Here is a 576,716-nt window from a genome sequence, read left to right on the forward strand (position 1 = left end):
GAATGAAAACTGACCTTTTCCAGTCCTGTGGCCACTGCTGAGTTTTCCAAATTTGCTGGCATATTGAGTGCAGCACTTTCACAGCATCATCTTTCAGGATTTGGAATAGCTCAACTGGAATTCCATCACCTCCACTAGCTTTGTTCGTAGTGATGCTTTCTAAGGCCCACTTGACTTGGTCCTCAAAACTAGGGCTTCCCAGGTGGCTCAGTGGTAGAGAATCCTCCTGCCAATGCAGGAGACACAGGAGAGGTGGGTTCCACCCCTGGGTCAGAAAGATCCCCTGGAGAAGAAAATGGCAGCCTCCTCTAGTGTTCTTGCCTGGGAAATCCCATGGACAGAGGAGCCGGGCTCCAGTCCATGGGGAGAGGAGTGGGCTGCAGTCCATGGGGTCACTAAGAGTTGGACACGACTGAGCAATTGAGCACACACTCAGTCCTCAAAACTGTCAAACTCATGAAAAACAAGGAAAGGCAGAAACACTGACACAATGCGGAGGAGGCTAAGGAGACAGAATGATTGAACGTAATCTGTTATCCTGAAATGGAAAAAAGAACATTAGGGTTAAAAAAAAAAAGGCAAGCTAAGGAAATTTGAATAAAGTATGGAGTTCATAATGTATCAGTATCAGTTCATTAAATGTGTCAAATATACCATATTTATGTGAGAGGTAATAGAAACTGAGTGGGAGGTATATAAGAATTCTCTGTTCTGTGTTCATGGTTTTTTTTTGTTTTTATAAGTCTAAGAGCTGTGCTTAAATAACTAATCTTGTTCAAAAAAGTCCATTTGGTAACAAAGAACATCACAGGTGACCCATTGAGTAGAAGCAGCACAGAATGGGGTAAGGTGAGGGGGAAGCATGGGACTCTGAAGACCTTGCTCGGCTCTGACTTCTTTTACTTCCTTGGCTGTAGGACTCAACTTCTTAGCATCTCAATTTTCCTCATTTCTTATAATAATTGTGATTATCATTTTAATAAAATGTATATGATTGGGAGCCCCATCGTGCATATCATCGTATCCCTAGTGCCAATAACAATAGAAGCACTTTATGTATACGCAATAATTGTGGAGTTGAAATGATGGAAGGAAGGAAGGGAGAAAGGCAGGGAAGGAGGGAGCAAAAAAGAAAGGTAGAGAGGGAGGGAGGAAGAAAGGGTACCGACTCCGTCAGGCTCAGCATTCCGCGCTTTCCATCTTTGACTTTCAATAACACACTCAGTAATGCATGATGTGTGTTCTTTCGTATGTGACAGCTGGGACCCTATGCTTTGGAGAAGCTCTATTTCTTGCCCATACGCAACCAAAAAATGACCCAGGCAAGATTTAAACCAAGCTGTCTGACCCTAGACCACATATACTGACCCCGGACTCTCCTGGGTGCTTAAATTCCTAAAGGAACAAGAGTTTGGAAGGAATTTGCTCTTTCCCACACCTCCTGTGTTGCATCGCCTCTGTGCCCTAATGGAGTCACACTGGATTATTTCTAAAGTCCCTTGTGTGATGCCAATTACAGGACTCAATAGAAGGGACTCTGCTCCTCCAAGACTCTCCCTGGCCCAGTTCTGTTTCTTTTTGCTCGCCACCCCAACTATTTATCTCCATTTGAACTTCGCTTGGATAAAAGCACCCCATCCATAATTTTTCCTTTCTCTGGATCCTGCACAGAAGACAGAGACAGAGATAAACGCGTGACCTCCACATCCATTTTTATGACAACAATATCTTGTCCTGACACACACAGGCCTGGGACTACTCAGCAGGTTCCTCTGAAAAGAATAATAGGGTGGGGGGCAGGGGTGGAAGGCAACAGAAGAGACCTTTCCCTTTAAACACCAGGAGGATAAAAGGCAGCTCAACCCAGATAGCATCAGATACCACAGGACAGCCCAAGTAAGGTCTCTGCATGGAAGTTCCCGGTCTGTGTTGTTGTTTTACCCCTAAGTTCAGACCTAATTGTAAGATAATGATTTAGAGTCAGATAAAACTCAGGGAGAATGTCAGATTGTGGAGGAGAAAGCTTTTATTCAAATGAAACTTCTTTGATGGTAGAAAAAATAGGGCAGATGTCAATGGCTGTTTTACAGCAATCATCTAATTGCTAAATTCCTCCTTAGGCACAGCACAGTTTTTCTTTTTTGAAAGAGAAAAGAGCAAAGATGACTTCTTTTCAGTAAAGATTCCAAACCAGTCATCGCTTGTGTTTTGAAACCAGCTGACGTTTTAGTTAAAAAAAAAAAAAAAAAAAATTAGGCTTCCCATATATGACTCAAGATAAAAGCTTGCATCTTGCCCTGTGTTGTCTGTGAAACAACTGAAAAAATTTTTAATGTTTTTTAAGTTTTTAGAATGATTGTGAGCTCCACAGATTTCTGCTTGAGTAATAAAACTGGGGGAGATGTTTGCAAGTCATAATGTTCCATAAATGGTTCCAAATTTATGGTTGTGCTATAAACTATATTAGGCGATCCAAAAGCGAGTTTGTTGCTTTCACCGGTGCTTTCAGAGTCTATAAATTAGAGTTAAGCCTGTAAACAGCAAGTGAGCAGTCATGAAATCACCCCGGGACAAGGTGCACACACTGACTGCTCAGAACGTTCTGTGTCTCTGGGCTCCCAGGCATTACTAAATAAATCATCCGTGGACTGGAGGCAAGGTGCCCCTCCTCAAGAGGCACCAGCAGACAAATTGACTCTGATGTCACATTCCTACCGACTAGAACGAGGATGACTAAGGTGATCCATATGGTGGAGAAGGTCTGTCATGTCAAAAAGGCATCTTCCTCAAGGGAAACTTTTTTTTTCCCTGAATGCTGCTTTTCACAAGGCCCAAAGCAGCCTGGCAGAAATCACTATAGAATAATAATAATAGATATGAATATATTATCATCGTTTATTTATTGAAATCTTACAGACACTATATGGAGAAACTGAGTCTCAGAGAGCCTGACTACTAGGGTTGCCTGGTCCCAGATAAATGTCTTAGTCTTTCTACGTCCAAGGCCAAACTGTCAGCCACTCAAAAGGGTGTTGTTTCTAGACAAAGCACGATCCTTTTGCGCCTAAGCAGATAGTGAAATGTCTTGAGTCAGCCTGTGTGTGTTTTATCACTCGCCGTGGATCCAGTTTAGCCACAGTAAGGCGATGACGACAATGACGAAGCAGAGAAGGCATTGTCACCTTTACTGGGTGATTACCATGTCCAGAGTCCTGTGCTAGGTGTGATGTGTGCAGAATTCATTATGTCCTTATGAAAGCCGTCAGAAGGAGACTCCACTAGCCCTGTTGTACAGATGAAAAAACTGAGGTTCAGAGAGGCAAAGAAATGCTTCCTGAGTCACATAACTAATAAGTGGCCGAACTATGACTTAATACCATATCGGACTATGAGCTGTGTCCTCGTTCTATAGCACCAGGCTTTCAGCACCATCTTTGCAGAAATGATAGGATGTGAAGCTTAAACAGGTATATTATGATTCAGTTATTATTGGGAAACCTAAGTCTTCCATTAACTCTTTAACAACTTTGCTTGTCAAATTGGACCAGAGCCCAGATGGTCTGGCCAAACCCTTCACCATCCTGACCACCTGTTCTTCTTCCTCCCTTAATGACAAGAGAACTCTCTCAGTCCCCATCATGGTCATATTTACACTTTTTAGTGTGAACCCATTGTCCTGGGGTTTGTTTTGTTTTGAATGGGAATTAAACACAAATCTCACTTTTCAAATAACCTGTGAAATGAGACCCTGAGGTCTTCCTGGAAATCATCTTTCCACTTTCTGAATCCCACCCTCTTTCTCCAGGGCTTTGTTCATGTGTTCCCCTCATCAGAGAGGAGTTACTTATCCACACGCTTAAAAGAGCCCCCCTCCCCCGCCCAGAACTCACATCTAATGTGTGCAGATCTAACCACTGTCTATCCCCACCATCACCTTGAGTCATCCTTGTTCATAGCACATAGCACAGTTGTTTTGTTCCCTTCTGTATCTCCCATGCCTTATATGGGTCTCTTCTTAGCAGAATTTGATAAGTGTTTGTTGAATTCATTAATTAACAACCATAACATCAGCTTCAACCCCAGCAGCCTCAGTGCTCCCATTTTTCCCCCATTTCTCCTTTGTCTTTGGGAAAACACACCACTTACGTGGAATTCCTCACAGACAGATGCGTCCATCTTAGTTAAAGAGAGAAATCGTTAGATCTCACATTTAGTGGAGCTTCCCAGCTGGTGCTAGTGGTAAAGAACCTGCCTGCCAATGCAGGAGACATAAGAGATGCAGGTTCGATCCCTGGGTCAGGAAGATTCCCTGGGTCAGGAAGATTCCCTGGAGGAGGGCATGGTAAATCCACTGCAGTATTCTTGCCTGGAGAATCCCATGGACAGGGGAGCCTGGCAGGTTACAGTCCATAACTTCGGAAAGAGTTGGATATGACTGAAATGACCTAGTACGCACACACACACATTTAGTGAACATCTCTGCATGTGGTATGTATTAAGTCCTTGACCTTCGAAATCTTGTTAATTCTCAGAACAGTGCTATGAGGTATTTAATTTTAATTGTCCCATTTTAATGGTGAGAAAATGGAGATTTAAAAAGAAACACTTTGTGCAAGACTTCAACATATAAAGTGAAAAGCCAGAATTTGTCCCAAGCATGCTGACCTCAGAGTTACCTTCTTCCCCTTCTACATCCCACCTTCATCCCTGGTGCACTGAACACGTTTCTCAGAGTTTGGGCAGGAGGGCAGGTTCTTTCCTCTTTTTAACCTCTCGATATGGTTTGTTTTTTGTTTTTAAGGAAGACAAATTGTAGACTAGTTTAACTGTGCTCACTTAGCAAAGTTACACTGCTAACATACAAGACACGGAAACCACAGTGAGCTCTGAGTACTGTTTACAAGGTGATAATAGAATTATTAAAAAGACAGCAGTAATGCATAATGAACTCCAGGTGGGGAGATGCAGCTACAAGACTCAAAAGAAGGGCATGTTCTTCTCCCCCCGTCACTACCCTTCTGGGACCTCCGGCATGGCCACATTTGGCAGTAGGAATCTGAGGCCCCTGGTTGCTGAAATGATAAAGAGCTCTCCTCCTCCTGCTCCACACCTTGTGAGAGGCCCTGGCAGAGCTGATGGAACCTAACAAAGTAGTTCGTGGGACATGGGATGGGCCAAGGACTGGAAAATCAAAACCCAAACCTTGATTGTTGAGTTCAGAATCCCCGTACTTCTGTGTCAGTGTCACTTCATGAGCTGAACATGACACCAGTGTGCCATTTTGACTGCATTTCCGGATAAAGGGGGGTTTTTACTTCTGAGTCCCCACTTACACTCAGCCCTGTAGCCAAGCCCTGATGACCGAAGCTGATTCAGACTTTGGTCACACTCAATCCTTTTTCGTTGGGAAAATGCAAAGTGAACTAATCTTGTAAGCTTTGCCTTCATTGTGACTCATGCTTTCTAGAATTTTCTTTTGCTTTCCTTTAAAGCTAAATTAAGGGTCAGAGCCAGGTTGCCAGTATGAGTGTGCAGGTTGCATTCTGCACAGTCCTCAGGGTCACCTTTCACGGAGACCACAATGGGACTCAACAGCTCTGGTCATATTTTGGTGCCCTTTAAGCTTTGTGAAGTTTCACCTTTTTCCTTTGTAAATTGCAGGTAAAACCTGCCTGATTGATTTGCCAAAGCTATTTGGGGATAATGAAATAATCTAGGGTAAACATCTCATGAATTGAAAAGTTCTTTAGAGAGTGTGTTAAGTGTGTGTTGGGGTGAGAAGTAGGAAATTCCCTACTTTATAATATATAATATCTTATGGAAAAACCTAAACAGACTTTTAGGCCAACCCAATATAATTGAACTTTTACAAGCAGAAGCCCACTGTTACAAATGGCACCATTACTTTATCCACAGATTCATGTCCTAAGACCCTCCAGCTGCTTCAAGGGAATATTTATTCAGACCACAAACAAACCTAAAAAATTGAAATTCTTATACCTCTGGAAAAAAAAAAACAACTATGTTCTAGATAAAGTAAAATAGCATAAACTTGTTTTAAGTGGAGATCATTTAACCATGATATTAAAAGGCTAACTGAACTCCAAGGTGATCTTTGAGCAGGTAAATCCATACCCACATAATTGGGATCTCAAATTTTAATCAAGGAGATGCCTTTTTCAATCAGCTTTTTACAGTAAAATAAATGTTTTCACAGTACATTTGATGAAATGGATATACTAATCAAGAGAAAAGTGAAATAGCCAAGCAAATCAGACATTCCATCTTGGCCCAAGCACGACCAGCCCAGAAGCAACAATAAAGTCCTGCCAGCAAACCTGATGTTATCACTAGGGAAATAGGAACTAGGAATTGCTTGAGCCATGTTTTGACTCTCCTTGTGGAAGAATTGCATGCTGTACCCAGGAAATGATTCTAATCCAAGGCTCTGGCCATCTGCATGGATTTTGAAAATCAAACTGCTCTAAAATTACATGAAGACAATCGAATTCTGGCTTGCCTTCATTTTGGATTTTCAGTTAGTGAAAGAGTAGACAATTTCAGCTGCTTAGGGTTCTCTGCTCAATAAAAGCAATTCATAGTTACATTATTTTTTTAATTGATCTTCATTCATTAGCGCCAAATGAGAGAGATAATTGGCCTCTAATTACCCTGGCATCTGAGTAAGTAGTTGTATAATTTTCTATTTGGCTCCAAAGTATTCTCAATAATTAAGTCATGTCTCTCTTGCTATCTAATTTAAGAACCTGAAAGAAATAGTGGGAGGAAAAAAAAAACAATCACAATCCTTATTGATATATAACTTCTTTCATATATGCAGCTTCATTTTCATTTTAATCAAAACTGAAGCATAATGTAAAGTTCATGGAGATGGGAGCAAGGAGTGAAGTCTACACAAGAAGTCTCCTCCGTTGTTTATTGGAGATGGAAATTTATTGCTAAGATGGACAGAAAAACAAATACCATCCCACGACATGCCTGGGTGTTTTTGTTTTGATTAACATCAATTTGATGGCTGTCCAATCCCTTCAGAAACCTAGATAAAGATGTATCACTAATTATGCTATTGGCTTATATATAGAACCCTTTACAGTTTTCAAAACACTTTAAAATATATTATCTCATAGGAACCAGAGAGGAAGCATAGATTCTTGCGTAAGATGCCAGCCCTGGGCTGGGACTACCTGGGTGCCAATCTCAAGTTCATTTAATTCCTAGCTTAATACAGCATTGTGCAAATTAGCTCATCTCTCGATAGCTCATTTTCCTCATCTGTAAATTTAAGATGATAATCAAATTACCCTATCTTCCTCATAGGGTAGCTATGAGGGCCACATTAGTGTACATTTGTAAAAAACTTAGAACACTGGTGTGTAGCAAGCAGACCATAAATGTTCACTAATGCATGAGGGTTTCAAAAAAATTATAAATCCAAATAATGGGATATAGACCAGGAGTTGGCCAACTGTGACCCAGGGATCTAACGTGGTCCACTGTCTACTTTTGTATGGCTCACAAGCTAAGAATAGTTTTATAGTTTTTGGAAAAAAAGCTAATTAGCAACATGTGAAAAGGGTATCAAATTCAGATTTCAGTATCCAAAATAGGGTTTTATTGGCATAGGGCCACACCCATCAGTTATGCATTGTCTATGGCCACACTCAATGTAGCATTTTCTAAGCACTGTCTGTGCAGAGTTAAATAGTGGTGACAGTGACCATATGTCCTGCAAAGCCAATAACGTTTGTTGCCTGGCCCTTTACAGAAAAAGTTTTCTAGCCACTGGTATAAATGGTAAAGTAAGTTACAAGATCAGGACCTCCAAAATAGCACAATTAAGGAGGAAGGGAAAAGAAATCAACTTCCTGTAATCAGTATCAGCATCAGTTCAGTCTCTCAGTCGTGTCCGACTCTTTGTGACCCCATGGACTGAAGCACACCAGGCTTCCCTGTCCATCTGCGACTCCTGGAGCTTGTTCAAACTCATGTCATTGAGTCAGTGATGCCATCCAACCATCTCATCCTCTGTCACCCCCTTCTCCTCCTGCCTTCAATCTTTCCCAGCACCAGGGTCTTTTCCAATGAGTCAGTTCTTTGCATCAGGTGGCCAAAGGATTGGAAGAAGGAATTAGAATAGTACGTACTTTGGAGCCAATCAGACATAGTTGGAATCCTAACTCCAAACACATACGTCTCTGTCACCTTGGACGAGTCACTTGAACAGGTTCCCACTTGCTTCCTCATCTGGGAATAGATTTTAATAATAATTCTACCTTTCTGACAAATGTGTTTTAAGGACTATACTAGATAACCTATATAACACACTGAATAGCCAATTAGTATCCAAAGGTCGAGCATGACACAGAACTAGAAAGTACAGAATCAAGCTCAAGAACTCAGGTCTAAGACTCAGAGAATCACCTCAAGGCCCAAGAGGGATAAAGGTCAGAGTGAGGAGGAACAGGAAAGGCCAGTTTTAATGATGGTAACCTGGGCCTGCCTAAGGCGAGGGAGACAGAATTTACCTGGATGTTCCTACCAGCATGGCTTCCACCTAAGCCTGCAGCAATTCCCCCACTGGGGTGTGACATGGGCTTGTGGTTTCAGCTGTGGTTTATCTCCAAGGGTGTCATCAAGACCAGGAACAAGTCAAGAGGGATGTAGGAAGTTAATGTGTCCTGTGAGGTCTGGGGCACCAGTGGGACTCCCAAGTCTACTGAGCAGCAGGCTACCAGAAATGAGGACTTGGGATAGAACTGTGTCCTGGAAGACCCAGAGAAATTATTGTTGGTTCACATCACTGAGGCTGAGATGAAGAACACAGAGGGAGGGAAAATTAGAAACTCAGAAAACAGAACTGGGGCAGCCTGGTTGTCCACACAAAGACCAGGCTAATCATTCCTGCTGCCAGAATGTATGAGGCTACATGCTCCTCCAGCCAATTTAGTCACTAAACCCTGTGTGTTAGGGGTTCTGGGTAGCGGAAACCTACTCAAGCTAGTTTCAGTTCAAAAGGAGGATATACTGTAGTCCGCCAGGGTCCTCTGTCTATGAGATTCTCTAAGCAAGAATCCTGGAGTGGGTGGCCATTTCCTTCTCCAGGGGATCTTCCCCATGCAAGGATCGAAATTGCTTCTCTTGTGTCTCCTTCATTGGCAGGCAGATTCTTTACCACTGCACCAGCTGGGAAGCACCTTACTATAAGGATGCAAGGTCATTTCAGAGAATTCAGGGATAAGAAGGAGCCAGATCCTACCATGGACTCTCTTGGGAGGCTGATGGGGTCCAATAACTAGAATGCCTCTTCATTTTCTAGGTTCTGAACCAATTGAGGATTAAGGCCAAATGGGAGACCAACTCTCAATTTTTGCTCATTCCAATATCCAGGCACCTAAGGCAGTGTTGAGTCCATGGCAGGTGCTCAGGGCATATTCATTGAATTTGAATACGTGAATGACAGTTTTATCAGTCCAGGCAAGAAGTTCTTTTTACAGTAAGAGAATAAGGCCCAAATGATTGAATATCAAGAACTGATGGCAAGAGACGAGCATAAATAAAACTCTCTGCCCACTCTACCACACTTTGATTTCGTAGCAGGCATCACGGTTTTTAATAATATAATTATTATTTGATGAATGTCTCGTGAGATTATAGACTTCACAAGGGTAGATGTTGTGTCTGTTTTGATCGTTGTCTAGCACGGGGTCAATGAACATTTTCTGGAAAGAGGAAAAGGGTAAATGTCCTCATCGCTGCAGGACATATGGAGTCTGTCACAACTACTCAGCATTGCTATTGTCACACAGAAATAGTTACAGACCATATGCATTGAATGGGCACGGTTGTGTCCCAGTAAAACTTTGCTTGTGATGACGGGAGACAGGACGTATTTGTTTCATGGGCGACAATTTGCTGACCCCTGATCTAACAGAGAGTTAGAGTTCAGTAAATGCTAAATGAATGAATATTCTGCATCAGCTTCATGTCGGCTCGAGATGATCTCATGCTGTCTGTGCCCTACAGACCTCAGTGATGTCATTCCCTCTGACTTAGGCTAAAAATTCCATCAGGCTTTGTTCCCTTGATTTGGTGGTCAGTTAAAAGGCAGTCAGAGGAGAAGAGAACAGACAAGACTGAAAAAAAAAATTATTTTTTTTCTTTTTTTAAAGAAAAGGAGAGTTGAGGGTTCAAGTTTTAGATCTAGCACTGAAGCAAAACCAATTTCTCTGAATGATTATGGCCCAAGTATGAGAAAGTTACCTAAGTAATTTTATAAGAAGACCACTTGGACTTTGAGGTCCCAAAGGCCTGAGCTTTAAGTCCCTCTTCTGTCGCTCCCTGACTGTGTGATATGGAGCCAGTGACTTCTTACAACTCAGCCTCCATTTCCTGATCTGTAAAATGGATATCATCAGAGACATCTCCCTTGCAATGCAGTTATAAGGATGAGATAGTGTGTGTAAATACTGAGCTTTGTGTGTGATATGGAAAAAATACAGGCTCAGCAAATACTATCTTTTTTGCTTTGACTCAGTTCTGAAACTTTCTCAGAAACTAAATTTGTCCTTCTCCCAAAGCACTGCAAATAGCCATTTGGCCCCCACCAGCTTTCATGAAAAATTCAAGACCTTTTCACAATGTACACATTTCCTTTGACATCACGACACAATGCAGAACATGTGTGTCATTACAAAGGCAAAAACAAGGCTTTGTGGCATAAATTATTGATATGTTTTGGAGCATATGCAAAACGAGACATGGGGGAGGGAAATAAAGTGAAGTAAAGAGATGAATTTGAGAGAAACTCAATTCACAGGCACAATTAAATCCCTATGAAATAATCCTAGCCAAATAACAGTAATTTAAACAGGCTGACTATAAATTAGAGAAAATTGAGTTCACTGAAGTTGTTTATTGGCAAGTCTGGTGTGGTTATTCTGAAGCCATATACCTCATGTTACCCTCAGTGAACAACTGGCCTTATCTTTAATGTGAAAATAATGTTGATGTCATTCAACATACCTTCCTGGAGAACAGTAAGACTATTCGCCTTATGGGGGTTTTGTAGATGCAAGCCAAATAAATTCTAAGAAAACATCGTTTGGTTAACCTCCCTTCCCTGCAATGACACGCACACACATACACACACTCACTCACTCATGTTTTACCTATGTAACAATTTATTTTGTTTCTCTAGAGTGTCTGAAGCTATATGCTAAGTCATTTCAGTCGTGTCCGACTCTGTGCGACCCCATAGATGGCAGCCCACCAGGCTTCCCGTCCCTGGGATTCTCCAGGCAAGAACACGAGTTGGTTGCCATTTCCTTCTCCAATGCATGAAAGCAAAAAGTGAAAGTGAAGTTGCTCAGTCCTGTCCGACTTAGCGACCCCGTGGACTGCAGCCCACCAGGCTCCTCCATCCATGGGATTTTCCAGGCAAGAGTACTGGAGTGGGGTGTCATTGCCTTCTCCAGTCTGAAGCTATAGGGTTTCTCAGTTAACATTGGTTCCTGTGAGAAGCATGATACCTAATCCCTATGAGTGCCCTCACATGGCCCTTGCACATGTCCTCACAGTTGTATATTTCATCTCTCCTTAATAAGTTTCGAGCTTGATTCATAGAGAGACTGCTTCTCTGTAAGTAGACTTTTCCTAAAAGTTGAGCACAGGTGAGTTTTACCAAAATAAATGGGTTTCCAAATAAACACAGAATAACTAGTTTTTCCATATTTGGAACATCATTCATCTTAGTTTTCTTTTACTTTTTTCCTATTTCCCATCCTTCTTAGAATCTGAGTGACAGCACAGTGAGAGGGTCCTATAATTTCTCAACCTGAAACCTCAAGAAACTGGGTTGCTTCCAAAGAGATGGGGTGTAAGAAACGGCAGAAGAAAGCTAGGTCTCTTTTTTTTCTTCCTTTCATCCTAACTGCTCAAAAATCTCATATGGAGAGCCAGCCTCACAACTCCTTTGATGCGTGTCAAGCTCCATGCTGACTTGGGATACATTTTGAAACTGTGGACTTCCTATGTACAACAAGCCTTTGACTAAGGAACTGATTGTCTTTCCATTGACTCTTATTGATAAGACTGTCTTGCCACCAGAAACAGGACCTCCAACTCAAATGCCTGATGAGAGTGCCAATAGAATATAAATTAACCGAAAAAGATCAAGTATTTCCACACAAGTATTCTTGACTTCAACAAAGAAATATACTCTTTCCCATCTTTCTTGAAAGATGTGGTCATCTGTATTTTGTTTTCCCATTTCTGAGTCATGGATATAGAGAGATTGCTTCACTCTGCCATAACGCGCTTGCGCAAGCTCAGTGGCAAATGGCCCCTTGCGCTTTGGTGTGGGGAAGACAATGGCGCCTGGCAGGCTCCGTGGTGAGCCGGAGAATGGAGCGGCCTCACCCAGAGGAGGCAGAGGCTGCTCAGCAACATGGTAAACAAGGAAACAGGAAGGTTTGCTCCTTAGAACAGTACCTGGCACTGAGCAGTAATTAAACAAATATTAGTTATTATGATTATTATTGTTATCTCTGTCATTGGTTTGAAATGGGTGGAGTTGGAGACGACAATTAGTGTTGAGTTGGGTCAACAGTCAGGGATGGAATTGGATTACAGAACCAGTGTACTCAGTTTTTCCATTCTTGTCCCCAGTTTTTCCTCCTCCTATTCCTTCTCCTGTTTTCTTCCCTTAGGAATAGGCCTCTCCCTCCATTTGCTAAATCCCCCACTTGCTTTCAGGCTCAACTGAAGGTCCTACCTCTGATCCTTCCCTCCCTTAATTAGTACCCTTTCTTAGGATACCATACTCTCCTATGCATCCTTGATTGTAAGGCATAAAATTTCTTCTACATTGTACTGTCCTCTAGGGCAAGATAGATATCCTGTTCATGATTATATTCCCCAAAACATCTAGCATAGTATGTACTCAATATTTACTTATCAAATAGAATTAATTAAAAGTGACAACTCAGTTTTGGGAAGTGAAAACCAAGTGTCACATTTAAGTAGTATAATATACTCTTCTTTGTGCGTGGACCAAATCAGACGACACAGAATTGGCTATGGGGAGGCCAGCCCGGAGCTCACTAGTATAGGAGTCTGTGCAAGGTGAAGGATGGTGCATGCAACAGTGGTATAATGGAAAACTGCAGAAAGATAAGGCCAACTTTAGAAATAATTAGTTTGAAGAGCATTGATAATATTGGTGTCCAAGTTTTATTCTATTAAATTGGTATAAAGAATTCTTCTTCACAAATCTCCTTGCTTCAGAAAGTTGTTCTCAGTCTCTCCAATGATTTGGTCTATAGTATGTCAGAATAGGACTTCCCTGGTGGCTCGGACAGTAAAGCGTCTGTCTACAATGCAGGAGACCTGGGTTGGGGAGATTCCCTGGAGAAGGAAATGGCAACCCATTCCAGTACTCTTGCCTAGAAAATCCCATGGACGGAGGAGCCTGGTGTAAGTTACTGTCCATGGGGTTGCAGAGAGTTGGACACGAATGTCAGAAAAGGAGCTGCAGTGTTTTTCTGTGCCAATCCTAAGGATTCCCAGTGTCCTTAATTCCTGTCTGCTTGCCCACACCTCTTTCTAAGGGCGACAACCCTTTGGACAGCCACTGCTGCTCACATGCTCCTATTTTCTCCCAGGTGACTTCGATTCCTTAGCTTATTTGCTCATAAATGGATACCTGCCTAGTTCTTAACAGTTTCATGTTGGAAACATAAAGCACTTGAGCGAGTTAGAATTAGTAGAAATAAGTGAAAGTGTGCCATGAAGGGGCTACAAAATAGAACTTGTACCACAGCAAGCAGGAGCCATGTTATAAACCAGCAGAATTTGGAGGGACTTTCTGGCAGTCCAGCAGTTAAGACTCCGTGCTTGCACTGAATGGGATATGAGGAACTAAGATCCCACGTGCCGAGTGCTACGGCTGGGGAAAAAAAGGTAGAATTTTTGAAAAAGCAGGAAAAGGTTTTTGATGGATAAAGGAATTTGCAGCATATAGAGAAAGAGTTTAGTAGAGAATGGTTGTAGCTGGACTATTTTAGTTTCTGGTTTAGCAGTTATACTCCATAGTTTTAAGAACAGAAAATGTAAGGAATTTTTACCCAAGAACACATGTAAGCAGTTAGACTTCTCAATTCCAGATTTTTTCCAAACAGATGGTAGTATATTTGCTACAACTCCCACTCCATGCCCAAGTCATATATAGCTGATTGAACCAGGAACATTTACCATGAAGCCTAGATTAACTTCTAACTTCTTCTCACATTAAGATTGGAAAAGTCAGTTACATCATTCAAATTTAAGAATGATTGAGTCTAATACTTCAGTGTTCATCCTGCAAATGTCTATTTCAAAATATTATTCCATAATATTGGTAATAGGTTTCCTCTCAAAATTCAAAAAAGAATCACTGAAATAGTCATCTGAAATCCAAATTAAATGCCAAAAATTAAATAAATAAATAAATAAAGTGTTTAAAAAAAAAAAAAACTAACAGAATATGGGCTTCTAATTTTGGCCAGCTATAAGCATCTTGGATTCTTGTATAGAAAAAAGAAAAGTATTTTAAGAACAGAGACATGGTAAAGTAAATTAATCCCATTATGAAAGTTGTGCTAGAAAATCATGAGGAAAAGACAAAATAATATATGAAAAATGAAAGATCTTTAACAAAATCAGAAAGCAATTGACTATAGAATGCAAGACTTTTCTGGCAGTATCAAAGAGCAAATGATGAGACTATGAAAACCTTGCAAGTACTTTACTTTAGCTTACCATGAACTGTGATATGTGATACAGCTCAAATAGAACTCTGGATAGGTTTTGTCTTAAAGGGCTTCCAAATTTATTAAGAAATATCAAACCAAATTTAAAAAGTCAAGATTGTGTAGATACTTTTCAACTTCTGTCAAACAAGAATTTCAGCTAAATGTGAAAAATTAGTTTCTATCATGACGGACTTCCAAGTATGTTAGGTTAAAAATCTAAAGTTAATGGTACTTTAAAACAAAAGATGGGTGATTCCTTTAATAGTTTACTCACTGTAAAGATTCATATTGAAACAATTTGTGCTTCATTTACTAAAGCAAGCCCTATTAAAACTATCATGAGTGCAGCTGTTAAAAACTGTTTAATATATGTGCAACTGCTAGAAATCATCACCAGTTTTTAGACTTCTTGATGAGATTAAAAGACAATGATTTTAATGATGTTGTATACTTTGCCAATATACATCAGTTGAGTCATGGAAGAGGTTTATCAAGATTTAACTCCACTCCAAGATTTTCTTGAAGAAAAATGAATGCTTGTCAAAATTTAACACTCCAAACCAAAAAATGGCAAAATGATTTATATTTTGCACCAATATCACACTATACATGAACAAAGTAAATTTAAAGCTTCAAAAAGTTTATTTCTATCAACTGCATTAATAGACTGTTTCATCCATCAACAGCAAAACACATATTTTTATCAAACTTACATGGAGCATTCACCAAGACGGATCACATTCAGGGCCATAAATCACACCTTAAAAAATTTTAAGGAATAGAAATCATAGCATAGAAGGGGAATTGCTGGATCACATGGTAGTTCTATTTTTAACTTTTGCAGTCTCCATACTGTTTTCCATAGTGACTCTGCCAATTTACATTCCTGTTAACACATATATGTTCCCCTCTCTTCACATAGTTGCCAACACTTATTTCTTGTCTTTATGATCATAGCCATTCAAACAGGTGTGAAATGATATCTCATTGTGGTTTTGGTTTGCAGTTCCCTGATAATTAGCAATGTGTCTTTTCATGAACCTGTTGGTCATCTGTATGTCTTCTATGGACAAATGTTTATTCAGATCCTCTGCCATTTTAAAAATCACATTGATTTTGGTGTTGTAGTTGTTACTGAGTTGTATGAGTTTTAATATACCATGAATATTAACCCCTTATCACCACTTCATGGGAAATAGATGGGGAAACAGTGGAAACAGTGGCAGACTTTATTTTTCTGGGCTCCAAAATCACTGCAGATGGTGACTGCAGCCATGAAATTAAAAGACGCTTACTCCTTGGAAGGCAAGTTATGACCAACCTAGATAGCATATTGAAAAGCAGAGACATTACTTTGCCCACAAAGGTTCATCTAGTCAAGGCTATGGTTTTTCCAGTGGTCATGTATGGATGTGAGAGTTGGACTGTGAAGAAGGCTGAGCGCCGAAGAATTGATGCTTTTTTTTTTTTTTTTAATTTTTTTTTTTTTTTTTGAATTGATGCTTTTGAACTGTGGTGTTGGAGAAGACTCTTGAGAGTCCCTTGGACTGCAAGGAGATCCAACCAGTCCATTCTGAAGCAGATCAGCCCTGGGATTTCTTTGGAAGGAATGATGCTAAAGCTGAAACTCCAGTACTTTGGCCACCTCATGTGAAGAGTTGACTCATTGGAAAAGACTCTGATGCTGGGAGGGATTGGGGGCAGGAGGAGAAGGGGATGACAGAGGATGAGATGGCTGGATGGCATCACTGACTCGATGGACGTGAGTCTCAGTGAACTGCGGGAGTTGGTGATGGACAGGGAGGCCTGGCGTGCTGGGATTCATGGGGTTGCAAAGAGTCGGACATGACTGAGCGACTGATCTGATCTGATCTGATTGAATATATAATTTGCAAATATCTTCTCCCTTTCAGTAGCTGCCTTTTTATTTGTTAATTTTTCCCTTTGTTGCACAGAAATTAGTTTGGTGTAGTTCCTTTTGTTTTTTGTTGCCATTGCTTTTGGAGGTAGATCAAAAAAAAAAAATTATTGCTAAGACTGACATCAAGGACCTTACTACTTATGTTTTCTTCTAGGAGTTTTATGATTTCAGGTCTCATATGCAAGTCTTTAACCCCATTTTAACTTATTTTTGTGTGTGATGTAAGACAGTAGTTTAGTTTCATTCTTTTGTGTGTTACTGTTGATTTTTCCCAAGATCATTTACTGAAGACATTGTCCTTTCCTCAGTGTCTAGTCTTACCTCCTTTGTCATGAATTAGCTGACTATATATGCATGGATTTATTTCTAGGCTCTTTATTCTGTTCCATTTGATCTGTGTAAATATATGTTTTGACTACTGTACCTTTGTAATATAGTTTGAAATTAGGGAGTGTAAGGCCTTCAGCTTTGTGCATCTTTCTCCAGATTGCTTTGGCTATTAGGGATCTTTTGAGGTTTCATATTAATTTTAAGATTGTGCATTATATTTCTGCAAAAGCGTCATTGGAACTTTTATAGGAATTGCACTGAATGTGTAGTTTTCTTTGGACATCGACATTGTAGCATTATTAATTCTTCCAATTCAGGAGCATAGAATATCTATTTACTTTGTTTCTGTCTTTTTCAATTTCTTTCATCAATGTCTTAGAATTTTCGTTATGCAGGTCTTTCACCAACTTGGTTTAAAAATATTCCTAGGTATTTTATTATTTTTGGTGCAATTGTTTGTCTTTAAATTTGGTGCCAAATATATATAAAGGAAAATTTTCCATTTTAGTCATTTTTAAGTATACAGTTCTATAGGATTTTAAGTCTACAGTTCTGTAGCCTTGTGCAGCCATCACCACCATTCATCTCCAGAACTTTCCATCTTTCCAAACTGAAGGTTTATGCCCATTAAACACTAACTCCTCATTTCCTTCTCCTCCAGCCTTTGGCAATCACCTTGTTAATTTTTGTCTCTATGCATTTGACTGATGTAAGAACCTCATCTAAACGGAATAATATATTTGTCTTTATGTGTCTGTGAAAGTTTAAATTGTATCTCCCAGTAATATATTTTGAAGTTTTATCCCATCCTCTTTCCAACAGGATATTAACTATTCAGACAAAAGGAAAAATTGTACTTTGATAAACATTTTGCAGTGGTCAATGTTTGTGAAGTTTCTTTTTCCTCAGTGGAAATTAAGTTAAAGTCAGAAAAATGCTAGCAGCTCTGCAAGAAAATATAAGGGTGATACGAGAATAATTTACAACAGACTTAAGAAGTCATTCCTGAGACCTGGGATAGTTCTTTCTAATATGGGCCTTTCATAATTGTGTGTTAACGTTTAGAATATGTGTACTGGCTTGAAAGAGGAAAAGTAGCATTACAAACAGTGAAATTATATGACAACTCTAACATTTATAGTACTTAAGTTCAAATCTTTCCCGAGATGAACGATGTTGCCATTATACAACATACATCAGTGTTTCCTGCTAAGAAAAAAAGATGAGTGGCTAGATGAACAGATTAGATGGAAGCTTACATAATATATATGTAGGCTGTAGACTGTTCTCTTTGCCTTACCCTTTTTTTCTTCCAAGAGAAAAATCAAACATTTTTAAATGTATCAACAACCGACTCATTTTGTGATTATATGTTTTCTTGACTCTCCAATAATTATTTACATAATCTCTGCCTGTAAACACTTAAATACAAGTTTGTGTGTTCATAAACAACCAAAGGACAATGGACCAATGTGAAGAAAATCAATAAACCACTGATTAAATCCTGTACAGACAGTTTGGGTTGCCTTGAGTTTCATCAGAGGGTAAAAAAAAAAAAAAAAAAAAAATAGTGGGAAGATAAGATGAGAATATGGAAAAGATACTGAATACTGAGTTTCAAATTTTAAAAATTCCCTGGAATTACTGAAAATGCAGAAATGAAAGAAGAAAGGGAAGTGACTGCTGGTGTTGTCAAATTGTAGAACTACAAGAAACCTTAGCATTCACATCACTATTTGATTGATATCTTACAGATGTCACTGAGGCTGGGGGAAGGGTGTATGGGATTCACCCAAGGTCACGGTTGCTGATAGTGTGGGGCCTCAAGCCAGCCCAGTCTTTTTTGCTCCATCCCACATTGTATCCAGCCCACATCTGGTCATAAAAAACAAACAGAGCTTTCATTTATTTTCCCCTTCATAAATGCAGGAAGTATCTGCATTTCCAAGGAAAATATTTATGTATTTTTAAAGTGGATTCTAAGACCAATTGAATACACAAATTAAAACAAATATATTTGCCTGCTGGCCAATGCCTCTCTGAAGCCCTCAAGTTGTGCTTTACAGATAAAAACAGGCTAAATGTTTTAACTCTGATGAAAGAGTTTCATTTGATTCTGTCATCTTGTTTTTGATGGAATTTATGCTCCTCCCTGCCTCTTCCATTCATTTCATCAAATGGTGATTCTGCATTAGCAAAAACCCAACAAGGTGCGAGGCGGAAGTGGTTCAGAAACTGTAACTTGTGTTTCAGTTGTTTTTGAAGAACAGTGGATGGTTGGGCAGCGAGCATTTGTAGGGTTCCATTTGCATTTGAACACAACACTGTAGCCTGGTTAGTTCACAGTGTCTCACATGTTTGGAGCATCATTTTTCATTTAGGAATGGCCAACCTAGCTTTCTTTTCCCATTGTAAGGGAGCAAGCACGAGACTGTCATGGGACCACTGCAAAAGAAACTCATTATCTCAAAACCATGTGACATCCTCAGTTCCATGATTAGAATAATCTAAAGAAATCAAAGAAAATAATGTTAGTTTAATGCTTCTCATAAATATGATTAAAGTCACTGTTGGTGGGGGAAAATAAGCCTGGATCTCTGAGGTTTCTATATTTGAATGGACTTTCAGCTTTAGGGCTTTGAGAACTAGCACCCCAAGTATCTTCCCTGTAGTCGTGTTGATTAATTGGTTAATGTAAATTCCAAGGAGTCTCATTAATTAGAGTAAAGAAATAGCAGTAGGCCATGTTGAGTTTAAAATTAATTATGAAATTTAATCATTAGTAACAACAATACAACTCACCTTTGTAATATTTTCCAAAAGCCAAATAAAATAAGATGTAATAAACAAGAAATCACTATAAATATTTAAAGACTGCCCCCTTTACTCTAGACAGCATTGGAGCTCTAAAAAGAATCATGTAACTCATGTTTGGGTGATGTTCTTCCACTGTTTTCTCTTAACAAGCTGGTATACACATAGTCAATCCCACATTAGTCCCTTTATTCTGCTTATGTCATCTCCTGACTGCTACCAAATTGGGACAAAGAACAGCCATCAATAACTGCTGTCATGTGCAGCTTTGGGCCACAGCTGCAAGTTGGGATCTTCTCTGACCCCATCCACAAGGTTGGCTGTGATTGACCTTGGTCAGCCTGAAACCTGCCCTGTAGAGCTCTGGTTCAGCTTGATCATTAGGCCCCAGGCCTGAAAGCTGTCAGGGTCAGAGCCAGAAATCTCATGTACCATTTACTGTTCCCACCAGTGTGGCTCTGTGAGCATTGACAAGAACCCATCTTGCTGATGAGAGGACTTTATAACATCAGTGTCTTTCTGTTACTGTTTTTAAACTTTAATCTTGTTGGCTTTACCACCAAAAATGTATCTCAACTCTGTTCCTTCTGGGACCTGGAGTCTTCTGTTTCCACAATCTACCCCAGTCCACAATCACTATTATCTCTTATCCAGATACTAAAATGACCGCCTTACTTGCTGGTCTCTCTGCTTTCATTCTTCTTCCTATTCATATGTGATCTATTCTTACTCAGCAGAAAAAACAAAAATGATCTCTTTAGAGTATAAATCAGAGCACATCTGTGTTTAAACTTTCTGTTGATGTCTCTAACAATAACCATCAATGCTTTTTCTAATCTCCACCATCATGTATACCCAAGACCAGCTATAAAATAGGAAGCCCATATTGAAAGCATGGGGCCTTTGATCAGTATTATTGCAAATTTCAAGATGGCAACGGGAGAGTATTAAAACAAATGTGGGGTCCTTCTAACTATGGGATTCTGTGCCATTTCAGAGGTGACCCAACTGTGAAGCCAGCCCAGTCTCCACCAGCACCATCACTAACTCTCCAATATACTATATCCTTTTTGAAACCAGTACATTGGAGCACTGAATGCTGTTTTGGAAAATGGGCTTGTACATATACACAGCTCCTATCACTGTGGACAGTAGTTGGGCTTCAGAACATATCTTCCTGGCAGTTTTCCTTTACCATACTCGCTTCAAGTACTTCTTAGGAATACTAGAGCAGTCCCAGTGGTATTGGCTATTGCCTTGTATGGAAAATCAAGACAACTAGGAATAATTCCCTCCATATTTTTCCTGGTATATCCATAAAAAAATATAATTGATGGCAAGAAAACAAGTTTGGTGATGGTTACCTTTAAAGAAGAAAAGAGCAAACCAATACAGTATTGTAAAGTAAAAAAATAAATAAAACTGAAAAAAAAGATACCACAGAGAATAAAAACAAGGAAGTTGCAAATACAGAAAGATGGCCTGGCTAGTGCAAGGAGTGGATGGTAGAGTATCAACCAGTTATTAAACCCTTTCCTTGTCTTGGTTCTACTGCCCCAGGCCCCGCTTTGTGGAGTTTTTCTGGTGTTGAAGTCATTTTAGCACATCTTTGAACATGATTTTTTAAAATGATAGTAGTAATCAGAGTGATATTGTGACTCGGTGAGTTCCTGTAGTATACCCAAACGGTGAGACGCGACTGAGCGAGCACATACGAGGTGTTTTACTGACACCAATACACTCCAGGGAGGTACTGTTGTACCAGGGTTATAGATGAGCAAAATAAAGGTAAAGAAGTTAGCACATTTGACCAATGAGCAGCACTGCAGCCAGACCGTGCCAGCTGGGCTCCTGTGTTTCAGTTCTTTGCTACACCAAGCTGCGCCTTCCAAATAAGTGATTCTCAAAGTATGGTCAAGGGATTGCTTGCCCTCAGAATGTGGAACCCGTTAAAAGTATGGAGCACCTTGTCTAAAGCCTAGAGAATTCGATCTCTACGACCGGAGCCTAGAACGGTAGGGAGTAGGGCCACGAGGAAAGCAAGTCTCAGGTATTCTTTTTCTCTTAGTGAATTACTCTATTTTTGGCCCTGCCCTGTCTTCATTGCTATGCAGGCTTTTCTCTAGTTTCAGCGAGTGGGGGCTGCTCGTGGTGGTAGTGCTCGGGTTTCTCGTTGCAGTGGCTTCTCTTGCGGCTCATGGGCTCAATAGTTGCAGCACACCGGCTTAGTTGCCCCGCTGCACATGGGAGCCTTCTGGACCACAGATCCAGCCTGTGTCCCCTGTGTTGGCAGGTGGACTCCTAACCACTGAGCCATCAGGGAAGCCCTTCCAGGTAATCTTATGCACAGTGATTTGAGACTTGCTGCTCTTCACCCATTTATGTATTTTTTCTGAGGACCTTTCTGCCTCATCTGGAAGCACCTAAGGGCCCTGGCCCTGCTTCCACCTCAACTAAATGATGCGAGAGACCTTAGCATGGTGCAGCCTGTCGAAGATGCCAGCAGGCTCTGCAATTCCTCCAGACACACAGTCAACAAAGTTCAATAATCCTATCCGACAGAACCTAAAGCAGATCACTTTCCCACATGTGATATGAAATGAGATCTGCAAAGCAGGGTCCTTAATACCACGGTAGGCACTTTGCATCTGCCTCCATGCCCAGCAGGTCATTTGTTATAATACATGTGACATTCCACAGTACAGCCTGGGGCTCTCAGGGTCGTTAGCTGCACGGAAGAGTGAACCAGAGAGGATGATACAAAACAGGCCCCTCAGATAAGAGCCATCCTCCCAAACTAAAGGCCATTCACAAGACTGCATGATCAGCACCAAATTCCATAAATTATCCTGAGCTTGAATCTGCTTTGAGATCCTGCCACTCAGGAAATTGCAAAGTCTTACTACATAACCCCTCGGTCTATATTTTCCTCCACCTCATTCATACTTTGTCGTTAAATTCCTGCTTGTATTTACTGTCCAAATCCCAAGTCATGATGTCATGTCACCAAAACTGCATTCTATTTTCGTGACTTACATATAGGTTTGCTTGGGTCTCATCTTCTAGCAAAAGTTATGCAGTTTTTTAACACGTTTAACTAGTAAAGGAAAAAAGAAAATGAAGAGAAAAGGCCAGTCATTGGAATCATCAGCTGCCTTCTGAAATCAGAAGAGAAAAATGAATTAACGGAATCTGGCCCCAGGATGTTTAGGAAACAGCATGGAGGAAAAAATAAAAACATTGCCCAGATAAAGAATCTTACACCAAAGATCAGGAGTTTGCCTTGTGAGGTCAGAATTTATCCAAGTACAAATAATAAATAGAGAATCGTTGTTGGGTTTACATTTTCCAATTAGCGTTCAGAACATCAAAGATCTGTGAGAATGTGAAATCCCCTCCAAGCCCAAGGAGGGGAGACTCACGTGGCAACAGCGTGTCTCTCTGTGGGGGACTCTCACTTTCAAAGGTCTTTGTTTAGAATCCTCTTTGCCACAACCCAGCGAACCCCAACCCTGTGCTGTTCCATACATGCTTTGGCCTGAAAATGCCTCTTGTCACAACTGAGCATTTCTTATCTCCAAGAGGATTGAAACCAGACTGCCCTCAAAGGACCCAGGCGCTGTTTAAAAATAGCAGAAGTGTACCTGGATCAAACCTACAGAATAGAAAATTCTCAAAGATGGAAGAAAAATGTCTAACAGTCAGCGTTTGGCCTAAGCACTCGCTTTTGTCTTTAGCTCTTCCCTCTGCCTTATTCCATTAAACCTCAGTTATGATGGTCATCATTTTCCTTTGAGGACCAAGGGCTGGTTTGTGGGGGACAGAGGCCATAAGTCACTTTTCAAAGGTCCCCTAGTATGCTTTAAAGATGCCTGGGTTTGAAAAGCAAAAAAACTATAATCCAGTGAATTTTGTGACTTGAAAATGTTCATTTTTGAACAGAACCAAAAAGGCATTTATTTTGCTCAAATATATCAATAGGTATGTATTTCCTCAAAAATGAATGAATGTCAATATGGAAGATTAACAGGAAAGACATGAACTTTATAATGGCATAGGAAATAAAATATAAAATGATAACACCAGTATCAGACAGCACATTAGGCACCTAGATGTACAGACCATGGCTTAAAGCTCACGGATATATAATATCTTTGTGTGCTAAGCAGGACATCTTTATTTTAGTATAGTGAAAGGAATTTAATTCCATCAAAAGAACAGTAGTGCTTAGGAGTTTTGTTTGGCATCTAAATCAATTTGTAAAAAGGCGAAGGACGTGCAGCCCACAGGCATATATCATTAATATATTCTTCAGAGAGTATCAGTGCTTTGCATGGTTTCCACGGAAGAAGCTGAAGTTATGTAAATAACATTACCCTAAATCCCTAACCAAAGCTATTCATATAAAGCCTTTATTGTAGCTATCTTCCTGACCATGACCATGTAGCATAGAGATATTGCATTGTTGACAATCAGATAATGTAAATTACATTTGCTCTGAAATAGCACTGGCTGTTGCTTTTGAAGCCGGCCAAGGTCAGACTTAAAAGATGGAGAACAAATGCCCATATGGCTTAGGAACTAGATTGCTGTCTGTTGAAAACCAAAATTCCTTGAAGCTATCTAGAAGATGAATGCTAATGGAAAAGCCCCACATAGTCTTGCTTGTAAAGTAGTTAAATTTGTTTGCCCTCAGAAAGCACATGGCATTATTTCACCTAGTGGAACTGAAACCAGAGGGGGGGTGGGGAACTAATTAGGCATATACCAGGAAAACGGATCCTGGACTAAGTAATTTCCATCTATCACCACTTGGTTATCATTTAGTTATTATTAACTAAATTATTATTATTTAGTTATTATTAACTAAATAATAATTAGTTATTCTAAATAATTATTATTAACTAAATAACTTTAGTTATTATTAACTAAAATAATACCTTTAATTTGCACTGTGATGCATATTTCCAAAGAATTTCATATATACTTTCTCTTATAATTTCAATTAATCTGGTCATAAATGTGCAGGTGACATAAAACTAAAAGACTTTATTAGAAGATAGGATCCAGATGTTATTATCTAATAAGATTAAGTATCATGGGATAAGTGTAAGGATCAAACCATCAGCCATGTTCATGTGAGATGAGGATTTGAGACCTGGCAGAAGCGCTGACAGTAACAACCCAGGAGTATTGGGTGATGAAAATCTCAGTTAGAGTCAATCATTACTGTGACAAGTGAAAATGTACCTCTCCCCTCAGCCTCTGTTGCTGCTGCTGCTAAGTCACTTCAGTCGTGTCCGACTCTGTGTGACCCCATAGACGGCAGCCCACCAGGCTCCCCCATTCCTGGGATTCTCCAGGCAAGAACGCTGGAGTGGGTTGCCATTTCCTTCTCCAATGCATGAAAGTGAAAAGTGAAAGCGAAGTCACTCAGTCATGTCCACCTCTTAGCGACCCCATGGACTGCAGCCTACCGGGCTCCCAGCCTGTTACTAGGTCTGAAATGAGGACAATGGCAGTGGACTCTACATACCCAGAGTACTGAATTCCAATCTGGGTCCCCTACTTCCTGTAGGTGCACTGTGCTTACTATACACCCAGCTCTGTGATGAAACCTTTATGCATGTTATCTGATTTAAGCCTCAGATAATCAATAAGGCAGCCATTGGCAGGTTAGAGAGTGTGGTGGGCACCTGCCGCCTGGCCTGTCCAGTATTCTTCCAGGAATTTGAGCCATGAGTGGAGTATAACAAGGAGAGAAAATAATGGAACTGATAACACCCAGCATCAGTATTCTGCAGAAATGCCCCTATGGCTTGGCTCCCCAACTCGCCTTGTTTCTGACTTTTCCAGAGCCTATTTTTTTTTTCATCAGATCTCTAAGCCAGTGCATGTACTTTCAATAAGTGCGCTTTTTTATTGTTTAATTCAGCCAGTTACTGTTGCTTATTATAAAGAACATCAAGTGACTTGCAGGAAGATAAACAAGTCATTCAAGAACCTTTTGGGCTGACTTCAGAACCCACACAGTTAACTGATGACCGATGCTCTGGTCCAGTACCAACCACCACGAGAGGAGAGCTGGCAAACTACATGGAGGAAAGAAAAGAGGGACCAAGAGGGAAGGGGAAGTCGTGTGTATGCCAGCGATGGAATGAGTTTGGTTTTCCCAGAGAAAGATGGACCTGGAGATGAGTAAACATCTTTACAGGCCGAGAGCAGCGTTGTTTGGAAGAAAGATGACAGATGAGCTGTAGCCATTTATTCCTTCACTCTTTTCACGACACTATTTTATTGAAATGTGTCAGTCAGTGTGGTTGCAGAAGCAAAGAAACACAGTATCTGTGTTTTCATGGAGCTTGCAGTCTAGTTAGGCATAGTGGACAAGAAACACATTTTATAAATGAATATACCAAATAGATGATAAATGCTATGATGAGTGGTGGTGATGTTTACAAATGAAGTGGTAACGTTTGAGCAAAGACCAGGGTGAAATGAAGGAGCCAACCTCAGGGTTACCTGAAGGAAAAGCATTCCAGGCAGAGAGAACAGCAATGCAAAGGCTTTGTTCTTTTCAGTGGATGTCCAGGAATGGATAGAAAGGAGGGAGTGGGAGGAGAATAGATCAGAGAGAAAGAGAGCACCATGGGTCAATTCAGGAGCCTTGTATGGCTGCAGTAGAGATACTTTGTAGAGCTGCCAGAAAATTTTGACCAAGGGAATAACATGATAGAATGTATTTGGGGGATGGGGGCAAAATATATTAAAAGTGGTTTTATTCGATTATAGTATATTTACAATATTGTGTTAGTTTCAGGTGTACAACAAAGTGATTATTCTGCATATATTCATTCTTTTTCAGATTTTTTTCTCATGTCGGTTACAGAACATTGAGTAGCCTTCCCTGTGCTATACAGCAGGTCCCTTGTTGGTTATCTAGCATATACATAGTAATGTGTGCATGTTAATTCCAAGCTTCTGATTTATCTCTCCCCACCATGTTTCCTGTGTGGTAGCCATAAGTTTGTTTTCAATATTTTTAAGTTCATTTCTGTTTTTCAAATAAGTTCATTTATATGATTTTTTAAAATTAGATTACGCATAGAAGTGATAGCATATGATATTTGTATTTTTCTGTCTGATTTCACTTTGTGGTAATCTGAGGTCCATCCACGTTGCTGGAAATGGCATTATTTCATTCTTCTGTTACAGATGAGCAGTATTCCATTGTGTATATATACCACATCTTCTTTTTTCATTCCTCTCTCGATGGACATTTATTCCATGGCTTGGCTATGGTAAATAGTAGAATTATTTCTAAAACACATCCCCCTTGGGTGATATACAGGCAGCAGATGAAGGCAGGAAAATATGAGAGCATGGAAAGCACTGAACAAATTATTATAGTAGTCCAGGCTAGAGAATAAAGGGGCTCATATACTAGGGTGGCTGGAGTAAAGACGAGAAGTGATGAAGTTTGGTAAAAATCTGAGGGTGAATCTGATGGCATTTGCAGATAGGTTGAATAGCAAGTATGAGAGACAGAGTAAAGAGTAGCTCTTGGATTTGGTTTACATGAGTAACTAGATAGTGAAGTTTCTGTTTACTTTATGCCTTATGGAATAGAAATAGGGACTAATGGTAGATGGACTGGGATGCTATATAAATACTTTCCAACAGTCATATCTGGCAAAGGAAGGAATGAAGTGATTTAAAGATGATGAGTTTTCCAAATAAGAGGTTGGCATAGGTAAGGAGGACAACTGTTTGGCAAAGTCTTTCTAAAGGAGCTCAAATGCCAATTAGGGACAGAACAAAGTGACCTACAAGAGTCCTTCCAATCATGAACTTTCATCAACTATGAGGTTTACGGAATTGGTAAGGGGCTTATTACCCATTACCATTCGTACAGGTAGAAGGGAAGAAAAATACACAGTCAAATTGTGTTTTACTGGCTTCAAACTTGGGCAAATTAGAGCACTGGTTTCTACATCTCATGACTCTCACTTGATTACTTCCGTGTAAGACAATCCCTTTCCAAAGTCAGAACATCCTGGGAAAACAACAGGGTGGGGTTTGTTATTGTTTCTTTCCTTTTCTTGTCTCAGTGTAAAGCTGGAAAAGTCCACACGTCTGTGCAGCCTGGGAAGGTAGCAGACATAAAAGCAAGGGCTGGGATCCAGTTACACTTCATTCCTTGTGTTAGCCATTCTTGGAACCGACAGATTATGAAGGGGACCCAGGCAAACGAAAGGGAAGAAAGAAGAGACAGGCTTGCTGACTTTTTTTTTTTTTAAGAGAAATAAATCCTATAAACTCCACAGAAAGGTGCCTAGAGTTCTACAAGGCACATTTAGAGTTGACTCCACACATCCAAACTCTTTGTTTCCCTAGACTGGTTTTCCCAAGTTCAGCCTTCCCTTTCTAGACAAGCTACGGGTCCCACTTCTAGTCAAGGGGGCCTGGGACAATGCTCATAGTTGAAAATGCTCACCAACCCTTGCCCGTTCATGTGTAGTGCAGAAGAAATCAAGCAGGGACACACCATGATTTATTTAATTTTTATCCCACCTGTCCTGCCTTTATTGGCTTATTTCTAAGAACATTCCCCTGTTCTTGCCAGGACTAACCCGACAGCCTGTATCTCCCTGTGCTTGACTCCCGTGGGAACCTGCCTCCCCAGCCACCTGCTCTTTCTGTCTCCTTCCCATTCCGTTCATGCTGTTGTCAAACACCTTTGAGTGCCTGTTCCTGTCTGACTGTGTGCTAGGAGTGTAATAGGATAGTCGTGTCTCCACCTCCACCCAGACAGTGGAAAAGAGATTTCTGCTTCACTGTGAGATCTTTTACGTCTGAAGCTCCTTCTAGCTCTTGGTCATGCTAACGAGACACTGGAGTCAGTGGTCCTTTATATAGCAGGGCACTGCCAAGACATCTTGGAAAAGCAAGGGAAAGGCCGGATATGAGTTAGGAGTAGGTGGAGGAGAGCTCACCTGCTCGTCATGAAAAATTCACTATGAATTTGTGAGCAGCTGGGAGTTTGGTGATGGCAAGGGGCGGAGGGTGTAGCACAGTGTGGGGGGCAGGTGAGATTATGACTAGCAAGTTAAGTCCCAAAGGTGAGGCATGGTCAATCAGACTGTCGGAACAGGAATGTCAAACGCTGAATCTGGTATCATGCGGGCTGTGGTCTGTGTTTCCCCAAATTCAGTCGAAGTCCACCGTCGCCCATGACATTTCTGTTTAAAGTACTTTGGAGGAAGGAAAGAAAAGGAGTTCAACCCATGAAAGAGGTGGCAAGAGCAGATGGCAGAGTCAAAAGACAAGACCAGAGACCACACAGAGAGACTGTAGCAGGACTGCTCCAGCAGGTGCTGTGAGCATCCGTGCAATCCCCCTTCCCATAAATTTGCTTTAAAAGGGAGATTTGGAAGTGGTGGGATGATTGCATTACATTGGGATGCAAAAGATAGTAAGATATTTGTCCTGCCCTCCCTAAACAAACTGGCATCCTCCTTCTCTTGGGTACCCACCCTACTTTATTTTTCTATCTCTGTCAATAACACCAACCCCCTTATGCAACACTCACACCTGTACATGTTTACCTGTGCCACCGATCCTGAGTTCTCTGAAAGTGGTATTATTCTTTCAATGAACATTTATTGAACGCTTACTGTACACTGGGCAGGAATCCCTGGTGGTAGCTCAGTGGTAAAGAATCTGCTTGCAATGCACAAGATGTGGGCTTGATCTATGGGTCAGGAAGATCCCCTGGAGGAGGAAATGGCAACCCATTCCAGTATTCTTGCCTAGGAAATCCCATGAACAAAGGATCCTAGCAGGCTACAGTCCATGGGGTCACAAAGAGTCAGACATGACCTAGCGACTGAACAACAACAACAAAACGATACACCAGCACAGGGATAGACCCTAGTCACGTGCACACGTGTAAGACATGGGCTGTGGATTTGTTCCCAGTGAGCTCTTGATTTGGAAAAGTAAAAAGGAAAGGTGTTTTCTCTTCATGTCTTTATGTGCCTGGAAGAAGATGGGTTCATGACAAATATTTGTTAAGTATCTATTTGAAAAGGGACATAAATTAGGCTATAAATATATCCAGTAGGGAAAGAAAGAAGTCTATTGGCTGACACTGGAATATGCTCTGTTCTATCATTTGGAATTATATGGACAGTAGAAACTTCTTTGTGTGAGGATATTGAAACGTATATTTTACATTTTCTTGATGTTGCTTCAATATTACATAAGACAACGGTTTATTCTAATTTCTTCTCTAAATATCACCCCCTAAAACCTAAAAGGATGACTTTCCACGTGCAATTTTAAAAATCCAAAACAATAATGGAAATTAAAAGTTAAAAACCTTGCATGGACCAGATGTCCCAGTGCTATCAAATCACTGAACATTCAATAAAGAAAACGGGACAGAATTCTTTCCCAATAATGCTAGTTGGCTTCATCTGAAGAAGTTAGACTTAGATTTTTAATAAAGATGCTTCCCCTTCCTTGCTGGTTGATGCCTACCTAGGCTTCCAAAATTTGTAGACTTTGTAAACCAGATGAATGTCTTATGGTCAGAAAGGAATGTAGAAGGCAAGAAAAGCATGGGAAATAGCAGAAAAGGATGAACGTGACAATGATGATGCAAATAACAATAAGGCGGCGTGCAAATGTAGGTTGTCGTCTGTGCTCTCCAGTAGAGAGCCTGGCTCAGTTGACGGGAGAGTCACCCAGTGAGCTTGTGTAAATCCAACTGTCACCCTGGTGACACCCACCCCCCAACCCTGATGGTCTGGTCAGGGATTTGGTTATGAACAATGGAAACATCTCTGGTTGCTTTATTCAGAGATGAAATTTATTGGAAGGATGTCACATTGCTCCTAGCATCAAAGAAGGTGGAGACCCAGCTCAGGCAGGAACCAGGGCAGGCACTGTAAAGCCAAGTCGAGTCCCAGGAATGGTCCCCTTAGTGTGCTCCACCAGGGCCATTGTCACTTCCACGGAGCCATCGCCACTGACGGCTCCTCCCATGGCCCAGGGCTCTCAGTGCCACAGCGCATGCTCCTTCTCTGATCCCATGCCCTTGTGCCACTCCCCGAGATTCAGAAACTGGGGCCTCCACTCCCAATGGACTGTGGGGCCAGGAACCAAGGGAGAACAGTATGCAACCCAGCCTCGGAGCTCTTGTAGTCAGAAGTGGGCTTTGTTTGGCTCTGATCTTGAAAGAGAGTGAAAGTGTTAGTTGCTAAGTCATGTCCAACTCTTTGTGACCCATGGACTATAGCCCACCAGGCTCCTCTGTCCATGGGATTCTTCAGGCAAGAATACTGGAGTGGGTAACTGTTCCCTTCGCCAGGGGATCTTCCCAACCCAGGGATCAAACCTGGGTCTCCTGCATGGCAGGCAGATTCTTTACCATCAGAGCCGCCAGGGAAGCTCTGATTTGGGATCCCCTCAAATAGAATATTCAAATGTCATGCCTGCAGAATGTCAGAGGTCCACTCCATCTGGCTAGCTGGCTGGGTGAGGGCCAGGACTGTGTGTGTGAGAGGGCAGAAGGTGAGCTAGAGAATACCGACCACAGCTGAGAGGTGGGAGCAGAGGCGGTGTGCAGGCAGGCCGGATAACCAAGAAACACATGATCGGGGGCCAGAGGGGCGCAGCAGTGGGTGGGGTGTACTGTACCCCAAATCTGGAGGTGGGTAGCCCATGCTCATGTGTCAGTCTTCTGTTCACAGATATTTGGGGATAGATCCTGATGGTTAAAAGGGCAGAGACAAGTTATTACCTGCTCCCCTTGGCCTTCTAAAGATTTCTGCCATCCATCTGGCAGCCAGTCCATGTTTCCCATATGGTGGTGCTTTTACCTCTTAGTGTATGAAAGATGATTTTAGGTCATCACTGAGTTAACTTTATTGTCTTTTTCCATCATTATGCTTTATTTTTATGGTGTTCAGAATTGCGAAGTAAAAAGTAAAATTTATTTACTCTGTGATGGGCACTAAGTCATTTTCACATATTCACCATCATTTAATCCTCATAGAAATCCAAGGAGGGGATCATTATTATTATTACTACTACCTGTATTTTACAGATGATAAAACCGAGGCTCAGAGAGGTTAAGTCACGTGCTAGTCACATGGCTGGTGAATGAAATCTGGGTTTCCCCTGGGGTTTTCTGGCAGCAGAGTCCTTACTGTCTGTGCATGTGAGTGTCTTTACTGTGAGATGAGCACCTGCTGGGCATTTTGAACAACAACATGACCTCCTCTGTCTTCTCTTTAATACACACGAGTGTTTCTCTTCGCAGTCCTGTAGGTTAACAGTTGCTAACATCGCTTAACACTTACCTTGTGCCAGGCAGTCTTCCTGGTGATGCACACAGTGAACTCATACCGAGGAGACAGGGCACTCTTATCCCCATGAGAAACAGAAACTGAGGCACTAAGAGATCACATCACCTGGTTAGCAAGCGATGGAACATCTGCCCTTGCCCATACATTATTTTGCCTCCTTAAGCTGCCAGCCTGGGAGGGAGGTCCCATTATTATCCCATTTTGCAGGTGAGGAAAGTGAGGCTCAGACAAGGGAATCATCCTGCTTCAGGACTCAGCATAGTCCTGTACTTCCTGTAAAGGACTAGATCGTAAGTACCTTTGCCTTTGTGGCCTCCTGTCTTTGTACCCCTACACTGCACTGCCAAGGCAGTCATAGGAAAATGTAAACCAATGGGCATGCCTGTGTTCTAATAAAACCTTATATAGAGACCGGAGTGTGAATTTCATACAATATTCATATGACACAGATAATACTTCTTCTTTGGACTTACTTTCAACCATTTAAACATGTAAAATATATTCTTAACTCAGGGGTCAGGCAAAAGCAGGCTGCTAACAGGATTTATTCACTGGTCATTGTTTGCCAACCCTTGGCCTAGGTCACGTCACCGAGTCATGTCTGATTCCAAACCAGATCTCTTTGCACTGAACCGTGAAGCTTCCACAGACAGAAAGGAAAAACAGAAGGGTCTCCCACACCAGAGGCAGGCAGGAGGCTAATAGGATGACAGCTCCCTCCTGGCCCATGTCATCCCTGTGGGTCAGCTCCTGACGTTCAGTAAAGCGGGACCATTCTGGTGGATGGAAAGAAAGCATTGATTGTGGAAAGCAACACTTAAAATCCAAATGTAACACTTTTAGAACATATTTTAGAACGCATCCTCTCTGCCACAAAAAACACCACACCTTTTTTTTCAGGATCTTGATGAAATGAATAGTTTTGAGCCAATGGCTTGCATTTTCCCCTTTCTCCAAAGAAAATCAAGCTGTCAAATCATGAATTTCCCTGAGAGTGTTCTTTGGCCATTCAGCCATGTCTTCTAAGGGGTTTGACTTATTGAAAAATAGAAACCACTCATGGCTGTAAAACCAGTGAACCTCTTTCCTTTATTTAACCTTTTGCCCTTGAAAATGTACTTTTTTATGGTCCGCACGTGATCCAACCAAGCTTGCTCTCAGTGAGCCTTTCACATGAGTTATACAGAGAAGCACTTCAAAGAGAAAAGAGAAACGCTACATAAATGCAAGGTAGTAGTGACTCAAATCTAATCTTAACTCATAACTTGAACCCTGTTGCCAAGTATAATAGTCTCTGATGGAGACAGGAATTTCCTGATGGACGCTCTGTCCTTGCTTTCTCTCCCTTTTATCCCTGTCTGTGCACACTGGTTCTTGGAATACTATTAATATCACACCCAACAGCCAGCACATTACTTCTCTGTTGAGAGCTGCCCCCCTCCGGCTACTAGAGCCGGATTTGCTCAGGTAGAAGGACTGGGGAATTCAGACACTCCCACCCCTGGGGGCAGTTACTGACAGTAACTGATGGATGTGGGGCTGTAGACACTCCTGCTCCTTCGCTCCTGATGGTGACAGCTGAGGCTTGAGCCTGTCTGTGTCCCCAGCCTCCCAGTGGGACTGAGTCACTTTCACTAAGACGATGCATCCTTGATCTCCTCCTCTCCCCTGGTTTACACTTCTCCTCTTCCACTCATTTCCCCAGGGTTACTTCCTAATAGACTGCTTTCACACAAATCCTTATTTAAGGCTCTGCAACTGAAAGAAAGAAAGTGAAAGTTAAGTTGCTCAGTCGTGTCCGACTCTTTGTGACCCCATGGACTGTAGCCCACCAGGCTCCTCCGTCCATGGGATTCTCCAGACAAGAACACTGGAGTGGGTTGCCATTTCCTTCTCCAGGGGATCTTCCCAACCTAGGGATTGAACCCAGGTCTCCTGCATTGCAGGCAGATGCTTTAACCTCTGAGCCACCAGGGAAACTCTGCAACTGGGGACCCATCTAATCCGTGGGGTTACAACCAGCATCTTAATATTCTGCCTTCCGCTCTACAGCATATTGCAATAGAAGCCCATTGCTTTGTTTGCATAGTTCTAAAGAGTTTTCCAAATGCTTCTAGAGCAGCGTCTGTATAATGCTTCAGACTGATCTGTTTATCTCCATCATACAGGGGAGGAACTTGAGGCTCAGAGAGAGTAAACAGCTTACCCAAGGTCACACAGATGGGCATGAACAGGGCTTGAGCCTCCTGTACCTGTGGATTGATGACCATAGTTTGGAATTAAGTCATCATAGAATATTTTCTCATATAAAAGTATAGTCTCTCTTTTAGGACAAAGGAAAAAATCCTTAAAAAAGAAAATATGTTAGAATCATTTATTCAGACCACAAATATTTATTGAGCGTCTACTTCATTTCATGGATTATCTCTGTGGCTCAGCGGTAAAGAATACGCCTGCAATGCAGGAGATGCAAGAGATGAGGGTTTGATCCCGGGTCAGGAAGATCCCCTGGAGGAGGGCATGGCAACTCACTCCAGTATTCTTGCCTGAAGAATCCCATGGACACAGGAGCCTGGCTATAGGGCCGCCAGGAGTCGGACATGAGCACACACACACTTCATTTCATGTGCTGGGAAAAAGCTATAGATATGACAGTGAGATCCTCATTGGGACTTAACTTGTAACAGGAGGAGGAACAAGAGAAAAAAAACTAATTATAATGGCCATAATTTCTTTGAATAGAATAAACAAGGAACTGAGTAAGGGACACTCAGAAGGGGTCCTCTTTAGAGCAAAGACAGTCTGCCAGGATGGAGGAGGGGGACCTTTGATGTGAGAACTAAGAATGGGGAAGAGAGGCGAGGAGAGAGGGGAGCCAAGAGGTGAGAAAACATGCTCCAGAAATGAGAATCTGAAGCCCACCCTTCACTGGAAAATGTAGAATTCAGAAATTTGGTTTTCTTGTTGGCTGTAGGCTCAAACTTCTTTGCAAGCAGAGAAGACGATGATATTTGAGGTAGAATTTCAGGGCTGTGAACAGGAAGTTAGGCAGAGATATCAACCACCCCGATGGCCTGGATGCTTGACTGAAATATCCAGCATTTGTCCTATTCTTGAAGGATCCTCTGGAGAAACTCAGTCCGTTTACTTTGGCTCCGAGTCCACTGTTAACTGGAGAGGAAATGCATTTATTAGCAGGGGCCAATCTGTTGGACTAACTCCGGACAAACCACCCTCAACATTGGGAGACTCTGGGTGGCCCACAGCCAAGTATGAGGGAGATGGCTGTGAGTGAGTGGGGTGGAGAGTGGCGACGTGGGCTTGAGTCCCTGTTGTGCCATCTAGTTCCCTGTGTCCTGGGGAAAGGAACTCATCTCTCTGAACCTCTGTTTCCTCTTCGATTAGTGGTGAGAAAACCAAATACACTAGCAGGCTGCTTGTGAAGATCAGAAAGAAAGTGTGTAAGGACGACCTGGCTCAGTATTTGGAACTCTCAAAATGAGAGTCTAGGTTGTAACAGAAGTAGTAATAGTAGCAAGCACTGTACAGTGAGAGTAGCAGCAGTCATAGTAATAGTAACAATCATACTAGTGAGCATTGATACTCTTATTATGGTTATTATGTCCTCTGCCTATACCTCAATCATTCTGGTAATAAACTAGGACCTAAAGTCTGAACTGCAATCTCGTGTGTGTGTGTGTGTGTGTGTGTGTGTGTGTGCGTATTTGTCACTCAGTTGTGTCCAACTCTTCACGACCCCTGGAGTATAGCCCGCCAGGCTTCTCTGTCCATGGAATTCTCCAGGCAAGAATTCTCCAGGAGTGGGTTGCCATTCCCTTCTCCAGAGGATCTTCCTGACCCAGGGATCAAACCTGGGTCTACTGCCTTGCAGGCAGATTCTTTACCATCTGAGCCACCAGGGAAGCCTATAATCTCATACCCATCTATAATAAAATATCAATGACCACCTATTGCTTTTGAAAAAGTGAATTGAGCTTTGGGATGAATCCAGAACAGAGCAGCACACTCAATAGAAATATAATGCAAGCCACATAAGTGAGTTAAAATTTTCTAGTAGTCATATTTTAAAAAGTAAAAATGGGTAAAATTAAATTTTTTTCTTTAAGCTAATATATTCCAAATATTATCATTTTGACATATAATCAGTATAAAGGAAATTATTGCTGAGATTTTTTTTATACTAAGTGTGTATTTCATGTTTATAGCACATCTAATTTCAGACTAGGCACATTTCAAGTGCTTAATAGTTATATGTGACCAAAGGCTATGATTTTGGACAGCACAGTTCTAGATAATAACAATATATTCTGTGTGACTAAAATTAAAGTATCAGGGTAGTTCATGGGGCAGGGTTTACATGTTCCCAACTCTGCAGAGGACAAAAGTTGCAATTATTAGAAACATAACAAAAATGATGAAAAGCAGACACTATCAGTTATGTAAGTTATAAACCTAGGAAGCGATTCTGTCCTTTCTCTAATAGTGGGAAAGTTTCTTTCTTTTATCCACCAAGATTTACAGCCAAACACAGCAACAAATAAGACCTCTGAGTCTTTGGTTTAACTTGGTTGAAGTGGACCCTGAAATTCACCTCTTCACTTCATTCATGTCCCTCTTCCAATGTCACCTCCTCAGAGAAGTGACCACCCCACACTGGCACAATTCTGAATGGCTTGGAACACAAATGTCTTCCTATTATTTCTGATTTCAGTGGTGTGAAATTTTCTTGCTAATTCTTACTGGCTCAAGATGCCATCAATATAGAAGCCCTTCTTTTTCTTTCTGGCAATCTCTCAGGAGCTATGCCTCTCCAAGGCACCTATCATTGGCTAAATCCTGCTGTAGATCCAATGTTTTCCTCCCCACCCCTTTTCCTCACCCAATTCCAAATGCTTAGAAGTTTGCAGGAACCACTTAATCCAAAGAGGCATCCCTAATACCATGGATAGTATTGATGGTTCTGAGCCATACGAAGTAGCACAAGGACTCCCCTCAGTTACTTTTTCCTCCATGCTGTTCCTAATGATATACTCTAGGGTCTCCTTCCTCATCTGTAAGGTGAGAGTGTTGGACTAAACCAACAGTTCTCAATATTGTTAATAATGGTGACCCAATTCACATTTAAAAAAATAATTTTGAGGACGAGAATATAGTTATATCAGTTTCTAAAGTTATACCTCAAATCACTCAAAATTCCAGGAAACAGTCATCTTACTATTTGGTGATAGTTACAGTCAATATTACTTTAAGTATATAAGAATAAAAGGAAGACAGGAAAGAAGAAATACAGGGAAAATGGGGAAAATAAAAAATGGAGGGAAGGAGCGCTGGGAAGTAAAACAAAAGAAGATCCATTGTGAATTAAAAAGTCAGTCCTGAAGAAGGCAAAGTAAAGAGATGGAAAGATCCTGGATCCAGCTTGATTCTGTTGAACTGTCGAATCAGCCAACCCTAGAATCACACCTACTTCTCGACTTTTACTACAGTCGTTCTCAGCTACAGCTTTACACTGGAATTTCCTGGAATATTAAAACATGCAGTAGGCTGCCCAAATCCTAGATTTTTTAATTGATATGGGGTGTCGTCTGTATGACAAGATGGCTTAAAGCTTCTAAGGAGATTCTAATGTGTTGCCAAGTTGAGAAGATTGCTAAAAAGAAATCTTAGATCATTTAAGCCAGGGTTTTTCAAAGTGTAATGTACATATGAATCACTAGGAGATCCTGTCAAAATGCAGGTTCTGATTCAGTAGATCTGGGATAAGCCTGAGATTTTGCCTGTCTAGCAGGTTCCCAGATGAGACAATGCTGCTGCAAAGGGCTTGCATCTGGAGCAGCGAGATTGTAAGACAGTTTGAGTCAGAGTTTCGTATGGGTAAGAGCATCCTAGCTGAAATACTTTCCCATGTTGTAGATTACGTGGTTGTCTCCCTCAGTGAGGTTATCTGCTTCATTCTTATTTTAAAAAGAGCAGGAACATTCCTTGTGAAAACATTCAAATTAATCTTTTTAAAATAAAGTGGCATTAACTTCTTCCAGGATATATCTTTTGTTCCTTTTATATATCACTTTTCCCAAGAATGTGGTATGGCCCTCTCTCTCCAAATTAAAGTGTACGTTTCAAGAAACTCTCTTCCATTTTATCTTTGAATGTATTCTTCTACTGCATTTATTGCCACTCTTCTTTGGCAACCCAGTTATACATAAGGTATATCTCATTCATCTACCATCCATACCTATTATCTCTTCTACAGGCATATGTGCTAAGTCATTTCAGTTGTGTCTGACTCTTTGTGACCCTATGGACTGTAGCCCGCCAGGCTCTCTATCCATGAGATTCTCCAGGCAGGAATACTGGAGTGGGTTGCTGTGTCCTCCTCCAAGGCATCTTCCAGACCCAGGAATTGAACCTGTGTCTGTTATATGTCCTACACTGGCAGGTGGGTTCTTTACCACTAATGCCACAGTCATTTTTACATCTTTATTAATTTTCCTTTTCTTTTGCAGGATTTCTTTAAATCAGTTTGGAGTTATGTGTTTTTGTTGTTAATTGTTCTATTAGAAAATTTACTATTACTTTTTTTCTCTTTCTTTCCCAGTCTGCCAACTCACCCTTAGCATCTTCTATTGTTTTAGAGCCTCTTCTTTGAGTCTTTGCATCTCTTTTTTGAACTATTTTCTTAGTGAGATTATATTGTATATAATTTCTTCGGGGTGGTTTCCATCATATTTTGTGTATTTCTTCTTTTTATCTTCAGACTTCAGTTCAATCAGTTCAGGCACTCAGCCATGTCCGACTCTGCAACCCCATGCACTGCAGCATGCCAGGCTTCCCTGTCCTTCAGTATGTCCTGGGGTTTGCTCAAGCTCATGTCCATTGAGTCAGTGATGCCATCCAACCATCTCATAATATATAATTTTTATTATTTATGTTTTTCCAGTTCTTTTGTGTTAGCTTCATGTTGATCCTTTCCTTATCAACATATTTGAATAAATCAAACAATGTATTGAATGCAAATTGTGATATAATTACATTTCTGTTGAAACAACCCATAGCTTTCACTCAGGTTTATGATCTATTATACTCTCTCATCAAATCTATATATATGTGTTTATTTCCTGAGGATACATGTCCCTCATTTTTTAAATATCCTAAATTGGAGTTTCTCAGCATAAAGACCTCTTTCAACATTAAAAGAGGAATCGGGGAATGCTAATTGATAGCCCTGTACAGGGCCTAGGTGTTAGGAGGTAGAAGTGGGGAAAACCTCCTGTAAAGAAGCCCTGGATTAAGAAAATACCTTAAAAAAAAAAAAGACAACACAAATTCACTAACATTGTAAATGAACTTGTGCTTTGGTACACACAACAGCATCTGCAAACATTTGACAAAGAGCTTGTGTACGGGCATCATGTGGTATTTATTCTGTCTGTGGAAAATGTCTTGTCTGCACATGGAATCACAGAACTCCTTTTCATTCAGTTGCATTTATCAGGTGCTTACCACATGCCTACATGCAGTTTGGTCTAGTGGCAAGACAGATTTCTTGTTGTTCAGTCGCTAAGTTGTATTATTCTTTGTTACCCCATGGAATGCAATACGCCAGGCCTCTCTGTCCTTCACTGTCTCCTGGAGTTTGCTCAAATTCATGTCCCCTGAGTCAGTGATGCTATCTAACCATCTCGTCCTCTGCCACCCTCTTCTCCTTTTGCCTCAATCTTTCCCAGCATCAGAGTCTTTTCCAATGAGTTGGCCCTTCCCATCATGTGGCCAAAGTATTGGAGCTTCAGCTTCAGTATCAGTCCTTCCAATGAATATTCAGCATTGATTTCCTTTAGGATTGACTGGTTTGATCTCCTTGCTGTCCACGGGACTCTCAAGAGTCTTCCCCCGGATCACAATTCGAAAGCATCAATTCTTTGGCACTCAGCCTTCCTTATGGTCCAACTCTGACATCCATACATGACCACTGGAAAAACCATAGCTTTGACTACATGGACTTTTGTCAGCAAAGCGATGTCTCTGCTTTTTAATACACTGTCTAGGTTTGTCATAGCTTTCCTTCCAAGGAGCAAGCATCTTTTAATTTCATGGCTGCAGTCACTGTCTGCAGTTATTTTGGAGCCCAAGAAAATAAAATCTGTCATGGTTTCCACTTTTTCTCCTTCTATTTGCCATGAAGTGATGGGACCAGATGTAATGATCTTAGTTTTTTGAATGTTGAGTTTTATGTCAGCTTTTTCACTTTCCTCTTTCACCCTCACTAAGAGGCTCTTTAGTTGCTCTTCACTTTCGGCCATTAGAGTGGTATCATCTGCATATCTGAGGTTGTTGATATTTCTACCAACAGTCTTGATTCCAGCTTGTGATTCATCCAGCCCACCATTTCACATAATGTATTCTGCACATAAGTTAAATAAGTAGGGTGACAATATATATCTTTATTGTACTCCTTTCCCAATTTGGAACCAGTCAGTTGTTCCATGTCCAGTTCTGACTGTTGCTTCTTCACCTGCACACAGGTTTCTCAGGAGACAGGTAAGGTGAGACAGATAATACATATGTAAACCAAGCAATAAATAGGGCTTCCCTGGTGGCTCAGAGGTGAAGAATTCACTTGCGGTATAGGAGATGTGAGTTTCATCCCTTGGTTGGGAAGATCCCTTGGAGAAGGAAATGACAACCTACTCCAGTATTCTTGCCTGGGAAATCCTATGGACAGAGAAGCTGGTGGGTTACAGGATAGGGGGTCGCAAAAGAGTCAAACACAACTTAGTGACTAAACAACAACAGCAAACTAATAAATATGCAAGTCTGTGAAGGAAATGAATAAAGTTTGAAATGGAGATTGATGTGCCCACAAAGCTGGCCTCCTGAAGGACACCAAGGTCAAAGTCATCGGAGGAGTTCTAGGGGATGGGCAAGCATGCTCAGTAGAGGTAACGCCACCAGGAACTGCTCGTAAAGTGGCCTACGGATGTTCCAGACAGCAAGCAAAGCCTTATGGGGCTGGAGAGGTAAGTTGGTACAAAATGATATGAGAGATGCAAACGTAGACAGTGTATGCATCCCCTTTAGGCCATGGTAAACAGTTAATCTTCATCCAATATGAAGCAAAGTACCTTAAGCAGGGGCATGCCATGATCCTGTTAAATCTATTTTTATTGGGTGTATGTAGAGAATGGATTCAAAGTGAGTTGTAGAAGAATCAGAAAATTGAGTCTGGCTGTAATCTTGGAAAGAACTGGTCATTCTTGAACTAGAGTGGAGACAGTAAAGATAGAAGTCTGCGGATTTGAGATCTATTTAGGAGATAGAACAGACAGGACATGCTGACAGCTTGGATGTGGGTGGCAAAGGAGAGGGAGGATTCCAAACTGTGTCTCCAGTTTCTAGCTTGGACAACTGAATAGATGGCAGTGGCTCTCACTGACACAAGAGTGACCCAGGAAAAGAATGTATTGGGAGGAGAAATGAAGAGTTCAGTTTTAGAAGGGTAACATTTGGGATGTTTCTGCATGACCTGGCAAACACATTAGGAAACAGTTTAGATAAACTGGGGCACTGAGGAGAAATCCAGGCAACACATATAAATGTGGGAGTCAGTACAATACAAAAGATATTTAAAGTCATATGAGTGAATGAGCTGAAACTCCAATACATGAGCCACCTGATGTGAAGAGCTGACCCATTTGAAAAGACCCTGATGCTGGGAAAGATTGAGGGCAGGAGGAGAAGGGGATGACAGAGGATGAGATGGTTGGATGGCATCACCAACTCAATGGACATGAGTTTGAGTAGACTCCAGAAGTTGGTGATGGACAGAGAGGCCTGGCGTGCTGCAGTTCATGGGGTCCCAAAGAGTCAGACACGATTGAGTGACTGAACTGAACTGAACTGAACTGAGTGAATGAAACAATATAGAAAGACTGAAAAGAGGAGCCTTAGCAGTGTTAACTCTCCATGGCCCATGTGTTGAAAAACATCGAATATAGTTACATCGGTCTTATTGTAATCAGCTCTTTTGGTGACCCATGACAGAAGCCCCTATCAAGTTGTATTAAGCAGGATAGGTAATTTGTTGAAACACTGATAAGACCAAGAGTCAGTATGCCTTCAGGTACAGATGGATCCAGGAGATCTTATATGTCACCAGGACTCAGTCACTTGGCTTTCCTTTCCTGTCTGTTGTCTCCATTCCAGGCCAGATCTCTGTATGTGGTGAGCCAGAGTTGGACTTACAGTCTTCTATTAGAAAACTCAAAGTTAAATACAGCTTTCCATTCTGCTAGTTCCAGAAAAATGTGTGGACTTCTTCTGATTATACTATCTTGATGTCAGTGCATTTGGGCTGCTACAGCAAAATAGTACAAACTGGGCGACTTATAACTAAAGACTTATAACTTATATAACTTATAACTAAAGATATGTGTTTATCACAGTTCTAGAGGCTGGAAAGTCTGAGATGATGGCACTAGCAGATTGGGTATCTAATGAGGGTCTGTTTCATCGATGGCCATCTCTTTTCTGTAACCTCATATGGCTGAAATGGCAAGGGAGCTCTTTGGGGCCTCTTTGATAAGGGCACGAATCCCATTTGTGGGGCCTCTGACCTTATGACTTAATCACCTCTTAAAGAGTCTGTCTTCTAATACTATCACACTGGACAATAGTATTTAACATGCATCTGATGGGCACACAAGCATTCATCTATGGCACTCAGGTCACGTGTCTAGCATGGTGCTGGTCACTGTGGGCAGCGTATGCGTTTTGGCCACGCTGACTCTCTCGCCCATTCCTAGATCCAAGAGATGCAGATAGCAGCTCGATCTGAAAGCAGTGGATGTGTGTATAATGCCTCAAAGGGAGAAGCAGAGTGCCCCTCCGAAAAGAAGAGAATGTTGATGCTGGGCCAGGAAGAGCAGCAGCCATGCTTACAGATCACTTCTGTCTCTAAAATACACTGACTACGTAGAAGTATCTGAAGTTTCCATTTGTCCCGTCAGGCAATCGACATAACAGTTGCCTTACTTTTAGTGGACGGCCATTATGTGCCAAACCCTGATGGCGGCAGTGAGTGGGGTGGGGACAGGCTGCTGTAGGACGACTCACAAGCTAAGAGGTCCACATAAAGAGGTTAGATTCCTCGCCTCGAGAGTAAGAGTACAAATGGACAGATAGAGGGTAAGTTGGAGAAATAACAGTGGCTGCTTATGAAAGTGGACACACTTGGAATTCTAACTGGAATGGGTGATGCTGTGTTGGATAAAGCCCCCTTTACAGTCTTCCCTTACTCGAAGGCCAATGTCTGAGAATTCTATCAGGGTCACGGGCCTGCGTCCTAATTTAGATGCAAATATCCTATGGCAGCAGTTCCCAATCTTTGTGGCACAAGGGACCATTTCTGTGGAAGACCATTTTTCCATGGACCGGGGTGGGGGTGGGGGATGGTTTCTAGATGATTCAAGTGTATTACATTTATTGTGTACTTTATTTCTATTATTATTCCATCAACTCCACCTCAGATCATCAGGCATTAGATCCTGGAGGTTGGGGACACCTGCCAAGGTATTCCCGCCAAGACAAAGTTGGCGGGAAAGAGTATGGAGTGAGGTGAAATTTGTGCAGCTTTTAGAAAAGGAGGCTGACCCAGAATTTCTGTGTGGGTGTGACAGCTTGGAAACCGCAACTGCGGTAATGAGTCTTAGCTGTGCTCTCTGTGTTCTGTTCAAAAACATTAAATCAAACCCAGGTCCAGACTGCAGCTCGCAAGTAGCACACACAGAGTAATTAGGCTCATGTACTAGCTATTGTCTCTGTTCTGAGCCTGTCATATAAAAACAGAAAACCAGAACCACCGGGAGTTGTAACTGGGTGCCACGTCTGCATTGTGATTCCATGCACTTTTGCTTTTTCCATGAAAGTATGAAGCAAAGAGTAGAGAGAAAAGCAGAGAGTTGGTTTCCACTTGTCTGGGAACATATATTAGGCATCAGCCTTAGCAAAGGTAGTTCTGAATCTTTATTCATATCAAATATGAATTCCCAACCTTGAAATGAGATGGGTTGGAAATGGTAAAGTAGGTGAGTTTAATTTTAAGATTAAAAGAGGCTTGATGCTCCTTTCTTTCTTTGTTTCTTTTTTGATGCTCCTTTCTTAAGTAATACATCTCTGTCTGGTTCTGTGCATGTAGATGGAAAAGAACACGTTGGGGAGGGATAGCTGGAAGTGAGGAGAGAAGGCTATGGATCTGACAGCTCTTAGTAACTGTGCAGAAGTCACTTAATTAGTCAGGGTTTCAAAGCACCTGGAAAATTCATAAAAGACAAGCTGGCTCAGAAAGCCAGACACTCAACTGAATAAAGTGTGACCGAAGAAAATGAGGAAAAACAATTCCAAGCCAAAGGAAAAAGTGGCTGTTACTATTTTTTAAAAGTAAATGCTTCATTCTCTTCTCCTGGTATTAATCTGAAATAATTTAATAGAACATCTTTTAGGGTTTGAAATATTATTAGCATTGTCTGCCATCTTTTTACATTTTCTCTATCAAACTGCTGCCTTGCTTTATTTGAAGAGGAGATGGAGTGTAAATGGTTTTAAATAACAGCCATGTCTAATAAGTCACGTTGGAATTTAATTTTGTCTCCCAATTATGGAAATGTTTATTTTATGGAGGTATAATTCATTTGCCATTTACTTATGCTATCTAGGGGCTTCTTTTTAACTGATGAGACTAGTCGGGAGCCATTTTTGTTCCTTAAAGCAGAGTGAGAAGTTGTATTAGTTAGGATGGTCTAGTGGTCGTGATGGCGTTCCCTGGTAGTTCAGCTGGTAAAGAATCCGCCTGCAATGAGGGAGACCTGGGTTCGATCCCCAGGTTGGGAAGATCCCCTGAAGAAGGGAATGGCTACTCACTCCAGTATTCTGGCCTGGAGAATCCCATGGACTACTATATAGACTATGGGGTCACAAAGAGTCGGACACGGCTCAGCAACTTTCACTTTCACTTTCTTTCAGTGGCTGTTTACAAAGAAGGCCTAAAAATTATGATGACAAGATTCAAATAAAAGTTCATTTCGTTCTCATGGAAGTGTCCCCAGAGAGAGTTGCTGGTCAGCCTTATGTCCATGTAGTGATTCAAAGACGAAGTTCCTTCGTCTCCAAGTTCAGTCATAGCTTGGCTCTTGGTGATCTTAGGAATTGAGCTAGTGGAAAGGTCTTAGGAATTGAGCAAAACAGCATGGAAGAAGCATGGCCTCTTAGGAACGGCCGTGGCAGCACAGATCTCTTTGTATCACACTTCATTAGAGAATGTGAGTGACAAGTCCCACCTCAAATCAAAGAATGGTGCAAGGATCGGTCATGCCTACCTGGACAGCCATGTCAACGCAACAGCATCATGCCTTAGCGGAGGAGAAGGGATTGGGGGTGGCCGCGAGCCTTCTCCACCACTGAAATCCTCAGCCTTCCACTATGTGGAATCCCCGGGACCCCACTCGATGGCATCGTGAGTTCAGGGTCTGGCATCTAGTACCCAGGAGCTTGACATTCTGCTGAGTCACTCACAGGTCCACAGGAAGTCTTGGCAGCTATGGGCCTCATTTCCCTCATCTGTGAAATGCAGGGAAGAGCATCTCCCACATTAAGGTTGTTGTGAAGATTAAAGGAAGTCATTCATATCTTATTTGCTAAGCTTTTGTCATAAACTGCAAAGTAAATGACAGTTATGAGTTTTTTTTTTAACCCATCTCAGGATAAAATTTCTGGATGCTTAGTTCCACTTCGCTTGTGAACTTACTGCTTGATACATCTTGACACTTTGTTCTTATTCCTTTCTTCCCAGCCTGTCCTCACTTGAATGAGACTTCACAGTCTGTCCTGCCTTATCCTTATCCCAAGGCTCCCCTAAGCAATTATGCACACCTTCCAATCATGAATCCAAGACTCTACACAATGTTTTCCCCATAAAGGCATAAGGTAAACATTTCCTGAGCAGATTCCAAAGGTTCTGGTGGTGTATGTGTAGGTGGAATTTTTTTTTTAATTGAAGGATAATTGCTTTACAGAATTTTGTTGTTTTCTGTCAAAATTCAACATTAATCGGCCATAGGTGTACATATATCCCCTCCCTTTTGAACCTCCATCCCATCTTCCTCCCCATCCCACCCCTCTAGGTTGATACAGAGCCCCTGTTTGAGTTTCCTAAGCCATACAGCAAATTCCATTGGCTCTCTATTTTACATATGGTAATGTAAGTTTCCATGTTACTCTTTCCATCCACCTCACCCTCTCCTCCTCTTGCCCCAGGTCCATAAGTCTATTCTCTATGTCTGTTTCTCCACTGCTGCCTTATAAATAAATTCTTCATTACCATTCTTCTAAACTCCACATGTATGTGTTAGAATATGATATTTATCTTTCTCTTCCTGACTTACTTCACTCGGTGTAATAGGTTCTAGGTTCATCTACCTCATTGGAACTGACTCAAATGCAAGGTGGAATTTTTGCATGAAAATAAGCACATGCTTGCGAATGCAGGTATGTATACAATGAGCCTCTGCACATGTGCAAGTGTCAGAACATGAGCATCCTGCTCACCATGTGTGTCCTAGAATTAGCGTGGAAAAAATGCCTGTCCTTTACAGTGTCTGCCAGGAACTCCCTCACATGCTTGTTATCGTTCAGTGGCTCAGTTGTGTCCGACTCTTTGTGACCCCATGGACTGCAGCACGCCAGGCTTCCCTGTCCTTCACCATCTCCCAGAGTTTGCTCAAACTCATGTCCATTGACTTGGTGATGCCATCCAACCATCTCGTCCTCTGTTGTCCCCTTTTCCTCCTGTCTTCAATCTTTCCCAGCAATAAGGGTCTTTTCCAATAAGTCGGCTCTTCACATCAGGTGGCCAAAGGATTGGAGTTTCAGCTTCAGCACCAGTCCTTCCAATGAATATTCAGGGTTTATTTTCTTTAGGATTGACTGGTTGGATCTCCTTGCCATCCAAGGGTCTCTCAAGAATCCTCTCCAACACCACAGTTCAAAAATGGTACAGTCCCCTATGGTCTGGTTAGCAGAACACTGCCATTGCCTGTCCATGCACCAGCTGGCCATCTCAAGGAAGTCTGTGATCTGTCTCAGGGTTTCTAGAAAGAACTAGGAGAATCGATGGCAGAAACATTCATCAGATGCAAGATGTTGTATTATTTGATCCATACAACATCACCTTGAGGTAAGCATTCTTAGTCCCATTAAAAAGATAAACAAACTACTCTTCCAGAGAGATTATGCAGTTGCTCCCAGTCGTTGTAGTACCCTGAACAATTGGTTGAAATAAGTCTTAGCATGAGATCTGACCGCAAAATACATGCTTTTGGTCTGTTGGTAAAGTATCTCTTGCAACCTTTAGTAGAACACCTACCGTATTTCTACTAAGGGAGGATTAGAAGGGTACCTTTATTATAAACATATACAGGTTCACTTGCAGAATGCTAAGAATCTTGAGAAAGAGATTTTGGCTTTAAAGGCACAGAAACCTAAAGAGAGGGACCGAGACAGAAGACAGACTCATTGAATAGAGAGAAAATGTAAAGGAATTAAGTAGACCACACACATCTCCCTTTATGGCCTTGTGCCAAGGAAGCATCTAGACCTCTCTGAATGTTTAGCCTCTTCGTTCCAATAACAGTGGGGCTAGAGAATGTAGGGCGCACATTTTATCTGTGTGTGAATTTAAAATGTGATCATAGGGATTACTTTTAACTTTTAAAAAGCTAGTGCAGGGCCAATAAATCATATCATATATAATGCAGCCTGAAAAGTACAGGGTTAAAATGCAACCAATGTCAAAACCAAAGAAAGTACAAATCCATATGTTGCTCTGAAATACAGAAAGGCACTCGCTATAGCAGCTGTTTTGGCTGCTGTGGAAAGAAGGCAGGTTTCTTGGTTTATGGGAATCCTGGGGCTGAGAGGTAAGGAGACCTCATTTCTTACTGGCTGCTTCTCCCTTCTTCTACAATCAGCTTCTCCATCCTTCTAGAATCCCTCTCCCCCAGTCAGGACCGTAGCAAGACTTAATGTTCACTTTCTTTACCATCGAGTCTTTTGCTTTCCCCTCAAAATTGCCATGTCACGTGGCTCAGGCGGTCAGCAGTGATTTATTGAGTGGCCTTCTATGTGTCTATGAATGGTGAACCACTCTCAATCATGACACTCCTGCACCACAGGGGAACTCCAGGTGACTCTCAGAGCATTTATTTGGTGGGAGGATCCATGGAAGTTTTCCCCTGAGGAGGTGATGTGGAAGCTGATACACGGCAATCCTATAGGAGATGACTAAGTGAGCGGGGTGGGAGCAAGAGGGCACAGCATGGGAGTGGTCCTAGCAGTGAGGGAGAGATACTCAGAGGTACAGTGAAAGGGAGAGGTGCTCAGTGGAGCTGGTTCAGCCGCTCTAACGCAGCAGTCCTCAACCAGGAGTGATTCCAGCCCCCGCAGGCTATGTGGCAGTGTCACACCCTGGGAGGTGGGTGCTTCAAGTGCCTGCCAGGGATATAGCTACAGTGCATAGAGCCTCTAACAAAGCATTCTCTCACCCAAAACGTCAGTGACATCAAGGTTGAGGGACTGATCAATAGGAAGCCCAAACAGAGGATACAACAAGATATAGTTTTCTTTATTTATGCAAATTTTTGGCTGTGCCAGGTCTTCATCGCTGCATGGGCTTTTTTCTAGTTGCAGCCAGCGGGGGCTACTCTCTAGTTATGGTACACGGGCTTCTCATTGCAGTGACTTCTGTTGTTGCTGAGCAGAGGTTCTAGAGTGAGCAGGCTTCAGTAGCTGTTGCGTACAGGTTTAGTGGCTCTGGGGCATGTGGGATCTTCTCAGACCAGGAATTGAACCAGTTTCTCCTGCATAAGCAGGCGGATTCTTTACCACTGAGCCACCAAGGAAGCTTTAAAAGTGTGTTTTAAAAATATGTCTCACAGGCCAGATGGACTGATTTGGCTGATATGATGGGCTCTTTTATGCCCGGAACCCAGGCTCCTTCTCGCTTGTTGCTCTGTGTCCTCTAGGGCACAGGTTGGCAGACTCCTGCGTGAAGGACCAGATTGAAAGTATTTTGACTTTGCAAGTCAGACAGTCCTGATCACAACTTTTCAACTCTGACGATCTAAAAGCCACCACAGATAATGCCTAAATGAATGGGTGGGCCGTGTTCCAATCAAACTTTACTGACACAAAAGTGATGAACCAGCCTTAGCCTGCGGGATATAATTTGGTGCCCTGGCTGGTCACATGTGCTTGGTGTGTGTGCTGACCAGTGGGGGTGGGAGACTTACATCCTTTTGAGGGGACAACATGACTTCTGCTCACATTCAATTGTCCAGAATTCAAAGGGCCGAAAATGTAGTTCTTTACTGGGCAGTCATAGGCCCAGGAGAAACCTCAGCTTTTTTAAAATTGTTTTTTAGCACAAGAGAGAAGTGATACTGGGGGACACTTGGCAGTGTCTTCAGTTGCTGAATTGAAGTTGAGAGAGAAGCACAAAATGAGGCTGGCAAGAGAGGCACGCAGGGTGAGATCATGCCAGCCTTAGAGGTGAAATGAAGTGTAAGGTTACAACTTTTCTCTTAAGAGAAATAGGAATATCCCAGCAGCAGCAGTTCAGAGCCATTTTTCCATTTTAAAAAGACCACTCTGGCAGCAGTGTGGAAGGGGCTTGCAGGGAGACAACTTTGGAAAATGTTGCCATAATTGGGGTAAGAGAGATGGTAGCTTGAATAAGCGTGGTGGTGAAGACATGACCTAAATGGATGGGAAAGAGATTTAGAGGAGAGAATCTATAGCATCCTACAGATTAAACTCCCTTCTGAGGAATGAAGGAAAAGCAGCTTCATTGTTAATAATATTTAAAATGGAAAAGATGTGATCACCATGATCCACATGGAGCATCAGATCCAGCCCCAGCTGGTCCTTGTCTGCTCTGTTCCTCTTTTTCCTCCAGGACTCACATGTCCATTGTTCAACATCTTTTTGGGAGGTTAAAGCCATCTTGGTACTCCCAAGCATGAGCCTCTGGGCTGAAACCGCTCAGGATGCAGACACAGAGTTCACAAGTCCCAAATGTAATGAGTGGGCAACCCCAGCACTTGACATAAGCAAAGCATGTGTTTTGAGACTGACTGGCACCAAAGGAGACAAAAGCCTACAGTATAATTATGCCAAGCATATAATATGATGCAATCGGTTACTGTCTCCAATATACCCTGCGGTGCAGAGCAAGGGCTTTGAATAGTAGAATGTTCCAGACCTGTGTGTCTGTACCATCAGAAGCCTGAGAAAGCCATGGCACCTTCTTTTCTTTCAATCAGTACTGCTGTGGGCATCAGCTAAGCACCTACTGGATGCCAAGAACCATGCTCAGTCTTACGGACAGAGAGGTGAATAAGACATGACCTTGTGACTTCCTCAATGAAATAGCTCTCTGGTTTCTGCCTCCAGTTCCTGTAAACAAAGGATGAATAAATATTTACCTAAATGGCTTAACATGGGTTTCCAGTAATGAAGGCATCTTGGCAGTCTGAGTTACAGAACGCCTAAAAAGATACTTTGGTTTTTACACTTAGCACAGTGGACACATTTGACCTTGAAAGACAATGCCGCTCAGTAATTCACTTTCAGAGAATTGCCTGAATGACTCTTGGCACTGTTTTTTTTCTAAAAAGAGAGGCTATCACACTCTTCCTTTATTCATTTGTTTTTGGGGGATGTCAACATCGTGACAGCGACTAACCAGCTAATTCACAAAATAATAAATAACTTCAGAACAGAGAGATGATTCATTTGTGGCTCTGTTATGGCTTCTTCTCCCTCTAATTCCTTTCTGGTAAAGTTTGCCAGCAAATTGCTTCTCGGTATCACTACATATGTGGCTTCAGCTTCACTGTCTGTATCACATGCAGTTGTGTGTGTATGTGTGTGTGTATGTGTGTGTGTGTTCAATTGTACCCAACTCTGCGACCCTGTGAACTGTAGCCTACCAGGCTTCTCTGTCCATGGGATTTCCCAGGCACGAGTACTGGAATGAGTTGCCATTTCCTTCTCCAGGGGATATTCCCAGCCCTCGGATTGAACCCAGATCTCCTGCACTGCAGGTGGATTCTTTTCTGCTGAGCTACCGTAGGATCCTGGAATTCCAGGGCTGTAGGGCAGAGATTCTGGGCTTCCTTTGTAGGTGATAACTTCAGAAAGCACCAGCACAGTCCACTAGAATCCTCACTCTCCCCATGGCCAATAACTCAGTCTTAACATTATCCAGTTCAGTCAGTAATGTGCCTGGCATCGTGCCAAACACTTCACATGAGTTTTCTCATTTAAATGTTATCCTATTGAACGTACATCAACTCTGTGAAGTAGGCGCTAATCACCTCTCCCTTTTGCAAATTGACGAAATCTGCAAATGTTGTACAGACAATAACTGGTGGGTCCAGGAAGCTTGATTTTTCTGACTTTTAAGTTGAAAGTATTATTATTTATTGAGCATCTATCATAAAGTCCATATCACTCTGTCTTACTCTGATAGTCTTAAGGGTCTCAGGTTTAGTTGATTTTGTCTCACCAAAAGGCAGTGCATTTACAGATGAGAAGGGTCGCCAATCTAAGCCCCGCGGGCCAAACCAGCCCTTTTGAAATCAGAGCTGAGCTGGAACCCTGCCGCAGTCCTTTGTTTACATGCTGTCTGTGGTTGCTTTTGTGCTGCCTACGTTAGGCTGGAGTAGTTGTGACAGAGAGCCCAGAAAGCCGTTACAGAGCTGAGATATTTACTATGTGGTTCTTTAGGAAAAACAAGTTTGCCAACCCCTGATATAGAGCGCAATCATATAAATTGTTTCTTTGATTAAATTTTTTCTAATGAATAGACTGGTGGTATTCAATGGTTCTTTGCAACCCCATGGACTATACAATCCATGGAATTCTCCAGGCCAGAATACTGGAGTGGGTAGCTATTCCCTTCTCCAGGGAATCTTTGCTGGCAGATTCTTTACCAGCTGAGCCACCAGGGAAACCCAAGACTGGGGTGGGCAGCCTATCCCTTCCCCAGGGGATCTTCTTGACCCAGGAATGGAACCGGGGTCTCCTGCATTGTGGGTGGATTCTTTACCAGCTGAGCTACCAGGGAAGCCCATTCAATGGCTCAGGGTCAGTTTAATGGTTAAATTTATATGTATACAGTATTTGTTCCATTCAATACATTTTTATCAAATGCTGCTCCCCACCCCACCTCCTACCTCCAAAAATGGTCATCAGTCCATCCAAGGGGGATTTCTGGATGGAGAAGAAAATGCACCATTCCCAGTTTACCATGTGAAATGTGAAACTTCTTTTGACTTTTCCCAAAGGTACCCCTAAGTGTTTGCGGCTATCTGGAGTTGTATGCACTTCTGAGACCTTCACCCATCGAGAACGTTTATAGACTGAGCAGTCTCCTCCCTGGCTAGTCAGTTGGTTACTGCTCACCTGAAAAACAAAAGCAAAGCATGCAATACACAAGTTAGAAACACACTTTCACTCATCTGCAGCTGAAAGAACCATCAGAAACTGCCATTCTGGGATAGAGGGAAAACCAGTATGAGCTCTCTGATTCCGGCTTTATCTTCATCTTGAAGCTTACACAACTCACAGATAAATTATAAGTTATGATAAAGATTCCCACCAACGACAAACTGACTCACTGTCCTCCACATCCTTTCATCTCTCTGGATTCCACTTCTAAGCTCTTTTATATTCTGTCAAGACGGAGTGTGCCATTTGCCAAAATGACAGAGAGTGTGCCAGCATTGGGACATATTTTCCACTTTACCTGATTGAAAGAACGTTATCATATTAAGGTGTTTTGTTCCCCCATGATTGCTTTTTGCCATTGTAAAAAGCGCCGCACCAGCTTCGTGAAATGCTTTGTGTCTGTTTCTATACAGTGATGAAAATAGAATGAAAGGTTCAAGTGAGTATTGTTTGCTAAAATATAACAAACGATTATCCTGGAAACGCCGTACCGTCATAGCAGTATTTTCGTTCTTGTTATGTTTTAGCTTTTTTCATTGCCAAGTGCCCGCTTGATCTGGGTACCAAAACCACAGTTTATGGACGAGATTTCAAAGAACGGCAATACAACAGTTCTCTTGGTTGGCTGACATCTCAAAAATGTTATGCCTAAAGCCCTCCCAGAAGAAAAGAAGTTATTCTTTGGTTGTAAAAATTGTAAAAAGAAAAGGCAAGGAGGAAAAAAAAAAAAAACAATGGGCAAGCCTCTTTTTAATGCAATCAAATGGGATTTAAATGAAAGCAATTGTGTTATACTTTAAGGAGGCGGTAGGGAGTCTCTCTGGAAATCCATTCGTTTGAGAGCTGCCATTCTACATTAGCTGAGCTCAGACCGCTGTTTCTGGTTACCAGTGCCGAAGTGGTTTATGACTTTCTGTAAAGAGGCCCCCGCTGATGAACCACTGAGCACGGCTCTGGCTATTTGAGGTCCTAGGTGACAAGAGAAAGTGATATCACGCTGCAGGGTTTTGCTTGTCACATCTATCAGTAATGGAAGATACACAGACGCAGTGTATGAAATTCCATCTCTGTGGAAGGGACAGCATTCTTGAAAACAGAAAGTACTATCTTTGCCATCAGCTTAAAATGATTATATTTAGCAACTGTGTACATTCTTCAAGGGCTTCTACATATAAAAATTAGTTAATTAGCAATCATTACCTTCTGTTAGGTAAGCATGGATTATTATTATCATAATTTTACAGACAGAGTAAATGAGAATGATGGAGAAGGTGCCAGGAGAAAAATTAACATGAATGAGTTCCTAGACCACAGGCCTCAGCTGCAAAGATTTTAAAGAGCTTACTTATTTTAAAGAACATGCTTTCTTAAAGTGAAATTTAAATATTGGAAAAGCAGGTTTCCCAAATTTAGAAAAAAAAAAAAAGTCCTATTTATCAATGAAACCAGTGCTGGGATTCTGGGTTTTATTAATTTATGAATATTTATTTTTATGATTTTTTTTTATCTTCCATACATCTATGAAGGTCTTCCTTTTGATGGGGATTTCATGTGAAAATAACTCTCACTCTTCAAATCGCATTCCTTGGTATTTTGCTCTTTTGGAATAATCAAAGATCTTTGAGGCTTTATTAACAGAAAACAGATTTTTTTTTGGACTTGTAAGTATTTGAGTAAGTTACATATGCAATATACAAGTTTAGTGAGTGTCCAGTGTGGGCCAAACACTGTCCCAGGGCCTAGGAATCTAGCACTGACTGACGAGACAGGTACCTTTTAAATTTTAAGTTTAAATTTGACTGTAGAAACTGTATCTTCCTGTCATTTAGCTGAAAGAGGAGGGTCTATTGTTGAACATAGTTATTAAAAAGTAAAAGAGGTTTGAAAATGCTATACTGGTTTTAAAGAGACGAGGATGGAGCTGTGAGCCATGGAGTGTGAGGCAGTTCTAGAAGCTGAAAAAGGTCAGGAAGAGAATCATCCCCTGGAGCCTCTGGAAGGAATGCAGTCTTCCCAACACCTTGGTTTCAGTCCCATGGAACCCACTGTTAGATTTTTACTTCTAGAACGATAAGAGATTAAACTTTGTGTATTTAAAAGCAGCCTCCATCAAAAAAAGCACCACGTGGCCTTGTGCGTGTGTGCGTGCTGTTGCCTCAGTCGTGTCCGACTCTTTGTGACCCTATAGACTGTAGCCTGCCAGGCTCCCCTGTCCATGGGATTCTCCCACCAAGAATCCTGGGGTGGGTAGCCATTTCCTTCTCCTGGGGATCTTCCCGACCCAGGGATTGAACTCAGGTCTCCCGCGTTGCAGGTGGATTCTTTACTGTCTGAACTACCAGGGAAGCCCTTAAATGGTCTTAGTATGTGTATTTCTTTTCCCTTCACAGATGATTGCTTCAAATCAGGATATAACTCAGAACAGTTAGGGCGGCTGACGGTGTTTTTAAATGTCATTCCTAGACAGTGGGTGGAGAAAGAAATGGCAACCCACTCCAGTGTTCTTGCCTGGAGAATCCCAGGGACGGGGGAGCCTGGTGGGCTGCCGTCCATGGGGTCGCACAGAGTTGGACATGACTGAAGCGACTTAGCAGCAGCAGACAGTGGGTGTGTATATATTTTTCAGGTCATGCTTCTTCCCCCTCTAGGGCTAGTGATGACTTCTGTACTAAGACTGTAGTAGGCATGCATTTTTTGCCTTTCTGGAGTCTCTTTGGAGAACCACTGCCTCCCCCGCCTTCATTTCTTGTGGTGTGGGTGTGATTGTCATCCACTCCCTGGTTCAGGAATGGGCACACTGTCAGAGGCAGGCCAAGAATTATGCCTAGGACATTTCTTGAAACTATTAGGAAAGTATGTTCTTTCTCTTGGGGTTGGGACGCTGCTAAGATGTAAACCTGGATTACAGGGGCTGTGTAGCCATATGGGGAGAGCCTGCCTGAGAAGCAAGCCAACCCAGAGGAAAGCAGGGGAGATTCGTATTGTGTCTGTGTGAACATCTGGATTCAGCCATACCTGAAGCCATTTTACTTCCTGGACTTTTCAGTGATGGGGCCTAGTCTCCCCCTTCCACCCCCGCCCCCTCGCCCCCCCGCCCCCATCAATGCCTGAGTCACTTTGAATTGAGTGTCAAAAACTTGTAGGAGAAAAGAGTTTTAATTGCAATTCAAATCAATAATTTTTTAAAATATAGCCTTTAGTATGAACAAGAAAAGAAACACTGTTTTTTTAGATTGAAAAGCTTATGCATATATATTGATACATGCAGAGTGGTAGTATCTGTGTGACTAATATTTATCATTCCCTTATTCCTTCTTTATATAACCCTATTAATATTTTCATGTTTTTATGGTAGCTTCATTGAGATATAATTCATATACCGTGAAATTCACCCTTTACAAGTATACAATTCAGTAGTTTTTCGTATATTCACAGTTACGTAACCATCGGCTTGATTAATTTTAGAACACTGCCATCACCTCGAAAAGAACTCCCATATCCATGACAGGCATTCCTCACTTCTGCCTCCCCCCAACTCGTGACAAGCACTAACCTAATCTCTGTGTCTACAAATTTCATATAAATAGAAACATGCAATATGTGGCCTTTTTTGTTAAGCATCTTTCACTTAGAATAATGTTTTCAATGCTCATCCATGTTATGGCATAAATCAGTACTTCCTTCCTTTTTATGGCAGGTGATATCCTGTTGCATGGCTATACCAAAGTTTGTTTACATGTTTATCAGTTGATGGATATTTGGGTTGTTTAAATTTTTTGGCTATTGCAAATAATGCTGTTGTAAACATTTGTATATAAGTTTTCATGTTGATAAATGTTTTCAGTTCTCTTGGGTATACACCTCGGCGTAGAATTACTGGGTCTGATGGTCACTCAACGTTTAGCATTCTGAGGAGCTGCCACACTGTTTTCCACAGCAGCTGTCCCATTGTACAATCCCACTAGCAATGTATAAGGGTTCCAATTTCCCCATATCCTTGCCAACCCTTGTTGTTATATCTTTTTGACATGAGCCATCCTAGTGAGTGTGAAGTGATATCTTGTGGTAGAACTCTCTTAATATTCCATGAAGCAATGTGCTCTCATAAAAGACTATATTTCACAGATCCCCTTCTTTGCATTTAGTGGTTGCTGGTAAGCTGTACGGGAATGTAGTTTGGTAGGGCTTTGAGAAAAGCTCTTAAAGAAGGCTGGCTAAGTAAGGGGTAGTCATTTGTGGCCTTTCCTTCTTCCTCCCATTCTTCTGCCTGAATTGCTGGCTCTGCAGCAGGCATCTTGGTCAGTGAAGTGAGATTAGAGACCCATCCTATCAACATTAGAGCAGGGAGATGAAAGAATCCTGAGTCCTTGTCACCTGGAAGCAACTATATCAGCCATGGGCTGCTAACTATAAGTCATATGGTTTTCTTGAAGAGAGAAATAAAAATCTAGCTTGTTTTTTCCCTGGTTGTTCTGTTCTATTAGCTCAACATAATCTATTTTCTGGCACATGTGCATGTATGCATGGAAGTGGGTGTGTATATGCGTATATGCACATGTAAGTATGTACACTCATAGGGGGTGTGCACATATACATATACACACATATGGATATATTGGCTAGAATCCTCATCAAACCTAATTCTTTTTCCTGAGAACATAGCTAGACCACATTTCCCAGATTTCCATACTATCATTGCCAGCCTGTGACTAGACTACAGCCAATAGAAAGTAGTAGAGATAATGTACGCCATCCTCAAGCCTTGTCAGTAGAGCAGTCTTTCCTTCTTTCTCCCCATCTACTGACTAAATGGAGAAGACTTTAGGGAGAGGACTTTAGGGAGAGGACTTGAGGAGGCAGAGCCATGAGGTGGAAGGGGCCTGGGGCTCTGCGTGACCATATGGATATCCACACCAGGGGATAAGAGTGGGAAAGAAAATTCTTCAGACTGAGGTCTCTGAGAATTAGGGGTTTGCTTCTCTTAATTACATTGCATATACATACACATTTATGTTTACATACACTCATATAACTGACCCAAGGCCACCCAGTGATCATTGTAACATTCATCTCCCAACACTTAGTCCAATCCTCTCTCCACTGAACTGGCATGCAGGGTATCTTGGTGTGTGTTATGAGAGTATGTTGCATCATAAATATTTAGAAACTCATCTAACTTCTTTGAGATTCCATTTCCTCATCTGATAGTGAGTAGGTGGGACTGGATAAGATACTTAACATGTTTCTGTATTAGAACTATTGGAACTTCTGGCAACCTTGGGGGCCTTATAAGCTCTTTAAAGGTAAGAGGGCCTGTGTCCTTTTTCATATTCTTTCCTTCTAAGCTCTTTATAGGATAACGGTCCCATAAGTATTTGTGGAATAAAAGGGAAGGTCTCTTCCAGCTCCAAATGTCTACAGTGCATCTTCAGAATCTACATGCATCTTTAGAATCAACATGCATCTTTACAATCATATTTACCACACGCACACTTTTTCTGTGCACAGCCTGCCAATTCATGACCAGAGCATGATCCAGCTGTTCTTACGAGAGTTGAAAGTGTTAGTCACTCAGTCGTGTCCAACTCTTTGTGACCCCATGGACTGTAGCCTACCAGGCTCTTCTGTCCATGGAATTCTCCAAGTGAGAATACTGGAGTGGGCTGCCATTTTCTTCTGTTATGAGAGTTGGTTGTTCTCAATTTCAGAATACATTTTCTTCTGGAAACAACATATTAAATGATGATATACACTCTAAATAGGCCACAGCGGCCTGTTTAACCCATCCTGTGACACAGACACTCATGCTCTTAGAGTCAGCCTGTGCTCAAGATCCTAGAAGCAGGAACTTACATGGACCAGGGAGCAGGAACACTTAAGTGTTACCCACGTGAGATAGAATATGGGCACGAGGCCCTGACTCTCTAATAGAATGTTGGCTGAGAACTAGACAGAGACCAAACCCTTCAACACCGGCATCCAGCATTCACAAAGGCAATGAACGCTTCTTACCGTGTAAGCTGTGCAACCCACTGGATGTTTGGCTTCTGCCTATTTTTCTACCCTTATTTGCTTCTATTCTCCCCCCTTCTCAGCCTGTTCCAGGGATGTTCTGTCCAATTTCAATAAACCAAGAGCTTGACTCCTTCTGGACCACTGCACTTTCTGTTGCTTCTCTGCCCGGAATCTTCTGCTGACTGTTGCTGGCCCGTCTCATCTTTCAAGCCACATCTCATTTCCTCTCATGAGACTTCTCTATTTGGAACGGTCTCCTCTGATTTCTCTCCAGCAAGTTGTCTTGGTGGATGGTCTTTATAGCTGTGCTTCTCAAACTTTTGGTGCACACTGATCTCTTGGGGATGTTAAAATGCAGGTCTTGACTCAGTAGGTGCAGGGTGAAGTTTGAGACTATGCATTTCCAACAAGCTCCCTGGTTCTGCCTGTACCTATGACGACACTCTGAGTAGCCCTGTTCAAGAGAACTTATCCTATCACACCGTTGTCTTAGGAAGCTCTTTGTGTCTGGATGTCTGCATCTCCCCAGCCTGGAAGGAGTGCTCAGTGAGCACATCTTGTTCACCTGTCGCCCTGGTGCCAGAACAGCATCTTCCTAGGGCGTGCGTGCATGTGTGCGTGTGTGTGTATGTGTGTTAGTCACTCAGTCACGTCCAACTCTTTGCAACCCCACAGACTGTAGCCCGCCAGGCTCCTCTGTCCAGGGATCTCCCAGGCATGAATATCAGAGTTGGTAGCCATTCCCTTCTCCAGGGGATCTTCTCAACCCAGGAATCAAACCTAGGTCTCCAGCACTGCAGGCAGATTGCTTACCATCTGAGCCACCAGGGAAGCCTACCTACTAAATAAACACCTGCTGGATAAGTTCAGAGACTTTAAGTGGGATGAGTGTTACACCAGGGAACGTCCAAAGTGTTGTAGAAGCTCATTTCATCTGGAGGGACAGGGATGACGTCTTGCTGATGTGCAGCACCAGACTTGTGCACAGAAGGAGGTAAGAAACATTTTCCCAACGCTTCCTGTTTTCTGTCCAAAGCTCCCACTGTGTGAGCTCATCCTGACTTGCCCAAGTCTTCCACAGTCCAGGTCAAAGATGACCTATCTTACCCGTGTATGAGTTAGTTGTGTCTGACTCTTGTGATCCCATGGACTGTATGTAGCCTGCCAGGCTCCTCTGACCATGGGATTCCCCAGGCAAGAATACTGGAGTGGGTAGCCATTTCCTACTCCAGGGGGTCTTCCCAACCCAGGGATCGAAACTGAGTCTCCTAAATTGCAGGTAGATTCTTTACCGTCTGAGCCATTAGGGATGAATCTTGCAGGCCCCAGAATGGCTGACATTGCTATGGTAGGAGGCAAGCAATCTGATTGAGACATTTCACACTTGACAAATATACCTTAATAAACCCCGGTGGTACTTTTAATTTGGTTTTTTAAAAAAGATGCTTATTAATCTAATTGTCTAGTGCTGTTTTGGCTGGTAGAGTATATATATTTAAGCCCAGGGAAGCCACCAAAAACAAGAAAAAAAAAAAAACTTGCCCTTTTATTTCCCTTTCTCTAGTACTGAACCCACAAATTATCTGAAGCTCAGGGGAAACTGAGGACTGATAGAGAGAAAGGGGAGATGAGTAATGCTGGAGGTGTAGCGTGATTATCTATATATCTGTAAGGCGATGACTTTTGAGTTTAGGAGTTGTGGGGGAGGCAGTGTGTGCTCACAGATGTTAAGAGTGAGGGCTCTGGAATCCTTTTGTGTGCATTCCTGACTGCTGTTCTTTTGTTGTTGTTCAGTCCCTCAGTCGTGTCCAACTCTCTGCAACCCCATGGACTGCAGCACTCCAGGCTTCCCTGTTCTTCACCATCTCCCAGAGCTTGCTCAAACTCATGTCACTCTTTTGCCTAAAGAGGCCAATCCACAGTCTGCTATAGTTTTTCTGTGGCCTCAGCTGTAGCATTTCATCAATAGCCTCTTAGTTGGCGATGCAGTGGGGGTGGTGGGACAAATCTTAAGAGAAACCTATACCCAAAGTAGGAGAAGGCAATGGCACCCCACTCCAGTACTCTTGCCTGGAAAATCCCATGGACGGAGGAGCCTGGAAGGCTGCAGTCCATGGGGTCGCTGAGGGCCGAACACGACTGAGAGACTTCACTTTCACTTTCATGCATTGGAGAAGGAAATGGCAACCCATTCCAGTGTTCTTGCTTGGAGAATCCCAGGGACGGGGGAGCCTGGTGGGCTGCTGTCTATGGGGTCACACAGAGTTGGACACGACTGAAGCGACTTAGCAGTAGCATACCCAAAGTAAGCAGTAAGCTTTCCCTGTTTCTCAAAACCAGTTTGGTTTGACGAGGATCACCCTGTTGATACTAGTCCACCCTATGAAACTGACAAGCCCACACACCTTTGGTGAAAGAATGTGTTTCTTACCCATTATCTGAGAACTTGTGAGCTGCTTAATAAATATACTGATGGAGGATTTCTGGCACCTGCTTATCTGAACAAAGGCCAATTATATTCCAAGAACTAGCGAAGGAATGCATTAATTTAAGCAATTAAAGTCCCTACCACAAATAGACAACAAATGCCACCAACACAGATGAAAGAACACTATCCAGGGACCTCAACATGGCACTAAAAAAATCTAATCAGTGACAACTTTTGAAAGGCCAGTTCAAAACAAGTAATCCTTTTGGACATCAAGGCAACCTTCTTACTCTGGCAAAACAGTTACATAGTGAAGAGAAAGGTCATGGGCTTTTCTCAGCCACAGAAAGGAGAGAAGTAAAAGCAATTAGACAAAATGGATGCTGTAATCCCACTTTCCAGACCCCAGAGCCACACTAAACACTGAGATTCAACTTTTCCACTTCACTATTCAGGATCTGGCAGCACTTCCTAAATGAGAATGCCATAGCTTGATTTCTTTCTTACCAATTCTGGCCAGATGTTTCTTAGCCATGTCTATAGCCTGGGGTAGAGAAAGAAAAATTTAAAAAAAATCACCAAATCCATGGATGTTGCTATGAATTGATCACGTAAGTTGGAATTCCAAAGTACTATTGCTGAAAACTGCCCTGCTTGAAACTACTCCCCAGCAGAAGCAAAACGTCCAGATTCATGGACTGCCACTTCCCAATCAGGTGGAAATCCACTGAGTAGTAGCATCAGCACCACTTGGAGGCTTTTTTTCACAAGCAGGTTCTCAGACTCCACCCCAGACTTACAGGATCAGAATCTGCATCCACAGTAAAATTTGAGAAAGAATGCTCTACAGGGTCTTCAGGAGTAGTTTATTTTTTGCCTTTTCTCAGCCTGAGTTTCCTCAGTTGGAATATGGAAATATAACAAAGTGCATACAAAGGGGAAAAAAAAAATTGAAGCAAGACAGTTCACAGGAGCACAGGAGTGCGGAGGACTATGGAGGAACTTCTTGAAGTTCTACACTATGCAGTTTTTAACAATGTAAGACCAGGGTTACTTCTTTTGTAATAGGCGAAAATATTTTTTAAATACAGCTGATGCTCTCTCACAATATTGTACTGATGATTTTTAAAGGGACCAATGTAGCAGGGCCCAGCACCAAACTACAGTGCGGACAAGTCAAAGGTGTTAAGTGAACTGGGTGGAGCCAGACTGCAGCCGGTGAGCAGCTCTCCTTTCCGAAAATTGGCCCTCATACATTCGCTCTCAGCACCTGGAAACCTTGGCCTGGCAAACTTCGGGATCCGCTGAACCTCGGATCTGACCTGTAGTTGCCGGAGCGTCCCGCCGGCTCTGTAACTTTCCCTAGAATGAAATAATTAAATAAAGACCGTAAGTGCTGAAATAGCGGACCCCATGCAAAAATCTCTCTGCAGTCAGCCACGGAAAGAGGAGGCCGCGGAGTGGAGTCAAAAGTCGCAGTCTGGCCCGGACGGGGCTCCAGAGAAACTAGTCTGGGCGGCCGCAGCATCCTTAGAGGCTAACTCTGAGCTTTCTCAGCTGGCATTTTGTCTCCTGTAGCGAAAACTGCAAGACAGAGGAGTTGAGTTTCCCGAGAAGAGCTCAGGCTGGCGTCCTGGGCGGGCCAGTCCCCTCGGCGAGATTCTGGGTCTTCTCACTTTCCTCCGCCTCCCTCTCTCTCTCCCTCCCTCCCTCTCTCCTCCCTTTTGCGTCGGGCGGGCGGGAGGCCGCCGAGGCAGAATGTTCTTGCGCACGCGCTCGCGCAATTACGGCCGAGGAGTTCTGTTCCTCGGGCATTTTCCGAGGAAGTCTGGAGCAATTAGGCTCAGTCCGGGGAGAGCCAGCGAGCGAGCGGGCGGCGCTGCCGGCGCGTCTGGGCTGCCTCGCTGGGAGGGAGGGGGCGGCCGGCCGCCCGGCGGCGACCCCGGGCCCCGGCCGCCACCATGGGCTTCGAGCTGGACCGCTTCGACGGCGACGTGGACCCGGACCTGAAGTGCGCTCTGTGCCACAAGGTCCTGGAGGACCCGCTGACCACGCCGTGCGGCCACGTCTTCTGCGCCGGCTGTGTGCTGCCCTGGGTGGTGCAGGAGGGCAGCTGCCCGGCGCGCTGCCGCGGTCGTCTCTCGGCCAAGGAGCTCAACCACGTCCTGCCGCTCAAGCGCCTCATCCTCAAGCTGGACATCAAGTGCGCGCACGCGGCGCGCGGCTGCGGCCAGGTGGTCAAGCTACAACAGCTGCCCGAGCACCTCGAGCGCTGCGACTTCGCGCCCGCGCGCTGCCGCCACGCGGGCTGCGGCCAGGTGCTGCTGCGGCGAGACGTGGAGGCGCACATGCGCGACGCGTGCGACGCGCGGCCGGTGGGCCGCTGCCAGGAGGGCTGCGGGCTGCCCCTGACGCAAGGCGAGCAGCGCGCCGGAGGCCACTGTTGTGCGCGGGCCCTGCGGGCGCACAACGCCGCGCTGCAGGCCCGCCTGGGCGCGCTGCACAAGGCGCTCAAGAAGGAGGCGCTGAGGGCCGGCAAGCGCGAGAAGTCCCTGGTGGCGCAGCTGGCCGCCGCACAGCTGGAGCTGCAGATGACCGCTCTGCGCTACCAGAAGAAGTTCACCGAGTACAGCGCGCGCCTTGACTCGCTTAGCCGCTGCGTGGCTCCGCCGCCCGGCGGCAAGGTAGGCGCCCGCCGCCCGCCCAGACCCCCTACTGACCCTGGGGCGCCTCCCAGTCCCTGCGGTCTTGGTGTTACCGGGAGCTTCCGGGAGCATCTCTGCCTCCCTCTTCTAACACTCCTTGCCAGATAGATCGCTTTGAGCAGGTCGGGGAATCTGTCTCACCTTGGCAACTGTTGTCCTTACAGATTTAAACTCAGGGTGAAGTACAGCTGCAGCAGCTTCATCGGTTCTGGAAAAACTAAAAGGAATTCGAGAGCAGCGCAGAGTTAAGAGTGAGTGTGGCTCTTGAGTCAGAACCCTGTAGGGGCTTTGGTACAGACCAGATGGCTGATCTTGGGCAAGTCGTTTAACCTCTTTGAAAGTTGGGAAACAGGGTTCCTCTACACGTGTACAGGAGATAAGATACTGACACACGCGATGTTAACTCTATCCATGCACCCTCAGGCGGTCCGGAAAGAATCAAAGGAACCCACAGCCCAGCCCCTGGAGACTAGGTTAACAGGGCTGCCAGAAGAGAGGCCGCTGGAGTAAAAGCTGGATTCCAGTGTGAGCTCTGCTGCCAACTAGCTGGCTGACCTTGAGCAAGCTGCTTAAGCTCTCTCAAGTTGGAAAAGTAGGGCCCTAGAGATGTGACACGGGGGGTGAAACACTGCCAGGCCCCTCCTGTGGTATTCCTCCAGGGATTGAAAGAATTCCAGAAGGAATTAAAGGAACCGCCACCAAATATAAAGTAATAATTGGCAGTGAGGCCTCTGGAGTTAGAACTGTTTTTCGAGTCTGGGCTGTTGGCTAATGTTGTGACTTAATCCCAGGTGCTTCAATCTCTCTAAATGTAAAATAGATTCTTTGCCTGCTTCAGGGAGAGAACATATGAAAAGGATCTAGCAAGTTGCCCTGTAGAGAGCAAATGCTCAACAAGTGTTGCCTGTAATTATCTTTACCCTCCTTCCCTTGTAAGCCATCCCCCTGTCCTGGGAGTTGGTATAATTACAACAGCCACTACTGCTGGAGGCTTGCCTTGCTCCAGGCCCTCTGCTAAGCTCTTGTGCTTCTCAACTGTTTCCTTTTTAATCAAGTAAGGGAGGCAGGTTGCTTCTCGTTTTGCAGACGAAGAGAACTCAGGACCAGTGAGGGGCAGCCCTGGCCCTGAGTCATGGCTTCGAGGTGGCAGAAGTGGGTTCCGAACCCACAGATGCCCAAGCTCTTAGCCACCATCGTGTCACTTCTCAGTGTAACCACAAGTACCATTTACTGAGGGTTTATTATGTACCAGCCACAGCAGCAAGCACTCTGCATGCATTCTGTATGTAATCCTCTGAGATGAGGAAGCAAGCACAGGTCACAGAACTTGTCCAGAGTCAAACGGTAACTCACGAGACAGAGCTAGGATTCAGGTTCCACCTCAGTTGTCAACCTTGGGCATTTTGAGATTTTGGACCCCCAAATTCTTTGCTATAGGAGGCTGTCCTGTGCACTGAGGGGCGTCCTTAGCCTCTACCTACTGGATTCCAGTAGAACCCCCTATCTCTAGGTGTGACCACCAGAAATGTCTGCGTGTTTTATCCCCTGAGGGGACACAGTCACCCACAGAGAACCAAGGTTTCCCTTGATTGCAGAGGCCACCTTTTCACCAACTGGTGAGGCACCTGGACCATGCCGCTGCCACTCTGGTTGCCTGTTGCAGGGGAGCAGAATGTGTGCGCCTGAGGGGTCCCCAGGGGCCTGCCTGTGTCTGCTTGTCGACTTCGCCTCTCTGGCCCTTTCCCAGCCCCCTCTCCCATAGAGCACACCAACTCCCCCCTCTCGCCTCCACCCTGTCCTGGCCCCCGGCCTGTCTGTCAGCTGCAGCCTCAGCAGCTGGCCGGCTCTGGGTGAAGGGCAAATATTTACAGCTCTGAGGCTCACCCAGGACCGCACAGGCGTACAAAAGACTGGTGTGAGCCTGCAAGTCCCCAAAGCAGGGGGCCAAGCTCTGTCTACAAGCAGGCGCCGGGCTTGGGGTGAAGGAGTTCCCGGAGTTTCTCCTGTTTATGCTGTCATCTGGACTTCCTGCGGAGTTTTAAGTGATGCTTATTTATAAACAAGCCATTCACTTCCCCGGAGTTTATACATCATTCATTGTTAAGCTGGTTTATTATTTCTTCTTGCCTTTCTGTTTTCTTTCTGGAGTGTTTGGGTAAACTCTCTCTCGGAATCAAAAATATGATACTTGAATCAAAATTATGGATGTTTTTGAAGTTCTGTTGGGTGAGTCAGGAGGATAATCAGGGGCATTAAGCTTGGGGACAAGATGTTGCTTTCTGAGCTTACAGACAAAAGTTTCTTTCTGGAGTTGGAGCACTGCTCAGGACTTTCATGGACCTTAGTGCTGGCTTGAGAACAGCCAAGAAAGGCCTGGCCTGAAAGCTGAACTCATTTTTCTGGCCTCAGACCCTGGCCGTCTCAGCCCAGGCCTTAGGGGAAAGCGCACTGCTTTTGCCTTAAAGTTAACCCCTAGTCACCCTTGGGGAAAGCTTTTGCTGTTCCTGCATCTGCCAGACAGACCCCCTCCCACTGCAAGCTGTTTAAGAACTTGTTTATTTCATTGGCCGGACTCTCTGCTCCCACCGGGTACTGTTTATTCTCTTCTAAAAAGCAGAAGGATTTATATTCCTTGGAAACGGGCATGCACAAAACTTTTATTATTTTTTAAAAGTCCTATCACTTACCTCTCTGTTAAGAGCTAAAGTAGATAAGAAACACTCAGAAGATTTTTCCATACCCCTTGTTCAGGGCTTTAGAACTTGTACCATAAAGTGATCTGGCATTATTTAAATAATCTTAGATTGCAATTTTTGATATCCGCTGAAGAGACGAGTCTGGCAGGCTGTAGTCCACGGGGTTGCAATGAGTCGGACACCACTGAGCAACGAACACTTAAGCATTTAGGGTTTAGAGCTAGGGTTTGGCATCGTTTCTTCTGCTCTGAAAGGTGAGCTCACACAGGTCTTCTCAAACCTTCATATGATTGGAATCATCTGGAGATGAAACAAGAGATTCCTGAATCTCACCCTTGGAGATTCTGCCCCATCAGGGTGTGAGGAGCGTGAGGTTCTGGCAAGTTCTCAGCTGATGCTAGGCCACCTAGCACATTTTGGGTAACTGCTCATCTAGACAGAGAGTTTAGGCTCAAGTACAGATGTAGACCAACATGTGTTCTTTTTCTTCACACAGTTATGATTTTACTGATCATTGTCTAAACATCTCTTCCTGAATATTTTATGAAGGACCAGTGCATAGTTCTCAAACCCAGAGCGCCTAGCAGCTGTATGGTAGGTAACATGGCCCAGAAAGGCATCTTGAACCAATCTGCAGCCCTATCCAGGCTACAGCAGACTTGGTGAAACTATACTTAAAGATGTTAAAGACTTTGGCTCCCAGCCTCAGTTTCCCACCCTGACTTACCACCTGATTCTAGGAACAAAGGCATTCCACAGCAAAAAAAAAAAAGTCTTTGACTTTCTGGGAAAGGGAAGGCTCTGGGCACAACTTTCCTTGGAATTTTTGAGAAACTTGAGACTGAACCTCAGTAGCATCTGCTCTTTTACCCCCACATTCAGTCTTTCATTAAACCTGGTTGATTTTACTTCCTGAACACTTCCTGAGTCTGTTCACCACTCTCAAGCCCCATCAGATCATCACTTTGGTCCAAACCAGGATTTCCTGACCTCAGCACTGTTAGCATCTTGAGCTGAATAATTCTTGGTTGTGTGTGTGTGTGTGTGTGGTGTGTGGTGTGTGTGTGTTGTGTGCATTATAAGATGCGGACCAGCATCCTTGCCTCTACCTTCTAGATGCCAGGAGCAATTCCCACAGCATGAAAATCACAGATATCTCCAGACGCTGTCATTGTCCCCTCTGGGACAGAAATCAGCCCTGGTCTCAACCCCCATCACCTCTTACCTAGCCCACAGCTGTTCCCTCTCTGTATCTTCTTGCTTCCTTCCAGTGACCTCATGCTGGGAATCATCTCTTAGAAATGTAAATCTGATACCCTGCTCAGTCACTAAGTCATGTTTGACTCTTTGCAACGCCATGAACTATAACCCACCAGGCTCCTCTTCCCTGGGATTCTCCAGGCAAGAATACTGAAGGGGGTTGCCATTTCCTCCTCTACGAGATCTTCCGGACCCAGGAAGATCAAACCCAGGGATCAAACCCACATCTCCTGCATCGGCAGGTGGATTCTTTACCACTGCGCCACCTGGGAACTTCAAGCCTGCTGTGCCTTGAGTTTCTCTTGGACGGATGTAAGGTGAAGCACACTCTGGGTCCTGCCTGCCTGTGCTCTTCTTTGCTTTAGTCTCTCTTCCCAGGTTCTGTGGTCTCTGAGAATAGACCCATGAGCTCTTTCCTGCCCCTGGGCCTTTGCCCTTGCTCTTTTTTTCCCCTAGGAATAGTCTTTCCAGTTGCTCATCACTAGGTAACCTAGGTGACTGGCAGGTTTTCCAACTCTTCACCTTCTACCCCTTGCCTTGCTGTCGGCACTTGGGGTTTGCTCGTGGCTAGATAACCTTTCTATGCTCCCACCATCATCACCTGCGGAAAGCCCTCCCTCTCTGGCCTGACAGACTAGGGCTGGTACCCTGAGACTCTCACTTTGGTGCTCCGCCTGCATGGCCTTCTTCACTGCTGTGACTGAATAACAGGAAGAGCTTATTGTCTGTGAGGGACGGTAAAGGAAGGACCACGTGTGCATTCTTCAGGGCTATGTCCTGGCACCAGTTCGGTCACCAGGTACCCTGTGAACTCTTGATATGTTTTCAGTGAATAAATTCAAGTTCGAAAGGGTGTCTTGTCAGCCGTCAAAACTTTTCAGGTTGCTGACCAAGAGTGAGCTTGTTAGCTCACTCTTAAAAAAGAATGAGTTTTTCCGTGACCTGCAAGTGAACAAAATTGTTTCCAGGTTTGCGGGAGGCATGCTTTTTGTTTCCCCAAGATCCACCCAGATCAAACTGTATAAAGCCCCAAATCCCAGAAACAGTTTTGTCTGTTTCAGAACTCCTGGAGATAGTGAATCTATAATAGACAGTTGTATGGAAAGGTGTTCCAGATGTCCAAACACTTTGAAATGTGTCTATCAGAGTGTTCACAGTTCAGTGTCTTTTCTGTTTCTGAAAAGCATCAGGAGAATGACTGTTCTGTGCTGTCCCAGTTCAGCTAAAACGACTTGTGGGCTGTTGCATCCATTTCATTTCAGTGCTATATATAGAAAACTAGGATTCAGCTTACAGATGTATTTCCCAGCTACACTGGCTCAAATGATCATAACTGAATAATAGGAATTGGGAATTCTGTTGCCGTCTATCTGTAAGTGGCTCTTTCTGAGTTCAGAAATGATGTTTGCTTCTTTGTGAAAATATTTGATGAGAGAGAATCTATGTATAAGCTGGTTTGTGTTGGCTGTAGACACGGGGCTTAAAAGAAAGAGAAATAAAATTCATTGAGTTTTACTGGGTGCCATCCAGTACTCTTGCCTGGAAAATCTCATGGATGGAAGAGCCTGGTAGGCTGCAGTCCATGGGGTCGCTAAGAGTCGGACATGACTGAGTGACTTCGTTTTTCACTTTCATGCACTGGAGAAGGAAATGGTAACCCACTCCAGTGTTCTTGCCTGGAGAATCCCAGGGATGGCGGAGCCTGGTGGGCTGCCGTCTGTGGGGTCGCACAGAGTCGGACATGACAGAAGTGACTTAGCAGCAGCATACACTTAGGGTGCTTTGTGTATGTACACACATTAACTTCCCCATCTTATTCATTTGGTAGATGGTTTTTTGGGGGGTTTTTGGTAAGAGAGACAGATTGTAAAACACTATAAAACAGCTGGGTTCAGACTAGAAGTTGTATGGATTCGGATTCTAATTGTGTAGAGATGGGATTTGAACCCAGAACCTGATTCCAAGCTGTTACCAAAATAAGACAGTATTTTCTCCTGAGGCAGTATCCCCTCCAAAGGCTCATACAGGTTTCCAAAGAGCTGCTTCTCTACATGCCAGCACTTCAGAAAGACTCTGCAAACTTAGGACCCACAACCCATTACAGATGGAAAAAGAAAGATTCTGAAGGTCAAATAACTTCCCCAGCATCATCTTCTGGCTCCAAGTTGGTCCGATGGCTTGTGGTTCATGGTGATGAAGTGGGTTCACCCCAGGCTGTAATTCCCATCTTCAGAGGTCTGGTGTGGAGCACGTGGAGTATAAAACAAAACAGGTTCTCACTATAAAAGAGAGACAAAAGGAAAAGAAAAAGATGGTGTCTTGGATGGAATCATGCCTCATTCCCTAATTTTTAATCATTCCCTAATTTTGAACCTAATAAGTTAAAGAGTGGCTGGTGGTAGGAAGCAAATGAAATTCTTCCGAATGTGTTCTTTCGGGTTAGGTTCTCACATGCTTACACACTGTGTGCCAGGCACTGGGATGGGCACCGCTGGGTACAAAGGGGAATGTGCACAGCTTTCACTCCTGGATTCGTTAGACACCCACTTGTGTCTTTGAAAATGCCACGTTGTTCTGTTCTTTGCTCACCCGAGTCGTGGGTCACCTCTGTCCTCCCTGACTAATGGGGTTCTAATAAGCCTGTTCCAATAAGAAAGGGAAGTGGTGTAACATAATGATTACTCTTGTAAAGAAAATAACTAACAGATGGACCTGGGCGTTCATCTTTCTCCCCCACCCCGTGAGTCTGTTTATGGGGAGCCTAAGGGGCGGAGCCACAGTGCAGCCCGAGTGTACATGGGCCCTGCAGTGGTCCCTTCTCCAGGAAGGGGAGTCTGATGAGCTTTTCCCCTGGCAGAGGACCTGTGCAGAAATGAGTCCTGGACAGAGGGGTCACCCTAGAATTTTGTGAGAAGCTGTTTTCAGGTGCCCTGTGTCTTTGCTGCACATTATCAGGAAGGGGGTGAAGTCCCATTCAGGTTGCACGTCAGGGTTGGATGCAAGCCTGTGTCACCGGCAGCTCCAGGGTACCCTGAATTGAGCTGGTGTGTGATTAGTATCAAACCCTGGAGTCAATGATATGCAGGCTCCTGTGCTCCTTCTGCCTCATTGTTGAGGGTCTCTGGGAGGATCCTCTAATCTCCTGTTAGCCTTAACTGCCTCATCTCTAAAATGGGCTAATGTTATGCACATATGGGACAGGCTTTAGGATAAAATGAAAGTGTTTGAAAGTGTTAGCTGCTCAGTTGTGTCCAACTGTTTGCAACCCCATGGACTGGTGCCCACCAGACTCCTCTGTCCATGGAATTCTCCAGTCGAGAATGCTGGAGTGGGTACCATTCCCTTCTCCAGGGGATCTTCCTGACCCAGGGATCGAACTGGCTCTCCTGCAGGCAGGATCCTAATCAGGCTTACCGAGCATTTGTTGAACATTTATTAAGTACCTGTAGGTTTGGGGTTCTTCTCCAAGTAAATCACTGAAGAAGCTTTAGAAATTGAAGATGGTTTAATGGAGAAGAAGGAAAGGGATCTTTTATTCAAAGGATCACAGGCTCATTGCAAGCCTCAGTCTGCCCCTGGGTAACCCGTTCTCTGGGTGTCTCTTCTCTAACTGCTTGTCAGTGCTGGAGACTTTGAGAAAGAGGGATGTTCATGTCAGTTGCACTGCATCTGGGTAACAGCTCTGGGCTGTACCTAAAGCTGCAAACAAAATATGCTTACTGCATGTTTATGTGTATTCATTTGTCCTTTTGCAGTTACCAAACTAACGAGAGGTCAGTTCAGTTCATTTGCTCAGTCACATCTGACTCTTTGCAACCCCATGGACTGCAGCACGCCAGGCCTCCCTGTCCATCACCAACTCCCGGAATTTACTCAAACTCATGTCCATTGATTTATTTGGTGATGAGAACCAGCCATCTCATCTTCTGTCACCCCCTTCTCCTCCTGCCCTCAGTCTTGCCCAGCATCAGGGTCTTTTCCACCAGGCTGGCTCTTTTCATCAGGTATACAAAGTATTGGAGCTTCAGCATCAGTCCTTCCAATGAATATTCAAGACTGATTTCCTTCGGGGTTGACTGGTTTGATCTCCTTGCAGTCCAAGGGACTCTCAAGAGTCTTCTCTAAAACCACAGTTCAAGAGCATCAATTCTTCAGCACTCAGCTTTCTTTATGGTCCAACTCTTTACATCCATACATGACTACTGGAAAAACAAGAGGAGGGGAGGCAGGCCAAACTCCCACCATCCTGTAAGCGGGAACATAGGACATTACAGCTGGGTAGCCTTTGCTTTGTTTCTGATTTGGAGGAGAAAATGCTCTGGGTTGGGTGACTGGATGGTCATATCTCAAAAACGGAAACCACCTTGCAGTCCATCAAGTGGAAATGGGAAAACGCTGTAGTCCCTTAAGTTAGTTTGTTGTGTCCGTGAAAATGTCGCCTGGAGGTGTTCTCCAGAAAAGCGAATGAGCAGATGATAAAAATGAGAGACACAGTCTTGAAATCAGACTCATGCAAATGGAGAAGTAGACTTGGGGGTTTCTCAGGTTATTTAAATATAACAGCAACAGGCTAAAAATATGTGTATATTTTGGCCTAGGGCGACACTGACAATCCGTGCTTAATTTCTGAGGGTATTCTTCAAAACCATCTTGTTTGGCTTATGGATGCATGTTTCCTAGTCTGTGGCTCCAGGAAATCTTTGTCCTTTTTGCCTGTCCCCCCACGCCCTTGATCTCTCTTCATCCTCCCTATTCTCGTGGCAGGTACATGCTGCTAATACCACTGTTAATCTCATCCATTTCCAATTTGTTTTCAAGCATCATTCTCTAAGACTCCCTTTGGTCTTAGGCGTGAGCAGTTTCCCCTTCTGCTCTTCCTCCAAGAACACCTTCTTCAGAACTGAGGTTGCAATTACAGGGAGGGCTTAGTCCAGGCTGCTTCCCCATTAAAAACATATTTTGACTGACGAAGAGGACCGAAGCATCTCAGTTCGGAGAAAGAGAAGGCATTCCATCTCTTTGGGAGAGAATGTCTGGTGGCCAGCTCTGTCTCCTGGTCCCCCCAGCCCCGCCCTCCACATTTTTGCCCTCTCTTGTCACTAGTCAGCAGACAGAGCTGTTTCCCAGCTGTGCGAGTCTTTGAGAGCTTTGCATAATCTGAGGCCGAGAGGTGTCGCGTCATCCCAGATATGCAGACGAGTGGTCAGTCAGTTACAGTGCTCATAACCCGCCAGGCGGCTTTCCAGTCGAGCCAGTTCTCAGCTGCGAGTCCCACGGCGGCAGTAATCAAGGAACACCCGTCACAGGGCGGAAAGGAGTTTGTAGAAAGGATCCACATTGACAGTGGCGTGGATGGACTTTGAGGGCCGCCACATAGATTAGAAGATGGCTGGCGTCCAAGTTTCTGAGGCCAGGTTGTTTGGAGGAGAGCGGTGCGGTGACTTCAGAGTGATGCTGAGAGGAAGAGGGACTGTGCCATAGAAAGACGGTTTACATTCTTGGACTTAAAACAAGAACAGCCACCATATGGTGTCTTTCTGACAAAGGACTTGTGACTTCTGTGTTTTCACCGTGACTTTTATTTCCCTCCTCTTAATCTTGTCCAGTGAGACTTTAAATTAGGCAGATTATAAATCGGGTGTTGTTTTTTTTAAACACTGATCTGGTAGTTACATGTTGGAGTATAATAGCCAAGCGTATTTTCAGCAGAACCGATTGTATGTTCCTGAACTTGGAGCTTCTATTTCTGCTTGTAACTTACCTGCTGTGGGTGGCTCATGCCATGCCCCCTTCTCCCAGGTTACTGAGTCTCTGCCCTGTCACCCTCGGAAAGACCTAAGCAGCTTCTGAGGAGACCCTGCAGTACACTGGGGGCCTGACTGTCTGCTTGAGTTGGATTCTGGGGCGGAGATGGGGGGCTGAGCATCTGTTAGAGCTTCGTGCCTGCTTCCCACGGAACCAGTGCTGGCTGGACTCCAGAATATGAAGGCATCTTTATTTCCCATCCCCAAGTTAGCGCTGTAAGTCAGAGCTCATTGCCCTCCCAAGTCCTGGCTCTGGAGGGAAGAGACCCTGCCATTCAGGAAGAGTAATAAAATAGGGGGCGACTCTAGGAAAAGCTGCCAAGGAGGTACCATCTCTTTTCCATTTTTGTTGCCCCCCCCATCAAGTTCTCTCACTTTAAATTTTTGTTGGAATATAGCTGCTTTACAATGCTGCTCTTTGCTCAAAATTCTCCAAGCCAGGCTTCAGCAATACGTGAACCGTGAACTTCCAGATGTTCAAGCTGGTTTTAGAAAATGCAGAGGAACCAGAGACCAAATTGCCAACATCTGCTGGATCATGGAAAAAGCAAGAGAGTTCCAGAAAAACATCTATTTCTGCTTTATTGACTATGCCAAAGCCTTTGACTGTGTGGATCACAATAAACTGTGGAAAATTCTGAAAGAGATAGGAATACCAGACCACCTGACCTGCCTCTTGAGAAGTTTGTATGCAGGTTAGGAAGCAATAGTTAGAACTGGACATGGAACAACAGACTGGTTCCAAATAGGAAAAGGAGTACGTCAAGGCTGTATATTGTCACCCTGCTTATTTAACTTAAATGCAGAGTACATCATGAGAAATGCTGGGCTGGAAGAAGCACAAGCTGGACTCAAGATTGCCGGGAGAAATATCAATAACCTCAGATATGCAGATGACACCACCCTTATGGCAGGAAGTGAAGAGGAACTAAAAAGCCTCTTGATGAAAGTGAAAGAGGAGAGTGAAAAATTTGGCTTAAAGCTTAACATTCAGAAAACGAAGATCATGGCATTCGGTCCCATCACTTCATGGGAAATAGATGGGGAAACAGTGGAAACAGTGTCAGACTTTATTTTTCTGGGCTCCAAAATCACTGCAGATGGTGACTGCAGCCATGAAATTAAAAGACGCTTACTCCTTGGAAGGAAAGCTATGACCAACCTAGATAGCATATTGAAAAACAGAGACATGACTTTGCCAACAAAGGTCCATCTAGTCAAGGCTATGGTTTTTCCAGTGGTCATGTGTGGATGTGAGAGTTGGACTGTGAAGAAAGCTGAGCGCCGAAGAGTCGATGCTTTTGAACTGTGGTGTTGGAGAAGACTCTTGAGAGTCCCTTGGACTGCAAGGAGATCCAACCAGTCCATTCTGAAGGAGATCAGCCCTGGGATTTCTTTGGAAGGAATGATGCTAAAGCTGAAACTCCAGTACATTGGCCACCTCATGCGAAGAGTTGACTCATTGGAAAAGACTCTGATGTTGGGAGGGGGTGGGGGCAGGAGGAAAAGGGGACAACAGAGGATGAGATGGCTGGATGGCATCACTGACTTGATGGATGTGAGTCTGAGTGAACTCCGGGAGTTGGTGATGGACAGAGAGGCCTGGCGTGCTGCGATTCACGGGGTCGCAAAGAGTCGGACACGACTGAGCGAATGAACTGAACTAAACAATGCTGCTCTTAATTCCTGTTGTATCGCAAAGTGAGTCAACTATATGTACACATATATCCCCTCTTTTTTTTGCATTTCCATCCCATTTAGGTCACCACAGAGCACTGAGTAGAGTTCCCTATGCTAGCAGTCCCTGACCTCTTTGTTACCAGGGACCAGTTTCACGGAAGACAGTCGTTTCCAGGGGCTGGGGATGGTTTCGGGATGATTCAGTATGATTTACTGTGCTCTTCATGTCTCTTATTATTACATCGGCTCCACCTGAAGTCATCAGTCCTTAGATCCCGGAGGCTGGGCACGCCTGCCCTGTGCTGTAAGGGGGTTCTCATTAGTTACCTGTTTTATACACAGTGTCAATAGTGTGTATACGTCACTCCCAATCTCTCCCTTTCCCTTTCTTCTCAGCCCATCAAGACTCAGTTCTCTGGTAGAATTGGAAGCTGTCCCAGTATCTCAGCAGCCCTCCGGTGTCCTCTGTTCCCAGCTCCTTCCTCCACTGTCCGTATCCAAGTCCGCACTTTCTTTGACTTGATGTCTCTTCTGTCCTGTCGTGAGGACATCTCCTTCCATGCCTGGGGACATCCTTCGTCTGATTTCCCTCCTCACGCTCCAGCCATGATCAGTACCCTCTGCCCATCCTATCTCCTCGGCCCTGAAGCTCCAGGTTCAGGCCGAGCTGTTCCCCTTGTCTGTATCATGTCTCTTTCCCACCGCCTCCAGAATAAAATCTGCTTCCTGGCCCTTCAGCAGCCCTCCAAGACCGTGCTGCTCTTTCTCCAGACTTGGGAAGAGGAGAAATGTGTACGTGGATATAGTTCCCATTTGAGGGCCAGATGTTGTGATGAACATGTAACTGTCTTGGGCCTCAGCTCTCCCAGACTTGCTGTAGACTAAGTTAATTTAGGATTAGACATTCTCCATTTCTGGGGTTTTGTAGCAGAGTCATTTATGTGGTCAGAGAGTACCATGGTGCTGTGCTTGGCTCATGTCTGGAGTCCTTGCTATTGGCCAAGCCCGGTACAGAGGCACTGGGCAGGAATAGTCCCATCTCATTCATGTTTCGGAAGAAGCCATCATTCTCCTCCTCCTCAGAAGGAAAAAACTAAAATCACGTTCTGACTCCAAAGTCCAGGATCTTAACCGTCACCCTGTTCCTGTGAAGGGCACTGTATTCTTATGACACCGTTCAGGGTATAATAGAAACTCTGATCTTTGCCACTGTTGGTGCATAGTCCAAATAAGCCTTGCTTAAAACTCTAATTAGAAAACAAATTAGATGTCTAATCCTTCCTGACATTTTAATGTGAAGACTGAGTATTTTGAGGCAAAGGGGTTTAGGATAGGGTGCACACATTTACCAGCACAGGAGCAAGAACTTGGCTGTTGGAGTCCGTGGGTTGGGTTCCAACCCCGCCCCTCCCTCTTGGCAGCCACGTGATCTTCAGCAAGTGTATGCGATTCTCAGAGCCTCAGTTTCCCAGGTACAGAGCTTTGATATAATACCTGCCTCAAAAGCCTGATGTTTTGGTTACTCAGTTGTTTATGTGAAAGAGAGCTCTTTCCCATCTTTTATTTTGTTATATCAAGACATTGAGAAAGTTTCAAAGCATGGGTCATGATAAACTACCAAGACAGAGCAATATTAATTAAATTTTCCTTTAGATGAATGATGTTACTTACAAATGTAACATCTGTGAACAGTTGGGAAAGCAGCATTGATGAGAGCCTTTGTCCTTATTCCATTTATCCATCTCTTGAGATCTTTGAGGCTCAGATGGTAAAGAATCTGCCTACAATGCAGGAGACCCAGATTTGATCTCTGGTTTGGGAAGAGCCCCTAGAAAAGGGAAAGGCAATCCGCTCCAGTATTCTTGCCTAGAGAATCCCATGGACAGGGGAGCCTGAAGAGCTATAGCCCATGGGGTCACAAAGAGTTGGACATGACTGAGTGACTGACACTTTCACTTTCTTTGCTTTACTGGGTAGAGTATAACTGAATGAGAATCATTTAAATACCCTCTATCCTGATACACTTTGAACCCAGGAACAGATTAAATCATTAATCAGAAATTAATCTGTTAACATGGTATTATGTGAAGCCTCCTGTTAAAATTCTCTATTAACATTTCTTCTGAAGAATCAGAAAGTAAACAAAAGTAGTTCAGGTTGCTTAGGGGGAAGGAAGTGGAAAGGAAAAATCAGAATGGAGCTCAGGGTGTCGGAGAAAAGAAACTGACCTTTGAGAGTTAGAGAAATGAAAGTAATTCAGTCTAGCCAGAGCATTTCTCTTCTCTGTCATCACTCCCAGCATCATGTGTTGAAACTTCCATGTGGTGGCTCAGTCCTGTAAATTAGTCCTAAAATAGGCAATGTCACCTAAAGCCAGTGTGTAAGCCTGCTGGACAACAGACTGGGTCAACACACTTCTAGAAAAAGAGAACATGCTCTCTTAACTCCTGCGGTTGATTGCATCTGGCAGGGAGGGTTAGAGGGTTAACTTGACTGTTAACTTGATCAGTCTTTGCAGATTGATGTTTGGCTAAATGATGTTGTTTCAGGCATTGTCTCAGTTGGTCTCCATTGTCCCTGGAAAGAGATCTCTGAGTTTGGGACCAGACCTAGGTGTTTCTGGGTATGTCAGGCTGGATCTTTTGGAGATTAATAGTTTAATAAAGAGTTTAGAGTTCTGTTCTGGTACTGGTTTCCTGGCCAAGACCTCCTATAATAAATTTCTTTGTGGAACTTTTTGGAATGCCATCAAGGGAATCAGCTTGGGTGGGACCTCAGATGTTGCCAGGTTACATGGCAGTCTTCTACATCCACACAAGAAAGACAGTGTAGAGAGTTGCAGTCTAGAATCTAGGAGATCATGGGTTTAAATGCCAGTGACCTCTTACTAGCTTCTTGACAAGCTTTTTTAATCCTCCCAATCTTCCCACCTATATCTTGAGAATGGTAATAGTGCCAGTTGATAAGATTGGTTGGATTATTAGACAAAATAAAGCACTTAAGTGCTCAGTATAATTTCCAACACATGATAAAGAGCCAGTAAAAGTTAGCTGTTATTGTTGTTAATGTAATATGATTTCTTTATTTTTCATTTAAAAAAAAAATAGTTATCACACAGTAGATTTAAAACGAGTCTGTTTTAATCATTTAGCTGTGCATTCTCCTTTTTGCCTCATTTGAGGTTGTCCAACCAGAGCTATCTGCCTTAGATTACTGTGACCTGGCAGTTTCTATTATTGATTAGTTATGAAAGCCAGAAATGTAAGCTATGTATGATAACTCACTCAAATTCCCATGTATTTCTTTTTCAGCTAAGATAAAGCAAGATGTGGACTTAGCAACCTTTTCCATTTCCAAGGCAGAAAGATATAAACTGTTTAAGTTTGCAAAACATTGCATTTACATCTCCAAACTATTAGGGTTATTCTGCAAGGTTTAGTCTCGCTGTTGGTTCAAATTAATGATAAAGATTGATACCATTGATGAAAGTGAAAGTGAAAGTCACTCAGTCGTGTCCGACTCTTTGTGACCCCATGGACTATACAGGCCATGGAATTCTCTAGGCCAGAATACTGGAGTGGGTAGCCATTCCCTTCTCCAGCGGGTTTTCCCAACCCAGGAATCAAATCCGGGTCTCCTGCATTGCAGGCGGATTCTTTTACCAACTGAGCTACCAGGGAAACTAGATGCTCTGAATGGTGGTACTGTGGATTGGATTTTTTTTTTTTTAAGTAAGTAAATGGTTATCATTAATGAGGCTCTGCTGTTTTTTGTTAAGTATGGTAGCTTGATAGAGACTGGGTTCTCTTATATTTATATACTCTATCTGTAACGAGTAAGTGACAGAAATGAATCTTTTGTTTCAATCTGAAGAAATGAAGACTTTGTTATTTTGTTCTTATAGAATATGTAGTTATTTCCATCAGAAACAGCCTGTTTCTAATAGTAAATTATCATTTTCATTTTGTACAGCGTTTTCGTAATTGATGCTAACTTCTGTGACGTTTTTGAAAATATTTCGAGTTCTGCAATATACTAACTAGTCAGGAGAAACAGGCTTGTTTACTGAGAATGTTAAGCCCAGGGAGATAATTTTACACATTGAAATCTATTAATCTTTAATGTATGCGTGAATGTGCGTGTGGCTATGTTGTGCATTTTTCCTGGCCAAATACGGAACAGGGTTTTACATTGACAATGGTGGAACAGTATTTTACATTGAAAATGGTGGCAGAAAAAAACCACTGGGCACTGCAGGTCAGAAAGTGTGGCTTTCTTTGCCTGCATGGTGGTCAAGTCAGATAGCTGCATTCATGTCATTCAAATATTGCCATTTATTCCCCCCCCACCCCTGCCAAAGTATAAGGCACAAGTTGCACCAGGAAGCAGTAAATATCCGAATAAAACCTCTTTTGTGATAAGCTGTTAGTGCTGTTTTTGAGAAAGCATATAATGAAATATTTCATACTGTTTTTTAAATGCCACATTTAAATGATACCCTGTTTAAACAGAAAATGTGAGTGAAGCAATTGCAAATTTATAGCCAGTGCATGTGGACCTTTGCATACCATTCGAATAGTTGGGACCCTTTCAGTGGTATATCTGTGAGTTTAGCATTTATGTCAAAGCCTATTAAGTGATAGTTTGCACAGAAGGTGAGATCTATTTTTATCTATCTGTCTATTACTGGAGAGTGTTGGTTGGGGGGCCCTGGCATCTCCCTCTTCTTTGACTGTTGAACATTGTGCCTCTGAGACCTGCCGGGGCCACTTCTGCTTATTTGATTTAAAGTGGCTCACGTGGTCCCACCTGCCTTAAACAGAGTGTTTTCTGTTCAGCAGTCTGCGTCTCCTCAGGACTGGACAGTCATTACTTTGTGAAAATGCCCCCTCCTCCCTTTTTAGTAAGATTCAGGATTTTCCTTGTTCCCACCCATGTTTGAGTCTGACTTTTTAAGCGCTGTTTCTCCCCCTAAGTCTCCCAAACACAAATGATGAAAACAGCCAGCCTATGGTGGGCGGGCCAAAGCAAAGATGTGTGTGCAGAGCAAGGTGTCACCGAGAGAAAATGTTTGTTACTTCTGTCTGGATGTCTTCAGATATTCTTAAGTGCTCACCGCAGGGTCTGATGGGATCTAGAAATGTTTGTAATCTCCTCAACACAGACCAGAGTTTCAGCATGAGCCTCCCAAATTTTCTGGGTTAAACTTCTCTAGAGATACAGGTTGACAATCCATGAGTCCATTTAGATAGAAAATTACCCCCATTGTTTTCCTAAATGTTAATGAAATGTTGAACTCATTTATTCCCTGCAGGGTGAAGAAACAAAAAGCCTGACTCTAGTCCTGCATCGGGACTCTGGCTCCTTGGGATTCAACATCATTGGTGGCCGGCCGTGTGTGGTATGTTAGTTGTTGAGATGGATTTTACAGGTCCTTGATGTAGCTGGGAAAGGGATCAAGAACTGGGCTGTGAAGGGTAGGAAACCTTGCTCACTTCATTCTGCTCTAGTTAGAGTTCATTGTGCCTTTATCATCTTCACACCCGGGATTTTTTATCATCTTGTTTTTTACTAAGGCATAGTTGATTTACATGTTGTGTTAATTGCGGGTGTACAGCAAAGTGATTTGGTTGGGGGGATTAGTTGTGGTCTCCTAATGTAGCCTTGTCCTAGTCATACAATAGCTAATCCTAGCTGTTTAGCTTTGAAGAGTTCATGTCTAGTTTGATAGCAGTTGAACTGCGAAAAGTCATGTTAATATGTGTGGAATTCTGCTCAGTTTAATGAGACAGCCTGGATAGGAGGGAAGCCTGGGAGAGAATGGATACATGTATATGTATGACTGAGTTCCTTCACTGTTTACCTGAAACTGTCACATTGTTAATTGTCTATGTGCTGTGTTTAGTCACTCAGTCATGTCCGACTCTTTGCAAGCCCCTGGACTTTAGCCCGCCAAGCTCCTCTGTCCATGGGGATTCTCCAGGGAAGAATACTGGAGTGGGTTGCCATGCCCTCCATCCAGGGGATCTTCCCAACCCAGGGATCGAACCCAGGTCTCCCACATTGCAGGTGGATTCTTTACTATCTGAACCACTAGGGAAGCCCAAGAATACTGGAGTGGGTAGCCTATCCCTTCTCCAGCGGATCTTCCCAGCCCAGGAATCAAATCAGGGTCTCAATCTACCCCCTCAATACAAAATAAGTTTAAAAGAAGAAAGGATTGTGCACTTACAGTGAGGGGCTTTGCTGGAGTCGGGGCTCCAAGGCTGGCAGTCTTGTCAGGACTTCTACCCACCTTTCATCAGTCAGGGGCCATTCCCTCATTTGTGGGCTGGTGTATCCTTTGCGCTTCCCTCTCACTGGAGCTGTTTGTTCACCCCATTCATCATGATCCCCTCCTCCAGAAAGGGGAGGCTGAATTCAGATCTGTTGATTTAACTGCCAGGAAAATGTCTGCTGAGAGGGCTCTGGGGAGGTGGCAGAGGATATGTTCTGGAGTCTCACCTTTCATGTGGGGTGCCCAAAGTATGTGTCATCTCTTGTTCTTTTCCTTTTCCCAGCCTTTCCTCATTTGTCTCAGATAGTAAAGAATCTGCCTGCAGTGAGGGAGACCCAGGTTCAGTTCTTGGGTAGGGAAGATCCCCTGGCGAAGGCAATGGCACCCCACTCCAATATTCTTGCCTGGAGAATCCCATGGACAGAGGAGCCTGGCGGGCTGTAGTCCATGGGGTTGCCAAGAGCTGGACACAACTGATCAACTAAAATCAAACATCTTCCTCATTAGTCAGCTTAAGAGGAAAATAGTCAAGGAAAAGGGAAAGAAAAATCAGATTCACTCATTCAACAGTTAAGCATTATACATGGGCTATTTGCTAGGGACTTGAAGATATTGGCTGGGGAGACTGGATCCCTCTGGTCACTGAGTTTATGTCCTGGGTGATATAAGGCAAGAAACAAGTATAAAGAGTAATTACAGATTGGGAGAAGTACAATGAAGGGGAAAAAATGGGAGGATGGCTATGCTACATGCCAAGGAGCAAGGGGCATCATTGCCCAGAGTGTTTAGGAAAGAGGGGAAGGGATATAAAGCCAAATCCTAAAGGATAAGAAGATGTCAGCCATCTGGATGTAACTAATGTTTGCCCCGCCTTCATGGAGCTCATGTCCAGGTGGAGAAACTGATGAATTAGAGAGGGAAGCACTGTTCTCACTGATAAAACTCTGTGCCTGAGTTCAGCTAAAGATGCTTTGGGAGGCAGTTAGCCCTGGGGAATAAGGCATCATGGGGCAGGCCATTGAAGCTGGGTTCTGAAGAATGAGTAGGAGTTTGCTAGATCAGAGGTCCATGTATAATATATTTAGTTGAACAATCTTCACTTCAGTTGCTCAGTTGTATCCGACTCTTTACGACCCCATGAATCACAGCACGCCAGGCCTCCCTGTCCATCACCAATTCCCGGAGTTCAACCAAACTCATGTCCATCGCATCGGTGATGCCATCTGGCCATCTCACCCTCTGTCGTCCCCTTTTCCTCCTGCCCCCAATCCCTCCCATCGTCAGAGTCTTTTCCAATGAGTCAACTCTTCGCATAAGGTGACCAGAGTATTGGAGTTTCAGCTTTAGCATCAGTCCTTCCAAAGAACACCCAGGATTGATCTCCTTTAGAATGGACTTGTTGGATCTCCTTACAGTCCAAGGGACCCACTGTAGGAAAAAATTTGGACATAGTTGGTTACAAATTATACATATATTTACTATGAAACTAATATTACCTGTCTTATAAAAGCTACATGCTAAAGAATCATTTAAATGATGAAATTAAAATATGAATATGATTTTTAATATACTGTTTCATCATTCCACTGTGTTTCATTGCAAGTACCCATCTTTGAAGGCCACTGAGATAAAAGAAAGTGGACAGACCCAGGGAAACCTGGCCAAGGACAAAGACAGAGCTGAGGAGTGGCAGGACGTGGTCAGAAAGAGACCAGAGAAGAAGAGGCGGGTTGTGATTAAATTCCCTTTGCTTTTGGCCAAAGCCACAGTTTCAACAACAAACGAGCATGGTTTATTGCAAGAAAATGACAGCTTAATAGTAGGTGGTACATAGTCATTAAAATGATTAACTGATACATGATTTGCCTTGTAAAGTATGTTTTAAAAAGAACACTTCTAAATGATGAGGTTAAAATAGAATGAAGGTTGGTTAGGGCAGGGAGCTGTCCGTCTTGCCTGAGCCCTAGGGATGTGGGCATACCCTTGTTCTTCCCATCATCTTAGGGGAATTCTTAAACTAAAATGATCTCTGTGCTCAATCACTCAGACATTTCCTACTCTTTGCAACCCCATAGACCATAGCCTACCAGGCTCCTCTGTCCATGGAATTTCCCAGACAAGAATACTGGAGTGGGTTGCCATTTCCTTCGCCAGGGTATCTTCCCAACCCAGGGACTGAAACCAGGTCTCTTGTGTCTCCTCCATTGGCAGGCAGATTCTCTACCACTACCACCATTTGGGACACCCCAAATTATGTCAGCTTGGGACTTGTTTGCTTTTCCTTTTTTTTTTCTGGTTGCCTGCCATCCCAGGCAGCATGTCTTGGTGCTGCTCTGATTCAGTCCCTGCTGCTGAGGGTCAGGCTTTCCAGCTGTGAGAAGGGCTGAGGGAGCCAAATCGGGCTTGACTGGCTCAGTCATGGTCCCAGGATCCCAGGGACTCAGTCCTCCACCTTATCATCGGGAGACGTGTTTTGCCACTTGGCACATGTAACAAGACAGTTGGCTACAGTTGGTTTTTATTCATAATTATTCATTCTCTCCCTATCCATCATTACCGTTACCATTTTAAGAAACAACTACAGTAAAGAAAGATGCTTTTCATTTTTAGACAGTTTGAAAGCTTCTGTAGCCCAAAGAGTCCAAACCAGGAAGCCCTCTTCTCTGCACACCAAAGCTTATATATAGAAAAGGGGAGCCTGAATTTTGCAAAATGCCTGAAGTGGAGAGGCAAACTCATGGCTTGGCAATTGTTGTCATCCAACAACGGGAAAGCCCACAAAGATGGTATTTCATTTCTGCACCTCCCCAGGGATGAAAGGATGCTTCCAAGTTCACTAGAATGCAGTTTGGTTTTGTTTTTCTCAGACTTACCAAAAAATATGTTTTAGGTCATTTTCTTTTTCCTTTAAAAAAGTGGTATAAGCACAAACTAGACTGATTTTTGAAGCATTAAAGGGCTCTCGGCTTATGTGGTCTTTTTGCAAGAACTCCGTGGATAGCCCTGGGGAGGGAAATGGAATTCCATATGCATGTGTTTGCCATCATGTTTTTAAAAACGTGTCCTGATTAGCAGCAGCAGCATAATAAAACCTAAATGGATTCTGCCCTGTTGCCTGGAAATCTGGCAGGTCATTGAGAACATGCTAAAAAGCCAGGATGAGCAACAATGTGTTCTCATTGTTAGTTACTGGAAGTAGAAGGCAGGGCGAATGACGTGTGTGTTTCCCAAGGAATCCCTGTGTTGGATGCTTGGTTGAGTTGTGATATAAGCCCAGCGGGGGGCTCTGACATAAGGCTTTTCATTGCACCATGCAGTACGTAATGCTCTTATCAAAATCACATCACCCATTCACGAGTGCTAAGGTCCCTGAAGAAACAGCAGCCAGTCTGGTGTATCAGACCTTCGGCCTTTGGCAAGTTTACTTCATTGTCTGGCACCCCTGGGATGGAAACAAGCCCTTTCATTTTTCTGTTTCTCAGGCCAGCAAACCCAAACAAATCCTAAGTCATTTTGGTTCACCTTGGTGCATAGCTGTGCCTTAAAATGTGTTAGGAGAGGAGCCTCCAAACAAAGAATAGAGAGAGGTGTTCTGAGAGGATCAGGAATGTTCTGATTTGGTTTTCTCTGATTTTGTGCTTTCTATGTTTTTTACATTCTGTTCCCATCCCTTATCACAGTCTTCATATGACCTCAGTTTGGTGTTTGCTCTTGCCTGTCCCTCTCTGATTTTTGCTGGGACTTTCTGATGCGCCTTAAGATAAATAATTCTGTTCAAATGTATTATTCTGCAAAACGAGCCAAAACCAAAATCTCAGCCCCTATCTCCTCCTTCCTCCCCAGCCGAGAAATGCAAAGCAGTTCAATCAGAGTAAACACAGATCTCTTCATTTGATGTATTGACGTCACCTCTTACGGAACTTAAGCTTGTCCATAAATCCTTTGTGGTCATTTGAGACTCTTCAGGGTCCTCTGGTGGAATATTCCATAGCCTGGAATGCTGTATTTCTGAATTCATGTGTATTTTTGAAATTTTTCTCAATGGGAGACAATGTTGCATTTAGAGTTTGTGTAAGAGAATCAGCCTATCCTTAGTTGGAAACAAACCTTTGCCACTTTTTAGCTGTATGACCTTGAGTAGGTCAATTAACCTGTCTCAGATTTCTTTCATCTATGAAATGGATATTTATACTACTTACCAGTACTTGTGGCTCTTATGAGGATTAAATGATAGACAGAGAACACTCATTATGTACCTGGCTGCTGTTGTTTAGCTGACTCTGCGACCCCCTGGATTGTAGCCCATCAGGCTCCTCTGTCCATGGGATTTCCCAGGCAAGAGTACTAGAGTGGGTTGCCATTTCGTTCTCCAGAGGATCTTTCCGACCCAGGGATCAAACCCGTGTCTCCTTTTTTAGCTGACGATTCTTTACCAGTGAGCCACCTGGGAAGCTCCATGTACCTGGTACCTGGTGTGCACTCAGTAAATAGAAGCTGTCGCACTTCTCTGTGCTTCTGTCTGAGATATGCTTGCGACTTGTGCGTTGTTAGTAGTGGCTGTGAGAGAGAGAGGAGTCTCAAAGAGATTCAGGCGGGAAAGGGTTAGTGTGCGCTAGGCCCGAGGGAAGGGCTGCCATGCTGGGCAGTGGTGTCTTTGTGGGCCGGCTGATCCAGCTCAGCGCCCACAGTCTTACTGATCCAGCCCCCCGGAAGAGTGTTGAGGGAACCCAGATGGCAGTGGGAGATTTATCTTTGTCTTGTGGGGATAGATGTTGGGAACAACCCTTAATGCTCATTTTACATTGTGATTTTAGTTTCTTTTGAGTCCTATTATAACATTATATAGTGTTGTGTGTGTGTCTTTGTGAGCAGCGGGGCAGGGAGGGGAGAGCAGAGTTGGGGAGTGTGCGTTTTCCCACTGTGGGTTCCTGTTGTTAGACTTCAGGGGGTAGACTTCAAAGTCATCTCTCTCCATCTTTAGAATATAGGGTTTGGGGGTTGTTTAATTTTTTAACAAATGGAATTTTGATGTATTTGCATTTGATGTATTTGTATTTTACAAATTTGATGTATTTGTACAGAGAAATGATTACTGAAGTAGATGTTCTTACGGCATTATGGCAGGGAAATCACCAAGATGGTGGATTTGGGAGTTTTTTGTGGAACATCCTGAATTTACTTCCTAAATCCTTTTGTTCGGAAACAACACTCACTTTTGCCGTTTCATTTCTAAATCCATCTGCTAATCACGAGAAATTTAATCCATGCTCTTGGAAAGTATTCATCCCAATGCTGTTTGGAAAGAAGTTCATGAACAAGCTGTGAGGGGTTTTTTTGTTTTGTTTTGTTTTGTTTTTTTAATGAGTTTGTTGAAGCTTTTTTATTTTAAATAAAGGAAAGACTTTGAGCAGTGAGCTGTCTTCTTTCCCAGAGACTTTCAGACTGGAGTTTGAAAGATCTAAAGGGATTCAAAGAGATTGGAGATCAGAATTCATTAGGATTGAAGAGGTGGGGGCTGGTTCGTGGTGGGGTTTTCTGATGCAAATCACAAGAAAAATCAAAAGCCTATTTTCACCATCAGATTATTGAATTTAAAATTTTAACATTACACTTGTGCTTGTAAGGATATGAGAATATACTTTGTTGAATGAGCTATCAGTAGAGGCTCTCTGAAGGGTAACTTGGCAACATCAATAAAATATGCATACTCTCAACCCAGCGATTCCATTGCTAGGGATTTGCAGCAATATATACTAGCGAAGGTCTTTATTTAAAAATACAGGTAGAAAGGTATTGGAGGTGCTACTGTCTCTAATAGCGACTAACTGGTGGTAGTAGCTCAGTTGTGTCTGATTCTTTGCAACTCCATGGACTGTAGCCTGCCAGACTTATCTGTCCATGAACCCAGGTCTTCTGCGTTATGGGCAGATTCTTTACTGTCTCAGCCAGCAGGGAAGCAACAACTGGAAACAGTACTAATTACTCCTGTGTGAGGATTGATTGTCTAGTCACTTAAGGAAATGAGGGTGATGGTGGGTCAGATGGTGAAAAATTTCTAACATTTTTACAGTTTAGTGAAAGAGGTTGAGTGGAGCATAATCCCATTTATGTATATAAGAAAGGAATAGATACATGTTTAGGAAGGGGATGGGCTTCCCTGGTGGCTCAGGTGGTGAAGAATCTGCCTGCAATGCAGGAGACATGGGTTCAGTCCCTTGGTCAGGTAGATCCCTTGGAGAAGGACATTACAACCCACTCCAGTATCCTTTCCTGGGAAATCCCATGGACAGAGGAGCCTGGCGGGCTACAGTCTATGGGGTTGCAAAGAGTTGAACATGACTGAAAGACTAAGACTTTCACTTAGGAAGGGATACATTAAAATGTTTTGGCCAGTCCAGATTCGATGCAGGATACAGGAAGCTTGGGGCTGATGCACTGGGATGACCCAGAGGGATGGTATGGGGAGGGAGGTGGAAAGGGGGTTCAGGATGGGGAACACGTGTACACCCATGGCGGATGCATGTTGATGTATGGCAAAACCAATACAATATTGTAAAGTAAAAAAAAAAAAAATGTTTTGGAAAGGGACTTCCTGGCGGTCCAGTGGTTAAGATTCTTGAGTTTCCACTGCAGAGGGCAGAGGTTCCATCCCTGGTCAGAGAACTGAGATCCCATATGCTGTGCGGCCTGGCCAAAGAAAAAATGTTTTAGAAAGGATGGATTAACTGCCAATCAATGCTACAAAGGGATAGAAGGACTGTGGGTTGGAGATGGAAGGGACTTACCATTTTATACCTTTTGGTCTGACTCGAATTATTTTACGATGTGTTCATTTTAGTTTAAAACAGATATGAGGGGAAACAGCTGACTTCTACCCCCTTGCCACAAGTGACACCAGCAAGAGTCCATTACTGTTTTAAGAGTGTTGGCTTGATTTTCACGATCAACTTAATGCCTAGCATTCATGCCTCTGTTTTTTTAACCCAAAGGACAACCAAGATGGATCGTCCAGTGAAGGAATCTTTGTATCCAAAATAGTTGACAGCGGGCCGGCAGCCAAGGACGGAGGCCTGCAAATTCACGACAGGATTATTGAGGTATGTGAACACTGCCAGGGTCTTTTATAGGCTGAATGCCATGCAGTCTTCATCCGGCTCAAGGCTAGATGTTTGTTGGGGAGGGAGGCCTCAACTGGTGGCTGTTTGGGCGGGAGACAGATTTCTCCGATTGTGTGGGACCACATTGGGTGTTGATTGCCTTGGTGTTAAGTTTTTGTTTATATTCCGTATAGAGAAGCCAAAGTATGAGTGGCTTGTTGACGATTTGGCTCTTTTCATGCAGCTGTGCATCTGTTCTGTGTGCTTCAGTCAGAGCTTTGTGTGAAAACCACTGGGGAGCTGTGTGTTAGTTAGAACCAGATGACAAGTCCCTGTTGTGCAAATGGGGACTTGGTTCAGGTCGGCGACCAGAGGGTAATTGTGGCAGCTTCGGGATCACTCTCATGTCCTCAGAGCTCATGGCACACAATTATTTCTGCATATGTGTCATTCCCCCTTTTCTGTGTCTTGCCTGTTGTCAGTTGTACCAGTTTGACTTAAGGGTTTGCAGACAAAGATTGATTTTCAGGAGGATCACTTATCACCACTGTTCTCATTTTCAGTTCTTCACTCATCATTTTAAACTTCTGTGTAGGAGGTTTCTAGTTTTCTGCTGGGGGAGGTAGCTACTTCTGCCCAATCATAGGACCCTCGGGAATAGGGTCAGTGTCCTAGCCTGCCCGGAGCTGCTGAAAGGGAAAGAGTTGTTTGTGTGGCCTGCTTGTGTGGGCTCTCATTGCAAATTTTGATATGTGACTATTTTTTGTTTGTGATTTTGGCCATTTTGATTGTTCTTTTAATGGGTGAATACATGGGCTCAATGTGTTGGATTTTATATGAGGGGAACAAATTTAAATGTGAGAATCCAGGATGAGACGTTGAAGCCCATAAAAAGCTTCCCCATGTGCTGTTGGCATAATATAGCATGTTAAATAGGAAACTGGAAAAATGGCCCTATGACCACTGGATGTTCTATGTTCCAAACACATTTGCATAGTATCTATACTTCTTGAGTGTATTTCTGGCCTATTTCAAACCGTGGACTGACTGGAAGCTCTGGCCATGGGATAAGCCACAAGGGAGACTCACATAACCAACAGAAAAGTGGCCACATGCTTCTGGGAAGGGAACCTTGGGAAGAGAAAGATAGAGTCTCGCTTTTCTGGTCTAATTTGGATGATTTCTGCAATGTTCAAAGCAGTACAGTTCAGGGCAGTTTATATATCCTCAAGAAAATAGATGGTTATATCTCCCCAAGTAAACAAACTAAACAAGTTATGGTATAAGAGTTATTCTTTAGAAGGAGGGGATGCAGTGTGAAAACTTACTTACTAAAAGGATACTTGATCTTGTTTTAAGGACATTATTAACCATGCTACATCCTCCTTGACTTTTTGAAGAGTTCTTACACTTGGAACTCTTTCTGCTGCATGTTTTAGGGTCAGTCTTCCTACTTCCCAGGTCAGCGAAGTGGATTTTCCCTTCCAGGAATTTGCTTGGGCAGGACGCTCTTTCAAGAGTTCAAATGCATCCTTTACCGTCTTCTGTGAAGAGAGAGAGAGAATACATTTTCTGAGACTATTGTTCCAAAAGATAAGTACAGCTTCCGTTGCCAAGGGTTTGGTGGAACAGCCAGTTTCTCTAAGTAATGGAATTTCATTGCTCTTATGTTTTGCAAATGAGCACTGTACAGCTGGGCAGGATTTTCTCTTGGCAAAGCGGGGATCTGTATTTGAAGTGTTCAGTACGGTTTCTGGTAAGTCACATTCTGCTTTTGGACAGTATGTAAAATATTAATCATGTCCCACTGTTGAGATGGAAAAAGGGATGATCCCCATAGAGAAACAGTAGATGTGTAATTGCAGTTGACACCCCGTACCCTTCTCAGTCAGATTCTAATCTCTTTTGACGTGACGCAGTGATTCCCATGCCTGAAAATAACGTTCCCCGGTTCACCTCATCTCTGTCTGAGTTTATTACCAGGCATGAATTTGATTATTTTAAGTGTGCATGTGGGTTTTATCACTAAGAGTCAGGGGTTTTCTAGTTTTCCGTCAGATTGCTTCCTTTTCAGATGAGTGGGCAAACTCCCGCGAGACTTTGACTGTAAGAACTTTCATTCCGATGAAAGGATGCTTATATTAAATCCATAGGGACCGAGGGAGTCTCTTCCTCAGCAGAGTTGTCAGCAGTTACCCTGTTCCTGCTGCTCTTTGTTCCCTGAGGACGGAACTGTAGATCCCGCCCACATCAGAGCCAAGCACACTCACCTTGGTTTTTATAAGAAATACTGTGAAATACCATCAATACTATCATGAAACAAAATTCACAACTAACTTTTATATATTGGTTTGGCCAGAACCTATTTGGTTAGGTTTCTCCGTAAGCTGGTTTACAGAAGAACCGGAATCAGCTTTCTGACCAACCCAATACATACGCACCTACTGGTGGCTATTGTACTGTCCTGGAATAGAAGAACAAAAGGGAGATCATTTATTAAAAAATGCACGGATCAGTGTGTAAACACTCAGGCACGGTAACATTAGAAGACGCTGTGATGTTTATTGCCAGATTCTGGCACCTCCGTGTGGACTCACCATGGTTACACCAGCTACTCCTCTGCTGGGTCCACGTGGGCGGTGCTGTGGATTCAGGCATCGCCCTCCACAGTTGCATTTTCCAGGGTGGTGAACAGATTGTGGTTATGATATGGCACCAAAAAAAACTGCAGTCTTCCTTTGATCTACACACATCTGTGTGTATGTATTTTTTTTTTAATTGTGGTAAAATATACGTAACGTACAGTTCACCGTGGTCGCTATTTTGAAGTGTACTTTCCTGTGGCGTTAAGTACACCCATGCAGTCGTGCAGCCATCACCACCGTCCCATCTCCAGAAGTTTTCCTCTTCCCAAACTAGAGCTGTAGCCACTAAGCCACCCCTCCTCCTGCTCACCCAGTTCCTGGTTGCCCCCTTCTACTTTCTGTTTCTATGCATTTGACGACTGTGTGCCCCATGTAAGTGGAATCACACAGCATTTCTTTTTCTGTATAAGCGAATGAGTAAACACCGTGTACTTCAGGATTGTCTGTGTGCTTGTAGCTTGTGTCAGGATTCCTTTCTTTTTAAAGCTGAATGCTATTCTACTGTATGTGTAGAAGTATATACCATATTTTGTTTACCCATTTCTCCACTGATGGACGTTTGGCTTGCTTTCACCTTTATGCTGTGCTGAGTAATTCTGCTGAGAAAATGGGTGTGTAATCTGTATGTATTTAAATCGCAACCCCCAAAACCCCCTTAGTGTTTATATGTAAAACAGAGTTAGAGTCTGCTCTCGGGTACTTATTAAAAGTGTGTTATTTTATCTTTACTAATGTCTGGAATGATATGGGGAAGTTATCCCGAAAGTCGAATAACTCTTCACTATCCAAGACCCTGTGCAGTGTAGGGCTTCTAGCATCCCCGGTCCCCACCTCGATTTTCTTTGCGACAGTGAAAATCACTTCTGTAGATTTCCACCAGTATCTCTGGCTATGGCAGGGACCCCAAAGAGGATGACTGGGGTAGAGATTTGTCCTATTCCCAAACCTTATGATGCCAGGTGCCTTGCGCAGAAGCTTGTTCTTGCATCATGCTCACCTCTCATTTGGTGGTGAGTGAGTTTCTCTAACAGTTGTCTGGGTTAAATGCAAGGTCCTGTTTCTGCTTTGAGATAATAAATGCAATTCTCCAAATGCAGTGAAGGCAGGACAGTAAAGCCCTCTGTCGCCAGTAACCTTGATTTTGTACGGTCCTCTGTAAATATGTGTGCATCTCGGGAGTGTTATGATTTGGAGACAGGCATGTAGTGACGCAAGTTGTGTGTCCTCAGCGGCCTTTGTGTAAATCGGTCGTTCTCTGTTTGCTCTAGCTTTAGTTACTGTGTTGTTGCTGAAACGTCTGAGCCAGAGTTGACTGGAATGAATTAACACTGTCTTCCATTCCCAACCTAGGCCACTTGGTAAAGCAGGATTTTACTTAGTGAAGATAATATTCTCCCACCAGCTAAAACTGCAGAGTGGCAAGTGGATTCACCTGGAAAGGCGTTTAGTTTTAGGAGAAGCAATAGAAGATGCTCCTTTTTTCTGTTTATTTTTTATTTTGACATAATTTCAGACTTACATCAATGAATTCCTCTACAGTCTCTACCCAGATTCCTCCAACATTAACATCTACTTTATCCTTTTCTGTCTCTACCCCCTGTTCCTAAATACATCAGTGTGTGTTTCTTAGGAATAAGACCTTCTGTTATATAGCTGCAGTCCAGTTATCTAAATCAGGAAATACACATTGGTAGGATACTGTTGTCTACAGCATTTAGTCAGATTTCTCTGATCATCCCCACAATGTCTGTGATAGCAAGAGCAAATCCCAGATCATAGGTTTTATTTCGTTGTCCTGTGTCTTTAGTTTCCTTTCCTTTAGAGCAGTGCCTCAGCTTTGTCTTCCTTGCTACTGATAATTTTGCAGAATGCAAGCTAGGTCTTTTGTATAACCTCTCTCGATTTGGTATGGATTCAGGTCTATATTCTGGGTAGGAGAAGAGATGGTGCGTCCTCCTCAGTGCATCCTGTCAAGAGTCACGTGATGTCACTTTGTCCCTTTATTGGTGATGTCAGCTTGGCCCGCTTGGTTGAGGGCCATCTGCCAGATTTCTCTGCTGTGCAGGTACTGTTTTCTCCTTTTTTCTTGTGTCTTGTCGGGGTAGAGGGGCTTTGTTGAGGTTGTGTTAATATCCTGTTGAGACTCTCGTACGCTGCTTTTCACATCCACTTACAGGTTTTCCTTGAATTGATTAGTTGACAAATGGTGATTTGCTGACTACATTCCTTCTGTGTTTATTAGTTGTAAGAAAAAGTGTTTTTTCCTCCCTATTTTTTCTATCTCCATCTCTCTTTTTGCCAGTTTCAGTATGGACTCACATTGGCCAGTTTGGGCCAGAAGGACCTCTTTCTAACTAGTTCCTCTATCCTTTGACGTATTCCCATCACTTTTTAAGCACTTGTTACTTTCTGGAACCTCAAGGTGTCCCAGGCTCATCTTGTACTTTGCTGCCCCTAGCTCTAGAGTCCACTTTTTTTCCAAGTAGCTCTAACTCCATTGAGTGGAGTGTGAGTGGCATTTAGAAATCAAAATCAGCTGCTAGCATGATCATTATCCTTGAGGTTTCATTGTTCCTAGGCACTCTCAGCAGACAGTTAGAAAATATAAATACCTATGCATGCACACAACATTATCATCAACAACAGCACACATCTCTCCATATATTTCTTCATTCGTCCCTTTATGTATTAATATTTTGAAATCTATGCCTGTATCATTACGTCCAATTCCAATCCAAATCTGCATGGTTAATTTTTTCCTTCTTCTTTGAGAATTGGTAACTCCTAGAGGGATCCCTTTTGAAATAGTAATGAATATACTCTCTTCTTTTGAATCAACTCGCTGATATTTACTTAGATGTTATCAGTGAACTAAAAATTGTTGATGGAAATTATTTGAAATATCTCCACACTGTTTTTAGTTCCATTTTTTCAGGAAAAATATGCTATAAAGTATATGATTTTACAGTTATACTCTTCTTTCATGATAGGGGAAAGAAAGGCTCAGTATTTCTTATGTAACTGTGTACAGGAAACTTACTGTTGCTAAACAGGCAGAGAGATGCACAAGCCATCTGGGGGTAATATTCAAAATAAACATGTGGGTCTCTGCCCCTGTCCTCTGCAGTGATGTGCGCCACACTCAGCAGAGAGGAAAGAATTCTGTATCAGTTACTGTCTTAAGAAGTACGACCTATTCTTGTCAATTTGAGATCTCTAACTTTGTCTCAGTTGCACAAATACTCTATTGTGATGAAAGAGATATGGTATAATTCAAGCTATGTTGAGAAGTTCTTTTTTAGCTGCAAAAATAAACAGGTTTTAGAGACCCCTATTAGTAATGGATTCCAGCTCTGTTTCCAGAGGCAGAGACTAGAGTTTCATCTTAGATACTAACTGCGATTGGTGCCAGTGTTGAACCCTGGATTGCGTCGTGGAAGGATTCTGAGACAGTATCTGGATTGAGAGGGATGAATGTAGTGACCATTTAGAGATGTTTGCCTTGGACACGAGAGAGGTGGGGGGACAGCTTGACTCTGGATTTGTTATCTCTGGATGGACGCAGATGTTTTTGGAATGACAACATTATCATTTGGAAGTAATGAGTCTCCTTTCATTGGCAAAGTGCATATTTAATAATAATGTATCAGCTTTCGTTGGCATAGTGCATATTTAATAATAATGTATCAGCCATTCTTTTCAGTCTTCAGACTGAAGAAGGTATTGTTTTCTACAGAAAGCAATACCTTTGTTGGATCTTGGTTTTCCCCCCACCCCCCTGTTTAAGGGCTCTTTCCACTTTCATCTATTCTTATAACCTGTCCTGCAGCAGTAGAAGTTCTGGCAAAATTAAGGCAACTCCTTTCCTTTCTATTGAAAGGCACACACTGAGGTGGAAAGAGCCCCGAGATTTAAATAAATATTAAACCTAAACCCCAGGTTTAGGTTTCTACTCAGTTATTCGCTCTGTGGTCTTAGTGTCCTAAATGCTGAGCCTCAATTTCTTCATCTCTAAAATGAGAAGAGAATTACACTCTGTCTCTCATGCCTGTCATGTTGTTTGGGTAGAGTTCGAAGATAATGTTAAGTTAAAGGAGTTTTGCTGTTAAGTGCAAATATAAAGAATTGTTTTTTTTTTTCCAAATTAAAATTTTAGTATCTTATACAAGAACTCAATACCAAAGCCAAGTATATAAGTCAGCAATAATACTTCTGAGATTTGTTTTTCCCTTGCATGTTTTAGCCGGAATGTATTGCTTCTATAGGACTGTTGAGAAAACCTTGATGTGTTTCAGGAAGATATACTTTCCAGACTTAACAATGTGATCAGTTAACACCAAGTATTTCCTCTTTACTCCCAGTTGCCTTCAAAAAAATAATATGTATTATTTTTTTCTAATAACTGTAGTGACTTGATTTTATTGCTGTTGTTATTTTCTTGTTACAATTTTGCCATTAAAGTCAGTTTTTCAAAAAGAATAGAAAAGGCAGACTAGGGTTTTCAGTGAACATCTTTGTAACAGGTATCACTGCACACCGAGATACACTAGGTAACGACTGGAACATGTGCTATGATGCAGTTTGTTTTAAAGGCATTTGTATATATATTAGTCTTTCCACAGGAAAAAAAATACTCTGCCTTAATAAAACATTTTAAGGTTTTAAATAAAGTTGTAGAGTGGGATTATGGGGAAACTTTTAAGTTTTTGAAGTCACATTTCCGGAATGTTGGAATTCTTCTGCCCAGAAGTGAGTGTTCACTTTTATAGTCGACACAAACAGTAAAAGTGAAAACTGTGGTGAGCTAGAAGTTTCTTTTGAATTTCACGTATCACAGTGTTGACTCCTGCTTGTATGTTTCCTTCAGAAGTTACTTGTCATTCTCCTTTCCACCAGCTCCTAGCATGTGGCCCCGGGTACAGACTGTGTGGGCAGCCTCTGGAAGCTCCCCCTCCATCCGTCCTCTGCCCAGATGATCCGAGTTCACCGTCTCTTGACACTGTATTGTGTGGGAGTTGTGACTCCACAGAAAATTTAAATCTATCCCTCTGGGTCGACCCTTAGTAAGAGTTAATTAGCTCTTCCACAAAGTGCTTTAAAATCGAGGATAAATCAGAAGTGACTGGCATCCCCATTAAATTTTTCCGATGAAGATTAGGTCCAAAAATTAAGTCTTTGGTAATTTCCCAACAACACCTTAAGTGTGGGGGTTTTGAGGACAAGAACCCATGTCACTTTTTTTTTTAAATAAGCTTTTGTCTTTCAGTCTGTTGGTATAAGACACAAAGAGCTGGATGCACTTTTATCAAATTTGGAAGGAATGTTTGGGCTGCGTGTATGACTCTTCGCAACTCTACAGACTGTAGCCTGCCAGGCTCCTCTGTCCATGGAATTTTCCAGGCAAGAATACTGGAGTGGGTTGCCATTTCCTACTCCAGGATGTTTGGGATGGTCTCACAACTATGAATTGTATGTAAAATAAGCTCTGTGGGAGAAGCCCTGGGGGAACCTTTCAAAGCAGTGGATCCACAGCGTTTGGAAATGGAATCTGAGCACTGGGCCTACGGGTGAGGGGACTGGGCAGGAGGAGGGAGTGTTGGATTAGGAACTGCCTGTGGGAATTACACAGGGAAGACTCAGTCGGATTGGCAGCTACAAGTGCTGATTTGCGGTTATGCCACTTTCACTGAAAGCTCCCTATAGCCCAGGGGGGGAAGCTGCAGCAGCATCGTTTTGCAGCATCATGTCTAATGATGGCGAATGATTCCCATGAGCCTCCAGGGGAGGGCAGCTGGGATGCCGTTCTCTGCCACACCGCTCCAGGGGGCCTTTGACTTTTGTTTTGTCTACTTGTCTGTGTCTATTTTGACTGTCATTTGAAGTGCAGAGTGCCTGGGTCCCACCCCCTCTTCTCCTGAGGATGGCACTCCTTGCTTCCTTTTGGCTTGTTTGATTCTCTTACTTTCCATCTTTTATCACTTTCTCTTTTCCCGCAATTCCTAGTGAGTCAGTTGACAGCTCTGGGGACCAGGAGAACTAGAAGCCTAAGAGCCTGTGGTTTCTTAGCCACTCCCCAAAGAAATATGTCGGTCTGTTTTTTAAAATAAGCTAAATATACTTATGTTTTATTTTTCAATATCTGGAGAAACTTTGGGGCAGATTAGAAGATGCTGACAGTCTGTAGTCAAAGGAGGCGGTTTTTGTTCTTTTCCTAGAGTGACTGTTGCTGGGACATTAGTGTTTCTACACATGTTGATTTGAGAGTTCATTAACCAGAGACATGCAACTCATATTAGGTGTTTATTTAAAGAGTTGAAGAGGTAATGGACCATATAGAGTGATCTCTGGTCGTGGGCTTGTTGAAAATCTTTATGTTGTGTGAGTTCTTAGGCCCCCAGTGGAAGAAAAACCATCAGCAGGCGTGTGTTCACCTGTTGGAGGCAAGTTGTATTCTCCCTAATATTGAGATAGGCCAGGATGGATGGTGAGCTCCTATGTGGTCCCTGGCTCTGGGAAGTTTCCATGTCAGACCAGTGGACAGAAGGTAGCTGACACAAGGGTCATAAGAAAGGCAGTCAGCATATAGAGTAGTTAGGAGTCAATGGACTCTGGACTCAGATCAGATTTTTAATTCTAGTTTTTCTATTGCCAACCTTGCAAACTTGGACAAGTTTCTTCTCTCCCAGCAGTGCTTTCTTCTGTAAAATATGAAAACCGTTTAGGCATACCATGGGGACGCTGCAGGTCCAGCTTCTGACCACTGCAATAAAGCAAATATCACAATAAAGTGAGTCAGACTAAATTTTTTGGTTTGCCAGAGCATTTAAAGGTGATGTTCATGCTATACTGTTAGGCGGCAATAGCATTCTATCTTAAAAAATGTACAGACCTTACTTTAAAAATAGTTTATTGCTATAAAATGCCTAACACCACTGATCACAGATCACCATAGCAAGTATAATAGTTGTGAAAATGTTTGAAATATTGTGAGAACTATCAAAATGTGACACAGAGACACGCAGCAAGCAAATGCTGTTGAAAATGATGTCAGTAGAATTGCCTGACTCAGCTTTGCCACAGACCTTCCATTTGTAAGAAACCCAGTAATCTTCAAAGCGCTATTAAAGACAAGGCACAATAAAACAAGGTCTGCTTGTACATATATCACAGGGTTGCTGCAATAAAGAATATAATACATGTGTCTGAAAACTGTAAATTTGGCTCCAGAATAAACACTCCACAGGTGGTTAGCTTTGCTGTGTTTCCCGTCGTTTTGCAGGGGCTGGACTAGAGGACCTTGCAACAAGCCAGTGCTTTGATGACGTTTGTGTGGCACAGTTTCATAAACCCAAAATTACAGTTGTGACTAGATCACTTTAATTTGTTTTAGATTTCTTTTATTTAATTAGTGGCCCTTTGAATCTGGGTGGAGAAAGAGCTGTCACTTCCTAAGGCCATATACATCTCAGTAATTGATCAATCAGGAGTAATTCTTAGTTTACTTCTTAGTGTGAAGCTGGTAATTCATTGCATATGGGCTGACTTCAGTGTTCTAAAAATAAAACGATTGCGTGTTTAATATCAGCTATTTTTAAAGTGCCTGAATAGGTTAAAAATTTACATTTTTATCCTGACTCATGAGGAATATTGGAATATTCTTAAAATTATGGAGTTTGCATTTCTTTGAACCAAGTCTTCACTTAAGATGGCAAGATGCATCACATTCTTTGTAGGGTAACATTTTTGTGTATTGATATGAATGCAATACACCAATGTAGAAAAGTGTATATATATGGTAAAGAGTTAAGATGAAAAAAGAAAACCTGATAGTAAGCATTATCTTGATAAAAACTAATCAGTTTGCTTAATCACAGGGTATTAATGCATATGATATGCTATGCTAAGTCGCTCAGTCATGTCCGACTCTGTGTGACCCCATAGACGGCAGCCCACCAGGCTCCCCCGTCCTAGGGATTCTCCAGGCAAGAACATTGGAGTGGGTTGCCATTTCCTTCTCCAATGCATGAAAGTGAAAAGTGAAAGTGAAGTCGCTCGGTCGTGTCCGACTCTTAGCGACCCCATGGACTGTAGCCTACCAGGCTCCACCGTCCATGGGATTTTCCAGGCAAAAGTACTGGAGTGGGGTGCCATTGCCTTCTCCGATTAATGCATATGGAGCACATATTATTTGCATTTCTTGTTCTAAACTCACTTAAATGAATTGATAAGAACACATGTAAAATAGAATAAAGTATGTTTGTTTATAGTAATGTTACTGGATTTCAAATACTTTGCATCATTCTCTGAAATATCTGAGTCATTGTGCTTATAGGAACTGCAGGGGAATATTAACATATATAGGGGACTTGCAATAGAATTGCTGGTGATAAAGGAATTTTAAAAGGGGGCATCAAGCAAGAAAATATTTTATCATATTCTTATTGAAAGTTCAAAACATTAGTACTATCAATAGAGTAGCATCTTAATTTTCCTTGGTGGCGAAAAGGAAAACTGGAAAAAACTTTCCCCTTTGCTTTTGGAGAATTAAAGGTAGTAAATAGCAAAGTTGGAGAAGTTTATAATTTCTCCGTTCAGCTGCCCTGATCAGCATGTGAGTATATCTGAAGGACTGATTGCATTTGGTATTTGAAATGGCGGAGGGAAACATCAGATAGAAGAAAAACATTAAATGCCGCATTTGGCTGAATCTTTTTCAGATTCATCATTTTCAGAGAAGCATTACTTTAACCTCAATTTCTGCGTTTTCATCAAGTTCTAAACCACATTTTAAATTTAATTAGTCATAAACCTTTAATAAACTGTATTTTGACAAGTTTTTTTTTTAAAGATTTCTTAAAGAGCTTGTAGAAACTGCATGTATATATATGACTCCATGTAGGCATATACATGTTTATGAATCTGGGAGTGAGTGTATATGCCTGAATATATTGGCTTCAGATGAGTTACTTGAGAGATTTTGCCTTTGTTTTGTATGAGTTGGTCATTGTAGACCCAGGACAAATTGGATGAAGTTTTAAGCTGTTTTGAATATAATCCCTGTTTAATAACCTCTGTTTATACTTGGTGAGAAATGAAAGAAGAATCCTTTAGACAACGTGGTATTATGTAAAGTGCAGGCCAGGAAATCTTTGTTTTGACAAGGTTGTTTAATTACCTTCAAAGTCTATTCATAGGTAAGATTAAGCTAATTTGCCTGATGTGTTTAGTACATCTTATAAGTGAAATGCAGACAGTCTCCTCTGCTATATTTACTAGGTTTAATAGAATGTACAGGATGTTACACTAATTCAGAGAGAAGAGGACAAGGAAGGAAGTTGTTACTTCTATTGAAATGATGTTTTCCTTTCTCCTTCAGTTTGTTTGAAAGTTAAGTGTATGGAAGGGTTTGTTGCTTTTTGCCATAATTAAAACACTAAAGGCATTCAGTATGATCTGTTTGTGGCCTGTTGTTATAGTTGATCCCAGTTCTAAGTGGCCTTCTAAAACTTAAAATAGAAGAAATTTAAGAAGAGAAAGATCAATATATTTCTTTTTATTCAGAATCAACTTAGTCCAGCCTTGATTAAGCATGATGTGTGTAAGAAGTACAAGCCAGAGGGTTAGAAAAATAGCATTGTATCATCTCCTGAGAGCACCGAACTTAAACTGGTGTAAGACAATGTGAGAGAGAAATTAGTCCTTCTGATACACCCTGGAGCAAAAGAGAGAAGCTACCGTCATCCTTGGAAAATCAGGGTTGGGGATAGTCAGCTAAGCCAATTTAGTATTTCATGCTGATCAGCAAACAGGAACAAGCGTTTCTCAAACTCGGGTCAGTTGCATACCACCCACTCAGTTTTTGCGTTTATACACCACCTGTTTTGTTCCACACTTAATACTTATCTTAAAGGAACATGCTTTTGTTTCACCTAGATTTCTTTTAAAGGAAACTTTATGTCATGATTGCAAGTGGAAGGCCATTTTGTGCTATAAATAAAAGGCAACAGTAGAAATAAATATATTGAAAGTGTAGAGTTGGTCAGTTTCATCCAGTTGCTGTTGCTTGGGGAATACTCTGATCCTGAGTCTTGCTATCTCTTTAAGAACATAATTATCCTTTGGGATTAGAAGTGAGGATGTTGCCTGGGAGCCCCAGGGGAGATTCTGGGATGCTGGCCCCATGCTAGTCTTCATCTGGATATTGGTCAGTTCATATGCTCAGGCTGTGGAAATACATCAGGATGGACACTTGAATACACAAGATGGAATTAATCACATCCTGCATGGTAAACATAGATAACATTTATTTTACAAAACGGTGTTACAAACACCTAGGCTCAAATTGACTCTGTCCCTTAGATACACGAGCTTCCCTTGGAGGCTCAGATGGTAAAGAATCTGCCTCCAATAAGGGGACACTCAGGTTCAGTCCCTGGGTCCGGAACATCCCCTGGAGAAGGAAATGGAGAATTCTGTGGCCAGAGGAGCCTGGCAGGCTGTAGTCCATGGAGACACAAAGAGTCTGCCACGACTGAGTGACAGACACTTGAACTTTCTTCGATGAAATCGGACAGGTTGGAGATTGACAGTGGAATGACCTGCTTATCCTGTCAGGTCCTTTAACACAAACTTCAGTAACGTCAAGTGCTCTGGACCTCATCTTGCCCACTGCTGCCACGTGCCAGTTGGAGCTATACTTTGTGTAGACACTTGAGTTTGGGGTAGAGGAATAAAGGAGCTTTTAGAGGTTAGAGTCCACCACAAGGAGGAATAATCCCATCACTGCTAAAGAATTTCAGGGACTTCCCTGGTGGTCCAGTGTTTAGTCCTCCTGCCAATGCAGGGGACATGGGTTTGATCACTGGTTTGGGAAGACTGCACGTGTGGTGGAACCACTAAGCCCGAGTGCAGCATCTAGAGAGTAGGGCCAACTCACTGCAACTAGAGGAAGCCTGTGTGCAGCAATGAAGACCTGGTGCAGCAAAGATAAAATAAATAAAAACTTAAAAAAATAATTTCAGAGGTGAAGAGGTGAATCACAGCCAGATATCAGGGCATCCATCTTTGACAAAGTTTGATTTATTTTGATAAATTTCTGAAAATCTATACTATATGCATTCCAATTGTAGCTGTTTATACTATGCACATTTGTCAGTTTATGCATCCCAAACATAGATATTTAAGTACTGCCCCTCAAAGCCCCTCCCATGCTATCCTCCTCTTTGAAAGAGCATTTTGCAAGCTTTTTTGGTAAGAAATATGTTTTATATAATCCCAGTACAACAATCACTAGTGTGAACGAGTCTCGGTGTATGTGTCTAAAAATTAAGAAAAGGTTCATGAAAGATATTTATCCTTACTACATTCAGAAGTCTGGTGTTTCTATTTAATTCTTTTTCTTTTAATGCTGTTTGCCACCCACTGAGTTGATTTCATGGCTCTCTAAAAGGCAGTGGCCAGGAGTTTGGAAACATTCTGCTGTGGAGGAAAGAACAGTATCTTCCATGTTGACAGCAGATGTCTTTTCCTGATATTATACTCTGGAGTCTGTTGGATCTGTGGATGGCACATCTAAGCCCCAGCCTCTTGCCAAAGAATGGAGTCAGATTTATTAAGGCATATGACTGTATTTACAAAATCTGAGTTCCACTACCTGTCAGCTTTCCACTTAAGAACATCTTGCCAGAGGCAAAGTTCACGGATTCCGTGGGCCAGCAACAGACGGAGGGCATTAGTTAGCGGTCACTTGCGTCATAATGGACTGACTACAGAGGGGACCTAGGTCCAGCCTTCGGAAGCCTGACTTGCTCCTACGTGTGAAGTTCTGGTGTCCAGGGTGGTTTATCCTCTCAGTAGGGAAAAGTGTATCTGCCTGGCATTTGATGTGACCGCTTCATGTGCCATGTGTGGTGACTGACTTCCAGAGTCTGAGGAGGGAGGGAGTTTGTAAGTTACACCCACACGGACTTCTGAATTCAGCATCTGTAGAGCCCTGCTAAGGAGGAGGTCTCCCTGTGAAATGTGCAGTTTGTTAAGGACCAAGGCAGATCCTGCTGGAGTGTCAGCCCCAGAGAACAGGAAAACATGGATTAAGCTCTGGATTTGCAGTGTTTCAGGACTGAACAGGGTGCCTGCTGACTTGGAAGCAGATTTTCAAGTTACATGACCAGTTTCTGAGAGTAAAACTACAGAAGACCAACATTAGAAGCCTTAAAGGCAGGTGACACTGTGTCATGAGGTCTTGGGGACATTTGATACTTTGACAACACCTCCTCTGGACAGGTGGAATCTGCCAGCTGTCCATACAGGAATAGCATCAGCTTAAAATAGATATATCTCCTCCTGCTAGGGAGAATTCAGGAGTAGAGTTCCATTTTGGGGGAAGCAATATAAATATAATGAGGCATAAGAAAATCAGGTGTTCGTTTTTTGAGATACCACAATGTATTTTTATAAATTAAATGTCAAGTCGCCTACATTTATGAATTCCAGACTTTATATTTTAAGAAAGCATTGCTCTTAGTCATATTTAGCAGTCCGATACAGGTAATTGTGTATTTTCTGGTTAACTCAGTTTCTGTGAGATGGAGTACAAGTTGTGCTCTTTGCTTATGAAGCAACAGGCTTTGCCACCGTATTTGGAAAATATTTGGCACTGGTCACCTCTGTCCTCTCATTGGGCTTTCCAGGTGCCTGCCTGCCAATGTAGGAGATATAAGAGGTGTGGGCTCAATATCTGGATTGGCAAGATCCGCTGGAGGAGGGCACGGCAACCCCCTCCAGTATTCTTGCCTGGAAAATCCCACGGACAGAGGAGCCTGGGGGGCTACAGTCCATAGGGTTGCAAAGAGTCCTCTTGTTGTCTTGGGTCTTAGCACCCATAGGACCTGGGTTTGGCAACATAAAATCAAGAATAATTAAGTTCTGGAAGATGCCTTCACTCCCTTTTATTTTGAATGTGTCATGTTTTTAGATGGAAGTTTAGCCACTATTGTTGCCATGGAATTTTTATACATGCGCCAAGAAATAATTCCGTTGTTTATCAAACCAAGTTGTCAGTGAAGCCATAAACCTTGGTAGAATTTTCTAAGGGCTTCTTTGGAGGGGAATACAAATTAGAGCATTAAGCAAAGACCTTGGGAAAGGTCTTCGCTGCTCCTTGCCCCTAGATCACACCCAGGATGATAAGTGAGATGATGTTTACAGCCCAACATAGGAAACAGAGTTTAATCTTTTTACTGATATCTTCCTGCTAAAATGTTTGAGACTTGCACTCTGTGCTGCATTAGTGAGAAAGTACAACAAGCCAAAAATAGATGAATGTCTTCATAGAATTAAATTAAGCTAAAAACAATGCAAACATGAATAACAAGAAATCCAGTAGAAATGTCTTCATAGTTCCTGCTCTATTTTCTAATACTGCTTGCAAACAGAGACTTTAAAATTTGAATTATTAAGCCCTAAAATAGTAAGTAATATAGAGCAACTTTCTTAATTTTTCCTTCGAACCCTTGAGCCAGGGAAGGAAACCAAAATTGTTTAGAGACAGGCATTTGCTTGTGTTTCTATGCTATGCAGCTTAAGAGTAAAATGCTCTCTCTCAAAGGTGGAGGCAGCCTGGACTCACATTGAAAGAGTTTATTTTGAAAAAAAAAAAAAGTTTGGAAAGGAGAAGGTAAATCAAAAACAATGCAGTTTCTCTTGCCTTTCAGAATTGGGGATAGCAGAATTCACTCAGTGGACATGTTAAAGAATGAGTATGGCCTCTCTTATGCCAACTGAAAAGATTAGTGGGAAACTCTGTGCATAAGTAATTAGCCACTTTTGTTAACATGCATTTGTGATTTTGAATGCATTTAATATAACATTTTGCTCAGCTTGCTATCCAAACAACAATATACACTCTTCATAAAAGAATGCAATACAGCATCTGTGTTTACTTTAGAGAAAATGCCATGACATGTCCTTTAAGGATATCACAGAAGTTGACCCTAGAGTCCGAGTGAAAATAACTCAAGAGGAATCAAAACAGATGTTTCAGGGAACCTTAAGAAAATTTTTTTCAAAAGTTAGGTTGTTTTCTTAGCAATGATTTTTTTCTTCTTTTCCTAAATCAATTTTCATTTATTTTCTTACACACACACACACACACACACACACACACACACATCATTCAGTGGAGCAAGAAAATGTTTTTAAAAAACTAGGTTGTTTTCTTAGTAATAATTTTTTTTCTTCTTCTCTAAATTAGTTTTCATTTATTTTCTTGCACATCATTCAGTGGAACAAGAAAATTTTTTTTAAAAACTAGGTTGTTTTCTTATAATAAATTTTTTCTTTTCCTAAATCAGTTTTCATTTGTTTTCTTACACACACACACACGTTGTTTTCTTAGTAATAATTTTTTCTTTTCCTAAATTAGTTTTCATTTATTTTCTTACATACACACATACCCATACACACCCATTCAGTGGAGCATCTAATTAAGAAATGAAAAGTCGGTAACTTCTGAAAATGTAGCTGTCGTCTTAACTGAGGAAAATGTGTTGTTAGCATTCAAGTTCAATTGCTCAGTGAAATGGACTTGTCTGCCTTTATCCTGTTTCCAAGGCAGAAGTGGCTCTTTTTCTCTTTTCTTTTTTCCCTTCTTCACCCCAGTGACACCTGAGGTTCCATAGCAATCACAGATGATGCTCCTGTAACACAGATGTGGGATTCTGTTCCTTTAGAGCATTGGATTATAAATGACCTGCTTTTCTTTCTTCCCTCTCTTCCTTCCCTCCCTTTTTTCTCTCTCCCTCCCTTGGCTTTTTCCTCCCTCCCTCCCTTCCTCCTTTCTTTCTTTCTCTTCTCATTTACCATCCAGACAGAAGGAATGCCCTGGCCTTGACACAGAGAGAAACGAACTTCGTGGCACTGGAAGTGAAAGCATAAAGCTAATTGTTGATGGTTTAATGTTATAGACCACCTATAGGTCAGCGCTCTAACTTGAGGTCTTTTGGACCTTTAAGGAGACAGAAATGTCATTTTGATTTAATTTAGGAGAGTCCTGGAAGTACAGACACAGGGTTAAATGTGCAGATTGGAAATAGATGATTTTTGCAGGACATTGGGTTCACGTGTATATTTCATAAGCTGATTATGGGGTTCTCCTGATCAGAGCCTGTGGGACCTTTCATGAGCTAGTGAGATCTTCACTGTTGAGGGCTGCCCCCTTGGGTGACCTTCCTGGGGTGAGGTGACCCATGTAGGACCGTGTTTCATGTGAGTGCAGACTTGAGGCCACCTTGTGCTATTTTCCTTGGGCTTGTTCCTCCCTTTAGTTCCATTTTGTTTGGGATACTAAAAGCGCTAATGGGAAAAAGAGCGTCTCCTGGCTGGCGGGTCTCCTTTGTGGAGTGTAACTGAATGGGCACATGGAGAGATGGGGAGAGAGGGCTCCACGTCCCAGGTGGGCTAGTTTGGGGTGACCAGGTGAGTACACACCTGGGTGCCCTAAAGGAAAGGTTGGGGACCCAAGTGCTTAGAAAACCCACTATCCTGAGGCTGCTTTAGCTAGTGTGGTTCATCTGTTATGACATTGTCCCCACAATTGCTCCTGAAGGAGAACGTATTTCCGTAGACTCCTGCTGCATTCGTGGTATTGAGCAGCCATGTGTGTGCTGGATAAGAGTAAGCCAGCTGCCTGACTTGGAATCTCAGTGCTGATACAATTAGCTGTATAGCCTTGGGCTAGTTACTTAACTTCTCCGGACTTTTGTTTTCTCGTCTGAAAAAATGAGGACCGTGGCACCCATCTCATAAATTGTGTGCAAATTAGGTGAGATAATATGTCTCAAAGAGTGTAGAAGCTCTTCCACGAGTTTTTAGCACCCAGAAGGAATTCAATGACATTTTAAATATTATATCATCCTTAGTGGGAGTTTCCATTTGTTGAGCACCTGCTGTAAGTCAGACAGGGAGCTTCATTTTCGTAATGTGTTTTTCATTTAATTCTCCTCACAGCCCTGCAGTAGCAGGTAGTCTTGTTCCTACTTTAGAACTGACACCACTGAGACTCTGGTTAAGGCTTTATCTGGGGTCTCTCAGCTGGTGGTTGAGGATGACAGGCTTGAAATCTGCATCAGACTCTGTGTGCTCACTGAATGTCACACCTCTGCCCAGCGAGACCCCATGACCATGGCGAAAGGGTGAAGCCTCATTAAGTGAACAAGCATACATCACAACTATATGTGTGTGTATATGTATACATATGATTTCTCATTTATTTTGTTTTAAAGATGATCACATGCATCATGCTTGGTTGAAAATACTTGCTGAATTTGGACTTTGAGGCAATCAAAATGTTCAAATCTCAAGTATCTATTTTCTCACCTTGGATGAAATTTGAAACTCAGACCTGAACCATTTTGGTTTATCTTTTAAGGAATATTTGCTTAATCTATCCAAATAAGTCTTAAACATCTTGGAGAGGGGTTGGGGATTTATACATTATATACTTTTGGATCCCTTAGTTTCAGTAAACACTTTGTTTGAGAACATCTGTATTAAAGTAGATACGAGAGGAAAATGTTATTTTAGTTAATGTAGGCGTAAGTACTAATGGGAACTTGCACACGGCAAGTAGCCAGCAGTGGTCTCACTTGAAGCATAGTAGGAGGGGAGTAGGTTCTGAGATCTTTTTCTTTATTAAAATAAATATACGGTTCTCTTTTTAAATATTTACTGAATTACGGCTGCCCAAGTTGCAAAGTTATATGTAGCTAATACAATTATTGAAACCGAAATTTTCAAACAAAAAAGACAGGTCTCCTTCCTTCCTCTCCTCTCCTCCTCCTGTGTCGGAGGTAAGTGATGATTCAGCCTGGTAGGCATCCTTCTCTGTGAATACACAAAAATAGAAACACATGCCCACATGGGACATTCAACGTTTTTGGATCATTTTCTTTTTGCAGTTGAACCCTGCTTGTTCTGCAGTTTGCTTTCTTTACCTGTGTGTCGTGCACAGGTCTCCAGGAGGTAATACAGATGAGTCATCAACTGTAATAAACACATCCTGTATCATCACATGGATGTGACCCCAGCTTATTCGAAGCTACATGTATCGATATATCTTCCCAATGTTGTTACATTTTTGGACCTACCGACATTGCTGTCATTACATCCCTGTGGCTCTTCCCTTTGGACCTGGTGCAGTAAGTCCCCTACATACAAACCCTCAAGTTGCAAACTTCCAAAGGCTCAAACATGCCCCTGTGTGCCAGATGTTGTGCAGTACTACTGCACTTTTCAAGGTTCTGTACTGTAAGATGATAAGTGTTTCTTTTTTGTGGTAGTTTTTATGTGTTATTTGTGTGAAAAGTATTATAAACCAATTAAAGTACAGTACTGTGTAGCCAGTTGTGTTAGTTGGGTTCTTTGGCTAACTTTGTCAAACTTACAAACTGGACTTACAAACATGCTCTCAGAGGAGAACTCATTCATACTGTATTTGGACTTTAAAAAGCTGAATGTGTGCTGTACACTCATACAATTTTGGCGTTTTATTTTCCACAATGAGAAAATGTTTCTTTGTGATCAGAGATAAAATTTCACATAAAAGATACAGAACTAGATGATCATAAATTGAGACCCACACACAGACACACCACACCAACTTCATGGCTGGTATGAGAAGACATAGCTTCTAAAATCAGAGCCACATTAATTCAAAGACTAAAGTAACATAAGGATAAAAACTAAAGAGCCTCTTGAAGAAAGTGAAAGAGGAGAGTGAAAAAGTTGGCTTAAAACTCAGCATTCAAAAAATTAAGTTCATGACATCCAGTCCCATCACTTCATGGCAAATAGATGGGGAAACAATGGAAACAGTGACAGACTTTTATTTTGGGGGCTCCAAAATCACTGCAGATGGTGACTGCAGCCATGAAATTAAAAGACACTTACTCCTTGGAAGGAAAGTTATGACTAATTTAGCATATTAAAAAGCAGAGGCATTACTTTGCTGACAAAGGTCCATCTAGTCAAAGCTATGATTTTTCCAGTAGTCATGTATGGATGTGAGAATTGGACTATAAAGAAAGCTAAGCGCCAAAGAATTAATGCTTTTGAACCGTGCTGTTGGAGAAGACTCTTGAGAGTCCCTTGGACTGCAAGGAGATCCAACCAGTCCATCTTAAAGGAAAATCAGTCCTCAGTACTCATTGGAAGGACTGATGCTGAAGCTGAAACTCCAATACTTGGGCCACCTGATGCAAAGAACTGATTCATTTGAAAAGACCCTGATGCTGGGAAAGATTGAAGGCAGGAAGAGAAGGGGACAACAGAGGATGAGATGGTTGGATGGCATCATGACTTGATAGACATGAGTTTGAGTAAGCTTCTGCAGTTGGTGGTGGACAGGGAAGCCTGGCATGCTGCAGTCCATGGTGTCGCAAAGTCGGACACAACTGAGCGACTGAACTGAACTGAAAGTAACATAACTGAGTTCATTGCTGATATTGTGGGATTCTGTAGTAAAATATAATATTTAAGGACATGTGGTCATGGCATGGGGAATGTTTTTGTTTTAAAAAGAGGAAAAACTGATAAACACACTGAGAGAAAACCATCAGTTCTCTTTGCCTACTCAGCTGCCTGAGAAAAGAACACACAAAGCCACATACAAATACACATGTGCACATACTCATTCATGTATGTATACACATGGTTCTTTGTACAGAGAAGAGTCCCAAAGGAATATTACTTATGCTCTTGCATAGGCCTATTTGTCTGTGTACAGGCATATGTATGAACTTGAAATTTTATACTTGGGCAAACCTCAGACCCCAGAATTCATTCCCCACTCTACACACAAAAAAGGGCATTTTACTAAAATAAAAACAATTGCAGGTTGCTTCTGGTGTGTTACATGGAAGCTTTGGATACTGCAAAGGTGGACATATTGTGTTTGAAAATTCATTTGAAGCAACTTTTATTGCTATGAAGTAAGGTAGAATTCAAGCCAGTCTCTGGAAAAATAGCAGCAGTAATGAAACATAGTTATTTATGAAGAATCAGCACACCACAGGAGAAGGCACTGGCACCCCACTCCAGTACTCTTGCTTGGAAAATCCCATGGATGGAGGAGGCTGGTAGGCTGCAGTCCATGGGGTCTCGAAGAGTCGGACATGACTGAGCAACTTCACTTTCACTTTTCACTTTCATGCATTGGAGAAGGGAATGGCAGCCCACTCCAGTGTTCTTGCCTGGAGAATCCCAGGGACGGGGGAGCCTGGTGGGCTGCCGTCTATGAGGTCGCACAGAGTCGGACACGACTGAAGCGACGTAGCAGCAGCAGCAGCAGCACACCACAAACATGGTACACAAGGAGATCCGTGTGCATTTGTTCTTTCATTTTCTTTCATCAGACTGATGAGTCTATTTTGAGTCTTAGACTGGAGGTCAAGAAATTGCCTAATAGGTGAAAGGGCCATAGAAGAGGCCCCAGCGCTGCTTGAGTAACGACACCATTTGGACGGGGTCCAACCAACCGTCTTGTCTTTGTGTCGCATTCCGCTGTGTAGGGAATAGTGATGTCAAAGGTCATTTGAGTCGCTGATGAATAAGGTATCATTCAGTGAGTGATGGGAAGTGCAGGGGCTGGCCGAGAGGGCCTGGGTTAACCATGTAGCTGTCTGTTCACCAAGAACTCACGGTATTGTTTTTCCCGTGTTCACGAATGAACAAAGAATCCTGTAAAAGAATATTTCCATTTTACTCACCGAAGTATGAATGGTGCTCATATTCAACGGGAAAAAGCAAGATATGGCAAGGGAGACTGGCTTCTCACCAGTCACCGGAACAGCTTGGATTCTTGGCTGCTATTTGTTTATCTTTTAAATAAGAGGGGGAAGTCATCCGTATCCTTAATGTATTGACAAATTTTTAACACTTCATCAGTCAGTCTGTCTCTTTCTCTCTTTAAGCTTCTTTTTGGCTGGTCTTTTTTTTGTTCTGAAACTCGGTGTCACTCCCTTTTCCTTTCACCTAAATATTTACTCCTAAAGGAACCTTACATTTTCTTGTCCTCTGTGAAATGGGAATAATTATAGTAACTGAAGCTACTTCATAGGCATAGTTGAGGACTGTGTCGTTCAGGATCCCAGGAGTAAACAGACAGCACACTTGAACCGTGAACTTCCTGATGTTCAAGCTGGTTTTAGAAAAGGCAGAGGAACCAGAGGTCAAATTGCCAACATTCGCTGGATCATGGAAAAAGCAAGAGTTCCAGAAAAACATCTCTTTCTGCTTTATTGACTGTGCCAAAGCCTTTGACTGTGTGGATCACAATAAACTGTGTAAAATTCTGAAAGAGATGGGAATACCAGACTACCTGACCTGCCTCTTAAGAAACCTATATGCAGGTTAGGAAGCAACAGTTAGAACTGGACATGGAACAACAGACTGGTTCCAAATAGGAAAAGGAGTACGTCAAGACTGTATATTGTCACCCTGCTTATTTAACTTATATGCAGAGTACATCATGAGAAACGCTGGGCTGGAAGAAGCACAAGCTGGAAGCAAGATTGTGGGAGAAATATCAGTAACCTCAGATATGCAGATGATACCACCCTTATGGCAGGAAGTGAAGAGGAACTAAAAAGCCTCTTGATGAAAGTGAAAGAGGAGAGTGAAAAAGTTGGCTTAAAGCTCAACATTCAGAAAACAAAGATCATGGCATCTGGTCTCATCACTTCATGGCAAATAGATGGGGAGACAGCAGAACAGTGTCAGACTTTATTTCTTGGGGCTCCAGAATCACTGCAGATTGTGATTGCAGCCATGAAATTAAAAGATACTCCTTGGAAGGAAAGTTATGACCAACCTGGACAGCATATTAAAAAGCAGAGACATTACTTTGTCAACAGAAGTCTGTCTAGTCTTGGACTACAAGGAGATCCAACCAGTCCATCCTAAAGGTGATAAGTCCTGGGTATTCATTGGATGGACTGATGCTGAAACTGAAACTCCAGTACTTTGGCCACCTGATGCAAAGAGTTGACTCATTGGGAAAGACCCTAATGCTGGGAGGGATTGGGGGCAGGAGGAGAAGGGGATGACAGAGGATGAGATGGCTGGATGACATCACCGACTCAATGGACATGAGTTTGAGTGAACTCCGGGAGTTGGTGATGGACAGGGAGGCCTGGTGTGCTGCGATTCATGGAATCACAAAGAGTCACACATGACTGAGTGACTGAACTGAACTGAACTGATGGTTTTTCCAGTAGTCCTGTATTGATGTGAGAGTTAGACTATAAAGAAAGCTGAGCACCGAAGAATTGATGCCTTTGAACTGTGGTGCTGGAGAAGACTCTTGAGAGTCCCTTGGACTGCGAGGAGATCCAACCAGTCCATTCTAAAGGAAATCAGTCCTGGGTGTTCATTGGAACGACTAATGTTGAAGCTGACACTCCAATACTTTGGCCACCTGATGCAAAGAGCTGACTCATTGGAAAAGACCCTGATGCTGGGAAAGATTGAAGGCAGGAGGAGAAGGGGATGACAGAGGATGAGATGGCTGGATGGCATCACCGACTCAATGGACATGATTTTGGGTAAACTCCAACTCACAGGGAGGCCTGGCGTACTGCAGTTCATGGGGTCGCAAAGAGTCAGACACAACTGAGTGACAGAACTGAATTGAACTGAAATGAACAGTTGCAGTGGAATCAATCAGGAGAGGTTAGTGAGGAACCTTCTCAAGGGTGTGAGGAGAGTGTAGGGCAGGGGTTAGCAAACTTTTTCTATTGGGGTCCACATAGTGGATATTTTCAGCTCTGGGGCCACGTGGCCTCTGTTTGAGCTCCTTAACTCTGCAGTTCTGGTGAGAAAGCAGCCATGGACAGCGTTTACCTGAAGAGATGTGGCTTCCAGTAAAACTTTATTAACAGAAGGAGGCTTTGGGTTGAGTCTGGCTCATGGGCCATGTTTTGTCCACCCCTAGTAGAGGGATGCTTAGGTGATGGGGTGGTATCCAGGGCTAGGAGCTGTGCTGAGACGAGCTTTGGCTTGAAGCACTGGAAGGAAGTACAGAAGCCAGGAGGAGGGGGTGCTGTGGAGCGGGCTGCCCAGACCTGAGCCTTATCTCTAGAAAGATGTTGTGGATCCCCACAAGGAGGGTGCTGTGGACAGATATGTAGGGATCATCTCTCCTCTGTCTTTGGCTTCTCCTCTGGTGTGCCCTGTGACTGAAGCCCGCTGAGCTAGGGGCCTGGTGCCCCGTTCTGTGATGGAAGTCCTCCCCGGGATCAAAGAGCAGGCTGGGAGAAGGCAGGCCTGACCCTGGCAGGTGGAGTCAGTGAGACGCAGGCCCGCAGTCACCAAGTGTGGCGTCCCTCGGCACGAAGGGCTCTGTAAACATTGTTTTCCTGTTGTTGTTTATTAATCCCAATCATCCTAAACATCTGCGTGTCTGATTACATGTAGGGTTTACATGCATTCTTTCCATTTACAATCTTTTAAAGAGTCAGTGAGTAAAGAGAGCTTGAACAGAATGTTCATCAGAGACCTGCTCAATGCCGAGGTTCGTCATGTAACAGCTTCTAATCCCCTGGCCCAGTCATGCGCTCCTCCAGAGTTTTCTTTTTGCAAGGATGCTTTTGGAAAGACATTCCGCTAAGCTCTCAATTGGGCTTTGAAAGCAAGGAAAGTCATGTTTGCCAGAAGGAATGAATGAAAATTAACCTTTTATCGAATTTCAGGTGTCAACAATGCATGAGTGAGTACGTCCATTTAAGGAAAGCATTATGTGAGTTATGTCCCCAAATGCCACATTTCAGATTAAAGTAAGGCCAGCAAAATGAATGTCTTGATAACCTTGCCATCCTCACTAATAGATGCGCTGAAAATAGGTGTCTTGGGAATGTGTATTGTGCTTGATTCATCCTGATTTCTTTTCTCTTTTTTAAAAAATTATTCATTAAAGTTACTTTTATTGATATCTATTAGTTGCATAATGTTACATAAATTTTATAATGTGTACATTAGGGTGATTTCACAGAGTTTAAAGGTTATACCTGACTTACAATTATTATAAAATACTGGATATATTCCCCCATGTTGTACAATTTATCCTTGTAGCTTATTTTTTACCTAGTAATTGGTACTTCTTATTCCTCTAGCCCTATACTGTTTCTCCCCTCTCCTGATTATTTTTAACTCATAATTCATTTGTGTAATGCGTTCTCTAGCAATTGTACTTATCTCCAGGACCTGACTTCTTTATTTGTAGCTCTCAAAGCTATCACCCTAAATGCTTAGTGACCCACACCAACAAGATAGCAATTCTGTAAAGTCTACTTTGGCAGGAACTGGCCTTGGTTTTTACCAATAAGTCTATCTAGTCAGTGAGTTTAATCAAGCAAAATAATAAAAGGCTAATGATTTCAGCAGACTTTTCAAGGAACTTATGTTTGGTGTTGGCAGTTGTATTCTGATAAATTATCCTTAAAATATAATTTCATAGTATTTTGGAGCCTCAGAATTCTCCTTGCATCACCCTGAAAACTTGTTTTTCTGCCTTTTTTTAAGTTTGGATCACTTATTTATGTTTACATTCAGAGAAAGACATAAGGGAAGTTCCCACTGCAAGCCAGCACGGTGGCATTGCTTTTGGGCACACTGTAGCTGGAAGCTATGTGCAGCTGTCCTGACTTGTAGGTGGGTGATGAGGGCAGAATGCACTCAGATCTGGAGCATGCAGTTTGGCTTATTCTGTATCACTTATTTAGGTGGAGGACCATCCTTTTAGATCAGCTTTAGTTTTCAGTGGCTTTGATAACACTTCTCATTAGGTATGTTAACTGCATTGTTTTAATCAGTCTCAATTTGGACTTCTTTCTCCCATCCTTAACACATGACGGAGTGCAGTCCCCAGTTTGAAGTCAGGGGGTAGGGATAAAGGAACAATTTTGGCAGAAAATAAGCGGCGTGTATACCTGTGTTTGTGTGTGTGCAGATGTGCAAACACGTGTAATTTCCTCTAAAGGACATACAGTTACTGCAGAGTGATAGCAAGATAACTAAAGATGTATTGGTTGGCTTTTTCTCCTTTTTTCTCTCTCCTTCCTTCCTTATCCATGCGCCTCTTTTCTCCCTCTGTAATATTTCACCCTCACTTTCAGATTACAATCAGTCTTTAAGTGTTCTTGGCAGTCAGACGTACGTTTAAGAGGGTTGCTGCTGAGTTATGAATCGGAAATTGATTTTGATCAATGTACACAGAGGATTGTATTAACAACTGGATGATCCTTGGAGACCAGTTCATTTGGCCTCCTGTTGGTGTAGTGAGAAAGTGGGCTGGAACCAGGCTTTACAACCGTGGTGCACGAATGCAACAGTGCTTTTTGTCACCTGCTTTTCTGTCTCTTCATTCTGAACTTACTAAGTTTTTCTGCTTCTGTAAACACTTTGTCTTTTAAACACATGTCCCAGTTTTGGCCCACCTGTCAACATGATCAAAGCTGCTGATGAGTTTTCCATTTGACTTGACTGCTGTTTCTCAACTTTCTCCTTGAGAATGGCACTGGAATTTCTGGGAGAAAACGATGAGCTGAGTGTTCTAGAAGCAACTTTTTCTTGCGTGGCTCTTTCTTGAGCTTGGTACAGATGTTAGTTGGGAAAGAGGACTTACCTTAGAAATGGGATCTCCAAGCACTCTTGGAAGTGTAAGATGTTATACTTGAGTTGGTCTTGCACGGCTGACTTTTTCAGAAGGTTCCAGGCACCTTTGTAGTCTGTGAAAAACACACATATTGTAGTTGTGAGCCACCTCGAGAATTACAAGTGTAATTATAAACCCAGTTCTTCCTTTTAAGTACAGTATAATGCCATTTGTGTTCATTGTTTTTATCAGCGATCCTGGTAAATTACAGAAGTACTAGTTTGTGCGATAAAAGATGAAATTCTTCAGAGCTTGGAGATTGTCTGTGTATTATAACTTACTAACTTTTTCCCCCCTTTCTTTAAAAAACCATCACTTTGCGCTCTCGTCCCACACTTCAAAGAAGTGACAACTTCTCTTTGCTCTTTGGGGAGCTGAGAGGTAGAAAACTCAGTTGTATTTGGCAGCTGCTCCAGCAGGACCGGTGTTATAAATGAAGGCTTTGTTCAGCGTAGGACCGAACTGCCAGAGATAGAAGGAGCTAGATGCGGGTAGAAGAAACCTGACTTTGGTTTAAAAGTCACCGTCTTTTCTCTTCTGCTGAGTCAGTGTTGGTTGGTCCCTTTTGGCTGGTTTTCAATCATCAGTGTGCTTATTTGTTTGTTTTCTGTGTTGGCCACTCGGCATATGGGATTTTAGTTCCCAGACCAGGGATCGAACCCATGCTCCCTGCAATGGAATCCTGGGGTCTTAGCCCTGGGACTGCCAGGGAAGTCCCGTCAGTGTGCTCGTTTGACTGAACTCATTTCTTTTCTTTCTGTTTTGGGAGAAGTGTCAGGGAAGGAGGCTGAGCCGAGATTCCTCAGCTACACAGGCTCCCGCTGCCTAATTAAGATGGTCAAGTACATACCCTGTTGGGTTTTAGAAGCTTTATCCAGCTTTAGCCAAGAAGGCACTTCTACCCTGGGGCAGGTTTTCTCCGTGCTGAGGAGATTAGCAGTCAAGAGGCTCCGAGTGGGGGCTGAGAATGTACTTAGAGCACAGCCTTTAGCCCTGGAGGGTAATTAATGTTGGACATTTTTTTTCTTTTCCTTTAGAGGCCGAGTGTCAAATATCAGACAGGGGTAGAGTCAGCTCACTTATGCAGACAACTGTTACTTCTCTGTGATGTTAGAGTGAGGGGTATTTGCCCTTTAAATTTCAGGCCTTCTTGCTTCCCGTGACTGCTCAGGTCCAGAGGATGCACTGAGTCCAGCTGCACACTCTACCTGGCCGCTGGAACTGTGTGTCCGTGGCAAGGCAGGGGTGAACAGCTTGTCTTGAGTGGGGTGGAAAGCCTTTAATATTTGCTGTGATTTTTTTTTTTAAATTGTCACATCATGGGTTACTTTGAGGGCCTGGTGCGATAACAACCCATGGCCGTCAGAGGGGTAAATTTGTATATTTTTTGGCCTTTTAAAAAGCCTTATAAAAGGTAATTTTGGAGGGCTTGTATAGATTTGGAAGACTGAAAGTGGCCCATAACATTGACATTTCACCATTGAATGGGGGTTTATACTCTGTAAAGGGCAAGATAGTAGATGCTTTGGGGGCCACACAGCACCTCAAAACTAATCAGCACAGCAACATCTTAGTGTTTAAACAGCCATAGACAGTATGTAAGCATATGGGTATGGCTAGGTCCAGTGAAACTTTACTGAAACAAACAAACAAACAAAAAACCAATACCAACAGGTGGTGGGCCAGAATTGGCTTATAGGCTGTGCTTTGTTCAGCTCTGCTAGAAAATACTGCTGCTGATTTATAGATCTGGCTTTACATAGATTTTATCTCAGGGACCAGTCTGGGCCTTCCTTTCCCTCCTGGTGCTCTGGGGCCCCGACATTCCAGATTATCACTTGCTACACCTTGCAATAAAAGTGACCAATCCTGGGCTGCATCCTGCATACTTTGCCCTTCCCTGGAGCTGAAGACCCTGGAGATCCCATCTAGCTGTCTGGTCTGGGGCCTTCTACTTCTGTGGAAGGTCACCTTTGGATCTCAGAGAGACCTTTGGGGCAAGGAAGACAGCTTCAGTTTGTACTGGTTTCCCCACCAATCAACAAGCTCCACATCTTGCTGTAGACTTGGGAGATAAGCCACAGTTCTGGAGGCAACTGCAGAGAAGAGCAGAAAGCTTCTCTTTTGCTGATTGGCTTGTGACATTTACTTGGTTTATCCACAGTCTCCATCATGAAAGCTCTAGTCTTTTCAAAACTACAGAAGTTTTTCCATGTGTCTCCTTAAACTCTTGAAAAATGAAGTCCCTCAGTCATGTCTGACTCTGCGACCCCATGGACTGTAGCCTACCAGGCTTCTCCGTCCATGGGATTTTCCAGGCAAGAATACTAGAGTGGGTTGCCATTTCCTTCTCCAGGGGATCTTCCCGACCCAGGGATTGAACCTGGGTCTCCCGCATTGTAGGCAGATGCTTTTACTCTCTGAGCCACCAGGGAAGTCTCAAACTCTTGAAATCCAAGCAAAATATATGTGATGCTTTCTCAAGTGCAGGAAGAAACTGGCATTTTTTAATGGGAAAGTGTGGGAAGAAGGCTTTTGCAAAATCACGCCATTCCCTCTTTGCCAGGCCCCTCTTCGATTGATTGTTAAATGTCTCCTTTTTGTACTTCTGTGGCCCTGCTCACAGTTATTCTGTGTGCCTGTAACTGGGGCACAACCAGCAGTGCTTACTGCTGTCATACGTACTATGACAGATGGAATGTACATTGTGATTTATGGGGGGTTGTTCACAGAGATGAGGAGATAGCTTGATTCTCTGCCATCCACGTGAGGTCCAGGGATCCCTGAAAGAAGAGCGCATCTGAGGGATAGAGGAAAGCTCGTAATATTTCTAAACTTTGTGATGAATTGATCTGGGACTTCTTTTCTTTTCTCTAATCAGCCAGAGTCCTCTAGAATAAAACAGCATTGGATTTCCACCCAGTGATTTCGGAGTTAGCAAAACTCCCATGTTGACCAAGTGGACTTTGATCTTTGGGAAGAACTGATTAAAATCTTTGAAAGAGGGATCAGAGGTACAGAAGACAATCCACCTGACCACCCATGAAATTGATCAAAAGTTAGAAAACACACAGCCATGAGCAAACAGATTGGATGTTTGTTTTTTATTGTCTTGATTATCGGGTTTGAAAAGAGAGACTGCCCTCGGAGACCTGACTCCTCGCTAAGCACTCCAGCTCACCTCTCTGTAAAAGGCAGATGCTCAGTGAAGCGATTCTTGAGATCTTTTTTGGTATGAGCTAAAATTCTGTTGACACAAACCTGATAAATTTTCTGAACCCCACTGTCCCTTGCTCACTTAGGTGCCAAATTACCTGGCACACTTTCCCCAAACCTAAGCCCCTATTCCAGTCTCCATCCTGCCCTGTGTCAGTGCAGAGGCCCACCTGTGCTCAAGGGAATGGATCATCCCTGTCTTTTCTGGAAGCACGTGTGTCCCTCTCAGCTTTCACAGAGCTGCCTCTGCTCCCTGGGTTCTGAGCAGCCGACTAAGGGATGAACTCGGGGCCGAGTCTGTTGATTGAGCACGGACCACCTGCTTGTGGAGATCGAGTTCTCTGACCCTTCTTGCTGGGGCAGCTGTGGCTTTGATTGAAAAGGTATGCAGAGCTGACTTCAACCCAGTGGCACTGGTCTTTGAAAAATGTCCTTTGGCACAGTCCCTGCGGCACGTGTTTGCTTATGGATTTCGCCTTTTCTTAGAAGTGAGCACGAGGCTTGGGCTGGATTGCCCGTCGCTGAAGGCATCTACTATGATGAGTCTTCTACTAATATGTTTAAGGATTTATAAAGAAAACAGAGTTGTTCTTAAATAAAAGGGACATCGACGTACAAAGCAGTAATGGTTGCTGCTATCTGTTTTTGGAGATAAGGGTTTTGTCAGAGAGGCACGATTTATGGTGGGAATACCGAGTAGCTACCGTGGCAGGTGATAAATCACTTTTCTCACCACTGGGTATTGAGAAGAAAGGGCTACAAAGACCTTTTAGAGAGGGGAAAAGTAAAAGCACCCTGGAGCATTTATACATGACGTATATAGAAACTTTGCAAGAGAGCTGGGATTGTGGGTATATAAGTTGTTACGTGAAATGTCTTCCTTTCATTTTGGGGAAGGTGGAATCTTCCTTTGAGAAAATCTTACTTTGAGAAAATGGAATCTTAGAAACCTCAGTCCATATCTGGGATGGAGTAAGTGATGCTTCTTAATTTAGAGATTTCGTGCAAGTTGAAGAGGTAACTATGATAAAGATCAGGACCCTTATCTTGGTCTTCTGCTTAAGTTTTCTTACCATCCACAGCCAGCCAGGTAGATTTGAAAAAGAAAAAAAAAAAAAATCAAATGCAAATGCATTTGTAAGATGTTAAGGGCGAGGACAAAGCAGGCACCTTAAGAGAGTTTTTAGGAACATCTTGGAAGGTGAGAGTCCAGAGAGGGATTTTGGAGCTTGAGGTCTTCTTTCCCGGGCACTTTCATCCTCTCTACTTCCTCTTCCTCCTCCTCCAGTCTCGGTGCTAGTGGAACTTGATACCTTTACCCCTCCAATGGATGGGGCCTCCTGCTGGCTTCCACCAATGCTTCCTTTTGGATAGGGAGCCTCTGGTCAGTCACAGACTGGCCTTTGAGGAAACCCAAGTTTAGGCAGCTGGAGTGATAGATTTCCTTTCAGAGGACTCGTCCTTTTCCAGAGGGTTTTGTTAAAGCAGAGGTCTGTGGGCCATGAGCGTGTGGGTTCACACAGCATTCATTATATTACAGAGAGTCTGGGGACAGGTAAGGTACAAATGTGAGGACTCCTGTGCCACCTAGCATGAAATCAGCCATCAGTCTTTTCTAAGAATTGAATACACGTGCAGCCTTTACTCTGTGTGTGCATACATGCAAAGTCTCTTCAGCTGTGTCGAACTCTTTGCAACCCTATGGACCATTGTCCACCAGGCTCCTCTGTCTACGGGATTCTTTAGGCAAGAAAACTGGAGTGGATTGCCATGTCCTCCTCCAGGGGATCTTCCCCCACCCAGGGATCGAACCTGCATCTCTTATTGTCTCCCACATTGGCAGGCGGGTTCTTTACCACCAGTGCCACCTGGGAAATCCACAGAAAAAAGGAAATATCCCTGTAATTATGGCCATAAAAATATCAGGTCTCCATTTTGTTAATGTTCCTTGCCTCTTCTGGATGGTATCTGCTCCGTGAGTTGGTCAGGCACTGTTTGTTTACTTGTTCATTCACTCGTTCATTTGCTTCTTCATTCATTCAAGAAGCATTTGAGGCCCTCTGCCTGCAGTTACTGTCCTCGGAGCCACTATCCAGCAGAGAAGAAAACAAGAGTTCTCTCTTCTGGGGCTTACATCCTAGTAAGATGTAAGGATCCTGGGGCTTACATCCTCAAGATCTTGCCAGGGCTTACATCCTGGCAAGAAGCAAAGCCAAATATATCATGTATCAGCTGGATCTTAATCCCTGGAAGCAGGTTGGGGGGTGGAAGGTTAATAGAGCATCCATAGTGTTCTCTGCCTCTTGGTGTCAGTGACTCCTGGCTTCCTTTGCCTGTCATTCTGACTGCAGGTTAGTGGGGGCTGAGCAGGACCATGGTCCCCATGTACAGATAGGGAAATCAAGGCACAGAATTTAAGGGACAGGTAAGGTGACACAGAAAGTAGATGTCAGGGCACCCAGAAACCCTCCTCTCAACCTCCTGAGAGTGCCTTATCTCCACACTGCCACCTCCAGCTGGGCACCTGGCTTAGCTCAATGAGTATCTCTTTGAAGTTGATTCTTGAAGGCGCTGTGCCCTGTACTGGGGAGGAAACACAAAGGTAAATTCAGGTCCTTCCTGGAGGTGTCCCCGTCCAGTGAGGAGGGCCACTGGGATGCACTCTACCACCGTGCCCTGAGGGTATTGCCGGGTGGAGTCTGTGCCTGTGTCTGGAGGTACAGCGGGTGAGGAAATTCTCAGAGGGCCCTGCTGAGGATGGAGCAGCCTTGGTAGAGAGTAGGACAGAGAATGACCTTTCCAGCAGTGGGAGTTGTCAGTGTAGAGGCCTAGAGACTTGGAAAAATAGGGCATCCAGGAGGCAGAATGTGCCCCATCATGCGAGGATGAGGTGCCCTCCACTCCCCCTTATGGAAGCTTGGTAACCTGCTTGCGCTGAGGTTCCCCGGAGGCTGTTTGGAGAGAAACTCAGTCTTCATTTCATGTAACAGTCTCCAGATTGCTTGTGTTCATCTTGAGCCCTTCCTATGAAGGACCTGCAGGAAAATCTTAGGACTCCTAATTCATCAAGGAATAAAGAAGACCGGAACATGATTCGCCAGGTGAGGCCTTGTGAGGAAGAAAAAGAACATGTGGTTTGGAATCAGATGAACTTGATTCAAATTTTAGAGGCAGCACATACCCTGGGCAAGTTCATTTACTCCTTAGGACATCAGTTTGTCATCTAGAAAGGAGAATAATGGTACCTCCATCCTCAGGGATTCTCCAAAGCTGAACAGGAATTTCAGCCATGCTTTCTAATTGGCGTGATTGTCCCCTGGAGTAAGAAATGACAGCCTGCTCCAGTATTCCTGCCTGGAGAATTCCATGGACAAAGGAGCCTGGAGGGCTTCAGTCCATGGGGTCACAAAGAGTTAGACACAGCTGAAGCGACTTAGCATACACACATATCCCCCATTGCAGTATAGATCGCTTTTAAAAACTGCACATCTGGTTTACCCTAATCAAACAGAAACGGTTGTAACATAATGCCCTGCGCTCGTTAATAGGTTTGTCACTCATTTTAATCACAGGATTTTACTTTCTCTTAGCACTGTGGCTGATTATTTAATTTTTACGTAATCGTGTGGCAAATAACCGTGCATCAGGAGGTAGGGCTGTAAAAAGAGTATGCTGCAAATAGGGTTTGGTCGTCAGCCAGCAAATTCCTAGCTGCCTCTGCTGCCACGTGTTACCATATCAAATGGGTTGCCCAGGGATCCTCCGCCAGCCACCCAGGGCTCTTTCTAATTTGGGTGACTGTGACACTGTAGTTTTGCAGTGTCATTGTGTTGGTCATTATAGTAATGGCGTGCATTTACTAAAATTCTGTAGGAGGGTTGTTCTCAGTTCTGCCTGGAGAGAGCCTCGTGGATCTCCAGGTATCTCCAAGGCCATAAAATGTAACCAGTCAAAACTGGTTTTAATTTACTGGTTTAGAGATGCAGAATGAAACCCAAGCAAGCAATAGGTGTATATTTTTGGAGCAACTATAGCCTCATGCTTCTCCAAGGGAAGATTGATAATTAAGGACATTTATTACTGGTAGGGCCTTTAACCTTGAATTTTAAAAGAAGAGGACATTTTTTTTTTTTTTTTTTCTGTAACTATACCAAGTTCCTGGAAGATAAGGAAGTTAGTGATGATCTGTACCGTTTTACAGATGAGATTGCTGAAGGTTGTGGCTTCAGGACCGGCATCCATTTCGCTTTGATGCCTGGCTTCACGTGGCTCTTCCCTTGGTGGGTTTCTTCTTGGCCCTAAGACCTCAGCTTGTATGCTCCCTGTTAGAGGAGCCTTATTTCATTCTCATTGAGGTAAAACTGCTCTTTTCCTGCTCACTGTTTCCTTCTGCCTCTTATTCCCTTATTAGCATTAGTCACGAGCTTTAATCTTCTTTATATTAGCTTGTTGTTAGTATTCACTATTTAATTGTATTGTTAGTCGTCTTCACCATAAGAACCTGTACTCCCTTAAGGTCTAGCCTCCATCTTTGTTGTCCTCATGTAGGGCCTGACCCTTGTGAGACCCTTTGTTAATATTTAAGCAAGGAGGGTCTAGTAAGAGGTTTTAAAGGCTAAGCTGTTCATTGAATGTTTATACGCAGAGGCAGAAAGCAGACCAAAGGGAAGGTTGGTTTGAGGTGTGAACATTGTTATGAAAATACATGTCCACAAATGAAAGAGGTGTATACTTTAATGTGTGTGGTTTTCCAAATAATGTCTGGTAGGTAAATAAGATTTGCTTTGGGGGATTTTTTTTAATTTTTTAAAAATACAGCAGACTTTGAATTAGAAGAAGTTTCAGTGCTGGTTCTACTTGAGTAGAATTGATAATAATCTGTTAATCATCAGTTCGACTTTAAACACCTGAGAGATTTTTCAACTTTGGAAACATAGGCCATGATCTTGAGCTTTTGTTTCTAAAAATAATCATACCTGGCCTTTTTTTTTTTTTTTTTTAACAGAGTGTATAGTTGGTCATTGTTTTTTGACTCCTAGCATATCTGCATGTCATTTAGAATGCTTGATGTGGAAGTGTCCAGGTCAGCAATAAAAAGTTCCTTCTTGATTCTTAAAACATGTTCCTTTCACATCTGGCCATTTGGGTGAGGCAGAGCCATACAGTTCTGGATGACCATTGAAGAATGTATAGCTAATGAACGTCTAGACTTTCAGATGTTTCCACTGGTCCAATTCAATTGCTTGAGATATTTTCTACTATAGGTGGCAAAACTTTGAAATCAAAACAGCTTAAACACGTTATCTTAGATATAAGGACTGGGTGATTCTCCAGGTCAGTGATTGAGTAGCTCAGTGATCTTGTCGGGGACCCAGGTTCTTCTTGGCTGTCCTTGGTATGTTCAGTTGGTCTCTTGGTGGTCTAAAGATGGCCACCAAAGATCCTGGCATCGTATCTAGATGACATGACATGACAGCCTCCAGAGACAGCAGCAAGAGGTAGTCTCGTTGTCTCTCTGTCTTAGTGTAAAAGATGCTTTCCTGGAAGCCCTAGCAGAGACTGTACCTTTATAGTCCTGCTGGACACATGGGGGTCACACTGCTAACCCAGTTATGGGACCTGAAATGCCCTGATTGGCCGGGACCAGTTGGGATCTAGTCACTTTTCTCTGGGGGTGACTAAAACATGGCTTGTCTGTCAAAGAAAAGGTGAGAAAGAAGTGAGCAGATAGTTAGTGGTCACTGCCATTCCAGGTACATCCTCCCGGACGCCCCCTTCATGGATGTGTCTGTTGCTCTCTGATTATGAACATTTGACAAAATTGGAACAGAGCGATAGTTCTGGTGGAAAGTTCCCACCATCAGGTCAGGTTATCCTCCTGGGAGTTCTGCGATGACAGCTCCTCCATCAGTATGAGAGGAGTGCTGTGCTCACAGGTCATGTGACTCTGTCAATAAGATTTTCAAATAGCCTTTTAATCCAAATGTGCTAAGTGAGCACGCCTGTTTACCAGCTGAGGTTTTCTGCATTCCTTGTACTGAAAGATATGTCATTTTGTGCAAACTAGGAAAGGAAGTTGGTTCGAGGAACACTGACTGCAAAATCAAACCCATCTTGTCTCTCTCGTGCAATAGAAAATAGAAATAGAACTCAAACTTGTCAGTCATCCTGCGATCTCTGGGAATTTCAAGTTTGCACTACCTTGTTTTTTCCCCTAATTATGTTAATACTTGGAACGTTTAGGCTTTCAAATGTTTGACTTTTCTGAAGTTGAGAGAAGGTATTGAGTTTATTTTTACTTTTCCCAGATGTCATTCATTTCTTTGGCATAAAAATCCTTATCTCACAGAATAAGCTGCAGGAAATGTGTTGAATATCAAAGATCAAGCTGGATGTTCAGGAGAACAGGAGTGCTTTTCACTGAAAACATAGTTTTCAACAAACAGTGCCAGTTTGGAAGCCTGTCAGATTGGCCACGTCTTCACGGGATGCTGTGGAGGTTGAAATCAGCATACAGGTTTATTCACCTTATTCTTTGAGACAACATTCAGCAACATTATCTGTCAGTTCATCCAACTCTTCTGCTTTTCAGATGAGCAAGCATAGGCTTATTCCCTAGTGGCTCAGACAATAAAGAATCTGCTTGCAATGCAGGAGACCTGGGTTTGATTGATCCCCTGGAGAAGGGAATGGCAACCCACTCCAGTATCTTTGCCTGGAGAATTTCATGGACAGAGGAGCCTGGTGGGCTACAGTCCTTGGGGTTGCAGAGTCAGACATGGTTAACTTTCACTTTTACTTTTCCACCTCTGTTAATTTTGGAGGATGTGATACTTCTTTATAGCCCTAGAGAACACACAGCACATGCAGTATTGTATAGTGTTGTATATACAGTAACTTGAACAATGTTCTACTTAGATAATTTTGATACTGATTGTAAACGTAGCAATTGGGAGTGGTGGTAATAGTGATGATGAGAATAATAAAAGGCAAAGAGCATCATCCTAACATTTATCCAGCACTTACTCTGTACCAGGCAGCATGTCTGGAGCTCTGCTGACGTGCTCTCACTTCAGCCTCACAGTAACCATAATCTTCCCACTGAAAAGAGTAGAGTGGGCAGGTTAAATTAGGCCAGTGTCACACAGCTCTATTAGAGCTGGGGTTCCAGGGCATGTTTCTCTGATGCTAGAGCCTGCGTTCTTAATGATGAGGCTTACCGCTGGTCACAGTGCGGAAGGGGGTGGTGTTTTTGACAAGAAGGAAAGGTCCTGAGTGGCATGAGGCATGGTCAGCCCTGGGAAGGACTGGATAACCCAGTGGACATAGGGTATCATTTAGATCGGGTGAAAACTCCAGCTTTCTTTTGCTCCACCAGAGGAAGAGCTGGGGAGAGAGGAGACCTTAGCCACGGGTTCAAGCTTTGAAAAGATAAGTTGGCTGCAGGTGCTGGGAGAACTGATGAAACTCGATGGGCCCGGGGTTGGGATCCTGGCTCCCTGTGACACACCCTGGATCAAGGTCCTGGGGCTGCTGGTGAGAGAAGACCAGATGCTTAAGTAAAAGGTGGGCCTGTCGCATGGACAGGTGTCCTCTGGGGAGACAGCAGCTAACATCTGAAGAGCCCTGCAAGGCATACAGTGGGTTTTACAATTATGAAAAGCTTTTTCCAGGTGGGAAACAAGAATTTGGGGGACTTCAAGTGACAGCCCCAAGTCTACAGCTCTAGGTCATTCAGGTGGGCTTGTCAGGCCCTGGCTTTGAGATCTTGTACGTAGAGTTATATAGGTTTGGTTCTAGAAGGCCTGGCTCAGGACGTGAGGAGGACGGGAGGCAGGCGAAAGACAGAAGAGTATTGAAAGTAGAGTATTGAAAGAGTTGAGTGAGATTTACAACAGGAGTTGGCAAACCTTTTTATAAAGACAGTTGAATATTTTTGCCCTTGGAGACCATATGGTCTTTGTCAAGACTGTTCCACCCTCCCGTAAGTTGGTGGAAAACTCAGGCATTTAAAAATCTCTTATCTATCATAGAAAATCTACAGAAAATCCCCAGTAGGCAAGTGGTCCTTGCCTTATGTATGATGTCACAGAAAATGGTAGCCTTAAATGTTCAACCTTAGATTCCAAATTGTTAACACAGTCAAATGCAAAAAATTGATAACTTTTTTTAAACACAGGGCTTCAGTCTGTGTAAATGTGATTATAAGAGGTGTGTTCTCTCTGCAAATCTGCTCAGCTTTCTCTTCAACGCTTCTTTTGATTTGTCCAATTCATCCACCATTTTTTAAAAAATGGAAATATAATTTGGCACATTGCAGCCCATGGATAAGTAAGGATCACCCTAAAGCCTGAAAATGTGTTTTCCATTTATAGAAACAGGGGTTAAGCTGATTTGGAAATGTTGAGAACATACACTTCATTCTAAAGGTGACTTGTAACTGAGATGTGTATCTAGGAACCTTTGGTAAAGAATTCTCTTGCACTCTCTTGAAATTAAAAAGTGAACGAAAGTAAAGACAGTACAAAAATCTGTTCAGTCTGTCTGTTTGAGCTCTGATTTGCAGGGGAAATGCCCATGTGTATCCAGTATGCCCCCAGTTATGTAAATTTTAGATGTACTTGGACTAAATGAAGGCAGAAGAAAGGACATGGCATGCCTCAGATGAGGCTGACCGTGGTAATCAGGGGTTCATGGGGCTGGAGGATGCTTGTGTTACATGGCTCTCCAAGAGCAAATTGAGGTCTGAGTAATGACATATTTTGTCTGTACTTTACAAGGAATGGAGCCTTTTTGTTTATTTTTTCAAAGAAACTCTGGAAACCATGTCTAATTTCAATCTAATGAAACACCTCCTAACATCAGGGGTTTTTTGGGTCAGTGTTTCAGAAGAATTTCATCTCATGGTCATCATGTAACAGGGTGTGCTGTGTTCACATGCACTCCACGTTACATCACCTATTAGATTTCTTTTATTAGCTTAACCCTGATAATTGTAATGAAGTTCTCATTGCTAGTTTTTAGATGTTGGACATTAATTTATTGAGTGTCAGCTCCTCCCATATGCAGTTATAGCGCTAAGAACGGCTGTGGGGATGTTGGTCTGTTTATCCCTGTGAATGTGTGACTCAAAAGGACTCAGGCTTTTCTGTGCTGTTTTGGAGATTAAAAATCGACTCAGATCAGAGGATGTTCTGTGACCAAAGTTTATAAATCTCCCAGAGGATGTTGGCAGTGGAGTTTGGCGAGCAAAATATATCTGCCTGAAGTCCAGCGCGCTTAGATAGATTCCTAATGAAGAAAAAAACAAAACTTTTCCAAGAGAGAAGATAATTTGGGTTGCTTTGAGATATTCACTGTAGCAAGTTGTGATTATCTGTTTAAAATCATACCAAGAAATGAGGAAAGAGAACTTTTTCAGAAAGTTTGCTTTTCCAGGAATGGGGACACTGGACTTGATGAGTTCATACTGGCCTTTCCCAAACATGAACCTCATCCATGGTGGGCGAGGATCTGCTTGTAAAGACTGACCCCAGCATCCTTTCCCCTGCCCATCAGGTGGACAGCCGTATTTTTCAGCGCTAGCTCATGTCGGCGTTCCTTCAAAAATGCTGGCATCCTAGCAACTGAGTGGATTAGCTGTGTCAGACGCTGAGAAAGGAATCTTCCATGGTCAGCACCCACATGTTGAGAACACTCTTGGTGGAGTCTCCGTTAGTGAATAGAAACGGCACCTGTGGTCCTGGGAGCCCTTGCCCCCTGGTGTCTGCCGCAGCCTCTCCTTCTGGGAATGCTGAGTCCCAGAGCGGGGATACTCACTCCATCCTGGTCAGTGGCCAGAAGGACAGCAGCTTGCACTCGACACAGCAGTTCTGAAGCAGGCAGAGGGTGCAAGGGCTTGTCTAAGTCGGGGTGGGCCCTGATAGTTGAAAGGCAGAAAGCTTTCAGAACATTTGCCACTTCTCTTAAAATAGCTCTGCACGAGTAGCTGAGCAGATGTCAAAACTAAACATTGTCCTGCTCTCAGATCAGTCAGATCACAGACAAAACACGTATTTTATTCAAGTATCCAGGTGATCAGTGGTAAGTAAATAGTTTCTACCCAAAGGTAGGAAAATTGCATAAAGTTTATTTCCTAGGTCCCTTTATTTGGCTGTGTTTTGCTCATCAACAAATGCACTTATTTTTCAGATGGTTTATGAACTGTTTACATGATTGCTTGTCCTCCTCCCCTTCCCTCTCTTTCTTCATCCAGTTTCTCTCTGATAAGCCTCATATTGTTGTTGTTATTGTTTAGTTGCTCAGTCGTATCTGACTCTTTTGCGACCCCACGGACGGTAGCCCACCAGGCTCCTCTGTCCATGGGATTTCCCAGGGGAGAATATTGGAGTGGGTTGCCATTTCCTCCTGATAGGGATCTTCCTGACCCAGGAATCAAACCCACATCTCCTACATGGGCAGATGGATTCTTTACCACTGAGTCACCTGGGAAGCCGAAGCTTCATGTAGGTGTAGCAAATAGATTTCAGGGTCCCAAAATGCCAAATCCACTTGGTGCACGTGAACTACGACGTTTGTTGAGTGTCTCAGGAGCCAGGAGGCTTTCTTTATTAAAGGATCTGAATCCTGATAATGCAGTGATCCTGCCCGTGAGTGAGGCTCAGTCCTGGCAGTACTAACCCGAAATATGCCTGTTCCAGCATTTCTTTTTTTGTGGAATTAATCTTATGGTTAATTAGGGAATTAATCTTATGGACCCCTGTGGTTCCACCAGAGAGGTCAATCTGCCAAAACCTATGCCATCATCTCAGGATGACCAGAAAGGGGCCAGACAAAATTGGCAGATTTTATAAAGGTTTGTTGAAGCACCTTTGAATGAGTAGGTTGAGTATTTCCAGATATGGAGCAAAATGTGTCTGATAAGCCACTGAATGGATATGTGTAAGTAGTTTCCCAATTTTTGTCCCATGTGTTATATACAGGGATGCAAGTTTTCTTACAGAAAGTCTTGTTTGTCATTTGTTGTTCAGTTGCTAAGGTGTGTCTGGCTCTTTGCCACCCCACGGACTGCAGCACACCAGGCTTCTCTGTCCTTCGCCATATCCCGCAGCTTGCTCAAACTCATATCCATTGAGTGGGTGATGTCATCCAGCCATCTCAACCTCCGTCACTCCCTTCTCCTCCTGCCCTCTATCTTTTTCAGCATCAGGGTCTTTCCAGTGAATCAGTTCTTTGCATCAGGTGGCCAAAGTATTGGAGTTTCAGCTTTAGCATCAGCCCTTCCAATGAATATTCAGGACTGATTTCCGTGAGGATGCATTCGTTTGATCTCCTTGCAGTCCGAGGAACTCTCAAGAGTCTTCTCCAATACCACAATTCAAAAGCATCCATTCTTCGGCACTCAGCTTTCTTTATGGTCCAACTCTCACATCCATACATGACTACTGGAAAAATCATAGCTCTGACTAGACGGACCTTTGTTGGCCAGTCTCTGGCTAACTTTTTTTACATTAAAAAGTCTCTGCTTTTTAATATGCTGTCTAAGTTGGTCATAGCTTTTCTTCCAAGGAGCAAGTGTCTTTTAATTTTATGGCTGCAGTCACCATCTGCAGTGATTTTGGAGCCCCCCCAAAATAAAGTCTCTCACTGTTTTCATTGTTTCCCCATCTATTTGCCATGAAGTGATGGGACCAGATGCCATGATCTTAGTCTTTTGAATGTTGAGTTTCAAGCCATCTTTTTCACTCTCCTCTTTCACTTTCATCAAGAGGCTCTTTAGTTCTTCTTCACTTTCTGCCATAAGGGTGGTGTCACCTGCATATCTGAGGTTATTGATATTTTTCCCAGCAATCTTGATTCCAGCTTGTGCTTCATCCAGCTCGGCGTTTCGTATGATGTACTCTGCATATAAGTTAAATAAACAGGGTGACAGTATTACAGCCTTGTCTTAGTCCTTTCCCAATTTGGAACCAGCGGTATTTTACTACTGCTGAGTAATAGGAACCTTGTGAAAATCAAATTAGGAGGATATGTGTAAATTGCCAAGTGTAGCACTTAGCAATTGAAAGAAGTTCTCTTGAGGTTTAAGGGAAAGGTTTGTAAGGCTTTGAGGAGCCAGATTTTACTCCTTCTTGGATGAAAGTCGTGTTGATATCTCAGAGTGTTGGTTACCTTGAGAATAGGCACTTTCTGGTACAGCAGACTCTGGAGAGATGTCACGTGCAGAGACAAGGTTTGACATTAGCCATTCTATTCAGATCATGTTAGGGATGGTGGCCAGGGCTGCTGCTGCCCTTGACAGAACATATTATCTGAGGCTTGTAAATGAACTATATGCTCACACAGGTCCTCTGTATATATAAATATTGATTCTAAGGAAGAACTTAAATAATATTGTGGTAGGATATTTTCTAGTTGTTTAGCTTTTGTCTTGTATTTAATTGCATGCACACTGAACCTACATTGTAGCCTTGGCTGGACTTCAGATATCCACCCACCACTGCTGGTTTTTCTGTGATCTAAATTGTTTCTTATTTAATATTTTTATTTAAATTCACTCTTTTAAAATGTGAATTTATTTTAAAAAGAACGTCTTCCTCGCATGAGTGGAAAACTACCCTTGTAGTAACTGTTATATATAGTGGAATTGAAAGGGAGTCCTCTAGTATGAGCTCCTTCTGGAAAACCAGTTAATTCCCACAAGTACTACCCCTAGTTAGACCAACTGAAAGCAGCACTTGACAGAAAACTGTCTGGAATTAGTCAACAGAAAATGCATAATCTTACATCAGGATACGCAAGACCATGTGTTTCTTTGGTGATCAGGCAAAAATTATTACAGCTTGGCTAAGAGGTTCTGATTCATCCACTATATTCCCAGACATTGCACCTTCAGATTTCCATGTATTTCAGTCTCTACAAAATTCTCTTACTGGAAAAAAATTCAATTCCCTGTAAGACTGTAGAACAAAATGGTGAGTACATTAGTCAATGAAGTTCTTGGTAAAAATGAAAAATGTGTCTTTTAGTTTTTACTGAAAAACCAAAGGAACTTCTTTGGATAAAGCTGGCCTTTGATGTGATTGGTGGTGGTCCATTTCACTTGCCCCACAATCTCTCCCATTCCACATTATGTTACAGTGTCCATTTTATATCCCCGTCACAATTTGTTTTAAAAATGGAACATTTTCTTTACATTTAAGTAGAGAATCCCATGTGGAAATACAGTGAAGAAGAGTTTTTTTTTGCTTAACATACGTGGAACGCAAACATCAAATCAATTAACATAACCAAGCTGGCACACGTGATTTTCAGGGCTTGATTTGGATATTTTGAGTGCATCAGCCATCTCCCGCATGGTATAACTCTCATTAATTTGAATTAATATCATAATTTAATCACTGTCAACTGGTCTGCCCACCTGTGGAGCATCATCCAGCATGAAATCTCCAGCATGAAACTTCACAAACTACTTTTTAACACATTCGATCAATCACAGCACTGTCTCCATATACTGTACAATCTTATTTTGCATTTCTGTTGGATTTTTACCTTTCTTGAAGTAATAAAGTATAATATGCCAGAAATGTTGCTTTTTTCCTTTCATCTTCAATATTATAATGGCTACACAAAAATTCACCGATTTTGATAAGGTTTTTTTTTTTTTTAAATGCACGATGACATGACAGGCTAACAAAATTATCTTGAATGAAGTTAAAGACGACAAAATGCTACTAGAGTTATCTGATGGAAAAAAAGGTTTTGACCAAGCCGTCGAATGTGTTTCAATGAGCAGGGAAAACAGTGTCTTAGGATCAGCGCAAAACACCAAGTTTAAGGCCTGCAACCCTGGTGCAAGAGGAAATTAACAAGTGGGTGAGAGGGATATTTAAGATGTGATGGCACCAATCAGAGAGGAGTTTCTCCTTAATGTGAACTCCTTAGACAAGTTCTGAGGGTTTTTGTTTGGATTCCTGCGTCAACATATTTTTTAGATTAGAACCAATTTAATGGCATCACCTAATCTTTTATTAACACCATTACCATTAGGGGTTCCCGTTTTCTCCTTTTCTGGAAACAAAATTCAGGGCATTTTTCGGCAGCAACTGTACTTCTAAGAAGCACAGATTTGAGCAACTCTTCCTCGGTTAGGCCTTCAGTTTGGGAAGGACATTGTCTACTAGGCAGAATGGAATGAATCCAAACCCACTGAAAGATGTTAGCCAGGAAACTGCCGTGCACCAACCCTGGCTAATTGAGGCTACCTGGCTGGGAGTCCTGATTGCTGGGTGTACCTGGCACTTGTGGAGGGGAAGAGTCCAGTTTTATCTCTGCTGCAGCGTTATTCTAAGCCTCGTGCCATGTGTACAGCAGACTCCATGATGAGTTGTTGGGCAGACTTGGAGCATCTGGCAGCTTGCTGAGAGGGCAGTCCCATGTCCTTGGAAGCTTCTGGACTCCTCTTTCAGAAGCTCCCACAGATCTCAGGTGTTCCTGGCTGTGGCAGCTGTGATGGGACGGAAAGGCTCATGGGAGTGTGTGATGTAAGAGTTTACTGTGAGGCTGATGCAGAGTATTTAGGTCATTAAAATTATAGCCCGCCCCTCCCTGCCCTTTGCATGGACAAGCATCTTAGAATGAACTCTCTCCAGGCTAGAGCCACGTGCTTCTCTCCTCACCTTATCAGTCCTGGGGTCACAGCCCCTGACCAGGAGGGAGGCTGGATGGCAGAAGGAGAAGCAAGGAGAGTTGGCATGTTCACACTTGGGGCCTGGGTACTTGGTGTGCTTTGGTCCCTGCGGGGGCCAGTGAGGGATGAAGCATGTCAGTGTTGCTTCCTTTTCTGTTTCAATTGACCGGATACTCTAAGCTTATGATAATTTGGGGGGCGGGAACTGGGGAGGAAAGTTATTATATGTTAGAATAAAAAAATTTAGTTTTCAAAATAATGGTATTTTTGAACCATGCTGTGATATTTGTATCTTATAAAAGACCTCTCATTGTGCAAAGATCAGGATATTTAACCTAATATTTAGCACTTAAATAATCTGCCTGCTGGCTTTCCAGATATGTTCCTGGAGGCTTATGTTCCTGGAGGCTTTTGGAGTTGGTTGCTTGTTTTTTCAAATGCCCAGGGAGCTTTACTTGTCTATACACAGCTAGCCGTGGATTTTACTTTTATGATATAAAAATAACGGTTGCATTACAGAGGGTTATTTTTGGAAACAGTTTTTCTGTATTTGAGTTCTTTAGTCCTAAAGACAGAAAGTACGTATTAAAGATGTAAAACTTCTTTTTGAAATTATGAAAGTAAAGTATTTTCGTTTTATAGAACATATGCGAAACTATGTGGCAGAGTGAGAACCCACCAGGCAGCGATCACCACAGCTGATATTTTGGTGTTGCTTCTGCCCACGTGGCTCAGACCATAAAGGATCTACTCTCTTATTTTTATACAAAGAAAAAAACATTGAGATGAAACCACCTAACTTTGTGAATTTTCTTAATTTGCTTCTCTCCTTGTGTGTAAGACACAAGTTGAACTAAATGGTATTTATGTTCTGAAACTCATTGCTTATGGGGGTTATTCAAATGATTTGAAATGGTGTTTTAAGACTTTATTAAACTGCCTGCCTTTTTGAAATCGTTACGACCGTATAGTCTTTCAAATCTTTAAATATTCTTTAGCCATGTTCATATTTAGACATAAGATATGACCTTTAAATGTCAAATGAAAGAAAATAGCCAAAGAGATTAATGAAAAATGCTGAGATACATTCCAACATAATAACTTGTAATTTGTAGTTACTTTTATTTACACCTACTAGTTTGGTTGCATAGTTTTTAAAATGAGGCCTTAGATTTTATATGGGTCATTACTGACCTAAATTAAGGATAAAAAGTAACCACACACTCAGTTTTATTACCACCCCAAGGACAAAGGACTCAAATCGAAAGATGAGAAATCATTACAGAAATCCAGCTTTCCAAGTTAAAACTAGTGATCAGTTTCCAAGCAAAGAGACTTCAGATTTTATTAACTTGAAGCAGCTGTTGTCTTTAATACGCTACTTTTTTTTTTCCGGAGATGGAAAAGGTCTTATAAAGAATACTTGTGTTGTTTCTTTTTGAAAGCAGCTGGCTTCCCATCCTTGAGCTGTTTGTGAGTTCAGAAACCCCAGGCTGTGGGTATTTTCCTCCTGAAGGAGCTGGGGGAGGGAAGAACCAGGGAGCAGGCTTCCACCATCCTATGCAGGGACCCCATTCTTATTTCACCCACACCAGCCCTACTGCGGTGTGTCTCACCCTTATAAACTCTGCCTCAGGGACTCAGAGGGCTTCCCAGGTGTGTGCTGATAAAGAATCCAGCTGCCAGTGCAGGAGACACAAGAGACACAGGTTCAATCCCTGGGTCGGGAAGATTCCCTGGAGGAGGGTATGGCAACCCACTCCAGTATTGTTGCCTGGGAAATCCCATGGACAGAGGAGCCTGGTGGACTACAGTTCACAGGATCACAGAGAGTCAGACACGACTGGGTGACAGAGTATGCCCACACAGGGGACCTAGAAGGTGAGGAGCAGGATGAGAGCAACCTCATCCCACCAGCACTCAGGAGAGGGCAAGGAGGCGGCCGAGTCCTAGGGGCAGAGCAGGGCAGAGGGAGCCGTCCTCGCTCAGGTACCCTTCACTCAGGCTTACAGTGGAATTCCTTTCATGGCACTTGAATCACTGCCCCCAGCAGCTTCAATAGCGACAAGTGGGGGACACCCTCAGAGCTGGAAGTCCCCCCATTCCTGCGCTGCTTCCACAAACCTGCCCTGTGATCTCAGTGTTCTTTGGAGAGCCGCTCACATCTAATTTCTTCAGGGTTGCCTTTGATCCCTGGCACGAAATCACCTCCAAACATAGTCTGTAGTTGCTGCGTATTAGGATTATTTGATGAATGTCCTCCTCGCCCTGTTTTCTACACCGTTTTGTCCTCAGCACCAGACTCTACCTAAATATTCATTGAAGGAGTAAGAAGACTTTTTGAAACAGTATTTTGCCTCTCTTTCGTTAACCTAAATATCTAAAATCTCTTGATGAAAATATTTATGTAAATTTTGATAGCTCTTTTTGGTGGCATAGTATTATGTTGGGCTTCCCTGGTGGCTCAAATGGTAAAGAATCGCACTTTATTTCTATTATTATTATTATATCAGCTCCACCTCAGATCCCTGGGTTGGGAAGATCCCCTGGAGAAGGGAATGGCTACCCACTCAAGTATTCTGACCTGGAGAATTCCACAGACTGTATGGGGTTGCAAAGAGTTGAATGCGACTCCTTACATTTGCCAATAGGAAAAGGACAAAATTATGTGTGCCTTGTATTAGGTATTTATCGTATTCTAATATAACTTTATATTATTATAAAATAATGCTATGTTATTCTATGTAAGTTTTATATTATTTAATGCCTGAAATTGTTTTTGGCAAGGTCTTACCTTTTAATTCAAATTGTTTTAAGTGAGAAATAGAGATTATGAATGATTATTGCTTATTATATTTGAGATTTCCTTGTGTTTAAGCCATTGTAAAAATTTCAAAGTGTAGAGAGTGCATTTCTAGTAATTATGTCCTTTTTAAGATGAGGATTTTGAAAGTTGAAAGAATTTCTCAGATCAGTGATGCATTTGGGAAAGAAAATTGAGCAATGGGGGAATTTTCCAGAATTTTCTCTTTTGACTCCTTAGAAGATTTTGTAATCATTGTCTTTTCAGAATCACTTTGCCATCTTCAGTGATTGGCACAGCACCCTGAATGTGTTAAGTACTGGGTATTTGTTTGAATTTATGTGTGTATTTACTTATGTGTAAGGACACAAAAGGGCTTCCCTGGTGGATCAGATGTGAACAAGCTGCCTGCAGCGCGGGAGACCTGGGTTTGATCCCTGGATTGGATTCGATCCCTGGGCTGGGAAGATCCATGGAGAAGGGAATGGCATACTCAACTCCAGTATTCTGGCCTGGAGAATTCCATGGACAGAAGAGCCTGGCAGGCTAAAATTCATGGGGTTGCAAAGAGTCAGACATAACTGAGCGACTCTCATATATCATTTATAAGGACACAAAAGAAGGACAGAGATCCAGCTGGAAACAGTCTTGTGTTTAAAACTGCTCTTTTAAATTTATACATTTTAAACAATAGTTGCTTTAAATTCAGAAATAGAGAATTTCTGAATTTAAGGTCACCATCAGCCTCTCCCTGTCATCTCTCCATATCCCAAATTTTGTTCTTTTCGTAGTTGCCCTTTCTCTAGCCTGTAAATTCACTGTGCATATCTTGTCAGTTTTATCTTTCCAGAGTTGAGGACTTTGAGACGTGGCATTGATTCAGACTCAAGTTATGTGGAATGGGAGGTCATCATGCTGGAGCGGGCCTGAAGACAACCCTTATTTTTCATAAGGAAAGGGAAAGCCAGGGAGAACAATCATTTTTACAAAATGTCAGTGGGAAAGTTTTAATTACTTAAGAGAATTGAGCTGTTTCTAAACATCCTGGACTGTAGGAATCTCTGCAAATTAGGGTTCTCCCTATGGGTTTGTGGATTCAGAGTTTGGCTCTGCCTTTTGATAACCATTGCAGCTGTTTTGTTTTATTGTTTTACTCTGAGAACAAACGTGCTCCTTCTGAGAGCTTCTCCAGTGCCTCATACTTAAAATTTTGCTTTCTTGTCCCAAGGGACATGGCTAGGTTTTAGTAACTAGTCCTTGTTCTAGGGGAATAAAGAAGTGGCTCTAAAAGGGTCCTTTAGAATGTCAGTGGCATAATCATCTTCCTTGAAAGAAAAAAAAAAAAAAATTGCTGGCTGTGATCCAAAAAATTACAACACTTTGGCTATAAATCCCTAATTGCCTCTAAAAAGTAAAACAGACATGTTTAATTTTTCTATCCCCTGTGCAGCTTATCTGCTCTGTCTGGTGATTAAGGCAGGCGACAGCCAGTCAGGCTTGTTGGAATCTGGTTCTTCCTCTGCCACTGAGGGCTTTGGCCCAGGCCTCACAGTGTGCTTGGCCCTGCTAAATGCATCTCTATAGAAAACTGTTCTCCCTACCACACTGGGGTCTGCAAAGACTCATTCTGCTAAGAAATTACTAAGATGTTTGTGTGACACTCATCATTGTCACTGCCTTGTCAGAATTAATGTGTATGGATGAGAATTCTGGAATCTAGCTTATTTCTGTTACTTTATATCTTGAAGGCCTTTCCAGGCTAGAATATACAGAATTCGACTCCAGTTTTTTAAACTGTCTCATGGTATTCCATGGGTGGCCGTTTCCCTCTGAATGTACATTGAGTTGTTTCTAACTGCTCTCTGCTACCCACAGTGCTATAGACTAAGCTTATATGAATGATGGTGATGATGACAACAATAACAACGATAATAAGCAGACACTTAGCAAGTACTTAACTGTGTGCCCAGCATTAGTTTTATCATTGGAGTGTGTGTTTGTGTGTATGTGTGTGTGTTAATCCTCACATCAGCCCTGTGAGATAAGTATTCTTATTTTCCCCATTTTATATTTGAGAAAAATTGAACTTGACCAAAGTAATAAAGCTAGTAAGTTTCCTAACTGGGATTTGATCCAAATAGAACCTTGTTATTTAGGGGCTAAGTCATATCCGACTCTTTTGCTGGACATGGATTGTAGCCTGCTGGCCTTTTCTGTCCATGGGGTTTCCCAGGCAAGAATACTGGAGTGGGTTGCTGTTTCTTTTTGCAGGGGATCTTTCCAACCCAGGGATCCAACTCAATATCTCCTGGATTGGCAGGCAGATTCTTTGCTGCCGAGCCTCCAAGGAAGCCCAAATAGAATCTTATAGGTATATAAGTCCATTAAACTGCATATTCCTTTTTCCTGGTTCTTTCTCCTGCCTTAAATAGTCACTGTTACTCAGACCCAGACTTTGATCCTCTCTTTTCCATCTCATAACTACATAAACTCTTCACTGAGCAGCACTGTGCTGATTAACACCTGGGTTTCTGGGCTTCATTTGCCTCTGCCTTGCATCTCCAGCAGCTGGGGAGACATTTGCACACAGTTGTACGTTTCTTTTTCCTCACCCCCATTCTTTCTTATTGTTTCCCTTACACCCCTTATATAGACTCTGGTCAGGATGAGTGTCCTGATCATGTGGATGCCATGTATATTTCAGCATCTCTCCTCATTCCTGTCCATGCCCATCTCACATCCTCCTAATCCTTTGCCAGAACTGAAAAAAAATAGTTTTTTTCAAACTCTTCTGTGTCATTTTTGCCAACCAGCCACTCCAGCCTGTATTGTTGGTCTTTATCCTATGTTCTGAAAGCATATGCTGGAAAGCTTCAGGATACAAACCGTGTAATCAGAGGGCTTGGATTCAAGTGCTGACTCTGATGACCTTTAGCTTCTTCAAATATAAAGTGGGGATAATACTTCTTACTTCAGTCATGAAGAATAAGTGAGATAATGTTTTAAAGGATGCTAATTATCTTTTTACTACCATTTACATTCTCAAAATGTTTTCCTCTCTTTGTATCCTCTACCTGTGCCCTTAATTATCCACTTTACTTGTTAATTTTAGCGCTTTAGATTATTGGGGCTGGGGTCATCTGATCCTTCTCTGTCTACCAGAGAGTCAGCTCACAGTAGAGAGCAGTCAGTAGACCTGGCTTGTTACTGAGTGCTGCAGGGCTGAGAATGCATGAGTCATCGTGCTGGGCAGCTCTGCTCTGGACAACTGTGCTCTGTTTATCCAAGGATAGAAACGTTTACCTTAATTCTGAAGAGCTGTTTTCAAATACCATATCTGAGTCTCTACAAACTCCAAACAGTTGATCAGTCATACTTCTCCCAAGCAATGGCAGCTGTGTTCTCTGGGCAAATATTCCACAGGCAGACAGCTAGACTGATCCAGTTAAAATTCACACAAATCGTAATGTCTCAGCAGTAATTTTTCATGTAATCTTTGTCTTAGTTTCTACAGAATCTAGTTGATAAAAAATGATTTGTCCCTTTGAAAGCTATCATGGACGGACACACAGAGACCCATACACACTCACAAAAATCTGCTTTTTATAATAGTTCATACTTTGAGGGGAAAAATACCCTAATTTTCTAGAGTCATGAAGAAAAAATGAGATAATTGTGTGATTTCTTCAGTAAACCTGCTGTCTAGATATGATTACGTGTGTGTATGGTCACTCAGTTGTGTCTGACTCTTTGTGACCGCATGGATTGTAGCCTGCCAGGCTCCTCTGTCCATGGGGTTTTCTATGCAAGAATACTGGCAACTGGAGTTGCCATTTCCTTCTCCATGGGATCTTCCCGACCCAGGGGTCAAACCTGTGTCTCCTGCATTGGCAGGCAGATTCTTTTCCGGGAGTTGGTGATGGACAGGGAGGCCTGGTGTGCTGCAGTCCATGGGGTCGCAAAGAGTCGGGCACGACTGAGTGACTGAACTGACTGACTGACCAGGAAAGCCCCTAGATGTGATTAGTCTCCAATTAAAGTTACTAAGATATTGCTCAGGTGCGGTGGTGGGGGGTGGGGATAGTTTTGAGTGGTGAGCAATTGGGTAAACAGTACCTAATCACAAGCATAGTGGTGCTTATTTATATAGCACTTCTACATCCAGAGACTCTGCTATGGTTTGTAGCTTTACCTGTACCTGTTTATTCCTTTATTGTCTCAAATCCAAGAAGCAGTGTTGAAGTAAGGACATCAAGGTCCAAAGAAGAGAGTGACTTCTGGGGACAGAAGAAGGGGGCTTGCGAAGGAAGTCAGAAAGTGAATGTGCTCCAGGGAGCTGGCATGTTTTCCTTTGCAGAAATTGTCTCTGAAGTGAAGTAGAGGGGACCATCCACAAGGAAGGAGTGGCAGTGAAGGGACCTGGAAGACCACAGGCATCAGAGTCACTCAAACATGGACAGGTATTTCGGCTTAGCTGCCTCTTGGCGACTAGCCTTAAGCAAGTTCCTAACCCTGTCTGGGCCTTGGATTTTTCAGTAGTCCATCAAGGGAAACATAATGGCCATAGTGATGCTGCGAAAAATAAATAATGTTTAGCAAAGGGCTTCCCAGGTGGCTCAGTGGCAAAGAACCTGCCTGCCAATGGAAGAGACATGGGTTCGATCCCTGGGTTGGGAAGATCCCCTGGAGAATGGAATCACAGTGCACTCCAGTACTCTTGCCTGGAGAATTCCATGGACAGAGGAGCCTGGCGGGCTACAGTCCATGGGGTCACAAAGAGTCAAACACGACTTAGCAACTAAAAAACAACATATAACAAAGGGATTATTAGTCTACTACTTAAAGGTTGTAGCACACAAAGAATATGTTTCTTTACCACTTTCAAGATTTTATCAATAGGCTTCTAATATTAGAATTAGGAAAAATAATTGTATAGGTTTCAAGTGTAGCCAAAGGAACACTGAACAACTGTAAGAACAACTTTAACTGTTACTTGCACTCAATATAGATCATGATTTTTTCCATTTTTACTTGCTTTGCTTCTTTCTTTCCTCCCTTCCTCCTTTCCTCGTTTTTTTCTTTCTGTTCTGAAATGTACTTCAGTATCCATCTCTAAAACTACATACACATTTCCTTACCTAGCCATACTAGAAGTGACAAAATTAAATGTAAACTGAAAATCGGCAGTACTGGAGCTTTGGAAAATAGTCAAAAACATAATTTCTGTGTAGTTTATGAGTTGGTGTTCATTTTTTTTTTTCCGCAAGAGTGATTAAATCTAAGGATTTCATGCATGCTTTTTCATTTTGCTTGCCTTCCTTAAGTTTATTTTTCAGAAGATATTATACTCAAGATTTAAATATACTCAAGTACTGTGAAAAGTGAGTAAAACAATGATGTGGGCATAGTCTAATAGTTGTTGACATTTTACCATAAAGCCTTGAAAGTTTTTTAAGGGGTATATACTGTGGAGGAAGATATCATCCAATTTCCAGCTTCAAGCAGTCCTATCCGCTTCATCTCCACATATATACAGATTACTGTAAATTTGGTGTCTGACTTTGCTGTCTCTATGCATTTTGAAAGACTACTTTTGGAATTAAGAAAGGTGTTTTCCTAGATGAAGAATCAGATAGGAAATGCAGATTCCTTTATTCCATACAGTAACCCACCAGTAGGTAATATCATTATCCCCATTTACAGATGGGGAGCTTCCCTGGTGGCTCAGCGGTAAAGAATCTGCCTGCAGTGCAAGAGACTCAGGAGACATGGGTTCCATCCCTGGGCCAGGAAGATCCCCTGGAGAAGGCAACTCAACTCCAGTATTCTTGCCTGGAGAATCACATGCACAGAGGAGCCTGGTAGGCTACAGGAGCCTGGTGGGCTATAGTCCATGGGATCTCAAAGAGTCAGATACAATGAGCCACTAAACTACCACCACCATTTACAGATGCAGAAACTGAGGCTTCAAATCAAAATAATGTTTACTGAGGTTACACAGCCTGTGAGTGGAGCAGCCAGTGTGGGGCCCTGTTGGTCTGTCTTCAGAATCTGTGTTCCAGATACAGTGCTTCACTGTCTCTCTTCCTTGTGAACTGTCACGTTGCGATGAACATGAACTATACTGGAACCTAGACTGAAGAGTGTAGAGTGGCCAAGTTTACAATCTGCAGCCTGTGAACAAAGGGTATATCTACTAGAGTTGGATATTCAATCTGGAACTAGGGGGCCTCAGTAAAGAGCACTATTGGGGAACGAGGGAAAGGAGCTACTATGCACAAGTACATACTTGAACCTATTTCTAAAGAATTTGAAGAGAAAAACTCTACCCTGTAGAGTAGGGCTTCCCAAGCATGATGTCTCTCTCTTTTTTTTATTTATTTTAATTGGAGGCTAATTAATTACAGTGTTGTGGTGGTTTTTGCATACATTGACATGAATCAGCCATGGGTGTACATGTGATGTCTCTTGAAAGGAGTGTAAAGTGATGTGAACATCACAGTTGACACATGAGGAAGCCAAATCAGACCAGTGTGCTGCTTTCCTGCGTTGTGATGGGCGTGGGTCGTGTTTCAGAAGCCGCACACGAGCACGTGCCACCTGTCAGGAGATGCTATGGGAGGCCAGTCTGCTCTCAGTCAGTTGTTTGAGGCTCAGAGGCCGAACCAGTAGCTTCTGAAAGGGCGGCTGCTGGAAACCCTGCACATGCGATGCTGCCTCCATCAGATGACACGGAGTGGATTCCATCTCCACGTCATCTCCTTTCACTTGAACTGCAGGGAATGACTTCACCGTTGATTAGTAAACATCAACTGGGATGATGACAGATGCAGAAAGATAAACCATGGCTCCTTGAGAGCATCCAGAACTCTCTGCTGTTGAGCCTCAGCTGGTTTTCCTGCTGGTACCTTCATTATAAACACTGAAAAGAACATTCTGGAACATTCTGCTTCTGCAGGGCAAGGGACAGTTTGGAGCATCGCTGTCCACCTGACCCCTGTCTCAAGGAATCTGCTGATTTCTGAAGCAGACTCAGAGGCTGATGTTGTTATTTTCTTGAGCATTCGTTCAGGCATCCTTTTCTTGCCCTGATTGCTGGCACGTGCCTTTCTTTCAAATACCCAAACTTTATATTAGAGAAAGCCCTCTATCGGTCAAAGTTGTAGTACATAAGTATCGCTTTATTTTTAGAAAGCAATACTCATTCCACAATAATTAAGTTGCTTTGGGGATCACTAAAATGTCTGTTGCAGTGAGATTTACCTTAAACAGAGCAGGTCTGCTCACAGGCAACAGTGGCTTTTTATTTGGGCTGTGCACTAAAGCAACTGGGGAAATTTTCAGTGAAGACTGCAGCCAAGGGCCCCCCTTTAGATATTTCTGGTTTAATTGATCTGGAGTGGGATCAGGTATTGGTAGTTTTAAAAGCTCTCCAGGCATTAATAACACAGAGGCAGGGTTGAGAACCAGTGCTCTTGAGGAATGATTCTCAAAAACTTGAGTGTGCCGAGGAATCCCCTGACAGGCTTGTGAAAACACAGACCTGCAGGCTGTAACCCCAGAATTTCTAGTGCAGGACATCTGGAGTAGGGTCCGAGATTCATCATTTGTAAGTTCCCAGGCTGTGCTGATGCTGCTGGTTCTGGGAACCCACTTTGAGAACCTCTGGCTGAGAGGACTCTTTCCAGTAGCCGTATAAGATTCTGTTTTGTTTTGTTTTATTTTTTTTTAAAGAAATGATGTCAGTACAAATACCCAAATATCAATAACCTCAGATATGCAGATGACACCACCCTTATGGCAGAAAGTGAAGAGGAACTAAAGAGCCTCTTGATGAAAGTGAAAGAGGAGAGTGAAAAAGTTGGCTTAATGCTCAACATTCAGAAAACGAAGATCACGGCATCTGGTCCCATCACTTCTTGGGAAATAGATGGAGAAACAGTGGAAACAGTGTCAGACTTTATTTTTTTGGGCTCCAAAATCACTGCAGATGGTGGCTGCAGCCATGAAATTAAAAGATGCTTACTCCTTGGAACCTCTGGAGGTTCCTTACTCAACTATGACCAACCTAGATAGCATATTCAAAAGCAGAGACATTACTTTGCCCACAAAGGTCTGTCTAGTCAAGGCTTTGGTTTTTCCAGTGGTCATGTATGGATGTGAGAGTTGGACTGTGAAGAAAGCTGAGCACCAAAGAACTGATGCTTTTGAACTGTGGTGTTGGAGAAGACTCTTGAGAGTTCCTTGGACAGCAAGGAGATCCAACCAGTCCATTCTAAAGGAGATCAGTCCCGGGTGTTCTTTAGAAGGAATGATGCTAAAGCTGAAACTCCAGTACTTTGACTACCTCATGCGAAGAGTTGACTCATTGGAAAAGACTCTGATGCTGGGAGGGATTGGGGGCAGGAGGAGAAGGGGACGACGGAGGATGAGATGGCTGGATGGCATTACCGACTCGATGGACGTGAGTTTGAGTGAACTCCGGGAGTTGGTGATGGACAGGGAGGCCTGGCGTGCTGCGATTCATGGGATCACAAAGAGTCGGACATGACTGAACGACTGAACTGAACTGAACAAATACCCAGCCTTGCTTTTTGTAGAACAACCATGCCAGGCACAAACATTAAAATGTGTTTCTCTTTTCCTAGGTGATTTGGGCCTTTTTTTTTTTTTTTTTTTTTAAATTTAAACCAGTATCCTCACTGACAGGCAATTAGAGACTCAGGATCTGAAAGGAACTAGATTCAAGGCAGATTAGAAGTTTTGTTTTGTTTTTTAAATAGACAGTGTTGCAAGGGTCTGTAGAATCGTTGCTCAGGCTAATAGGCTAATAAAGTTACCCACATAGTGTTCAGCTTTACTGAGATGTGTAGTTTGGGAAAAGATGAAATGGCAACACTTTTAATGTTCTGGACAGCATGATACATGGCACAGAAGTGCAAAGATGAATACAAAGCATGGTACTTGGCCCACAAAACAGGACCTTTTAGGTGCAGTATGTGCGGTCTCTGGCTAGATGTGTATACTTCTTATTTAATTGGATATTGCAAATTTCTCTTTATCCAATTCTTGGGACTTTTCCTATTTGCTTTTTGAAAAACCTCCCCCATCTGTAAGTGAAAAACCCATGATGAGATGTTTGATCTTCTAGGATGCCAGCTCCGCCATGTCTGGAGTACATTCACTGTCCACCTGTCTTCACCCAACCTTTATGGCTCAGGCTTCCCAGATGGCACTCGTGCTACAGAACCCGCCTGTCAATGCAGGAGACAGAAGAGACATGGATTCCATCCCTGAGTCAGAAAGATCCCCCGGAGGAGGGCGTGGCAACCCACTCCAGTATTCTTGCTTAGAGAATCTCATGAGCAGAGGAGCCTGGCGGGCTACAGTCTGAGGTCGCAAAGAGCTGAACATAACTGATGCGACTGAGCACGCACACAGCCTTTATGGAAGAGCGAACTTGTGGAAACAGCTATACCGTGTCCATGTTGGGCTTGTGGGATTGGGCTTTGAACCCAAGCAACAGGGCAGCCTGACTCACCCTTCCTGCCGTGCAACTTCTCTGGGTGAGAGTGTCTATGCTGGCTGATAGAGAAGAAAAGAGCCCATTCTATCCCTTTGACAGACCCTTAATTAATAGTAATCATGAAAATTGAAGTTGTGCACAGCCATGGCTATTCACCATTGTGGTCTTAGCAATTCCTGGACTGTGCGAACAGAGCACCCCTTATTCTGCAGTTAAATGAAAAATAATGGCATCACTTCAGCCTTAAGGAAGGAAATGTTCAAGTGCAACCTCTGTGTAATTAAGCTGAACATGATTATCAACAGAAAGTGATTGTACTTGTGTTCAGAGGCGAGAAGAGATAAGCCACCAAGCATGTGACATATCAAAAGAAAATGGTTCTGGGGATGTTTGATGTCCCCCCGGACCCGGCCAGCTCTGTGCCTGATGGGCCCCGGGGTTGGGGCAGGTGTCACCCTTCATACCATTTTCTCTCTTTTCCGGCCGTTTGAACGTTCTTTCTCATCCATTCTTGAGATTGTCTGGTACCGTCTGTCTGTCTGCCATTTCTCTGTAGATCTTTCACCTGCGTCTGTCCCTGCATTTTGTTTTATTTGTTACTTTCTTCTTTGGCAAGAATTGCCTTTCTCCACTTGAACTTGCCACTAGCTTTCTGACAGGCAAAAATTAAAGCAGTCCATTTAATTTTTAGCCAAAACAGGTGTTGAGTGATTGACCCTCACTCCAGAAACCTCATTTATTCCTCACTTCTTTATTACCCCCTCATAATTCATTAGCTTAATAAAACGCACGTGTGAAAGTTCCAAGTGGAAAGCACTGCTGTACATAGCGTGGATGTCTGCATCCCTCTCCTGCCTACATCCTGGGGATTTAAGGGGACCAAGTTCCTAGTGAGATAGTCAACCCTCCAAGATGTGGTACTTCAAAGAACCTCCAGTTGGTGAGGTTTGAAACATAAGATTCCTTCTTTGCTATGGTACCCTGGTAAGACAGCTCTTATGGAAAATGCTGCCTCCATTCCCTTTAGTGGAATCCTACATACATAAAGCCTTTCTCTCTTCTCCATTCTGATTCCCAGCAGTCCCAAAATAGCCCATATTTTCAGCTGGTTCCAGAGCACTTCCAAGGGGCCCAGCCTCATTAGACAAAGCCCCAGACCCCAGTGCTCATCACTCTGGAGTATCCGTCTCACTAGCATCTGAGCTTGGTCGGTGGATCCCGAAGGCCCACAGAGGACGGGGTGGGTGGGGTGATCATCTTCATCTTAATTTCAGTTTAGCAAATGTCTGAAGCTAAAGGTCTGAAGCTCCCCCGCCCCCCGCACCACCCTTTAACATGTTCGCCAGAGCCCAGACTCCTCTTGCCAAGTCCTCCCCCACCTCTTCGTTCCTAAACCCCTGTGTATTACGAAGGAAATGAAATCCATATGTTTCTGATTCATTTACACGTAGCTCATCAAAATGTAGTTTTGTAAGAGCTCTTTGGTATCCAAGAAGCATTTGGAGCCTTTTTATGAGACTTTTAACTCCCCCCGCCATCCCCCCAGCCCTCCATCCCCTTAGAAACAGGAAGTTGGGACTTGCCAAGAATAAATAAAATCAAGCTTCAGGGTTGACTCTGTCCCTGGGCTGAGCCATTAGACCTAAGTGGACTCAACTCCAGCATCAACAGAGAAAGACCCTCTTCCTCCTTCTCAGGGTGCCCAGTGCCCTCGTGCCACTTACACCACACCCCACACGGCAGTGAGTTCAGTCTCCCCGTCTGCTTCTCTTAAGGCAGCCACCCACCTCCACACACTTGTTTTGCAGAGTCTCTTCCTCTGGCCCAGGGAGTGAGGGCAGACAGAGATGCAGATGGCTGCTGCCTGGACAGTGAGCGGACTTGAATAGCCATTCCCCACCTCTGTCCACTCACTGGTCCCTAGGGTCTCTCTCTCAGACTTTCCCACCCACAGATGCTTACCAAGCAGTTGACTTTCTGTCTTTTTCGCTGGGATGGTGGCTGAAACACCCACAACTCTCAAACCAGGTTTCAGGGCAGCATGGTCATCCTTTTATGACATTTTGGAGTGTTTCATTTTTCTTCAAGGAAGGCTTATAAGCTTAAAGGGAAAAGACTGCCTGCTGCCACTAAGACTCCAAAGCTTTTACTGTCAACCTCAGACATGACATGAATCAACTTTCTTCTAGAGCGGGGTTAGGGATAGGTTGGTGGGGGTGTGTGGATTTTCCTCCTCAATCCTAAGGATGATGATTAATGGAGAACCATTCAAGAGCTTGCAAGGATTCCTCGCTTGGGCTGTTGTCAAGAGTGCAGTGGAAGGGATCCTGCTCTTGTCTTTGCACATTCCAGCTTGTTTCCCCTACTCTGTCAGGATGGCGCTGGGCCTTTTAGGGGCAAAAACCTGGGTGCGTGGGGAGCAGAGCTGGGCCTGAACATTCTTACCCCACTTCCCCGCTGCAGAACTCCGGCTCTTTCCACAGTGTGTTTAATTTCTTCATGTGGGTGCGTATGTTGTATTAACAACTATGCAGTCATTCCTAAACTGCATGGACTCCAAGGCTATTTAGCTGCAGAAGAATTTGATAAAGTCTGTGCTTAGTTTCAACATGAAGACAGTTAAATATTATGTATACATTTTGTGTGTATGTATGTAAGTGGGGGACCCATTCTTAGCAGAATTCTTTAAAAAACAGCAATTGTAAAATGTTTTAGGTAAGTTGGAAAAGAGTCTGAGTTCCAGTTTGTGAGACCTTGCAATCTGAGCTTCACCTGAAATCCCACAGCAAGGAGAACCTTTACCAAAGATGCTTGTGTTGAAGCCGTTTCCTTCCTGGTGAAAGGGCCTGTCAGGAGCGTGCTGGGTTTATTTGGTTAGTTCTTTCTCAAAGTGAATAACTTGGTGTGTCTATGATCCAAGGACAGATAGCTGTCAGTGCATTGCTGAAGGACCTTCAGATGGCTTGAAATTTGCTTGACAGTGAGGACCACATGAGCATGGTTGAAGTTTTCTTCATTCTGTGCTGCTGCTTGCTGGTCCTTACTTTCCAGAAAAATATGCTGCCTTAGGTTTATAGATAAACAAACACTATACACACAATCTATTTAATCCTCTCAGGTCGCTTAGTACTGTCATTTTAGGTAGAGAAATGGTAGTTGACGTTTATCCGGTGAATTTTGCCGAGTGTGATTCATTCACTGATTGGCTCATGTGTTCATCAGATAGGAAGTCCTATGTGTAGTCCTGTTCTAGGTGAGGAGAACTCATCTCCCTGCTTGTGGGTGGAGGTTACATCACAGTGCTCACATGGGGAGTAGCAGAGCTGGGGGGTGAGCCTGGACCTTCGGTTCTGTTCAGAAAGTTTAAGATATCACTTACATGCGGAATCTTAAAAGAAATGACACAAATGAATCTATTTACAAAACAGAAATAGACGCTCAGACTTACAGAACCCGCTTATAGTTGGTGGAGGTGGGGGGAAGTTAGGGAGTTTGGGATGGACATGCACACGCTGCTGTGTTGGAAATGCATAACTAACAAGGACCTACTGCAGAGCACAGGGAACTCTGTTCAATATTATGTAGCAACCTACATGGGAAAAGAATTTGAAAAATAGGTGCGCGCGCACGCACGTGTGTGTGTATGTGTGTAATTGAATCACTTTGTATACACCTGAAGCTGTCACAGCATTGTTAATTAACTATGTTTGTTACTGAATCCAAGCTCGCTCTGCTTAGGTATTGAGGCAAGGAGTACGACTTTATTCGGAAAGCCAGCTGACCAAGAAGATGGCAGACTAGCACCTCAAAGTAACCATCTTATTGGGGCCTGGATGCCAGGTTCTTTTATAGATCAGAGATGGGGGGAGGTGAGGAAGCAAATAAAAGGGCCATTAATCTCACAAACATCTCCTAGAACGGCAAGCCTCAGGCAGGGGATGTGTTAATTTCTTCCTTCCTGCCATCTATAGGTGGACAGAGTTCTGAACAAAGGCTCTTTAGTTTACAGTCAGGTGGAGGGACAGGATTCTCTGAGGCAGGCCCTTCGGCATAATTATATTAACAAAAGCAATGAAAAGCAAGTCACAGAAACAGTTTCAACATGGAGTCAGAATTGGCCTCTTCTCTGCAATATGTTGTTGTTCATTTCAATTTAGTCGCTCAGTCGTGTCCGACTCTTTGCAACTGCAGCATGCCAGGCCTCCCTGTCCATCACCAACTCCAGAGTTTACTCAGTCTCATGTCTGTTGAGTCAGTGATGCCATCCAACCATCTCATCCTCTGTCATCTCCTTCTCCTCCCGCCTTCAATCATTCCCAGCATCAGGGTTTTTTCAAATGAGTCAGGTCTTCGCATCAGGTGGCCAGAGTATTGGAGTTTCAGCTTCAGCATCAGTCCTTCCAATGAATATTCAGGACCGATTTCCTTTAAGGTGGACTGGTTGGATCTCCTTGCAGTCCAAGGGACTCTCAAGAGTCTTCTCCAGCACCACAGTTCAAAAGCATCAGTTCTTCAGCGCTCAGCCTTCTTTATAGTCCAACTCTCACATCCACACATGACTACTGGAAAGTTTCACTAAACCTGAAGGGGTGCCTGGAGAGGGCTACAGCCCTCAGCCACATATACAATCAGAAAGCAGTAAACATACTCATACCCCAACTCAGGGAATTAGATAGGTGGATGAGCAATTATTGTTCCCATTTATTGATCACATACAAAGTACCAGTCTCAATAATGATCATCTCAATGGGCACAACTCTATAAGGAACTATTCCCCATTCTATTTATGAAGAAACAAGCTTTAAGCAACCCACCTTGAGGACATTTACATCATAGGAACAGAGTTGCCATGCCCAACTCTTTTTGACCCCATGGACTGCAGCACATCAGCCTCCTCTGTCCTCTACTATCTCTCCGAGTTTGCTTAAATTAATATCCATTGAGTCAGTGATGCTATCTAACCATCTTATCCTCTGCTTCCCCCTTCTTCTTCGCCTTTAGTCCTTCTTTTTTTTTAATTCATTTATTTTAATTGGAGGCTAATTACTTTACAATATTGTAGTGGCTTTGCATAAATTGACATGAATCAGCCATGGGTGCACACGTGTTCCCCATCCTGAACCCCCCTCCCACCTGCCTCCCCATCCCGTCCCTCAGGGTCATCCCAGTGCACCAGCCCTGAGCACCTTTTCTCATGCATCGAACCTGGACTGGTGATCTGTTTCACATGATAATATACATGTTGCAGTGCTGTTCTCTCAAATCATCCCACCCTCACCTTCTCCCACAGAGTCCAAAAGACTCTTCTGTACATCTTTTTTTTTTTTTTTTTTTTTGCTGTCTTGCATATAGGGTCATCATTACCATCTTTCTAAATTCCATATATATGCGTTAGTATACTGTATTGGTGTTTTTCTTTCTGACTTACTTCACTCTGTATAATAGGCTCCAGTTTCATCCACCTCATCAGAACTGATTCAAATGTATTCTTTTTAATGGCTGAGTAATATCCCACTGTGTATATGTACCACAGCTTTCTTATCCATTCGTCTGCCGATGGACATCTAGGTTGCTTCCATGTCCTGGCTATTACAAACAGTGCACCTTCAGTCCTTCTTAACATCAGGATCTTTTCCAATGAGTCAGCTTTTCACATCACATTGCCAAAGTATTGGAGCTTCAGCATCAGTCCTTCCAATGAATATTCAGGGTTGATTTCCTTTAGGATTGAGTGGTTTGATCTCCTTGCAGTCCAAGGGACTCTTAGAGAGTCTTCTCCAGTATCACAGTTCAAAAGCATCAATTTTTCGGTGCTCAGCCTTCTTTATGGTCCAACTCTGACATCCATATGTGACAACTGGAAAAGCAATAGCTTTGACTAGACAGACTTTTGTTGGCAAGGTGATGTCTCTGATTTTTAATAAGCTGTCTAGGTTTGTCATTGCTTTCCTTCCAAGGAGCAGAGGTGTCTTTTAATTTCATGGCTGCAGTCACCATCCACAGCAATTTTGGAGGCCAAGAAAATTAAATCTGTCACTACTTTGACTTTTTCCCCTTGTATTTGCCGTGAAGTGATGGGACCAGGTGCCATGATCTTAGTATAAGATATAACCAACTATACTCTAGTGTAAAATAATAAAAAAAAAAAAGCAGTGACTTTCCCCTGAACCAAAGGGCACACTTCATTCTCGTCAAGCAAGTCATGGTCAAGAGTCAGAGCTTGTAACCTGCCAACTCATTAATTTCCAGTTGGAATAGCAGTGGAGAGTTCTCACTCTTCCCAGGCCTGTGGTAGTTGAGGCTTTCTTTGAACTAGCCTCCTGAACATAACATTGACTGAATTTGATTAAGAATGATCAATGCCAGTCTGCTTTTCCTTAGTTGTATTAGCCTGAATTGTGTACAAAATACCTCGGTGGCAGTTGCACCTCAGGCCTTGCCATAGGTGAATTTGAATTCACTATTTGCAGATTGTATTGTTTTGAACATTGTATGAAAATTGGCATTTGAAATGTGTTATTTCTTATATCAGTTATTTTAAGTAAGGTGAATAAATCCCTGTTCTTTTGTCTTTTGTTTAAATATACAATTTAATCTATTTTTTTTAAAGTAGTGGCTTTCCTCCCTACACACCCCATAGCTAACTCCCCTCAGTTCTTGTACTATAATGTGTAAAAACACTCTGTCATTGCACGTGGCAGAACTCCCGTGCTAGAATACTAGAATCTAAGACTTCAAGGAAAAAGCATGTTTATCAAAATGTTGCTGTCACCTAGGTGTTTAATGTTCAGGATGTTTTTGCCTGCATGTTTGAGTAGTTTCTAGTTGAGAATGTCTCAGGGACTAGAAGCGCTCGGGGAGGCCATGTGGCTTGTCTTTTCACTGTTGGTCAGAATGGGTGAATGAATATTGGCACTTCCTTCTGGCTTGGTCTGCTGCATTTCTTTCCTCCTTGTACCTGGCATGTAGTAAGTGCTTAAGAAATGGGAGGAAAATTGCTGTGTATGTCCCAGGCACTCAGGCATTTCTGAGCAGTCTAACTAGACTAGCAGTCTAGACTTCTGTTCATTTTTTTTCTCCTGTAGTAGCTGAAGTGATACAATGTTGTATTAAAACTTGGTATTCATAACCTTTGCAGTGGTAGCTGACAAGATTTTTCGGTGCAATCTGCCCTTCTCCAAAGTGTTTGTTAAACTCTCTGATTCCTGGATTATGACCTAATTGAGAAACAAGATGCACTTACCACCTCTTATGGTGCTAATGAAAGGGGTTCTGATGGCACAGGAGATAAAGCATAATAGATTAAGATAGTGTGTGTCAGGACCCTCATCTCTGTGTGGGGTTTTGGGGGTTGCCCTCCAGCTTACCTGTCCCCACCTATACCCTGTCATAGGACACAGGTTCTAGTTGCTGCTGCTGCTGCTAAGTCGCTTCAGTCGTGTCCAACTCTGTGCGACCCCATAGACGGCAGCCCACCAGGCTCCCCCATCCCTGGGATTCTCCAGGCAAGAACACTGGAGTGGGTTGCCATTTCCTTCTCCAGTGCATGAAAGTGAAAGGTGAAAGGGAAGTTGCTCAGTCATGTCCAACTTTTCGTGACCCCATGGACTGCAGCCCACCAGGCTCCTCCATCCATGGGACTTTCCAGGCAAGAGTACTGGGTGGGGTGCCATTGCCTTTTCCGAGGTTCTAGTTGGGCTCAGTAAAAGTTAGCATTTGGCTTTATTCTTGTGATTAAACAAGTCATGTAGTGAGGCATGGTGGGAAATGAGCAGAATAATCTAAGTGGATGTTTTTTCTTTACTTTTGTTTCCCTTGCAAATTGTTTCTGTTGTTTCGTTGTTGTTTTATGTGTTTGTATATGTGTGTGTGTGCGTGTAAGTACTTGAAATAGGGAAAATGGCTGTGGACATCTTGATAAAAAGGTACAGAATCAGGTTCACTTTACATATCACGTCTCAGGCAAATTCTGAAATCTGTGGGAAAACAGACCACAGGTTGATGCCAGTTCATAATAAACTCCCCAGAAAATGCGATTAACAGTAACTCCCACACAAAGTTCCTTCCTTTTCAAACCAACTACCTGATGATGCAGCATTTTTTCTTACACTTTTTCTAAATGTCAAGGCATCTCCTTGACTCGGTTGTTTCAGGAAAAAAGTCCAGATAGTGAAACTTCAAGGTGGTCAGTGGTAAAAAGTCAGAAAATGGAGTAATCTGGCTTGATGAAGGAACAGTGTCTTTGAGAGTTTTTCTGTATAATTTTCTTTACAATTGAAATATGCATAAGTTTGCGATGAAGAGGACAACTTTTAAAACATAGTATGTCATGTGACCTCATCTGTGTCAAATAATAACACACATGGGGTAGCTTGTGTGTAGAACTAGTGTGGAAAAGCATGGTTTAATTGTGGTTGGAGGTCACGTTGGGCAAACATAGGAAACTTGAACTAGTTCATTATACATGTTTAATTCTTTAACTTTTTTTTTTTATAATGGAAATGCATTTATTTTAATGACAACAAGTAGGAGTACTGAATCTGAGTTAGGCAGGGAAGTGCTCTTTCTTTTCTGTATGCTTGTTGGTCTGGAAGAGTCTGTTTTAGATGTGAAGGTGTCAGATATCCTGTGTTACAGCCCCAAGGACTGACCTGAGCCCCTTCCCTACAGTGAGCTTCATTTCTAAGTTAAATAGTTGGTCTGCTTTTATGAAATACGCCTGTAGAATCTGTCAGTGCCAGCTGCCTTGAGAGCTTTTCCTGGAAATAACTGTGGAAGAACTGAAAAAAACTGAAGCAAAGACTGAATCTTTTATCTGTCAGCAGTGCCTACCCTTTTAAGTTTCGGTTAAGACTGAAACACGCACGCATGCACCCACACGCACAGAACCCAGCAACATTTGTAAATTTGCAAGCATAAATATGAAGGCTGGATGAGAGGCCGTTTTTGTCTTCAATGCCAGATTCAGTTTTGCCTGGTTTGTGTAAGAAGGAACTCCCTCCTTTCTCTGTGCTGCCCTCTCTCACGGCAGCAGTTGCCCTCCTGGTTCTAAGGAGGACTCCTGGGAGATGCTGCACTGGTCCCGGCCTCCCAGGGACGGGCACGGCTTTGGGTATGCCTGCGTGCTGCAGTTGGATGCCTGGCCCCCTCTCAGCTCTGGATGGTCTTTGTCCTGGCACACCGCTGCTAGAGATGCCTGGGAGTAGAAAGCGACTTCCCTGAGCCCTTGAGGATTCTTTCTGGATGGCGTCTTTGCCTTCTTGAAGCTGTCCATGAACATGAACTGGGCATCTTTGCATTTATACAGATAAAATATGAATCTTAGAATATAATCCAGTGTGGTCTAAAATGCCAGACACTTGTGGTACACATAGCAGGAAGGCATAATTTTCCCTGGCCAAGTGCAGTTTTGTTTTAAAAGTCACGTGAGTGCTTGGGAGTGTGAAGCATCAATTTTGATGACATTCCACATCACTGTATGACGTCAGTGTGTCCTCATGCGTTGATCATGGGCAGGGAGGTCATAGAATTCCCTTTACTGTGCCTTGATCTAATGAAAGTTTCCTTTACATTTAACTTATAAATCCGCTGGGAAAAAAATTGGTTGCTGAAGATATGGTGTGGTTGGACTGGGACTGAAACCCAGGCCGTGTGACAATAAGATGGCAGGGTTTGTGCTCCTAGCAACATAAACACACCAGCGTGTTCCTGCCCAGATGCTACCGACCCCCTGCTGTCTGCTCATCCAGAGAGACCTGTACAGTATCTTGCTGATTTGTCTTTTGCTTTGCCTCTCTCTGTCCATAATTATTTAATCATGCTATCAAAGCAAGCATTTGGTCATTTATAAAACTTTGGTCATTTATAAAGGTTTGGACACCTGGTCCAGTACTGATTCCATTGTTGATAGTTTCCACTCCAGAGAAACTGCAGACCATTCTTATCTTCTGTTTTCCCCACAACATTGGTTTCTGATGACTCCTCTCCCATCAGTAGCTTAGGGTTTAGCATAGTTCCAAAGCATTTTTGAAAAGCGGTTACTGTAATCCTCCTCATCTCAGATACCTCTCTGCTGGAAGTATGTCAGACTCCCAAATGTTTCCAGCATTTACAAACTTTCACACGGTGTCTGAGAGTTGGGAGATGAGTTTAAAGTAAGATATGGTCCTTGCACTCAGTAACCTATGGAACACATTGTACTAAACACGACATTTGAAATAGCTAATTTAGCCACTTTGTAGGGTTTGGGGACAGCTGGAAAGCCTGTGTGACAAAGGTGAGACTCTGCCTGATGGTTATTAGGTGTCTTAACAGAAATCTCAGTGTAAGTCCAGTATGTATGTATCATAGAAACAATGTAGAAAAAAGACTGAAAGGAAATTAACCACCCCATTGCAGCAGCATATGTAGTGATTCAGACTCTGAGACATAAGCCTGGGCACCCAGATTTTTCTTTTACTGCCTATTGGACCATGAAACTCACATCACTTAATATCTCTCTCTGCCTCAGTTTCCTTATTTGTAAAATGGGGATAATTCTGGTACATAACTCAGAGGCTTAGATGGATTAAATGAACGAATATATGTGAAGAATTAGCCCACTGTCTGACTTGCGGTGAATGTTAGGTAATTTGCCAATTTGGAATGGCGAGATGATGAGAGGTTTTATCTTGGTTTTCCACAGTGGACATATGTGCCTATGATAGAAGAGAAATATTTTTAAAGTTGAGTCTCTTAGTAGGGTTTTAAATCTGTGTATGCCACAGGTGAGTCATATTTAGATGACTCGAAAGCCATTTAGAACAAATATTCATGAGGTTAGGCAACATTTTTTTTTTTTTGCTCAAACTCAGCTCACATTCCTTTTTAACCTCCATAAATGGAATTAAAAACTGCCCACGAGTTCCCAGAACCTTTCTGCTTCTCAAGAAGTTTTAGTGTACATTAGAATAAATTACTTCATTTCCTTTATCACTTGTAATGGTTAAATTCTATTTTAAGAATTGGTTACACAGGCATCTCAGCAATGTAATTAACAGCAGCTGTTTACAGAAAATAAATATAGCTTTTGTACCTTCTTAAAGTAACATTTGCCAAATTGTAGTCTCCAGTCATTTATTATACTTTATTCCCATGTTATAAAATACCAGATATGCCCAGTTCTAGACTGATTCTCTGGTTTCCCCAGTGAGAAAATTCAAAAACCTGTTTTGTTTTGGAAGGGGTCATCACCAATATGTAAACTTTTATAGATGCAGGTGAAGAGCTAGTAGTCTAACCTTTTCTGCTCTACATATTTACGATTTGAGGTAAATCACATACAAAATAATGTGCTAAATTACAAATACTGCCTTTTTACTGTCCTGTTTCACAGTTTTTTTATCCAGCAGTTTTTAAGTGCACACCGTCCTCACTGTTATTACACAGCGTTTCTTGTGTGATATACGTCATAGGAAGTTTCATCTGAGCCATAAATTCTCTGTAGCCTTTCAATGTTTTTTCCCATTCATCCTATGAGAGTGTTTGTGCTCTTTACTATTAACCCCTTATTGATCATTTTCAAATTAATCTTTAAAAAACTTCTCTCTCCAGTGATATCTGACACTTGGAATTATACAGATACATCCACAAGGAATAGAGAATATGTCTTTCTCAGTTGCTTTCTTTCAGTTTCAATGTATCAAACCATCTCCAAGTTTGTTGTTGGAACAGTGGTTTATAATTCTTTATGATGCCTTAAGCGGGCTCTTCTTCCGCTGGTCTCCCTTGGGTTCACTTAGTAAGTGACAGCTGGGTCTGATGTCTAAGTTGGTCCCAACCATGAGTTCAGCTATTAGTGCTGGGTATTGACTGGGCTTCTCTCTCCTTGTAGGCTTTCCTGTTCCTTGAGGCTGAAGTGGGCTCTTGGTACGTTTGACTTGGAACATCAGGAGGGAAGAGTAGAAGTCAAGAGGTCCTTGAGACCTCACTGAGGAGTCTCAAATGTCATTTCCCCTGCAGGCGATTGGTCAGAATTAGTCCGAAGGCCAGCGCAGATTTGAAGTGAGGAAGTAGATCCATCTCTTGGAGAGAGGAGCAGCAGGGAATGTGTGGCCATTTTTAACCCACCACAACCTCATTTTTGACTGATTCCCTCCAGTGACTCTGGGCTTCCCTGATAGCTCAGTTGGTAAGGAATCCGCCTGCAGTGCAGGAGACCTGGGTTTGATCCCTGGGTTGGGAAGATCCCCTGGAGAAGGGAAAGGCTGCCCACTCCAGTATTCTGGCCTGGAGAATTCCATGGACTGTATAGTTCATGGGGTTACAAAGAGTCGGACACGGCTGAGTGACTTTCACTTTCACTTCACTCCAGCGACCCTACAGACATGCCAAAGTTTCTCTGATAGAAAATGTTTCGAGCTAACATATTTTCCCTGAAAATACGTTGTTTTGTGGCCCAAAACTTAGTAATCCAGAGTGACTTGTAACATAAAAATCTTTTTAAGGACCCAAATGTGAGAGGAATACCTCCTCTGAGGAACAATCACTTTTTGTTTTATTTTATGTAAATATGATAAAGTCAGTGACCCTTAGACAAACCCAAGTTCCTTTTCAGCCTTGAAGGGACGAAGCAGATGTAAGGAAATTGTGGTGTTCCCTTGGGGATGGGGGATCGGTGGGGAAGCTGTATACCATTGTTGTCAAAATTTGGAGATATTTTATAAACACAGCATTTCTGTGGGAATAGACTTTGTTACAAGAAAGCAGTTTGGCCATTGTGGGTCTTTGTGGAAGCAACAAGATTAAGGAACTTTCTAGAGACTGTAAGAAACGTGGTGAGCCCTTCAGAGAATGGTTAGCAAACATGTCCTGTGCATCTGCTGGGTGGCCATGAGGGCTTAATTACCAGGTCTTGGAGTTTGCCTTTACCTACATCACTGTATGAGATTAAAACCAGATGAAAAATCAGATGTTCCATGCAGGAGAAGAATGGATGCAAAACAAGGCTTGCAAAACCCTTAAGAGCTTTATGTTGCTGAAGAATAACTGCATTGCCTCACATAAGGGAAAGACTGAAGCTACTCAGGGTGAGTGGTAGCATCAAGAAACCACAAAAGAAAGGGCTCGACGTCATAAGTACATTTTTAAAGTGCATAGTACGCAGCATAAAAGGCAGACTGCAATTTTTGAATTATGTGTCCCATAAAAGTACATCAGGTAAATATGTGTAATTGGAGTCCCTGGAGTTCTGGCTAAGCTCATTTTGAAGACCTTCAGAAAGCAGGATTGCCTTTCTAAGGAGGTGTATTGCGATTTGAAAAAGCTCTTCTTTGCCAGTGAAATGCAGCTCCGTGCTTACAGAGAAGGAGACACACCTCACTGTGCTAGGAGTGTGTGTAAGACGTGCATGTTCTGTGTGAGGAAATTAAAAGCCTCTGCTTTTCGGTCAGAAGCAATTAGAGAATGTCTTTTTTGGCCACTGTGAGACAGATGCAAGACTCTTGGAAGCCTGAAGTGTTACATGAAGGTGGAGAATTAAAGTGAGACGCTTCTCTGCGAGTCCTAGGTCTTCAGGTGACGGCCCAAGCCTGGGACAGCACTGTTTATGCATTTCCACTTATCGGCAGGTTTTATGGATCCATGACCATGCCCCCTCTACATTTGATGGTGCATCAAGAAGTTGTTTTGGTCCAGAAGCCCCTCTTAGAACAGTGAATTAGGTGCCAATGTTGAACACAACTTAAGAGACCAAGTTTCCTTAAACCAAGAGCTGTTTTTCCGGGACTGGAAGAAGGGGTGGTTCCATGTCTGGAGTGCCATGTGTATTCTTCAGCTGCCCCTCTGTGTTTAAATCCCCCCATGGTGGCAGGTCTGTACACGAGGAATGCGTGAAAGAAAGGCCTTGTGTCATCTTTTTACAGAAGGTGACAGTTGGGTCTTGTTGGCCGTCCTTTGACTAGTACTGTCCAGATGCTGTAGCACTCTAGAATAGAAGCTGGAGAGTTGAGACTATCACCTAGGGTTTACTGGTGCCAAGTATCAGGTATTAGTTACATGTCCAGGTATTAGTTCAGCATTATAGATTTAAGCCATCTGGCCAATTAAAGCAGATTTATTTATCACTGTAGTAGAGTAGATAACCATTGGAACAGATGATGCCAAAACTTTAGAGACTCAACACAATAAATACTTATGTGTTCACATCGAGGGTCAGAGGCCATTTGACAGGGGCTGGGCCCTCTGTTCTTGGCGGCGGTTCAGGGATCTAGCTTCTCCCATCCTGCAGCCCCACCTTCTCTAGGACTCCTGAATCTCTCCGCTTGGAAAGCGAGTGAGGATCCAGCAGGGGCGGGGACTGTGGGTCAGGCTCAGAGATGAGGTACATGACTTCTGCTCACATTCTGTCAGCCAGAAGTCTGTTTCATGACTGCATATAATGGAGGAGAGGGAGAAAAGAGTCGAGAGCCCAGAGAAGAGGCAGTGTCAGTGAGCCCTGGCAGCCTGGCCCTTGCTTTCCAGTTGAGGACTCCGGGGAGTTGCACCTGGGGCACAGATGTTGTTACAGTCTTAGCACCAACAGTGGGAGGCCTCCCAGTGGCCCTGGGATGATTCGCAATGAAAGTGACTCTTATCACACAAGAGAAATTCTCTGTAAGCCTAAGATGTTTTCTGGAGCAGTCAGGACCTTACCCCTGCCCTCAGCAGAAGCAGGGTCACGTAGCCCTATTTACTTCTGGACACATCTGCTTTCTGGTCTGGGATGCAAGAGTTCCCGAGTGTGGAAAGCACGTTTTTCTTGTGTAGAGACCTGCCACCACGGAGGATTTAAGGACAGGGACAGCTGAAGAACACGTGTGGCATTCTGGACTCAGTCCCTCCCTCCAGTCTCTTAATTATGGATATTGGCTTAAAGCAACCTTTGTCTCTTAAAACAAGTTCTCAGTGCTCAGGATTAGAAGCAGCTGGAAATCTGTGCAAAGGGGCAGAGGTTTCAGATGTGTCTGAGTATTTTCTCTGTGGGCACGGCAGATGATCGGAGATGACACTCATTATCTGTCAGGCCAGCAGAGCCATATCCTCAGGGTGGACACCTGGGCAGAAGTGATACCTGGGTTGTCAGAGCAGCTCTGGGCCAACACAGAGTTCACTCCCGGGGTCCTGTTGTGGGGGCTTCTCCACTTCCATCTGGTCAACCCTGCTGGCAGGCAAGCTGAAAGGACTCCGGGAGAATTTGGGAACGCTGAATGTTGAGAATCTATTAATCTGATTTAATGAAACTTTAAACAACTCTGGGGTGCACACTTAGTGGCTGTGAGGCATTAAAGATAGTAAATGCCGTGATGTGTCAGAAATGGCTTACTCTGGCGTGCCATAGACATTTGTCTTGGTTACCGAGACACAGAGAAAGAAATTACAGCACTTTCATGGATTTTTTTTAGAAGTCAAATTAGCATCCAAAAAATTCTAGCTTTTATTTCTCAGTCACATTCATCAAATTGTGTGTGTTTGAGTCTGTCTAGATCGTATCGTTTTTCCTTTTATAGTGCTGTTACATAATGTATAATTATGGAGAAACCCCCTCATTCGTATCCCTGTAAATTCCCCTTGTCCCCAGAGTTAAATCCTGAGCCAAGTTACTCCAGGGCTGGAGTCTGCCTTTCTTGTTTGTGCTGTGCCCCATACATGTGGGTGCGTCATAAATACTATTCCATAATCACCTTCAAGGTGCACATTAGGTGTGAGGCTTATACCTTACATAAACAACAGATGACAGTTGAGGAAACACAGGTTATAAGCGTGCAATTATCTAATTATGGACCGATAGAGAACCGTCTGCCCATGTGAATTGTCAGGTGAAACTTTCACAAGATGATTTCTCCCGAGGAAGCAAGTTCTGTCTTTGTGTGTCGGTTTTTATTTTTCCCAGGGCTTTTGCTTTCACTTCAAACATATTTTGAGCTTGGGAGTAGGGTTGGGGCCCAGACAGCAAGTAGTTGGACTGCCCTGGCCTTTGCTGTTACTGGGCCTTACTGATGCTCTGGTGAGCCTCCAAATTCCATGTAGAAAGAGGAAACCTTGGGGACTGTGAAGGCATGGCAGGGTCCTTATTCACACGTCTTAATCAGGGATTAGACTGTGAGAAAGTAGTCACTACCGTGAAACTATGATCAGTGTATCATTCTGCACCAGGTTGAATTCTGCTACAGTAACGCCTTTGGAAAATCTCAGCAATTTCCAACAACAGAGGTTTATGTCTTGCTCTTATTATGTATGCCTGTGGGGTCAGCGGTAGCTCTGTGCCATGTCATCAGCCTTCCAGGACACAGGCTGAAGGATTGACCCCTCCAACCCCACCCCACCTGGGTTGTTGCTGGTCTCCAGGGAGAAAGGAAAGGCAGGAACCAGGCGATGGTCCTTCATCTTCAGCTCAGAAGAGGGACATCCCTCCCAGTCACATGTCCCGAGTGAGTGACCTAGGTAAGCCTGACGTCACCAGGACAGGGAAGTAGAATCCTCCCACAGGGAAGGGCAGTGAATATCCTAAGCAGCAGTGGATCCTGCCACACTCGCCAAGGCAAGGTTGGTTTTCTCAGTGCTGCCCTTTGACAACTGCAAGTATTTCATCCTTGCCAATGGAGGCTGACAGACGCAGGGAAGGATAGAAGTGGAATCCTTTATCTTTGCTAATCCTTACTGCCACAGAGGGACAAAGAAATCTTTGGTGCCAACCAAAGTGGGTAAGGGGTTATGGCATGAATTGGGAGATTGGGATGGACTTATATGCCCTATTGCTACTATGTATAAAATAGATAACGAATGAGAACCTGCTGTATAATACAGGGACTCTAGTCAGTGCTCTGTGGTGACCTAAATGGGAAGGAAATCCAAAAAAGAAAGGGTATATGTGAACGTATAACTGAGTCACTTTGCTGTACAGTAGAAACTAACACAACACTATAAAGCACCTATATGCCTGTAAAAATTAATTTTAAAAACAGTAAGAGGGGAAAAAACCACTTCAATGTCAAAAGGTGTTGTCTATATGAAGTAAGGAGAAAACTAGAAAGTGTGTACAAATGTGGAAGAATGGGAGCTTATGAGAGAGGAAGGGCTGCCCAGACAAGGCCAAGGAGCTCCTGCTTTAGGGTTCACAGACTCCTTGTCAGTCTTGACCTGTGATCTTCTGAACTTTCAGAGATCTGGTCATTGTTTACCCTCAGTTCCCGTAAATATATGCCTCTCCAAAAATATTCCATCTCTTCCTTTTACCAGTGCCCTTGTAAGATTAAAATAAAATTAGCACCTAAAAGATGAGATTAACTAACTGCAGAATTCACCTCCAAGGATCCACAAAAGGAAAATAGGATCTTGAATGTCCACTGGACACTTGCCTGCACCTGGAATAATGCGGCTGCCTGGCCAGGGGCATTGGCTTATTAGCTTCCCAGTAAGCCAGGCAGTATCCTTCACTGACCTGCTGATTCAGGCATCAGGTCCTATTTGTCAGGCATTGTTGTAGGTGTTGGGGGACTGCAGGGGAGACTGAGGAACCCTGCTTTTGAGGTGCTTGCGTTCTAGTGGACTTGTTTGTGAATGAACTATCACTTGTATATTAATTACTTTATTGAAATGTATATATGTTGATTAAGTGTGATACTGGGGACTCAGCAGTGAACTAGATGGTCCAAGGTCCAGCCCTCATGGAAGTGCCATCCTGCTAGGGGGATGAATAGGTTATGAACTATGAACTGATAAATGCAGAATGTGAAGTGCTGCAGAGTGCTGTGATACACTGTGAAGGTAAGTTGGGTAGGGAGTTTGGATGTGAAGTGCTGATGTTGAGTGTATTCTTGGCTCTTGGGTGGTCAGGTTAGGCCGCATGGCAGAGGTGATGTGGACACAGAGACCTGGAGGAAAAGGTCGTTTTGGCAAAGGATGTTCCAGCGTAAGGCAGTAAAAGATACAAAGTGGAACGCCCAGCAGGACCATCCATAGTTGATGTCTTTGGTGATCTCTCACCTGGGCTTTTCACTAAGAAAGTTCTTTACAAGAACTTCCCTCTCCTGCTGAGGTGGCCATGCCTTTCACAGAGAATGTGATTCCTATGGACAGTCAGGGGGTATTCTGTCTGCTCTGTGGTGTGGGTCACCTAGACAGTTCCAGTAAGCTGCTTCTGTTACATAAAGCACTCTGAAATGCAGCCCCATGTAATTCCAGGCTGTCTTTTTAATTAAAAAAAAAAAAATTACCCTTTGAGTTTATAATGTAGATAGTTGTTTTCTCAATTTATTTTTTTCACTTGGAGTTGGAAATAGTGGATTGATACACAGTTAAACACTCCTGTAGTTGTGTAGCTCTATGTAAATAATTGGACGTTTGTTCTCAAAAATGGCTAGAGTGAGAGGTGGTGGAGGTGGAATATTTGGGAGGAAGCTGTGTCCTTCACAATCGCTCTATTGTCAAGTTGAATTAAGGCAAATACAAATCGCAACTGGTCTGTGCACTAATTTTGGACTCAGTTGCTTTTGCTTTAATTTTTGCCAAAAGTGAGCATTAAGCAATATGGAAACTTGATTAACTTAACATAATTAGGAAAGAGTGCTGCATGAGGTTACCAGAATTTTTTTTTTTTTTATAAAATCCTTCATTTCTGATCCATTTGATGTTGAACCTTTTTTCTCTCTTTGATGTTGAAATAAGGAGATTAAAATCAACTTGTTAGCTGTGAAACTTCTAGATATAAGAAAGAGTCATTATGTGTAAAGCCTTCTGCAACAAAAAGTTTCTGGTTTGCCTTTTAAAAAGTGATTATTGTTACTTTTGTTATTATTAAGAATAATTTCGCTTGCAGATCTAGTTAGTGACCAGATTTCTGGCCTCCTCTGGCCCACTGCACACCAGCCAGCAATTATCACAGTGAAGGGCTGAATCATAAATTTGAAATGTGGTCAAATACACTGTTATTTATCACTACTTAGATGACTGCATTAAATCACTGACTCTGAAACAGTAAACTTGGTGGTGTATTCCCAACAAATGCATAGAGATCCATATGCCACCTCAGCTATTTCCTCAGGGCTAAAGAAACCCTCCCTGCAAGGTCTGCTTTATTCCACTCTTGTTTCTAGGTGGGTCCTGTGCATTAGTGGAAAGTAGGTGTGGTTTAAAGTCACGAAGACGCAAGTTCGAATCCTGCTCCCGCCTGACTCTCAGAACTTAGACAAGATCTGAACTTTCCTAAGAGCCTTTCTGTATCTCTTCAACCTGGGTAACGATGTTGCAGTCAGTTTGTAATGAGGTTCAAAATGAGATGACTCTTGGAAAGCAATGAGCAAGGTGCCTGGCACTTGGTTGGGGCCCGTTATTGGTCAGTCCTTTGCAAATACTGCAGAGATGGAAATGATTACTCGGGTTGCCTGACCTTTTGGGGGAGTCAGCTCCATAATTGGCAGGCTGTAGGCTGGATGTGGCTAAAAGAAGTGTTTGGCTCAATGAGCACTGTGTTTAAAAATGTTTGGAATTTGTTGCCAACATTTAAAAATCAAGAGAGTTTTTACAGAGATGTCTGGGTTCCTGGCTTTATTTGAAAATTGAGACTGTCTGGCAGCACTGTGCCTCCCCCACTCGGCCCTGCACAGCCAACACCCAGCAGGAGCTGAGAGGCAGTGGCTTCGCTCAGAGAATGTGTGCGCTGACCTCCCTTCTCTCCTTGTTTCTGCCTGTTCTGAGGCCACCTCAGTGTTAGCAGCACCCAGTCTAGACATTAGGCTGATTGGATTTGCTGAGCCAATGTGTATATTTTCTCTGTATGGTGTTAAGATGTTTGGCCCATTTCACTGTGGGCCTTCAGATGTGTTTGGCTCTAGCAAGGAAAGGTAATCCCTTGCACACCCCTGACTGAAGAAGAAGGGTACCTCCTTCCAGAGGGGCTATCTGTTTGACCGACAGTGCAGCTTTGTCTTCGACTTATAAAAAGTAGCATTTGGGGAGGGTGTTGGAACACTGGACCGGGCAAGAAGGTCAGCCTCTACAATCACCCACTGAGTAGGGTGATAGATACATACCCAAGTCATCCTCGGCATATCAAAGGCAAACATGGTTATGGCAGAGATGATGAGTGGGGGAAATTGTAGCAGTACCATGAAGTGAATAGGGCCTAAAGCTTACATTGGAGAAATCAGGAGAAAATATAGGATTTAGTTGGCCCAAAACAAAAAGGATAATTCATTACCAGATGTATTTTGGGACAGAATCAGCACTCTTGATCGAGTTAGGATAATAAAAATTATAGTCCAGTAATAAAGTTTTGCATTGCTCTGATTTGTTTCTCTTCAAAGCGATTATATCCCTTATCTGGTCTTCATCACAACTCACTACATTTTTCACAATCCAGTGACAGAAGAGATGTCAGTTGATTCACTGGCGCAGTCAATGAATTCATGACATTTCTTCCTTAAAATCCCACAGTTTTGATTGAGTGCATTTTGAGGTACATAAGAAATGAATATAAATCAAAGATATCCATGATTTTCTCCCCAAGAAATAAATTTAAGACTTTTGTCTTGAATTCACTTTAGAAAAATGACATTTAATCTATATTTTTCTCATTGCCATTTAAGGGGCTGCATTCTGCTTTAAAAGCTACAATTTTGTAGGCCATTTGGTTCTTATAATAGACCCAGATTTGGCATAACCTGGTATACCAGGACTTTTTAACAAGATCACTTTGATGATTATTTTGATTTTTTTTTTTAGAAATTTTCAAGGAACCGAGAATTACCTTGGTTTTCCTAAAAAATATGACTGTGTTGGTGTTGATCTTGAGGTTATTGATTCTTAATAACCAGTTCTCAATTATAGCATCCATTTCTTTAAAGGATTTTGTAGTGAACTAATATATAATCGTGTTTTTGTCATTTGGTAGAGGTCTTATGTAAGCACTTAATTTTTATTGTGTGAGTATTAAGTCGTAAAAAGTGTCTACACGGTGCCCAGTAAAAGAACCAGACCTCTCTAAACATCTTTGTGGTCATTCTTCCAGCATTCCAAGTGCACTTCAGCTGATAGAGGGAGTATGGTTGAGCAGAACCACTGCAGTGAGGCCAAAAGTTGACCCCCAGCCTGTAAAGAGATTTTGTGTCCTGTGGCTTTGCATTAGGCTTTTATGGTGGTTATCAGATGTTTAAGGAATTACGGTTCAGCGAATGGATAAGAAGTAAAATCATGCTGCTGCTGCTGCTGTTGACAGCTCACACTACAGAACTTACATGTGCCAGGCCTTGGGGTAAGGGCTTGCCCTGCATGAATACCTTTCATTTTCACGACAATCCTATGAGGAGGGTATTTTTACTCTCCTCTGTTTACACACAAGGAACCTGGGGCGGATGAAATGACTTGCTCAATTCAGTGTATCCAGTGATGGAGCAGAATTTAGACAATTCAGCCTAGCTGATGTTCTGCATTCCTATCTCCTTTTAAGAGCAGCTAGAGAAAAACAGCCCAGAGAGAAGCATTTATTTTTCACCTGTTGATGAATTCACTCTGGCCTGAATGGTTCTTGAGGTGGCGTGGCAATGCTGATCTTGTGCTGTCAGGAAATGAATGGAAAGGTTCTCATGGAGTGCACTGAACAGTACCAGTTGGATGAAGCTCTTCGTAAAGTGTATCACTGTATATACTTTCCTGTTGTCTAAAAGAGCAGATAGTGAGTATAATGCAAATCTGTTCCAGTGGCTGTTACTCCCAGGCAGGACGATGAGGATGCTGTTCTTTTTGTAGGAGTCACTGCACCAGGTACTTTGCGTTTACTCTTTAAAGCCCCAAATTGTACTGTGGCGTTCATACATCTGCACCTGTAAGTTTTGGGTTTTTTTCTGATCTTCTCCCTACTGTTGGATTCTGAGTGCAAATCTCCCCACCCAGAGTGACATGATCACCAGAAAGCAGCCCAGATTCTCAAAGCAAAGTCAGGACCAGGCCCCACTTATTTCATTTCTTTCATTTTTCTTAAGCACATGGTGGCTTACCATGCTTATAAGATGAAATCTAAACTCCTTAGTATGATATTTATTTTACTTATTTATTTATTGGTTGAACCGTGTGACTTGTGGGGTCTTAGTTCCCCGACCAGGGATTGAATCCACACCCTTGGCAGTGACAGTGCAGAGCCTTAACCACTGGCATGCCAGGGAATTCGCATTCCATTTATTTTTTCTTTTTCACTTTTCTCCCTTCTCCCTCTTCTTTTTCTCTTCCTTCCTCTTCCCTCCCTCTCTCTTTCTTTCTTTCCTTATTTCTTTCATTAATGAGTAAGACCACCAAGATGATGTACTTAGACCCAGGCATTAAAAAAAAGAGAATTTGTATCTTCCCAGCTGATGCCTTGCCATCTGCTTGAGGACAGGCTGTGTCGTGTGGTTTCTGTATCTTCCTTTCTCACCCACTTTGCAGCCCTAAAGTGCCCTTACTTCATTAATAAGGTACTTTGCCGATGACAGAGTCAGCATTCACTGGCTTCAGTTGGAAATGGAAACTGGATGAGGTGAGGGATGGCAGAGGCAGCAGTGCAGAGGAGAGGGGTTATGAGATAACAGGGAGGAGTGGGAACCAATTGCAAACCACGGGCCACCTGCCAGCTTCCCCATCTAGGGGTGGGTCTGTGCCCTGGCCTCAGTTCTCATTTGTCTGAATGTCTTGGAGGAGCGCTTTGATCTGCAAGATGAGGGAGGGCCAGAAGTGGCCATCAGACCCCTTCCAGGGTCTGTGCCTTACAGGTCCTGAACAATAAGAGCTCCCAGCAGCCTTAGGTCACCTGTGTAAGGCTTATACATCCTCATTTAGGAGGATAATGAATGCAGCGCAGCTTAGATAGAAAGTCACCACGTGCAGTTCATTCCAGCAGAGGTGTGCTTAATTTGTATTCGCACTCATGGACCAAGGTTCCAAATCCTCAACCCTCATTCTAACCATGGAGATACTTTTTTTAAAAAAGGCTCTTACATATTGTAGTGTGTATTATTCTTGCCAGAGCTCTTTTAGTAAACACAGGTTGGTCAGAAACATAGGTTTCTCTCCCTGTGAGTTAACTATTTCTTCCTTACAAGGTTTTAAAGCAGTTCCTATCAGCTTTTTGTTCCAGAAATGTTCTTGAGATTAAACATTTCCATTTTTCCCTGGTGATCATGTGTCTTCCTCTCTTTTCCTAAAGGCATTGATGCACAGACCTCAATGTCAGGTGTGTGCAAGACACAGTCCCAGTGTCATGCAAAATCTTCATTCTGTTTCTCACACTATTTCACCAGCTTGTGAAAATGGCTTCATTTTGTTACTTTTGTTTGTTTTGATCCTCATTACATGGCCCTCTTATGCTGTGAATAAAATTAAGAGTGCAGTCAGAAATAGAGTGAGGAATCCAATTGAATTTTTAAACCAGCAGAATTTGGAATCAGACACATTAGTCCATCATTATTTATAAAAGATGGTGAGCATTTATTTATTCCTGAGTCTCTCCCCCTCCTTGGGTTGAAATGGGGCCATTGTTATCTTGCCTAACTTGAGCCAAGCTCTGCTGCGTCTTGCATTTATCTAATCCTTATTGATAATTGCTTGCTGCTCACCCTGTTGGCCATTATTCCCATTGAAAGGTTATTCTCTACTACACAAGTCTTCAGACTCCCTAACAAGCTCTCCTGACCCTCAGAAGGGGGGTCATTTAGTTTAACCTTCTCAGCACACTGGATAAAAGCAAGACAGGGTGTTTGAAGAATTAACCAGCAGGTTTTTAAAACAGCTGCTAAAGAATACTCTCTTCTTTGGCACGTCTCGTCCACCACAGCAGTGATGAGCGATCCTGCCTGTGGCTTCTTTAGTCTGTGGTGGGTGGCCCTTGACCCCAGAGCCCACTGCCCTTTGACCTTGACCTTCCTAGTTGAATGTCAGCATGAGTGATTTGTCCAGGTCAGTTGAGTGCAGACATGAGCCTGCGAGTTTTGGACGCTAAAGGAGCCTTACCTCTCTGCTCATCGTGGGAGAAGAGTTCTCTGTGTTTTTTGCCCAACCCGTGTAAACAAGTGTTTATTTCCATCATTTGGTTTTTAGGTCAAGTGGTCTCTTGGGGTGGTTTGGAACATGATATGAGCCGTGATTATTTAGGATTCCCCTTGTCCTTCTTGTACTGGTGTTGAGTCCCCATTAACTAGAGTTCTGAGCCAAAAAAAAAAAAAATTTGTTGGGAGTGGGCAGAATCTTTAAATAGCTTAAAGAAAGACAGCCACTTTCCCTGAAGCAACTTTATTCATGAGTCTAAGAGTTTGAAGGATATCTCAGAAGGTATGAATTTTTTTTTAATGCCCTAGATTTGGGATTTTTTATTCTTCATATTCTATCTTAAGAGAGTTTATAAATATTTAAGAAGAGTTTAGAAAATTTTTTACAATGCTTTTATTTTTATTTTTTTATTGAAAGATAATTGCTTTACAGAATTTTGTCATTTTCTGTCAAACCTCAACATGAATCAGCCATAGGTATACATATATCCACTCCGTTTTGAACCTCTATCCCATCTCCCTCCCCATCCCACCCCTCTAGGTTGATACAGAGCCCCTGTTTGAGTTTCCTAAGCCATACAGTAAATTCCTGTTGGCTATCATTTTACATATGGTAATGTAAGTTTCCATGTTACTCTTTCCGTACATCTCACCCTCTCCTCCCCTCGCCCCAGATCCATAAGTCTATTCTCTATGTCTGTTTCTCCACTGCTGCCCTGCAAATAAGTTCTTCAGTACCATTCTTCTAGATTCAGTATATATGTGTTAGAATACGGTATTTATCTTTCTCTTTCTGACTCACTTCACTCTGTATAATAGGTTCTGGGTTCATCCACCTCATCAGGACTGACTCAAATGTGTTCCTTTTTATGGCTGAATAATATTCCATTGTGAATATATGTACCACAACTTCTTTATCCATCCATCTGTCAGTGGACATCTAGGTTGCTTCCATGTTCTAGCTATTGTAAATGGTACTGCAATGAACAGTGGGATACACGTGTCTTTTTCAATTTTGATTTCCTCAGGGTATATGTCTAGGAGTGGGATTGCTGGGTCATATGGTGGTTTTATTCCTAGTTTTTTAAGGAATCTCCATACTGTCCTCCATAGTGGCTATATCAATTTGCATTCCCACCAACAGTGCAAGAGTGTTCCCTTTTCTCCACACCCTCTCCAGCACTTTATGATGAGGGCCATTCTGACTGGTGTGAGGTGATATGTCATTGTAGTTTTGATTTGCGTTTCTCTAATAACGAACGATGTTGAGCATCTTTTTGTGTGTTTGTTAGCTATCTGTATGTCTTTTTTGGAGAAATGTCTGTTTAGGTCTTTTTCCCACTTCTTGATTGGATTGTTTGTTTTTCTGGCATTGAGTTGTATGAGCTGCTCGTATATTTTGGAAATTAATCCTTTGTCAGTTGTTTCATTTGCTCTTATTTTCTCCCATTCTGAGGGTTGTCTTTTCACCTTGTTTATAGTTTCCTTTGCTGTGCAAAAGCTTTTAAGTTTAATTAGGTCCCACTTGTTTACTTTTGTTTTTATTTCTGTTACTCTAGGAGGTGGGTCACAGAGGATCTTGCTTTGATTTATGTGATCAGGTGTTCTCCCTATGTTTACCTCTAAGAGTTTCATAGTTTCTGGTCTTACATTTAAGTCTTCAATCCATTTTTAGTTTATCTTTGTGTATAGTGTTCAGAGGTGTTCTAATTTCATTCTTTTACATGTAGCTGTCCAGTTTTCCCAGCACCACTAATTGAAGAGGCTGTTTTTGCCCCATTGTATATTCTTGCCTCCTTTGTCAAAAATAAGGTACCTATAGGTGCATGGGTTTATTTCTGTGCATTCTATCTTGTTCCATTGGTCTATATTTCAGTTTTTGTGCCAGTACCATACCGTCTTGATGACTGTAGCTTTGTAGTATGATCTGAAGTCAGGGAGGTTGATTCCTCCAGCTCCATTCTTCTTTCTCAAGACTGCTTTGGCTATTTGGGTTCTTCTGTGTTTCCATAGGAATTGTGAAATTTTTTGTTCTAGTTCTGTGAAAAATGCCATTGGTAATTTGATACGGATTGCACTGAATCTGTAGATTGTGTTTGGTAGTATAGTCATTTTCACAATATTCTTTCTACCCAGGAACATGGACTCTCTCTCCATCTGTTTATGTTGTCTTTGATTCCTTTCATTAGTGTCTTATGGTTTTCCCTGTACAGTTCTTTTGTCTCCTTAGGTAAGTTTATTCCTAGATATTTAATTTTTTTTGTTGTAGTGGTGAATGGGCTTGATTCCTTAATTTCTCTTTTTGATTTTCCATTGTTAGTATATAGAGATGCAAGTGATTTCTGTATATTGATTTTGTATCCTACAACGTTGCTAAATTCATTGATTAACTCTAGTAATTTTCTGATACTATCTTTAGAGTTTTCTATGTATAGTATCATGTCATCTGCAAACGGTGCTTTACTTCTTCTTTTCTGATCTGGATTCCTTTTATTTCTTTTACTTCTCTGATTGCTGTAGCTAGGACTTCAAAAATTATGTTGAATAATAATGGTGAAAGTAAACACCCTTGTCTTGTTCCTGATCTTAGGGGGAATGCTTTCAGTTTTTCACCAATGGAAATAATGTTTGCTGTAGGCTTATCATATATGGCCTTTACTGTATTCAGGTATGTCCCTTCTATGCCCAATTTTTGCAGAGTTTTAATCATAAATGGGTGCTGAATTTTGTCAAAGGCTTTTTCCAAGTCTATTGAGATGATTATATGGTTTTTGTCTTTCGGTTTGTTAATATGTTGTATCACATTGATTGACTTGCTATTACTGAAGAATCCTTGCATCCCTGGAATAAACCCAACTTGATCATAGTGTGTGAGTCTTTTGATGTATTGCTGAATTTTGTTTGCTAAAATTTTGTTGAGGATTTTTGCATCTATGTTCATCAGTGATATTGGCCTGTAGTTTTCTTTTTTTGTGTTGTCTTTGTCTGCTTTTGGTATCAGGATGATTGTGGCCTCATAGAATGAGTTTGAAAGTATTCCTTCCTCTGCAATTTTTTGGAAGAGTTTTAGAAGGATAAGCATTAGTTCTTCTCTAAATGTTTGATAGAATTCTCCCATGAAACCATCTGGTCCTGGGATTTTGTTTTTTGGGAGATTTTTGATCACAGCTTCAATTTCAGTGCTTGTAACTGGGTTATTCATAACTTCTATTTCTTCCTGGTTCAGTCTTCGAAGATGACCCTTTTCTAAGAATCTTTCCATTTCTTCCAGGTTATCCATTTTATTGCCATATAGTTGTTCATAATAGTCTCTTACAATCCTTTGTGTTTCTGCAGTGTCTGTTGTAACCTCTCCTTTTTCATTTCTGATTTTGTTGATTTGATTCTTCTCTCTTTTTTCTTCGATGAGTCTGGCTAAAGATTTGTCAATTTTGTTTATCTTCTCAAAGAACTAGCTTTTAGTTTTATTAATCTTTATTATTATTTCTTTCATTTCTTGTTCATTTATTTCAGCTTGGATCCTTATGATTTCTTTCCTTCTACTAATTTTGGGGTTTTTTTTATTCTTCTTTTTCCAGTTGTTTTAGATGTAAAGTTAGGTTGTCTATTCGATGTTTTTCTTATTTCTTGAGGTAGAATCGTATTGCTACAAACTTTCTTCTTAGAACTGCTTTTGCTTCATCCCATAGGTTTTGAATTGTGTTTTCATTGTCATTTGTTGCTGGAAATTTCTTGATTTCCCTTTGGATTTCTTCAGTAACCTGTTGGTTATTTAGAAACAAGTTGTTCAATCTCCATGTGTTTGTGTTTCTTACAGTTTTTTTCTTGTAATTGATACCTAGTCTCACAGTGTTGTGGTTGGAGAAGATGCTTGGTACAATTTCAGTTTTCTTAAATTTACTGAGGTTTGATTTGTGACCCAAGATGAGGTCTATCCTGGAGAATGTTCCATGTGCACTTGAGAAGAAGGTATATTCTTCTGCATTTGGATGGAATGTCCTGAAGATATCACTGAGATCCATCTCATCTAATGTATCATTTAAGACGTGTGTTTCCCTAAGAATTTTCTGTTTTGATGATCTGTCCATTGGTGTGAGTAGGGTGTTAAAGTCTCCTACTATGATTGTGTTACTGTCAGTTTCTCCTTTTATGTCTGTTAGTGTTTGTCTTATGTATGGAGGTGCTCCTATGTTGGGTGCATAGATATTTACAATTGTTATGTCTTCCTCTTGGATTGATGCCTTGATCATTATGTAGTGTCCTTCCTTATCTCTTGTAATCTTCTTTATTTTAAGGTCTATTTTTTCTGAGATGAGGATTGCTACTCTAGCTTTCTTTTGCTTCCCATTTGCATGGAATATATTTTTCCATCCTCTCACTTTCAATACGTGTCTTTAGGTCTGAAGCGGGTTTCTTGTAGGCAGCATATATATGGGTCTTGTTTTTGTATACATTCAGCCAGTCTGTGGAGCATTTAATCCATTTGGTTTGAGCATTTAATCCATTTATATATAGTTATTATTGATATATATGTTTCTATTGCCATTTTCTTAATTGTTTGAGCTTGATTTTGTAGATCATTTTTCTTTTTTTGGACTTCTTGACTGTATAAGTCCCTTTAACATTTGTTGTAAAGCTGGTTTGGTGGTACTGAATTCTCTTAACTTTTGCTTGTCTGAAAAGCTTTTTATTTCTCCATCAATTTTGAATGAGATCCTTGCTGGGTACAGTAATCTTGGTTGTAGGTTTTCCCCTTTCAGTACTTTAAATATATCCTGCCATTCCCTTCTGGCCTGCAGAGCTTCTGCAGAAAGATCAGCTGTTACGTGTATGGCATTTCCCTTGTATGTTACTTGTTGCTTTTCCCTGCTGCTTTTAATTTTCTTTCTTTGTGTAGTCTTTGTTAGTTTGATTAATATGTGTCTTGGCAAGTTTCTCCTTGGGTTTACCCTGTATGGGACTCTTTATGCCTCTTGGGCTTGATTGACCTTTACCATTTTGGGGAAATTTTCAACTATAATCTCTTCAAAACTTTTCTCATACCCTTTCTTTTTCTCTTCTTCTTCTGGGACCCCTATAATTCCAGTGTTGGTGCGTTTGATATTGTCTCAGAGGTCTCTGAGACTATCCTCAGTTTTTTTCATTCTTTTTACTTTATTCTGCTCTTCAGAATTTACTTCCACCATTTTGTCTTCCAGCTTACTGATTGATTCTTCTGCCTCAGATATTCTGCTATTGATTCCTTCTAGAATATTTTTAATTTCAGTAATTGTGTTGTTTGTGTATTTATTCTTTAATTCTTCTAGGTCTTTGTTAATTGATCCTTGCATTTTCTCCATTTTGTTTTCAAGTTTTTTGATCATCTTTACTATCATTATTCTGAATTCTTTTTCAGGTAGTTTGCCTATTTCCTCTTCATTTATTTGGACTTCTGTGTTTCTAGTTTGTTCCTTCATTTGTGTACTATTTCTCTGCCTTTTCATTATTTTTTTTTTAACTTATTGTGTTTGAGGTCTCCTTTTCTCAGGCTTCAAGGTTGAACTCTTTCTTCCGTTTGGTTTCTGCCCCCTTAAGGTTGGTCCAGTGGTTTGTGTAAGCTTCTTTTAGGGTGAGATTTGTGCTGAGTTTTTGTTTGTTTGTTTGCTTTTCCTCTGATGGGTAAGGCTGAGTGAGGTGGTAATCCTGTCTGCTGATGATTGGATTTGTATTTTTGTTTTGTTGCACAAGGTGCTACTGGTGTTTGGGTGATGCCAGGTCTTGTATTCAAGTGGTTTACTTTGTGAGTTCTCACTATTTGATACTCACTAGGGTCCATGGCGGAGAAGGCAATGGCAACCCACTCTAGTACTCTTGCTTGGAAAATCCCAAGGATGAAGGAGCCTGGTAGGCTGTGGCCCATCAGGTCGCTAAGAGTCGGACATGACTGAGCAACTTCACTTTCACTTTTCACTTTCATGCACTGGAGAAGGAAATGGCAACCCACTCCAGTGTTCTTGCCTGGAGAACCCCAGGGATGGAGGAGCCTGGTGGGCTGCCATCTGTGGGGTCTCACAGAGTCGGACACGACTGCAGTGACTTAGCAGCAGCAGCAGGGTTAATTCTCTGGTAGTCTAGAGTCTTGGAGTCAGTGCTCCCACTTCAAAGGCTCAGGGCTTGATCTCTGGTCAGGAACGAAGATTCCACAAGTGGCTTGTTATGGCATTAAGTGAGATTAATGCCAATATCCAAAACGATATCCAACAAATATCCAAAAACGAGAAACCAAAGATGCTGCTGTTGCTAGGTTGCTTCAGTCATGTCCGACTCTGTGCGACCCCATAGACAGCAGCCCACCAGGCTCTCCCATCCCTGGGATTCTCCAGGCAAGAACACTGGAGTGGGTTGCCATTTCCTTCTCCAATGCATGAAAGTGAAAAGTGAAAGTGAAGTCACTCAGTCGTGTCCGACTCTTAACAACCCCATGGACTGCAGCCCACCAGGCTCCTCCATCCATGGGATTCTCCAGGCAAGAGTAGTGGAGTGGGGTGCCATTGCCTTCTCGGAACCAAAGATGAACCCTAGACAATGGCAGTTACAAAATCAGGCAAATAATAATAAAAATAATGAAATATACATATACACCCATGAGCAAAGTAAACAGTCCAACAAAGATAAAATGCAGTAGATTGACCCAACAAACAAAGGAAATCAAAAATTATATTTACCAGTTAAGGACAAAACTAAAGCACAAACTGGAAAACAAAACTAAAACAAAGTGCCAAGTGGGGAATAAAGCAATGAAAACAAAGCTAACAAATATGTTGAGAGGAAAGGAAAGAAAGAATAGATATGCAAAGTTAAATAGAGGTAGATGAAGATGATTTATATACATTAAACATTAACTGCAAGGGTAAAAGAACAGTAGGAAAGTCAAAGGGATAAATGTAGAAAAAATATAATAGGTTTGCTGCTGCTGCTGCTAAATCGCTTCAGTTGTGTCCAACTCTGTGCGACCCCATAGGCGGCAGCCCACCAGGCTCCCCCGTCCCTGGGATTCTCCAGGCAAGAACACTGGAGTGGGTTGCCATTTCCTTCTCCAATGCAGGAAAGTGAAAAGTGAAAGTGAAGTCACTCAGTGGTGTCCAACTCTGTGCGACCCCGTGGACTGCAGCCCACCAGGCTCCTCTGCCCATGGGATTTTCCAGGCAAGAGTACTGGAGTGGGGTGCCATTGCCTTCTCCAATAATAGGTTTAAAAAATTAAAAATTAAAATTATAGAAAAGAAAGAAGGAAAAAAAAAAAGGAAAACTCCACAGCACTGTAAAAGCCTAACATAGAGGCAGAGGTTTATAACCACAATAAAAAGTGTGGCTGAATATACGCATATACACACATAATCCAAATCAAAACAGTCCAACAAAAATAAAGTACAATAGAGTGACCTGGCAAACAAAGGATACCAGAAATGTTATCTACCAGAGCAAAACGAACTAAAGCACAAACCGGAAAACAAAACCAAAACAAGGTGCCAACTGGGGAATAAAGCAATGAAAATGAAACCAACAAACATGTTGAGAGGAAAAGAAAGAATAGATATGCAAAGTTAAATAGAGGTAGATAAAGATTTATATACATTAAAGATTAGCTACAAGGGGAAAAGAACAGTAGGAAAAGCAAACAGGAGTAAATGTAGAAAAAACAATAGGTTTAAAAAATTGAAAATAAAAAAAGAGAAAATAAAAAGAAAACTCCACAGAATTGCAAAAGCCCAACATAGAGGCAGAGGTTTATAACAACCATAAAAAATGTGACTGAGGGAAAAAAAAGCTCAAAAGCTTAATTAGATTTCATAGTGCCAATAAAATCGACAACTACAACAGAGGAGGAGGGGGGGAATCCAACGGAATCTACAGTACAAGTCAAAACATAAGAATAATGAATGTTTTTCTTGAGTCACTGCTATCAGAGTCCTTTGCATCGCTGGGAGTCACAGTCCACCTTACCTCCCTAGGATGCCCTCCAACGCTGTGCTGATCTCTGGACCTGCTGTGGGGGCAGCTCAGATTCTAATCTGGTCCTACTCCTGTGTGTTTTTGCTTCCAGTGTCCACAGGTATCAGAAGTAGTACATTTTCTTTTGTGGATGCTCTCAACCTTTTATATATTCCATAGGCACAGAGTCTGCCTAGTGGATCATGTGGATTTAATCTGCAGCTTGTACCTCTGGTGGGAAGGTTTTGCGTCTTCTTCCTTAGCCACACTGCCCCTTGGTTTCAATCGTGATTTTATTTCCACCTCTGCATGTGGGTCATCCACTGGGGTTTGCTCCTGAGGCTGCCCTGGAGGGCTTGCGTTTGCCCCTGTGAGGGCCAGGTGTGGAGGTTGTGCAGCTGCTTGGGTTGCAGGGGTTCTGGCAGGACCAGGTACTCAGGGGAGTTGGCGGTTAGGGCACCAGGAAATACAGTGCTCCAGAAGGGTATGACAACCAGTATTGGCCAATACACTCCAGTATTCTTGCCTGGAGAGCCCCCCTCCCTGACAGAGAAGCCTGGCAGGCCACAGTCTGCAGGGTCACAGAGTTGGACACTACTGAAGCGACCCTAGATGCAAGACTTTTTTTGCCTGTGGCAGCTCTGCCCCAGTGAGAGTTGAGCGTGAAGGTGGCGCAGCTACGTGGCTTGCGGGGACCCTGGCGGTACCAAGTGTGCAGGGACATGGACTGCCTCCGCTGCAGGAGTTATGGCCCTATCAGAGTCTTTTTTTGAGCCTCTTGTAGCTGGCGATCAGAAGGCCTCTTTGGCCAGTCTTTCTCCATAGCTCTGCCTGTTCAGGCACTTCAAGGGCTCCCTTGCCCGGGGTCCTTCTTTGTTGTTCAGCGCATCAGGCACATGGAGGGGCCCCCCTGGCTGGGGTCCTACTCTGTAGATGGTGGGTCAAGTACTTAAAGAGGCACCCTGGGTGGAGTCCTTCTCTGTAGTTCAGTGTATCGGGCATTTGATGGGCCAGCCTCTCTATTGTTCAGCTGCGGATGCTGGCATGTGGGGAGACAGAGGCTATGGCGATGGCTCCACCCTCTATGTGTGACTCAGCAGCATCACCTTGCTTCCATGGCTGCCCAGCCTCCCTCCACAGGCATCTCCCACCACAATCTCCTCTCTCACATCCCCTTGATCTGTCTCTCCACAGTCAACAGCAGCCCTTGCCCTGGTATTGCTCCACAATCCCCATATTCCAGCTCCCAGCTGCTATACCCTCCAGGGGCCCTGTCCAGGGCATGTATGGCTGTGGCAAGTCTGATTCTCATTCCATTTGGACTGTCACAGATCAGCTGTTTCACTCTCAGCCTTTAATGTTTCTCCTCTGACTCAGAGAGTTGCCCCGATGTGGGGATCGGACCCTGCTTCAGTTCCCCACCCCCCCGGGCTGAGGGCAGGTCCGGTCCTACTAACACTCCTGTTTTTCCCCCCTAGTTCCTTTGTCCTATCGAGTTTTGCGTGGGTCTTTATGTTCTTTTCCTCTCTCAGCTGGTGCTCTGCATGCACTTCTGTGTCTGAAGGTGTATTCCTGATGTATCTGTGGAGAGAGATGTACTCCACGACCACCTCTCTTCTGCCATTTTGTTCTTGCCTAGAAACTTTTAAGGCGTAACATCATACAGTATCTGTTGCAAACCCAAAGAACTCAGCATTCTAGCTGCCCTGTACTTTGAAAGCAAAATCGCTATTTCTAATGATTTCTCACCATTGAACTAATGAGATCCAGGATAAAGTATAACTTAAGACCTTAAAGAATCATTTAGTGGCTCACATCCTCTCAGAAGCAGGAGCTGCCTTTTTCGAGCACCTGACTAATACCAGACCCCATGCAGGGCTTCATATATTTCTCCTATGTCTTTCTTATCCTCATTTCACAGAAGGTAAAAACTGAGGCTCAAAGGGTTTATAGGATCTGACAGAACGTCCATGTCACACTATGTTTGTAATCAGATAAACATTGTTTTATGAATGTAGATAGATTCCTACTGGATTTTATTGTGTGTACTTTGTTTTTTGACAAACATAACAGGTTGATGGTGACACCCTTTCATGAGAAACTGGTAGAAATAATGTCCTCAGTTTATGCTGGCGGGGCTGGGGCTCAAGGAATGGAAGTTTCCAGAGTGCTGTGAGGCTTTGAGGAAGGTATTACTAATCTCTCTTCTCTTTTACATGTGAAGTTGGTGTAGACATACTTCATGAGTTGTTGTGAGAATATGTAGATATAATTGTATTAAAGTGCACCAGTTTAGTAGGTATTTATCCTGCATCTTTTAGTATGAGAGCTGTAGTTGGCACTGGGTATACAGTGGCAAATAATAACAGTGCTCATTTATGAAGTACTTTACTTGCATCATCACATTTGATTTTAACCTTAGGAAACGTGAGATAGATACTCCACATACCCTACCTCCACATAGGAGGGAGAAATGATTGCCCAAGGGTTAAGTACCGTGCTGAGATCACACAGCTACTGCATTGGTGCAGTTGGGATTAGAACCCAACTGGCCAGGTCTAAAACCGGCATTTTAACCATGACATCAAATGTCTGTGATCTACTGACATGAGGGTCTCTGCCCTCAGGGAACTCGGAGTCCAGTAGAGAAAGGATGAAAGTAAAGAAACATAAGGACAACATACTGTGCTAAATGCTATGAAGGAGATAAACAGGATGGTCTGAGTGAGAGGGGCAAATCTGAGAGGGCCTCTTGGAGGGAGTGAGGTTTAATTGAGATCTAGAAATGGATAGCAGTTAGCCAAGTGACAAGTGGGGGACAGAGGACTTCAGCAAGTGGGGGGTGTATATCTAAAAGTGGGAAAGTCTAAAGATGGAAACAGTCTGGATACCAGCTACTCATACAGAGTAACTGCTCAAAATGAGCAATGAAAGTTATCGGTCAGGACTACTTTGAGCTTAAAATCTCTTCAGAATCAGTTGAAAAGAGTTTGTGCAGCTGCCTCTGTGGCTTTAGTGTTTTCTCTATTTTATTACGTATGTTCAATTTTACAAACATGAAAGGGATTCAGCCTTTTCATGAATGCCTATAACTGACTGCATTTCACCATCCCCTCCCCTCTCCCAAATGTGGGCAAAACAGAAGGACAGAAAGTTTTGAAGTTCTGCTTCTAAATATTTCCTTAGTGTTCTTTTATGGGACTTGGTTCCTTAGAACATGACATGTTCATAAAACATGATGTTCCTCTGCCTTTATATACATTCTTTTTCCCAAAAAAAAAAAAAAAAAAAAGATTTAACAGAATCATAACTCTGAGCAAGGAAGCCCTCAAAAGAGCATCATAATTGTAAATGCTGAAATATATGCTATGCATAAAATTAATGAATGCTAATTTATTTGTTCTGCGTTTAGCAGAGGCAATTCACACAGATCACCAAAACAGTTTCGTGAAAAACTGTTCTGCTAATGCCTATCCGTACCTTTGAAAAATCTGCCACAGGAAGCAACATTTCTTTATTTAAAAAAAAAAAAATTAAGGAAATCACGTCTTTTGTCCCTCTCAGGTACATTTCATTTCCCGAGACACACTGGCTATTTTCCAAAAATGTAAACTAGGATTATGTTCACTTTGAATTTGCATGCCTGGGTAGCAGTGTCACTCACCTTTGCTATTCCTTTATAAATCGAAATTAATTAAACTGGAGCCTGCCAGTGAAAACATACCCACCCGTCTAAATATAGATTTTGGTTCTGTAGCCCCATCCAGGAAAAAAAAAAATCCCTTTTATTAGAAATTGCTGATCTCACATCAAAGCAGCAAGAGAAGACCGAGTTCTCTTTCATTTTTAATAAAGAGGTTTGCTGATCCTCGGGGGCACACCTGACCACACTGCAGACGGCACTGGCAGCCTGTGATGAGTGGCCCATGGAGGCCACAGCCTGCTTCCAGAGGTCATGGCTTTTTCAGTAGGTGGTGGTATGTTTAGAGGGGCTAATTTGTTAATCAGAGAAAACTTGAAATTTCTCTGTGATTTCTTGTCAGCTACTGGTGGTAATATGCATTACCACAGTTTTTAAGCTTTTGTTTTAGGGCTAATTTTGAATATCTAGAAAAAAGGAGTTCTGTATTATAAGGGTAAAACATATGTACATACTCATACTGTTACTTAAATTTCCTTTTCTTTAAGTTGCCCAGCCTGCCTGTTTTCTAGTCTCCAAAATGTTTTGATATGTTTGCATCCTTGACTATAAGAAAGGATAGTGGTATCCTGTCTTCTTTTTGCAATATTTAACATTAAAGTAAAAGTGGCCATTCTAGTCCAAAAATGTTTTCCACACACTCAGAGTAGAAGTGTCTGGTGAACAGTGAGTTTCCAGTGAAGGGTAGGCATGCCCTCTGGAATTTGCATGTGAGATACAGTTCAGTTCAGTTCAGTCGCTCAGTCGTGTCTGACTCTTTGCGACCCCATGAATCGCAGCACGCCAGGCCTCTCTGTCCACCACCAACTCCCAGAATTCATTCAAACTCACGTCCATCGAGTCAGTGATGCCATCCAGCCATCTCATCCTCTGTCGTCCCCTTCTCCTCCTGCCCCCAATCCTCCCAGCATCAGAGTCTTTTCCAATGAGTCAACTCTTCGCATGAGGTGGCCAAAGTACTGGAGTTTCAGCTTTAGCATCATTCCTTCCAAAGAAATCCCAGGGCTGATCTCCTTCAGAATGGACTGGTTGGATCTCCTTGCAGTCCAAAGGACTCTCAAGAGTCTTCTCCAATACCACAGTTGAAAAGCATCAATTCTTCGGCGCTCAGCCTTCTTCACAGTCCAACTCTCACATCCATACATGAGCATTGGAAAAACCATAGCCTTGACTAGACAAACCTTTGTTGGCAAAGTAATGTCTCTGCTTTTGAACGTGCTATCTAGGTTGGTCATAACTTTCCTTCCAAGGAGTAAGCGTCTTTTAATTTCATGGCTACAGTCACCATCTTCAGTGATTTTGGAGCCCCCAAAAATAAAGTCTGACACTATTAACAGTACTGAAACTATCCTGTCCTGGTTTGTAAATCCAATGAATCAACTCACAGGCTCCAAATTCCTTTTACAGAACACATTGGATCCCTTGCCAGGATCTCAGTGACTGTGTTCCCTGCTTGTTCATTTCATGCTGCTTTTTGAAAAGCCTCCCTCTTCCTTTCTGACAGTTGCATCTGCTCACTCCTAAATGAAAGCAGCTTCAAGAAAGCACTGGCCAACATCTGAGCAACAGGAGGGCTGTGTGTCACCCCGCTGTGTAATCCTGAGATTGAAGTTTGTTTTAAGCTCTTGCATCCCACCAGATTTCCTTTTGGACCTTTAACCAACTGTTCTGTTTCTGTGGTCTTATTTTTCACTGATTTTAGGTATTATAATTCATGTTCTTTCATAACATTCTTTTGTATGTGTCAGTAAAACATTGTGCTTTTCTGTAGAGAATCACTCATTTCATTTGCTGTTTGATACTCTGTGTGTGTGTGTGTGTGTGTGTATGTGTGCGCGCGCGTGCAGGGGTAGGGAAGATCCCTTGGAGAAGGAAATGGCAACCCATTCCAGCATTCTTGCCTGGGAAATCCCATGGACAGAGGAGCCTGATGGGCTACAGTCCATGGGATCACAAAAGAATCAGACAGGACTTAGTGACTAAACAACAACAACATATGTATGTATGTGTGTATAAACCATTCAATATCACAGTAATCCAAGTCTGTGCCCCAACCAGTAACACTGAAGAAGCTGAAGTTGAACGGTTCTATGAAGACCTACAAGACCTTTTAGAACTAACACCCAAAAAGATGTCCTTTTCATTCTAGGGGACTGGAATGCAAAAGTAGGATGACAAGAAACACCTGGAGTAACAGGCAAATTTGGCCCTGGAATACGGAATGAAGCAGGGCAAAGACTAATAGAGTTTTGCCAAGAAAATGCACTGGTCATAACAAACACCCTCTTCCAACAACACAAGAGAAGACTCTATGCATGGACATCACCAGATGGTCAACACCGAAATCAGATTGATTATATTCTTTGCAGCAAAAGATGGAGAAGCTCTATACAGTCAGCAAAAACAAGACCAGGAGCTGACTGTGGCTCAGACCATGAACTCCTTATTGCCAAATTCAGACTGAAATTGAAGAAAGTAGGGAAAACCACTAGACCATTCAGGTATGACCTAAATCAAATCCCTTATGATTATACAATGAAAGTGAGAAATAGATTTAAGGGCCTACCTAGATCTGATAGACAGAGTGCCTGATGAACTATGGAATGAGGTTCGTGACATTGTACAGGAGACAGGGATCAAGACCATCCCCATGGAAAAGAAATGCAAAAAAGCAAATGGCTGTCTGGGGAGACCTTACAAATAGCTGTGAAAAGAAGAGAAGTGAAAAGCAAAGGAGAAAAGGAAAGATATAAGCATCTGAATGCAGAGTTCCAAAGAATAGCAAGAAGAGATAAGAAAGCCTTCTTCAGCAATCAATGCAAAGAGATAGAGGAAAACTATCTATCTTGAAGAGATCTCTTCAAGAAAATCAGAGATACCAAAGGAACATTTCATGCAAAGATGAGCTTGATAAAGGACAGAAATGGTATGGACCTAACAGAAGCAGAAGATATTAAGAAGAGGTGGCAAGAATACACGGAAGAACTGTACAAAAAAGATCTTCACGACCCAGATAATCACGATGGTGTGATCACTGACCTAGAGCCAGACATCCTGGAATGTGAAGTCAAGTGGGCCTTAGAAAGCATCACTACGAACAAAGCTAGTGGAGGTGATGGAATTCCAGTTGAGCTATTTCAAATCCTGGAAGATGATGCTGTGAAAGTGCTGCACTCAGTATGCCAGCAAATTTGGAAAACTCAGCAGTGGCCACAGGACTAGAAAAGGTCCGTTTTCATTCCAATCCCAAAGAAAGGCAATGCCAAAGAATGCTCAAACTACCTCACAATTGCACTCATCTCACATGCTAGTAAAGTCATGCTCACAATTCTCCAAGCCAGTCTTCAGCAATATGTGAACCGTGAACTTCCTGATGTTCAAGCTGGTTTTCGAAAAGGCAGAGGAACCAGAGATCAAATTGCCAACATCTGCTGGATCATGGAAAAAGCAAGAGAGTTCCAGAAAAACATCTATTTCTGCTTTATTGACTATGCCAAAGCCTTTGACTGTGTGGATCACAATAAACTGTGGAAAATTCTGAAAGAGGTAGGAATACCAGACCACCTGATCTGCCTCTTGAGAAATTTGTATACAGGTCAGGAAGCAACAGTTAGAACTGGACATGGAACAACAGACTGGTTCCAAATAGGAAAAGGAGTACGTCAAGGCTGTATATTGTCACCCTGCTTATTTAACTTCTATGCAGAGTACATCATGAGAAACGCTGGACTGGAAGAAACACAAGCTGGAATCAAGATTGCCAGGAGAAATATCAATAAGCTCAGATATGCAGATGACACCAGCCTTATGGCAGAAAGTGAAGAGGAACTCAAAAGCCTCTTGATGAAAGTGAAAGTGGAGAGTGAAAAAGTTGGCTTAAAGCTCAACATTCAGAAAACGAAGATCATGGCATCCAGTCCCACCACTTCATGGGAAATAGATGGGGAAACAGCAGAACAGTGTCAGACTTTATTTTTCTGGGCTCCCAAATCACTGCAGATGGTAACTGCAGCCATGAAATTAAAAGACACTTACTTCTTGGAAGGAAAGTTATGACCAACCTAGATAGCATGTTCAAAAGCAGAGACATTACTTTGCCCTCAAAGGTTCGACTAGTCAAGGCTGTGATTTTTCCTGTGGTCATGTATGGATGTGAGAGTTGGACTGTGAAGAAGGCTGAGTGCCGAAGAATTGATGCTTTTCAACTGTGGTGTTAGAGAAGACTCTTGAGAGTCCCTTGGACTGCAAGGAGATCCAACCAGTCCATTCTGAAGGAGATCAGCCCTGGGATTTCTTTGGAAGGAATGATGCTAAAGCTGAAACTCCAGTACTTTGGCCACCTCATGCGAAGAGTTGACTCATTGGAAAAGACTCTGATGCTGGGAGGATTGGGGGCAGGAGGAGAAGGGGACGACAGAGGATGAGATGGCTGGATGGCATCACTGACTCGATGGACGTGAGTCTGAGTGAACTCCGGGAGTTGGTGATGGACAGGGACGCCTGACGTGCTGCAGTCCATGGGGTCACAAAGAGTCAGACACAACTGAATGACTGAACTGAACTGAACTGATGCCAGTCTTTGTGCATGCATATGTACATGTAGCCATACATATACACATGCATACATATATACGTATAGCTTTTGTCATTGTTAACTACTTACATAGTTTTATGGTTATTCCAGTGTTTTACAGTAGCCTATTATGTCATCTCTAAATAATGAGAATTGTTTCTTTCAAAGATCTTTTGCCTTTTATTGCTTTTTTTCTTGTCATATTTCACTGGCTAGAACATCTCACTTTATCATAATAATCTTAAGTTTTCATGTAGACACATGTCGTCGAGGTTTCTGTGAATTCATAGTTAGCAACTAGGTCCTAGAGTAGTAATTCACATTATTATCATTAAACATAAAAACTGCAGTCTGATGTGAATAATTCATTTCAGAGACAAATATCAAAGAGGACGTTTTCCAGAAGTGAAGCATTCCTCCAAAGGCAATGAGGGAAAGTATTACAGTTCCTTTTATCAAAGTCTTACTAAACATTAGATACCAGATTAACAGGTAAAGATACCCTGCGTTATTTAATTCTTAGAACAACTGCCTTAGAAGAGGTCTTATCATTATGCCTGTTTTACTGCCAAGGAGACCGAGGTTTAGAGAGTAAGACCTATTAAACAGTGTTATAGCATCGGGATTAAATGTAGGCCCTTCTGAGTCCAGAGCCTACTACCTTACACCGCTAAGATGTTTTGATGTTCACACCCCATGTTAAAATGTCTTTTATTTTTGTGCCAATGACTGGAAAGTCTCTGAAAAGAACTCTCCTTGTGAGGAAGTTCATATTCTGATGGATATATGAAGTTTATCTCCTAGTTTAGCACTACTTGACATCAAGGACCAACGGACTTTTTTGATCAAGGGCCAGAGTGTAAATATTGTAGGCTTTGGGGGCCATGTCATTGGTGTAGCAACCATATAACTCAACAATACTGAAGTAGCCCCAAAACAGCCATTGACAATGCCAAATGGGTATAGTTGTGATTCCAGTACAATTTTATTGATGGACACAGAAATTTCAGTTTCATGTAATTTCATACTTTACACACAAAATGTTTTTTCCTATCATTTAAAACCTTGAAAGCTCCATAAAAATAGCACATGGCCCAGAGTTGGCTCATGGGCTACAGTTTCTCAACCTTGCTTTACACACTTGTCTTAGACCTTCAGATAGACAAAGAGGCATACATTCCACTAGCACTTCTGCAAATCAGTTTTCCCATCACATTTATTTCACAAATATTCTTGATGGTCAACTGCTGCAGGGCAGCCATGACTTTGGCAATAAGGAATCAGATATGAGTTAAGGTGATCTTTATTTCCAAAGAATTTACAGTCTAGTTGGAAAGAGCGGTAAGGTAGCAGGGTGGAAGTGTTACAAAGTGAATGGCCATGCAGCATGAGAAATACTTTCAGACTTGAGGTGGATTTGCACATGATCGTTGATTCCAGCAAGATCCTGGTGAATCATGGGTTTTCTAGAATCCCAGGCCTTCTTGAACTGCAGTGTATCCTCCTCCGTGTCTTGGAAGGGTGCATAGTCTTTTTGGAGAGACACTCATGTTTTCAGGCCATGTGATGGAGTTGCTGATTCCCCACTGCTGTGCTGGAGACCCTTCAGAGATCGCAGAGGAGTGAGTGAACCCAGCGTTCTTCTAATCTGATGCCATCTGCCCTTCCACCCCTCCCAGAGGCACATTTTGATACTCTGAAGCTCGGAGAAGCTTCCCTCAGCTGGTCTCAGTTCAATTCAGTTCAGTCACTCAGTCGTGTCCAACTCTTTGTGACCCCATGAATCATGGCACACCAAACTTCCTGTCCATCACCAACTCCCAGAGTTCACCCAAAGTCATGTGCATCGAGTCAGTGATGCCATCCAGCCATCTCATCCTCTGTCGGCCCCTTCTCCTCCTGCCCCCAATCCCTCCCAGCATCAGAATCTTTTCCAATGAGTCAACTCTTTGCATGAGGTGGCCAAAGTATTGGAGTTTCAGCCTCAGCATCAGTCCTTCTAATGAACACCCAGGACTGATCTCCTTTAGGATGGACTGGTTGGATCTCCTTGCAGTCCAAGGGACTCAAGAGTCTTCTCCAGCATCACAGTGCAAAAGCATCAAATCTTTGGCGCTCAGCTTTCTTCACAGTCCAACTCTCACATCCATACATGACCACTGGAAAAACCATAGCCTTGACTAGATGGACCTTTGTTGGCAAAGTAATATCTCTGCTTTTGAATATGCTATCTAGGTTGGTCATAACTTTCCTTCCAAGAAGTAAGCGTCTTTTAATTTCATGGCTGCAGTCACCATCTGTAGTGATTTTGGAGCCCCAAGAAATAAAGTCTGACACTGTTCTGGTGTCTCCCCATCTATTTCCCATGAAGTGATGGGACTGGATTCCATGATCTTAGTTTTCTGAATGTTGAGCTTTAAACCAACTTTTTCACTCCCCTCCTTCACTTTCATCAAGAGGCTTTTTAGTTCCTCTTCACTTTCTGCCATAAGGCTGGTGTCATCTGCATATCTGAGGTGATTGATATTTCTCCTGGCAATCTTGATTCCAGCTTGTGCTTCTTCCAGCCCAGCGTTTCTCATGATGTCCTCTGCCTATAAGTTAAATAAGCAGGGTGACAATATACAGCCTTGATGTACTCCTTTTCCTATTTGGAACCAGTCTGTTGTTCCATGTCCAGTTCTAACTGTTGCTTCCTGACCTTTACAGGTTTCTCAAGAGGCAGGTCAGGTGGTCTGGTATTCCCATCTCTTTCAGAATTTTCCACAGTTTATTGCGATCCACACAGTCACAGGCTTTGGCATAGTCAATAAAGCAGAAATAGATGTTTTTCTGGAACTCTCTTGCTTTTTCCATGATCCAGTGGATGTTGGCAATCAGCTGGTCTAGCTCGTCACAAATGAGAAATGATGGGGAATGGGAGGACTGTGCGTGGGCCCCAGCAGAGAAGTCCAAACATGTGAGGTCTTTCTTGAGGCTGAGGAAAGGGCCAGGGAGCCTGATGGGGTTACAGCCACAGTGACCTGTTCAAGAGTCCACCAGAGAAAGACGCTCCTAGGGGACAAAGCCCATGGGCAGTGCTGCCCTGTGCTGTCTCCTGCTTTGTCTCCCTGGAATAAAATTACTGACTCTTCCATACCAAGAGTCTTTGGTCATGCGCCTGCTGGCTTTTTCTGGTCTTGCATCCAAGTCAGGCGTCGCACACACCTTCACCTGCCTCTATTCAGCTTAAAGGTGAGGTTCTCCAGGGCTTGGTCCCCAGCACAGATACTCCAGTGTTTTCACAGTCTCCCCAAGTCATCTTATCTATGCTTACAGTTTCAGTACCATCTGGATGCTGATGGCTTTCAGATCGGTATCACCAGCTGGAACTGACCCTCTCTTCTGGCTGCTGCTTCCCACTGCCTGCTCAGCAGCTCATGTCTTCCTCACCAAGACCTGCTTGCCTGAGCTGAATTAACCTACAAGTGTATCATAGTCTTCCTTTGTCTTTCCCTTGTGCTTCTTCTAATCTAGACTCAAGCATCTTGTAATCTGATTTGGAGGTTTGGCTATAAAGATGACTTGAATTCCATTAAGATATCTTTTACTTTAGTTCACTCCTAATGCAGCCTGTAAACAGCCCCAAGGATATATACATGGGACAGAGTGGCTAGATGTAGTTCCTCACCACCTGTCTCCTAGGTAACACCAGTGCCACCAGCACCTTTCCCAGACCACTCTGATTGTGTCTTCCCTCTGTTAAAACGTCTCTGTGGGTTTCCCACTGTTTTAAGGACTGCCAGGTTTGGTATGCAGGTTTTGCACTGCACAACGCTAGGAGGCAACATTCTCATCCTACTCTGCGTGAATTGCATCTCCGTCAGTTGTGCAGTGTACAGCCTGTGCCACTGTACTTGGCAGCTCTGGTTCAGAGGCTCCAGCAATATCTGTCCTTGAACTCCTGTCCCGCCACATCCCATACACCTCTCTCCCTGAAACACAACCCCAGAGTTTCTGATTCAGTATGGCTGGGGTCAGGCCTGAAAATCTGTTTCTTTCATGTTCCTTGGTGATGTGATGCTGCTGATCCAGGGACCACACTTGAAGAACCACTGATAATAGACATAGCTTGACAAACTGTGAAACTTGTTTTATTGTAACACTACTCACTTAGGTTCCTAGGACATCCCTGGGCATGGGTTCCCTAATTCAGTTTTGTAAGAACTAGAGGTATCTTCTGGAGAAGGTAATGGCACCCCACTCCAGTACTCTTACCTGGAAAATCCCGTGGACGGAGGAGCCTGGTGGGCTGCAGTCCATGGGGTCCCTAGGAGTCAGACACGACTGAGTGACTTCACTTTCACTTCTCGCTTCCATGCATTGGAGAAGGAAATAGCAACCCACTCCAGTGTTCTTGCCTAGAGAATCCCAGGGATGGGGGAGCCTGGTGGGCTACGGTCTATGGGGTCGCACAGAGTCGGACACGACTGAAGCAACTTAGCAGCAGCAGCAGCAGCAGAGGTATCTCCATTTCATAAAATTAAATGAACTGACAACATTTACCTATTTTCATATTAATGTTGAGCTGTACAAGCAGTGCAAGAGCACATTCTTCTCGAGAATTGTGGAAACATTACAGATCAAGCTAAAGTCCTTGGACAGCCCTTCATCTCTGCCCCAGATGTCCCTTGCCATCCCTTCTTTCTGACCCCTGCTCTCTGCCCAGGGAACCCTCTCAGCAGTTCCAGTGCTCCCTGCCTTCTTGGTGGGTTTGGCCATGGGGAGCCCTGCAGGATGTCTGAGTGAGGAGGGAAAATAGAGCTGGGGACTCGTTTCTTGTCCTCCCGTTGTGAGGTTGTCTCAGGCTGCAGCTGTGGGTGGAGACCCCCTGCCTCTTCCCAGGCACCTTCTGTAGGATGTGCTCTTCTTCGGACCAAGTCACTGCTGTTGGCCCTTGTGGTCCACCCCACGCCCCCGTGCCTGCTTTGCAAGTCAAGCTCATTTGTCTTAGGTACGACTGCCTGTCATCCTTTTCCTGCTGGGAACCTCACTACAGAGGTATGCTTCATTTTTTTTTTTTAATTGTGGTAAAATATGCATAGCATGACATTTTCCATCTTAACTATTTTTAAGCGTGCAATTCAGTGGCATTAAGAACATTTCACATTGTTGTGCAACTTTCACCACTGCCCATCCTCAGAACGTTTTCATCATCCCAGATGGAAACTCTACCCAAGGAACCTTACCTTAACCTTAAGTCGCTCACTCAGTCGTGTCCGACTCTGCGACCCCGTGGACTGTAGCCCAGCAGGCTCCTCTGTCCATGGGATTCTCCAGGCAAGAATACTGGAGTGGGTTGCCATTTCCTTCTCCAGGGGATCTTCCCGACTCAGGGATCGAACCCAGGTCTCCCACATTGCAGGCACATGCTTTAACCTCTGAGCCACCCAAGGAACAACAGTCCTCAATTCCCTCACTCTCTAGTCCCTGACAGCCACCATTCTTTTTGTCTCTGTGAATTGGACTTCTTCAGGCCCTTTTTAAGAAGTGGAGTCATAACAGTATTTGTCCTTTTCTGACTGGCTTATTTCACTTAGCATCATGACCTCAAAGTTCATCCATGTTGTAGGACAGGTCAGAATTTCCTTCTCTTTTTCAGGCTAAATGACATTCTATTGTCCATAAATACCACGTTTTGTTGATCTACTCACCCACCAATGGGGACACTTGGGTTGCTTCCACCTTTTGGCTGTTGTGAATACTGCTCCTATAACATGGATCTACAATTACCTTTTCACGATTCTGCTTTCAATTCTTTTAGGCATATATAACCAGAAGTGGAATTGTCAGATCACATGGCAGTTCTTTCTTTAGTTTTTGGAGGATCCACTGTACCATTTTCCTCTTCTGTTATTTATATTACTTGCTTTGACCTGGAAAGCTCACTCTTAAACTTGTCCTATCTATATGGTATCCCACATCAGAGAAACTTTTTAGTCATGTCTATGAGATCAATTGCTTTTCTCTTAACCCATTTATCCTTTTGATGCTGGCAAATATTTTGGTCCACAGAAAGTTTCAGCCAAGTGCATGGCAAGAAGTTTACATTATCTTGCTAGTGAAATACGAAGCTGGCTTTCAAAGCAGATGTGTAAATTATAGATATGGATTCAATTATATGATATAACTGAATATTTTGATTGCCATGGCTACAGATTCAACACATAGTCTCTAAGTTTCCTTCCTGTTGTTTTGAGAGTATCCTCCTGTATGTACCTCAGTGGTCCAGCCTGCAACCTTTTAAATAAGAGTCTCTCAGCATCCTTTTGGTCCTTAACCTAGATGTGATGTTAACTTTGCTTGTTTTTGCTTGTTTATCTAATGTTTCTTTTTCTATAATGAAATTTTTGGTACTTGTAATAGATGTTATGCCATGTTGAAGTTGAGATTTCTTTTCATGTAGGAATATCTATTTGGAAGATCTTTGGTATACCAGAATTATACATTTAAAAGAAACTGTCATTTCTTTGAAATTGTTCTATACCTTTCCAAAAAGTTACTCACAGGTGAGTTATTTTACATATTAAAAGCAAGTAACATTTACTAAGTATTTAACACAGCCCAGGCACTTAGCAGTTAGCGCTAAATGTCTGGTCTTAATATTCTTTGCATAACCCTGAGAGATAATAGAATTATCCTCATTCACTGGACAGAAAAATTGAGATTCAGAGAGGTTAAAACCAAAGACACAGAGCTAGTAAACGGAGGTTACAGAACTTAAACCCTGGTCATTCCACTGCATCCATGCTTTCTGTCCTTCCTCGTACAACCAGCTGTGAAAGGACACACACACACACACGCATGCGCACATACACACACACACACCACTCACACACACACACACTCACACGCACACCACTCACACACACACACACCACTCTCCTCAGATATCTGGACTGTTTCCACACTTCCTTTGTGGTAGCCAGTGAGTACTCTCAACACGTATTAAATAAGTAAGTCCTTTGTATTTCTTCCATCGGAGGAACCAGGATTGACGGGAGATCCACTGGAAGTCTGGCACGGCCGTCGCAACAGCTCCACTCAGAACTTGAACTTAGCTCTGTGCTGTTGGTAGTGTCTGCCTTGACCTGAAAGAATCCTCCAAGTCTGTAGGCAAATGAGCACAACCGGCAGCAGATCAGGACCATAAATGGAGTTTTAGTGCTCTGCTCCGGAAGGCTTTGGGCAGGTGTCCAGGACTCTTTGTACTCTAACAAGTGTAGACCTCTTTCTGGAGTGTTTGTTGTAAATGTCAGAACTCGAGGATAATTTTGGCCAGGCTTGGTTGTACATTTTTTCATGGGTACCTATTTATAGGTCTGAATCTAAATCTGTTTTTTTTTAACCCAGTCTACCCAGAGCCATAAAGAAAGACATTGATCATTTGACGGAATAAAACTTAGAACTTACATATGGTGACAGGAATATAATAAAAAGTAATCTGGCAAGAGCAGACAAAGGATTGATTTCCTGCCTTCGCTGTGTGCTCCTACATGTCTATAGGATAAATACGAACTACTCAATAGAAAAGTAAGCCAACAGTACCATCAATAAATGAATGAGAAGGTGCTCCGTTCATAATTAAGAAAATGCAAAACGAGATGATGTTGGCAAAGATGTAACTATCTGATAATATGCAACGTTGATGAGTGTGTTGACATAAGCACCCTCATAAACTGTTGGTGGGAGTTTAAACTGGTGAAGTTTTTGGCAATGTTTATTAAAATGTGCATTCAGACTGGCTCATAAATTCCATTATTAGACATCTACGCTGTAGATACAATCACAAAACAGTACGCCAAGGTTTGTGAGTACATACACAGAGAAGGATGCTATGGATGATATTATGCAATGGAAAACCAACGCTACAAGATAGCACTTCCTCCCAAATTAGAAACAAGTTGAATCTTAAATTTAATGACAGTCACTATTAAAAAGAATGAAGTAGATCTGCAGCTGGGCTACTGGACAGATTTTTGAGCTTCGGTGTCATGTGAAATATTTTATTTTTTATTACAGCAAATATTTGTGTAAATCATTGTTTCCAGTTTGTTTTTATTTGTTTATGCAAATTAATTTTTGTTGGAGTATAGTTGATTTACAGTGTTGTGTTTCTGCTTTACTGCAAAGTGAATCAGTTATACTTATATGTATATCTATTCTTTTTTAGATTCTTTTTCCACATGGGTCATTACAGAGTGTTAAATTCCCTGGGCTATACAGTAGGTCCTTATTAGCTATTTATTTTATATATAGTAGTATGTATGTGACAGTCCCAATCTCCCAATTTATCCCTTTCCCAGCCTTCCCCCTTGGTAAGCATAAGTTTGTTTTCTACATCTGTGACACTTTCTCTGTTTTGTAAATAAGTTCATTTGTATCATTTTTTTTAGGTTCCACATGTGAGCGATACCATACGATATTCGTCTTTCTGTCTGACTTCACTCACAATGGCAGTGTAGGTCCAACCATGTCACTGGAAATGGCAGTGGTTCTTTTTTATGGCTGACTAATATTTTATTGTATGCATGTACCACATCTTCTTTATACATCCATCAGTGAACATCTAGGTTGCTTCCATATCCTCAGTATTATTGTACATAGTGCTACAATGACCACTGAGGTGTATGTGTCTTTTCAGATTATGGTTTTTTCTCTATATGTATGCCCAGGAGTGAGATTGCTAGATCATACGGTAGCTCTATTTTTAGTTTTTTAAGACACCTCCATACTGTTCTCCATAGTCGCTGCACCAATTTGCATTCCCACCAACAGTATAGGAAGGTTCCCTTTTCTGCACACCCTCTCCAGCATTGTACATTTTTTTTTAATATTTGTTTGCTTATTTTTTGGCTGCGTGGGGTTTCAGTTGTGTCACGCGGGATCTTCCTAGCAGCATGTAGGCGTCCCTCTACTTGCGGCAAACAGGCTCAGTAGTCGTGGTACGTGGGCTCCAGAGTATGCGGGCTCCATAGTTTGCGGCCTATGGGCTTTCTAGTTGCAGTGCACCAGTTCGGTTGCTCCAGGGCAGATGGAATCTTAGTTTTGCGGCCCGGGATCGAACCTGCATCCCTTACATTGGAAAGTGTATTCTTAACCCCTGGACCGCCAGGAAAGTCCCTGTTGGTAGACTTTTTTTTTTTTTGATGATGGCCATTCTGACTGGTGTGAGGTGATCCTTCATTGTAGTTTTGGTGTGCATTTCTCTATTAATTAGTGATGTTGAGCATCTTTCATGTGCTTTTTGTCCATCTGTAAGTCATTTCTAAAAATGATACAACCTGCTGGTACAGTGTCCCAGGGGGATTGGTTCAAGGACAGCACCCTCCGATGGTTGTCATCGTTTAGTCGCTAAGTTGTGTCTGACTCTTTGCCACCCCATTGACTGTAGCCAACCAGGCTTCTCTGTCCATGGGATTTTCTGGGCAAGAATACTGGAGTGGGTTGCCGTTCCCTTCTCCAGGGAAGGGGGTTGCCATTTCCTTCTCCACTCAGGATCTCCTGCAGTGCAGGTAGAATCTTTACCAACTGAGTCACCAGAGAAGCCCTCAGATAGCAAAATCTACAGAAGCTCAAGTCCCTTATGTAAGTGGCCTCGTACCTGAATCCAGTCAGCACTTTGTGTCCACAGGTTGAAATTTCATGGCAGAAAATCCACGATTGGCTGAATCGGCATCTGTGAAACCCGTGGATATGGAGGACTAGCTGTTTGTGTGTACAGTATATGGTTCTAAAGCTTTGGCATCGCTGTTGTAGAGGTGTGGATAAGCTTTTGTTTTTCCTGTTTACATTTTCTGCTTTGTTTAAAAGAAAAGGTTTTCCCCAATGCAGTCTATTCATTGAAAAAATTTGAAATTGGATTGAAATCCATTTGAAAATGATCCTAGCAGTTATAGATAACCATATTTAGCTTTAAGTCTTGATCTCATCTATGCAATACAGTTGTCCAGAGCTGTTCTTTGGGGAGGGAAGAATACAGAGTTACCTCTTGTGGGGGAGAGCCAAGAGCTGTTTTCCGAAGCAGACTATGATGTGGATATAGATCCTTGGCTCAGCTTTTCTGTGGAAGATCAGATCAGATCAGTCGCTCAGTCGTGTCCGACTCTTTGCGACCCCATGAGTCGCAGCACGCCAGGCCTCCCTGTCCATCACCAACTCCTGAAGTTCACTGAGACTCGCGTCCATCGAGTCAGTGATGCCATCCAGCCATCTCATCCTCTGTCGTCCCCTTCTCCTCTTGCCCCCAATCCCTCCCAGCATCAGAGTCTTGGAAACTCATCTTTTAAAAGTCTTGGGTGGAGTTACATTGGTAACAGAATGTGCAGGTGAGGTCATTTCTTTATAGGTACTTTTCCGGGGTGGGAGGAAAGCACTTTAGGTTCTAGGCTCTATGCAGGCCTGATTTTGGCTGGAAAAGGAGGCTCACTAGATTACCTGGTCAGAAGAGACCACCCAGGCTGTTGTATCTGTGGAGCCTTTCTGTGCCGTACTGTAGTCAGCACATCAGGGTAAATTCTTGTTTGAGGAGTTGGTTTTCATGTTAGGAAACATATGAGGGGAATTTGCTATGTAGACTGATATACCACATGTAGATTGGCTTCCGTCATTTTTCACTTTGTCATCTTGGAGATTTGTTTCTTCATCTGTAAAATGGGTTTTGGAAGGATGACTAGCTTACGGAGCTGCTAGCTGGGATAGGGCAGGTAGAATGGCCCTGGCAGCACAGGACAAGTCTTCATTAGTACCTGTCATCACTGTTGAACCATAGCTCCACAATCTTTAAAGAATTTGTGCAGTTCTGCCCAACCTAGCGGAGAAGGCAATGGCAACCCACTCCAGTACTCTTGCCTGGCAAATCCCATGGGTGGAGGAGCCTGGTAGGCTGCAGTCCATGGGGTCACCAAGAGTCGGACACGACTGAGCGACTTCACTTTCACTTTTCATTTTCATGCATTGGAGGAGGAAATGGCAACCCACTCCAGTGTTCTTGCCTGGAGAATCCCAGGGACGGGGGAGCCTGGTGGGCTGCCATCTCTGGGGTTGCACAGAGTCGGACACAACTGAAGTGACTTAGCAGCAGCAGCAGCAGCCCAACCTAGATCAGATAGGCCACTGGCCTGGGACTCTGACAGCTGTTAATTGGATTGCGGAACCAGCACTGATCATGAAAGCTGGTCAGAGTATCAGAACTCAGAACTGTTGGCTAGTCACCTGATGTGAAGTGCAGAATATGCAAGATCCAATTGTGTTGGTGGAGAGTTTTTGGGTCAGAGACTTACCGGAAGTGGAGGGGTGCAAGTGTATTCGCGTAGTCATGGCCCTCCTAGCGCAAACCAAGACCAGAAAATTTGCCCAGATAAAAAGACCTAGGTGAACTAAACACCACCTCTGCTTCTACCCTGTCATTACAGTGTTCCATCCTCTCCACTTCTGTTACATCTTTTTTCAACCAAAGCCTTCAAGGGATGACATTTATCTTAGACAAACACAGAGATACACATTATAGTCTATTTGCCTAAACCAACCACTTTGGCTAAGGCCTGCCCCAGGAAGAGCAGTTTAGGGTCATCCCAAACTTTTAAATGTATTAATTCCAACTTGAACTAAGTAGGATAAACAGACCCCAGACCTCCTATCCTGGAGTCCTTTCTTTTCAGTCTTTTAAAAATTTGCCTTTCAGCATGATCAAAGCAGCTGTACCCCAGAAGACAGCACCAGGGCTTCTAAGAATCCTTTGTTTGTCCTGCTTATCCCCAACCAAAGGTGATTTTTCATTTGTATTACTAATCACTGTCTTCAGATGCTTTGTTTCTCAAATTAGATTAAATGTCCCTAAAGAGTTCCCTCACTTTTGACAAAGGCAGTCTGACCCTTCACAATGGGCTGGGCTTTCTGTGCAGGTCCCTCCAAGAAGGTCACGAAAGGTTTGTATATAGTAGCAAATGGGATTCTTCTTTTCCATCCTTTATTTTAAATGTCATCTCATCAACATGCCTACATTTTGCGGCTATCTTTTTTCAAGAGTAATAAAAATTAGTTAATTGAAGTATACAGACTAAGCTCTGAGAGGTTAGCATTCAGCCATGGGTCAGAATGTTTTCTTTTAGAGGGAGACCCATACTTCTTTGGTGGATTGTTTCATTCAAGGTTCAGGGATCCCAGAAAATTGTGCGTGCCTCATCCTTAGATGTTCAGGTCCTGGATGCTGAATGTCCTGGTTTGAGGAGGGAAAGGTGAAAACTTGCTTGCTGTTCAGTTCTTTGTAGACGGAGGGGGAACACAGTGGCTGTTGTTATGGACACGCGGATGCTAACAGGTTTGCTTCTCAGGGGCGCTGGTTAAACAACTTCTTAACTGGCCAGAGTCCAGCACGTTAATCATTAACCCGGGCCTGAGCGTCTGCTGCCCCGTGTATTCAGAATTAGTTTATCATTACCTCTAACTACTGCCTTTTATGGTTCCGAAGCGCTTCTATGAAATCCCTTATCACCACCAAGCCTAATCTTCATTAACTTGCAGGGGGGAGCGCTCTGATATTTCTGAGCTGGACCAGAGTAAGCAGTTTATGGCCAGTTGAAGAATTTTTCATCACAACTGCTTAAAAAACAGAGAGAAAGAAAACAGGAAAAAAGAAAACAAAACTCAGCTCGCTCATTGCGGTCTTTGGTCCATGCTTAGAAGTTCATATTCTCGTGACCTACTTTTCCACTTAACTCTTGATAACTCCGGGCTTCTTTGTTTTCTTTTTGACTTTGGAGAACTAGGTTAGTGGGGAAAGTCAGGGTTCCCTGGCAGACAGGCTGGGTTGAGAGCCCTTGGCTGGCATCTCCTCAGAGCCCCATCTCAGCGCCCCTCTGCTTCCTGTGTCAGCTCAGCTCCTGGCAGAGTCCCTGCCTGGAACCAGCCCTTGTAGCTTTCACAAATGGTCTCAGGGCTCCAGTCATTCCCGGGGGACACACAGCATCTCTACACTGCTCAGAAGAAGTCCAGTTTTTTTTTCCTTTCCTCCCTGATCCTTCCCTCTTTGTGTGTCTAAATGGGTGTGTTCCGTGACATGGTCATTTTTCTGATTTTCAAAGTATATATTACAATAAATGAAATCTATACATGTTTACGTACATGGTGAAAAATTTGGAAGAGTCTAAATTTAAAAATAGCTTTCAAAAATCTAATTTTCATGAAGAAAGCTGAGCTACTTTTCATTTTAGTGTCTAAAAAGAGATTTTTTAAACATTTTAAAGGGTTCAACATGCAAGTATGAATGTTTGGCTGTGGGGCCTGTGGTGTGATTCTACTCTATAGCTGGAGGTTTAATAATCAATTATATTAAAGCTTTTCTGTAAGTCTCAAACAGGGTTTGTCTGGGTCTTATTTACTGTAATAGGCACATTAGGGAAACGGGTTTAATTTATATTTCAATTCAGTATTTTTTTCATGATTGTCAAAAACAAACCTGATTTGGGCTTTAATGATGGTGGGAATTGTCTGCACCTCCCCCTCCCCCCAAAAAAAAACCCTGAAATTTCCTTATGATGCCATTAAACGCCTTCCTTTGGGTTTTATGCTTCTAGGATATTGTCCATGTAAATATATGCAATGTGAAAAGAATGTGGACGACTAGTAGCATGTATGTTTTAGCCTCCTGAACCGAGGGTTTATGAAATTGGTTGAAGAGTGTTTTATTGAAACAAGACAAATATTTATGAACAATTCAGAATCTTCTGTTTTGAAATGTAAAGTGCGGGCCGAGGGCGCGAGAGTTAGTTCCAGGTGTTTCCTGTCTGCATTTGGAATGGTTTGCTGCTGCTTAGCTCCCCTAGCTTTTTATAAGAAGTGAAGAATCACGCAGTTTCCCTGCTAATGCCTGGATGGTGGAAAGCACTCCCAGGAACAGACTTGATTTAATGAGCATAAAGCCGTCTTGAGACGTATATGTAGAAGTGTACTCTGATCTATTACACTTGTCACTTGATTTAAAAAACAACAAATTTGCTTACGACAGGAGTGTGTGCACTCCTGCAAGTATGTAGGGTCTAGGTCTGAAACACGTTCTTACTCATCAAGGGTTTACTTTCTGGTGGCCCCAGCTTCTGCATTGTTAACCACCCCTGGTTTCTATGAAATAGAAATATTATGTATTCGCCCAGACAGTTGGAAGCCGTTCGTGTAAATATCTGCCGTTGTGATTTAACTGTCAGCCCCAGAAGGCCCCCGCTCCGGAGGGCTCCTTTTAAGACCGAGCACAATGCGATGTCTGTTTTAGATGCGGCCGCCAAGCCTGGGTCCAAATACTACACGGATTTGTTTTCCATGTGCCAGCAGAATTACTTTTTTTTTTTTTTAACATCCCCTGCTTTGTGTACTAAAGCTGCAGACGGGACTTGAGGGCAGTGTGAAACACTGCTGTTTTCTCCTTCCATCCCCGATCTGCCCCAGGCCCGGGATTTCAGGATGAGACGTGCAGCAAAGCCAGTGCCTCTAGGAGCTCTTGGAACATGAGAGTGGAAACTCACTCCACAAAGGCAGTCCAAAGACACAGGCAGGACCGAGCGTGGGATCCAACCAGACTCACCCAACTGAAAGCCAGCTCCGGGGGCCGCTGGCTGTGGAAGGGGGTCCAGGGATGCCCTGGGCTGGGCTGGGCTGGGGTGGTTTGGAAAGGACTGTTTTTCTGGCACAGACAAGAAAGGAGAGAAGAATAGTCCCTACTTCGGCTCTTCTTTTCTGCATTGTAGACTTCATTCTCCCAAATGGCGGGCATCCATGAGACCACAGAGTCAAAAGCCTTGCTTATTTGTTTTTTCATGAAGGGCAAGGGATGGGTGAGGGCTTCAAGAGTGCTCAGTGGTAACGAATCTGCCTGCCAATGCAGAAGACGTGGGTTCAATCCCAGGGTCAGGAAGATCCCCTGGAAAAGGAAATAGCAACCCACTGCAGTATTCTTGCCTGGGAAATCCCATGAGCAGAGGAGCCTGGCGGCTATAGCCCATCGGGTCGCAAACAGTCAGACATGACTGAGCAACTGAGCAGCAGCAGCAAGAGATTGGTGAGAAATAGAGAAAAGCACAAAGGAGAAATTCAGTCATCTGGACTCCTGCTGCCTAAAAGTAGCCCCATTTGGCACACCTGCTTTCTGAGTTTTTTTCTTTCCTCTTTTTTATAAAATATATCGAGCATATCTGAATACACTTTCCTTCACATTCTCATGTTAAAATTGCAGAATGATATATATACATCTAAAGCCTTCTTTGGATTCAACCTCTCTTCACTTCCAAGTCTCTCCCCAGTGCAGAGGGCAATCCCTGCTGTGATTTTGATATGTGTTCCTTCTGTCTTTATTTTCTGCCTCTGGGTCTTTTACTCTGTATATTTTTGTGTCTTTCTAAAAACATTTTATTAACTTGTATACATAAAAGTCTAAATATAATAAATGTATATGTTGAAAGTACATATATAATGAATTTACAATTCAGTTTTCACAAACTGACACACCTATATAGCCATTTACCCAGATTCGGAAACAACATTCTTGACACTTCTTGTGTCTCTGCCAATCATTATTCCTCAGCACCGCAGGGGTAACCATTATTCTCACACCTAACAGGTCATCTTTGCCTGCTTTTGTGGTTTTTTGTTTTGTTTTTGTTGTTCTTTTTTTTTTTTTTTTTAATAATTGGAGTATGGTTTAGACTGCCCTCTGGTTCAGGTCTCTTCCCCAGCCTAGAGCACACTTCATCCATTCCCCTTTGATTGGATATCAAGGTTGTTTGCCATTTTGGTTTTGTGTTTTGGCTTTTGCAAGCAGTACTGCCATGAGCTTCCTTAAACAGTTGTCCTCATGCGTGCATGCTGGCGTTTCTTCCGTGGTAGAGATCTAGAAACAGAGTTGCGGGCTTCTGGGCAAGACCGGACTTTACACATTATAGGCAGAAGCACTAACTTCATGTCCCTGCTAAGTCCATTTATGATAGTCGTGCTTGATTTCTAGCCAGTGGATTAATTGACACGAAAGTAGAATGAAAGAGACAGACAGAATGGAGTAGGGATGCTACAGAATCCTCAAGCTCGGTGATTTACCACGCTACTGGAACGTCTTTCAGGAATTTTCTGATCATCAAAATGCTTGCCTTTGATAGGAAACATTTGGTGGAAGGCCTCTCTGCCCCACCTCTGCCCCCCAAGTGTACAACACCTGAATCAGTCATGGTGGAAGAAACAAATGGCTTTTTGTTGTTGCTGCTGCTTCTTTAAAGATAATCTGTTGTTTTCAAAACATTTGCAACTATTGCTTTCAAAGAATGGGTGGCGGGAGGCCCTGGTTTTCCCAGGTGGAAACATGTGCAGCGGGTTTTTACAGACATCACGGGGAAGTGCCACCCCAGACAAGGGCTCGAGGCAGGAAGTTGTCTGTTTGGTATTTACTCAGGCGTCTTCTGGCAAAAAATGATTATTCAATCAGAGTGGAAAGTGGCAGCTTACAGTCGCCGAGGTGGTGACGGAAGAGGCTCCTTTTCCTCCCAAAACCCTGAGACTCCAATAGAAGACAAATTTTGGCACAACTCTCCCAATGAAACACGTCTGCCCTCCAGGGCTCAAAGCCTCGTTTCGCAGTAAATTAATCAATACTGACGGATGTCCCTCTGAGCCCATAGCACTGGGAGGGCCAGAAGGGACATTTAGCCAGTATCTTGTTCAACCCCTTGGATATCACAGAGGAGGAAACTGAGGCCCACGGAGGGAGATGGTCAGATAGCTCACTCATGTTGGAGAAATTGGGGCAGGGGACAGCACTGCAGAGGATCAGCTCGTCTGCCTGCCGAGGGCGGGGACCACCTCCTGGCCCTGAGGTTCTGTGTCCTCCAGAACCTCACCAGCGTCGGCCATATGGTCGGTGTTCAGCGAATGTGTCACCTATCCTCTGCACACCCCATGCTGGGGTGGCTGGTTTCCAACCAGCATATGAAGGCGAAGTCACTTCCTCACAGGAGTCTTGGGAAATCAGAAAGGAAAAGTCAAATGCATAAAAAATGTAAACAGTGGAGTAAGCCTGCCTGTTTTTAAAATTACTGTTTATATCTTGCCTCCTTCCACAAAGGATTTGAAGCAGCTTATGAAAGTAAGCACCAATAGCAGGGCCCTCACTCGGCACTAAGTAACTAATTGCCATGTGAGGCTTCCAGATAACAAACGCCAAGGGGCCGGGGGGTGGGTGAAATTGTCCTTTCCTCTAAAGAACGTTTGTTTGTAGGACTGTCTGTATAAACCACAGTCGTAATATATAAATAGAACCTCAAAGGGACACTAGAGGCTCTGTTGCCAGAGGTTTATTTGTTTATTTTGCCTTTTGGAGGAGGAAGCCTTGGGATGGCTACAGAAGTAGACAGGGGAAAGAAAAAACATTTATTCTCAAACTTAAATTTTGTGTGCCATATGCTTTCTCAGATTTCTAGCACAAAGCCGTTTATGCTAACATTTCCAAAGATGTTAAAAAGAAAAACCTTGCTTATATTTATAATCAACATTTAAAATAGACCCTACCTCGGAGCTAGTTCCACTCAAACGACTAATGTTGGAAATTAGCTTTCTTGTCCTAAGGATAGAAAGCTATTCATGCCAAGTTCGCCCCCTAGTGGTCCCATGGGTTATTGACGCATGTGCGTGAGTGCTAAGTGCTTTCCGTTCAGTTCAGTTCAGTCGCTCAGTTGTGTCTGACTCTTTGCGACCCCATGGACTGCAGCACACCAGGCCTCCCTGTCCATTACCAACTTCCAGAGTTTACTCAAACTCATGTCCATTGAGTCAGTGATGCCATCCAACTATCTCATCCTGTGTCATCCCCTTCTCCTTCCACGTTCAATCTTTCCCAGCATCAGGGTCTTTTCCAATGAGTCAGTTCTTTGCATCAGGTGGCCAAAGTATTGGAGTTTCAGCTTCAGCATTAGTCCTTTCAATGAATATTCAGGACTGATTTCCTTTAGGATGGGCTGGTTGGATCTCCTTGCCATCCAAGGGACTCTGGAGAGTCTTCTCCAACACCACAGTTCAAAAACAAAAGTCCTTGCAGTCATCTCCAATTCTTTGCGACCCCATGGGCTGTAGCCCACCAGGCTCCTCTGTCTATGAGATTCTCCAGGCAAGAATACTGGAGTGGGTAGCCAGAGGATCTTCCTGACCCAGGGATCAAACCCACATCTCTTTGCCTCCTGCATTGGCAAGCAGGTTCTTTACCATTAGCACCACCTGGGTTATTGATGGTCTCATTGAAAGGCAGCTGACAAAACTCGTTCATGTTGGAAGCACCACCATTAGCTTCTTGGGTTGCTCAGAGGTGAAACTGGCCAACAATAATATGCATGGAGCAACTGATTGGCTTTTCTTCTTTCATCCCCACAGTTTTTCTTTTACTTCTGTGCTGTCCCCTGAGTTGTAGAGATGATGCAAGGCTGATATTATGCACAAAGCTCTGATAACCAAAGAGGGAGGCCTTCCATGGCAAGTACTCTGTCCAAGGCCACGTGATGGGAGGAACTGTTTGGAGGTAACCAAGGTTCAGCTGGGGTGTCCAGCATGTGGAGGAGGAGCTGTGTTTTTCAAGCAAGCTTCACCGATAGCTAGATCCACTGTTGAGAAAGGGGAATGGGGCTGGCAGTAGCTGCATTTTAATGGCAAAATTTTGTTGAAGTATGACCTAAGATCACTAATGCCTGAGACCTCCATGCTGCATACAGTTTTAGAGATTGGCTAAGGCTCAATAAAGGACAGAAGTGGTATGGACCTAACAGAAGCAAAAGATATTAAGAAGAGGTGGCAAGAATACACAGAAGAACTGTACAAAAAAGATCTTCGTGACCCAGATAATCACGATGGTGTGATCACTGACCCAGAGCCAGACATCCTGGAATGTGAAGTCAAGTGGGCCTTAAAAAGCATCACTACAAACAAAGCTAGTGGAGGTGATGGAATTCCAGTTGAGCAATTTCAAATCCTGAAAGATGATGCTGTGAAAGTGCTGCGCTCAATATGCCAGCAAATTTGGAAAACTCAGCAGTGGCCACAGGACTGGAAAAGGTCCGTTTTTCATTCCAATCCCAAAGAAAGGCAATGCCAAAGAATGCTCAAACTACCGCACAATTGCACTCATCTCACACGCTAGTAAAGTCATGCTCAAAATTCTCCAAGCCAGTCTTCAGCAATATGTGAACTGTGAACTTCCTGATGTTCAAGCTGGTTTTCGAAAAGGCAGAGGAACCAGAGATCAAATTGCCAGCGTCCACTGGATCATGGAAAAAGCAAGAGAGTTCCAGAAAAACATCTATTTCTGCTTTATTGACTATGCCAAAGCCTTTGACTGTGTGGATCACAATAAACTGTGGGAAATTCTGAAAGAGATAGGAATACCAGACCACCTAACCTGCCTCTTGAGAAATTTGTATGCAGGTCAGGAAGCAACAGTTAGAACTGGACATGGAACAACAGACTGGTTCCAAATAGGAAAAGGAGTACGTCAATGCTGTATATTGTCACCTTGTTTATTTAACTTATATGCAGAGTACATCATGAGAAACGCTGAACTGGAAGAAGCACAAGCTGGAATCAAGATTGCTGGGAGAAATATCAATGACCTCAGATATGCAGATGACACCAGCCTTATGGCAGAAAGTGAAGAGGAACTAAAAAGCCTCTTGATGAAAGTGAAAATGGAGAGTGAAAAAGTTGGCTTAAAGCTCAACACTCAGAAAACGAAGATCATGGCATCTGGTCCCATCACTTCATGGGAAATAGATGGGGAAACAGTGGAAACAGTGTCAGACTTTATTTTTCTGGGCTCCAAAATCACTGCAGATGGTGATTGCAGCCATGAAATTAAAAGACGCTTACTCCTTGGAAGGAAAGTTATGACCAACCTAGATAGAATATTCAAAAGCAGAGACATTACTTTGCCAACAAAGGTTTGTCTAGTCCAAGCTATGGTTTTTCCTGTGGTCATGTATGGATGTGAGAGTTGGATTGTGAAGAAGGCTGAGCGTCGAAGAATTGATGCCTTTGAACTGTGGTGTTGGAGAAGACTCTTGAGAGTCCCTTGGACTGCAAGGAGATCCAACCAGTCCATTCTGAAGGAGATCAGCCCTGGATGTTCTTTGGAAGGAATGATGCTAAAGCTGAAACTCCAGTACTTTGGCCACCTGATGCGAAGAGTTGACTCATTGGAAAAGATTCTGATGCTGGGAGGGATTGGGGACAGGAGGAGAAGGGGACGACAGAGGATGAGATGGCTGGATGACGTCACTGACTTGATGGACGTGAGTCTGGGTGAACTCCGGGAGTTGGTGATGGACAGGGAGGCCTGGCGTGCTGCGATTCATGGGGTCGCAAAGAGTCGGACACGACTGAGTGACTGAACTGAACTGAACTGAAGGCTCCATTTAAATCCATCTTTCCTTTGCCAAATGTTCACCTGCCAATAGTGATTTTCTCATTTGGCTGATTCTAATTAGACCCGACCTTATGAAACTCCATCACTTTACCAAGTTGCTGAAGTAATACAGTCTTATTTCATAAAGCATCAGAAGAAACCAAGAGTGAGAAGGTGTTGCCTGTCATCTGATGATGCTAGAATAAAGCTATTACTCTTACTTTATTCCTTATTTGTATTTTATGGTGTGGGTGTGTCTTAGGAATATGTGTGATAGAAAGTGAGAATAAAAATGGATGTTTACACACTCATACACAGGTCTTTTTTTTAAAGAGATCATGTGTTTCCTGGGGTCCTGTAGCTATTTTTTTTTCCACTTAGCACCATATTGTAAGCAGTAAACTTTGTGTCATTTTTATTTCTTAGCCTCAGCGCCTTTACTGGCTGTGTAGTTTTCCACATGTGGCTATACTGTAGTTTTCTTCACATATCGTCGTGTTTACTATTATAAGCATTGCTGGACTGATGATTCTTATGTAGAAACCCTTATGTCCATTTATATATTTGTCTTAAGTTTTTCTAGGATGGAATGTTTGTGCCATTATGAATATCTCCTTAGAAATGGAGAGATATTAGATATTAGAAAGGTGGGGACTACTGGTGTCCCACAGATGGTATCTGAGCAGCTCTTTAACCTGCCCTCTCACTCGTACTGGGTGATTTTAGTCTTTGCTATGGGATAAGTAAAAAATAGCACTTCATTATTTAAATTAGTACTTGTTTTATATCTAATTGGGTTGGACCTCATTTCATTTACTCATTAGCTAGTCCTATTTCCTCTTTGGTGTAAGCCTTGTTGCCTTCCCTGGGTGTTGCTTGGGGTGTTCATCTTTTACCTTATTGAGGTAGAAAAGCTTCATTTATATTAGAGTTAGCAACATTTGCATCTTTGTTGCAGACAGGCATTCCCATTTATTTGTGTGTGTGTGGTTTTTTTTTTTTTTTTTTTGCCTCTTCCTGAGATTTGAGAGCTACAAATAAACAACCTTTGGTTAATTTTTTTAAAAGTTTATTAAGTTATATAGTAAATAAGTAAATAATGCATAAGATTTCAGCCTTCAAAGAATTGATAAATGTCATTAACTGTCTTTCACAAGATGGACAGTTAGAAAATTGTAATATTCGGGCTGATAGGGCTGCTGGTTCTTCAGTGGAGCATGTTTCTTCTGATGTGGTTATTATTGCCAATGCATCATAGTCCAGTTCTATTAAAACTGCCACCAAGAAACCTAACAGTGAAGAAAGTTGCATGAATTAAATTCTATGGCTTTTAGTTCTGAGCCAAATTTGATGCCTTGAATCCCAAATCAAAGTCTGGAACTTTAAGGGATTGGGTTTATAAGAAGAGTGTGGTCAGAGAGGACTTCCCACCAAAAATGCCCAAAATGATTATTCATGGGAAACCACATACATAAAATGGCACTGTGTGTGGAAGTATAGCTTAGCTCTTTAAAAAAAAAAAAAAGATTTATGTATGTATTTTTGGCTGTGCTGGGTCTTCGTTGCTGGGTGGGCTTTTTTCTAATTGCGGCGAGTGGGGCTGCTCTCTAGGTGTGGTTCACGGGCTTCTCGTTGCAGAGCGTGGACTCTAGTGTGTGGGCTCAGTGGTTGCAGTTCCCAGGTTCTAGAGCACAGGTGCAGTACTTGTGTCATGCGTGGGTTTAGTTGCTGCGCAGCGTGTGGGGATCTTCTTGGATCAGGGGTCGAACCCTTGTCTCCTGCATTGGCAGGCAGATTCTTTACCATTGAGCCACCAGGAAACTCTGACTCAGCTCTTAATTAACCTGCAGTTCTGTGGTTTCATACTCTTCTATTCTGCACTGCCCCTCTGAGGGATGGCTCTCTCTCAGAATAGGCATGGGATTTGGCTCTAAATCAACAACTTGACAGACTTCCAAACAGCAGGAGCACTTGTTGAATCTGATGCGAAAACTGTCCTTTCTAGTTCTAAAGCATGGTTATATAAGAACATGGTGGTTTTGTTTTTTATCCCCATGCTTATTTGAAAGAATTTTCCAGAAAGTCGTTTTGTGTGCTTCTCTCCCCACCCCCACATATCAATCAATCATATTGTTCATTGATATCTGAACAGTTATTTTAATGCATGTTCATAAGTGATACTAACACAGTTATCTTTACATATAACATCTCATGACTCACATGACCTACTTAAAATACTAAGTGCTGTACTTTGGAGATGGGAAGAGTGGTTTGTAACTCCTGTGAGTTGTTGAGTCAGAGCATTACTTCATTTCTTGGAAATGAAGCACTCAGAAGATGGAGTCACTGTGAAATATATCAGATCTCTATCTACAATCTCCCGTGAGTTATGATTTGGCACAAACTGCCCTGGTCCATAATGGCTGCCCAAGAAAGAGTGTTCAGGTTCACACCAGGCCCGAGCTGTGCCCTCCTCGCTAGTGTGGCTGAGATGTTGAATCCAGAAAAATAACATCCTCTATTTGGGCCCAGGAAGGTTGTCATGGAGATGGAAATCTTCCTGGTACCATGAAAACCTTGCTTGTCATCTGACTTGAGCCCCATGTTTGCACAGGTGGTTCTCCTAGCTGAGAAGGGCCAAATGAAAACAACTCTCTTCTTCCTGAATGGTTCCTTTATGTGTTCAAAAAAATCTGTTTCCTTTCTTTAGCCCCTCAACTAATGACCCATTATCAGCTAATTAAATCACATGTAAATTTTATGTGAGTTCCTTTGTCACACAGCACTTGCTAACTAACCCCATATTCTTATGTGTTTAACCGTATAACTGTTTTAATTAATGGTGAGAATGAGGAGAGTTGGGAGATGATCTGGAACGAAGAATGTACCCGTGAAAGACAGATACGCATGCATAGCCAAGAGTGTAATATTTATTTCCATTTCATAACGGAAGCTATTGTAGATAATGCTGCTGTGAACATTGGGGTACGTACATCTTTTTGATGTGTGAATAAATGAAGGTCTAGTACGCGTACAGTGGCTGTGGGATGCCATATTTGCATCTCTATTCTCCTTGGAAAAGGAATAATACAGCTGGGATTTCAGTTTCCCTGAGTTGTGTTTCAGACGGCGCGGTCGTCTATGTAATACAAAAACGCATCTGTGCGAGCTTGCTCCCACCCGCCGTGGTTCCTTGCCTCTGTGTCAGAGAGCACAGCTTGATCTGTGTGTAAGTTTAGTATAAAAAGCTTTAATTGGAGGTTTTTAATTTCAGTTTCCTATGCCTTTCTGCCCCAAAGAAGTTCAAAGGGTCTTTACCAAGTTTCTCGAGACACATTCTTGGTTGCACTGAGACAGTTCAGTTCAGACACAAGAGATGCTGTGTTATATTTTTGGAAATGTATTCTGTCATTTAAGACTTTGCCAAGTGCATGGGGAAAAGCCTTAGATGATGTCCTCTATAATCAGAAACTACCAAACTAAGTAAAAGAAGGATTTTTTTCATTGTTCATTAGCTGGCGCTGAGTAGACAGTAATGGGAATAATATTTAGAATAAAACATTACAGATAAGGGATTGATTTAAAATGAAGAAATTGCTGTTTTTCAAATCTGGTATTTAAACTATGAAATCATACTTCCTTGCGGTTTTAAAATAAAGAATTTTCCATGTGTAATGTTAAATTTGGTTATGCATTTCCTGATGTGTAACTTGTAAATGAAAGTCACAGCAGATTTATGACCTCAGGAGAATCTTCAAAGTAAATAATGGACCACTTCAACATTTGCTTGTAAATGTAGCACCTAACTGAAAAAAGTTTTTGAAAGGTCTTCCCTTGTGGCTCAGCTAGTAAAGAATCCACCTACAATGCAGGAGACCTGGGTTCGATCTCTGGGTTGGGAAAATCCCCTGGAGAAGGGAACGGCTACCCATTCCAGTATCTAGCCTGGATAATTCCACGCACTGTTTAGTCCATGGGGTCGCAAAGAGTCGGACACGACTGAGTGACTTTCACTTCAAAGGAACTGTTAAAATAAGTCTAGATTTAGCTTATGAAGGAAACACAGCTATGGAAAGCTTGTTTAGTTTCTTTTTGATAAGACTGAGTTACTAAAATTCTTCATGGTGGTATCTTATGTTTATAACAAAATGTCAGAGTTTTAAAGTTGAGATCAAGGAACCGTTCAGATCTCAATAAAATTGCCTTACCTGAAATGACAGAACAACTAGCCCTGATAGTATAATGTTCTCTGATCAGTGATATCCGTATGCCGAGCCCCAGTAATGGAAAACCTCAGCTGTGTTTTTGTGCCTCTTTTGCTCATAGGAAGAGTTTCATTTTTCTTTTTTTGAATTTATTTACTTAGGACCAATGAGTGTCCTTTAGAAATGTGTTGTGTTTAAAACATTGCCGTAGCTGTGCCAGAAGGTGGCGATCTGATTCCGTATCTCTGCATCCTTCCTTTCCACACAAGAGACTGGCTGGTCACATTGTATACCACACTCCAGGATTTTCTCTAAGATGTCACATAGCTTGTCTTTAGAAATATCTGGATCCTTGAGTGATTTGCCTTCCATCTGACGACTCCTTGACTGAGCTGCTCTGTCCATAGTGGTACATTGGCGTTCTCGTTTCTTACACTTGCCTAGGTTCGTGATGCCAGCCCAGAACACAGTAACATAATACATCACAAAATAGGCACTCTCCTTCAGTAGCCTTACATATGTTAGAGTGGGAAGATGCTGGGAGGGGGAAAATGTCGCAATAAAAGAACATTCAGAAAGATGAATATTAAATAGAACTGATGAATATTGAAGAGAATAATTTTACTTATTAGTGGCCTAAACTTATCAAGAACCTAGCATCTTCTTGTTCTTTTCTCTCAACCATCTGACAATCACTCTCTTATGGGAAGCCATTTATGTAGACACTAAAGAGCACCATTATGGCAATGGAATCTTCTCTATGAAAGCCTATCATTTGGGCTGCAACCAAGTTGTAATTTTGACTGAAAACATAGTCATTAGCTCAGACAAAAGGTTTTACACTTGATTCGGTACGTTCGTGAGCCAACTGAATCAAGATGCCTGTAAACTAGTCCCTCATCTTCTCTCGTATTGTCGCTGCTCTATTTTCCTCTTTGCTTGATTACACAGCTCAGAGAAAAGGGTCTCTATGAACCCAAAAGCTGGAGACAACTCGTTTTCTGGTGCTTTGTTTTACAGTTGAGATGACAGTGTCAGCTGCCTTGTTCCCACCAAATATGGATGGAGCCAGAGGGTCAGATTTAACCAGTCTTCCTTTAGACACCCTGCGAGCCTCTCCTCCCAATGTTGTTGTCCATGCTCTCTGTATAGAAGGTACAAATAGGTGTTTGTTGAATGAATTCTCCATACATTAGAAGTGGGAGAGAATGGAGGTGGAGGGAATAGGTGAGTCTCCTGCAGTTATCACGGCGAGTGAGGATGCTGCCCTGTATGTAGAATCAGTCGGGAAGTTGAGACGGGAAGTGCCCTGGTTGGAAGGCAGATAGCACAGAACCCGGGAACAAAGGAAATGCATTTACTAAGAGGAGACAGATCTTGAGTAAAGGGCAACATCTCTGAAAGCTCCTTCCCAGTTGAGAGTGGAAAGAACTTGGAAAGACACCCTTAGCTCAGGACAGGAGCAGGCACGGTCTTCATCACAGGTGGGAATCAAGTGAAGAAATTAGTTTGGTTTTTAAGAGCCCCATAGAAAACCAAGCCGGCTGTGGTTTCGTGTTTGGATTTTGCAACTCGAATCAGCTACATGAAGTCATAGCAAAATTTCAGTGAGAGTTTATATTGATGATGTGTCCAAATAGTTTCAAGGATTACAAGATTTCTGAATCACCTGACTACTTTTGTGGGGGAGTGAGGAAGAAGAAGGAATGCAAAAAATATATATGACAGCACACTTGCACTTGAGAAATTTAAAGCCTGTGTCTAGGGAGATCAGACTTGCAGAAAGGAGATCAAACCCAACAAACTAAACATAAAAAAAGAAATAACATCGCTCCAAAGGAGCTGTAGAGTTGATGGAAAAATTCACAGGGTCTGCTGTGAATGGGTTAGGCATCATGAAGAAATCAAAGCATTAGTATAGGCAGATTTAGAGAGAAAGAGACAAGGTGTGGCGGTCGTGGACAAAGGTAGAAATGGCCTGGAATATAGATGTAGGTGGTTTAAAGGGGCTGACCCAACTTAGGCGGAGGTGAGAGCTGGCAGGTGGGCTGGGCAGGCTGAGTAAGATGCCAGAATGAAAGAATGAGGAGCTCACCTTTAATCCAGTCTACAAGAAGGAACCGTTGTGGGATAGGAAGAGCATGTTAAGGCTGTGTTTTAGGAGGATTACCCCGGCGGTGATGCTGATCGAGGCTGGAGCCATGGCGATTAACGTAGAGCAGTCCTAGTAATTCAGATCAGAGATAGTCAGGGGCCAAAGTGAAGCGAGCCACACCTCACGTGGAAGCGGGGAGGGGAGGGAGAGAAGTTGAAAAGGCCAGGTTCAAGGTCAGTCTTAATAGCAGACTTTGAAGACACCTCGGGCTTCCCCTGGTATTGTTGGCAATGCCACATCGTGTAGTGACTGGGTTTTTCAAACAATAAAAGAAATCTCTGTCAAGTAATAGCAGTAACAACCCCAACATAATGTTAGTTCACATCTATCCAGCTTTCCCTGTGGCTGGTTCTTTCTAGGTACTTAACATGTTTTAAGTCATTTAATCACTACAGCATAGAGCCAGGTGTGTTGTCAAGACCCTCATTGTACAGGCAAGGGAATGGTAGCATGGCAGGTTCTCTAATTCACCCAAGAAGTTGCAGCTAGTAAATGGCAGACCCAGATAGGAGCCCGGAAGCTTCCCCAGACCCCTGTGCTTCTTTTTGTGATTAAACAGGAGGTCTCTTTGCCCCTTATCTTCTTTCCCAGGCATGGACACTTCGGAGTTTGTCAGTTGGAAGCCGCAATGTTGGAATTTCAATGGTTTCTTTAACATCTGTGGAGTCATCAGAATTAGGATATTTCCAGAAAATCCAGTCATTCATATCTAGAGAACACACCCCAGGGCCTGACACCAGTAGATTTCATGCCTCTGAAAGGTGATAGGTGCTGAGTTGGTGTGAGAGCTGGGCGGGGAAGCTCTGACTGCAGGTCAGGTCTGAGAGCCTGGGAGGATGGCGGTCAACCTCCAGGTATGGAAACCGGAGGTTTCAAAGACAGACTCCATGAGACCAGGGACCATCAGTCTCTTCCACGGCTCTGCAGTGCCCAGGACCTGGTGTGTGTTGAAGAGGATAAGGCAGTGGGGCTGGCTGTTGGCAGGTCATTAAAGGCGCCAGAAAGCTCAGTCACGCTCTTACGGGGTATAAGAACAAGCCACATGGCCATCATCCCTTCTGTGTGACATCACTGGCCACCGGGAGACATGTAATTGCGGTTCCTCCTCCTCAGGCAGCAATAGGGCAGGGCTTCTAGGGCATTGAGATACATAGCTTTTACCTCGAAAACGGCAGCAAGTCTGACCTCTGAGTCACATGGCCACCATATGCCTCTACCCAGTATGTGTTAGAAAAAAAAAGAAAAGAAATGTTAGTTTGATTCTTCACAGCTTTGGAGCATTTTACCAACTCCCTTTCTACTATTGGCATGAAAGGCAGAGTTAGATTACAGATAATAGCAAGCCCTTCATTCTTCTAGATGCAGCAGTTAGGAAAAACAGCTCAGGTGTTTACTCTCTCTCTCTCTTTTTTTGTTTTTTTTTCAAATAGCTAGTTGTTGTTTTAAACTTTTGATTGAAAGCAGTGTTAGACTCTTGTGTTCTCATTTGATACCTGGATGCAGCAGTCATTCAGAAACAGCTGCCCTATGAAACTAACCACTGAATGTCATGTTTCTCCCAGCCACAAGGATGAGAATCTTTTCAAGTTAGATCACAAACAGGGTCATGCATCGATGGACCCTAAAGAAGGAAAGAGTGGCTGCAGGAGGATGGAGAAAGGGGGACAGGTCTAGGAGGTACAGTTGAGCCCATAACAACATGGGTTTGAACGCTGTGGATCCACTCATGCTCCAGTTCTTTTCAATAAATACAGTCAGCGGTCTGTATTCATAGTTCAGCATCCATGGATTCAACCAGTCCAGGTTCATTCACGTACTATGTTTACAATCAGGGTAACTTGCGTCTTAGTTGTTTGGTTTGGTTTGTTTGTTTTTGCATCATTTGGTATCCACAACAGGTCCTGAAACTGATTCTCTGCAGATGCAGAGAGACGACTGTATTTTCAAATGGAGTGACAGGGCTTGGTGATTAATCACATCTGGAAAATGAGTGGGAGAAAGATTTTACAGGTCTCCCTTCGGAAATCAACAAATCACACACCTAGGTCACTTCCAGAGAAGGCAATGGCACCCCACTTTGGTACTCTTGCCTGGAAAATGCCATGGACGGAGGAGCCTGGTAGGCTGCAGTCCACGGGGTCGCTAAGAGTCGGACACCACTGAGTGACTTCACTTTCACTTTTCTCTTTCATGCATTGGAGAAGGAAATGGCAACCCACTCCAGTCTTTTTGCCTGGAGAATCCCAGGGACAGTGGAGCCTGATGGGCTGCCATCTATGGGGTTGCACAGAGTCAGACACGACTGAAACGACTTAGCAGCAGCAGCGGCAGCAGGTCACTTCACTCTTGGTAAGGTTGGGGGTGTCTCCTGGGCTCCTGATGAGTTCAGCGAACATTTGAGCCATTATATGCCCCACATTGTGCAGAACTTAGGAGGTGCTACACCCCAGCTGTAGGTGAGTTTTCTGAACTTCCTTGTATTCCTGAGATATTCATGGAGGCAAATCGGTCCCCACGTGATATCACCAATGTAAAACTATTGATGATATAGCCGAAATAGGATTACCAAGGAGTTGATAACTGTTTATGCTGGGTATATAGGATTTCATTACAATACTTCTCTACCTTTGCTTGAAATTTTGCATAAAGAAAGAAATATTTTTATCACATTGGTAATCACCCTGTAACTCTTGAGCATTTTGGATTTTGAGTTTTCTTAACTGGAGATCCACCTGCAATATCAGAAATGATAATGAGACTTCTGCTTTAGAAAAGTAGCTGAGCACACTGAATCCTGATCCTGTAGCTTACAGGTGAATTTTCATGCATGTATTTCCTCACTATCCAGAAATACTCGAAGAAAGGCAGGACCAAAACCCCTCAGAAGCAGTTTCAACATTTACCTAGCAGTGTTCCTGTCCATGTATGTTACTGCTTCCCAAACATAGATTTCTTTCTTTCTGAGTGTAAAGAGCAAACAGAACAAGGAAGCAAATGTTTCTGAATACCCATATTTAAATTAATCATATGCTTCCTTAAAGGAAGCAAAATAAATAAGCTCCTAGCCCAAATACTCTGTGGTGTCTACCCAATTATTTTTAAGCTTGGAAAATAAGGCCCAGAGTGTATAATGGTCACATTGTAACACTGTATTCCCCATGTAATTTGGTTCATTTGTTAACCGCATCAGTACACTTATAAATCTTAAAACTCTACCAACTGCTTCACCCACATATTAATGATTCTGTTGTATGTTATGGCAGACACGGGGAAGGGGAAGGGAAAACGGTATCCCAGCTTAGCTTCCTTGAATGTACTTGGTAATGCTCACCGAGTTATTGGTTATACAGTAAAACCTCATTATCGCATACTAATTTGAGGGAGAGATTGGCCATTTACTAGCTTGAAGTAGAATATTTTTAAAATAATGTGGGCTCTTTGGTTTGGATTCTATTTTTTTTTTTTTTACTAACTGTTAGAAGGCATCTTTGTGTTGATAAAATGTAAATATGGGTAGAAAGACCCTGGGAAATTTGAAAAAGGGCTGGGGGAGGATAGATGAAACAAGGGTGGCAAAGAGGTGATATCCGTTCAGATTGTGTGCTGGATACATGGGAGTTCATTTGGTTATTCTAACTTTTTGTATGTTTGAAGAGTTCTACAATAAAATATCAATAACAAAACAAAGAAAAAGGTCAACATAAAAATCAGAATAATGTTTTCTCTAGGAAGACGGAGAATAGGAAAATTGTATTGGAACCCTCGAGGCATCATCGGTTCAGACGTTGTTAAGCTGAATGGTGGGAACATGGGTGTTTAATTTACTAGTCTTCGCACTGCATGCAGTAGGTGTGAGCATGTTCTTGTGCATGTATTATACATCGCATTTTAGAAGTGAAGCTCGTCTCTGTGCAACAGTTTTGGTTTTTCAAATACATGTCTTCACCGTGACTTAGTAAAAGTCTTTAGGACAGCACTTGATGAATCAGCAATCCTTCAATTAACACATCAACTAAATGTAGATCCAGTGCTGAAATTCTGGGGAGGGGGCAGAGCAGAATAAGTGATCAAATTAAAAAATTGCGTTTAAGTACCTGCTGTGGTCTCTGTCTCAACTGGGCAGCATTCCTTCAAGCAGCAACAATTCTTGAAAAGCAAAGACAGTGATCTGATCCTTAAAAAGTAAACAGAACACCAGCTTTGGTTCATGAATCTCTTTCTTAAATTCTGGGTTTTCTTTTTGTTTTTTTGTTTGTTTGTTTGGCTGGTTGGTTACCAATACTGTCCTAAGAAATGGATGTAAATCACCCCCAGAGAAGCCCTTGCCTGTGTGTAAAGAGGTATAAATACTTGGACGTGCATTGGAGTGTTGTACGTAACAGAAACATCCTGAATGCCCATCAACAACAGAATGATTAAAGTGGAGTTATTAATAAAAATGAGACATATTTGTGCACTAATAGGGAATGATCTGTTCAGTTCACTTCAGCCGCTCAGTTGTGTCCAACTCTTTGCGACCCCATGAATCACAGCACGCCAGGCCTCCCTGTCCATCACCAACTCCCGGAGTTCACTCAAACTCATGTCCATCGAGTTGGTGATGCCATCCAGCCATCTCATCCTCTGTTGTCCCCTTCTCCTCCTGCCCCCAATCCCTCCCAGAATCAGGGTCTTTTCCAATGAGTCAACTCTTCGCATGAGGTGGCCAAAATATTGGAGTTTCAGCTTTAGCATCAGTCCTTCCAGTGAACATCCAGGACTGATTTCCTTTAGGATGGACTGGTTGGATCTCCTTAGTACTAATGAGAGAAAAAAGTGAAATTACATACTACATAGTCTTTGATACCATTTATTGAAAGACACATACATACCACACAATATACAACTATACAGGCATATACCTATATATCTGGGAGGGCATTCCTATGGTCTCCTCTTCAAAAAGGAGATAATCAGAGGAATCTTATCTCTATTAGACATGCTTACATTTTTTAGAAGCAAAATATCTTCATGTATTATTTATGCAATTAAAAAGTATGTAAAAGGCAAGCCACTTGCTGAATATATCTTGGTATTGAAAAGACTTAAGTAAATAATTTTGTAAAGTGATTGACTTTCTTTGCTTTATTTGTTTTTATTTTTAATTTTATTGAAATATAGTTAATTTGCTTTGTTTGGTAATACTGGATTTTTTTTTTTTGGTGTATTTAGGTTTTGAACAATAAGCTCTATCTTCTGTATTGTGGCATGTTAAGAAACATGAAATCTTTTTCTTCATTTAAAAAAAATAATGATAGGTGTTGCCTCTAGATTGAATGGTGAATGGAACCAAGTCAATAAATGAGGTCACATAAGTGTTCTTAAAATAATGCAGAAAAAAAGTTCATGGACAGGCAAAATTACTTTATAAATTCAGCTTCTTAAAGAAGCTAAAGAATTCTGGCCAAAACCAACAGCTCTTAAATATTCCATTTCAATAATACATTTCCTAAGCAGTTGCCATGAAACTTTTTTTGCAAATGCTATTTCATAGGTTGTAAATATTTTCCTTGATAAGTGTTCCAGGAGGTATTTGAGTTTCTTTATTGGAGTTTTGGTGACAACAAATAACCTTGCATGAGGCAGACGTAGACTTTATTCACACATCTTCCCAGGAATAGCTTTACGTAAACGCGTCAGGACTGTCCTGCTCTGACCTTCATAGTTAACCAAGGAAAACGTGTTATTTTAGGGAATGGTTAGAATTTGGACATCTGGTCAGAATTCGTTTTCTTATAGGTAATGTTAGAGATTTTAAAAAAATAGCCTTTTACTTTTTAATTCTTTGATTTGATCTTTTGGTTTTATTGTAAGAAAAGCCTTAGTATGAATTTAAAGTATTAACGTAAGTTACAGTGCTGTGGTGGTCAGTGAAGAAAGATTATATTTGTCAAGATTCTTTGGAATGCTTGTGTCAGAACCCCAGCCCAGATTGGCTACAGCAGTACACAAAACAGAGAACAAATGGCAATTCATTGGCTCAAGCACTGGAAAATTACAGGCAGATCTAGCTTTCAGCTCAGCTAGGTCCAGCCATTCCGGTATTGTCATCCGTTTCTTAGCTGTGCCTAACTCTGTGTTGGCTTTATTTGGGGCTGTGTTTTTCACCCAGATGGTAAAAGTTGGCCCCTAGCATTTCCAAGATTGATCCTATACAGCCCAGGAACCCCAGGATAAGAGCAAGGTTTTTTTTTCCTTGATAATTTCCATAAAAGTCTTAGGGCAGTTTCTCATTGGCCCAAGTCAGGTCATGTACTATTCCTTAACCAACCACTAACACCAAAATTTTGTAACAATTTGATTGGCCAAGCTTATGTTAATACTTTAAATTCATACTAAGGCTTTTCTTACAATAAAACCAAAAGATCAAATCGAAGAATTAAAAAGTAAAAGGCCATTTTTTTTAATCTCTAACATTACCTATAAGAAAACGAATTCTGACTTGGCCAATGAGGGACTTGCTCATCACTGGAACTGGTAATACAGTTACCTTCATCATGCTGGGAGAAAAAGGGATGGTTGCCCAAGGGAAGACGAGGAGTGGATGTTGGCAGGCAGAAAGAAATGTGCCTTTCAGAGATACTGGGTCTGTTGGCTGTCTCTTTTTCCCCAGGGACTCACATTCTTGTATGTATTTGTGATCATACACACTTGTTCTCATCATTTACTAAGGAGCTAGCTCATTTTTGAGAGGTGTCAGGCTCTTTCGTGAGTTCCACTCTACCAGGTTTGGAGATGCTGCAGAGATGGTATGTGACCGTCCATGTTACATCTGCACAGCCATTTGCTCCATGTATGAGGTCGTGAGTGTGGCCTCTGTCACTTTTCCCGGTTATTTTCTTCTGTCAGGTACTAGGGAATAGTCTCATGTCCCTTCCTCCCCCATATGTCCATGAGACTTCTCAGAAAGACAGGTGGAACATACAGAGTCTGTAGAGACTTTGGGCATCACTCAGGCAGTGAGGCCATATCTGCAGTTTAGGGAGCCTTGAATTTCAGAACAGAGATTCCTCTGAGGTCCAACAAATAAGTTTCAAATAAGAAGAGAAAGCCAAGGAGGTGGGGGCCCCAGACATACCCTACCCCATCCCCTTCAGATGACATCCTGTATAAAATTGTCGTAAGAATTTTTTTTCCCAAGTAAAAAGAGAAAAAGAAATGTTCATCTGTAAGGAGGCCCAGCCGGAGAAGGTGATGGCACCCCACTCCAGTACTCTTGCCTGGAAAATCCCATGGACAGAGGAGCCTGGTAGGCTGCCATCCATGAGATCACGAAGAGTCGGACAACTGAGCAACTTCACTTTCACTTTTCACTTTCATGCTTTGGAGAAGGAAATGGCAACCCACTTCAGTGTTCTTGCCTGGAGAATCCCAGGGACGGGGTAGCCTGGTGGGCTGCCGTCTGTGGGGTCGCACAGAGTCAGACACAACTGAAGCGACTTAGCAGCAGCAGCAGGAGGCCCAGCAAGGCCGGGTGGCTGGCTAAGCACAGGCATCAGAGCCTCAGTACCTCCCAGCTCCGGGGTGCTCTCTGAGTCCACTTCATCTTTCACCTTTGCTCTCGGCTCCCGTCAGTGGGGCTTTCTCATCAGCTCTGCAGTCCCAGATCCCCAGAACCGTGCTGTGCCCTTGGGCGCCCAGGGAGTATCCTTCACTTGTGCTTCAGACCCTTGGTTCAGTTCAGTTCAGTCGCTCAGTCGTGTCCGACTCTTTGCGACCCCATGATCGCAGCACACCAGGCCTCCCTGTCCGTCACCAACTCCCAGAGTTCGCTCAGACTCACGTCCATCCGCAATTAGACATGCGCTGTAAACACATGCATACAGGCCTCCTATGGCCCTGGGACACAGGACAAGAGGGAGTGAAGTGAGGGGCTGTGGGCACATGAGTCTTGTACGTAAGCCACTGTCAGGGCCAGCCAGTTACTGCCAGGACGAGATGCAAGCCTGCCTGCAGCTGCTTGTGCTTCTAGGCTTTTGCAAGAGAAAAGAGAAAACCGGGCTTTTCCGATGAAATATGTTGATTACTTAGTGTTGGAAACCAATTGAAAACTTAGAGGCCCCTTGAAATTGGCATAGGGAGGGGCGGGATAGGCCTGGAACAGAGATTTGAGGATTTGTGAACATGAGAAGCAGCAGTAGAAGGTTTCTTCACTGCAGTCTTTTAAGATGTCTCTGTTCAGTGGTTTGTGTGTGTTTCTTTTGTGGGGAGGGGTCTGGAGAATCGCAGAGCGGATGCAGGGGTTCCCAGGTTCATTTGCTGCTAGGCCTGCCAAGCATCTCTGGAGACACTGGCACGCTGCATCTCTGATCCAACCAACAACCTTCCCTGCGAGGCTCTTCTTTTGTTCTTCCCAGAGACTGGGGAGTCTCCTCATCTGAATTAGCAACCCCCCTTCTCTCATGACCTCACCCCCACCCTTTAAAATCTGTGTTGGAGCAAGTAGTGCAAAGCCCAACCGGCAGTATAAATTTGCATCCTCACGAATAGGCTCCAAGATGTAAGTTTGGGACAGAGAAGAGCCAGTTGAGAACGGGCGTGGGGTCAAAGGCAATCAGACATCACGGTCCCCCTCCTTCCTGCCTGTTTCATGGAGGGGACTGGAAAAAGGGCCCCTGGTGAACCATTGAGTCATTTATAGGCTGATCTTAGTGCCACCCCTAAGGAAGGAATGAATTCCTCCTCAGCACGCTCCAGGGAGAGAGTTTCTGTAACCTGAGTTTCTGCAGGCTTGTACAGCCTGCCTGCCAGGAGGCCAGAGGGTCATTGTGAGTGAGCATGAGCCATAGGGGCTGCTGGGGATCGTGGCCACCTCCCTACGCTTTCCCAGGGCTCGCTGAACTTACCATGAACTTGGAAAGTTTGCCTGGCAGGTTTTTTACTGACTCCTGATATTACAGTTTCAGCCTGAGAGGGGCAGGAGAAGAGGGGGCCTATGCATTTAAGGACTGCCGTGCTGCACTTACCTCTGGCCAGGGGTCCTCAGACACTGTTTCCTTTGGCAGTGGGCTGGGTCAGGTCACTTGGACTCCTTTCAAGTTCAAGGATCCGGAGAACAACAGCCACTGCCTGCATCCCTTACTCGGGAAGGCAGGCCTGGGTTCTGCAGCAGCTTGCCTGACGAAGAACCAGACCTTCACTGGAAAGGTCATTTTAGTCTGAATGCACCATAACCTCGTCCTTTCCCCCGTCAAGTGGGATTTCATGCGGATTCAGCAATAAAGAAGAGACACCCTGTAGCCCTAGTTTTTGCTGAGTCTGCTCACGTTGGAATTTATAGCTAGAGAACCGCCGGTGAAGAGAAACGCCTCTATGCAGCCACTGGTGCAGATATGAGGATTTTGCCCACATCTGCCACTCTGGAGGGTACAGGTGCTCCTGCCAAAAGAAACAAGAACTGATCTTGCAGGGAGTGATGGGAGGAGCTCACAGTCTCGGCTGAGCCGAGCGTGGAACTGAAAACCTTATGGATGTGCACGATACTATATGAGGAACAAGAATCCTAACCAGGCGCCGTGTTTTCTCTCTCTTGGGTGGGTAGGAAGGGCCCTGGGATTCTGCGTGCAGTGGTGAGATGGGCCAGGCAGTGTTATTTCAGCCCACAGAACCTTCGGTGTTGGAGGCGGGGGGCTTCCCCTTTAAACACAAGGGAGGAAAACAGACTTTGCTGCTTATGCATCCTCTGGGAGGGGTGCTGAGCCCCGCCAGGGCTGCAGGTGTGCTGGGGCATGAAGATAAAATTAGTTGTTTGGGAAAAAATGTCTTTGAGGTCTTGCAGGGCAGGTAGTGCCAGTTAAAATCAGTTCATCAAGTGAGATATTTTTTGTCAGTCCAGAGGTTCCCACGTGAAGAGATGCGATTGTGAGGAATATGGCTGAGTCCACAAGCGGCTCACAAAATCGGGTCATTACCTTGTCACCACATCTGTGGGTTTAGGTACCCGGCAAACAGTCTGAAACGTGGCCCCCTCAGGTGCCCATAGGAATACTAGAAACTGCCCCTGAGCCCAGGGAGGATCACCTCAGATGCAGTACTTACCAACCTCAAGGATTGTGTTTAGTTTTCCGTAGAGCATCTCCATGGAAGTCCTCCTCTCACCCACCCCCTCCCCCAAACAGAATGGGATGCAGAGAGGTTTACTCAACAGAGGTTGAATATCTGCTCTGGGCTGGGTGCTAGGGATGCTGTGGTAGACAAGATCAGAATTTACAGGGACCAGTGCAGAATGAAAATGTGAGGCCCTGTTAGAAAAGGCAGGGAAAAAAGTGTCATTAAAATAACTAACACGTAAAACTCTTTCTTTTCTTCCATGGTCTGTCTACCTGTCACGGTGTTTTTATTTGCTATTGAATGCCAAGCACCCTCAGATACAGAGCTCCGCACAGGGCACGTGCACTGATGACCCTCATAGGCTTCTTGGGGGGCTCAGCCTGCAATGTGGCAGAGACACGGCCACCAGCTGCTGGGTCCCCTTCCTGCCAGTCACCTGCCCAGTGCATCACGTGCCACCCAAGGGAGGGGAGTTGAGCCAGGTGTCTCCCCACTGCTTGGGTCTACAGCCCTAATCCACAGCAGACGGGAGAGCCTCAGGAGTACTGCAGTCAGTGTGCCAGGATGTGCTTGGCCCACTGAACACACTGTGGTATGGCCAGCCCAGGGCAGGGACAGTCACCACCATGCCCAGCCACGAGATGCCACCCACACACACACGTGACTCCAACCCTCCTCTTGCCCAGTCAGTACCAAGGATGAGGTCAGCAGCAGAGGCAGGGAATAGGAAGTCAGGCAGGGCCCCGGGGACAGTTCCAGAGCCTAGTCTCCAAGCTTTCGTCACATGCTCTCTGGCCCCATCACGCTTCACTTACAAGATGAAAACTCAAAGATAAAAGTATTGGAAAATTCATGACCATGGCCACAGGGTAGTAAGCCCCAAGCATGGGAACTGTCTGAGTGTGTGAAGCCAGACTCTACAGGAGTAAAAGAGAAAGACACCCTCCTCCCTCCCACTGAATGTAATTTCTACTAAGGTGAGGAAAAAATAAAAGGAGACCAGGGCAGAGAAAGACCCAACAAGGTGAGACTGTTAGAGATGGCACACAGGCAACCTCTGGATAACAGATTATTTAAACTAAGACCCAGCTATGAAAGGTAGCAGCCTAGGGGAAAATGGGGAAGAAGGTTGTTGCAGGCAGAAAAACACAGTATGTGCAAAGTCCCTGGGGCCAGAAATTGCTTGGCTTGTTGTAGAAACTGAAAGCGGATGCTGGGGCTTGAGGGTTGACAAGGGGAGCAGCATGGGAGAAGGTGGGAAAGATACAAAGGAGAATTTGGGGACAAGACAAATAAGCTGTCTTTCCTTAAAGAGTACCTATGTCTTTGTACACCTCATTCTCTTGGGTTAATTCCTGCCTAAAAGTCTAAGCTTCTTCACCCCAAGGAGACCTTTAAGAAAAAAGTTTAGATTTTAGCTTGTTTCCTTGAAAGGGGGATTTCGTCTAGTAACTGTGTGTTGACAGTTAATCTAAAAATCAAACCATACCTCGTGCTTGTCATTTGCTCCTGTGAAATACAAAACCTGAGTGTCTCCATCACAACCTTATTGAAAAGAGTTTATCTAAAATTGGGAGAATTCACTCTGCACTAGATAATCTGCTGTGGGTTATTTTTTTCTGCACACTGCTGTCAGATAAGAAGATGGTTTCTGGGGTTCTTATTAGGCAGTGTTTCTGGGAGGCCTTGCTGCTGTTGTGAAATGGGCTCCAAGGAGAATGATTTAAGCTGCGAGTGTTAAAAGGCCCCATTTCTGGCAGAGAGGGAGACATCATTGGGAAAATCAGACGGGTTTCAAAAATTGTCTGTACTTGCCTCCGACAGCGACATAGAAATACTTATTCTTACACCAGAGCTGTTTTTCAACACTTAAAAAAATTCAGAATGTGAATGTTTTGGCTGCTTAATGGGGCGTATTTGTTTTGGATTTGAAAAAAATAAAAATAAAAACAGTTTTCAGCCAGAGAAGAAAACTTGAGAGCCACTAGAGAGCAGAGCGCTGAAATGACCCGGACAGTGGCAGCAGTAATTAGCTGGGATCAGGTCATTGTGATGTCTTAATCTTGTAGATTGTAATGAAGTGATGAGTCCACCTCTCAGAAAACATAGGAAGGGAAGACAGCCTTCTCTTAGGTGTTGCAGAGAATGTATAAAATAACAATTTAGGTACCTGTGCTACATTTTATTATTTAAGCACTTATTATATTGGTGTTACTTTCCCAATGGTTAAAAAAATCATGTGTGTGTGTGTTTTCTTTTTAAGAAAGAGCTTGACCTTCTAGTAGAATTAGATACTACTTAAATTTGGTAAAAAGAAAAAAAAAAAATTTAAGACTGCGTCTTGATTTCCAAAACTGAAACTGTCAGGAAACATCTCTCTAAATCTTGAAATATTGAAGTTACTGGGAAAAAAGTAAAGCCCAGTGACATTTATCTCTCTCCCTTTTTAAAGTTAGTTTATATTGTAGAATTTTTGTATTATATTCACTATGAAAATCCATGTGATTCCCACATAGAGGGAAAATTCTGAATGTTTATATGTTCTAATCAGTTTGGGGGAGGGATAGGACTGTAGTATAAAAAACAATGGCCACCAACTTTGGAGCAAAAGACGTTAAGCAGACGAGGCATATTTAGTTTATAATAGATTTAAGGCTCTGCCTTGGGTTGATTTATTCATATCTTTCCTTCAAATGTTTACCTTGCCTGATATGAAATAAAACATGTCTGATGATCATGCTTAGATGTTACCTGTGCCAGTCTGCTTCTGGCAACTTCCCAAAGAGTCACAAAAAAAATAGCTCCTAGCTCTGGCCTCAGCTAAGCCAGTGCTACAACTGAGGAAACTTTCATGGACTAGATCAATTAAATGTGTGGCTTTTTCCTTCTCTTGTTTTTTTTTTTTCATTGTGGTGAAATATAACAATACCATTTTAACCATTTCTAAATGTACAGTGGCATTCATTACACTTACAATGTGGTACAGCTATCATCGCTATCTGTTTCCCAGACCGGCTCATTACCCCCAAACAGAAACTCTGTAACCCCCATGTAAATGGATTGGTTTTTTTGTTGTTGGTTAGTTTAATAGGTTTGTCTCCAGTGTTTGGAAAATTGTACCAGTCAGCCGAATGATCTTTTGTCTCTCACCTCATGCTCCCCTCCAGCCTGTGAGCGCCTTGCCAGCGCTTTAGCCATGGAAAATCCCCATCTGTATACTTGTGCCTGGGTTGTAATCCCATTCCTCCCATCAACAGGCTCTTACACAGGCCATAGAATTCGGAGTTATTGCCCATCGGAGTCAGATTCAAGCTGTTGACCTAGAAGCAAGCCATTCGCAGCCACCACCGTCTCCCAGACCCCACTTTCTGCTAATGTGCTTATTATTTTTCCGTTTCCCTCATCACACATGTCTGTCCTTTCCGTGTGCTGTTGCCCAGCTTCCTGTCCGCTTGATCCACTTACCTTCCACTGATGAAGATAAAGTTTTTTTTGCACAAAAGCGGCTCGGCCACGTCCCATGCTGTGTGTTGGCAAGGGCATTGGTAATAGCTTTACAATTCACTTAAAGAAATTGGAAACAGTGAGTCATGTGTAATCATTGCCAGACATGTTGTTAATTACTTGATAGAGATGCTGCCTTTTGGTTGTAATTATAGGTTTTTATCATCCTTGCCTTGCCTGTAAGTTTTTCCAAATTTCCTTCTGAAGATTACAAGTGGAGACGGATAGGTTAGCACATATCAGATTATGTGCCAATTTCCCTGAAATTGACTTAACTTATTTAATTGTCATCCTTTGCACGCTGGCTATGTTTCTTTGAGAGCCTACATTAAAAAACCCATTTTTCATGGTCTCACTGCTTAAAACATTTACTGCTACCAGTAAGGTTGGACCTGACAAAGCTCTTGTTCAGAAGGTGGTTGGAAGATTAAAGTACTACCACCCATCGTAAAATTAGAGCTTAATTTTTTGTGATGCAGTCTAACTCTACTTGACTTGGAAACTGCCAGGCGCTTAGTAGCCAAATACTGGTAGGAAAACTTCTCCCATGAAGGATCTGAGTGAGGAGTAGTATCTGACCCATAAAAAGAAAAATCCTTCTATCATTGGTTTCAGTTCCCTAACAGTGTCATTCTACAAAGAGGTCAAGAGAGTTTGAGGAAAGTATGTCTCATTCCATGATAATAGTGTTGAAATTTTGATTGTCCGATTAAATAATTCTTCATTTTCCTTGTCTTACAAGTCAGAAAACTGGTAGCCCATAAAAAGCTTATTTTCCTCACCCATGTGTATCTGTTGGAAATTGGGTAAAGGAAGAAAGGTTAAAATATATGTCCCCGTCTGGCTTCATTTTCAGGTTAATTTCACTCCTTCTATTTTAATCTCATCTCACTTCCTCTGGCAGAGAAGGTTTATGCTCCTCTTTCCAGGGGCCTCCCATTCTGCTTATAGAGAAAGTTCAAGAGTCCTTTATCCCAGTTTCTTAGTCTTCTGTATGCAAATACACCAGCTGAGGGTCTTGCTGAAGAGCAGATTCTGACTCCCTCTGCAGAGGGGCCTGACATTCTGAGTTTCTAACAAGCTCGTGGATGCTGCTGCTCACCCTGTTGCAGGGACCACGCTGGACACAGCAAGGTTCTACATTTCACTCCTTTCCAGGACCACACCTTCCTCCCCTTGGAAGTCCTGCCTCACCTCTCTCTCCCATTTAATACCAGTCACCTTGAGAGAACCTGCTTTCAGTCCCTGCTTTCTTTCCTAGCTTTCTGTGTCACAGCCTGGCTTGTTCCCCCAGCCCTCTGCTGAAGCTCTTCTGACACGTGACATTGAAGGGCCTTTCTGCCATCATATTCGGGAAGTTCTGTCCTTACTTCATCCTGGGCACTCCAGGGCATGTGAGCCACCGCTCCCCTTCACTGGAAAATGATTCTCTGACTCCCCGCCTCTCGCACATGCTCTGAGCAGCCATGACTTAACACAACTCCCAAATCAGCCATACCCCCTCTCCAGAACCCAGATCTGGGCTGCCACGTGTCTGTGGGACATCTCTGTTCCAATGTCAATGCACCTCAAACCTGTTGTTGTTGTTCAGTCACTAAGTCATGTCCAACTGTGTGACCCCATGAACTACAGCACACCAGGCTTCCCTGTCCTTCACCATCTCCCAGGGCTTGCTCAAACTCATGTCCATTGAGTCGGTGATGCCATCTGACCATCTCATCCTCTGTTGTCCCCTTCTCCTCCTGCCTTCAATCTTTCCCAGCGTCAGGGTCTTTTCCAGTGTGTCAGCTCTTCACATCAGGTGGCCAAAGTCTTGGAGGTTCAGCTTTAGCAACTGTTCTTCCAATGAATATTCAGGGTTGATTTCCTTCAGTACCTACGGTATATAAATCCATACTCTTCCTATTTGCTGTCCTCATCTCCCTAGTCTTCACATCAGCATCATCCACCTAGTTGCTCAAGCTAGAAATCTTGGTGATATTCTGGACTCTTCTTGCCCACCTGCCTGTCAGTTCCCGCCAGTTCTAACTTAGTATTGTCTCTGTGTCCCTCCCCTCTTCTGCATGTGCAGCCCCAACCGCGCAATTACCTTTGCCGTGGCTGTTTTACTTCCTTCCTATTTCCTCCCTCCCTTCTATGTCTTCTTCCAATCCTTTTTATTTATTTTTTTTAATTACCATACAGTTGGTCCGAAAGTTCATTCAGGGTTTTAACAGAAAAAAAAAAAAAAAAAAAACAACCCAGTTTGGCCAATCCAGTACCTCCAAGCACTAAAATTTGTCTAAAATTCTTACCTGATATATCATTTCCATATGGAGAAAAACTCTGCTGGTTGCCAAATAGTGCCAGTTACTTAGCCTGGCCTTTCAGGCTTCTTCCCAGCCTCTCCCAGCCCCCACTTCCCCATCTGGCCTACTCTCACCCCAGGCTTACATGGTAGCTATCCTGTGTCCTAAATGCAGCAAGGATGTCCTGCTTCCTGCTTCTGCAGCCACTGTCTTCTCCATCTGAGATGCCCTCCCTCTCCTTGTCAATGCAATCCAGCTCATCTTTTAACCCATGGAGTTGCACGCTTCATCTTTAGGAGTCAAAGATGGACTCTGTCCATCTGCCAAAAACAAAGCAGGGAAAAGCAAAAGCAGAGAGTGTTTCACGGACACCTTGACGCCTCTTGAGCATCTGTGGGTCATAATTCACAAACACCAGTTGCCAGTTCCTTTTCCATCAAATTCTTGATTAGACTGTTGTTCCTAGTCAGTAGTTCCCCGTGGTTAGTAGACACCATTATATTGTAGCTTCATCCTAAAGCCTTCCACACAGTGCTTCTGTAAGGCTCTGTGTTTTGAATAACATGATCATCAAGCTTCTCACTCTCACTTTATGCCATATGCAATTAACTTATATCACCTCCACATTTACCTTTACAGAATAGGTATGTATTGGCTTAATTACATGGCGTCTGCATTGCCCAGACAAGAGATAGTGACAGGAAGCTTGAAATATACCATTATGATAGCTGGCATGATAGCATCTGGTGAACTAAAAATAAATTTCTCCTACTCTGTAAACACTTCAGCACCATGAATCCAGGGCACATTTCTTCTGGGACGACCGACAGCACGGTGAAGACACAGTTGACAGAGCATCCTGCTTGGTGAAGTGCATGGAGCTGAAGTGCTTTATGTCACCTGCTCTTTCTTGCAGCTTCATTCTGTTGACTGTACAAGGGGGAAAATGTGAGTCCCAGAAAGCACAACTCTGGTTTCTTATGGACTGCTTCAGAATGAAGCTCTTCCCTGAATCCTGGTAGATTTTTCTTGGTGACTTTCTCCCTTTGGAGTGCTTTGATCAGCCATTCAGATACCTAATATTTCTATGACGGTCACAGCCATATTTTCATGTGTAGTTGACCCTCTCTGAAGTAGAGAGAAAGTTCCATTTTCTACTCTAGAATTTGATGCAAAGGCCAGGGGTGCATGTCCATTGTCTTCTCTTCTTTGACTCTGGGGAGCTTAATTTACTCAAAAGTAAGACACCATCAGTTTCAGTTCCCTAAGACTCATGGTATCCAAAGAAAAATTATGTAAATATACTGAGGAAAGGTAAAAGATGCTGGATTGATCCAGGGCATGTATTAATAGAATAGCTTCTGAATCTGTTGTGCAGAAAGACAGGAGGTAGTCTATCCTCAGAAACACTGTAGTCTCCAGACCCCTTAAATGCTGTATTACTATGACATGGTGTCTGCTGGCAGTTCAAGGTCCTCTCATCTTACTGTTGAAGGACTTCCCAGACTAGCCCTATGAGTATCCTACAACCCAGCCTCACTCCCTGGAGTGTTCGGGTACTTAACTGAGTTTTCTCAGGACAGTCCCCAAACTGACAAGCTTTCCGTTAGTATCCCATGAGTACTTTAGGGCACACATTATGAAAAAAGAGTTGAAGACTGTTGGAGATGTTATTTTTAAAAATCTCCAATGCCTTAAGGAAGTGGATGGTAAATGTGTGATTTGGCCCTTGTAACACAGACTAGATGAATGATGGCCAGCACCAAGGCAAACAGGAAAGGGTATATCCATGTAAAGTTGTCACCTATTTTTTTTGTTTATGAGAATGCAGAATTGAGACTCTGTAATGGATTAGTCTCCAATGAGTTCCAGCTTCATCTCCCTTTCTGATGACTTGCCTCACAGGATGAGTCAGGAGTTTTGGAATCCGGCATTGCAACTTAAAATGTATATTCTCTTGAAAATAGAGTTGTAACAATCTAATAAACTAGATCTAGGATGGTATTGATGTCATAGCTCTTGAGATAAATTATGAGTCTGCTGAAGTTAAATACAGAGACATCTCTATGAAAAAGGAGCCTAAGAAGCGAGCTTACTCTTCTGTGTTCTCATCCCAAACCTACACCAGGCCTGACTCATCAATCCATCATCACCTTCTTCTCCTCAGAGCCCCCTTGCAGTCACTGCCAATCCATCAGAGATGCCCTTACATTGAAAGCGTTTTGCTGTGCTTGTATGATAGAATACTGGGCTGGGATTCAAAAAGACACTTGTGTATAGTCCTGAGATTGCCACTGGCTAGCTTTGTGGTTTTGGTCAAATCTTTTACAATTTTCACAGGCCTTTCTGTTCTGCTCTGTAAAGTGAGTAAAGTGGATTGGATAATCTCTGATATCCCTTACTTTAGAAAAATGGCACTGTAAATTTTATGAACAACTTGTTCATAAGTTTGAATATGTTATTCCATTTTTTTTCAAGGGTAAGAAATAAGAATGGGCAGTTTGCTGCTCATGAGGTCATTGGGTGTCTCTGGGTCCAGCTCTTTGTCTTGTTGGAGGTAGACTCCTATCAAGCAAAGTTGTTTGTCTCTTTGTTCTTTGTTATTTTGAGGTAAGAGGAGGAGATTATTCTCCAAAGTGATATACTCCTGGGTGGATGTTATATTCTGTTTAACCTCTGGCACATGTAATCACCACACACAGCCTTGTGTCAGAGGGTTCAGAAGCCTGGAAGAAGCCTCGTACAAACAGGAGCTATGTGTGCCTAGCGGCGAATAGCGCAGGTAGCAAGAGCAGGCCAGACAGAGGCCAGATTCCAGCTCTGCCGCCTACAGTTGTGACCTTGGGCAAGTCACTTGCCCAAACCCCATTACCGAGCCATAAATCAAGAATAATACCACTCTAGAGATTATCATATTAATTGAAGTTAATCAGAGAGTGACAAATATCATATGGTATATTTATAGATGGAATCTAAAAAAATGATACAAATAGGCAATTTTAAAAACCGAAGTAGACTCACAGACAGAAAACAGAATTACATTTACCAAAGAGGAAGGGAAGAAGGAATAAGGAATTTGGGATTGACAGATACACACTACTATATATAAAATAAATAAATAAGCTAGGACCTACTGTATAGCAGAGGGAGCTGTATTCAATATATTGTAATAACCTATAATGGAAAAGAATCTGAAAAGGGTTATATATATATATATATATATATATATACATACACACAGAGAGATAACTGAATCACTTTGCTGTAGGCTCAAAACTACCCCAACACTATAAGTAATACTTCAAGTAAAAGAAAAAGAATAATATGAGTACCTGATTCACAGAAGTGTTAGAGGTGAGATCGCGCATGTACAGAAGCAGTTAGTAACCCCAGGAAAGTGAGGTACGGAAGCTGCTTGTCCTCTCTTCGTGATGGTGGAGAAGATGCAGGGTGTGAGTGAGGAAAGCATTGCATGTCCTGGGGCAGCAGCCTCTAGAAACACCCTGCATCAGGAGTGAGGACGGTAGGTCTTTAGGCTGATGCCTTGTCTGGTTGTGCTATTGTGCGGGGAGCTGTAGGGGCACAGATTGACGGAGGAACAGCCACCCCCAAAGGAGCGCATGCAGTGCAGTGGGGAGAGACGGGGAAATACCACCGTCCTTCTCTCTGACCAAGTGCCTTACAGAGACCAGCGTCATGGGCCGAGGTCCTGGAAGAGCCTTCCAATTGCCCTTGAGAAGCCGAGGAGGTTCCTGGAAAGAACAGAGGGAACAGTAAGTCCCCAACATAAAAACAAGTTCTGTCCTGAGATCGTGTTTCTAAGTCTAGTTCGTTTGTAGATCCAACCAAGTTAGCCAAGGTACCCAACTAACACAGTGGGCTCCTTAGAACTGCACTGTTAAAGGTTTATAATATTTTTCACACCAATACTACATCACAAACATACACACAAAACATTTTTAATCTTAGAGAACACTGCCTTGAAAGTACAGTAGTACAGTGCAACCGCTGGCATACAGGGGGCTGGCATCAAGCGAGCAGGCTAGAAGAGTTACCGGCTGGAGGAGGGAGAGGAGGTGGGAGATGGTAGAGCTGAAGGATCGTCAGCAACAGGAGACTCTGAGCTGCGATTTCCCTCACGCCTGACGTTGATGGCACACATGTTCACATCTTTGAAAGGTCACGACTTGGAGACTGTAGGGGACTTACTGTATGCTGTCAGCGTGGTTTAGAGGAGAACTGGACAACAGGAAGTCGCATTACCACTGGGGAGGCTGAGGACCGAAAGCTGGAGCCGGCATTGCCTGCAGCTTGAACCGACACCATTTCAGCAGAGGCAGGGTGAGAGGGCCGAGGGGGCGGTAGAGACACTGGCTGGCAGAGGGCTCGCTCCGCTGCTCAGCCCTGGGAGGCTGGCTCCCTTCCACAGTTGAGAGCACTGTTGGCCGCAGTTTTGAGCACAGTGGCTACAGCCCTTTCAGACCTCAGGCTGGCCTTCATGCTGCAGTGGTTTCAGGGTCAGGATGCTCTCTGATGGGCAGTCACCACGGCCAAAGGCAGACACAGGTTGTCTGGTGAGGGCGAGTATTAATAGAGTTATAATAGTGAGACCCTGGCCTCAGGTCTTGCCCTGAGGATGGTGGTTTGAACTTCTCCGTAATTGGATTGCCACCAATAAAATCCCATTACAGACGACAGGGTTTATTGGAAGACCTAGTGCCAGCATCTCTGTTGGGAACTGTGTTCCATGCACGAGTGTGCTCCTCACACTTTAACCTGATTTCCACCTCTTCCTCCCGGCATCTCCCCTTCCCACTCAGTCTGTCCCTCTCGCGTTGCCAAATAACCGCCCCCGCACAGTGAGGTATGAATCTCAGCTCTTGCATCTCAGTGGATATGTGAGCACCCCTGACATTTGTGAATATTGAGTTGAGCTTCCCACATCGTGAGCTGGGAGCCTGGGCAGGAGGGGAGAGAGGCGTTGCTTGGGGGTGTTCCATCCATCTGGTGATGCCGGTTGAGGAGTGGAGAGGGAAAAGGGCTGGCCCTTGTGGTCCAGGCTCTCCTCACTGAGACCGTTTTGAAGCACTCCTGGTGGCCATACAAACAGGGATCTGCCTCTCAGGCTGAGCCCACACAAGGATTGGGTTTGAGTGATTCCAACAGGTTCTGCTCTGGGCTGCATACAGCAGACTGGAGGGGGATGGCTCCCTCTGGAGTTCTCGGGCAACTGTTGGCTGAAGCCCAGCAGTGGAACAGCAGTGGAAAAAGGACTGACTGCATCAGTTGGGGGAGAGTGCGTGCTGCTCAAAAGGAGCCCCTCCACCATGAGAGGCTCCCACTCAGGGTTGGGTTCTGCTCATTGCTCCCTTCCCCATTTGAAAACACTGGTAAACTGAAGGAATTGAGTTTCTCCTCCTTGGAGGCCAAAAGAGCATCAGTGCTCCGAGTGGCAGTTTTATTCGATGTTGCTGCATTGCTTTCACTGAGGATGTTAGTATCATGAAGAAATGAGATCTGAAAAACCCAGGGTCTGTTTCAAGCTGCCTGAGCTCAAAGGAGCAGAGAACTTTTAAAGGTAGAATAAGATTCAGGCCATATTCTCTCATTGCATGAATGTTGATGATAAATAAGTTTCCACCGTGAAGTGATGTTCATTCTGCGGTGAGTTATGTACAGTTAAGGTTCTGCTCTGGGGACGACAGTGATACGTGGATGAATCAATTCTATAAGACTTGGTCAAAATGTGATTTTTGAAACAGGGTCAGCAGGCAGTTTCTGTTAATACCTATTAATCTTATAGAGTTTATAACCACACCTGGGACGCACTGAAGCAGAAAGGCTACCTGGGTCAGAGGACTGGCCCTCTCTCTGACTATGATAATCCTCCCACTACTGGCGAACCCAGTAACAAAATCTCTTTAAGTTACAGTTCCTCTGCAGGTTCAGGATGTAGCCAGAGGAATGCACATGCACTTCTGTCTGCTTTGATTTCATCTTAAAGAGAGCCATGATTTAGTGACTCACGGCAACATTTAGTCAATTCTCTGCTCTAAATGTCATTGATATTCAGTAACTGTTTACACCAAATAAAAACCTTGATTCCTTACAGGCTTTTTTTGGTAATTCCTTGCATTCATTATTTTTTAATATTTGAGAGTACTTTTAGAGAATTAGGAAATACCATCAGCTCCGTCAGCATCCCATATGAAGGGGGTTTTTAATGTGAATAATCCAAGATCATGCTTAATCTAAGATTGCAAACAGTCCAGGAATTATTTACCTTTGTTTTTTTATCTTCTCTTCTCCTTCTCTTCTCCTCCTTTTATTTTAAATTTTAAATTTTACTGAAGGATAGTTGATTTACAGTGCTGTGTTAATTTCTGCTATACAGCAAAGGGACTCAGTCATATATATCTATATCCTTTTTCATATTCTTTTCCATTATGGTTTATCACAGGATATTGAATATTTTATAGCACAGTTCCCTGTGTTGTTTATTGATTCTGTATATACTAGTTTGTATCTGCTAATCCCAAACTCCCACTCCATCCGTCTCCTCCCTCCTTCCCCTTGGCAACCACAAGTTTGTTCTCTGTGATTATTTACTCAGCTATGAAAATAATGAAATAATGGCATGTGCAGCAATAGCGATGGATCTAGAAAGGATCATACTAAGCAAAGTAAGTCAGGAAAAGACAAGTACTATATGATATGACTTATATGTGGAATCTAAAATGTGACACACATGGCCATATCCATGAAAGAGACACAGACTCACAGGGATGGAGAACAGCGTTTTGTTTTGTTAATTGAAGACTGTTCTGTCAGAAGAAACCTCTTAGGCTAAGAATATGAGCCTTGAAATCAGAGAGTCTCATGTTTGCTACTTCTCGGCTGTATGGGCTAGAACAAAGTACTCTGCTTGCTCAGCGTTGATTCCTCTCTAACAGGAACAATAATAGTCTTCATAGCTGACATTTAGGAAGTGCTTACTGTGTGTCAGCCACTGTTCTAAGGGTTTTGTTGTCAATTTCATTCAATAATTCGTGTCCACTCTTGGCGACCCCATGGACTGTAGCCTACCAAGCTCCTCTATCCAGGCAAGAAATTTCCCAGGCAGGAATATTGGAGTGGGTTGCCATGCCCTCCTCCAAGGGATCTTCCCAACCCAGGGATAGAAGCTTCGTTTCCTGCATCTCCTATATTAGCAAGCAGATTCTTTATCACTGAGCCACTTGGGAAGCCTGAGCAAGTACGTACTAAAACGGCCCCCAGTGGGTGGTTTCTGCCTGAATGCTGGGTCAACTGTGCCTGCATGCTAAGACCCTTCAATTGTGTCTGACTCTTTGCAACCCCATGGGCTGTAACCTGCCAGGCCCCTCTGTCCGTGGAATTCTCCTGGCAAGAATACTGGAGTGGGTTGCCGTTTGCTTCTCCAGGGGATCTTCCCAACCCAGGGATCAAACCCACATCTCCTGTATTGGCAGGCAGATTCTTTACTACTGAGCCACCAGGAAAGCCCTAAATACTTTGCATATCCCTTAATCCTCATTGTACCCCCATAAGGTACACCTGGGAATAATAAAATGGGACCTGTGTAATAGGATGTGATGTACTGTTAAGTCAGATTGTTCATGAAAAACATTCCACATGCTATCTGGAAATGGTGGTTGTAATAATTATCTGTTGCTATATAACAGATTGCCCCAAACGTAGTGTTTTAATAAAAACCAAAAACTGATTATCTCACAGTTTCTGAGGGTCAAGAAATTGGGTGGGGGGGAACTAAGTTAGGTGTTTCTGGTTCAAGGACTCTCATGAAATGGGAGTCTAGATGCCAGCCTGCACTGAAGCCTCAGCTGAGAGTCCGTATCCGTGGTGGTCCACTCACTGGGCTGTTGCCGAAGCTTTCTTGGATCTGCACTGGCTGTGGGCAGGAGACCTCAGCCCCTCAGCATGTGGGCTTCTCCAGAAGGCTGCTCAGGACTTGCCAGTTGACTTCCCCCAGAGCAAATGATCCTGGAGAAAGAAATGGCAACCCACTCCAGTATTCTTGCCTAGAGAATCCTGTGGACAGAGGAGCCTGGTGGGCTGCTGTCCATAGGGTCGCACAGACTCAGACACAACTGAAGCAACTTAGCATGCATGCATGCATTGGAGAAGGAAATGGCAACCCACTCCAGTGTTCTTGCCTGGAGAATCCCAGGGACAGAGGAGCCTGATGGGCTGTCGTCTATGGGGTTGCACAGAGTCGGACACGACTGAAGTGACTTAGCAGCAGCAGAGCAAATGATCAAAAAAGAGAAAGAGGGAACGTCCGCAAGATAGAAGCTACAGTGTCTTGGCAGTGACATATCATCACTTCTACCATATTCTGTTAGTCACACAAAACACCTTCACCACGATGTGAGAAGGGACAACCCAGGGGCATAAATACCGGGAGACAGGGGTTGGGTGGGGTTGTCTTGGAGGCGGACTGCCTCCGTGGTATTTGTGCGTTTCTAACTACTACACTGAATCACTTGCCCAACCATGAAGGCGGCAAGGTGACTAAACACTCTAGGAAAACTTCTCTGGAACTAAGGATTTACCAGTGAAAGACGACCAACCTGACCATTCAGTATATGAGTCGATTGTTCAGTGCACCCACCATGCATGTACAGGGAGTGTTCTCTGTGACTTTATTTGCGAACCCAGAGATGGTGCCAGATGCTTGTGTTGGCCCCTCTGAGGTTTGTTCGTTTTGGCTTTTATTTTAATATTCTGGTGCATATATATATATTTTTTTTGATCTCCCTCCACTGCAGGCACAGCTAATCTTATACTCAGTTCTAAAAGTATATAGCAACCCCTAGCTAAAGGTTCATTTCATTACAAACTGGCTGAAGGCAGTAAATTTATATTCAATCACCAGTCTTGAATGCCCCCCCCCAACACCTGAATTTTCTGGGGACGGATTCACTGCAGTATTCCCTTAAATGGATTTTTTGGCCTTTCTCTCAGGCCCACATTTGACATTTTCTCAAGAATGTTTATTTTTTAATTTACAACTTTGAGAGGTTTATTTTATAAGATAGGTTTTATGCAACAAAATATAATGGGTTCAGAGCAGGGGAAAACCCTGTGAATTTGAAATTGACTGCCATGAGGAGGAATTATTCATTTCATTTGTAGGAGAAAAATGACAGCTCACATGAAAAGAGAAAGGTTTCAGGTCTCAATTCGCAGATGGAACCAATCACCTTTCCTAAGTCAGCGCACTTGGCGTTTTGTGTTTGCCGCAGATATCTATTTGGGAGGCTCTGGGAGGGTGTGATTAGGGTGTGAGCTCTTGGTGGAGGATTTCACAGAGTCCACTTGGCTAAAGGGGCCTTTTGAATTGAAACAGAAGAGGAAGGCCCTTACCTCCTCAGGACATCAGAGCCTGCAATCAGATGGGCAGGCATGTCTTAATTCTCTTTCTTCTTGCTGGGGCTCGTGATCCCTTCTATCTCACCAAAAGAAGATGCTTGGCTACTTGATGCTGGCTCCTTCTAATAACATAATGGTGAAATATTAACTTATCAAAGTGCTGGAAGCTTGAATAACTGTTCTGCCCAGACTCTTTGAGCAGAAGGGACTGGAAACATCGCCAGGCTCCCATTTTTCACCCTCACACCCCACATCACTCCATTAATTTCCAGGCATCACCCTTCATTAGCGACCCCGTGGCTGAAGGACTGTTATGAGGCTGCAGGGTCATGAACTGCACCATCTACCCCTTGGTTCATTTCACAGCTTGCTCCCCTCTTAATGCCTCACGGCTCATTTTCCCCCCTTCACTTGGCGAGAGGGACCTTTCCCAGGGCATGAAATGGATGGGTCTCCTGCTGGTCCTCTTTTGTTTAATGCCTCTCTATTCTCTGAGCTTAAACATGTACCCCGTCACAGAAGAGAAGCACTTGCTCTGTGCCCCCACCACAAGTCGAGTTTGGATTGCAGAGAAATTATGAGGCTACAGTGCTTTAACATAGGCAGTTGTTCAATGAAGATGGAACATGAGAAGATGGCCTTATTTTTCAGTACATTTACTCTCATGGGTAAACCCCATGGTGGAAGATAGTATTTGGTGAGTTTAATCTGCTCTGCCTTTTTTCATAAATGAGGTTTAATTATGAGATGTGTGTGTGCTTGTGTTTTCCCACTGAACACCATGGGTAGCAGTCTGCCTTAGAAAATGCCGTGTGTGTAAAAGAAACTTCCAAAGCTGATAAAAGCAGGGACAAGAGGGCACACCTGCTAAGCGCTGGGATTTCTCCCATCTGTCTGGGTGATAAGCTGTGTTACTTTTGCCCTTCTTCTTTGCTGATCAGCAGGCTGGGGAAGACCGTAGCAACGTCTAAAAGTGCCTACTAAGGTGGCAGGGGAGCAGAAGTAAAGTATGTTTTCCTATAAAAGAGGTACTAGGTGCATAAAGGAGTATTTCAGAAACCCTGAGGAGACACAGTAGGATTGTGGTAAAGAACATGAACTTGAGAGCCAGGCAAGCTTGGGTTTGAATCCAGACTCTAGTGCTTGGTAGATGTGTGACTGTGCTGCACTCAGTCATGTCCCACTCTTTGCGACCCCATGGACTATAGCCTACCAGGCTCCTCTGTCCATGGGATTTCCCAGGCAAGAATACTGGGGCAGGTTGCTATCCCCTTCTCCAGGGGATATTCGTGACCCAGGGATTGAACCTGCATCTCTTGCATTGGGAGGCAGATTCTCTACCACTAACGCTACTCAGGAAGATGTGGGACCAGGCTATGAAAAATCACAATAAGTCCCCTACATATGAACCTTCAAGTTGCAAACTTTCGAAGATGTTAACATATGTTTGCATGTCCAGTCACATAAGTTAGTTCACATGTCTGGTATTTATTGTCACATGTGAACATCCTCTACAAGTGTGGTTGTGCTGCTGTTTATTGTATGGAGTACAGTAGTCCGGTATCTTTATCTCAAGGCCAGGATCTGTGGAAGAAACATAAAAACAACAGTGATGTAGCTGGCACTTTTCAAGGCCCTATACTGTGAGATTAAAAATGTTTCCTGTATTTCTGTGTTTGTAACGTACTATTGGTGTAAAAAGTACTAGAAACCTATCACAGTTCAGTACTGTGCATCCGTTGTGTTAGTTGGGTGCCTTGGCTAAGTTCATAGGACTTAAAAACAAATTGGACTTACGACGCACTCCTGCACTTGGACCCGTTCATATGTAGGGGGCTTACAGAACCCATTCGTATGTACTGTCCCTTAAAAACTCGGGCGCTTCAAATGGCAAACTTTGTTCTGTCACATGGTCTCTGAATGTCAGGAGCCCAGAGTGGCTTAAGTTCTCAGTGGCTCTGGTTCGGGGTCTCTCTGCAGGGGTTGCAGACAACTGAGGCTCTGCTGGGTTCGAAGAGTCCCCTTCTGAGTTCATGACCATGGCTGTTGGCAAGAAGCCTCAGCTCTTACCACATAGGTCTGCTCATGACATTATAGCTGGCTCTCCTGAGAGCAGGGAATCCAAGAAAGAGAGCACACCGCAGACGGAAGCCTTGGTATCTTTTGTACCTGAATCTCAGAGTGACCTCCGGGCGCTTCAGAACCGTTCTGTCGGTCACACCGACCAGTAGTGGCATGTTGTAGGCAAGGGTCACAAGACTCTGAGGACCACACAGAGCCCACCAAGCTCCAGGCCGTCACACACAGCCGAGTTACTTAACTTCTCCAAGCCTCCATTTCTTCTCTAAAATGAAAAGTAGTACATCCTTCCAATGATTTTAGTGAGTACTAGAAACTTCCAATGATTTAGTGAGTAATAGAGACCATCTCCATTTATCCAGCCCTTTAAGGATCTTTGGCCCTTCTTCTTTGAATAAAGCTCACGTGCACACATCCAAGTTTGCATGGGATTTTTGTGAGTTTCCCACCTCCCATCTTTTCACTCCAGGTGAATTAAGTGAATCTATTTAAAAAGAGCAAGAATGCAATAAAGACCCTTTTCAATGCATATTTTTATCTGAAGCGAACAGGAATTTTGTGTACCTTGTATACATCAAACCATCACTTACACTTACACACCTACACGTATTAGACTTTGGTGTTTTTGACAACTTCCTTGCTGCTCCAGCTTTCTAAACGATGCCAGCTACCCATAATTTGTTTTTCTCCACCATGATGTAATCATTAAGTTGCCGTAATGAAGATTGAAGGTTTAATAATGGGAAGTGTTACAAATTCCAATTTAATCATTCCTAAATTGATTAGTGACTTTCCCCAAATGCCTGGCCGTGGAAAACCAGAGGGCTAAGGGAGACAGAGTGCTGTGGTCTGAGTTTGATAAATGGCGCTTTGGTGCAGCTGTAATTGAGTTATTGAATTTACTCCTCTTCCAAATGATGTTTGCATCGTCTCAGCCATATGTGTGGAGGGCCAGAGAAAGGTCATTAGAAGCTTCAGACCGAGGGCACACATGGGTTACAGTGGTTTTGAACAGCACCATCGAGGTTAGTCAATTAGAACAAACACCCAGGGCAGGCCATCCCCTAGCCTCATGCTACAGAGCGGTCAGCGGCAGAATCCCAAAGGCCCATTTAAAAGAGTCTGAAGATGCTGTAAGTAAATGTCTACTCTTGGCCGCGGGCTATTTAGCCCCTGACAAATGACATGGGCGAGCCCCTGCGGGCGGATTTGAAGGGAAGGACACCTATAAACAAAAGCTGGTGCTGGCAGCTGTGACAAGGGCAGAATTGAAACCGTCCAGCAGCAGCACCCGCCTCGCCCACCAGACAGGAGCTGTGTCGATTTCTGCACTGCTTCCTGCTGCCAGAAGTGAGCTGTCTAACTCCCCGCCTAGATTTTGCTCCTCAACCATCTCTCAAAGACAATAAATCAGCGTTAGACATCAAGAAGTTATTTTTTACAATTTATTTTTTAATTTTGTCTTAATTGGAGGATAATTACTGTACACTGTTGTGTGGTTTCTGCCATACATCAGCATGAATCGACCATAGGCCTGTGGGTCCCTTCCCTCCCGAACCCCCTCCTCCTCCCTCTGCACCGCATCCCACCAGGTTGTCGCAGAGCACTGGCTTTGGGCTCCCTGCATCATATACATCAGACTCCCTCAGGAAGCTTTGAGAAAAGATTTTGTGTGTTTTTCCTTCACTGCAGCCTGCTAACGCATCCCCATTTTTGGCCCACATTCCAGGTGGGTGTACAACATTAATGTCCCCTATGTTTCTGTGTTTTATAAATAGTCTTTCTTTTTTCTCTGAACCTATTTATATGCATCTCCTATGAGGGAAGTTTTACTCTGAGATTCGATCTTTACAGATCCCTTAGAATTAATATGTATAAATCCTTTGCGATCTCAGGGGCGAAAGCAAGGAGGCTGTTCTGCCTGAGACTTGGAGAAACACCATAAGGAGGTGGATAAAAGAGGTCGCAGGGAGCAGCTCGTGACAGACAGCAAGGGAGTCCCAGCCTCCTTGAGAGCAAAACCAGGGAGAAGGCTGACCAGGGCCCCTCTGCCAGCTGGCACAATGAGGGCTCTGTGACTTCGTGGCCGTGGGCCAAAACATCCATATGGCAAACACAGCCCAGTGACGAGCCACCCCAGAAAGCTCGGACGGCTTTCCACTCATATGAGTACAGTGTTCTAGAAGTCCCCCTGAACACACACCAAATGCATTTCCCCAAATCTGCCAGTGGATTAATTTATGAAACATAGACACTCTATTAAATAGTTTGCCATAATATTTGTTTCCTTTATCCATTAAGTCACAAACTGGGTGACTTAGAAAAGAGACATTCATTGACTCCAAGTTCTGGAGGCTGTTAGTCGGAAATCCAGGTGTTAACAGGGCCACCACGCTCCCTCTGAGAAAACTGTAGACAGATCCGTCCTTTGCTCTCCCTGGTTTCTGATGGTTGTCTGTAGTCTTTGGCATTGCTCAGCTTATAGAAGCATCAGTCCAGTCCTCTGTCTTTGCAAGGCATTCTCCCTGTGTCTCTTCATATTGTCTTTCCTCTTTGTCAAAATTTCCCCTTTTTATAAGGACACCAGTCATACTGGATGAGGGTCCACTCCAGTGATCTTATTTTAACTTGATAACCTCTAGCACAATCCTCTTTCCAACTAAAGTCACATCCTCAGGGACTTGAGATTAGGACTTTACCCTAATCTTTTTTAAGGAACCCATTTCAACCTATTACAGATATTAAGTTTAAAAAAGTACAAAAGAAAATCTTACTTCTTTTTATCTAGGTCAATTGGGAATTTATTTCTCCCAGATAGTTCCATCGAACCTGAATTTTCTGGATACTTAAGGGAGAAAACAGGAATAGCAGGTATTAACAATTGACCCTCCACATGTCAGTTTGTAATGAGTTGGTTAGATGATTTGTTCAGTGGGTCCTGGGTCATGAAGTTGGGCCTAAGTTTAACCAGTTCAGATGGCTTTAGCTCCAGGTTATAGATTTCACTCCAACCCTGCTAGCTTCTCTAGATATAGGTGCCGTTGTTTCTCGAAAGGCTTGTCAAAAAGCATATGAATGTCTCTCTCCCATTTGAGAATGGCATCCACAATGAATGGCAGGCAGTGGGTGGAACAGGAGTGAGTGAGTTTGGAGAGTTACAGACCTATATTTAGATCCTGCCAATGCCTCTTACCAGCTGACTGACCTTGGTCTTAGTCCTGCTGAATGATCTTGATCCTGATCCTTCATAAAAATCAGAGGATGAAGCTCCAATAAGATAATGTGAGCAAAGTACTTAGCACATAGCACAGGCTTAATAAAAGTTTGCTCCTCAAGCAGCCCATCCTTCATATAGTCCCTGAGCATGCTGAGGAAATGTTAATAATCATTAACACCATGTTTTATAGTTTACAAAGCCATTTTATGTATTGTTACATTTAATTTATATTTATTGGGTTGTTGGACAGTGTTGAAAATAGGGAAATGGCTTCTTTTAAATTTCACAACTAGCAACTAGTAATTATTCATAGCTTTCTATATTAAATATTTTAATTATTTGTTCAGCAAATAGCTGCAGTTAGTAATCTCAGTGCTAATATCACCCGCTCATGCAGTAGTTCTCAGTGGGAGGCGATCTTTGTCAGCGGACATCTATTCATGTCTGGAGACATTTTTGGTTGTCCCAGGTGGGGATGGTGGCTCTGTTGGCATCTCAGAGGCAGAAGCAAAAGGTGCTGTTAAAATCCCATAATGCTCAGGACAGCTGCTGCAGCATAGACTTACCCAGCCCAAGATGTCAGTTTTGCTGAGCTTGAGAAACCCTGCCTAAAGCATCCAATGTATTTCCATGAGTAAGTGCTCACCTTCAATCAGTGCATCCAATCAGAGAATGGGTGCCATGTAATAGCACTTGGTTTTTGATTTCCATCCTGCAAAGAAAACTATTTAAATCAGAAGCAACATTTTCTAATGTTATAGAAGGAGGGGGTAACCCTGCAGCTTAAGTCAATGAACATTTGATGAATACACACCCCTGGGGTGTTGTGTTGCTGATAAATGACAGCTATGGAGGAGCTTGGCACTCAGGCCAGGCTTTCAACATCAAATGGCTAAAGCTTTCGGGCAGCCCTTCAGCCGCTGCAAGTGTACAGCAAGCAAGCAGACAGTGATCTCACTCCACTGACCAAACAGTAGAGCCAACTCCCCGAGCACGCCTGCTCCAACATCTAAGAGAAACCCAGGGTTGCCATGACTCCAGCTAATGAGATCTTCCAAATGTGGAAAAGCTGGAGTTGCTCAGATTGAATTTATATTAAAGTGCTGAATTATTTTTGTTTCCAGAAACAAACAGCTATTTGGTAGGATCAGGAGACACAAGAGATGCAGGTTCAATCCCTGGGTTGGGAAGATCCCCTGGAGGAGGAAATGATAACCCACTCCAGTATTCTTGCCTAGAGAATCCCATGGACAGAGGAGCCTGGCTGTGGTCCATGGGGTTCCCGAGAGTCGGACACGACTGAGAGTCTGAGCACAGATAATGTCTGATAATCATAATAGGAATCAGGCCTGAGCCAAAAGTTGACATACATCCTCTTATTTGATTTCACAGCAGCTCTTTTGAGGGAGGTGCTGAGTATCCCATTTTACAGTTGCACAAATTAAGGTTCTGAGATTAGGTGACTAGTCCAAGTTTTTGCCATTCTTAAGTGGCAGAGATAGGGTTTAACTTAAGGTTGCGGCCTCCAGATCCTCAGCTTAGCTTTTGGTTCATATTTGCATCAGTCCATACAATGAAAGAGTTTGGGAGGGCTTGCTTTTAATAACTAAAGATCATTGCTTGTGAACTGTATATGAACCATGTTAGACACCTATTTTTAATCCATCCTGATAATTCTGATGCCTCTTATGTAAAATAAATCTTGGAAAACTTGGTTTGTCTTTTACAGCCCAAAAGATAGTGTATGTATCTTTCACCAGACACCAGGTGTTCACATGTTGTCACAGTTTTCCCAGAAACATGTACTTCATCAGCATCATTTCTAAATATATTCTGATTGACTCTAAGAAAAAACATTGAGTAACTGTTTTTCAGGGTGAAGATTTATCATCTTACAGTTTTGGAAGGCAGAAGTCGAAAATACGTCTCACTGGGCTATAATCAAGGTGCTGGCTGAGCTACCTCCTTCCTGAGGCTCTAGAGGAAAATCTGTCTCCTTGCATTTTCCTGCTTCTAGAGGCTGCCTGCTTTCCTTGGCTGGCGGCCCCTCCTTCCATGTTTAAAGCCAGCAGCATTACGTCTATCTTCCAGAGCCATATCCTCCTCTACCTCTATCTTCCACTTATTTTTTTCAGTTGCAATAAAATACACATAAGGTAAAATTTACCATCTCAACTGTTCTTGAGTGCAGTTCTGTAGTGTTAAGTATATTCACATTGATCTGAAACCAGTCTCCAAAACTTTTTCATCTTGCAGAATTGAAGCTCTGTACCCATTAGACCATTCCCTGTTCTCTCCTTCCCCCAGCCCCTGACAACCATTCTGCTATCTATATAAATGTGACTACTGTCGATACTCTATGTAAGTGGAATCCTAAAATATGTGTGTTTTTTTGTGATTGGTTTATTTCACTTCATTTGAGGAACTGTATTTCAAATGAAAATCTTCTCTAACGTCTAGAAATGGTAAATCATCCATGCTTGTCATCAAAGAAGTAGTAGCCATAAGAATGAATACAATGAAAACATCCCATTGTTAGATGCTGGCTGGGTTCTGCTGTCTCTTGGACGTTCTGAGGTTCTTATCTCCCTTTGAGGTTAGCAGATATTAGCAAGATGTATCAGCACCAAACTGAGACTCTCACTTTCTCATAATCTTAAGGACAGCAGGATATTTGAGGAAGCAGAACTGTTTTGTGAGTCCGTGTTCGTTCAAGGTCTGTCCTGGTACTACTTAAAATAGTTCAGATGCTGCTGTCCACTGTAGGACATACAGAAAGGAAAGAAGAAATGGGCAGGTACAGCGAATGAGCAGATGATCTCACTGAAGAAACAAATCCTGCTCTTGGAATATTTGCAGTGTCTGTGGCCCTGGGTACACCGAAACCAAAGAAGGGCGCCATCATCCTTCTTCCTTCTCGTGGGCAGATTCCAGTTGACTGTCAACAGTATGTTACCAGGAGGTAACAAAAGGCAGTTTAATTCCCCGTGAAAATTAAGACTTGACCTGACTCTGTGTCTTTACTCCCAAGTACCTGGTGCTTTGAAGCTGCTCATTAATCCCTTCATGTGTAAACTCCTTGATCCCACCCACCTTTGAATGAGCCTGCAGTCTGATCACTATCTGCAGCTGGAGTCATGGAACGTTAGATGGGATCTGGTGACAGTCGGCCCCTGCATTCGGCTGTAACTACAGTGCGGGTATCACAGTGCATCCGGGATAACTTTCTGAGAACCCATCTTTGCCCTCTTTAGAATCTACCCAGCGTCCTGCCAAGAAAGAATGAAGCACTTAATGTCAGTCACTTAATATGCCCAAGAGGGAAGGAAAATACTCTTGTTCCTCTTTTCCTGGAAAGTCTACATGTATTTCTGCCTGGGTTTTATGCCCCAGACTGTTCTTTCTGCCATTTTTTGTTAGTTAAAACAGAGTATAGGGTTCTCATTGAGGGGTTATGGTTTTAAACAAGATTTAGGTTGTGATGCAGTTCTTGGAGTCACATCAAAGCTATTTCACCCTCCGTGCAAATTTGTTCTAGTGTTTCTGTAGGTGTGGGGCGAGGATGAGATCAACCCAGAACCACTGCTAGGTCCAGTGCGTTGTTTAGGATTCCCGCTTTCACTCACATGGGGGACCAGCCCTGCCACTCCCAGCCCCTCCTTAATGGACTCATTGAGCTCGCCTTGAATGCCTTAGGGAAGAAACATGTCCTGAGCGAGGCCCAGTCTTCCCGGTGAAGTTTTTATTGTCATTTCATCCATCTCTGAGAGATACCACCACACTGAATAGCTTACCTTTCCTTATTAATTGGCCTTTTTCAAGATCACAAATTTACCAGCCCCCCTAAAAGAACTCCAGGGGCCTTTACTTCCTTTTATCACCCTGTCTTGTATCCCTAACCAGCAATAACTGTTGGCTTGGGGAGAGAAGGAACTTTTGTTGGTCATTTCAGATAGGATGCCATATGTCAGATTTGTAAAATCTTGTTAACATTGTGTTTCCTTGGCTAGAGAATTACCCTCTAGTAGGAGAAAACAGAGCTGCCAATTACAGCAGACTCCTGCTGTGAAGAAACTGGTGTTATATTCCCAAACATCAGCCTGGGTGAGGAGGGAGCCCCTTGCTGCCTTTTCCTTTCTTGCCTGATAGACAGAGCTTCAGAGTAAAACATAATTAGCTTGACTGACAATCAGGAAAATACAGACTTCGGTATCTGTTTTTATTGTAAGATCTTCTTATTTTTGGATGTGTATTCCAACTCTGTTCTATAGTTTATTCCACGATATAAAAATGCAGTCAATTTGCAGGGCTGGAATTTGCTTAAAATGTTCAAAAGAAAGATAAATGAATCTACCTCGTGACCCGAGAAACTCAGGTTTATCAGACTGCAACTATTAAAAAGGAAACCATAAATCCCTGTGGCAGTGCAGCTAGTAAATTTTTGTAAGCTGACTCCTTTGGGGGGAATTTGGATCCTGCACTAAGTTCTTAATTTTATTGGGACAGAGATATTGCAAAAGGAAAATCGTTTCTCTGGCACTAAACACAAATAATGTATGACAATAATTGTGACTTCCCAGTAGCCATTCTGATCCTCAGCAATTGGCTCTGTCCTTGTATAGAGAGAAGGGGTCTTGTTCATGAACCCCAGGCCCTTCAGACGCTTAAACCTCTGAAGGGATATTTTGTTTCACTGGGGGTCTTGTTTTCCACATGTCCTCCTGATATTTTGCAGCCTGAAAACAAACAACTCAGTGAATGCTCAGTCCACATTCTCTGCCCCCATGCCTAAGGAAGGTGACTTGTTGTAGAAAAGGGATGATCGATCTGAGGTGAAGGAAGGGAAATCAACAAAAAAAGAGGAGAGGCCGAGATTCAAGATGCAAACACCAAAAAACACACAAAACTCAGAGAGCAGAGTCTGAGTCTAGATTTTTTAAGAGACACTTCTTTTTAAGTTATAAATCCTCTTAAGCATCTGTGTATAAAAGAATGAGGAATATCTGTACTCAGTAGTATCACATGAATGATGAAAGGGCTTCCCATGCTGCTGGCATCCTGGGTCGTCTTGACACTGAGTAACTAGCTAGCTCCCAAATACCATCATAGGGATCAGCCTCTTCTGTCTGAGTGGCTCAGCTGCCCACTTCTTGATTTTGCTTGACCTTTCCTTCCCAAGTCTTCTAGAGCAAGGATGGGACCTGCTTAAGGTCACAGTGCGGGGGAGCCCCAGGAGAGCCAGCCTTCTGCCCATGGCTCCCCTAGAAGATACCCACTTCTTGCTGCTTGCTTATTTCCCCGCAGTACACGCGGACTTTTCTTGCAAAGCTAAAATCTTGTCCTCACGTCGGTCTTTGCTGTTCGTTGCCTTTCTATCCGTGGTGTTGTCAACAGTGAGTAGTCACACAACACACAGAGCAACTAAAGATGATGGACTATGTTGGCTAAGAGCACAAACTTGGAGGCAAAACAGAACTGGCTGTGAGTCCTGACTTTGGACACAATACTTAACCCTCTAAACCTTGAGTTCTTATTTGTAAAAGTATGACCAGTATTGGCTTCTGGAGAAAGGACGTTGAGAAATGTGATACTGTGTGCAACGCGCTTAGCATGGTACCTGGTATCTGGTGGTGACCACTCCATGGCGGCCACCACTGCTGTTTCATCGAGAGGATAGGGCCAGCCCCCGACAGCACGTGCAGAGGGGTCAGAGGGCTTGATTTTCCCTTGACATGCCAGTATGCTGCTGCTGCTGCTAAGTTGCTTCAGTCGTGTCCGACTCTGTGCGACCCCATAGACGGCAGCAAATGCAAATGCCAGACTTCTTGCTGCCTTATACAATAGGAAGAAAACTTCTACAGCTTAAATGGAATCAAGTTCTTCTGTAAAGTTTCCTAAGTTCTATAACACTTGAGTAATGAAATGATGACTTTTCCACCTCTAGAGCAAATTTACTATTCCGGTTGTTCTCAGCTAATTACCCTTGCCTTCCAACTGCAGGTTTTCACAATAAAAAATAGAAGGATAGAGAAAGAATCATTTCAAATGTACAATGAAAGATTCATTTCAAATGTATTTGATGCCTTGCTTCTTATGTAATTGAAAGAATACACACCCCAATTTATGCTGGAGCAAAAAATGATAGACTATATCAATGTGAAATAGGAAAGATGAACTCTTTTTTTTTCCCCTCATTTATAAATATTGAACAAATAAATAGAGCATTTCAGGATTCCAGAGTATATGGGGTCTCATGTATTTTATTTTCTTCATTACCCTAGCCACAGCAGCACACAGCAGTATCTCAGAGATGACAACTAGACAATTAAAGACAGTTCCCATCAGGTCCTGCCCCTGCCGGCGTGAATCACGGCCCTTTCTCTGGCCGCCCCATGGCTGAACCCCTGTCCTTGGGGAACCTCAGGCTGTGGATGACTCGGCAGTTGCTGTGACATGTACTTGGCCAGGCACGTGTGACAGGACTCTGCCAGGATACAGCCACTGGCAACAGAACCATCCAGATGACATAATAGTGTCTCCACATCTCTCTGTCAAAGACCAAATCCAATATCTAGGTGAAAACATGGGGATTTCTTTTCCAAATTATCATGAACACTTGACGCTTAGGGGTTGCTGGTGGGAGACATTGTGTCTCCACAGATGAGTGAAGAAAACCACCTGTTTTTAACAGAAACACATTTGTGGTGGTCAGTGCTTCAGATATTGATGAGATGCATTCCACCAACCCAGTTACTACTGGTGTCTATTTGATTAACGGGGGAGTGGGTAGTGTAAAAAGAATTTATGATAAGATTTCTGGGTCTCCAAATACATACATACTGCTTACCCTAAGTTTATGCAGCTTCCTCAATTGTCTGCAAACTTAGCTAAGAATGGGTGTGAGATACTAAGAATAAAAACTTATGCACATAGCATAGGCCTGATGGAACAATTAGCCTTTCTTAAGGCTGGCTTTTTTCACTAAAATAACATTATAGGGTTTAGATTTTCAACTACTTCCTACGTGATTGGATGAGACCCAGTGCTAGTGTCTGTTGATTGATTCATTTTGAAACTGTTTGACACATATTATAACGAGTAATAGACTCACTGGAAGAGACCCTGATGCTGGGAAAGAATGAAGGCAAAAGGAGAAGAGAGTAGCAGAGGATGAGATGGTGAGAGAGCATCACAGATTCAGTGGACATGAACTTGAGCAATGCTGGGAGATAGTGGAAGTCAGGGAAGCCTGGCGTGCTGCAGTCCATAGGGTTGCAAAGAGTCAGACATAACTTAGCAACTGAACAACAACAAATAGTAAATATAACATGAATCCCTGTATTCATGTTTCATCCATAGATGAGCTGTGCTAAATTCATTTACTGATGAAAATAAGCCTTGTTAAATTTGTTTCTTTGTTCTTGATTGATTACAAGAGCTTACTAGGAATGCACTCATATCACATTCCATGCTAAAACTCTTCATTTGGAAAATGTAGCATCGTAAATAAAGAAAATGATGGGGCTACACTTGCCAGAAATCTAATAGGCTCCCAGAGGAGACTTTAAAAATTTCTTAATTTGTAAGAAACCAGAGTTTCCAGTGGATTGTCAAGATAAATCAGAAGTTGAGGCTTCACACTGTTGGTTTCATTTATTTTGGTCTTGATGACTCCGACAGCTGAGGGGCTTGTTGGCTTGCCGATCAGGTCTGTAATGATCTTCAGCCACAGGACAGAAGAGAAAGGTCCTTCCGTTGGAGGGCACAGCGTGTAATTCAGGCACTTGGCTCACCAGAGAGTGTTAGCGTCAGTCATTCCTGTCACAGTTATCTTTCGCTCACCAGTTCCTATTTTTTTTTTCAGTGACAGGATTCTTTGGCTGTTAGTTCTTAAAACCAGTGAACTTCCTGTTGCATAAAACCACCATAGCAAACCCCCACAACATATGTATGAGAACTCTAACAACTTGAGATTTTCCCGTCTTCCATAAACATTGCCATGTACCTTTTCACTTAAAATGGGAGATTCAGCGAGCTCCGGTTGAGAAGGCAGGCATAGATTTCACAGGCAGACATCTGAATGCGACTCATGACTCCTGCATCCCAGCACGGTGACCTTGGGCAAGTTACCTAACCGTTCTGAGTCCCTGGTTCTACATCGATAAAGTCGGAATAAAAGAGAGTGCTTAACTCATCAGATTATTTTAGGTCCTAAGTGAGATCATGTAGCTAGGGTTTCTGGTGCTATACTAGTGTACGATAGGTGTCCAGTGCATCCTAGATTGACATTAAAACTTGAGATGTGCACAAAAGTTGGAGGAAAATTACTTATGGAGACCAAGTTTCAGAAATATCTGTGCTGAGGCACAGGACAGGGAGTTACCTGACCCTGTAAGATAAACTCATTTGAATGTTTTCAAAGAAGTGAAAGAAAGTAATGCTCTCCTCTCTGAAGGAGAGGTGTTGGCACCTGACTTGGGAGCAGTCTCTGGCACCTGCTGGGCACAGAGGTGAATCCACCCGCTAGGGCCACCCTACTGCCTCCTGTGTGCTGATCATGTTGATGAAGGAAGCAGAGCACCCCGAGGTAAACCGCAGCTAGTTGGTGAGGGCCACGTCTGGAGTGTCCACTGTGTTCAGAGTCCTTCAACTAAGAAAAAGGATGAAAAGCAAGGGCAGAGTATGGTTTTCCTCATTGGCATCCGAATCCCGGGTCTCTGCATCCAAGCGCCTCTCCAGTCTTTATGGCAGAACCGCTGCTGACTCTCTGCTTCCCCATCCCTGGGGAGGTAGCACTGGATGGCTGGGGCGATGGGAAACAGTGCCCACGGAACAGGGCCCGAAGTGGAAGAAGAGGTCGGCAGAAGGGGGCAGGGTCCACATGGGAACAGCAGGCGCCCTGGCAGGTGGCCGTCCCAGTGTCCTGTTCCAGCTAAGTCCACGTGAGGCCAGACGAGCCCAGATGGGCACCATTCTTCACCAACACATTTCTCGCTTCCTGAGCTTGGATGGGTCTCGGCATGTGAGCTAAAGCTGAAGTTTCTGTCCACCACCCCCTTCCTAGAGACTTCCTCAAAATAAACATTGTGTATTAGGGTCATGTTAGGATGCGTATTGGCGACTAGACAACAACAGCAGGATGCATATAATTTAAATGTCAATATGTAAGTACCATTATTTCCCTTTTAATTTTCCCACTCAAGTGTGGGGAGACTACCTTCTTAAAACCAACAAAAGAAATTCGTAGCATATAAAGCAAGTCCTTTGTTGTATTATTCATCTCTGTCTAAATTTTGCATCTTATTGGGTGGTAGTGATGTGGTGATCATAGATGTCTTAAAAGCAGTGAGCCTAACATATTGAAGGATAAATGGATGTTCTTTCTCTTGACTTTCATTATACATGAAAGGGTTCCTTTAGTTGAAGGCCTATGTCTCTTTACTGTTTATCAGTAGTATTCCAGAAGAGAAGATAAACGTCATTTGCTTCATATTTAAAGATATTAAATAGGATTGTTTATTTAAAATGTTAGCAATAATTAAGGCAGATGGTTTTAGAAATATAATTGTATTTTTTTTAGCAGTAGGCATTATATTGTTTGACTTGAATCAAAATTTTATTCAACCATAAATGTAAACCGTGATTCCATCTTAGAAGAATAATAAAAGGGCCTATTCACTCAGGAGTTTGTTAGGATGATCTGATACCAGGGTGAAGTAAATATTTACCAACTCTAGGCAAGTCTCACTATCTGACCTTAATTATTCCACCACTGATGGAGTAGTTTATCACTGTGATACCAAGCAAAACACACACACAAAGACACACACACTTCTTGCTCTTGGATACCCAAGAAGCCAACGTTTTATTTAGACCGTATGGACAGCGTATTGGATTTGTGCCTTAACACTGCTCCCATAATAAAGCAAAGATTATCTTTGGACTACTGACAACTGAGTTTTCAATACATTTCTCCCTACTGCCCGTTAAGAAGGGCAGTACTGTTTCTTAAGTACAGAAGAAATGCTTATTATTTATGCAGGCTTTGTGCTCCCTCTGCTGGTTCTGTAATTAACTAATAAGTCTAATTCCCATAACTATGCTGATGTCATCAATTATTTTTGCACACGGACATGGAATTACCCAAATCAGCATGTTCTGTTCAGACATCATCAGGAAAATGAGCAGGAGGTCAGAGGAGGACATTTGCCTCATGAAGAAAGTGAAGAAAATGGACATATTGACTCGTGTGAATCTGTGTTAGGAAGGCCTAATGCAGTTTTATGCTTTTATTTGCTCAGTACTGGAAAAGACAATCTGTTGTCATTTAAACTGACATAAAACATCCCACCTTCTCAGAGAATTTTGGAAACATTTTTTCATCTTTAGAAAAAATTGACTGTAGTAGCTGTGTGCAGGTGAGAGAAGCAGAAGCTTGGAAATTAAATATGCCTGATATGCCTGGCTTCTGAAAGGCTCTACAGGCCAAGAAAACAGATTTCTTATGTCTTAATTTCTTCGGTCTGAAGTGTCTTTTTATGCCAGTGTGGGTATAATAAGATAGCCATTTCTTAATGTCAGCACAGCCTCATGTAATCAGTAAGAGCCAGAGCTCTGTAGCTGGGTCAACTGAGGTTGGATTGTGGTTACAGCAGTTACCGTGGGATTCAGAGGAGGCACCTAACTTCCTGACCCCAACTTTCTTGTCTGTAAACTAGACAGAATATTCTAGGCAAGAGTTTCTACTGTGTGGAGTTACGGAAAGGATCGAAGGACATGACACCATGATACAGAATATTTCCCAAAGGATATTGATGATGATGATTTGGGAATTACGGTGACTCTCTCTCTGATATGAAAACAGGTTTGTTTGTTTGTTTTTTTAGTTATTAAAACTTACTGTGAAACTAGGAGGGGAACTTCCAAAGGATAAGGGTTCAATTCAGTAGGAATGTATGTACATGCCTAAACCAACAGCTTGGAACAGGAGGTGCAGAATGGGTTGGAACTCCAGGAGAGACCAGCCAGTGCACAACAGAGTGTAGAAATTCAGACTTATCTCCTTGGGATGAGAAATCAAGCAAACCAAAGTATCAGTGCAAAAAAATAACACAGTACTATTAACAATAATAATAAAGAGACATAAAATCAGCTATTTTCCCAGTACACAGAGATGAGATTTGAATAAATATCCTCTAGATGTTATGTATTGATTTATTATTCATGCATTTTTAAAATCCCTTGTTTAGTTCTCTATGTAAAATTATTCCACACTGTTCATGCTTGTTTTAGAACTTCCTGTTTCTCAGTGAGCTCTATATTCTAGCCATCTCTCCATAGCAATAAATGTCGATCTTCATCACAGTCATGGTCAATGTTATTCTTGGCTTGCTTGGTCTTCAGTGCTTATAGATACTACTCCACCCAGCTTAATGACTGTGTTCTTAGGTAATGCTCATAATTCCAATAACAACCGAGGTAAAGCAGACAGAAGAGGTACATCTGGAGTGAGGAAACATGGAGTGGTTCCCAAAGCCAGATATCAGTTAACTCTCAGACTATTCACACAGGCCCCTTCGTATGACCTCTTTCAAGAGAGAGTTTGATGCCCCATTGATGTTGCAGTGCATCACGTTGCTTGAGTGGGGTGGGTGGGGGTCATTGCTAACAGGTTTGGCAGGGGCATGGGGAAGGGACAGCTAGAAACTTCAGGGAATCACTGCCTCTCTCTGTTCTGAGTCTCTCTGGGCAGTTCTAGGTTTGACTGAGACTCCCTGTGTTTGTGTACATGGCAGGCATGTGTGAAACTCTCCTGAAACATACATGCCTGCATACAGAGCCCAGGCTGACAGTCCTGCCCGAGGGGCCCTGCCATCAATATTTGTTTTCAAGGTGGTTTAAAAATAGGACGCGTTGTGCTAGATTAGCTGGCCTCCATCTGATTATTTCGCTGTAATCTGTACCTGTACTTGTCATAGACCTTGGCCACCCTCTGCCATGAAAATATTTGGAATTTATTCTTTAAACAGTGTAGGGCACTTTGGTTGTTGACTTAAAGCATGCTAGAGGTTTTATAATGGTTATTTATATTGGCCAACACTGACCCCTCTGAGAAATGACCTGTTGATGTTGGATGAGGATAAGAGACACAGAATACAATGCAGGAAATGGAAAGAGATCAAAAAGAATGAGTGTTAGCTTAGTAACAATGCTTCGTGGGTAACACGGAGATCAATGGTCTGTGCGTGTGAGGTTTCAGAATTGTGTGGTTTGGCCCAATTTGAGGCATCAGGCATTCTCTTCTGAGACATTTAAGAGAGTTGTTCAAACTCTGTTCTTCATTATGGTATCGACATTGTTAACTTTATAAAATCATTGTTTAAAAGCATAAAATTTTATAAAACTGTATTTAGAGATTTTAGATACTTAAACCATGAAGAAAATTTACTTTCTGTACATTGAGATTATTGTGCTTTAAAAAACTTGTGAAGTGAGTTCATTTCTGTGGGCTCTTCAGGAATTACCATGAATGCCCGCACAGGCCTGCCCAGTCACAGAAGGAAGTAGCGTGCTTTCTGCCGGCTGTTTTCTCTCATCATTGAAGTTTTTTTCTTTCTCATATATTCAGTCTCAGAGTGTGGGTCTGTCCATGGCCTGTTTCCGATGTCATTCCTCTCTGTACAAATGTCAGATATGAAACAAGAGCACATGTATGTTTGACAGCTGCCCAATAAATTAGGCGAGGACCAAGTTAAGGACAACTGCAGTGGACTTTCAAAAAAAACAAAAACAAAAATTTGTGGCCGGTGAAAAATATCCTGTGGAAAGCTTGCTTTGTTGGCACCAGTTGTTACTTCGCAAATAACTTATGAATTTATTTCACTGTATGCTTTTAGTCAAGTGTCTAGTATGGTCTTGGGGATAGCATTGGAGGAACTCAGAACCTGAAACCAAATGAAATATGATACCCCCAGAAGAGAGCCTGTGCTCTGAAATTCCACGTATGAGATCAGTGCATGAATACCACCACCAGCTGGGTGACTGTGCGAAGGTCCTCAAAACCCGACCCGGACAGAACTGACTTGAACTTAACTTTTGTTCCCTGTGAGAATGGCGTTTCCAGAACATGACTCAGCCTTCCATGCAGTTAGAGGAAAGCAGATTCAAATAGAATGATCCCACGTGTGTGTTTCCGTTAGCAGTTTTGGAGAACTGTGTGTGACAGACATTTTGTAGTCTCTTTGGGGGACAGTAGCAAACGCTTGTTGGTGGCAACAATCTTGTTCTTGTTGGTGGCAAAGAATACAACTGCATTTGTGGCTTAGGCGTCCGTCCACCCCCTACCTCCCACCTCACCTCTGCTTGAGACCCCACTTCCAGTCTACCATATTGTCTCTGTCTTTGTTTTAGTCCTGTGTTCCATCCCCACCCCAAGAGTGAATCTGTGGGATCTTGGGTGGAGAGTAACAATTCATTCTGTAGCCGTGAGGTGCTTTGTCCTTTTCACATGGGAATGAGGCTCCCCAGGGTGGCCTCATATGCAGCAGTGTTCCAACCAGCTGAACAAACTGGTCCGTGAACACGTGGCCACTTACGTCATCCTCACATCAGTAAAGACCCAGTTGTATGAAGCTCTCACAGTTTCCTCCCTGTGTTCATTGCTCATCCTAGCAGTGGGTTCCTATTACTTATGAGAACTGGCTTCCCAATAAAAAAAAACACAAGCAGAGTTATCTTTAAATCTCTGTTTACAGGGCCCTGTGTGTGATGAGAAGTTGATGTGTCTGTGGGATTCAGTAGCAGGAAGGCAGATGACCTCATGTGATACTGAACGCCGCCGCCGTGAGGGGGAGTTACCTGGCGGTGGCAGGCGGGTCATTGTTTTAAGAAGGGAAAGCCCTGTTTGAACAGAAGTGGGCAGATGTGTTGGGGAGGAAGGCTGTTTTACCTCATCAGGTCGCACATAGACAGGTAGTCGGCAGCTCGGCCCCTTGCTGAAACCAATTCTGCTTTGGTATTTTTCTCCTGTTCATTTGCTCTCTTTAGGGACCCTGTTTGGCCCATCTCTGCACCATGGCCAAAGTGACAGACTTTGGTCTCTGTTGGATTAATCAGTGTGCTCTTTGATCCATGGCACTATTCCCCATGGACATTGAAAGTCAACACATTCAGCATTTGTGGTCTGGCGATTCAGAGTTGTTAACCAGGCTGATGAACTGATTTGGGTATTTTTAATCCAAGATGCTCCTCTCCTTCTAGGCCCTTCTCTCTCTATCACATATCCACTCGCCACAACACAAATATTGACTGTACCATTCATTCATTAGCAGTCACAATTTGAGAGCAATTATTTTTTATGGTGCTTGCCCTGAAAGACACCATTAATTACTTTACTGCCCATGGAATCGAGCCAGTTTCGGTGTCCCTAATGCCTGCTCCCCACCTGAAGGAGCATTTGCAGCTCCAGGGAAAACACCTCAGGATGTCACCGGGCAAGCAGTGCAGTGACCCTGTGCCTTGACTTCAGGAGTGAGACGTCAAGACTTTCCCTCCCTTGGCATTGGGTTTCTCTGCCGTGGAATTCACAGGTCAGACCTGGCACTGATTGGGGGATTTCTCCAATGGTCCTGACCCCACGTACAGGTGGGTGGGTGCGAATTTGGAGCATGTCAGCTTTTGGCGTGTTTTTTCAAGAGCATGAGCATTCTAAGTCATCCTGGAAATAATCATCAGGGGGTAAGAACAGAATGTTTTTGGCCAGTAGTTTTGATGATCTCTGCCAGAGGGGCTGGAAGGACTGAGGCTCCTGAGGGGCCAGCGTTTCTTCTTTGGCTTTTTAGTTCTCATTTGTCACAGGTGGGTGTGACCCAGCCAGCATGCTCCTGACCTTGTGGGGTGGTTGTCATCCACTTCTAGCAGCAGAAATAGATGAATGCCTTCTGTCTGGAGGGTCCCGGACCAGCTGGATCACAAGTTTCTTCTCAGCCTGGAAAGCCCTGGAAGTCACTTGGAATGTAGACATTTATTTTTTAGGAGGAAGCTCTTTTATTAAATACGTATTGATCATGTATGTGGTATGTTCTCCTCTTCTCCCTCTCCTAAGAAGGGAAGTGAGCTGTGACTGATTACTATGTCTGATTACATGGTAGGCCTCAGTATCTGTTGGTCAAATGAATCAACTTGAGTGTAGCTGTTCCATGCCATTTGTATTCCACATGTGTGAGAATGCTGATCCCAATTTGTGCGTTCTTTAGCAGTGTCACCCATTATTAATATGAGTTGAAATAGCTCAGTGCTAAGTTTAGCAAGGGCTGAAGGATGTTAAATAAGGTCTAAGGATAAAGAATAATAACTACAAAGAAGGCTCATAGATATGTGGCATCTCAGTCCAGGATACATGAATATGGAATGGATTATTCCATGAGAGGCAAGGTGCAAATTCGGATTTGGGAAATATTTCCTGAAAGCCTGTGCTGTTAGAACTCACCATGAAACTGGGTTGAATTATATTCTTCCTTTGGAGATCTTTAAGGGAATGTGTGTACCTATGGCTGATCCATGTTTTGATGTATGGCGGAAACCAGCACAATATTGTAAAGCAATTATCCTCCAATTAAAAATAAGAATAAATTGTGATCTGAGAGTGAAGGGAAAGTCCCAGCCTGTCTTGTGTCTCTGAAGAACCCTTCCCATGTCACCATCTTCTAGAACAACAGCCCTCGGGGGTCCTGCCCGGCTGTTGGTGGCTGGGAGTGTGAACCCAACTCAGACACTGTCTGGGGTGCATTATATATTTTTTAAAGTCAGCTGCGTTCTCCACCGAAAGTGTGTAGGTAGTCCAGGGACTTCTTACATCCTGGACTGAAACATTCTGTATATATTCTTTTTCATGTTCTTTTCCATCATGGTTTTCACTGGATATTGAGTACAGTTCTCTGTGCTGTGCAGTAGGACCTTGTTCTTTATCCATCCTATACATAATCGTTCGCATCTGCTAATCCCAAACTCCCAGTCCATCCCCACCCACCTCCCCTCCCCACTTGGCAACCACAGGTCTGTTCTTAGGTCTGTGAGTCTGTTTCTGTTGCATAGATAGATTCGTTGGTGTCGTATTTTCGATTCCACATGTAAATGATGTCATATGGTATCTGCCTTTCTCTTTCTGATTTACTTCACTAAGTATGATAATCTCTAGGTCCATCCATCCATGTCACTGCAAATGGCCTTATTTCATTCTTTTTATGACTGAGCAGTATTCCATTGTATCTTTGTACAGCATCTTCTTTATCCATTCAGCTGTCAGCAGACACTTGGCTTGTTTCCATGTCTTGCTATTGTGAATAGTGCTGTTGTGAATATAGGGGTGCAGGTATCTTTTCGAATTATAGCTTTGTCTGTGTATATGCCCAGGAGTGGGATTGCTGGATCATATGGTATCTCTATATTTAGTTTTTTGAAGAACCTCCCTACTGTTTTACATAATGGCTGTACCAATTTACATTCCCACCAACAGTGTAGGAGGGTTCCCTTCTCTCCATACCCTCTCCAACATTTATCATCTGTATACTTTTTAATGATGGCCCTTCTGACCAGTGTGAAATGGTGTACTTCACTGTAGTTTTGATTTGCATTTCTCTACTAATGAGCAATGTTGAGCATGTGCTTTGTGGCCATCTGTATGTCTTCTTTAGAGAAATGTCTGTTTAGGCCTTCTGCCCATTTAACCCAATTGAAACATCGTTTAGTTAAGGGAAGTCAGTAGTACGAGGGAATATATTCTTTTGCAGCCTGTGCCAAATGAATAAATGTCCAGGTTGCCACTTATTATAGTTTAAGGAAATGATCGATTCTAGCTTGCTTTGATTAAATTACATATTCAATTATTTTTGTTTGAAATTAAATGCTTGATTATATTACCGAATGCTGTGTGGTTTTACACGCGTTGTTCCCTTATCTAACAATGAGGCATGGAGTGTGATTAACAATGTGACTGCCAGGAGGGAGAAGCAAAATAATTATTTTTTCAATATACGTGTCCTCATCATGATTCAGAAATCAATGTGCATCCGTGAAGTGTTGGTGCTCACCGTGGATTACAGACTCCAGAATGGCCTTCCCTCATTTCCCTATGAATATAAGACCTGGAGACTGAGGCTGGCCAGGCAGGGTTTTATTTCTCTCTTTTTTAAAAACTGATGTTTAACTACAACCACTGGGACCTAAATCAGAGCATCCCATGCCCACATATGAATATTAATCAGACACCAAGCCAGGGAGTTCCTCTCTGAGTTTGACAGTTTAAAGGATCAGTTAGTTAATTAGAAGATGACACGGCATGCCGGGTCCCAAGGCTCTGACCTGCCTTCTGTCTCCTCTTTTCATGTCCCTTTTTGACAAGTTGGATTACATCATTACTTGTAGTTTCACTTGTTAGCGCCGCCAGGAAATGAGAATATTTTCAGCTGTAATTATCTGTGATTTCTTCTCCCGATCTCTCAAAACCCAGACTTTCAGTGAAACTCAAAGAAACATACAAGCGTTGGAGGTTCAAAGGCCCATGAAAATCAGCCTTGTGACCAGCCACGCCACACACCACAGTGCACTGAGAAAAGGAAGGTGCTCAACGGCAGTGGAAACTGGGTCGTGGTCGTCATGGTGATTGGTTTAAAATATAAAGACCCCGTTGTGGCTTTGGTGCTGCAGCTGTGGGTGTATCCTTCCAGGTGCTTCCATGGCTTCTCTGGCTTGCAGTTAGCTATTGTGCATGTCTCCAGGGGGTGGCTAGGAATTATACTGGCCTGTGTTCCTTGCTCGCCACTGGTGGCTAGAGAATCATGAATTTGTTTCCTTGTGAAGAAGACACAGGCAGACTGTTTAAACCATTTCGTGGGGTAAACCCTCAAAGTAGGTAACTATTTACTAAACCATGTGCAAATGTCAAAATGCAGCTTTTTTTCCTTCTGAATCCTTAAGCATGTTTGCCACCCTGGTCACAGAGATGGTGGCAGAAAGAGACAGGAACGTGTGATGATCATCCAAAACCACTCTGGTTTGTCTGTGTTGTTGCAGCCACCCTTCCCCACCATCAGGGTGCTCACCTCATGATTCACCTGCATGACACACAGGGCGTGAGGGTCTACTCAGTGGATAGAGGGTAGGAATCTGCCTTTCACAAACAAAGTTAAAAATCCTCACTTCCCAAGAGGGGGGATTCTGATGCAGCCCACAGTCTGAGTAATTCTATTCTAAGTGTTTTGGGGGATTGTCCCCACCATGATTTCTCTCTTTTGCAAAGCTTTCTTTTATGTAAGATTTGCACGTGGTCCATAGACAAGCTCCGTCCCCAGGAAGGAAAATAAGAGTCATATCAGTGTTGAGATCTTTAAGGGAAGCCTTTTCTGGTTCCCTTTTCCCACACTCACCTCTGTGTACATCTGTCAGAGCACAGCTAAAGTTGGTGGCAGGATTTAGTGCCTGCATCGGAGGGCCTTCCAAGGCACTGAGCTACTGAAGAGAAGGAACTAGGGCTTAGCATCATCTCTGGCAAACATGAATAATGAAAATTTAAATAAAAAGAAGGAATCTGCTGAGAGCTTACCACAAGTGTTGTGAGCCAGGCACTCCCTGAGTGGTTCCTAAAAGCTTTCCCGTTAGGCTTCATGACAAGCCTGTGTGCTTAGCTGAGGAAATGGAGGCTTAGAAAGACACTTGCCCAATCCCACAGTCGTGTGTTGAATTACCGGCAGAGCTGGGATTTGAAATGTGGGCGTCTGAGCCCTGATCCCTGACTCTTCACTCGGTTGCCCCTCACACCGTAGGTGTGTGCTCACGGGTGATGATTGGGAAGGGTATTTTTAGATGGAAGAGGGCATTTTTTCTCTGCTGAACTGCCCCTGACAGGAGTACATAGAGAGGCAGGAGGAAGGAAATTAATACTTGTGTAGCACAGGCAAGTATACTCACTATTTTATAATAACCTATAATGGAAAAGAATCTGGGAAAGAGTACATACCTGTATATGTATAACTGAATCACTTGCAGGACATTTGAAACTAACACAGCAGTGTAAATTAGCTATACCTCAACTTAAAAAGGTGAGAGTGGGATGATTTGAGAGAATAGCATTGAAACATGTATATTACCATATGTGAAATAGATGACCAGTCCAAGTTCGATGCGTGGAACAGGGCACTCAGAGCCAGTGCACTGGGACAACCCTGAGGGATGGGATGGGGAGGGAGGTTGGAGGGGGGTTCAGGATGGGGGACACATGAGCACCCATGGCTGATTCATGTCAGATCAGATCAGATCAGTCGCTCAGTCGTGTCCTACTCTTTGCGACCCCATGAATCGCAGCACGCCAGGCCTCCCTGTCCGCCTTCAATTAAAATAAATTAATTTTAAAAAATAAAGAAGATGGTAAGCCATAAAGCCTACCAATGTGGTGCATTACAATTCAGTATTGAAAAGAAGGAGGGACTTCCCAGGTGGCTTAGTAGTAAAGAAGCCACCTGCCTATGCAGGGGATGCAAAAGTTGTGGGTTCGATCCCTGGGTCTGGAAGATCCCCCGGAGAAGGAAATGGCAACCCACTCCAGTATTCTTGCCTGGAGAATTCCATAGACAGAGGAGCCAGGCTGGCTACAGTCCATGGGGTTGCAAAGAGTTGGACATGACTGGCAACTGAACACATTCACACACATTGGAAAGAAGGAAGTAAGCAGAAAACATGCTCTATCCGCTTTGATGTGTCCTAGTTAACCCTTCTTCCTAAAGTCAGAGAAATGACCAGAAGCAGCCTAATTTCTGTGTTCCTCTGTAGCTTCCCTGGAGTGTGGGCCTTCTGTCCTTAAAGTGACCGATTACTTGAAAAGAGAGTCAAATAGAACAGTGTGGTATTTTGGAAATAAAAATTCATTCTGATATTTAAATTTTTACATTAAGTCCATTGAATTTTTTTTTTCTGATTAAAGTCCCAACAAATGAATGCACGGATGAAGCAATATGTTTTATTATACTAAGTCCATTCTCTTGTCCTCAGATAATCTTTACCCTTTTAAGTTACCATCCGTGAGCCCCAGGTGATGGAGAAGGATTGGTCCGTAGTGTACATGGTAGGATTCAAAGATTAGCTGGTGTGCAAGCGAGTGAGACTGAAGTATGGCTTAGTCAAGCAAAGCTTTGAAAGAACACCCACTGTTGATAGAACCATATATTTGTTCCTTTTTTTGTAATGAAATACCTCGCCCCAAGGTAGGTCATGGTAGATGGATGCAAAAACAACGGAGAGAGCATGGAGCACTGAGGGGACTCCTCTGCAGTGAAAGGTGCTGAGTGAAGGAAGCTGTTAGCGGCCCTCGCTTCATCCCGTAAAATCAATTATGTTTTCTGTGCGCCTGCTCAGTGGCTTTCTTGCTGATATTCCCCAGCCCAAGTCTGCCCGTCCCATGGGTGAGTCACATGAATTATGTTGAGGTCCAACCATCAAAACATTTGGACACACAGTAATGGGGTTTACACCCTTGTATTTCTCCAGTATTATGGTTCCACTTCAGCACGCCCACTAATATCAGATATATCCTATCAGGGACTATTTTAAGTCACTTCAATTTTCCCTGCCCTTGGGCTCTGCCCATCAGATCAGAAGCCAAAGCTTGAGCGCTGCCTGTGATCCAGTGTCTTACTTGCCCCTGCCTCCATTTATATTAGAGGGAACTTTATTAGCTTTTGGACACACATATATCAGTTTTAAAGATTAAGTACAATGTCAGTGGTTCATACCTGCTTCCCAAATATATTGCGTTGTTTTATTTTCCCCGAGAATGTTAAAAAAAATTAGTATTGCCATTGGTAAGAGAGCATTTTTCTCTTAAAACCAACCATTGGTCATAATAGTGTTTACTTACTTATTCGTCAAAGTGCATTTTTATATAGAAAGTAAATCCAGGATAGAAGCCTGGTAAGTAATTTCAGACTTGATAGCACATGAACCTTATAGGAACAGGTGAATTATGAAGCCTCACTTTGCACTGCTTTTTTTTTTTTTTTCCCCTCAAGTAAGTCTCTCCGTCGCAGTGACCTGTTTATCTTCTGAGTGATTTTAAAATATTGAACAAGCGTCTGCTTAGTGGCCAAGTCATCCATCCAGCTCATGCTGCTTCTGTCCTCCAAGGTCCTTCAGATACGAAGAGTCCTGTAGCCTGTGGCTCAATTACAGGCTGTCGGAAGGGATAGTCTGATACAGGGGCATGTCCTGAGTCCAAAGATGTGGCCAGGAATGAAAAAGAGAACCTGGATTTCCCAGAGCCACTAATGGCTATCATTCCACCTGACATCCACCAAAGAAAGTACAAAGTGATTTGCCCCTTGGAACCCCTAGTTCTGAATTCAGATGTGAGCTCTACCCTGGTGTTCACCCTCTTGCCAATTTGTACCTTCCCCGCTTTGCACGAACAGGCACACCTGTCCCAGGCCACTTTCTCAGACATCACCTTGTCCCAGCATCCCTTTGCCTTCCAGACCATCGTTCCTGTGGGCTTGCCTTTTTCAGGCACCCAGCTTCATCTCCAGCAGGAAGTGCCCCCGACACATCCAGACTCTAGCCTGCACTGTTTCTTTGTAGGTCCAAATTCCCTCTATCTTACAACAGCCAGCTCACATTGCAGCTGCTCCAGCCTCTGTGGCTGGAGTAACCACACCAGACCCAGAAGCGTGGTCCCCAGGAGCTTTGCTGTAGTTGCCCCAGTGGGGTTATAAGGAGGAGTGTGTCTCAGGTTCCTGACTGCAGCTCTGACTTCCCCTCTACCCGCCAATTCACAGTTCAGTCCTGTCTTCCAGAAAAAGTAGTGAGTTCCTTGAATATAGAGACAAAGTTTGACCTTTTTTTTTTTTTTCATATCCCCTCAGCTGGTGCGATGTGGAGCACAGATGTTCTGTAAATGGTGGCTTGTTGATTACTCACTGTAATGAAGCTATTTATTGGTCATAAAACATGGCAGAGTTTGTCTCTCTGGGACCTTGCAGCTTGTCTCTTAGAAGGAAGGAGCTGGCCACAGTCACCATTCTATCCCAGATTCTTAGTGTAATCTTTGCCAGCTTGAACTCACTGATTCGGAAGACAGACAGACTTGCCCCCAGGAGTGAGAGAGAAACTATGATGGAGAAGTTGGGGTTTGGTCTGAAGAAGAATGGGATTTGAAGGAGGGAGTTCAGATTTCAACAGCAGAGGTTTGTGCAGAGGGTGTGCTGGTTAGAGCTCACAGCCTCAGTAATGGAAGTGAGGAGGTTGGGAATGTCTACCTGGAGGGGTGGGGCGGAGATAGAAAAGACTGGCAAAAGAGATGTGGGCAAGGTCCCAGTGAGGCTGAAGTTCAGCAGCAAATGGATGTACCTTCCACACAGCGTGGTAAACGTGGTGGGACACCAGAAGAATTTGTGATGTTGAGAATGAACCCCTTTTTTCTTTTGAAATTCAGATGGTAATGTGCGCTGTAATTTTCATACACAGCCAGGCACAAGGGTTTCCCATTTTATAGTCAGGATTAGATTTCACTTGAAAATACTTACGTTTAAACAAAACCTACTGAATAGCTTTACAGAAAAGTATCAAGTAAATAATGTTGAGGATAATACATCAAAAATCATGGTGGCTCCCTCTGGCTGGAAGTTTGGAGCACACAGATGTCAACACAGGAAGACTCTGAGTGGAAAGATGCTGCAGAAGAGTTGCCCAGGCCAAAGACTAAGGGACGGCTGAGATTTGACAGTGGAACGGTCATTTGTGAGCTTAGAGCACCTGTCATACTAGAGAGGCCACAAGTCAGGTGCAGAGAGGCTGTTCCCTGAGGGCAGGGCTTCTGTTTTGTGTCCATCACTCAATCTCAGTGCCTGGCTCACGGCCACTCATTCATAAGGAGGCAGTGAGTCAAGAGGAGGAAGGCATGGAGTGAGACTTTTATTTGCACCCATGGCGATGACTCCCATGCTGCTTCCCTCCCACCACCCCTGGGCTGGAGCTGCCGTGCTGGGAGCAGCCTGATTCCCACACCTCCCCACCCCACAATGAGCTCACCACCTGCCCAGGTGCAGGCGGAAGGTGGGTCAGCCCGCAGCCCGGCCTGTAGTCTCCACCTGTGGTCTTATACCCAGACTTTTTCTTTAAATGAGCATGTGCTGATCTTTTTAAATCTTTATTGGAGTATAGTTGATGTACAGTGTGTGTTAGTTTCAGTTGTATGTAGAGTCAGTTATGCACATACATACATCTACTCCATTTGTTTGTTTTGGCCATGTGGCATGTGGGATCTTAGTTCCCTGACCAGGCATCAAACCAGTGCTCCCTGCAGTGAAAGTCAAGAGCCTTAACCACTGGACCACCAGTAAAGTCCCCAGACTCTGAAATTTTGTATTTAAACCAACATCACAGGGGCCTGGGCACCTCGGTGCAACACCCGCTTAGACTGCCAGTGAGGAGGCCCGAGAAGAAAAGGGGGACCATCCCTCGGTGACAGCCTGGGCTCTGTACCTGCTCATGTTTGTCGTATGGGGCTGCAAGGCCCTCTGTGCAAGACCTGGAAAATGTATCAAAAGATGTAAAAAAAAAAAAAACTCTACACATTTAGGTAAAAACTCCCAGTTTATTGGATTATCACCCAATCCACACTGTTCTGTCAGGCAGTCTGTAACCTCTAAGTTATGTTTTTACTTAATGAGATCACATCTCCTCCTCGGTCCCTCCACGGTTTTATAATGTTCACCTGCCTCTTCATGTACATTTTTTCCAGCCTGTTGTTCTAGTCTTTTCTGTGAATCATTGATAACATTCCTAGCGCCATTTCCATGTGTCCCTCTGCTGCGATCCTGACTCTATCCCCCGTTTCCTGTGCTCCAGTTGTCTTGGTCAAGGCTGTTAAGTGCTGTCTGTCATTTGCTTTCCTTCTCTCTCATCTGAGTCTGTCCTCACAGCTAAGCCAGGCTTGAGCCACCCAGGACTTTGAAGGATGTGCGTGGTCCCCGTGTTAATTCCTCCATATCCTGTCCCGATGTCCTCTGCAGTCACTGCTCATCTCCATATCAGCATGCGTCTATGTCACATCTCCTCTTCCATCTCTCCCGCCCGGACTCCTGACCTTCTCTAATCTTTCTTCTCGCTGTCAGGAATGCTCTCACGTCCAGTAGTTGGAGAAGACCCCCCGGGATCACTGTGGGACCGAGATAACCTCCAGCATCACTGGGAACCTGGCCGGGGTCACAGGTTCAGAGTAAAAAGCTCCTTGGGGGTCAGATGTTTTCTCAGCATGTCTGGGGTCACTGAGATGACTCACTCAGGAATTCAACCTCCACGTGGGCTTTGAGCAGCAGCCATGGCCAGGCTGCTCTGACCCCTCCTCCTCTTACATCCCCCTCCCCCAAGGGGCCTAGCAGGTACCTTCTCTCCAAACCTCTCCCAGTGGAAACAGCAAACTGTCTGTCTCCAGCACCCAGGATGGTCATCAGGCACCTGGTACCCCGAGAGAATGCCCTCAGGACAGCAGCACCGCAAGGGGAAAATATCCTTTCATTTAAAAAAATGATCTGAAGTCCTGAGCAGATGTTCTGAGCTTAGGTAGCTTTTCAGAAGTAAAACAGCACTCATAGATGCTATGATGTAGTCTTTCAACTCATCTGACATTTCAAATGTCATCTGACATTTCTCTGTGTGTTCTGACATCTTTGAAGTTGCTTTTTCTCTTAGCTGTGATGTTTCCATCCACACTTAGCTTTCTAGCAATTCTTACTTTTTATTCAAGAATCAGTTGAAGAATTCACTAAACGGGGTTCAGACAAGCTGTGGAAAAGTCTCCCTGATGAAGAGGAGGTTTAACTAGAAGTTACTAGCCTGTTTCCTGAACAGATGGTGGTTTTGAATCCCTGGCCATAACTAGTAGGGTGCTCGTGGGAACAGTTTTTATCCTGAAGGTGCTGTCTTAGTGTGTTTAGGCAGCTATAATAAAGTAGCATAGACTGTGTGGCTTGTAAACAGCGGAAATGTTTTGCTCTCGGTTCTGGAGGTTGGAAGTCCGTGCAATGTGTGAGGGCTTGCTTCTAGGTCACAGACTTTGACATGTATCATCATGTGGTGAAGGAACTGGGCGTTCTGTGGGTGGCTTTTATCAGAGCTGTTGTTGAGTTGCTGAGTCGTGTCAGGCTCTTTGCGACCTCGTGGACTGTAGCCCACCAGGCTCTGCTGTCCATGGAATTCTCCAGGCAAGAATACTGGAGTGGATTGCCATTCCCTTCTCCAGCGAATCTCAACCCAGGAATCAAACTCGAGTCTTCTGCACAACAGGCAGTTTCTTACCACTGAGCCACCAGGGAAGCTCTTTAGCAGAGCTCTTCTCCCATTGAGGAAGGCTCCACCTTCATGACCCAAGGCTCTCCCAATGCCCACCTCCTAACAACATCACAGGAGACATTCAGATTTTAACATAAGAATCTGGGGACACACAAACACTCAGACCCTAGCAGGCATAAAAAGTGCTTTTTCCAGGTTTATGGCCTTGATCTTCTGGAGGCAGGAGCAGGCTTCCTTGTCCATTTGGACAATAGAGGGGAAAGGCGAGGTCAGAGTAGCGTAGAAGCACACGCTCAGGGCTTGGACCACATCTTCAGGGTGTTTCGGGGGTGGAGGATGTGTGGGTGGGGGTGGGTGTAGGTGTAGGATTATTCAAGCCACAGTGTAAGACAGGGATTGAAGTGAGAGTGAGGTTCAAAGCAGCAAGAAGCCAAGTTAGTGAATCAGTGTGATCCAGGAAAAAGCTGGAAAGAGCCCAGGGGTCTCCCAGATACTGGGGGTAGCTGAAATGTGTCCCTTGAGTAGCTGACTGGTCCTGGAGAGACCCCATTGCTCCATGTGGACTTGGTTCCTGCTTGGCCCTGTCATCTCTGCTTTTTTGGGACATGGCTCTTCCCAGAAGAACACAGAATTCGGCTGAAAGGTGTAGTTGGATGAGACCTGGGCTCATCAGACACTGGGGGAAACAAGAAAACGCCACATTCCAGGTGAATAGATGAGTAAACACCCCTGTCTGTGTGCGGGAAATAATAAGGCTTGAATTCGGTAGACGATTCTGCAATTAAGTGAATGTGAGTTGATGTCTTCATCTGCTGACTCCTGCAGCAGTCCCGGTGACTTAGGGAAGTTCAAAGGATGATTGTAAAGGATATTCCCGGGGCACCTTGAGCCCCTTCTGTATGTGTCCATTCTGTCCGTCGGTCTCTGTGTATTCCTCGGTGACACTCCTTTGCACTGTAGATTTCATCTCCATGAAGGCAGGAAGAGGCGGGCGTCAGATGGAGCAGAGGGAGGAGAGTGCCCTGTGCGCTCCTGAGCCCAGGGAGCACTTTGCAGTGATGCGATGACTAACTTGGAAAGGGTGTTCAGCATCTTCGGCAGACAGTGTGTGCTTTTGTGCAGCCAGTAGTTTCCATCTTTACTGGGACAGCTGTTTTCTCAGAAACAGTTCTGGTGTAAATAACTTCCTGTCGCTCACAGACTGCCCGTGCCTTTAGTATCCACAGCGTGAAATGCCTGGTGAATGGCGCAAAATAGGTGAGCCTCCCTTCACAGTGCGCTTCTTACTTACTCTATGAAAGTAATGTTTTGAAAGCAAAACTGTATTCCAGATGCCCTGGATGGTTTTGCAAAGTAAAGGGTGGTTTTAAGGTAGATTATCCCAACAAAGTCTTGTTTGGACCATAACGGGTACATGAGCGCTTTGCATTGTTGATTTCAAATAATACATCATTAATCACAAGAGCAGATGCAAAACCAACCCTGAATTGAATTTGAATGAATATCTTCTCTACTCTTCTTCTCTCCCTCCCCACAAGCAGGAGGCTCTTAGACACTCAGCTCACAGGCACATCCTTCTAAAGCAGCCATTCTCAGAGTGTGACTCAGACCCCGCTGAGGGGTAAAACTATTTTCATAAAAATACCAAGATGTTACTTTCACAATTAGTTTTTTTCTCATCTTTTCCCTGTACATCCCCAAATTAGTGAAGAAATAGGTCCTGGCTAAATGGATGGGGAACTTTTGCCAATCCTTCTCTTCTTGGGTAGAAAACTTCTAAATCTCAGCCACAAGCCAGGAGAGCTTTATTGCATACTACCCTGTACTTTACAGCAGTGTTTCTCAAACACTCGTTCCTTGATTTATATACAGTACTGTGGAGTTTTCTAGCCACTCCTCTATGACACTGTATCAGAAAGGACTGAATGCAGAATCCACGCGAAAGGCCAGCTGCCTTTAATCTAGCGAGACATAGTTTTATGACATTGTAAAACAGTGCCATTCTTCTCAAAAAATTCTTTTGTTTTGGAAAATATAGTAGCTTTTCCAAAAATGTGACTTATATTAATATGTAATGAATTTGTTATTGCTCTTTTAAATGAATTAAGGAGTAAGTATTTTAAAATTTAATCACCTCTAACATGGTACATATCAGTAGACATAACCCACATACACAATGGCCCTGTGGGGAGAGTGTCAGTGAATTTTTTGGAAGAGTGTGAAGGATTCCTAAGCCCCAGTGTTTGAGAAACACTGCTGTAAAGTACAGGGTAGTATGCAATAAAGCTCTCCTGGCTTGTGGCTGAGATTTAGAAGTTTTCTACCCAAGAAGAGAAGGATTGGCAAAAGTTCCCCATCCATTTAGCCAGGACCTATTTCTTCACTAATTTGGGGATGTACAGGGAAAAAATGAGAAAAAAACTAATTGTGAAACACTACACCTTGCCAAAAAATAATAATGTAAAGGCCCACAAGATTGGAGAAGGAATGCAAACATGATACCCTCATGGGGACCGTTTTCCTCCTTATGTGGCAGTTCCAATTTGCGGTGTAACTGATGAGTTGGTGAGACTGCAGAGCCAGCCTTATCTAGTCATTCTGATAAAAGAGTACGTGTTTCCCAAGCACCCTCATGGGCCCAGTCTATGATTGAAATTCAGACCCAGGCCCTGCCCTTGGGATGCTGAAATCCCTAGATAGGGAGACAGACAGACAGCAAATCAGCATGTGTGGGCGGGATCATTCAGTACTGTGTAGAGTGATGCAATGGAAATGATTGGGTTGAAATGACAGTTTGGAGAGCTGAGAAAGAAATTCATACAAGGTGTCCGGCCGAAGCTTTTCTAAGCAGTCTTCATTTGAGCTGAGATGGGTGTGCTGAGTGGGCAGGAGAAGGGGAGAAGCTGTTCCAGTGGAGGGAACTTCATATGCAGGGACCCTGAGGAAGGACCTGGCTTGCTGGGAGAGAAAACAGCACCCGTGTGGGGTTGAGGAGGGGTTGATGGGGATGGAATGATCAGTGGGTAGGAAACAGATTTTACAGGGCACTGGAGGCCCTGGAGGAGATTTTTTTAATTCAAGTGTGACAAGACATTACTGAAGGATCTTTCAGTTTAGATCAGTTCAGTTCAGTCACTCAGTCGTGTCCGACTCTTTGCGACCCCATGAATTGCAGCACGCCAGGCCTCCCTGTCCATCACCAACTCCTGGAGTTCACTCAGATTCACGTCCATCGAGTCAGTGATACCATCCAGCCATCTCATCCTCTGTCGTCCCCTTCTCCTCCTGCCCCTAATCCCTTGCAGCATCAGAGTCTTTTCCAATGAGTCAACTCTTCACATGAGGTGGCCAAAGTACTGGAGTTTCAGCTTTAGCATCATTCCTTCCAAAGAAATCCCAGGGCTGATCTCCTTCAGAATGGACTGGTTGGATCTCCTTGCAGTCCAAGGGACTCGCAAGAGTCTTCTCCAACACCACAGTTCAAAAGCATCAATTCTTCGCCGCTCAGCTTTCTTCACCGTCCAACTCTCACATCCATACATGACCACTGGAAAAACCATAGCCTTGACTAGACGGACCTTTGTTGGCAAAGTAACGTCTCTGCTTTTCAATATGCTATCTAGGTTGGTAAAGCCCACAAAAGAAGTGATCTGATTTCTGCTTCGTAAAGAATAGCCTGGGCTTCCCAGGTGGCACTAGTGGTAAAGAATCCCTGCCAGTGCAGGAGACATAAGAGATGCAGGTTCAATCCCTGGGTTGGGAAGATCCCCTGAAGGAGGGCACGGCAACCCCCTCCAGTATTCTTGCCTGGAGAATCCCGTGGACAGGCTATATTCCATAAGGTCGCACAGAGTCGAACATGACTGAAGTGACCTAGCACACATGCATACACAAATAATAGCCTGGCATGTGGAGAGTAAATTGGGAGGGGAGGATGAGAGGATGCAGAGCGTGGGGCAGGAGGCTCCTGACATGAATTGGGTGAGAGTGGACGTTGGGCCCATCTGCAGTCTATTGTGGGCTGGAAGAGAACAGACTTCCTGACGGAAGGTTCCGCAGATGAGGCCGGGGGTGAACAGACATGGCCTCTGGTTTTGGCTTGAGTCGCTTGCTTTCTCACATCCTGGCAGCAAAACTCTGCACGGTAGTTCGTATTATACCTGTTTGGAGATGGGAAATGGGGCTCCATGAGTTACTCATGGGTCCATGAGACCCTTCCCATCATTAAAGGCAGTCAGAGGTCCCTGCCATGGCCCAGTGCCATCTGTGGCTTCCTTTATCTGCTGCCACACCTCAGCTCGCTGTCCCTGCCCAGGCGAGGGCTTGAGATAAAGCCCTCCCTTCCTCCCCTTCCAGATAGCCAGGCCATTAGCTGATCCAGCCCCATCCCTGTGCCTCACCTTCCAGGTCCAAGAAATGGGACCAGTAGCTTGTGCTGCTAGCACAAGCCAAAGTTCACTGGGACTGGTTTACTCACATTGCAGGGGTTACTTGATTCCCGGAGAAAGGGAGCTTTATTCTTCAGGTTCCCTGTTGCCTCTCTGACATGAGACGTGGGAGTCGTTCTGAGAAACAGTTCAACCTTTACAAAATGAAGGAGTTGAAGGCTGTGGAAGGAAGCACTTGTGAGAATTGTCAACATCACCCATTTGGGCTGAGAAGATGGGACCACCACATTGTGGTCTGGCAGTGGGATGATTGTTTATAAAGACACAGTTTTTGTTTGGGTTTTTTTAAAGCCGTCAAACTTACATAGTAGTTCAGAGGCTGAATGAAAGGGAGGCAAGAAGCAAGGCAGCAAAGACCCAAATTCTTCAGTCCTGTCTGTGCTCACCTTGCTTGGAGACTGAGCACAGGGCAAAGCTACAGAAGTCTGAGCAGATCTGGAGCATTAAAGACAGATCTGGAGTCGCCAGTGACACTTAGCTCCACGGCATGAGCTCTGATATGGGCTTTGTGGCTGTGGCGGTGGCAGGAGATGGGCTGCTTCTCCACCTTCCAGTTAGCCCGGCAGCCCTTTCACAAATAACTTTACGCTTTGGGAATTGAAAATGCACCTTAGCAGTGATTATCTGCTTGCTCACCTATCAGGCAGCCTCTGTCCTTAATCCCCTCTGGTTATTTTGCATACTCACGCATATATTTCACAATTTAAATTTTTATATTTTATTCATATGTGGAAGATTATTCCCGCATCTTAGTAAAGCACTACATGTCCTAGGAATGTGATTCCAAACATGTCCATTCCATAAAACCCATTTAATATGCCATCATTATTTGCAGCATTAAATACATTTTATATCATCACAAATTTTATGGTATATTTAAAAACGAATCTCTACTTAGCTTCAGTGCATTAGGGATTATCCTCAGAGACCCAGCTCAACAAGCAGTCATGTTTATTGGTAACTGCCAGAAAATGGCTTGCAAAATTGTTAGTGTCTTTTATTATTCCCTGCCACTGGAGCACTTGCTTGTTAATTAGAGAAATTTCAACTGTCATAGTTGGCAATTATAGCTTCTGTATCATTGTCTGTTATGAATAGTCAATGAGGGCTGATTAATATGCATGAGTGGCAGTATATATAGCGCGTGCATTGGACCACAATCCAGCTGCCAGAATCACTCAGAGGAGGGAGTGGTGTGTGTGCGCGCGCGCGCGCGCTTGAGTGTGTGTCTGTATGTCTGTGTGCGTGTGTGCGTGCTGCTGCGAGGGAAAGAAGGGGAGCGTGGAAGGGAGCAGAGTTGTTGGAAGCCTCCAGGAGCACCGCCAGCCTGCAGCGTCGCAGCACCTGGCACCTGAGGCTCTCCGAGGACACCTTCATGCCTGCACGCTGAGAGCGCTGCTCCTCCCGGGCGCCGGCGAGTCCTGCAGCCTGCCTCTGCCACTTCTCTAAACATGGGATGCAGTTTGTGCAGCCTGCAGAAGCCGGAGGAGCAGTACAAACTACTCTACGAAGTTTGTCAGGTAACGCGCTGCCTCTTAGCCTGTGGGAGTGGCCGGGCAGTCACCTGGCTGAGCATAGCTCCTGGGAAGGGAACTGGGGGTTTCTGCACGTGGGTGTGTGTGTATGTTTGAAACGAAACAGCCCTTCTGACATTTCTGTGTTTTCTATGAAGTCTCTTAGGTGATTTCCTTGACAGTGGCCCCTGGGTGCCTGTATTTGAGTATTTAAATAGATGTTGAGGATCGTAAAGTATGTTTCAAGCTGCAATGTTCCAAAGCTGTTTCCACCGCCCACTTTCTCCGGAGTGGCGGACAGATGTCCTAGGCAGGGTCAGCGCGTGGTCACACACCCTTTGAACAAGTTGTGGGAGACGTGGAGGATGATTAATGTTGGCCTGGTTTTGTCTCTGTTTACAAATAGTTGGAAGGCTCTCCTTTCAGGACAGCACGGGTCTCTACCGCAGACTTCAGTCTATGAGTAGCTTCTCGTCACAGGACATGTGGTTCAGATTCACGCTTCACACTTGCCATGTCTATACCTGCCCCTGTGAAAAGTTGAAGAACTTCCAGAGCGAGTGGCGTGGTCTTGGCTGCTGTCATCCACCGCGTATGGCTTCTCTAAACTTCTGCAGCATCACCAGTGGGAAATTTCAGTGGAGATGAAATGGGGTATTTACAGCACAATTCAGAGAACTTACCTTATCTTCATGTTGAGTGCTTACTAACGCTTCAGTCTTCCCTTGTACTAGGAGATTTTCACACCATTATACCTGACAGTTTAAGAGATTTTTCCCCTTAAATCATTCGAACTCCTTCAAAATTTTCTCTGCTAATCAAAAAAAAATCATAATCTTGTTACAAAGGAATTTTAACACTAGCACATTAGAAGAACGCTGTTGGTGAGAAAAAAAGGTGCTTGTTTGATTTTCATAATAAATGGCATGTTAATAAATTCTTGAAAGGAGCTAGACTTAAAATTTGGTTAGCTGTCGATTGGGTGCTATTTTTGCATGCGCCAGCAGAGGGCGCTTAACATTAAATATACAGCAAGATTTGTGAGTTGGCTGCCTCTATGGACAAAAGTCTAGATAGAGTAACTCTGAGTAAATGAAAGAGGGCTGTGTGTGTGTGTGTGTGTGTGTGTGTGTGTGTGTGTGTGTTTCTGCACTGAGGCATAGAGAGGGTCAAAACAAATCTTTTGGGGCTTAGGCACCCAGGCCACTCTCCTCTGTGGCACATACCTTTCAAAAAACAAGCATCTTAAATAAATTTTGGAAATAATACTTCTGACGCTCAGGGATGTGCTGCATTCTCCTCCTTTCAGAGCAGTCCAGGGGCACTTTGGAGGTCTGGGTAGAAGTGCTATTGCCCCTGGAGATCTGGCTCTCATGTTATCATACGTTGATGTTGTAATCCTATATTTGCCAAGTTATCATGTGCAGTGAGCCCCGGTTCTCAGAGAGTAAGGCACTTAGAAGTGAAGCAAGTAGAACAACAGAACCATCACCAAGGTGATTATATACAGATGCTCACTGATGCATATGAGATAAAAACTCTGCATAAAAATGTAGTATTAATAGCTTGCTTTTTTTTGTTGTTTTAACCATCAATGCATGAAAATACTATTTCACATACATTGCTGTAGATGTCATTATTAAACTGACACCCTCCAAAAGGTAATCCTACCACATTTTCTGCAAATCTGCATTAACCTGTGCTTTATTCATCTGTGTTATTTGGGCTCTTCCCCCTCAGCCCCCAAAAAGAGAAAGCCTGGGTGTTGTGTGTTTGTTTGTTACTAGGTGAATTTATGTGGTAATATTTCTGGCCAGAGCATCATGCAGTAAATTGCTGATAAATGACTTTCATCCGGAATCCACTTTGTCAGCAATTTAGGAAGCCATGCAGATTTATTTTCAGGAAACTCAAACTACTTTTCAGACCCATTACCCTTGTGCCAACTAAGTAAAACCCCCCTTTCTCCTATTCTTTGGGAGTCCTGAACCGTAGCATAAAGGAATTCACAAAACACTTGCAGGAATTAGTAATTGCATTCCCGCTCTTATTATGCAAAGCCTTATTAGAGCAGAGAAATTAAGGTTTCCATAAATTACAGTTGCAGAAGGTCCAGTGTGTCTGGCTTCAGTAAGCCCTTGTAACAGCCACACAAAGAGGATCAAATATTCTGGGGCTCAGACTTGATCCTTTCCTCATCCAGAGATAATTCAAAGAGATGCTCTTCATTAGGGCCTTTGGCAAGCTGCCCACAGTTTCTTTTTGGGACTGCTGTGAGCTTAATGATGCAGAACAATGGCCATGTCTCTTGTTGCAAACATACCTTATTGTACCTTTAATCACAATAGGAAAACACCAAAAACACACAAAGTTGCCCGGTCATTAAAGGACACTGCAGAAGCGCACGCATCCCAGTGATCTAGGCTGTGTGTTAAGGAACGCCCTGAGATATTTGGGGATGTGTGGACTTCTTCGATGGAGAGTACAAGATGCCCCTCCTGCCCACCCTGGGATTGTCAGATCAACTGAGTTACAGCAGCGCTTTGTGCTTTAATGGTGACTGTGGCATCCTGTGGAGCATCACGACAGGGCCCGTGCCTGTGAGAGATTTAAAATTTAACTTAGCAACTGCTTCATGCTTTGGAAAGCCTTTGCTTGCCTTGAGTGACTTAGAATACTCAGAAGCACTGTTGAAGTGGAAGGACAGGGAAGCGGAAAGGACAGGGAAGATTCTTTCAGGTTATCGAGGGCTGTGATCTTCCACTTGGATAAATTAATTGGCCTGGGAGATCTCATATTCACAGGATAGCATGACAGGGAGCGTCACAGCTCTGGGGCTGCGGTCAGAATCTATCTGAAGCTGATGACCTGTTGTCAGGTAGGGGATGTGTGAGCAGAGGTGGGCAAGTCTGCCCCTCGGTTGGCTTTGTGCCTGTGACACCATCATAAGCCAGGCACCAGCCCTCCACCCAGCAGTGCTCCTTCAGGACAAGGGGGAAGCCAGCTTGTGGATGCTTTGACGGGGCTCTTCTCACAAATGGAGACCTGGAGTTGGGGGCGGTGGCGGGGAAGCAGTGATCCACTAGGCGGTAGCATTCATTCCTTCTACCTCTTCTGAGGTCAGCCAGAGACTCTTAGTAGAATAGTGACCTTTGCAGCTTGATGACCCAACAGAGAAGTCATTCTGGTGTTAGTTATAACAACTAACACATTCACTAAAACCTTCATGCAAATTTTCAAGATGGCAAATAAAAATATTGATAAATGACAGTGATGCTCCTTTCAGCAACCACAGTATTATTTTTAATTTTTATTCTTTTATTGAAGTATATTTGATTTACAGTATTTCAAGTATACAGCCAAGTGATTCAGTTATATGTATGTATGTATCCTTTTTCAGATTCTTTTCTAGTATAGGTTATTACAAGACATTGAACTTAGTTCCATGTGCTATACAGCAGATTCTTGTTTGTTTCAAATATAGTAGTGTGTGTATGTCAATCCCAAACTCTATAGTATTGTTTATTGAGTGCTTACTATATGCCGGTGCTGTGCTACGTGGCAACCATGCATTTCTGCCACAGCAGCACCAGGAGCTAGGTGATGTTACTATCCCCATTTCAAAGATGAAGAAAGTGAAACCCAAAGGACTTCTGAATGGGGCTGTGAGCCACATCTGATTCCCAGGTTTGTGCAGTCTTCTCTTGCATACATCGTCTTCATCAAGTTGCTCACCGGTGTACATGCAGCACTTGGGTTCGTTTTGAGTTTGCCCTTACCTTTGTGGGGCTCTCATGCAGACACCACATTCTCACACAGGGATGGACCTGTGCTGCTTGGCAGCTGGCAGCCTGCTCTCCTTTGGACCTGATAGAGCCTCTGGCCCCTCACATTGGGGCAGGGTGGGGAGGGGAGCGGTGAGCAGAGAGAAATGAGCTTGAGAGGTACCGAGAGTTTTCATTGACCCCCCTCCCCCAAGCAACTTTTAGAACAGATGATTTGAGAAAGCTCCTGTTGTTTTACTTCTTAGTAACAAAGAATCCTATAGAAGAGGAATTTGTGCCCTTTTTAGGCCATTAGTGTTGGTTTTTGAACAGCAAAAATTCCACCCAGTAACTGTAGCTTGCCAGAAAACTAAAGATATAAGTCTTTGTGACACTTTCTCTGTCAATCTATTGATAAGTTAGTTGGTTAAAAAAAAAAAAAACAGATTTCTGTACTAAATGCTAGTACAGATCTGCAAGTTTAAGGACTATTCTGGAAACTTGACAGTACACAGTCTTATTTTCATATTTAATTAGCTACATTCAGTACTCAGTTAGGTGAGTTTACTGCTTTAAAGCAAAAGCAACTGTGAGTCCACTGAGACCCATGGGCTGTGGCCCACCAGGCTCTTCTGTCCATGGGATTCTCCAAGCAAGAATACTGGAGTGGGTTGCCACTCCCTTCTCCAGGGAATCTTCCCGACCCACAGATCAAACCCAGCTCTCCTGCATTACAGGCAGATTCCTTACCACCTGAACCAGGGAAATTCTAGTACAAAGTTAATGGTGGTAAATTAGATGGGCATAAACTTGACCTCTACACAGCAGCGTCAAACCTGGCATTCTTTTCCTGCAGTTAGAAGTGTGTTTGCTTAAACAGTGTATCAGTAGATTCTGAAAACTGTTTTAGCATGGCAACCCACTCCAGTATTCTTGCCTGGAGAATCCCATGGACGGAGGAGCCTGGTAGGCTACAGTCCACTGGGTCGCAAAGAGTCGGACACGACTGAGCGACTTCACTTTCACTTTACTAAATTAAATTGCTGAAATAATTTACCAAACTAAGTTGCTAAACTAATTTCTGAGTTAGTTAAGCAAAGCAGGTATGGAAAAAGAAAGCCCACCTGCTCCTGCTTTGACAACCTGGGGGCCCTTTATTAATGAGTACGGCGCCTGTCTATGGTTGAGAAAGTCACTGCTTTCAGCATGGACATTTACTGTCACTAGCTGCTGTTTTCTCTTCAGTTAACAATGGATCATAAGCCACTTTTATGTTAAGAAATGAAAAGGCATAGCTTAGGGTTAGAACAGGGCGTACTTCTCTCTTTCCTGCTGTCTCTTTTTTAGGTAGAAAGATATGGGGGAACTAAAAAGGAGTTGTCCTGCTTTCCCCATAGAACTAAGCCCAGTTAACTACCACCCAGCTTAGATATTCTTCTGAGTGTTCCCATGAGACCATGCGCACCCTTGTATTCCTCTGCTGAACTTCCCATGATGCCCTGTGCACCCCTGGATCCCTGCACTTTGCCTTCCCATGATGCCCTGTGCACCTCTGGATCCCTGCACTGGGCCTTCCCATGATGCCCTGTGCACCCCTGGATCCCTGCACTGGGCCTTCCCATGATGCCCTGTGCATCCCTGGATCCCTGCACTGGGCCTTCCCATGATGCCCTGTGCACCTCTGGATCCCTGCACTTTGCCTTCCCATGATGCCCTGTGCACCTCGGGATCCCTGCACTGGGCCTTCCCATGATGCCCTGTGCACCTCGGGATCCCTGCACTTTGCCTTCCCATGATGCCCTGTGCACCTCGGGATCCCTGCACTTTGCCTTCCCATGATGCCCTGTGCACCTCGGGATCCCTGCACTTTGCCTTCCCATGATGCCCTGTGCACCTCTGGATCCCTGCACTGGGCCTTCCCATGATGCCCTGTGCACCTCGGGATCCCTGCGCTGGGCCTTCCCATGATGCTGTCTGCACGCGTGAATCCCTCCCCTGAGCCATCCCACAAGGCCCTGTGCATCACTGTATCCCTGTACCTCCTTCCACTTCGTGTCTGTGGGTTTTTGTTCATTGAACCACCTCTATTATACTGTGACTTCCCGGGGGTTTCATCACCACATTTACTCAGCACATGGCTGGCTGAACATGTTGGATTTTGTATGTGTTGGTGAGAGCTGAGGAGCAAGAAAAGAAACAAGGGAACTAGTTAGGAACCCTGAAAGACAGCTAGCTGCTAGATGAGATGACCCTGATTGGGACCCAGGAAGGTGAGGAGGGAGAGCAGAGGAATACAGACAGGCATTTTTCGTTCATTCAGGCAACATGTTCACCCAGGCAACTGCTAAGCCCTGAGCTTCTCTGTGCCTCGCTCCCTGGCTCCGCAGTGCCCTTGGTGTAAGAGGAGCCATTTACCTGAGGCTGCAGGGCTCTGCACTGGCCTCCTCTATGGCTCCGTAGCCTCACGCACCATTCCTTCCCCCTCCTCACCTGCCCTGGTCCCCACAGGCTGCTTTCAGTACCCAGAACCCTCCTTCCCTCCCAAGGCTTTCCCATGGCCCATTCCCTTCCTCTGCCATGTAATTCACTAACTCATCCTTAAGGCTGCAGCTTAAATGTCCCTCTCCCTCGAGAGCTCCCCTGATCTGAGGGTCCCCCCACCTCCGCCAGCGTTGACCCCTCTGTGAGGAGTTTATTTCCTTTCTGGCATTGTCACAGCTCACACACTTATTAACTTGCTTATCATTTGTCTCCAGCACCCAGGAAAACCTGAAGGTGGGGACACTGCCTGGTCTCTGTGACACCCCCGGTCCTGACACATAACCAATAACTAATCAGGACGTACTTACAAATTAGCTTCTGAATGAGGAATGGCTCAACTGGGTCCCGCCTTGGTCTGGAAAGGTTTGCAGTGACAAATGAGCCCGGGTCCCCAGCCTCTAATGGCTCCCACAGATGCAGCTGCACAAGGGCCTGAGGCAGGCAGCCCGGGGTCACAGGGGAGGGCTGTGCCCGCTCGCTGCACTCCTGTCACCCACCTGCAGGGGCGGACAGAAACAGACACACAGAGTGAAAACAAATGCAGTTTTTATAAATGACTTTTCTTACCCGCATTATTAATTCAGGGAGAGGCCGTGGCTAAGTTGAGGCAGAGGTGCAAAAGAATACTGTCAGCAGCTCTGAGTAGAGGCCCACCAGAGCCGGAACAATCCTCATGCCTTCTCTGCCTTGTGGGACTCAGCAGGGGACGTAGCATCCTCTCTGAAGTGTGCAGAGCCGTGTTCCTGGCAGTATCACCTTCAGTGGTATGGCAGGTGTCATAATATTAGTGAGATGCTGTCGGGCTATGTGGTGGAGAGGCAAGCATGAAACATATCAAGAGCGAATTCATCGACTTCAAATGGCCCGTTTTCCCATTTCTCCACCAAGGGAATATTGCATTGCATGTGTCTCTTGGGGAACTTTGGGAAGGGGTCCCTTTCCCAGTCTTACTAGTCATCAAGCAGGATGTTTTTCTTAAGTCTTCTTTTGGATAAAGTGAAAGTGAAAGTCGCTCAGTTGTGGCCAACTCTTTGTGACCCCCATGGACTATACAATCCATGGAATTCTCCAGGCCAGAATACTGGAGTGGGTAGCCTTTCCCTTCTCCAGGGGATCTTCCCAACCCAGGAATCAAACTGGGGTCTCCTGCATTGCAGGCGGATTCTTTACAAACTGAGCTATGAGGGAAGCCCTTTGGATAAGTAGGCAGCAAGACAATCTCTTCATTTCAGACATTCAAATGCAGATCAAAAATTTAACCATCTGTAGGTCAGTACCAAAAAGTTTACTTTATTTTGCTTAAGCAGAGTTTTCAAGTAGATTTTTATGTACTCTCTAGTTTACAAGTGAAAACTTGTAGGTAAGTGAAATTCTGTCTGTAAAAGATATATACCTACACACACACCCAGTCCTGACACATAACCAATAACTAATCAGGACATGTTTACATATTTACTAATCAGAAAGTTTTACAGATAAAACTTCACAAACCTTCAGGGTGTTTTTTTAACCATTGCCCTTGTCAGAATCACCCTAGGCTCCAGAGATATCCTGTGTCACCCTAACCACAGACCTTCCTCCTCCAAACATCCCTTTCCCAGTAGTCAACAGGAAGGTAATCTAATGAAAATAATTCCGAATAATGTGAATGATGGCAGGCAGAATCCTCCTGCCAGAAGAGAATGTGTTTTTATAAAGGACCTTGTTAGCCAAATGGATCTTGATTTTCTGAAACTGGGGGGAAGTAAGTTTGATCAGGGACTTCTTTGTAATGATGAGTCAGTTAGCTGTCACCCTCGTGACAGTTCATGATACACGGACCCCACTGCTGGGGATGTTCAAGGTGCAGGACTCGATCTCACTGTATATCCGTCAATTAACATCACTGGCCAATCTTAGATAGTTCTCTTAGGCACACCTCTAGTTCTTTTGTCAGAGGATCAGTGTTTTTAGAGGTTCTTTATAAGTGTTGCAAAATCACCTCCCCCCAAATAAGCCTGTCTGTGTAATACCCCCGAGTATGTGAATGTCTACCTGTCCTCCCCCCAACTATACTCCCTGGGTATTAAGGATAGTCTCATTTTTTTGCCTTCTGGATAGCAAAGACCAGTGGAAGAGGAAAATGGACTCTCATTTTGTAACTTTCATTCTGACACCTGTTTCAAGGCATAAAAAACCCTCTAAGACAGGTTCTCAAAGTGAACAGGCATCATAAATCACATGCGAGATCTGTCAAAACATGTGCATCACCTCATGTGCATCACCATGAGGTTTTAGTTGCTACTAGTCTGGGTACCACGCTTAGAGAATCACTGCTCTAGGAGACACATACATAATTACATGTAGGTAGGTGGGTGAGTGGAGAAGGCAATGGCACCCCACTCCAGTACTCTTCCCTGGAAAATCCCATGGACGGAGGAGCCTGGTAGGCTGCAGTCCATGGGGTTGCTAAGAGTCAGACACGACTGAGCGACTTCACTTTCACTTTTCACTTTCCTGCATTGGAGAAGGAAATGGCAACCCACTCCAGTGTTCTTGCCTGGAGAATCCCAGGGATGGGGGAGCCTGGTGGGCTGCTGTCTATGGGGTCACACAGAGTTGGACACCACTGAAGCGACTTAGCAGCAGCAGCAGGTGGGTGAGTGGTAGGCTGGGTGGAAAGAAGGAAATAGGGAGAAAGGCAGTCAGGGAGGATGAAAAGACAGGATGTGGAGGAAAGGAGGGCATTTGGGGATATACCTTTTCAGTTTCACTAATGCCAAATTATTTCTCATCATCTTGGTAGAGATTCTTATTGCCACCCATCCCTGTCAGCACTTGGTATTGTCTGACTTTTTAACTTTCCCACGTAGCGAACATGGAGAGGTAGCTCACTCTGGTTTGAATCTGCTTTATTCACACTGTAAATGACGCTAAGCACACTCACCCTCAGTATCCTCAGGGAATCGTTCCAGGAGCCCCTGCAGACACCCAAATCCACAGATGCACAAGTCCTCTTTGTAAAATGGTGTAGTGCGGTGAATGCAGTCAGCTCTTCATATCCCCAGATGTGAAACCTGCAATTACAGGGGGCCGACTGTATTTTTTTTTTCACATGTATCTTCATCTTCTTTGAGTTCATTTTTCTTTGTGTGAAGTGTCGGTTCAGGGTTTGCCCAGCTCTCTATTGGATTTTGCATCTTCTTCTCTTGGCTTGTGGGAATTTTTAAAAATAGTCCAGATACGAGTCCCTTGTCTGTTATGAATTTTAAACATTTTCTCTGCATTTGTCACATATCTTTCCCTTCTCTTTATGCTGTCTTCCAATGGACCAAAGTCCTTAATTGAATGTCATCAAATAGTCTTTTCTTACGGTTTGTGCTTTTAGTCTCTGTTGGCAAACGTGATCTCTACCTTGAAGTCATAGAGCTACTGGCCTTTGTTTTCTTTTAAAAGTTTAATATAAATTTAGCCTTTTCCAGTTCCCGTCTTATATATGGTGTAAGGTTGGAGTCCAGCTTCATGTTTTCATATGGATTTTCTAATGCCACTTGGAGAAAAGCCTGTCTCTTCCTAGTCACGGGGTCGTGCCAGCTTCCCTGTATGGTCGGGGCTGGTTCTGGTTCCTTTCCTGTCCGAGCACCAGCATTGATCTTAGGGCATCTGTTGTATCCTCCTACAGTCCTGCAGTAATTTTTTATCCCTGACAGAGCAGGTGCCTTCCCAGAGTCGCCTTGGTACATTCTTGGCTATTCATGGCGCTCTGATCATTCATGGAAGTGAGATATTCAATCTGTCAAGGTGACATGTGGGTAGTGTTCTTTTTCTCAAAATGGGTGGGAGGTTTATAAGTCTTCATTGTAACATTGTTTATAGTTACATATATATTTGATGTTTTTTAACTTAGTCAATATTTAATAAAAAACAAATATTAATAAAAGACTCAAGAAGAAATATTTTAAAGCCTTCCCCTTCCCCCAATTCTGAAGGAAAGTAAATCACGAATAGTAACGGTGGGAGGGGTTGATAAGATATAAAGATCTTGAAAAAATGCAGAACACTGCTATATTTTTTTCTTAGCATAAAGCATTCTTCACTCACAAAAGAATTCTCCCAAACCATAACATTTGTTGTAACAGAAGAGAAGACATCTGTAGGACTAGAGTCAGAGCCGGAGTCTTTATAAACACATTTCTTAAGAGTTTGCATGTCTGCCTGTTTCTATATAAAGAAGTCCTCAGCAAAATGTTGTCTCTTTTGTGAACAAACAACGCATAAACCAAATAATGCAGATACTTACCATTCAGCACATTAAACCAATGAAAACAGTTAATTTGTCAGACATCTGGGAAGATAACCGTCTCCTCCCTGTGTTGCAGTTTACCATAGAATTACCAGACTCGTTCCTGTTCTGCACACGGGACAATCAATTGCTCTCCTCCCCTGCCCAAAGTGTCAGTGGATGTGGCACACAGCTTTCAAAGTGATGTGCACTTTAATAAAAGAAAACTCCAAAGGATAGGAACCAATTTCCCTTCATCAGGCAGCTGCTCACTATTTGGAGAGTTGGAAAATCCGAGGGAGAAATTACTGTCCTTCATAATGATATTTCCCGTGGCATCAGGAGGTGGAAGCAGTGGATGCCTCCCTCCCCAGAATCTCAATGGTTTTTTATATCCGGGATTCCATTCCTTTTTATCTAGCTTATGAAACCCTTGATGTGAGTAACATATTGCACATCCTGTCCGTATTAGATACTGGCCACCCTCTGCTGCAGTTACATCGATGTGTTCCCTTTTGGAGTGATTCCTTAAGGGGTGCCTCTCTTGCCCCGGGACTGGCGTTTTCTCCTTTTTAACTTGTGCTGTGGCAACTTTCTAAACTGAAGCTTTGTTGGATAGGGCTTGGTCTCTGGAAAACTTTGCAGGTTTTGAAGTTTAAGTTGTTTGGCGTGTCTGTCTTACCTCTCCCACGCTGATGAAGTTTCTGTTCACAGTTGTCTACGGAGTGGAATCCAGGAGCCAAAGGCTGTTCCCTTAAGAGTGAAGGGAGAGGGTTGACCACCATGGAGAAGTCAACCTGGTGTCAGTGCATCTCTTTTTTCTCAGTTGGCCCTGAGGTTTCAGAACCAATTCTATTCCATATGCAGCCTTTGGTCAAGAAATGGCCAAAGGAGGAAGCAATTCCGTGATTGCATCATTTGTCTTTGAATGAATAGTGAAGGCCCAGGGTGAATGTATTCTCATGATTTGGAGATTTATGCCTATCAGCATAAAATAAATAACAATAACAGCAATGATAAATAACTTACTGAATGTTATTTGCACTACACATGGTTTATATACATGTGTTGTTGTTTAGTCGATAAGTCGTGTCCGATTCTTTGCAACCGCACAGACTGTAGCTCACCAGGCTCCTCTGTCCATGGGATTCCCCAGGCAGGAGTACCGGAATGGGTTGCCATTTCCTTTTCCAGGGGATCTTCCCAACCCAGGGATTGAACTCACATGTCCTGCATGGCAGGCAGATTCTTTACCACTGAGCCACCTGGATAGCCCTGTATACCTGTGTTGTTGCTGTCCAGTCATTCGGTCACGTCCAACTCTTTGCACCCCCATGGACTGCAGCACGCCAGGCTTCTCTGTCCCTCACGACCTCTCGGAACTTGCTCAAACTCATGTCCATTGAGTCGGCGATGCCATCCAACCATCATATCCTCTGTAGTCCCCTTCTCCTGCCTTGAATCTTTCCCAGCATCAGGGTCTTTTCTAATCGGTTGGCTCTTCGCATCAGGTGGCCAAAGTATTGGAGTTTCAGCATCAGTCCTTCCAATGAATATTCAGGGTTGATTTCCTTTAGGATTGAATGGTTTAATCTCCTTGCAGTCCAAGGGACTCTCAAGAGTCTTCTCCAACTCCGTAGTTCAAAAGCATCAGTTCTTTGGCACTCAGCCTTCTTTATGGTCCAACTCTCACATCCATACATGACTCCCGGAAAAACCATAGCTTTGATTATTCGGACCTTTGTCCACAAAATAATGTCTCTGCTTTTTAATACACTGTCTGGGTTTATCATAGCTTTTCTACCAAGGAGCAAGCGTGTTTTAATTTCATGGCTGCAGTCACCATTTGCAGTGATTTTGGAGCCCAAGAAAATATACATGTGTTATATGCATGTAATTTTCACATAGCCCCTTAAAGTTCAGGTACTATTATCAGCTCCATTTACAGACAAGACAACTGAGAATGAGAGAAGCTGAGTGACTTGCCTAGAATCATGAGGGAGAGCATTTATTCTGATTCAGTACTAATTCACGCACAGACCTGACCCTGGGCAGGTCCCCTCACTCCTTCTTTCCACAGACCCTCAGAGGTCCCTCTGTGGTCCTGGTATCGTGCCAAGTATCTCCATGGCACTGCCATGGAGAGCAGAGCCCCTACCCTGTGGGGCTGACCCTCATGAGAAGAAGGGGGAGGGAGGCCAAAAATAAATCTTAGACCAGTGAGCTTATACTTACAGTGTAAGGTAAACTGCACGGGAACGTGGGTCAGCTGCAGAAGCACTGACCAAGAAACCGTACTTGGTTTTGTCCTGTGTTACATGGAGGCGGGTCTGCAGCTTCCGGGGGCATATGAGTATCAGTCTGAGACCTCCAAGTGAAGGTTCACCTTATTGTTTGATTAAGGCAGGAGAGGGACTCCACCTGCAAGGTATCCCAGTTGAGAATCACCCTCTAGTTGTCCTAAGGCCAGCATGTGAGTGCCTACTGTCTTCTATGGGCCACACGCTGAGAAAAAAACTGAAAACAGCCCCTGTGCTCACAGCATCCATGGCCTAGGTGAGAAGACAAAGCAGAGAGCTCGTTTACTCAGCATTGATGTGTAAAAGAGGGAGATTCAGGGTCGCGCCATGGAGTAGCTTTGTGCTGTGGGAAGTTCTCTGAGCCTCTCTGGACAGTAGACTCTTCCTCTGACGCACAGGAGTCCACACTCCTCCTCCTGCTAGGGTGTTGGGAGTGTGCAAGTGCACTCTGAGATGTGTGAGCGTGCAGACCGGGACCGCGTATGGCGCGATACTGCACCGACCGCTGTTACGTAGTCAAGCAGGCCGTTCTCGGGGACCAAGAGAGAAAGCCGGCGTCTCTAGAGGAGGTGGGGACAGCCGGGTCTCCAAAATCGGGTCAGAGAGGATCATCATGTTGGATTGTCATCTCCAGAGGAATGCGTGAAGTTCTGGGAGTGGATGCAGAAAGAGCACCTTCTGTGGACATCCTTGGTGCCACTGTTGCTGAGTCATTTCTGTTAAAGTAACCGTGGAGAGCAGGGCTTTCAAGAGGTGTGGTAAGGCCAGTACTTCCCCCAGAAATATTCTGCAGAGGTGGACCAATACAGTACATTTGGAGGAAATGCCCGGATTAGGCTGTTTTTTTCAAGAGGTACTTTTTTGAACACCTGCAGTATGCCAAGTAGGGACGGTCACGGACAGTGCTGCATGGTCGCAAACAAACTAAAAAGGTCAGTCTTCACAGTTCTCACCACTCAGAGATGGAGGCAATGTCGCCAAGTTACAAGGTAAAGTCACACCTGTGACCGGCACTCTGGGTGCGGATGGCAAGCACAAGGGGGCTGTAATGGGGTGGGGTTTGTAAGGAAAGCCAGTCATGGTGGCTGGGCTGGCTTTCTTAGCTGGGACCATGGAGCCGTCAGGGGTCCCCAGGCAGAGGCTCCGGGGCAGAAGGAGTTCTGGATTCTAGAACAGCGCTTCATTCCTTTCGTGCGCACACGTCCCGCGTCTGCTCCTGTATCCAGAGAGAGCTTTGTTTCCAGGGTGCTATACGAGCTTTGACACTTACTCCTTGAGCAAAGCTGAGGAAAACACTTTATATAGTATGAAAGTGCCGTGTAGGTGGTGGGTGTGACTCTGTGACGTATAAAGATTATTTTTCTGATATGGACCATTTTGAAAGTCTTTATTGAATTTGTGACAGTATTGCTTCTCTTTTATGTTTTGGTATTTTGGCCTTGAAGCATGTGGGGTCTTAGCTGCCCACCCAGGGATTGACCCTGCATCCCCTGCACTGGGAGGCAGGGTCTGAACCACTGGACCACCAGCAAAGTCTCTATGATGTATATTTAAAAGACGAAATGTTTTTGGTATTAACCATATCCCTGCCAAACTAAAAAGCTAGTAAAGGGGATGAAGGAACATATGAGCTCCAACTATAGGTTTTGAAAACAGGGAGCTATATTCAATATCCTGTAATAAATCATAATGGAAAAGAATATGAAAAGTAAATTACTTTAGTAAAAATTACTCACTAAAATTTTTTAAAGAATATGAAAAGTAATATATATACACACACATGTATATGTAACTGAATCACTTTGCTGTACGCTTGAAACAAACACATTGTAAATCAACTACTTCCATAAAAAATATTAAAAGTATGTATTTAGGCCGATGCATTCATAGCAATAAAAAGGAGCCTGTATTATTTCCAGCTAGAGTTCATATAAAGCCTAGGATAGCAGTTAGGGCAGGTATTCGGCCTGAAGTTTCCTCGGACACATACAGCAAATGTTACCACAGCCAAACTTGTCTTTCAGTAAATTCATCCAAGATCATGATGAAATGAGATCAGAGAGAAGTTTCCAGAGCTTCAGACTCTTGGTTTCTAACTCAACTCTGGAAGGGTTTAAAGGAAGTCCCTGAACCAAACCAAAGCAGAGGAGGGGGAAAAAATTATTGTTGCCTGAAATAGCTAAAGAGCGACATGGTGTTCCCACGGCTGCCCTCTGCCACCACCTGTGATGGGGAATCATATTTTTGCTTCCTGGAGTCTCATTTCTTTTTTCTCAGACCCATACACTATTTTGCTGAAACATAGCTGCAGATGAATTTCCACCCATCTTGGGATACCTGCTAACTGTACTGAGCATCCAAAAGATAAATATCAGCCCCAGCCATCTCCCTCTCCCCTCTGATAGCTCTACTCTTTTTTTTTTTTTTTTTTTCCGGTATGTTCTCTTTCTTTTTTCTCCCAAAAATATTTTGTACTGGGGTGTTGCCGATTAACAATGTTGTGATGGGTTTGGGTGAACAGTGAGGGGACTCAGCCATACATGTGTGTGTATCCATTCTCCCCCAAGTCCCCATCCTGTCCAGGTCAGCACATAGCATTGAGCAGAGTTCCATGTGCTATACAGTATGTTTTTGTTGGTATCCATTTAAAATATAGCAGGGTATACATGACCTTCCCAAAGTCCTTAACTATCCCTTCCCCCTGGCAACCATGAGTTTGTGATAACTATACTCTTCAAAAATATGTTTACATTCTTTTCCAGCCTGAAGTTGGACATAATCAAATTCATATATACACACACTTGCCTCTCTCTCTGGAAAACCCCTAAATTTCCTCATATTCTAACTGTGTTGTCAAGTGTTTTCTTTGATTCATTAATTCTTTTCCAGATGGTTTGCTCCTGGTAGGTTTCTAGCAAGGTCTTTGTTGCTGTTCAGTTGTGAAGTCATGTCCGACTTTGCGACCCCACAGGCTGCTGCACGCCAGGCTTCCTCGTCCCTCACCATCTCTCAGAGTTTGCTCAAAAGCAAGTTCTACCCGTGTCTAGTAAATCATTTTAGAAAACACTGCTGGTTCTTCTCTGTCCTATGCCTAGAGCCCCGTGGCCGTGCAAGCAGTTGCATTCTCGTTCCTTTCACAAAATTAACCTCTTAAGCTTCATTTATATTAAAAGTCTCTAACAATCTCTGACAACAAAAGAGAGATTTCAGAATGGGGCGCCCAGCCACCCTCTCTAGTGCACTTGATCACTCACTTCCCTGGAACATATCAGGGTTGTTGTGCCACTTAAACAAGGTTTCTCCAGGTGGCTTCCAGCAAGGGGTCCATCTCCTCTGTGTCCCGTGCTGGACCTGAGAGTCAGGGGTATGCCTGAAAGGACCCCCTACCGTGAATGCTTCCGCGTGACCAAACCAGAGAGCAAGGAAGTGAAATCAGGAGGTTTTAACTGAGTACCCTGAGGATGTGAAAGGATTTGTGGACACATATCATGCTCCCTGGAGAAGGCAATGGCACCCCACTCCAGTACTCTTGCCTGGAAAATCCCACGGATGGAGGAGCCTGGTAGGCTGCAGTCCATGGGGTCGCTAGGAGTTGGGCATGACTGAGCGACTTCACTTTCACTTTTCACTTTCATGCATTGGAGAAGGAAATGGCAACCCACTCCAGTGTTCTTGCCTGGAGAATCCCAGGGACGGGGGAGCCTGGTGGGCTGCCGTCTCTGGGGTCACACAGAGGTGGACACAACTGAAGCGACTTAGCAGCAGCAGCAGCATTGTGCTCCCAGGATGTGACAGTATTGCTGGAGTAGGGGATTGTGGATTTGTGTCTAGAATGGCTGTAAGGCATAGGTCAGGTGTTGGGGAATGTGAAATGATCAGAGAGCACCTCAAAGTCCAGTGAGATTCACATTAAAAGTCATCATCATCATCATTTGAGCAATCTTCTCATTTTACAGGTGAGGAAACTGAGGCCCAGAAAGGATCCATGTTTTCTTTTAAGTAAAGTAGAATATTTTGCTTACTTGCTCTTCTTGATTCCCAGCATTTATCAATTATAAGACTCATGCATATGTAATATAGTGCTTTTCACCCACTTCACGTTTTCTACGAATATCTTTCATTTCACTTTTTATTTCTGTTCAGTTCAGCAAACTTATCAGGGGCCTCCTATGTGCTGGGTGTTCTGTGCAGCTGAAATATGCAATTATTCTGCTATTCTTACTTCCCAGAGTTTAATCACCAAAAAAGCGAGGATCAATTATTATAATGTGGTCATATTTTAAGCCCTCCGGTGCCTGTGAAGTCAAGAGGAGAGTCATTTTATTTCCTGTTTCAGAGGTGATAAATATCCTAGGATGTCATCATTATTCTTTTGGTGCCATTTATAAATCACGTTTATAAATCTTTGAGCGAGAAGTACCAACTTAAGTTTATTTTTGATTCATAAAGGTCCTAAATCTTCCCACTTTCTGTTTCTTCCACCGTAGATGTCTCCAGAGCTGGTTATTCCTACTCATTTTCATTGGTTCTTCTTTCAAAGCCAATATTTCCAGAAGTCTGCATTAATTTCTCACTGAAGTCATTAGGTAATTGTGTATTTCAGGGGAGATAACTTACAGTGGATACCATCTATTGATGTCAAGTTGTTCATGGTCTCTGGTTGCAAGGGAGGGTCTCAGCACTGGATGACTGTGTTGCCAATCCCAGAAAGCTATATCTGGATTCATTTCTGCATGTAAGCACTCCTAAATGGAATATTCGTACCTATTACAGATGAAGTGAACTGGGAGGAGCAAGGCTTTTTTTTTTCTTTTGGAACTTTTATTCAAATTAAGAAATATATCTCAACCCAGCAGAAAAGATACAAATATTTTCTCCTCTAACTGAAATTTCTGCAACAAATTGAGCGGTAATTTGCATTTAAAAATGGAGAATTTTTCCAAACTTGAGGACAAAGACAAGGTTAGCTTTTGTGCTTTCATTGTATGAACTAGATAAGCAATGAAATAGTACCTCTTCCCAAGGACACAGCATCACTGTCCAAAATGATGCTATTAGAATAAAATATGGAGCCCTGTTTCCCTGAGAACACTTGAGCAACAAGAGCTGTGCCGAAAAACCAAAAACAAGGCAAAACAAAGGCTGTCTTGCTACAGCGCAAGCTTCAGTTGTGCCGTTTATCTTTCTCTGCTTAGTTCTCCCATGAAATCTGAACAATTTTCATTATGAAAAGGCCCATAATCGCCCATCATAATACCACTTTGAACTGCTGACGTCCAGTAAAGGTCAAAACTAAGAATCCAAAAATTCCTGTAAGTGAGCCTGGTTTCCTTTTTTTTAATACTATAATGCCATGAATGTGGGGCAGCTTGTGTGAAGGACAAAGAGTTTTAGGAGCAAGTAGGTAGAGCTCCCCTCTTTGAGGCTGGGGAGTACATGTTCCACTTTGCAGAGCAAATTGTTAAGATTTGACATGAGTGTCTTTTTTTTCTTAGTATTATTTATTTATTTGGCTGCATTGGGTCTTATTTGTGACATGCGGGATTTTCCATCTCCCGTTGCAGCTTGCGAACCCTTAGTGGGAACATGTGGGATCTAGTTCCCCGACCAGGTATCAAACCCGGGCCCCTGCATTGGGAGTGTGGGATCTGAGCCTCTGGACCGCTAGGGAAGTCCCTGAGTAGCTTTTTTAATCAATCAGCAAAATAAGCCCATCTTCCTCTTCTTATCTAACCTCCCTATGATTTTGCAGCAAAAGGGGAGAGATACAGAATTCCAGAGTCTTAGGAAGCAAAGTCTCCAGTAGTGACTAGGGGCTTAGGTCAGAGCAGGAACAGCAGGTGCTGCATGGTGTCCTCGGCATCCACAGGAACTCGTGAGCAAAGGCCCCCAGAAGGAGCAAGGGCTCGGGACCTGCCTAGGTCTTCTTCAGTTCAAAGTTTTGACATTTGGCACTTGCCTCTGTCTGTCTTGATCCTCACACTTCAGCAGGTACTTTACCTTTGCAAAGAATGCTGTATTTGGAGTTAGGAAGCCAAGTTCAAGCTCCCCAAACTACTGTTTGATATCTATAGAACCTTTAGGCAAGTCACTTACTCTTAATCTCAGCTTCCTGTGAAAATGGGAATATGGTGGAAATTGGGAGAGTTCCACTTCCTCAGCCTCAGAGAGGAGTATGGTCTGCTCCCTTCCCGCCTCTCCAGTCTCTTCACATAAGCATCTCTATGGCATGTATCTTGACCCTGGTGTACCAGCTCTCTTCCAGCCACAGGACTTTGCACGTGCTACTATCTCATCTGGAATACAGTCTCCTCCCTTCTTCCCCACATAAATCCTGGCTGTTCTTCTGATTTGCCCTCAACATCTCTTTCGCAGAGGCGTCCCATCTTCCCAACACCTGACCCCTGTCCCTGCCAGGTTGTCTTTCCTTCCCTCAGTTATGGGATTATTAGCATCTGTCTCCTTAACCAGACAGTGATCTTCCTCGGGCAGCTTCTGTATTTGTTTTCACTCACAAACGTACTGGAGTTTTAGTCATTCTGTTTTTGCAGGTGAATAAGTGATTAAATGTACAATCCGTAAGCCTCGTGTATGGTACATAGAAAACACTCAGAAGTGTTAGACGTCATTCGTTCAAAGAAATCACAGATAGGAACTCCAGCCTAAGTACCTTTGGCCTTTGAATGACATTTCAAATTCCAGCTATGCTTTCAGTTTTCCCCTGGTGTGGACCTTTTCAGTTTAGTTCAGTCGCTCAGTCGTGTCCGACTCTTTGGGACCCCATGAACCACAGCAGGCATCCCTGTGCGTCACCAACTCCCAGAGTCCACCCAAACCCATGTCCATTGAGTTGGTGATGCCATCCAATCATCTAATCCTCTGTTGTCCCCTTAACCTCCTAGCCTCTATCTTTCCCAGCATCAGGGTCTTTTCCAATGAGTCAGCTCTTCACATCAGGTGGCCAAAGTATTAGAGTTTCAGTTTCAACATCAGTCCTTCCAATGAACACCCAAGACTGATCTCCTTTAGGATGGACTGGTTGGATCTCCTTGCAGTCCAAGGGACTCTCAAGAGTCTTCTCCAATACCGCAGTTCAAAAGCATCAATTCTTCACCACTCAGCTTTCTGTACAGTCCAACTCTCACATCCATACATGACCACTGGAAAAACCATAGCCTTGACTAGTCGGACCTTTGTTGGCAAAGTAATGTCTCTGCTTTTGAATATGCTATCTAGGTTGGTCATAACTTTCCTTCCAAGCAGTAAGCGTCTTTTAATTTCATGGCTGCAATCACCATCTGCAGTGATTTTGGAACCCAGAAAAATAAAGTCAACCACTGTTTCCCCATCTATTTGCCATGAAGTGATGGGACCAGATGCCATGATCTTAGTTTTCTGAATGTTGAGCTTTAAGCCAACTTTTTCACTCTCCTCTTTCACTTTCATCAAGAGGCACTTTCTGCCATAAGAGTGGTATCATCTGCGTATCTGAGGTTATTGATATTTCTCCTGGCAATCTTGAGTCCAGCTTGTGCTTCCTCCAGCCCAGCGTTTCTCATGATGTACTCTGCATAGAAGTTAAATAAGCAGGGTGACAATATACAGCCTTGATGTACTCCTTTTCCTATTTGGAACCAGTTTGTGGTTCCATGTCCAGTTCTAACTGTTGCTTCCTGACCTGCATATAGGTTTCTCAAGAGGCAGGTCAGGTGGTCTGGTATTCCCATCTCTTTCAGAATTTTCCATAGTTTATTGTGATCCACACAGTCAAAGGCTTTGGCATAGTCAATAAAGCAGAAATAGATGTTTTTCTGGAACTCTCTTGCTTTTTCCATGATCCAGCAGATGTTGGCAATTTGATCTCTGGTTCCTCTGCCTTTTCTAAAACCTGTTTGAACATCTAGAAGTTCACTGTTCATGTATTGCTGAAGCCTGGCTTGGAGAATTTTGAGCATGACTTTACTAGCGTGTGAGATGAGTGCAATTGTGTGGTAGTTTGAGCATTCTTTGGCATTGCCTTTCTTTGGGATTGGAATGAAAATTGACCTTTTCCAGTCCTGTGGCCACTGTTGAGATTTCCTAATTTGCTGGCATATTGAGTGTAGCACTTTCAAAGCATCATCTTTTAGGATTTGAAAGAGCTCAACTGGAATTCCATCACCTCCACTAGCTTTGTTTGTAGTGATGCTTCCTAAGGCCCACTTGACTTCCCATTCCAGGATGTCTGGCTCTAGGTGAGTGTGAGTGATCACACCAGCATGATTATCTGGGTCATGAAGATCTTTTTTGTACAGTTTTTCTATGTATTCTTGCCACCTCTTTTTAATATCTTCTGCTTCTGTTAGGTCCATACCATTTCTGTCCTTTATACAAATGCTTTTTAGGAAATTGAAGGTATTTGAGAAGACACGGCATAATTTATTTAGAAAGGTGATTATGGACAAGCCAACTAATGATTATGACTCTATAAAGACAGAAGAATAAATAGCCTGTTCTCTCAGAATTCAGGAGTAGTTCTGTTTTCACGCTGACACCAGGTCCTTTTCAACTGATTTTTTTAACCGCCAAGCCTACATTTACTCGGGGCTTCCCTAGTGGCTCAGTGGTAGAGAATCCACCTGCCAAGCAGGAACTGTGGGATCAATCCCTGGGTCAGGAAGATCCTCTGGAGGAGGAAATGGCAACCCATTCTAGCATTCTTGCCTGGGACATCTCACAAACCAAGGAACCTGGCAGGCTACAGTTAATGGGGTCACAAAAGAATCAGACATGAGTTAGCGACTAAACAACAACTCCATTTAGTCTTCACAGTATTTTCTTCAAGGAGCCTATCACAGTCATTTTATCAGTTTTACTATCAGTCTGTAGATCACTAGATGAACTAGTTGGTGATACAGGAGCCAAAATTAATTTTCATCAAAGTGATATATATCAAAATTTTGCTTCTTTGGTTGGAAAACTGACAACAAACAAAAAAAAAAAACCAAAAAATTCCAAACCCCTGTTGAGGTTCCAAACCAGATTTGAGGTTACACAAATCCCTGACAGCCAAGAAATTCTATTTATAGTGAATCCACTTTAACTTTGATTTTCTTTCTGGAACTCATTGGTTTGTTACCTGACCTTCGTGTTGTTTAGAGATAGCTAGGAGATTTCATAATCTTGTTAAAAGAAGCAAATAAAGTGCAGGGCATTACGGCCCGTAAGCATTTTTCAAAATTAGCTTTCTTGACCTGACTCTTCTTTAAGATTCAAAGGCTTCAAGAAGTCTGAGGCTACTTATTTCATTAGTGGGTAAGAGTTTTCTTTTTTAACAGATTTTTCCCTAATTGGACTATTTTAAGTGGTGTTCCATTGTCAGGACTTCATAAAATGCCTTGGGATGTGGACATTCATAGGACAGACATGCTAAAATGTGATGAGACAACTTAGTAAGATAGAATTTAGAGAAAAAAAATAGATTCCTCTCTGCTTTGAGTTTCTCTGCAGTTGAGTAGGGATAGGTAAGTGAATCTCATTAAACATGGTACCATCACCATGAGTTCCTGAGAAAGGACAGGTGGCTGAGCCCACCTGGTTGAGCATGGTGGAGCTCACCCACCCCCACCTAGGCACGTCCAGCGAACGTTCTCCTTTGACGACGATCTTTCTTCTTTCCATTTGAGAGTCATGTTCCTCATCTTGTGCCTCCCCCTCTGTCTTTCTGATGACTCTGTTTCACCCTTCCCCTGCTTCCTGGGGTCAGTATGCATGCGTGCTAAATCGCTTCAGTTATGTCCGACTCTTTGCAACCCCAGGGACTGCAGGCCACCAGGTTCCCCTGTCCAAGGGATTCTCCAGGCAACAATTCTGGAGTGGGTTCTCATGGCCTCCTCCAGGGGATGTTCCCCATCCACAGATCGAATGCATGACTCATGTCTCCTGCATTGGCAGGTGGGCTCTTTACCACCCACGCCACCTGGGAAGCCCTGGGGTCAGTGTAATCAGCTGTTGGCACTTCTCTTTGCTTTAAGGCTGAGGTTGGGTCACAGCACTCCAGCTGCACTGTCCAGTGATGAGAGTGGGCTCTTGAAGTTGGGCAGACCGGGTTGAAATCCCATCTCTACTGCTCATGAGCTGCACGCCTTTGAGAAAGCTGCTGGCACTCCTTGGACTTAACTTCCTGATGTGTAAAAGCAGAGATAATACCCCTCACCTCACCATTGACCTTCTTCCTGTGACCTGGACACAGTTGTCCATGTAAAGCACGTAGCACAGTGCCTGGCACAGAGCAGACACCCAGAGCTGCGGGTTCAGAGTATTACATCTTCCAGAGGGATACCTGGATCTAGAAGACACCTTCTTTCCACATTGATGAGGGGACATAAAGCCTTATTTATGAGTTGTTCTTACGTAATTTTGCAGTAAAGTTTCTACTGAAATTTGGCAGGTGGAATTTTTAGGAACCACATGTGGGCCACTACCCCAGGACAAAGCAGTAACTATGAGCCAGACTGCCTTCTAAGCCCTTTTCAATAGATTTACACAACTCCACTTAGAGACAAAGCACAGGGAGGGTAGGTAGTTTCTCCAGGTTTCTAGGCAACCCACTCCAGTACTCTTGCCTGGAAAATCCCATGGACAGAGGAGCCTGGTAGGCGGCAGTCCATGGGGTCACTAAGAGTCAGGCACGACTGAGCGACTTCACTTTCACTTTTCACTTTCATGCGTTGGAGAAGGATATGCAACCCACTCCAGTGTTCTTGCCTGGAGAATCCCAGGGAAGGGGGAGCCTGGTGGGCTGCCGTCTGTGGGGTTGCACAGAGTCGGACATGACTGAAGCGACTTAGCAGCAGCAAACAATGACTCAGTTGGTAAAGAATCCACCTGAAATGCAGGAGACCCCGGTTCAATTCCTGGGTCGGGAAGATCTGCTGGAGAAGGGATAGGCTACCCACTCCGGTATTCTTGGGTTTCCCTGGTGGCTCAGCTGGTAAAGAATCCACCTTCAATGTGGGAGATCTGGGTTCAATTCCTGAGTTGGGAAGATCCCCTGGAGAAGGGAAAGGCTACCCACTCCAGTATTCTGGCCTGGAGAATTCCATGGACTGTATAGTCCATGGGGTCAGAAAGAGTCGCACATGACTGAGTGACTTTTTCACTTTCACTTTCAAACAACAGTCAGCATTGGGTACTGTGCTAAGATCAGTTGTCACAGAAGCATAAGAAGTAAGAGCTGAAATATCCCCCATCTCCAACTGAGAACACAGAGGCACAGGAGTAGCGTGACCCACCCTAAGTCACACAGCCGGTTACCTGGCCGAGCAGGAACTCAAGGCACCTGTGCGTCTCATCCCAGAGCCCCAGCAGGGCCCATCCTCCCCCAGTGTTCCTGGGCCTTGGTTACCACGTGATCAGTGCCTGGCACCCAGTGGATCCCCACTAGTTGCACGATCGAGTGAGGACAACAGAGATTTAGTAGCTGTTGAATCCCCCCTCTGTGCAGGGCCGTGATTACCTTCTCTGCACAGCCTAATTAGTTCGGACACCACCCAGTGAGTTAGGGCCTGCTGTAAACCCATTTTAATGATAGAGAAACTAAGGCCCCCGGAGGTTAAACTGCTCGAGATGCTTCAGCATCTCCGTGACACAGCCAACACTGAAGCCCAGGCCATGAGCACTAGGGCTGAAGTTTTTAGCTTTGACTGTGGACCCTCATCATACATAGCACTCCTGCCTGTTCTTGCCTGTCTTCATGTTAGAAGCCCCTCCTCACTGGAAACTTAATGACTGCGGTGACACAGAACATCATTAAGCATTGTTGTAAACTGTGTGACCATGGTCCTGTGGATGGAAGAGTCTTCCTATACATCCCTTCCTCTAATCATTAGACACTTGAAGGTAGAAATTTTAATTCTAACCAGCCAGCCCTCAGTTTTTGAGGAAAACAGCTAACAAATTTAAGTTTATACAAGTGACATATGAGCCCAGTATGAAGTTCATACCAAGCAGATGAAAATGACATAATAAAATGGTTTCCATAAACCTTTGAGTGATGCCTGCAAAAACCTGGCCACACTTCCTTTCTTCTATGTCTGGCTGTATTTGCTATTATCACAGGAGATCATGCCAGGCAATCATGATCAGGCTTCCCAGGTGGCGCTAGTGGTAAAGAACCCACCTGCCAATGCAGGAGACATAAGAGACACAGGTTCCATCCCTGGGTTGGGAAGATCCCCTGGAGAAGGGCTTGGCAACCCACTCTAGTATGCTTGCGTGGAGAATCCCATGGACAGAGGAGCCTGGCGGGCCACAGTCCATGGAGTTGCAAAGAGTCAGACATGACTGAAGTGACTTAGCACTCACGTATGCACAGGAGATGCCAGTGTGGATGGTTAAATGAAGTAAAATTGATGTGTAGGAAGAAGTATGAATACTTCTTGAACTAAGCATGCATCTTCCAATTCAAGGTGAAAGCCACCAGCATCTTAATGGAAGGTGTTCAGATGCACAGACCCTCTCTGTGCCCCTTGATTTCATGCCCATCCCATGGTGATGATAGTAGGGCTTGCCTCATGATTCTGTGAGTTGGTGTATACATAGTGCTTAGACCAAGTCTTCATCTGGCACACAAGGGTGCTGATTCACAACTTAAGTGTCAGAAGCTCCAATATTCAGCCTCACATCTTCTGGTCACTCATTAGGTATGAAGGTGAGCAGTGCCGCACAGAGAGCTGATAGGGGCTTTCTCAGGCTCTTCAACCTGCAAGTACTCAGGGAAGACCCCTGTTGACAACCCTCCTGGCATAGGGTGAGGGAGCCGAGCACCCAGCGGTCCCCTCCGTATGTCCAAGACTCAAGTGCACGCGTCCGTAGGCCAAGCCGTCATGTGCTTCCACTGCAGCCAACTCCTGACCCGGGCAGCAGAGCCCACCCACAGCAACCCTTCTGGCTTTCACTGTGAGTTAGAGAAGGGCCCTCCTTCCTCTGGGTGGACATGATATGTTGCCCACCTGCCCTCACCTCACCTGGCCCAGGCACAGCGCTCACAGCTGAGTCCACACCACTACTGGCCAGGGAGGGGAGAGAATTGTCTGCGGAACAGAAAGAAGCAATTTTGCATTTCTTGTGAGGTCTACAGATGTGTCATTTGTCTCTTTCCTCTCCACTGGGGATCAGGGATTCTTTTTTTTACTTCCAATGGCCCCACTTTGTCACCTGCAAGTTAAGAACCCAGAGACTTCAGAAGAGCTTAGCTGGAACTGCCTTGATTCTTCATAGACACTCTAAGGCCTCTCTGGACCTCATATATATTTTTTTTCCACCAAAAACTAGAAGGTATGCCATGAAATGCCAACAAGCGTGCATGAGGAGAACGTGATGGTCTACAGACATATAAACAGGTCACTTGGGTGATAAATATTTGTGAGGCTGCTGCATGCCAGCCACTGTGCTAACCTCTGGGCATCCTATAGTGAACAGACCACACACTCTTTTGCCCTTGTGGAACTTAGGGGCCCCACGAGAAAATATAGGCACTCAACAGAAAAGCAAATAACTACGTAATTACACATCTCCAGAAAGCTGTGAAGGGTGACATCCCATTTGACTCAGTGACATCTCTTTGTGGGAATGTCCTCCAGCATCAGTAATTTGCATGTGGAAATGGTGAGGCAGCTGGTTGGACCAGAAGGGTTGGCCAGGGCTTTGCAGATAAGTAAGAAGGAGTAAGAGAAGGGCAAGGATGGTTGAAGACATTTGCAAGGACATCCTCCAGGAGTGAACAGTGATGAACCCTGGCATATAAAGGACCATATTTAAGTGACTTATAACCTGAAACCAATCCCTTTCCAGAGAAACTGAATATGTACCTGGAAAAGACACTTGAGTTTCAGAGAACTTACAGGACCTAGAAAGTAGACAGATTCAGCTGTAGAAACACCTTGTTTCCAAGTACTTAAAACAGGGCTTTCCTGTTATGTATTGAGCTGATGCTGTAAATTACTACCTTTCAGATGAGGTTAAAGTTGCATGTTCATTTTAAGACGCAGAATGGTTCAGATACACTAATTTAATGGACACCAGTGGGATTTAGGGGTGATGATATCAAAACTTCCAAAAGAAGATAAGGAAGATTTTGTTGATGAAGGTAGGATACTGACCTGAGAAGAAAGCATCTTGTAATATTTTACTACTCATCATTTTCAATAGAGTACATATATGATTTTTAATAGAGTACATGTATGATTTTTAGCCTCTTTCTTTCAGACATGTCATCTTTTTATCAGTCAAGGGCTGGTAGCCAGGTATTTTTTACATTTAGCGGGTAAAGTAAAGGATTTTGAAACATGATAGGCTTAAGTTTGACAGAAGATTCTTCTGATAGGAAAATTACCCAGGCTATACATTCATCCATATAGGGAGATCAGAATATGATAAGGAGAGGAGCTTCCAGCTGAAGACATACCAAACTTATGGAAATAACGTCAGGACAGGTAATTTAGAAATTACCATGGACAAACCTCATTGAGGTCCTTATTGCAGACCAAATGCACTCGCATGGATTTAAGTTCTTACTGCATCAGAGCCGAGGTCTCTTTGAGTGTAGTGTTCTTATCCGTGCACATCTCTGAAGTGAGTACTTTCTTCACACACATCTCTAAAATCAGTGCTTTTCACAGAAACATTAATTTGAACACCATTTGTTCATTAAGACCCATCTTCCCTCTTAGCCACATAATACCCCCATTTTAGATAAGTTGGCCTTCCCTTTATCGAGCCCCAGAGCAGACTATAAATTTGAAATAAATTAAGACAGACAGGAGTTTCCTGAATGAGAAAAGGTTTTTTTTTTTTTTTTAATCCAGCCTAAATCAGGGCATGAAACATTTTACTTTTTGTTATGTATTTTATTATCGTCTATTGCTTCCAGTGGGATCTAAGTTTTAATTAGTTGAAAACATAGGTGTGATATTTTGCAGAATGCAATCACTGCCCCTGTATTTAATTAAATGAACCCTATAAAAGTTGGGTTTTAGCCTAGGGCATAATTTATAATAGGCCGAATTTGAAACTGCATAAGCACTTTATACTGGGGCCATTTGCACATGTAATAGAAATCGAGGTGATTGCTATCTGCCGAACCACAGAAACCAAATGTCTTCCCATAAATAGAAACTTATTTTCTAATTTAGAAGGGGTATGCCATGTCTTCTCTGAATATAGCTTAAAATATCCTGAACCGCTTACAGTTTTGTTGTAGGGAACTTTGAAGCTTTCTGGCTCCTCTCTTTTGTTGTGCTATTTATAATTCTGTCAGTTTATTTTTGGTTGGGCTGGGTCTTCGTTGCTGCACGGGCTTTTCTCTTGTTGCAGGGCACAGGCTCTGGGACACAAGGGCTTCAGTAGAGCACAGGGCCAGTAGCTGTGGCACACGGGCTTTATCACTCTACAGCATGTAGGATCTTCCCGGATCAGGGGTCGAACCCGTGTCTTCTTCACTGGCAGGCACTGAGCCACCAGGGACACCCCAGCTCCTCTTTGGAAAGGTGATTTCTGAAAGTGTATGACAGCAGTTTTCACCAATGGAATGTCTAGGTAGACAGCGCAAACCAAGACTCTTTGTAACTCACTAGCTTAGTGTTCCAGTGTAGACTCGCCTCCTCGGCCAGATCAAGCCCCTCCCTAGATGCCAGGAGGAAATTCTACCCACAGTGCATTTCTTCTGATCGTTTCATCAGTGGCTTTCCCGTGCCATCTTTCCCCAAGAAATTCTTCCAAGCGGTGTCCCTGCAGCCAAGAGGGGAGCAAGTCTCGCTAAATAACCTCAGTAAATGCTTGATGAATGCATGAAAGATGGACAGAGGGATTATCAGTGAGATTTACCCCCAAATGGAAGAGCACCCCAGCTTTGCTTTAGTTCTCAGGGCCGTGGAATACGTACCCATGGGCACCTCAAAGAGCCACAGTCACGCTACCCAGGCTTCAGTGCGACCAGGAAGGAATCGCTGCATGCCTGCAGCATCTCATCCCTGGAGATCTCCTGCTCGGGGCCCTCTATAAGTTCCCTCAGTGTCCTGTCAGATTTGCAACAGCGCTGTTTTGCCCTGAGACAAACGGACTCGATTTTCACCCTAATTGCACCTCCATCCCAGGGGACCATCCTCAGCCTTAGGTGAATAACTTAAGCATTTAATGTATAATAAAGTTTGCCATCAGCATTTCTCTTTCGAAAACATTCCATTTACTTGGTTTTAGAGCCGCATAAACTGTTTTAAAAAGCAATCTGCTCAATTGGGCGAGTTAATGATATTTAATTTGACTGGGCCAAACGTCACGGGATGAGCATCGCGCCTGTAATTGCAGCCATCATCGTCGCCGTTTGGCGTAATGTACGTGTAATGCTAATCCCGGGAATAAAGGTTGTCGTTCTCGGTCGGCTGACAGCGTGCACCGGAGTTATCACCTCGCCGAGTCTCTCACTGATATGATTCCAAGATGACAGGGTAATAAGTGTTATGTGCACAAGGTAATTCAAAACAAATTTGGCTGCAAAAATAGATTGTCTAGGAGAGTAAAGTCCCACCTCGTCTCATCCTCTTTTAGAAGAATGTACCAATGCTTGCAATAGCTTGTCAGGAAGTTTGTATGGCAGGGGTCAAATCCCGTGGAATTTATCTGTTGCACCCCCACACACAGAGAATTCCAACCTGCAGACTGAAAACATTAATATGTATGTCAGTGGCTCATGAACATTTGGGCTAGGGAACTTCACTGAAAAATAAAGAAGCCCCTCAGTATACTAATGTGTCTCTTAAGGCTACCTAAGCAGGCTGCATTTTGCTTCTCTAGTTTGCAGACTGTCGTCTCCTGGGAAAATGTGGCTTTTTTGGGGTAGGATCCCTCTTAGCCCTGGTATCTAGGTAAATTCTTCTTATGTGCATGCTAGGCTGTAAAGTAGGTGATCTCATTAAACTTTAGAATAACCCTAAGAGGCATGACACTATAAGTACATTTATTTTGCATTAATGAAACTGAGACTCAGAATAAACGGTCCAAAGCGACAGTCTCTAACCCTGGTCCGATCCCATAGTTTGGGACCTGGGGCACTCCGGCCCCGAGCTGTAAGACAGGAGCGGGCCCCCTGGCTTGTGGAGGGGCGTATTTGAGCTGTACTTGATCAGTATACGCCTGAGGACTGCTGAAGGTGTTCCACCAGGTACGGCGCTCTTTCTGTGGAACCCAGTCTTGAGCAGGGGTGACAATCTGGTGGGCGATGAGAGGACATTTCAGTCACCCTCAGGTTCCTGGCTTCCCAGAGGGTTTGCCGCTGTTCTTTCTCTGCATCTTAGACCATAGCGATGTTGTGGGTGTTGTTGCATCTGTGCCTTGTAATAATATCCTAAGTTGGAGAGATGCAGAAAAGCCTTTTTGTGTTTGTAAGTGTGCATGCACCCAGACACAGGGCAGCTCTTTGTCCCCGAGAATCTTCTTAGCATAGACTGATGCAGGAGAGCCCTTCCTTTCAGTTTCTAGGTACCATTTAAACATCTGCTCAGTAGTTCTTTGCTATTTTTTAGTCGCTAAGTCATATGCAACTCTTTGTGACCCCGCCAGGCTTCTCTGTCCATGAGATTTCCCAGGCAAGAATACTAGAGTAGGTTGCCATTTCCTTTTCCAGGGGATCATCCACACTCAAAGATCAAACCTACATCTCCTGCTTTGGTGGCAGATTCTTTACCACTGAGCAACTAGGGAAGTCCTCAGTAGTTCCAGCGTTGGTTCCTAACACCTATGCAAGGAAAGCAGTAGATGCCATCACTATCCTATAAAAATAAGCTTACTAAGATATAGATAGTCCTCATCAGAAGAGCATTTTCACTCACTGTCTTATACAGATCAGAGAAATGTCAACGGAAACAAATAAGACGTCCCTGTGTAACTTTACAAAACATCTGTGCGATAGCTGCACAAATCAGTGTGTTCTGGGCTGCAGGGAGTTAAGATCCAAGTTAAAATGGCCTAAAGCATGAGGATTGTGTTCTCAAATGTGACAAGAACTTTAGGATTAAGAGGTTCTAAGCTTAGTCCGTTCATTTGCTCAATGACAATCGTCAAGAGATGCCAGTTCTCCATTTTTCTGCTCTGCATCCCTCAGTATGTTAACCTGGCCTCAGAGACCCAGCTCCATCACTAAGCAAAAGGAACCAGACCTCCACACAAGCTAGAGCCAATTAAACCCACACCTCAGGCCTCCCCAAGGGGGAATGTTGTCTGATCTAGTGGAAAGGAAACACAATCCAAGCTCTTGTTGCAGACAGGAAGCAGAAGGAACAAGGAGAGACACTTTTTATCAGGCAGCTAACCTTTCTGCTGAGGTATTTGCAAGACATTATAATGTGGGTAAAAAGTAAAGACTCCCAGGATGGATTTTTTTGAGACACAATTTGAAGACTCCTTAGAAGAAAATCCCATGTTCGTTCCCTTTTGGCAAAAGTCCTTGTATTATAAAGAGTTTTGACATAACTTGCAGAGCCCATTCCAGTCGTGCTGTCTTGAGTTTACTGTGAGTAAAACTACCTTTAGTATCAGCCATCGCCAGCATGGAGAGCTGGCAATGGCCAAACCAGTATCTCCTAAGGGTGCTGTGATGTGGCGTTAATAGAATCCAGGGACAAATTTTGCTGTGACATCATAAATTCATTATCTGACTCAGCTGTCAGGCATTAATGGAAGACATGGCTCAGATAGTTCGGCCTCAGCACTCCGCCTTGACTTTCATCCCCCCTACCTCATCCCTGGGCCCTCAGAGTTCTCAGCTCTGAGCAGAGAAGGTGTCACTGTGCTCAACCGGTTTGGAAAGCTAGAAAGAATTCCTTCATGTCCTTTCATTCTGTCCTCAGTGGAAGGAGAGTGATGACAGTTGTGGTGTTAAATCCTGGCTCCCAGTCTTTCAGGATGAGGGATTGTAAGACTTTGATGGTTCAGCCATTGACTTATTTACTGGTGCACTCGAGGCATTTCACAGCTCCGAGTTCCTGCTCTGCCTAACTCCCTTATGATGATAGTAAATTACTTAAGTGGATTGACTCCAGATCATTAATAATCTCCACTGGCGTGATTCATTTGAGCTTCATTACAAGGAAAGAATCTGACATCTATTCCTCAACCTAACAGTTGTTTACCAGGCATTTCAGCCTCAGAGTTCTCGTCCCCGTAGGGCCGGAGTGAAAGGGCTGAGAACAAAATAGAAAAACTGCTGCGCCATCAGTATTCATGTGCTGCTTGGGTACAGAGAAACTGAAGTGCTCTACCTCAGAGGATGGACCTAATAGTCTGTATGCTTTGAAGTAAATGCTGCTGAGGGCGGAAATGTAGAAGCCAGGCAGGACAAGTAAGGTTCAGAGTCGGTTTGGGCATTTATAAACAAAAGACGTGAATTTGTCAGTGCTGCTGTCCAGAGAAGATCTGAGACTCTGGGGAACTCCTGCTAACATGCATTCTACACAATATGATTATTACACCATCATTTTATATCTGATTTAAAAAAGTAGACCAACTTCTTGGGGAATGCTGCTAAGTCACTTCAGTCATGTCCGACTCTGTGCGACCCCGTAGATGGTAGCCCACCAGGCTCCCCCGTCCTTGGGATTCTCCAGGCAAGAACACTGGAGTGGGTTGCCATTTCCTTCTCCAATGCATGAAAGTAAAAAGTGAAAGTGAAGTTGCTCAGTCGTGTCCGACTCTTAGCAACCCCATGGACTGCAGCCCACCAGGCTCCACCATCCATGGGATTTTCCAGGCAAGAGTACTGGAGTGGGGGAATAATACCAAAATATTCCAGAGTCTGATAACTGCCATGCAAGTGCAATTCTTAGACATCACCAAAGTACTGGAACACAGCGTCACACTCCTTGCCTGTGGGGGATGAGACAGGGAAGGTAAATGAAATAGGTGAGCTTCCGTGTTGCTGGGAATGACTTCATTTTCTAGATGTAAGGTTTTGGCTTCTCTTTCCTCTCGTGTAAGCTCTTGTACAGAGAACCATGTTTGGTTAGTTTGGATTCTACCATTGGAAAGAATCCTGCTCGCAGCATCCGAAGTTGTGACCCATTAGTAACAAGCAAGGTCATCGCGTGTGGCTTATTTGTGGCTATAAGGGGAGGGGGATGAACATGCTTTGGTCCCGCTACCTTCCCAAGGCTGTGATGAGAAAAGTGTTAAGAGGCATCTTCATTTCAGCCACGCAGTAGACAGTGGGCGCTCAGGAAAGATTGCCATAGCAAAGGACTGTACATAGTCGGGAACAGCAGAGCAGTAAAGCTAGATGCTGTTTCCGGAACATCCCCAAAGTGGCAGGTCATTTGCGCTCCTTCCTGATCCCTGCCGTATCCACCTATGGCCTGATTATCACTGACTTAATATTCTCAATTGACTTTTTAAGGAAAAGCAAAGGCATTCCTTTAAGAAGGAAATGCCACATCCCTTCCGTGAAAGGAAAGCCAATCTGCCCTGACGTGCACTGGGAAAATACACACCATTCAAAGAGAAAAATTAATTAACATCCAGTTATTAATAGCTCGTATGGCACGATAAAGGCTGGAGCCCGAGGCTGCTCCTTTCTCTCACAGGCAAGACTAGGAGGGGGGTGAAACTGTATAAAGACATTCCAGTAGGAAGCCAAGCCTTCCCCACCATGAGGTTTATTGTTTCACGTCTGATCCACACACCTCCACACTCACCCGCTTCCCACCAGGCATTCCTGGGGAACCTGACACTAAGCAGTGAAGTTTTTGGACACCCCCGAGTTTTCCTTTTAGCTGCTTGTACATGAAAACCATCCTCCCAGCTTCTGCTTAATTCAGTTCAGTCCAGTTGCTCAGTCGTGTCCAACTCTTTGCGACCCCATGGACTGCAGCACACCGGTTTTCCCTGTCCATCACCAACTCCTGGAGCTTGCTCAAATTCATGTCCATCTAGGCGGTGATGCCATCCAGCCATCTCGTCCTCTGTTATCCCCTTCTCCTCCTGCCCTCAATCTTTCCCAGCATCAGGGTCTTTTCCAATGAGTCAGCTCTTCATATCAGGTGGCCAAAGTATTGGAGTTTCAGCTTCAGCATCAGTCCTTCCAATGAATATTCAGAACTGATTCCCTTTAGGATTGACTAGTTGGATCCCCTTGCAGTCCGAGGGACTCTCAAGAGTCTTGTCTAGCACCACAGTTCAAAAGCATCAATTCTTCAGTGTTCAGCTTTCCTTGTTGTCCAGCTCACACATCCATACATGACTACTAGAGGGAAAAAAAAAAAAAAGATAATGCTGTTAAATTCAAACAGAATTGTTAATCTTTAACAAAATCTGCTTAATTATAATCCTCTAAGCACTCTCATATTTTTCAACAGGTCAATGGCAAAGACTTATCCAGAGCAACTCATGACCAGGCTGTGGAAGCCTTCAAGACAGCCAAGGAACCCATCGTGGTCCAGGTGTTGAGGAGAACACCACGGACCAAAATGTTCACTCCTCCGTCAGAGTCACAGATGGTGGACATGGGAACACAGACAGACATCACCTTTGAGCACATCATGGCCCTGAGCAAGATGTCCTCGCCCACCCCGCCTGTGCTGGATCCCTATCTCTTGCCAGAGGAGTAAGTAATAACATGTCCTTTTCTAACTTTTATTTTTTTGGCTGTGCTCCATCTTCACTGCCACACGCAGCCTTTCTTTAGTTGTGGCGAGCAGAGGTTACTCTCTAGATGTGGCCCGTGGGCTTCTCAGTGCAGTGGCCTCTCTCGTTGCAGAGCACAGGCTCTAGAGTGCGCGATCTGTAGTTGTGGCGCACGAGCGTAGTTGCCCCACGGCATGTGGGATCCTCCCGGACCAGGGATCCAGCGGGTGTCCCCACCATCACAAAGTGGATGATCACCCAGTAGACCACGGGGAAGCCCGTGACCATGCATCTTGAGTGTGTTAGGGGTGGCACAGAAGTACAGGGAAGTCAGTGTCTTCCTTTCTGTGTGAGGAGAAAAATGAACACATCTTAACCGTTTTCTTCCAAGTTGCCCGTGTTTCACTTTATTGTTTATAGAGGCGATAAATTGAATCCTGCTCAAAACCGCCCCGACATATTAATTACTTTATTATAACCCTGGAGCGGAGTTATTCAAATTATAGCCGAAGAACAAAATTACTTACAAATGTCATAAAAGTTGTTTCAGAATAAAATTTAATCACCGCAAATGGCAGAGGAAAGGTTTGGTAGTTATCACTACAGGGAATGCTGATGGTTCTTTTAAGGAGACAGCAGAGTAAGTTGTGAGTGTAAAGGGAGCCCTAGAGGTGGTGCCTTCTGCTTTCTTGGGTCTCATTTCAAACCTGGATCCATGGAATAAATCCACACATGGCTCATATAAGTACTGCACTTACCGATTAAATAACAGCTGTGATCCAACACATCGCAGTAATTGCTTTACACACCTCTCCTCCTCCTGCACTTACTGCCAGAGACATCGGGTAGTTCAGAGCCTTTGACGTGGCCAGACCTGATGCTCAAACTGATCTCTCGCTGCGAAACGTGCAGTCTGTTTGCCTGGGCCTTGTTTTTCCTCTGTTAAAATGGGGTCATAATAGTACCCATCTCACAGAATTGTTGAAAGATTAAATGAAGTCACGTGGAAAATTCTCAGCATGGCATATGGTAAGCACTGGATGAATGATGCAGTGATCATTGCTGATTTAATCAGTGGTGTAAAATAGGTAAGGGGAAAAAATGAGCAGGAAATTTGCTCAGGTGTCCGTGTGGCTTAAAAGATGTCCATTTTAAGCTGGTTTGTCGTATGTGATTTGGTCTGTCCGTGCGCAGGGTGTCCACTTTCCCCTTAGCCTCTCTGGATGATACTACAGTCTTGCTCCTGCTCCAGGTCGTTGCCTCGATGCCTTACTTCAAAGGGCACGTCCACCTCTTCTAGGGGCAGCCTCTGAGTGGTACCTGTCGGGTTTCTGTTAGCAACTCGGTTGCAACAAGCATGCATTTCCTGGGTTCCATCACATGCCAGACAGAGGCTGGCCTTTCATCCCGTGGTTCTGATGGTTAGCTGTCGTCAGAACCCAGGGCTGACTCCCCAGGTGTGGCAAAGGGAACTGGGCTGCAGCAGACAGCGTGTGGAGGAGGAGGGGGTACCTGTCTGACACGGGGCACAGGGCAGTGTGCCAGCACCCTGCTCTCACCTGCTTCTCACGCCTGTCCCTTCCGTGCCACAGGGAACCGCAGACTCAGCAGTTCTGCCCCCCACAAGCTGGCAGCCAGACCGAGAGGCAAGCCAGTCGCACCTCATCTCGCAGACCTCACCCGAAATGCTCCAGAGCATCCCAGTTACTAGGGAACAACCAGACCATTCTCTGATTGCAATCAGTCAGATCAGTTATTTGACGTTTTAGACTCCAACTGCCTTTCATATTGATGAGGCTTGTAAGGCTGCTTCTGACTCTCAGTGTTGAACATCACTGTTACAGGCTTTTTAGAAGCCAAACCCTTAATTTGCTCTTAAAGTCTAGTTAACATGACATGACTCACCCCAGCCCCCCAGGGGCTATTTGAGAAATGTCAGGAGAGTGCAGAGGTCAGCCCTGCCCCAGTCCAGGCTGCAAGGTCAGAGGAGAGCAGGATTGTGCATCAGGGGCTGAACAGGGGGCGGGGTGGAGAGTGCAGTGGTGGCGCGTTAGTTACCAAGAGGCTCAAGAGCCTAGGCCTTCCAGCCACATCCTCAGGGCTCACAGCCCTGGATGTGCAGGCGGCATATTTGCCTGATGGGTTCAGACAATTGAAAGCCAGCCTTCACTTGAGTGACTGCTCACGTCTCCTCTGTTGTTTCAAAACTTAATCCCCCCGGGGGAGAAGACACCAGAGTCCCCAGATGGCTGCGCTGACCTTTGAGAACCTGAAGGTTTGGGCCCCCAGCTAGCAATCCAGCTGAAGCTCTTCGTCTGCATCTGACACCTTTCAGAGCTGCTGCCTTGGCTCCAAGAAGTTCCGTCAGTGGTTTTGCCAAAGAGGTGGTGGGTTCTGTGAATTTTGTTTCACACACGTTAACCTAGAGAAACGCACGCCTCCATTCTCCTAGCCGTGTGTGTGTAGGGGAGCATGCATATATACATACATGCCTTGTATGCATGCAAGCACATATATTCCAGACATGTACCAGCGCATGGGTTGTGATGTCAAATGTTTTTCTTATTGTGAGACCATCAAAAGGTGAAAAAAGAAGACTGTCCTAGATGACAGGATCGCAGTTTTGGTCACAGCCCTTTGAACCTGTGTCAGAGGCCGGCACATGTCTTTAAGTGTTGCCTGAAGTTGAACTTTTTTTCCTCCTCAGAGATAAAATCTAAGAATGAAGCCATGAGCAGTAACTATAACTCTGTGTCCAGACTAGAGACTGAGTTAGAAATGAATTATATTGACTCGAATGACTCGTGGGCCAGGGGATGGCCACTGGAAGGAACAAAGCCAGTCTTGCTCTTAACTTGTATCTTTTTAGATTCTTTTTTAAATTGAAGTATAGTTGATTTGCAATGTGTTAGTTTCTGCTGTACAGCAAAGTGATTCAGTTATATATTGGTTTCCCATTATGGTTTATCACAGAGCATTGAACAGAGTTCCCTGCGCTATACAGCGGGACTTGTGTTTCCGTCCTGTATCGACTAGCTTAGATCTGCTGACCCCAACCTCCCACTCCATCCCTTCTCCTCAGCCTGCATCTTAACTCCTTCTTCCAGAAGAAATGGACATAAATGAAGACAATGGAAATATTACAGGGGAGGTCCTGACTGTGCCGAGAAACACAACCAGAGAGACTCCAACTAAGACCTTAGACTCTCCCTGTGATCCTGCTGGAGTTTCCTGAGGGGAAAACAGAGACTCGGAACTGCAAGCAGGGCCGTTTTAACGTCCTTTCATCCTTTTTCAGGCATCCCTCAGCCCATGAATACTATGATCCAAACGACTACATCGCAGGCATCCATCAGGAGATGGACAGGGAGGAGCTGGAGCTAGAGGTAAGAAGAACATCTGCATCTCATGTAATCAGTCATTATTAAGGCAGTAAGTTCTCTATCAGCATATGTTATTGATGCTCATGTAAAGTACACTTTTCATGGATTTTGGAAGCACGTTTGGTGAGTCTAGAGCTGTCTGGAACACAGCTTTGCAAGAAGGACTATTTAATAGTCTTTACAAGACAACACTGCTTTTTGATGATCATTGTAACAATGCAGAGGTCATTAAAAAGCTATCAAATACCTTGGGAGCTCGATTTATGGAGGACGGTGTGTAACCAGAAGTGGGGTCAGCTGCTCGCTGCTCAAAAGCCATTAAAGAGGCCAGGTTAGTGGCAGCTTACGTCATGGGTAGTCTAGTCATCCGGTAGATAACTTCTCCCACCTGGCATCTGTAAGGTAGTATCTATAAGGCAGAATCATAGGATATGGCTCAGAATATTACCTATTACCTATAGCCCTTGAGAAGGAGCTAAAGGTCCTGTGTGGTTGTATGTTAAGTCACTTCAGTCGTGTCTGACTCTTTGCTGCCCTATGGACCACAGCCCACCAGGACCCTCTGTCCATGGGCTTCTCCTGGCAAGAATACTGGAGTGGGTTGCCATGCCCTCCTCCAGGGGATCTTCCTGACCCAGGGGTCATACCCACGTCTGTTTTGTCTCCTGCATTGGCAAGTGGGTTCTTTCCCAGGTCCTTAATTATGCTCAGTGACCAAAGTATTATTTGGTCTCCTTTGACTATTTCCTTTGTTTCTGCATGTTCTTCTCTGAGTAAACTAATTCTTCGGCTGAAGTTTTTCCACAGACAGAAGGCAGGCAGACCCATAGAGGTATAGACTTTGCAATTCCTTGGTATTATACTCAACTTCACAGTGGTGGGGTCTTAACGTTCGTCTTAGTTTCTGATGTCTTTGAGCATCTGATGGAAAGCTGTGGTCTCTCCCTGGAAAGATGCTCCTGTCTCTAAGAGTGCGCATGTGGTCTCTGGAGGGTCACTGAGTTCCACTGTATCTGCCTTATATTATCTGGCTGTATCCAGATACCAGCAGAACCACTGTTTGCTTTCTCTTTCCCTTTAACTCAACCCAGCTTATTTAGACAAGAAAATTGTAAAGTAAATACTTTATCACTTGCTGGGGCAGAAAATTCAGCATCAATTTCCATGAATGGAAGGTGCCGTAAACACACTGGACACGAGGCAGTGTTTCGAAATCCTAATGCCTGTCCCTGGTGCCGCCGAGGGCTGGACACCCAGGGCCGTTCTCTCCACTACCTCCTGCTTGCTTTCTCTTTGTCTGAGGACATAGGCTGATAGCAAAGAAGTGTTGAGACTAGCCCAAACTGAGTCTTTCTTCCTAAACAAAATAACTTTGTGTGAACTAAGGAAGTAACTTCTTTGCGTGAACTGAGAACAGCTTGCTTTGGACTGGAGTGAGCCGCTCTGAAACACCTCCCTTGGGCCTCGTTATTCAAAGTGTACTGCAAAAACTGGGGCGGCAGCACCTGAGGGGTTGTGAGACATGCAGAATCTGGGCCCTCAGACCTACAGAATCGGAGTCTGCATTTTACCAAGACCCCCAGGTGCTGCTTCCGTGCACGTGGTGAAGTCCCAGGGGCCCTGACCTGAAGGCCACAGGCCCAGATAAGCCCCGCTCCCACCTGCCCTTGTCACAGGTCACGTGATTGAGGCTTTGCGAGCTTCCTTCCCTGCGGTGTGAAGCTGTGCCTCCCAGCATCTTCATAGCACCCGCACCATCCGTGCAGAATGAGGCCTCATGGACTAGAGATGACTAAGGCCCTCGTGGACATTCAGGACTCGGCTCAGATTTCTTCCCATTCATACATAGGCAGCACAAAGACTCTGCACACGTGCTTACGTTCAGTTCTGCTCACCTGCTTTTACTGAGCATCTTACATTAAATATCCAGTTTGGTGCAAGAAACACAAAATCAGCAAGTCGTCACCCTGCCAGCCCTTAAGGAGCTCCTAGTACCTACTTTGGTTCATAGCAGTTAGCTTAGACACAAGCTTTTCATCTAGAGAACAAGACAGTGGCCATTCTCCATCTGTAGCCCCTGTGAGCAGTTACCATGAAGTTCAGTGAGTCCACACCAGGCAGGAAGACCGCTTTTACACTTGGACTTTTGTTGATAGCAGCTTAGATGTTTCCAGATTATTTCTGTTTACTAAGTGCCGTCTCCTAAAGCAAACCCGGTGGTTTCAGATGAGTGGCCTGTCCTCAGATCAGAGGTCAAGACTCAGGGAGATTCTTCCTGAACCTCCCTGGGGCGGCTCAGCAGGAGGGAACAGTGTCTGTACCTCCAGGAAGACTCTGTTTTTGGAGGCGTGCCTTTGGGAGGCACCCTGGTCAGTTCAAGAAGGTTAACGACCAGCAACACAGCCAAGAGCTGGGCTTCCGAAAGCAGACCCAGTTTTCAGAGGGAATGGTGTGCACCATCATCCCCACTTCCTTGCGAGATTTCTTAGCAGAGACAGGTTGTTGACAGTTCTAAAGTCCCATCAGCCTGTTGTACCCCCCCCACCCCCACCACCAACCCAGGCTTCCTGTGAATAGGGGGCCAGTCTCAACTGCTCATCATCTCAGTTGGATTAGATTAACATCTGCACCTTTTGAAAGGTAACTATTTCCATGGATATTATATGGGAGGAAAATACATGAGTGTTTGGGGATATTATGGAAGCAAATGCACAGAGAAAAACAGATGTTCTGTCCTTTAAAGTACACAAAATGATCATATTTAGGTAAGTGTCAAATCCCTGTTATTTTGAAACTGCTTAGCGTTAAAAGAATTACACCCAAGTATGCCCAAGGGTTGAGCCGCCAAATAATTACCCATAAATTTTCAGGTACTGAACACCTGCTCTGGATCTTCCTGTAAGCAATTAAGAAAGAAAATAGGCGTCTGAAGAAGGCTTCTTTCCGTCAGTCTATTGTTTGCATTTCCCAGTGGATTCATCAGTGGCATCCCAGCGTGGCTCTGAGGCCACCGTCACCTATGCTGTGTCCTGATGTCATTTTGAGATCAGAAAAGGAGAGCTACTTTCAACAAGGGGACTAAAACGAGCTCCAAACCAGGTCTCAGAGAGAAACATGAGTAGATCACGAGGGAAGTGAGGCCATCCTAGAAATAAATACAGGTTTTCCCCACCAACCTATGTGATTTTCTGTAGCCTTGAAGGCACAGCACCAGGGCGCCTCCAAGGAACCTTCTCACTACCCTCCCAGTTTCATAGGCACTTGCCCATTCTTCTCCTGTTCCCCTGCATCCAGAACCTTCCCCCAGCTCTGCTCTTCCCCCCCCCCCACCTCCACCTCCCCCACCCCGGGTCCTGGCCTCACTCAGTGTGGCTCATCTCCAGAGAAGCTTCCTTCCCACTCTCAGGCAGCCCTCGCCCAGCAGGACCATTCCCTCCTTGTTCGTCCTGCTCAGACAGTGCCTACGGATAGTAGCCACCCAGCCAGCATGTGTCGAATAAAGGAATAAAGGCCTTGTTACCCAGTCTCAAATATAGGGTCCTTAAACGTAAGTGCAGTCTTTTTAGAGGCTGTATCTCACATAGTGCCATGAATAGAGAAAGCATAGAGAGGATTTCTAGAAATGTGCACAGAACTTCTGGATCGATAAGGTCCTAAGAGTTATACTTGGGTAACCAGTCTTCCTTGAAGCGAATAAGCCACTAATATCCATCTCTGGGCCCTCCCCTGTGATTAAAGTGGCTGTCGTTGAAACCAAAAGCTTGGATCAGCCAAGGTGGAGTGGCCCTCTTACTTTTCTTAATTGAGCTATTGTGTCGATTTCGTCTAAAATGTCAGGCGTAGCTGTTCATTTTTATCCAGCCGTCCATCTAGACCAGTGAGCGACAGGACAGCAGTGGTGGGGGAGGCGGAATCCAGGTAATGGTAATACATTATGCATACCAGTTTGATTAATGGTCTTCTTTGCCATCTTATCTCCATCCTCAGAGATGGTATTGATGCCACCTATGCTTTCCGTGATGTGCTCAATCGTCTAAGCCTTTACCTCTAGCTTGGAGTGAGAATGAAATGTTGAGAATTTACAAGCCACCTAGTCAGTCTGAAGAACTGCAGTTTCCACTGAGCCTCAAAACTGTCTCTGGGGACATTAGCTGAGACTTTTCAGAGAGGTGAAATGACTTTCCCAGGGCAGCCTGGCTTGCAATTGGCAGAGCCAAGTTTATTTTTTATTTGGATCTTTAGTCTGCCTTGGCAAGTCTTTCAATTTTGTTGAGCATCTACCATGTACAGTACATAATAGACAGACACTGTTCTTTCTGTACAATTCATTATTCAACTATTACTGCGTTACTGTAATCTTCTTTATGAGCAGCCAAAGTAAATCCACAATGTATACAAATCCCAAGACAGGTTCAGCTCTTACACTGTTGTGTTTCCAGAGCTTCTGAAGACAAGAGCTCTTTATGTTTAACTAGTAGCAACTAGGCTCTTCTCTATGGTGGGGAACCATTCCCTGGAAATGGACTTTGCACAGCGAAGTCATATCATGTGCCTTTTTTAAATTAATGCCAAGAGATTAAACATGTTCATTTCTGGGTGATTAAGAATATAAATCATCATTCTGTTCTTTGCACTCTGTATAACTTTTATTTTTGGCAGTGCTTGTCTTTGTCGCTGCGCAGCCTTTTCTGTAGGTGTGGCAAGCAGGACTCCTCTGGTTGTGGTGCTCAAGGCTTCTCACTGTAGTGGCTTCTCTCATTGCAGAGCACAGGCTCTCGGGCCCTAGAGCACTGGCTCAGTAGCGGTGCCACACGGGTTTAGCTGCTCTGCAGCACGTGGGATCTTCCCGGATCAGGGAATCGAAACCAGGTCTCCTGCACTGGCAGGCAGACGCATTACCACTGAGCCACCAGGGAAGTCCTCTTTGCACTTTTCTGAACTTCTGTAAATATAAAAAAAATTTTTTTTAATTTTATATTATAGTTGAGTAACTATGTGGTGTTACTTTCAGATCTATAATAAAGTAATTCAGCTATACATATACAAGTGTCTATTCTTTTTCAAATTTGTGAGGTTATTACAGAATACTGAGCCAAGTTCCCTGTGCTATATACCAGGTCCCTTTCGGTTATTTATTTTCAATATAGAAGTGTATACATGTCAAACCCAGACTGCCCATATATCCCTCCCCCGGATCCCTCCCAACTCGTAGCCGTAAGTTCGTTCTCTGTGAGTCTGTTTTGGAAACTGCTCATTTGTTTCGACTAGAGAGCACCCACAAGTGATATCACAGGTTGTTTGTCCTCTGTCTGAGGTCCTTCACTTAGTATGGTCATGTCCAGGTCCATGCAGTTGCTGGAAAAGGCATTATTTCACTCTTTTTTTATGGCTAAGTCATATTCCATTGTATATGTATCTTCTTTACCCGTCCACCCATCCCTCTGACGACAGACATTTTGGTTCCTCGCATGTCTTGGCTGTTGTCAATAGTGCTGCAGTGAACATCTGGGTGCAAGTGTCCTTTCAAATTATGGTTCTCTTCCACACAGAGGCCCAGAAGTATGATTGACAGATACGGTAGCTCTAGTTTTTTAAGGAAGCCCCATGTTGTTCTCCATCGTGGATATTAACAATTTATCTTACCAAAAGCACTGTAGGAGGCTTCCCTTTTCTCCATGCCCTCCCTCTCCAGCATTCACTGCTTGTGGGCTTTTTGGTGATGACTGTTGTGACTGGTGTGAGGTGATACCACCTTCTAGTTCTGATGTGCAGTTACCAAATAATTAACAATGTAGAGCATCTTTTCATGTGTTTTCCAAAAAAAATCCAAAAAGCGTTATGTTAAATTTACCTTTCAAAACTGGCTTCTTGAAGGTCCTCCCTGTTTAGAATTTTTTTAGTTACCTACTCCAGAACATTTCTGGAGGCCAGATGTCTTTTACAGCCCCACAGGCCTTGTCACTATGAAGTACCCCCAGCACAGGTTTTCAAGTTGTTGTTACAGGAAATGTCTACGAGGCAACAGCGCTTTTTGATGCCCCATTCAGGTTATTTGGGCAACAAGCGTCCAAGATACAGTTGTGTTCCTGGTTTGTAGATTCCAGTGGAATGGGCCAAAAAAAAGACCCCATGTCTGGGTACTTCTTTTCCCTTACCATGTACCCCCAAGACAATCCCAAGCCCTCCCATAACTGAGATGCTGAGGATACTGTCGTATTTAAGTGGAGCAACTCCAAGAAAGGAGCTGCCAGGAACAGCAGCAGCAGGAGACTTGGAGACCAGGTACTTTTTCTGAGCTCTTCTGGCCCAGAGGGTCCACTGTCCATTGTGTACACTAGGCTTGGCTGAGCTGTAAGAGGACCCACCTGGATCTGGAGGTTGGAGTCCCATCCACAAGGGATGGGGCAGTCCAGGTCCAAGTGGGGCTCATTTGCAGGCACGTCCTCCCCAGCTTCTTCATCTCCATCACAGTGTAGCCCTCTGGACCCAAGGTTTCTCAGGCTCCAAGGACGTGACGGCAGCCCAGGTCACCAAGGCCCGAGGGAAGTATCACTGACTTGTCTTTATTTTTCTTTTTAGATTGTTTATTTTATATTGGAATATAGTTGACTTACAGTGTTGTTTATTTTAGGGGTACAGCCAATTGACTGATTTATACATAAACATCTATCTAATCTTTTAGGGGTTATGTTCCCATATAGGTTATTACGGAGTGTTGCGTTCCCTATACCATACAGTAGGTCCTTGCTGATTATCTGTTTCACATATATCACAGGGTACAGGTTAATCCCAGCTGCCTCCTAACTTATCCCTCCCTCCCCATCACCCACCTTTTCCCTTTGGGGCGCATACGTTTGTCTTCTAAGTTGGTGACTCCGTTCGTGTTTTGACAGGCTGTGTGTCGTTCTCTGACTTCATTTGCTTAGTGTGATCATCTCCAGGTCCATCCATGTTGCTAGAAAAGGTCTTAGTTCAGTTTTTTTTCAATTGCCGTGGCATATTCCATTGTATAATGTGCCATATCTTGTTTATCCATTCGTCGGTCAGTGCATCTTTTGGTGGCTTCCATGTCTTGGCTGTTGTAGACAGTGCTCCAGTGAACACTGGGGTGCATTTGTCTTTGGGAATTTGTTGAGAAAGTTTCCTTTCTGGTTATAAAAGTAACATATCTGTTGGAAGAAATTGGAAGAATCAGAAGGGGGAAGTTCAGAGAAAGAAATCATCCCACCAGTAGCAATATGAACTAATGTCCACTTCAATAAGTAGTTCTTCAACTATCTGGCAATCAAAATATTGATGAAAATGGGGTAGAAATGATTTTCAAGTTACATTTTTATGAAAATCATACTGATTGTAGATTTCACACTGCTTACATTACTGGCACTGGGCCAAATGAGTATCTTTTTTTTTTTTTAAACACATCAGACCCCCATCTCTCACATTTCTTATGAGTCTTCCTAGCTCCTACTTGAATACTCTTAGCACATCATGCTGGTTTTTTCCCCCAAGAAAGACTTTTCACTTTCCTGGGTTCTTAAATGGATCCCTCAATTCTAGATGCGTGTTACAGAGTCATGCTTCTGAGACTATCAGTGGTGGAAGTCCAGGATGACCAGGTTAGGTGGGTGGTTACATTTTTAACATGTCACTGACCAATATATATGTGATTCTACCAAAGTGAGACTCTATATAACTCACCCCTTGCCTGCCTCTTCAGTTCAATAATACTGAGTCTTATGCCTTAGTCGATGAGACAAGTCTGAAAATCGTATCCTTGGCCATCAGGACAGAGTCTCAAACACTGCCCTTGGTTTCCGTACTTACCTCATCATGACCCCGAGGCATACTTCACGTCCTATTAGAATGAAGCCCAGCAGAGCTCTGATACCTTTTGATCTTTCTGAAGAGCTGTTCATCTTGGTGGTTGATCATTCAATGAAAACTATAACCTGTATTAGGATTTGTACTCTGGTAGAAGTCATATCACAGTATTTGTTTTTCTTAGTTGCGTCTTAAAACCTCTCCAGTTAGCCTTCTCCCTGCTTTGGTTGCATATGTACTTGTTCCAGAACCAGCTGGCTTCTACCGTGAAGCCAGGGCTCAGGGGCTGCAGTGGTACATTTGGGCCCAAACAAGTCATCATGAAATCCCCACGGATTTCCACTACCTCTTGTGGTGGTTTAGTCATGTCCGACTCTTCTAGGATCCCATGGACTGTAGCCTGCCAGGCTCCTCTGTCCATGGGATTCTCCAGGCAAGGATACTGGAGTGGGTTGCCATTTCCTTCTCCAGGGGATCTTCCAGATCCAGGGATTGAACCCACGTCTCCTGCATTGGCAAGGGGTTCTTTCCCACTGAACCACCAGGGAAGCCCACATTACCTGTTAGGAAAGCACTAAAACAGAGCAAGTCTCGCCTTTGTCTGTCCCCCGATGAAGTGTGACCTGAGGTGGAGACTCGGGCATGCAGCTGGGACGTGAGGATGCTGTGAGACCACTACGTGGGCAGTGTGCACATAGGCAACTCCACAGTATCTGTAAAGAACACACCCTTGCGGTTGAACGTCTGGTGCCTCTGTGACTGCTTAGTCTTTTCCTCAAAACACAAGGAAAGATAATAGGATTTCATTTCTGGGTAATATACCAGATTGCTAAAGCTTTAATGAGGAAGTCACTGAATTAATTAACATGTCAATATTCAGAAAATAAAATTATCTTATTGGGGGTGGGGGCACGTGAGAAACACACACACTTGGCTACAAACAACTGCTGTGACTTGGGTTAGAAACCGCCTGCACACAATCATCCTTCCTGTTTCCTGTAGACTTTCTCCGGGCCAGGCGATGCGCTGAGCTCGGCGGTCTTGTCTCAGTCACTCTCCACCCTGTCCAAGCGGCAGGATGACACGCACCAGTGAGGAAACAGGCTTAGATATAGTCACAAGCCCATAAAACCCAATGATGAAGCTGCTAGAAAGAGCGGGAATCTGCCCTCAGAGCCCCAGCTCGTCAGCAGCACCTCCACAGTAGCCATAAAGACTGCTGAAAATATCAAGCAGAGCTTGGCAGTCTTCACTTAAAAGTTACTCAAGGCTTCCCAGGATGCTGAAATAAAATCCAAGCTCCCCACACTGGCCTAGTGGCCCCTTTACGTGACCACCCTCAGGGCACCTCTCTTTTCCTTGCTCACAGGGCCTTAGCACCTCCAGTTCTTCCACCTAGAAAGTGTCCATGGTATTGGGCACCCAGGGAGGGAGTTCAGGAGTGTCTGCTCCATAACTGCTTTGAGCTTCACCAAAGAAACAACCCTATCCTCACCACCATCTAAGAGGAGCCAGGAGCAAGGAAATAGTCCCAGAGACAGGCCCCATCTTGGAGCCCCTCCTGGTTAGTAAGCAGCTAGCAGTAAACACCGGACCAGGGGATCTGCCTGGAAACTTACTAGCAGGCGGCCCTTTGCACAGGCCTGTACTTGGGTGCTGTGGAGTCTCGCCTGGGCGGTTGGCAGTGCGGGCAGAAGGGGAGACGGGGCCTAGGAATGCTTTCAGAGAACCAGGCCTCTTGCTCCCAAGGCTCCAACCATTTTCAAAGTTCTGACTTCATTCCGAAGCACAGTTTAATTGTCAAATACAGTGGCGCTCGCTGTGCCCATGTGTCTCGCATTTGGGCTCACTTCGCTTTTATCTTATTTAATTTGTTGTAATAGCGTCTGAAACTAATTTCTCGACTGTAAATATCACAGCTGTTGTGGAAAGCATTAATTGCATGCTATCACGTTACCCTCCTTCCTTGGATCAATTTATGTGTAATCTGTTTGCAAGTTCTATTACTGCACATATTAAGGGAACGCAACGTGAAATAATCTAACCAAACACATTGGAAACATTTGTACTGAAATGGCTGGATGGTTTGGAAATATTCTCATTGGTGGCAGACATTGAAAGAATGCTTTTGAAAAGACCGACACCAGAAGTCTCGATGCTGTGTGAAATATGGATAATTTTTCTTCGGTGGGATCAATAAAATAACTATTTTCAAAATGACTTTATATTGACTGAAAGGTCAGAAATGCCCTCGGCATTGATCTCTTGCCTATAATCACCTTTTGTTTAGTAAGTTAACCGCTCTGCCCACAGCAAATGCAAAGAAATCCAGTTCATCATTTAAACAAAATGTTTTTTAAAGCATCTGATGTCCTCCCAGCCATCTCTGCCTGTTGGAGTCTCACAGGGAATGCCCTTTTCTTTGTCTAGGAAGTGGATCTCTACAGAATGAACAGCCAGGACAAGCTGGGCCTCACGGTGTGCTACCGGACAGATGATGAAGATGACATTGGCATCTATATAAGCGAGGTATTGAGGCTCATTTTTTATAACTATCGTAGCAGGACAGAGGCTGTATTCTTTCTTTCCTTTTAATGTGTTAAGCAGCTCTGGCTTATTGAGATGTCTTTGGAAAGACACAGGCAGATTTCTTTGTCCCCTTTATCACACTCCATGAAACTACCCTACATAGGGGTTAAGTTCTAATGTCAGCGCATAAGGCAAAATTATCCTTCAGAAGCCTGCAAATCGGCCATAAAATGGAGCCGTTTGCTTGGTTTTGTGTATTCAACCCCGAGGGAAAAGCAGATTCCCGTTTCCCATCTCCAGTTCACTGAATGGGATGGGGGAGGGAGTCATTTACACTTTTTCAAGTATTTCTGTTTCTCTTGATTTTTTTTCTTTTGCTAGAATGTATATCATTGAGTTCACAGTGCAACTTCGAAGTATTGGGTTGGCCCAAAGATTCATTTGGTATTTTCCATCATGAACTTTTTGACCAACCCAATACACAGACGGAAGTATTTTCTTCTTCCCAGAGAAGCCAATGCAAAGCAGATGATTTCAGTATGGGTATCTCACCTTGCAGCCCATCTTTAGTAGCACACAAGCCCCATTCTATCAGGAAATAAAATCCATCTCGATGGGCTGAACCAAGGGATGTGACTACTAGGCTTTCTACCCATCCCGTTGAGTAGACTTCATCTACTAAGCTTCAGCTGGCCCACCAGTACTGCATGTGGGGGTGTCTCTCTAAAATGCAATCCCACTTGTCTCAACTAGATTCTGTTTGTCAAGTTCCTTTCCAAAATGTAATATACACATTTGGCAAAATAATGACATTACTACTGCTAGACCACATAATGAAAGGTACCCTTTCACGTGTATGCCAGCACACTTTTGCTTTTCCTTTCTGGGTATGAAACAACTGTTAGCTGTGCCTCTCCATCCCCTCAGGTGGGCAGGGAAGCAGGGTTGCGGGCACGAGTCCAGGACCACGGCCTGGAAAGGGCTTGGAAACGTTATCAATCCATGTTTGTGTCTCCCTGCACGACACTGAGTCTTGTTTATTCCTCTGTAAAACAAAAACAGAGGGATGAGCATGATGACGTGTTAGAGGCAGACTTTGGACGGTGCTCTTGGTTTCTTTTCGTGCATGTCTGAGTTACCCACTCAGTGCCGTGTGTTTCAGATTGACCCTAACAGCATTGCGGCCAAGGACGGGCGCATCCGAGAAGGAGACCGCATTATCCAGGTAGGTCAGCGTCCTCTGTTCATTCACTTAAGAGCAGACTGCTTCAGGTAATAGCTTTAGGGCTGAAAATGCAGAAGTTAACAAACAGCTATCGGTATTGCAAAACCAGATGTGTGGTGAGGCAGACCAGTTAAATTAGGGTCGAAATACCAGCTCTGGAAAACACCAGGACACAGGGCATGGTAGGGCCCGAGACAAACTGGAGAGAGGCTGCCCCATCTAAACAGGCAGGCCGCCCCCGCGCCTTACACCACACAAGTCAGCTCGTCTCACTTCCTGTCCTTCTCTTTGGACCAAAGATGACACAGGACAAATCAGGTCCACAGTTCTTGTGACCCCAAATAATGCTCATTTTATCTTTCTCTGAAGGATTCATTTTGGTCCAGGCATTTCAACTTTATGCAGTCTTTTAAACTTTCTGACTCAGCAGGTAACTACTCTATAGAATGGCTTTTAAGAGTAATTTATCTGTAAATGATATCTGTTGCTCTTTGGAGTCAAAATGAGACCATCTGAATATAGAGACACAGATGTAGAGAACAAATACATGGGAGAAATTGAGAGACTGGGATTGACATATATATACACTACTGATACTAGATGTAAAATAGAGAACTAATAAGAACCTACTGTAGAGCACAGGGCACTGGATTTCATGCCCTGTGGTGACCTAAATGGGAGGGGGTATACATATGCGCACTGCTGAGTCCCTTTGCTGTGCGGGAGAAGCTAACACCACATTTTAGAGCAACTCTACTGCAATCAAAATTAATATAAAATACACCACTTGTTCCTCTTGTAGCTAGTCTGTTTTTTATTGTTAAATTAAAAATTAAAATACAGATAACATCTTTCTGTTGCTGTACGGTTGCTTTAAAATGCGTTCCTTTAGGGTTTATTACAGGATATTGAATATAGTTCCCTGTGCTCCACAGGGGGACCCTGTTGTTTTAGCCATTGTGTGTGTGTGTGTGTGTGTGTGTGTATATGTATCATGTACACAAACTTCTACAACCCATTCCTCTCCTTTCTCCTAGCCAAAGAGCAGTCTACTCCTACATCTCTGAATCTGTTTCTGCTTTATAAATAGCTTCATTTGTGTCATATTTTAGATACCACATAGCAGCTATCATATGGCATTCATGTCTCTCTCTCCCTGACCTACTTCACTGAGTATGATAATATCTATTAATAGCTGCATCCACGTTGCTGCAGATGGCTTATTTCAGTCTTTTTATGGCTGAGTAGTATTCCATTGTGTGTTAAGTACCACCTCTTTGTTTCTGCTGTACACCGACGTGAATCAGCTACACGGATACATATGTCCCGTGTCACCACAGGGCAGAGGCTTCTGTGCTGTGCAGTAGGAACTCATTCGTTATCTATCTATGCATAGTATCAATAGTGTCCATATGTCAATCCCAGTTCACCCCACCCCTCCCCCTCTTGGTGTCCATTCATTTGTTCTCTACATCGGTTTCTCTACCACTGTATTGCAGGTAAGTTTATCTCTATCATTTTTCTAATTTCCACAGGCATGCAGGCATTAATGTATATTTGTTTTTCTGGCTTACCTTACTCTGTATCACTGTCTCTAGGTCCATCTGTGTCTCTCCAAATGACACAATTTCTTTCCTTCTTATGGCTGAGACATACTCCATGGTACATATGTTCCACATCTTTATTCATTCCTCTGCTGCTGGACAATAAGTTGCTTCCAGTCCTACCTAGCTATTGTAAAGAGTGCTGCTATGAACACAGGGACACATGCATCTTTTTGCATTAGTGTTTGGTCTGAATATATGCCCAGGATTGGGGTTTCTGGATCATATGGTAGTTCTGTTATGCCCTTTTTTAAATCTCGCAGAAATTGAGATTGTTTTCTTACGGGTAGAAGGCTTACCTTGTACTTCTGCTCATTCCTTTCTTCTCATTTATAATCCACTCTGTTTCTCTCTATCACTATATACCTCCCTATGAGTAATTTTCATTTCCGTTTCCACTGCTTATTCTATACTTCCCTGGACTTCAACCCAACTTTTATTCCTAAAGGGGCTGAATCCTCAGTAGTAACTGCTTTTTCAGTTGCTTTAGTTTTCCACAAGCATCTACCACTGGGTCTGGAAACACTGAGTTCCTTACCTGCCCTCTCTGCCTTCACTGCGCTGCAGCAAGTGTTAACCGAGATCGATGATGCCCTGTGCTGTTATAAGGCATAAGACTCAGATGGAAGGCTCAATCTTCCAGCTTGTAAGTGGGACCATTGCTGAGTCCCCTGGAGCTGAGACCTCCAGACCAGCAGAGCTCAAAGGTGACCGGACAGAAAGCAAAAATCCTGCAAGAGAGGGATCAGGTGTGATGGTGAGATTGTATAATGCTGCTGCTACTGCTAAGTCGCTTCAGACATGTCTGACTCTATGCGACCCCATAGACGGCAGCCCACCAGGCTCCCCCGTCCCTGGGATTTTCCAGGCAAGAGTACTGGAGTGGGGTTCTCCGGAGATTGTATCATACTGTTGTATGTATATTGTATATATACGACAAGTATTGTATAATACTGTTTATATGTGTAACCTAGAAAAATGGTACAGATGAACTTATCTGCCTTTGTCCCACCTAAAGATGTTGGTGTCAAACCTGGAACACAAAACACCCTAAATAATACCATCATATTCACATCAGACCCATTGCTTCTTTTCTTCCATATTTTTCAGAAACATCTGTAGTCATGCTTAAGTATATTCCACTTATACTCCTTCCTGAATATACTTAATTCTGTCTTGTTAAATTGCTTAGATGTTTTCCCTCTTCACAACACTGTGATTTCTCTCAGTGCGGCCTTCTGGAGTCCTAGGTACTCCTATTCACACAGCCTCATCTCGTGAACTACTCCTATGGAGTCTGTCTCCTATAGCAGAGACAGTGCTTCAGACTGAACAAGGCCTTTGCTTGTGGAAACGAGCATTCTTTTCAACCTACCTGGAAGTTCTCTGTTCCAGCTGTGCTTGGGCAATGGATGCAGGCTTGAAATAATAGAGAATCGTGTTCAACAATCTAATCATGCTACCATCCACCCCTCCACCTTTTTCTTTGTAGATTAATGGAATAGAGGTACAGAACCGTGAAGAGGCTGTAGCTCTGCTAACCAGTGAAGAAAACAAGAACTTCTCATTGCTAATTGCCAGGCCCGAGCTCCAGGTAAGGCGGCTTCCAGCACATAGTCTGTAGTTGTAAAATCACTAACGGAGTTCCTGCCCTGCAGAAAATACATTGAATCAGAACTTGAAGGTACCCTGTGCCCCGAAAAGGTAATCTGACTTCCAGTCTATCTCTTGCTTTGGCCTTTTAAGGGAGGTGCAGATATCCACCTTGGCATTTACACGGCATGCCCAGAAGCTTCATTAATGCAGGGAGTGTAATGAAGGAAAAGAGGAAGAAACATAATGGCATGGAAAAACACAGCCAGGGTCATGGCCATCAAAATGTTTGACTGCCCAAGACCCCGACCACTTTCTGTGTGGGTCTCATTACAATGGCAGAGTGCAAGAAACATACAGCCTGATGACTATAGTTACCAACACTGTAATGACTACTGGAAATTTGCTAGGAGTGAAGTTCAGGTACTCTCATCACACACACTACAGTAGTAACTGTGAGATGATACGTTAATTGACTGTAGTCATTATTCCACTATGCACATCAAATCATCACAATGTACATCTTACCCGTAATAGTTTTTACTTTTAAAAAGCAAAAGAAACATTACTGAGCAGACTTTTTCTTAAAGGGCCAAGTAAGAAATGTGACTGGCTTTGGGGGTTGTATATGGTCTGTGGTGCAGCTGCAGGCCAGATGTGTAGATCTCAGACCCCTGACTAGTCTGCTTTTTATGAGCAAGAGAGACAAGAGCCTGATAAAGGCGACAGGCCCTTGCCCAAGACTAAGAGGTAGTTAGCAGACCTACCTTTGTTCATCAGAAAGAACTCTGTCCCAAACTGCCCGCGCTTTCTCCTTGGGGCCTGCTAAACTTGGGTGTGGGCCCAGCAGGAGAGGAGCCAGGGCTGTGGCTCTCTGATCCCCTAACTCAGTGGCGGCCTTCACGGCAAGTAGCTGAAGTGCATGAAGGCACTTAACCCTGCAACAGCAAAACAGCAGGGCACAGCCTCGCCCCTAGATGTGTGGTGGAGGGTGGGAGGGGTCTTTACCTTGAGGATGGGGTCAGTGTCTGTCAGAGAGCCAAACAACAGGCAGACTGCATTGGGATGACTCCTGGAGGAAGCCTAGAAATGCGATTCCCCAAGGTCATGTCCTTTCCTAAAAATGAATAAAATAGAAGAAGCAAAAAGGGCCTCTTCTGAAGCCTGTGTGGGTGGCTGCCTCTCCACAGCTGGACGAGGGCTGGCTGGATGACGACAGGAACGACTTTCTGGATGACCTGCACATGGACATGCTGGAGGAGCAGCACCACCAGGCCATGCAGTTCACGGCCAGCGTCCTGCAGCAGGTACCGCTGGCTGCCCCTCCCTCCCAACAGCAGGGAAGTCTGCTGCCCACCCCACCCCCCACCCCATGATGCTTAGGATCCTGAGAAACCCACCAGCTGGCAAAAGAAAATCAGTGCTTTTTCTGTCTGCCCACCAATGAAAAGCAAGCTGATATCCTCCCAGACCGAGAGAGTGCTGCTGGGCTTAGAAAGCAGAACAGTAATGCCAAGGTACCACTGACCTTCTGATACTTGTTTGGAAAACACACGTGACAAAGAGCAGATCAGAGAAAGCAATTCCCTCTGTTAACCTCAGCTGCTTGGCGCCCTTTCCCCTCCCGTCCTCTGCCACCACCATTGTCAGAGATGCTGGAACCACTCCAGTGCCTTAGGCACTGAAGGATGTCCTCTGTGCCTCCTGCTTCCTGGTAAGAGGTACTGGAAGAGCCGCAATCATTCAGTAGGTCCAGTGATCGTCCTCCTTTCCCAGATGGAGGTGAAGCGGCTCACCTAGGGGAACTTCTCAAGCTAACTATCTCAGGAACCCAAGTCCCTCCCTCCCTCCTACCGGAAAAGTGGCACCCGGGACCATCCCTCCAGCCTCCCTCCCCGTGACCAAGTGTTCTTGTTTTCTGTCGTGTAGAAGAAGCACGAGGAAGACGGGGGAACTACAGACACGGCCACCATCCTGTCCAACCAGCACGAGAAAGACAGCGGCGTGGGCCGGACGGACGAGAGCACACGCAATGACGAGAGCTCGGAGCAGGAGAACAACGGCGACGATGCCCCTGCGGCCTCCCCGCCGCTGGCCGGGCAGAGGAAGCTCACTTGCAGCCAGGACACCCTGGGCAGCGGCGACCTGCCCTTCAGCAACGAGTCCTTCATCTCGGCCGACTGCGCCGACGCCGACTACCTGGGCATCCCCGTGGACGAGTGCGAGCGCTTCCGCGAGCTGCTGGAGCTCAAGTGCCAGGTGAAGAGCGCCGGCCCCTACGGCCTCTACTACCCCGGCAGCACCCTGGACGCCAGCAAGAGCGACCCCGAGAGCGTGGACAAGGAGCTAGAGCTGCTCAACGAGGAGCTGCGCAGCATCGAGCTGGAGTGCCTCAGCATCGTGCGCGCGCACAAGATGCAGCAGCTCAAGGAGCAGTTCCGCGAGCCCTGGATGCTGCACAACAGCGGCTTCCGCAACTACAACACCAGCGTGGACGGGCGCAGGCGCGAGCTCGCGGACATCACCGAGCTGCCCGAGAAGTCCGACAAAGACAGCTCGAGCGCCTACAACACCGGCGAGAGCTGCCGCAGCACCCCACTCACCTTGGAGATGTCCCCCGACAACTCCCTGCGGAGGGCGGCCGAGGGAGAAGGTGCCGCGGAAGCTTACGGGCCGTCCCCCAAGAACCTGCTCTCCATCACGGAAGATTCCGAGGGGGGCTCCCCGAACTACAGCCCTTCCCCTAAGGAGCTGGATCCCAGCCCGGCTCCGGAGAGCAAAGAGAGGAAGCCCAGCGACGAAGGTGGCGGCGGCAGCGGGAGCCCCACCCCCGGCGCAAAGCTGGGAGGCTCGTACCTGCCGCCCTTCCCGCACTCGCCCTACAAGCACGCCCACATCCCCGCGCACGCACAGCACTACCAGAGCTACATGCAGCTGATCCAGCAGAAGTCGGCCGTCGAGTACGCGCAGAGCCAGATGAGCCTGGTGAGCATGTGCAAGGACCTGAACTCCGCCAACCAGTCGGAGCCGAGGATGGAGTGGAAGGTGAAGATCCGCAGCGACGGCACGCGCTACATCACCAAGCGCCCGGTGCGGGATCGCCTGTTGCGGGAGCGCGCGCTGAAGATCCGAGAAGAGCGCAGCGGCATGACCACGGACGACGACGCGGTGAGCGAGCTGAAGATGGGGCGCTACTGGAGCAAGGAGGAGAGGAAGCAGCACGTGGTGAGGGCCAAGGAGCAGAGGCGGCGGCGCGAGTTCATGATGCAGAGCCGGCTCGATTGCCTGAAGGAGCAGCAGGGGGCCGACGACAGGAAGGAGATGAATATCCTCGAACTCAGCCACAAAAAGATGATGAAGAAGAGGAATAAAAAGATATTTGATAACTGGATGACAATCCAAGAACTCTTAACCCACGGCGCAAAATCGCCAGACGGCACTAGAGTATACAATTCATTCCTCTCGGTGACTACTGTATAATTTTCACTTCTGCATTATGTACATAAAAGCGAACACTACCATTGGGGTAGCAATTCCTGCCTCGTTCAATGCGGCAAGTTTTTGTATATAAGATAAATCGCAACATCATGTTTATAGTCTAAATTAGCGAGCCCTACCACTCTGGGTGTCTTAAGTGGAGAAAAACCACCCTTAACTACTATCCTGGAAGGCAATATTAACCAAACAGCTTTTTTTTCAAACAGCAAGGATACTTTTTTACTCCTTACCTTTTACATAAAGTTTTTAAATTTCAAAAAGATCTTTTACTACGCATACCTTCACAGAATAATTTGTTTAAACTATATTCATATTAAGAAAGTTAAACACGCTTTTTTCCTTTTCTGCTAAAAACACAGATACGACTGCTGGTATGTATTTTAATGGAGCTCTATTTTATAATGTTACTTTGCTGAATGTGTTTCATAGGAGTGACCATTAATATATTATTTAGGTCAAAGCTTCAACTCAAACCCACCAAACTCTGTGGTTAACTATATATAATGCACATAACCAAACCAGAGGTGTTTAGAATTGGGATACACAGTAAACATTTTTTCTGGTTAAAGTTCCCAAGAGAGTGTAAAGGTTTTAACAGAAGGCAAAATATAATGCAACTTTGTGGGAGTTTACAGCATGTTTGCAAATACTGCAACTCATTGGAGGACTTTTTGCATGTACAGGAAAGTTGTGGATGGAGAAGGTTTGTGGAATTTTAAGTGCTCATTGTAGGAGAAACCTTTGCTTTGTAGATTCAAAGGGAGACTTTTACAAGCAAATTCACAGAATCATGATTAGTTATAAACAAGTAAATGAAGTTAAATTATTATTTTCTATGTTTTGAAGTGTTCCTCATTTTGCAGTGGTGCCTATAAAATAAAAGCCTTTTTTGCAGTGTTTCCTTCTTTCCTTCATTGTCTTACTTGATGCTTTAGAAGAATTTGAGTGTTTCAGATCATCCAATACCTTCATCCTGCCTGGAATCCAAAGACAGATGTACAAAGTCTGTTAGGAAAAAAAAAAGGAATCAAACACTCACCATTTACTCTAGCCTTACAGAAAGCCTCAACTTGACCCACGTCTACCCTACAGACTTGAACAAGCAAGTTTATCAACCAACATCATGTTTACAATTTCTGTGAAATTTCTTTGGTTTCTGGCAACCATTACTGCCTGTCAGTAATATCTAACATCTCTGAGATGTTGGATTTCTAAGACACATCTGCAAAATCCATAATATTTCCATAGAATAACAAGGTACACCAAAGTAGGTGGGCTTCAAAACTGGTATCTTTCAGACTCCAACAACCCACAGGATTCTACATAATGAATTTGTTACATACTGTTCCCTGATTACAACATTCACACAAGTTTCAACTATAATACCTCCTGAAAAGACACATACATGAATGAATGAATGAGATTACAAAGTGTATCATTTTCACTTACCTTGATGCCAGATAATTTCTCACTGAAACTTGAAGTATCCAGGTATTTAGGTGTCTGCGACTTAGATTCCTTCAACACACCCTGTTTGAACCAAAATTCCTCCCTTGCAGTCAGAAAAGACTTATTAGTAGTCATACTTCCATTAGAACAACCTAATGAAGATAAGACACTGATATCTTAATGGGGAGGAATAAACATATCTGTTCATTGCCTCTGCAAGACCAGGCACTGCAAAGATCATTACCCATGCTACGTGAGTTTTTGCAAAAGGTGGACTATTAGCACCATGGTTTTCAATACTCTCCAAGGTCAAGTTCCAACAGATGATTGGATCTTTGGCTCCAGCTCTCTTACCTCCCATCTGTCCTCACTAGTCCACGTGTTACCAAGACCCAGAACAGTCAGATGGATTACAAGTTGCTGTGAGACATATACAGGTTGTAAGAGTTAAGTGCGTGGGTTTCTCTGGGGAAATAGCTTTACCTGCCTCATGCGTTCTCATTAAAGATCAGAGTGTTATATATTGGCACAAGGAGGGCAGACTTCTGATTCTCCATAACAGCCACTCCCCCTGGATGGGTGACTCAACTTTATTCCTAAAATCTAAGGGGAAAGAAATGAGAATTTACTGATTATCCAGTGCTATACCTTTCAACACAGTAGCCACTAGCTACAGCTGGCTATTAAACACATACAAATACGGTTAGTCTAAACCGAGCTGTTCTGAGAAAATGTCTTTCAAAGACGTAGTACTAAAAAAAAGACAAAATACTTCAGTAGTTCTTTGCATGTTGAAATGATAATACTTCGCATATCTTGGATTAAATTATTTCAATTTCAGCTTTTTACTTTTTCAGGTGGTTACTAAAAACATTTAAATCACAGATGTGACTCAACACTTTATTTCTATTGGCTAGCACCAATACCGGAGAAGGCAAGGCACCCGACCCCAGTACTCTTGCCTGGAAAATCCCATGGACGGAGGAGCCTGGTGGGCTGCCGTCTATGGGGTTGCACAGAGTCGGACACGACTGAAGCAACTTAGCAGCAGCAGCAGCACCAATACAGACCAAAACACGAGACCTCTCCAAATTCACAGGCCAGTTCTGCCAGGCAGAGGGCCTTGTCAACAGGTCAGATTAAGAGCGGTGTCCAGATGAGTGTAGGGCTGTGATCTAAGTTTGCACCCCCTGATACCCAACCCTTTACCTTCCCCGCTCTGCCTCCACCAGCTTCTCAAGAAGTAATTCTAAGTCTCTGGGTTGGGCTACTCCTTGTAGCCTAGTCAACATCATGATAAAAGGAACTGCTTCAAAGTGACAGACATTTCACTCGGTTCCCCTTGGAGTTTTAAGTGACAAAATATTCTAACACCACTGGCAAAAACATATGACATAAAAATCTAGGAACTGGAGGCACTAATTAAGCTTTTCATCTTTTAAATGAAAACAGGATGCCCTAAAAAGCAAGAACCACAAATGTGATGCAGCAGGACTATCCACTGCCAGGGGAAAGCTAGTTAGAGAACTCATGAGGATTATAAACTAAACTTTGAAAAGTAACCAAATACATTATCTAGTTGGAGTCTAAGAAGTAGGTTACAGGTTACTTGTTAGCAAAATTGCCCAGAACCGAAGAAGCAAACAATTCTGCCAGAAGCAACCACAACTCCCACTTTTATTTCAGCTTCCCAATTGTTTTAAGTGCATTAAGATTTCTGCAGAATATCAACTAATTAAAAAGAAATCACTAAAATGGAGATAAGATGCAAGAATTCTCATGGCTACTGCTGTACTCTTCAATTTTGATTAAACATGAATTCCCTAAAGCAGTCAGAAAACAAAGTGTGGTTCTTTGAGTTTTGTTCAGATGGGTTTTCCTGCTTACAGGATCCATTTTCCTTAGCTTCCAGTTTGAACTAATCCTGAAAGGGCAGGGGCCATGGGGCCGTGTGTTCTGCCTGTAGCCTGGCACTGCCTTTTAATGGCAGAAAGCTGACCTCAGTGCACTCAGCATCTTTTTAAAATGAAAAATGAGAAATTAATGATCCTTACTTGAATGGGGCTATTGCAGAGTTACATTTGCTTACCAATTTGGTAATTCTAGAAAAAATCCTCAGAAACCAAATGAAACTCCCCAGATGTCAGAGCCTCTCAAAAATATATCAGGATTAAATGGAACTGTGTTCATTCCTCCTCCTCAGCTGCCACCCCAGACTATGGGTTTGATTTGAAGAATCATCACTATCTCTATGCTCCAGGCGCTGTGTCAGAAACCAACATGGATTTGTTCAGCCAGGAGTTTTTGTGCCTGCTGTGTTTAAGATCATAATGAGTTCTCATGGAGCTCTCCTCAGCTCAGTTCAGTCACTCAGTCGTGTCCGACTCTTTGCGATCCTGTAGACTGCAGCACGCCAGCCTTCCCTGTCCATCACCAACTCCCAAAGCCTACTCAAACTCATGTCCATCGAATCAGTGATGCCATCCAACCATCTCATCCTCTGTCGTCCCCTTCTCCTCCCACCTTCAATCTTTCCCAGCATCACGGTCTTTTCTAATGAACCAGTTCTCATCAGGTGGCCAAAGTATTAAATAAGAAAAGAAAAATCCAATCATCACACCAATACTTTAAACATACTTTAAACATATCAACAAGGTTAGAGGTGGAGGGCAGATAGGAGATCAAGTGCCGGATTTCAGGGAGGGTCTCTCATAGAGTTACGGTTGAGCTGAGAGCCAGTGGATGGATGTTAGTTAACTGGGAAGACAAGTCATATTTGAGGCAAAGCAAACCATGTGTGCAAAGGCCCAGAGGTGGGCACACTTTAAATAAACATGCTGTATTTCAAACAAACCAGTGTACTTGACAGAATGATGGGTAGTAAGAGTGGGGAGACAGGTAGGAGCCAAACAGCTGAGAGTACTCTGGTTCAATTTTACATATACAAGCCCACTCAGCAAAGGATCAGCAAGTCAGTCACTCAGAGTAAAAAACCTGCCTGGGCAGAGTAGGAAAGTGGTCCTCCCTCTCCTCCTCCCTCCCTTCATATTTAGACACAACTCATCAGGAAGGAAGAGTCACAGACACCGAGAACAGACTGGAGGGCGTCAAGGGGGAGGCAGTTGAGAGAGCGATGGAGTGGGAGGTCGGTGTTATCAGACATAACCTTTTATATGTAGAACAGATAGACAACAAGGTCCTACTGTATAGCATGGGGAACTGTACTCAATTTTTCCAATGGAAAAGAATATTTTAAAGAACACACACACACATAAATATAACTGAATCACCTTGCTGTACAGCAGTAATTAACACTGTAAATCAACTGTACTTCAATAATAAAAGAATAGAGCAGCCACTGTAGGAAAAAATTTTAATAAATAAAAATACTTAAAGAGGAGACGAAAGTGAAATTTGGATGCCCAGGAAACAAATTGTACGTGTATCGCCTGAGCCTGGAGACCACTCAGGGCATGGGCCAAGCCTACACTCATGCTACAGATGAAATATTTGTGTCCCCGGGAAACCTAATCCCTAAGGTGACGTGTGAGAAGATGGACCCTCTGGGAAGTGATCGGCTCATGAGGCTGGAGTCCTCATGAATGGGATCAGCACCCTATGAAAGAGGCCCTCCAGAGACCCCACCTCCACCATGCAATGAGACAGAAGATGCCCACTGCAATCCCCAAGAGGGCTGCTCCCGAGCCTGAGCTTGCTGACACCTGGGTCTCAGACATCCAGTGGTCAGAGATGAGAGACATTTCTTCTGTTTAGAAGCCACCCCATCTTATCGTATTTTGTTAACAGCAGTCAGAACAGATAGAGACATTTGGTTTCTCTTGAGGGAATCACCACCTGGTACCAAATGCTACTACAACCATTTCTCAGAAAACTCTAAAAGGACGCCAGATCTGAGTTACAAATTCGGGCTCTACTGTAGCTGGCAGGGGACAAAGGTCTGTCTAAGGACGTGAAGTGCAGTTGACTGGCTTGCCTCTGAGACCTGGGTTCGATCCCTGGGTTTGGGAAGATCCTCTGGAGAAGGGAAAGGCTACCCACTCCAGTATTCTGGCCTGGAGAATTCCATGGACTGTATAGTCCATGGGATCGCAAAGAGTCAGACACCACTGAGCAACTTTCATAGTACAGAGTTCTCTCTGATCTAAAAAATACAGACATGAAGCCAGCTCTCAATGAAAGTTAATTCACTGTGCAAACTCAGGGAACTCTTATTTAAAAAGTCTGAATGCTTACATGTTACAGGCTCTCTGGTCACAAGATCCGCCCGCACACCACCCCTCCCTGGGGTGTGGATGCCCACCATTCCGCCATTGCTCTGTGGTCCGCATGCACACAATCTTTTCTTTACTCGCCAGCTCTACAATGCCCCCTCCCCCACCACAGCATAAAGAACTGTTTTCCCTTAGGCAACCTGACTGAATACATGAGATTTCCCACTGGGGAGGAGAAGCCAACCCCGGTCCTACCTGGCCCACCTGCCAGGATTCCACACGGATCACGGAAGTGGCTGAATGAAGAAGGGCAGACACACGGGGAAGAAGAGCAAAGAGAGCTTTGCCCTGCTGCCCATCTGCCTTCAGCCCTTCTCAGCCCTTCAAGTGGCCAAGGAGCATCTACTACATACTGATCCCTCTGCTGGGACCAGGAACACACTGGGGGCAAGACAGATGAATCCCCTTCACAGAATACCCCTTCTGCCAGTGGCAAGCTAAAAAAGAAAAAAAAAAAAAAAAAAGTGCAAATAAACAAAAGACTTGCAAATCATATTGGGCAAACAAGCACAGGCTGAGAGAAGCACTACCCACTCAAGCAGGGGTCTCACAATAGGATCCCTGAACTCACAGCACCAGCAGCACCTGCGATATTACTGGAAATGGAAGTTCTTGGGCCCCACCCCAGACCAACTGATTTGGACACTTAGAGGTCACGCAGTCTGCTTTCTTCAAGCGACGAGATGCATGCCAAAGTTTCAGAAACTGTAAACAAACAGGAATTTTGACTGTTTTGGTTCTGAAGGGTTTTTTTTTTTCCTTGTTGGTTTCTTTTGACCCCTAATTCTTAGACCAGTTCCTGACATAGCAGGGGCCTTAGAGAATATGTGGAGTGAACCATCAGGTGGGTTATTGTACTTTAAGCTGGATTATCAGAAAAAAACACCCTAAATATCTAAGTGAGCTCTAAAGTTGGGGAAAGAGACAGCCATGCACAGTGTGGGCAAGGATATTCCATTCCACCTCTCACAGAAAGTACAAAAGCCCTCGGGTAGGAAGGCATTTTCTCTGGAACCAGACTGCCTGACAAGCCATGCTTTGCAGTTTCAGTGTCCCATCTCTGATTCTAGGATCCAGAGTCTTATCCACCCTCAAGGAACACAAAGGTAGGCATCCTCATTGCTTAATGAGCAGTTGAAAAACCTACCCTCTCTGTAAGCAGGACTGCCTTTCTTATTTGGCTGCGCTTGTAAAAGCAGGGCCTGCTGTAGCCCAGGCCCTCCTTTAAAGAGCCTGGCTGGTTCTCCCCTCAGGGTGAACTCTCAGTGACCTTGGACAAAGCGCTTCCCAGCTGTCACCCAGTAAGCAAGGTGCAAGACCCGGGGTAGTCTGACTTCCTACACTGTAACCCGCAGTCCTCCTCACTTCAAGACAATAAACAAGGAATGCTCCAGAACAAATTCAAGACAGCTTCATAAAAAGATGAACAACAGCTGATGAAAGAAAGCAATGACAAATACGACTGCAGTGACTCAAGGTGCCTGGAGCCAGAGGAGCAGGCTGGGTCAGGTCAAAGCTGATACTCACAGCACTGTCAAGACCCAGCTGCGGTCTACACAACACACAAGGCCAACCAGCCTGAGAGATCTCCCACATTCACCTTCATCCAGAAAACAAAAAAAAGATGCAATCTTTCCTCTAATTACACCCCTTGGGAAAATATCCTTTTAATACTAAAAAATACCTGCAGAATATTAACATAGATACTTTTTATAGTTATAAAAGGGAAAGAATGTGCTGTAGATGTCTTTAAGATCCCCACCATATTTTTTCACTTCTAGCAGACGATCAGAGCTTAGATGAGGGGCAAGTAAACTTTTTCAGTAAGTATCTTAGGTTATGTGGGGCCAGAGACAGAATCAAGGATATGAACATTCCCACAACTTTCAGTGATGAACTTCAAAGTATATGAGTACAATTTTTAGAAATACAGGACTACTAATGACAAGAATGGGATCAAGATATGTGTGTGTGTCGGGGGGGTAACATTTTGCTTACCTGGGGATCAAAGCTAAGGGTTCCTATCATTAAATTGGTTACAAATATTCATCAGTAAAAACCATTCTTCAATCATGGGCTGTAAAATAACAGATGGCAGACTGCATTTAGCTCATGGGCCCTAGTTTGCTGATTTCTAGCTGAGATCCTGTATTAGGATTCTCCGAAGCAGTAGCGTGAGAGTGAGTATGAGAGAGAATGTCTGGGTGTGTGTCAGATAGAAAGGTATTTTCTATAAGGAATTGGCTGTGTGTGTGTACACACAGATACATGTGTATGGATGTAGGCAGAGAGATATTTTCTATAAGGGACTGGCTCACATACTTGTGCAGGCAAGCAAGTCCCATGATGTGCATGGCAAGCTAGCAAGCTGGAACCCAGGAGAGCCAATGATGCAGTCCTGGTTGGAAGGCTGGTCGGCTCGAGACCCAGGAATTGCTAATGTGTCAGCTTGAGCCCAAAGGCAAGAAAAGGCTGATGTCCTAGTCCGAAGGCCATGAGGCAGGAAGAAATCTCTCTTGAGAGGAGTAGCATCCTTTTGTTCTATTCAGGACATCAACTGAGTGGATGAGGCCCGCCCACACTGAGAGCAATCTATTTTACTCAGTTTCTTGATTTAAATATTCATCTCATCCCAACACACCTCGTTTCTGAGTATCTATTTAAAAGTGAAATAAAATCACAGCCAGTGTGCAGAGAGCCAGGTACAAGCATCATTGCAGGGTCAGAAGATTAGGTGCAAACTGGCAACTGGTCAGGTCTTCAGACAAAAGGCGGGTGGCCCAGATTCCAGTGTGAGAACAGCAAGAAGATGGAGGAGAATCCAGTCTCTCCCCTCTGGATTTCAGGGCCCAGGACAGAGACTGGACCTCTGGCTGATTGTAAAGGGCTGGAGCATGAAAAGGGTATCCGGACAGAAGACATCGCATGGGATCCCCAGAAGATGCTCACATCCCTGCAGGAAAGGAGGAAGAGGGAGGGGCCTCAGCCAAGACAACTCACACAGTCAACCACTGGCGAGGCAGCCGGTGGGCAAATCTACGATACCTTTATAAGGATTCTTCTCAACAGAAGTCAGAGATCAAGTCTAACTCTGCTCAAAGGGTCAGCAACACAGTCTTGAATATTTTCAAAATATTAGTCTACCAAGATGCTAAGAAGTATTATTATGAAAACGTTCCATATTCTGAAAGGAATATAGATACATTGGATTAAACCAAGTGAAACATTATTTATTGACTGTAGGACTCACCAGTGACTTTGATATGACATGGAATGTTATAAGCCTCTCCAAAAAAGAAAGAAATACACTCACTTACGTGTGGAATCTGAAACATGCCACAAAAGAACAAATCTATGGAACAGCAGCAGACTCACAGACACAGTGGACAGACCTGTGGTTGCCAAGGGAGGAGGGAAGGGAGAAGGATGGATTGGGAGCTTGGGATTAGAGGATGCAACCTGTTACACAGTGAATGGAGAAACAACGAGGCCTGGCTGTACTTATGGCACAGGAAACTATATTCAATATCATAATGGAAAGGAATATGAAAAAAGAATTACATATAATAGTTTTGCTGTATGGCAAAAACTACCACAACACTGTAAATCAATCACATTGTTGTTTAGTTGCTAAGTTGTGTCCGACTCTTTCATGACCTCGTGGACTGTAGCCCACCAGGGCTCCTCTGTCCATGAGATTTCCCAGGCAAGAATACTGGAGTGGGTTCCTTCTCCGGGGAATCTTCCCGACCCAGGGATCAAACCTGAGTCTCCTGCGATGGCAGCAAGATTCTTTATAGCTGAGCCATCAGGGAAGCCCCAAATCAACTATAAATAAAATACTTTCTTAGAAAAGAGAAATATCAAAGACTCCAATTTTTTTCATTGCCAACTTTTCATTTTATAGTTCTTTTCACAATACCCAATCACATCTCTGAGAACAACTTACTTAAGGAAGTAATTGGATAATGCTGGTAATGAGCTTTGAAGGATGAATACTTTTAGAGAGAAAGCAGTAAGTCAGCTGACAATCAAGCCAGCCAGCCAGACGTCCATGGCTCCCCTGCAGAGAAAGAAAAAGTTAGTCCCTGCCATTTTCTCCTCACAGGTCTCTACCTGGGGCAGAAAGAGCTGGAGTCCTTAAGAAACATCCTCCAGTTCTCCCACATCAAGGAATCAAACTACCATTTAAAGACTGGTGAGGCAGTAAAAGCAAGAAATTATTCCAAGCAGAAAAACTGAAAAAGCTTAAAATGTGATTAGCTTTCCTGATAAGAGCAATGCATGGGGGTGACCATAAATTGTTGATAACAGCCTTCTACAGGCCTAGCTTTGGTGCAACAGGATCAGAAGGCAAACAGAAACTGAATTCTTAGCTATTAGCCCATTAAAGATGCCTTCCAGCCTAGGGCACACAGATAAGGGCCCTCAACAAGATAGTCCAACAGGTTTTATCAGGTCCTCACTCCATGCGGTCATAGAATTATGGACTTGGAAGCTTTCTCAGTCTAACCTTCTCACTTTAAAGTTAAAGAAAGTTAGCCCAGTGGGGCTGAGTGGTACTGAAGGTCACCTAGCAGGTTCATGGAAAACCAAGAATAGAAAAACCTCAGCTTCCTGTTTACACTCCGCACTCATCACTATACGATTGTCCCATTACTGTATTACTGTATCCCCAAGGGCTATAGGAGTCAAGGAAAATCAAGGAGAACCTGTCAGGTGTCTGGGAGCAGGCAGGTGCTAAAAGAGCAGCTGGGACAAGTTCTTACTGTTTAGGAAATGGCAACCCACTCCACTATTCTTGCCTGGGAAATCTCATGGACAGAGGAGCCTGGCAGGCTACAGTCCATAGGGTCGCAAAGAGTGAGACATAACTGAGTGCGCACACATACACACACTACTATATGCCAGGTGCTGAGCCAAGCTCTTAAGCCTCAGCTGGCTTGTAGAAAACCCCCTTGAAGTGTGCGCCTCTGCACCAGTGAGGATGTCAGCTTTCTGCAAGTCTCAGGGACCTGCTCAAAGTCACACACAGCAAGCAGCAAGGCTGCCAGGCACCCTCAGGGCTCACCACAAGGCCAGTGCTCTTGACTGCTACCTACAGGACTCTCTGAGCAGTCCTGAAATCAAGAGCATCACGTTAAAGAAACAAGACTGCAAAACAACTATATTCTGCCCCCCAAAAAAAGCTCATTTGAAAAAAATAAAATTACCTTCCTCAGCAAGGGAAAAAATAAAGAATATATGTTTTTCAGATTTCCTGTAGCCTAAGTATACTCATGCAACCAAAGGCATGACTAAGAGTGACCCCATGAGGTCAATTTGCCTCTGTCCTTACGCCTCTGCCAGTGACCATCTCAAGCCTCTGCAGTCTCTTCTTTTTCTCTTGCCAGAGTGAGAGCAAGCCTACAGAGTTTCTTCCACAAGAAAATACCTGAAGAACCATTTCTATATTTGCCTGAACACTGATGCACAATTACACGCTTACTTACAAAAGTACAGCAATTTCTATTATCTTTTCCCCGTAAAAAGGCACCATGGCCATTTGCCTGTGTAAATGAATGTCAGTCTGCACCCTAACTTTCCCAAGAGCACAGTGGGCCATCACGGGGGCCACACGCGATGAGGTGAGACTTCTGCAGTGGTGGCAACGTCTGACTATCCTCACCGGTTCTGCAGTGAACCTGCTGGTAGAATCATCTCTGTTCCACGGTTTCATTACTGAGGCATCCCACAAGTGGAACTGCAATATCCTTTTTCATTCTGAGAGATACCACTTCCAGGAAGGTTGTGCCAAGGTTCCCCCGACCAGCTATGTGGAATGTGTTAGCAGATCCCCTCACTAAGCAACCAGAGAAATGCCATCCATACAGACGACTGTCTGTTCACACAGGGGAAACACCCAAGCCAACCCAACCCAAGTCAGACATCCCCAGCCACCAGCCTTGCTCAGCAGGGCCACGACTACGGCCCTTTTAACTGGTCTTCCAAGTTCAGTCTTGCCCACTCCGCCCATCCTTCCTCCACAAGGCAGTCAAAAAGATCTCTTTCAAATACAAATCTGATCGCATCTCCCTGAGCCTAAATGTTCCACTGCCCACTGCTCTTATGAACACTCTCCAGATCCTGCAGATGACTCATCCAGCCCTACAGATGCTCTGCCATTCCTTCCACTTCTTCCAGAACATTCTTTCCCACTCAGGACCTTGGCAAACCCTGCTTTCGTTTTCTAGAATCTCTTCCTTGCCTCTCCTCCTGGTCTCTCCTCTTCTCCTTTCAAGAACCTTCTCAGAGAAACTTTGCCATTCACACACATCTTGCAGACTAAGGAATGTCCCCCCACTGTCAACATGTAGAACACTTAAAATTTTACTTTCTGAAATGTATTAAAATGTTAGTTTAATGTCTTTCACCTCTGACTGACTCTAAGCTCCACGAGGACACGCTGAGACGCAGCACAGTGCATCTGACGCAGGAGATACTTGATGAACGGCAGAAAAAAGAGAAGGAAGGCAGAAAAAAGGAAGGGAGGAGAAAGAAGCAGGAAAAGAGAGGGAGGGGGGAGGAGGGACTTAGATTTTCCACTGTGATTTTCCAAAGAGTGGGAAAAGGGGAAGAAGAACTTACAGCCACGAGTGCAGAACTAGAGATGGGAGTTCTTTTTTTTCTCACATTTCCTTTAGTTTCAGCCACTGGATGAATACTGATCAGTACTCACCATGTCCTGCTGCTGCTGCTAAGTCACTTCAGTTGTGTCCGAGTCTGCGAGACCCCATAGACGGCAGCCCATCAGGCTCCCCCACGTCCCTGGGATTCTCCAGGCAATAACACTGGAGTGGGTTGCCATTTCCTTCTCCAATGCATGAAAATGAAAAGTGAAAGTGAAGTCGCTCAGTCGTGTCCGACCCTTAGCGACCCCATGGACTGCAGCCCACCAGGCTCCTCCGTCCATGGGATTTTCCAGGCAAGAGTACTGGAGTGGGGTGCCATTGCCTTCTCCGACCCATCATGTCCTAGGCACTGCTGTAGACAGCAGAGAAGGTGCTCAGCCTTCTGGAGGTCCTGCCTCAGGATGGGAGAGAAAAGAGAGAATAAATAATGAACACACACCTGAACAGGACAACCAGGATGAAGAAGCCTGTAACACACGTAGGTCATGAAGAACAAGCGTGGACCCTGTGACAGGGGGTCAGGGAAGGCCTCTCTGAGAGGTGCCATGTGAGGAAAGGGCAACAAGAACGGAGGCCAGGGAAAAGCACACGTGGTTTTTAAAAATAAGATGGAGTCAGCTTTACTCTGAATCTGATGTACACACTTTCAACCAGCAGAAAGAAACTGACATCCTTGGGACGTGGGCTAGACTCCTAGGGCTGTTACAACACTGCACCTCAAACCGAGTCAGCTGACACAACAGTCACTCACTGTCTGACAGTGCTGGAGGCTAGAAGTTTGAAATCAAGGTGACGGCAGGACCGCACTCCCTGCGAAGGCTCCAGGGAAGACGGTGGTCCACGTTTCTCTCCCAGCTTCTAGGGGCCCGAGGTGCTCCTTGGCTTGTAGACGCCACACCCCAATCCTGACTCCAGTGTCGCCTGACCATCTCGTCAGTGCTTGTCTGTCTCCATGTCCAAATGTCCCCATTTATAAGGACTCTGGTCACACAGGATTAGGGCCCACCCCCCAGACCTCAATTTACCTGGACCACCTCTGTCAAGACCCTCTCTCCATACAATTGAATAAGCTGAAATTCTTACAGAGGAAGTGAAATCTATCAGCTAGGATATTAAATTTAAAATGTTTAAAAGGGTTTAATGGAATCTAATAGTACATCATCTCAAATAATAAAGTCTCCTTTAATGTGATTGGTAAAATGTGAGGTTTATAAATAAGAAGATTAAGAAGCTGGAATTATAAATTTAAAGGAGTATGACTTTAATAAACTGATTCTTTTAAGAAGTACTGAATAATTTTTATACCATCCAGGATGCCACAAAACTCACATTAACACAAAGAAACACTCCCCCCCAAACACATGAACCATGAACTTCCAGATGTTCAAGCTGGATTTAGAAAAGGCAGAGGAACCAGAGATCAAATTGCCAACATCCGTTGGATCATCGAAAAAGTGACAGAGTTCCAGAAAACATCTACTCCTGCCTTTGTTGCTGAGTTCTCTATAGAGCTACAAAATCTTACCAGCAGAGTATAAGAAACTCCCTCTTCATACCCTCAGCAGCAAAATATATTATAATTTCAAAATATTAATGATCTATTTACCTTAATTTCCATTTCTTTGACTACTAGTAAAGGAAATTGTTCTAAAAAAAAAAAAAATGAGCTACAAAATCTGTAATCACAACCCCTGAAGCTCCAGTACTTTGGTCACCTAATGTGAAGAGCTAACTCACTGGAAAAGACCCTGATGCTGGGAAAAATTGAAGGCGGGAGGAGAAGGAGACAACAGAGGATGAGATGGTTGGATGGCATCACCGACTCGATGGACGTGAGTGTGAGTAAACTCCGGGAGACAGTGAGGGACAGGCTTGCCTGGCGAGCGGCAGTCCTCAAGGTTGCGAAGAGTTGAACACGACTGAGCAACTGAACGACGACAAAGCACACGAAGGCCTCCCGTCAGCATCGCCTCACCCGGGCTGACAGGGTATCCTGCATCTCCCACCCACAGGGCCCAGGCTCAGACAGCCCTGGCTGCTGGCAGCTAAGGCAAGAGAGGTCACGTCCTCCTCGGCCCTGGGGAGAGAGTGGCTGTGCTGGCAGCGTCCTGGGCCCAAGTGATGCACAAGTCCTGCTGTTCCTGCTAATGGGCCAAAGCAGCAGAAACGCCGAGCCCCAACTCCTCTGCCCTCGAGAAAGGTCAGCTCACAGCCTGCATTTTATGTTCACCCACCGCAACATCTGAGCAACTGCCAGAGGACAGCTAAATGCGGGTTGACTTTAAGCCTTGAGAAGAGGGATTAATCCTAACAAATCAGGTGGGCTGGGGGGTCTCTGCTGATGGCTGGGTCGCATTAACGGCGTGTCTCTGCACACAGAGGCCCCATCTTTATGACTCTGCCAGGGCAAGGATAACCCCAGGCTCGTAATGTCTCCCCCAGCAAGGCTGTGATAATCCTCGCCGTTGTCTGAGCTGAGTAACAGTGAAAATGGATGAGAAGTATATGTTTATGTCCTTCCTATCAAATTCTCAGCTATAAACACAGAGGGCACTGAAGGTGATGGCGGCGCTGGCGAACGCCTCCTTTTTGAAGAGCGAAAAGAAGGCTACGACACCAAAGAGAAGGGCAGCGATTCCAGATTTGTCACCCAGCCTTCTCTCCGCTTTTGGCCCTTCCCTCCCCCTGCATCTAGTTTAATGTCAAAAATACACTTTGTGGGCAGGAGGAGACGCAGTGAAATCAGGACAGTTTTCTTTCTGGGTTAGAAGTTTAGTCTTAAGGTGACCTCAGAAGACTTCTGACAGCCTCCCCCTATCACCACGTGTCACACACATGTCATCACTGAACTGTCTGTGTCCTCCTGCCCAGGGGGACATTCCTGTGTGCCCCTAAGAGCTCTGAGGTCAGTGTCTGACTTAGAATTTCTCTGGTATTCTCAGAGAAAGAAAACATCCACAGTTGGGACTAGGGAGAGACACTGACTGTGGGTGTAAAATTTAAGTGGGTGCCAAAACCTTGGATACTAAGGACAGATAATATTTTAATGCAATTCCTTTAAAAAAAAATCAAAGCATCAACCTATGGCTCTTGCATCGGTCACCTATTTTCATAAATAAAGTTTTATTGGTAATCAAGGGCTGGGATTAGAGTAAGGCAAGTTGGTTTAGTTGCTAAGTCATGTCCAACTCTTGTGACCCCATGGACTACAGCCCGCCAGGCTCCTCTGTCCATGGGATTCTCCAGGCAAGAATAATGGAGTGGGTTGTCATTCCCTTCTCCAGGGGATCTTCCTGACCCAGGAATCGAACCCAGGTCTCCTGCACTGCAGGCCAATTCTTTACTAACTGAGTTATGAGGGAGCGTGAGATATGAGATAAGTAGTAAGGCAGGTAAGATAGTGTGGGACAATCACAGGGTCAGGTCCTCTGTTTTTTTTGCAATTTGGGTATTTTGTCTTCATGGATTTTGGTGTTCTAAAAACATTATACAAAAGTACTATGTACATCTTTAGTACTAAAGCGACTTTTCTGGCACCATTTGAAATTTATACTCCACACCCCTCACCCAAGTCCCTGCCCCAACCAACTTTTCTGAAGTTGTACCGGAGTTCTGATGGAGCCCATATCCCGACTTTTCCAAAGTTCTGTTCTAATATATCTGACATTGCCAAGGTGCTCCTATTTACAAGCACTGTTCCAAAGACGTTTCAAATGCATACATTCGCTCACTGAATTTCCCACTGAGTGTGTAAACTGAGACACTGAGAAGTCAATAACTTGCCCCTGGTCACACAGCTCATAGAGGACCTGGGATCTGAACTCAGAGATTTTGGCTCTGCAACTGGCCTCGGCCACCGGTTCACTCTCCATTTTGGTTTTTTTTCCCCTCTTCTCTTCCATTTCTAAACGTATTCCATCCACTTTCTCAGCACACAGTGATTTCTTAATCCAATTTATCCAGGCTTTATGCTGATAAGTTATTTCTACTGTCAGACACATATGGCTTTACAGGAGACCAGCCAGCTAAGTGCACTGCCTAAGAATGCAATACAACTTGTTTTTCTAACCAGCTAGATTGGTTTACGTGGTGAGATAAATATTGTGCTAAGAGCAACTGCAGCACATCACAGAGAGAGAGATGTGGTCCCCATTCAGGCTGGCTGGGAGGGCTCCCAGCACCCCTCCTAGGATGCTCAGGACGCAGTGGCTCGCGTCAGCGGCTCCTTTGTGTAAACCCTGGGATTCATGTCCTGCCTGCAGGCACTGAAGCGTGGGAACTGACTGCCCAGGGTTGCCCACGTATATGTGCTGTCTCCTTGAGTGGTTTCCAAAGACGTTATCTCTTTTTGCAATCCCTGTTCCTTTCGGGGAGAAGGAAGGTTGTTGGTGATGGTTTCAGCACAATAATTACTAGTGGCGCCTTAGGAACAATTATTAAAAACCATCATTATCATCCTCACCACTAACCCTAATGGACCTGGAATAGCTGGCAAAGCGGGTTTTCACCATGCCCGGGGCTCTGCTATATCGCTGCAAAAGCTGCCAGGCCTGCATGGCTCACAGCGCAGCTGATGACACCCTGACCAGGGTCTCTGGTGACGTACAAATCAAAAGGCGCCTTTCTCACATTAAAAACCACGAAGTACCCACTTTGGGAAAGTCCCCGTTCATCCTGACAGTGACTCCGCAGGACAGGGCGATGCTGCTTAGAGAGGCACAAGGACTTCAACTCCACCACCGACCAGCTCGGGTCTCTGGGCAGCTCACCCCATGCCTTGGAGGGTTGTTGGGGGACAGGGATGACGCTGAGGGCATGTGACTCCCTATTCCACGCCACCACCCACACCTGTGAATGTGGCTGCAGGAAACATCATGAAGGGGCTGTGTGAAATTCACACCCACCACTCTCAGGAGCCCACTGAGAATTTCCAGGCCAAGGGCACCTCTCTGGTTAAGTTTACTTTCCCAGTTTCTCATTGACTCTTTCACACCTTCTGTGTCCTCAACCCCACTTATGTCTCTCCCCAACTGTCTCCCAGCCAGGGCCCTGGCTGACTGTCCAGGAAGAAAGTAGCAGCAGTAAGACAAGAACTTCACTGTGATGTCCACCACCTGACCTGCAGGCAGACACCCATCCCTGCTTAAAACGGTCAGTTCTCATCAAGAAAATGTGATTCAAAACTGCAAAGCAATTATCCTTCAATTAAAAATAAATTTACAAAAATAAAAGAAACTGTGATTATTCTGTAAAATTTACTGTCCTCGGGATGTTTCCCCCTTCCTGAGAGCTTAGATCCACTCTTTCCTGTGACATCATTACCTCCCTACTAATGGGATCATTGGAAAAAAAGAAAAAAGGAGCATCTCCCATCTTTAAAAAAAAAAAAAAAATTCCTCCTGCTTAATCCCAGGACCCCCTGCAGACATCGCAGCATCTCCCGGATCCACTCCACATCAGTGATCTAATTCGGTGTCCTCCTGCTGTCTGCACTTCCTCAAAGCCTGTTTCCTTCTCAATGACTCCAGCTGGACGCCTGTCCTCACAAGTGTAGACGAGTCCTCAGCGGCCCAGGGGACCCCTGTGCTGAGAGCCCATTTCTGGCCTTATCTCCCCCTGATTTCTGAGCACCCTACAGTGTATCTGCTCACACGCTCCTTCACGCCCTCGCATGACATCCAGCCGCCGAGACCCTCTGTCTGTCCCACCCGACGGCTGGCGCTCAGTGTCCTCATGTCAGCCTGTCCCTGGGCTCCCAATAAGACTGTCCCCCACAGGGACAGCAGAAGACCTTCTGGGTTCCACCGTAAGCTCCTTCCACTTCACTTCATCTAGCTCCATGACTATCATTCATATGCAGTGGCTCCCAAGCTGTTACCTGAACCTCATCCTCCCGACACTGACTTCACGTCCCTGATTGTGTGCAGGAGACTCCAGATCACAGTCCATGGAGAGATGAGAAGGCTTCATGTCCTGATCTCCACAGCGCTCACATGCAGGTATTCACTCAGGAAAAATTCATCCTTGACGACGGTTGTGTTTTTCTGGCTGAAATAAAAAGCACTGTCCTTTTAAATTAACATTCTGGAGCCATACTCTCACAGTTGCTCTTTCCAATAAACTTGCTCCCTAGACTCCCCCAAAGATACCCCAAATTTTGACATTATTCTTGGTGATTCTCTTCCCATATCCAGGTCACCTGCACTCACTGCCTTCTCTGCTGCTAGAACAAATCCCTTCTTGGCCTTCTCCCCTGACCACCTGGTCAGGCCATCAGTGCCTCTCCCCAAGTTCCTGTAAGTTTCTGATGGGCTCCGTGGATCCCACCCAGCCTCCTTTCTTTCATTTCACCCCAAAGGGAGCATCCAAGTGAGCTGGCTAAAGCTGCACTCCAACCCTGCTGTTTTGCTTACCCTCGCCGCACAGAAATGAAAACTCTCCATAGGCTTCCCATGGTACGTGGGGTAAAACTGATGCCTCACCCAGCCTAGAGTATCCCACAGCCTCAGTTCCCGGAGCCTCCAATCTCTTCTAAATCCTCCTCATCACTCACAGAGCATCAGCCATCAGTCCTTTTATAGGCTTCTTGGTGACATCGGTTTCCACCTCCAGTTTTTGCTCCAGCTGCTCTCGATGTTTCTGCAGACTCTCCCCGGGCCTTGGCAAAACAGCTCCCTCTCATCACTCAGAAGTCAGTTTAAATATTCTATCTCTAGGGACACCTGCCCTGACACCCCCAATCTAAACTCGTCCCCTCGTAACTTTCCAGCACTCACCCCTTTTACTCTCCACACAGTACTTAAGACTACCTGACCATACTGACCTTGCTTATTTTTTTTTTTACACCGCCATCAAGAATATAAGTTCCCCCAAACAGAGATGTCTGTTGGCCTCTGCAACCCACCCACTCAATTTAAAACACTGTCTGGCCATATGGTAGGTGCTCAATAAATATATGTTGAAAGAAACAAATCTGTATAGCTCATAATTCATAGACACTAGCCCAGAATACTTACATACACACACATATATACACGTGTATACATATTTGTATAAAACATGTAACTCCGTGTATGTGTTCATGACTCCCACTTTCCATCACACTGCTTAAAGATATGAGGACCCCATGATAAGTCAGCAAAAAGAACTGAGACTCCCGGAAAGCTTTCACTGATGAACACATTCAGTTGGCCCTGCTTCCTTCCAAAAATCTCAATAGATACTTGTTGTTGTTCAGTCGCTCAGTCATGTCCGACTCATGGCGACCCCATGGACTGCAGCACACCAGGCTTTCCTGACCTTCACTAACTCTCGGAGTTTGCTCAAACTCACACTACAAAGGTACAAAAAAGTATAAACTCACAAGGACGAAGAGAATAGGAGATCAGATGCCAAGGCCATCAGCAAAATTGTTCTGGACACAGAATGCGGGGCCATAAGTGTGCCTGGGAGGTTGGGGCAGGAAACAGGATGCCAACTTGTAAAGCTGACTCAACCACAGACAGGGAATCAGAGTCACCAGGTATCTCTAAAGGGAGGGGCAATGGGTAAGGTTAAAATGAGAACTAGCTCAAAGTTCAGGAAAGGAATATTTAAACCAGCAGGGGACCTCCCCTAACACCGCAAGGCTAGATCAGGATCCACCCTGACCTCAGGAATTGGTGGGACTTTTATATCTGGAGACGTCAGACCAGAAATGTTTTCCAAACCTGAAAACACAAGGCCCAGTGAAAACTCAAGTGAGGCATCAAACTGAAAACAGGATGCAATAAAAGTGTGCATATCAACGCCGAGTCCCGTCCCTCTGTCCATCGTTACTCCGAGCATCGTTCGTACTGGGAGCTGAACTGCAGAGGAGGAGGTATAGAAGGACGAACAGGGGGACCCAAGGGATAAAAGAGCCTAGCTTGCAAAACTGACTGGTGTGAGAGAAAAATACTTTCAGACACCAACATTTGATGAGTATCATCATAAAAAAGGCAGGAATGCACCCGGTTACCTTACAGAGAAGCCATCAATCTCATCCTACCAAACACAGCCACTCCAAACAGAAATGCACACGTGCATGCGCGCACACACACACACACTCAAGATACACATACTCCACACAAACGCATACTCCACCCCACACACATCTCTCAAAAGACATACATATACATACCCCAAACACACACACATATATACCCCAAAGACATACATACACGTTGTTCAGTAGCTAAGTCGTGTCCAACTCTTTGCGACCCCATGGACTGCAGCATGCCAGGATCCCTGTCCTTCACTATCTCCTAGAGTTTGCTCAAACTTATGTCAAAATCAAGTCAGTGATGCTATCCAACCATCTCATCCTCTGCAACTCTCTTCTTTTGCCTTTAATCTTTCCCAGCATCAGAGTCTCTCTCAATGGGTTGGCTCTTCACATCAGGTGGCTGAAGTATTGCTTTAGCATCAGTCCTTCCAATGAATATTCAGGACTGATTTCCTTTAGAATTGACTGGTCTGATCTCCCTGCAGTCCAAGGGACTCTCAAGAGTCTTCTCCAACACCACAGTTTGAAAGCATCAGTTCTTCGGCGCTCAGCCTTCTTTATGGTCCAACTCTCACATCCATACATGACTACTGGAAAAATCATAGCTTTCCTTTTTAATATGCTGTCTAGGTTTGTCATAGCTTTCCTTCCAAGCAACAAGCATCTTTTAATTTCATTGCTGCAGTAGCCATCCGCAGTGATTTGGGAGCCTAAGAAAATAAAATCTGTCACTGCCTTCCACTTTCGCCCTTTCTATTTGCCATGAAGTGATGGGACTGGATACCACAATCTTAGTTTTTCGGATGTTGAGTTTTAAGTCTGCTTTTTTTTCACTCTCATCTTTCACGCTCATCAAGAGGCTCTTTAATTCCTCTTCACTTTCTGCCATTAAGAGTGGTATCATCTGCATATCTGAGGTTGTTGGTATTTCTCCCAGCAGTCTTGATTCCAGCTTGTGCTTCCTCCAGCCCAGCATTTTGCATGATGTACTCTGTATATAAGTTAAACAAGCAGGGTGACAATATACAGCCTTGAGGTACTCCTCTCCTAATTCTGAACCAGTCTGTTGTTCCATGTCCAGTTCTAACTGTTGCTTCTTGACTCACACACAGGTTTCTCAGGTTAAGTGGTCTAGTATTTCCATCTCTTTCAGGATTTTCCACAGTTTGTTGTAAGCCACACAAAGGCTTTCATGTAGTCAATGAAGCAGATGTTTTTCTGGAATTCTCTTGCTTTCTCTTTGAGCCAACAAATGTTAGCAATTTGATCCCTGGTTTCTCTGCCTTTTCTAAATTCAGCTTGAACATCTGGAAGTTCTTGGTTCATGTACTACTGAAGCCTAGTTTGAAGGATTTTGAGCACAACCTTACTAGTAGGTGAAATGAGCACAAATGTATGGTAGTTTGAGCATTCTTTGGCATTGCCCTTCTTTGGAACGGGAATGAAAACCTACCTTTTCCACTTCTATGGCCACTTTGGAAGCCACTTCTGAGTTTTCCAAATTTGCTGGTATATTGAGTGCAGCACTTTCACAGCATCATATTTTAGGATTTGAAATCGCTCGGCTCGAATTCCATCACCTCCACTAGCTTTATCCATGGTAATGCTTTCTAAGGCCCATTAACCTCATACTCCAGGATGTCTGGTTCTAGGTGACTGACCACACCATCATGGTTATCCAGGTCATTACCTTTTTTGTACAGTTCTTCTGTGTATTCTTGCCACTTCTTCTTAATCTCTTCTGCTTCTGTTAAGTCTTTACCATTTCTGTCCTTTATTGTGTCCATCCTTGCACGAAATGTTCCCAGTATCTCCAATTTTCTGAAGAGGTCTCCAGTCTTTCCCATTCTATTGTTTTCCTCTACTTCTCTGCATTGAAGAAGACCTTCTCTCTCCTTGCTAGACTCTGGAACGTTGCATTCAGTTGGGTATAGCTCTCCCTTCCTCCCTTGCTTTTCACTTCTCTTCTTTCCTCAGCTATTTGTAAGACCTCTTCAGACAACCACTTTGCCTTCTTGATTTCTTTTTCTTTGGGATGGTTTTGGTCACCACCTCCTGTATTGCTATAATCCTCCGTACATAGTTCTTCAGGCACTCTCTCTACCAAATCTAATCCTTTGAATGTATTCATCACCTCCACTGTATAATCATAAGGGATTTGATTTAGGTCATACCTGAATGGCCTACTGGTTTCCCCTACTTTCTTCCATTTTAGCCTGAATTCTGCAATAAGGAGCTGATGATCTTAGCCACAGTCAGCTCCAGGTCTTATTTTTGCTGACTGTATACAGTTTATCCATCTTGGGCTGCAAAGAATATAATCAATCTGGTTTTGGTATTGACCATTTGGTGATATCTATGTGTAGACTTATCTGTTGTGTTGTTGGAAAAGGATGTTTGATATGACTGGTGTATTCTTAAAAAACTGTGTTAGCCTTTGACCTGCTTCATTTTGTACTCCAAGGCCAAACTTGCCTGTTACTCCAGGTATCTCTTGACTTTCTACTTTTGCATTCCAATCCCCTATACAGAAAAGGACATCTTTTTTTTCTGGAGTTAGTTCTAGATGGTCTTGTAGGTCTTCATAGAACCATTCAACTTCAGCTTCTTCAGCATTAGTGGTTGGGGGACATAGACTTGCATTACTGTGACATTGAATGGTTTGCCTTGGAAATGAACAGAGATCATTCTGTCATTTCTGAGATTGCACCCAAGTACTGCATTTCAAACTTGTTGACTATGAGCGTTACTCCATTTCTTCTAAGGGATTCTTGCCCACAGTAGAAGATATAATGGTCATCTAAATTAAATTCACCCATTCCCATCCATTATAGTTCACTAATTCCTAAGATGTCAGTGTTCACTCTTGCCATCTCCTGCTTGGTCACATTCAATTTACCTTGATTCATGGACCTAACATTCCGAGTTCCTTTGCAATACTGTTCTTTACAGCATCAGACTTTACTTTTGGTGATAAACCAGACACATCCACACCTGGGTGTTGTTTCTGCTTTGGCCCAGCCACTTCATTCTTACTAGAGCTATTCATAATTGCCCTCTGTTCATCCCTAATAGTAAACTGGACACCTTCCAATCCACAGGGCTCATCTCCTGGTGTCATATCTTTTTGACTTTTCATACTGTTCATGGGGTTCTCATGGTAAGAATACTGGAGTGGTTTGTCCTTCCCTCCTCCAGTGGACCACATTTTGTCAGAACTCTTCACTATGACCTGTCGGTCTTGAATGGCCTTGCACAGCGTGGCTCAGAGCTTCACTGAGTTACACAGGAACCTTCACCATGACAAGGCTGTGATTCATGAAGGGGACATATGTACATACATGTCCCCAATACTCACAAAGCCATATACCAAACACACTGAAAAACATATGCCACACACACACAAACCACAAATATCAAACACTATACAAATATCTCAGACACTATACATACTTCAAACACACACACACACACACACACACACCATGAATATGCATGCTCAACTTTCAAGCAGTTTTTTCCTGGATTCTTATGACTGCGCAAAGACAACCAGAAACTTAAATCAATTTTTGCAAATGAAAGATCAAAACAAACAAACAAAAAAAAATGATAAGGGTGAGTTTGGGCAAAGAAGAGAGTCCAGAAATTTTTCAAAAGATAATACAGGGAATATAATAAAATTCTCAAATAGCATAATCACATTACTGAGAAAGATTAAAAATATTATATCCAGAAAACAACATGGATTTCTATAGAGGGATACATTCTGACAATAAGAGGATCTAGAAATTTAAAATATGATACTGGAAAATGTTCAAGAAATGGTAGAAATAGTTGGAAGAAATCTGTTGGAAAGTATAACAAAAAGACAAAATATTTGGGGGAAAAAAGACAAGGTATGTGGAAAGTGAAAGAGAATAAATAAAATTAAAGGTTCAATCTAAAGAGTCTAAAATGGAAGGTTCTACTACTACTAAGTTGCTTCAGTCCTGTCCGACTCTGTGCGACCCCACAGACAGCAGCCCACCAGGCTCCACCGTCCCTGGGATTCTCCAGGCAAGAAGACTAGAGTGGGTTGCCATTTCCTTCTCCAATGCATGAAAGTGAAAAGTGAAAGTGAAGTTGCTCAGTCAAGTCCGACTCTTCACGATCCCATGGACTGCAGCCTACCAGGCTCCTCTGTCCATGGGATTTTCCAGGCAAGAGTACCGGAGTGGGTTGCCATTGCCTTCTCCAAAATGGAAGGTTCAGAAGTGGTAAATAAGGAAAATAAAAGAAAGTAATCCATCAATGATGTAAAACAAGGAAATGTACCAGAGCAGCAGAAAATAAATTTCTAGGATGAAATGGCCCAGTGGATGAACAGCACCAGCAATTGGTTAAAAGTTTACTGTAATTGTTAGAACATTTCAGAGCACTATGAACAGAGAGCTAAGAACTTCCTGACAGGCAAATATATACAGCATTTGCCTACAATAGATCTGGAATTAGCATGAGACTTCTCAACAGCAAACATGAAGACGAGAAGGCAACAGAGCAAGGCCTCAAATATCCTGAGAAATAATTACATCCAATCCAGAACTGCACACCCAAATAAACTGTTAGCCAAATGTAATAATAAAATATCTTCACAGTTTCAGACATGCACTTAATTTGTTTTAGCATCCTATGTATCCTTTCTCAGCAAGTTGCTAGGGGATTTGTGCCAGTTAAATGAATGCGTAAACCAAGAAGCATGTCTAAGAGATGCAGGAAAGAGAATACCGATCACAAGAGGTAAAGGAAAGTGCCTGTTTGACGGTGAAAGGAAATCCCTGGAGGATGATGGTGCAGCTGGGCTACCAGGCAAACAGCTCAGGTTGGTACAGAAGGAATGCCTCTCAGGAAACTGAACTCCGGCTTATGTAAGGTGCCTATCTATACTGAGAAGAACCTTACAGTTTTATCAGAATATATGAGAAAATAGGAGTGACAAGGAGCACATAGAAAATTATGCAAATTAAAATGAATAATCAAAGCAACTATTAACTCCTAGAAAAACAAAAGCCTGTACAGGAAAGGAAAAATTAACTGTACAATATACTCCATGACTCAGCAGTGAACAAAAAAAAATGATTATGGAATACTAATTTGACCAAACCTTATGATATAGTAAAAATGGAAGAATGTGGATAGAGGAAATTTACATGTGGGTTTCTCTCTCTATGGGAGAGTATATTAACGAGTGAATGTATCATATTTGATTTTAGGAAGCCTATAAGTAGTCTAAAATATCAATACAAAGATAAGAAATAGCAATACAAACTTACTTCTTAAAACTATAAAAGCCACTGGGCTCAAAAACAGCTGGTATACATGTGTTGCACAAAAAATTAAATTAGAAATGGCAAAAAGCAAAACATAAAGGAGTTACTTAACACATGAGGGTGTATTATCAGACAGCAGTGAAAAGCTGGACTCATCATAGAGATAGGCTTCACCAAGAAGAGGCCAGGCATAAATAATTGTGAAAATAGCAAATGTGTTTAAAAGCACAAAGCTCAAAGCAGCCTCACATTTCATGTTTGCCTCTTGCCATATCATTAAAACAGCAAAAATACCCACTAACATTTATCAAGGGCTCAGTGACAATGCTCAGAAGATAATGCTAAGCAGCTTCCTAACATTAGCTAAGACCATTCTCAAACAACTCCTGAGGTAGAATGAGATTCTGACATTTTTCCATTTTTCAAGTAAGTAAACCAAGGCTCAGAAAGGATAAATAACTGGTGCAAGGCAGTGCAAATCTCTCTTGTAAACAGAAGGGAATGAGGAGAAGAAACTGTTTGTATCTGGTTTTCTGCCTTTCCAAAAATGTAAGCAACCAAAGATGGGCAATTCTTAAATGCTGGGGAAACTTGGAGAAAGGTAAAGCTGACTGAAAGTGAAGTCGGGAAGGTAGAAGGTGATGAGAACTGGAAGCGGGAGGAAGAGGGTGATGGGCAGTGGAGAATACACGAAAACAAAAAACAAACAAACAAAAAACCAAGGCTGCTCAAAGTCAGACACAAATCTGTCCCATCATTAAGGAGGAAATTGCCAAGCTGGAAGCATTTATAAATCACCCCAAACTAATCGGCCATTTAAGGACAATCCCATAAAAAAATAAAAGGGACCACAGCAGGCTGCTCTCGAGAGATAAATGGCTTTGCAGCCTCATCTGGGGTATGCAAATTTGAGGATATCAGCAGGCCTTTTCTGAGTGATAACTCGGTTTACTTTAGAAGGGGCAGGCCATTCAGAAACAGAGCAGAAAAGCTGGGGAGACTTCTCAGGCTGCGGGGTGTGCCACGTGTCAAAGCAGTTCCAGGACAGCCTTTCTAAGAAGCCCTTGTCCCACGGCCACCAAAGACAGGTGAGCCTCACCTTTGAGGCTGGCCCTATCATGCAATCAGGGCAAGCGGAGGACTCTGACAGCCACGACTGAGACAGGGCCGTCCTTCCTCTTGCTGTCTCTGATTTCTCCCTCCCCCACCTTTCTCAGTGCTACCATCCTACTGAAGGGCAGAGGGTTGAAGCACTGTGGTAGAGAACTGTCAGTGTTCCTGAGTTTCTTCCATTTCAAGTAGGGAGACAGGGGACATGGTGTAGTGGGTTGAAAGGTAGGTTCCCAAAAGATACATCTGTCTCCTAACCCTAAGGGTTAGGTCACATCTGTGAATGTGACTTTATTTGGAAAAAAAGTCCACCAAGTTGTAATTAAGGTTCTTGAGGCAATATCATCATGAATTATCCAGGTAAATGCTAAACCCAGTAAGCATCCCAGTAAGAGACAAATTGGAGAAGAAAGGATAGAAGAGAAGACTATGTGAAGATGGAGGCTGTCACGAGCCAAGGAGTGACCCGGAGCCACAAGAACCTACAAGAAGCAGGAAAGGATTCTCCCCAGAGCCTGGGGAGGGAGGGTGGCCCTGGTGACACCTTCATGTTGGATTTCTAGCCTCCAGAACTGAGAAATAATACATGTCTCCTATTCCAAGCCACCCAGTTTGTGGTAAAGCTTTAGAGCTTGAAGGGAAGCCCTGGGCGGCTCAGATGGTAAAGAGTCTGCCTGCAATGCAGGAGACCCAAGTTTGATCCCTGGGTTAGGAAGATCCCTAGAGACAGAAATGGCAACCCACTCCAGCACTCTTGCCTGAGAAATCCCACAGACAGAAAAGACTGGCGGGCTACAGTCCATGGAGTTGCAAAGAGATGGATATGACTCTTTGCAAGCTCACTTTAGAGCTTAGAACAACTGGTCCAATTCCCTAACTTTAAAAATGAGGAGAAAGGTGAACAGAAAAGGCACGGCCTTCTAAAATTCACCCAACTTCTTGGTGATGGGGAAAGGACCTGTTTGACTTTGCATAATTAAGCTATCTACCCCCAGTGTTCTCATCTAGAAAATGCAAATAATACTACTAACACCTGCTAAATAAGGTTGTCATAATGATCAAATGGAAGAAAAGATATAAAACCCTATCATGTTGCCTGGCCCACAGTAACTCATGATGATACAGCCTGATGCTCCATCATCTCATCCTTGGTTTACTAGAAAAGCCAGTTACTGTACCATCAACTGACCCCACACTCCATTCCAAAACTCCATCCTTAAACACTACTACATTTAAAAATAATATTGATTCTTTGTCTGACCACTCCACTGCTGAAAGCAGGGTATTAAAGGTCCCACCTTTTACTGTATTGATGTTTATTTCTCCTTTTAGTTCAGTATTTATTTTTTAGGGACTCTAATGGTGGATACTTAACTATTTATAAATATTAAATTTTCTTCATGAATATGAACATATTATATCATTATACGATGATCTCTGTCTCTAGTCACCATTTTTAAAGTCCATTTTGCCTGTTACAAATATAGCTACCCCTGCTCCCTTTGGTTACCATTTGCTTATTTTTCCCATCCCTTTATTCTAAACTACAAGTGTCTTTAAAGCTAACGTGAGTCTCTTGGAGGCAATGTAATGTTGACCTTTGAAACCACTGATGGCCTAAGAACCAAAAATGGCTCCCGCAGCCCGTCACACTATTCATCTCACAAGCAGTGTGCTAATATCAACCATAGGCTGCAGCACACGCTGGAGCTTCAGGGTAAACAAGACCACACCACATCTCCTCACCAGCCACGACCCACTCGCTCACTGTCCATCCAGGAACCAGGCAGTGTCAGAGGGGGACAGAAGGCATCTGAAGGGTTGGGGAGACACCAGGAGAGGTTGAGTCCCTTGGTGTTTGATCTGTTTACATTCAAAAATGCATCAAGATATTTAACACCTTTAAGCCAGTGATTCTCAACAGGGATAGGTAGGGAGATCTTGCTCCCTAGGGAACATTTGGCAATGTCTAGAGACATTTTTAATAGGGGAAAGAGGAGATGCTACTGAAATCCAGTGGGTAAAGAACTCAAGGGTGCTGCTAAACACCCTACAAGGCACAGGATAGTCCCCTGCCCACCTCTGCCACACACCCGCCAAAGAATAATCCTGCCTAAAATGTCAATCACTGCTGATGTGGAAAAACCCTGCTATCGGCCAACAGAACCCCTGCTGAAACACAAGACGGCACTGGGACAGGAGCCCAGGATATTGTGGTGACAGAGTCACGGGAACATGGCCCATAAACAACCAAAACTAAGTCATGCTGTTTCCTCATCATGTGACTTGCTCCCGGGAGACCTGGCAGTTGATTTCCAATACCTGTGGGGCTGATTGTGTGGCTGCACACAGCCTGATCTGGGGATACACATGGGGATGAGATGACGGCAAAGGACCACTGTGGTAATGAGCATCTCCACCCCCAACCGTGCCAGCTGCCTCTTCAAGACCCGCTCAAATCAGGCTCTGGAAAAAACAGCTGAATTGAGTGTATGAAATCTGCGAAGTGCCCAGCCACATGTAGTTGGGAATGAGGTGGCTGGCATAAACCATTTCCTTACATAGTGTGAAATGAGGTTATTCCCAAACTCCACACAGACAGATACCTCCTTCCACTGATCTTGATAAGGCAGGGTAGAATAGGGTCCCTCGAGATGAAGCTTCCAATAATATTAAATTAAAAAGCAGAGAGAAAGTTCTTTTCTGTTCGATTTTCTTTCAATTCTTTTTAAGAAAAAGCCTCATATTGTTACAAACGGGTCCTTAAAACTTCTGTTAACACTTATTTCTTCCACTAACTGATAGAGAGGAGGCCTTGAGCTCAGAGTTTTGAAGACAACAGTATTTAACTAAGGCTGAATAACTATTTTTCATAGCATAGTACTTACTTTCACAATTACTTCCTATGTGTGGCAAGTAATTTCTACTTTCTATTTACAGTTTACCATTAAAATGTTCTTGCAGTGCAGGCTAATACAAGTTTTTAAAATAAATTTTATGTTAAAAAAGTTACAATAGCAGAGGCAGCAAGTGGATATAGGAATGAAGACATACCCAAACATCATAGTCAGCAGCCCCGCTGACTGCAATCTGCAGTCGTGTGCTTGTACAAAAATCTTACGAATGGAGGAAACACAGAAAGACTAAGCAACCTGACTGCTCATCAACTCTTGAGCAGATGGAGCTGGGTATCAGTTTATGACCTTACATCACACTTTTGCATGACATTATTCAGGACGCTTTTGTGCTGAGGGCTGCAATGGCCAATAATACATCTGATCTCAGAAGACACATGAATAGGGAAAGGTTATGTGAAATTGTTTTTAAGATCTGTGGGACCACATCTACGTTTAGGACTCTGATCGATTGGTTATGTCTGCCCCGGGCATGGCATGACAGAGGGGCAGCATCTGGGCTGTGTGCCTTCAGGCTGTATCTCGAGGGTTTACTGTGCCAGCTCAACACAGGAGAGTGACGCTGTGCTAGAAGAAGGGACCTTGTTGGAAGAGGATCTGAGACCTACCACATACCTTCTCCAATCCCTCTCCCTTCCATCTCCAGGGAGCTCCATCCTTCAGTCCAAATGTTACCTCGCTACCAAAGAGTTTCCAGACTCCCTCAGATAATCTCCCCTCTCCCTGCTTCCACCACCCAGGTCACAACCACTTCAGACTCTGTAGATGAACTTCTGTCTTTCCCCTCGAGTCTCAGGTTTTAACCTGGGTCCGACACATTCAAGAGTCCCTGAACTTACATGTGAAAAAACCCTACACCTTCTCTGACATCAAACTGAAATTGTGCTTATCCTTCAATCATAAATAAAGGCAACAAGTACCCAGGACTTCACCACTCAGAGAAAATGCAAATATTTTCACATCATGTCCTAGTTACTGTAGCTATATCAAAATATTCTTTATACAAAATCCTAACCTGAAACTACTTACTAGACCCACTACAAGCTTCGGTTACATAATGCATTAATAAAAACTGCACTTGGTGCTAGATAGCAGATTTCTTTTAATGTTTTGATAACTGTCAGCGTCACTTAATGTCCTTTGTGATCCTATCTTAGTCACTGAATTAAAAAACAGAATTCTCAGAAGGGAGCCTAAAGCTTCACCAGATAAGTAAATGGGGTCATAGCACACTGTTAGAACCCCCTTAATGGCCCAGATTCTGAGCTCCTGACTCGAGGACAAAGGCCCAGCCTCACTCACCTTTGAGACCTTCCACCACCCAAACACTGCACAGTACACATTATAGTTGCTCAATAAACAGTCCTTGATAAAACGGTCACAGAGCCTCCACTAAGCACGGACACAGAAGTTTTTGCCACCGACGACAGAGTAAGGCTGCGTTTTAGAGACAGGCAGACCTAACTGGGTCATTAAACCACTTCTGTGCTTGAGAGAACCAAACGCTTCTATCACTCAAGTTTACCCTCCTGGCCGATCCTAGTCTGTGCTCTGCTCATTTCAGTGTGTCCAGCAGCATCTGCTCAGGGTCCAGGAGCCACACCTGATTTGTGTGTATGCTAGAGACAGACGTTAAATTCCTTTCCACAACCTACAACAAGGACTCCACCCGGCTGTGACTTTGGGGTGCTGACTGGACAAGTGACATGTTCAGTATCCTCCAGAAAGCACAAGAATTGCCACTGCCCCCAGCCCCCCAGCTGTCATGATGCAAATTATCGCCACACCTATGGTGGTCTTCAAGTGACTTCTGGCTGCCCCCATCCCAATGGATTAGCTCCAAATCTCTCAGAGCATAAAAAGGACCCACACCTCATGGCTCGGGAAATCAAGAAAGGGCTGTGGACATGTCTGAATTTGGTTGTGGGTGGGGAGCATTTGCAGGGCACCACTTGCTCCTGCAAAGGGGACAAGCAGGACCCTGGAAAAGCCTGGCTGCTGCTGGCGGCAGGAAGCAAGGACTGGCCTCACTCTCAGTGTTCTCTGCCTCTCTCTACAAATTCCCTTCTTATTTTGGGATTACTTTGATTGGCTAATGAGATGTCTACAGTGAGAGATTTATCCATTCGAATCATAACCACAGCTGTGCTTACCGCTTAATAGCCTTTACTGCCAGCACCAAAAATATAGGCTTTCTCCACAATAAACACTTTTTATAAAACCAATAAGACCACTCCAGGGAGGGTTGTTATCATGAAATAATCATGGCCCCATGGGATTCTGCCAGCCTGGCCATGTTTCAGGCCTCATAATGCTGGGGTGGGGGAGGGGAGCATGGAAGGGCAGAGGTAAGGGGAGATTATATCAAAACAAGGACACCCCCTATCGTGCCTTTCTGCTTAAAGCTTTAAATACTTCGGTCGAAAATGTGTGCATGCGAGTCATGCTGGCTTGAACAGCTGTGACTTTCCTGCATACAGCCATCTGCATTCATGTATTTTTAATGGACTGCTTGGGACTGTGAACCCGCAAACAACTTAGGTTAGGTTTCGAATCCTGGTCAATGATACTGAATTCTACCCTTTCATCAGGTCTCCTCATCAGCATACTACTCCAGCAAGAATTATTAAATAAACCATAAGTTGTAAGAAAACCACTGAATATTAAATTCACAAAAGCAGTGGTGACCATGGATGGATGGGTGAGGGTCCCCAGGGTTTGTGGCTGAGCCCACTGGCCTTGATTTTGGGCTGACTGTGATTACCTCTGAACTTGCTTCCCTGACTGCCACGTGTAGTTTTGGATACCAAGGCAAATTAATCAGGTTGACGTGGCAGACAGTGGTATGGGTAGTTCACATCTGTCTATAAAAATGCAAAATGACAGCTGAAAGCCAAAAGGGATCCTTGGAAAACTATCGACAGCATGTATGGTTTTCACAGGAATACGGCATGGGTGTGTACTGCCCACAGTCTGCTAGTGATGACTCAGTGAATGAGAGGAACTTTTTATGAAAGTGATTTCTGAACTGACATATAGTTTATCTACAAAGTCTCTCATCAGTGAAGTGAAAAATAACATACTCCTTTCCAGGACACTTTAACTATGGATGTGTATATTAATAAAAGGAAGTCTAAAAAGTTAAAGTAAGTTTTTGAGTTAAACAGATTGCAGGCTTTGCTTTCTCCTAAAAACTATCCTGTGATTAAAGACATTAGGCTGATGGTTTGTTTTGAGATGGTGCTTGTTTAAGGCTAGTGTGCATATAAAGAAGTCTAAATATCGCGTAGGTGCAGGATGGTCGTGTCCATTTATCCTCCAGTCAAAAAGGAAGTGCACACATGCACATATAGACATGCACACAATCCAAAGAAATAAAGGGAAACTCAATTTATTTGAGGCAGTTTTGCTCTTTTTCCACTCTTTAACATTAATTTAAAATGGCATGTCTTACTATTATATATCAAATAGATATCCAGCAAGGACATACTGTTTAGCACAGGGAACTATACTCAGTGTTATAAAAAAGTCTGTAAGGGAAAAGAATCTGAAAATTAACACACACACACACACACACACGTATAACTGAAGTGCTGTGCTATACCTAAAGCTTATATACTATTATAAATTAACTATAATTCAGTAAAAAAATTAAATAAAATGGCATTTATCTATGTAGCCAATATTTTATAACTATAAATGGAGTATAACCTTTAAAAATTGTGAATCACAATATTGTACACCTATAAACTCATATAATGTTGTATATCAACTAGACTTCAACCAAATAAAAAAGGAAAAAGAAAGCAGCCTTTTTCATCTTTGGTTCTTATCTACTATAAGATCAATTTTACAAGAGTCAAAGTGGACTCTGAGACACTCAGGAAATTATTTTTCAAGAAAGTGTCCACACTCAGTTGACAGGGAAGTAGTAAGACCATCAAGTTTTCCCATCCCCAGTCCCAGATCACCTCCTAAAAAATACCACCACGACTTTCCTCTTCCCAGGACCACAATCATCCTTGCTCAGCACATCTCCCTCCTCTTTAAAACCCCACTGGAACAGTTCTGTGTGCGAAGACAAGAGGAGGGGGATTGTTTTGATCTTTCAGTGACACCAATTTAACCAATTCAGCATTTGTTGGAGACTCAATGTTCCCCATTTTTTAATTTCATCAGACCTAAATGGCTATAAAACGTCCTCCGTGAAAGAATATTCCGTTTCAATCATGATTTCTCTCAAGAAAAAGAAATGTAAACATGTCAACATGCCACTCGAGGACCACAATGTGTCTTCCTAATACAATAATAGCCATCGCTTTATGAACCATTCGGTGAAACAGCCAAAGGAGAAATTAGATCATTTGGCTCCGGTCACAGGATGTCATAGATCTCTCCTCGGTTAAGAGAGCTGGGAACAGCCTGCAATGATTAATGGGAGACCTCGATGGTGTAAAAACTGCTTAATGTAAGAGCACAATATGGCATGCAAAGCAAACTAAAACAACCATAAATATTTTAGGCACCTTACAAAGATTTAAGAATATGCATTCCACATGTAAATCCTTCGTGTAGTATCAGCGGAAAGCCTGGAGGGAGCCACAGATGTGGCAGCCTGAGACGCAACGTGGCACATGAGGGCAGGGCCTTCTCTTTTCTGTTTGCATTTTCCTGGGATGAGTAAACCAAGCGAGTTGGCTAACTGCTTCCAAAATGAGGCAAGACTCCCAAGCACGGATCCTTTTCTAGCTTTCTCAGCACTTACTGCTCCAAGACATCTGATCTTCAGGGCTTTGTAACAAGGCATGGGGTTGGGGCCAGAGGGCCCCCTGGGTAGTTCTCTCTCCCGTCTCAAGTTGTCTACACCCGTGCCAACTGCATTGTGGCTCAGGACAAGCTGCAGCAGCAGGGCCTAGACAAGTCTTAGAAATGCAGAGTCCTGGGATCCAGCCCAGACCTACTCAATCAGCCCCTATAGTTCACCAAAACCTGCATGTGATCCGCTTCCCCAATAAACCCTGAGGAACATGGAATCACATCATCATCACTCTCGCCTCTGCCCTTCTAGCCTCTGTCCCCAAACTCCAGACAGCTCTTCAGGGTGTAGTTAGCGAGAAACGAGCTTTGCCATTGACAACCTGTGTGCTCTTAAGTCACTTTATTTAGCCTCACTGACCCTCAGTTTTCTCACTTGAAAATAAGCGGAAAAACAGTACCCATTTCAAGTGGATGGATGATGAAAGGTTTAAATAAGACAATGTATATAGCAAAGCTCACAATAAGATGCCTGGCACACAATAAATGCTCAATCGATGGTAAAAGGCAGAGTGATAAAAAGGTACCGATGGGACCAACTTCAGGTTTGCTACGGACTTTTTTACAAAAGCTTTTTCTCAATTTCCTTATCTATCCAATGGGGTTGGTGATGATCCATAACAGAGAGGGAGAAAGCAGAAAAATAATAAGTCTGAAAGTTGGGACAGAAAAGTGTTGGTTACTAAAGGAGAAAAAAATAAATAATAGGAGTGCAATTCAGGATGTTATCTTTCCGTGCATATCAAATTATCCTAAAAATAGGCAACTTAAAACAATTAGTGCCTTGCAGTTCCTGTGGGTCAGGAATTCCACATCATCTTTGCCAGGTGGTCCTGCCTTATGAATTCACTCAACATACTGGCCAGGGCAGCAGTCACCTGAGGACTTAATTGGGCTAAAAAGTATTTTTCAAGGTGATTCACTCCCATGATAATGGATGCTGGTGGGGGACCTCACTGTCTCACCTGCAGGCCTCTCCATGGGCTGCTTGAGTGGCCTCATGACAAGGAGGGTGGGTTCCCTCACAAGGAGCTAAGAGAAAGGACAAAGGAGCTGCCCTATGTCTCACCTGGCCTAGGAAACCAGTCTAGGAAACCACATTCCATCAGGCCTACCAGACAGCCTCTCTGAAAAAGCATCCAGTGTTGTGGCACTAATGGATGGCCAAGAATGGCTCTGGCCCTTAATTAATTAATTAATTAATCCTCCTCAGAACCCTAAGCCCCCACTGAAAATAAAATAAGATCTAAGTATAAATTTCTTATTGCACAATCACTGTATCAAAGCAATCTCCTTAGCAACCAAATTGCTGCCCCCAAATCCCTACTATGTAGAGATGCTGGGCCTCTGCAGCCTGTCAACTTTCTTTGGAAAAGATCTCCTGGGGTCTCAGAAATCCAGGTTGTTGGGGAAGTCTCCAGTGATGGGCTAAATTTCCCGTTCAGCCTGAAACACTCCTCCCCACCCCAATATACAGCATCATTCAGTTGAAGTCTTACAGGTCCTCTGGTGATTGTGGTTTAGTCATCAAGTTATGTCCAACTCTTGTGACCCCATGGACCACAGCCCACCAGGCTCCTCTTTTCCAGGCAAGAGTACTGGAGTGGTCTACCATTTCCTTCTCCAACAGATCCTCTGGGTGTAGGTCAAATATTCTTACCTCAGCAAGACCCTAGATTAGATAGGATACTGCAGAGTATCTCTCCAGAGTCTTCTCTAGCTCCTTTGTCATTGTGCTTTAAACACATTTGAAAATTTTTGTCTTTATCTGTGTGTCTCCTTTGAAAGTGAAAATGTTAGTCACTCAGTCATGTCCGACTCTTTGCTAACCCACGGTCTGTCTGTGGAATTCTCCAGGCAAGAATACAGAAGTGGGCTGTCATTCCCTTCTCCAGGGTATCTTCCTGATCCAGGAATTGAACCTGGGTCTCAGGCACTGCAAGCAGATTCTATACTGTCTGAGCTACCAGGAAAGCCAATGTCTCCTTTAATCAATCACAAAATGCAAGATGGCAGGGCCCATGTCCAGTCTAACTCAATGGGTATATACTAGAGCCTGACACAGGGTCCTGCACATGGTGGGGCTTCAGTTAGAATCTTTTGAGTGTATTTTATTTAGTCATTTAATCAGTATATAATATTGAGAGCCTATTGTTTACTAGGCAGAATGCCAGGGACAACAGATACAGCTGTGAACAAAATAAAACAAGTCCTTCCTCCAAGGGAGCATCAATTTTAAACAGGCAAAGAAAGTAAATTAACTATAAAAACAACAGTAACAACAAAACACAATAACAATTTTTAGAAAAACTAAAAATCAAGCAAAAATACAACATGCTTAGCTATAAAAATATGTTTAGAGAAAAACAGCACTGAGCAACAGGACACGGAGTGATTGTGGAGTGAGGGGTTTCTATTTTATAAAAGGGGATTACAGGAGGTTTCTCTGAGAAGGCAGTATTTGAGAAAAGTTGTGAATAACGTGAAAACAGAGCCATTAACAGCAAGAGAAAAACAAGAGTCAGTTACAAGGGAATTCCCATGAGGATATCAGCTGATTTCTCTGCAGAAGCTTTGCAGGCCAGAAAGGAATGACATGATCCAGTCAAAGCCCTAGAAGGAAAAACCTGCAAAGTAGGATACTCTACCCACCAAAATTATCATTTAGAATATTAACAGGAGGAGAGAGAAAATATGTCTCTGACTAGCAAAAAGCAAAAGAAATAAGCTTTAACCAGAAATAACCCTACTCTAAAAGAAATACTGAAGGGTCTTCTCTAAATAAAAAAGAAGCCAGAATCTACAGGAAAGGAAAAAACATAGCAAAAAAAGGCAAATAAATTAAAAAACTGAAGATCACTTAAATAAGCTGGTACATAGAGTAAAAGCAATCAAAAATTTTTGCACAAATGATTATTAACTACATTTAATAATTTCAGAAAGGGAAGGTAAAAAAAAAATTTCTTTAACAATCACATTAAAACAATAATAATATACTTAGGAATAAACCTGACCAAGGCAGTCAAAGAGCTACATGCTGAGAACAATCAGTTTCCGTGATAAAGATGATTCGAAGAAATGGAAAGATATCCCAGGATCCTAGACTGGAAGAATTAGTATTTTTAAACGGCCATACTACCTGAAGGAATGTTCAGATTTGCTGTGATACATATCAAAATACCCATGACATTTTTCACAGAAACAGAAGTAACCTAAAATTTATATGGAATTACAAAAAAATTCAGAATTACCAATCCTAAGGAAAAACAACAAAGCTAAGGGCATAACCCTCCCAGATTTCAGATAATACTGTACAGCTACAGGAATCCAAACATGTGGAACTGGCACCAAAAGAGACATATAGATCAATGAAACAGAATAGAGAGCCCAGAAATAAACCCACACACTTACAGTCAAATAACCTATGGCAGAGGAGGCAAGAATAAGCAATGGTGAAAAGACAGTCTCTACAATAACTGGTGCTAACACCATACACAAAAATAAACCCAAAATGGTTTAAAGACCAAACTGTAAGACATGACACCACAAAACTCCGAGAAGAGAACATTAGGCAGAAGATTCTCATATTTCAATCACAGCAAACTTTTTTAGATCAGTCTCCCAAGGCAAAATGCATAAAAGCAAAAATAAACAAATAGGACATAGTCAAACTTAAAATCTTTTGCACAGCAAACGAAACCATCAACAAAATGAAAGGACCACCTTTGGAGTGGGAAAAAAAACATCTGCAAATGATAATACAAAACAAGGGTTTAATATTCAAAATATACAAACAGTTCATATAATTCAATATCAAAAAGCCCAATTAAAAAATTGGCAGAAGGCCTAAACACAAATAGTCAACAGGCATGTGAAAAGTTGGTCATCAACTCTAATTATTAGAGAAATGCAAAGAAAACCACAATGAAGTATCATCTCATGCAAGTCAGAATGGCCATCACCAAAAAGTATACAAACAATAAATGCTGGAGAAGGTATGGAGAAAAGAAAATACTTGTATACTGTTGGTGGGAATGTAATTTGGGGCAACCACCATGGAAAACAGTATGGAATTTTCATTAAAATATAAAATACAGCTACCACATAATCCCGCAATCCCGCTCCTGGATATACATCCAGAAAAAACAAAGCCTCTAATCCAAAAAGATATACACACCCCAGTGTACACAGCAGCACTTACAAGAGCTAAGACATGGAAACAACCCAAGAGCCCATTAACAGACAACAAACTTAAGAAGATGCGGTATATGCATACAATGAAATATTACTCGGCCATAAAAAAGATGGCATAATGCCACCTGAAATAACACAGACAGACCTAAAGAATATTATTCTTAGTGAAGTCAGTCAGTCAAAGAAAGTCAAACATTACATGATATCAGTTACAGGCAGAGGAAAACAATAGAATGGGAAAGACTAGAGATCTCTTCAAGAAAATCAGAGATACCAAGGGAACATTTCATGCAAAGATGGGCTCAATAAAGGACAGAAATGGTATGGAACTAACAGAAGCAGAAGATATTAAGAAGAGGTGGCAACAATACACAGAAGAACTGTACAAAAAAGATCTTCACAACCCAGATAATCATGATGGTGTGATCACTCACCTAGAGCCAGACATCCTGGAATGTGAAGTCAAGTGGGCCTTAGAAAGCATCACTACCAACAAAGCTAGTGGAGGTGATGGAATTCCAGTTGAGCTATTTCAAATCCTGAAAGATGACGCTGTGCAAGTGCTGCACTCACTATGCCAGCAAATTTGGAAACTCAGTAGTGGCCACAGGACTGGAAAAGGTCAGTTTTCATTCCAATCCCAAAGAAAGGCAATGCCAAAGAATGCTCACTACTGCACAATTGCACTCATCTCACACACTAGCCAAGTAATGCTCAAAATTCTCCAAGCCAGGGTTCAGCAATTCATGAACCGTGAACTTCCAGATGTTCAGCTGGTTTTAGAAAAGGCAGAGGAACCAGAGATCAAATTGCCAACATCCGCTGGATCATCAAAAAAGCAAGAGAGTTCCAGAAAAACATCTATTTCTGCTTTATTGACTAGGCCAACGCCTTTGACTATGTGGATCACTATAAACTGTAGAAAATTCTGAAAGAGATGGGAATACCAGACCACCTGACCTGCCTCTTGAGAAACCTATATGCAGGTCAGGAAGCAACAGTTAGAACTGGACATGGAACAACAGACTGGTTCCAAATAGGAAAAGGAGTACGTCAAGGCTGTATATTGTCACCCTGCTTATTTAATTTATATGCAGAGTACATCATGAGAAACGCTGGACTGGAAGAAACACAAGCTGGAATCAAGATTGCCAGGAGAAATATCAATAACCTCAGATATGCAGATGACACCACCCTTATGGCAGAAAGTGAAGAGGAACTCAAAAGCCTCTTGATGAAAGTGAAAGAGGAGAGTGAAAAAGTTGGCTTAAAGCTCAACATTCAGAAAATGAAGCTCATGGCATCCGGTCCCATCACTTCATGGGAAATAGATGGGGAAACAGTGGAAACAGTGTCAGACTTTATTTTTCTGGGCTCCAAAATCACTACAGATGGTGACTGCAGCCATGAAATTAAAAGACGTTTACTCCTTGGAAGGAAAGTTATGACCAACCTAGATAGCATATTCAAAAGCAGAGACATTACTTTGCCAACAAAGGTCCATCTAGTCAAGGCTATAGTTTTTCTAGTGGTCATGTATGGATGTGAGAGTTGGACTATATAAAGAAATCTGAGTGCCAGTGAATTGATGCCTTTGAACTGTGGTGTTGGAGAAGACTCTTGAGAGTCCCTTGGACTGCAAGGAGATCCAACCAGTCCATCCTAAAGGAGATCAGTCCTGGGTGTTCATTGGAAGGACTGATGTTAAAGCTGAAACTCGAATACCTTGGCCACCTGATGCAAAGTGCTGACTCGTTGGAAAAGACCCTGATGCTGGGAAAGATTGAGGGCAGGAGGAGAAGGGGACGACAGAGGATGAGATGGTTGGATGGCATCACTGACTCGATGTACATGGGTTTGGGTGAACTCCGGGAGTTGGTGATGGACAGGGAGGCCTGACGTGCTGTGATTCATTGGTTTTCAAAAAGTCGGACTTGACTGAGCAACTGAACTGAATGGGTAGAATCTAAAAAAAAAAACAAATATATATATAAAATAGATACAGAGTTACACAGAAAATAGAAACGTATGATCTGTAAGACCAAAGGGGAAGGTGGGGGGCAGGAATGAATATGGAATTAATTGATACAAACCACTACACATAAATATATAAATATACATATAATGGAGCTTCCCAGGTGGCACAGTGATAAAGAGTCTGCCTGCTAATGCAGGGGACATAGCTTTGATACCCTGGGTCGGCAACATCCTCTGGAGTAGGAAATGACAACCCACTCGAGTATTCTTGCCTGGGAAATCCCATGGACAGAGGAGTCTGGCATAGGACAGTCCCTGGAGTCACAAAAGAGTTGGACACAACACATACATACACACACATAAAAGAGATGATAAGGACTTACTTATAGCACAGGGAACTGTGTTCAATATCTTGTAAAAGCTCACAATGGAAAAGAATCTCTCCTGTCATGGTCAAGGAACCACAAGAAGCCCATGTGCTGGTGTGGAATGAGGTGGGACAGGAGATGAGGTCAGAGGGATACAGGTGGAGAAAGCATGTCGTGAAGGGCCCTGTCAGTCCCTGCAACCAGAGAGTCTGACTATGGACAAGACCATCAGATGCAGGTGTCCTAAAGATTCACCTGGCCACCATGGGGAGAGGAGATTCTGGGCAGCCAGAGTGGACTCAGAACGTGACTGTAGTTCAGCCCACTTGGTAAGGTACTACGAGGGATAGAGGATGGAGTCAGCCTTTGATCTATTAGCTCTGGGGGAAAGAAACATGTAAAGCAATGATTAAAGCATGGCTAAGCAACAGTACGAACAAGAGCCACCAGTTCTAACTACAAGATAATAAAGACCACCATTTCTCAATCACGGACTGCGTGCCCCATGCTCCTTACACATTAAGTTTTCCACCAAAGAACTAGGTGGAGCCTTGTTCCATGGACCACCAACAGGCATATGTCCCCCAGTTTCCCAGCACCCCTAGCTGACAACAGCATAAAAAGACAAACCGAAGCCCCAAGAAGTCAAGCAACCTACTGAAATTCAAGCTCAGCTAAGCAGGAGAGCTGGAATCTGAACCAAGGTGATCTGACTCCTGCATAGGGCTCTCAACCAGGTCGTGAGGTTGACTCCAAATGTCTTCCCTGTAAGCATTTAAGCTCCTGACCTCTAGTCTGAAGAAACAGAAAAACAACTAAGAAAAAGACAAAGATCTCTCAAAATGATGAAGTAGATTTATGAAGCTAAAGATGGTTGTACAAGCCGCAATGCACTTTAATGAGTTAAGAATGCTTTCAGCCTAAGAGAGTGATTTGTATTCTTCCCACTTCTATGTGCCCAAATTACAAAAATTACTTTTTCTCCAGTCTCCTACAAATCCTTTATTTATCTTGTTCTCCACACAAATGCAGGCGACCTTTTCATTCCTAAGATTCGGACCTGGGCCAACTTCAAGTTCCTTCCCTTTTAGCTTGGTTTTGCTAACTGAATGGACAGTGTGACAGGCATCCACTAACTGCAGAGATGGCCAATGCTTGGCTGTTAAGTCATCTCTCTCCCCTCCCAAGTCCATAGCACACTTCCTTAATTGATTCCAGCACCCTCTGTCAGGCCTTTGCGAGGTTTCAAGATGCTTTTCATGGCGCTCCACTCTGAGACACTACCAACAGATCAAAGTTGAACTCACCTGCAATTTTTCAAGAGAAGAGGGGAAAAGGCTAAGAAGTTTCAAGTTCTTCCATTTAATAACGAGTAGCCTGTGACCTTGGACAAGTGATCCAACATTTCCTCCTATGAGAAGCTGGGGTATAATACAGTCAATCATTTGGGTTTGGAGGGACCAAAATTAATGGCAGTTTTGCACATTAGATGTTCATAGTAATAACAACTGCCATTATCACTGTGACCTTGACTTAGAAAAAAGCAAACTTTCTGAACTTCGGTTTCTTATCTGAAAAAAAATGAAGATAATAGCACTTCCCTCATCTGGCTGGAAGAAAGAACTAATCAGGTATTGTAAAATAAGGTCCATAAAACTCTCTTTTTAAGGATTATTAAATGAAGATAATAAGAAGAGACTACTGGTTCTTAGCTTCAATAGCCTCTCTCTTCTTCTTCCTTATTAATAGAACCTGTACTTTTCAGCAGAGGCATGGCTGCTCAGAATCCAGGCAGTCTCTCCCAATCTCCCTGGCAGCTTGTTACAATCAAGTGAAGAAGTTCTACATGTAAGCAGAAATGTTACGTGTAACTTTTAGAATCAGATCAGATCAGATCAGCTCAGTCGCTCAGTCGTGTCCGACTCTTTGCGACCCCATGAACTGCAGCACACCAGGCCTCCCTGTCCATCACCAACTCCCGGAGTTCACTCAGACTCACGTCCATCGAGTCAGTGATGCCATCCAGCCATCTCATTCTCTGTTGTCCCCTTCTCCTCTTGCCCCCAATCCCTCCCAGCATCAGAGTCTTTTCCAATGAGTCAACTCTTCGCATGAGGTGGCCAAAGTACTGGAGTTTCAGCTTTAGCATCATTCCTTCCAAAGAAATCCCAGGGCTGATCTCCTTTAGAATGGACTGGTTGGATCTCCTTGCAGTCCAAGGGACTCTCAAGAGTCTTCTCCAACACCACAGTTCAAAAGCATCAATTTTTGGCGCTCAGCCTTCTTCACAGTCCAACTCTCACATCCATACATGACCACAGGAAAAACCATAGCCTTGACTAGATGAACCTTTGTTGGCAAAGTAATGTCTCTGCTTTTGAATATGCTATCTAGGTTGGTAATAACTTTCCTTCCAAGGAGTAAGAGTCTTTTAATTTCATGGCTGCAGTCACCATCTGCAAAGGCTATGGGCTGACCCTTCTTTACCTTCTTTTCTGCTGACTGGCAGGTAGACATGGCAGCAGTAGTTCAAGCAGGATGAACCATGAGGTGGAGAATCCCAGAGCAGCAGGAAAAAAGGAATTTGGGAGGTCAGACTCTCAGCCCTGGATGGCTATCTCTAGTCTTTGTTTACAAAAGAGAGAAATGAACTCTAATCTTATTTAAATCTGCTATTTTGGATCCTTTTAACTTGTAACCAAACCTAAATATTGGACTGGCCAAAAACTTTGTCTGGTAGTTCCATACCACCCTATGAAAATGCAAACAAACTTTTTGGTCAATCCAATAATAAGTTGATTAAAGAGAACTCAAAGAGACCCATCACTTCATGGCAAATAGACGGGGAAAGAATGGAAACAGTGACAGATTTTATTTTCTTGGACTCCAAAATCACTGCAGATGGTGATTGAAACCATGAAATTAAAAGACGCTTGCTCCTTGAAAGAAAAGCTATGATCAACCTAGACAGCATATTAAAAAGCAGAGATATTACTTGACCAACAAAGGTCCGTCTAGTCAAGGCTATGGTTTTTCCAGTGGTCATGTACGGATGTGAGAGTTTGACTATAAAGAAAGCTGAGCACTGAAGAATTGATGCTTTTGAACTGTGGTGTTGGATAAGACTCTTGAGAGTCCCTTGAACTGCAAGGAGATCAAACAAGTCAATCCTAAAGGAAATCAGTCCTGAATATTCATTGGAAGGACTGATGCTGAAGCTGAAATGCCAATACTTTGGCCACCTGATGTGAAGAACTGACTTATTTGAAAAGACCCTGATGCTGGGAAAGATTGAAGGCAGGAGGATAAAGGGACGACACAGGATGAGATGGTTGGATGGCATCACCAACTCGATGGATATGAGTTTGAGTAAACTCCGGGAGTTGGTGATGCACAGGGAAGCCTGGTGTGCTGCAGTCCACGGGGTCACAAAGAGTCGGACATAACTGAGCAACTGAACTGACTGAACTGAAAGAGACTCGGCATCCCACAATGAAGAAAGGAGTATCCCAAGTAATGTGATGGGTTAACAGGGATTGTAGGTGATCAGAAGCTGGGAAGGTACTCAGTACACTCCGAGCCCAGCAACGTAGGCTGATGATTGTGGTGCTGGAACTGGGAATGACAACCACAGTGCCTCAATCTGGGACCTTTTATACGGTTCCCAAGAAGTGGATTCAATCTCTACTCAGGCTTTTCTGATGGAAATACAGAGCAACCTTTTCTGCAAAGTAGTGGGAAAGTCACAAAGAAGGATGATGTCTAACACTTGAATCGGAGAGCACAATGCTTCCAGCTTCATAATTTGCTAACTCACAACATTAAGCATCAACAGGTTTACGATATTAATGATGCTTTAAAACTTGACAGATGGCTATTTATGCAAAAAAACTCTCAAAAGGGTTTCAGACATTCATAAAATAAACACATATAAATGAATTTGGATATCTAACTAAAATAGAGGGACAGCTCTCTATAAAAATGTTTGAAACTAGTAAGACAGATATTTTTCACATGACTTGATCTTTCTCATGGCTCAGCCATCAGGATAAATAAACTAACCTGGCATCTTTGAGTAGATTCACGAAGGAAATTAATTTGTAGTCCATAGGGGAGTCTGCTTTTCAGGCACCCCAAATGTGGTTGTGTCAAAATAATCAATAAAGATGAATGATTTCAAGATGAACATCCCAACATAATCCATTAGAGTGCCTAGGCCATTTGCATTTTCTAGAGAGGTGAATGATGAAATCAGAGTGAACAGTAATCTAAGACAATTCTCCACCTTCCAGGGAAGACCAAGTATACAAACAGAATGAGAAGGCCTCACTCACATTATTCGGAGAAAAACTTTGGCTCTACCAGTTCATGACCCTAAAGTTCTGAATTCTACAAGCACTTGGAAGTCATGATATTAACTGCTCCACTCCCAACACCAGAAAAGAAAATCAATTATAATGTGAAAGGAAGCCTCTACAAAATACATTATTGAGAAAAGCAGAAGAGAGAAGACAGCCATTTACTACGGGCTGCACGATTTATATTCAGTATCTTAACTTACTCCTCACAATATCCATGGGAGACAGATCTTCCCCCTGCTTACAAATCAGAAGCATGAGACGTGATGCAACTTCAGGGTCTCACTGGAAGAGACCGGCAGGGTTAAGATGGAAACAAAGACCTGTCTGACTCCATAGCTGAGAGCAAGGGTGTCTGATAAAAATCAAATGTGATCCACAGACATAATTTAAAACTTTTTAGGAGTAACATTAACAAAAAAAGTAAAAAGGAAGAGACAAAATTAATGCTACTATTATATTTGATTGTGGGTTTCCCAGGTGGCTCAGTGGTAAAGAATCCAGTCACCAATGGAGGAGATGTAGATGATGAGGGTTTGATCTCTGGATCGGTACGATGCCCTGGAGGAGAAAATGGCAACCCACTCCAGTATTTTTGCCTGGGAAATCCCATGGACAGAGGAGCCTGGCAGGCTACAGTCCATAAGGTCACAAAGAGTTAAGACATGACTGAGTGTGCACATGTGCACACACACAAATTTGATTATAACCCAATAGAGTCAGAATATTATCATTTCAGTGTGTAATCAATATAAAAACTATGGACATATTTCACATTCTTTCATATTGTCTTTGAAATCAGAGTGTATTTCAAACTTATATACCTTAATTGAGACCAGCCAGATTTCAATCACTCAATAGCCACGCGCAGTTAGTGGCTACTTCATTAGGTAGCATACCCCTAGAGTAACAATCAAATTTGCTACCGATCATTTTATTTTGATGTACAGCAATGAGTCCCAGATGCTTAGAGTTCACAGACATAAAATTTTTAATACCTGATGAGGCCCTACAGGGTTGACCATATTTAATTTCGCCAAGTGTATTGGTTGGCTTAGATGAAGTATAATAACAAGCAGCCCCAGAGCTCAGTGGCTCAGACAACAAAGTTTTATTTCCTCCTCAAGCAACATGCCCAATAAGAGTTGCCTGTCACTCTATTTCACATCATCTTCACTCTGAGACCTAGGCAGCTGGAAGAGATCACACCTTACAGAAGAAGGGAAAAAAAGAATGGAGAAATGACACAAACAGCTCACAGAACTCAAAAACAAAAAAATACAAACAACCCAATCAAAAAGTGGGCAGAAGACCTAAATAGACATTTATCGAAAGAAGACACACAGATCACCAAAATGCATGTGAGAAAACAATCAACTTTTATTAGAGAAGTGCAAATCAAAACTACAATGAGGTAACCCCTCACACCAATCAGAATGGCCATCTTCAAAAAATCTACAAGTGACAAATGCTGGTGAGGGTACAGAAAGGGGGACCCTCCTCCACTGCTGGTGGGACTGTAAATTGGTGCAGCCTATGGAAAACGGTATGGAGGTTTCTTAAAAAACTACAATCTGCCACATGATCCAGCAACCACACTCCTGGGAATATATCTGGACAAAACTGTAACTTGAAAAGATACACGCTCCCCATGTTCACAGCAGTGCAATTTACAACAGCCAAGACATGGAAGAAACCCAAATATCCATCGACAGATGAATGGATAAAAAAGACATGGTGTGTGGCTGTCTGTGTGTGTATACACACACCATGGAATACCACTCAGCCATAAGAATTAAATAATGCCACTGGCAGCTCCATGGACGAAACTAGAGATTATCGTACTAAGTGAAGTAAGTCAGAAAGAGAAAAACAAATACTATAATGACCTCATTTATATATATGGAATCTAAAATATGACACAAGGGAACTTATCTATGAAATAGAAAGAGACTCACAGACATACAAAACAAACTTGTGGCGGCCAGGGTTGCAGGGGAGAGGGATGGCTTAGGAGTTTGGGATTAGCAGATGCCAACTATTATATGGAGAATGGAGAAACAACAAGGTCCGACTGTGTAACACAAGGAACTATATTCAACATCCTGTGATGAACCATAATGGAAAAGAAAACAAGAAGGAAAACCAAACATACATTGTCTCTTAAAAGACTCTCATAAGAAATGACACACACAGTTGACCAATGAAATAGACAAAGCAAGTCACAAGGCTAAGCCCGAGGTCTCAGCGGCAGGAGTGGGAGAGGATATTATACACAGCTCCCCTCTAAGGAGGGGCAGCGACTGTGTGTGTACTTTGAATTAACAACCCAATCTCCAACTTTAAGAAAGGACTTATGAACATTATGTTAACTAATATCCATTATTATTGCCCTTGTGATACTTCAACACCGCAAAAATAGAAAGAACTCATATCATTCTTAATTTCTCTTTTCACCAGAAATCAGAGAGAACTCCCCCTCAGATGGGTAGCAGGGTATGACTGGGGAATCACTGATTTCGTAACAACATCTCTTCTCCTTTTCCCCAATTCCTAATCCTGACGGTCCCCATACAGGCGAAATTTTCCAGGTCTTCTAGAATCTATGTAATTTGATATGCACCAAATAATAGTTATTTCTAAAGGCGGCTTACCCAGAGACTTGCACTGTCTACTTTTTACATTTCTGTTCTACTTCTATACATATATATATATTTCTACAAACACACATACATATATATATATATTTCTATACCACAAGAAAAAATAGACATAAATATTTAGCCAAGTTTGCAGGAGACCAACTCAGTGATGGGGACCAGATTGGGGGCAGCTTTTCTCCCAAAGTGTAGGTGAAGGAGACAGCCTCCACGTACCATTGGGATGCTGAGAAACCTACGCTTCTCTATCTTTAAGTTTTGCTTTAGAATGTGGTTTAGGACTTAGGGGATTGGATCCTTTGAGAAATTCAAACCAATCAAAATTGACCCGAAGGTATCATTCCAATAGCCTACACCAAGGCAGATGAAAAGACCAGCTTTCTTCTTTCAAAGCAAATGTTTGCCACAAATAAAACACCCAGCAGATATACCAGTAATAGACAGCCCTCTCTCTTAGAGAAATTACAAACCCTCCAACTTCCACTTACAGTTCAATAAAGCCCACCTGAAATCATAAGGCATTTTCATCTCTCAAAGGAATAAAATTTAAAAAAAAAAGCTAAGTGTGACCAAAAGTCATAGTACCTTGTATAGCCCCAGGAAACTGGCAGAACTTTATTAATCTTTAGATTAATATTTGGTCACCTTATTAAAAAAAAAAAAAGTGGATACCCTGAGTCTCTCAAGAAAACTTATTAGATCTTTAAAGAAAAAAAACTGTAAGAAATAAATATCTAAACAAATAAATGCCGCAGGCCCAAAGCCCCACAATTCACAGGAACAATTTTATTGCCCTTTTTACTGCTCCTGATATCACAAAAGTTTACAATTAACAGTCACCAACAGGAAAGAAGAAAAAAAGAGCGAGAATGTTTACTGCTTGAGAAACAGTGGCGCTCCCCTCTCAGCTCAGTAATAAGCCTCCTTTTTCAGTGTCACTGAGTCAGGGAGGCCGAATAAAACATGTTCTTAATGTGGGTGCCATGCATTTCGACAGAGATAAGCTGATGTGTGGCAGGAGGTGCAGCCCCAAGCAGGGGGCTGGCAGGAGGCGTGTGTTGATGAGTCTCCCTAAAGCAATTACTGCCCATGACAGACAGCGAACATTTCATATTGCCTCTGAGCAGGATAAAAAAATATGCTGAGGGGCATCTGACTTTGAATTAAGACAATCAAAATGCCAAAGGGGCAAGACTATCTCAAGTTAAAATAAAAGATTAAGCTTGAGAACTGTGAGTTATTTTTGTTGTTTCTTTCCCCCTTGTACGCAGTCTTGATTTCAGATATGTCTGTAGTTAATTCCCTCATTCAACAAATACACACCAGGAAGCAGAAACATTAATAGTAAAAAATAATAATAGTACCTTTCTTTAAGAAATCACTCAGTATTCATTGAAATGCTACATATTCTAATCGTGTATATGTGTTAGTCACTCAGTCGTATCTGACTCTACAAACCCACGGACTGTAGCCCACCAGGCTCCTCTGTCCATGGGATTTCCCAGGTAAGTGGATAGACATTCCCTCCTCCAGGGGATCTTCCTAACCCAGGGAACAAAGCTGGGTCTCCTGAGTTGCAGGCAGATTCTTTACCGTCAGAGCCACCAGGGAGGCCCATCCCAATCTTACCACATACTAATATTATTATAAACAACTTCTGCCTAGAATTCTTATTAATTTCATGTTGTTGCTAATTGGACCAGGGCAGAATTGAGGTTGATTTTTATGCCGTCTACAATAAAACACACACATACACAGGATACTGCAATGCTGTTGCTGACTTTCCCAGAAAATAAGCAGCTTTGGTGCAAGTCAAAAGGCATTTTATGAAGCATTTTTCCTTATGATAAATTTATTTTTCTGTTTACTTCCCCTGCAATTTTTTCACCACTAAGGCTTAGCCAGGAAGCTTAAGGCAGTTTGCTTTTGCTTTTGGGAAAGCAAAAGGCAGTTTACTCCAAAATAAATCCACAGGGCAGGGAGACCTTCGGACGTAAGAAAAAAGGAAATCAGGACAGAGAGCGAGACCTCAGAGCCCTCGATTTTCTCCCTCCTTCAACACCAGGGTTGGACCTAGAGAGATGGAGATGGTGGAAATTGGGGGCCAGCACACCCTGCCCCGAGAAGAACTGAGGGGAGACCTCACCCCTCGGAGACAGTCATGTAAGACATGTAAGGTAAAAAGATAAGGGCCCAACGTCCCGCTGTGGTTCCCGTCTAGCTGCCTGTGCTAAGGTGGGAAGTTTGTGGATGCTCCAGGCTGTGCAGGTTCTGAGAGGCCAGGAGAGACCTCATGAGCAGAAAGTATGGTCTGTGGTCAGCACCCAAGGGGGCCAGCGCAACTGCCAGTGACAGAACAAGCCTGGGGGTAGCACAGCATGTGCCTGTCTGCTCTGGGCCCCGCTCAGCAGGAACTGTTCAGACCCAGAGGGTCGGCACAGACAAGAGGCACCTCGTTTCACCTAGTGTTCCCCAGTGAGGCTGCCAGCCTTCTCCTTAACCAGATGCCACTCAGGGAGAAGAGACGGAGGCAAAGCAAGAGAATCGAGCATCTTCTCAAGAGATTCAGAGTTAACCTGAAATCAGCTGTGGTAAACAGGGAAAGTCCCAGTTACCTCCCCATGGCAAGTCTACAGTTTCTCTTCCCTAGTGGAATAACACAGTGGCTTGTTCAACATTCGTAGTAAAAGAATCCTGATTTTTAGCTGTGTACATGGCCAACGAAAGGAAGAATTTCCCAGCCCCCACCCCATGTAAGCAGATGTCACCACATACTGGGTTGGCCTAAAGGTTTGTTCCAGTTTTTCTATAAACCAGAACAAACTTTTTGGCCGAGCCAATAATTAAAGTTTTGGCCAGTAAGATGTAAATAGAAGTGTTCTGTGAGAGTTCCATTATGTCTCCTTAAAAGAATGTGAGCAGAGACTTCTCTCCTTCCTCTATTCTGCTGTCTGGAACCTGGCCTTGATGCCTGGTACCCCAGCAACTATTCTGGACCATAAGTCAATAGTCACACTTTAAGGAAGGAGAACAAATGGCCAGAAGCAGTCATCACAAACTGATGAGACTGTGGTGCTGTCCTAGCAACCCTCAATCTCCTACCTCTAGATGTTTTTTTATGCGAAAGAAAAGATAAAAACCTGGTTTAAGTTTCTGTCATTTCCTTATTACCTACTGTAGTAGTATACAGATGAAACTGTCTTGATAAAGTGGCTTGTGAGAAATAGCCAGTAAATAACAAGTAAGGAAAGATACATTTTTACACATAAGATTTAATGTATCTCCTGCTACACACACATCTGTCTTATTATATTTTATAATGTGTTGGTTAGATATAGTGAGAGTAAGGGCCAAAATCTATTTTTAAAATAACTATTAAGAACAGTTGAAATGGGTTAATTTACATGTTTGGGAGAAAAACTGATTTACTCTTATGGTCTTAACAAGGATGCAAACTGACTGACTGATTGTACCAATGTAACAGACATGTAACTTGATTTTCAACAGTTCTGTAAAGTTGTGAGCTCTGACACTCTCAAGTGGAACCGCAAAACCCTGGCCACTCTGACCACACTTCTCTGACTCTCCGCTAAAGAGTGTGTGCCTGAGCAGGTACTCCGTCATTTCTGATTCCCCAACAGTAGCCAGAAATAAAAGTGTGAAAGGGCTCTGAGGAACTTCAATCATGTAACGACTGTTTCAAAACTGCATTTTGACACTTTTGTATACATTAATCAGATTCATAGCACACATTTTAGAATGTGCCCAGGCCTTTCAGAACTCAAATGTAGGTGGTAGAAAGGGATTTAATGGTTAGGAGCTATTTTCCTCAGAGCTACCAAATCAAATTGTGGCCAAGATATTGCTGGTTATTTGGAATTATTTATGCTCCTGTGAGAATAAAGAATCTAGGGTCAGGGTATGTTTTTTTTCTATCCTAATGATAAATATGGACAGACTATAAAACTGCCTGTTAGCTAGCAGAGACAATTCTATTAAAGAGAAACCTTGTAAATTTCAAAAGCCTGTGAACATGATACAGAAAATTGCCTGTGTTTATGGTACCATTCATCAAAAGACTTCCATAAGTGTTAGAAACTTCTGTGTGTGTTCTTATGGTAAGATTTCACACTGAACCCAAAATGAAACAAAATTCTCCTTTTTTGAAAAAAATCACAACCTGAACTCTAGCCCATCAGGAGAGGTGTGAGAAGCCTAGATCCATGCCTTTATTATTAAAAGACTCACAAGAATATCAAAACCTCATTGTCTATCCAAGAAGGGAGAGAAAGTCAGTAAAAAAATTTAACTGATTGGGCTTGAAAAAATGCTGAGTGGCTATTTTGCAATATTGCATTAAAGATACATATGCTTTCTGATCCTGAGCCTTATTTCAAATGCTACCAAAGCTGTAGAGAGTTTGGTTTATAAAAGTGAATAGCAGTGCTCAGGAATTCACAGCTTGCCTAGAGTAAAGCTCTTCAACTGAGGTCACTATTAGTAAAATGACAACAATCACATCAGTAATAATAACAGAAAAGAAGAAGCAAGATGGCAAGCTATCACCCATGTGAAGAAGCAGCCACACAACCTCTTCACGTATCCCGAGGGCTCAGGGAATGAGATGCCACATTTCTGTACATTCTGAACCTCACAAAGGCAGGGATTTGTATGATCTCATTCTCTGCTGTATCCCCTAGAGCATCCAGAGCCATGCTGGCACATCACAGGTGCTCCCGAAAATATAATGTGCTGAACAAAAGAAGCAACAAAGGAGAACCCTTTTCTTACAAAGATATTGCTCAGCTCAGGTAGGTAACCTGAGTTTCTAGGAAGATCCCACTGTACTTAGGGCAACAGAGAACACTGCAGCTAAAAACCAAAACAATTACACAAATGAATGTATATGAAACAGACTCACAGAGATAGAAAACAAACCGGTGGTTACCAAAGGGGAGATGGAATGGGGAGGGACAAATCAGATGTATGAGGTTAAGAGAAAAATTACTATCTATAACACACACAAGCAACAAGGATACAGAGGACAGGGAATTATACCTTTATCACGTAATAATCTCTAATGGACTATCATCCACAAAAATACTGACTCACTGTGCTGGACACCTGAAAGTAACATAATACCGGAAAGTGAACTACAGGTCGGCATATCAACTTACATCAGCTCTCGGGACATATCCCTGCTCTCTAGGGCTCAAACACCAGGTGCAATGCTACCCTCCCTGTGCCTCAGACTCCCACTCTGCAAAATGAGCAACAGCAGCTGGTGGGCTGCGGGGAGTTCAGTATTTCTTACAAGGCATGTAAGATCACTTAGCATGTGGCTCTCGCTGGGTGGTTTTGCCTCCTCCCCTGGCTGTGTTAGCAAGGTCCTGAGGCATTTTCAGTGTCATAGATGGGAGGGGGGTGCTACTGGCCTCCAGTGAGTAGAGACCAAGGATGCTGCTAAACCTTCTCTAACGCTCAGGGCGGCCCTCACAAAACACAGAATGATCCAGCCATAAATGCCATATGCGCCCAGGATGAGAAAACCTGAGTTACCGCCACATCTAAGATGAGAGAAAGAACTCAGAGAGTGTGTAATATATCTAAGGAATGACTAAAAGGAACACAGGGTGAAAAAAGTCTGGTGCCAATTAGCAAATGGGCTGCTGCTTATCCTGCCCATCCTAGCCTAGTCTCAACAGCCACTGTCCAGAAGCCAGGCAACTGCTCAGGTCTCAAGAGTGGACATGGGGTCTGTGGTGCAGTGACCCAGAAACTTTTTGTTAAAAATGATTACCTTGAGGTTCCCAGCAACCAAAAGGTTGCTGCTTTTGGGGAAAGATGTTTCTGGGGCACCATGCTCCTGACTGTCAAGTCACAGGCATGTTTTTCACTGGTTTTATAGGAAGAATTTAAGATACAAAGTGCTGGGCAAACTAGGGTCCTTCTTGCAAAAGGAGGTTTTGCAAGTTTTGTTTGTGCGGTTTTCACATAGGGACCTTGATGCTGCCCAATCTGGACACAAAATGATTTTCAAGTACTGCTCGTTTCAACTCCTAGGCTATGTCCATGGGCCTCATGAGGTCAGAGGGCCCATAGGTGGGAGCCCTGTCTGTGGACGGGCCACTGGATGAAGGTCTTCACAGGGGGTATGTACTGCCTACCCAAGGTGGGACAGGTTAGATTTTTACTTTCTAAAGTAAAATTTCAGATTCCAGAATATTTTTTCCAAAACCTTAAAATTCTGATTCCACCTAATTATTACCATTCATATTAGTCCTCCTGGAGTCAGCAAGTAAAATTCTTAACTCTCACTTGGAACAGACCAAGTATCAAAATGCCCTTTGATAAGCCCCCTGCTTATCAGCCAGTCCTGAGGCTTGGGCAAGTTATCCAATCTCTACAGGCTTCATTTATCGCCCCTAGAATACAGATTAGGAGAAGGCAATGGCAACCCACTCCAGTACTCTTGCCTGGAAAATCCCATGGACGGAGGAGCCTGGCAGGCTGCAATCCATGGGGTCGCACAGAGTCGGACACGACTGAAGCGACTTAGCAGCAGGATACAGATTCATTCTTAGATTCAGTGATGTTTCACTGACGCATCACCCTCTGCTAGGCACTGGGTTAAATACTAGCAATGTATCAGCAAAACAGCAGAAATGGTCCCTGCTCTCGGGAAGCCTGGATTTTAATTGCAGAGAGGGGGATCAAAACAAAACAGAAGCAAACAGGCAACATTTTTGGAAACTGTAGGGATCATAACAGGAACTATCACAAGGTTATAAAACAATTCAGTGAAATAATACATTTCAAGATCTTAGTGCAAAACTGGCCCTCAGTCCACGCCCAGAGAGCTCAAACTATTATTACAAATATGTTTTTAAAATTTATCTCATCTCACCAAATAAAGAATCATCTTTCCAGTGCTGAAAGGAAATGAATGGCTGATGAGATGGCATCCACCATGTGTTGTCTCAGAAAAGCATTCTCCCCCAATCCAAAAGCTGCATGTGAACTTGAAGGCCCATATATGACTGTGGGTGAGGGCACAGTACCCTCTCAAATCAGAGAGGAACAGGATAACATCACAGCTATTCGATCGATCCTGCACACATGACCTAACTTCTCCCTGACTCAGCTTACTTGTCTGTACAATGGGAATAGTAATAATGCCACAGAGGGTTTTTATGAGTAATGAAGTGTCAGTAAAGCACTTAGCCCTGGTGCCCCATGCACAGTACACTCTGGGTAAATGATAAAATTAGCAGAGTCCTCTCTCTCCTCAAACATACTTTCGATGTGCCCTTTAAGGACTCTGGATTCCCTTCACCTGTTTCCCCTACTTCACATCCTATAATGTAGGTTTCCTTAGGAATAGGCTAGCACTTCCTCTTCCCCGCAAACCACTGCATACAGACCCTGGCGGACCCACGTTTCTCTGGTCCTTTTCCATCACTTAGCTGCCGCACCGTCACTGGGGCCAGCGATGGGGTAACGAGTGGCTGTCATAAAACAAAGCCTATCAGTAATCGCAATCAACTCAGGATGAATTACAGGGAGTGCAGTTAGTGAGTGAGGAGCATGTCTTAGAAATAAATTTTTGTGTGAAGCTTCTACAAAGTTGTACAACTGTGCCCAGGTGGAACACTCTTGATGCTGCACTTACAGTAGGCCAGATGGTTGTTTGTGTATGTTGGTGGGCATCACACACACACGCACACACACACGGCCTTCACTGCCCTCATTGCAAAACTTCTCTACAGACTCCAAAAACCCAAAGACAAACAAGCCTAGAATAGGAGACCCATGAACCTCCCAGGAGAATGAAGGCCCTACAGGAGACTGTCTCTCAACCCAGGTATCACAGTGGCCTGTTTTTTATCATCAGCCACCTGTAGGTGATTTGGAAAAAGACTGCTGACATAATGAATAACAGCAGCTTAAGTAATACGCCACACATAAATCCTCCTTTGTAACGCAGACACTTCAGGACATTTTCCTGGAGAGCAGAGGGCCACTTGATTCATCTCTTGTTGCTGTTTCATGGATGGCTGAGAGGAGGAAACTGCCTGGCCACTCCAACTGACATAACCCCCGCCCTCCCCAGCCTCTGGGGCCACAGCAGGCCCGCCACCTGCTCTGCTTGGCATCCGGTGTGCGTTCAGTGGGCGTGAGGCCCCCCTCACCAGCAAGGCTTCAACCCAGGCAGAGGAAGAGAAGAAATCTACATCTAGGTGGTGAATAGAACAGGAAAACCCATCAACACTTACTCTGGTGGGTGGGGGCTTGGGGGTTGGGTCGGTGCCTGCTGCTGTAGGAGGACAGACTGTTAACTGACATACTAGAGCAAAGGGAACTGTGTCCAATAATATGAGCAGCCTGATGCCAGCTCCAGGCACGAGAGACCACCACCACGAAAGCCACACCCTCTCATCCACGAGGCGCTACTCAAAGCACATTTTCCCTCAATGCCTGTGGGTGTTTCAGGAGTGGGAGAGAGGGATGTGATCAGCAGGCTACTAGTATTCCTATTTTTCCATTTAAGGGAGAACATACTCTTTGATCTGGCAATTCTCCTTCCAGGAACTCATAAAGACACATGGATAAGGATCATCAGTAACAAAAGTTTGAAAGTCATCTAAAATATCCTTTAATAGAAGGAGTAAATATATTATGAAATGCTATGTAGTTATTTTGCAAAGTTGATGTAGATCTAGGCAGAATAACAAGGAATAGTATCAATAATATTTCAGTAAAAACAGCAAATTTATATACGATACAATCCCATCGACACATCAACACATGGGTGTATGCATTTGCATGTATGTATCTTTACTTATAAATGACAAACAACAGTCTGGAGGCAAGTGCCCCAAGCTGCTAACAGTGTTTTCATTTCAGTCACGTGGGAGGAGCAGTGCTTTGTACTTTCTTCTTAGTGTTTTGTGTTCTCCATTTCTCTTTATATTAAAAAACAAAAGAACATTTAAAACCTGAAACAAGGTGTACTTCCATTGGAAAAATAAAGCAAAATGGCTACTTGAACAAATGAAGCGCATTTGTCCAGGCAGAACAAAGCTCAGGGAAAGTGATCTGGCACCCAGTCTGGGCAGGGCCAGTCTGTTTGGTCACCAGATTGACGGGGGCAGTCTTAACAGCTCTCTGCTAAGTCATCACCACTATGTCCACCAGTAATGAATGACCACAGAGAGGTATTTGTCATTGAGAAGTGGATGACTGAAGCCAAGGTTTAGAGCTACTGGAGGAGGACTTTTCTTTGGTTTCTAGAAAGCTTCCCAAACCATGGAAGTAGTTGCCACCTACCTCCACTCCTAAACCATCAGGCTGACTCTACTGCGGGTAGACACCTGACTCAAAATGGGACAGTCAGCTCCCTTCTTCTGGAGGTTCAGAATGTGGACAGAGAATTGGTGGGTGTTATGGGTTGAACTGCATCCCCTCCATCAGCTCATCTACTGAAGTCCTAACCCCCAGGACCTCAGAGTGTGATCTTATTTGGAGATTAGGACCATTGCTGAAATAATTATGAGGTCATTAGGGCGGACTTGAATCCAGTATGACTGGTGTCCTTATAAGACAGGGAAATCTGGACACACTGACATGACACGCAGGAAGACCACCATGCTAAAATGAAGACAGAGAAGGGGGAGATGCCTCTTTATGCCAAGGAACAGACAGACTGCCAATCAACCACCAGAAGCTCGGAGTGGGGCATGGAACAGATTCTCTTTCACAGCCCTCAGGAGGAACCAACCCCGAGGACATCTTGATTTAGAATTTCTAGCCTCATAGCTGCAGGACAAAGAACTTCTGGGGTTTAAGCCACCCAGCTTATGGTGCTTCGTTATGGCAGTCCTAACAAACGGATGTAACTGGTCTCTGCAGGCGTCTAGAACTCCAATGTTATGCAGAAGCTCCAGAGAGGGTCCATGTGGCCGGTGAGAGGGTCAGTCAGCTGAGCTCAAGGAGAAAAACAGCCCAAGAGCAGAAGCAGACAGGAGCAGCACGGGAGAATTCCTGAATGCTCTCCAGACCTGCTTCCAGTACCCTCCTGAGGCTTCAGTTTCTACTGTATCTTCATCGACTCCCATTATTCTGCATGAGCTAGCTCCAGAGGATTTCTGTTTCTACTAATACCTCCAATACTGAGTACCTCCAATACTGAGTATTTATAAATCCTAAATCTCCAATCCCACAAAAGCTAACAGAGCAGATCTACCAGCACAGAGGAGGATTCAATAAAAGTTTATTGGATGAGAGAATCTTTAATTGGTGAATAAATTTATCTGAAATAAACTGATCAGTAGCCACAAACCAAGAAGAGCATTATTGATATAAAATTCATGCGAACTTCTAAGTAGAATAATCCCTTTTCTAGAAAAAGGAAGGAGAAAAAGAGGCAGTATGTGGTGCCAAAATTAGATAACAGCAGGCAAAGTACATGCTTTGGCTCTGAAACAAAGGGAAGAATAAAATGGAGCACATCTGTTTTCTTGCTCTTCCTGATGGTCCCGATACAAGTCACCCCTGTCCTGCCCCTCCCCATCCCAACCGTACAGTTTTATCAGATCTTCCGATGACCCTAACCACTTACCCTCACCCAGGCCACTCAGCCAGACTGGCCCAGTCATATACCCGAGCCTCCCTTCCCTGGCCAGAGTGATCATTCCACGGACGATTTGTACCCCTCAGTGCAGCCAATCAGAATCTTTCCCTGAAATTCATGAACTGTAATGTTGTCAGCTCAGAACCTCCTCTTCTGGAATGATGGGGTGGCAGAAAGAGAAGGAGAGACACGGGGAGGGGAAGAGAGACCGACACTTGATGGTTTTGACGTGCTTGAATCCAAGCATCCCAGGCCATTAAGATCACAGCTTTCTCTGTGGCTTGATTAGAAGAGAAACATCCCCTTTGGAGTAAGTTAATTCACGTTGGGTTTCTGTTACTTATAACCCAAAGAGTCCCGATTTGTACAAAGGATACAAGACTTAATTCAGCCAAGCAGGCTGCACATTGCTCACCCTCACTCAGCCCAGCAGAGCGCTCCACTCTGGGAAGCCTCCATCTGGAGGACCCTCCTCTTCTGCAGGTGGCTGACACTACATACCTCAGCTGTGGCCATCACTGGAGCGGGCACTGGATCTACAAACGGCCAGCTGCTCATGGCCTGGGAGGCGGTCTTGCCCTGGCACCCTGACCAACAAGGATGCTCCAGTGGGTGCTGATGCAACCAGTCTCCCCTTTAAAGCATCTGAGCCCAAGAGCTGGAGGAAGAGGACTTCAGTAGATAGTGGCAGACAAGTGGAGAGCCACAAACATGAAGGCTCTGGGGTCAAGCAGAGGCACACGTCCCTGAGCAAGAAACTTCTAGAATTGCTGTTTCCAACAATACAGCCCAATACCACTTGGGCTCAAACTCTGCCAACTCCACTTCTAGATGTAACACAGCCTTGCTGAGCCACAGTTTCCTCATCTGTACCATGGAGACCAAGACTAACTTCAAAGGATCGTCATTAACAATTAGATGAAGCAATGGCATATAATAAATGAAGCAGCTCAAATCACTGAGAAAAGACAGGTTTTCAATAAATGGTACTTAGAGTAGCCATCAGAAATACACAGAGCAGTACATGTACCCACATTTTATACCAAAATAAACTATAAGGTATCAAAAATGGAAGCATGAACATAAAGCCACAGAAGTCCTGGAAAGAAAATTATGCAGTATATCACAATGGAGAGACCCTTCTGGTACAATGGAGAGACCCTTCTGGTGAAACACAAAAGGGTGATAAATTATGTCAAAAAAATTTTTTTTGTCAGTATGGCAGACCCACTGACTCAAAATGAAAAAACCAGGGGACAAACAGGGGAACTATCAGTTAGTCACATCACAGACAAAAAGTTAACCTCTCCTCCTCTCTCATAAATAAGGACGTCTAGAAACCGAAGTCAAAGAGACAACCCAAAACAGAAAAAAACGTATATACATCCAAACAATAAATGACCAAACACACAAAAAAAGACGCTCATTCATAATAAGAGAAATATTGATCATAACTATACAAAGATATCAGTTTTTACCTAGCTCATAGACAACAATGCAGAAGTTGGATAACCCACTGTGCTGTAGGGAATAGATGCTGGGCTGCAGGCCATATAAATAGATGCGATGACCATGCAGGACACTTGGGCATTATCTACCAAAATTAAAAATGCATAGACCAGTTACACTTCTTGGAATGTATTCCATAGGTTTATCTATGATGCAAAATGACTTATATGCAAGGTTTTTCACTGCAGCAGAATCCACATGTGCAAATGAATGGAAGCAATTTCAATGGCTTTAACAGAGGACTACTCCAGTACTCTTGCCTGGAAAATCCCATGGGCAGAGGAGCCTGGTGGGCTGCAGTCCATGGGGTCGCTAAGAGTCAGACACGACTGAGCGACTTCACTTTCACTTTTTACTTTCACGCATTGGAGAAGGAAATGGCAACCCACTCCAGTGTTCTTGCCTGGAGAATCCCAGGGACAGGGGAGCCTGGTGGGCTGCCATCCACGGGGTCGCACGGAGTCGGATACGACTGATGCAACTTAGCAGCAGCAGCAGCAAACACACTATATTACTCCAAACAATGGGATATAATGCTGTCTTCCTGAAAACAAATGAAAATAAATGGGTTCTTTTATTTCTGACCTGGAAAGAACCACAAGTTATTAATATATTGTTATGTGAAAATGCTGGATATGACACAGGTGTGCAGAATGCTTCTGTTTGCATTTTAAAAAAGAAACAAGATAAGGGTAAAGAATAAATATAGATATCTGCTTATGTATGCATAAAATATCTCTGCAACAATATACCAAAACCATTAATAGCATTGTTGTCCAGGAGACAGAAATATCCATGTATGCTTTCCCGAGCTGTGACTCTTACCTATTCAAAAAATGAAACTTTAAAAAGAAACAAAACAGAAGAGTAATGAAGACACAGCTCTTGGTACAGAAGCTAGAATGCAGTAAGTTCTCAGTATCCATTGGGGGCTCTGGTTATGATTATTTATCGTTACAACTGTCCTGGAAGCCCGTATCAGACACAGAACTCCTGGTGTGTTCTCCATGATGGCCCTGGCTTCCTGGGACCCAGCCAAATGTCTCTGTATTCCTCACACTCTAGCCTTACACTAACTTCTCCCCAGCCATGCCCGACTCACCTCTCTACCTTACTATCAGCTGGGGAAGACAGTGCATCACTCTGTTCCTTGGAACCTGAAAGAGTCTTCAAGCCCGAAGGTTTATTTAGGGAGCTTGATAAGCACAAGACGATGAAACGCAAACCCCTGGGTTCTCTGTCACCCAAAACCTCCTCAACCCAAATGTCCAGCGCCCTGAACGACAAGCTTATCTGCCCCGGTGCGCCCCCCCCGGCCCTGAGCACGGGGTGGGCACCCTCAGGGACTGCCTCGAAGTCCTGGTGGGGAGAACGGAGGGCTCTGCTTCTCCATCCTGGGCTCCCTATTCCAGGAGATGGAAACTGCTGTGAGCAAGGAGGGGGTGGTTTGGTGGCTGGAGAGAGAGAACATGTGGATCCTTTACTGCTGCTCTGCTTCTGTGGGTCCCCAGTACTCCACACCTCCAGGTGTGCAATTATCAGACTCACATTAGGAAAACATATTCAAGAGTACTTTGTAATTTCAAAATGCTGGGCTGTCACCTGTCGTTATTGCTGTAAACCCCTGCAGGACAGAAATCATGTCTTACAGGCCTTCTGTAGCCCTCACTGCATCTAGCATGGTGCTAAGCGTATAAGTATTTGTCCCTCAGTCATGTCCGTCTCTGTGCAACCCCATGGACTGTAGCCTACCAGGCTCCACTGTCCATGGAATTCTCCAAGCAAGAATACTAGAGTGGGTCTCCATGCCCTTTTCCAGGGGATCTTCCTGACTAAGGGATCAAACCTGGGTCTCCTGCATTGCAGGCAGATTCTTTACCATCGGAGCCACCAGGGAAGCCTAGTTCAGTTCAGTTCAGTTGCTCAGTCATGCCCGACTCTTTGTGACCCTATGGAAAGCAGCATGCCATGCCTCACTGTCCATCACCAACTCCCAGAGTTTACCCAAACTCATGTCCATCGAATCAGTGATACCATCCAGCCATTTCATCTGTTGTCCCCTTCTCCTCCTGCCTTCAATTCTTTCCCAGCATCAGTTCAGTTCAGTTGCTCAGTCATGTCTGATTCTTTGTGACCCCATGAACAGCGGCACATCAGGCCTTCCTGTCCATCACCAACTCCTGGAGTGTACCCAAACTCATGTCTGTTGAGTCAGTGATGCCCATCCTCTGTCATCCCCTTCTCTTCCTTCCTTCAATCTTTCCCAGCATCAGGGTCTTTTCCAATGAGTCAGCCCTTCACATCAGGTGGCCAAAGTATTGGAGTTTCAGCTTCAGCATCAGTCCTTTCAATGAATACCCAAGACTGATCTCCTTTAGGATGGACTGGTTGGATCTCCTTGCGGTCCAAGGGACTCTCAAGAGTCTTTTCTAAGACCACAGTTCAAAAGCATCAATTCTTCGGCGCTCAGCCTTCTTTATAGTCCAACTCTCACATTCATACATGACTGCTGGAAAAACCATAGCTTTGACTCGACAGACCTTTGTTGACAAAGTAATGTCTCTGCTTTTTAGTATGCTGTCCAGGTTGGTCATAACTTTCCTTCCAAGGAGTAAGCATCTTTTAATTTCATGGCTGCAATCACCATCTGCAGTGATTTTGGAGCCCCCAAAACTAAAGTCAGCCACTGTTTCCCCATCTATTTGCCATGAACAGGCCCTAAATAAACACCACCCAACTGAACGGAAGTTCAGAGTGAGTATGTTACCTACATTATGGGTCCATTAGCAGATGCAAAGACCTTTACATAGCTGTATTATATCTAACTAGAACATTAAAAGAACTCATTTCCAAATCTTTTTGCGAAAATGTCACATCCTTTAAGGCAGATCCACTGATTTACAGGATGCTGTTAGAAACAGGAAAGAAAAAAAAGTCCTGAGTACAGTTTCACCTTGAGTCCAATGTCACCCTACAAATGCCACTGATCCCTCGCTTTATAACCACCTTCTTGAAGGAGTGGTCTACACCCTGCCTTCCCTATCTTATTCCCATTCACTCTTCAAACCACTGCCAGTTGGTTTCTGCTCCGGGAATTTCTCTTGTCAAGGTCATCATCCCATCTGGACACTTTCCAGAATCTTTTCTTCTAGCCTCTTAGCAGCAGGCTATTTCCAACTGTCCTCCCGTCAAAATCCACCTCTTATTCACTCCTTCCCCCAACCTCTCTATTTCTCCTCCATCTCTTTCATGGACTTTTTCCCCCCATAAATGTCACACCCTTGAAATTCTATGCCAAGCTTTGCCCCTTTTCAGGCAATTCTATCAATATTCATGAATTCATTTATCTGCTGAATTACCATTTATCTGCTGTTATCATTCAGGTTTTCATCTCTAGTCTTACTTTCTCTACTCAGCTGTAGGCCCTTGTGTGCTAAAACCTACTGGACACCCCCTTGTGGGTTTCACACTTCAAACTTATGGTGCCCCAACTTGACTTCTTTTTCTTCCCCTCCAAACCTATTCAAATCGAGCAGTGAAGACATCTTCTACCTCATGGACTAAAGGAATTTTGATTCTTTTTTCTCCTCACCCGCACAGTCATTCATTCATCATGTCCTGCTGCCTTTAACTGAAATTAAGATCATCCACTTATCTCCTTCTGTCCCCTCTACTAACATCCTGGACCCAAATGCCATTCTCTCCACCTTGGACCACTACACCTTGCTCCCAAGCAAGACCAGCATGCCTCATATCCTCAGCTGGTGCCATCCTCCAAAACTGTTCTCCAGAGCAATGTTTCTGAAACAGAAACACCATGACTGCCTGGCAATCATTCTCTGGGGATTCTCCCCTGTCCTCATGATCTAGATGTAAACACTAGTTACTTAACAAGATAAAAGTTTCTCTTCTCTCTCAGTAAAAGGCAAAGGTGGTATAAGAAAAAAGGCCGTTTTGCTCCACAAAGCCACCAGAATCCAGAGTCCTGCAGCCGTGCCCTTCTTAGAGCACTGGTCTTATCTTCATGGCTAACCCTGCCTACAATCCCCAGGTCCAGATTTCAGTCCATTAGGGGGCAGGGAGGAGGAACAGGAGAACAAGCCAAAATAAAGGAAAAGCAGGCTTGTTCTAAAGACATAACGTGGGGTCGGGGGGCAGGGTGGGTACATATCACTGCCATATGTTTCCCACCAGCTACCACTTAGTCACATGACTACCCGAGCTGCAAGCCAGACTGTGGAACATGGCCACTGCCCCAGTTAAAATGAGCAGACAGCAGCACTGCTGGTTTACGTGCTAAACATGTCCCAAGGCCATCCCTCACACCCTTGCCCCGACCAAGTCCAGCATGCACAGTATTTTTGTGGGACAAGTACAGATCCTTCAGACTCATTTTCCAGCTTTCAATCTCAGCCCATTAATTTTGTCTGATCATATTGATATTTGTCTTAAAATCTTTCAAAGGTCACGAATAACCCTAGATTCCTTCAACTTAAAGGGACAACAAATTCACAATTGCTTGGACAGAAAAGGGGAGTTTACTGGCTCAGGTAACTGGGGAGCATGTTAGGCCAGTGGGTTCTAAGGGACATGACTGGCCCTGGTCTTTCTCCGTCTCTGGTCTCTGCTTTCCTCTCTGTTGATGTCATTCTCAAGCACCCTCCTAGGGAACCTCAGCTTCTCCATTTAGCAACATCAGGAAGGTTTAAATACGCTTATATTTACTAATAAATTCAGTAACAGTCTAAGGTCTAATGCATGCAATTTCTGATTAACTCAACTCAAATACTGAATCACAGGGCAAGGAATATCCTCACTGGGCAGGCCTGGGCCCCATGCTTTCTACTGCAGTCAGGAGGTGGGTCAACCTCACTTAAGCCACATTGACTAAGATTGGGGAGAAGTTGTTCCCCAGAGGAATTAAGAGATATTCTTAAAAGTACAGGGAACAAATAACAAAACATAAAAACAATCAATGTTCATAACACACTTTCATTATACGGAGTAGACACATTCCTGGTGGGAATGGAAAACAGGCCTTCTTTAACTCAGTCCTATTTGCATCTTTCTCCTATCCCATCTCTTCATAGCACCCACTCCATAGCTAACAGTTTCTTTATCTGAATTTTCTATGGTTTGTGTGTGTGTGTGTGTGTGCGTGCATGCATGTCCATGTGCACAGGCAGTCATGCATTTGTGTGCACACACACACACACAGCCCTCTACTTTTGCTCATGCTACCCCCAGTGGCTATCCCTCGATCCCTCCACCTTGATATTCCTACTCACCTTCTGAGATTCAGTGCAGAGGCATCTCCCACCCAAAAGCCTTCTCAAACACCCCTCAGGCTTAGATAAGCACTGGTCCCCTCTATTCCTGCAACACTTGATGCAGAGGACAGGGACTATTCTTATTATTTTGAAATTATGCATATTTACATCTGCCCCCTGCCCTGCTTCCAGTGAGAGATATCACAGACCGATTCTCCTGACATTCACACCATCCGTCTAGTGGGAAGAGTTTTGAATGACTTTTCCCAGACTCCTTTGCAGCTGGATAGAAATCAGACTCAGCCACTTAACTGCACTCATGAAATCTTTCCTAGGCAGAAGTCAGGCAGAGACCATCGTCCTGCCTTGGTAAGATACTTCGTGTTACCAAGGAAAGGCTCAGAAACCCTAGGTCTTTGTACAGTGGCATTCAACCTGCTTTCTCCAGTTTCTCTGTGTTGTCAAGACAGCTGAGGTGGCAGTGACAGTGACCATGGGTTCTTGGTACTTCCTTTCTGCTGACTGGAGGTGCTCAGGGACTCATTCTTGGAGCCAGACCTTACAGAGCCCCTTCGATCCTTCCCGCGATTTTCCAGGCATCTGCTTTTCAACATTAAATCTCGGCCTGCTTAAAGTACCTAGGGTGGTATTTTCTTGTGCTGATCCCTGACCATTTCTCAGTGGAACTCTCTTGTTCATATTTGCACACTCCGTGCCTCATACATGACCAGGCAGCAGGTGCTCAATAAATACTTCTTGAAAGCTAATGAAATTAAAATATATGTGTAATTTCTTGACAGCCAGAGATTTATGAGTACAAAAGACCATCCAAGCATGTCTGCTCGCCTACATTTAGCTTTCAAACCCAGATCTTGATAGCAGATAGCCGGCTGTTCAGGAAAACAATATGAGAACGTTTTACCAAAGAAATACAAAATCTCTAAGGGACAAAGGGCACCTTTCCTTAAACAAACAGTGACCTGTGCTTTACTTCAACACAGGCTCTGGTAACAAACAGTAATGATATTCACAAAAGAAAATGCTATGATCCTGACATGGTCTTGTGATTTAGCACCTGCAGGTAACTTTTATTCTGAATCTTAATTTATTACCCACTGGTGACCCTTGTATAAAAATCAGGACAGGGGAGATTTGATCTCGCATGTAAATTTTATGTTTTGTCTGCTGGCAGATTTATGATTTGGGTTGCGCCCAATGCATTCAATGAGGGAGAGCCACATAATGGTCATACGTGTCATCACCCAGCACATTAGGCTGCCTTGCAATATCCCCGATTACAGTAGTACATTGCAGAGCATGGCCATTTGAAGGTAATTCATTCCAAATTCAACTTGGATTGCTTTCCTCTAAAACTGACAGGGGGCTATGTTACAAAACCATCGGTGTGTGTCTCCATCCCAAAAAATGAATGTTTTTGCTTTCAGAGCGCTACAACAAGAAGTATGGGTGTTCAATTCATGTTTAAAAAATGATAACAATATTCCTTTGTAAGACTGCTTGGCTTCAAACAAAAGCAAACAGGGAAATGTCACAGAGGCAGTTAAACAGAGCAATTACGAGAATGGACCTTCAGATCTGAAGGATGTGGGATCCTCGCTCTGCTACTGACGCTGTGCATCGAAGCCTCCGCTGCTTCAAGTGTGCAGTGCACTTACCACTAGGTGTGTTGTGAACACTCACAATAACACATGTGCAGTGCCTGGCCCCGTGTAAGGACTCAGTGTGATGCTGATTACTCCTTAGATCCGCCTACTCATTTCTCCTGGAACCTCTTCATCCACCAGCAATTAAACTTCTTTTTACCAAACAGCAAAGAGGCATCCATTTGTGCCCTGAGAGGAGCTGACACAGGTCTTCTGAGGACAGAGCCTGGAGTGACTCATGCCAATGCCCTAAAAGTCATTTGGAATCTCATTTAAAAAAAAATCTTAGGTATATTACTTGATAATATATCTTCACATGATTTAACATAAAATATGCAATTAAAACTGATACTTTGTGAGTGTTGGTTATGTGGATATGTTTGAATGTTGAAAATGTGTTATACCATCAAGACATAGGTACTTTTCTCTGTCGGGATGTGTGTGTGTGTGTGTGTTATATGTCAATAAAAAGTTCCTTTAGGGGAATTCCCTGATGGTCCAGTGGTTAAGGCTTCATCTTCTAATGGAGGAGGTTCAGGTTCAATCCCTAGACAGGGAGCTAAGACTCCAAATGTCTCGCAGCCAAAAAAAATCAAAACCTAAAACAGAAGCAATATTATAATAAGTTCAATAAAGACCTTAAAAATGGTCTACATCAAAAAAAAAAAAAAGTCTTTTTAAGGATTCTCCAGAAAAATACACTGGGTTTATCCTAGGACTTTGAGTATACCCTGAGCACTCCCCCAAGCCCCTAGCATGGCCCTCCCTTGTTTGCAAAGCAGGTCACACAGGAAGCAAAATCTGCATGGAGGGGACAGTATCATGGGGGAAATAAGTACAGTTCCTCCACGTGGCGGAGGACAGTGCAGTCAGGAGCTGGTCACGGCAGATGCGGACTTGCGCTGACTGCCAATTTCCAGACACTCATTTGGAAACCCACAGTTCAGGCAATTAGAGTTGATTCTGTGCTGTATTTGAAATACAGGATTTTTTTTTAACCCAAAACTCATCATCCACGACCATCTAGGCAACATGCTGGTTCATTTTTTCCAGTGACTGACCTTTAAGTGTCTAATTACAGAGTTTTATCATTTTCAGCCCCCTCCTTTTTTTGCCATCATCCCCCTCAGGAAGGAGAGAATTCAAGGGCCGAGAAGAAAGTAGAATCTAAGGTTAAATTGGATTAGAAATTGCAATTACAAAATCTCTAAACTCAAACACCATAAACAAATTTCTAAGAGCAACATTCAAATCAACATCACAGACTCTCGGGTTTAAATTTGATTTTTAAAAAGTTCCTGGGAAGAAGATTCACTACATGATTATGAAGGCATGGGGCTACGTGACCTTTAAGATTCTGTCTGTATATGAATATATTAATCTCAAAATAAGACTCATACCACTGTCCCAAAATGGGCTTTATTTAAAAAGCCAGATGATGCTCATGTCAAATAAATCTGAGAAGCACTGTGCCTTTTCTTCTGCTCCCGGAGTGTCCTGAGGTATATTAAAGTCTCTGAGAATTCCACCAGCAAATAAGTATGTTTACCTGTATTTTCTGGGGTTGCCAAAAAGTTCATTTGAGTTTTTCCATACGATCTTACAGAAAAACCCAAGTGAAATTTTTCATCAACCCAGTAACTCAGCATTTCCCGAACTCACTTGACCAAATACGTAATACCACTGAGACTGTTCCAGAAATTGGGGAAATGCTCAGTTCACCCCGTGTTGCTTTGGTTATCATATTTAGTGTGGAACGTCTAAAGCAGGATGGTAATGCTTTTGCCTTCAGGCCTCATTCGGTTCTTATGCACACATCATTTAGCTCTCAAGAGTTCTGAAATTTTGCTTTCAGATTTTATATGGCACTGAACTCTTCACGGAAAGCTGATGCTGTAGGACTCCTCTCGTCAACAGTTATTCCACTGTGATTCCACAATCCTATAGGGAGGGCGGGGTGCTGCCAAGTACTGTGAATATCAGTGAGGCCATACTTGGTTGAAAGAAAGGGGTCATGTGCATACAAACAAAACCTAGTAAGCTCTTGCCTTCTCTCTCTCTCCAGCGACTTTTCTTTTCTCCCTTATTCTTCCTCTAAACTGTCTTTTTCCTCTCTTTTTTCAACTTTTATTCCATTCTATTTACCTAGTCCATCTTCCTTAGCAAATTCTAATACATCTTCCTAAGTTTTTTCACAGAGCGTCCATAGTAAACATTTTAGGTTTTACATGCCATTCACTCCCTGCTGTAATCACTCTGTAACTCTGGCACTGCGTGGCAAAAGCAACCAGAAATCATACATAAACTGATGGGGACAGCCATGCCCCAGTAAAACTTTACACCAACAGGCAGAGGGCCAGATTTGGCCCCTGGGCTGTATAGTTTGCCGGCCCTTGACCTGTGCTTTACCTGGCTAGTTAAGGCATGCAAGCATGTTTCTTTTTACTTCATGAATGATATTGCTTATTTCCTGTTGCTAACCCACCCTCAATGTCCTTCAGCAAATCTTACTTCTCTGCAAATCAAACCACAATGAGGTACCATTTCACGCCAGTCAGAATGGCTGCTATCAAAAAGTCTACAAACAATAAGTGCTGGAGAGGGTGCGGAGAAAAAGGAACCCTCTTGCACTCTTGGTGGGAATGCAAACTAGTACAGCCACTATGGAGAACAGTGTGAGATTCCTTAAAAATCTAGAAATAGAACTGCCATACAACCCAGCAATCCCACTGCTGGGCATACACACCGAGGAAACCAGAAATGAAAGAGATACGTGTGCCCCAATGTTCATCTCAGCACTGTTTACAATAGCCAGGACATGGAAGCAACCTAAATGTCCATCAGCAGATGAATGGATAAGAAAGCTGTGGTACATATACACAATGGAATATTACTCAGCTATTAAAAAGAATGCATTTGAATCAGTTCTAATGAGGTGGATGTAACTGGAGCCTATTATACAGAGTGAAGTCAGTCAGAAAAAAAAAAAAAAAACAAACACCAATACACTATACTAATTCATATATATAGACTTTAGAAAGATGGTAATGATGACCCTATATGTGAGACAGCAAAAGAGACACAGATGTAAAGAACAGACTGTTGGACTTTCTGGGAAAAGGCAAGGGTGGGGTGATTTGAGAGAATAGCATTGAAACATGTATATTATCATATGTGAAACAGATCACCAGTCCAGGTTCGATGCATGAGACAGGGTGCTCAGGGCTGGTACACTGGGATGACCCTGAGGGATGGGATGGGGAGGGAGGTGGGAGCGAGGGTCAGGATGGGGAACACATGTACACCCATGACTGATTCACGTGAATGTATGGCAAAAACCATCACAATATTGTAAAGTAATTAGCCTCCAATTAAAATAAATTGAAAAAAAAATCTTATTTCTCATTTCAAAACTGATTTCTAATCCTACCTCCATCAGGAAGCATCCTAAAACTGTCCCTAGCCACATACTATGAATTAGCCCCTCACCACGAGTCAATGTAAATCAATACAAATCGTAGGGTTTTGCCTTGCCTTAGAGCAAATTTTAAAATATTTTGTCTTCTATTTTTTTCAAGATTTGTTTTTTATGTGGACCATTTTTAAAGCCTTTATTGAATTTGTTACAATACTGCTTCTGTCTCATGTTGTTGTTTTTTGGCCAAGAGGCATATGGGATCCTAGTTCCCCAACCTGGGATCGAATCGGCACCCTCTGCGCTGAAAGACGAAGTCTTAACCACTGGACCGCCAGGAAGTCCCTGTCTTCTGTTTCAAATGCGTGTGTCTCTCCTCCCCGTAGCCCATGCTTGTTGCTGTTTAGTTGTTAAGTCGTGTCTGACTTTTGCAACCCCAAGGACAGCAGCCCGCCAGGCTCCTCTGTCCAGGGGATTTTCCAGGCAAGAATATGGACTGGGTTGCTATTTCCCCTCCAGGAGATCTTCCCAACCCAGGGACTGAACCTGTGTCTCCTGTACTAGCAGGTGAATTCTCTACCATTGAGCCACCAAGGAAGTCTCACAGCCCGGGTTTATACACACACACACGAGTTTACTCATGGCAGATTCAGACACCTGAGTAATTCCCTGTTTTGTCCAATTTTCTAAAGGAGATGAGCATTTCTAGAAATGAATGCAAGTCACAAAAAGGAGATGAATATTTCTAGAAATGAACACAAGTCACAAAAGAACTAAATGAAATTGCTCTTGGTGTAGGGTGCTTAATAAGAGTTTTATCGCAATGGATGCCAGGGGGGCAGTGGGGAGGGGGTTGGGGGGTTGAGCCTGAAATGGAAAAGGATCTGGAAAGGAAGCTCTTTTAAAGCTTCCTTCCACAAAGAGTACCTTTCTCTTCTCACGCATCCAAAATAGACATGCTACTTAAGCATCCATAGTGTGAGCATGAGAGCTTTCAAGAAATATCACATCTATTTATTCTAACAGGGACTCCGCAGTAATGCCTAAAAAGCAATGCCTTCAAAGGAAAAGGAACGGCTCTCACCTTGTGAGACCATCAAAACTATTCCCACGGATGCCTCGTGAGCCTCCACTTATCCGACTTGAAAGGAGCAGGGCCTGCTGCCGGCCTGCTGGGATTTGCATCCTCTGGTTCCGGGGAAAGAGGGTAAAGAAGGAATTACCAAGACCAGCTTTAGCAAGAGGCTTAAAAGACACAGGACTGGAGGATGCCTTTACCCACGTGGTTTTGAACTAAATCTTCCCTCCCCTCCCAGATGTAAATGAGATTGTTACTGAGGCCTGGTTTAGCCAGGATGGATGGAAGATGTAGGGGGTACGGGGGGAGGGGGCATGGGGAGCTGGCTTTAAAAGGATGAAAGATGGTGTGGCAGGCCTGAAAGAGGCCATCGGGGCACCAAGGGCCGAGTGTCACCTGGGGGACACATGGCAAGGGTAGCTCTGTAAAACCTTGGCAGCCCTGGCAGGCTCTGAGCTCATTCCTAAGGGATGGGGGTGTGGATACATCCGGTATATCCGCCTCCAGCTTCCTGCGCAACCCAGGGAAAGCCACTGGCCCTCTGTGTCTCACGTTCTCCTCCTCTAGTGCAGGTGATCAGTCAGTGTGCACTGACTGCTTTGTGTTCAGATGCAGAGTCCCCAGAACATGCTTATTTTTTAAAAAACTATTTCATATTGGAGTCTGGCCAATTAACCATGTTGTGACAGCTTCAGATGCATAGCTGAGTGATTCAGCCATACATATAATATACCTATCCATCCTTGCCCAAACTCCCCTCCCATCAGGCTGCTACATAACACTGAGCAGAGCTCCTAGTGCCATACAGTAGGTCTTTGTTGGTTATCCATTTTAAATACAGCAGTGCATACACCTCCATCCCAACTTTCCTAACTACCCCTTCTCCCTACCCTTCCCCACTGGTAACTGTAAGTTCATTCCAGAATGTGCCTCTTGATGATTCAGGTTCCTTACAGGTGAACAGGGGACGATGATGATATCGGATGCCAAGGGTCATTATAGAGTGGTTTTAACTGCCCAGAAAAGTGCTTGGGACACAGCACGCGTAACAGAAGTAGGACTAGGACTGTTGGTGATGACCAACAGGCAGGTGACTCTGCAAGATAAAGAGCAGGGTGGGCAGGCTTTTTCTGGAAACGGCCACGTAGTCAGTATCTTGAGCTTTGCAGGCCACCAGGTTTCCACGCAGCTACTCAGCCCTGTGGCCGCACAGCATAAGCTGCCTCTGACAGTCCGTCAAGGGACAAAGGAGGCCGTGTCACAGTAGAACTTGGCTGATGGACACCAAGATCTGAATTTCATATAACTGTCCCTTGTTATCATTCTACTTTCCATTTTTGTCAAACCATTGAAAAAACATGAACACTATTCTTACATGTGAGCCATCCGAAAGCAGGTGGGGTTGGATCTGGCCCTTGGACCACATTTAGCTGAGCCCTAACTCTAAGACTGACCACCTGAGAGTGATGGCTGTTATATGACCTTGGGTCAGTTGAACCCTCGAAGTCTCAGTTTCCCTGGCTCTAAAATGGGATAGTAACACCACCCACGTCCTAGAGATGTTATGAAGATTACATGACCTCATGTAGGTGAAGAATTCATCATGAATCCACAGTAAATGCTCAAGAAATTGCCAACACTCATGAGGAGCAAATCCACTAATCTCAGATTTAAACTGAGGTCTGAGACCACTTTCTTACTGGCAATGCCAACAGGACACCAAGTCTCCTCAATACCTGGACATAAAACTCTACCAGGTTGTCGGTACTGCAGGTGTCACAGATTTTGACCCAGTTGCCATGGCAACTGATGACCTAATGTCCCTTAGTGAAAGGGAGCCTGGGGGTCCTGTGATTGGTAATACCCTCCTTCAGACAGTCTAGAACTGATCAGTTAGAAAGTACATGATGTGTGTCCCCAACAGACAGTGCAAATGATCACTGGGGACATTAGTGTCCTACAGGCGCAGAAGTCCCTTGAGCTCCCGACCCTTTTGTTGCTCCTCAGTTTGGTCAACTTGGGTTTTTAATACACCCAACTGTGCACACTCCACCCAAAATATCAAAACAGTCTCATCAGCCAGATTCCACCTCCTTGTGTTCTTGAGAAGGTCTATCGTGGATTGCTCCTCTGGGAACGGGTGCGTGGGGCTCTGTTTTCTTTTCGTTCTCATCATTAGTGTTCTTGTTGCTGTTGTTCTCTTTCTTTAAGAAGACCAGAGGGAAACCCAGTCTATCATATGATATATGCAGCAGCTGAACCATCCTTACAGACATGCCAAGACTCCCCTGACTCTTTTAAGATGTCCAGACAGTCTTACTTTTTAAAATACTCACCAAATATTAGCATAAGGCAGAAAAAGTCATGACTTCTCAAAAATAAATAAACTTTTTAAGACTTAACTTTATATGATACACTTTTTAAGGTTCTTTTTGATGGGGACCATTTTTAAAGTCTTTACTGAATTTGTTACAATATTGCTTCTGTTTTACATTCTGGTTTTCTGCCTTGTGGCATGAAGGATCTTAGCTCCCTGACCAGGGATCAAACCTGCAGCCTCTTCACTGGAAGGGGAAGGTTTAACCCCTGAACCGCCAGAGAATTCCCTAAGTCAATATGATATGAAGACAATTCGCTGATCTGAGGCAGTAGCAGAGGGTCTAGTCTGTGGGAATCTGATCTATGAGTCCTACTCGTTAGAAACTGGGGGCAGAATCACTTAAAAAACAGACAAGGGTGAAGGAAAGACAGGCGCTGGGGAGTGACTGTTTTGACAAAGGCTTGAGGCCCACTGGATACTCTCTCCTCTCCCATACAGGCACTCCAGGAAAAAGAAAGAGAGGTAGTAGCAACAATAATAACTGTTACAAAAACAATAACGATACAGAGCAACAATAATAATACTTGGTTATTAATCGACATCTCTAAATCTTATGGAGAATGTGAATTAGAGCATCTTTTCAAGCCCTTACATTTTTTTTTTTTTTTTTTTTGGTGCAGTCACCAAATAGATGAAAAACAGTATGCAGGCTCTTCAAAAGCAAAATTACCATGTGATCCAGCAATTTCCCTTCTGGATGTGTATCCAAAGGAAATGAGATCAATGTCCTGAAGAGATACCTGCACCCCATATTCACTGCAACTTTATTTACAATAGTCAAGACACAGAGGCAACGTAAGCATTCAAAAGCGCTTACGATGACCAGAGCAGAGCCATACATCCCTTATATGTGGAATCTAGGAAGATGTGATATAAATGAACTTATTTACAAAACAGAAAGAGACTCACAGACTTAGAGAAAGAACTTATGGTTTCCAGCGGGGAGAGGAGGAGGGAAGTGATAGTGAGTTTGGGATGGACTTATACACACTGCTGTATTTAAAATGGATAACCAACAAGGACCTACTACATAGTATAGGGAACTCTGCTTGATGTTATGTGGCAGCCTGGAGAGGAGATTGGGGGAGAATGGATACATGTATCCATACGACTAAGTCCCTTTGCTGTCACCTGAAACTATCACAACATTGTTAATTGGCTATGCTGCTGCTGCTAAGTCACTTCAGTCATGTCCAACTCTGTGCGACCCCATAGACGGCAGCCCACCAGGCTCCCCCGTCTCTGGGATTCTCCAGGCAAGAACAGTGGAGTGGGTTGCCATTTCCTTCTCCAATGCATGAAAGTGAAAAGTGAAAGTGAAGTCGCTCAGTCGTGTCCAACTCTTTGCGACCCCATGGACTGCAGCCTACCAGGCTCCTCCATCCATGAGATTTTCCAGGCAAGAGTACTGGAGTGGGGTGCCATCTCCTTCTCCATTAATTGGCTATGCCCCAATATAAAATTAAAAAGTCTTTAAAAATTAAAAATAAATAATATCTAAAAAAAAAAGATGTCTCTCACACACACACGCTGGAATATTATTTAGCCATTCAAAAGAAGGAAATCTTGCCGTTTACAACAACACGGACAAAACTTGAGGGCATTATGATAAGTGAAGTAAATCAGAAAAAAGACAAACAGTGCATGATCTCACATATACGTGGAACCTAAACACACACACACACACACACACACACACACACACTCTTACACAGCTCACAGATATAGAGAACAGACTGATAAGGTGCCAGAGGTGGGGTGGCGCGGTAGGCAAAGTGGGTGAAGGTTGTCAAAAGGTACACACTTCCAGTTCTAACACAACTAACTCCTCGAGATGTAATGGACAGCATGGTAGAAAAAGAAAATCCTTCCTAGTTTAATTCACCTGTTTAATGTACCCCCTTTGCAACAGTCTTAACTATGCAAACACAGCCTCACAATCGATCTTTGACAACAGTACACTCCACTCTGAAGACCTGCCAGTAGTGATGTTTTGGAAAATGATGACCAATCCGTGGGGACACTGGGGGCTTCCCGTCCTGGGATTCAGGGCCTGACTCCTCCTGGAAAGCCCAAGCCTCTCACACTCTCTCAGCCACTAAAGGGTGGCTCCGCTCTGCGCGGGGCTGCCAGCACCGCTACATATGTGGTGGGACCCTTGTGAATCCCGACAGTTGTGATGGGATGGACAGGTGTCTGATTACAAAGCACACTGCCATTATTTACCAGGCTCCATCTGAGCACCCCTCAAATTATTAGTAAGGAAAACAAACAGGAGACAAAGCAGACTGCCATTCTCTCTGGCAGCGCTTTATTTAAAATGTATCTCACCTCCATAATTCATTAGCTAAAGCTGCACTTGGGCCAGCTTGGAACCTCAAATGATTGTCACAGAGCAACTGCCCATCGCTTGCTTTCTGACTTAAAGACATCTTTCTGCCAAACAGAAAAGGTCATTCTGCTTTATAACCAACAAGGAAATACTGAAATGTTCTAGCCCAACAATAGGAATGGGCTTAATGCTGCTGAACTGTGCACTTACAAATGGTGAAATTGGTAAATTTTATGTGTATTTTGTCACAATCTTTAGAAAAGATATTTTTAATATTATCTATGAAAACAAAACTATGTATTTTCATATGTAAGACTTAAGCATATATATGCAGAGGTAACTGTCAGTCATGGTCAAATATTGACCTTCAAGGAAAGGACTAGGACTGATGGTAAAAACAGCAGAGTGAAGCTGTGGCAGCATTTTATGAACTTACAATAAGAACACAGTCCTGTACACCACACTTTCTAAGTAAGTTAAATGAAACCTGCCAGTAAGTTGCAGTTTCTTCTCCAAAAGAAGGATGCTGACCTAGGTTAACAATTTTTTTTTTTTTTTTAACCAAGACATTGTAAGGTTTGTGTCTATAGAATTACTGCAATTACTAGGCATCGATCAAGAGGTGAAGAAACTTATCCAGGGTCACACGGCTATCAGTGGAGTGCCTGGGCTTCCAGTCCAGGCACACACAGCTCTCAAGTCCATGGTGCGGGGTGTGTGGGTGTGTGTCCTCTGTCACATCCAGCTCTTTGCGACACCCTGGGCTGTAGCCCACCAGACTCCTCTGTCTATGAGATTTTCTAGGCAAGAATACTGTAGTGGGTTGCCACTTCCTTCTCCAGGGGATCCTCCTGACCCAGGGATCGAACCCACGTCTCCTGTGTCTCCCACCTCTCACCTGAATTCTTTACCACTAAGCCACCTGGGAAGCCCCAAGTCCACGGTACTTAAACACAACTCCATGCCACCTCTCCTTCCATCATCTCCGCTTCCCTCCTTGCCTCCTTTCTGTTCTTAAGATCTATCACATTCATTCCATGCCAGGGCCTCTGCGCTTGCTCTTTCGTCCTCTTAATACGCTCTCCCCTAGGTCTTGGCAGGGACCTGTCCTTCTAACAGGACAGGGTCTTGGCTCAAATGTTGACTCCTCAGGCAAACGTGATCATCTAAGGTGCAAAGGTCTGCACCATCTCTGTTCCTCCACCACACTATTTGTCTCATTTCTTTCATGGAAGTTACTGCTATCTAAATTGCTTTTATTATTTTTAAATTATTTATTAGTGTCTGTTCAACTTTTTCTTTTCTGTTTCTTGCAATAGACTGGGAGCTATATGATGCTGTGAACCCTGTTTCCTTTACCGCATGTCCCAGGTCTACCACCGGGCCTCGCATACAGCAGTGTCTGGTGAGAACTGGATGGACAGATGGGTGGACAGTTGGAAAGATGGATGAACACATGTAAGTTTTAATGACTAGAATTCTACTCCTTTTTGTCCCACTCAAGAAAAACTATCAGGGTTCAGGGGAGGGGGTGCTACGACAGAAACGACCCTGAAATCATTAATTTCCTTTCAAAAAACACTGTATAACTGAAGGGCTTTGATCTATTACATAATCATTAGGATCAAATAACTTGCAACACAGTTCACCATGAGAGGAAATACATCTATTGATGGGGAAAAAAGAATCTTTATGACAAATATTTAAGTTTCTTCATGAAAAAAAAAATCTACCTACTTTGAAAAGAAGGTGAGTGTTATTCACTCAGTCATGTCTGACTCTTTGCGACCCTATGGACTGTAGCCCATCAGGTTCCTCTGTTCGTGGAAACCTCTAGGCAAGAATACTGGAGTGGGTAGCCATTCCTGTTACAGGGGAGCCTTCCGGTCCAGGGACTGAACCTGGGTCTCCTGCACTGCAGGCAGATTCCTTACCACCTGAGCCACCAGAAACAAGACCACTAATTCAGGACACTGGTGTCACCAGTGAGGAAGGGCTCCTAGACAGCTGGGACAAAACACAACCTTCAGCTGCTCGAGAGCCCAGAGAAGCCACCAAGCTGTACCCTTAGGCCACCTGCTCCTCCAGAGCTGTCAAGGGCTGGATTTTAAACACTGGCCTCCCTCCTCTCTCGAGTCTCCTTTCATCAAGCATTTTTGAATTCTTTGCTTTAAAAGAAAATAACAGAAGATATCCCATTGCATGGTCCAGATATTAGGAAGCTAAATAAGTAATCTCTAAGAGTAAAATATGAGATATTGAACCAGGCTCCCTGGAGTAGCCGTCTCCCGCATGCAAGTAATTTTAGGAAGATGGAATTGATTTCTGACCTTATGCCTTGGTGTATTTGTAAGCATTTGTATTTGATGAAAAACAGTCACAATAAAGGGCAGTTTGATTTTTCAAGAGCCATGAAGTACAGACAGGGATAACCGGGGTAACTTGCATATTACCTAGCAAATGGGCAAATGGAAAGTTCTGGCTACAGCAGGCAAAAAATGAAATAAAAGTAAGCAAAGCCTCTCATTTCATTTTTTACCCATTTTATTTCAGCCTTGGGTGGATGCACTCCAGATGGGCAGCTTTGTTCAGTAAGCACACCTCCTGCGCTTTCTCATTTGACTCCAGGCCTCAGGCAGACTCGAACGTTATCTAACTCAGGAAAAGCTTCTAGATTCACTGAGAGATGGGTCTCATGGGCCTCTGGGAGTGAGGTTTGAAGGCCCCTGGATCGCACAGGAAGACAAACTTAGACACAGGCTCCCACACCAAACTCGAAGGTGGCATTTAAGTGATGTGGGCCACGAAACAAGGCTCATCATTCTGTCACGCAAAACTGGCTTGCAAGCCTCACTTTTCCAGGGCTCACCCAGGGAAGGCAACATGATTTCTGATACAGTAATAAGGATGTGCACGTAAAGTGATTAAACATGCAGTATACGTAAATGAATCCATTCTCCTTACACACACACACACATTTTTCTGTACAACCTGGATAGACTTTTACTGGATGCACCTCTTACAGAAATTTAGACACCAAACTAAATTTTCTTAAAAGGAACCAAGAGAAGGAGGTCACAAGCGATTATATAACTTGCAGACCTATGATTAAGTCTTTAATAAGATTTGGCTCCCATTTCAAAGGTCCATCTCAGCATTTCATAATTAAGGAGAGATGAGACTGACAAACACAGGATATGTCAGATATAAACAAACTGGGAATTTCACGCTCAGTCTACCCACGAGTGGAGGAAGGCAGGAAGCACTACTAACAGAACTGGAGCGGAGGTGGGGGAAAGCCCAGTGCATGTCTCAAAGGTCAGGGAAGTTGTCTGACAACTGTTCACTTGTGAAAGATCAGCCTTCCTGGGTGCCAAGCCTTTAGAGAGCCTTGGGTTCATCAAAGAAGTACCGAGCACACGATTTAGCTGAAACAGCCTAGAGCTAACTGTGGCTCTCACACCTGAGATGTGGGGAAATTCTGAAGCCCATGTGCCTCTGCCCAAACAGGAAACTCTTATTACCAACAGCTTGGAACTCTGTCTGAAGACACAGTTTCTCGTGGCACTATTCAATCCCCTTTCCCGAAAACAGCTCCCGCAGCCTCTCCTGCAAGCATCCTACCCTACAAAGCAGGCATAAGAGGAGCCAAAGCCCCATCTCTAACACCGGCAGCAAAGGATCTGGTCTAACGCTGCAGCAACAGAACCTACTGAGGTATGTCCCATGGATGATACCCATAATCACAGGAACCTTCCATTTTAGACAACTGTGTGCCATGTGCCCTGGGAGAGAGCGTCTTTTCCTTCCAAACTGTCCATCAAAAAGCCCTACCTTTCAAACCTCTCACTTCATGCTGCCATGGTGAACAAGTACATTTAATGTTGATTTAGCTCATTTAATATTGATTAAAGGCCCCCAGTGAGCTGGGTACGAATTCTCTAGGGGACCACGCTAATGGAAGTAGCCTATATGCTTGGGAGCCAGAGTCTAGAAGGCTAAACACCTTGCGGAGACTTTATGTTGCTCACCATTAGAAAAATAACAATAGATGATTAGAAAATGCATAAATGCAAAATGAATGTATGACAGCAAATTACAAACCTAAATGCAGGGGGAAAGGCATGAACAGAAGCTGACTCCCAAGTAGAATCTAGTAAGTTATCAAATTCTGTTGTTGTTTAGTCACTAAGTTGTGTCCGACTCTCTGCGACCCCATGGACTGCAGCCTGCCAGGCTCCTCTGTCCATGGAATTCTCCAGGCAAGAATACTGGAGTGGGTTGCCAGTCCCTTCTCCAGGGGATCTTCCCGACCCAGGAATAAAACCTGAGTCTCCTGCAGTGGCAGGCAGATTCTTTTCCACTGAGCCACCTGGGAAGCCCCCAAATTCTATTGACATCATCTCAAATGCAGCTCCGACCTGCATTTTTCCTAGCCCCAGAGCTTATCAGCACTTCTTGGGCCTCTCTAGACCACCATGCTCCCAGAATTATCCTTCTAAAGCCCAGCTCTATTCATATACCTCAAATGGTTCCTAACTGGATTGAAAATTAAGTAAAAAAAAAAATCAGGAGATATTTAGAAGTTTCCATAACATAACCTCTGCTCACCTTTTCAACCCCACCCACCTGTACCCTGCCCTCCAGCCCCACCAGTATCCTCTGGGCTTTCTGCCTGGGAAGCTCCATTCCACGCGCACAGCATTGCTTCCAGGTGGGCGTCATGACGGTCACCTCACAGTGGAGGAAACGGTCTGGGGAGATTTCGTAACTGGCCCAAGGTTGCACAGCCAGGAAGCAGCAGGGCAAGAATTTGCAATGCCTGCCTGATTCCAACACATATGCTGGAACCAGAGATGGGGAAAGAGTCCCATGAACCCCAGTGCTGCTCCTTTCCATGAATCCTCTGAATGTTTCAGTAAAAACTGATTATGTTCACCAGCGGTCGGGGGATGAGTAAGTGTTCTCTGCAGTTGTTAACAGGTGTGGAGTGGAAGCCACACACATGGATGGGGGCGTGGAGAGGCAGAGGACACAGGCAGAAACCGTGGCAGGCTGGACTCCTACAGGTCTTGGTACATATGGGGCCAAATCCCCAAGAAGCAGGAGTTTTTTTCATCTTTTCTTTTTGTGTAATTCCTTTTATTTTACTTTGTTGTCATTGCTGTTGTCGTGCCAGGGGAAGTGGGGGTGATGCAAAATACACGGGTGCTCCTGGGGACACAGCGGAGCTCAGTGCCTCATTAGAGAAGAGGAGGAGGAATTTCCCTGGTGGTCCAGTGATGAGGACTGTGCGCCTCCACTGTGCAGGGCAGGGGTTTCGTCTCTGGTCTCAGAACTAAGATTTCACCTGGCGCATGGTACAATCCTGGACCCCCGAGAGTGAGAGCGCCTTGGAGTGGTGGGCAGTATGGAGTCGGGGATCCAGGGTTCCCCCTCATCTCCCATCAGAACCCTGAAGCAGAGAAAGGCTCTAGAAAACTCATCTAACTTAAGGAAAAACAAAAAAAAAGACTCATTACTCAAGTCACCGTCTCTCCAGGTCTAAGCTCATTTCTCAAGCCGAAAGGAAAGGAGCTGCCGAAGCTGGACACCGGGCAACAAAGAACACGTGAAGGGCTGCGCTAAAGGCTCGGAAACCTCTGCTGCGTTTCCTGCTGACAAAGGCCAATCCGACACTTCCTATGGTGTCTCTCTATTTTTTAAATCTAAATTTCTGTTATTTAATGAAATCGGAAGTTTGAGGTTAGCTGTCAAACACATACAAGGAAATAGTGAAATACACATTGTCGTGTGCTTTAAGATGGATGTGAAATGATGGCTTTTCATTCAGTGGCTATTCTTTGGCAAAAGAGAATTCAATTATGAATCTTATTTAACTTTTCAAAAGAAAGCTAGAAGGACAACACAGAAAGGTATGCACCAAGTGAAAAATAAAGCTGTAGAATACCAGGGATTCTATATTCTTCTGTTCGTTGTTTAAATTACTATGGACATATGTGTGCGTTCACATATATTGGTGTCTCTTCAATTGGCATTCCAACTCTCCTTTCTCTGGTATCAGAAACTCTGTCCTCTCTGAGTTCATGGGTTTCTGTCCTTGGCAGTGACCAATAATAACACCCCTTGACGTGGTCACAAAGGGAGGTGACCCAGGGCTGTCGTGTTACAGTCCCCATTGTCCATGGAGATTGGCCCGAACTGTCACCATCCTTCCCTGGGACTGACCCACGGGTCCCTAGGTGAAGAAGTTCCCCTCTTCATGGGAGATCACTGAACTGGTGTGTTACAAGCCTGGGGACACAGGTAAGCACCTTTTCCCTCAAGAGAAGGAGATCCATCTGCAACATACTGGAATGAAGAGAAAAGAACTAGATGATGGGAAAGGAAAAAGGGAGAGAAACAAGGATAGAAGGCTTCAAATGAACCCCAGGATACAATCATGCTGGAATCCAGATCCACTCCTGGGCTTCCCAAAGCACAGCTATGAACTCTACTTTTGGCTCAAGCTAGTTAAGAGTTTGGTTTCTATCATGCGCAAATTAAAGGACTCTCCCAAATACCATGAATATTTACATGTATGCTTTGGTATGCCTCCCCACCCAATTCAAAACTTATCTAAGCAATTTACCAGCACTTAGGTCTAAAACAGAGAAGGCAATGGCACCCCACTCCAGTACTCTTGCCTGGAAAATCCCATGGATGGAGGAGCCTGGTGGGCTGCAGTCCATGGGGTTTCTAAGAGTCGAACATGATTGAGTGACTTCACTTTCACTTTTCACTTTCCTGCATTGGAGAAGGAAATGGCAACCCACTCCAGTGTTCTTGCCTGGAGAATCCCAGGGACGGGGAAGCCTGGTGGGCTGCCGTCTATGGGGTTGCACAGAGTCGGACATGACTGAAGCGACTTAGCAGTAGCAGCAGCAGCAGTAGGTCTAAATATCAATGATTAAAATTTAACATAGGAAAAATGTTCCATTTGATTCACTCATTTTAACTTTTGCAATAGGTACATACTATTTTTCAAGTAAAACCCAATTTTTCCCAGAAACACTTTTGTCTCTAATTAAGGAGAGAGAGTATCTGTGTTCACCTCCAAATAGAAACAACTAAATACCCCACAGGTAGCAATATCTGAAACCAGCAAATATGCATACACAGCACACGATATGCCTCTAGTTCATTTGCTGATTCAGTTCATTGTACGGCAAGCCATTAGAACCTGGAGATAACACAAACATAATTCAGGCCTCCTTCGGAAGTGCCATTTCTACTAAAATGCTCTTCTTCCAGGTAATTGTTACTTGGGCCCTGAAAATGCAGGATTTCCTGCAAATTCCAGCTTGCTGCTTTATCCCTGAACAACCCCCAAATTACATTCCATTTTCTCTCTTTATGCCAACCAAAAACAACCAAGTCACCTCCAAGGAATACTAGCAACATGGCCAGATTCTGTCAGATTAAAATATGAGACAAATTAACCCTCATTAAGAGAATGCACCTGCAACACTGCCTACCAACTGTGAAAAAGCAACTGGCCGCATCCCTGCGTCCATATTGTCTTCACCCCTCATTAAGCAGCCCCCCTGGATTCTGCTGGGCAGACACCGCCATGAGGGGCTGTGCGGTCGGCAGCCCGGGATGGACCACATGGAGGAGGCAGGGCGGGGTTGCTTCTGTCTATTCTAAGGACATTTGTATGGGAAACAAAGGGAAATCTGATTTTAGCAACCTACTTTTATTTTCTCGAGGAAAAAAACACAGTGAGTATTTTTAAAGGACGCCAGTTGTGGTCTGGTTTATTCTGTGCCTTTCAAAACAAAATGGTCTTTAGTGGCTCACTTTCCTTTCTGCTGCCCTAAGCTACTGGCTGCCTCAAATGATCACAGGATCACATTCTGCGAAAAGTGAGGAAGGGTCTTGTGTTTTGCCTCAGAATGGATTTTTTTCTCTTTCCCACTGCAGACATTCTCAGTAAAAACTGAAATGCTCCTGATTTAATTTCTTTGAGAAAAATAAAACTAATGTGAAGGCCTTGTGCTGAGCACTTTTTTAAACCAGAGCTCCTTGACTCCTCTAATGAGGAGACAGAATTCAAGGTGATATGCGGTCCTCCCACAAGCCCCCAAGTCACATGGCCAGAAAGTGGTGGGGCTGGCTTCTGAAACCAGGCGTATCTGATTCCAGAATCCACATCTGCACTCACGGTGCTAAAGCGCAGGGGCACACAAGCTATACCCCATGGGTCAAATCCAGCCCGCCACGTGTTTCTGTCAATAAAGTTTTATTAGCACACAGCCATGGCATTCAGTACTGTCTGGGGCTGCTTTCCTGCTCCAAGGGGAAAGCTAAGTGGTCATGCATCAGGACCACATGGCCTACAAAACCCAGACACAGCTACCATCTGACACTTTACCAGAGAAAGTCTGCTGACTCCTAATACAGTAAAGAATAGAAGTCAACTCAGTATCACCGGAGACCAAAATAGATAACTCAGAATGTTCACTGCCAGAAAGACTCTCCCCACAGAACAGACACCAACCCCAGGTGGCCGCTTTCTATGTCACGATGGCCGAGTCTTAATCTGACCAGCTCTGTCATTTTTCAGGCTACATTCTGGCCCCTGACATGAGAGAAGGCTCTCACTCACTGGAATCAAGAGGATGCATGGGGAATTCCCTGATGGTCCAGTGGTTAGGGCTCTGTGCTTTCACTGCTGAGGACTGGAGTTTGACCCCTGGTGGCTCAGACAGTAAAGAAATCTGCCTGCAATGCAGGATACCTGGGTTCAATCCCTGGGTTGGGAAGATTCCTCTGGAGGAGGGCATGACAACCCACTCCAGCCAAGAATTTGCCTGCAGAATCCACATGGACAGAGGAGCTTGGCGGGCTACAGTTCATGGGGTCGCAAAGAGTTGGACATGACTGAGCGACTAAGCACACAAGGGGATCACCCATGCAAGCCACATAGCACAGCCAAAAAAAATTTTTTAATTAAGAGGATGAGGTCAAAGGTGACAAGGCCCAGGTCTTCTTGACCACACTTCCCTCCCTCTTCTGTCACCGACCCTCTGAACCCCCAAAATAGGCCCCAACAGGTGGAGTTAGCCAGGCCCATACCTTTTACAGATGGACTCATGGGTGTTCCCAATACTATCTCCCAGCTTTCCAGAGACAGCCTTTCCCAGGGGTGGAGAAGCTTACTGACAGGAAATGCCAAAGCTACAAAAGAGCTGGAAGGGGCCACTCTGCAGATCATGCTGCCCAAAATCTAATCTGAGAGAGTATTACCAGAAATACACACCAGTGCATTCAAGTAGACCATGGAAAATGATCAAACTGTACAGTGTAATTGTGGCAAAAGTCCATCAATATATGGTTCACAGTTGACCCATTTTTAACTACAGAGGAGAATCCTACACCTTTCCCTCCCGGACCAATTATTAGATTCTGGAAATTGAGAAATCCTTCACAGGATAGTCACCAAGGTGTTTGGTTATCATTTATCAGAGGTTCACCGGACACTGACTATGTGCCTATGTTGCAAGAGCACACAACAGTTCCTATACTCAGAGTCTGGAAGACAGATAAATAACAAGAATGTTATTTAAGAAGTAAAATAAGTAACAAACAAGAATGATTTAGATTAGAGGTAGATACTATAATGGTAACAACAATAGTACAGGATAAGAGAATGGGGGGATAACTTTAGACAAGAAACATGGGAGTATATACCTGCTGTACACCATGAGATGTACACATTGTCAGGGAAAGGGCTGGGAAATGCTGACCAGAAAGAAAGGGCTTCAGGCAACTGAACTAACCTATCCTCCATGAGTCAAATCCATGGGCCATCTCTTATAAGAGAATAAGAAATCATTTCCTAGGGAGGCATTTTATCCCCTATGGTGAATACAGGTGACCCTTGAATAGCACAGGTTTGAAATGCACAGTTCCACTTATATGCTGATTTTTTTCAATAGTAAATATTACAGTGCTTCATGGTTCGATGTTGGTTGAATCTGTAGATGGAACACCACATGCAGAGGAGTCTTAAATACAGATGGCTAACTAGAAGTTATATGCAGATTTCTGAGTGTGCAGAGGGTTGATCCCCCAACTCCTGCGGTGTTGGAGTCAACTGGATTAGTTCTTCTATTTTTGATTATATCACTTCTTTATTTATACCATTCTTACTGTAGAAAAGAATTTCAGGAAGTGCACCAAAACTTAGGAAATACAATTTAACTGTACAATAATGGTGAAATGGTTGATTAAACTGTGGTATAATTTGAACAGCGTAGTGGATGATTGTTTAATAACATGGGAAAATGTTCTCAATATATTATATTGGAAAAGGTAGTTTCTAAAGCAGTTTTTGTGACAGTCAACTTTTACGTGTCAACTTGACTGGGCCATGAGTGCCCAGACATTTTTAAAAATATTACTCTGAGTGTGTCGTGAGGGTTTTTCTGAATGAATTATCATGAATCTGTAGACTGAGTACAGCAGATGGCCCTCCCTAACATGAGTGACCCCATCCAATACACTGCAGGCCTGAACAGAACAGTGGGTGACTGCCTATGAGCGGAAGCTCCTGCTCGACTGCCCAAGCTGGGACATCAGTCTTGTCCTGCTCTCAGGCTACAACTGAAACACTGGCTCTCCCTGGGTCTCAGGCCAGCTGGCTTTGAGACTGGAGCTATACCATCAGCTCTCCAGCATCTCCAGTTTGGTGACCCAGATCTTGGGACTTCCCCTGGTATGTTTGTGGAAAGAGGTGAGTTCCACATTCTACTACTCTGCCATTTGACTCCCACCCCAGAATGTCTCAAACCTCCATAATCACGTGAGCCAATTCCTTGGGTATTTTCTACTTCCCCTACTCTCTGTCTCCTCAGGATTACAGACAGAGGTCCTACTGGTTCCGTTTTCCTGGAGAACTCTGACTAGTACAGTATTGTATTCTATAATGACATTCTTGTTTAAAACGCGGACATACACAGAAAAAACTTAGCATTACGTAGTAACTCAGGTTAGAACTTGAGTAACAGGATTACAGACAATTTGTATTTGTGTGTCTGCATTTTCCAAATGCTGTTCTAATCAGAATTAGGTACACATTTACATAGAGAGATACAAAAAATTTCGGGTAGAAGACTCAATTTTCCAGTCTCCTTGGCAAAATCATCCATGAGCCCTTGAGAGCTGAGAGGAACAGGCTACTGCTACCTCAAACCTGTGGATTCACTTCACTCGCCTCCCTGGTACCCATGTCCCACTCCCCAAGTAACCTTCTGTGTCAGGCTAGGCTTCCCACATGGTTCTGCCAAAAGGGAGAGAAGCAAGTGACCACCAGGCAAGAGCATTTTGATCCCTCTGGCACTTGAACTTTTCCCTAGAAATAAATAAGCAGTCTGGTTCTGGGGTATTGGTCCTATGAGTCTAGCCAGCCTGAGTCCTTTCCTCAAAGACAGGTACTGTCACGACAGTCATGGACAGGTGAAGGCCACACGGCTGAAGGCCAGACTCTGAACTAAAGACAGCTGCTATATTTTCCCTAATCAAGTCTCTACATGGATACTTCTCACCCGCAGGCTTTACACAGGAAGAGCTTCTCTAGAATTGCCTGCCACACAGTGACGCACTCCCTTCTCATTTCTACAACCACACCATTCAAAAGTCCCCAATTCTGGTTCCTCAGATTATGGTTCCCAGACCCTTCAAATCACACTTCAAACTCACCTTCATTTAATCTTCTGTGATCCCAAGTCAAAAAATACTAAATACAAGAACAAAAAATACTAAACAGTATATTCCCAACCCAGCCTCACATAATAAAAGAACATGACCTGAGTCTTACAACAAGCCTATGCAGCCAGTAGGCAGGTATCATCATCCCCATTTGATGGATGTAGACCCTGAGTCTCGGGGAGCCAGCAAGTAGGAGGCCACAGCAGAAGCAGGCCTGGCTTTTGTTCTAATGAATCACTCCAACAGAAGAGACCAACTACCAGAGCTCTGAGCTTTCCTTCTCTTTGCTCAAAACGCTGCCCCACCCTCAACTATCCTCAATGTCCTAAAGCTCATTCCTTTAGGAGCTGCGAACTTAATGGGTCAGACAGGTAATGCAAATAGAAGCAGCAGCCAGCTTATGGGATGAGAGTGGTTGATGGCCAACTGAAGAGGGGGCAATTGTCTGTATGCTGAGTTGTCTCTCTAAATCTTATCATATTGGAGGTAAGCAAACTATAGCCGTGGGCCTGATCCAACAGGATGCATGAGCCAAGAATTTTTTGACATCTTTAAATGGTTACATTATAAATGGTTATATAAATACCTACAACGCCTAAAATAGTTACCGTCTGGTCCCTTCCAGAAAAAGCTTGCCAACTTTCACTTTACACTTTTCCGTTAGCCTTCAGAGCAACCAGACACATGTTCACCTGCAGAACTTAAGCAAATACACCTATTTGTTTATTAAATGCCTCCAAATCAGTCACTGATAATGTGGTTATTTGATCTGAAAAGGCTGCATACTCTGTAATTCCAGCTCTATGACATTCTGGAAAAGGAGACAATATGACACCCTGAACTAGTGGTTTTAAATCCCCTTCTCTTCCTGCACTTTTCCAACACTGAAGCTGAAGTAAGGGAAGCTGTGTGCACACCAGGCACCAGGATGATCTCTGCTGTATGACTACCTCTGGCCCCGCCAAGTCAGAACAAAATAAAAGAATCCAAATGAGTTTCCATCAGTTGCTCGGCTTCAGCTCTCCAGTCCTGTTCTGCCCTTCTGGTCCCCAGTGGCAACCCCCGTCCCTTAGAACCCCAACAAACCCAATATGCCTTCACACTCCTGCAACTCCGCACTTTATTATTGTCTTAAGGTCAATACCATTCTAAACAGGCCTTTGACTAGAGTAGCAGATAACTTGAGGGCACTTCTTTGCAAGCAATAAAAACATCCTGGTCTGCGATGTTATCAGGATGAAAGTAATTACAAAGTCCTGAGCTGAGATCCCTCTGAAAGTCAGCATCCCTTCCTATTGTTTCATTCTCTGTACAAGAAGGACCTGGCTCATGCTGCTTTATTTCAAAGGGCCTCTCCCTAAAACACACAAAGAAAGTATAAGAAAGTATATATTTACTTTTGCCAGCAATTCTTCATTGCACCTTAATATTTTTCCATAGGCATCTTAGGAGAAGTTTTCTACATGTAAGTGGGTATTTTACCGCCTGACCTTTGGAAGAAACCTGGAGAATGTAATTTCCTACTCAGTGTCCCTTTTTTTCCTTTTGTCCTCTGCATCCCATGTCCAACCAGATCTCAAGTAACTGGCTGCAAAGGTCTACAATGAGTCCCCTACATATGCGCCTTCAAGCTGCAAACTTTCAAAGATGCAAACATGCATTTGCATGTCCGATCCCCTAAGTTAGTTCACGTGACTGGTGTGCATTTTCTTGTGCGTGCCTCCTCTACAAGTGGCTGTGCTTTGGGGTACTTTATTATACAGTACCCACGACTATATCTATATTTCATGACAGTAGTACAGTATCTTTATTTCAAGCCCAGGATGTCTGGAAGCAAACATAAAACCAGCAGTGATGTAGCTGGTACGACGGTACTTTTCAGGGTACCATACTGTTAGATTGAAAATGTTTTACTTTTTGTGTTTGGTTTTTTCTGTACTATTTGTGTGAAAGGTATTATAAACCCATTACAGTGCTATATACACTGTACATTTGTGTTAGGTGGGTGCCTAGGCTAACTTTGTTGGACTTACCAACAAACTGGACTTACAAGCTCACTCTCAGAACGGGACTCATTCGTATGTAAGGGACTTACTGTATTCCACATTGTTGAGTTCAGTGCCCACCATTTCAAACATTATGAAAGAAACCTAGAATACAAAGGAAGGGAGCGCATACCATCAGTTGGGCTTTTCCTCCACCCCAATTTCTCTGAACCACACGTCCGTGGAGAGGAGCTATCAACTCCACGCCAGGAGAGCAGTAAGACTCCCAGGAGCTGAGATCCCACTCATCCAGAACAATACAACTTCCAAAGGAGCCACCATGGGCAGAAATCATGCTTGCTTGTGACCTCGCAGGACAAGCTTACTAAACTGTTAAGCACACAGACCTTTCTGGGTCTTTTCCCACAGTCTGATTGATCTTAGTCAAGTTAGTATGATTCTTTGAGTCAAGGGTATTTCACCTCAACTTGGGGATTCAGAGGAGTCATTATGAGGACTAAAGAGAGAAGGTATGTCAAGTACTTGGTAGCATTCCACAGACACGGAGCAGACAGCACTTCCTCCCCAGACCCAGCTCCCTTGGAAAACAAGAGGACAGTCCTCAAGCTTCATCAGCTCCAACATTACATGAGTCCAGTTACCAGAACAGCGAACTGGGGAGCCCAGTGAAAATAACTTTGAGTCCAGGAGGTATGAGTTCCAAACCAAGTGACTTCTGCCACAGAACACCTGTAGGGCAGACTGATGCCAACAAATGCCAGAGTCTGAGCACTTACCACGGCACCCACTCACTGCCCCCAATAACCCGACAGCACAGGTACTGCTAGCATCTTACAGATGGGCAAACTTAAGTTATGAGACAATGACTCTGCAGATTTAAAAAGGGGACTGTGGCGTGAACTTAAAAATGTGAGGGAGATAGGACAGGTGCCATGAGAAATAGAAGAATACACAGTGGGACAGACTGGCCGATGAATCTCCATTTACTAGGTGTCCAAGGAAGGTCTTTCTGAAAGAGGGTTCTTCTGAGCTGGGGCCTGGAGGACAGAAGGATCCCGGAGCTCAGTGGGGTAGGGTCTGAGGCAGTGATTCTCTTCCTGTGCATCAGAATCACCAGGAGGACTTATTAAACACACATCACCGGGCCTCACCCTTAGAATCTGAATCAATGAATCTGAGGTAGGGTCTGAGAATTTTCCTGTCGAGAGAGTCCCCAGCCAACACTGACGATGCTGAGCTGACAACCACGCTCTGGAAGACAAATCTGCAAGTGTGTTCTGTAAACATTTTCACTTTGCAGGCTGGAAGGTCTCTGCTGCAGCTACTCGATTCTATTGTTGCATCAGGAATGTAGCCACAGACAATATGGAAAGACATGAGCATGGTTATGTTCCAACAGAACTTTATTTCCAAAAATAAACAGTAGGCTGGATTAGGCCCCATGGATCACAGATTACCCATTCCAGGTGGCACTATTGGTAAAGAGCACGCCTTCCAATGCCAATGCAGGAGATGTAAGAAATGCGGGTTAGATCCCTGGGTCGGGAAGATCCCCTGAAGAAGGAAATGGCAACCCACTCCAGTATCCTTGCCTGGAGAATCCCATGGACAGGAGTCTGATGGGCTACATGGGGTCACAAAGAGTTGGACATGACTGAAGCATCTTAGCGCTCATGGTCTAAGGGAATCAGGAACTTTCCAGTACAGAAAGCAAAGCAAGCCCCTCACCCATCTCACTAGAAGCAACAGCATTTCACTTTTATTTTTTATTATACTTTTGTATCTTGGCTTAAAAGCCATGCCCCAGGACGTCTTCCCTGACCACCATAGGCTGGGTGGGCAGCCCTCCTCTGCAGGCACCTGGACCCTTTCATGCGCCCTGTGAGAGCACCGGGCTCAGTGTGTCGTACATGACTGTGACGAGGAGACCAGATCTGTCTCCTTGCAATGCCAGTCCAGTGCCAAGGATGGGGCCTGCCATCTACCAGGCCACTGATAGTGCCACTCACTGAATGCCTGCAGTTTCCATTTTCCCCTTTCCAAGTGCAATTCCAGGGGCCTCAAGCTGCATTTCTCTCACTTGGATACGTAAGGTTCACTTGGGGTCTTGTTGGAAAGCAGACTCTGACTTGTCCTGCCTGGGGTGAGACATGAGACTTCGAGGCTGCTGGTCAATGGACCACACCACAGATAATGGTGGGGATTTAGAAAATACAAAATAAGGGAATCTTGCTGAAGCTACAATATAAACAGAGGCCCTTGAACCACTTTCTCAAATACCACTGATACAAAAACCCAGGCTGTCGACTCCTGCTTCCTGACTGATGTTGAAAGAAACCACACTTAACAGCCAACAGGGGATTTGTACTTTACAAACCTCATTATATTTCCTGTTATTTTAACCATCACTGTAATTAAACTCAAAGACTGACCACACACAGCTCACTTGGGCATGTTGGGTTTGCTTTGATTTTCAGTAAATTCAACCTACTCCTATGCCTTTGAAATTCATCTGTCAAACAAAAGGACGTCCCAGGCTGTAAATCACAAGAGCCCTTTATAAGGCAATGCTCCCAAGTCACCTATGCCAGGTACCTGACTCTTAACCATTGTCAGTATATTCTAAACGCCTGTTGTTCTGACACTTCTGATCACCGGCATCTCTAGCGCAGAAGACCCTCAAAATCCACCTAGAATCTTAGTCCCTTGGAGCTACTAGAGATCTTTTATTTGTCTGCTCCAAATCTATCCACCGAAAGATGAAGAAACTAAACTCAGAGAGCTTAAGTGACTTCCAAAGGGCCACACAGCAAGGTAGAGACACAGCTAGAACGAGTGTTTCCTAAACTGGGAGCCTGAAATCTCACTTCTGATTATGATTCTCAAAGTGTGGCCCATGATCAGTACTGATCCATGATCTCTTTCTTACCTGTCTGCAATGACATTAGTACAGAAATTGAGAATAAACAATGAGAAACCTTTATAGCAAGCTGACAGTGCTGACATGTCATGTAAGCATACAGCCATGGTCCAGTGTCTCTGAATCCTGGGTCTTTCCAACTCCCTAGTGAATTAGGTCAGAGAAGGCAATGGCACCCCACTCCAGTACTCTTGCCTGGAAAATCCCATGGACGGAGGAGCCTGGTAGGCTGCAGTCCATGGGGTCTCGAAGAGTCGGACATGACTGAGCGACTTCACTTTCACTTTTCACTTTCACGCCTTGGAGAAGGAATGGCAACCCACTCCAATGTTCTTGCCTGGAGAATCCCAGGGACAGGGGAGCCTGGTGGGCTGCCGTCTATGGGGTCACACAGAGTCAGACACGACTGAAGCAACTTAGGAGCAGCAGCAGCAGTGAATTAGGTGTGGACCAAGCACCATCACTATCTATGTACAGTGGGACCACGATGGATTGGAAGTTTTTTCAAACCTGGTCCTTCACCACGGTTACTAGTTTAAGCAGCACTGAGTGAACTGTGGTGTTGGAGAAGACTCTTGAGAGCCCATCCTAAAGGAGATCAGTCCTGGGTGTTCATTGGAAGGACTGATGTTGAAGCTGAAACTCCAATACTTTGGCCACCTGATGCAAAGAGCTGACTCACTGGAAAAGACCCTGATGCTGAGAAAGATTGAAGGCAGGAGGAGAAGGGGACGACAGAGGATGAGATGGCTGGATGGCATCACCGACTCAACGAACATGAGTCTGAGCAAGCTCCAGGAGTTGGTGATGGACAGGGAAGCCTGGCGTGCTGCAGTCCACGGGGTCACAAAGAGTCGGACATGACTGAGCACGTGAACCGATGTCTACCACCACTAAGTCTCTCTCACCTATCACCACAGACCCAGTTTAATTGAGAAGCACATAACTATGATATTTCTCAGTTTTCAATCTGTAAGAAAAGACACTTTGGCCACCTCCATTAACCTTTAAATTGGTAGGGTGGGCTTATAACCTGGTAGATAAGAACCTGGGGTGTGGAAAGAGCCAATCTTTATCCCATTCTGTTTCTACCACTTTCCTTCCTATGTGACCTGGGTCCCCCCTCCCTCAAGTCTGTGAGCCTCAGTTTATACATCTGTAAACTGGGGGCAAGAGTAGCACCTGTAGTCTATAAGGCTGCTGTGAGAGTTAAAAAATAGTAATAAAAGAAGAAGAATCCTTACTGTCCACCAGCACAGTGCCTGGCACATTCGTTCACCACTGGAACCGTGTTAAGTACGTAGGCTAGCAGAATACAGAGCCTCGAGTACATCTGCCTAGACTGCAATTCCAACTTTACCACCTGCTACATGGGTAACATGAGGCAAGCCACCTCCCCTCTCCATCCTTAAAACCACTTCATCTACAACTGGAAATAAAAATGTCACTGTCCCTAGGAGGATGCTGTAAGGATTAAATGTAATAATCCATGTGAAGCATGGAGCTCATGCCTGACACTCAGTAAACACGTAGGTACAGTTTAAGAGGGCTGTCTCTTAGAGTCTCAGCTATACGGGAAAGAATTTGCCTTTGAGGGAAATCAAACAGAACAGTTCACGTGTGTAATTTCCTGGTTTTTTCTTCAGTGAATGAAATTAAAATGTACGATTAAAAAATTAAAGGTAAAGGCAGACTCCAAGGAAGTGCAGAAGTGAACTCATCTGAACAGAACGGCGGACAAGAGCTACCGTCGTCCTGACAAGTCTACCAAGACTAACAAGAACGGTGGACATGAGCTACCGTTTGTCCTAACCTAAGAGCTAACAGTGGACAAGAGCTACTTAATACAGATTTTAAGCCTTTTTTTCTTTTTTACCACTTCTTGCTGCTTGTTTCTTTCAGGGTTTTGAAAATGAGTTCATCTACTCACAAATGAGATTTTCTGTAGCTCGGGCTTGCCAAGAATGAAACAAGGAGAAGACACGGCGTGACATTAATTTCTCTTCTGATGTGGGCAGGAGGAGGCCATAGGGCATCTCCACATCTGCCAAGAGCCATTTGGCAGCTGCTGCCTTGGGCGGTCTGGCCTCATTCGACGCGGGCCCCAGTGGCTGGGGCTGAACAGACGGAGTCACACTTCACAGGGGGCCCGGGCGGCTCTGCGTCACAGAGGTCCTGAGCGCAGGTCTGTGCTGAATCGCTCCGTGTCATTACTCACGTGACCGGGACAAACACGAACAGAAGGTGTTACAGACTAAGCATGTGTGCAGTGAGAAACAGAAACCCTGGATTCTGAGCTCTGACAGGCATCATCTGTGGCAGGGGCAGCAGGAAGAGACAAGCAACTTACCTCTTCCAAACCAGTATGAACCCGTGGCAAAGCAGCAGACTGACAACCATTCTGGGGCTTCTACATCACCTGGGAAAGTGGTCTAAAAATAACAGGGTGTCAGAGGCAGCAACCTCTGGTGCACAATAATGTACTACTCAACTTAAAGCTGCTCTAATGGCTCAGCTCTCCAGGCTGGTGGCCTTCCGGGAAAGCTGCCGAGTGGTGCAGGAGGCAAAGAACCAACTGGCAGTGGTCCTGCCACATCCCCCTGCCCCCAACCCCCCACCATGTGGACCAAAAGAGAACATGAAATGAGCTCCAAGTTGATACGGCTCCTCTGTGCTTGCGGTACAGTTCAAAGCTGCACTAGCCAATACCACAGGCACCGGTCGCACGTGGCTATTTAAATTCAAACTGATCCAAATCAAAGTAAAATCTTTTATTTCCTTGCTTGCACTAGCCACATTTCAAGGGCTCAACAGGCCCCATGAGATGAGTGGCTACCACACTGGACAGTGCTAATACGGACCATTTCCATCGTCCCAGAAAGTTCTATTAAATAGTACTAGACTAGAAATAACAGAGTAGGTTGCTCACAAAGGGCAGTGAGGGAGAAAAAGAAAAAAAAGAAAGAACACTCAAGGCTGGTGAAGGTGTGATAAAACGGCACTGTTACATTCCGTTGCTGGGAATATAAATTTGACACATGTCTAGAGTTCAACTTCACAGTATATATCAAGGACCTTAAAAATGATCAAGATTCTTTAGTGTTTCTGCAGGCAGGAGTCTATCCAAAGGAAGTAACTAAAGAAGTAGGCTGGAAATTTCCGCATTTTTCTTTCAAAATATTTGCTGAACAATTACTTGTCAGCGAATAAAGTTAGAAAATCATGTAAAATATTAATAGGTGAATAAAAATAACTTTCAACTTATGATGGAATATAATGCTAGAAAAATGAGCTTAACACCAACAAAATAGGCAAAATAATTGTGACATAAGAAAAAGCAAAGTGTCTATGTACATTACTCTTTTTTTCTAATTACATATGACACAGACTTCGAAAACAAACTTACGGTTTACCAAACAAGAAGGGTGAGAGGGAGGGATAAATTAGGAGGTTGGGATTAACATACACACAGTAATGTAGATGAAACAGACAATCAGCAAGGGAACCTACTATATAGCACGGGGAACTATACTCAACACTCTGCCATAATATGGGAAAATAATGTGAAAAAAGAGTAGAAATATATGGCTTCCCTAGTGGCTAAGCGGTAAAGAATCCTCTGCCAATGTAGGCAATATGGGGTCAAACCCTGGGTTGATAAGATCTCCTAGAGAAGGAAATGGCAACTCCCTCCAGTATTCTTACCTGGGAAATCCTATGGACAGAGGAGCCTGGTGGGCTACAGTTCATGGGGTCACAAAAGAGTCTGATATAACTTAGTGACTAAACAACAACATATGTATGTGTGTAACTGAATCACTCTGCTTTGCACCTAAAATTAACACATTATAAATCAACTATATTCCAATATAAAACAAAAATTAAAGGAGGAAAGAGACAAATATGAAAATATAAATGAAAGGAAATACACTAAAATTTTAAGAGGAAGTATCTCTAGATGATGGAATCATGAACTTTAAAAAAAATTTCATCATGTTTCCCTGAAAAGCAACACTATATTATTCACCAAGTGCTCACTATTTATTGAGTACAGTTCACAGAGGCTTACAAGTGTTCACACATTTGATTTTCATAACATCCTACAGGGTAGATTCTATTCCTGTTTTGTAGATGGTAAACAGAAACAGAGAGGTGAAGAAAATCCCCCAAGGTCACATGACAACAGGGTCCAGGAGCCAGGATTTGAAAGCAGACACTTGGCTTCAGCTTCCAGAGACTCAAAGAATAATAAAGAGTTCACCTTACCGAAGAGGCTACTGAATGAGGAATTGCAAAATCATCTACAGAGGGAGCTCAGCTATTCACCAGAGCAGGGTCAAAACTTCAGGTAAGTGTTATCAGCGTCCAAAAAAAAAAAAAGGAAGGTCCAAACCAGAAACTGCACTGATGTATAGAAAACAAGTCCCTCTTACAATGCTGGCACTCAGAATGCACAAGAGCCACACACACAGCATCTACATTCATTGTGCAGAGAGTACTTACAATGTAAGCACTTCCTCCTAAGCCCTTCACAATCATTGTCTCATTTAATCCTCAGGTCCACCCTCGGAAACAGTGGCCTTGATTCCTCCCAATTCAGAGAAGAGGCAATCAGGGCTCAGAAAGCTAACTGTCTAAGGCCACAGAGCTCTGAATAGAAAAAGCTAAGATTCGCACTTGGGCTCTGGACTCCAGCTGCCTCATTCTCTACAAAGTCATAAAATGACCATATAATTTATATTCCAACAGGAACTTTTGGGAGTGAGATGTGTGTGAACTGTGGCTGTCCCAGGCAACGCTCCACTGTGGGGATACTCAGCCTCTCTGGAGTGTTCTCTTGCAGGAAGGTCCACAGGGTACGCCTTTGGACCTCCGGGGGATCTCAGGACAACACCACTGTAAATCCCCAGGTACTTATTATAAGACAAATTACAGACACTTTTTCCTTGCTGTTTCCAATATACACTCCATTATGTGCCTGCCCAAACCAGCCCTGTGCGCTGACTCAGGGACCCCAGAGCAGACTGGAAAAGGCCAACTTTTGATTCCAGGAGACAGGTTGCAAGGTTCTACCTTATTCTTGTCTGTGAGAACAAAGACAACACTGGGTCAGATTGTGCCCACATCCATCCCCAGTGCCGCCATAATTCATCATCACATGGCTCCTTGCACAGTTGCTCACAGAGTACTTAGAGGAGGCAGCCAGCAGCAGGGGAGAGACCCTGCTAATCTACAGATCAGATTTACCGTGCTGCCCCCAGGGCTGCAGCCCACACAACGCACCCACTGCTGGTGGAGCCCCATGCCCGTCAATCAATGCATCACTCGGGGTCAGCGAGGATGGGGTGACCCAGAAGTGAACTGGCCCTGCGATCCATTAAACAGCCTCCTTGAAACCCATCGCGCCAGCCAACTAATGGGGCTTGGAGCCATCATCAGTTCATTGGAAAATAACATCTTCCTGGAGGCTGAAATTGGCTTTTCCATCATTCCGAGAACAGAAGGCTTGAAAGAAGGCCAGACACCTGGGCCTGGAGCCACCTGTCTTGCCACACCAAGTCACAGAGCAATGTTTACAGGGGTGACAACTGAGGATGATGGAGGCAGAATGCCTAGCTCTGCCGCCATCTCACTGCGCATCCTATGGCAGGTTCCTTAAATTCTGTAAGTATCAGTTTCCTCAACTCTGAACTGGGTCAAATGATAAAACTCACCAATAGGGTTTCATAGGGGTTAAATTAGATAATCCATGAAAACTGCTTAGCACATCATCTGGCCCATAGTAAAAGATTAATCAACATTATCAGTGACAGAAAATTATTATTTCAACAGTGATACAAAAGTATACAATTGTAACAATTAGCTTTCATTAATATGCAACATTTTATTAAAAGTGTAATAATAACAATTATTGTTGTTATATACTTTATTATATCACATCTCAAATGAGAGCTACTTGCTAAATTGTGTTGTTGTTGTTCAGTCACAAAGTCATGTCCGACTCTTTGCGACCTCATGGACTACAGCATGCCAGGCTTCCCTGTCCTTCACTATCTCCCGAAGGTTGCTCAAATTCAAGTCCACTGAGTCAGTGATGCAATCTACCATCTTATCCTCTGTCGCCACTTTCTCCTCTGCTTCCACTCTTTCCCAGCTTGCTAAATATGTTACACCAAATCAAGGAGATAGAAAGAAAGAAAACAGAACAGAATTACAACAAAAATATGCACAGTATGAAGTTGCAGGTTTTTTGGTCAAAGATCAAGGTCAAGGCATCGCTTGTGTTTAAAAAAAAAATTTCAGATTTTAAGATTCTCAGGAATGTCACCCTTCGACATCAGCCCAGTGTCGAAGTAGTGGGAAACGAGTAGTGGGGAGTGGATTTGAGACTCCAAGGTCATGTCTAGATGAACACTGATAGTCAGCAGAAGTCTGTTTCAACACTGAATCCCGGGTGAGAATGAAGAAGCAGAAAAGCACCAAAGTACCACTGAGGGACAAAATGAGCTACATCTCACTGAGACCCCCACCTACTGGGGTGGAGCTTTGGGAAAGTTCTTCAGCAAAAAAGGGAAAGCGTGTTTTGGAAACTGTTAATAAAACATGGAAACAGTAATGGTCCAAATATTTAGCTTCCCCCCATTTCTTCCCCAGGGGTGCCACTGAGTTAAAGGGTGAAAACTCCACGCAGAACTGTTGCCTTCAGTCCCTGATAGATTTTGAAAGGTGCCCTTATTTCTGGCCTTAATAATTTCACCTTACATTTGGTGATTCTCTCCCTAATCCTCCTCTCTCCCCCCAGACACCAATCAAACACGATGAGATTTCCTGCTGTGTTATCGCTGCTGCTGCTGCTGCTGCTGCTGCTAAGTCACTTCAGTCGTAGATTAGCACAATTCACACACGACTCGAAAATCTGGGGCTAGAGGGGAGAAAAAGGTAGAGGGAGGGCCCCATGAATGACTGCCCACCCATGCAAAATCAATACCACGGAGGCGGTAACAGAGGATGGACAGCCACTGCCCCTTCTGAGAGAGACACAGTCGCTACAGTTGCCACTAATATAACATGTGAAAGACAACTTGGTAAAACCCAGACCCTTGACGACTTCGGGCATCACTCAAGGGCTGGGCCTATAACTCACCGTATTACGCCCTCAGTTCAACACTTGGTTACAGTTTCTCATCAGTCCTTCCGTATCTATCTGCACCCTCGAGCCCGTCTCTGCCCTGCATTCTACCATTCTTTTACTCTGTTTGTAAATTTTTTTTTTTTTCAAGGAAAGGATGGCACGTGGTAAGTGACGTTCACCTCAGTTCTGACCACAACAGACAACTCTTCAATTCCAGGGCTCCTTGAGGGCTTCCCTTCACTTCCATCTAGGCCTTCAAATCTGTCTATTTTTAAGCAATGCCTAGGTTTCTCTAAAAGAGGGTCACAAACGTCAATCCCAGCCAGTGTGAGGGGGACAACTCGTATGGGTGAAGGGAGCCAGGTGGGGGACCCCAGCTTTGAGAAACCCACCGGAAGCACTGTTTTCTCATTCTCTTCTACAGACTCAGCCTCCAGCCTCAGGAGCAGCTCCGAGCACAGGCGCCTCCAGCCTGTGTATCTGTGTCGGCAGCTTCCCCCCTTTTCCCCCTTGTCATTATCGGAGTAAACAACTCAACTGAGAATCTTTTCAGGTTGTCCAAATAGCAGGTGATCAGTACTTATTGTGACCTGTAAATTTCAAAAACTGGGGACTCTGCCAGCCCCTACAATGAGAGGAACTGAGATCTGAATAGCAGCCAGTAACTTTTCCCTCATTATTGATTTTCACTAAGTGGGTGACACGTTGTATTTTCTCAAATCGAGTGGCGATACTTGTTTTCTTAGCAGAGGCTCAATCGATAGCTCTTCTGCATCCCTCGAAGGGAAGTGGGGAGTCTGTGCTACATGGACAAGACCCAGTGGACAAAAACGTCCAGGGTTCCCAAGGCCAGTTCTGGCTTTTAGAAAACTCAGTGTCCTGACTTGACCTAGAGAAATTCCAAAACTAATTTCCTCCCACCTCTAAATCACTTCTTTTCTTATTCTTTTAAACATTCCCTCTACCAAAAAAATTAAATGTTGACCATAGACTGTTTACCACCTTCAGGGGAAGATGATCAGAGAAAGTCTTCAGAATGGATTGAACTGTGCCCTTCCCTTTTAAATGCACTGCCTGTCAATGCTCTCCAGAAATGGCAAGAATTCCTCTGAATTAGTAAAGACAGAACAGACAACACACTCATGTGGAGAAGCCAATCAACCTCAGATGGAGCAGGCATGTTGACAAGAGGTGTATCCTGGGGTAATGCAAATATACAAAGAAATGGCCAGAAATCAGAAAACTGAAAAACAACCCTAACTGCCAACTGCCCCCGCTCCACCCCAACAAAACGAAATCTCCTAGAATGGGATGATCCTCCTTGAAAACAGGCTGATTCAGTCCAACGTTTCAGAAATGACTCATTGATACAGCACTGTCCAAAGAACTTTGTGTCCTGAATGAATATTCCATACTTATGTTATCTAATATGATCTTCAACAGTAATAGTCACGTGATGTTATTAAGTGTTTGGAATGTGGCTAGTACAAAGGAGAATTTTAAGCTGAACTTTAACTCTTACATTTAAAGTGAATCTTAACATTATTTAATTTTAACTGTTCTTCAGTCATGCTCAATTTTTTGCTACCCCATGGACTACACCACACCAGGCTTCCCTGTCCTTTACCATCTCCCAGAGTTTGCTCAAACTCCTGTCCATTGAGATGGTGATGCCAACCATCTCATCCTCTGTCATCCCCTTCTCCTCCTGCTTTCAATCTTTCCCAGCATCGGAGTATTTTCCAATGAGTCAGCTCTTCACATCAGGTGGCCAAAGTACTGGACCTTCAGCTTCAGCATCAGTCCTTCCAATGAATCATATCAGATCAGTCGCTCAGTCATGTCCGACTCTTTGCGACCCCATGAATTGCAGCACGCCAGGCCTCCCTGTCCATCACCAACTCCCGGAGTTCACTCAGACTCACGTCCATCGAGTCAGTGATGCCATCCAGCCATCTCATCCTCTGTCGTCCCCTTCTCCTCCTGCCCCCAATCCCTCCCAGCATCAGAGTCTTTTCCAATGAGTCAACTCTTCGCATGAGGTGGCCAAAGTACTGGAGTTTCAGCTTTAGCATCATTCCCTCCAAAGAAATCCCAGGGCTGATCTCCTTCAGAATGGACTGGTTGGATCTCCTTGCAGTCCAAGGGACTCTCAAGAGTCTTCTCCAACACCACAGTTCAAAAGCATCAATTCTTCGGTGCTCAGCCTTCTTCACAGTCCAACTCTCACATCTATACATGACCACAGGAAAAACCATAGCCTTGACTAGACGAACCTTTGTTGGCAAAGTAATGTCTCTGCTTTTGAATATGCTATCTAGGTTGATCCAATGAATAGTCAGGGTTGATTCTCTTTAGGATTGACTGGTTTGATGTCCTTGCTGTCCAAGGGACTTTCTAGAGTCTTCTCCAATACCACAGTTCAAAGGCATCAATTCTGCAGTGCTCAGCCTTCTTTATGGTCCAATTCTCACATTCATACATGACTACTGGAAAAACCACAGCTTTGACTATATGGATCTTTGTAGGCAAAATAATGTCTCTGCTTTTTAATATATTCTCTAGGTTTACCATTGCTTTTCCAAGGAGCAAGTATTTTTTAATTTCATGGCTACAGTCACCATCCACAGTGACTTTGGAGATCCAAAAAATAAACTGTCACTGTTTCCATTGTTTCCCCATCTATTTGACATGAAGTTATACGACCTGATGCCATGATCTTCATTTTTTGAATGTTTAGTTTTAAGCCAGCTTTTTCCACTCTTCTCTTTCACCCTCATCAAGAGGCTCTTTAATTCTTCTTTTCTTTCTGCCATAAAGTGGTGTCATCTGCATATCTGAGGCTATTGATATTTCTACAGGCAATCTTTATTCCAGCTTGTGCTTCATCCAGCTCAGCATTTCACATGATGTACTCTACATGTAAGTTAAATAAGCAGGGTGACAATATACAGCCTTGATGTACTCCTTTCCCAATTTGGAACCAGTCTTTTGTTCCATGTCCAGTTGTAACTGTTGCTTCTTGACCTGCATACAGGTTTCTCAGGAGGCAGGTAAGGTGGTCTGGTTTTCCCATCTCTTAAAGAATTATCCACAGTTTGTTGTAATCCACACAGTCAAAGGCTTTAGTGTAGTCAATGAAGCAGAAGTAGTTGTTTTCATGGAATTCTCTTGCTTTTTCGATGATATAGCGGATGTTGGCAATTTGATCTCTGGTTCCTCTGCCTTTTCTAAAACCAGCTTGAACATCTGGAAGTCCACGGTTCACATTCTCCAAGCCTGGCTTGGAGAATTTTGAGCATTACCTTACTAGCATGTGAGATGAGTGCAACTGTGTGGTAGTGTGAACATTCTTAGGCACTGCCTTTCTTTGGGATTGGAATGAAAACTGACCTTTTCCAGTCCTGTGACCACTGCTGAGTTTTCTAAATTTGCTAGCATACTGAGTGCAGCACTTTCACAGCAGCATTTTTTAGGTTATTTGAAATAGCTCAGCTGGAATTCTATCACCTCCACTAGCTTTGTTTATAGTAATGCTTCCTAAGGCCCACTTGACTTTGCACTCCAGGATATCTGGCTCTAGGTGAGTGATCACATCATTATGGTGATCCAGGTCATTAAGATCTTTTTTTGTATAGTTCTTCTGTGTATTCCTGCCACCTCTTCTTAATATTTTCTGCTTCTGTTAGGTCCATACCAATTATGTCCTTTATTGTGCATATCTTTGTATGAAATGTTCCCTTGGTATCTCTAACATTCTTGAAAAGATCTCTAGTCTTTCCCATTCTGTTGTTTTCTTCTCTTTCTTTGCACTGTTCACTTAAAAAGGCTTTCTTATCTCCTTGCTATTCTCCGGAACTCTGCATTTAGATGGGGATATCTTTCTTTTTCTCCTCTGCCTTTTGCTTCTCTTCTTTTCCCATTTGTAAGGCCTCCTCTGACAACCTTTTTGCATTTCTTTTTCTTGGGGATGGTTTTGATCACCACCTCCTGTACAATGTTACTAAGTTAAATTTTAACTAAGTTAGATTTTAACAGCCCCAGTGGCCATTGGTTACCCTACTGGACAGTAGAGATAGATAATAAAAAACTGCCTATATGTTCTGAAATTCTCTCACCCAAGAAGGAAACTGGTACAGCCACTACAGAAAAAAAAAACTGTATGCAGGTTCCTCATAAAACTAGAGTCGCCACATGATCTAGCAATCCCCTTTCTGGGCATATAACCAAACAAAGTTTACCTGGTGGCTCAGATGGTAAAGCGTCTACCTACAATGCGGGAGTCCAGGGTTCAACCCCTGGATCCGGAAGATCTGAAGAAGGAAATGGCAACCCACTCCAGTACTCTTGCCTGGAAAATCCCATGGACGGAGGAGCCTGGTAGGCTTACAGTCCATGGGGTTGCAAAGAGTCGGACACAACTGAGCAACTTCACTTCACTCCACTTCAACCAGACAAAACTGTAATTCAAAAAGATACATGTATGCCTATGTTGAGAGAAGCACTATTTACAATAGCTCAGACATGAAAACAACATAAAACTCCATCGACAGATGAATGCATAAAGATGATGTGGCGCAATACACAATGGAAAACTACTCAGCCTTAAAAAGAACAAAATAATGCCATCTGCAGCAACATGTACAACCTAGAGATTATCATACTAAGTGAAGCAAGTCAGAAAGAGAAAGACAAAAACCACATTAACACTTATATGTGGAATCAACAATATGATACAATGAACTTATCTACAGACAGAAACAGACTCACAGACCAAGAGGACAGACCTGTGGTTGCCAAGGAGGAGACGGAATGGGGAAGGATGAACTGGGAGTTTGGAATTAGCAGATGCAAACTATTATATAGAGAACAGATAAACAACAGCTCATACTGTATAGCACAGGGAACTACAGTCAATACCCAGTGATAAACCATAATGGGAAAGAATATGAAAAAGAAGATATATATATATATATGTTTGCTGTTTAGTGGAAGACTTTTGAGAGTCCCTTGGGACTGCAAGAAGATCCAACCAGTCCATCCTAAAGGAGATCAGTCCTGGGTATTCATTGCAGGGACTGATGTTGATGCTGAAACTCCAATACTTTGGCCACCTCATGCAGAGAGCTGACTCATTTGCAAAGACCCTGATGCTGGGAAAGATTGAAGGCGGGAGGAGAAGGGGACGACAGAGGATGAGATGGTTGGATGGCATCACCGACACAATGGACATGAGTTTGAGTGAACTCAGGGAGTTGGTGATGGATAGGGAGGCCTGGCATGCTGCAGTTCATGGGGTCGCAAAGAGTCAGACACGACTGAGTGACTAAACTGAAATGAACTCTGACTCTTTTGCGATCCCATGGACTGACTATAGTCTGCCAGGCTCCTCGGTCCATGGAATTTTCTAGGCAATAATATTGGAGTGGGGTGCCATATCCTTCTCTCCCATTTCCAAGGGGATCTTCCTGACCCAGGGATCAAACTCGAGTTTCCTGCACTGGCAGCCAGATTCTTTACCACTGAGCCACCTGGGAAGCACACACGCACGTGTGTGTATGTATAAAATGAATCACTTTGCTGTACAGCTGAAATTAACACAACATTGTAAATCAACTCTACTTCAATAAATTTTTTAAAAAGGAAATTCTTCTACCCAAGTCTCTTTTCAACTAGAGTAAACTCATCAAGAGAAAGAGGCTAAGAGCAGTTATTAATATGAGCACCTACTGATGTGGTCAAAACTACTAGCTGTAGCTGACATGGCAGACCTACATCTTTATCATCTCAAAATACCACCATGCTAAATTCACTGCTCTGGGGCATTCCCACAAGACAGGCAACTGTTGGAATGTTAGTGTGACCAGCAGTGCACACGGTTTCCTCTGTAGTTACTGAATTAGGCAGAGATTCACGTTTGCTAAGACTGGCCTGACTTTGTCTTCCTGCTGGGGCCAAGGGCTGCGAGAAAAGATTGATGAGTTCTTGTGTCCAGAGCCAGTGCAGGTTTTCTGAGGAAGCCATCATGTGAAGGCAGCGTCCATCTTCCACTTTTGTTGGACAAAAAATCCAACATGAATTTGGCTAATCCAGCTAAACCCAGTCTCCTTACTCTCAATCTCTGCCCTGTGGATCCACTATGGGAAAACTCAGCTCACCCGAAGAGTGAAGGTGCCGGTTAACCCCCCTCTTCTCAAGTATTTATGCTGAATATGTTGAGCAAAGCCTATTTTTCTCACATTTCCATCCATTAGACAAAGAAAAACTTTGCTAAATCATTTGCTTAGGTCTAGTATCCTAGTCCTGGTTCCCAGGAATTCTCAAACTTCAAATAATTGTTGCTCTATCTAGTTACTTCCTTCTGACAGTTCCTTCATAGTTTCTTTTCTTTTAAACCAACTCACACTTTTTAAACAAAATTTGCTTGTAAAAAAGACTTTATACCACAGTACAACAGAATGCACATAGCTATGGTATCTAGTTATAAATCTTCTCCTATGCTATTAAATTTTAAAATGATAAATACACACACACGCCTAACACTCTCACTGATTAAAAGTAAAGGTGGCTACACTTTGGACAATCTTGCCAATTATCCTGAAATTCAATTATAATTATTTGAGAAGCACCATTTTTTTCCCACCTCACTTCAGTTTGCATACAAATGTGCACAACGCATCACTTTGTATGACAAGAAAATACTGCCACTGCAAAGAGATCAGAGAGTTGCACTGACTGTAAAAAACCTCTTTGGGTATGAGGGGAAAAAAACCCACACCATTAGAAAGAGACCTGCTTGCTATGATCACCTGATTTTCCACCTGCCCCTTTTCACTCCACCTCCCTCCTCTACAGCACAGACTGTTCTCTCAGCCCTTTCTTCTGCAGAAAACTGAACATCTTAGGTGCCATTTAAACTCCTGGGAATACTTCAGTCCGGCCTTGGACTCTCATTCTGGAGTCGTGATGCCCTTCACTTTGAGCCCGCTGTGACCTCCACGATGCTAATAGTCTGTCTGTGCCACCGCCCCTCACAGGCCATCATAGTGGATGGCCTCCCGGGCTAATTTTACTGCTCTTTCAGAAACAATTAATTGAGATTAGCCTATAAACCATCCATATAAAATAGACAATTATCGATTACTGACACTTGCACAACTCCACCCCTCTGTAAGGGAACCATGTCGTAAAGGCTTCCAGGGCCCCTCCATGTCCCTGTCAAATCTCCCTGCCAAATACAAATGCGCTGCCCTGACCTCTCCCCGCACTGTCTGACCCAAGCGGTGATGGGCAGTCAGCATGCAGTCAAGCCAGCTCAAGAGATAACCTGACAGGCATGCGGCCCCCAGTGCTGGCCAACTGCAGCTCAGTGGTATGAAGCGTCCACTGTCACGTGTGTGTGGAGTTGACGCAACTCCAGTAACAGCAGAGAACAGAGTAGGTTCCTGTAGCTCATAATTTGGAGGGTTTATTCATTCATTCATTCATTCATTTTATAAGTATATTTAGGTCCTTCTACCTGGCAAGCAAATAGAACAGCAGTAAATAAAGTGGACAAGGTCCTTGCCCTCACGAAAATGATTTCTAGAGACAGACGATACACAAGCAATCGCATAAATTAACAACATACTAAAATCTGATCAGGCAAATATGAGCACATGGACTGGGGGATGGGAAAAGGACTTATTTTACTAGTGGCACCACCAGTAGCCATTAACAGGATGGCCAGGGCAGGCGTCTGTGAGGATGGAACCCTGGAGCTGAGGCTGGAGGGACATAGGGAGACAGCAGTGCTGAGAGATGAGGTCTAGCGTTCCAGCCACAGGACAACAGCAAGGCCCTGGGCGGGGCAGGGCTAGGTCTGTCAGAGGATAGAGAGGAAGTCCAGGTCCTGGCAGGTGGATAAACATGCAGATGGCAGGGTGAGGGTGCAGGGTCGAGAGGCAGCTCGGCTGGCAGGACTTTGGAGGTGTGCTACAGAGCTCGGACTGTCTCCGAAGCACATCAGAAAGTAAATGAGGGGTTTTTAAGCAGAGAAATGCCATGAGATAATCTGTTCTGTACTTTTACAACAGGCTTTGCTGCCGAGTAGAGCATGTGTTCTAGGGCAGAAGATGGGAAGCAGGGAAATGGGATTTCCCACCTCCGGCTTCACCTGAGAATGACCCACAGAGCATTTTTTAAATTGTGATACCCACAGAGACTACTTCAGGTGCTGTGGGGTGAGCCCAGAGATCAGGATATTTAAAAGTTCCCCAGGTAACTCTAATGCCCAGTTCAAGACAAGAACCACTGCCCTGGAGGGAAAGCTGAGACAGTCTGCACAGGGGGCTCCCCACATGTGCTCCCTGAACCAGAAGCACTGGCACCACTAGGAGCTTGTGCCCCACCCCAGACCTACTGAATCAGAAACTGTGGGGGCAGGGGGCAGGGCCCAGAAACCTGTTTCAGCAAGCCTTCCAGGTGATTCTGGTGCCCCTAGTGTTTAAGAACCTCTGGTCTAGAGGATATCGAAAAATGTGAAAATATTCCAGGGTCAGAATTCTCAGTACTGGGGGAAAAAACTGATATTTTTGCCACAGGAATGACACTCTTACAGAGAATCACAGAATTAAATCACAGTATCAACTGCCCCTCATTCACAAAAATAAGGCAATTTTTCACCCCTAGAATGTGAGTGTGGAATGACTTTTCCAATAGCACTCATGAATCCCCTCTGAACATTCATACTTGCCGCAAGTGCCAGAAAGACAGTGGGATAACAGTCGCATGCCAAGGTGGTGCTTTTCTACAATGCCTTACAAACTGCTTCCCCGCACGTCACCTAATATGTACATAACAACAACTGTACCATGTAGACTCTACTCCCATTTTACAGGTTGGGAAACTGAGACCAGATAGTTTGAGTCATTTGTTGAAGATCACACGGCTGGAAATGGATGTGGTGGCTACTTTAAGCCTCCCACTCCACATTTTTGCCGATCTATGTGATACTGAGCCCATGGCTTCTGATTAGGTTTTCCTGAGTTAAGCTAACGTAGTATTTGAAATCACAATCAATACATTAAAATGTTTTAAAATGAACTTGAATCCAAAGTCTGACTTCCAGTCAAACCACTGGGCCATGGCCAGTCCCATCCAAGAACAGGCATCTGTTTGAGCAAAAGGGCAGAAGCCTCCAGGCACCTGAGGCTGGCAATGGGGAGAGAAGGGTTCAGACAGCTGCCCTCGGCCCAGCCCACCCAAAGGTCAAGTTCTTCCCTGCTTCCTGCAGAGTCGGGGCTCTCAGCCCTGGCAACACATCAGCATCACTTCTTCTTGTTCAGCCACTCAGTCGTGCCCGACTCTTTGCGACCCCATAGACTGCAGCACACGAGACCTCCCTCTCTTTCACCATCTCCTGGAGCTTGCTCAAACTCATGTTCATTGAGTCAGTGATGCCATCCAGCCATCTTGTCCTCTGTTGTCCCCTGCTCCTCCTGCCTTCAATCTCTCACAGCATCACAGACAATCACTTGGGGAACGTATAAAGCCCCAACACCAGGGCCCCCACCATGGGAGCCTAATCTCAAAGGTCCGGGTGTGGATATTAAGAGTTCAAGTAAAGAGCTGCATGTGTGACACTGCAGTATGCAGCCAGAGGTGTGAACCACAGCTGCAGACACAGGGACAGCAGAGAAGAAATGCAGGGTTGTCTTCTAGAGTATCATGAAGCTCTGGCCACATACCGGGCCACTGTATGGAGGGAACTGGAGGCTGGGACTCCCATCCCAACCTTGGGATCCTCTGGCCCTAAGACAAGGGGCAATGGGACATCCACGTCCAAGGGAAGCAGCAGAAGAGAAGTTCTGAATGGCAGTAGTGCCTGTTGGCCTGGGCCACATGGAGCCGCAGATACACTGCCATGTCAGGGCCTGGAATGCAGTGAGGCGGCTGGGGCAGAAATAAACAGAGGAAATGTGCTTTGAGCACTCACAGGACAGTCCCTGGAGTCTACCAGAGTTAACTGTCGGGGTTTGTGTGGCAGAGAGCCCTAAGATGAGGGTCCTTGCCATTTGGGTAGCAACAGTGTTCTCTTGTGCAAATACCATGAATGCACTCATGTTTTTGCTGTGTTTTTGCAAGTCCCTTCCAACTGCTAGGCTTGCTTCTTCCTTCAGCATTTCCTCGTCTCCACTTCTAACTACAAGACAAAAAGAGCATAAACTCCCCCTAATGACAGCGAGGTAATCAGTGCCCCAGTGCACAGCCTGTGGGGGTGGCAAAGAACCAGACATCCTGGTGAGACTCGCCTCAAAACAGAAATAGCATGAGAAACCCCACTGAAAGGCACAGCCCTCCACAAGTTCCTCCCCTTGGAAACTCGTTTTCTGTCACTGCAGCGGGGAGTCCATCAGAAGAGGCATTCCTGGTGCTAAATGCCTTGACTGAGGCTGGTAAGAACAGCCACCCTCCGCTGAAGGATGAGCTGAAAGCCTGTGGCTCCAGAAGAAATCAGAGGTGCTAATGAGAAACCTCTGGGTAGTGCAAGTTGCCCTGGCATCAAGTGACAGGCAGCCTAGGGCACCACCGCTGCACGTAATTTTGCTCTTATCCAGAACCCCGTCACTAAGTGAATGTGAACCTGACTGCAGCGCTCACCACCAGTTTTCATTTTACAGCACAAGCTAACTCGTATTCCACCAGGAAGAAGAAAGATTTCAGATTCCGAGGCTGTCAGACATTTCCACTTATGAATTTAGCGAGGCTCCTAAATCATGACTGAGCCACAGCTTGCAATCTCCCTCCCCTCATTCGCAGGCTTTCTAATATTTCCCCTGCTCTTTGGGTATCTTGGAGCAATCACACTAATAGGAACAATTTAATGGAGTCCTGGGCAGGCAGGGGTTTGGAGGATTATAGTTCAACCTTTGGCTTCTTATCATAGAGAAACACCCTTCCTTAACAGATGCCCTGGGTTGCAGACTGGCTCTTTTCTCTCTTCAGCACATCCAGCTGCACCTGACGAATCAAAACTCTGGCTACTGCTCCTCCTTTAATCTCAGTTCCAGTCAAGGATGGGCCAAGGGCAGAATAAATGCCAATCAAAAATCAGGAGGGACCATCAACATGCAAGGAGCTTTCCAGATAGCACTAGTGGTAAAGAACCCACTTGCCAATGCAGGAGACGTAAGAGACATGGGTTTGATCTCTGGTCGGGAAGATCTCTTGGAGGAGAGCATGGCAACCCACTCCAGTATTCTTGCCTGGAGAATCCCATGGACAGAGGAACCTGGAGGGCTACAGTCCACAGGATCACAAAGAGTCAGACATGACTAAAATGACTTAGCATGCATGAATACATCAACATGCAAAGACCAAAGAATCATTTTTCTCAATGCTTAAAAGTCCAGTCTCAATCTAAGAACTCACGCACTGGCCCTAACCAACCATTCACCAAGGTACCCCAGCTAGAGGCCTTGAGGTTTTATCTCAACTCCTCCATTTTTCACAACTCCCTCCATCCATCTAGCCCATAGCAAATTCTCTGAAAGCTTTGAGGTTTCTCTTAAATATACCCTATATCCTCTACCCTCAGTTCCTATGCCCTAGTTTAGACTCTCAACATCTCCCAGCTGTATTTGTTTGTTCAACAAATATTTAAGGAGTTATAACCATATTACCAGGCCTATGTGCTGGGATCAAAGGGTTTCCTGTGCTCTCATGGAAAAGACATGTTAGACAAATAAGTGTGCAAATGACTTTTTAATAACAAATGTCATAAATGCTATTCAAAAAGTGCTATTTAAGTTGGTATTGGGTATAAACATCTTTGATGTTTAACTCTTGAAACCAATTATTACATCTTTAGAACACCCAGAAGCCCAGCTTCTGGTTCAGCCAAGGAGGTTCCTATAGAACCCAGAGTTCCTACACACAACAGCTGTAAACTCTAGACAAAACATACACACAAATGAAGACCTGAAGGTACTAAAGTACAAACAACAGAAAACATTTTAGAGACTAGTCAAAACTTGGGGGAAAAAGGCATAAAATGAGTTACCTGTCTCTACAGCTGTAAGTCTTGAAGTGGCTAAAACTCTGAAAGAAATATCTCAGTTTTTCTGACCTGAGGAATAAGAGGATAGTTTGAGTCAAGCAATGCCACTAGAAAGTAAGGAGAGAGATGAGAAAGCAAAAGTGAACAAACTCTAATTCCTACATGTGATCTCTGCCCAAGTGTCTGGCTGACATATTAACTGGACAGATTTCAAAGTAGTTCAGCTAAAGATAAAAAGAACTGAACAGAGGTTTGAGCTGCTACTCAAAAGTCGGAGTGAACTATTTGAGTTCAACCAAGTTAAATACCTGATAAAACCATCAATAGTCTTCAGAGGAATATAATGGAATCCAGAGTTTCTACAATATAATAATTAGTAATTCAAAATTACTTAATATTCAAAGAACCAAAACCTGTGACTTAGTTGCACAAATAGAGAAAACAGAAATTAATTTGGAAATGACCCCATGGTGACATTTGAAACAGCTGTTCTAACTAATGTTTAATAAATTTTAAAATTTCTCATGGTGAATAAGAAGAGAACTAGAAACTATGAAAAAAGACCCCAATGGAAATACTCACATTGAATATTAAAATATCTGAAATTTAAGTCAGTGACTAGGTTTAACAGTAGAAAGGAAATGACAAGAGAAAAGTTAGTTAACATTTAAGCTATAGCAAAAGAAATTACCAAATCTAAGGCAAAAGGAGAGGGATAATATCATATGAACTAGCTTCTGTCACAGCTCAGTTGGTAAAGAATCTACCTGCAATGCAGGAGACCTAGGTTCAATCCCTGCGTTGGGAAGATCTCCTGGAGAAGGAAATGGCAACCCACTCCAATATTCTTGCCTGGAGAATGCCATGGGCAGAGGAGCCTGGCAGGCTATAGTCCACAGGGTCACAAGAGTTGGACATGACTTAGTGACTAAAGAACCACCACCAGCTTTTATATACCTGTTCCCACCACTTCATGGGAAATAGATGGGGAAACAGTGGAAACAGTGGCAGACTTTATTTTTCTGGGCTCCAAAATCACTACAGATGGTGACTGCAGCCATGAAATTAAAAGATGCTTACTCCTTGGAAGGAAAGTTATGACCAACCTAGATAGCATATTCAAAAGCAGAGACATTACTTTGCCAACAAAGGTTCGTCTAGTCAAGGCTATGGTTTTTCCTGTGGTCACGTATGGATGTGAGAGTTGGACTGTGAAGAAGGCTGAGCGCCGAAGAATTGATGCTTTTGAACTGTGGTGTTGGAGAAGACTCTTGAGAGTCCCTTGGACTGCAAGGAGATCCAACCAGTCCATTCTGAAGGAGATCAGCCCTGGGATTTCTTTGGAAGGAATGATGCTAAAGCTGAAACTCCAGTACTTTGGCCACCTCATGCGAAGAGTTGACTCATTGGAAAAGACTCTGATGCTGGGAGGGATTGGGGGCAGAAGGAGAAGGAGACAACAGAGGATGAGATGGCTGGATGGCATCACTGACTCAATGGACGTGAGTCTCAGTGAACTCCGGGAGTTGCTGATGGACAGGGAGGCCTGGCGTGCTGCGATTCATGGGGTCGCAAAGAGTTGGACACGACTGAGCGACTGATCTGATCTGATCTGATCTGTCCTACAAGGAAGAAAGAGTAACAGAAAAATATTTGAATATATAAAATCCAAACTTTCTCCAATTTGGTAGAATCACACATTTATACATTTATAAAACTCACCAAACCTCGATCAGAATAAAGACAAAGAAAATCATCCCTGAGCAAATCAGAGCCAAATGGCTGACAGCCAAAAATAAACAGAAAATCTTCAAAGCAGCCAAAAAAAAAAAGACATATTAAACACAAGGAAGTAACAATTTTAATCTTCTCATCAGGAAATATGGAGACCATAAGATAGTGAAATAACATCTGCAGTTCTAAAGAAAAATATAATGTCAAAAAGAAATTCTATACCCAACTAAAATGTCTTTCAGAAGGAAAGCAAAGTAAAAACATTTTCAGATGAAAGAAAACTAAAAGAATTTGTCACTATCAGATCCGAACTCCAAGAAATGATATAAGAAGAATTTTCAGACTGAAGGGAAATAAATTTTCAAAATTAAAACAAATTTTTTATTTCTAAAACTGTCAGTGATTTGAATACTATCTAAAAATTACATTAAAGAAGTTGTGAGATATTAATGTTTATCAAAAGAGTATTTGAAATGCTTGAATAACACCATTCTAAACAAACCAATCACACTGGAGTGAAATAGTCAAGGTATGGCCTAGATATATAACCGCATATTATTCAAAGAGTAAAATGGTTCTTATAAACAGTTTATAGTAACTTAGAAAAAAATGTCTCTTACAAGTTAGCTAAATGTGTATCTATAAAACCCTCAACTATTAATAGTCCTTGACCTAATTATTCCTCTCCCAAGAACCCATCTTGAGGGACTGTAAAATAATATCAAGAATAATGTGTGAAGATGTTCATTAATGTGATATTTTTACCTGCAAAAATCCAAAATTCAATGTCATCTGTTTCAATAAAAGATCTGTTAAATATATTATACTGAATTTTTAAATTCACTGTGACACAAGCAATAAAAATAAATCATTTTCATTGCAAGAAGGATAGCAATTTTATTTTCAATGTGTATACAGTTACACATCTATAAGAAAATATTGCATAGGCTACAGGATATCAGTGTTTTCTCTGCATGATTTGTCTGCATGCATTGGCAAATTTAATATTTTCTTTATATTTTTTGTCTTCTAAGTTACTTTTAATAAAAAACTATGAATGAATTTATATATAAGGTATGATATAAATTCTATTTTGACGTGCATTTAAAAAGATAGCTAGAACAAAATTCCCTAATATGGAAATCATCCACTGGGATACTCTCTACTAAACACAATGCCATGGTTGTATAACCAATTTAAGGCCCAAGATACTTCCTGCTTCCTAAAGAAAGTAAGAGGCTATGTAACTTAATGGTTGAGGAACAAGACCTGGAGCCAGACTGCCTGGGTGGGAATCCCACTTCTGGCACTTACTTCAGTTAATCTCTCTTTGTTTCATCTACAATATGAAGTTTACGATAAATGCTGGCTCCCAGGGTTAGGAGGAAAATCAAGTGAGTTAATACTGGTAAACTGTTCATAACAGTGTCAGGCATTTCATGTTATTTAATAGTATGCTGATGTTCAGTCACCAAGTAACATCTGACTCTTCACGACCTCATGGACTGCAGCGTGCCAGCCTTCCCTGTCCTTCACCATCTCCCAGAGTCTGACCAAGTTCACGTCCACTGAAATAGTATGCTAAACAAAAACTAACCGGAAAATGATCCTAAGGAAATGATTAGATACATCACTTGACTTAGGACAAGTGATTTAGTTTCTCTGTGTCTCAGTTTTCTCATCAATGAAACGGGGAACCCAACAGCACCTACTACATTGCTGTTAAAGGGTTATATTAGGGTGATATTTGTAAAACTCTCCGAACAGCTCTAGAATGGAGCGGGCACTGTACTAAGGGTTCTCTTACAGAGGGGCTGTTGACATAGGAAGGGTGGTACATCTCTATGTGATCATGTGTGTCTTCCACATATTGCTGAGTGAAAGAATCAAGGGTTGCTCTCTCTGTTTGAGCACTCTGAGTCCTCCCTGTACCTGATGAGAGGACTGTACCTGTATCTATCAGGAAAGAAATACCTTCTATAGTTTGCACAAAAGTACTTTGTAGATGAAAGCTGGCTTTCTAGAATATCATGTAAAATTAAATAAATGGATGTACATGTGTTTTTAAATTTCCATCCATGTTAGCATAAGCTATATCAGGATGGTGGGTTCGGGGTATTACTACTGTCTTTTCCATATCGTTTTGTAGATCCCCTCTCCTCCTTTTTCCTAGAACATCTCTTTCTGCATAAAAGCAATAAAGCTTTGTGTCTTACACAAAGTTTGACATGGTAAGATATAAGATACTCTATTGACTTGGAAAGATTCTCATGATAGAATGGGTACCCATGGACAGGTAACATCCCATCTACAAATGTCTGTGGCTGCAAGAATCTTTGGAGGGAAAGTGGGAACATTAACATACAAAATGGAAAACTGGGGAATTCCCTGGTGCTCTAGTGGTTAAGACTCCTCTCTTTCACTGCCATGGGCCCAGGTTCAATCACTGGTCAGGGAACTGTGACCTGGCAAGTCGTGGAGAGCTGCCAAAAACACAAAACAAAACAAAAATGAAAAACTACTATTTCTGGGCTAAAGTATTAAAGGCTATTTCCTCAGGATTGTGTATTAATGAGACTATTTCTTTTAAAAAGAAAAGAAACGTTTTTAGATTTCAATACACATGAAAAGGAAATATACTGAGCAGCTGTCATTGGTGGTAATATGGAAATTCTCATTTTCTTTTATATCTTTCCCTCTAATGAATGCATGTAATATTTATACACAGAATATATCAATATTATTAAACTATACATGGTTCATCTACACACTTATAGTTAAGAATAACTTGGATGATAAAAAGACACATTAATAAACATACTTTACAGGTGGAAAGGGGAGTTGTGTACAATTTCTCCCCTTCCTCGCCCCCAAAACAGTGCAAGCAAATGAAGCCGTTGTTTCCAGAAGACTACTCTATTTTATCAGTTAGCAAGGAACATGCCCCCAGAACATTCACTGCAATAAGCTTCTGCCATGGTATAAAGTTTAGGAAACCTGATTTCCAAGTTCCCGTCATGTCACATTCCCAGCTTCCCCCTGGAGTGCTCTGGGAGGAGACTGTCTTATTTACAGATTATTTCTGTTCCTTATATTCCTGCCTGTGCTGCGCCCAAATATTTTCAGAGCTAGAGCAGAGCAGTGGATCCATTTGTAAACACACACACACACACACACTACAGAGCAAAGATATACAAACCAGATAATATCTCTCTCTCTCACACACACACACAACGACAGACTGAAGAAATACAAACCAGGTAATATTAAATACAGATCATATCCTCCAGACTGTCAAGCAGAGGAAAGACTAGGACACGTGCACCAGCCCACAATCTCCAACGTGTTAAAATAATTTAATTGGGTATTTCATGGCACATTTTGCATTATTATGGCTCCCTTTGGATGCAACAAATGATTTGCTTCAGTAATAGAGTCCCAAGTAGCGGCATTATGTGATTAAGCAAGTGAGAACATCAACCATTAAATTCAGTTCAGTCATGCTTACATCCATCTTATTTCTTTTTTATAATTTAAATTTTCCTGCCAGTATATATTCACCTGAGACCATTTTTAAGTAATCTGTTTATGAGAGTTTCTCTTCTTACTTTTCCTCCAATTACTGCTGCATTTACAGTTTCACAACTGCAATTTGATTCTCCTTTAAGTGGAGTGACCATTATGTTACAAGGCAAAGAATATTGTCCTCAATTTCCATATTTATAGTGGCTCTCCAAAATATTTCAAATGGCTTGTTTTGTGGGCCTCAAAGCAATTCCAGTTTATTAGACTTTAACATTTGATTAGAATTTCCCTAGTCATTAAGCAGTAGTCTTAATCAGCCTCTCAATCTATTAAGTTCAACAGTGGATAGGAGGTTAAAAGAACACGGTGAAAAGTTTAACAGCTTGACCATCCTAGACAAACGGTTCTGAACTCTGCTGGAACCACTGGCCCTCTTGAGGATATGTAAGAAATGCAGATCTTCTACCCAAAATAATGCATGCACACATATAAGAGATTTTGCATAATTTTTAGAGGCTTCACACACACACACACACACACACACACACACACACACACACACACACACACACACACTACTCAGTAGATCAAAGAGCTCAGCTTTAGAATCCCTTCTCCGTTACCAGCAAGTTCTCTCAGTTCAGTTCAGTTGCTTAGTCATGTCCAACTTTGCAGTCTCATGGACTGCAGCATGCCAGGCTTCTCTGTCCATCACCAACTCCCGGAGCTTGCTCAAACTCATGTCCATCAAGTCGGTGGTGCCATCCAACCATCTCATCCTCTGTTGTCCCCTTCTCCTCCTGCCTTCAATCTTTCCCAGCATCAGGGTCTTTTCCCATGGGTCAGTTCTTCACATCAGGTGGCCAAAGTATTGGAGTTTCAGCTTCAGCATCAGTCTTTCCAATGAATACTCAGGACTGATTTCCTTGAGGATTGATTGATCTCCTTGCAGTCCAAGGGACTCTCAAGAGTCTTCTCCAACAAGCATCAATTCTTCAACGCTCAGCTTTCTTTATAGTCCAACTCTCATATCCATACATGACTACTGGAAAAACCATAGCTTTGACTAGACGGACCTTTGTTGGCAAAGTAATGTCTACTTTTTAATATGCTGTTTAGGTTGGTCAAAGCTTTTCTCCCAAGAAGCAAGTGTCTTTTAATTTCATGGCTGCAGTCACCATCTGCAGTGATTTCGGAGCCCAAGAAACTAGTCTGTCACTGTTTCCATTGTTTCCCCATCTATCTGCCATCAAGTGATGGGACTGGATACTGTGATTGCTGTTTTCTGAATGCTGAGTTTTAAGCCAGCTTTTTCACTCTCCTCTTTCACTTTCATCAAGAGGCTCTTTAGTTCTTCACTTTCTGCCATAAGGGTGGTGTCATCTGCTTATCTGAGGTTACTGATATTTCTCCCAGCAATCTTGATTCCAGCTTGAGCTTCATCCAGCCTGGCATTTTTCATGATGTACTCTGAATACAAGTTAAATATGCAGGGTGACAATATACAGCCTTGATATACTCCTTTCCCAGTTTGGAACCAGTCTGTTGTTCCATGTCCGGTTCTAACTGTTGCTTCTTGACCTGCATACAGATTTCTCAGGAGGCAGGTAAGGTGGTCTGGTAGTCCCATCTCTTCAAGAATTTCCCATAGCTTGTTGTGAACTACACGGTCAAAGGCTTTGGTATAATCAATAAAGCAGAAATAGATGTTTTTCTGGTATTCTCTTGATTTTTCTATGATCCAACAGATGTTGGCAATTTGATCTCTGGTTCCTCTGCCTTTTCTAAATTCAGTTTGAACATCTGGAAGTCCACAGTCCACGTATTGTTGAAGTCTGGCTTGGAGAATTTTGAGCATTCCTTTGCTAATATGTTAGATGCGTGCAACTGTGCAGTAGTTTGAACATTATTTGAGCACGCTGGGTTATGTCTGAAGACACTGTTTGTCACAACTCGAGGGGGTGGTGTGGTCCTGCAACTAGTGGGCAGAGACCAGAAATGCTGTCAGACATTCTACAATGTCCAGGGCAGTTTTCCAAAACAAAGAATTATCCAGCCCAAAGTGTTGCGTTGAGGCTGAGAAATTCTGCTCCAGAGAGTATGGCAAAAAGTCTTACTGAATATCTAGACCCAGCTCCATATGAAAATATACCCAAAGAGAGTAAATACAAATCGTGGGGAGATCCTTCTTTGAAGTTACTCCATAGACATAAAGCCACTTGAGTAAAGAGTCCATTCAAAGATAGTACTATCAGTTAGGAATGAATTCAACTACCTGTAATACTTTAATCAGACATGGATTTGAGTTAGCCCAATACATTTTCATGTGGCTGAAAAGAAATTCAAGAGCAGTAAGTCTCAGACACAAAAAGCAGTACCTGTAGTTTCAGACCCCATCTATTTTCCTGCTCCACCATTCTTAACGTTTTGCCTCATTCCTGTTCTCACAAGAAGCCTGCTGCTCCTCAAGGCTAAAAAGTGAATTCTAAATGGACAGAGGAGACAGAGCAAAGGACAAGGGCAAAACAATGTACAAACTAGTTGACTTCCCCTTTAAATGGAAATGACTGCCTGGCAATTTTACTCTAGAACTTATCCTTCCATCTCATTGGCTACTACTGGGTCACATGACCACACATATCTGCAAGGGAGTATGGGAAGGTAAGAATTTTTAACTGGGCACATGGTTACTTTGAGAAAATCAGGGTTCTTTTGTTACTATTTAAGTAATTATTCTTTTGTTAAAGAATAGTCTGGTAATCAGAAAGGTAGAACGGATGTGGTGGGGGGAGGGGGAGGAAGTAATTAGCAGTGCCTGCCCTAAGTGTTGGCAACCGACTCCAGTGTTCTTGCCTGGAGAATCCCAGGGACGGAGAACCTGGTGGGCTGCCGTCTATGGGGTCGCACAGAGTCGGACACGACTGAAGCGACTCAGCAGCAGCAGCAGCAGCCCTAAGTGTGCTAAGTGCAAGAAAGCAAGCTTTAGGAAATGCTAAGAATCCCAGGGACGGGGGAGTCTGGTGGGCCGCCGTCTATGGGGTCTCACAGAGTCGGACACGACTGAAGCGACTCAGCAGCAGCAGGGACTACTGAGGAAAGGCATGTCAGCCACCCTTTTGCAATAAGGGAAGAGGGGAACCTCCCAGAGGCGGGGTTCTTGAGGGGAACCTCAAGTTGCTTAAGAGACTTGAAAATGAAACTAAGGAAAAGTCAATGTGTGTGTATTTAAGAGCAGTGGGTTGGGTGTGTGACAGCACACAACAGCACAAAGAGATTTTGCTCTACACACTGAAAATAACGTGGGAGAACACTAACTGGACAAAAGCGATCATCCTATGAAACATGTGACAGCAGCAAATGGCATACACTGCTGCCTGCAAACCCTGCATGGGAGCACGTGATGTAGCATGCACACAGCATGCAGATTATAGGGGAATGTGTGTACATCCAATAATATACTATGAAGGAAGGCTATGGATGAGTACATTTTGAAAATGTCTCCCCAAAGTCGCATTATAAAAAAATCTGTGTAGACCTTTAACAAGGCCTGTCCTTAAAGGAAGGTTCTTATTCATCAAAAGAGTTTGCCAATGACATCCCCCCAAGGTGAACAGTTGGGAAAACAACAGCTTCACAGCAGAGTTCTGGGTTGTGTAAAGCATAGGTACAAAGTAGAATTAAGTAATAGACTAGAAAAGATAGGCACTTGAAACTTTTCTCATATGTGACCATATCCACACACGGGAAGACTTTATCTGAATGGCTTAATAAAATTTTCCAATGATAATATTTAATGATTTAGTGTTTTTTAAAACTGTTTTACTGAGGTATTATTTATATACTATTAAACTTAGCCAATACCCCCAAAAGTTCTCTCAGGTCCATTTTGACTTAATCCCTACCTTCTTCCCCAGCCCAAGGCAACCACTATTCTGGCTTTCTCTATTACATTCTCTTGTTCTGGGTACTCCACATAAATGGAATCACATAACATGTGGTCACTTACATCTGACTTCTTCCATTCACCATAATGTGTTTGAGGATCAGCCATGTTGCAGCACGAATGGGTTCCTTTTAATTTCTGGTCTCAGCTATACATGTGTACACAACCTCAGAACATACTCTAAACATGACTGAAAACCAGGCTAGTAAAGCTACTGACCCTCTCCATTTGCTGGTCACCAGGATCATCACTTTCACCAAAAGTCACTATGTCAGTCACTGCTCCAAACCATGCAAACCCCAGTCTCCTGCGGCAGCAGCAACCGAGCAGGGCAGGGAAGAAGCTCCCAACCAGCATATCACAGACTCCCCCGTCATTCTTACTTGAATCTCAAAAGTTTTCCAAGCATAAGTGCTTCTTAAATTGCTGGACGCCACTGGTTAATTTCCAGAATACTGAAACGGTTGCTGTCTCAATTTCGTCCAGCTTTACAGATGCTTTGGGGGAAAAGGATTTACTGACTTCCTTATTCAGCCATACCTGGAAGTCCTGCCAATAATTCAATTTTAAAATCACACCACTGTAAATAACGCACAGAGTGTAGTGATAGAATGATTTACAAGGCTATGAATGTCTCATGGGGGGATATCATGACAGATTGATCCATCAATTGGGGGAGAATGGGACAGGTAAAAATGGCTGATCACATTCACATTACTATCAGCCCCAAGCATAATTTACAAGTTGAAAGGGTAGTTCTATGTCATTTATATATCTTGGCAAGTGACAACTGTTTTAAAGCACTGAACTGCAATTCTACCTGTGTATGCACACATGTGTATCTGTACACACATACACGTATCATATATCTCAGAATATATACCTGTTCATATATGGATGCCCGTAACATCCATGCATATAAAACAGGTTTATTCTCCCGTTAATGCCCATCACTGTGATCATTATAATTAAGCTATGTGAACTCCAGATTTATTATTAATCCATTTCTGGTCAAATCCCAGAAATTCTAGGTACCCTCTCACCTACTGAGGCAGAAAAGGTATGCTGTCTTCTACTTCCAGGCAGAAGAGCATATTGGACAGAAGAATCAAATGCTAATATGAGCCCAGATCCATGAAAACTAAACATAAAGCCCTATTATTAAGTCTGAAAGTGATGTCCAAAAAAATGTCAATAGTATTTCATTAACCAAAATAATCTGATTGGCTGTGAATACTGCTTTGGGAGTGAAAGAGGCTAGCCTTATCACTCAAAACTTTCCTAAAGTGGTCAGTATCTTAGGTCCATGGAAGAAAATAAAAAGCTCACCTTAACGTCAAAGCGGCTTCAGCACCAATTTTTCACGCTAGATCACGAATGATGTCAGTTGGCTGAAGCTCTCTGATGAGTGCCTCTAGGGAAATTTGTAAAGCACGTGTTAATCTTCGACCTCTACCCAAGAGTTTTCCTTCACAGTCACTTGCCACCTGTCACCATGTTCCCTGTTACAGGGTGAGTTCAGTCATGGGGGTCACCAAGAGCAAGAGAGATGGTGGTGATAGGGAGGCTGATCTGAGAGATGCCTGAAATATCTTTGGAAAAGGACTTCTCAAGACAGCAGAGGCGAGGGTTCACTGGCATTCACTCTCAAAGTTTGTAACGTGTGTTAATGTTCTGCTTGCTCCAGACTGAGGCAAGCACTGACCATATTCATAAGCTAGTATGAATGAGCATTACCACAGCAGCTATTAATATTATTTACTGAGTACTCTTCCATGCCTGGTATTACATCCTACTTGTTTAACATGAGCTTTTAATCTACAGTACAACACGTTGCTGAGAAAGGCCATTGCTCTGAGGATCATTTCAGTCACCATGCAGTTATACTTCATCCAAGTAGCTAGTGTTTACAGTTCACACTAATCCTAAGAAGTAACTAGGCATTATGAATATCCCCATTTTACAGATGAAAGACCAAGAGACAGTAAGCCACTTGGCCAGTACCAAGTCAGGAGTGGACCAATTTTATTCTACCCTCAACATTCCTGCTTCAGCCACTGAGTTCAGTGCTAGGAGTCGATTAGAAAAGTGCTTCTGTAGTACTACTGATACTCTGAACAAGGCCTGTTGTAATAGAAAACAGGAAGAAAGATCCTCCCAAGGACTGCCTTGAGTAATGGAGATGATATGAAACCCAAGCTAGTATTTTATCTTAAGAAACATTTTTAAGAGGAATAACACATTTTTAAGAGGAAGCTGTCTTGGATAACAATAAAGAAACCTATCAAGGGGCTGGGAAAAATATTGACTTTTAATGATTTTGAATTCAAAACCAGACCCATATGAAAACTTACCCACATTATTTTCTCATTACTTTATCCATTCATTTATTCATTTTAGTATATATATTGAACACCAGCAAGGTGCAGGGATTTTGCTAGACACAGAAGATACAGATGCAAACATGGTGGCTTGTCCCAACCTCAACAGAGAGTAGGGGGTCAATCTAACAAGTCATCAGGCTAACAGTCAGTTGTGATGAGTGCTCTGGTGGGAGAATTAGAGTCTTATCTGAGCATGTGTGCAAGAGAATGGCTCCAACCTCATTTTCCCTTTTGAGAGAGGGTCCCAGGGGTTGTGTGTCAACTCAGACTGGAGGGAGAGGTCCAGGTGAACAGCGGGTGGTGGGCAGAGTTCCAGGCAGAGGGACATTTCAGGAAACACGAGCTTCGTGAGCAGATCCAAGAGGTGAGTGGAGACGAGGATTATTCAAGAAACTAAAAGATTTGGCATAGTTCATGCTTAGCATGCCTGCAAGTAGCAAGAAATGAGGTTAGACGAGACAAAACTGGAGCTACTTTTGGAACAGTGAAAGTAGAAATGCGAACGTGCCTACCCCAGAAAGATTTCCTGGCTGGAAATAACAAGCAGGTGAGAAGCAGAAAGCTAGTGAAACCATCCCATTCTGGCCAAGCTTCCTTTACAGGAATAGGGATTCTTTTTTAAGGCCAGTGAATACAAACAATTTAATATCCCCCATCCTAATCCAGGCCTGACTTCTGACATGCCCTTCTCTTTACAGGGCACGTCATGGCGAACAGTGACACAGACTCCCTTTGCGAAGAGAGTTAAAAATATAAAGGGAGATGCCATCTAATACAGCATTTAATCTGGTCTTGTCCTCATCAACTAAGACTCTCAGGAAAACGTAGAATCAACCATCACAGAAGGCGCTTCTCATTTTAAGGACAAGGGACTGCCTGTCTGAGGATGAGTGTAACAGGCCGGTGGAGATGGAGAAATCCAGGCTGTGGGACCACGGCTTGTTTCTAGAAACCCAAGTATGCATAAAACACCCCTGGCTGCCAGGCAATTTGGAAAAGGAACCACTCTGGTTGTAATATAAAGCAGGAAGAAAGATCACCGCTATAAAGGGACTGCCTTGAGGCGGGGGATGGATGAAGCCCTTTTATGGGAGCCATAAACTGAGCTTGCTTATAGGATGAGTTTATCTGCTCCGCGCAACCACAGTCACCGCCACAGTCTTGGCAGAAGCGAGAACAGGCTCACCGTCTCAACAGTTATTCTCTCGTCCTCCTCTTTGTCTGGCTGACAGCATCACCCACATATTTTGGGGGGAGGGTCTCAGTTTAAGCAAGTTCTTGTGGTCTTTGTTCCCCAGTAAATGTGAAGCCTGCTTGGCAAATATTCCCATAGCACCTCTCTCTTCTTACTCAAGATGGATCACAACTTTAATTCCAGGATTTGTTGTGAAATGTATCTTGTCGGTCCTGTGACACTGAAGTCCCCTGAGCGTGGAGCCCAGTCCTTCGTCTCCATCATGGATAACCCAGGATCTGAAACCCAGCAGATGGGTTTCTTTCCATCCTGATGCCTTTTCAGTTTCTAAATAATTACTTCTGAATTCAATAAAATGTTGCAATTCCCACTTAAACATTTGTTCTACATCAAGGACTTGTCAGACACCATGCCAAGAATTCCTCAAGCTTTTTCCCATTTCATCTGTATAGCAGCCTGGTACCCATCACCATTGGGAAGGAGAAGAAATCAAAGCTGAGAGAGAAGAGTGACTTATCAAGCGAAACCCAGCCTCACACCACATCTTCTGACGCGAACCCAATATCCTTCTCCATCCTCATCACACAACACGAGCCGGCCCGCCAAGCTCTCTGCTGACACACACGTACCAGGGATACCCAAGCTTTAGACCATCTAGTTAGCTCTGTGACTTTGCCGTATCTGGACACTACCCATCCTAACGCATTTATCCATTCTTAAATATGTAACATTAACAACACACTGATTTTTAAAAGAAACTTTTGGTCCATCACTCTAAGTAGACAGTAGCCTTTAAAATTAGATGGGATGATGAAACAAAACCAGAATCCTGAAACTGCAGCTACACGTCAGAGCTTCTGAGCCCAGAGCTGCTCCTTATGGGTTCAGGGGGGTAAATAACTAGGTCACAGCAGCAGCCAGCTAAGATTCTCTCTCGGAACCAAGCAAGAGTATCAATTTGGAATGGCTGCTCAGAACAGGGCCTGGAACATAACAAGTACCGTAAAATGTGTGTTGACACACAAATGGGCAACTGAAAGTATCCAGTTTTACCCTCCAGGGAATAGAAAATAAAGAAGAGAGAGAGAAGGGAGGGGAGGCAGAAAAGGAGCAATAATGGAATAAGAAAAGAATCATAGATTTTAATATATACACACACACCATAAGTAGAAATTATAACTGTGCATGGGTGTTAACTAAACTTAACGTGTAATCATTTCACGATACAGACATATATTAAATCATGACGTTGTACACTTAAAATTAGAATGTTATATGTCAATTATACTGCAATAAAAGGAGGTGAAGAAAATGTGTCATTATGAGATATCTTGCTGGTTGATATTCTCCCAATGTCTAAACAACTTTCACAGCCTCATTCTGGGCATCTCACATTTTAAAACAAAACACTGAGAGAGCATTTCAGGAAGGAAATAACTGCAATTTAAAATAAAACCATATCCCAAATAGGTTGGGATAGGAGAGGCAGTGGCGTATTTTTTTTAATGAAGGGAGACGGCCCTTTACGGAAGTATTTTGATAGTCTCTTGGTGCAGGAAAAGGGAAGCTCTTCGACCTGGAACAGGTCTGGAAGGAAGCCATCCAAACAAAGAGAGGTGAGAGCAGGGAAGGGGGCAGCGAGGATGGAAAGTGAGGGGAGAAGGACTCAGAGGCCACAGGCTCACAGTGGGGAGAGGCAGGAAATGGGAGAGCGCACTCATGCTCACACCACCTGTTCTCCTGCCATTAGCCTGAATCAGTTTATCACAGCTAGAACTCACTCGTGTGCTGTGCAGCCAACCTCTCAAACCCTCCATGGTAAACTAAAAGCCCCTTCAGGTCAAGGCTGGTGTCTGTTTTGCACTTACTGCTCTGTATTCCATATGGCCGCAGAGAGTCAGACCCCACTGAAGTGCCTTGGCACGCACGCACACATCCAGGCATCTGGTCTAACGCCTTTTGCACAGTATTCTGCATTTGTTGACTGAATAACAAAGAGGAGGGAGAGGGCAGCAGCATGGTGGGAGCCCAGAACCTAAGTCACCAAGACCACCAGTGAGGATGCCCCTAGTGAGGGAAACCAAGGCACAGGTTCAAAAACAAAGAATGATGTCTAATTCTCAGTTTTAACACTTCACTGTGCTCTCCTCCTCCATGACCTTTAAACTCTGTAAAACAGTACTGTTCGCAACATTGTCTATAGTTGCAGAACTACAACTGCGGAGTGTGGGGTGTGTAGATGAGGTAGAATAAATCAATTTTGGTAGAAATGGCTAAAAGACAGCAATCACCAGAATTCTTCCCGCTTTGGAGACGCTAGGTGAAGTGTCCAATGGCCCTCTCTGACTTGTTTGACATCCAGGGAGGAGGCTGGGATGTGGGCTCACGGCTGTTCAGAAGGCTGGCAGGCTTACAGACAACACCCTTACCCCCCAGTCAGGGGCTCTTGGCAAATTATAAGTGCAATAAATCAGGTGGAACAGGAACTGTAGTTCCACCTCCCCAGCAAATGGCAGATACAAACAGTATTGTCTGCGTAACCAGCACACCCAGCACGGGTTCAACAAAGGCAACAGAGTCATCAGCCCCTGGTGTCCTTTTCAGAATAAACCACGATACCAACGCATTTCTCCCCGTGGAGCCATCGGGGAAGCGGTTGGGTCTGCATTCCAATATCAGTAAAAGCTATTGATTGGTATTTATTAAGTGCCCACAAGCGCTTGGTGCCAGACAAAAGATCCAGTTCCATGTGTCAAAGCTCTCAGGTAAAAAAGGTATCAACATTAATATAAATACCAGTGACAGTCCCCAAATGACCTTTCGAGACCACCTCGGAGAAGAACTCTGATGACACAAAATAAGTCATTTGCAGGCATGATCTCCACCCAAAGTGACAGTCAAGTGGCTCAATATTCTGATTCACAAAGCCTACTAGAAGCAAAAATGCCAAGGTATCTATTGAATAAAACGCTTTAACTCTTCAAAATACAATAGCTAACAGTAGTTCAGCTTCCAGGCTACCAGGCGGGGGTTATATCACCCCCAAGGGTCACAAGGACCTTTGTACTTTTCAAACTCCCCTATAAAGGAGTTTCGAAAGGAAGATTCCCCTCAAAAAGTAGGTACAATTGGGCTTTTCTTAAGCTATAAATGTAACAGACATGGGGAAGTGGTGGGCACAGGAATGGGGAAAATGGAAAACTTGCTATCTCTATTTAGCTGCTTTGAGGCTATCATGATAACTGGAGGAAAAACAAAAACAATACCTCAAAATTCAAAGACCAGCTCCTCAACTGTACGTCCTCTCTAGGAATAACTTCCCACCAATCCCAGGAAACATTCACATCTATGAAGCTTGAACAGCTCTTCCATCAATTTATTGGGGATTTATAATAAGGGAGCTGTCATCTTCCAACAAGGAGATGATATGCCCGTTGATTCCATTTCTCTTCCTGGCACAGGAGGAAGTGGTGAGTAATGCTTCTCGCCCCACGGGGAATGAATCACTGGTGGCATAAACACTCCCCGAGCCTCACCATGGACAGCCCTGGTGTTGCTCTTGTCATTCCCTCTCCAACGGCTGATCAATGACAATATGTAAATGTGCGTCCAGGACAAGCCGCCCCTCCCTCCGCCAGCCTAACAGGGGCCCCTCCCTCCAGGCTCCCTTTGTGCTGCATCAGTGACAGACCAGCTTGATGTACGGTCTCCGTGACGTGCTTCATCTCATTAGAGGACAATCCTTTGCTCAATCCTTAATGGACTTTACAAATTGGCCGTCCTCCCTCTGGTGCAAGATTATTATAATTTTATTATTCATTTCAGGAATTAGTTGCCAGGAATGACAACATGATCAGCACCACTGGCAGATACGAGGAACATCTCCCATGACATCTTAGGAAGGGGACCATCTGAAATCATGTTTGATCTTTAATTAGGAGGCAATGATTGGCCACTTTTCAGCAAAAGAAGCGCCACGCCACGACATCTGTGCCCTCAGCTGTGAGAAGCCTGCAGGCCCCCCAGTGCTAAAGGCAGAAAATAAGCAAGCTGATACACACTAAACAAAGCCCCTGCTGTGCCAGCTGGAATATACAGGCCAGAAGTTAGTCATCGTCAACCTCAGGTCTACACTGTGAGCCAGAAGATCCAGATTTAGATTTTTAATCTGACACCAAGCTATGTGAACAGGTTATCTATTCTCTTCTGGTGCCAGTTACCTCATAAGTCAGACTAGACAGGCAAAGCAACGTCATGACATTTCTTCAGTCCGCAAACTCCATCTATGGCTGACAATGTTGGCTGTCAGTACTCAACCCCAACCATTAACTTCCCCCTTCTACTCTGAGCACAGATTCCACCTTTCATGATAGACCCTGAAAAATGTCAGATATTCACTTTCTCCATCTCCCTGGCAACCAGGAGTGGGATACAATCCAACCAGTGAAACATAAGTGGACATCTGCAGGACCAGAGAGGTAACTTAGATTAAAAAAGAAAGTTAGTGAGAAAAAGCGAGAGACAGAAGAGCAAGAAGAACATGCTCATCTTCTCCCTCCTTCAACAACGGATGATGGCAACTTAGGATGTGAACCTGCAGTGGTAGCAGGAGGGGAAAGGCAACGTAACTGCAGAGACAATGGCCAAGATCCATGACAGAAAGGACTGACTGAACCAACCCTGGAATTCTCTACCTCCTGACTTGTTATTCATAAGAAGAAAAAGAAATCCAAATGAATTAAGCCACTTTTAGGTACTATTTTCCTTCTTGCAGCCAAGTGCATCCCAAATCATCTTTGCTTTATCCCAGGTCATCTTTGCTCTTTTTTTTTTTCTTTCATATTTCGTGCTGCATGTCCTACTCTTATGGAAGTTAGAACTGACTACAGCAGGAGGCCCGGATACCACCAGGAAACACTTTGAAATGTCTGGTCCTTCAAAGACCCTCAACCTAAACTAAGACCAGGAAATTATTTTTCCATCCCCTCCCCTATAAACTAGTTCACCTCGGTGGTCTTCCACAGTCCTCTCCATGCCTTAGAACCTTCAACTGCTTAAGTGAACCTGAAGACTTTGCCTCTAGATTATATCAATTCTTAAATCTTTTAATTAAAAAAAAATCTTAGGGAAATATTTTTAGAGATGATACTCAATCTGAACATATACCTAAGTTTTACAAAGTAACATTAGTAAATATTAAAAAAAGAGGAGAGTTTGAAGTCTGCTGGAAGAAATTTTGAAAAATTATTTTTGTAACTATCTCACCACTTTTAATGGCCACTTTCCAGACACAAGTAATGCAGAGATTGTTACAAGGAATTAAATGTCCTACTTTACTGCTGGATCACAGAAATCATGACTTTTGCTCACTACATGTTCTTTGAAATGCTGAGCTTGCAAACTTTATCCTAAAAATGAGTAACACCATTCTGAGTAACTCAGACAAAGGGTCTGTTGTAGCCTAATTTCAACATAATTTCCACTTGTTCTGTGATAGCGGGAGTGGGTCTATGGCAGTCCTCGCTTCTGATTAGTTTCAGAGAGCTAAGGGGACAGTTAGAGCTGAATTTATGGTCACTGGATACTGTCTGAGCTTTCTGCTCCATATCAAAGCTATGGAGGCTGGAAGCAAATGTCACTATGACAACCATTTATGTGGCTAAAATGGAAAAGCAAGATTTGATGGAAGAGAAGAAATGCATGCACCTATAACTCTAAAATATATGGCGAGTTTTATGTTTAGTTTTTTTTTAAGGCTAACCCCAGCACCTGCCCCTCCCCTCCCCTGCTCCTAGATGTGTCTGTGAATAAAAGGGGCCATAATGAAACCATGAATAATAAGTAAAGGGCTTCAGAAATAACACCATGGGGTCTCCAAATATTCTAATTTACATCCACAAGCAACATACACATATGTCCTAAGTAGCCATCCTTCAGAGGACATTCATTTGCTCTTTCCCATTGCTTGTTATGCCCATCCACCCCCCATTTGAAATATGTTTTTCCAAAACCCCCACAGTGAAATATTCAAAGTGTCTCAAAGCTGCCTTCTTAAAACAACAGGTAAAACAAGTAATGATTTATTTCCATGTGTGCTTGGCCAGGTCTGCTAACGACAAACCCCGAACTGCCTTTGGGGAATTGACAGTCTCAGAAGTCCCTTGCCAGTAAGCTTCATTCTTCTGGAAACCCTGAAAAGATGTCAGTGAGAAAGACATGCAAGTGAAAACCAGGGGATTAATATCCACAGCTTTCTTTGTCATTCTCTTGGTCTGAGTTTCGAACGCTTAAGTCTTCAGGATGAGAAGAGCCTGTCACAGCCTAACAGTACGGAATAACAATAGTGTGTGTGTGTGTTTCTTTTTTTAAGTTGTTTAGGCAGGTTTTCATGTAACGTGAGCAATCCCAAGCCTTGCAAGCATGAGAAATATTGGAAATTACATAAAAGCAATTACATTTATATCTGAATTAAGCTGGCTCTGCAGCCGCTACTTCAAAAGGATTCAACATTTAGGGGGAGTCCTTTTGATGTGACTTTATGCTCTGGCATCCTGGTTGGCATCTGCTGGGTGAAGGAGCTCCACCATGCCCATCCCCTCTCCCCTTCCAGAAGGCTGTTTGTCTGCCTGGGGTGTGGTCTCCCTAAGACTCCCAAAGGTGAAACCCACCTGGTTTTCAAGGTTCCCTCAGCACCCTCAGTCTTTGCTGTTCTAAAGCCACACCTCACTCCATGCAGAAAAGAAAAGATACCCCTTTCCCTCCCACGGAGTCCTCCTCTGTTATCAGAGGTACCAAAGAGCAGCCAGGCTTTTGCTCTGAATCTCTAAGTCCTTCAGGATAACAACTTCTTCCGATACCTGCCAAATGCCCTCTTGGCTTAAAGGTCAGACTCTAGTTTTTGAGACAGAGTTGCAAAAGGATTCTCCCCAGCCTTAAGGTGACCAGGCACTAGATTTCCTTCCCTGGCTATGAACTGTACCTCGATACATATTCAAAAACCAGTGACTGGTGGCAGTGATATACACTGGTACAGCCACGATGGGGAACAGAACAGGGGCTCCTCAAAAAATTAAAAATACAACTACCATACAATTCAACAATTCTACTTCTGAGTATATATCCCCGGGAAATGAGAACAGGCTATCATGCTTACTGAAGCTTCATTTACAACAGCCAAGCCAGGGAAACAACCCAAGTGCCTGTTAACAGAGGAACGGACAAAGAAGCTGTGCTAATATATACAATGGAATAGTACTCAGTAATGAGGAAGAAGGCAATCCCACCATTTGCAACAACATATGATGTACCTTAAGGACATTACACTAAGCAAGATAATTCAAAAAGAGAAGGGCAAATACTATATGAAACCTCATATACATGGGATCTAGACAAGAAGAAAGTAGAATGGGTTACCAGGGGCTGGAGAATTTGGGAGATGCTGTTTAAGGGGTACACTTGCAACCGGTAGATAAATAAATCCTGGAGACCTGATACACAGTACGGTGACTAGAGACGATAAAGCATTAAACTTCGTACGAGAGTAGATCTTAATTGTTCCCATCAGGAGAACAAATGATAATTTATGTGACATGACCGAGACGTTAGCTATAGGTAAAATGGCAATCATACTGCAATATAAATGTATCAACTCAATACAGTATACCCCTTACAATTCGTCAATACTACGTGTTGATTATATCTCACTCTTTTCTTACTGCCTCTGCCCTCTGCTGTGGGAAACAGCTGCCCACAGCTGGCAGCCTGGGCCCCACTGTATGGCATCTCCTTCCTGGCCAGAGCTAACTGCACCTGGGGAGACTTCTGAGCCGAGCTGGGTTTATTCCTATTCTTTCTCAAACCAGGAAGACATGATAACAATGGCAGTCACCATTATCTCCAAATATGGTTCAAGTGAGCAAGCTCTTTTGGGATTGCTGGCGGAGCTCTCTGATTCTCTGTCCATGACATAACTGAGAGCTTAAACATGCGAGTATGTCATCTGAATAGTCATCGTGATGCCATCAGAGTCAAGGGCAGAAGTCACGTGGAGCCCTGATCCTTGCTTTAGGAGGCACCGCAAATCATGGTATGACTGGCTGCATGCGGTCCCAGCCCTGCATGTGCCACTGGCCATGGGCTCAAACCACAAGGCCCCCAGAAACACACCCCTAAACCTATCCTGGTACCTATGTCCATATCATTCAGGGTCCAATCTGAAGACAGAAACTATACCCGGAGTTTTGGTTTGGTATTTTTTATGTAGACATTTTTATAACAGAAAATTTAATAAAGTTAGTGTTACCAGTCAATATGATTGCTAACTTTATAGACACCACAAAGAGAACATTAAACTATCACGTAGGGAGAAACCTATCATTGTTGGGACTGCAGACATGAAAGAAGAGGCTGGAATTAGCAGAACTTCCAAGCTTAGAGAAGGTTCTCTGCTGAGGTGAAACGGAAGTGTGCGCAGGAAGGACTAGGTGGCAGGTACTGTTAACTGAGCTTAGAGGAGGGATTCCCGTGGGGCTGGGACTCAGCTCTCCAGGCAGCGAGTACCAGCATCTCAGAAGGTACAACGTGGCTGACTGCGACACTGCAGGAAATACAGCATCTGAATCCCAGGGTTGCTACAAGAAGGAACTGCCACTGCTGGGGCGAAGAAGCATGGCCGGGGCGATGCTCGCAGCAATGAAGTATCTTTCAGCACCTCTACTGCCCTATACTGGCAGAGCCTTCTAGGAGGCAGTTGGCACACATAGACATGTAGCTGTTAGAGTCCTGAGCCTCACAGAGTACAGAAAGACAGGTTGAGAGCTGAGAGACCATGGCTTAATGACTGATGACGTAATACTGTTTATCCAGAGATGACGGGAGTTTTAAGAGGCAGAGCTGACAAAAGAAGAGACATATGGCTGAGAGAACAGCATAAGCCAAAACCGAGGACAGTCGTTGGTTGAACATGACTGACATACGGGGTGTGTCAGTGTGCAGGGCAGAGGAGACAGAGGGAAAGAAAATGGACAGGTAGATTGCAGTCCTACTGTGGAAGGTCCCGGGAGGCATGCTGGGAAGTTAGAGATTTTCCTACCACCATTTGGAGCCCAGTCATTTTAAATCAGGAAGGTAAAATCATCAAAGACAGGTTCTACAGTGATGGCAGCAAGGAGAAAGGAATTATCACTATTTCTATCTTTTAAAACTGCCACTAAAAGCAGCCAAAAGACAACTTTGAGCTGAATCAACCATTCTGCATGGGTTTTCCAGAATGAGCCACAATAATCAAATGAATGCTTTTTAAGTGAAGGTTGGGAGAAGGGAGCTGTTTCTCTTGCCCAAAATTTCAGTGCCCTCATGGGGATGCTACCAGGTTTAAAATCACAGATGTGCTTGTCAACTGGGAAGGGAAAGATACTAACTTAATATGGGAGAAGAAACTTGGTAAACACCAAGGTACCAAGTTCTGTTCAAGGAAAACATCACTGTGATGAGATATATCAACATCATAAACCCCTTCACATAATTCACTGAGAATGACAGAGTACTTTCGTTAAATTCAAGTCCAAAATGCACAACCTCAGTCCAATCATGAAAAAACACTGAAAAATCCAAACTGAGATCTGTTTATAAACTAAGTGACCAGGACTCTTCAAAAATGTCGAAGTCATGAAGACAAGAAAAGATCAAGGAACCGTCCCAAACTGGAGGAAACTAAGGCCAATCAAAGACAACGTGGGAGACTAGATGGGGTCTTGAAACAAATGAAAACACTGGAGGAAAACTGGTGAATTTCACATAAGGTCTGTAGGTCAGTTACTAATATTACACCAATATCAAATTCTTATCCTTGATAATAACACTGTGGATACATAAGATGTTATGCTAAGGGCAAGTGGAGTGAGTGATATCAGAGTTCTCTACAGGATTTTTGCAACTTTTCAGCAAGTCTAAAAAGAGTCATACATACAAGATTGTTTTGGGAACCACAAATTTATTTACGTAGGCTGGAGTCCCATGGGATTTCCAGACATTATCATCACAACATAGGCTGGGTGCACGGATGACTCCAAAGTGCTTTTCCTAGCAAACCAGGCCTGGGAGCCTGCTGCCACAGCACACCAGACAGGTAGGATGTTCTTTAAGACAGAGCAGTGGGGAAAGAAATGTTTCACAATGGGCCATGGTGAGAGAGGTGAGAGGTTATCAAAGACCAGCACTGTCTGCTTCCTGAGAGAGTCAGGGACCAGCCCAGTTTACAAGATAGAAACAAAAAGCTCCTTCAACCAACCCACACCTCCAAACCTGCTCCCAGGACCCGTGAGGTTCGCTGTCTTCCTCACAGTCACATAAATCAATCATCAAGATCTCCTGACTCAATCTCAACATTCTCCAACCCACCACTGCCTCTCCCATTCAGATCTCCCTTTAACAATGGTCTATTGCTCTCTGGTTATAAGATGACCAAGCCAACTGGCCATCAATGGTTGCCAAGCTCTCTCAGTGACTATGGGGCACCTCCAATGTTTAGAGGTGACTTGAAAGCCACAGGTCTCCTTAACCCCCTGTTCCCACTCAGGTGAGAGGTCACAATTAGAGCAGGTCTCACACTGAATTCCACCACACCTACAAGCATTCATGACCAAGCAGGTCTCCAGGGAATCAAATCACCTGGGACTAGGCAGGGCAAAGGAAGTCCCTGTTCTCAGGCTTTTTAGGTGCTTCATAAAGCTCTTTGCACAGATGCACCCCCAGGTAAATACAACCATGTTCTAAAGGCAGGTTAAATTCTGCTTAATTAATTCAGACAACAAAATTCTCCCCTGAGCAGAGGACTAGAACTTTTGGAGTTCCAGGCTTCTATTGTCCTTATTCTTAAATCACAACAAAGACTCCTTCTTGATCATACTTCAGTCAGGCTTCTGAACCTTCTCCTAGGTCCTTCTGTACAGTTCCTTGTAAAATCCAGTCTTAGCAAGAACCCCGCTGAAATTAGTTTAATTAGAACCCTCCACGTCTCCAGGAACTGATTGCCCTCAACATCTGACCAGGTTCCCATCGTCCACCAACCCCCAGGTGATGTCTGATCACCTTGGCCTGCTCCCAGAAGGAAATTCATTAGTTGGTTTTAGACAGAATCTTCCAGACCCTAGACGTCACCTCTTAGAAATTTCCCATCCCTTGACCCTGCCTTGGTGAATTCAGAGATGAGCCCGGTCTCTCTCCCCTACGGTAGAATTCCACTGCAGCAGACCCATGTGCCTGTTACTATAGTCCTAAAAAAAGCCTATCTTACCATCAGAAACAAGTTTCATTAGTAATTTTTTCTTTAACAACCTCATCCATGCAAGAACAGATTCTAACCAATTGTATATTTTGAACATTATTTATTTCACCAACAAAACATTTATTTTTTTTATGGAAAGTCATTCTATTTTAAATACAGCAGTGTGCACATGTCAATTCCAAACTCTCAATCTATCCCTTTTCCCCATCCTTCCCCCATGGCAACCATAAATCCATTCCCTGAGTCTGTGAGTCTGTTTACATTTTGTAAATAAGTTCACTTGTATCATCTTTTTTTTAGATTCTGCAATGGTTAAAACATGGTTCCATAGGATACATGCACCCCAAAGTCCATTGCATCATTGCTTGCAATAGCCAAGACATGGAAGCAACCTAAATGTCCATCGACAGAAGAATGGATAAAGCAGATGTGGTAAATATATATAATGGGATATTACTCAGCCATTAAAAAGAATGAAATAATGCCATCTGCAGCAACATGGAATGTCCATCGACAGATGAACGGATAAAGTAGATGTGGCAAATATATGTAACAGAGTATTACTCAGCCTTTATAAAGAATGAAATAATGCCACCTGTAGCAACACAGAAGGACCTAGAGATTATAATACAAAGTGAAGTAAGTCAAATATCTTTGAAGTCAAAGACAAATATCATACGATATTGCTCACATACACAGTAAAACTTATTTCTAACATCACTTATGTAAATTAAAAGATGTAGATGGTGCAGACTCAGAATAGTAATATCTGCTGGAAGCCCCATAATGTTAAGTCCATGACTAGACTAATCTAAATGTTAACTACTCCTAAGGTAGATTTTGAATCTTTCCACGTGGAAAGATACATGAAATTGTCAATACTGATGTATTTACTATAAACTACCAAAGAGAGAACTGCTACATTCTAGTAGGCTCTGGGGATAAGGGATAAGCTAAAATAAACACGGACCCTGTCCACAAGTGACCTACAATATAGGCAGGCACTACTCCACATCTGCCAGTAAATATGTAATTAGCCAGAGATGTGCACTCACAAAAACCGAACATTAGTCTAAAAGAACAAATAAGAGACAATACAACCCTGAAGAGGAATCGAGGAAGGATATTTTGAGAATGCAATAAATGAGCAGAAATCTGAAAGATTAAAAATACTAGGTGAAGGAAAGGGGTCAGAGGAAATAATCTGGAAAAAGCCCTACAAACAGAGGTGGCGGCACAGATGCAAGGCCAGTTTGGCTTAAACAAAGAGGATCCCATTCAAACTTAATGGTCCCATAACTGGTTGCCCATCTCTGCCACTCTTCTCAATCCACCCCACTGCACAAACTAGAGTATTACTTACGTGCATGCTACATGTCAGTCATTACTACATCTCATTCCATTGTGTATTTTGGGACCTTTTCTTTAAAGAGACTGACTTCTCCTATTTGCACAAAAATGTGAAGGGAAATTTTGAACCCTCTCTCAGAGCATAAAACTCCTATCACTTGTCATGAAGAGAGGTAACTCTGAAAGGCAGTAGGATGCAAATGACATCATTAATTTCAGGTGGACATGGTTCCAACACAAAAACCTGAGGCCGGAGTGTGTTCTCTAGCTGGTAACGCTAATGAACAAGTGTTACAAAAGTGTTAAAGAACTCTATGTTGAGATTTTATCCTTGAATTCTTAGAAGGATTCAAAGAGAAGAGTAACATCTCACTCTATAAGACAGTATTATTTAACCCCTTGTCTGAAAATCATCTCAAACTTACAGTCATTTGGGGGGGTGTATGTGTCACATATTGAGAAATAGTCCTCAAAGGAATTATTATGAGAGACCAAAAATGAGAGACACCAGGAAGGAGGCATTGTTCTCCCAGACTGCAGACAAGAGAGCTGAGGTGCCTTGTTCAAGGTCACACTCGTAGAAGGTGAGAGAACCAGATCTGGTAGTCAAGAAGCCCAACTCCAGGATTTGTGATCTTCATAATGATAGACTCTGTCATACTACACTGTTTGGCTGAGAAGGAAAAGGAGGGGGGTCAGAGAGGAGAGATGCATGAGGAAGAAAGGCAAGAGGGCAGAAGGAAGGAAATGGAAAGGAAAGGAGGAAGGAATTCATCTGTAATTAACATCCACCTGCTGTACTTCCTGTTTCTTGACCTCAATCAGGCCAGAAAAATCAGAGTACAATGTTTCCACAACCTGGCTCCTCCAGTGCTGCAATACAGATACAGATCCACTCCTCCCACCTGGGCTCCCAGCAGGTAACACCACAGGCTACGGTGAACCTACCACAGAGCCCAGTGCAACTTCAGAATCCTTCTCAACACTTTGCTCCATGAAGCTCCTAACAGGGATCCGAGCCGGCGCGTGAAATGCACCTACTGCCAGTTCCTCTCCTAGTCATCCCCACCTTAGTTCACCAACAGCCCCTGATGTTAAGATTCATGGTTAGGGCTTCCCTGGTAGTTCAGTGGTCGAGAATCCGCCCGCCAATGCAGGGGACGTGGGTTCGATCCCTGGTTAGGGGGAAGATCCGACACGCCGCAGAGTAACTAACGCTATGCACCACAACTACTGAGCCTACATGCCCCGAGGAGAGAGGCCACCACAAAGAGAAGCCTGAGCGCCACAACTAGAGAAGGCCCGAGTGCAGCAGCAAAGCCCCGTGCAGTCGTGAGTAAATAAATTTAGAATATCTACTCAGTTAAATGAAGAAAGGAGGTAATAAGCAGGCCACTAAGGGCTGTTTTATTTCATATTTTTCAACATTTATAGTTTGACACTAGTTTCTAACTTTCACTCCACCACGTTTGTAAATCCCCCATGTAATTTTCCTAAATGGCAGCAAGTTCCTTCCATGATGATCTGCTCCATTCAGTGTGTAATACAGACGAATAATTTCAGATGTAGTCCCTTCCCAACTAAGGAGAAAATAGTTGACATGCAGGTTCTCCTGGCCTAGATTTTCAACGAGGAGAACTGGGGAGCTAGGGAGATGAGTAGGGCAAAACAAAGAAGTCTCAAGTTTGTCCTGAGATCACTCAAAACGCTGTCCACAGGCATTCTCCATCTGTGGTCCAGTATGGTATAAAATCTACACAGAGTCCTGGAAATTCCAGATCATAGCCCTAGTTACACTGGTAGAGCATACTTGCTCGCTTTCCAACAAACAAGTCAATGAATTTCCCAACATCTTGAATCCCTTGTTGGAAATCTCTCAAACATCAGCATCTCTATGACAGTACCTCTCCTGCCAGCATTTCTAGCCCGACACGGTTTTATTTTAAAGCACTTTGCACAACCTGAAATTGTATTAATTATTGACTTGCTTGTTTACTGCCTGTGAGCCCCAGTACACTACAACTCCTTGAAGACAGGCATTGTTTCTGTTGTAAATGCACCTCATCCTCAGTGCTCAGAACAGAGTACAGTATCTAGGGCACCTACATAAATACTCAAGGGAACAAGAGAGTGAAGATGAGCACAGTGATCAGGACAGTGGACACTCCAGGTTAGTAGCCAAGGTGCCACATCCAGCTCCACCACTGAGCGCACTGAGCATCTTCCTTGGTCCTCAGTTCTGTCTTCTGAAAACGGGAACCATATGACCGACCTCAAGAGGCTTTGAGGAAGACATCCCCCACTCCTGCCTATCCCAGTAAGTCTGAGCCACAAAGAATTCCCAGGGGAATGCCACTGAATTCTAGATACGGTAGGATGTATGGTAGATAAAAGTGGGCATCAAAGATCTCCCTCAAAGAAAATTCAGCAGGAAATCAGGAAGACCTTCAAGCTCAAGAAATCCATTATCTTCTCATTTTATTTCAGCTTTACTGAGATGTAACTGATATATTTAAAGTGAAAGTATTAGTCAGTCAGTCATGTCCAACTCTGCAACCCCAACAGACGATAGCCCGCCACGCAGCTCCTCTGTCCAATGGGATTTTCCAGGCAAGAATACTGGAATGGGTTCCGTTCCCTCCTCCTGGGGATCTTCCCAACCCTGGGGTCAAACCTGTGTCTCCTATGTCTCCTGCACTGCAGTCAATTCTTCACCCTCATAGCCCTCGAGGAAACTTCAATTTTAAAAACTACATATATTAAATGCATAAATTTGATGAATTTGGAGCTATACATACATTCATGCAACCATCACTATAATCAAGGTAACAAACCTTGTCCATCGTCTCAAAAAAAAAAAAAACTTGGGGGAGGAATAGGATGAACTAATATACATAAGACCCTCAATGCCTGGTAGAGACTAAGGACTCAATAAAATGTAAGTTATTATTACACAAGGCTTTAACCATCCCTTTTAAAAAATCAAGTTCAGGGAGAATCGTGACAAGATCTCAGCACACACTGGCTCTGTTCTTCCTCCTACAGACATCTAGAACAACAAGGTCTAACAAAGCTGATGCCACTGACGCTGGTTTACAAGCTTGGAAGCCTTCCTGCGATTCTACTGCATCCCGAAGAGAATTCCTGAGAACATGAGGTAGGGTGATAGATGAAATCCATTTGGAAGCCTGGGAATTTTTTTTTCCTCTGATCCTCTACTAAACATACTTGTTTTCCCAGCTGTACAGATTTACTCTTAATTATCTTCAACTCCCACCAAGTTCCACGAAATCTTCCCATCGTTTGGATGTCTGCAAATCGCACCTCAATTTGCTGATTAGGAATCTATTTGATTTTATCACCTTTCCTATAATTATATATTCCCTATCCTATGAGTAGATCTCATTCAACATGAAATAACCAGTTCAAGAGCATGCATTATACTTTAAACTCTCTTTCACAGAACTTCAATAGCAATGAGTATCTCAGAAGTCCATTTCTAATTTTTAATATCATAGCAACTGGCATAAATTATAAGCATCAGAAGCAATAATAATCACCCAAGATGAAAAATGAAACATTTGTACACAGTCTATAATACTTAGATTTACCAAAAGAGAAAGCAAAAAAGTACTTTGATGTACAAAATAATTGATTATAACATCTTTAAAAGAAAAGATCTGGTGTAAAATTTGATTCCAACAGCCTTCTTGGCAAAGAGATTTCCTGTTACTATTTAAATGTAAATGAGTCATGAAGGTTGTGTCAGAAATATTTAACTCAAAACCAGACTCAATACAGCAAGCAATACAGAGAACAAAGCCCAACCAAGCAAGTGGAAATAAAAATGTTTGAGTTTCCAGATTTTGATGACTTTATGCAGTTAGAAACAGAGGGAAGTGATAAATGGGTACAATTAAGATACTCTACATGCCATTTATTAAATACTGTGTGGCATGCAACCGTATGGATTTCTAGCTTAACCAATCACAAATTTAATCAAAACATTTAACACTTTGTCTTGATGGCACTTTAGAGAATTCAACTATCGATTTAAACATATTTATGTGGCCTTTCACAACCATCTAAGAGTCTTTGATTTTTTTCAAAGAAGAAGAAAAAGGATGTTTAATTGTGGCCTCCATGCCCTAACGAGAAACATAAGCTTGAAGTCATATCTCTGTTCCAATCCACTGAAGCAGACATGCAATTTAAAAGAATTTAAAAAGAATTAATCACAGCTGCGAGAATGCAGTCTACAGAGAGTTTTACTTAACCAAGTATTAATGCAATTTACTCAGCTAATTCTTCTTGTTTGAAAAGAAAATGTCCATGAAGACTTTCAATTGAAGATGAATACTAGAATTGGTCCCAGAATAAGAACAACAATAGCAATGACCATTTATAGAGCAGTGACTAGGTGCAAAGTTTTACCTGAAAAATCTTATCTATCAAAGACAACCCTGTGATGTCTGAAAGTCACTCAGTTGTGTCCAACTCTTTGCAACCCCGTGGACTATACCATCCATGGGATTCTCCAGGCCAGAATACTGGAGTGGGTAGCCTTTCCCTTCTCCAGGGGATCTTCCCAACCCAGGGATCAAACCCAGGTCTCCCATATTGCAGGCGAATTCTTTAATCAGTTGAGCCACCAGGGAAGTCCAAGAATACTGGAGTGGGTAGCCTATCCCTTCTCCAGGGGATCTTCCCAACCCAGAAATTGAAATAGGGTCTCCTGCAGGTGGATGATGTGTATGGTCAATCCAATTGACCAATTGGATTATTTCATTCTCTGCCTTTTCCATGTGACCTTCAATACCTCCACCTACAGGAAACAGAGTATATATATTTCTGCCTATCGGAAGCAGGTTTGGCCAAGTGACTTGCTTTAGCCAATGGAATGCTACCAAGCACGATGATGATGCCATGAAAGACTTTCAGTGGGTCTGTGTCATTTGCGTTAGACATTTCTCTTACCTTCTTCAGTGAGAGAATATGCCTGGGTGCCAGCACCAGGGTGAGAAATGTACAAGGATCAGAACCCAGCTGGTCTAGAGTCCAGGTGAACTTCAACCAACCCACAGGCCAACAGGCAAGAACAATTCATGCTTTCTGCTGTGAGTCAGTGACATTTTTGGATTGTTCAACACAAAGCACTACTGTATGTTAAACTCATTCTGTGTATTAGTTTGCTAGGGCTACGGAAACAAAGAACCACAGACTGGGTGGCTTCAACAACAGAAATTTATCATCTCATAGTCCTGGTGGCTAGAAGTACAAAATCAAGGGGTTGGCAGAATTGGTTCCTTCTGAAGGCTCTCGGGCCTGTCTCTCACCCTTCTCCTTAGCTTGCAGGAGGCCATCTTCTCTCTATATATATCACTTAATCATGTTCCCTCTTACCTGTGTTTCCATGTTCAAACTTTCCCTTTCCGTAAGGACCCCAATCGTATGCGACTAGAGTATACCCTAACATGCCTACTTTAATTTGATGGCCTCTGTAAAGACCCTTCCTCCCAATAAGGTCACGTTCTGAAGTAGCTGGAGGTTAAGACTTCAACATGTGGATTTTGGACAGACATGATTCAACCTGCAGCATACAGGTACTATTTTTAATATTCATTTTGCAAAGGAAATGAGTTTCAGAAAAAGTATCTTTTCCAAGATCACAGAGCACACACAAGTGATGAGCTAACTTTAAACCTAGAATTCTGACAAAGACTCTACTCTTCAACCTTGCACTTCAGTGCCCACCCGTCACTTTGTGCAAAATGCCGAGAGTGACTACTTAAAAGCTGATGGGTTTACCAGTTATTTTTAGAAAAATACATATACACTATACTCAAGAACTGGGTTTCCCATGTCATTATTTTACAAGAAGTGTCAGAAAGTCTTATGTTAGAAGAACTTCTAGATTGTAAGTCCCTTCACTCAATAAATGTTTCTGGAACCCCAACTATGAGCCAGGTTCCCCAGAGAGCAACAATGACCAAAAACATCTCATTTCCTGCCCATGTGGAAACTCACAGTCAATTGAGGATGACAGATGGATGAAACCCTCAAATATCTTAATCTGATATCACAGATTAAGTACCACAAAGGAAAGTTACAGGGTTCCGTTAGAGCTTGAATCAACAATCATGACCCATCTAGAGATGTCAAGGCAGCTAAGGAAACAAGAAGCAAGGTGAGATCCCAGGCAAGAGGGAGACTCATGTAAGCAAAGGCATGGGGAGAAGAATATTCTGGAAAGTAGAAAAATAGCACACGGAGAGACTCAGTTGTAAAAGGGAAGAGTAGAAGACTCAAGTGAAAACAAGTCCAGAGCATCAAATTCGTAAGGGATGTGGTAGGAGATGCAGCTGGCAAGACAGGCACAGTTGAGCCTTGAACAAGGCAAGGATTAGAGACACCGACCAAGTTTAAGTTTAGAGTCAGTGCATACCTCCACGGTTTAAACCAACTGCAACTCACCCAATCACAGATCGTGTCGTGCTGTAGTGTATTTACTGAAAGCAATCTGAACATCAGTGAGCCCACACTGCAGTTCAAACCTGCCCCTTCCAAAGATTAACTATGTTATTTACGTGATCTGCTTAACAATCCCAGAAAGTAGGTACTACCACCAGTCTTATTTTCAGATGAAAAAACTGGGGCCCGGAACTTTCCCCACAGCCAATCTGTTGGATGGCAGAGCAGGGGACCAAACCCAATCACATCTGGCCATGGAGGCCTACAGTGCACTCTCAGAGCAGAAGGAAACAGGACCATCATTTAATAGAATAGCTATTATAGAACAGCTTCTGTACTGACCATCACACCTAGATTACATACATGTCATGACTGCTAATCTATCTGATGCATTTGCACTACATTATTTTATGATTTCCTTGTAAAATGTTTAACCTTATAAAGTTGCCACTTCATAGGGTGAAAAATGATCAACTATTAGCAATTTTGTATCTTAATTCATACCCTAATGTAAGTAACTGATTCATACCCTAAAATATGAATTGCTGAAGAATCATAAACCGTGTGGGTACGGCCACACCATCCAGATGAAGCAAGAATGTTCACAGAACTTCTAACCCCAGAAGACCTCCTGATATCTCTTCGTGATGATGTGTGTCCAGGGATGTGCCAAGACCGGGGGAGACGGGAGTGGTCCGCCTTAAGTGCTGACAAGAAGGAAAGGGGGCAATTCCTCTAAAAACACGGCCCACTGCAGAAACGCAGGGCAGCCCACTGTGTGTCTACTCTGATATAGTGATTTGCAACTCAAGGGCAGGAAGAAAGCCAGATGAAATAGCTCTTCAAAAATTTCAACCATGCTTAGCTTCCAGATCTTTTAGGGTAATTCATCACAGCTTTTCCATGAGACAGTTCTGGGTCTTAATGAACTCAAGGTACAAACTGCTGCCCAGTAGCACTTCTTGCTAAAAGAAAACCCCAACTTCCAGCCCCACCAGTGGAATGAATCACCTGCATTCTCCATTGTTCCAGAGCCCATGACAGCTGAGAAGTGAGGCTGTGGACTGGCCTCTTTCACGATCACTGGCCTCTGTGCTGCTAAACTTTGTGTCAGATATTCTTGGCCGTGGACCTGGTGGAACAGCCAGGGCACCTGCATGCTGAACTTGGCTCTTGGCTAAGGTGCACAGGAGGCTGGTTTCCAATGCAGCTTAAACACAATTAACTTTTCATCTGATGTAGTCTGCCTCTCTCTGCTCCTAATGTTCCCTTAGGACGTGGGATCCAATAAAGTCCAGCCTGTGACTAAGAAAGAGAGGCAGAGAAACTGACCAAATATTGTCCAATGCTATATTACAAACCTATGGGAAAGGAGTTTAATTAAAGACCACAACAGTTCTTTGGGGAACTGTTTCTTTTATTAACCATTCCTGCCAAACAAAGCAGCTTTAAACAAACCCAACTGCTTGGAGATGTGTATGCCTGAGATTTCTTTTTTCTTCTTAATCGGTTCTGCTTTTTGGTTATTTGGTCATTAGGAAAACTAGAGGTGTCTCGGACCCACGAAATCCAATTTAAGTAAGCTCACTGCACATTTATAAATATGAGCAGATGACATTTCAAACAGACAAACCAACAGGGACAGTTCTAAGTGTGAAATTGTTGTTTGGCATAAAGCATTAACATAAATAGAGAGAGGAGCTATTTGTGGAACAACTAACAAGTTCAGGGTATTTTAGTGAGATCCAGGCACAGCTTAAATGTGGGTATGACATTTATAGAAGTGGAGGAAAGGCAATTCTTTTGCGCTGTTGTGTAATAAAACCACTAGTCAATGTCACTGATACGATAGCATCAATTGCAAAAGAGTCAAAAAGCTGAAATCAAAATAGAAGAACCACATCTAATGGGGCAATGAAATTGGATTTTAAAGTATGATTGCAAAAGAGGAAATGCCACTAAGGAGCAAAGACATCAGGTTATGAATTCTTTTAACTAGAAAAAACATCAGAGGATATGTAAATTGTAAAGTGACCCCTGGGAACTTCCCTGCTGGCCCAGTGGTTACAACTCTGTGCTTCCACTGCAGGGGGCTCAGGCTGACTCCTGGTCAGAGAACTAAGATTCTACATGCTATGCAGCACAGTCAAAAAAAATACGATAAAATAAATTTTTTTTAAAAAGTGACCCATGAGTACATGTGAACGTTCCAAGACCATGCAGGAAGTGGGAGGCACAGGTTACATAGAGTCTCATCCTTCAAGAAGGTACACAGGACAAAGAGAATAAATGCAAACATATATGTGTGATGGAGTTTCCATTTTTTCAAAAATGCCAAGAAAACACGCAAAGTAACAGAGTAAACATTCTGTAAACATGGAGATTATCAAGCAGGTGCTATAATACTCTACCACTAACATAAACAGGCCCCCTCCCTCAGCATGCACCCAGCAGGTCTCTGCTTTGCCTAATCCTGGGCAAGTCACTCATGGCAGACTGTATTTTCCAAGCGTGGCTTTAACAACATCCCCCAACCCACAGGGTCTTTTACAATGAGACCTCACAGCACCCTATCAGGTGGTGGAATCTATTCCTTGATCTCCTTAAGTCCGGGCAGGCCCAGGAATGCCTTCGCCAGCACAGCACACCGGAAGGGACACTGCGTCAATCACACAGGCAGTCTTTCACGAGCCTGCTGGTGTCCTGATGGTACTCCTCAAAAGTCAGCCACTGTGAAAAAGTACAGTTACACTGCAACCACCATCCTGGGAAAGCTGAGCCACACAGAGAGGCCTTGCAGGACGTGAACAGAGAGAGGCCAAGCAGCTCTGCTGGTCCCAGGCCCTTGACTGCACAGGCCACTGGGGAAGTGGTTGTAGCCCCACGGGCCCAGCTGATGGTCTGTGAGTCAGATTCCAACGGACACACCGAGTCCTTCCCCAATACCCGACCCCTCCAAAATCGAAAGCAAGACACAAACTGGTTGTTTTAACCTATAAATTAGATAGCTGTCTATGCAGAACATCAACCTTCCACATTTGAACTTCACCTTGAAAATGTGTATTTTGGCCATGTTAAATTCTAAAAATTTCACCCTTCTCTGAAAATCTGAGTCAGGCAATATTCCAATACCTCGGAAATCCTAATGTTGCTAATTACTCTAATGTTTGGTTTTCTTTCTATTAAGGAATTGGGAGAAAATATTAATTTTTCTCGAACTGTATTCTGAAGACCATATTCATGTGAACATCTGGGGTTGTTTAGTATGTCGATTCCTACATCCCACCTCAGACCCACTGAACACGCACCTCTGACGGTAAAGCCCAGAAACAGGTATTTTTATTTTTCAGTTTGTATTTATTTGGCTGCACCAGGTCTCCGCTGCAGCACGCAGGACCTTCGATCTTCACTGAGACATGCCGTATCTTTAGTTGCATCATGTGGGATCTTGTTCCCTGACCAGGGTTCAGATCCAGCCTCCTGCATTGGGAGCTTGGAGTCTTAGCCACTGGACCACCAGGGAAGCCCTGAAACATGTGTTTTTAAACACTCCCCTCACTCCCAACATATAGAAATTCTGGTCTCATGACCTCCTGAAATTCTTAGCCTGCTTTATTTCAAGGCAATTTCCAAAATAAGTCTAGAAGCATCTTGGCAGCTGCAGCAGTAAGACATTTGGGCTTGCCAACGCCATGACTTCATCCACTTCAGAATACTATTTGGTGCAATCATACGCAGCACAAGATGAGTCTCTGTTCTCACCCTTTATAGTTAAACAAGCAATCTATCAGCAAAACAAACTGGCTAGATTAATACCAACAGCTCGTAACACGTCTACCAGCCACTCTGTTTGGTGACGGCAACTCAGTAGTAAAATTTAACTCAAACAAGCTTTCTCCAGCAAATATTGGGTTGGCCAAAAAGGTCATTCGGGAGCTTCCATAGCATGTTACAGAAAAACCTGAACAAACTTTTTTACCAACTCAATACAATATGCAAAATATCTTGCTACACAGTGCAGAGGGGCCCTGAGCCCTGGCAACTCAATCTGGCCAGGGAAGAAGTCGTTAGGTAAACAAGAGCTTATTATGCAGATGGTAACAAAGACCTACAAAAGCAGCATTTTGCTTTACTTGGCACAGAAGACCTACAGGTATTGAGCAAGGAAAGGGGCTGTATTAGTAAAGCACGTGTGAGAAGAGCCTTTTATTCTCAGTAGAGGAGAACTTCTTCCTCCAGGACAGAGTTGCTCTAAAGCACAGTCAACCCCTTTCACAACGTACCAAGAAGGAACAATGGTGCATTGAGATGCCCAGGGCCACACATCAGCAAAGCAAAGAGGCTGTAACAAACTGTTAAGGACACAGGTTAATTGTTCAGTGACTTCTGTCAACAGGATGACAACCCAAACTACTGCTGTGTAGGAGTCAAATCCCGATGAGACAAGACAGTCACAGGTCATAAAAATAATAATAACCAAATTAATGCCTCTAATGCCCACACTGTGATGTCACAACTCTGTGGAGATTTTCAAGACTGGTGATGCACATGACCACTTGAAGTCTGAAACAAGTAAAGGCAGATAACAGCAATTCTGACGGCTAATACTCCACTCATGGGGTGCTGACAACGCACTGAAGACTTGCTGTTTTTCCTCTCATCCTCATCATCTTGTTAAGTTGATCGAGGAAGTGTTTTAGATTTCAGAAATTGAACGAGAGGTCTGGTGAGTTGTCCCAAGTCACACAACTATGACAGCTTGAAAGCTGGAATTCTGAGGTGTTCTGATGGTCCACCGATCGGTCAAGAGGACAGGAGTCGTAGCCATGCCAAGAGTAAATGCTCATAAGTGCTTCTCCTATTTGATGAGCAGAGTGGGTTCTGACTGACAGAGACCTGCTCAGACACACTGGGCTCTGGTTGGCAGAACCCAGGCCGATACCAGCCTTTAACAGTGTCACTGTGTCCAAACCCTTCATCGCCCAGGCCTTGGTCTTCTCATCTGTAGAACTGGCACACCATGCCAGAATTGGTGACACAGAAGAGTTAGGCTTTTGAGAAGTTGCTGTGTATGTCTTTGTCTCTCTTTTCCCCTCTTGGAAGAGACACAGTCCCTTTTAGACTGTCTCAGACATTTTTATTCTTAGCAGGGGAGAAGGCAGAAGCAGCCCGACGTTGCCACCTTCTCTGGGTTTTATGAAAGCCTAACTCCATGAAAGCCATAATGCTAGATGAGCCAAGAAATGAGACAGCCGTGGAAAGGAAGGAGAAAGAGGAGGAAGAATTCCCCCAGACTGGGAAGAAGGCAGGGGCCTCTGGGTCCTGGAAACAGTCACCACCTACAATGCAAGGACAGCTCCTGCTCCCTGTCTGTGCCCTGGGAGGTGGCTGTGCAGAGCACAGGAGGACAGGAGCCCACAGGCCTCGAGTCTCCCACCTGGTGAAAGCAGCCAATCTCCTGAGTGTCAGGAAAGCAAGAGTCACCAGAATCAAAGGTTCTGGCAGTGGACACGGGAGAACAGGAAGTAATCACAGTGACCAAAACAAATGCCCTGTCATCCCAGATGTCCTGTGGTCAGTGAGGTGAGGTAAGGAGTGGAGCACAACCTCAGAATAACCAGGCTGCAACTAAGCATCTTACTCACTAACTCCTCTGCAACCACTTTTTCCTCCAGCATGGAATAAGATCAGGCTCTTCTGCTGAGCCCTAGAAAAAAATCTCTTACTTCAAGGGACCAGCTTTGATGAGAGAAAAATGCTACATATTAGACTCATGTGGGGAAAAGCAGATCCTGTCTCAGTGGCTCCAAAGCATCTGATCCTGGTCTCTGATGACAAAGCAAGAGCCCCTCAGTGGCAAAGACCCACCATTCAAACAATTCCCTGCCAAGTCTCACCAGTTTCAGAAGACAACTGAGTTGAGTGTCACTGGTCTCGTTGCCTTAGATTCAGTGTTAGCCAGGGGAAAATCTAATGCCGCTTTCCTGCTCACTTAACGAGGATAGGGCATACAAAGCTGTTTCATCAGGACCACCGAAGAATTTTTATGAGCAGCTCCATCACATCTAACTAGCTCCTTTAGTAACAGAAAGGAAATCTATGTCAGAGGTCTGTCAGCCTTTGATGGATGTTTTCATTCTCTGAGTGTTTCTGTCGCTCTCCTCACTATGTGACCAAGCTGCGATGGGGAGTGAAAGCTTATGAGATGCTGAACTCCACCTGCTGCCATGCCCTGCAGCTACGATATTGTCGGATTCCAAGCCCAGTCTCTGCAACTACAAAGTTCCGCTGAACAGGAAAGACTGGTGAGCATTTCAGGGGGATTGCTCTAACTTGACTTAGAAAATCCTCACATTTTCCCTTGTTGCTGGTCTGAAATATCAAGAAGTATTGAAAAAAATCAATTTGTTTGTGATTTTGCCAGCCAGGGTTACCAATGGCTTTTTCTGTGTTAAACAGGCTTAACTCGGTTATAATCAGTGATCAGAGTGATTAGGAGATTAGCATCAAGAAATACACTATACATTAGCCGAGTTTTTAGTTCTAATACCCTATGCAAAGTTCTATCAAAGATGCTTCACTGTAATTTTTATGGTTATTAAAACATGTTTTTCTTGAAAAAATCAAAAGGGTATGTATTTTTATCACTCACAGCCTCTGTGGCAGTTTTTATATTCTCAAGATGGCTATACACACACATACATATACATCACCCTCCAAGTTATTTTTACACTGTGATATGGACGCTCCACATGAGAATCCATGTTTCCTCCCCGTGAAACGATGTGGGGCTTTGAGACCGCACTGATCAATTAAAATTCAGTGCAAGTGAGGCTGCATAATTTCCAAGGACAGGTCATAAAAGGTGATATGGCTGGAGTTTGGTTCTGCACCCTTCCCTGCTTTCTTTCTCTTTCTCTCTGTCTCAGTGTGGGCTTTGGGAGTCCTAGATGGACATGCAGGAAGTCTCCACACCAAAGAGATCACACAAACAAACTAAACAGAAGGTGTCCCAAAGCTCCAGCTGTCCAGCCCCAGCTGTTTGAGTCTCCACCAGACAGGTGAGTGACACCCCCAGGTGATTCCCGCCTTCTATCCCACCCTCCAAACGGATGCCAAGTAGAACAAAGATGAGCCATCCTCGCCAAACCTGCCCCAGATGGCAGACTCATGAGTCAAATAAACAGCTGTTGGTTTAAGCCACTAAATTTTAGGAAGTGTCTGTTGTAGACCACTAGCTAACTCATCAACAACCGTATCAACTTCAGATAAACCACTGTTACCACCTTGCCATATACTATTCTCAAGTGATAAATGGATCTCTTACCTAGTCCCAGGCAACAAAAAACCTTGCTCAACCAAGTACTTTTTGTTCCAGGATGACTGTTTTTATAAATTATTGGTTTGGAATGTAGAACCAATTTTCTCCAGTGAAGCAAGTTATCTATTCTGTGGGCCAGGCCACAGAAGCCTCTTAGTCCCCAGTCTACCTGTGAAGTAGATGGACCTAGAGGAAAACCTAGACAGAACAGTCCTCCAATACAGGAAACGACGTTTCTTCCTTTCTTTCACTTTTTTAAGGATGTCTTTCTCCTCAAGGGTTTTTTCTCACCTGTATGTCTTACATCATAAATAACTGCATTAATTTCATACACTGTACATTAAAGAGATCAATGAGCAACAGATCACGGTGGATTTAGCTGCTGCGGAGAGTTTCACGGGAAATCTCGGACTCATGTCACAGAGCAGAAGAGGTGGACAACATGAAGCATGATGACCACCTGTGGTTTTTCCCCTGCCCAGCATCATCACCCCTATGGTAACCACATTAAAATACTCCTTATAACCTTGTTACCCAAAGGATGGTGGATGATGGAAACTTCCTGGACCAGGGATCGAACCTGTGTTTCCCTGCATTGTGATACACTCCCAGGTGATGCTGATGACACAGGTTTGATCCCTAATCCAGGAATATTCCACATGCCTCAGAGCAACTAAGCCCATGCACCACAGCTACTGAAGTCTGCACGCTCTAGGGCCCCCGAGCCACCATTAATGGACCCCTGTGCCACAACTGCTGAAGCCTGTGTGCCTAGAACCTGTGCTCCACAACTAGAGAAGCCACCGCAATGAGAACATTGCGCACCAGACCAAGAGAGTAGCCCACACTGTCCACAACTAGAGAAAGCCCAAGCACAGCAAGGAAGACCCAGGGCAGCCAAAAAAAATTAAAATACATAGAAAAATAAAACTAAAAGTAGAATAAAATGAAATCCCTTGGGTCACTTCTTAAAGAATAGTTTTTTAAAAAGATCCCCAGGTAGGTTGTTTGTACACTGTAGTTTGAGAAGCACTATCTTTCTCTGCTCCTTGTGTATGTGACCCCAGTGGGGTGGCCCATCTATAACCGGATGCTTCAAGGATAGGACTCGGGCCAACCCAAAGATCAGGAAGAGGCTTCTGCTAACACAATACAAAGGGATCTTTTCTTTCCGGCTTGCTAAAATGATGAGATGAAACCATGAATTGTGGTCATACATGTGGTTTGGAAGCTGATGTTTAAATACCACCCCTTCTCCACTTTTGTATACACATCTGATTAGAGAGACTGGCATAGAAGTCAGAATGGTATACATAAATAATGTCAATTTTATTACTGAAGAATTAAACTTGACTAAAAGTCACAAATGGACTCCCTAACTTCACCCTTAAAAATCACAGTTATCTGCCTCACAAGGGAAGATCCTACCCTAGTAAACTTATCACATGGCCAGCCATTAATACCAGCATCCTGAAGACAGATTATCCCCCAAGAAGAGAAGGCCCCTCAGCTGCACATGCCCAGTTCCTCCGAACAAATATCATCAGAGGGGAATAGAAGTTCCTGCATCTCTGGACGCAGGAGGAATGGGGAGATACGTACTTCCCCTTCACCCAAAGCTAGCACTGCTCCCTTCCAGGTGGGAAAGGCCAGCTTGAGAATGAAGGTCACCTTGAGCCAAGAGATGGAGTGGTCATGGATAATGTCATCATTTATGGCTCTGAGAGAAAGTAGTAAATATCCTATCAGCTGACAAATTGCTTAAATCAATATCTTGTCCTGACTCTAACATACAGGAAAAATAAAACAGAAAATAATTACAATGAACTATGTATTGCGATATATACATGCTTGAGCATTATTATCAAGGACCAGAGGTCGGCAAGCCTTTACTATAAACGACAATTTAGTAAACACTGTAGGCTTTGCAGGCCACAGAGAGTCTCCACCGAACACATTTTTTAACTACACAGCCTTTTAAAAATGTAAGACTCAATCTTAGCTCATGGGCTGGACAAAAACAGGCTACAGGCTGGATCTGGTCACAAGTTTTTAAACTGCTGGAGGAACAACATTAACTAGACCTACAACAAGATGTGAGATGCTGGGACCAATTTACCATCAGTGGGTCTGGACTGGACATGCTGAAAAAAAGCCTATGTAAGTGTATTTGTCGGAGAAGGCGATGGCACCCACTCCAGTACTCTTGCCTGGAAAATCCCATAGACAGAGGAGCCTGGTAGGCCGAAGTCCATGGGGTCGCTAAGAGTCGGACACGACTGAGCAACTTCACTTTCACTTTTCACTTTCATGCATCGGAGAAGGAAATGGCAACCCACTCCAGTGTTCTTGCCTGGAGAATCCCAGGGATGGGGGAGCCTGGTGGGCTGCCGTCTATGGGGTCGCACAGAGTCGGACACGACTGAAGCGACTTAGCAGCAGCAGCAAGTGTATTTGTACATATGCGTGCATCACAGCCCCCGAATGCCCTCAGTCAGTGCAGACTTGCGCAAACAGTGCTGCATCAGGGGTTAAGTACCATTAGTACCATTGCCTCAAAACTAGTGACTGCTGCTGCTGCTTCACTTTAGTCGTGTCCGACTCTGTGCGACCCCATAGACGGCAGCCCCCTAGGCTCCTCTGTCCCTGGGATTTTCCAGGCAAGAACACTGGAGTGGGTTGCCATTTCCTTCTCCATTGCATGAAAGTGAAAAGTGAAAGTGAAGTCGTTCAGTCGTGTCCGACTCCTAGTGACCCCATGGACTGCAGCCTACCAGGCTCCTCCGTTCATAGGATTTTCTAGGCAAAAGTACTGGAGTGGGGTGCCACTGCCTTCTCTGCCTGGATGATTCAGGGTACATTAAAACGACACAGAAATATATTGTACTTATCTGCAAAATGGCATTAAGATCCTGCCTCCTGTAAATGGAAACCAGTCTTCACCTACAAGAATGTCTGATTAAGTAACGTGAACATCACAGGGGATGGCATGTGCGTATGTGCTCAATCATGTAAAACTCTTTGCGACCCTACGTACTATAGCCTGTCAAGCTCAGTCCATGGGATTTTTCAGGAAATAATATTGGAATGGGTTGCATTTCTTCCTTCAGGGGATGCTTCCAACCCAGGTACTGAACCCATGTCTGCTGCATCTCCTGCAATGGCAGGCGGATTCTTTACCATTGAGCCACCTGGGACACCTCCAGGATATCATATTGGAAGGAGGAAAATTCTCTAACCAGTGGGACTGTCTGTGCATGTCAGGAAGCTTAGTATCCCTTACCCCGATCACCAAGGGCCCTGAGCCCTTCCAATTACTTTGACAACCAGAAACACTCCCAAACATTGCTCCCTGACAAAAGACGTGGACTCAGGGATGGAACAGAAGGTGACACAATTTCACATAAATATACTTTCAGAATTTCTGAAGTTCCTCCCAGAGGCTTGCAGGGGGACCTGCAAGGTAGGGGACCACAGACTTCAGTGGCATCACCTTCCCAGTCACTATGCCTCTCCCTTTTGGTGAGAATGGGGAGGCAAACACAGGACCAAGAATCACACCTGCCCACAGCAGGGCCCAGTAACACCTGCTTAGGGAACCAAACCATCTGAAAAGCAACTGTGGACTCACAACCAGGACTGGCTACATAACTGGGGGACCCAGTGCACATGAAAATGTTGGGCCCTGTATTCAAAAATTATGATGAAGAATTTCAAGATGGCAACAGGAGAGCACTTGAGCAAGCTCAGGACCCTTCCGAGCTCGAGCCGGGTGTGACTGCGTTGGTCATCTCCCATGACACTGGTCCTGCCACAAATCAAGCCAAATAATAATCATTCAGAAATGTCTATTATTAATAAGCATTTCCACATCTATTATTTTGTTTGAGTTCACCACCCTGGCTTTCTCCTGACTTGTGAGAAGAGAAAGTGAACCTCAGGGGTGTGTCAGGTCATGTCTAGGAAGGAAAGAGGGAGAGAACTAAGATCAGGTCTCCCGATTTATGCCCTACCGCACCTGCCGTTCGGCAGCCAGAAGGGTCTCTGTCCCTCGTCCTGCTTGCCAGCCTGGAAGTCACAGGCAGGTGCTTCCATGGACACGGTTTGGGGCCTCAGCCACACCAGAGAGATTAGGAGCTTCAGATGAACATGAACGTTCACCCACTTGATATGGTGTTTGTTTGTTTACTTACTTGTTATTTCAGTTGGTTTCTGTAAATCCCTTTGCCTTAGAAGACTTGAGATGAAGTTCAGGAAAGCTCCAGATGTAAAATGGGACCAATGATTTGCAATGAATTTTTTTTTTTATCAAATTATTTTTCTTCATTTATTGAAATGTATTTTTTCTCTATTCTGTTAACAGTACATGAAACATGTTGACGTTTGCAATGTTAAAACAAACTTACATCCTTGGACTAAATCCCATTTGTTCAGGATGTATTATCTTTTTTATCTTTTTATTTTTTTAAATTTTATTTTTAAACTTCACAATATTGTATTAGTTTTGCCAAATATCGAAATGAACCCACCACAGGTATACATGTGTTCCCCATCCTGAACTCCCTCCCCATACCATCCCTCTGGGTCGTCCCAGTGCACTAGCCCCCAGCTTCCAGTATCGTGCATTGAACCTGGACTGGTGACTCGTTTCATACATGATATTATACATGTTTCAATGCCATTCTCCCAAATCTTCCCACCCTCTCCCTCTCCCACAGAGTCCGTAAGACTGATCTATACATCAGTGTCTCTTATGCTGTCTCGTACACAGGGTTATTGTTACCATCTTTCTAAATTCCATATATATGCGTTAGTATACCGTATTGGTGTTTTTCTTTCTGGCTTACTTCACTCTGTATAATAGGTTCCAGTTTCATCCATCTCATTAGAACTGATTCAAATGTATTCTTTTTAATGGCTGAGTAATACTCCATTGTGTATATGTACCACAGCTTTCTTATCCATTCATCTGCTGATGGGCATCTAGGTTGCTTCCATGTCCTGGCTATTATAAACAGTGCTGCGATGAACATTGGGGTACACGTGTCTCTTTCCCTTCTGGTTTCCTCAGTGTGTATGCCCAGCAGTGGGATTGCTGGATCATAAGGCAGTTCTATTTCCAGTTTTTTAAGGAATCTCCACACTGTTCTCCATAGTGGCTGTACTAGTTTGCATTCCCACCAACAGTGTAAGAGGGTTCCCTTTTCTCCACACCCTCTCCAGCATTTATTGCTTGTAGACTTTTGGATTGCAGCCATTCTGACTGGTGTGAAATGGTACCTCATAGTGGTTTTGATTTGCATTTCTCTGATAATGAGTGATGTTGAGCATCTTTTCATGTGTTTGTTAGCCATCTGTATGTCTTCTTTGGAGAAATGTCTATTTAGTTCTTTGGCCCATTTTTTGATTGGGTCATTTATTTTTCTGGAGTTGAGCTGTAGGACTTGCTTGTATATTTTTGAGATTAGTTGTTTGTCAGTTGCTTCATTTGCTATTATTTTCTCCCATTCTGAAGGCTGCCTTTTCACCTTGCTTATAGTTTCCTTTGTTGTGCAGAAGCTTTTAAGTTTAATTAGGTCCCATTTGTTTATTTTTGCTTTTATTTCCAATATTCTGGGAGGTGGGTCATAGAGGATCCTGCTGTGATGTATGTCAGAGAGTGTTTTGCCTATGTTCTCCTCTAGGAGTTTTATAGTTTCTGGTCTTACGTTTAGGTCTTTAATCCATTTTGAGTTTATTTTTGTGTATGGTGTTAGAAAGTGTTCTAGTTTCATTCTTTTACAAGTGGTTGACCAGATTTCCCAGCACTACTTGTTAAAGAGATTGTCTTTAATCCATTGTATATTCTTGCCTCTTTTGTAAAAGATAAGGTGTCCATATGTGCGTGGATTTATCTCTGGGCTTTCTATTTTGTTCCATTGATCTATATTTCTGTCTTTGTGCCAGTACCATACTGTCTTGATAACTGTGGCTTTAAGTAGAGCCTGAAGTCAGGTAGGTTGATTCCTCCAGTTCCATTCTTCTTTCTCAAGATCGCTTTGGCTATTCAAGGTTTTTTGTATTTCCATACAAATTGTGAAATTATTTGTTCTAGCTCTGTGAAGAATACTGTTGGTAGCCTGATAGGGATTGCACTGAGTCTATAAATTGCTTTGGGTAGTATACTCATTTGCACTATACTGATTCTTCCAATCCATGAACATGGTGTATTTCTCCATCTATTAGTGTCCTCTTTGATTTCTTTCACCAGTGTTTTATAGTTTTCTATATATAGGTCTTTAGTTTCTTTAGGTAGATATATTCCTAAGTATTTTATTCTTTCCGTTGCAATGGTGAATGGAATTGTTTCCTTAATTTCTCTTTCAGTTTTCTCATTATTAGTGTATAGGAATGCAAGGGATTTCTGTGTGTTGATTTTATATCCTGCAACTTTACTATAATCATTGATTAGTTCTAGTAATTTTCTGGTGGAGTCTTTAGGGTTTTCTATGTAAAGGATCATGTCATCTGCAAACAGTGAGAGTTTTACTTCTTCTTTTCCAATTTGGATTCCTTTTCTTTCTTTTTCTGCTCTGATTGCTGTGGCCAAAATTTCCAAAACTATGTTGAATAGTAATGGTGAAAGTGGGCACCCTTGTCTTGTTCCTGACTTTAGAGGAAATGCTTTCAATTTTTCACCATTGAGGATAATGTTTGCTGTGGGTTTGTCATATATAGTTTTTATTATGTTGAGGTATGTTCCTTCTATTCCTGCTTTCTGGAGAGTTTTTATCATAAATGGATGTTGAATTTTGTCAAAGGCTTTCTCTGCATCCATTGAGATAATCATATGGGTTTTATTTTTCAATTTGTTAATGTGGTGTATTACATTGACTGATTTGCGGATATCGAAGAATCCTTGCATCCCTGGGATAAAGCCAACTTGGTCCTGGTGTATGATCTTTTTAACGTGTTGTTGGATTCTGATTGCTAGAATTTTGTTAAGGATTTTTGCATCTATGTTCATCAGTGATATTGGCCTGTAGTTTTCTTTTTTTGTGGCATCTTTGTCAGGTTTTGTATTAGGGTAATGGTGGCCTCATAGAATGAGTTTGGAGTTTACCTTCCTCTGCAATTTTCTGGAAGAGTTTGAGCAGGATAGGTGTTAGCTCTTCTCTAAATTTTTGGTAGAATTCAGCTGTGAAGCCGTCTGGACCTGGGCTTTTGTTTGCTGGAAGATTTTTGATTACAGTTTCAATTTCCGTGCTTGTGATGGGTCTGTTAAGATTTTCTATTTCTTCCTGGTCCAGTTTTGGGAAGTTGTACTTTTCTAAGAATTTTTCCATTTCTTCCACGTTGTCCATTTTATTGGCATATTGCAATGAATTTTAAACAATGGCCAAATGAAGAAAGATTCAGTTAATTCTTGTCCAAAGCATTTGGATATTGCTAGGTGTACGTTAGGAACAAGGCTAAGAAAATGGCCGATGGTAGAGCAGTTCAGGCCCCCAGGGATTATATTATTCCTACAAGACTCTGCCAGCCTCCACTTCTATCTCTGCCTTTAAAGACAGAGCACAGCCATATTCAGAACGTGCCACAACGCAGGCAAGAGATAATGCGAAGGAAAAGCTTTTGTGCTCTCTCCCCCTGGAATGGAAAACTACTGACTGTGTCTTCTTAGGATTCATGGAGCTTTTGAGAAGTAAATAGTTAGACCTTGGTCAGTTTGATGGTGGAGAAACTGGATACTTCTCTATTCCTGATGACCTAGGTCAGTTCATTAAGTTTTCCCAGATATGCTGCAGTCTATACTTATCAGTGAATGACATTATTTGCAAGAAACACTCAGAGAAATCTAAAAGTAACACTTGGTCTAATAGCTTATTTCTACAGCCTCCACAAAAACAAAGTTTTATTTATGTATGGATGTGAGAGTTGGACTGTGAAGAAAGCTGAGCGCCAAAGAATTGATGCTTTTGAATTGTGGTGTTGGAGAAGACTCTTGAGAGTCCCTTGGACTGCAAGGAGATCCAACCACTCCATTCTGAAGGAGATCAGCCCTGGGATTTCTTTGGAAGGAATGATGCTAAGGCTGAAACTCCAGTACTTTGGCCACCTCATGCAAAGAGTTGACTCACTGGAAAAGAATCTGATGCTGGGAGGGAGGAGAAGGAGACAACAGAGGATGAGATGGCTGGATGGCATCACTGACTCAATGGACATGAGTCTGAGTGAACTCCAGGAACTGGTAATGGACAGGGAGGCCTGGCGTGCGATTCATGGGGTCGCAAAGAGTCGGACACGAGTGAGTGACTGAACTGAACTGAACTGAAACCTTAGACTTCTGTACCATGCATCATGCACACACACTGCTAAAACTAAAATAAGGAATAAGCAAGTTTATTCCAAGATGAAAACAAGAGCATAAAGCAAACAAAGCAAAAGCCGTAAGTGGGCAAAGGCCACTGACGGGTGTGGGGAGGGACCCGGAGAGGAGAGCTACCCGACTGTCAGCAAAAGCACAGTGTGAATTACAGCTTTTGCAACAAAGAGAATACGATGGAGGCGCCAGAGATATTTCATCATAATCTACATAGACCACTGAGTTTATTTGGTAGTTAAGGAGGTAATGGCTTTCTTTCAAACTCATTTTAAAAGTTCTTTTTTTAATGGTGGCGATAAATGTTTTTTAGTGCGGGGACTATATTCACGAGAGTGGCCACAAGGCCACATTCCATCCTTGCTAAGGATGCTTAATGAGGTGATGCTGCATTTACTAAAATACTCTGTGCTATTTCAACAATCTCAATGTGAGGAGAACTAACTCTCAGGGTAGGAAGACGGTACAGGGAGGAAAAGAGGTATTTTACCCTGTGTGTGAGGCACTCCAGGGTTTTTCTTAAGTATGCTGCCAACCAGTTTTTCCCCCAGAGGTCCTAAGTGGCAGGGAAATGTAACTGGGGCATAAAAACAAATTAACAGAAATAATGTATGAAATAAGCTTTTGCCAGTTTCCAATTATAGTATCAAATTATGCTAAAAGGTTGATGAATGTAGTTTAACACCAGAGAGCAGAAAATTTAGGGGCTAGACATGTCACAGTCTTGTCCATCCATACAATTCAAAATCAACCACTAAGATAAAAGGACATGTGTATGCTATCTCTCTAGTGTGAAGAGAACATGTGCCTCCTCCAGCATTCTGCAAAACCAACTCAAGTTTTCTTTTACGATCAATCAATTATCTTATAAACAAATGCTAGTTTGAAAAATCCCTTCTCATCAAATGCCTAGACTATCGAGAAGTATTTAAAATTCATTATAATGGTGTGTGAACATGTGCTTGAGTCCCCACAGCTCCTGTGAACATTTAGATGTTGAGTTTTGGAGAAAAATAGAAAAAGATGTACCCAGTGGGAAAAAACACCTCAAATTATATTTAAAAATCTATTTCCATTGCAGTTGATCCCATGGATACACAGATGTGTTTCAGGGTTTTATTACTGCAACTAAGTCTTCACATTGATGTTATTAAAATGCAATAGGTTGAAAACAAAGACAATGAACTGAGGTGGAAAAGCAAAGGCAAACCTCAAAAACCAAATTATGTCCAAGATGAAACAAATATATCTAATACTGAAGAAGTGAAAGTGCTGCAGATTGATGAATAATTAAACACCTCAAAAGCAAACCAATGAGGGGGGAAGAGGGTACTTAAAAAAAAAAAAAACCCAGAGATTTAAAGGCATAAATCATGATTTATAACCCATGCCAACTCTGACCTCATAGAAAGCAAGAAAGATCAAAGGTGATGCTTCATCGTGTATTTATTGCTTGGCCAAACCATTATTCATCGATCTTCATTTTGAAAGATATATATGGAGTACAAATTCTAATAGAACCATCACAGGGAAATTTTTATGTGCAGAATTTATCATGAAATCTGCAGCTAATAGCACAATATGCCTAATTTGTAATTTGCCTGTCTCTTCTCAGATTTATAGCATCACAGCTTTACAGCCAAAAGATGCAAGCTGCAATGTGTTGGGAGACGGTAGCTGACAGTTCAAATAAAGTCACTATAATTCCGCAGAGACCTTATTCTTTAATTCTCTAATGAAGATACCAGGAAATGACCACCACTGCTGCCACCATGCACACCCACACACGTGCATGAAAACTCCATTTGGAAAGATCGCTGCATTGCTGACTTCAAAAACAAAGTCAGATGTCAGTTTTGAGTGAGATTGCTTTTTTAATTAAAAATGCATCAATAAAATTATATTAATAGAATTCTCTTTTCTATTCATCTTGGTTGGAGAAACATAAGATGGCATGAGAGACGTGTCTCTAATCCCAGAATACAGGTATCTAGTAACAAAACACTGAAACCTACGCTGACCCAAAGTGTAATTCTGAAACACTCAGAAGAGCTCTAGCTACCTTAAGTGATGTCAAATCTATTTAAATCCCTTTCAGCAATTTTATGAGGCGACCTAGCAAGGTGACAGGCCTGTTTATTTGAGGAGAAGAAAAAGTCCAGAATTTCTGGACTGGCACCAAAGCTGCCCAGCATGGTGCCAATCAATGTGGCGCAGCACTTGTGTTAGCAGAACACCTCCCCCCATTGCCTTACAGCAGCCACGGGCCCTGGGCTGCTCATCTTCAGGCACGAGCATCCTCACCTATTCACCCAGAAGGGAAAATGGGGGTGCAGTAAAGTTTTCCTATATGGTGTCCATCAGAGACATACTATGATGGTTAATTTCATGGATCACCTTAGTAGCCATGGGGTGCCCAGATTAGACATAATCTTTGGGTGTGTCTATAAGTGTCTTTTTGAATGAGGCTAGCATTTGACCTGGTGAACTCAGTGAAGTCCAATTTGGGTTATGTGCAATTAATTGAGGGCCTGAATAGAATAGAGGGAGAAGAAGGAGGAACTGGCCCCTTTTCCATTCTGCCTGTTGGAGCTGGGACATCTCAGCTCATCTCCTCCTGTCCCGGGAACTGGGACTTAACACCACTGGCTGCCCTGGTCTCAAGCCATCTGACTCAGCCTGGAATTCCACCAGCTTCACTGTGCCTCCAGCTTACAGTATGTGTCCAACTGGTTCTGTTTCTCGGGAGAACTTTACCTAACACAGATTTAGTAAGTTCAGTGGGTTCCAGGTCAGACTGCGTTTGTAAATTCCAAGCTCAACAAAGTTCTACATGGTTCATCACTTTAGGACCTTTTAGAGCCTCTAGTACAAGGTACACCATGACTTCCTGAAGTGAGGTAATTCCTCAGAGCTCCTTCTAGATGGAAGAAGTGAAGTGAAGTCGCTCAGTCGTGTCCGACTCTTTGCGACCCCATGGACTGTAGCCCACCAGGCTCCTCTGTCCATGGGATTCTCCAGGCAAGAATACTGGAGTGGGTTGCCATTTCCTTCTCCAGGGGATCTTCCTGACCCCCGGATCAAACCCAGGTCTCCCGCATTGCAGGCAGACCCTTTAACCTCTGAGCCACCAGGGAAGCCCTTCTAGATGGAGGTACCCACAAAAGCAGTGAGCGTGACTAGCTTCTCTAGAAGAAGGCTTCCTGGTTGTCTTCCAAGGCCTTGGGGTCAGACAAACCCAAACCAAAATCCAGCTGGGCTACTTTTCCAGCTGTGTTACTTTTCCAGTTGTATGAGCTTTGGCATTTACTTCAGCACCTTGGGCCACGGTTTCCTCATCTGTAAACTGACAAATGAGAGGATACTCTTAGTTAAGGGTCAAAAAAAAAAACAGCAGTGACTATCAGACCCTCTCCAGAGAAGGTAGGATAGAAACAGGAATCAATAAGAACTATCCTTCATTGAGCCTGTGGCAAGCATCTGTCCTGCTGCGGCTGCCCAGCTTCCATACCCGCTTCCCAGCAGTGGGCTCCCCCTGGGGAGCTGCCTGTTCTCCATGCATGGTTTCTGTGGGGTGGTAACTGCAGACACACACAGTCAGTGTGGAAGTCAAAGCACGGGGCTCCTTCCTCCCCACGCCCAAGTCCTCTGGTACAGATGGAGGGGGCCATACTACTTAAGCTCAGTCATCAGCATTCTTTCCATCAGGACTCTTGAGCCTTGGGGGAGCATCAGGTTAGAGGTCAGCTGTGGTAGCAGGAACGTTTCTATGATCCAGGTGATGCTGGGCTCCCTAGCTATTCCCAATTCTGGGGCATTCAATTTACTGAACTCCCAAAATCCATCCAATCAACCTTATCAATATGAAACCAACATTCTTTGCCAATGGTGCTCTCATCAGTAGAGGTACAAGCCTAGAACAGTTGAGCTCTGGTCCGTGATGGAATCCAAGGAGGAAGACAAGAAGGACAGGGATGTCTCTAAATGAAGAATAAACCAAACATGTACCTAGTTCATGTGTGGTTCTCATGGGGCCACTTCTAAAAATAAAGGAACTCAGACTGCATCTTCAGGATCCTGCAGAAAAAACTGGAAACTTCTCTGCATTTGACGCAGAGGGAATTAAAAGCAGGAAATTGATTACCCAAAGGAGGAAAGAGCTGAGAAGCCAAAAAGGGACAGTGAGATGGCCCCAGAAAAAATCAACAGCAGAAAGGCCTTACAGCCCTAAAGGAATCGAGGGAAGTACATGGGTGCTAAGTCACTTCAGTCGTGTCCAGGTCTTTGAGATCTTCTTGACTGTAGCCCGCCGGGCTCCTCTGTCCATGGAACTCTCCGGGCAAGAAGTGGGTTTCCATGTCCTCCTCCAGGGCATCTTCCCAACCCAAGGACCGAACCTGTGTCCCCTGCCTTTGCAGGCGTGTCCTTTACCACTAGCGCAGCCTAGGAAACCCAATAGAGGGAAAGGGTTGCCTTATTCAAGCAGAAGCTGACGGCTGAAGCCACAGGGGAAATCAAGGTTGCTGCCAGAGACCCTGCACAAGGCAGAAAGGTGAGGATAGGAGAAAACAGACCCTGGCTTGCCCTACCTCTGCCTCCAACCTCCCACCCACACACCCCACTGGCCTAACCAAGGCAGGTGATAGGGGAGCCTGGAGGGGCCACCCCTCTGCCCCCAGAATGGATTCTAGGCAAATAATCCCAGGACTGGCAAACCAACCCTCACACATAAAGTGTGTTATGCCTACAAATAGGCTTTGGGTCACGTGGTTCTCGGCTCCTTGGGAACCTCCTGGCCTAATCCTGTTCCATCTATTCCAGTGAGAAAAAGTACTTTCATCTGCCCACCTCCTACAACCCAAATCCCATTCGTCTCCCCCTCAACAAAAACCTACAAAAGCATTTCCTTCACCTCTCCCCAAGACGTTCTATGCACTTACTGGTCTCAGAGGCTTCCAAAACTCTTCATTTCAATAAGTATTTTATCTCACACTGAAAGCCAAGTGGAATATACTTGCTGTATTTATCATTTCTGTGGTTAATAAAATCTCTAAGAAACAAGATAAGGATGAATCCACAGGCCTTTCTGGTCCCATGACAAGAGGGATGTATTTTAGAGAGGCTGTACTGGGTGGAATTAGGATTCCTGCAGCCAAATTTAATATAAGTTTTCCTCCAGGGGAATTTCTGATGAGATTGTCCTGCAAAGGGACTGTCTCCTAATGGGATTAGCTGATCAAGATTACATTGTGCTGTTAAGTAGCCATTTTAGAAGAAAATACAACCAGGGAGGGGGTAAACACAGCGGGTGAATACAGCTTGCTGGCACAGCCTGGAGAGCTAGGTTGGTAGCCTTTTCTGCATCTGCTGGAAATTGGCAAAGTGAAGTTGAAACTATTTACGTCAGACTGGGACTTGAAATAACCTATGTGGCTGGCACTGGAACCCAGCCAAAACCCATGGTACTTGGTTTCAGGACCTAATGAAGCTCAGCTTCTTGATGTCTCCTACAAGAAAGAATTCAGTGAGAGACAAAGTGACAGGAAGAAGTGGATTTATTCAGATTCAGAGAGAAGCACACTCCACAGACAAGAGTTTGGCCATAGCAGAGGGTGAGTGCAGCCTCGAAACGTGGCATGGTTAGTTTTTATAGGCTGGGTAATTTCATATGCTAATAAGTGGGAGGGTTATTCCAACTACTTTTGGGCAGGGGTGGAGATTTCCAGGATTTGGGCTGCCTCCCACTCCTTGGTCTTTTGACAGTGCCTTGGAACTGTCATGGCACCTCTGGGTGTGTCATTTCACTTGCTGACTGAAGATCAAGGTCTAGTCTCATCTGCCACCTTGGTCCCATTTGATTCTAATTGGTTTATGTTGTGGGCGTCCCTCATAGCTCAGTTGATAAATCATCTGCCTGCAATGTAGGAGACCCAGGTTCAATTTTCCTGGGTCACAAAGATCCCCTAGAGAAGGAAATGGCAACCCACTCCAATATTCTTGCCTGGAGAATCCCATGCACAGAGGAGCCTGGTTAGGGAGGAGGGATGGCCTAGTGTACCTGAGCTGAGCACTCTCCTCAAGAATACAAATTGCAAAGAGATTTGATCTTGATGTAGACCACTGACTTTCTCTTTATACCAGGGTCATGGGGCATTTCAACTATGGTGATACACCTGGCCAGTAGTGTCCCCTGTGGACTGGGGTGACCGTGCCAACAACCGAGGAACACTCAGCCCTCTGTGGAGCATCCTACGCTCCTCTTTTCACAACGGTGGGGCAGTGGGCTCATATGATCAGACCAGTGATTCCTCCGAACAATCGTAACCCAGGCTCCTCCAGGAGCCTTTGTTTGAGTACAACAGTGGGAACACAATCAAGAAATGGATTAGAAATAGCCCAAAACACACCTGAAGACAAAGCCATCTTTCAAGCAGGAATGTACCAAGGGCCAGGCATTGGGTGGGAGGTGTGATTCTCCCCGAGCACAGGAAATAAGGAAGAGCACTGACTGCAGAGGATTTTAAAACAATAATACTGCCTAGTCCTCAGTCTCCACTCACTGTCAACATGAGCTGGCAATGCAAGAAACCCGGGTTGGAACCTGCCGTGTCAAGGCAAATTCCTTAAACTTCTGAGCCTCAGAGCCTCACCGTCAAAGCATGGTGCCACCACCAGCCTCAGAGAAGGGTGCAAGGATTCAGAGTAAGTACATGTTAAGCACTCATGCCACCCGGCACACTGTAAGTGGTCAATAACTGACGAATACCTGCTACTGTCGTTATGTGAACAAACTGTCACCAAAAGACTGAAAGAAGATAAATGCGCTGCACAGGATAAAAGATTACTCATGTGACAAAGGATGTCAAATAAATGTCATTTAACTAGGGGAAGCATGTGGTGGCTATTGGCATGGCGAATATCAAATTACAGCAGTCACAACAGAGAGAAAAATCTACCTCTCTAGGGCCTCATGTGGGCATCGATCGATCAGAACCCCTTGGGGAGGTCTGGTCTTGCACCCAGAGAAGGCCGACTGAAGAGAGAAATGACGGGGGAGGAGGAAGAGAAAGGAATGGGAAAGAGGGGAAGGAAGACAGAAATTTCTTTCACTGGTCCCCAAATTGGATCTCATAAACCCCAAGAGGATTAGAAGAGAGAACCAGTTAACAGAATTGGTACAAAGCCTCTGAAATATCTCCAAGGATCCGTCAGTGACAGACCTGTGGCTGTCAAGGAGAATGGAGGCTGGGGGAGAGATGAATTGGGAGTTTGGGATTAGCAGATGCAAACTATTATATACAGAATGGATAAACAACAGAGTCCTACTGTGTAACACAGAGAACCATATTCATATTCTGAGATACACCATAATGAAAAATATGAAAACAATGTGTATACATGTGCAATATATGTATACACATATACATAAGTACATATGTATGTATAACTGAATCACTTTGCTGTGCAGTAGAAATTAACACAGCACTGTAAATCAACTATACTTCAATCAAATAAATGTTTTTTTTAAAACCTACAGTGTTTTTCTCTCTCCTCTTAGGAGACATTCCAAAAGACATGATACAACATAGCCATGTAGGTCAGAGGTTTTTAATAAACTTCTGAGGAGTACTGTAAAACTTAAACTCCCTTTAACAAAAATCTAGACTTGGAAAACATAAAGTCAACTACGCCAAAATATTAACAGAGTTAAGTCCGGGGAGTACAAGAAGTTCCCTAGGACCCTCCTGGTCCTCTTGCATTAGACATGGTGGACCCTTTTTTTTCTCCCAAAGAGGAAAACAGGTCAGTTTCTTAAGATCCTGGAATTGAAGTAGAAGAATTTTTCTCCAAGTTCATTTGAAAATAAACAAGACATTATGGAACACTGGAGGTTTTAAAACGGGGGTGGAAAAGCAAAGGAGCAAATTATAGGACAAAGGAAATGCTTTACACCATCAGAAATAAAAGCTAAACCCCAATTACAGTGATAAATCTTTAATCAAATATCATCACAGACATAGGTCCAACCAAAATCTTGATAGAGGCAGCTTATAAATTAGGTTTTTGGAACTGAGAGGCATAGTCTTTCTTTAGATCTAGACTGTGGAATCCCTACCGTAATTCAAACCAAAGCTATGGAAAAAGTTAGAGATAGTTATGTACTTAATTCGTGAGCCACTATTTTCAAATAAACGCCATTTTCTAGAACCTCAGGGCTGCTATAATCCAAAGACTATAAATACAGTGGATGGCCAAGAAGGTGGGGGAAACTTAACTTTTGTACATAAGGAGGATTTTTAACTTGAATTTCAGCCCATTTGATTAGGGACTGAGTAAGGAGATCCAACCAGTTCAATCTTAAGGAGATCAGCCCTGGGATTTCTTTGGAAGGAATGATGCTAAAGCTGAAACTCCAGTACTTTGGCCACCTCACGCAAAGAGTTGACTCACTGGAAAAGACTCTGATGCTGGGGGGATTGGGGGCAGGAGGAGAAGGGGACAACAAAGGATGAGATGGCTGGATGGTATCACTGACTCGATGGACGTGAGTCTGGGTGAACTCCGGGAGCTGGTGATGGACAGGGAGGCCTGGCGTGCTGCGATTCATGGGGTCGCAAAGAGTCGGACATGACTGAGCGACTGAACGGAAAATTATATACTGAGTTTCCTAGGTGCTGCTAGTGGTAAAGAATTCACCTGCCAAGTCAGGTAGATGTAGGAGACAACGTAGGAGATGCAGGTTCAGTCCCTGGGTCGGGAAGATCCCCTGGCGGAGGGCGTGACAGCCCACTCCAGTATTCTTGCCTGGAGAAGCCCATGGGCAGAGGAGCCCAGCAGGCTATAGTCTGCTATAGCCTATAGCATAGTCTATAGGCTACACTTAACCTACCAAAAGACTGTTTAACCTACCAAAAGAAACCAATGTGCTCAAAATACGGTCCATTCCTAGGATTCTTATCAATAAAGGATTCCTAGACTCCACCGTGGTGGCTTAGACAGGAAAGAATTCCCATGCAATGTGAGAGACCTGGGTTCAATCCCTGGGTTGGGAAGATCCCCTGGAGAAGGGAATGGCTACCCACTCCAGTATTCCTGCTTGGAGAATTCCATGGACAGAGGCGCCTGGTGGGCTACAGTCCATGGGATCACAGAGAGTCAGACACAACTGAGTGACCAACACTTTCAGACTCCACCCAAAGCTGCTGAATCAATTTCTTGGACTAGAGCATCTTACCTAGTTTCCCAGGCAATTCTTAGACACACTCCACCTTGAAAAATCTCTGATTTGGAAACTGTTAAAAGAATGTGATAATTCAATAGTTCATTCAAGATCTACTAAACAGCTCTTCATTCGCTCATTTGAAATGCACACCCTACAATCTCTCTTGAGATTATTTTCTGATTGGCCTTTTGCTAACCAGGCAAAGGCCATTCTGCATCAGCAGTAACTGACAGTTTCTAAAATCAAGTGAACTTCTTAAAGCCACACACACACACAAGGTAAGAATGCACAATAATCCTCCCGGGAACCCGCAGCAACTTGCCTAGGGGCATAGATTGCTCTCACGTGTTCCCCTAAATTCAAGGACCTTTTATGATGAGGAATTAAATGTCTCTGGCATACAGAGAGAAATTAATTAGCATCTACCAAATGAAAAACTATTTCATTCCCTGCATGAAGTTATACTTTGCTTTTGTCACAGCCCAAAAAACACGGAGAAAATCTCTAAGAATTAGTTATGCCCTATGGTTTCTGGTAGTTTCTGCAGAAACTACCCCTTGGGCTGTTATTTGCAGTATTTACAACTTTTTTTTTTTTTTTTTACTGAATTATCAAGTGAAAATCCAATTGTTTCTAATGGTGCTCACTCTGTGTGTTTCCCATTCCCACATATGAGAAAGTGTTTATTATCCATTTGTAGTAATTAAGACACTGATGTTATATAGACCCATAAAATTCCTTCATTAAGCCAGCAAAGAGCTTTTCATCAAAATCACTGTAGCTAAATATTTATTTAAAAATAAAAACGAAATTAAAAATGAAGAACTCCCATGACCAAAAAAAAAAAAAAACCACTCTCAGTTTGGTAAGTGGTGGTGAGCATCCCGGAGTTTCAAAGCACTAACTATATTTTCTTACAGAGTAGAAATGGCCCTAACCAGCAATCAATCACGGCTAGCTATAAAGAAATGAAGTAATTAACCATAAGGAAATAATTCAGCAAGATGCTAACAGTTTAATAACATATAAGTATTTGCATTTAAGCATTATTGTTTCTAAATGGTTTCATAATTGTTTTAGATTCGCAAAAGGTGCTAACACGTGAACAAAGTACGGAGCAAGACAAGATTCTGTGATGGATCTGTTCAGCTGGATGTGTTACTAGATCCAGGAATGAGGTCTGCATGGCCCAAGTGGAGTTTAGAACACGGGCTCTTTGCAGAGCTAGTCTGCACAGGGCAAATTCAACCGCTCTCAGAAGCGCATACACTTCCCCCGCTAGGGGAAAAAGCAGGAAATCCAACAAATCTCTTTCATGAAGAGAAACATCTCGTGTTGCTCTCCTCCTGTCACTGGGGAAGTTCGTTTAGGAAGCCAGAGCTGAGGAAGCAAAACATGTTGATTGGAACGTGTGAGCACTTCCCACTGTGCGGCAGAGGGATCACGCTTTTATTAGAAAGCCCTTTCTTCATCTTTGAGGCACTACAAAAAGAGCCAAGAAGCAAGCTGCGGTTGTCTGTTAGCAAAGCCTTCCGCTCACAGTGGAAGCTTTCTGTATTTCCATCCTCAACCACGAGAAGAAACAGGCATCTCTTTCCATTTTCATCAAATACTGGAAGAGTGGTTCTGTCCCAGCACTTCAAGGATCGCTTCTTGGGGTGCCATGAGCTCTCTATAAACATTCTGTTTTTGTCTCCTGCCTTCATTTCTATGAAATCTTAAAAAATATCTGAATACTGAGAAATACCATTGAGTTCTCCTAGGCAAACATCTATATTGACACCAATTAATGTAACATCCATGGATACAAGTTAATGAAAGAAAGGATAATGGGAGACTTTAGATGAAAATCATATTGTTGCCAAGTAAAGGCCAACAAGACCCCATGGTGTGCCCTAGGAGGAGAGACATCTGGAGAGCAGGGAGTGGCCCAGCTTAAGGCCTGACATCAGCTAGCCTCACAGGCAACGAGCACTAAGCAGTCAGGAGTACCTCATACCAGGAGCAGCAGTTTAATGTCAGCAAAACAATGGCATCTTTAACTATCAATGAATATTGTTAATTTAAATGTCATTGGTTTTATAGTTTTATTCCTATGTGATTTGTAAAATCTGTGTTGATTTTATAGTTGAATAGCAGACCTGAGAGCTATCTGTCATCTGGGCATTACTGATATTCAGGGCAGGTAAGTCTCTGTTAATGGGGCCTGTCCTGTGCATCGTAGGCTGTTCGGCAGCATCCCCGGCCTTTACTCACTAGATGCCAGCAGCAACCCCCTTCATTGGTGACAGCCAACGACCTGTTCAGACACTCCTAACTGTCCCCGAAGGACAAAAATGGTTCCCAGTTGAGAAACCAGCTCACCTCGGGTCTGAGACAGGGTCCCGGCAGCAAAGAGAGGACACGCTGAGACTGGGTAATGCGAGGGGAGTTTAACGTGGAAACTGTTAAAATGTGGGGAGAAGGAGGGAAAGACGTTCACCAAAGGACTTAAAAAGACTGCGGGAGAAACATCAAAGTGTTGGCCGCACAGTCGTGTCCGACTCGTTGCAACCCCACGGATTGGAGCCCACTAGGCTCCTCTATCCCCAGAATTTCCCAAGCCAGAACACTGGAGTGGATTGTCATTCCCTCTTCCAGGAGATCTTCCCTACCCAGCTGGGTCTCCCACATTGCAGGCAGATTCTTTATCATCTGAGCCACCAGGGAGGCCTCAGGGGGCAAAATTTTAGAAAAGCACAGTGTCAGAGTGAGAGGGGATGGGATGGGGATGAGGGGAAGAGATGCTCAGCTAGACCCCAGCTGCTCCCGGCATCCCAGCCCAGGTGCCAGCCAGGAGGAAAGAAAGCCCGCTGACATCCACTCAGCCCAGATGTCTCCTGCCCCAGCTGCCATTGGGCTGCAACCACACAAAAAGCTGCAAGTGAGAAGTGCCCACCTAAGTCAGTCCAACCACAGACCCATGAGAAATACTAAAATGCCGCTTTCTAACCCAGTAAACCTTGGGGAGAAGACTCTACACATGGACATCACCAGATGGTCAACACCGAAATCAGATTGATTATATTCTTTACAGCCAAAGACAGAGAAGCTCTACATAGTCAGCAAAAACAAGACCAGGAGCTGACTGTGGCTCAGACCATGAACTCCTTATTGCCAAATTCAGACTTAAATTGGAGAAAGTAGGAAAAACTACTAGACCATTCAGGCATGACCTAAATCAAATCCCTTATGATGATACAGTGGAAGTGAGAAATAGATTTAAGGGACTAGATCTGATTGATAGAGTGCCTGATGAACTATGGACGGAGGTTCATGACTTTGTACAGAAGACAGGGATCAAGACCATCCCCATGGAAAAGAAATGCAAAAAAGCAAAATGGCTGTTTGGGGAGGCCTTACAAATAGCTGTGAAAAGAAGAGAAGCGAAAAGCAAAGGAGAAAAAGAAAGATATAAGCATCTGAATGCAGAGTCCCAAAGAATAGCAAGGAGAGATAAGAAAGCCTTGCTCAGCAATCAATGCAAAGAAATAGAGGCAGACAACAGAATGGGAAAGACTAGAGATCTCTTCAAGAAAATTAGAGATACATTTCATGCAAAGATGGGCTCGATAAAGGACAGAAATGGTATGAACCTAACAGAAGTAGAAGATATTAAGAAGAGATGGCAAGAATACACGGAAGAACTGTACTAAAAAGATCTTCATGACCAAGATAATCACCATGGTGTGATCACTCACCTAGAGCCAGACATCCTGGAATGTGAAGTCAAGTGGGCCTTAGAAAGCATCACTATGAACAAAGCTAGTGGAGGTGATGGAATTCTAGTGGAGCTATTTCAAATCCTGAAAGATGATGCTGTGAAAGTGCTGCACTCAATATGCCAGCAAATTTGGAAAACTCAGCAGTGGCCACAGGACTGGAAAAGGTCCGTTTTCATTCCAATCCCAAAGAAACGCAATGCCAAAGAACACTCAAACTACCGCATAATTGCACTCATCTCACACGCTTATAAAGTAATGCTCAGAATTCTCCAAGCCAGGCTTCAGCAATACGTGAACCGTGAACTTCCAGATATTCAAGCTGGTTTGAGAAAAGGCAGAGGAACCAGAGATCAAATTGCCAAAATCCGCTGGATCATCAAAAAAGCAAGAGAGTTCCAGAAAAACATCTATTTCTGCTTTATTGACTATGCCAAAGCCTTTGACTGTGTAGATCACAATAAACTGTGGAAAATTCTGAAAGAGATGGGAATACCAGACCACCTGACCTACCTCTTGAGAAACCTGTATGCAGGTCAGGAAGCAACAGTTAGAACTGGACACGGAACAGACTGGTTCCAAATAGGAAAAGGAGTTCGTCAAGGCTGTATATTGTCACCCTGCTTATTTAACGTATATGCAGAGTACATGATGATAAACACTGGGCTGGAGGAAGCACAAGCTGGAACCAAGATTGCCGGAAGAAATAATAAATAACTTCAGATATGCAGATGACACCACCCTTACAGCAGAAAGTGAAGAAGAACTAAAGAACCTCTTGATGAAGGTGAAAGAGGAGAGTGAAAAAGTTGGCTTAAAGCTCAACATTCAGAAAACGAAGATCATGGCATCTGGTCCCATCACTTCACGGCAAATAGATGCAGAAACAGTGGAAAAAGTAGCAGACTTTATTTTCTTGGGCTTCAAAATCACTGCAGATGGTGACTGCAGCCATGAAATAAAAAGACGCTTACTCCTTAGAAAAAAAGTTATGACCAACCTAGATAGCATATTAAAAAGCAGAGACATTGCTTTGCCAAAAAAGGTCGGTCTAGTCAAGGCTATGGTTTTTCCAGTAGTCATGTATGGATATGAGAGTTGGACTATAAAGAAAGCTGAGCACTGAAGAATTGATGCTTTTGAACTGTGGTGTTGGAGAAGACTCTTGAGAGTTCCTTGGACTGCAAGGAGATCCAACCAGTCCATCCTAAAGGAGATCAGTCCTGGGTGTTCATTGGAAGGACTGATGCTGAAGCTGAAACTCCAATACTTTGGCCACCTGATGTGAAGAACTGACTCAATGGAAAAGATCTTGATGCTGGGCAAGATTGAAGGCAGGAGGAGAAGGGGACAACAGAGGATGAGCTGCTTGGATGGCATCACCGATTCAATGGACATGGGTTTGGTTGGAGTCCGGGAGCTGGTGATGGACAGGGAGGCCTGGAGTGCTGCAGTCCATGGGGTCATAGAGTTGGACACAACTGAGCAACTGAACTGCACTGAGCCCAGTACACCCTGGGGTGGGTTATGTGGCAATAGATATACAGGTTAAGAATAATCAAGATATTCATCAACAATTCCCAGTGTATATACTGAATTTAACAAACACACACAGAGCATCATCTACACTATTTTAAGAAAACTGAAGACAATATAACCACCCTGCCATATTCTTAATTTCTGAATCTGAACCCATTTGGCTCCTTATGTCTGTTTGCTACATTTTCAGGACCTGAAAAGGGGTGAGGATGATTAGCGAGGACCCCAAACCACCAAAAGGGGCCCACATGTCTTCTCCCAGAGCCCTGGAGCATTCGCCAGGTGTACAGGTGTGTTCAAAGTGTCGCAAGTGCCCAGGGGGAATCGATGGGAGAATGTCTCTTTAGCCCTTTTATGTTCAGCTCTGTGAGATGGATACCCAAGAGTGTGTAGAGAAACACTGTTCCTTTTTTACTTGTTGCTCCACTTTCCAAGGAAACAGAGGAGCCATTGAGGGCTGGATGCAGAGAGAAATCAAGATGTCAGACCTCATGCCATTATCTGACAGCTGAGCTTCCTCTAACAGGGTCGGGCTCTCCATACCTGGCTCCTCATTTCATCAGGATGAATTATCCCCCAGAAAGGGCCTCAGCCCTCATGCTAATTGGCTTCCCAAGGTGCCCACTCCATCAGCAGAGACAAGGCCAGACTTTCTGAATTCCTCTTAGGCTCATCTAGAAAGCCTGCTCCCGACAAAGGAAACAGTGGAGAATACTGACAATCTAACAGATTAATCAGTGTAACAGAGTGACCCAGGAGTCAGAATTTAAATTTGTTTTTTAGCAAGAAGCTGACAGCTGCTTCTCTTCAGAGCAAGGTTGGCAGCTCAAATGGCTCCAGGCAGGGGTGATCCTCAAAGTATTTACCAACTGGTATCATCTGGGCCCCAAGGGGTTCAGAACCGTCCCCATCAGCATCTATCAGCCCTGCCTACGTGGACCAGCAGGAGAAGGGAAGGAGTGGGCACAGGGGCTGTAGAAGAGGAAAGCTCATGCTTGCTATATGGCTGCTGTCAGCTCCAGAGAATGGCAGATGTGGCAATATAAGCCACGTGCCCTCAGATACACAGATTTCCACCCCCTCTCCCCGCCCCCACCAAAGAGGCTGCAATTGACTTTTTTTTTTTTTTTGCAACTGACTTCTTTATGAAATCTAAATACCAACAACTTGTTTGAAATTTCACAAAAAAAGAAAACTCTTTGTAGGCCAAACCAAATAAAGATATATATGACCCCTCTGTGTCAACTCTTCACTGCTGCACCAAAGGAAGAACCAGACAGTCCCCAGGAGCAAATCGTCACTGTTCTATGTAGGGGAACCTGATAGCCTCTTCGTAAGCAGCCAAGGCTCCTGGGCTTTCACACTTTGAGGAGATGAATCTATTGGCCCTTTAAGTTAGCAAAGCCCTCCTCCCGCTTGCTGGGAAGACCCCTGGAATAAGAAAAGTCAAATGAGCATCAAGTTCCAGGACCTTTCTGGAAGTAGCTATATTACAGATGTCTGCTGCCTCCAAATTAAACATTTTAGAAAATCATCAGGATAGACTGGGATGACATATGAAATAAGTCTTCCAAAGAGAGCTTCAAAAAGGGGAAGAAGTCTTGACTGTACTCCAGACTCAAGAGTTTCCCATGATATTAACGCTTTGGGGATGGGTAACTAACTGATCATGTGATGGGAGCTCTAGAAATAGGAACCTGGCAGCCAGGGCAAGGCCTGGGCCAGCAAGGACTCTACACTAGAGGACTAGCAGAGTCCACTGAACGGTGAGCCTTCACTTTTGTTGTAGTGAAAAGCAAAAAAAAGCAATCAGGTTTTCTTTTCTTTCCTGAGAACACAGAAGGTAACCGTGAGCAGGCTTGATCACTCCTAGTTTTTATTTTAACTGTTCCTAATCTGTAGCCTGTAACTAAGTTTGGTTTTCTGCCCCTAACTCTGCATGGGCTACATTCCGTACCTATTATCCTCTGACTGTATGCTAATTACATCCTCCAGCTGGTGCTCACCTTTACAGCACTCTCTTCGCAGACCACCCCTTGAAGTTCTTCTCTTTCTGCATTTCAGAAAGAAGGCTGCAGAGCAAACCACAAGACGTTAGACCCAACTACCCGGCTACTGACGCCAGCCTGTGACTGTTTTTGAAACAACACAGAGGAAGAAGACAAGATCCTTACTTACACCTTTGTTCCTCATCACCTCCCCATGACTGTGAGCCTTCATCTTATATAAGCCCCTGGACTCCTCAAGGGAGGAGGGGCCCAGCTCTGGAGGCACCAGCCCACTGCGTTCTCCCCTCCACTAGCTGAGGATGAAAGCCACCTTTCTACTTCCTCCAAATTCTGCCCCCGTATTTTTTATTTAACTTCGGTGGGCAGAGAAAGCCAAGATTTTTGGCACTTCAAACCCTTCACACTGGCCATCAAAAGCAATAGCCATTGTGGGCTTATCAGATTCTCCCCTTCTCTCCCAGCCTACTGTTTAGAGGTACAGTCTTTCAGATCAAGTAAAGCAAACCCATGAGCTAGACCAGCTTTATGGGCCTGTGACGTGTATTCACAGAGGACCCATATGTGCAGCTTACCTGATTCAATGCTCATCTTGAAATTCTTTTTCTGTTTTCCTTTTTCTTGTTATTTTTTCTACTTTTTCTTAAAAATTTTTTAAAATTTTCTTTTTTGGTCAGCTTAAAATTCCTAATTTTTGAACAAGAGGTCCTGCATTTTTTTATCTGCACTGAGCCCACAAACTTTGTAACTGGTCCTGCCCCTGAGATTCCTTAATAAAGAGGACCACTACTAAAATGGGGGGGGGGGGGGTGCCTCAAGAAATTGATACAATCAAATCTCATCACTTGTGATAGCTGTGTTCTATAAAGTGGCCATGAATACTGAACCATACTTCTAGGAGAAATACAGGGTTAGGTTCCTGTGAGCTTCTGATCACAATATTTTCATCCACTGATCAACATATTATGTGCTTCATTATTAATATATTATAATTAATATAGTATGTGCTCAATATATGATTCCACTTAAAGACATCTTATTTAAAATATACTGTTGGAGGAACACATTTGAGTCAGTTCTAATGAGGTAGATGAACCTAGACCCTATTATACAGAGTGAATAAGTCATAAAGAGAAAGAGAAATATCATATACTAACGCATATATGGTGAGAGGGTAACAGGCAGGAAGGCCAGGGGTCTCCAAATGGAGGAAATAGCCTGCAAGTGTCAGACATTCTTATCTCTCTTAAGCGGCAGGAGGAAACAAACTAGCGATATTTTTCCCTTCTCTATACAAATTTAAAAGGAGGTTTCTCTTAAAATACTGTGTTGCCATAATGACACCTGGTTTCACCTGAAGTTAACTATTCTCAAACCTTGAGCTAACCAATGTATTTTTCTTATAGAAAAGTTTCTCTTAAGCTATGCTAATGTGCTATGCATTTACCCCAGACTCTGTCTTCAAGTCAGTTCCGCCTAATGGTTCAGAACCTACTTGACAAAGCAGTATGTTATACTCAGATATTGTTCCCCTAATCTATGTAGACGAAACTATTTGTATGGTAATCTGCCCTTCTACAAGATTCAAGTTAATCATTTTATAGCCCGGGATGAATTGTCTGGTGTCAAGATTATCCCAAAATGTATCTTATGGGTGAGGGGCCTGGTGCCATTCTGAGTTTTAAGACATTCCTTTCTTTCATTAACAGACTGCTGCTGCTGCGGCTGCTAAGTCGCTTCAGTCGTGTCCGACTGTGCAACTCCATAGACGGCAGCCCATCAGGCTCCCCCGTCCCTGGGATTCTCAAGGCAAGAACACTGGAGTGGGTTGCCATTTCCTTCTCCAATGCATGAAAGTGAAGTCACTCAGTCGTGTCCGACTCTTAGTGACTTCATGGACTGTAGCCTACCGGGCTCCTCCGTCCATAACAGACTGCTAGTGACTATATAACACCCAGCTAAAGACTAGCAGGGGAGTACTCTTTCTGCCCCCTTCTGATGCCTATGTCAGAAGCTTTCTCTATCTCCTTTATACTTTAATAAAACTTTATTACACAAAAGCTCTGAGCAATCAAGCCTTGTCTCTGGCCCCAGATTGAATTCTTCTCCTCCGGAGGCCAAGAATCCTGGTGTCTTTTCGTTCAGCAACAACCTTTCAATGGAATCTAGAAAGATGGTACTAATGAATTTATGTGCAAGGCAGCAATGGAGAAACAGACATAGAGAACAGACTTATGGACAGGGGAGAGGGGAGAAGAGAGTGAAATGTATAGAGAGAGTAATATGGAAATTTACATTATCATATGTAAAACAGATAGCCAATGGGAATTTGCTGTATGTCTCAGGGAACTCAAACAGGGGCTCTGTATCAACCTAGAGGAGTGGGATGGGGAGGGAGGTTCAAGAGGGAGGGGACATATGTACACCTATGGCTGATTCATATTGATGTTTGACAGAAAACAACAAAATTCTATAAGGCAATTATCCTTCAATTAAATAAATAATTCTTTTAAAATGTCAAAGAATATATATATGTACTGTCAGGACTTCCTGGTAGTCCAGAGATTAAAATTCTGTGCTTCCAATGCAAGAGGCAAGAGTTCGATCCCTGGCAGGGGACCCAGATCTCACATGCTGCATGACCTGGTCAATAAATAAACACTCCCCTGGTTAAAAAAAAAAAAAGACAAAATATATAGTTAATTCATTAAACTAAAACTTACAGCCAAAAGTACTATATAACTCATGCCTGCATGAAGCTCATCTAACATTTGTATTTTCCTCATAAGGCACTTCACAACCTTATTGCACTCAGCAACACTAGACAAAACTTTAACACTATGTAAGGGGGAATGCAAGACAGGCAATATTGAACATGCGGGATAAAAAGGAGCTTCACCATGAAGAAATGAATGCAGAACAGCTGACCATCCTGGTGAGGCGAGGCTACAAATGGTACAAGAGAAAAAAGGTTCAAAGAAGACAGTAGGGTACAGTGAAGTTTCCGGTAGGATACAGTGAAGAGACGTCAGCGAAGGAGAGAAACGGAAGATGGTGAACAGCCTGGGCTCCTGTGGAGGTGGCTGGGGGGCGGGGAGGAGAGCAGGGGATGAGGTGTGGACTCTACGTGGCCCTAGAGAGGTAGCACAGATGGCGGGTCAGCTTATGGAGGCTGCAGAACCTTTCCCTCCAAGCTTCCCACAGAATGTGTCCTCAATGAAGGGACAAGAAGAGGCTCCTGCTTTCCCCTTTCCTCACCAACTCTGTCACCCGGGTTGGTGCACCAGCCCTGACCCCCAGGTATCTCATTCCCACTGTGAGAAGTTGAAATCACCTCTAACCAAGAGCAATCTGTGCTAAGCTCCCCAAGTGTCTCTCCATGACAAAAGACTGCCTGGCAGAGAATTAGCCCAGGAGAAGCACCATTTCTTCCTAAGAGAACTGGAGGTAAAATATGTTTCTTGAAGACATGAACATTTAATGCAATCCACTTTTACAAACTGAGAAGTTCAGGCATTTGGGGAAGAAATATTTTTAGCACTGTGGGCCATGCTGAGGCAATGCAGCTGACAGAACCGCTACCCAGAATCTTCTATCAGCTGAAACCTGACAAACTGACCTAAGGAGACCAACCAGGGTTCGGTCCAGAAAACCATGGGTGAGGAAAATGATCCTCTTTGCAGTTACAAATGGCAATGATGGAATCCCACACCTCACCGGCAGTTTGGGGGTAATCTAATAACAAGGTAAACGTGATTTTGTCAACCTTCGGAAAGCAGAGTTTCCTATCTCCTGTGATGATTTGGGGGATTCTAGTTCATACAGCAGATGAGACTTAGATCTCTCACTATTTTAAGCTCCTCAGGCACACACAGAAAAATTTTCAGGTACTGGTTATACATAATTCATTCTCTGGAACATAAATAAGCTAAAGAAATGAAGAGATGAAATTTGAAATAAAGGTTAATTGAAGAGGTGGGAAAACAACTTAGACTTGTGGAATTAAAAAGAGAAAACCAGCTGAGGTATTTTCTACCAAGCTGAATAAAAAGTTGATCATTCCTTCAGGAAATATTTATTGAGGACCCACTATGTACCCATTTGATGGTGTTAAGGTGTGGCCACAGATTTTTTTTTTTTTAGTGTGAAAGAAAGCGAAAGTCACTCAGTCGTATCCAACTCTTTGCAACCCCATGGACTGTAGCCTACCAGGCTCTTCTGTCCACGGAATTCTCCAGGCCAGAATACTGGAGTGGGTAGCCATTCCCTTCTCCAGGGGATCTTCCCAACCCAAGGATCAAACCCAGGTCTCCCACACTGAAGGAAGATTCTTTATCGTCTTATACTTAGTCCATTCAGGCTATGATAACAGAATACCACAGACTGGGTAGCCTATAGACAACAGAAATTTATCACAGTTTTGTTGGCTGGAAAGTCCAACATCAACGCGCAGCACGGCCTCATTGTGATGAGAGCCTCTTCCTGGTTCATAGCTGACGTCTCCTCACTCTGTCCTCACACAGGGAAAGGGCCAAGGCATCCCTGAGGGAGGGGAGTCTCTCTTACTGATTCGTTGTTGTTGTTTAGTTGATAAGTCATGTCCAGCTCTTTTGTGATCTGCAAAAGGTTACAGATCCAGGTTACAGCCTGGGCTGTAACCCACCAGGCTCCTCTGTCCATGAGATTCTCCAGACAAGAACACTGGAGTAGGTTGACATTTTCTTCTCCAGGGGACCTTCCCCACCCAGGGATCCAACTCACATCTCCTGCATTGGCAGGCAGATTCTTTATGACTTAACCACTTGGAGCAAACATAATTGCCACTGCAGATAGTGATTTTTAAATCACTGTAACTAGGTTCAAACACATCTTTACTAATCAAAATAGGAACCATTAAAATCAGTACATTTTTGCCAATGAGAATTAAGTCTGTTTATTCCTAGAGCATAAAAAGCCATGCTTTGGGGTTCTGTGAACTCTTGTAAAGCATTTTTCTGCCTTCTGCTGGTTGTGAAAGTGTTTTCCCTGCAAAAAGTTGTCGAGATGCTTGAAGAAGTGGTAGTTGGTTGCTAAGAAGTAGGTGAATATGGTGGATGAGGCAAAACTTCGTAGCCCAATTCATTCAACTTTTGAACCACTGGTTGTATAATGCATGATCAGGCATTATCATGCTGAAGAACTGGGCCCTTTCTGTAGACCAATTCTGGCTGCAGGCATGCAGCTTTCGGTGCATCTCATCAATCTACTGAGCAGACTTCTCAGAGGTAATGCTTTTGCCAGGATTCAGAAATCTGTAGTGGATCAGACTGGCAGTAGACCACCAAACAGTGACCATGACATTTTTTGGTGCAAGTATGGTTTTGGGAAGTGCTTTGGAACTTCTTCTCAGTCCAACCACTGAGCTGGTCATGGCCAGTTGTCATATAAAATCCACTTTTCGTCACACATCACAATCCAATCAAAAAATGGTTTGTTGTGTTGTGTAGAATAAGAGAAGATGACACTTCAAAACAATGATTTTTTTTTTTTCATTTGCAGTCAGCTCATGCGGCATCCACTTACCGAGCTTTTTCACCTTTCTAGTTTGTTTCAAATGCCAAATGACTGTAGAGTGGTCAATGCTGAGTTCTTCGGCAATTTCTCCTGTAGTTGTAAGAGGATCAGCTTCAATGATGGCTCTCAATTGGTCGTTGTCAACTTCCAATGGGCAGCCACTGTGCTCCTAACCTTCAAGGCTCTCACCTCCTTTGCAAAACTTCTTGAACTATCACTGCACTGTATGTTTGTTAGCAGTTTCTGGGCCAGATGCATTGTTGCTGTTGTGAGGTGTCGCCGCTGCTTTATGATCCATTTTGAACTCAGATAAGAAAATCACTTGAATTTTCTTTTTGTCTAACGTCATTTCCACAGTCTCAAAGAGGTATAAAATAAGCAGCAAGTAATAAGTCATTACCAAAAAACACAAAGCAAGAAATGCATATTAAAATGATGTATAACATAACATTTATCTAAGACTGCGCTCCAATATCAAACGGCAAATTCCAAAAATGCAAAAACAATAATTACTTTTGTACCAATCTAACACAAGCACACTAACTCCATTCATGACAGCTCCACTCTCATGACCTAAGTACTTCTAAAGGCTCCCACATCCTAATCCCATAGTCTTCAAGGGTCAGAATTTCAGGTATGAACTTGGGGAGGCACAGATGTTCAGATCACAGCAACACTCTTCCTTCAAAAGGTAGAAGCTAACTCTCCTTCTCTTGAATGTGGGCCAGACTTAGTGAATCACTTCCAACCAGTGCAAGGTGGCAGACGTGACCATGTGTTTCTTCCGAGGTGGAGGCATAAAAGACGGTATCACTCCCATCTCTGAGGGAAGCCAGCTGCCATACCATGAGGACATTCAAGCAGCCTGTGGCGGGGAGCGGGCCTGCGATCAAGAACTGAGACCTCTCAACAACGAGCACCAACTTGTCAGTCACAGGAGACGGCAACCTTGGGCTTGGATCCTTCAGGCCCTGTCCAGCCTTCAGAGGACTGGCGCCCCATCTGACATCTTGACTGCAACCTCATGAGTGACTGGGAGCCAGAACTACCCACCATGAAGATATCAATGTTTACGGTCACTCTAAACCAGTAAATTTTGGAGTCATTTGTTATGTGACTAAAAATAACTAACACAGTTTGCTACTTTGAAAAATTCTGGCAACACAGGAGTGAAAACAACACAGTCTCTACCAGAACAAATCTTCAGTATCCACAGTGAAGATTCAGCTGGGGAAAACCAACAGTAACACTATTGTAAGAATGCTAAGAGCTCTAACAGGAGAATCTGTCGGTGTGAGTGTGGTTATGCTGTCCTAACAAGCAACCTAAACATTTCAGTAGCTTAACATAGCACAGCTTATCTCCTGTTCATGTTACTGGTAAACTCCTCAGGCAAAGTGAAGAAAGTCTGCTACTTGAAAAAGATTTTTCAACACAGCCCAAAATGATTGTGACACATCACCGCTAATTGCTATTATAGAATCTAAGTAGTGGGCAGGACTTTATCTGGGCTTCCCCAATGGCTCAGCAGATAAAGAATCTGCCTGCAATGCAAGAGACACAAGTTCGATTCCTGGGTCAGGAAGATCCCCTGGAGAAGGAAATGACAACCCACTCCAGTATTCTTGCCTGGGAAATCCCATGGACAGAGGAGCCTGGTGGGCTACAGTCCATGGGGTCACAAAGAGTCAGACACATCTGAGTGATCAATCACACATGACTTTATCTAACTTTTATTTTCAAAAGATCAAAGCTCAACTGCGGTTGAGAGCACCCTGCCATCGGAACTGCAGGACTGAGGGTCAGAGCGCCACCACGTGACTTACTTCAAGCTGCCATAGCAGAGAGGAAGAGAAAACAGCCAACTGTGACTACTTCTTAAGGCTTCCACTGGTAAGTTATAGTCATTTGATTGTGCGGAAGTGTGAGGAGGGACAGGGGAATATAATCCTAACATGTTCCCAGACTAGATATTTATGATCATCCCCAGTGACTATCAGAGATCTGCTGGTGGCTATGAGAACACAGAGAAAAGAGCGACTGACCTCCCCCTGGAGTAGAAAGGGTCAGAGCTGGCTTCGGTGCAGATGAACAAATGCTAAGTAGGAAGAGTTTATATACTAGTCAAGCACAGAACAGCATTCCAGATACAAAAACAGCACATAAAGAGTTCATCTGCTCAATAAATTTGCATGTGTTGGAGAGGAATAGGGAATAGAAAGAGAGGGGATGTGTGTTAGGCTGAAAACACAGTCAGGAGCTAGGTCTGATGAGAGACCACGTGCAGGGCTGAAGTTTATGCTGTGATGACCAACTGTATTATTACCGGAAATTCGGTCCTTGTCCCCAGTGCTGAATGAGAATAAAGAGGACAAGGTTTTGAGAATATAGGAAAGAGAAATTTATTGATTTGCTTGCAAATGAGTAGAGTAGCAGACCAGCCTCTTGAAAACTACCATCTGCCTTCAGGGGAGAAAGTCGGCATAAATAAAGCAATGTGTTGGGCTAGGGTTAAGACAAGAGGAACAGGCAAGAACAGCAAGAATGTCCACCCACATTAATCAGTAACAAAGAACACACAGTAACAAAGCATTTAAGTTTCAGCTCCTAGCGAGGAGGATGAGGAAAACAGTTTCATCCAGAAATCATCCATCAGAGTCTTAGACTTATAGCCCTGTTACAGCATTTCATGATGAGGACTTCGGGGTGGGATGATTCTTCCTGTCTGAAATGGACTGATGCCCTGCAGGATCTTTAACATCCTGGGTGCCAGACACTCAATACCTGTATCACTCCCAGTAATTATGATAGTCCCAACTTCCATATCCATCCCAAACACCCTCAGACTGGAAGGAATATTGCCCCCTGTTGAGAACCATTGGTAAGTAACATTTACTTGAAGTTTCTTCTAAGACATAGGAAATATAATCAATCACATTTTGACAAAACTCAAGAAATTCCAGAAGCCATAAATAGACAGTGAGAATATATAAATGTTGGCATTAGAAGGTAATTTATTAAAACTGACATAATGAATAAGCTAGGTCAATAGTCCAAAAATCCTGTTCTACAAAACTCTAGTCTTGCAAAATGTCCTACTCAAAAGCCCACTAAGATTCTATAGAACTAGCATCCTAAGGAACACACTTTGGGAAACAGAGTTCGAAATCCATGTAGGAGAACTCCAACTCAACAGCAAAAAAAAAAAAAAAAAAACCCAATTAAAAATTAGGCAAAGCATTTAAACAGACAGTTCTTCAAAGAAGCTATACCAGATGGCTGATAAGCACATAAAAGATGTTCAACACACTAGTCATTAGGGAAAAGGTAAATGCAAATCGGAACCACATAAGATACCACTTCTTATGCATTAGGAGAGCTATTATCAAAAAAAGAAAAAAAATAATAACAAGTATTAGAAAGGATGTGGAGAAACTGGAGCCCTTGTGCATTACCAGTGGGGATGTAAATTGATGTGCCCGCTAGAGAAAACAATGTAGTGGTAATTTAAACATGAATTAGCATATGATCCAGCAATCCTACTTCTGGATATGTACCCAAAAGGACTGAAAGCAAGGACTCAAACAGATACCTGATCACCAATATTCATAGGAGCATTATTCCTAACAGTCAAAAGGTAGAGACAACCAAATGGCTAAGGACTTAACAAAACGTGATATGCATATACACACAATGGAGTATTACTCAGCCTTAAAAGGGAAGGAAACTCTGACACGTGCTACAACATGGATGGACCCTGAAGACATGCTCAGTGAAATAACCTAGTCACAAAAAGACAAGCTGCATTTTATCTCGTAGCGCAGGAGCTCCCAGCTCCGGAGAACCACCTGGGAAGAGTTACGTGAATGTCGGTTTTTTCCCCAATACTGCTTCATGTCAACTTCCCCACCTCAAAAATCTTCTATTTAGCTGGTCCGGAATTGGGCCGGGTAGTTTTCCTTCAAGATCCCCAGGGAATATGCAGCCATGATGAGAACCAACCTTGTCAGTTGATCCGGCCCTTCTTCAGTGACCACCGGCCAAGCACTGTGCCAAACTGCATTTTCCATGCTGAGCTTTCCAACAGCGAAGGACTGTCCTCATTACACAGGTAGGAACTCAAGCTTCAAAAGGGTTATAAGCTCCTCCAGTTGGCTTATCGAGTAAATTGTAAATATGGAATTTGCATCAGATTACAAATCTAGTGTTTTCTCCCCCTGAGAATGCTGTCCTGAAAAGAAAAAGCCTCCCAAAGTTCTGCAATTGTGTGACCTTAACTCCCAACCACACAGTAATATCCATCTTCAGGCAGAGCCAAGAATCAGAATCATAAGGAATTCACTCTGGCCAGAAGTGAAAGAGGTCACACAGAGAACCCTCCAGGAAGCCTCTCAGCTGCCTACGGCAGAAGACAGCTCAGCTATGAGATGATGATAGAAACCCCAATCTTCCATCCACCCACCATGCGCTACTTAACCTTCACACATGACCAAGATCAACTGCTTATATTAGAGTGCCACAGTCGAATGTAATCACTTTGTTAAAAAGGAAGATGTCACAAATTGGTTTCTCTTTCTACCCATGCTGCTGTGCTGTGTTCAGTCATGCCTGACTCTTTGCAGCCCTATGAACTGTAGCCCACCAAGTTCCTCTGCCCATGGGATTTCCCAGGCAAGAATCCCAGAGTGGGTTGCCATGCCTTCCTCCAGGGGATCTTCCCGACCCAGGGAACTTACACAATGTTGTGCAGGTTTCAGGTGTATAACAGAGTGATTCAAGTATACATATATATCCAGTTATACATATATGTGTACATATTTTTTTACATTTTCTTCCATGATAGGCTATTACAAGATTTTGAGTATATTTCCCTATGCTATACAGTAGGTCCTTGTGGGCTATATATTTGATATATAATAGTGTGTATAATCTCAAACTACATAAATGAGGGACTTAAGGATAAATTAACAGTTTGGGATTGAATTTGCCATTTTATTGATTTAAAGTATTCACTGCTTAAATTTATACTTTCAATCATTATTTTTATAAAATCCCATTCTTTGTACATTTTAATTTGTATTAAGACAGTTCAGGCACACGATTTCAAAAAAAAAAGTCATAGTACAGAATGGCATATAATACAAGGAATATTTATGTCACATCTCTTTTACTCCCAAAGGCAACCATTCTAAACCATTTTATGTCTACTTCTTCTAGTGATTAATAATATATTTGCCTAAAATTTTATTCCTAATATAGAGCCATTTTCCCTCATTTGACGTAAAAGAAATCCACACATTTGATGAGAATATGGTGTTAAAAATTTTAAGAATACTGCTTCTGGAATATGGGTAAAATTCTTTCATTCTTGAAAATTTAGAGGCACATAAGAATGTAACTTTTCTTATTTCTTTGGATTTTAAAGTCAAATATTTGAAAAGGCAGCATTTAGGCACTTGAAATGTAGTCTTCTTCAATGATCCCTGTGACAGAGTAGCTAGCTGTCCAGCATCCATTTCCCCTCTTATTTTACTAGTTTTAGTTCAGCCACCTGCCTCAAAACTCCATTTCCCAGCCTCTCCTGCAGCTGTATATGGTCATGGGATTTCCTCACCAATAGGACATAAAGGGAAATTATGTATACCAACTCAAGTCATAGTTTTAAATGATATGAACGAAACTTTCACAGTCATTTTCTTCTTCCTGCTGGCTGGGATGGAGATGTGATGGCAGGAGCAAGAGCAGCAATTTTGAATCAGAGATGGAAGAGTCTATTAAGTAAAATGGAGCCTCTCTATAAGAGATTGATACTGGAGAGACAACTTAGTCCTGTGTAGGGCTCTTTCATACAGTAACTTTGGCACACCCTAGCACACATCCTCAAATTATAACCAAAATAAAGGCAGTCAAATTCTCTTCATTCATTCACCAAGCAGCTGGTTTACTACTATAGGTCAAACCTTGCTCTAAGTAGTTAAGGAGAGAGAGCAAAAGAATGAAAACAGGAATCCTTGCCATAATGTGAGATAATTAGTGGTGTTGATTTGGAAGGAATGATGCTAAAGCTGAAACTCCAGTACTTTGGCCTCCTCATGCAAAGAGTTGACTCATTGGAAAAGACTCTGATGATGCAAGGGATTGGGGGCAGGAGGAGAAGGGGACGACAGAGGATGAGATGGCTGGATGGCATCACTGACTCGATGGACGTGAGTCTGAGTGAATTCCGGGAATTGGTGATGGACAGGGAGGCCTGGCGTGCTTCGATTCATGGGGTCACAAAGAGTCAGACACGACTGAGCGACTGAACTGAACTGAACTGATTGATTGGGTATGAGTCTGCAATGGCTGCCATGACAAATAATATAGACTAGGCAGCTTAAAGAAAAAAAAAACTATTTTCTGGGAGTTCCTTGGTAGCTCAGCAGTAAAGAATTTGCCTGCAATGCAGGAGAAGTGGCAGGAGCCATGGGTTTGATCCCGGAGTCAGGAAGATCCCCTGGAGAAGGAAATGGCAACCCACTCCAGTATTCTTGCCTGGGAAATCCCATGGACAGAAGCCTGGAGGGCTACAGTCCATGAGGTTGCAAAACAGTTAAACACAACTTAGGGATTAAACAACAAAAATTGATTTTCTCACAGTTCTGAAGGCTGGAAGTCCAGGATCAAAGTGTCAGCAGGGCTGACTTCTTCTGAGGCCTCTCCCCTTAGCTTATAGACTTTGTCTTCTCACTGGATCCTCACACTGTGCCCCCTCAGTCCATGCTGTCTGTGTCCTAATCTCTTCTTCTTGTAAGTACACTGTCATATCGGATCAGGGACACCCTAATGACCTCATTTTACTTTAATTACCTCTCCAAAGCCCCATCTCCCCGAACAGTCATATTCTGAGGTCTTGAAGGCTAAAGCTTCAACACATGAATTTGAGGGGGCTACAATTTACCCCATAACAGAGGATAAAGTGGAGAAGCAGTTAGACAGACAATGCCAATTTACTAAAGAGCAAAGTTGTACTCTGAGAAATATACTAAAACAGCCTGTAGAAAATGAAAAGGCTTCAGTGGGATAGGAAACTATAAAAACAAGAACAAAGATTAAAAGGCAAAAAAATAAAGAGAAATGCTTGCAAGTTTTGTTACCAACAATGACTTCATTCTTTGATGTATAGAGAGTCTTTTAAATCAATTTTTTTTTTAAAGCCAGATGGCCCTGTAGGAACATATTAAAGATATGAAGAGGAAAATCCAGAGGAATACAAAAGACAAATACAATAATGTGTAATCACTAATTATCAAAGAAAAACAACACAAAATATTTTACTTAACACACTGGCACATATTAAAAAGACTAATCTGGTAAGATGTAATTGTGGACAATGTGCAGAAAACAAAGAAATTATCACGTAAGTTAGTTCAAATAAATTAGCATTACCTATTCAACGTGTATAATCTATAAGCCAACATTTCGGCTTCCACTGCACATGTAAATTCATTGCAGATTTGCCCCCAATTTGAAGCAATTTAAATGTGCATTGTTTTGGACTGAACCGTCTCTCTCTACTTCCCCCAAACTGGGTATGCTGAAGCCCCAACCCTAAAGTCACTGCATCTACAGACAGCCTATAAGGAAGTAAAGAAGGATAAGTGCAGTCACGCGGGTAGGAGCTCAGTCCTACGGGGTTGGTGTCCTCATAAGAAGAGGAAGAGACACCAGAGATCTCTCCCTTCACTGGAGCCCAGAGGAACATGTGCGGAAACAGCAAGAAGGCGGCTGCTCACAAGCCATGCAAGAGTTGGCACCAGTAACGCTATCTGCCAGCACCTTGATCTTAGACTTCCATCCTCCAGAACTGTGAAAAAATATCTGTTGTCTGTAATATCTTGTTATGCAAATATAAAATGTCAGTCAAAAACTGGTTCCATCAAAGACAGCATACTCATACAAATGGAGTACTCTGGAGGTCTTAAGAAGAAATATGGATTGCATCACAAGTGATGCCATGGAAAGATGTCCCACCTCGATTGTGTGATTGTAGAAAAAAAAGTTATCACTAGATGTATAGCATGGCCCCAGTGAAAAACAAAGTGCTGTACAGGCCTTTGTACGCAGGTCTTTCCAATCTGGAAAGATCGTGGAAACAAGAATTGAAAAAGGGCAAGAGAAAAGAATACCGGCAGAAGTTTGACTTCTTTGAGTCACACATGTCTGTATTCTTACATTGTAAGAAAAGGCAAGGTTTTGTAGTTAATTTATAAATACATATTAAAAAAATAATAAATTTATGTTGATTGAGAATTTTCCAAACTTCAGAGGTAATTAACACTCCCTGAGTTTACCTGTACATCAGGACTTTAATAGTATTAGTAGTTAATTCATTCTCCAACTTCCCTGGTGGTCCAGTGCCTAAGATTCCATGCTCCTAATGAAGGGGGCCTGGGTTCAATCCCCAGTGGGGGAGCTAAATCCCACATGCCATAGCTGAGAGTTCTCAAGCAGCAACAAAGACCGAAGATCCCACATGCTACAACAAAGACCCGGTGCAGACAAATAAAGAATTTTTTTTTAAAGAGTTATTTCATTCCAGAACCTGGGTTTTATCAGAGTGAGAATCCTACATGATAGAAACCTGTCCTTTTTCCCTCCCAACACTGAATTGCAAAAATTTTCATACACACATAGAAGCTGAATTTTACAGTAAATCTCTCCATGCCCACTACGTAATTCTACAATTCACATTTCACTATTCTTGTTTATCATATATCTATCCACTGCTCTATTCCTCCACCCATCCATCTTACTTTTTATATAAGTAATGTATATTTCAAAGTTTCAGACACACGTATACTTCCCCCTAAATATTTCCATATGCAGAGCATGTAAACTGCTTTCAAATACATAAATAATGAAAACCCTTTCACATGACAGAAGAGACCACACATTTAACATGAGACTGTTCCAGGGAGGGGCTTAGAAAGAAATGGGGTTTGGAGGGGACTTCAAAAGGACTAATTAGATTCCGTTTGCCACCTTGGTCCAACCTTCACCGAGAAAGTGCAGAGAAGGATCCGCACCTCATAGCCAAACATCAGTATGTTTGTCATTAATCAAAACCACAGTTTAAAAAAAAATCAAAGGGAAAATAAGGATCTGGATACATTCGTTGCTGTGAGCCTTTTCCAAGAGGAGTTGGTGGCTCACACCAGGAGGTTCTGCCCTGGCTGGCTCTAAGCCTTTAGCTTCTGGGAAGATAACACCAGACAAGCTCCTTTCAAGTCCCCGAAGATATGCTGTGCTGTTTTCCTACAAATATCTGCTTGTTGATATGACTGAACAGTTTCATTTTTTAAAGCATTGTTTTAACTATAGGAACTAACCCCAAACAGTTTAGGAAGACTTTCATGTAACACGCAGTGTAGTAACGTTTCCACCCTGACCTGAGAGGTTTATTATTCCTTTTCAAAGTAGATCTAGGCTTTACAATTTCCAATTAGAAATTATTTGGTTAATTGGCAGATGTAAAAGCCAGGCAAACCATGCTCCCTGGGCCTGCCCACCAACCTAGCTTACAAGAAAGTAAAGCAAAGCATTTTTCTTCCTCAACCAGAGATAACACTGGCTCCTACTTTGATGAAGGTGCCTCGCATGGTCTGTGAACATAACTGAGGAACATGACCACTTGGATTCTCTGCTAGCACCATGCCTTTCCACGAATCCTCCTGGAATTTGATCTGTGAATATCTCGCTCCCCACTTGGGAATGTGACACTTCTGGGAACCTCCCCAGGGTGGTATGCTTCCCTGAGAGTATGTGCCTTTTGTGATAATGGAAACACCTCAAGTTCCAAAGTTTAAGACTGCCAAAAAATTTCTGCACGAAAGCACTATTTAGTAGAATAAAAGCACCCACAGAACATCTGCCACAAAGATTAGAAAATCATTAGATTTAATTATTTCACTACCTGGTCAGGATGTCCCCTCCACCTCTGCCCCACAATGACAAACTACAGATGGTGTATGTAAGTACGATCATGTGTGATTCTTGGGTGCTTGGATGGCAAGCTTGCTTAAGCAAGAGGAGACACCAAAGAAAGAAAGCAGCTAATATGTCCATTTAAACCTATCTGTTATAACTTAAGATTTCCATTTCTTTTTCCTACTTAAAATTCAACAATACTTTAAAAGCTAAATCCACTAAGACTTTAAACGGCCTTCACAGAGAGGAATAAATGACATTACATTTATCTGTTAAGAACATCAATGGAAAACTAATTGGAGAAAGAAAAGACTAATTAATAAGAGCAGAAATGACTCCTTAGCTTCCTTTGATCACAGAAATTATGGAAGAGTCAAATGACTACTCTATTTTATTAGGTACGTAAGACAGAAGAGGCACCGCAACAGCAAGCAGATGAAGTTCTGACCTAAAAAGAAAGTGGTGAGTGCTCTGCCCACTTGGGTATTTGAACAGAACTCAGGACTCAATCCTAAAGGACATCGACCATGAATATTCATTGGAAGGACTGATGCTAAAGCTGAAGTTCCAATACTTTGGCAACCTGATATGAAGAGCTGACTCATTGGAAGAGACTGGGATGCTGGGAAAGATTGAAGGCAGGAGGAGAAGGGGATGACAGAAGATGAGATGGTTGGACAGCATCACTAACTCGAAGGACATGAGTTTGAGTAAACTCTGGGAGATGGTGAAGGACGGGGCGCCTGGTGTACTGCAGTCCATAGGGTGTCTATGGGGTCGCAAAGGTTCAGACACAACTCAGGGACTAAACAACAACACAACTCCTCATTACTGACCTTGGGGCTGCCCACTTCCATTTCCATCTCAGCATCAGAGATGGATGTCACATGCTCTGAGAACCTAGACGCCCCCGGGGATCAGTCCAGTTTTGGAGGGAGGGCCCATCAAATCCCAGCCTAAGAACTGTGTGGCAGTTCTCTAGAAGCAGTCATAGTTCCTGATCTCAAATTCCTGATTATCTAGTTGGAAAGACTAAACAAACTTACATATAAACCAGGGCAGTAAACAGGAATGGAGGACAGAGAGAAGGAACAAGGAAGGAAGGTCCAGGAGGCTTTAGAACTCTAGGGAAGAGGGAACAAGACTCTGGAACCTCAGAAGACTGAGAAATTAAACATCAGGTCAAGCTTAATCAGGTCTCTAAGGGGCACGCAGTTGACACCTGGGCTGCAAGTCAATGCCTGTGCTAACCTGGAATCAGATACCTATATTTACACAAATGAGATGGAATAATATAATCACAGCATCAGAATCTCCCACATTCCATCCTCCCAAAAGATTATTTGAATATCACAAAACTGTTCTGGCACACATACAGCTGCTATAAATTCTATAATGACACAATTACATCTTGACCATTCTTCTGTTGATGTTCACAGGACTGAGCAAAATGCCAGGTCCCTGTTAGGTGCCAAATTTAGAAAAGCTAAATCATCAAGATGACAGATGAACTTAAAAGCCACACTAAGGAAATAACAACTTTATATGTTTTAACTAGGTATTTCTTAAGGTTATCTGGTTTTCTTGATTTCTAAAAGAAAAGTAAAACTTGGCACATGTTTTTACTGACCTGCAACTGCTTTGTACAGAAATGTGACTTAAGGCTCATAAATCTTCACACTTACAAGAACTTCCAAAGCCACTCCCCTCAAACAGGTTTTTGGAATAACTAAGGTCACCTCCATACCCCAGGCTGAGGAGGCAGAGCAGGAGCTCCACAGTCAGACATGAGTGCACACCCAACACTCATTCAGCTTAGGATGGACCAGGTCTCATGTCCCCATTAAGCATACTGCCTGGAGAGCACAGTGTATTTGCATACAGCCATTGAGCGAGGGAACTGATATCAGAAGTGACAGTTTCACACTGAGCCCCTTGATTCACAGACTGTTCAGTGACATAAATTTAAAAGCCAGGACCCTCAAGCAACGTTTTAGGTTGGGCTCTTTTTCCCTTAATTACAAAATAAACCAAAGCAAAGAAGGCCTCTGCTCTCTGGAGGCTCCCCTTGAAACACGGGAGTGGACTGTTTACAATTCAACCCTATGCCCACTGCTAAGGGTAGGTAGATCCTTTGGCTTCTGATGTCATCAGCTGCCTCCCTCCACCCCAGGTGCAGGCAGGTGGGGACTGAGCGTGGCCTCCCTCCCAGGGGTTCCTTCATCTACAAAAAGAATAAAACCAGAGGAACTGAGACATGCTACCAGGACACTCGGGCTTCCCTGGTGGCTCAGTGGTAAAGAACCCACCTGCCAAGCAGGAGACTTGGCTTTGATCCCTTGGTCGGAAAGATCCCCTGGAGAAGGAAATGGCAGTGCGCTCCAGTATTCTTGCCTGGGAAATCCCACGGCGGGCTACAGTCCACAGGGCAGCAAAACGTCAGACGATATAGCAACTAAACAACAAAACCGAGACACTCATGTGGCCAGGCAGCTGCATGTGACAGGCCTTAGATCTATTATATTAACACAGCCTCAGCTAGGAGGGAGGGCGCCCAAGTAAGAGGTGGGAGGCATCTGCCTGCTAAGAGAGTGACTGCACACGTGATTCACAGACCAGTAGTGTCAGCATCACGTGGACACTTCTTAGAAATGCAGAGTCTCAGGCCCCACTGCAGACATACTGAGTCAAAATCTGCACTTTTACAGGAGCCCCAAGGAATTCACCAGCATAGTGAAGTTTGAGGAAAGCCACACTAAAAGATCAGTGAAAGAAAAAAGCTTCAGCAGCAGTAATCCTGTAAGTAGAAATGGCTGTTCATCTGATTTGGATGGAGTCCTTGACTAAAACGATCCGAAAGCTAAGCTTTAATGTAGCCTTAATTTTATTAAAAGATGCTTACTCCTTGGAAGGAAAGTGATGACCAACCTAGACAGCATATTAAAAAGCAGAGACATTACTTTGCCAACAAAGGTCCATCTAGTCAAAGGCTATGGTTTTTCCACTGGTCATGTATGGATGTGAGAGTTGGACTATGAAGAAAGGTGAGCGTCGAAGAATTGATGCTTTTGAACTGTGGTGTTGGAGAAGACTCTTGAGAGTCCCTTGGACTGCAAGGAGATCCAACCAGTCCATCGTAAGGAGATGTCTTGAGTGTTCACTGGAAGGACTGATGTAGAAGCTGAAACTCCAATACTTTGGCCACCTGATGCAAAGACCTGACTCATGGGAAAAGACCTTGATGCTGGAAAAGATTGAAGGCAGGAGGAGAAGGGGACGACAGAAGATGAGATGGTTGGATGGCATCACCGACTCAATGGAGATGAGTTTTGAGTAGACTCCGGGAGTTGGTGATGGTCAGGGAGGCCTGGCATGCTATGGTCCATGGGGTTGCGAAGAGTCGGACATGACTAAGCGACTGAACTGAACTGAGTTTTATTATTAGGTTCAGTTCAGTTCAGTCGCTCAATCGTGTCCGACTCTTTGCGACCCCATGAACTGCAGCACGCCAGGCCTCCCTGTCCATCACTAACTCCCAGAGTTCACTCAAACTCACATCCATCGAGTCAGTGACGCCATCCAGCCATCTCATCCTCTGTCGTCCCCTTCTCCTCCTGCCCTCAATCCCTCCCAGCATCAGAGTCTTTTCCAATGAATCAACTCTTCGCATGAGGTGGCCAAAGTACTGGAGTTCCAGCTTTAGCATCATTCCTTCCAAAGTACACCCAGGGCTTATCTCCTTCAGAATGGACTGGTTGGATCTGCTTACAGTCCAAGGGACTCTCAAGAGTCTTCTCCAACACCACAGTTCAAAAGCATCAATTCTTCGGCACTCAGCCTTCTTCACAGTCCAACTCTCACATCCATATATGACCACAGGAAAAACCATAGCCTTGACTAGCTGGACCTTTGTTGGCAAAGTAATGTCTCTGCTTTTGAATATGCTATCTAGGTTGAACATAACTTTCCTTACAAGGAGTAAGCGTCTTTTAATTTCATGGCTGCAGTCACCACCTGCAGTGATTTTGGAGCCCAAAAAATAAAGTCTGCCACTGTTTCCACTGTTTCCCCATCTATTTCCCATGAAGTGATGGGACCAGATGCCATGATCTTCGTTTTCTGAATGTTGAGCTTTAAGCCAACTTTTTCACTCTCCTCTTTCACTTTCATCAAGAGCCTTTTTAGTTCCTCTTCACTTTCTGCCATAAGGATGGTGTCATCTGCATATCCGAGGTTATTGATATTTCTCCTGGCAATCTTGATTCCAGCTTGTGTTTCTTCCAGTACAACGTTTCTCATGATGTTCTCTGCATATAAGTTAAATAAGCAGGGTGACAATATACAGCCTTGACGTACTCCTTTTCCTATTACTAGGTAAGCACAGTAAAACAGAACCACACCTGAGTGCAGGCCATCCAGGAAAAGTCAGCCCTGGCACTGTGGTTGTCACCCTGGAACATGTCACTATTCCGATTCCATGACCCTGCCACCAGACACTCTGATTCAATAGGCTTCACTAAGTCCTAGAAACCTGTTATAACAAACTCCCCAGAAGATTCTGATGCAGATGGTCCCCAAACACATCATAATAAACATCCTAATAAACATAATAAACACACATCATAATAAACACTGTAATGGTTTAACCATCACACCGTGAACTCAAAACAAAATGATGCTGATACAAGAAGCACTTCTCCCCATCAGCTGGAGGAGGAGACAGAGGGATTATGGGATGAAGCTGGACGGGAAGTCAACGTTGTCCACTCCCCAGTACGCCTCTCACACACACTTACACACCCCTTGTCTACGTGTGCAAGTTGTACAGCAGCGTGCTGCAGGGCATGTGGGATTCCCAGGAGTGATAGTGGCTGTGGTGACTGTTTATAAGGCGGCTGGTTGTGAACAGACCTGTTCCTAATGAGGACAGAAGGGGTGTCTGAACCACAGCTGGTGTAGTTAATTGGTGGGAAAGTTTTGGGCTCTCTGGTTCACCGTTTAGGGAGCTCTGTTTAGTCTAACACAGATGACAACACTGTATGTATTGCAGATTCAGCCCGAAGGTGTGTAATCAAATCTATTACACATTAACTCTTACTGGCCCAGGTAAGACAGGTTCTTATAGATACTGATTAAATGATTCCCACTACAATTTGGCAAGGTTTTGGAAAGCCTCTGAGCCCCTGGAATTCATGTTGTTTTAGAAGCCTCCAAGGGGTTCTGGTGATCATCAGGTTTGAGAACCACAATAACTCTATCCTCTAGATGAGAAAAATGAAGCGACATGCAACAGACCCCAGCCCTGATTCCCTAGGGTTTTAATTCTTACAACCCTCCTCCCCGCAAGGGAATCCTAAGAGAATACTTAAAATGCAGCCTTTTATACAATCCAATGTCTCTGGCCTTACCCCAGAGCATGGTTCCAAACTGAAGAATCTGCCCTCGAGAAAAAAGCTGATGTTTGTACCCACTCTACATCTGTTTGGGGTTATACATGGTGTTTAGTATGAAAAATGAAGCAATAAAATGTACACAGGTATTATCACATTCTCTTTCTAAATTTTACTCCAAAAAAAAATACAAACATAGATTTTAAAACAAAAACCAATGTTTCATACCCTACCATTTGTGCTAAAACAAAAAGGAAGATAATTACATATACATTTAACCTGCTTCCATTTGTATGAAATGTCCCCAAAGTTACATAATAGAGGCCTGTGGTAGGGGAGGCTTTCTGCTGTACTGCTTACCTAAGTTACCAAATTCAGTTTTAATATTTTTTTAAATTGAAGTATACTTATTTTACAATATTGTTTCTCAGGTGTACAGCAAAATGATTCAGGGTTTTTTTTTTCAGGTCTTCCATTATGAGTTATTACAAGATATTGAATATAACTCCCTGTTATACAGTAAATACCTGTTGACAATCTATTTTATGTAGAGTAGTATCTATTAATTTCACAGTCCTAATTTATTCCTCCTCCCCTTCTGGCAATCATAAGCTTGTTTTCCATGTCTGTGAATGTTTGTTTTGCAAATAATTTGTATTATTTTTTAGATTCCACAAATAAGTGATTTCATATATTTATCTTTTTCTGTCTCACTTACTTCACTAAGTATTAATATAAGACATCTTAAGCCAGTCATCTGCCCTCCATTCTAAACACAGCGCAAACTCTATGTACTATTCACCCACTTAAACTGGACAGGACTTGATTCTCATAAATAACTTCAGAATTATGACCACAGAAATAATGTGCATAGTAAAAAGAGGGGCTGGTCAGATCACAGCAGGTTGCACAGCTGGTACCCCTCGGCTCATCTCTGGCACCCAGACACCAGCTGGAAGCTACCAAATCACAAAAAACCTCACAGATAACCAAACCTTCAAGGACCACAAGAAGGCCTTGGATGAAAGCCAACTTAAACTTGGGTATTTCCCTGCTTAATGCTCCCAGGTAAAAGTACTTACCCAACCCCATTAAAAAAAAAAAAAGTTGTAGCAGGAGTTCTTAATATAAGACCATAACATTCAGACATTTTCAAGGGGAAAAAAAGATATGTACACTTTTCTAAGAACATTCTCAAGGATCTCTGACCACTGACACAGAAGGTTTAAGCATCCTTGTTCTCGAGCATGCATCTCAGTGTAGTGGTCTAAGACCATATTAGGGCTACTTGGAACACTTTTTTTTAATGCATATTCCTACAACCTGGAGACCTCCTGCTGCAGAGTATCTGCAGGCAGTGCCTATGGATTGACCAACGAAACAAAGAGGAGAATCCAGCTCGCAAATACTTGAGAGTCACTGAGATAGATGGTAAATATTCAAGCTGTTTCCCTACCTCCACTACTATGACTAACGCCACAGTGCACGCGGCAGAGAAACAGCAGTTTGTCCCCAGATGAATGGACAAGCCAACATGGTTACTACAGACAAGGAAGGAGTATTTGATTCTACTTTCCTTGAGGATACGATGCTAAGTGAAATAACCCAGACACAGAAAGATAAATACTTCCATGATCTTGTTTATATGTGGAATCTCGGGGCAAAAGTCCAATTCAGAGAAGCAGAGAGTAAAATGGTGGCTACCAGGTCCAGGGGGAGGGGAAGGGTGTTGGTCAAAGGGCACAAGGGCTCAGTTATGTAGGATGAGGAAGTTCTGAAGATTTAATATGATGGCATGGTAACTTTAGTTAGTAATACTGGATTGTGTGCTTAAAATTTGCTAAGAGCGACCTCAGGTGTTGTCACCATACAAAAAGTAGTAGCTCTGTGGAGTGACGGATGTCTTAATCAGCATGATGGTAGTAATCATTTCACAATATATATGGATATCAAATCATCACTTGTTACACCTTAAATACATACATTTATCATTTGTCAGGTATATCTCAATAATGCTGGAAAAAAATAAAATTTAGCAGGGGAAAAAAAAGAATTGTTCAGAAGGTACAGCATTTCCTGTAGGTTAAGAATTTATATTTTCCTTAGAAAATTCTTCAGGGTAGGATGGAGGTACAGAATGAAACAAATCACCACCCCCCACCCAAGAAGGTAAGAGTAGCTCTTTGAATCTTTTTTCCCTGAAAAATCAATGTGTGAGAATCAAATATAGATAACACCACAATTTTAACAACTTTCTAAAATGCCACATTCAAAGGGTTGAACCCTCATCCTTATAAACCCTTCTTCAAAAAATATGCCTGACTTATATTTAAAGTTTGACTTGTTTACTGATCATTAACTTAATTACCAAGTAGAACATTCTCAACATATGATTTATTAAGAATGTAAACCCGATATTAACTCATGCCCAACTTGGTAGCTTAACTTGGAGCTCCAAACATGTTACTCTATTTTTACAACCTTCCAAGGTTTAATTCCATCATATATCTTAACTGAAAAAACCTCCTCATCTAATTCAGAGGGTTTTTTCTCCCAAGTTTTCCTCTTATGAGTCAAGATCTGTCCATGTAAAATTCCTTTTATGTTGGTATTTTAATTGAACACTAAAAAATAATAGTTCATGGAATACAAGATTTAGTGTAGCACATAAAAAAAATAAAATGACAATAATAAAAAAAAAAATCCATCTCACTCACATAAATTAACACAAAGCCCTAAAAATTCAACCTATGAATATCATATATTCTGCCGTTGATTTTCCATTTTCACCCCCAAAATGCTATAAATCACAAAGTATTAGCATGCAGCAGTGCAACCTGATACCGATTAGACACATAATTCTCCCCTAAAACATCTCAGCGATTTCTTATCCTATCTGCCTTTCCAAACCTTTATTAACTCCACCAAAACAGCTTATTGAAAGCCCACCTTCATTCTGACCTCCGGGGCTTTCAGCCAGTAAAAACAAAACAAATTAGAACTCTGATATTCACATACATACAGGGGGAAATCAATAGTTTTAATTTTCACATTGGAGGCCCACAATTTTCAACTGACGGCCTCAGCAGCTTTTAATGGACACAAACAATTTACTTTTACTGTTTTAATTGTTTTTAGTCAATCACTTTTTATTGCTCCTCTACATCTGACTAAACAAATTAATCGAGCTATATTCATAAATGATGACTGGGTAAAACGGCCGGTTATGTATATTTTACTATTTGCGTCTCAATTACAGGCACCATTAGGAAACTGCTGGCCCCAAAGGTAGCCTCGGTCATTACAGCAGAAGAAGGAACAAGTCAGGAAGAAAATAACACAACAATGGCCCTCTGCTGGCTTTGGGCATCCGAGGGCAGCTGCTGGCAGTTCCCATTCTCTGATCTTAGTGCAAAGCCGCCACCCAGTTGTTCCCCTGGGAGAAGGGGCCAAGTTTCGGGTTACTGGGATGGCAAAGGCCTTGAAAGCCTGAGGCAGGTGAGGGTTGCTTGTGTCGAGTTAATTAGGAGACTCGGCTACAGCGCAGGCAAGCCCGAGGTCAGATATGCAGATGACTGTGCACCCCACCCACTTTCTTCAGAAGCAAACCCTCCCCTCTCCCCAAAAACCTGTGATATCCTGGAGCTACAATTTCTCTCCTCTGAACAGTTCATTTGGGGAAGCTCTATGCCTCACAGGAGAGCACGAGAGAAACTCCTCTGCTCTCTGAAAAAGCTTCAATACAACTCAGATTTTCCTGTTTAAAAAATAAAATGCCTGAAAGTTATCTGTAAGAACCATATCAAAGACAAAAGTCTTTGCCACGAAGCCATTGTTCCATTTTAACTCCCATGTCCGCTTTGATCACATGGTCCAGCCCTGGGTTTGACTGGAATCATTAGTGAAAGTTAATCAATTCCAGCTGTAATCATGGCTTATAGGATGGAATTTTCCAGAACTGTCACTAAATTGCTTTCTAACTTTGAAGAGTCACAGCTTCTTGATATCTCACCAGGGCACGGCTGTATGCTAGTGGATCTGGCATTTGCAAATTCAATTACATGTGGTGGCCAAAAGAAAAAGGGAAAATGAAAAAAAAAAAAAAAAAAGAGGGAGGGGTAGAAAGGGAAATAATTGAAATTGTGCAAATGACTTGGCCCTCCATCCACTTGATGAGCATATGTTCCACAGAGAACAGGAGACTAGAAATAGGACTCAGCTGTCCCACAGTCACTCGAAGCCTGAGCCAACTCTTAATCACAGCTGGTCTCAACTGAAGGAACCACAGCGAGCTCCAATTCGGAGAGAGAAGTTCACTGTGTTGGGACTATGAGATGGAACTCAGTGGTTTCCAAAACGGAGCCTTCCTAAAGGATTTTCAAGGATGACATGGGCTGCTCTCCACGTGCTGCTGACACACAGCTGGCCTTTAGAGCCTTCCCTGGTGCAGGAATCAACTCCGACGAGCATCCATGGGCAACGAGACTGGCAAGTTCTGCAGTGCCTGACAAATCCGGAAGACTTCTACCGCAGCCTGATTTATTTACACGTTACAGCAGTCACACCTTCGGAATCTCTGACTTGACCCAAAGGGCAAATAATTATTCCTTTTAATTGTGATAAATCACCCTAGAGTAGGCAAATATTTGATTCTCAATTAATTTCCAAAGCACTCTGAGAGTGGCAGTGCCGTTGCTGTCACTCCTTCCCCTTTCCCGTCAGGACTCGGTACGGACCTGAGTGAAGGGACAGGCGGCTGACAGTGACTTATAGGGGACGGGCTATGCTCGGCGAGCGTGTGATAAAAACCAAAATTATGAGGAGATTAATATGCAGCTCAGAATTGGCATTTGGATTTATCAGATAAATCAGAGGCCATCCTCTGATACTCCAAAACTGCTAGAGAAGAAAACGTGCTGATTGTGGGATCAGCATTTTTGTGCTCCCAGTGCCAAAAGAAGCGACCATTTCTCTGAAAATTTGGTTGTCTGCTTTCCTCTTCTTCAAAGACTGGGGTTATACAGAGGAGCAGGGGATCAAGAGAGCTTTTTTCTGGCTCCACTCCTCACTAACTAAGAAACAGTATTCAAATTACAACCCTATGTATGATTCCCTATGAATGAGTTTCTTCATCTATAAAATGGGAAGTCAGTGCCTACTTCTAAGGGTGGTTATTAGGACCTGATAAGTTTTTATAAATATTCGTTGCATAAATGAATAAATAAACATTAGTAACATTGTACAGGAGGTAGTGATCAAAACCATCCTCAAGAAGAAGAAATGCAAAAAGGCAAAATGGTTGTCTGAGGAGGCCATACAAATAGCCAAGAAGAGAAGCAAAAGGCAAAGGAGAAAAGGGAAGATACATGCATTTGAATGCAGAGTTCCAAAGAATAGTAAGGAGAGATAAGAAAGTCTTCCTAAGTGATCAATGCGAAAAAATAGAGGAAAACAACAGAATGGGAAAGACTGGAGAACTCAAGAAAATTTAGAGATACCAAGGGAACATTTCATGCAAAAATGGGCACAATAAAGGACAGAAACAGTATGGACCTAACAGAAGCAGAAGAAATTAAGAAGAGGTGGCAAGAATACACAGAACTATACAAAAAAGATCTTCATGACTGAGATAACCACAATGGTGTGATCACTCACCTAGAGCCAGACATCGTGGAGTGCAGAGTCAAGTGGGCCTTAGGAAGCATCACTACAAACAGAGCTAGTAGAGGTGATTGAATTCCAGCTGAGCTATTTCAAATCCTAAAAGATGATGCTGTAAAAGTGCTGCACTCAATATGCCAACAAATTTGGAAAACTCAGCAGTGGCCACAGAACTGGAAAAGGTCAGTTTTCAATCCCAATCCCAAAGAAAGGCAATGCCAAAGAATGCTCAAACTACCACACAGTTGCACTCATCTCACATGCTAGTAAAGTAATGCTCAAAATTCAAGCTAGGCTTCAACAGCACATGAACCAAAAACTTACAGATGTTCTTTAAAAAAGAATATCTTTAAATACCTTTAAAACACCTTTAAAGAACACCTTTAAAAAAGACAGAGGAACCAGAGATCAAATTGCCAACATCTGCTGGGTCATAGAAAAAGCAATAGAATTCCAGAAAAACATCTACCTCTGCTTCACTGAATACGCTAAGCCTTTGACTGTGTGGATTGCAACAAACCGTGGAAAATCCTTCAAGAGATGGGAATATCATACCACCTTACCTGCCTCCTGGATGAAGCACAAGCTGGAATCAAGATTGTCAGGAGAAATATCAATAACCTCAGATATGCATATGACATCACCCTAATCAGAAAGTGAAGAGGAACTAAAGAGCCTCCTGATGAAAGTAAAAAAGCTGGCTTAAAACTCAATATTCAGAAAACTAAGATCATGGCATCCGGTCCCATCACTTCAAGGCAAACAGATGGGGAAACAATGGAAACAGTGACAGGTTTTATTTTCTTGGGCTCCCGAATCACTGCAGATGGTGACTGCAGCCATGAAATTAAAAGATGCTTGCTCCTTGGGAGAAAAGCTATGATCAACCTAGACAGCATATCAAAAAACAGAGACATTTCTTTATCAACAAAGGTCCATATAATCAAGCTATGGTTTTTCCAGGAGTCATGTATGGATGTGAGAGTTAGACTATAAAGAAAGCTGAGCGCTGAAGAACTGATGCTTTTGAACTGTGGTGTTGGAGAAGACTCTTGAAAGTCCCTTGGACTGCAAGGAGATCCAACCAGTCAATCATAAAGGAAATCTGTCCTGAATATTCATTGGAAGGACTGAGGCTGATGCAGAAGCTCCTATACTTTGGCCACCTGATGCAAAGAACTGACTCATTGGAAAAGACCCTGATGCTGGGAAAGATTGAAGGTGGTAGGAGAAGGAGACGACAGAGGATAAGATGGATGGATGGCATCACCAACTCGATGGACATGAGTTTGAGCAAGCTTTGGGAGTTGGTGATGGACATGGAAGCCTGGTGTACTGCAATCCATGAGGTCGCAAAGGGTCAGACACAACTGAGCGACTGAACTGACTGAAATGTTTATTATCACAGCCTGTATCACCTTCACTAATGTGGCAGTTTTAAAGGCAGAGAAGAAAGCTGTAACCAAAGGAGTTAATACAAAAATGCTTTTGTGTGCCTGGCTCAGCATCATGGTAAAATGCCCTCCAATTATAGACCCTTTCTGCAGGAAAAACCCCTTTCAGAAGGGTCAGTGTGTTAGGAGGTTGGGACACAGGTCTTTCTTCTGTCTTCTTTCTATGCAGCTGCCTGGAGAGCTGTGAAATCCAAGTTAGGGTAGTGGGGAGAGCAAATAAAGTCTCATTATCTTCTTTGGTCTGGGTCCAAATGACCTAAGGGGAAAGGGAAACTCTACATGTGCCAGCAAAGATTACTAGACTTCTCAGCTCTGAGATCTGGGGTCTGTGGTAGCCATTTTCACAGAAAGTTCAAGGGCAACACACTCAACCATATTACACAGTAGAGATGCACACATAAATCTAGATCAGTATTACTGCCTGGGCTCTGAAAGATGACCGCATGGGATACCTAGGTCCTGGTTTGGGCTTGGAGACCTACAGGGAAGAAGAACAAAGCAGCATCACGTTGACTGTGCATCCTGCAAGAGCTGAGACATGCCACACGCCAGTGCTGTCCAATTCAACATATTTTGCTCAACTGACTTGTCCAGACACAGAGGATATAGCAACTGACTTGAGGACATGGTCCTGAGCCTTCTGAGGCTTCACAATCCACAGTTGCATCAACTTTTTACCTAAGTATGGGATACAAAATTGCATCATCTATGTTCTTGGCTTCTAAGCAAGACTGACTGCAAACAAAAGCAAAGTGGAGTTAATCAGAGGAGGACTGTGGTGGGTTGCAAAAATGGCCCTCATTTCTCACCCCTCCCAATCTCCATGCACTTTACATGTAATCTTGCAGTACCCAGTCACCATTGCTGGGACGACCTGCTCCTCCCCTGGACAGTAACAGCAACTGTGATTTGCTCTGGCCAAAGTTGTTGTTCTTCAGTTTCTAAGTCATGTCCAACTCTCTGCAACTTCCCTGTCCTTCACTATCTCCTGGAGTTTGCTCAAACTCACGTTCATTGAGTCCATGACACCATCCAACCCCTTCTGTCACCCCCTTCTCCCCCTGCCTTCAATCTTTCCCAGCATCAGGGTCCTTTCCAATGAGTCGGCTCTTCGTATCAGGTGGCCAAAGCACTGGAGCTTCAACTTCAGCATCAGTCCTTTCAGTAAATATCCAGGGTTGATTAAGGGGTTGTTAGCAAATGTGACAGAGTAAAAACGGACTGGGGGGTAACAAGATAGTGTCTTTTCTCACCCCTTCCCTCTAAGTATAACCAAATGCCATAGCAGTAACTAAAGAGATGACCATAACAGGTGGAGAGCAGAAGGTGGGTCAGCTAGGGCCCTCAGGACTCGAGGAACAAAACTAAAGTTCCCTGGGTTTTCTTTTTATCTTCCACATACTCCAGACTGGGTACCAGACAATGCATAAAACAGAACCATGAAAGGCATTCAAAAGTCTTAGTCAGTCATGTCCAACTCTTTGTGAACACATTGACTATAGCCCACCAGGCTCTTCCATCCATGGGATTTTCCAGGCAAAGAATACTGGAGTGGGTTGCCATTTCCTCCTCCAGGGGATTTTCCCGACCCAAGGATCAAACCCAGGTCTCCTGCATTACAGGCAGATTCTTTCCTGTCTGAGCCACCAGGGAAGCCCATTTTAAAAAGGCATTAAAAAAAAATAATAATTGCTGCAAAGTCCCCATCAGAGGACTACAAATGACACCCATGAACAGTAACAATGACAGCCTGATCTACCTACAACATGAGAGCTGCAGAACTCCTGCCATTTTAATCTGCCCACAGCATCAACACGAGAGAAACCTGGGCAAGTGGACCATCCCACATCCCACACTACTTACACCAGCAGTACCAGCATCTCTGGCACTCCACACAAAAAGCAACTCGGACCTGGCCTTTGCAGCCCTTCGCTCAGCAGCAGCAAGTGAGCCATGATCAGAGTCTCCCACCCAGGGGCAGAGCACCACCAGGCTATATGGCTCCAGGCCATTCACCCAGCTACCGGAGGCCAAGGATGCACCAGCGGAGAGAGAGGGAAATGCCCACTGCACCGCCAAACAACAGATCAGGAGAAACACGCCCTGTTCTGTAGGTCCAGAAGAAACCTTCAAGTCCCACCTAACACCACCAGGTGACACAGCAAAGTGCCCACCCTCCAGCCCCCCAACCCTGGGCAGTACCAGGAGAGTCCAGCAGGGGGTGTCAGCAAGGAGCCAGAGAACAAAGCAGAGGAGAATTCAGTCAAGTAGAATCAAAATCAAACTAAGTGACTTAGTTTGACACCAAATCAAACTAAGTGACTTTCTGCTAAATATACGAAGATTTAAGTAGGATTAAAAACCAAGAAAACCTCAACCTGAATGAGAAAAGACAGTCAACTGACAACAGGACTGAGATGAACAAGACACTGGATGATACGATGAAGATTTTCATCAGTTCTAAAATTGCTTCAGCCAGTTAATTAATTCTCTTAACCAACTTTAAAATATCTTGTAAAAAAATGGTCTTTGGTTGTGCTGGGTCTCTGTTGCTGCGTATGGGCTTTCTCTAGTTGCAGCGAGCAGGGGCTACGCTGTTTTGGAGCACAGGCTCTAGAACACAAGGACTCAGTAGTTGTCCCACGGCATGTGGAATCTTTCCAGATCAAGTATCAAACCTACGTTCCCTATACCGGCAGGCCAATATTTAGCCACTGGACCACCAGGAAAGTCCTAAAATAGTCTTTTTTTAAATAACTTAGTCTTTTACTTGCTGGCCTTAGGCCCTAAGACTTCCAGAAGGGATGAAGGGAGGGGCGGCGAGCCATCCTGCCTCCCAGATGCTGCATGCCCCATCTTGCTTCCTGCAGGAAGTGGGAGAGTAGATAAGGTGTACACTTGCACCATCAAGTATCTCCTCAATTTTTGTGTCAGTAGCTCAGTCATGTCCAACTCTGCAATCCCAGGGACTGTAGCCTGCCAGGCTCCTCTGTCCAAGGGATTTTCCAGGCAAGAGTACCGGAGTGGGTTGCCATTTCCTTCTCCCTCAGATAGTCTTAAGACTTCAGCAAAAAACATTTTTAATGGAAATGATAGAACTGGGAAATATAGTAACTGAAATTAAATATTCAGTGCATGGGCTCAAGAGTACTATGGAATAATAAAACATGATCAACTTGAGGACAGATAAATAGAATGTGTTCAACCTGAGAAAAAGAAAAACAAGGGAAAAAATGAACAGCACCTCAAGGACCTACATGATACTAAGAGACATTTTATCTTTGGAATCCTTGAAAGAAAAGAAAACATACGACATGAAAAAAAAGTTCAAAGAAATAATGGCTGATCGCTTCTGAATAACCAACAGATCATGGAAGAGATCAAAGAGGAAATAAAAACATGCATAGAAACAAATGAAAAGGAAAACACAACAACCCAAAACCTATGGGATTCAGTAAAAGCAGTGCTAAGAGGGAGAGTCATAGCAATACAAGCCTACCTCAAGAAATGAGAGAAATATCAAATAACCTAACTTTATACCTAAAGCAACTAGAAAAAGAAGAAAAGAAGAACCCCATAGTAGAAGAAAATAAATTATAAAAATCAGAGCAGAAATAAATCAAAAAGAAACGAAGGAGACTATAGCAAAAATCAACAAAACTAAAAGCTGGTTATTTGAGAAGATAAATAAAATAGACAAACATTAGCCAGACTCATCAAGAAAAAAAAAGAGAAGAATCCAATCAATAAAATTAGAAATGAAAATGGAGAAATCACAACCGACAACACAGAAATACAAAAGATCATAAGAGACTACTAAGAGCAATTATATGCCAATAAAATGGACAACTTGGAAGAAATGGACAAATTCTTAGAAAAGTATAACCTTCCAAAATTGAACCAGGAAGAAATAGAAGATCTTAAGAGACCCATCACAAGCATGGGAATCGAAACTGTAATCAACAATCTTCCAAACAAACAAAAGCTCAGGTCCAGATGGCTTCACAGGTGAATTCTAACAAAAATTTAGAGAAGAGCTAACACCCATCCCTTGGCTATCAAAGGTGGCTATCAGTACTTTGGCCACCTGATATGAAGAACTGACTCACTGGAAAAGACCCTGATGCTGGGAAAGATTGAAGGCAGGAGGAGAAGGGGACAACAGAGGATGAGATGGTTGGATGGCATCACCAACTCAATGGACATGAGTTTGAGCCAGCTCTGGGAGTTGGTGATGGACAGGGAAGCCTGGCATGCTGCAATCCTTGGGGTTGCAAAGAGTTGGACATTACTGAACGACTGAACTGAACTAAGCTGAACACCTATCCTACTTAAACTCTTCCAGAAAACTGCAGAGGAAGGTAAACTCCCAAACTCATTCTATGAGGCCACCATCACTCTAATACCAAAACCAGAAAAAGATACCACAAAAAAAAGAAAACTACAGGCCAATATCACTGATGAACACAGATGCAAAATTCCTCAACAAAATTCTAGCAAACAGAATCCAAGAACATATTAATAAGATCATACATCATGACTAAGTGGGCTTTATTCCAGGGATGCAAGGATTCTTCAATATTCACAAATGAATCAATGTGATGCACCATATTAACAAATTGAAAGACAAAAACCGTATGATTATCACAATAAATGCAGAGAAAGCCTTTGACAAAATTCAACATCCATTTATGATTAAAAAAAAAAAAAAAAACTGTCCAGAAACCAGTCATAGAAGGAACATACCTCACCATAATAAAAGCCATATTTGACAAACCTATAGCAAACATAATCCTCACTGGTGAAAAAGTGAAAGCATTTCCCCTAAAATCAGGAACAAGACAAGGGTGCCCACTCTCACCACTACTATTCAACATAGTTTTGGAAGTCCCAACCACAGCAATCAAAGAAGAAAAAGAAATAAAGAGAAACCAGATTGGAAAAGAAGAAGTAAAACTCTCTCTGTCTGCAGATGACATGATCCTCTACATAGAAAACCATAAAGATACCACCAGAAAATTACTAGAGCTAATCACTGAATATAGTAAAGTGACAGGATATAAAATTAACACAGAAATCCCTTGCATTCCTATATACTAACAATGAAAAAAAACAGAGAAATTAAAGAAACAATCCCATTTACCATTGCAATGAAAAGACTAAAATACTTAGGAATAAATTTACCCAAAGAAACAAAAGACCTACATAAAGAAAACTATAAAACACTAATGAAAGAAATCAAAGATGACACAAATAGAAGAGAAATATACTATGTTTCTGGATTGGAAGAATCAATATAGGGAAAATGATTATACTACCCAAAGCAATCTATAGATTCAATGCAATCCCTATCAAGCTACCAACAGTATTTTTCACAGAACTAGAACAAATAATTTCACAGTTTGTATGGAAACACAAAATACCTCAAATAGCCAAAGCGATCTTGAGAAAGGATAATCCAACTGGAGGAATCAACCTTCCTAACTTCAGACTATACTACAAAGCTACAGTCATCAAGACAGTATGGTAGTGGCACAAAGACAGAAATATAGATCAACGGAACAAAACAGAAAGCCCAAAGATAAATCCACATACCAGTGGACACCTTATCTTTGACAAAGGAGGCAAAAATTTACAATGGAGAAAAGACTATCTCTTTAACAAGTGGTCCTGGGAAAACTGGTCAACTGCCTGCAAAAGAATGAAACTAGAACACTTTCTAACACCATACACAAAAATAAATTCAAAATGGATTAAAGATCTAAATGTAAGACCAGAAACTATAAAAATCTTAGAGGAAAACATAGGCAGAACACTGTCTGACATAAATCACAGCAAGATCCTCTATGACCCACCTCCCAGAGTAATGGAAATAAAAGCAAAAATAAACAAATGGGAGGGACCTTTAAAGCTTTTGCACAACGAAGTAAACTATAAGCAAGGTGAAAAGGCAGCCTTCAGAATGGGAGAAAATAATAGCAAATGAGACAAAAGATTAATCTCAAAAATATACAAGTGGCTCATGGAGCTCAATATCAGAAAAACAAACAACCCAATCAAAAAGTGGGGGAAAGACCTAAACAGACAGTTCTCCAAAGAAGACATACAGATGGCTAACAAACACATGAAAAGATGCTCAACATCACTCATTATCAGAGAAATGCAAATCAAAACCACAATGAGGTACCATCTCATGCCCATCAGAATGGCTGCCATCAAAAAGTCTACAAAAAATAAATGCTGGAGAGGGTGTGGAGAAAAGGGAACCCTCTTACACTGATGGTGGGAATACAAACTAGTACAGCCACTATGGAGACAAGTGTGGAGATTCCTTAAAAAACTGGAAATAGAATTGTCATCTGATTCAGCAATTCCACTGCTGGGCATATACACCAAGGAAACCAGAATTAAGAGATACATGTACCCCACTATTCATTGCAGCACTGTTTACAACAGCTAGGGCATGGAAGCAACCTAGATGTCCACTGGCAGACAAATGGATAAGGAAGTTGTGGTATATACACACAATGGAATATTACTCAGCTGTAAAAAAGAACGCATTTGAGTCAGTTCCCATGAGGTGGATGAAACTTGAGCCTATTATACAGAGTGAAGTAAGTCAGAAAAAAAAGCACCAATATAGTATATTAACGCATATATATGGAATTTAGAAAGACAGTAATGATGACCCTATACACAAGGCAGCAAAAGAAACACAGATGTAAAGAATAGACTTTTGGGCTATGTAGGAGAAGGCGAGGGTGGTATGATTTATGAGAACAGCACTGCAACATGTATATTACCATATGTAAAACAGATAACCAGTGGAAGTTAGATGCATGAAGCAGGGCACTCAAAGTTCGGTGCTCTGGGACAACCCAGAGGGATGGGGTGGGGAGGGAGGCTGGAGGGGGTTTCAGGATGGGGGGGACACAGGTATATCCGTGGCTGATTTCATTTCAAGGCATGGCAAAAACCACCACAATATTGTAAAGTAATTAGCCTCTAATTAAAATAATGTTTAAAAAAAGAAATAATGTCTGAAAGCTTTCCAAATTTGACAAAAAATGTAAACCTATGGATTCAAGAAGTTGTGTAAACTACAAATATGATAAAACCAAACCAATCAACAGAAAGACATTTGAAAATTAAACTCTTGAAAATTAAAAACAAAGAAAAACCCTAAAAGCAACCAGAGAGAACTGTTTCCCTTAACATTACTTATAAGGGAATGCCAATGTAAACAATTTATTTCTCATCTGAAACCACAGACGCCAGAAGAAGAGTAACATTTTTCAACCTATAGAGGAAAACAGCTGTCAACCAGGAGTTCTAGACCTGGAGAAACTGCTATTCAAGAAGAGAGGTGAGGAGGGAGGAGACATTTCCAAAGAAGAAAACAAGACTTTGTTGCTAGCAGACCTACCCTTAAAAAATACCTGAAGGAAGCTCTCAGGCCAGAATGAGCATAATTAAAGGAGGAGAATAAGAACTTCATAAAAAGAGGAAAAACAGTAAAACTGGTTTAAATGAGGGTTAAAATAATAGACTATCCTCAATCTCCTGAATTTTTTAAGTCATATTTTTATGGTTGAAGCAAATATTACATCATCTGCTGTGATGCTCAAGTATGTAGAGGAAATCCTTAAAGCAAGTTATATTTAGAAAGTAGGAAAGGTACAGAGACGAAAACAGAACTACAGTTTCAGTACTTCATTCAAGGTGGCGGAGCATCAATGTCAGTAATAGTTATGGGCCGAGATGAACTCCATACACACGCTGTACAACCTCGGGCAACCATTAAAATACTCACATAAAGTACAATAAAATAATACAAGCATACTAAAAACCAACATAAATAAAAGAGTTCTTCAAAATATTTAAGTAATCAAAGGAAAGCAAGAAAAGAGGAGCAGAGAAATGAGAAGCACAGGAAACAAGAAAATGATTAAATGGCAGAGTTAAGCTCTAATATAGCAATGGTTATTATAAATGTTAAGCAGTCTAAATACACCAATTAAAAGACAGGGATTCACAGAATGGCTGAAGATACATGACCTACCAATATACTGTCTACAAGAAACTCACATCAAATACTATGACACAATTTGAAAGTGAAAGAATGGAGAAGAATATATCTTGCTAACACAAGCAATAATTTTAAAAAGCAGAAGGGGCTGTATTAATTTCGAGTAGACTTTAGAGCAAAGAAAATTACATGTGACAAAAAGGACATTACATAATGACAGAACAATCAGTTCATCAAGAAGTCATAGTGATCCTAAACGTGGACACACTAAAAAACAGAGCTTCAAAACACATGAAGCAAAAACTAAAGAGAAACAGGTAAGTTTACAATTATCACTGGGGATGTCAACACCCTACTCTCCGTAAATGGTCTACCTAGAAAACTGGCAAAAATATTGAATGACTGAACAATACCATCCACCAATAGGATCTGATTCACAGTTATACAACACTCAGCATAGCAGGAGCTTCCCTAGTCCCTCAGATGGTAAAGAATCCGCCTGCAATGCAGGAGACCCAGGTTCGACCCCTGGGTTGGGAAGACCCCCTGGAGAAGGGAATGGCTGCCCACTCCTTGCCTGGAGTATTCTTGCTTGGAGAATCCCATGGACAGAGGAGCCTGGCGAGTTACAGTCCATGGGGTCACATGAGAGTCAGACACGCCTGAGTGACTAGCACACAACAAGAGCAGAACACATTTTCAAGTACCCATGGAATCCTGACCAAGATAAACCACATCCAGGAACATAATTTAAAAGAATTCAAATCATACAGTTTGTTTTTATTAAAATGGAATCAAAGTAGAAATCAATAACAGAATAGCAAAAGAAAAATCTTCAAACACTTGGAAATTAAAAAACATGTTTTCAAGCAATTCATGGGTCAAAGGGAAAGCCTCAAAGGAAATATTTTAATGTACACAAGTACTGAATGAAACTTACAATGTAACACTTTAAAATATGTGAGGTGCCCTTAAAGCACGCTGAGACAAAAATTTGTAACACCAACTGCTTATATTAGAAAAGATAAAAGGTCTCAAAGTAATAATCTAAGTTACTACATCAAAAGATAAGGAGAAGGAGAAAAAAAAAAAACCCAAGGTAAACAGAAAGAAGGAAATAATGAGAGCAGAAATCAATGAAGTCGAAAATGAAGAAAATAGAGAAAACCAATGAAACTGAAACTGGTTATCTGGAGGGGAAAAAAAAACAACAAAATTAATATACCTCTAGCAAGATGGATTAAAAAAAGACACAAATCACCAATATCAGCAATGACACAGGCAAATCAGCACAGATCCCAAGCCCATAAAAACAAAGATAATAAGGACACACTAAAAACAATTTTACACATAAATTCAACAACTTAGAAAAAACAGATCAATTTCTTTCAAGTCGCAAACTATTAAAAGTAACCAAGAAAGATAACTTGAATACTCCTATAATCATTAAAGAAACTGAATATATCATTTAAAAGCTGCCTGTAAAAGAAACACTCTGGACTAGAGAGCTTCACTGAAGAATATAACGAAGAATTAACACCAACTTCACACAATCTCTTATCCAGGGGAAAAAAGAAGACAAAGAGGAAATGCTTCTCAACTCATTTCATGAAGCCAGTATTACCTTGATACCAAAACCAGAAAAAAGAACTGAAAAAGGAAAACTACAGAATATCTCTCATGCTATCTAGAAGTAAAAAAATGTAATGATATATTACAGACAGAATCCAGTGATGCGTAAACAGAATTATACAATATAATAAATTTGGAGTTATTCCAAGTAAGCAAAGCTAGTTCAATATTTGAAAATCTATCAATGTAATCCACCATACAAAAAGGCTAAAAGAGAAAAAATCATATGATCACATCAATGGATGAGGCTGAAGCATTTGACAAAATCCAATAGTTATTTATGAAAAAAAATTCTCGGCAAGCTGGAACTAGAATGGAATGACCATTGATAAAACACATCTTAAAAAACCCTACAGCTAATTTCATACTTCATGATGAAAGGGTGACTGCATCCCCCAAATACTGCAAACAAAGTAAGATGTCCTCTGTCACAATCCCTTTTTAACACAGTACTGAAAATTCTAGCCACTACAATAAAGCAAGAAAAAGAAATAAAGGACATGTTGATTGTAAAAAAGAAATAAAAGGGTCCCTATTTGCAGATGCTGTAACTGCCTACATGGAAAACCTCGAGGCATCTACCAAAAGAAAAAAGAAAACCTTCTACAACTAATAGGTGAGGTCAGCAAGCTATCAGGAAACAGAATGAACCAACACGCAAAAATAAATCACAATTTTATATTAAAAATGAACACGTGATATATATTAAAAACACAATTTCTGGTGTATTTATAATTGCATCAAAGAAAATTAAATGCTCAAATATAAATACAGCAAAATAGACATAGGATCTGTATGCTGAAAGTCACAAAATTCTGATTAGAGAAACAGAGAAGATCTAAATAAATGGAGAGTTATACACATTCAAGGACTGTTAGGTTCAACACATTAATGATGTCTAGGTTTTCCAAACTGATCTACAGGGTTTCATGTCATTTCTATCAAAATCACAACAAGACTTTGTATAGACACAAGCTTATTCTAACATATACAGAAAGGTGTTAAGGTTTTAAATAGCTAAAATAACCTTGAAAAAGTAGGAAGTGGGAGGATTCATTGTACCTGATATGAAAGCTTACTAAATGACTACAGTCATTAAGAGAATGTGGTACTGGCTTAGAGAGAAACACTGGTAAAACAGAATAAAGAATCCAGAAAAAGACAAATATGTTCAACTTAACTTTTCACAAAGGTGAAAAGCATTTTAACGAAAGACAGACTCTTCAGCCATTGGTGCTGGAGCAAACGAATATCCAGAGGCTAAAAATGAATCATGACCTAAACCTTACACATTATGCAAAAATCAACAGAAAACAAATCATGAACATAAATGTAAAACTATAAAACATTTAAAACAAATATAGGAGAAAATGCTTGGAACCCAGGGCTCGGCAAAGAGTCCTCAGACATAACACCAAAACCACAATTCACACAAGGAAAAACTGATATATTGGATGGCATCAAAAGTAAACCTGTTCTTCAGAAGACCCCGTTAAAATTATGGAAAGACAAGCTACAGACTTGGAGACAATAAATCCATCAAGAGATATATAGCATATATAGAAAACTGCTAAAAAAAAAAAAAAAAAAAAAAAACCCAATAGTAAAAAACCCAGCAATCCAACTTAAATGGGCAAAAGATATGAACATACATTATATTGAAGATAATATACAGTCGCAAATAAAGACATCACGAGATTTTCAAGTTTATTAACCATTAAGAGAATGCATATTAACACTCCAGTGAGGTATCACTGCACATTTATTAAAACTGTGAAAAGAAAATACTTACTATTTTAAATGAATAAGTAAATATTTTTTAAATTAAAGAAAAAAAAATACAGCAACAACCAAATGCTGGCAAGGATGAAAAAAAATTAGGTCATTCATAAATTCCTAATGAGAATGTTAAGTAGTAAATCCACAGTGAGTTTGGCATTTCTTATATAGTTGATCCTTGAACAATATGGCTTTGAACTACTTGAGCCCACTTACACACGGAGAAAAGAGTGGTTTCTAGGGGTTAAGGACCTGGGTCGGGGTGAAGGGGATACAGAAAGGTGGTTATGCTTATAAAGACATTTTTGTGGTGTTCAAACTATACTGTATCTTGACCATAATGGTAGCTACGAAAATCTTGTGATAGAATTGCAAAGAACTAAGTATATATACACACTCATGAGTGCAAGTGAACTGGGAAAATCTGAACTTGATCAGCGGGTTACACCAATGTCAATCTCCTACAGTTGTGATACTGTAGTTCTGCAAGATATCATGAGGGAAACTGGGTGAAAGGTACATGGGATCTTGCTGTATTTCTTATAACTGCATGTGACTCTAATCATCTGTAAGGGAAAAAATGAGAATTTTTTTAATGGACTGGTGTGTTAGGACTTTCTCTCTCATGCCTGTACCATCACCATGAAAACACTCCAGGACAGCCTGCTGGAGGATGAGAGACTTGACATATATAGTCAGTCACCTTAGGGGCCCCAGCCAAGACCACTGCCAACAGCCAGCCATTCCCCAGTCACATGAGTGACCCGGGAAACGCCAGCAGCCCCAGACACACGTGCAACTAAGGCTTATTGTTAAATGCCACTGAAGGTTTTGTGCCTGTTTGTCATGCAGCGTTATTATTGCAATGGATAACTGATACCAACAGCCAAGTCTCAGAATGTAGGCTACATTCTGCCTACAACTCAGGGATGTAGGCAGACCAACTGCATCAAAGCTCCCTACACAGAGACACAGCTACTCCCACCCGTTTTTGTACTTAGGTCCTTCCGGCTCAATTACAAAAGATGCAAATTCCTGGGGTTGGGGGGGTGGTGCTGCCTGCCTTAACTTGAATCCTATGCTCATTGTTTTGCAGAAAACAGAAGGACATCACATTCATTGACAGTGTGGAACCCCAAAGGAAAAGTGGGATACAGGAAAGCTAGCTAACCAGATAAAAATGAGTGAAGTCCTCTGCCAGGACAGACAGGCTGTATTTATAAGCACTAGGATGATGCTCAGCTTCTAAAAACAGATTCAGAATTCACAATTCTCATTTTTATCATTTTAGGGGAAAACAGCCTTGAGAAACTAGGTCACTTTACAAACAGCGAGACAGAACAGTTTAATAAATATTAGGACCCTGGAAACAGATCGTGTGGGTCTGATTTCAGCGCTTCTGCAAAATCACAGATGTCCTGACCTTGGGCAACTGGCTGATTTGAAAAATGCCATATCCTATACCCAGATAATAGAGACTTATAGTGCTTATTACATTAAACGTTTGGAAAATCTTGAGGTACAGAAACCTCTTTATGAGGAATTAAGCCAGAACTTCAGTCAGTCAGTATACCAGGGTAGTGAAAGTAAGGCTCTGTCTATATCCTGGCTCCACCACCCACAATCTGTGTGACCTTGGGTAATACACTTAACCTCTATTACCCCAGTGTCTTCATCCATAACATGGGGATAATAACAGCACCTATCTCCTAAGACTGTTGTTCAGACTTAGTGACTGTATCTGTAAAGCGTTCAGAATGGTGCCTAGTTCAAATTACAGTGTTACCTGAAACATAATAACCTCTTTCAATCTTTGTTTGAATACAGAAGCCCCTTGCTTTATCATTCCTCCTGGTGTGGGAAGACAATTTATAACATTTGATCTGTGAGTTTTACCAACAGGAAAGGCCATATGTCACATCTCGTCCCTCTGCAATTGGGGGAAATAACGACAGAACCATCATAAATCCCTAAATCTTTATTTTAATGGCTACAGTGACTGATCCTTTGATACCCAACATCCCATTTCACTATTGTAAGTGTCCCATTCCTTTCAAGGTTTCAAAAGGATGCTTTATGGCCCCTTCTTCATTGATCACATGGCTTATTGACAGGGCACAGCTGAGCCAACTGAGTCTTTTCAGCAGCACAGAGCAGCTCTCTCTCCACTTGTGGGCATTTTGATGGATAGTCAATCGCCACAAGGGCTGTGTGGCCAGGGCGCATCAGGCCCCAGTGGAATTAGATTAAGAGGAGGCTCCTGAGGTACTGAGTTAAAGAAGTAATTTTTCATCTCTAGAGACCTGGGTTCAAACCTCACTGATGCCACAAGAGGAAACAGATTTTGTGGCCTCAGTCCATCCCACAATTTGTCAGCATCTGACAGGAGCAAAATCCTTCTCGAAAGCCATTCATCAAAGGAAATGGAGTCATCAGAGCTTAGGACTGATGGGATGTGAGGAGGCTAAGACGCTACATGTAACAGTGAACCTAGTTAGAAAGGAGTTCCAGGACACAAGCGCAAAGGCGAACAAAGGTGCAGACGGTAACACGTCTGTCCTTTCACCTCCCCCTCCTCCAACCTCTGGCAACCAGCCATCTACGCTGGATCCCTAGAGATCTGCCGGTTCTGGAAACTTCACATAAATGGAATCACACAACATATAGCCTTTTGGGTCTGGCTTCTTTCACTGAGAATAAAGTTGTTACAATGCATCCATATACCCATATTCCTTTTTATAGCTGAGTACTAGTCCCTTGTATTGTGTCTATTCCTCCTATGTGTATATGTTGGCCATGTTTTGTTTACCTGTTACTCTGACCTGGAGAATTCCATGGACTGTATAGACCATGGGGTCACCAAGAGTCAGACACGACTGAGTGACTTTCACTTCACTTTCACCAACTGATGGATGTTTGCACCTACAGGCAAGATGGAGTGTGGCCCCTTTAAAAAGGGTTTCTCTGACAAGCTGCATACCCTTGGCATACTCCCTCACCCTTTCTGGACCTTGGTTTCCCTATCCGTAAGTGGAGGTGACTATAGTTGTGAGAATTAAATCGCACAATCCATACAAAGTGCTGGGCACTGAGCCTTTATCTTTACAATAAATCCTCTCTTTATGGTAAACTAAATGTATTGCTTATAGCTTACTACTGCTATTGCTAAGTCACTTCAGTCGTGTCCGACTCTGTGCGACCCCATAGATGGCAGCCCACCAGGCTCCCCCGTCCCTGGGATTCTCCAGCCAAGAACACTGGAGTGGGTTGCCATTTCCTTCTCCAATACATGAAAGTAAAAAGTGAAAGTGAAGTCGCTCAGTCGTGTCTGACCCTCAGTGACCCCCTGGACTGCAGCCTTACAGGCTCCTCCGTCCGTGGGATTTTCCAGGCAAGAGTACTGGAGTGGGGTGCCACTGCCTTCTCCTGCTTACACACTCCAAATAAAACTCATGAGGGACTATTTTCTCTTGGTCAGTAGATCCTTAAAGAGAACATAACCCAAAGTGAAAGTCGCTCAGTGGTATCCGACTCTTTGCAACCCCATGGACTATACAGTCCATGGAATTCTCCAGACCAGAATACTGGAGTGGGTTGCCTTTCCTTTCTCCAGGGGATCTTCCCAACCCAGGGATCAAACCCAGGTCTTGCTCATTGCAGGCAGATTCTTTACCAGCTGAGCCACAAGGGAAGCCCGAGAATATATCAGGGAAACCCGAATATAACCCAAGGAGAGAGAAAACCTCTGAGGTTCGAGGCCTATTCTTCCTTTCTCGGGCACCTTCTGGAAGGGCTGTGTCTCCACTCTTTCCTGCCCTGTGCTGGTGCACGTATGGCTTTCAGAAGGAGGCAGAAGCCACAGGCAGGGTCAGTGGGGTCAGGACCAAAGCCCTGTTCAGCCCTGCCTCAACAACTATGCTCAACCAGGGAGCTGTATTTTTAAAAACAAGAGCCTGGCCATTCCATCAGACAGCACTCTCTTGGTTACAAATGACAGAAACCTTGACTCCAACAGCTCAGGATGTTTGGCTCCTGTTCCCCAACCACAGGGGCAAGGAATGGATATTGTGACCGGTCCACGTGGGTCAGGATCCACCCTTCAACTAGTGGCTCTGGTCAGGGCACCAGGGTTCTGTCCTTCAGACGAAATGGCTGCAAAGGGGCAGAGGGAGGAAAGCAGCCTAAATAAGCTAACTTCTAAGAAATAAAAACTAGAGGATGATAAAGAAGAAAATAATGCTCACCTAGCATTTACATTGTTTCAAATACCATGCCACCCAGGTCTGAATGGCTCTTGTGGTCTTGGGGGTTAGTTACTTTTTTCTTGACAAGTGAGGAAATTAAACCATAGATAAATTAAATTCCCAAATTAACAAGTGGTTTTTCTTCCTCTAGGTAACTCCAGAGTTCCTGCTTGTCTCGCGCTTCCATACTGAGCTTTCTGTTGTTGTTCTCTTGCTGGGGTGACAGCAAGAGGTATGGAAACATCAGTTAAACCCATCAAGGGCAATGCTAAGCCCCACTGCCCAGACACCCCGCTCCTTACAAGACAGGATCCCTACAGGCGTGGGTTGCCAAAGACATTCCATCTTGCTGGCCAACTCTGATGGATGCAAGCAGGTCAGAAATGATACAGAGAACTTTTGAAGCTGCCTTGGATTCAAAAGGAGAAGGATGCTATCGTCAATTGGCAATGTGTGCAGGGCCAAAGGGCATGGAAGTTACCGTGGAAGTGCTGCTGCTGCTGCTAAGTCGCCTCAGTCGTGTCCGACTCTGCAACCCCATAGATGGCCTTCTACCAGACTCCGCTGTCCCTGGGATTCTCCAGGCAAGAACACTGGAGGGGGTTGCCATTTCCTTCTCCAATGCATGAAAGTGAAAAGTGAAAGTGAAGTCGCTCAGTCGTGTCCAACTCTTCGCAACCCCATGGACTGCAGCCTACCAGGCTCCTCCGTCCATGGGATTTTCCAGGCAAGAGTACTGGAGTGGGGTGCCATCGCCTTCTCCGGTGGAAGTGCTAGCACTTGCTAACTTGACCCCCACACTTGAGAGGGAAAGGAGCACCAACTCTAATTCTTTAGATTTCCAGCCTACTTTTTATTTTTTATCTTTATCCAACTTGCCTTTCGAACTACTTTGGAATAACCCAGCAATCTTTCCTAGCATCCACCTTCCTACACCCCCCAAAGTTCCCGGGACGTTGCTTTGACTGAAACATGATTTATTAAATTCTTGTTACTATGCAATGGTCTTCAGCATGTGGGTCTTGTGGCCACTCTGTCTCTCTTTTCCAAGCAGGGGTCTGACATTATTCTTTGCAGATCCAGCACCCCCAGAGCTCAAAGCACGAATCTGCAGCCTCGAGTCTCTTTCTTATTTATCAAGGCTTTCTAGGAAGAACAGGATCTTCATCTTCACCAGCACAACTTTCTCACAGTCCATGCAATATACATACACACATATAAGTAATTCATACACGAACAGATTCCATCGCCTCTGAACCCATACACAGGTATAAAGATGCTGCACGGACGTGTAAACATGCATACACACACATCGAGCTTGTTCCTCTCATCCTTCACCCTACAGAGACAAGCTATAAACTCCAACTGTCTATCTGTGTGTACGTGTAGAGATTGAGAGAGTTTCCAAATTTACACATTCTGCTCCAGTCCACCGGTGAGGAACGGATGAAAAAACAGTGATCTATCCATACCACGGGACACCATGCGGCCACAGACATTAAACAAAGACAGCAGTGCATCAGTAAGTCCCAATACGGAAAAATCTCCATGAGAGATTATTAAGCAAGAAAAGTAGATCAGAGCGTGAAAAACTGTCAAAACGTCACGAGGGTGTCTAAGGATAGGGGGTAGCCACATATACAAAGAACCACCAACAGTGAGGAAAGTGAAGACGAATGAATGGTGCCGTGTCTGTTAAAACAATCAGACACGTTCATTCTTACATCAAAAATAAATGCGGAATGATACACACCAAACTGTGCTAAGTCATTATCCTTGGGGAATAGGATCACAAGAGACATTTGCTTTTGAGGTTAAGTATTTCTATAATGACTGCATTTTAATTACCTGGGTGTATTAAGGTTTTTTTTAATCTACTCCACAATGTTTGAGCTGTCATTTAGGTTTAAGAGCTCTACTGAAGACTTCTCTTAGAAAGGAAGAGAGAAAAGAGGAGAAAGAGGATGAGGGAGACTGAGAAACTCAGCTCTCCCTTTAATGCACGATCTGAACCACTATGATCCCTAGAATATTATTTTTCCACTGCTGCATAAACAAGAACAATCAAAGGCTAACACTTTCAAGTTGGAAATAAAACATGGCAATGTCCAGAGATAAACAGCCCTGAAATCAGGCACAGTCTCTTGCTCTAAAGGCCCGGGGGAATTGTGTTTCTGGATCGGCTTCTAACATCTCCTCCGTGAGGATGGTCAGGTTCACCCACAGGCTGTCACAACCCTCTCTCGGGCACTGGAGTTCGGCCGTGCCCACAGCAGAGCACAGACTCCCTTCAACACATTCACTTTCTGGCGAACGACAGCGAACTCTCTCCCGAGGACCCTGGCCCTTCAACTGCTCCATGCTGAATGAGGCTATGTGGCCCGAACCCTATTGTTCACATGGAAATGTGCTTCTGGACATCTTTTTTTTTTTTTTCCCCTCCAAACTGTTTCTCCTTTAACTGTTCTGGACACCAGCAGATGCCATTAGCCCGGTGGTGACAACTGGGCGTCATCCTGAACTTCTACAGGGGACTTTCCGGGCCATCTTCTTGTGGCCCTGGCCAACTGCTGCACGTCCAGGCAGGGCAGGAAGTTATGGCTCCATCATGGACCATTCATTCCCTTCACAAATTAACTGCCCGCTCCTTTCATGCAGGTTTCCGCTGCGTTACTGCTGTGACACACTCCCATCCTTCTGGTGAGAGGTGGCCTTTCATAGTTTTCTTTGAAACCTTGGTTTGCTACAATTTATGCCTTGATTAAAAATGTGCTGTCGGGTGAAACATATCATTCAGGGGAGGGATCTTTGTTAATTAGTAAAACAAATCAGGTCAAATGTTTCTCATAAAGATTTCTGCATGTCTGCAATTCCAAAATGGCTTAAATTTGGCTTCCTGTGTGACTTAGTTTCATGAAGAAGAGGCAGGAGGAAACCTACAATTTGGGGGGTGAGGGGGTAAGTGCTAGAAGCAGTGGCAAGAGACATTATTTTTTTCTGTACTAATATCATCACTCTCAGGACTTCGCTGGCAGTGCAGCGGTTAAGACTCCATGCTTCCACTGCAGGGGATGTGGGTTCTATCCAAGGACGGGGTGACAAAGATCCCACATGCCACATGGCATGGCCAAATATATATGTAAAATCACTCTGCAATAACATCATGAAAATAATTATATTTGAATCCTGACAAGTTCGAACCTCCGTCCATAGCTCATCAGGCACTCTATCAGATCTAGTCCCTTAAATCTGTTTCTTACTTCTACTGTAATTATACAGTAATTATACAATAATCATAAGGTATTTGATTTAGGTCATACCTGAATTGTCTAGTGGTTTTCCCTACTTTCTGCAATTTAAGTCTGAATTTGGCAATAAGGAGTTCATGATCTGAGCCACAGGCAGCTCCCGCTCTTGTTTTTGCTAACTGTATAGAGCTTCTCCATCTTTGGCTGCAAAGAATATAATCAATCTGATTTCGGTGTTGACCATCTGGTGATGTCCATGTGTAGAGTCTTCTCTTGTGTTGTTGGAAGAGGGTGTTTGCTATGACCAGTGCATTCTCTTGGCAAAACTCTTTTAGCCTTTGCCCTGCTCCATTTTGTACTCCAAGGCCAAATTCGCCTGTTACTCCAGGTGTTTCTTGACTTCCTACTTTTGCATTCCAGTCCCTTATAATGAAAAAGACATCTTCTGGGGGTGTTAGTTCTAGAAGGTCTTTTAGGTCTTCATAGCACTGTTTAACTTCAGCTTCTTTAGCATTACTGGTCAGGGCACAGACTAGGATCACAGTGATATTGAATGGTTTGCCTTGGAAACGATCAGAGATTGTTACGTCATTTTTGAGATTGCATCCAAGTATTGCATTTCATACTCTTTTGTTGACTATGAGGGCTACTCCATTTCTTCTAAGAGATTCTTGCCCACACTAGTAGATACAACAGTCATCTGAGTTAAACTCACCCATTCCAGTCCATTTTAGTTCACTGATTCCTAAAATGTCAACATTTACTCTTGCCATCTCCTGTTTGACCACTTCCAATTTGCCTTGATTCATGGACCTAACATTCCAGGTTCCTATGCAATTTGCTCTTTACAGCATCAGACCTTGCTTCCATCACCAATCACATCTACAGCTGGGTGTTGTTTTTGCTTTGGTTCCATCCCTTCATTCTTTCTGGAGCTATTTCTCCACTGATCTCCAGTAGCATATTGGGCACCTACTGACCTGGGGAGTTCATCTTTCAGTATCCTATCATTTTGCCTTTTCATACTGTTCATGGTTTTAGAAAACGCAAAGGAACCAGAGATCAAATTGCCAACATCTGCTGGATCATCAAAAAGGCAAGAGAGTTTCAGAAAAAAATATATTTCTGCTTTACTGACTATGCCAAAGCCTTTGACTGTGTGGATCACAATAAACTGTGGAAAATTCTGAAAGAGATGGGAATACCAGACCACCTGACCTGCCTCTTGAGAAACCTATATACAGGTCAGGAAGCAACAGTCAGAACTGGACATGGAAAAATAAACTGGTTCCAAATAGGAAAAGGAGTATGTCAAAGCTGTATATTGTCACCCTGCTTATTTAACTTCTATGCAGAGTACATCATGAGAAACCCTGGGCTGGAAGAAGCACAAGCTGGAATCAAGATTGCTGGGAGAAATATCAATAACCTCAGATATGTAGATGACACCACCCTTATGGCAGAAAGAGAAGAGGAACTAAAAAGCCTCTTGATGAAAGTGAAAGAGGGGAGTAAAAATGTTGGCTTACAGCTCAACATTCAGAAAACTAAGATCATGTACCCAGTCCCATAACTTCATGGCAAATAGATGGGGAAACAGTGGAAACAGTGGCTAATTTTATTTTGGGGGGGCTCCAAAATTACTGCAGATGGTGACTGCAGCCATGAAATTAAAAGACGCTTACTCCTTGGAAGGAAAGTTATGACTAACCTAGCTGCTAAGTCACTTCAGTCGTGTCCGACTCTGTGCGACCCCATAGACGGCAGCCCACCAGGCTCCCCCGTCCCTGGGATTCTCCAGGCAAGAACACTGGAGTGGGTTGCCATTTCCTTCTCCAAGGCATGAAAGTGAAAAGTGAAAGTGAAGTCGCTCCATCGTGTTCGACCCTTAGTGACCCCATGGACTGCAGCCTACCAGGCTCCTCTGCCGTGGGATTTTCCAGGCAAGAGTACTGGAGTGGGGTGCCATTGCCTTCTCCGATGACTAACCTAGACAGCATATTCAAAAGCAGAGACATCACTTTGCCAACAAAGGTCCGTCTAGTCAAGGCTATGGCTTTTCCAGTAGTCCTGTATGGATATGAGAGTTGAACTGTGAAGAAAGCTGAGCGCCGAAGAATTGATGCTTTTGAACTGTGATGTTGGAGAAGACTCTTGAGAGTTCCTTGGACTGCAAGGAGATCCAACCAGTCCATCCTAAAGGAGATCAGTCCTGGGTATTCATTGGAAGGACTGATGTTGAAGCTGAAACTCCAATACTTTGGTCACCTGATGTGAAGAGCTGACTCATTGGAAAAGACCCTGATGCTGGGAAAGATCGAGGGCTGGAGGAGAAGGAGACAACAGAAAATGAGATGGTTGGATGGCATCACCAACTCAATGGACATGGGTTTGGGGGGACTCCCACAGTTGGTAATGGACAGGGAGGCCAGGCGTGCTGCAGTTCATGGGGTCGCAAAGAGTCAGAAATGACTGAGCGACTGAACTGAACTACTCCTTGGAAGCAAAGTTATGACCAACCTAGACAGCACATCAAAAAACAGAGACATTACTTTGCCAACAAAGGTTCGTCTAATCAAGGCTATGGTTTTTCCAGGAGTCATTATGGATGTGAGAGTTTTCACACAGCTTTCTTCACAGTCCAACTCTCACATCCATACACGACCACAGGAAAAACCATAGCCTTGACTAGACGAACCTTTGTTGGCAAAGTAATGTCTCTGCTTTTCAATAGGCTATCTAGGTTGGTCATAACTTTTCTCCGAAGGAGTAAACGTCTTTTAATTTCATGGCTGCAGTTACCAACTGCAGTGATTTTGGAGCCCCCAAAAATAAAGTCTGACACTGTTTCCCCATCTATTTCCCATGAAGTGATGGGACCAGATGCCACGATCTTCGTTTTCTGAATGTTGAGCTTTAAGCCAACTTTTTCACTCTCCACTTTCACTTTCATCAAGAGGCTCTTTAGTTCTTCACTTTCTGCCATAAGGGTGGTGTCATCTGCATATCTGAGGTTATTGATATTTCTCCCGGCAATCTTGATTCCAGCTTGTGCTTCATAGAAATGACAATTTTTGTGCTTTTATCTACTTGGATTATATGAAATTCAATTTAATTCATTTATTAGTTAATCCATTTAATTGAATTAATTTATTCCAAATTACAATATAATAAACATAAACAGGTTTGGGAGCAACCTCAGACTGGGGGGTAAAGGGGTGGAGGGACTCAGTCACTGAGATTCAGCTCAGTCAGCTGAGAAATGCCCAGTGGGCAAGCCAAGGACCTCACTTAGAATGCTTTCCTGAGGCATGAACACCAGCAGCTGACTGGCTGTGAAGTGGGGTTCCTTGTGAGAGTTTCTACTGAGCCAGCTGTGTACTAGGCTCTATGAGAAATCCAGGTGGAAGTGCAACGTGCACCGTCTAACAGCACTGTCTGTATGTCTCCCAGGGGAGACAGAGCAACCCTAAAAGGGCTTGAATAATAAGGAAGGTGCAGAGAGAAGTACCAAGTGCTGGCACACAGACAGAACCTTCCAGGTAAAGAGGAGAAAGGCTGCTGCCAGTACCAGCCCACATCCTCCTGGCCACTTCAGCACACAGAGGCCAAGACCTCCAACAGCCAGTGCCTGCATCTCCACCTGGCACTTTCTCTGAGCACCACAAATTCCTCTGGCCCAAGATGCTAGAGAATTCCCAGACGGCCCTCAGGAGCCGGTGCATAAATATCCCACCTCCTTGCCCCACGGTAGGATCGTGCTGGGGAGTGTGTCCTGCACCATTTCTCAGAAATGCCAGCAGGATTAAACTCCAGGCGCCTGCAGTGGTTGCTGGCTGGTGAGACAACTAGACAGACTCTTTCCCTGCCCTGTCTCTCTTCTCAACTGCCCCAAAGCTGTTTCTTGGGATGAGCTTCCAAATTAGCTAGCAGCACCCGAATTCCTGTCACAGGATGAGAAGTAACAAATTCAGACAAACAGTATTGGTTAACAGCTTCCCTTCACTGAGACTTGATGGGCCTAAGATTGTGCCAGGCAACTGATGTGAGTTCTCATTCATCTTCACAACAATTCAACAAAGTAGGAACTACCGCAACTGTGACCGGATGAAAAAGCTGAGGCTCAGATAGGTTAAGTAACTTGTTCAACGACACACAACTCGAAAATGGCAGTCATCAACAGATGAACGCACAGTAGTATATACACACAATGGAACATTATTCAGCCCTGAAAAGGAATGAAGTACCAACACATGCTACAACATGAGTGAACCTCAGAAACGTCACGCTAAGGGAAAGAAGCCAGACAGAAAAGATCACGTGTAGTACAGTTCCATTTATATGAAATACTCACGAGATGAACCCATAAAGACAGAACTCAAATACATAGTTGCCTGGGGCTGCGGGGAGGAAGGAAATAGGGGGACATTTCTTAATCAGCACAAGACTTACTTTGGAATGATGGAAATGTGTTGAAACCAGATAGAGGCAGTGATTGTAAACTAGTGTAAATATACTAAATGCCACTGAATTTTAAAAATGTTCATTTTATGACAACTGAGTTTCTTCCCTTTATTTTTTTAAATGGCAGAGCTGGGAGTTTAAACCAGGGACTCAAATAAAAGGAAAAAATAAATTTAATGAAGCGAATTAAAATAAAAATACACCCAGGGCTTCGGCCAAGAGACTCCTCTTATGGGTGATCCTCCAAGGGTGGTCTCTGGGCTGACAGCAGTGGCAGCACCTGGCAGTCTGTTAAAAACGCACACTCCGAGGCCCCATCCCAGGCCTCCTAGATCAGCACCTCTGGGCCCGGCCCAGCAGTCTGGGTGTTCACAAGCCCCACAATGGATTCAGACATAACAGAGACGGAGGACCACTGCCTTGTGGCCAGGAATCAAAACAGTTTGATCCTCAGCAGCACTCAGCTAATGTCTACCCAAACGCTTCACATGCAAATCTACTATCTGCTGGACTTACTGAAATGAGGGGGCTTCCCAGGTGGCAGAGTGGTAAAGAATCTGCCTATCAATATCAATACAGGAGATGCAGGGGAGGCCAGTCCAATCTATCCCTGGGTCACGAAGATCCCCTGGAGGAAATGGCAACCCACTCCCATATTCTTGCCTGGAGAACCCCATGGACAGATGAGCCTGGCAAGCTACAGTCCATGGGGTCACTGAGAGTCGGACACGAATAAGCCCACTGGAATTAGGACTTCAAGGGCTGGTTTGGGTGTGGGTTTAAGTCATCATGTGCACCCCTTACCAGCCAGGGGGGATCAGGGTGTACTACTTTCAAGGTATGTGGACTCTCCCCAAAGCACAAGCCAGAGCTGGGCATCGCTGCCCTGCCAGGGGGCAGCCTCGGCAGGCCTGGCACGTCCATCTTCATGTGATGGTCAAGAGGCCCAGGCAGGCTGGGGCGTGTGCTCACCAGACCAGCTGAAACCCAATCACAACTGTTTCCTGAAGACAAAACAGGAGGAGATTCAACGGTGCTGCCAGCACTGACGCTTGTAAATACCCCCCGGGACGCCAATGAGTTCCAGACCCGGCCCCTTTTCAAGACCAGGAAAGCAAACCCAGTGAATTTACTCAACAAAAGGAATTAGGTATAGAATCAAAATTATATTCTCCTTTATAGTAACGTTTGAGTTTTAGTTCAATTCCAGGGACAAACCACTGGAATGCAGTAGTTTACTCTGAGTATGAATGCCTAAGGAAACACTCAAAATGCCCCAGCCTAACCCACAGGCTTCCCTATGCAGCGTTTTTATGTCACATGAGTTTCTGAAGATGTTAACAGGAATGTCGGACACAAAGTCTATGGTCAAGCGACTCTGAGAAAATGTGCTTTCTCCTCCCACCTTTTGAAGACTCACAGCGTACATCAGCGTATTAAAGGCTCTGGGAAGTTGTACAGCACAAAATTCTGCTGCGTGACCCAGGCTGTCACAAAGCCCAGGCTTATTTATGAGGCAGCAGAGCACAGCGGTTTAGTGCAAGCTCCAGAATCTGTGTCTGGGTGCACATCCTGACTCAGCCCCTGGCTGCACGACCTCAGGGAAGTTAGTCACCCTCTCTGTGTCTGTTTCTTCACTGATGAAAACCGATCAAGTTCCTAGAGCTGTTAAGGGGATAAGCCGAGTTAACGAAGACAAAGCAAATACAACGGTGCCTTATGTCACTAGGTACAGCCTCCACAAATGTTCACTGTGTACACACACACAATTTTTTAATTGTTGTTGAGTCGCCAAGTCATGTCTGACTCTTCAAGACCCCACAGACTGCAGCACGCCCAGTTTCCCTGTTCCTCACCATCCCTCAGAGTTTGCCCAAGTTCACGTCCATAGATGAGATGGTTGGGTGGTATCACCAATGCAATGGACATATTTTTAATTACTTAATGATTTAATACAGCACACTGCAGAACCCAAATTCCCCTGGGCACAAAGCAGAAAATTTAAGAGATACGACTTTATCTTTGCCTAGAAAGCACAGAAGAGGATAATGAACTTTTCTGCATGAACAGGACAAACTTAGGAGCAACTGTGACTTGAAGAGACAAATGGAGGGCTTGCCTGGCAGTCCAGTGTCTAAGACTCAAGCTTCCAATGCAGGGGACACGGGTTCAAGCCCTGGTTGTTGGAGAACTAAGATCCTATATGCCTTGTGGTGTGGCCAAAAATTATAGATAAAAAAGACAAACAGGATGCTGGCCACTGAGTGTACATTCTGGTTGGAGCCCTTCACCTATGTGTCCATTCTTCCCCTTTACCACTGAACACTCCTCTGTATATAGATTCCCTCTGGAATGACCTCTAGATGCTCAAAGAGAAGCAAGAAAGAGGAAAGTAAGGAGGAAAACTTACAATAAAGACTTTGTATCTAACTCATCAGGATGAGAGGACGAGGCAAGGAACATCTCGCAGGTTTGCCCGAAGCCAATGTGATCGATTAACTTCCAGAGAGCTGGCCACAATGTGGCTGCAAAGGTCTGTCCCTTGGCCTCGAACAACTGGGAAACAGCCCTCAGGAACACCAAACATCTGACAAACGAGACGCCAGCTCAAGGGACCACAAGGAATGATATCTGAGGCCACCAATCTGGGGCTATATACAAGTTACCACTGACCTCAAGGGGCCTGGTGGGCTGCCATCTATGGGGTCGCACAGAGCCGGACACGACTGAAGCGACTTAGCAGCAGCAGCATTGACCTCAAGTCCCAAAGTTCAAGTTCCACTTTTACAGTCTTTGACCTCTAAAAACTGCTACGTCCAAAATAAGCTCAGAAAAAGCAGCGATAGTGCCATTTACCACCTCTGCAGCCCAGGAAAACTGAGCAATGCTGACTAGCGGCTCAGGAGGCTCATCAACTTATTCATTCAAGTAATATTTATTTCTTGATTAATAATATGTGTATAATAATAACAAACATAATATGTGTCAGGTTCCATCCTAGGACTAAGATTTTGGCAGAGAACAAAACAGACCACATTCCTGTTTTTCTGGAGCTTCCAAAAACAGTCAACTCTGGGCTCTGCGTTACCCAAGGAGAGACAGGTGGGTGTCTGGGTGAACATTCACTGCTGAATTTCCATACTAAGCACTTTACATCCACTATCTTATTTCATTTTCACAACATCCCTAGACAGCCATGTCTACTTTCTCCCTTTCATAGCTGTGAACCAAGACTCAGAGAGGTATAGCCATTTGTCCAAATGCACACAGCTTGTCAAGACTGGTAATGGACAGGTATTGATTTTAGGTAGTACGATTCCAGAGGCCACATTCCACCATACCACACCTTTCAAGAAAGAAAAATATGGAAAGGTCTTACCTTCACATCTTTCCTTTTTCCCCCAAATGAGAACTGTTTTAGTGTTCAGATCCCCAAAGTGATACAACAGAAGTCATTTAACATTCTCTGAAGTATTTTACACTTGCAATGATTATGCAGTGTCAGAAAAAAATATTTTCATTTGTTATTTTTTCCCAAATGAAGAATAAATGCTTGTTACAGAAATGCACACAGAAGGGTTTTGTGTCGTTCACTCAGCAAAGCCCTGAGCAGCTGCTGTGAGGGACACACAGCAGACAGGAGTGCGACAGACACCCTCTCCACCTTCCTGGAATTGACATCCTGGCAGAAGAGAAGGGCAACAGGTACTTCATGGGGAGTGAGAGGCAGCCTGGCCTGGGGGCGTCAGTGCGGGACAGGATCTCCACCAAAAGGGATGTAAACCTGGTGAAGGAAGCAGAGGCAGCAAGCGGGTGGGGTGCACATCACAAAAAAAGATTCCCGCCAAACAGAGCGTCTGTGCAAAGGTCCTGAGACAGGAAGGGACAAAGCCTGTTGGAGGAGAGGAGCCGGGCAACACAAGGCTTTGTGAACAGGTCGGGTGAGAACTGGAAAGCTTCATCCCAACAAGACTGAGCGCCGCTGAAGGGTTTTATCAAGAGAACGCAAGTATGAAACCACCTGAAGCCCACCTTCCAGGCTGACAACTGGTAACATTTTGCTGTGGAACCTTTGCACATTTTTTTGAGGCCCCTGTGCTCCCAAGCACAGACCTCTAACCTGTTCAAATGTGGAACGAGACAACACAGTCTCTGTTCTAATCTGCTCTTTCCTCTTGACAGTATGTGGTGGTCACCATTTTAGGTCAATGAACACGGATCTGTGGCATTCTGTCAACGGCAGCTTGGTAAACCGCTTTATTAAGAGACCACAATTTAGCTCACAGGTTCTGCTGACAGCCAGCTAAGTTGTTTCTATTTTCCTCCTTCTGTGGACAAACCACAGTGACCACCCTGGCACTGAAGATTTGTCCTTCCAACAATGCTGAATTCTCCTTTCCTCACATCTCTGGTTGGCCGAAAGGCCCGGCTTGCCCTTGATCTGAAGGTTTGGCGTCTGAGTGCTAGTTAGGTTAAAAAAGACGTAAGGCTTGTTTTGGCAGAGTCGAACACGGCAGTTTCCACCCTGATCCAAAGCAGATGGTGGGGTCCAGGGAGATATTAAAAAAAAGAGGGAACTGGCAGCTGGGTCTTCCTTTGGGAATTGGCAGGGCGGAGGCAGGGGTGCAGTAAGGATGAATTAAATGTTAAACCCAAAAAAAAAAAATGGTGACATGAGCTGGAATCCAGCCACAATTTCATCTCGCATCTGACAGCAGCACATATGTCCAAGAGCTGGACGCTAAGGGGGAGACTTTCAGGGGCACCACAGGGTCGTGGGGACACAGCACAGCCTGCCCACCCTGGCCCCCAACTCCATCCCCTCTGATCCCTGCTCTACAGCCTCCCTGGCCCCCCGACTCTCTCCTCGCCCCGCCGAGTCCGTTCACATTCAAGGGCTCTGCACTGGCTGGCCCTCCTTCTAGAACGCTCCTCCTTGCACCTACCCCAAGACGGAAACCTCTCAGCACCCAGATTTCTTTCTACCACCCCCTCTCCACAAAGCCTCCACCGAACATCCTACTTAAAGTGGTCCTTCTGCCCCCACACCACCCCCATGACTGCCTATCAAATCTTCCTCCTTCTCCAGGCCCCCAGCAAAAGCATCTTGGTTTTCAGTTGTGTAGAGTCTACCATTCTTTCAGTTCAGTTCAGTCGCTCAGTCGTGTCCGACTCTTTGTGACCCCATGAATCGCAGCACGCCAGGCCTCCCTGTCCATCACCAACTCCCGGAGTTCACTCAGACTCACATCCATCAAGTCAGTGATGCCATCCAGGCATCTCATCCTCTGTTGTCCCCTTCTCCTCCTGCCCTCAATCCCTCGCAGCATCAGAGTCTTTTCCAACGAGTCAACTCCTCGCATGAGGTGGCCAAAGTACTGGAGTTTCAGCTTCAGCATCATTCCTTCCAAAGAACACCCAGGGGTGATCTCCTTTAGAATGGACTGGTTGGATCTCCTTGCAGTCCAAGGGACTCTCAAGAGTAAAGGCAAACTCTATGAGGACAGAGATCTCATCTTCCTTATTCCTTTGAGAGACGGACTATTTCCTGCCCTATCAGTAAATAAGACCATCACAGTCATCAGCCATTACAGCCCTCCAATGGGAGCTGGAGAGCCTGGGGAGTCTCAGGAAGGAAAGAATACCTGCCATCCAGCAGCCATCAAACTGCAGACGTTCCCTATGGTGACCCCTGAGGAAACTCAGGATGTGAAAATACAGGATACTGGCCCGAGATGGGTGAGGTGTATATCAGATGAATAATTTCAGTGAGCCCAGACTCATGTATCTTCCCATACATAGAAAAACACTAAATTCCTTAACTTGAAGCCACAATCTTTTAACCTTCCGTCTATCTGCCCCTTTGTTGAAAACTTCTATATAACCTGGCCTCCCCACTTCACCTCCTTAAAGCAACTTCTCAGAGCTCCCTGAAATACTATCTCCCAGGCTGCAGTTCTCATTTTGGCTCAAATAAAACTTGACTCAAAACTCTCATATTGTGCACTGTCTCTCCCAACACCTTATTGCATCCCCATCACTTGGCATACTGCCTAGAACAAAGGGCATGTGCTACCTGTCTGATAAATGAATAAGCAGAATCACACAGCCCTGGGTTCAAATCCTAAATCTACCGTAACATAAACGGGGATAAATACACCAGTCAATCCTAAAAGAAATCAACCCTGAATATTCACTGGAAGGACTGATGCTGAAGCTCCAACACTTTGGCTACCTGATACGAAGAGCCAACTCATTAGAAAAGACCCTGATGCTGGGGAAGACTGAAGACAGGAGAAGAAGGGGACGATAGAGCTGAGATGGTTGGATGGCATCGCCAACTCAATGGACATGAGTTTGAGCAAGCTCCGGGAGATGGTGAAGGACATGGAAGCCTGGCATGTTCCACGGAGTCGCAGAGTCGGACATACTGAGTAAACTACAAAAAAACAGTTTCTTACTTTTTTCCCCATGGGTATGATAAAAGCTCCCACCTTGCTAGAGTGCCATGAAGACTAAGCAACACAAGACACTGCCCATGAAGTGGAGTCCAGTCCAGACACAAGTGTCCAAATGAGGGTAAGTGGAGAACAGAAGTCTTTCTAGAGCAAACCTAGGGACCTCACGTTCTTTTACTACCTTCAGTTCTTTCCTGGGCTTCCAAATCCGTAACTTTACCCACAACGGGCACAGGTTTCTTTACAGCTGCAACAGACAGCTGAAAACAATTATCAAATGGGTTCTGGGGACCAAAGTATTATTGTCACTTGCTTCCAACTATGCTCAAAGATCAATTTCTAAAAATTAACAGGGCCTCTGAGGCAGGTTCTGACTTAACTAATTGAGGCAGGAAACAATCTTCTATCCACCATTTATTTAGAGCTGTAAAGGCCACTTGATTAAGCCAACCCGGTCCACACCTGAGATGCCAGTAGTATGAATTATTTACAGAGCTTAATATTTGCATTACTGGATGTGTCTGTCCCTCCCTGACTTCTCCAACTCCCAGCAAGAAACCTCTCGCCTTATCTCATTAGCTGCTCCATGTGTGGAAAGGAGATGACAACTCCTCTCTTAAACACTGTTGGTAACCAATAAGCCTCCCTGTTTCCAGAATGTAAAGCAGGAACTATGAAGTTTTCAAGGCACAGTGCTCCCTCTGGTGGTCATTATTCAAACTGCAACACCAGAATCCACACCACCTTCATCTCCCAGTGCCTGGGCGAACTGGCCACACAATGCGAATTGGCCTTGGGGACATCAGTTCAGTTCAATAGCTCAGTCGTGTCCGAATCTTTGCAACCCCATGGAATGCAGCATGCCTGGCCTCCCTGTCCATCACCAACTCCGGGAGTTCACCCAAACTCATGTCCATTGAGTTGGTGATGCCATCCAGCCATCTCATCCTCTGTCTTCCCCTTCTCCTGCCTTCAATCCTTCCCAGCATCAGGGTCTTTTCAAATGAGTCAGCTCTTCCCAACAGGTGACCAAAGTACTGGAGTTACAGCTTCAACATCACTCCTTCCAATGAATATTCAGGACTGATTTCCTTTAGGATGGACTGGTTGAATCTCCTTGCAGTCCAAGGGACTGTCAAAAGTCTTCTCCAACACCACAGTTCAAAAGCATCAATTCTTTGGCAGTCAGCTTTCTTTATAGTCCAACTCTCACATCCTTATGTGACCACTGGAAAAACCATAGCCTTGACTAGACAGACCTTTGTTGGCAAAGTAATGTCTCTGCTTTTTGATATGCTGTCTAGGTTAGTTATAACTTTCCTTCCAAGGAAAGCGTCTTTTAATTTCAGGGCTGTAGTCACCATCTGCAGTGATTTTGGAGCCCCCAAAAATAAAGTCTGCCACTGTTTGCACTGTTTCCCCATCTATTTCCCATGAAGTGATGGGACCAGATGCCATGATCTTAGTTTTCTGAATGTTGAGCTTTAAGCCAAGCTTTTCACTCTCCTCTTTCACTTTTACCAAGAGGCTTTTTAGTTCTTCTTCTCTTTCTACCATAAGGGTGGTGTCATCTGCATATCTGAGGTTATTGATATTTCTCCCGGCAATCTTGATTCCAGCTTGTGCTACATCCATTTCTCATGATGTACTCTGTATATAAGTTAAATAAGCAGGGTGACAATACACAGCCTTGACGAACTCCTTTTCCTATTTGGAACCAGTCTGTTGTTCCATGTCCAGTTCTAACTGTTGCTTCCTGACCTGCATACAGATTTCTCAAGAGGCAGGTCAGGTGGTCTGGTATTTCCATCTCTTTCAGAATTTTCCACAGTTTGTGATGATCTGCACAGTCAAAGGCTTTGGCATAGTCAATAAAGCAGAAATAGATGTTTTTCTGGAACTCTCTTGCTTTTTCGATGATCCAGCAGATGTTGGCAATTTGGTCTCTGGTTCCTCTGCCTTGTCTAAAACCAGCTTGAACATCTGGAAGTTCATGGTTCACGTATTGCTGAAGCCTGGCTTGGAGAATTTTGAGCATTACTTTATAAGCGTGTGAGATGAGTGCAGTTGTGCGGTAGTTTGAGCATTCTTTGGCATTGCCTTTCTTTGGGATTGGAATGAAAAGTGACCTTTTCCAGTCCTGTGGCCACTGCTGAGTTTTCCAAATTTGTTGGCATATTGAGTGCAGCACTTTCACAGCATCATCTTTCAGGATTTGAAATAGCTCCACTGGAATTCCATCACCTCCATTAGCTTTGTTCGTAGTGATGCTTCCTAAGGCCCACTTGACTTCACGTTCCAGGATGTCTGGCTCTAGATGAGTGATCACACCATCATGATTATCTCAGTCATGAAGATCTTTTTTGTATAGTTCTTCTGTGTATTCTTGCCATCGCTTCTTAATATCTTCTGCTTCTGTTAGATCCATACCATTTCTGTCCTTTATCGAGCCCATCTTTGCATGAAATGTTCCTTTGGTATCTCTAATTTTCTTGAAGAGATCTCAAGTCTTTCCCATTCTGTTGTTTTCCTCTATTTCTTTGCATTGATCGCTGAGGAAGGCTTCTTATCTCTCCTTGCTATTCTTTGGAACGCTGCATTCAGATGCTTGTATCTTTCCTTTTCTCCTTTGCTTTTCACTTCTCTTCACAGCTATTTGTATGGCCTCCCAGACAGCCATTTTGCTTTTTCACATTTCTTTTTCTTGGGGAGGACTTCCCTGGTGGCTCAGACGGCAAAGCGTCTGCCTACAGTGCAGGAGACCTGGGTGCAATCCCTGGAGAAAGAAATGGCAACCCACTCTAGTATTCTTGCCTGGAAAATCCCATGGACAGAGGAGCCTGGTGGGCTACAGTCCATGGGGTCACAAAGAGTTGGACACGACTGAGTAACTTCACTTTCACTCACTTTCTTGGGGATGGTCTTGCTCCCTGTCTCCTGTACAATGTCACAAACCTCCGTCCATAGTTCATCAAGCACTCTGTCTATGATATCTAATCCCTTGAATCTATTTCTCACTTCCACTGTATAATGATTAGTAGTTTGATTTAGCTCATACCTGAATGGTCTAGCGGTTTTCCCTACTTTCTTCAATTTAAGTCTGAATTTGGCAATAAGGAGTTCATGATCTGAGCCACAGTCAGCTCCTGGTCTTGTTTTTGCTGACTGTAAAGACATAGAGGCTACTTTTTACTCCAGGTAACTGAAGGGTAATCTCCTCTCGCCTGTGGCTTTAACTTAGATGTGAGTGGGTACAGACTCCTAGGGTAATGGAAATTAACAAGACGGATGCCAAAATGAGGCCACGCCTCCAATCAAATGTTTTGCTGTAAATTTCAAAGCAAATTTGAACCCTGAAGGGAAGGAGAGGTGGGGGGAATGTTTGGCTTTGTTCATGCTGAGCCCAAAAAAGGTTCCTTGTTGCTAAAAAGACCGGATCTGAAGCGTTCAGAGCCCCCTCCAGCCGCCAACGTTTCTTATGCAATCCCCTTTGATGACTGCTACAAATTTATGAAAATACATGGAGGTGATTTCCCTGGAAATCCACCTGGGCAGAGAATGAAGGGAAATCGAGGCTCGGGGCAGAAAGCTGGGGCTGGATCCTGCCAAGTCAGAGAGAGAGGGCAGCTGTGCACCCGCTGCCTCCACCATCCACACAAAGGCAGGTCCCAGATCATCCAAATCTGAGAATGGGGGGCAGTCGGTGCCAGCCCTGCTGGAAATCAGATCGCTGGAAAAAGCCCCATCCAGTTCACTCCTCTCAACAATTTTGTAAGTGTGTAGGTATTTCCCAACTGGAAATCCCTGTGTTCCACTTCTTTCTTGAGAAGTACTTTCTGCTGGCAAAAGTTGGAAAATGCCCCATTTTCTTAACCTGTTCTGAACAAGAGTGAGCAGGACTCCTTTCAACTCCCCATCACACTTATGAGAAATGGAATATTTCTTGCCATGTCAGTAAACAAATAATGTGACAGTCATTGGCAATTGTAGCCACCACTGAGGGCAAGCCCTAAGGTAACTCAGGAAAGAAAAGAATACCTGCCATCTAGAACCCACTCCCTATGGTGAGCCCTGAGGAAGCTTAGGAGGTGAAAAAATAGGATACTGTCCCCAGACAGCTAAGGTGCATATCAAAAGAATTATTTCAGTGAATCTAGATCCTTGTATCTTTCCACATATAGAAAAGCACTAAATTTCTTAACCTGGGAGTATCTGGTTTTCTTTAATTAATAATCATTTTTTGACATTCAGACCACCTGCCCTTTGTTGCAAAACTTCTGTACAACCTGGCTCCAATTCCCACCCCATCGGAGTAGTTCTCTTAGGGTCACTTGAGATACTGCCTCCTGGGCCTGAAGTGCTAAAAATCCCCACCGAATAAAACGTAACTCTCAACTTGTAGGTTGTGAACACTGTTTAAGTCCACACCTACCTACTGACACTCCCCCTTGTTCATCCTATGTGACCAAAAACTAAACAGCAGGCTGAAAGCCATCAATGAGGGAACAGCTGAGTCAAGCAGGTATCCACACGCTGGGGAACTCTGCACTAGGAGGAGAAATGAGTAGAAACTCTGTCCACCGACCTGAGGGGTGGCGTGTTTATTGCTCAGGAAGGCAGGTGGTGGAGGTGTGTGCAAGACCCCCAGAAGTAGCATCTATCTTCGAACAGTAATGTACTTGCAAGAAGAGCAGGAAACACACAGCTGAGATGAAGTGGGGGCTGCAGGAAGCATTTTCCTTCCACTCCAGATATCACTAGTTAAGATAACCCAGCCGCTTCCACGGACATTGTTCCCATGTCAGGTGAGTCCCACAGGCCCCTTCGCGAAGACTCCCCACATATGGCCCTCTCTCCCTCCTACCTGTATTTCCCCCATGGAGGTGCCGCCAATTTTCTTCCGCTTATTTTAGCACTCCTATACAGGTCTCATTTACCCCTAGATTTGAAGCATTTGAAGTCCCTCTACCTAGGCTAGCCCAGTATGCCATGGGTGATCAGTAAACTCTTTCCAAAACTCAGGAATGGGAATAATCACTGAATCAATCATTTGGAAATAAATTCCTAACAATCAAGGGGAAATGACTAGTCGAGAAAGGCACATAAACTAAACACCAGGCAAATTAAACAACTCGGTTAAAAGAACCAGATATTCCGTCCCTTGCAGTGGTAAGCGAATGCCAGGGGCATCAGCACCACCTGGAGGGTTTGTTATAAAATGGGCTCTCAGGCTCCACCCCAGAGCCTGTGACACAGCAGGGCTGCAGCGAGACCTGAATGTCTGCATTTAAAACAACTTCCCAGGTGATGCTGATGCTGCTCATTCAGGGACTGCAAAGCCCCACATTGAGAACAGCTGCTCTATGATCTTAGGGTAAATTACTCCCTTTGAAGCAAAAGAAAAAATGACAAATAGCAAAGTGAGATTGGACTCAGGATTACCCATCAGAATTACACCTCTGCCTTCAGTTTCTTGAAATACAGAGCCCAAGGCCTGTTATGGGCTTCCCTGGTGGCTCAGATGGTAAAGAATCTGTCTGCAAGTCTGAGGACCCGGTTTCCATCTCTGGATCGGGAAGATCCCCTAGAGAAGGGAAAAGCAACCCACACCAGTATTCTTGCCTGAAGAATCCCATGATAAGAGCCTGGCAGGCTACAGTCCATAGTCCGACTGGCAAAGAGTCAGACACAACTGAGCGACTCACACACACACACGGCCTGTTACCACCTGAGGATGAGGGCACAGCTCAACAGCCTGCATTTTTGGAAACAAACTCCTCGGGCAGAGCCATATTTCGGAACTGCTGGATTTATGTGGACACAATTTAAAACCTTAAAAGTTTGCTCAGATGTTTAAGAAAGACATCCCAATAGATAAACAGAGAAAGATGTGAAAAAATGATTCAATTCATAGCCACCAAAGCCCATTAGCCCCCTCTGGAACTCTGCAGGCGATCGCTCTGATCAAGTTTCCCCATGCTTCCTCCTATATGGACCCACACGTGCCCAGAGAAAAGGTTTGAGAGCAAAGGAACTTTCAGTAGCCTCCTCCCTTCCACCCCTCGGTCTGCCTCCAGAACCCTGCAGGGCTCCTGGGCCACCCCAGCAGAGGTGATGGTGACCACAGGGGTCCTCATAGCATCAGTCACAGCAAATTCCTGCTCTGAGTCAGGAGAGCACCAGAAGCCTAGGGACGTTCTCACTGAACCCCTGGGAGGAAGCAGTCTTTCCCTTACATGAGCAAACTCAGGCTCTGAAAGGTTTAAGTCACACCAGTAGCAAAATCAAAAGGAAATCTGGGGCTCTCAAAATCATCCTGAGCATCTCCGCCATTCATTAAAAACGACATTTTCTAGTTTTTGTGAAATCCAACCTAAGTGCAGCCTCAAGACCCAACCCACAGCAAGCCCCTGAAGACCGTCCAAGTCAGCAAGTAAATAAAACCAAAACACACGTCATTTTCTCAGAGCCCCAAGACTGGGCCCCTCACTTAACTTCACAAGGAATCCATAAAATCGTGCAGTTATTCCCGTTTTACAAACAAGCGAACTGAAATCAGAAACGTCAGGAGATTTGCCTGAGGGCCAGTGGATGGGTTTTTGTAGAGTCCCGGCGGTGTTTTCTTTTGCTGGTTTTCCGAAATGAAAGGTGCAGCTTGAGGCCAGGTGAACACACTTCCAGATCTCAAGTCTCTCCTGCTCCACCACGAGGACGCCAACTGTCCCCACAGTCTGGGCCCCGAATCCAGGGCGGCATCTCGTGGCAGCAGCAGCGAGAACCCGCGGGCCCGCGGGGCTGGACAGGAGCTGGGTGGGCGGTGCCGCGCCTGCGTGGACCACGTGGTCGGGCCGACTGCACTAAACGCCTGGGAAGATGCGATCCCTCCGCGGCCCAGCTGTGCGTCGAGTCGTGAAATGAGGCGAGGCGGAGGGGAAGCAGGAGGAGGGAAGGCTTGGAGCGTAAAGCCATCGATTCACACAGCCTGTTTGCCCGCCTCCCCAAGCCTCCAGAGGGTAGAACTCACCTTGTATGTGACCGGCTAGAGGCCCCTGTTCAGTTCAGCTGCTCAGTCGTGTTCAACTCTTCACGACCCCATGCACTGCAGCATGCCAGGCCTCCAGGTCCATCACCAACTCCTGGAGTTCATTCAAACTCATGTCCATCGAGTCAGTGATGCCATCCAACCATCTCATCCTCTGTTGTCCCCTTCTCCTCCCACCTTCAATCTCTCCCAGCATCAGGGTCTTTTCAGATGAGTCAGTTCTTCCCATCAGGTGGACAAAGTATTATAGTTTCAGCTTCAACAACAGTCCTTCCAATGAATATTCAGGACTGATTTCCTTTAGGATGGACTGGTTGGATCTCCTTGCAGGCCAAGGGACAGAGGCCCCTATAAGAGCCCCAAATGCGGATCCCTACTCATTTTGTAAACAGATTACCTCCAGTCATGCCAAGCACTTAAATTTTGTGCTGAGCACTGAAATCATCATTTTTCTTCATTGATCGTTAAGTTACTTAGAAACAGTTTTTCCCTTCCCAACATGTGAGGGCCTTTTTTGAGTTTGTTCTTCCATTTATTAATGTCTAACTGTGCAAGGCCCAGGGACCTTGCACAGTATCACTCTCTGCCCAGTTCCCTCCAGTCCAGCCCCGCGGGAAGGGTTATTATTTCTGCTCTCCAGGTGAAAATGATGGACTCAGATTCCATACAGGCTAAATGCATCCGCCTTTTTCCTCTCCCCTTTCTCCCCAGCTCTTCCTGCACTTGAGGAGAAGAAACAAAACTCCTCCTCCCCACGTGGCAGGAACAGGCCAAGCACAGGGAGGTCACCTGACCAAGTGCCTTCTGGAGCCGGTTTGTGGCTCATTTCCTAGAGCTGCCTCAGCTGCTGGGTGGGGGAGGTGGAGGGACCCTGGAGGCGCCCTGGTCCACTGTTTCTCTGGCTGTTTTGAGCATCTGAACCCCTCAGACCCTTATTTAAAACTCTGGTTCCCAGGAGACCCCACAGGAGCCTCAGAACCCCCACAGTTGGGCCCGGACTCTCCAAGTGAATCTGATGCCCAACCCAGGGTAAGAAACACTGCTCTGATCCAGCCCGTGTATCAGACCTCTGGGAACCCAATACCAGGGGACCAAGTCACCCAGCAGGTTAGTGACAGGGTTATGGCAGGAACTTAATGGTGGGACCCCCCCAAACCCAGAAGCCACCACCCCAGTAATTCCTTAAAGTGACTTTCTCTCCATCATCTTCATGCTCTCTGAGAAAGCCAGTTTTCAGGCTGAGTGGTTTGAAATAAATGAACAGCAACAACACACTTCCAGGCTGCAATATTAAAGGTCACCAGAGCCTGGGGCAGGCAAGGCTATTACAATCATATGCCTTGTCTCTTTTAATCCTCACCATGGGGCCAAGAGACAAAATTATGGCTGGGCCCATTTCTCAGATTGGGAAACAGGGACCTTGAGCAGACAGCTGATTCGGCTGAGCTCAGGGGGAACTCAGGCATGACATCACTGCTGCCTTCAGGTCCTTAATACCGAAGCCACCTGTGAGATGCTAGGTTTAGCCCTACACCGAGAGTGAAGCCCTTAAGTCAGGTCAACCCTGGGAGGCAGGAACTGTTGTTATTCACTTTTAACTGATGACTCATTGACAATAATGTGTATTGAGACTTATTATGCAGCAGGTGCCTTGCCAGCTGATTTCTTCACACCTGTTGTAATTTAATCCTTTCAACAATAGGTTCTGTTTCTCTACCCATCTTAGAGAATGGGAAACTGAGGCCTGGAGACCTGAGGAACGTCCCCAAGTGCACACAGCTGCTAATAGCACGGTGGCCTCCACTTTGCCGCTCTTCACCTTGAGAACATAGGCTCTCTGAGGGCAGGGCTCTGGCTTTGCGCCCCATTTTCCCTCAGGACCCTGCACACCAGGAGGTACCTAACAGGTCTTTAATTAATCCGATTCAATACGATTAAAAATGCAACTCCAGGGCCTTGCCTAGTGGCCTAGTGATTAGGAATCTGCCTGCCATTGCAGGGGATGTGGGTTCGATGCCTGGTCCAGGAACTATGATCCCACGTTCCACAGGAGGAACGGAGCCCACGTTCTAGAGCCTGCAAGCCACAAGAGAAGCCACAAAAACACGAAGCCCACGCACCACAACAAAGAATAGTGCAAGGAAGGATAGTCCCTTCTCGCTTCCGGTAGAGAAACCTGTGTACAGCAACAAAGAAACAGCAGAGCCATAAATAAATAAATCCAACTCGACACAACAGATTGAACTGTTAAGCCTCTCTTGAAATCCAATAGAACCTGCCGTGCACACCTTGCCTCCCCGGGGCCCAGCATAGGGTGGCACTCAGAAGGTGCCCAGAAGGTTCCCATGAACAAGTTCCAGGAGGAGGTCTGTGTGTCCTGCTGTGTGTCCAAGCTGAAGGTCTGCAGAAAGGCCTCTTTCTGGGCCTTTCTGGGGTGTCAGCGGCACCCCAGCCCCCAGCAGGCATGTGGCCCCTTGGAGAAGGCAGAACAAACTGCAGGTGCCTTGTTCTCAAACAGCACGGGTGGGGCCAGGCCTCCCCCCAGGTAGCCCTCCCCCATCACCACTGTTCCCCCCACACACAGTGCTGAGTACCCTGGGGACCTCTCTCAGCCTCTCCTGCCAATCAGCCTCTAGCTTCAGGGTCCGAAGACTCAAAGCTCAGTGCCCTGAAGGGACTCAGTCTAAACCTATGTGGTGTTTCCTGGATGGTTAATGCGCTATTCTCTGTCATCTCCACCCCTGGAGACCAGCCTACTCTAGTCTCTGCTGCACCACGAAGAATTTACCTGTGTGCGTGTTTCCTTTTCTCATGCAGGATGGACAGGTCAGCGAAAGGACAGGGAAGCCCAGGTAATCCTTGTGTCTTGGCAGTGGCCAACCTATTTATGATCAAGCACGCTTCTTGTGGAAGATAATTTTCCCAAGGATGGGGGTAGTACAATTTCGGGATTCTTCAACATTACATTTCTGTACACTATATTTATTACTATTACACTCTGATATATAATGGAATAATTACACTCCTACCCACAATGCAAAATCAGGGGGATCCCTGAGCTTGTTTTCTTTCAACTAGACAGTCTCATCTGGGCTTCAGGGGCCACCTGGACTGAATTCAAAAGGACAACCTGCAACCCAAGGTTCACTTTAGCAGTTTTATCATAACCAGGACTCCAGGAAGCAACCAAAAGCCCACGGACTGATGACATGACATAGAGCTACAGCAGGATGTAACTCAGCCACAAAAACGATTGAAATCGGGCCATTACCAGCAACACCCATGGGCTGGGGATGATCATACTGAGGGAAGAATGACAGAGAGCCTATGATACCGCTTATGGGTGACATCTAAAAACTGATACACACTAACTCAATTCCTAAAGAGAAAAAGAATTACGGAGTTAGAAGACACACACGCCCCAAAGGCAAAGAGTTGGCTCGCACAGGAAAGGGAGGAATTAGAAGGTTGGGATTAGCATACACCCAGTAAAAGAGATGAAAGAGATAATCAAGAAGGACCTATTCCAGACTCTAGGTAACACTCTTCAGAGCTCTGTAATAACATATCGGGGACAAGAATAGAAAAAGGAACACATACATGCATCTGCACCAGTGAGTCAGGTGGTGATACTGCCCAAACAAACAGAACATTCTTAATCAATATTTATTCAATGTAAAATAGGAACTAACTGTGCAAAGAAAAGAACTGACAAAGGTATTTCTTTCCCTTAACTTCAGCACCTGGGCTGCTGTCACATCCTTGGAGCCTGAGAAGCCTTGGATCCAGAAGTCTCCACTGCTTTGGGAAGGAATAAGCAGTGCAGGACACGCCTGCAAAACCAACCCGCTTTTATCTGATGCCCGCAACCCGGGGAACAATACTGCAATATCCAGATCCAGG

The 576,716-nt window shown here is 43.5% G+C and overlaps 1 protein-coding gene and 1 long non-coding RNA gene across 2 annotated transcripts; one reads left to right on the forward strand and one right to left on the reverse strand.

Moving 5' to 3' along the window:
- Positions 1 to 63,123: 63,123 nt before the first annotated feature.
- Positions 63,124 to 332,417, forward strand: PDZRN3 (PDZ domain containing ring finger 3). The gene is made up of 10 exons (XM_002696956.7): positions 63,124 to 63,962; positions 80,738 to 80,824; positions 88,690 to 88,797; positions 309,598 to 309,845; positions 313,164 to 313,251; positions 323,500 to 323,598; positions 324,761 to 324,823; positions 327,920 to 328,021; positions 329,211 to 329,327; positions 329,950 to 332,417. Exons 1-10 carry the CDS (start codon positions 63,240 to 63,242, stop codon positions 331,498 to 331,500), a joined length of 3,186 nt encoding a protein of 1,061 aa, XP_002697002.2. The 5' UTR covers positions 63,124 to 63,239; the 3' UTR covers positions 331,501 to 332,417.
- LOC112443503 (uncharacterized) lies at positions 315,092 to 327,924 on the reverse strand. The gene is made up of 3 exons (XR_009492360.1): positions 327,803 to 327,924; positions 320,079 to 327,158; positions 315,092 to 318,190 (listed from the first exon to the last, which is right to left on the reverse strand). It is a non-coding gene; the product is annotated as an uncharacterized lncRNA (long non-coding RNA).
- Positions 332,418 to 576,716: the final 244,299 nt, after the last annotated feature.

The sequence above is a fragment of the Bos taurus genome, chromosome 22 (assembly GCF_002263795.3).
Source record: "Bos taurus isolate L1 Dominette 01449 registration number 42190680 breed Hereford chromosome 22, ARS-UCD2.0, whole genome shotgun sequence".
In the NCBI taxonomy this organism is placed as follows: Eukaryota; Metazoa; Chordata; class Mammalia; order Artiodactyla; family Bovidae; genus Bos; species Bos taurus.

Bases quoted from the DNA above. Each gene is read 5' to 3' on its own strand.
- PDZRN3 (XM_002696956.7), top strand. From the start codon at position 63,240: ATGGGCTTCGAGCTGGACCGCTTCGACGGCGACGTGGACCCGGACCTG. The intron at 63,963-80,737 runs GTAGGCGCCCGC...TATTCCCTGCAG, and splicing joins CTCCGCCGCCCGGCGGCAAG to GGTGAAGAAACAAAAAGCCT. The intron at 323,599-324,760 runs GTATTGAGGCTC...CGTGTGTTTCAG, and splicing joins TTGGCATCTATATAAGCGAG to ATTGACCCTAACAGCATTGC.